General features: G+C 43.4%; 3 protein-coding genes and 1 long non-coding RNA gene across 5 annotated transcripts in view; 1 reads left to right on the top strand and 3 right to left on the bottom strand.

Moving 5' to 3' along the window:
* Positions 1-19,798: 19,798 nt before the first annotated feature.
* Positions 19,799-353,810, bottom strand: NRK (Nik related kinase). Its single transcript, XM_044306320.1, has 32 exons — positions 353,609-353,810; positions 341,734-341,799; positions 311,474-311,530; positions 288,460-288,585; positions 287,524-287,634; positions 280,800-280,890; positions 273,468-273,598; positions 270,484-270,538; positions 262,980-263,058; positions 244,115-244,287; positions 241,383-241,455; positions 231,668-231,869; positions 230,862-231,026; positions 208,156-208,221; positions 205,295-205,456; positions 203,667-203,804; positions 202,204-202,335; positions 176,691-176,755; positions 172,564-172,658; positions 162,170-162,261; positions 158,122-158,237; positions 155,441-155,534; positions 146,382-146,552; positions 138,460-138,577; positions 136,806-136,964; positions 133,055-133,198; positions 130,926-131,060; positions 107,456-107,556; positions 92,686-92,835; positions 72,738-72,897; positions 52,207-52,346; positions 19,799-23,379 (listed from the first exon to the last, which is right to left on the bottom strand). Exons 1-32 carry the CDS (start codon positions 353,663-353,665, stop codon positions 23,296-23,298), a joined length of 3,708 nt encoding a protein of 1,235 aa, XP_044162255.1. The 5' UTR covers positions 353,666-353,810; the 3' UTR covers positions 19,799-23,295.
* Positions 353,811-366,804: 12,994 nt separating this feature from the next.
* LOC122919346 lies at positions 366,805-371,770 on the top strand. Its single transcript, XR_006386788.1, has 4 exons — positions 366,805-366,829; positions 367,393-367,463; positions 370,093-370,137; positions 371,711-371,770. It is a non-coding gene; the product is annotated as an uncharacterized LOC122919346 (long non-coding RNA).
* Positions 367,024-371,770, bottom strand: LOC122919345. 2 transcript variants are annotated; one of them, XM_044268309.1, is made up of 2 exons: positions 371,210-371,770; positions 367,024-367,760 (listed from the first exon to the last, which is right to left on the bottom strand). In XM_044268309.1, exons 1-2 carry the CDS (start codon positions 371,628-371,630, stop codon positions 367,195-367,197), a joined length of 987 nt encoding a protein of 328 aa, XP_044124244.1. In that variant the 5' UTR covers positions 371,631-371,770; the 3' UTR covers positions 367,024-367,194. The 2 variants fall into 2 exon arrangements, with proteins under 2 accessions (XP_044124244.1, XP_044124245.1); XM_044268310.1 differs by lacking the exon at positions 371,210-371,770 and adding an exon at positions 369,247-369,317.
* A 69,210-nt stretch (positions 371,771-440,980) lies between these two features.
* IL1RAPL2 (interleukin 1 receptor accessory protein like 2) overlaps positions 440,981-576,716 on the bottom strand; it is an 889,940-nt gene continuing 754,204 nt past the window's right edge. Inside the window, exons 5-9 of the mRNA XM_044268964.1 lie at positions 514,755-514,884; positions 509,546-509,691; positions 462,846-462,989; positions 456,417-456,587; positions 440,981-441,787 (exon numbers count right to left, since the gene is read on the bottom strand). Coding sequence (XP_044124899.1) covers positions 441,093-441,787; positions 456,417-456,587; positions 462,846-462,989; positions 509,546-509,691; positions 514,755-514,884 — 1,286 coding nt within the window. The 3' untranslated portion in view covers positions 440,981-441,092. The remainder of the gene's footprint in view (positions 441,788-456,416; positions 456,588-462,845; positions 462,990-509,545; positions 509,692-514,754; positions 514,885-576,716) is intronic.

A 576,716-nucleotide genomic window follows, 5' to 3' on the forward strand; every position in this document is an offset into this window, starting at 1 on the left:
CATTCATATATTTATGTATCGATCACAATTATGATTCAGTACATCTAGAATATTAGACTATATATTTGCATATGCAGCTCTATAATATATCTGTATACACCGCTCCATTATGTCGTTAGATCTGTGATACAAGTGGATTAGATTTGGATAACACCTGGTGATACATTGTACCGGATTTTGTGCGGTCTACTGCATACAGATATATAATAGAGCGGTGTGTACAGATATATAATGAAGTGTTGTATACAGATATGTAATGGAGCAGTGAACAGTATACAGATATATAATAGAGCGGTGTGTACAGATATATAATGAAGTGTTGTATACAGATATGTAATGGAGCAGTGAACAGTATACAGATATATAATGTAGTGGATACAGAGTGTATTTATGAGCTATGTTCCTATAGTGGCTGAATGTTATTACAGTATCGAAAAACATGTACAGTATGGATACATTTGTATTTAGCAAAGCCTTTTGAACATTCCCCCCCCCCCTCCCCCCTTCTGCCAGGACAATTCCCACACCTATTTTTGCTGATCTTAATGTTGGATCTCTTTCTCCACAATTGCGCAATGGAAACCTAATATGAATTATGATGTTAACACTGACACCATTAAAACAAATAATATTGTTACATGAAAAACAAAAATAAATAAATTAATACAGCTCCAGCACTGGGTGAGTTTTAAAATACACCAAAAGTTTACAGGCAAAAATAGACCAATATATACAGCGTTGCTGCTATATTGATTTATTATATATAAATATATTTTATAGATTTATATTATATATCAATTTACATATAGTATAATTAGTGTAATATTGTATAATTATTTTTTAATACAGAGGTTATCTATCTTACTATCTATCTATATCTATATATGTCCATTATACTGTACAATACACTATATCTAAATCACCATACCTCATATGGATCATGGAATAAATAATTATACAATATTACACTAATTATACTATATGTAAATTTATATATAATATAAATACTGTATTAACATTCAGCCAATATAGGAACATAGTTAATAAATACACTGTATCCACTACTTCAGAGAAAAACAAATAAATAAAAATAAATATGGAAAACTCCATCAAGATACAAACCAATATACACTTAAAGGATAAAAAAAACAGATGAATGCAATAATATTGATTGTGTATCTGACATACTTGAAGCAAACTATCTCATTACTTGAAATTGGGACATTCTCTAATAACTTTCCTACCCCCCACTCTCAGTATGGCTACAATAGGATCTAAGGCCCCTTTCACATGGGTGAGCAGGGGCTGGAGGGGTTAAAAATAGGGCTGGAGGTATTAAAAATAGGGCTGGAGAGGTTAATAAGGGGTATAATACTCAAGTATGTCAGATACACAATAAATATTATTGCATTCATCTGTTTCCTACCCCCCCCCCCCCCACACACTCTCAGTATGGCTACAATAGGATCTAAGGCCCCTTTCACATGGGTGAGAAGGGGCTGGAGGGGTTAAAAATAGGCAGGAGGGGTTAATAAGGGGTATAATACTCAAGTATGTCTGATACACAATCAATATTATTGTATTCATCTGTTTCCTACCCCCCACTCTCAGTATGGCTACAATAGAATCTAAAGCCCCTTTCACACGGGTGAGGAGGGGCTGGAGGGGTTAAAAATTAATAAAAAATAATTTAACTCACCTTAATCCACTTGTTCGTGCAGCCCGTCTTCTCTTCTGTCTTCTTTCCTCAGGACCTGGGTAAAAGACCAGTGGTGACATCACTACGCTCATCACATGGTCCATCACATGATCCATCACCATGGTGATAAGCGCAGTGACGTCACCACAGGTCTTTTACCCAGGTCCTGAAGAAAGAAGACAGAAGAGAAGACGGGCTGCGCGAACAAGTGGATTAAGGTGAGTTAAATTATTTTTTATTAATTTTTAACCCATCCAGCCCCTCCTCGCCGGTGTGAAAGGGGCCTTAGATCCTATTGTAGCCATACTGAGAGTGGGGGTAGGAAAGTTATTAGAGAATGTCACAATTTCAAGTAATAAGATAGTTTGCTTCAAGTATGTCAGATACACAATCTATATTATTGCATTCATCAGTTTTTTTTATCCTTTAAGTGTATATTGTTTTGTATCTTGATGGAGTTTTCCATATTTATTTTTATTTATTTGTTTTTCTCTGAAGTAGTGGATACAGAGTGTATTTATTAGCTATGTTCCTATAGTGGCTGAATGTTAATACAGTATTTATATTATATGTAAATTTACATATAGTATACTTAGTGTAATATTGTATAATTATTTATTCCATGATCCATATGAGGTATGGTGATTTAGATATAATGTATTGTACAGTATAATGGACATATATAGATAACCTCTGTATTAAAAAAATAATTATACAATATTACACTAATTATACTATATGTAAATTTATATATAATATACATATATAAAATATATTTACATATAATAAATCAATATAGCAGCTAAAATAATGACCAGCAATAAAATATAGCAATGAATAAAAAATAGCAATAAATTTAAAATAGTGATAGATCCAGGAGCATACACAAACAAATAAATTAATATCCCATAAATATCATAGTTTATGTAGCAGAGTTAGATAGTGTTCCAATTCACAGAGGGGAATAAGACACTTCCATATTCTAATATAATTGTAGCAGAAATGTTCAAAAGGCTTTGCTAAATACAAATGTATCCATACTGTACATGTTGTTTTTCGATACTGTAATAACATTCAGCCACTATAAGAACATAGCTAATAAATACACTCTGTATCCACTACATTATATATCTGTATACTGTTCACTGCTCCATTACATATCTGTATACAACACTCCGTTATATATCTGTACACACCGCTCTATTATATATCTGTATGCAGTAGACCGCACAAAATCCGGTACAATGTATCACCAGGTGTTATCCAAATCTAATCCACTTGTATCACAGATCTAAAGACATAATGGAGCGGTGTATACAGATATATTATAGAGCTGCATATGCAAATATATAGTCTAATATTCTAGATGTACTGAATCATAATTGTGATCGATACATAAATATATGAATGTATAGTTAGTCCATTGTACAGTAGTTTATGATTTTTATTTATTCTTAACCCCTCGAGCCCTATTTTTTAACCGTTCCAGCCCCTCCTCGCCCGTGTGAAAGGGGCCTTAGATCCTATTGTAGCCATACTGAGAGTGGGGGGTAGGAAAGTTATTAGAGAATGTCACAATTTCAAGTAATAAGATAGTTTGCTTCCAGTCAGGCGCAGGCAGTGTAGTCAGCGATACTGAGGTATAATACTGCAATGTACACCATTAGTCGATCCTTTTGTATGTACTTGCAACCTTAATGAAGGGCGGCATTAGCATATGAATCGCGATTTGCATGTAAATACCTTCAGTGTTTAGGGGATAAGAAAGTTATTAGAGAATGTCCCAATTTCAAGTAATAAGATAGTTTGCTTCAAGTATGTCAGATACACAATCAATATTATTGCATTCATCTGTTTTTTTTTTATCCTTCAAGTGTATATTGTTTTGTATCTTGATGGAGTTTTCCATATTTATTTTTATTTATTTGTTTTTCTCTGAAGTAGTGGATACAGTGTATTTATTAGCTATGTTCCTATAGTGGCTTTATGTTAATACAGTATTTATATTATATGTAAATTTACATATAGTATAATTAGTGTAATATTGTATAATTATTTATTCCATGATCCATATGAGGTATGGTGATTTAGATATAATGTATTGTACAGTATAATGGACATATATAGATAACCTCTGTATTAAAAAAATAATTATACAATATTACACTAATTATACTATATGTAAATGTATATATAATATAAATATATAAAATATGTTTACATATAATAAATCAATATAGCAGCTAAAATAATGACCAGCAATAAAATATAGCAATGAATAAAAAATAGCAATAAATTTAAAATAGTGATAGATCCAGGAGCATACACAAACAAATAAATTAATATCCCATAAATATCATAGTTTATGTAGCAGAGTTAGATAGTGTTCCAATTCACAGAGGGGAATAAGACACTTCCATATTCTAATATAATTGTAGCAGCATAGAATAGGAGAATAGAGAATATATATATATGTATCAAAGTTCACAGCAATTTGTTGCAGTATAGACAAGGTGTCAGTAGTTGGTAAGTAACTATCAATGTCAGCGCTTCGATCTTTTAATGGAATTTGCCATATAACAGAGACAGCAGGCAGTTAGTGAAGGACCTACAGTATTTATGGGATATTAATTTATTTGTTTGTGTATGCTCCTGGATCTATCACTTATTTATATGTATTGCTATTTTTTATTGCTGGTCATTATTTTAGCTATTGTCCTGATTTTAGTTAATAAACACGTACTCCACCAGACGCGCAGTGAAAGGGTCTCCAGCCAGAAAATAACCTGCACTTTCAGCCTGCAGACAATACCCCCAAACAGGGAGTTCCTTTTGTCTACCGGCTTTCAGTGAATGGGAGGGCAGGGCATCAGTGTGTAGAAAGATAGCGTGCGATCTAATTCACAGACAGCCTGTAGGGGGAGGGGGGATGGGGTGCAACCTTATTCAGAGCCTCAGTAAAGTTCATTTGATATACATTTGCTAATATAAGCTTAAGTCCCCAGAAGTTTTTTATGTTATATTTATATCCAGTGCAGCAGTATATTGTGTATATACATAGTTCCACTACCAATCGCAATGCATGACTGCATAGAAATGTAAATACTGATATTATTGATAACTAGCAATGCATTTTTTACAAATATAAAAATATATTACAAGTTATATTATAATATAAATAATAATAATTATAATATATATTTATATACACGCACATATACATGTATATAAATTATTCATTTTTATTCATAAAGTAAAGTAACACCATATGCAGTAATATATATTTGTACTGTATGTATTTTTATTTATTTAATTAGGGATTAGGCTATCTTTCTATGCAAATTTTTGTCACACTCTGCCGATTTGGCTGCGTGCAGAGCAGTAGTTATGATAGCGATATTATGTCCAAGCTCTCCCCCCCCTCCACCCTGGTGTAACAATCTGAATATACAACTGGGACATAATATCACAATCATAACTACTGCTCTGCACTCAGCCAAATCGGCAGAGTGAGACGTGGAGCCGGACACTGCGCTGCAGTATGTGCCGGTAGTATATAAGTCTTTGTCTTTGCTGTGGATAGTAGGGTTAGGAGGGGGAGGTGACTTGGATTGACAGCCTGGGGAAGCAGCCCTATGCTGGATGAAGGAGTGTGAGAGCGGAGGAATGTAATTACCTAGTTGAAATCGCCATGCGATTACGTCGAGTTATATTAATCGCATTGCGATTTCAACTTGGACCTGGTTTACTATGGTTGGCTTCAATGGCTTGGTAGAATTAGCGAATATGACGAATATATTCGTTATATTTCACAAAACGAAGATAACGAATGTATTCGTCATATTCCACAAAACGAAGATAACGAAGTATTCTGCATCTTCGTTTTAGCTACCTATTCATCAACTTCGCTAATTCTAGCAATCATATAGGAAAGTTTACTATAGAGACTGCTAAGTTTAATTCGCTATGCGATTATATTACTTTGCTTTTTTTTATAAATAGAATAATTATAATAATTATCAGGTATTATAATTATTCCATTTGTTTTTTTTTTTAAAGCAGTCATATAATCGCATAGCGAATTAAGCTTAGCTATCTCTATAGTAAACTTTCCTATATGATTGCTAGAATTAGCGAAGTTGATGAATAGGTAGCTAAAACGAAGATGCAGAATACTTCGTTATCTTCGTTTTGTGGAATATGACGAATACATTCGCCATATTCGTTTTGTGGAATATAACGAATATATTCGTCATATTCGCTAATTCTACCAAGCCAACCATAGTAAACCAGGTCCAAGTTGAAATCGCAATTCGATTAATTCGTTATAATAATCGAATTTCGATTTTAACTTAGCACTGCTATATTCCATATTAGGCTAGAATTAATGAATATGGAATATAGCAGTGCTAAGTTAAAATCGAAATTCGATTATTATAACTTGAATTAATCGCATTGCTATTTCAATAGGAGAGTAGCCTTAAAATCGCAACACGCGATTATGTAAATCGCATATTAATCGCGATAACAAGAATAATGACGAATATTCGATTTTGACGAATATAAAACGAATATTCTATCGAATATTCTATCGAATATTCGCGAATTTCGTCGAAATCGAATATGGCACCTGCCGCTCATCACTAAATTAGAGCCTGAAATCCAAAACGAATATGGTCCGGCATCATCTTTGCAATCTGCTGAAGGAACTTCTGAGTGGTAAGGACCTTTGGTTTTCTTTTATAGGCAGTTGTAGTATTTGCTTATCTTTTTGTGACCTTGGGTTTATCTTTTATAGCCACTTGTAGTATTTGCCTAAACAGATAGCATCTTTTTATCTCTAATTTATACGCCGGATCCGTCTTTCCGTCCAAAAACGGATGGAAACGGAATAGACGGATCCGCTTTTAAGGCGGATCCGGCAGGCGGATCCGACGAAAATTGACAACGGAAAGAAACTGAACGACGGATCCGGCTTTTATGGACATCGACGGAACGACGGATCCGTAATGTGAAAAATGTACGGCGGTGTGCGTTGTGTCGGATCCGGCGGGCAATTCCGGCGACGGAATTGCACGCCGGATCTCTCCGCCGCTAGTGTGAAAGTAGCCTAAGGCACACCTGTGCAATATTCATGCTGTCTAATCAGCACCTTGATATGCCACACCTGTGAGGTGGGATGGATTATCTCGGCAAAGAAGAAGTGCTTACTAACACAGATTTAGACAGATTTGTGAACAATATTTGAGAGTAATGGGTCTTTTGTGTATGTAGAAAATGTTTCAGGCTGGCATCCATAGGGCAGTGAGTGCTCTGCACTGAACTTCACACTGTAAGTATTTGGTTTCAAGATGTTTCACTTATTTTTACTTTCAATAGTTTTATTCTTATATGAGCTTTACAGCGTAAATACTGAATTTCATTGATGGTTTGTTTGATAAGTCTTTGGGCTCAAGACTCCTTATTTTGTTTCTCTTAATGAGAACAATAAACCTAATATTTTAATGTATTAATATGTTATAATATATTGATTTATGCACTAAAATTGTGTTACTGTGTCAGTTAGATGATGTTTACTTTAAGGGCTGTTGGTATTTCTCACTTCAGGCATTTTGGATAATTTACTTCCAGATACATCTTTTTATTACATTAATTTTAGGTATATTACCCAATCAAGCCATCAACTCTTTTAGTGGCAGAGCCTGCTGTATTCCTTTATTTTTGTCTACTGGTGAATGATGTCTTTGAGGTCTCAGTTGGTGAAGTCTGCAGGCTGGAGCAGAGGCCATGAAAACCAGAGAAGCACTTCTCAGAATTCTGTCTGTTGCATAACTCATTCTTTGTTTTTGCAAGAATGGAGGAAAGACTGGTCCAGGGAAATGCCATCCAAGTTACAGGAGGTACCATAGCTATACTTTCAATAGAAATGTTCAGTGGGGCAGATTTACTAATACTATATATGGTGTAAGCTTAGACAGGTTGTTTAGACCTGTACCAGGAGCTCAGGCTGGATGATAAATGTAGTGCAGGGATAGACGTTTTTGTCTAAGTCTACACTATCTAATGGTTGGCTTAGTCTCAGACAGAATTTTAAACCAAAATTAAAGGAAAACTGTCACTGGGAATTTGTGTATAGAGCTGAGGACATGGGTTGTTAGATGGCCGCTAGCACATCCGCAATACCCAGTTCCCATAGCTCTTTGTGCTTTTATTGTGTAAAAAAACGATTTGATACATATGCTAATTAAACTGAGATGAGTCCTGTTGATAGTAGCTCCATTCCCCTGAAGAAGCCACGTATAGTGGTGAAACATGTTGGGGGAGCTCTAATCTTAAGATTTTAGATTAGGTTAGGTAGGACTAGCGTCACGGCGAGGAGTAACTGCAGACTCCTCTAAACCTTGACCACAGTGGTGAAGAGTCATGTGAATAGATATAAATTGAATATCAATGACAAAAAACGATTGAATAGGTGACCTCCTTACATCAAATTCCATCAAGGCGAAAAAAGTGTATCGCCAAAATACCAAGTAGAAGATAGATGGATGGATGCTATGGGATCAGAATATATGGGTGAAGTAACCCCTTTCTCTGCCTATAGAGTCCTACCAAACCTGGAATTTTAAAGTTTTTATTTTTTTCTCCCGTTTTATATTATTCTTAATAAATTAAATAAATGTTATGTCTTAAATTGACCAGAAACGGGAGCCTATTAGTCTAGGAAACTAGACTATTTGAATTATATAGAGTCCTGTCCTTGACTCATCTCAGGGACAGGACTCATCTCAGGTTAATTTGCATATGTTTCACATAGTTTTTTTTACACAATAAAAGCAAAAAGAGCTATGGGGACTGGGTATTGCGGCCATCTAGCAACCCATGCGGCCATCTAGCAACCCATGTCCTCAGCTCTATACCCAAAATCCCGGTGACAGGTTCCCTTTAAAGCACAATTTAGGTGGAACATCTCACATATTAGGCCATGACCTGTTTCCTACTAAGCAATGTCCCTTTGTCAGGCGTCAGGCTAGGCACAGATAATTTTTCTAAACAAAGATGTGCCAAGTTACATCACATTTTGGCGCAATTTGCACCAAAATCAAGGTGCACTAACATTAGTAATTTTGGACCATTGTGTGATAAAGGACAATGAAGCCTCTAAAAAAGATCGGGGGAGATTTATCAAAATCAGTGCAAATGAAAACTGGCTTAGTTGCCCATAGCAACCAATCAGATTGATCCTTTTTTTTTTTTCAGGAGCTTGTGTGTCTGGGCCGGAACAACATTTACCCAGTGTGCTCTGAATGACATACAGTATATTGTCCTTGACCATAATTACAACTCCATATGTCAGCACTGGCATAAACTCTACCAGACACCGACAGGCCCAAAGTCTGGCCCACTGTCACCGCCAGATCTCTGAGAAGTTCTGATAGACGTTCTTCAGTACCTCCTGCATGATGTTTTTTTGTTTTGGTTTCACTTTGACATCTCTTCTCCCTCTCCCAGCTGTCATCTATTAGCAGTGATTGCCTCCCTTTATATCCCCTCCCATACTGCGTCACTTTGCGGTTTATACTACTTCCTGGATTGTGCTCAGTGCTAGAAGTTTGCTACTGATGGTTTCTCAGATAAGGCTATCCCTTTATTTGTGTTTTCCTGTTGGCTTGATTCTAGGTGACCCTGCCTCCCTCCGTATTTAGTGCAGGGAGCTGGTGGTCGTGTCCCCTCACTATTATAGGGTTTTAAGGTGTCACTCAGTCTAGGTACGTGGACATGCAACTTTCTATCACAGAGATCTTTGCATGGGCTGAGCAGTCAGGGAGAGCTATAGGGCTTTAATAGGGCTCACCCTTTTGTTCCTTAGTTTGGGATCAAGTCAGTCGGATCTTTATTTGTTACTTATTGTTTTCTGCAACACCATCCGTGACACCCACCTTATGCTCAACGTACGTGTGCAGGGCTGGTACAGCTTTTTGGGAAAAGTAATTGGGACTCTCCACCTTGGGTGGGCACAAGCCATCAGTTCTCTGAAATTTGCAGAGTCAACTACATGGAAAGAGAAGGACTGTAGTACCAGCAACTTGGCCAGGTGCACATTGATGATGAGTGCTTGCATACTGTTGTCTTTTTGCAATGGCCTTGGTGATCGTTTGCTGTCGAAACAAGTGAGGAGGAGGAGGAGAGGCATCAGGAGCAATACAAGACATTGAAGTTGATGGGAAGGAATGACAGCTTCCTTCTGCTGACATTGATGGACCCTGACTGCTGGAGAGGGAGGTAGCGGGCCAGTGGGAGATTCAGCGGTTCCCATGCCATTTTATGGTGATGCTCCATGTGTTGACTGCAGGGCTGTTGTGCAAATATTAGCACCCTGACCGCCCCTCACCTTCTGCCCACACATCCTCCATAGCACAACGCTAACGTCCCCCAGTGACCGTGTGAAATATTCCTACACTGAGTATCGCATTTTACTTCCACCACTGCGTGATGCCTGCTTACCGCTGCTTTTATGAACCCGTACACTTCCATTGTGTTCCTCACAGGTAGTTTTCTGAGTAGCAGATGGTGTACCCCTTCTGCTTCCCACTCTGCTGTCGCACAGGCATGCTGCCACCATTGCCCCCTGATGATGACGATGCCCCCTCTTCATCCGGCTCCCAAGTGTGATTGGCTACATCATCATCTACATATGTTTGCGAGTCACTTGTGTCACCCTCACCTATCTCTTGCGCACGTCCCTGACCTCTCACAACATGTGCTCCCACCCGATGGTCACCATCGGTAGTTACATGCCTAAGGTGTCCTCAGCAGACCATTCCTCCAAGTCTGTACTGGCTTGTAACTGTTGACTGTCCTCACAAAGGTCATTGTCACTGTAAAGCGGAGCAGAGCTAGTGGCTACCATTACTTGGCTAACAGACGGAGCAGCAGAAGCAAGAGGCAGGCTCAGGACAAGTGAGGGCATAGAGGCAGTTCCTGGGCCATGCCAACTAAGCGTGGTGTTAGAACAACCCACCGATTCCTGGCTGCGTGTATCTGTTGTAACTTGAGATGATCGTGAAGAGTGAGTCAACCGTTCCACTACAGTTGGATTGTTGGTCAAAACACGACCGCTGGATGACAGTGGCAGCTCTGGCCTGTTGCTGCGGCTACTACCACCGCCCGTTCTTCTGCTGCTACTTGTGTCAGCTACAGCATCATTTTTGCCACAGCCTGTTCCTTTGAGGGCCCAGGCAACTGTCTGTTGGCCATAGTGTATAACAACTGTATCGCTAACAAAACGGATTAGCTATGATTTTTGTGATTTTTGTGCACTGCACAGTTATGTATATGGCGATACATTAGACCTGCCGGTAACAGTGGCCTGTATTACTGACGCACAGTAACTCTACAGCTAACAAAACGGATTAGCTATAAATATTGGTGCACTGCATAGTTATGTACATGGCGATAAATTAGACCTGCATAGTTATGTACATGGCGATAAATTAGGGCTCATGCACACGACCGTATGCCCTCCAAGACATACGGTCCGTGAGCGGGCCATATGTCCCGGAGCGGCATACATCATGTGCACGGGAGCGCACAGCATCATAGGTTACTATAATGCTGTGTGTATCAGGCCGCCCGCTGGACTATTGTCCTACACTCATAATATCATAAGAGTGCAGGACACTAGTCCTGCGGGCGGCCCGATGCACACAGCATCATAGTAACCTATGATTCTGTGCTCTCCCGTGCACACGATGTATGCCGCTCTGGGACATATGGCCCGCTCACAGACCGTATGTCTCGGAGGGCATATGGTCGTGTGCATGAACCCTAATACTGATGGTACAGTAACTCTACAGCTATCAGAATGGATTAGCTATGACTCTTGGTGCACTGTACAGTTATGTACACGGCGATAACTTGTAGCAGAGTTCGTAGTTCAGCAGTCTCCTATGCTCTCCCTTCATTCTCCCTGTACTCTCCCTCTCCAATATTGTCCTACAGTCTCTGTTAACAGTTTGCAGCAACACTGTCCCTATTGCATAAGCGTCTTGTCACATCTCTCCCTAAACTCAGCTCACAGGAAAATGGGTTGTATAGGGCTCGGCCTAGCTGTCACATCACAGGGGGGTGGCTACCTGCGGATTGGCTGGCTGCACGGCAGTATGGGTGATGTCGCATTCTCCTCTACACTTGCTTTCACTTTTTAACACGTGCGCCATTTTAGGAAAACTGATTTGTTATCTCGAAGTGTGAGGAAATTCGGATTCATTTAGAATCAAAGTTTTCCTAAACTTTGGACCGAAGTTTGCTTCGCATGCTTCGCTTTGATCAACACTACTAATTATCTTTTCCTAGAAGACTACTTTTTAATGCAATTTTCAGTGGTCAAAGAAGTTTCACTTTACTTACTTGTACTGTATCTGCTCAAGATGCATGTGTCCTATTAATATGTGCAGCAAGAATCCGGTGTGTGAGTGGTGTGTACACACATGTGTGTGCAATATATGAGTGGCATCTGTGAGGTAGGTCACAATTTGTGTGGCTTGTGTGCAGTATACGTATATATATATATATATATATGTATTTATATGTAATTAAAGGCACACGGGTAGGCGTTTAGCTAAAGGCTCATGGGCCCTGGTGCAAGAGTTCCACTTGGGCCCCCCTTCCCTGAGTGCTTTGTGGTCAGGGAAGCACTTATCCTTTGTTTTGGCTGAGGCAAAAATTGAAAGGGTACCCCCCATGCCAAATTCTTGACCTAATTCCTTCCCTCTAGTGAGATGTGTAGCTTGACCTGCAAGCACTTTCTATAATACCAGTGTCCTCCTATGTGGCACAAGGGTCTTTGAGCCCCCCTTAGGCTCCTGAGCCCGGTAACGACTGCTGCCTCTGCACCCCCTATAGCTACGCCCCTGCATACCGGCCCAGACACTCTTCTTGCACAGGATCATTTGCTGTCATTGTTCACCCCTAAAGCAGAAAGATTGACCCAACTGAGATAGACCAAATCCTCCTCCTTTTGGGTAGTGTGGACATCATGCACAGGCTTCTTTCTCTGCACTGGCTCTGAAATGTTAGCAGTAAAGCAGTCCTGAGGGTCTCACTTAAAATACGAGAAGTAAGAAAGGCAAAACAAGTACTGATGTTCCTTGAACTGCAGGTAGGGGGTTCCCATTTTGCTTTTTGCTATGCGTCTCTTTATGTAAGCCATTTTTCTTGATTTTATTTTATACAGTTTCATGATTTTTTAAAGAATATCATACTCTGAGCAGTGTGTATTCTAGTAGGATGTAAATTATGCTTTCATTTTATTACCATTTGTACCATTTGTACAGACAACTTCCAAGGCGCACCACCAAGTCTTTGTACAGCTGCTGCTCGAGGCACAGTAATCTCACTTTCCCATGAGGTCGTGTAATGTGTATTTTGCCACAGTAAACAGGCAGTGGAGCCATTTCCAATATTCACATTTTGAAAGACAAGCTTATAGCTGAGCCTTATGAGGCTTCACTGCCAATTAAGTTGCATCTGTGGTAATCAAACACAATGGCAGGCAGGAAATATTCTTCGTTTGATGGTCAGGCAGTGCCCATGTGGATATTTGCCACTTACCCAAAGAAAACAAAAGCACACAAAGCAGATGCGCCTTTGGCAGAATCATTTTATTATTAATTGGCAAGTGATTTCACATAATTCGGAAGTATGATGAACATATGTTTGATTGAAATTTACAAAGAGAGAAAAGATGTGAGATTTCAGTATTGCTTGTCATGGGTGAAAAGAAGACTTTTCGAGTGACTCACATTTTTGTTTTATTCAATATTTTATGTACAGGGTTTCACAAAGTATTTCCTGTGTAATGAAGTCACAGTAGCAAAATGACAAATTCACAAGGAGACATGTCAGCACATGTCCGCTGACAGTATGAAGAATAACATACATTTTTTACCATTTTTCATGACAATAGTTTTAAAGGGAATATGGAGGGTATAAATCACCTCAATCTCAGATATAATTTAGAGGGTATAAAAACAACCAAGTAACCGTTACCCGTAAATTCCCTTATTAAAACATAACTTTCACTAGATACATTAAAAATACAAAAACCCCACATTTGATCTATATAAATATAATAATGCACAACTAATACTCCACAAATGGGGACTTAGGATATTTTTAAAACATTTGATAATTGGGGACAGTTTACTCAATCATACATGGCCCAGTCCTACTTACAAGCAAGCAAAATTGTGGAGAATGACCATCGAGCTTAGGTAGTGCAGAGTAGGATGTTAGTATAATGAGGCAGATTAGGACACCAGAACTCTCCCTCAGGTGCCCCTAGCACCTCGGTGGCTAAGCCGTTACCTGCTCCGATAGTGTCCCTCTCGGGTGTGTCAACACATTTCCCTGATGGCCGACCTCCACCATTTTGCTTGGTCGTAAATAGGACTGGACCATGTACGATTGTGTACAGTGGCTTAAACTATTAAATGTTTTGAAACCCTGCTATGTCCCCGTTAGTGGAGTATCAGTTAAGGATTATTGAATGTATATACGGTAGATCAAATGTGGGTTTTTTGTATTTTTAATGTATCTAGTAAAAATTATGTTTTAATGAGGGAATTTACAGGTTATGGTGATTTGAATATGGAGTGTAGCCCCCTTAGTCAGAGACCAGGGTAGATGTACAAGGAACCCATTCATATGGTGTATGATGTTACTATTTTATCTTATTTAGGCCTCCTGCTTTTGATAGAGATATCAATAATACCCCCTGTTCTTTAACAATAATGAGATGACTTTGCTTATTGTGACCCAAACTATGCAGTAAAGCTGAGGTGAGCTGCATAAAACAGAAGTATCAGATTATTGTGACTGAAAAATGACAAAAATATTTTTATAATAAAAAACTTGATTTAAATAATATGTAATTTAATGATGCATTTTCCCACTGCAACAACTTAACCCCTATGCACAAGATAGGGAATAAGTGTCTGATCGGCAGAGGTCGAACAGTGGGGTCTCCTGCTGATCATGAGAAGGGGGACCCTTGATCCCACATCTGAATGGAACAGCGTATGCACATGCAGGCTGCCACTTCAAGCTAAATTCGAATGGGGGAAAATGGCCTCCATTCTCGTGCTTAGCAGGTCCCAGCTGTTGGACCTTCACCAATTAGACACTTAACTCCTACCCTATGGATAGAGGATATGTTACTGTAATGGGACAATCCTTTAAGAAGTTAACAAACACAATTCAGCATGACTCAACAAGAGTGGAATGTAAATATAAATTCCCCATATGTTGATTACACTTAGAAATTCTGTTTTAAATTCCTTTCTACATATTTTATAATTCTTACAAAAGGTCCGAATACAGAAACAATAATTAAACGACGTTATATTATACTCATTGGCACATACATCATTATATAGGTTGAACCTTTAGGGCATATTCACACATGGCAGATATGTTGTAGAAACTGTTCCATGCAGCTGAATGGGATTTCCAGTAATCCATGGACATGCTGCCGATTAGGGATGAGCGAATCTGGCACCTTAGAACCGAACCCGAGATCGGGAAATGTTTTTTTACAGTATTAATTAATTCACTAAGTTATTACATGAAGTCCTGCCAATACATTCTAATACTGTACGGAGCTCCCACTCAGTACAGTATTACAACAAAGTTTTATGCGAATCGACTTAATCCGAAGCATCTGAAGTCGATTCGCTCACCCCTACTGCCGATATATTGAATTCATTTTCAATTGCAAAAATTTCTGCAATAAATCTGTCTCGTGTGGACATATCCTAAGCTTGAATTTGAAGTTTAATTATGCAAATCATCCTTTCATCTGAAATGTAAGTATCATCATCAGTAAGAAGAGGATAACTGTGGGAATCTGGGAGCTAAAACTGCCTATTGATTTCATCCTTTGGCAGGTTAGTAGATTCATTTGAATAATTTTCAAAGGGAGTGTGTCATCAAGACAGATAACTTTAGGGTCTATTTACATGCAACAAAACTTGCTTAAAGTGGGTTTCTGGTATGACCATGGTTTTTAACAGATAAGCTCATGTAGTTGCTTACCCCATGTACATTGTTCCAATTTTTTTTTCTTTCAGTTTGGACTATCCTGACCCAGTTTTCATCATGTAAGGGTACTTTCACACTAGCGTTTTTGTTTTCCGGTATTGAGTTCCGTCCTAGGGGCTCAATACCGGAAAAAAAATGATCAGTTTTATAAGTGTTCCGGCAAAACGGATCCGGATTTTCGGTCTGCGCATGCACAGCTGGCGAGACGGATCCTGTATTGCAATGCATTTGTCAGACCGATCCGCATCCGGATCCGTCTGACAAATGCCATCAGTTTGCGTCCAGATTGCCTGCCAGAATCCTCTGTCGCAAGTGTGAAATTACCCTAAGGCAGTCACTCTGGTTTCATTATATCCTGTATGTAGCACTTCCTGTTGCTGTATCCAGCCAAACCGATGATGCACTTCTCCTTGCTCCGCCACAGCTCCCGCACCACCCGTAACAACTCCCAGCTAGTTTATAGCTCCTCCCACAGCTGGTTACATAGACACTCCCCTATCACTGCCCCTAACAGCCAGGTAGTTTATAGCTCCTCCCACCAGCTAGTTACATAGATACTCCCCTATCACTGTCCCTGTTGCTGCTTTGACACACATGGCAGTAACATCACAGGTAATAAGGAAGAGCTGCATGGACATGGTCATGTGACCACAGCTCAGAACGGAAAGTAGGAGAAATAAAGGTAAAAGAAATACATTGCAAAATTACAGCTATCGTCCTAGATGATTACCAGATGTTGATGCAATTTGGAAAACCCCTTAAAACATAGCAATAGAAACTGGAGCATCGGAAAAGCCCTCATGAAATAATGGACTAATGGAAAAATGTGCAGTCTACTCATTTCAAATCACATGGACAAATCAGAATGTCTTGTGTTACCCATATTTATATAGCACTAACCCATTCTGTAGCTCCATACAGAGGGAATGATCTAACATAAGTCCTCGTTCCCAGAGGGGCTTTGAATAAAATGTATCTTTCTTAAAGGGGTTATCTGCTTTGGACAATCACTTTATGTTAGAAGAGCCTCCTATGATAAGCTGACCACAGTGATCGCCTATGAGGGAATCCTACTGCAAGTGTTCAATTTCACTGCAGTGGCACCACAGGAGAAACGAAGCATTACACAGTTCCTATTGAAATTAGTTGAATGTCCATGTTATGTAGGTTGACCAGAGAAAGAGACAATCTAACAACTTTCCGAAAAGCATATGATATTAGTATATGTGCCATGCTTTGCTACACTTTGTGTACAATAGCATCTAGTTATGGATTCACTAATTTGAATGGGCCTACCCTGGTGACTGACTTTAAATAATCTGAAGAACAGAGTTTAACCAAATGTTCTATTATAGAAAAAGAGAAGAAACCCACCATATGACACCTAGTCATCCACAAGATGATATAATTCTTTCTTCTGGTGTGAAGTACTTTTGTGAGGGTTACATTCTCATTATTCCTGTTTCATATTAGCATAATGCAGCAGAGATGTGATCTAGAATTACTTTAACAAGTGACTTCTTCCCACCTTCCTGTTCTGTAATTTGGCACACTTACAAATAAAGAAGAATAGATGGTGAAGTTACTTTATAGGATGTACAGAGGGGAAGCGGAAATTAAGAGGAAGAATCACATTGGGAAGAGAAAATCTTATCTAGCGGGGGCACAGCAGGGTCAGGTGACTGTTTTAGAAACTGTATCTGGGAGACTGACATAAGGGAATCTAAGGGTCCATTCACACGTCCGCAAAATGGGTCCGCATCCGCATGCCGAACAGGTGCGGACCCATTAATTTTCAATAGGGCCAGAATGTGCTGTCCGCATCTGCAGATCCGCACTTTCGTTCCGGAAAAAAATTGAACATGAGAGTGTCGGCGATGTGCGGTCCGTGTTTTGCAGATCTGCGATTTGCGAATCCGCAAAACACATATTGACGTGTGAATGGACACTAACACTGGTCATTTCATGGTATTATGCCATGTACGCTATATAACTGACTGTGTTCAGAATAAGGCCTCATTCACACGACCGTATGTATTTTTGCGGTCCATAAATCCATGACATCCGTTTTTTGAGGACCCATTGTAACAATGCCTTTTTTTGTCCACAAAACGGACAAGAATAGGACATGTTCTACCTTTTTGGGGAGCTGCAGAAGACTCCTCTGATAAAATGTACAGTATGAACTGGTACATACTTGCAGAGTGTGTCTAAGTGGGAAAGGTTTTATATAGTAGTAAAAGTTATCCAATTGGGAGCAAATTGTTAATTCAAAATCGCCAGATTTTACGCTTGTTGGAGATACACAAGATTTAATGAGGTATACATCTCTTAGTGATTTTGGCCCATCTCTGACCCTAAACTGTGCCTGACTCTGAAATCTAGGCCAGGCTTGAGCTGGTGTAGACTACACCTATAAATGGCACCAATTTTGTGGCATAAATTATAGTGAATATGCATGGCCCACTCCCCAGCTAAACCTAGCCCATTTTTGTTTTTAAATGCCACACTGAGCGTACAAATGGGAAAAGTCACAATTTTATAAAACGTAACTTGCACCACTTTTTAAGACAAAAATGGTCAAACAGCCCATGATAAAGTACATCAGACCTAGGGTATTACTGGGTAAATGAGAATTTTGAAATTTGTTATTGAGTTCCCTATTTGGGAATGTAAGAGTTTGTGCCACATTTTCAAGTTATCTCCTATCCAAAGAATAGGAGATAACTAACTGATTGGTGGGGATCCAACTTTTGGGGCCCCTAAGGATCCCAAGAACGTGAATTCCGTTCCCCTTTTCTGGTTGAGTGGCAGGCCGCATGTGTGCCGCGCCGTCCATTTCATAATCATGCTGCTTTATATTTTCTTCCTACATTTCCTACACCTTCTTCAACTTTCATTTTCTATCAAGTAATCAAACTTTATCTGACATCTATCACTTTCAACAAAACTTTCTTCCCTTTATCTTTCCTATATACACGTGCCATCCCCGCTATCATGTATTTTTCCAATAGTATATGGTTCTTACATCAACACAGGTTCAGTTCATCATAAGACTTATGCCTTGACCATCCATTTTTTACTTTTATAACCTTTCAATCAGCCAGGTCATGAAAGTAAGTTAGGTGTGGATATGCCTTGTAGAAAACCCACTGTTGCCTGAGAACAAGGGACCCCTTTCATTGCCATTTTCCATTTGTTAATATGGCCCTACTGTTTATGACCATACAACCCTTTCTTTTGCAAACATAATTTCACATACATATTCCCTCATGCCTGTCAAGCATTATTTGTTTTTATAGAGAATGATAACTGCACATAAGAGGCAACACAGGTCTGGATGGCCAAATGAGTGATAGGTGTGCATCCACGAGGGTCAACACTGGGGAGGTAGGACTTAACCATTGGACACCAAGGTGAAGCATTTTTAAACAAATTGAAAAGGAGTAGCTATAGGAGGTAAAGGTGTTGCAGTTGGACATGGGCTCTGGTATCTGGGGGAGCCTAAAAGCTCCCTTGATCCTCCTGAAGAAGCCACAAATGGTGCATAGCATGTTGGGGACCCTGATACAACTTTGGGGTTCAGGTGCTTTGTGTTATACTTTTATTATTTCAGGTTCACATTGTACACCAAATACCCTTTCTCATGTGGGATACGAATGATAGTTGTAAGGCAAATAAAAAATGTGGTTCATTTAATAACACGAGATGAAGGTTAAAATGGCATACTGTAAACTGCACTTAATAACTAAACATAGGGGGACATTTATTAAGAGGGGAATTTTAAATCTCAATTTTGCAGGAGTCTGTGTTGCTGTAGCTTGGGCCAAATATATCAAAAGCGCAATGTCTGATAAATTTTGGGCATCTTTAATGATGTACCGAGACATACGGACGTCCCGGTGACAGTGAGTGGCAGGAGATCTGTGAGACTGGCAACACGTGGTTTGATCTGACAGGTTTTCCTTGTGGATCAATAGGTGTCTGTGTTGTCTCTGGTAATGGCCACACCCTTGCCTCCAGGTGTTGCTTATGTGGTCATTTAACCTTCCTTGTTTCTCCCACTAGTGCTGTGCGGTTTATAGCTTCTGTGCCTGTGGATTGTTTGTGGTTGGATCTCGGCTGAAGTTCCTGATGCTTCCATAGTCTCTTTGAAGTTATTTTGTTTGGGTTCTGTGTGTTGCATTTCCTTATTGTTTGTATTAGGCCTGAAGTAGACTCTTGTTAGTCCTTCCATTTAGAGGAACAGGTAGTCTCGTCCCTACCATTAGTACCAGGGTCCTATAGGGCTAGATAGGACTCTAGGTAGTCCTGTGTATGAACTCACCTACCTTTGGGGTCTGTTCATTCCTGTAGTCAGTCAGGATTTTGGTTAGGCTTTTCACTAGGAGGTGTCCATCTTCCTTCCCTAGTTCTTAGGCTTGATTACCTGTTTCCTCCTTCCCTCCTATGCTTGGTGCTGGTGTTTCCCTCCCACACCGAAGCGTGACACATACACATTCAATAGCTGTCAGCTGACAGCTCTCTCTCCTGTCTCCCTCTTGGTTTCTCGTACACATACATGTTCAGCTTGGTTAAACATGTCTGAGTATGCTATGGAGGGAGTGGAAAACGCCACTGCCAGGCAGTTCTGGTGGTGACTTATCTCCCTGTAGTACAAAAAGATCAGGCAAAAATATTCATTTAGCCTGATCCTTGTCTTCCCCAGCTTCATCAGTCAGGGAAGAGTTGTGAGCTCCCCAAACACATTGGTGTGTCATCCGAACCAACCATTCTCGGATGACAAAAGTATAATGTGTATGGCCAGCTTAAGACTAAAAGCCGGTTTACAGGGCCTGATGAGGCAGGTGCCTGCTCGTCATGCAGTGATCCCCTCTACTGTATGGGGATGAACGATGACCACCGCTATCGCTCAGCCTCACTCCCATACAGATTCATTGTTTCTAGGCAGCAGATCTCTGTTCACACAGCACAATCTGCTGACCAGAATTGCTCATTGAGGTGTAAACATGAATGCTTGTTTTACACAAAGAAGGAGTGTTTCGCTCATTCATCCAGTGATCGGCAACAACTTCTCATAGATTAACTGGAACAAATGTTTGTTCAGATGTTCGCCCCCAATAATCAGGGCAGTTTAAACCCATCTTAACACTTCTGTCTTGGGATGTTACTCCACTTTCTATCCCCCCCCCCCCATTACTGGCGTAAGACTGAGACAATTTTTGTCACAGTTGATAAATCCTGCCCTAAGTCAGCTCAACTGGCTAACCATGCCACTTTCCCAACACTTTTCAAAACTGGAGTGAGTGGTATAAAAACACAAAATTTCACAAACATGTGCCGATAAGCCCAAAAAGTCACATAACTGTATTCTGGAGCTTTTTTTAAGCCAAAATTCTGTATAGCAGAGTTGGATAGATTCCTCCCATAGTCCTAAAGGTAAAATACTTTCACAAGTACAAATGAATATAAAAAATTAAGAAACCATACAAATGTTATACTAATGTTGAGTTGTATTTCTCTATTCACATTGAAAGCTTTTAAAAATGCTGCATTAAGTAAAGGAAAGGTGAAACTACAATCTACAAAATTGCTCAACTGTGAAGATACACGTTCTGCTTCTTAAAAGGAAAGAATGCTATATCATTTTATTAGTATTATCTTGAATTACTGTGCATGTCATTTTAGAAATCATAAGAAATGGCTTCACAAATGTATTTCTGATTAACTTTCCATGCAGTCATTTGCTAACTAAAATGTCATTCAAACTATATTACAGGAATATTTTACATTGCCGACTATAGGCTTTCTACATTTTAATAGAATTTGCAGTCTTTCAAGTAAGATTTATATTACAGTGTCAGCGAAGCATGATCAAATTCTGAGACAAAAGTGCAATATCATAGAGTTTGCTAGTTACCCAGAATACACAATTTTTTGATATGTCTTAAATTTTAAGTAGCAGTAGATTCATAGCAATACAGTAACATTTCTAATATTTAAAGAGGTACAGGACGAAAATAAATTCTTCTTTATCAAGTGGACATCCAACATACCTTACAACATTGTAATTGGTAAATTAAGGGCATATAATCCCCACCAGGGAATTCCCTAAATCCATCAGGACTACACATTTGCTGGCTGGTTTTATGCAAGTCCCACCCATTTGTGGCCAGCACAAATTTACCGGAACTGTCTCTGACAATTAGGAACAGTCTTTGCAATTTCCTATAAAGACTGATAAAGTCTAAATACTTGTCCATAGGGAGGATATAGGGATTAATTTACTAAATGATATACGCCAGTTTCCTGGTGTATATCTGTCGCAGCTTGTGGCACAAAGGATTATTTGCGCAGCAATCTGCGACTTTTTCCTGCTGACATCATGTCTAAAAATGGGGGCGTGGCATAGGTGGGGAAGGGGACGTCCTGCCTTGGACGAGACGGCCCGCAAGAAAGCTGGCTTACAGTTTAGACCGGTGGTGGATGCACCAAAGTTATGTGGAGGCCGGCCGGATCCAGCGCAATGGGCTCTGAAACGCCGGTCTTAATAAATTACCCCCATAGTACATACCACTTAGGCTATGTTCACATTCGCATGCATGACAGTTTGTGCCATCAAAACAATGGCTGCCTCAGTGGAATAGACCTCATTATAAGGCAATGGGATCTGCTGGGTGGGTTGTGGTCTGTTGTGTGACAGATCTGGTAGAGCACTGTGAATTCTATTGTATATAGAAGCCGTAACGTAAATAGAGTCAGGCTTAAAGGAAACACGTGAAACTGATCTACAGGCAGCATGTTATAGAGCAGGAGGAGCTGAGCAGACTGATATATAGTTTTATGTGAAAATATTCAGTAGGACTTGAATTCATTTTTTTACAGTAAATCTCTGCTCTTTCTATGCTTAACTGTCAATAAGTTTATCTCCTATTTACTTTTATTATTTATTCCTAGGTTTAGTGTTCCTTTAGGAATGAATGTTAACTGTATCATTAATACTGAAGGAGTCAGAGGTTAGAATGCCATTGATAGATTCTTGTTTGAAAACTCATTTAATACCTGTCCTGACTGAGATTTCCCTATTATACACTGCTATGCAGATCTAATTCATAAGATATTGTACCAGTATAGTGTGTGCAATGCTTGTTTCCTCAGGGATAAATGTATCTAACCTTAATCTATATGTCTTCTGCTACATTAACTTCTATGACCTCCGGCTCTCAGCAATATTAGTTCACCAACAGCCAGAGAAACAATTTCTTCAATAAAAAACCTGAAAATGGCGTGTGCAAACTGTAGATGTAACCACGAGATATAAGTAATGCTACAAGCCATTCCCAGACTCTGTTCCTTCTTACTTCCTACTCAGGAGGTACATTTACTATAAATGTGCAGCTCCTCTGGGCCGTCTCTGGTTTATGGTGCACACATTTAGGAGGCTTGTCTCACAGCCACCGCTGTGGTCTGCAATTCCCAAGATGCTTGACACCAAGTTACCAGTTGAAGAGAACATTTTGTCCTAGGGTCATGAAGTAAATCTGACTGCTGCCACCAGATTGTATGGATGAAAAAAATACCTGAAAAAGATCACATAAAATTATAATCAGGGCAAGAAATTGACAATTTATAAAAATACTGCTCACAGGACAGAAATCAGTCTATTATATAACTAATTATCTATCATGTACTTATCTTTCTGTCTATATGATTATCTATCTATCTGATTATCTATCATATAACCAATTATCTATCATGTACCTATTTTTCTATCTGATTATCTATATATCTATTTATATCTTTCTAATATCTATAATGTATCTATTGTGGGGATTCACTCTGGTAGACAGGGTATGCGGACGCAGTACAGAGGCAAATTACCAGTTCTTGAATAAAACTTCTGTGTTTATTCACACATAAGGCAAAAACAAAATGTCACTTCGCAGTCTTGGTGTTAGTTCACCTTTGTTCAACCACGAGGGGGTGAACACTCGCCAGACAATGTACTCGTCTTGGTGTTAGTTCACACACAATGGAAAGTCCACATAGCAAAAATCACCTTGTTGGCAGTTCTACCTTCAGCAGTCCATAGCAGGCTTTTAGGGGGCCTGTTTCCCCTAAACATGGGTCTCAGCCCTCCAGCACGGCACAAGCCTCAGATCCCAGCACACACACCTTGCTGCTGAGCCGAGCTGTCTTTTAAAGGACAACTAGGTACTACCAAAAGCCGGACCGGCACTTAAACTCCAGTCTGGGGTTTGACCCCACCTGGCTGCAAGTTAGCCCAGCAGCGCATGCTGGGAGGAAAATACCTGTTTTCCCAGACCATACCCTTCACTGTGTCACATACCCCCCCCCTTTGTTCAACCACGAGGGGGTGAACACTCGCCAGACAATGTACACTGTAAATTTTAAGTTCCGTAGGGAAAGGAACCATCGGGTGACCCGGGCATTTCTGTCTTTGGCCTGGCTCAACCACTTAAAAGGAAAGTGGTTGGTCACCAAGCGGAATTTTCTCCCAAAAAAATAATAGCGGAGAGACTCGAGTGCCTACTTGATAGACAGGCACTCTTTCTCCACTATACTGTACCTGGTCTCGACTGGGCTGTGCTTACGGCTGAGGAAGACAACGGGATGCTCCTACCCATTGACTTCCTGGGACAGTACAGCACCGAGGAACTTCCTCCAAGATGGCTTGTCAACGAGTCTCGGGTACCTGGTATGGTTTTAACCGGACTTTTGCCTGAGGCTCAGTGACAATGTCATGCTGGATTGCGGAAGTGCATCCAGGGAGATCTGAGAACACATCCGTGTTCTGACTAACGAACTCCCTGGCCTCCTGAGCCTGTTTAGAGGAGAGGCTGTCAGCAATTTTTACAGTGGCAACCGCTTCCCTTGCATCAGACAAAGGGGCTGGAACCTCTTCCCTAGAAAACCCGGCTGCAGGCTGTCTTCAGTACAGGTCTCCCTATCTTTACAATGTTTTAGTAAATTAACATGGTAAAACTGCTCCGGCTTTCGTAGCCCTGGCTGGTGTACCTTTCCAACTTTCTCGAGTACCTCGTAGGGCCTCTGCCACCTAGCCAGGAACTTACTGTCCACGGTCGGTACCAAAATGAAAACCCGATCACCCGGGTTAAAGATCCGGACTGCCGATTATAGATACGACTTTGTGCTTGCTGAGCTGCCTCCATATGCTCCCTAACAAGAGGTAACACTGTCTCTATCCTTTTTTGCATCTGGGTAATGTACTGAAGGACACTTTTGTGCGGAGTAGGTTTCTGTTCCCAAGCCTCTTAGGCTACGTCCAACAAACCACGAGGATGTCTGCCATATAGCAGTTCTAAGGGCGAGAACCGAGTAGAGGCCTGGGGTACCTCTCGCACAGCGAACATGAGATAAGGCAGAAGAAGGTCCCAGTCCTTCCCATCTTTAGACACCACTTTTTTAACATGTTTTTTAATGTTTTGTTAAACCTCTCTACCAGACCGTCCGTTTGCGGATGATAAACGGACGTCCATAGCTGTTTTATGTGCAGTAACGTACAGAGTTCCCTCATAACCTTGGACATAAAAGGGGTCCTCTGGTCGTTCAGCACCTCTTTAGGTAGTCCTACTCGGGAAAACATCTCCATTAACTCCTTAACTATGAGTTTGGCCGATGTATGTCGCAGTGGCACCGCCTCTGGGTACCGAGTGGCGTAGTCTAGGATGACCAAGATATGTTGGTGCCCTCTACCGGACTTCGGTACTAGCCCTATGAGATCCATAGCGATTCTCTCAAACAGTACCTCGATGATCGGGAGAGGTACTAAGGGACTGCGGAAAAGGTGGACCAACCGGGGATTACAGCTCATTGCTCCCAGAGGCTCTCCTTACTGCCCCCATGCCCTCCCACATCAATGACTGACAATACCAGCTAATGAAGATGTGAGGATGTACTCACACTTAGCCCTAAAGCCTCAAAGGAGCTCATTTGGCGCATGCGCTGTACGGGGATGGAGCACCACCTTCCTTGTTGCTCCTAGTGGGCTCATTTGATTATTATAAAACATTGATTTTCTCAAGAATGTGGGAGCAAGATCATGATGTTCAACTGTCAAGTGTACGTCTCAGGTGAGATGGTTTTAATGGGACATATCTGACGACAAAACCCCTTTAAAATCAAATTTCCTGATCCTTCTCTTCCTCAACAGGAGCCCATCATACAATAGATGGTAATCCGATTTACTCTTTTTGTTCATTTGTTTATCCATCCTTTTACCAGCAGCTCTTTTATGAAGGACACTTCCATTGAGTGGACTTTTTATATGACTTCTAGAGTTGTATGTACTATTTTGTTTCCCTGGTTAAAATTGGATAAAACATTACTATAATATAACATGTCCAAGCTTTAAATAGAATATGTGGATGGAGACGCATTTCATGCTGTTTGAGAAGAGTCGTCTCTGACAGCTTTCCCCTCAAGACATAGATTTTCATAAATAGTTCACAGCAATAAAGGAAATAACTCAGGGTCGGTCAGACTGCTGCCATTAATGCCCAACCCCTGTCCAGTTTATTAGATATGTCCCCGTCACATGCAGTACTCCTCTAAGACCATTATATGGGAGAATTATCAGATGACAGTAGAGTTCATATTGTGACAGGGGCATTAGCTTCTCTTATTCATTATCCAAATCCAGTTTGTGATTTCTAAGGCGTGAGGAGAATGGCAAGTAAATCATCCAAACTCAGTATGTCCAATTATAGGCAATCAAATCATAATTCCGAAAATACAGAGCTGGATGGATTATTCATGCTGACATCAACTCGTTCTTTAATGCCTTGTAGGAATACAGATTTTACAGTTATATAAGCGATTATAACATTTCACAGTTTTACTTTCCATTTTGATTTGTATGGTGTAGTAGATCTGTTTTCTAAATTTTGTCAGTACAGTTAGCCACCAAGAAAATTTTCATTATTCTTTTATTAATGATTGTTTCTTTGTACAGAGGTTGCAGTGTCACCATTTTGGCAGAGACCTCTCATGCAGTCAGGTTACATGATACAATCTTGTCTGTGTGCAGCTACCACTAGGGGTAATATATGTATGTAGTGCAGTAAGTCTACTGTGTTATGTGCCACTTGTGTAGGGGGTGGGAGACTAGGGGCCCACCTTGCTCAAGGGCCCCCCGGGGGATTCCCCTGTACCCCTGTGGGCCAGTCCGAGCCTGATATTTAACACACTGGAAGCTGTATAAATCTAGATGCAATGAGCTCCCTCTAGTGACAGCTGTAGACAAATGCCCTGACTGTGTCAGGAAGCACATCCTATGCCTTAAGAATAGGGTAGTGTCTAAACTCCATGCTCCTTGAAGTAGCACTCCCACAAAAATGTTATACTCTGACCTTTAAGAAAGGTACATGATGTAAACTGTAGAGTAATTTTCTAACCAGTGAAATTTTGATTCACCGGTTCAGAGATTTTGTGGGGAAAAATTTGATCCGAATACATTAGCGGTGAATTTAATTAAAAACTGCTATTTACTGGCTGCAGAGAGCCTGTATAGTGGTGTAGAACACTGTGCCTTGCAGTAACACACATAGGGAGTCTGCTTTGGTAGTAAAATAATACTGTGACTCCGTATGACATGCTGATGACAGGCGTCGTTCTTAGAATCACTGGATACTTCACTTATTTGGGCATTAACAGGGCCAAAACTGACCAAATAACTCAAGTATAAACTCAGATAAGAAGAATGGTTATGTCACCCGAAGGTGACGTAGGACACCAGCGCTGGAATAGCAGCGTTCGTAGGACAAAAACCTCTAACGCGTTTCGGAGCCTGTCGGGATCCTTCGTCAGGGATGGTCAGCGCAATGTCCGTGCAGGTTTAAGTAATCTATCCAGTCTCCATGGCGACGGGAATCGGCTTGTGAAAAGCAGATATGTAAAACGGAGGACACTGTGTTTATTGCTGGATCGTACTTGTGAATATGTTTTATTATATGTATCCCACTGAAGGGTACCTGTGATTTTTAAGCGTACACTGGATACTAGTTGTTCTGATAGTGGGGAGATAGGTATTTTAATAGCAAATTGTGTGGCTGATATAATGGTGGTTGGTAGTTAGTGGAAAGCAAAAAGTTCAATTTCTTGATTTAACCCTGTGGGTGCCAGACTATTACATTTAAAGATCCACTTGCTTTCCATCCTAGACATCAGTTTAATGTAGTCTCCTCCCCTACTGTCTTGTTTTATTTTTTCGATTCCTACAACAGTTGATCCCACAAATTTTCCCTGATGGAAGTTGGCATAGTGGCGTGATAGCGGGTGGTGATCTGCCTTTTTGTGTATGTTGTTGACGTGCTCCCTAATCCTGGTTTTGAGCTCCCTTTTGGTGCGCCCTATATAGATCTTTTGGCACGGGCACTTAATGGCGTAGATCACCCCCTTGGTATTGCAAGAAATATGATCCTTGATAGTGAATTTGCCCTGAGGGGTATCGAATTCTAGTATTGGTTTTGTTTGGAGTCTGGATATTTTGCAATTTTTGCATAATCTGCATGGAAAAAACCCTTTTCTGACATTGGCTTTCTTCCTCACTATATTCCTTTTAACAGACGGAGCTACAAGATTGCCTAGATTGGCAGATTTTTTAAAAATAAATGTCGGTTTGGGGGGGATTTTGTTCCCGATCGTTTTGTCATATTTAAGAATATCCCAATATTTATAGATAATTTTCTTAAAGTGATTGGCCCCTGCACTATAAGTGGTGATAATTGGTACTTGGATGTTGTCAGTGTCATCACTTATATATAGTTCGTTTTTAGTTTTTGTGTTTTCTTTAAGTAATTTATTTCTATCCATGTCAATCACAGTTTTAGTGATGGGAATCAATGTTTCTTTCTTGTAGCCCTTCTCAATGAGTTTTTTATTTAATATGTCAACTTCCTTGTGGTAATCTTTGATGGTGGTGCAGTTTCTACGGGCTCTTATATACTGGCTAAAGGGGATGTTATTGAGCCATAAAGGTAGATGGCAGCTTTCCAAGGGGATGAAACTATTGGTGTCCGTCGGTTTATGGTAGGTTTTGGTTTCTATTTTCCCGTTTTCAATGAATATGGTTAAGTCAAGAAAATTGATTTGTTTTTTGTCAAAGGTTGGGGTGAAGTGTAGATAAAAGTCATTTTTATTTAAGTTGATTAAAAAGTCATTTAGTGATGGTACGTCCCCTTTCCATATAAAAACAACATCGTCAATAAATCTTCTCCAGAGGACCAGACCCGCACCGAGCTCGCCATTGGGAAATATGGCAGACTCCTCCCATCTGCCCATATATAGGTTTGCGAAGCTCGGTGCGAATCGGGTCCCCATCGCGGTCCCCCACGTCTGAAGATAAAATTCTGATCCGTATTTAAAATAATTATGTTCCAGAATGAACGTAATGCAATCCCCAATAAAATCGATCTGTTCTTCTGACATATTTGTGTCCTTTCTTAAAAAATGTTCTGCAGCCTCACAGCCTTTTTTCTTTTCAATGATGGTATATAGGGCAGTCACGTCTAGTGTTTCCAGGATATAATTGGACTCCCATTGGATACCTTCAAGGATTTGCAAAATGTGTTTTGTGTCCCTCAAATATGCTGGTAATAGTAAAACTTTCTCTTGTAATAGGACATCAACGTATTTGGATAGATTAGAGGTAAGGCCGTCGATGCCTGAGATTATTGGTCTGCCAGGGGGATTTGTTTGATTTTTGTGAATTTTTGGCAGATAGTAAAATATTGGGATCTTGGGACTTTGGTTGTTGGTAAAAAGCATTTCTTCCTTTGAGAGTACTCCCATATTTTTGCCTTTTTGGATTAGTGAATTCAATTTGCGTTTATATTTATCAGTGAGATCAAGGGGATCTATCGGAAGTCTCTTCCCTAGAACAATACCTAGAAAATGATACAGTACCTAAGGGTTTAAAAGTGTCTAAACCGCTCAATGGTGATCTAGGGGACCCTATGACTCTAAACGAATGGGACTCACTATTCCATGATTTCTCCAAACAAGCAGTAAGCTTTATTATAGATAAAAGAAAAGAAAGTCTAAGAAGAAACAACAAGGAGATTCTGGAAATATTCGACAAAATAAGACCATATAAAGAAGAGGAAGACCTAATCAGGATCTCTAGGTCAATAAAGAATAGAATTAAAAATAAAGAAGATGCTATCATAGTCAAAAAAAACAAAAAATTCAAGAGAGATACAGGAGAAATAGACAAAGTATCCAACACAGATACCATACAAGAAGTCAGTCTGGTGTCAGAGGGGGAGTTTGACACCATTGATAACACATGGTGTGACTGTACCCTCAATAACCTTTCAGTCTATGAGGATAGTCCAGACAAGGGATACGTCACTAACCATACACACAACGATAGGATTAACACACCTTCACCACCTAAAACAGAATCTAGTAGCAATATAGACCGAACTAAACAACTGGAAAATGGCTCTATAATATCCCCAAATAGATACGCAATTCTAGAAAGAATAGAGGAAGACCCCATAACTGAGGTCACATCACCAAGGATCAGTACCACTAAACATAAAACACCTCAAAATCAACAACCCAGTTATGCCGCCGTGACAAAAGGAGGCCAATCAAACAAATCCCCCTGGCAGACCAATAATCTCAGGCATCGACGGCCTTACCTCTAATCTATCCAAATACGTTGATGTCCTATTACAAGAGAAAGTTTTACTATTACCAGTATATTTGAGGGACACAAAACACATTTTGCAAATCCTTGAAGGTATCCAATGGGAGTCCAATTATATCCTGGGAACACTAGACGTGACTGCCCTATATACCATCATTGAAAAGAAAAAAGGCCGTGAGGCTGCAGAACATTTTTTAAGAAAGGACACAAATATGTCAGAAGAACAGATCGATTTTATTGGGGATTGCATTACGTTCATTCTGGAACATAATTATTTTAAATACGGATCAGAATTTTATCTTCAGACGTGGGGGACCGCGATGGGGACCCGATTCGCACCGAGCTTCGCAAACCTATATATGGGCAGATGGGAGGAGTCTGCCATATTTCCCAATGGCGAGCTCGGTGCGGGTCTGGTCCTCTGGAGAAGATTTATTGACAATGTTGTTTTTATATGGAAAGGGGACGTACCATCACTAAATGACTTTTTAATCAACTTAAATAAAAATGAATTTTATCTACACTTCACCCCAACCTTTGACAAAAAACAAATCAATTTTCTTGACTTAACCATATTCATTGAAAACGGGAAAATAGAAACCAAAACCTACCATAAACCGACGGACACCAATAGTTTCATCCCCTTGGAAAGCTGCCATCTACCTTTATGGCTCAATAACATCCCCTTTAGCCAGTATATAAGAGCCCGTAGAAACTGCACCACCATCAAAGATTACCACAAGGAAGTTGACATATTAAATAAAAAACTCATTGAGAAGGGCTACAAGAAAGAAACATTGATTCCCATCACTAAAACTGTGATTGACATGGATAGAAATAAATTACTTAAAGAAAACACAAAAACTAAAAACGAACTATATATAAGTGATGACACTGACAACATCCAAGTACCAATTATCACCACTTATAGTGCAGGGGCCAATCACTTTAAGAAAATTATCTATAAATATTGGGATATTCTTAAATATGACAAAACGATCGGGAACAAAATCCCCCCCAAACCGACATTTATTTTTAAAAAATCTGCCAATCTAGGCAATCTTGTAGCTCCGTCTGTTAAAAGGAATATAGTGAGGAAGAAAGCCAATGTCAGAAAAGGGTTTTTTCCATGCAGATTATGCAAAAATTGCAAAATATCCAGACTCCAAACAAAACCAATACTAGAATTCGATACCCCTCAGGGCAAATTCACTATCAAGGATCATATTTCTTGCAATACCAAGGGGGTGATCTACGCCATTAAGTGCCCGTGCCAAAAGATCTATATAGGGCGCACCAAAAGGGAGCTCAAAACCAGGATTAGGGAGCACGTCAACAACATACACAAAAAGGCAGATCACCACCCGCTATCACGCCACTATGCCAACTTCCATCAGGGAAAATTTGTGGGATCAACTGTTGTAGGAATCGAAAAAATAAAACAAGACAGTAGGGGAGGAGACTACATTAAACTGATGTCTAGGATGGAAAGCAAGTGGATCTTTAAATGTAATAGTCTGGCACCCACAGGGTTAAATCAAGAAATTGAACTTTTTGCTTTCCACTAACTACCAACCACCATTATATCAGCCACACAATTTGCTATTAAAATACCTATCTCCCCACTATCAGAACAACTAGTATCCAGTGTACGCTTAAAAATCACAGGTACCCTTCAGTGGGATACATATAATAAAACATATTCACAAGTACGATCCAGCAATAAACACAGTGTCCTCCGTTTTACATATCTGCTTTTCACAAGCCGATTCCCGTCGCCATGGAGACTGGATAGATTACTTAAACCTGCACGGACATTGCGCTGACCATCCCTGACGAAGGAGCCCGACAGGCTCCGAAACGCGTTGGAGGTTTTTGTCCTACGAAGGCTACAGTACCTACACAGGTGACGTCACCGAAGCGGTCTCCAGGACGACGGCAACAACCAGCTCCCTCGCACCACGCTTGCTTCTGGCCGGGGCAGCGTTTGTGCGAGCAGGTGAGCACAAAGGACGGACTCAATACAGCACTCCTATTGGATTAAAAAAGAAAAGAAACAAACTGGAAAGGATACACTACAGACCGTCATCAGGCAGGATCTTACCAGGTACACACGATATATCGTATTGTACATTGTACACTGACATTTTTTCTTGATTGAACTTGCCTTCTCCCTCAGTTTAGTATAGCAGGTAAGCGCACCAGGCTGCTCATTCTTTAATTTCATTTTTTCGCTCCGGTCTTGCCACCCGCCCCTTCCCTTTTTTTCTCACTAATACTCACCCACAAATCCCAGACATAGAGGGTGGTAGCGGGTGGGCTCTGCTATTCCAGCGCTGGTGTCCTACGTCACCTTCGGGTGACATAACCATTCTTCTTATCTTGAAACTGAAGGAGGACAACAGCTCCTTTTGACACTCAGCAGCGGAGTCAGTTCTGCTGATTGTTCGCAGACCCACCAGTAGGGAGCGCAAGGTGGATTCACTTTCTACTATAGATCAAGTATAAACTCAACCTTACAGGTCAATGTTAGCGCCAAGAAGAAGCACACTCCTTTTACACCCTTGTCAGCTGATTCCACATAGATGTCTACAGAACCTGTTCTGTTACATGCTTATACAAGTAGAGCCCCCCTGACAGAGTGGAGAGGGTGTTAGCAGTAAGTTTGTGTTGACGTCACTGATTATTTTGCCCTTCCTCTGATCCGTCAGAACAATAACCCACAAAAAACGGATCCTGTCTGTTGAGCATCCACCTCAACCAGGTCAGCATTTGGTCGGTAATCCATTAGTATTGCTAATGCCAAAAAAACAGGAGTTGATCCAAAACAGTGATGACACGTGAACAGAATAGTCTTCTGTGTTTTGTACCCACTCCGGATTTTTGCTACCAAATCATAAGACAATTCTGATGGGACCATACAGGCCTTACAGTTGCTACACAGAGATGATTCGTTGGGCGTCTCATTTTACCTTCCTTCTGACAGAAGAAGGGTCAAATAAATGATGATGTCAGCCAAGCCAAAAAGGCAAACTAGTGGCCCAGTCATAAAGTGGGGAGGGTGGGAACAGCATGAGAAGTCCACAGAGTGGCCCTATGACATAGTGGTGAGGTGGAAGCAGCATGAGGAGACCACAGAGTGGCCCAATGACAGAGTGTGGAGGTGGAAGCAGCATCAGGAGGCCACAGAGTGGCAAGGTGACATAGTGTGGAGGTGGCAGCAGCATGAGGAGATCACAGAGTGGCAAGGTGACATAGTTTGGAGGTGGCAGCAGCATCAGGAGGCCACAGAGTGGCACAATGACAGAGTGTGGAGGTGGCAGTAGCATGAAGAGGCCACAGAGTTGCACGATGACAAAGTGTGGAGGTGTCAGCAGTATGAGGAAGCCACAGAGTGGCATGACGACAAAGTGCGGAGGTGTCAGCAGCATGAGGAGGTCACAGAGTGTCATGACGACAAAGTGTGGAGGTGTCAGCAGCCTGAGGAGGCCACAAAGTGGCATGACGACAAAGTGTGGAGGTGGCAGCAGCATGAGGAAGCCACCTTAGCTCAGCACGATTTAATAATACATGTTCTCCGGCACAAAAGGATCATAAGGGAGGTTATAACTCACAAATACAGTCACCAGTAAGAAGATTACCTTCACTACAGTTTACATCATGTACCTTTCTAACAGGTCAGAGACTAAACATTTTTGTGGGAGTGCGTCTTTAAGGACCTTCTGATGTCACAGGGGCACGTGACATTCAAAGTGACCATGCGCCTCACCCTAAACCCCATCATTAGGCTTAGTTATTATTATAATATATTACAAACATTTCTTAGCACATGGAATGTAGATATTACCCTTTTGTTTCATCCTGTGGCTGCTTCAAACCCACGTGACTTTAACATGTCATGTGATCCAGAGGCATCACAAGGTCCTTACGGCGCATGGAGTATAGACTCAACCATGGTGATAGAGTAACTTGCCTTTATGGTATATATGCAATTGGTGAAAAGCTCCTAAGGAGCTCTTTCACTTTAGAGTTGACTTATTTGGGTCTTCAGGATACAGCATTCCTTTGTTTCTACTTGTCAACATTCCAAGAGCCACAATGGGATTTGCTAAGACTAGCTTCTCATATACCAGTATTAAACTACAGTGTACTGGTGTACAATGAGCACACCTCTTTTAATTTGGAATAACTTTTGGTGGTCTGTATGCCAGAAAACCAAATTTACACCTGGGTTTCCTCTTCATGTTTTCTGGCTGCTTGGAACCAGCAAGACTCTCACCGCACCACACAAGGTCAGTCCACTTGACACTGCAGACACCCTGTCACAGCACTAGCATGGCAGAAAATAACTCCGGTTCACAGAAGGTTACACCCTCCGCTCCCACTACAGTCTGCAGACCTTTCACATAGATTAAAAAATTAGTGAGGGAGGCACAAAACCTCAAAAACACATACATTTTGTTCAAATGTAGTATGCAACTAAATTTGTGAATTTTGACGCCAAAGACACATGGATTAATACATTTTCCCCATAATTTTAAAATTTTCCCTAAAAAATGTTAGAATGGACAGAAAATTTTTTATTTTTTTATTTTTAGAATTATTTTTATGTCATCTACATATCTTTATTTTTTCTATGGGCCATTATGACTGTGGTGAGATAAAAAAAAATTTTTTTTTTAGAGCGTTGCCTCCCTCGTAAAAGTTGCTGCTATGACTATTTATAGTCGCTTATTATGGTTTAAATGGCCAGATTTGGAATTATCTCTGATTTATGGTTGTAGGAAGTACCTGCTACCCATAGTGCACTCACATGTGGTGCATAAAGGGACCTAACCTCTGGATAGGTCAACCGTATCTGACCCGTGGTGGTCCAACACTTGAGGCCACCACGATCATCTGTTTGAGAAGGCACCGGCACTTGCAGTGGTGCCACAGCCTTCTCTCAGCTCACTAAGCACAGCGCCATACATTGCACAGCAGCTCTGCTTATTATTGCAGCTCAGCCCCATTAACTTCAATGGTTCTAGCTGTGCCTAGGCCACATGACAATGAATGTGAAGTCACATGGCCTACGCAAAGCTGCAAGAAGGTTGCGGCACTACTGTGAGTGCCTGTGTCTTCTCAAACAGCTGACTGGCTGGAGTCCCGAGTGTCAGACGACCACCAGAAGATAGGTCATCAGTTAAAAAATCTCAGCAAACACCTTTAAAGAGGATCTTTCAACACTCCTGACCTGCCTGTTTTAATAGCTTTATGCATTCCCCATGTAATAACAATTCTGGAGCATCTCTTCTTATAGCTCTGTAGTGGGCCATTCCTTTATTATTTATATTAGAAATTATGAATGAATTGCTAGCAGTTTGCAGTAAGAGTACAGAGGGGCGGTAACAAATGAGGGGGCTGTACCTGCACAGTCTGAAAATGGCAGCACTGATTGGATAGAGTGAGACTGTGAAGTGTGGTAAAGTCTTGGAAAGGGTGTATATCTCACCCAAGTCCCTCAACTGGGTGAGGTAAGTAAAATCCAGAAAAGATAAAGTGGTTTCAGCAACGTGTAGATTGCTGAGATAGTTTTGTTAAAGGTTCAAGGGCTGGATTTTATTTGGATTGGGAAGGTAGGTTTGGTAGTGGGACCTCCCCAGTCCACCCCATTTCAGGGCAGATTTTCCCCTAGCCTGAGGGATGCCCAGGTGTAGCCAGCTGGGATCATTAGGGGGAAATAAAAGCACATCCCAGGCTGTCAGTCTGGGAGAGTTGTGCCTGGAAAAGTCTAGTAAGCTAGCTGCCTTGCTGGCTAGAGACGCCGGATTCTCTGTGTGTGACCTGCACTCAATAGGTGAGCTAGAAACTGATATGTATTAGTTAGAGCCCAGATGGGCAGGAGTTTATTTAGTTTGATTTATCTTTTGTGGTGCTGGAACTTCACCATACCTAGTGAATTATAACTGGGTTTGCCTGTAAATTGCCGGACTGTCATAAAATAAAGCATGAATTTGGACTTTAATCCTGTTGTATGCAAAGGAATCTGTCACCGCTGCTCTGCTTGAGAGAGCAAACCCTAACAATTGGTGGAGGGTGCAGGCAAAAGCAAGTTGCTAGGGGCAACGGCGTGGTAGTTGATGCTTTAATGTCCTGGGTGAAAGCTGCTGCAGCTATGTAAAGTGCATCAAGTGCCATGGAGGAAATGAGGAAGCAGCTGGTGCAGGCTAACCTAAGGCAGGAACAGGCAATGGCACAGCAGCAAGAACACCAGTCATTTACTGGTGAAGCAGATTGCTATATTGAGAGAGACTCTTGTATCTCCAGCCCAACGGGTGGCTGTAAGCCCACCAGAGACTTTTAATGTGAGGAGGGCTGTGCAGCGGGCCTTCCAAAAGCTGATGCCCAAAGACGATATTGAGGCCTACCTGACCGTGTGTCAAGGGTAATGGGGAGGGGATAACACCAAATGACACACAGAAGGAATAGACCGGAGTCTAGGCCTCAAAGCTAAGGGAAAGGGAAGGTGACTTCCTAGGAATCCCTAGACCTCTCTCTGACTCCTGCCAGTATGACTAGACCCTGAAGGTGGAAATACTCATACACCGGAACCTTATCCCTGAAGACCCAGGAAGGCCCTAGGAGTGGTGGTAGGGAATGAGACTACTGGTTCCTCCCCAGATGAAGGAACCAGCGTCTCCCTGAGGCCTAGACAAGAACACACACAAGCAAACAACAAAATGCAAAACAAAATGCACTCAGCTTCATGAAGAATGGAGGAGCAGGAGATCCAAAGGAACAACACACCAGTTCAACCAACTCACTGCATGGTAAGCAGTGTGAGTCAGGACTAAATAGAGCCTCAGTAATGACTACAAGCTGCAACTGCTAAGAGGTTTGGTCATTACAGAACAACAACACTGCAAGGAGAAAACAGAGAAAACAGATACCCTCACCTGCCGCCAGTCTCTCCGATCTTCTCACCTCTGTCATGGGAGGGACCATGACACCATGTTAGAGAGAGTGTCGGAGAGAGAGAGACTGCCAGTAGCAGAGTGGGCAGAGGTCCTTGTGCCCTTTCTGTCCGGTGAACCAAAAGGCCTACTATGACCTCAGGGAGCAGGATATCCGGGACTATGCCAAGTTAAAAAGGGAGGTCCTGGCTCGCTTGGGCGTTACACCGGCTGTTTGCGCCCAGAGGGTCCACACGTAAAGCTACACCGTGGACAAGCCTGCACGATCTCAGATGTATGACCTCATCAATCTCGTACGGAGGTGACTGGAACCAGAGTCTTCTACACCGGCCCAGATCGTGGAGAATGTAGTGGTGGATTACTATTTCAGAGCCCTCCCTCCAGAGCTACAGCGGTGGGTCAGACATGGAGACCCCAAAACTGCTAATTTTAATCGCCAATATCGTCACTTTGAGCATTCACAAATATTTAGAATATAGTGCTATCTATTCGTATTCACGAATAGTGTTGACTGCGAATATTCTAATTGTGAATTTATCGTGAATATCTGCACTTAGCAACATCCCTAGCAACCAATAGAAAACCTACCTAGCCGGAGACAGTCGCTGTATGTGGTGCCAGTTTTTGCGGCCTCACCAGGACTAAAATCTGAGCCACAGATATGTACTCTGGTAGTAAACGACTGCTCTGTCAGGGCTATTTTGGACTCCGGTAGTCTGGTCACCTTGGTGCGTGGCAGTTTTCTGGCTAGGAATTATGTGCCGGACAAAAGCATAAATGTGCTGTGCATCCACGGGGATGCCAAGTCTTGCCCAGTGGCTCGGGTTGAGCTGGTGACTCCGGCTGGGACTGTAACCTATGAAGGGGTAGTCAAAAGACTTTTGCATGATGTGATATTGGGCTGGGACTTCCCATTGTTTTGGAAATTTTGGGAGAAGAAAGACTCTTCTGCAGCCAGTGAAGAAACCCCTGCAAAATCTGTGCCTTCCCCTTTAAATGATTCAAGTAAAATGCATGTTGATGATGACACTTTTCTGTTGCAGGTTTTAGCAGGGGAAGAGGAAGCTTGCCCATCTGGGCAGAATGTGTTGGACTTAGAAGTGTCTTGAGGTAACTTTGGTACGGAGCAATTAAGAGACCCCACTCTTGTGAATGCTCGAGGAAATGTTACTGTGTTAGATGGTGTACCACAGGAACCAGAAGCTGACCAGAAATGTCTGCATTTTGCCATGAATGAAAACCTACTGTATCGAGTTACCAAGTGCAACGATGAAATTGTGGAGCAGCTTCTGTTACCAAAACCCAATTGCCATATGGTACTAGATTTCGCACATAACCACTTACTTGGGGGTCATTTGTGCGCTAGCAAAACACAAGAAAGGGTACTGGCATGGAATATATGAGGAGGTAAGATTATACTGCGAGTCGTGCCCCACCTGCCAGATAAGTGCCCCGGCTACAGATTTTTGTAGTCTTTTAGTATCTCTTCCCATCACTGAGGTACCTTTTGAAAGAATTGCGATGGATTTGGTGGGTCCCATTGATAAGTCAGCTAGGGGACACCAGTATATCTTGGTTGTATTGGACTATGCCACTTGGTACCCGTAAGCAGTGCCCCTATGAAACATGGTGGCCAAAAATATTGCCCGGGAGTTGTTTTTCATGTTCTCCCGCATGGGGATCCCTAAAGACATTCTCACAGACCAGGATACACCCTTTATGTCAAAAGTCATGAAATAATTATGTAAATTGCTTGAAATCACCCAAATACGTACATCCGTGTATCACCCTCAGACAGACGGGTTGGTCGAGAGATTCAACAAGACCCTGAAGCAGATGTTAAAAAAAGTGGTAGAAAATGATGGCCAGGACTGGGACTGCCTCTTACCCTACCTTATGTTTTCTATCAGAGAGGTGCCCCAGGCTTCTACAGGGTTTTTCGCCGTTCGAGTTAGTATATGGCCGTCACCCAAGGGGTTTACTAGATGTAGCCAAAGAAACCTGGGAGACCGAGGTTATTCCCTATAAAAGTGCTCAGAAGGCTCAAAGCAAAATCTATAACAGTTCTGCCAGGGTAAGGGGCTTTAATCCCAGGGACAGAGTCCTGATCTTAATTCCCACCGTAGAGAGTAAGTTTCTGGCAAAGTGGCAGAGTCCCTACGAGATTGTGGAAAAAGTGGGCGAGGTGAACTATAAGGTGCACCAACCAGGAAGGAGAAAACCCTTCCAGATTTACCACGTAAATCTGATCAAGCCGTGGAAAGATCGGGAATCCTTGGTGGTGTCATGGAACCATGAACCAGACGTACAACAAGAGATAAGTGGAAAATAAGAAGGTTTTATTGAAGAGCAAGCCGTAAGCAAAGTCCAAACGGATGGCTAAACCGAAGCAGGGTCTTGCGGAGACAGAGGTCAGGAACCAGAAGGGTAGTCAGACGAAGCCAGGATCAGGAACCAACGGGGTAGTCAGACGAAGCCGGGATCAGGAACCAACGGGGTAGTCAGACGAGGCCAGGATCAGGAACCAGAAGCGTAGTCAGACGAAGCCAGGATCAGGAACCAACGGGGTAGTCAGACGAAGCCGGGATCAGGAACCAACGGGGTAGTCAGACGAGGCCAGGATCAGGAACCAGAAGCAGCAGCAGTCTTGGAAGCATGTGAACACAGGAGGACCAAGCAAGGAACTGAAGCCACAGACCTCCTATATATATGAGCTGGGCATCCAGCTCCTCCCAGTGGGAAGGAGGAGCCGCAGGGTGGGAGGCTACAAGAAAACCCAGAAACCAAGATGGCCGCCAGCACATGTCAAACGAAGGGAACAGCAAGGAGGTAAGACCATGACAGTACCTCCCCCTCAAGGGCCCCTCCTCCGCGGAGTAAGGAACGGTTTCTGAGGGAAGCGTGCGTGGAAGGCTCGGAGCAAGACAGGAGCATGGACATCTGCGGAGGGAACCCAGGAACGCTCCTCTGGACCATAACCACGCCAATGGACCAAAAACTGCACCCGGCCGCGGACCCGGCGTGAGTCCAGGATATTGCTCACCTCATACTCCTCACGATTGCCCACTTGGACCGGACGAGCCCGAGGAATCGAGGAAGTGAAACGATTACACACCAGTGGCTTCAACAGGGAGACATGAAACACGTTGGAGATCCGCATACCAGGAGGAAGCGCAAGGGCATAGGCTACCGGGTTTACCCTGCGAAGCACTCGGAAGGGACCAACAAAGCGAGGCGCCAGCTTGGGAGTGGGCACTCGAAGGTTGAGGTTGCGGGTGGACAACCATACGCGGTCTCCGACCTGGTAGGAAGGAGCGGGCGCTCGTCTGCGATCAGCCTGGAGTTTCTGGCGCTGCGCAGAGACCTCAAGGGACCTCTGGATCTGTACCCAAGAAGCACGTAGGACGGAAAGGTGATCCTCCACAGCCGGAATATCCTGGGGAGAGAATACCTCCGGTAACACGGCAGGTTGGAACCCATAATTGGCCATGAAGGGAGACGTCCCAGAGGAAGAGTTCACCGCCGTGTTCCTGGCAAACTCAGCCCAAGGCAGGAGGTCAACCCAATTGTCTTGGTGATCGGAGACATAGCAACGAAGGAATTGCTCCAAGGCCTGATTGGATCGTTCTGCGGCCCCATTGGACTGAGGGTGGTAGGCCGAGGAGAAAGAGAGATGAATCCCCAACTGGGAGCAAAAGGCGCGCCAGAACCTGGACACAAACTGACTCCCCCGATCCGACACAATCTCCTTGGGCAAACCGTGCAACCGGAAGACCTCCCTGGCAAAAATCGAGGCCAACTCTTGTGCAGAGGGTAACTTCTTGAGAGGAACACAGTGGCACATTTTGGAAAACCGATCCACTATCATGAGAATGACCGTATGGCCTCGGGATGCAGGGAGGTCCACAATGAAATCCATCCCCAGGTGTGACCATGGACGCTCCCCGGTGGCTATGGGTTGCAAAAGGCCCAACGGAAGGTGCCGAGGGGACTTACTCTGGGCACAAACGGAGCATGCCGCTACATATGCGGCGATGTCGGAACGTAGGGGAGGCCACCAGAACAGACGTGAAACAGCCCAGGACAGCTGATTCTTTCCAGGATGCCCCGCGGCCTTGGAGTTATGGTAGGTTCGCAACAACCGAGTGCGCAACTCCTCAGGCACAAAACACCTGCCGTTGGGTCTCCCAGAGGGAGCACCAGATTGAGCCGCCAAAATCTGCTCACCCAGGGGAGAGGTCAGGCTGGTGCGAATGGCGGCCAGGATCTGATTCGGAGGTATGACCGAAGTCGGAATCGACTCCTCCCCGGACAGCTCGGAGTACTGCCGTGATAAGGCATCCGCTCTGATGTTCTTGGAACCGGGTAGGTAGGAGACCACGTAATTAAAACGTGACAAGAACAGAGCCCATCTGGCCTGACGTGGTGTCAATCTCTTGGCCTCAGAGAGGTAGGTCAGATTCTTGTGGTCCGTCAGGATGAGAACCGGAACCACCGAGCCCTCGAGCAAGTGCCTCCATTCTTTAAGGGCCTGCACGATGGCCAATAACTCCCTGTCACCAATCTGATAGTTGCACTCCGCGGAAGACAGTTTCCGGGAGTAAAACCCACAAGGAAGCAGAGGACCCTCCGGTGTTCTACGCTGAGACAGGAGGGCGCCTACTCCCGTCTCAGACGCGTCCACCTCAAGGACAAACGGCAACCCAGGGTTGGGATGCGACAGAATCGGAGCCGACACAAAGGCGGACTTTAGAGCCTCAAAAGCTCGGATGGCCTCGGGCGGCCAGACCTGGGGATTGCTGCCCTTCCTGGTCAGATCCGTGAGAGGCTTGGCTAGCATGGAAAAGTCCCTGATGAACTTCCGATAATAATTGGCGAAGCCCAAAAAGCGCTGCAGGGCACGAAGACCACTGGGCTGGGGCCACTGTAAGACAGCCGAAACCTTCTCAGGATCCATGGAGAACCCCTCAGCGGAAATGATGTAACCTAAGAAGGTTACCTGGGATCGGTGAAATTCGCATTTCTCAAGCTTACCGAACAGCTTGTTCTCTCGTAACCGTTGCAACACTCGTCTGACATCCAGAACGTGGGCCTCCATGGATTCAGAATATACCAAGATGTCATCCAAATAGACCACCACACACTGCTGCAACAGGTCACGGAAAACATCGTTGATGAATTCCTGGAAGACTGCGGGCGCATTGCACAACCCAAAGGGCATAACCAAGGATTCATAATGACCGGTCCTGGTGTTAAACGCGGTCTTCCACTCATCGCCCGCCTTGATCCTTACCAGGTTATATGCCGCCCTCAGGTCGAGTTTGGTAAAGACCGTGGCCCCTTTGAGGCGATCGAACAGCTCGGAAATCAAGGGTATCGGGTAAGCGTTCTTTATCGTGATGCGATTGAGACCCCTGTAATCGATGCAAGGCCTCAATTCACCGCCCTTTTTTTTCACAAAGAAAAATCCAGCCCCTGCCGGGGACGAGGATTTGCGAATGTGTCCGCGTGAAAGCGCCTCCCTCACGTACTCCTCCATGGCCTCATTCTCCGCTACCGACAGTGGATAGACTTTGCCACGAGGAGGAACGGCACCAGATTGTAACTCTATGGCACAATCGTATGGGCGGTGCGGAGGTAGGGCAACCGCACGCACCTTATCGAATACATCCCGGTACTCCTCGTATTCAGGAGGCAACAGAGAGTCCGAGGAAGTACTCAGCAACTTGACAGGCCCATGGATGCAACTAGCCCCACACTGCGGTGACCACGAGAGGATCTCGGCCGATTTCCAATCGAAAGTCGGATTATGCTTCTGGAGCCAGGGGTACCCCAAGACCACCGAGTAGTGTGGAGACGAAATAACCTGGAGACAGACCGACTCTCTGTGAACGGCACCAATGGCCATCCCCACTGGAAGGGTCTCATGAGTCACGTGTGGCGGCAGAAGGGGTCTGCCGTCTATCGCCTCAAGAGCCAGTGGGGAACCTCGAGGCTGCAGAGGAATGGAATTGGCGGCAGCGAACACACTATCAATGAACAAACCACCAGCACCAGAGTCCACCAACGCCTGGGTCGTCACCGAGCCCCCGACCCAGGAGAGGACAACAGTAATCAGTGGTTTGTCAACACGGGAAACCGGGGACGAGGAGACTCCACCCAAGATCTGCCCCCGACAAGATCTCAGGTGCGAGCGTTTCCCGGACGGTTCGGGCATGCCAACCGAAAATGCCCACCGAGACCACAGTACATGCATCGGCCCTCGCGTCTCCGGAGTACCCTCTCCCCCTCGGACAGGCGAGCAAACCCCAGCTGCATGGGTTCACCCCCAGACAAGTCATCCCCAGGAGGCGTGGGAGGAGAGGGAGGCACGGGTGGGACAGCAAACGTAGGCGCCAATCTGTTAGAAGGCCTCCGCAGGCTCTCCTTAACCCCTTAAGGACCGGGCTCATTTTCACCTTAAGGACCAGGCCATTTTTTGCAAATCTGACCAGTGTCACTTTAAGTGCTGATAACTTTAAAACACTTTGACTTATCCAGGCCATTCTGAGATTGTTTTTTCGTCACATATTGTACTTCATGACACTGGTAAAATAAAGTCAAAAAAATTAATTTTTTTGCATAATAAAATACCTAATTTACCAAAAATTTGGAAAAATTAGCAAATTTCAAAGTTTCAGTTTCTCTACTTCTGTAATACATAGTAATACCCCCAAAAATTGTGATGACTTAACATTCCCCATATGTCTACTTCATGTTTGAATTATTTTGGGAATGATATTTTATTTTTTGGGGATGTTACAAGGCTTAGAAGTTTAGAAGCAAATCTTGAAATTTTTCAGAAATTTACAAAAACCCAATTTTTAGGGACCACTACAGCTCTGAAGTCACTTTGCGAGGTTTACATAATAGAAACCGCCCAAAAATGACCCCATTCTATAAACTACACCCCTCAAGGTATTCAAAACTGATTTTACAAACTCCGTTAACCCTTTAGGTGTTGCACAAGAGTTATTGGCAAATTGGGATGAAATTTGAGAATTTCATTTTTTTGCCTAATTTTCCATTTTAACCCATTTTTTCCATTAACAAAGCAAGGGTTAACAGCCAAACAATACTGTATCTTTATTGCCCTGACTCTGCTGTTTACAGAAACACCCAATATGTGTCCGTAAACTACTGTACGGCCAGACAGCGGGGCGTAGAGTGAAAGGTGCGCCGTATGGTTTTTGGAAGCCAGATTTTGCTGGACAGTTTTTTTGACACCATGTCCCATTTGAAGCCCCCTGATGCACCCCTAGAGTAGAAACTCCATAAAGTGACCCCATCTAAGAAATTACACCCCTCAAGGTATTCAAAACTGATTTTACAAACTTCGTTAACCCTTTAGGTGTTGCACAAGAGTTATTGGCAAATTGGGATGAAATTTGAGAATTTCATTTTTTTGCCTAATTTTCCATTTTAACCCATTTTTTCCACTAACAAAGCAAGGGTTAACAGCCAAACAAGACTGTATCTTTATTGCCCTGACTCTGCTGTTTACAGAAACACCCCAAATGTGGCCGTAAACTACTGTACGGCCACACAGCGGGGCGTAGAGTGAAAGGTGCGCCGTATGGTTTTTGGAAGCCAGATTTTGCTGGACAGTTTTTTTGACACCATGTCCCATTTGAAGCCCCCCTGATGCACCCCTAGAGTAGAAACTCCAAAAAAGTGACCCCATCTAAGAAACTACACCCCTCAAGGTATTCAAAACTGATTTTACAAACTTTGTCAACCCTTTAGGTGTTGCACAAGATTTAATGGAAAATAGAGATACAATTTCAAAATTTCACTTTTTTGGCAGATTTTCCATTTTAATATTTTTTTTCCAGTTACAAAGCAAGGGTTAACAGCCAAACAAAACTCATTATTTATGGCCCTGATTCTGTAGTTTACAGAAACACCCCATATGTGGTCGTAAACTGCTGTACGGGCACACGACAGGGCGCAGAAGGAAAGGAATGCCATACGGTTTTTGGAAGGCAGATTTTGCTGGACAGTTTTTTTGACACCATGTCCCATTTGAAGCCCCCCTGATGCACCCCTAGAGTAGAAACTCCAAAAAAGTGACCCCATCTAAGAAACTACACCCCTCAAGGTATTCAAAACTGATTTCACAAACTTTGTCAACCCTTTAGGTGTTGCACAAGATTTAATGGAAAATAGAGATACAATTTCAAAATTTCACTTTTTTGGCAGATTTTCCATTTTAATATTTTTTTTCCAGTTACAAAGCAAGGGTTAACAGCCAAACAAAACTCATTATTTATGGCCCTGATTCTGTAGTTTACAGAAACACCCCATATGTGGTCGTAAACTGCTGTACGGGCACACGGCAGGGCGCAGAAGGAAAGGAATGCCATACGGTTTTTGGAAGGCAGATTTTGCTGGACAGTTTTTTTGACACCATGTCCCATTTGAAGCCCCCCTGATGCACCCCTAGAGTAGAAACTCCAAAAAAGTGACCCCATCTAAGAAACTACACCCCTCAAGGTATTCAAAACTGATTTCACAAACTTTGTCAACCCTTTAGGTGTTGCACAAGATTTAATGGAAAATAGAGATACAATTTCAAAATTTCACTTTTTTGGCAGATTTTCCATTTTAATATTTTTTTTCCAGTTACAAAGCAAGGGTTAACAGCCAAACAAAACTCATTATTTATGGCCCTGATTCTGTAGTTTACAGAAACACCCCATATGTGGTCGTAAACTGCTGTACGGGCACACGGCAGGGCGCAGAAGGAAAGGAATGCCATACGGTTTTTGGAAGGCAGATTTTGCTGGACAGTTTTTTTGACACCATGTCCCATTTGAAGCCCCCCTGATGCACCCCTAGAGTAGAAACTCCAAAAAAGTGACCCCATTTTAGAAAGTACGGAATAGGGTGGCAGTATTGTTGGTACTAGTTTAGGGTACATATGATTTTTGGTTGCTCTATATTACACTTTTTGTGCGGCAAGGTAACAAGAAATAGCTTTTTTGGCACGTTTTTTTTTTTGTTATTTACAACATTCATCTGACAGGTTAGATCATGTGGTAATTTTATAGAGCAGGTTGTCACGGACGCGGCAATACCTAATATGTATACAATTTTTTTTATTTATGTAAGTTTTATACAATAACTTCATTTTTAAAACCCAAAAATTGTTTAGTGTCTCCATAGTCTAAGAGCCATAGTTTTTACAGTTTTTGGGCGATTATCTTGAGTAGGGTCTAATTTTTTGCGGGATGAGATGACTGTTTGATTGGCACTATTTTGGGGTGCATATGACTTTTTGATCGCTTGCTATTACACTTTTTGTGACGTAAGATGGCAAAAAATTGCTTTTTTTACACTTTTTTTTTCTTTTTTTTTACGGTGGTCACCTGAGGGGTTAGGTCATGTGATAATTTTATAGAGCCGGTCGATACGGACGCGGCGATACCTAATATGTATACTTTATTTTTATTTATAAAAGTTTTACACAATTATTATATTTTTGAAACAAAAAAAATCATGTTTTAGTGTTTCCATAGTCTAAGAGCCATAGTTTTTTCAGTTTTTGGGCGATTATCTTGAGTAGGGTCTCATTTTTTGCGGGATGAGATGACGGTTTTATTGGTACTATTTTGGCGTACATGCGACTTTTTTGATCACTTTTATTACCTTTTTTGGGAAGTAAGGTGGGCAAAATTTCAATTTTCTCATAGTTTTTATTTTTTTATTTTTATGGCGTTCACCGTGCGGGGAAAGTAACATGACCGTTTTATAGATCAGGTCGTTACGGACGCGGCGATACCTAATATGTGTAGTGTATTTTTTTTTTTTTTTTTATTCAGTGATAAATGTTTTTTTATTTTATCTTAACTTTTTTCACTTTTTTTAAAAAAAATTGGACCCAGACCCACTTGGTTCTTGAAGATCCAGTGGGTCTGATGTCTGTAAAATACAGTACAGAAACTATATAGGTTTCTGCACTGTATTTTACTTACACTGAACAGATCTATGCTTTCAGCACAGATCTGTTCAGCACCATGGACAGCAGGACGCCTGAGCAGGCGTCCTGTTGCCATGGGAACCTTCCCCGTCTGTCACAACTTCGCAGACGGGGAAGGGTGAGGACGGGGCTTCGGGGGGCTCTCTGGGGGCTCTCTCCCTCTCCCATCGGGGGGCTGCAAAGGCACAGCAGCCCCCCGATCGGAGAGGGAGGGAGCTCCTTGCGCTGTTAACCTTTTCCATACAGCGGTCCGTACGGACCGCTGCATGGAAAGGGTTAAACGGCTGACATCGCATCACCGATGTCAGCCGTTTATACCAGGGTGCCAGCAATGTGCTGGCACCCTGGTATAACCCACTAGACGCCAACGATTATGCAATGGGAGGCGGGCGGGGGATCGCGATCCCGCCTGCCGCACCGCCCGCCTCCCGCAACGCCCCCACCGCCTGCGACACCCCCCCTGCACCACCCGCCGCCATCAAATCATGCAGGGGTGCAGGGGGGGGGTGCGCAATATTGATTTTAGGCACTCTGAAGTTTCTGATCCCCGCGGTCAGGGACCGCGGGGATCAGAAACTGCAAAAAGCGCAGCAAACCGCAGGTCTGAATTGACCTGCGGTTTGCTGCGATCGCCGACACGGGGGGGTCAAATGACCCCCCCCTGCATTGTTACGGGATGCCGGCTGAATGATTTCAGCCGGCGTCCCGTTCCGATTAACCCCCGCGGCGCCGGAATGCAGATTTTAAGTCAGGACGTACCGGTACGTCCTCGGTCCTTAAGGACTCGGGAAATAGGGCGTACCGGTACGTCCTCGGTCCTTAAGGGGTTAAAGGAAGGTCTCTCCCTGAGTCTGGTGTCAATCAAAATCAGGAAAGAAATAAGAGACTCGAGCTCCACTGGTAGGTCCTTAGCTGCAACCTCATCCTTCAAGGCATCCGAGAGACCATGAGAGAAAGCAGCGACCAGAGCCTCATTATTCCAGCCCACCTCTGCTGCCAGGGTACGAAACTCAATGGCGTATTCAGCTACGGATCGTGAACCCTGTCTGATGGACATAAGGAGCTTCGCAGCAGAGGCAGCACGAGCCGGCACATCGAATACCTTCCGAAGAGAAGCAACAAAACCGGAAAACTCGGCAACCACCGGATTGTTGTTCTCCCATAAAGGGCTGGCCCAGGCCAAGGCCTTGTCCGAGAGCAGCGAGATCAAGAAGCCCACCTTTGATCTCTCAGTAGGAAAGGCATGTGGCAGCAACTCGAAGTAAATGCCCACCTGGTTAAGGAAACCTCGGCACTGAGTTGGCTCTCCCCCAAAGCGCTGTGGAAGGGGGGCAGAACCGGTCATACCCCGAAACACCACAGGCGCAGCAACAGGTGTCAGGGTAGACTCTGGCGCAACAACCGGAGCGGCAGTAGGAGCGGGCCCAGGAGCGACAACCGACCCATCGGCAACGGAAGCTAAATGAGCCGTGCGTTCAAGCAGGGTTTGCAACGCCACAGCGAACCGACCCAACAGGTGATCCTGCTGATCAAGTCTGGCAACCAGCGAAGGTAGCAAGGATTGCCCTGTACCGTCGGAATTCATGGCTTGGTCCTAATGTCATGGAACCATGAACCAGACGTACAACAAGAGATAAGTGGAAAATAAGAAGGTTTTATTGAAGAGCAAGCCGTAAGCAAAGTCCAAACGGATGGCTAAACCGAAGCAGGGTCTTGCGGAGACAGAGGTCAGGAACCAGAAGGGTAGTCAGACGAAGCCAGGATCAGGAACCAACGGGGTAGTCAGACGAAGCCGGGATCAGGAACCAATGGGGTAGTCAGACGAGGCCAGGATCAGGAACCAGAAGCGTAGTCAGACGAAGCCAGGATCAGGAACCAACGGGGTAGTCAGACGAAGCCGGGATCAGGAACCAACGGGGTAGTCAGACGAGGCCAGGATCAGGAACCAGAAGCAGCAGCAGTCTTGGAAGCATGTGAACACAGGAGGACCAAGCAAGGAACTGAAGCCACAGACCTCCTATATATATGAGCTGGGCATCCAGCTCCTCCCAGTGGGAAGGAGGAGCCGCAGGGTGGGAGGCTACAAGAAAACCCAGAAACCAAGATGGCCGCCAGCACATGTCAAACGAAGGGAACAGCAAGGAGGTAAGACCATGACAGGTGGCCACACAGACCATGATAAAGGATGTGTTGCAGCCAATTCCCCCAGTAAAAATTAGTGAGGCATTATCAGGGCACCAAAAACAAAAAGTAAAGGAGTTTCTGCAGAAAAATAGAAGGAGGTTTTCTGACCTACCAGGCCGTACCCACCTGATAAAACATTACATGAGAACTGAGCCCCACAGTAAGGTGAATATAAAGCCCTACAAGATCTCAGAAGCATGCAGAAAAGCGGTATCCTCAGAAGTAAAGCGCATGCTTGAATTAGGGGTCATTGAGGAATCTACCAGTGAGTGGTCAAGACATATTATATTAATCCCGAAGCCCAATGGGACTTGGAGGTTCTGTAATGATTTTTCGGAAGCTAAATGAGGTGTCGAAATTTGACGCGTACCCCATGCCCAGAGTAGATGAACTAATTGAGAGGCTTGGGAAAGCAAGGTACATTACGACCCTTGACCTTACAAAGGGTTATTGCAGATATCATTGGGGCTAAAGAAAAGACGGCATTCTACACTCATGAGGGGCTGTTCCAGTACACAGTGATGCCGTTTGGGTTACATGGAGCCCGTGCCACTTTTCAAAGGTTGATGGACCTAATCTTGAGGCCACATCGTGACTACGCTGCCGCTTAACCTTGATGATGTGGTCATTTTTTCACCTGATTGTAAAAGTCACCTCTGGAAAGTGCAGGCCGTGATAGACTCCATTAGTGATGCTGGCCTAACCACAAACCCTGAGAAGTTTGCAGTAGGGCTATAGGAAGCAAAATACCTGGGCTACATTATTGGTAAAGGGCTGGTTAAACCCCAGGTCAATAAAGTAGAGGCAAGACAAAACTGGCCTAGGCCCTTAATGAAAAAAGGCCTTCCTTGGTATAACTGGGTACTACTGCCGGTTTGTACCAAATTTTGCCTCGATGGCAGCACCATTCACTGACTTAACAAAAGGCCCTAAGTCAGTAATAGTGAAGTGGACCCCAGAGGCAGAAAAGGCTTTTCAGACCCTAAAGTCTGCCCTCTGTCAACAACCAGTGCTCATTTGCCCGGATTTCAGAAAGGAGTTTCTGGTCCAGACTGATGCGTCTCATACAGGCTTGGTAGCGGTCCTGTCACAAGTGATAAATGGGGAGGAGCACCCAGTGATGTACCTAAGCAGGAAGTTGACCCTGGCAGAGAAAAATTATGCTATAGTGGAACGAGAATGTCTGGCCATTAAATGGGCTCTAGAGTCACTTAAATATTACCTGCTGGGTAGAAAATTTCTGTTGGTGACAGATCATGCTCCGTTAAGCTGGATGAAACAAAACAAAGAGAAAAATGTAAGAGTGACCAGGTGGTTTCTCTCCCTGCTAAATTTTTAATTCAAGGTTGAGCATAGGCCGGGGAAATTGCAGGGAAATGCATGTGCTTTGTCCAGGATACACTGGTTGCCGAAAGTGACCAGACCTCCGGTCTGGAGAAGAGGCGGGGTGGGGGGGGGGGGGGGGAATATGTGGTAAAGTCTTGGAAGGGGTGTATATCTCACTCAGGTTCCTCAACTGGGTAAGGTAAGTAAAATCCAGAAAATATAAAGTGGTTTCAACAAAGTGTAGGTTGCTGAGATAGTTTTGTTAAAGATTCAAGGGCTGGATTTTACTTGGACTGGGAAGGTAGGTTTGGTAGTGGGACCTCCCCAGTCCACCCCATTTCAGGGCAGATTTTCCCCTAGCCTAGGGGATCCCCAGGTGTAGCCAGATGATATCGTTAGGAGGGAATAAAAGCACATCCCAGGCTGTCAGTCTGGGAGAGTTGTGCCTGGAAAATTCTGGGAAGCTGGCTGCCTTGTTGGCTAGAGACGCCGGATTCTCTGTGTGTGACCTGCGCTCAATAGGTGAGCTAGAAACTGGATTTTATTTAGTTTGATTTATGTTTTGTGGTGCTGGAACTTCACTGTACCTAGTGAATTATAACTGGGTTTGCCTGTAAATTGCCGGACTGTCATAAAATAAAGCATCAATTTGGACTTTAATCCTCTTGTCTGCAAAGGAATCTGTCACCGCCGCCCTGCTTGAGAGAGCAAACCCTTACAGCAGGTAAACACCCCCAACTGGTTACCACCCCTTTGTACCCTTACTGCAGACTGCTAGCAATTAATTCTGAACTTCTAGTTGAAATGGCACAACATAGAGAAATAAGAATAGATGTTCCAGAATTGTTATTACAGTATGTGGGGAATGCATGTAGCTATTAAAACAGGCATGTCAGGAGTGGTGACAGGTCCTCTTTAAAAAAACGAGTCAAGAAAGATCTTAACAGAATTAAAAGAAAGAGAAATGCTCTCTAAAGTGTGATCTATTTGTTAGCACTATGGATGGAGCAATTAATACTAAGTTATTGGTTTTCTAGAAATGTATATTTTCATCTTATTTGTTTTCACTTGAAATAATCATTTCTTATCCTGTATAATTCTTCCAAGAAACTGCACTAAATGCATCTCATGAGTAACAACCTAGCAGTGAGTGCTTATAAACATCATATATTTCCTTTATTCTGCACATAAATAGTTGCTATCATTCATAGATATGATTTACCTTGTCGTTTCTTTCACACAGAAATTTTAACTTCTGTGCCTTTTTGTGCATGAACACTCCTTCTAGAGTTCCCGTCTCTCCAGAACGCAGTTCAATAGCCTTCTCACCCCAGCCCATGATTTGATTGGACTGAAGATATGCTGGAAAATGATAAATGTATATAAAATATTTCATTAATGTTAAATATATGACTGCTGCATTTTCCTAGTTACAATATACAGTACATTAGAATTCATTTCTTCAGTGGGTTATATTTGCCAAGGAATTTAACAAAATATATTACAGTTTGTGTGGAAATTACCAAAACTGGGTACTTCATCAGCATTTCAAGGGGTGTCTGGTTTCAGGAGGAATCTCGATAACTCAGGGGATTGACCTGTAATAAAGAATAGATGATTACTTACCTGCAAGATCCTGCGCTGCTTCTCCTCTTCCAGCAGGGCTGTGTTTTCCGTCTGCAGCAGTGACATCACGTTAACACATGAAAATGCCAGGCAATCACTGGCTTCTTTGGTGCAAATCTAAGGTTAGTGATTGGCTGCAGTGGTCACTTGTTGACGTGACGTCACTGCTGCAGACGGAAAGACATAGTCCTGCCAGAAAAACTGGAGCTGGGGAGCGGGATATGTCAAGTATGTAATGATCTATTCTTTATTTTAGGTTGATCCCTTGAGTTGTCCGATTTCCTCTTAAAAATGGACAACCTCTTTAAAGGGCTTCTGGCTCGTCTCCTCAGCACTCCCTCAGTGCGCCTGCGCCGATGACGTCTTCTATTTTGGTGATGTCATCGGCGCAGGCGCACTGAGGGAGTTCTGAGGAGACAAGCCTCCTCATCTCAGAGCGCCTGCGCCGAATGAACACAGGCGCGCGGTTTTTGAAATGCCGACAGGGCTGGCCGGAGGAGGAGATCCCGGCTGGCCCTGTCAATCAACACGACGAGGGGGCGGTTTTCTGCAGCAGCTACCAGCAAGTAGCCGTCCTACTTGCTGGTAGAGACCGAATTTACATATTATAAAACTTCGTTTTTTGCAGAAACTGCTGGATCAAAGTAAGTAACACAATTATATTGTCATATATCGCAATATAACTAATTTCACTAGCCCAAAAAAAAAATATCACTTTAGTGGGGTGACAGAAGCCCTTTAACTCACTGTGTTATTTGCATGTGAACAACTCTGTGGCCAAACACTAAATTATGCAGCTACTCCTGCCTCTCTCAGAGCACTGAACATGAAAGCCATATTACAACTGAAAAGCAGCACTGATACTCTAATATTTTACAAGCAATATTCTGATGCTTCATATTTTCTATGAAAATCACACAAACTGAATCTCCCATCTTGTTTCACTGTTGGCAGCATGTTGAAATTTGACTACTTTCATTTTATTACTTTAACCCTGTAAATTATTTTGTAATGGATTAAAAGAAAAATCAGCTTAAAAGCCTCCACTCAATTGATGAGAAGACATGCACGAGGGAAGAAAGGTCAAATATAAAGATCTGCCCATGCTTTTTAATACTTTAGAGGGTGCGGCCAACAGCGTAGAGCAGCTGAGTGTAATGAGGCATACGAACTCAGTATGACATCTACAGACCTGCACCTGATGCCATGTTCAGATCACATCACGGAATGTCCTTTCACAGGGTTGATGTGGGCATTATGTATGGTATCTGCATTTACACATGAATATTTGTAGCTCATTTTTCACTGTAAATTTAAAACTCATCCTGACTATGAAACAGTCGTAAAAAGCTTACCTAGAAAGGTTATCAGGTAGCCATGCTGAACAATAATACTAGACAGGGGAACCTACATGCAAATGATGTCCTGATGCTATAATCTCCAATACTGATATGTTTGTAGGTAATATTAGATAATATAAATGTAAATAGATATAAATGTACAAAAATATTAACAATCAATAGTTTAATAATTAGGAGCATAGCCCCCCCCCCAAAAAAAAATGTATCAATCCATAAATTGATATATTTGTTTAAAGTTTACCTCCATTTAGAAAATGTATTGATATGCCATAAATATCTGATAGGTGGGGAATAAACCACTGGGACCCCCACCTAGTAGGAGAACATAGGTCTCCTGACACCTATTCCACCAGGTCTGGCAATTTGCAGGGTAAACATTCAGTTGCAGGTCTGCTTGGCTGTTTCTATAAGGGTGCATTCACACGACCATATGTATTTTGCGATCCGCAAAATGCGGACCTGCTAAAAATACAGATGACGTCTGTGTGGCGTCCGTTTTTTTTTTTTTGTGGCTCCATGGTAACAATACTTTTTCTTGTCCGCAAAACATACAAGAATAGGATATGTTCTATCTTTTTAGCGGGACTACGGAACGGACATACCGATGTGGACAGCGTTTCCGCCTTTTTTGTGGACCTATTGAAATGAATAGGTCTGCATCCAATCCGCAAAAAATGTTGATCGGATGTGGACCAAAAATATGGTCGTGTGAATGGGGCTTAATGCCCATAGACTTGAATATAGAGTTGTGTGTCCACACCTCCTCACTCAGCCTGTGGCCTCCAACTATTAGATCTCTATGACATATATTGCAGATACACTGTGAGGTGCCAACTTTAGCGCTTCTCCAAATGCCAATTCAGTGCCTGCCCCGTGTGCTCTTTACTGTTAGTAGTGTTGAGCATGAATATTCGAATAGCAAATTTGAGAATTCACGAATATTTAGAATATAGTGCTATATATTCGTTATATCGAATATTCAGCATTTTTTCCATCTAAACACATGATTCCTCTCTGCTTCTTGCTTGTGGACCAATGAGAAGGAAGCAATGTAGTCAGACCTGCTAAAATGTGAAGTTGCATGCAGTGCGAAAAAATATTCTAATCACTAACGATTAGCGCAATCGCAAATATATTGGAGCACTTGACTCTATCTGCATATAACGCTATTGTAATGTTCTGCCGTGCCAACTATTCTCTCCAGTCTCAGGAGAAACTCATGAAGCTTCTATCAGTTTGAAAAATGTAGCCAAAGTGACCCGCGCCTGTATTTCGCGTTACGAATTAGCATTACATAATTTTTACATTGCCGATTTTTCGCATTCAATAAAATAATCTCGAATTCTCGAAATTCGCAAATATATGAGGAATATTCTACAAAATATTAGTGAAATATTGCGAATTCGAATATAGCCCCTGCCGCTCATCACTAACTGTCAGTGTAAAATGTTAAGAAGGTGGATATATGCGGGGATCAAAAAATAGAACAGCAGGAACAGAAAAGTATTAGGGGTTGTTTGTAATCTGTAACCATGGAAACACATAGGTTTGTATAGGAGCTGTATACACGAAAGATAGGAATTGCAAAGTGGCTTCAGGAGAGATGAGGAGAGTGGTTGTAATAATGCACATATTGTATCTTTAAGACCAGGCCTTTAAGAGTTTCACGTGCACACACAATATTTATTTTGCCATAACTGACTAAAGCACATTGGGATTTGTACAGATAGAGATCCTGTCATATGAAAGAAGCTCAGAATCAAAAGCCTGCCCTGCTAATCTGCTAATGTATTCTTGCAAATTGATCTAACAAAATAAAAAGAGTCTGAGCATCCATGGGAGATTACAGCTGACTGTAAACCCTGATAAAACATGGCACGTGTATATACTACTACAGCCGACAAGATAGTAAAACACGTCTGCCCTCCAGACGGATACGGGAAACATGGTTGCAAACGACGGCCAGAAGGTTGAAAGCGATTAAGCTATTGATTAACATTAGGCATGATCTCTAAGGGAAAAGTCAAATATTGACTGAATAAAGAGCCTCTTGCCGCCTTTTATCGCTGAACTTTCGTGTTTACATTGGAGAATGGGCTGCGCAGACAAATGTTCTTCTCACTGGTCATAGAAAGTGTGTGATAGATGCAAACGTTATCCCTTCGCTGCAGGCACATGACTTGTCTGTATATGAAGTTAAAGAGGTATTCCTGGTAACTATCAGATCGGTGGAGGTCCTGGGACCACCACTGATCATGAAAACGGGGGCAATATGCCGTGTAGAGCCCCCCTCAAATGAATGGAGTGGCTGGTTGGAAAAGTGCGCCATCGCTCCATTCATTTCTATGGGAGTGCCGGAAATAGCCGAGTACTACTACTCCTATCCTGCACTTTACTACCACTGGCCTGGTTACTGACTCCCCAAACATCTGCCAGCTAGTCCATCCACAATCCTGCCTTGCACCCTGCCAAAACACCTAAACAGGGGCAACCCATTCATGACCAGACAGGAACCCCAATATCAGGGAAAAAAGGTTATATGCCCTCCTGTCACTGCCCTATGAAGCATCGAAGGGTGGTGTGTGGTCCGTGTGTACAGCTACCATTGCCAGAGTTACTACTACTCCCATCCTCCACCCACTTTCCCTGGGCTCACTGCAGTAGCATTAGATACATATATAACTAATAGATTGATTTCAGAGGAAAATTAAATATGGCTTTGAGATTATCAGTTTAAGAACACAGCAGTTAAAGTAATGAGCGATGTTTAATTAAAAGGGTCGACTTGTGTGTAAATGAAATCCTAATGACGGTCAGAGCTTTTCTATTTCCATGTGTCATGTTTCACAATTCATTTGCTGCCCTCTGTTAAACAAAGTTGTGAAGGTCATATTATGGCCTGTGAAAACTAATTAAACTGAAAAGTCCCCTACAGTTAGACTTCAGATGACATCACAGCAGACTTAGAACTGAACCCTGGTTGTGCGTGAGTATGCTGATAGCTCTTTGGAGAAATGAAAGGACGAGAAATTAAATTTTTGAATATAAACAGCCCATATAATGGAATTTATTGTGCAATTCCTGATAGGCACAAATGACTGCCTTAGATTTTTTTTTTTATTATTTTTTTTTCTCTTTTCTTTTAGCATTAACAGCAAAATTTTTTACAACCCCTCAATTCTTAGTGACCCAACCAAATGTAGATAAATATAAATATAGTCAGTTCATCTTTTGTATAGAAGGAGGAGGTAGCGTAATCTAAGACTTAGCGTTTAATAGATATATAGTTAAAAAAGACGGACATAACACAAAATACCGAAATGATGTGCACACCAACAACGTGTCACAAACCACAATGTACAAAGTCACCATAGGAAACCACATTTATATGGTAAAACCAATGTGAAACAAGGTAACACCATACTCAAAATCAGGTATACGTTCCACGGAGAGCCATATATAAACTGGAACAGTCTTACCGGTCGTTGACGGTCATCTGGGTATGGTCGCGAGGTCCCAGAAGACAGTGTTACCTGAGGAACAGGGTCCCGGATGAGGCGAACTGTCCCTAGAAAGCCCTACCAGGCCTATAGAGCCCTATGACCTGGTCAGGGGCCGCACGTAAGGGAACAAAAAGTTACAAAGTCCCAAGACAACCCTAACTACGGGTATACAGTGACGGAATCACTGCAGTGCGTAAAATCCCTACGCGTTTCGTCTAGAGGTAAAAGCCCCAGACTCATCAGGGGATAAGGGGCTAGCATGTAGAGGAGTGTGTCCTTATTAACTGCTGTCACAAACAGACAGTCTATCAACAATAAGCTAGAGTACTGAGGAGGAGACTTGGTCAGAGCCACTGAATAGCGAGTCGCTAGTGAGATTCAGGTCCTATTCCCTAATGATAGGGGTCCCTCTGTCCTAGTAGCTGTGGGTAAGGGGTAGCGTATAGCAACTCCCTGTGCGCGTGTGGCGGCAACCGGCTTGTATCGCCGTCCACGATTTAAATGTGCGTCCTAAAGCGCGCGGGCCCCGCCCCCCGGGGGCGTGGAATATGTAAAACTGATGATCGCGTCACCAGCCTACATAGAGAGGGCGTGTGTGGGGGCACGGCTAGCGCTGACGTGCCGGTGATGCCTTATTAGGTAAGGCCAAACGGCGCGTCACTGAAAGGGGCGGTTACTCCAAAGGGAGTGTGCGCATCCGTCGGGCATTAGAGGAGACTTAGAGAGGCGGGTCTCGCTTACAGGCGGCGACAAACCTTTTTGAATGAAGAGGATGGAAGTGTAATCGGTGCAACACAAGTATATAGATATATAGATAGAAACGCTGATGATGTTGTCAAAATGAATAGCCACAAAAACACACATACAATACAATAAGCCTAGAAGGTATTATTAATTCACCGGCTACTAAGCATGGAGTACGGTAACTACACATAAGTAAGGGTGGAAGTAATGACCCAATCCTGCGCTAAATACATGGCCGAAAACTAGAGGATGTAACAGTTAAATGAAGCAACCGAAACTCAATTGTTCATTGAGTCCGTTGGGACTGGGAGTATTCAATTTGTATATCCACCATGTTTCTCTCTGGAGGATACGTCTATCCCAGTCCCCTCCTCTAGGGGGTCTGGTGATTGCTTCAATGCCCTTGAATTTCAAGACACTTCTCAGACCTTGGTGGCAATCGTTGACATGTCTTGCCACCGATGTGTCCCTTTTATTTCGGACATCATTTAGGTGTTCCCCAATACGGCGGCGATACTCTCTTTTTGTTTTACCGACGTATTGGGTACCACAATCACAAGTGATTAAGTATACCAGTCCTGCGGTGCGGCAGTTGATGAAGCCATTTATATGATGGTTATACCCGCTGTTACAATTGGTAAAAGACTTGCCAGTTTGTACAAAATTGCAGAAACTGCAGCTGCCGCACCTAAAGCAGCCCCTCACAGGACCACCCAGCCAGGTCTTGTGGCTGGATGCTCCGGCGAAGTGGCTATGCACCAAACGGTCTCTCAAATTCCTGCCCCTCCGATACGTGATGGAGGGGTAGGGTTTGAGGACGTCGCCTAAGTCTGGGTCCATGAGGAGGGTATCCCAATGTTTGGCAATGATACTGCGGACTTGGCCCGCTGCTGTATCAAATGTGCCAATCACACGCATAATGTTGGTAGTCTCACCCTTTGGGTGGCCGGTGGCATGGAGTAAATCTGTAAGTTCTTTGGCTAAAGCTTTCTGGAAGGCTGTGCGCAGAACCTTGTCTGGGTAGCCCCGTTCGCGGAACCTTCTGCGTAGGTCAACTGCCTGATTAATGAATTCCGCGTCACTAGAGCAATTACGTCTAAGACGCAAGTATTGCCCTGTGGGGATGCCCCTTTTCAGGGGACCTGGATGGTTACTCTCCCACTTTAACAAGGAATTGGTAGATGTCGGTTTACGATATATACAGGTCTCAATTTGTCCAGATGAGCCCTTATGGATCAAGATGTCTAGGAATGGTAGGCGATCCTTCTCAATAACTGATGTGAATCGCAAATTAATCTGGTTGTTATTAAGACAGGCTACGAATTCCTTAAATGACCGTTCTGGCCCGCTCCAGATGACGAAAATGTCATCTATGAAGCGTGACCACATTACTACATCGGTGAGGCCAGTCATCGGGGGATCACCGAATACCATGGTTTCTTCCCACCAGCCCAGGAGCAGGTTAGCGTACGACGGCGCACACGAACTGCCCATCGCAGTGCCCCTGAGCTGGTGGAAGTACGTGCCATTAAACAGAAAGCAGTTCCGTGTCAGTACGAACTGGAGAAGTTCAATGATGAACTCATTATGGCTCAAAAACTGTTGGCCCCTTGCCCTCAGAAAGTGATTGATAGCTAAGATGCCTGCCTCGTGGGGTATTGAGGAATACAAGGCCTCTACATCAATTGATGCGAGGAACCAGTTATCCTCAATCGAAATGCCCTCAAGTTTGGTCAAAAGGTCACCCGTATCCCTGATATATGAGGGGAGACTTTCAACAAATGGTCTTAGTAATTGGTCAATATAGATGCCACAATTCTGTGACAAACTGCCTACCCCAGATACTATGGGGCGCCCTTTCAAGGGTGACACCCCTTTATGAATCTTGGGAAGGCAATAAAATGTGGCCATCACTGGATGTGGAGGATACAAAAAATCAAATTCATTCTGACTAATGAGATGGTTAAATTTTGCTTTCAACAAAATCTCGCAAAGCTCTGATTTATATTGTCCAGTGGGATCCGTGGAAATGGTTTCATAGTTAGCCCTATCTTTCAAGATGGTGAGACACATAGAGCGGTATGTGGAGGTGTCCATCACTACCACGTTACCTCCCTTATCGGATGGCTTGATAGTGATGGACGTCTCCTTTTCAAGGTCACCAATAGCCCGCCTCTCCTCGCGACTACAATTGTGTCTAAAAGGAGACGGTTCAAGCGTTGTTAGGTCAGTGATCGTATGTCTAAGAAATACATCTATGCAGGAAACAACCGGACTCAATGAACAATTGAGTTTCGGTTGCTTCATTTAACTGTTACATCCTCTAGTTTTCGGCCATGTATTTAGCGCAGGATTGGGTCATTACTTCCACCCTTACTTATGTGTAGTTACCGTACTCCATGCTTAGTAGCCGGTGAATTAATAATACCTTCTAGGCTTATTGTATTGTATGTGTGTTTTTGTGGCTATTCATTTTGACAACATCATCAGCGTTTCTATCTATATATCTATATACTTGTGTTGCACCGATTACACTTCCATCCTCTTCATTCAAAAAGGTTTGTCGCCGCCTGTAAGCGAGACCCGCCTCTCTAAGTCTCCTCTAATGCCCGAGGGATGCGCACACTCCCTTTGGAGTAACCGCCCCTTTCAGTGACGCGCCGTTTGGCCTTACCTAATAAGGCATCACCGGCACGTCAGCGCTAGCCGTGCCCCCACACACGCCCTCTCTATGTAGGCTGGTGACGCGATCATCAGTTTTACATATTCCACGCCCCCGGGGGGCGGGGCCCGCGCGCTTTAGGATGCACATTTAAATCGTGGACGGCGATACAAGCCGGTTGCCGCCACACGCGCACAGGGAGTTGCTATACGCTACCCCTTACCCACAGCTACTAGGACAGAGGGACCCCTATCATTAGGGAATAGGACCTGAATCTCACTAGCGACTCGCTATTCAGTGGCTCTGACCAAGTCTCCTCCTCAGTACTCTAGCTTATTGTTGATAGACTGTCTGTTTGTGACAGCAGTTAATAAGGACACACTCCTCTACATGCTAGCCCCTTATCCCCTGATGAGTCTGGGGCCTTTACCTCTAGACGAAACGCGTAGGGATTTTACGCACTGCAGTGATTCCGTCACTGTATACCCGTAGTTAGGGTTGTCTTGGGACTTTGTAACTTTTTGTTCCCTTACGTGCGGCCCCTGACCAGGTCATAGGGCTCTATAGGCCTGGTAGGGCTTTCTAGGGACAGTTCGCCTCATCCGGGACCCTGTTCCTCAGGTAACACTGTCTTCTGGGACCTCGCGACCATACCCAGATGACCGTCAACGACCGGTAAGACTGTTCCAGTTTATATATGGCTCTCCGTGGAACGTATACCTGATTTTGAGTATGGTGTTACCTTGTTTCACATTGGTTTTACCATATAAATGTGGTTTCCTATGGTGACTTTGTACATTGTGGTTTGTGACACGTTGTTGGTGTGCACATCATTTCGGTATTTTGTGTTATGTCCGTCTTTTTTAACTATATATCTATTAAACGCTAAGTCTTAGATTACGCTACCTCCTCCTTCTATATATTTCATTACCGTGGTAGCTGGCGAGCATTGTTCATTTATTCTCGCCGGTTGGGCAACTTTATTTATTTACAGTTCATCTTTTGGTTGCATTTAGAAAAAACCCTCCCCTCCCTCCCCCCTAGTCTGTGGTGCGTCAAAGTAGGACCCCCATAAACAAACCAACATGACCTCAATTAGTCAATCTTCCAGCCACCCCATATCCTATTCCACTGGTCCTCAACTTCCCTCCATTTATATATAATTTTCTCGTAGTTTTTTACCTTATCGGTTAAATTTATCCATATATTTATGTCTGGAGTGGATCGGGCAAACCAGGTCCGACTGATCAGAACTCTAGCCAACATCAATATTCTGCTCAGAAAGATCTTTTGATACTTGTGATTTTTTAATTTGGAAAAGTCGTTAAGCACGAATACATGTGGTTCAAAAGGAATTCGAATTTTTAGTTTATGGATAATACAATTATTAATACTATTCCAGTATTTTACAAGTTCTGGACAAGTCCAAATCATGTGGAGGAAGTCTGCTCCTACAATATCACATTTGGGGCAGTTGGACGTGGCTCTCAACCCGCATTTATTCATCCATAGGGGGGTAATGTATAGTCTATGGGAAATGTAAAATTGTATTAGAACATGGTTAAAGTTCTGGGATACTGAAGTCAGATTCCCAAAAATATTCTCCCACCCTTCTACTCGCAAATGCGGGCAGTCCGCTTCCCATGCTTTTTGTCCTGGTGATTGTGTATCGCTAAACCGTGCCTTAATTAATAACTTATATATATTGGAAATCTTAGTTCTAAGAGGTGTACCCCCTACCCAATCATTCAGAAAAGATAAATTATCTATATCCAGCAGACGTTTATCGTCCAAACTGGATAGTACAGATCGCAATTGAAAATACCTAAACCATGAGAGATTTCTTATATTATGTGTCATTTCTGTAAAGGATTTAATTTCTCTATCTTTAACTACCTGTGAAATATATAATATTTTATTCTTCTGCCAAAATGTGTCAGCTGCAATATCATCTAACCTTTGTAAATAAAAATTATGCCAAAGAGGCGTAAATGTGAGTGAACCCCTAACCTTCAACCATGTCCTAGTTGTACCCCACACTTTCAGGAGTAGATTTATAGTCTCTTTATAGCCTTGCTCGTAGCTCTTCAAAAGCCCGGATTCCAACAAGGTAAAAATATTGTTATGAGCGTGGCTAGTTACCAACTTCCCCAGGAGTGCACTGTCCTCTGATTCATAGCACCTCAATAGCTGGGCTGCAATAAAATACCCTTTAAAGTAGGGGAGATTTAAACCCCCCCACTCCACTGATTTATACAAGTATTCCAGCTTAATTCGCACTCGCTTTCTTCTCCATATTAAATCATTAATTATTCTTTCCATGAGTTTAAAATGTTTGTCTTGTATCCAAATAGGTGTATTCCTGAGCACGTAAAGAAATTGTGGTAATATCACCATTTTAACTAGTGAAACTCGATCAGCTCTGGATAGGGGAAGTTTCAGCCAGATTCCTATTTTAGCTCTGATCTTTACCATTGTGGGGATCAGATTGAGTTGTACAAAATTTTCAACCCGAGGCGATATAGTCAAACCCAAGTATTGAATAGTATCAACGATATCCAACTGTGTAGCAGGAACCTCCTTTTGTGGCAGGGGATCTATTGGGAGCAGACTAGTTTTTGCCCAGTTTATTCGGAGACCAGATACCTCACCAAATGCGTTAACCATTTGAATAATCCTAGGAAGAATGGTTTCCGTATGGTCTATAAAAAACAGGACATCATCTGCATATAATGAGATGCGGTCCTGTGTTCCTAGGGTACCGAATCCTTTAATCTGGTCATCCTGCCTGATGGCCAACGCAAGGGGCTCGATATAAATATCGAATAACAGGGGAGATAGTGGGCAACCCTGTCGGGTGCCTCTGTTTAAATCAATACTACTACTCAGAATTCCATTGAGACTCAGTTTTGCCCTTGGGGATCTATACAGCAACCTAAGAGTACGTATAAATTTTTCCCCAAAGCCCATCTTAGCAAGAACCTTCCAGAGGAAGCGCCACTCCACCCTGTCAAAGGCCTTAGAGGCATCCAATGACAGGATGGAGCGGGCAGTCCCCCCCGGGGCCTGGATATTAGAAAAGAGTCGGTGTAGATTATGGTGTGTACCCTTGTTTTGTATAAAGCCGCTCTGATCAGGATGGACAATGGAGGAAATGACCCTGGAGAGCCTTGTAGCCAGGACCCTCGCAAGAAGCTTTACATCTGCATTAAGCAGTGAAATTGGTCTATAGGATTCTAAATCTAAAGGGTCCTTGCCTTTTTTTGGAATTAATATTATTATGGCCTCCATCATTGAGTCTGGAAGCATCCCCTCCTCTGTTGATTCAGCAAAGACCTCCAACAGTCTGGGAAGAATACAGTCCTCATATTTACTATAGAATTCATATGGAAGCCCGTCTGAGCCAGGGGTGGAGTTAGTTGAGCATAGTTTAATAGCTCCCTCAAGTTCCTGAATTGAGACCTCCAATTCTAGTGCTTTCTTTTGCATCTCAGTAATAGTTGGAAACTTGATCCTATCTAAATAGAGATCTATCTTATCATCTGTAATGTTGGAGTCAGCTTTATACAGATCAACGAAGTAATCAAGAAAGGCCTTCTCCACCGGGCCCTGTGAAGTGACTATCCTACCATCACTCAATCGGACCTTATCTATATGTTTTTTAGGTTGTTGATTGGAGATTACTCTAGCGAGGAGTTTACCAGGTCGCCCTGACTCTGTAAAGTATTTTTGCCCCTTAAAAAAAAGGTTCTGTTTGGCCTTATCCAATAAAAACTTAGCATATATTTGTGTGGCTCTTTGCATATTTTCCCTATTCTTCTCCGTCTTGTGCATATGGAAGGATTCTGTCGCCAACACTACGTGTTCTTCTAGATTTTTCTGTTTTTTTCCATATTCCTTTCTAAGGTTCGCGATATTACTAACCATCAATCCCCTCGTATACGCCTTATAGGTATCCCATACTACTTGAATTTTTGCTGAACCATAATTAATATCCCAGAATCGGCCTATATCATTTCGCATTGCTTCATGCGTCTTTATAACTGATAACCAATAGGGATTTAATCTAAAGGGAGATTTTGGTATATATCTTTCCTGAGATAGACATAGTTCAATTAGTATCGGAGAGTGATCTGATATTGACCTTGTTTCATATTTCATTCGCTTTATGAGTTTCACATATTTACTATTAATCAATACAAGATCTATTCTGGACAATGATTTACCTGCTTTGCTAGAGCATGAAAAAGCCCTTTTCCCCTGTCTCAGATGTTCCCAAGCATCCTCAAATCCAGTCTCCATGCAGAACCGTGCCAGGGGGGACCCCCGGAGCGGACTATCACTCCTAGCTCTCGTAGAAACCCTGTCACAAAGAGGATCGATGACACAGTTAAAGTCACCCATAATCAATGTTGGACATTCTGGCCATTTATCCATGAATAGTAGAAGAGAGTTAAGAACCGAGAGAGAAAACGGCGGTGGGATATAGACAAAGGCCAAGATACATATCTTCCCCCCTATCCTACAATATAGGAAAATAAATCTCCCCTGTTGGTCAACAGAGGATGCCTCACAAACGAAATCAATAAGTCTGTGTATCAACACCGTGACACCTCTCGAGTAGTTGGAGAGGGTGGAATGAAACGTGTGCGCAGCCCATCCCCTGTCGAGCACTCTAGTATTCTCCTCAGTAGGTGGGTCTCTAACAAGCAAATTATTGCTGGTAAGTGGGCCTGAGTTAAATCAAAAATCGCTTGTCTCTTACCTCTATCTCCCAGACCACGTATATTCCAAGCAAGAATTCTAGTCAGCGTCATTAACAGTGGTCAGATGGAAAAACCGGAGAAAGAGGAAGAACAAGACAAAAAAAACTAAAATAAGGGAAACCACACCTACTTTGACGCACCACAGCCCAACCCCACCCCCCCCCCTCCCCTCACCCCCCTCCTACAAGCAATCCACCACATATTGTAGTAGATTTCTTTCCTATGACCATCCCTCCCACCCTCCCCCCCCACTCAGCCACCCCCATTAGGGCACACAGGAGAATACATTTAGGGGTATAAGCCCCTTATAGTACTGGTTATTCCCGCCAGAACATATCCCAGTCAAGTTATCGGTTGTTTCGCTCAAGCCAATCCTCAGCTTCTTCCGGGGTGTCAAAAAAAATTTTTTTATCGTCATAAACAATACGCAATTTGGCTGGGAATATAAGAGAGTATTTAATATCCCTTTCTCTTAATCTCTTTTTGACGGTCATAAATGTGCGCCTCTTTTCTTGTACATCTTTTGAAAAATCGGGAAAAAAGGCCAGTTTAGTCCCATTAAATACAACCGGAGCGGATTCCCGCGCCCTTCTCAGGAGGGTATCTCTGTCCCCTGAGGTCAATAGCTTGGCAAGGAATGTCCGAGGTTGTCTCCCTGGGATTGGTTTTCCCCCTGGGATCCGGTGGGCTCGTTCAATCATAAATAAAGAAGAAAATGACTCTTTCCCGAAGTTCTCAGTGATTAGCTTCTGTATAAATTGAGTTGGATTTTTCTCTTCCACACCCTCTGGAATCCCAATTATTCTCACATTGTATCTTCGTGACCTATCCTCAAGGTCCACTAGTTTTTTCTTCAAAAGATTATATTCTGCTTTAAATGTAGAGACTTCCATATTTGTTTTTTTGGATTCATTCTGTATCAGAGTGACTGAGCTCTCAAGGATATTGACTCTGTCTCGCATTTTGGACACATCATCTTTTATTAGTCCGACATCGACTTGAATAAACCCAAGTTGGGTTGTAACCGCCTGTATTAAATCCCCGTTCTGTTTAACCGCTAGCAGTATTTCTTCTAGCGGAGAGGAGTTGTCATTAGGGATAACTTCCCCCATTATACCGTCTTCTTCTTCGGGGTATCTAGCGGCATTTTGTGTTTCCAACTCAGTCATCTCTGATTCCTCATTTTTTTTTGTGGCAAGTTCCTTTTGTCCGCCCCTTGTATTAACCCTCGGAGACCTCAGGAACTGGTCTATTTTTGTTAGTTCCACGGTTTTAGACCCGTGTTTCTGACTCAGGAGATCAGTCGAGCGCCTGCTAGCTTTTGGAGCCATATCTTATTCCTGCTTTTTTTTTTTTTTTTCCCCTCCCTTGTTCCGCCTCTTTATCTCCCTTTAAGTATATATACAGTGGGTATATATACCTTATTCTTCGCTCTCTTTTTTTATTATTTTTTTATTTTTATTTTTTTTTCTTCTTTTTCCTTTTTTTTCTCCCCCCCTTCCCTTCTTGTTTGTTCCTGTTTTTTCTTCTTTTTTCCCCTTTTTTTTTTTTTTCAAATTTATCCGCTCTTCTTTATACTCTTACTCCTCCTTTTTTTTTTTTTCACTTTATGTTCTATACTTCATTTCCTTTAAAGTCGTAGACACCTCTCCTTTTTTTTTTTTTTTTTCCCCCCCCAAAACTATTAATACCAGCAACCTATCGGAGTAGGGTCGGTAAGATTAGCCCCAGCAATATAGAGGAGAAAAGGGGTATTAATCTAAAGTACGCGGACAGAATCGGAAGCCTCTAAACGGGGTTAAATGTATCTTGATCTTGGTCTTCATACAACCTCCCCTAGAGAGTCCTACAGCAGCACATTGATCATCAGTCAGGGTTAGTTAGGATCAGCAGCTACAGGGAGGTTGATCACGACAATGGAGGAGACATAACAAATCAGGGGAGAACTGAAAACACACAAGGAGAGGGCTAAGTCATGTGGAGTACCTGAGGGAGAGCACAAGGAGAATAGCAGCTTTCCTTGGTATAATTATTCAGCTTGTCTGTTTTATCCAAGCTACCATCGGGTAGGGGGAGCACAAAGAGATTACTCACTCTGTCGCCAGGGGGGGAAGAAGAGGACAGCAGGAGCCGGAGACGCACTCCACGGAGAGACCCCGCACAGGGAACTTGTTCAGAGCGAGATGGAAAGCAGGAGGGAGGAAGCGGCAGGAGCGACGGAGTCAACACCACGCTGAAGCATCACCACGTCACCACATCCGGGCCCGGGAGTCGGCAGCGGCAAGGAGGTAAGCCAAACAAAACAAGAGGCAGAGGCAGAGGCACACAGCAGCGCTTAGCGCACGGAAATAGCCAGGGTGCGGGTAGGTTCCGACATGAGAGCAGGTTGTTCAGTCAGCCGGGCAGCCGAGCCGAGGGGGGGGGAGGCGGAGAGCGTGACGTCCTACGTCATCACGTCATCACGATCTTGTGCTGACTGCCTTAGATTTGATTTGATCTGATTTATTTCTATAGGTGGCCATAGACAGATAATTGTGATTCTTCTGACAGCTATCAGCTCCAATTCTCCCATTAAGGGCTCTTGCACACGAACGTATTTTCTTTCTGTGTCTGTTCCTTTTTTTGTGGACCGTATGGGGAACCATTCATTTCAATGGGTGCACAAAAAAAATGGAAGTTACTCCATGTGCATTCCATTTCTGTATGTCCTTATTTCCGTTCCGCAAAAAAATAGAACGTGTCCTATTATTGTCTGCAATACGGACAAGGATAGTATTGTTCTATAAGGGGCCAGCTGTTCCGGTCCGCAAAATACGGAATGCAAACGGATTTCATCCGTATTTTTAGCGGATACGGTTTTTACAGGTCGCAAAATACATACGGTCGTATGCATGAGCCCTAACACACATTTTTTGACTCAATTGCACATAAAGATTATTTTATTGAGGCAAATAATCAGCTGCTTGACACATCTGGCACCACTGATCTTCGAGGGTGGCAAAAAAAAAATGTTAGACTACATTTTGTATTATGGCAATGAAGAAAGTAGGCATGGGAAATCTGACATCTGTTTAGTCCTACAGCTGCTCCTACTTAATAACCATGGACACCTTTGGGGGCATTGTTTATAAATGCAACATACTTAGTTTGGGCTTAAATCCATGTTTCTAATTGGTCTTTATAAAAAAACTAGACAGTTACAATAACGGGCGCTAGAACAGTAGTGCATAAACATTAGTAGGAACAGCCTATATTAAATGGCAAGGGGACGGCTGGTACTGACTTATGGCACTGACTGGTGGTGCTGAGACTGCTGGCAGTGACTGGTGGCTGTGGCTGGTGGCACTGACTGATGGCTGAGATGGCTGGCACTGGCTGGTGGTTAACCCAAAAGGCATGACCAAATTTTCAAAATGACCTTCAGGGGTATTAAAGGCTGTCTTACATTCGTCCCCCTCCTTTATCCTTATTAGAATATATGCCTCCCTCAAATCCAACTTCGAGAACACCTTGGCACTGACAATCTGATTGAACAAATCCGGGATGAAAGGAAGGAGATAAGTATCACGGACAGTAATGCGATTAAGCTTACAGAAGTCTAAACATGGCCTAAGAGTTCTGCCCTTTTTTCTTAACAAAGAAGAACCCTGCAGCCACTGGGGATTTGGAGGGTCTAATATGACCATTGGCCAAACTCTCGGTGATATATTCTCGCATGGCGGCTCTTTCAGGTTCGGAAAGATTATACAACCGAGACTTGGGCAATTTAGCTCCGGGAACAAGGTTGACACGGCAATCATACTCTCGATGTGGAGGTAACTCCTGGTCTCTTTTAGAGAATACATCAGAAAAATCCAAAATAAACGAAGGTACAACTTTAGTGGTCACACCAGAAAGCGACGTGCTAAGACAGTTGTCTATGCAAAAATCACTCCAATCAAGAATCTGTCTCGCTTGCCAATCAATGGTAGGGTTATGTTTGGATAACCACGGTAAACCTAGCACCAGAGGAGCAGGCAGACCCTCCAGCACAAAACATCAAATGAATTCTTGATGAGAATCTCCCACCTTTAGGTGAATGTCCTGCACTATTTGTGACAAATACTTTTGTGAGAGTGGACCGGAATCAATTGCAAACACTGAAATATTTTTGTCTAATGCTCTTGTTGTCAAACTATGCATATGAACGAATTGGCCGTCCACTAGGTTAGCCCCTGCCCCACTGTCAATAAATACTTCAATTCCCACAGTTTTAGAGTCTAGCGCCACCTTGCCAGGCAGGAGAAATCGGGTACTACCGGTAAAAGACAAAAGAACATTCTCAGATTCCCCACTCACACCACCAAGAGTGAGAAGAGGACTAAACACAGTTTCTTTTTTTCCTTTTTCACCTTGATGTTTAACATAAGGACATATGTTAACAAAATGTCCCCCTTTACCACAGAAAAAGCAGAGTCTTTTCTTAACCCTAACGTCTTAATTACCAGGTCCGGGAGTGACTTCTCCCAACTGCATTTGCTCATCACAAGACATGAGCTCAAGTGCCTCCCTACCCAAAATGTCAGAAGAGGCCGCCTCCCCATATGATAGTGCGTCCCGAGCAAGAGAAACCTTAGATCTCTCCCTCAGGCGTCTATCAATACGTACAGCCAGAGACATGGCTGCCTCTAATGACTCTGTATATTCGTGAAATGCCAATGCGTCCTTAAGGTTCTCAGGTAACCCTTGACAGAATTGACTATGGAGGGCTGGGTCATTCCACTCAGTATCAATTGCCCATCTCCTAAATTCAGTGCAAATAGGACCCAGCAGAACGCTCTCCCTGCTATAAACCATGCAACTTAGTCTTGTTCCAGGGAGACCTGATCTGGGTCATCGTAGATAAGTCCCAGAGCTCTAAAAAATCTATCTACCAACCGGATGGATTGTGATCCGGTCGGCAAAGAAAAAGCCCAAGACTGAGCTTCGCCTTTCAGTAGTGTAATAATAATCCCCACTCTTTGACTCTCTTCCCTAGAAGAGTTAGGACGTAGTCTAAAATATAGTTTACATGATTCCATGAACCGAACAAAGTTGTCACTTCCCCCGGAAAACCTATCTGGGAGAACGACCTTAGGTTCCGGGCAGGCCTGGTTCCCACTGGTGGAAGCCGCTGCCTGTGGTCTCTGAAACTGCGAGACGAACGTGCGGAGGTCAGCCACCTCCAAAGACAATCCCTGCATACGATCAACCAGTGCAGAAACAGTATCCATCTCTGCACTGACACAAACAAAATGACGGTTTTATGCGGTTGATAATATCACATGTATAAGTGAGGGGAAAACCAGATGACACACAGAAGGAAATAGACCAGAGACTAGGCCTTAAAGCTTAGGAAGAGGGATGGTGACCTCCTAGGAATCCCTAGACCTCTTATTGACTCTTGCCAGTATGATTAGACCCTGAAGGTGGAAATACTCATACATCGGAACCTTATCCCTGAAGAACAGTGGCAGGGAATGAGACTACTGGTTCCTCTACAGATGAAGTAATGAAACAGAGATTACTCCAAGAGGTAGCAGCCCAATGGTTCCCCTGCAGCAAAGTACAGATCCCTGGATAGGAATTAAAAAGTGAACATCTGGGGCCCAGTTAGATAATGTCCTTAGGAGTAGCCGCAAGCCAAATCTTCGTAAAACACTTTCGTCTGAGAGTTGCTCTGATGGCATCTTCTGTAGCCCTTACCTCTGGTCTCCTGATAACTCAATATTCATAGAATTTTTTTGCATTTTTGACTGTTTGTCTTTTTAATTTCAGCAGTACTATGCTATTGAAAATAATATATAAAATATTCCTTTAAAATAATTCTATAAAAAAACCTTCTGTAGCAATCCATAAAAAGGATTAAACCTCCTAAGTAAATGGGTAATCCATTACTGATCCTGTGAGGGGAAGACCTGCAAGTAAATCCTCATAATAGTAGGTGTAGAATTGGGATAACCATATGACAAATCTATTGTTCTCATGATAGGTCTAGATAAAAACGCATACAGAAGAAGTGGGAAGGTGTATGTGAAAAGGGGTAGGAAAGTGCACATATGAAAAACGGGTATATGGGAAAAAAATATGCACTGTTTGGGGTACTCTGAGCAGATAAATAATCATTATGAAACCGGAGAACTCTTTTGAAAGTTCACTAATTTTTTATATGTCATAGAGACATATCAAAAGTTTAGATTGGTGGGCGTCTCAGTGCTAAGACCACCATCGATCCCTAGCATGACGGGTGGGAAACATGCACTCTCTCTCCTAGCTGCTGAAGACTGAATTGATACTGGCTTATGGACTTCTATGGAGCCTGTCTTGTGAAATAATAAGAGAGACCATGCTATGAGCATGCATCTCTTCCCTCGTTATAGGAATTGTGGGAGTCTCAGCACTCACACCCCCGCCAATCTAAACTTATGATATGTTTCTATTTTTTTTAAACTTCGTGACTGTATACAATCTAATAGTTAAATACAGGTGAATTATTGGAAATACAGAGTTAGGCTACATGCACACGACCGTATGTGTTTTGCAGTCAGCAAATTGCGGATCCGCAAAAAAATGGATGACATCCGTATGCCATACGTTTTTTTTTGGGGTGGATCCATTGTAACAATGCCTAAGGCTACATGCACACGAACGTTGTTAGTTTCCGTGTCAGTTCAGGTTTTTTTGCGGATAGGATGTGGACCCATTCATTTTAATGTGTGCTGTCCGCATCTATTCTTGTCCATTTTAGGCATTGTTACAATGGATCCGTAAAAAAACAAAAAACAGATGGCATACGGATGTCATCAGTTTTTTGGGGTGGATTTGCAAATTGCGGACCGCAAAACACATACAGTCGTGTGCATGTAGCCTAAAACGGACAAGAATAGGACATGTTCTATGTTTTCTTGCGGGACTACTGAACGGACATGCTGATGCGGAAATCCACATCCTATGCGCAAAAGAAACGGAATGGACACGGAAACAAACAACGTTTGTGTGCATGTAGCCTTAAATAGTCTGTTTTACCTCAATTTTGTCTTTAACTGAATACTTATTCATAAGCTTATACTCACCAACAGAGGCTGGCATTTCACCCCACTGTAAAACTGTTTCCTTTGTGAAGTGTCCATATGTATCAATATAAATGCCTTCATCTTCATAACTCAGCAGGAGCTCCATGCCATTTGTATTGGGAAGTATGATAATTGCATGAGGGTGAATATTTCCCTGGATCTGAAATCATAAACATACTTTTCAATAAGCATTTTCCAAAAATGAGGATAATGTAGTACAAATAGGCACATTAAAATGGACATTATTCAGGGCTGCAGAGAAAGTATGTATGCCTGCAAAGCACATTTCCTGTGGGTCAAAAAAGACCAAGAAGAGACCGGCATGAGTTAAAGTGTAACTTTTGTTTCAGTTTATATTTAATATATTGTAGGGATGTTAAATATTTTTGCTATACCCTTTATTAGTGAAAGATGTTTCTTCTTTTTGAAAACAGAGTGTAAAAAGTTTTCTTAGAAAATATCTAACAGAGAGTTGCTAAGGATAGTCTATCTCCAGTCTTCAGTTCTACTGAGTGCTGAAGATGCCTGTGTGTAACATACAGAGGCTTCCAGCCTGCCTCTAGTCACTACTGCTTTCGCTGATTATGTATATTTGCCCTATCACTGCATATCACCCTTCACCCACACTACCTAACTTGTTATATACAGGCATTCTCAGCCCTTAGTAAAACGCTGAAGACAGCTTTGCTAAGAAGACTCTTTAAAATTAAACATGGGGGATCAGTGAGGTGAGTTTGACCGTGTAAAAAATACCACCCAGATATTCCATTAAAAAAGTTTGGCTTGATCCTATAATTGTTCTATATTCCAATTTACTTAATTTTTGACACTGTATTGTATCCAGTATTCATAGTACGTAGTCAAAAATGTAATGGCTTGTACACTTTATAGAAATTATTTCTTTATGTGTGTTTTATTTATATATATATATATATATGAATTTGTAAAGCTCTGCAGAATATGGTGGCGCTATATTAATACATTATATATATATATATATACTACAAATACAGAAGGACCATTATATGTATATATATATATATATATATATATGAGAAAAAAAGAGAAAAAAGAGGACTGCACTCCAAATTGTGATGAAAATCCAAGCTGTTTTATTTTATATATATATATATATATATATATATATATGTATATATATATCACTTTAGGACTACTGTGAGCTCTATAGGGGTGTCTTATAGATTAGCCTTATTACTACTGGGGTGCCTTATTATTGCTGGGGGCACTATAGAGAGCTTTATTTCTGTTAGGGGCCTTATGGGGGCATTATTAATATTGTGAATACTGTGGGGCATTATTATTGGGCACAATATGAAGGGCATTACTGAGTTTTACTATGGGGCCCCATGACTTCTATGTACGCTCTGGTCTATAGTAATAATTAAATGCAGCACAAATATGTTTTTGTAGTGGTGCTTTTTGACACTTGTGGAGTCAATTTTTGGGTCAATAGCATATTTTTGAAATTGGTGTGCTCTGGGAGTGGCTTTCTTCCCTAATTTTCCAGCATGTTTGTGTCATGGACATCTACAGTAAGTAAAAAAATAAATAAAAATGATTTCCTATATACTCCCCCTCCCTTTACAGCCTTTATAGACCACTCCTGGCATTGGCGTCAAAACAGCATCAAAGGCATGTAAGAAAGTTCCCTAATAATTGTAGAAAAGCGCACTGGTTTGTATGTAAATAACACAGGAAATACATGCAAATACAAGATATGCATTATTATATATACATTATATATTAATATGTATATTATATATCCAACATACATTGTAAGCATGCACATAGCAGCTGTTTCTTGCCCCTAAATACAATGTAGGTTAGCCAATAATTATACTGAACAAATACAGCACAAAAAAAAATCTGGTAAATATAAAGATTCTTTACTTGCCAGGAACAACAATTGGAGGCCAACCTCTGATGTCCATTTCTCCGCTACCACTATCCGTAATACCAATACAGGTATCCACAGCTGGAGAGAAATCTTTATACGTTGCCTTGGTATTTTCATGAGCAGATGAGCCAATGACAGATATGGGCAGAGGACCAAAAAATCATTGGCAGTAACAGAAGAGAAAGAACAGCTCTTCTGCTATCTGTAAATGCACTCCTAAATCAAATGCCCCTTTTAGATTACAGCTACCGTATCTGGACCATGGGCTGCATAAGAACTGTGAGGATCCACGCATTATTTCAGATCACTCACGCTGAACAGGGAGGGAAGATGTTTATTTTTAGATGAATCTCTTAGAGAAAAAAAAAAAACACAATTGCAAGAAAATCTCAGAGGGGAACCTTAAATTAAGGACATAATTTCTTGAGAAATATTCAGCCTGTTTTTTTTTTGTTTTTTTTTTTAACAAGCTGCTCTACTTTCTATAAGTAAGGCCAGAAAAAAGACCTCAATTAGTTTGAATTTCAGGTAGCAATTTAAAGAATTACAATGTCCCCCCCCCTCCCATTTTTTAACCTTATCGCTTACAAAGTTCCTTGCTCAGGCTTCACTCTGACAATAGAGAAGATGATGATGGTTGATTTTACTTCTTCTAATAACTGCCACAACATGTTCATATAGGCTTTTAACCCCTTAGTGACCACTAATATGCCTTTTTACTGATGTAAACAAAGAGGGTTTAAGGTAAACAGCTGGCTTTAATGAATAATTATATGTACCCAAAATGGTGCATTAAAAACTATAACTTGTGTTGCTCAAAATAAGCCATTATACAGGTAAATTGATGAAAAAACAAAAAAGTTATAGCTCTTGGAATGTGATTTTTTATTTTATTTGCGTGGTTACAATGATCGGTCAGGGGATCGGTCAGTTATTTTAAGTCTTAAAGGTGCTCCTCTCCAGCCCCAAGGAACCAAGTGCCTCTGCTGATTGGGAACTCATCTGCTATTCATCTTCCAATATTGTAAATTTTTATGAACAATGGTCCATATTGTGCTGGAAGAATAAATCCTTATTTTGACTTGTTTCAGTGAGACATGATGTTGGAGAGCATTGGGGCCACACAGCAAAAAAATCACCATGTACCATGTATTTCAGTTCCTTTTGCCCTATAAAAATGTATTGGACTTTTTTTGCTTGGTCGCGAGTGCTACACTTGCTGTATCAACATGTGGCCTTAGACTTCCAGTTCCGGCGCGCGCATGGACGGCCGCTAATCAGAGGAGCTCCGCTCGACCGGCCCGTGATTAGTGGAACCGCCGCTTATCGGGGCTAGTAAATATCCCCACAAACCCCCCGAGAACACCAGGGGGCCGCTCATGGAAAAGTTCGTGGTCAGAGGCGGTTCGCAGAAAGAGGTGCAGGCAGTACACCCGACAGGAGACGATTCGAGAGCCAAGGGCAAGATGGCGCCGGTGACTGAAAAACACCACAGGCTCACCCGTTCGGCTTCCCAGTCCACACAGAGGAGTACGGAGGCTTCCGGTTCGGAGGATGAGGATGTGGACGGTGGTCACCTCCTGAAAGGAGATATTACAGCCTCATGCAAAACTATGGCCATAGAAGTGGCAAAACTCTTGGCTCCAGATATTAAAGCCTCTCTGGAGGCCACGGTCGCTGCGGCTCTACAACAACTGCAGAATGAAGTGGCGCAGCATACCTCTCAAATCACAGAGGTACAGCAAAGAGTGGTGGTAGTGGAAGACGAGCTGGAGAGGGCTCAGAACAACATTAGTGATCTCCTGCGGAGTAATCAATTCCTGAAAGAAAAGATTGACGATCTGGAAAATCGCTCCAGGAGGAGCAACTTGCGGTTCATCGGTTTACCAGAGTCGATCCCTTCGAACCAGCTGGCAGATATATGCGAGGTGGAGATACCGCAGGCACTGGGATTAAGGGGCGCCTGTATAGTGGAAAGGGCACACCGGCTGGGACCACCACCACCAGCAGGGGCGCGATCCAATAATGCAAGGCCCAGAGCTACGATAGCGAAATATCTTAACTACGCTGCCAAAGAGGCCATATTGGCAAAATTTAGGCGCAGAGAACAACCCTTGATCATCCGGGGCAACAAGATTCTGCTGTTCAGTGACTACTCCGCGGAGGTGGCGAAACGCAGGAGAGAGTTTTCCCAGGTCTGCTCCATGCTGGCTAGGAATAAAACCAAGTTTGCTTTGATATATCCAGCAACCCTGAGGGTTTTTCAACAAGATGGTTCTGTCGACACCTTCCATTCCCCTGGGGAAGCAAAAGAGGCATTGGAGTGGGATCCCTTGGAATCAGATGCGACCCTGTCAGTTTCCCAAAGGTCCGTGGCCTCGGTCAGAGGAAGAGGGGCTAGATTAAATCCAGGACGATCGACGCCAAGAGCCAAGGGGTCGGAGCACCGGGAGGCAGACCCAGAGTGAATAGAGGCGACCTTGAGTATGGACTTCCATGGATGATGCCTCCTTGAAGGGACATGTGAGACAAAAATGGACTTATGTTCCATTATCGTTGAGTTTATAGCAACCTGTTGTGTTTAACTATATGGGCTGGAGAGTGTGATATGGTGGGAGAGAGTAAATGAGTCAGTTAGAGTTTTGTAGTGACAACTACTACACTATAAGATGTGCGAAAAAAGTGAAGTCAATACTATGGGTGTTTATGTTGTGGGGTAGGGCACGGGGGAACGGGGGGGGGAGGGCAGATTCACTAGTCTGGGGCAGATGAATGCGAGGTTTTTTAGAGGTCACCAAGCGAAATATAATAGATGTCTAATCAGAATGATTTCTCCTGCTGAGATCTTTAAATTGAGAATCAATTATGAGAGTAGCCACATGGAATGTTAAGGGACTTCGTTCCCCGGCAAGAAACTTAAAATAGACATTGCATTTCTGCAGGAGACCCATTTAGAAGAAGCAGATTTTGTAAGGATGCGTCGATTGTGGGTGGGTCAAGTGGTGGGCTCGCCCTCAACTGGCAAACGGGCGGGAGTGATGATTCTGTTACATAAGCGCCTGAGGTATGATATTTCAGCAATGTCAACAGACAAACAGGGGAGGTGGATGCGCCTGTGTTTGGATTCACCGGTGGGACAGATAGTAATGCATAAAATTTATGCCCCGAATGACTCCCAGGCGGTCTTTTATAGGACACTGGAAAGGGACATCCTGACGGAAGCATCGCAAATGTTATTGGTGGGGGGGGGGGACTTTAATCGAGTCCATAGCGAGCAGGAGGATAGGAAGAGGAAGGTCTCTGGGTCCGCTAGCAAACAGAGCAAAAACCAGACGTTACTCCCATTACTACAGAGTACAGGGCTCCATGACGCATGGCGCCACTACCATCCCGAAGACCGAGAATTTACCCACTACTCATGTTCCCAGGGGTCCTGGTCCAGGATTGACTACCTCTTGACATCGACTAGGTTGTTATCTAGAGTCCAGGCGGTTGTCATTTCTGATTTGTTGATCTCGGATCATGCCCCAGTAATTGTGGAGCTCATGGACACTGTTCCAAGAGGCCAAGATTATATATGGAGAATGCCCCAACATTTGTCCAAGGATAAGGAGTGCATAGACTGAAAGGCTGGTGGTGGGAATATGCACAGGACAACGCGGACCATATGACGGATCAGGGATTGTTCTGGGATGCGGCGAAGGCGGTGCTGAGAGGCAGAATATTGTCCTACACGATAGGGATTAAGCGGGATGAGAAGAAAAAATTTGATGAGGCTACGGGACAGGTACGGAGGGCATATACTGCATTCCAGGAAAATCCTACGGACGCAAATAAATTGCTCTGGGTAACAGCTAAACATAACTTTGACTATTGCCAGGAAAGACGTGAAAAATGGGTCGGAGATTACCAAAGGGCTAAGTTTTTCCGCTTGGGTAATAAAGCAGGACGGTTACTGGCCAACTTAACGTGTCCCTTTGCTAAGCAATCAGCGCTGCATCCCCTGAAGGATAAGCTAGGAAAGCTACATACCCAACCAAAAGACGTAGTAGAAGTCCTGGGTGAATACTATCAGACGTTGTACACGAGTGACAGCTTTGACCCGCTGGCGGCAAGGGATCTCTTGGATCAGGTAGATCTCCCACGACTGTCTGCTGACGTGTTAGAAGCCTTAAATGGTGAAATACGGGAGGAAGAGGTGAGGGCGACCATTAAATCTCTGCCAAATCATAAAGCGCCGGGACCTGACGGGTTCCCTGCGGAATTTTATAAGTCAATGCACCAAGAATTGGTCCCGATGTTGACCAAGATGTTTAATGACATTTTGGGAGGGCGGAGTTTACCTGGCACGGGCAAAATGGCCTATATTAAAATTCTTCCGAAGCCAGGAAGAGACTTAACTCAACCGAGTGCCTATAGACCGATATTCTTAATCAACCAGGACATCAAAGTCCTGTCCAAAAAATTTTGGCCAATAGGTTGGCCATTTGTGTACCTGATCTAATCGGCTCGCACCAGGTAGGATTTATGAAAGGCAGGTCTGCAGTAACCAATGTGCGTAAGGTCCTAGCCGCCCTAAGTACGAAGGGGGAGAGTAAAGAGGGGCCATGTCCAGCGTTGCTGGCAATTGACGCTGAGAAAGCGTTCGACAACGTTAGCTGGCAATGGCTGGACATGGTACTGGATAGGTTTAATATAAGGGGACTTTTTAGGAACTATTTGACAGCGCTGTATGACAATCCTCAGGCGAGGGTGAATATACCTGGCTTCTTATCCAAACCAATTACACTCAGCAAAGGAACGCGCCAGGGATGCCCCTTATCTCCGCTGCTCTTTAACTTGGCAATGGAGCCCCTGGCAAGATGGCTACTGAGATCAGACATCTTTGAAGGGATCAAAATAGGCAGTAGGGAGTTAAAAATAAGTTGCTTTGCGGATGACATCATGCTATACCTGGGAGCTCCCGAGCGACAACTGGGCGGGATACTAGAAGCGCTGGTTGCTTATGGGAAAGCGACGGGGTATAAGATCAATGTGGACAAGAGCCAGCTTCTGTTTTTGGGGCATAGACCACACCGGGGGAGTGAGGTGGAGAATGGGGTGGAGATACGAAAGGATTATCTGACCTATTTGGGTATTAAGATAGGACGCACCCCGAGCTCAATACATACACTGAATTATCCCCCTCTCTTCTCGAAAATAGAGAGGGAATTGGACAAATGGCAAGACCTGCCCCTGTCTCTGTGTGGTAGAGCACATTTGATTAAAATGATAAGCTTTCCAAAGCTGCTTTATCCACTCCAAACAATCCCACTATTGCTAAAACACACAGACGTCACGAGGATGCAGAGAGCCTTTAACCGCTTCCTCTGGAAAGCTAAAAGACCACGCATTGCCTATGCGAAACTGACGATGTTAAAATATGAAGGGGGGTTGCAGCTTCCACACATACGCCATTATAACCTGGCGTCTTTGTTTAGGCATATACGAGATTGGGTGTGGGGAACAGGCCACTACTCTGCGCTATCATTTGAAAAGGAATTGGCTGGGGGGGAAGATTTAGAAGCCCTACTACATTCCAAGCTAAGAGATATTCCGGCTTCAATTAAAGGGGCGGTTTTATTAAAGGACACCATAATGGCGTGGAAGGCAATCAGAAAGATCTACGGTCTCCCCTATTATGTGTCCCCTAGGCTACCGCTGTGGTCACTGCCGGCATTTCCCCAAGGCAGGGAGAATAGCTTGTTCCAGGTATGGAGAAACAAAAACATTATGAGGCTTGGTGACCTGCTACAGAGTGACAGTTTCCTGTGGCTGTCATGGGAGCAGGTGAAAGAAAAGTATGCCCTTCAGGACGCACATTATCTCCCCTACCAGCAAGTCAAAAGCTATTGCAAAGCGCAGGCGAACACATTGGGTGACTCTGACAGGCTGGCATGGTTTGCAGCTTTGCTAGGTAGGGATGGCTCTCCCATGTCCCTATCTGATCTCCACCAAAAGCTCCACAATATCCAGACGATAGGCCTAGTTAAAGGGGCGTATAAGCCGTGGGAGAGGGAGCTGTCAGACCAAAACTTGGGAAAGAAAATGAGGGAGGGTCTCGAATTGGTACGGCGGGCAACATACAATGAGCAGTGGAGAGAAACGCAACTAAGACTTATGCATAGGGCGACATATGCCTTTAATTTATCATATCGAGATGCACCCGCCCATTACTTACGAAAATGTCCTAAATGTGATCTCCCTAAGGCGGGACTTCTGCATGCTATCTGGGAGTGTCCAAAAATACAACCGCTGTGGCAGCAAGCAATAGCAACAATAGAAAGGGTCTGGGGGGAGAAAGTGGGATCGACACCCCAACAATGTGTCTTTCACTATATACCAAAGAATCAGGAGGAAGACTTGGGGGCGGTGGTGAACAAGGGAGGGATACATCTTCTGTTGATGTCAGTGAAAAAGTCGCTATTGCGGCACTGGTTGGGAGTGGAAGTGCCGTCATGGGACGAAGTGGTAGGGGTGATGAAGAGTGTCCTCTATTTGGAAAGGCTGGAGGTGGAGCAAGACAAAGAACAACTGGTGGGGAAATTCATCAAGAAATGGAAGGTCTTTGTAGAGGAGTTTTTGTCTTCTGGCGAGATAGGAGAGCTGATGGCCCCATTCAAGTTGACAGAATGGTACCTGAAAGCGCAACTTGCAAACAGATTGGGGAAGCTGGAGATATAATGCGTCTTGGGGGACCTGCTGACTCATGACGTGAAGAGCATTACGTGGAATGGTATTCAACAACCGGACTAGTGTTTCTGGGTTGGGTGGGGTTGAGAGGGGGGAGGAGGGTTGGGGTGGGGAGGGGGGAGGGTGGAGTGACTTTATTGGTGGAAAAAATTGAAAAACGAGTGGGGAACTATGTAATGTTACCTGTCTGTAAAATCCACAGATAATGTTTTATATCATGTCTGTCAAGCAATTGATGTACGTATTGTATGGTTCCTTCCACTTCAATAAAGAGATGTTTGAAAAAAACATGTGGCCTTATTATTAAGCCACATGTTGTTGCCATGAAGCTGAATTTCCTCGTGCTTCGTGGTAGTGAATCGATTTAACCTGAAATAGTGCAAAAAAACTAACAAAAGCATACTTACCTGCTCCATTTGCTTGTGACGGGCCGGGCGCCGCCATCTTGCTTGAAGATCTCGGTCAAAATCCCATGCGGTGACATCATCTCGGGTCGCGTGAGGTTTCATGCCAGCTCTTCAAGCAATATAGCGTCTGGCCCGTCGCGAGCAAATGGATTAAGTAAGTTTTATTTTTATTTGACACCGTGTTATGTATATCAGATGCCGCGATCATGTATGAAAGCAGCATCTTAGGGGTACAATGATGGGAGTGGCGCAATCACTGCTCCCTGTCATTGCACCCACTACTTACAAAGACATACAGTTTGTGGCAAAGTAAAGCTAATTTTTTTGTAACATTCGGCAAATCAGCTAAGGGCTCTTTCACACTTGCGTTCTTTTCTTCCGGCATAGAGTTCCGTCGTCGGGGCTCTATGCCGGAAGAATCCTGATCAGTTTTATCCTAGTGCATTCTGAAATGGCCAGTCTGCAGTCCAGATCTTTCACCTATAGAGAACATTTGGCGCATCATAAAGAGGAAGGTGCAACAAAGAAGGCCCAAGACGATTGAACAGTTAGAGGACTGTATTAGACAAGAACGGGAGAGCATTCCTATTTCTAAACTTGAGAAACTGGTCTCCTCGGTCCCCAGACGTCTGTTGAGTGTTGTAAGAAGAAGGGGGGATGCCACACAATGGTGAAAATGGCCTTGTCCCAACTTTTTGGGGATTTGTTGACACCATGAAATTCTGATTCAACATATTTTCCCCTTAAAATGGTACATTTTCTCAGTTTAAACTTTTGTTCCGTGATTTATGCTCTATTCTGAATAAAATATTAGAAGTTGGCACCTCCACATCATTGCATTCAGTTTTTATTCACGATTTGTATAGTGTCCCAACTTTTTTGGAATCCGGTTTGTAGCTTGCTAGTCCCTGCGTAAGATGTGCTATTTCATGTGTTTGCCCGTGTACTGAACTCTGCCTGATTCCTGACTCTGACCCATGCCTGAAAACCATATTGACCCTTTTATGCCTGCCCTGATCTTCTAACCTTTTTCATGTATTTCCACAAAGTCTATCTGTCATGACCTCGGCCTGTCCCGGACTATGAGTTTTGCCTCATCCCTCAGTAGCCCACTCTGGTGTATCTGGGCCATCTGTCAGCCACTTTGGGACTACTCCAGCCTGGTTGCTCCACTGCACTGAAGTCCAGATCCCTGTATTGGGTTTAAAGGGTGATAACCAGGCGACTGCCAGGATAATGCCCTTAGGTTTATCCCAAAGTGAAACCGGTTGGTTGACACAGTGGTTCCACACCCACTGATCGTTACAACCCTCCTGAACGTACACAATTTGCTTCACACTAATCAACTGCTGAGTTACTGAAATCTCTATTTTTTTTAAAGTGTATTTATTCCAATTATGAGTGCTTAAACCAACCAGGCTAATTGAAGCTGCAAGCATATTTGTTATAGCTGTCATGGATGCCCCATTATATGGAATCATTCCACATCTAGGTCTGGCCCATCTTCCAGAATACACAGACAGCTTCAAGCAGTTCTACATTTATTGCTACTATGGTAAAGCAGGGTCTTCAAATTCAAGGTGTTGTCACCTGTCGTGGCTGTGTTTTTAATACAGCAATAAAAAATGCATCAAAGAACCGCATGTGGTTATGAAACAACATACCTTCCAGCAAGGGAAAACACATAGCAGACTTAAATTAAATTAATATAACTCTAAATTTGTAATTAATGTGATTCAGTTTTGCTGTGTGTGATTTGCTTTTTTCCCTTTGCTGGAAGAAAATGCATCATATAACTTCTGGTATGTTGCTGCAAAAACGGTCACATCCAAAACGGAGCACAGCCTGAGATGCGTGACAGCACCCTAAACAAGGAGAACTTGAGGAAGAATAAAAGCTTTTATGAAAATTGTATAGACATGGTGCCTTAGTCTGCTATTCCCTTCTCTATTCCCCATCTGTATTCTATGTTATTTTATCCTCCATAGCCCCAAATCCTACTTAGCTTGCATCTGCATTTCAGCAAATGGATTTGATCAGGATTAATGGTGTCCTCAATACTGAGAAATACAGGCAGATATCATGCAGTACTATCAGGGAGGCGTCTGATTGGCTCCAAATTTATTCTGCAGCAGGACAAGTGCCCAAAGCATACGGCCAATGGGATTAAGAACTATCTTCAACACAATGAAGAACAAGGAGTCCTGGAAGTGATGATATGGCTCCCACAGAGCCCTGATGTCTGAGATTACGTGAAGTATTTCAGCAAGCCTACATCCACAGAAGAGCTGTGTTTAGTTCTCCAAGATGTTTGGAACAACCTCCTTGACGAATTCTTTCAAAATCTGTGTGTAAGTGTACCTAGAAGAACTGATGCTGTTTGCAGGCAAAGGGTGGTCACACCAAATACTGATCTGATTTAGATTTCTCTTTTTGCTCATTCACTTTGCATTTTGTTTATTGATAAAAAGTAAAATACTTTTTGAAAGCGTTCTTACATTGCAGTATTTTTTCAACACCTGCCTAAAACGTCTGCACAGTACTATTTATACTGCAAAAGATGCTGTGATAGAACTGAAGCGTCGCTGTTTTTTTGTACATGGAAGAATAAACAACATTCTTGAATTGGATACTTTTGGAGAGCTGCAACATTCTTCATTTATGTTTCATTCATTGGGCAATACATGCATACGTAAACAACAATATGGAGAAAGTCAGGTGCAAACAAGCGCATATTAAAGCATTAATGGGTCAGCTCGAAGAATCATGAGTAGGCCTTGCACTCTTCCTGAAAATATTTTACCCCCCAAATTCGGGATAGAGGACGGATGTAAAATCACCTTGTAACGGACCGTTTCAGCAGACAAGGGGTTAAAATCCGTTTAGGCGATATGCCCCTTTTCCGAGAGACAGGCACAGCTACTGCAGAACACCAAACTCCCGAACTGGATACAAAATAGCACTCCAAACTGGAACCTCACAACTAGCTGTCAGCAGACGAACAGGAAAAGGATCCAATCAGCTTACACTCCTGGCAATCAGTCTCTAACAGCATACAGGGAATCCCCCCAATAACGAGACAAGGCTCCGTCTTGAGGGTCAGCAGTGATCTGACTGTACTTCAAGTACAGCCTCTTTTATTGATACAAACCAAACATAGTACTGCCCACAGGGTTTTGAAATCCAACCAATCAGTAACTCACAACACACACAATGTAAATACAGCAACCAATCGTTCCCGCCCCCTAGAGGACCAGAAGGGAGACTGCGACACAGAACAGATACAACATATCCCCATAATGCATCATGGTTTCCTCCTCTCTGCCTGGGAGACGACCAAAGACAATCCAATTATCTCTCAGGACAAAGGGGAGATCACCAATACACATGTGGAGACAACAGGACAGATACACCATTTAAACACACAATGGGACAATAGAACCACACCCAGCATATTCCTCCCAAGCTGACAAGTTACACTTATTATAAGTTGTTATAACTTTGTGAGGTTACATTGTCCATACATATAACTTACATCAATTTAAACAGTATAACTTGGGGGACAAACCTATCCAAAATTCCCTGGAATAGGTTCAGGGGTTTAAAAGTTACTATGGGCCATAATCCTGAGGCAAGAGGCTAGCAACCAGCCCCCTCCAAAACACTGTGGCGAGGTTGGTTTCGTCACACACCTCCTCTGCATGTATTGGATAGAATGCTATGTAACATTGTGAGCTTAAAAGGCAGGTTTACACCGCATGATGTAAAAGCCAATTATCGGGAAGGAAGCGTTCTTTCCTGACAGTCTGCTGCACATTCAATGAAGGAGACTGCTGCATTTACATGTAAGTATGAGGCCGAGCTATCGCTATTGCTGCCCAGAAACGACGATTGGTGGTGCCTGCATGAATTACAGTACAGGATCACCCCATGATCAAGCGTTTTGCTCATTCATCGGGTGATCGGCGGCACATTTAGATGTCGGGAACGAGTGTTCGCAGGAATGGTCGTTTTCCGATAATCTGTCCAAAAATATGGCAGTCTAAATCCACCTTAACACTCATTATAGCTCAGTTCTTCTCAAACTGATAATAATTTAGTGTTTATGAGCTGTTGGGAGTTCAGAGATAAAGACTACACATGAGCAGACAGGGCTTCAATCTGACAGGAAGGACTTCCTGTGAACAGAAAGCTTGATTCTCTGCAAATACACCGAGAATGACATCTTTACAGAGAAAAGAGCTGACATTTTTTAATGAAGACCAATTGAAAAAATTATTTGTGGCCCAAAATGAATAGAAAGCAATAATAAAAAAAAACATTGTCCCCAAAGGTGTACATAGCCTTTAACCCCTTAAGGACACAGGGCGTACAGGTACGCCCTTGTGCCCTGGTACTTAAGGACACAGGGCGTACATGTACGCCCTGTGCATTTTCGATCACTGCCGTGCGGCTGGCAGTGATCGGAACCCGGTGCCTGCTCAAATCATTGAGCAGGCACCTAGGCTAAATGCGCGGGGGGGTCCCGTGACCCCCCCATGTCGGCGATCGCGGCAAACCGCAGGTCAATTCAGACCTGCGGTTTGCTGCGATTTCTGCAGTTTCTGATCCCCGCGGTCCCTGACCGCGGGGATCAGAAACTTTAGGATTAAAAATAGTTTCCTGTATCCCTCCCCCCTGCACCCCTGAGTTATTCGAGCACGGTGGGAGGTGCAGGGGGAGGGTTGCGGGCGGTGCGGGCGGTGCGGGAGGCGGGCGGTGCGGTAGGCGGGATCGCGATCCCCCGCCCGCCTCCCATTGCGTAATCGTTGGCGTCTAGTGGGTATACCAGGGTGCCAGCACATTGCTGGCACCCTGGTATAAACGGCTGACATCGGTGATGCGATGTCAGCCGTTTAACCCTTTCCATACAGCGGTCCGTACGGACCGCTGTATGGAAAAAGTTAACAGTAAGAGGGAGCTCCCTCCTTCTCCCATCGGGGGGCTGCTGTGCCTTTGCAGTCCCCCGAATGGAGAGGGAGAGAGCTTCCAGGCAGCCCCCCAAGCCCCGTCCTTACCCTTCCCCGTCTGCGCAGTTCTGGCCACTACTAAGCAGACGGGGAAGGTTCCCATGGCAACAGGACGCCTTCTCAGGCGTCCTGCTGTCCATGGTGCTGAACAGATCTGTGCTGAAAGCATAGATCTGTTCAGTGTAAGTAAAATATAGTACAGTGCAATATATATTGTACTGTACTGTATTATACAGACATCAGACCCACTGGATCTTCAAGAACCAAGTGGGTCTGGGTAAAAAAAAAGTGAAAAAAGTGAAAAATAAAGTAAAAAATCAAAAAACACATTTATCACTGATTAAAAATGAAAAAAATAAAATTCCCTACACATGTTTGGTATCGCCGCGTCCGTAACGACCTGATCTATAAAACGGTAATGTTACTTTACCCGAACGGTGAACGCCATAAAAATAAAAAAATAAAAACTATGATGAAATTGGAATTTTGCCCACCTTACTTCCCAAAAAAGGTAATAAAAGTGATCAAAAAAGTCGCATCTACGCCAAAATTGTAACAATCAAACCGTTATCTCATCCCGCAAAAATCATACCCTACCCAAGATAATCGCCCAAAAACTGAAAAAGTTATGGCTCTTAGACTATGGAAACACTAAAACATGATTTCTTTTGTTTCAAAAATGAAATCATTGTGTAAAACTTACATAAATAAAAAAAAAGTATACATATTAGGTATCGCCGCGTCCGTATTGACCGGCTCTATAAAAATATCACATGACCTAACCCCTCAGATGACCACCGTAAAAAAATAAAAATAAAAACGGTGTAAAAAAAGCCATTTTTTGTCATCTTCCGTCACAAAAAGTGTAATAGCAAGCAATCAAAAAGTCATGTGCACCCCAAAATAGTGCCAATTAAACCGTCATCTCATCCCACAAAAAATGAGCCCCTACTTAAGATAATCGCCCAAAAATTTAAAAAACTATGGCTCTTAGACTATGGAGACACTAAAACATTTTATTTACTTACATTATTTACATTATTGTGTAAAACGTACATAAATAAAAAAAATTGTATACATATTGGGTATCACCGCGTCCGTGACAACCTGCTCTATAAAATTACCACATGATCTAACCTGTCAGATGAATGGTGTAAATAACAAAAAAAAAAACGATGCCAAAAAAGCAATTTCTTGTTACCTTGCCGCACAAAAAGTGTAATATAGAGCAACCAAAAATCATATGTACCCTAAACTTGTACCAACAAAACTGCCACCCTATCCCGTAGTTTCTAAAATGGGGTCACTTTTTTGGAGTTTCTACTCTAGGGGTGCATCAGGGGGCTTCAAATGGGACATGGTGTCTAAAAAACCAGTCCAGCAAAATCTGCCTTCCAAAAACCGTATGGCATTCCTTTCCTTCTGCGCCCTGCCGTGTGCCCGTACAGCAGTTTACGACCACATATGGGGTGTTTCTGTAAACTACAGAATCAGGGCCATAAATAATGAGTTTTGTTTGGCTGTTAACCCTTGCTTTGTAACTGGAAAAAAAAATATTAAAATGGAAAATCTGCCAAAAAAGTGAAATTTTGAAATTGTATCTCTATTTTCCATTAAATCTTGTGCAACACCTAAAGGGTTAACAAAGTTTGTAAAATCAGTTTTGTATACCTTGAGGGGTGTAGTTTCTTAGATGGGGTCACTTTTTTGGAGTTTCTACTCTAGGGGTGCATCAGGGGGGCTTCAAATGGGACATGGTGTCAAAAAAACTGTCCAGCAAAACATGCCTTCCAAAAACCAAACGGCGCACCTTTCACTCTACGCCCCGCTGTGTGGCCGTACAGTAGTTTACGGCCACATATGGGGTGTTTCTGTAAACGGCAGAGTCAGGGCAATAAAGATACAGTCTTGTTTGGCTGTTAACCCTTGCTTTGTTAGTGGAAAAAATTGGTTAAAATGGAAAATTAGGCAATAAAATGAAATTCTCAAATTCCATCCCCATTTGCCAATAACTCTTGTGCAACACCTAAAGGGTTAACAAACTTTGTAAAATCAGTTTTGAATACCTTGAGGGGTGTAGTTTCTTAGATGGGGTCACTTTTATGGAGTTTCTGCTCTAGGGGTGCATCAGGGGGCTTCAAATGGGACATGGTGTCAAAAAACCAGTCCAGCAAAACCTGCCTTCCAAAAACCATACGGCGCACCTTTCACTCTACGCCCCGCTGTGTGGCCGTACAGTAGTTTACGGCCACATATGGGGTGTTTCTGTAAACGGCAGAGTCAGGGCAATAAAGATACAGTCTTGTTTGGCTGTTAACCCTTGCTTTGTTAGTGGAAAAAATTGGTTAAAATGGAAAATTAGGCAATAAAATGAAATTCTCAAATTTCATCCCCATTTGCCAATAACTCTTGTGCAACACCTAAAGGGTTAACAAAGTTTGTAAAATCAGTTTTGAATACCTTGAGGGGTGTAGTTTCTAGAATGGGGTCATTTTTGGGTGGTTTCTATTATGTAAGCCTCGCAAAGTGACTTCAGAGCTGTAGTGGTCCCTAAAAATTGGGTTTTTGTAAATTTCTGAAAAATTTCAAGATTTGCTTCTAAACTTCTAAGCCTTGTAACATCCCCAAAAAATAAAATATCATTCCCAAAATAATTCAAACATGAAGTAGACATATGGGGAATGTAAAGTCATCACAATTTTTAAGGGTATTACTATGTATTACAGAAGTAGAGAAACTGAAACTTTGAAATTTGCTAATTTTTCCCAATTTTTGGTAAATTTGACATTTTTTTATGCAAAAAAAAATATTTTTTTTAACTTTATTTTACCAGTGTCATGAAGTACAATATGTGACGAAAAAACAATCTCAGAATGGCCTGGATAAGTCAAAGCGTTTCAAAGTTATCATCACTTAAAGTGACACTGGTCAGATTTTCAAAAAATGGCCTGGTCCTAAGGTGTAAAAAGGCTGTGTCCCTAAGGGGTTAAGTCATGCTTAAGATGAATCCATTGTAATTATATCAGTAAAATGATTGCAAATCATTCACTATAATAGTGGCATTGATAACAAAAACCTACAGAAACATAAATAACACTGAAATAACCTAGTGTAGAAGAGCTGTTAACAATGATCCTTACAGCCCATAGGACCCTGCTGCCAACAGATTCTTGTACCTATTCCACTTCTCACCCAGAATAAGAATTTAGAGGGAGTGGGCACTGCAATAAGTGGTTATGGAAGATGTCACACTACAGATTTTTCCTTCTTGATCTGCTGACTGTTACTGTTTACAGCAATTAAGCGAAGTGGATAAAGCTCTACTCGAAAATCTAACTCTATTGAAATCAATGGTATCTGACAATTACCTGGCACGCAAAGCCTAATCAATGCAGTTAGGCAGCTGCTATTTCCATGCATTTCAAGCCTAAACATTGCTGAGAAAATGATGAATTTTTACAACACTGATGTATAGCTTAAAGGTTTGAATGTGGGTTTACAGAAATATACACCAAGATATGATCAGCTTGATTATGTTCTATTTGATACTGAATGTTCTACCCACAAAACGAGATACCAGTCTGCTCAGCTCCTTCTGCTCTATAAGGCCCTCTTCCCATATATCAGTGCTCTGACAGTTGTTTTGTGGCAGGGTCAGACACAACTGATACAGTATATTTGTACTCCACTTCTGTGATATAGACTGATAGCGCCGGACTGAAAAACGTAGCACGCTGTCTGGTGCTACTTGACATCATAAGTGATGCACTGGATGTATGAGCACAATCCCGTAGAATACGATGGGATCAGTATTGGCTTCAGTTCCCCTCCCCCAGTTTATGCAACACGCCAGGGGGGAACTGAGCTGGATGGCCTGATAAATGTGGAGCAGATTTTCTTTAATGTCCTGATTTAGATTTTTTTAATGTTAGTAAGTATAATAAGATAATAGCTGTGTTCCCGCTTTTATTTCTAGACTGTATTGTTAAACATTACAAAAGTTTAGACTTGGATTCAGTTCTGCATTCACGTCACTCGAGATGAGGATGTACCTATCACAGCAACAGATCATGTTACTAAATGGGGCCCTTGGAGATAAATCTTATTGTCGCCATCATGCCCTTTGCGCCATGAAAACAGGACTCCTTTATCCTGAAATGCTGTATAGCCCAGTGGGAGAAGGGAATTAAGATCCCTCCAGTGAAATTCATAGGGATTCCATGTATTCTATGGGAATTGATTTTCATTGTTATTTGCTAAATTTGCATTAGCAAACAGGAAACTGACTACTGAATTTCGGACCCATAAATGCACCCAGAATACTTGTCAGTGACCTCTCCCCACCAAGAATTGATGGTAGGATCGCCACATAACATCACAGAAGAAAATTTTGGTTCTTCAGTGGTGCATGGAATATCAAGACTGGCATAGCTGAAATGATGACTGAGATTTCAATCTAGGCACATGGACTGCTGCTGGATGGGTTTAATTTATCATGTGAGCCTCTTTAAAAAATTAATTGCATCCTCCAGCAGTGCAAGAGATGTCAAGACCGATGTAGCAATTGTTAATCTCCCATTATGTGCTTTTTTGTACAGCAGTTCGAGCTCACCCACTCCTATGGAGCCACCATGTCTATGCGCATACATTGTGTCAGTTACATAATCCAAAGGTAGAAAGCAAGTCCAGCACCAGGTCTGGAAATAAAATTCAATCCTTTATTGAAACATTGTAAAATCAACTGTAGGATGTTAAAGGCTATGGACACCTTTTACATGGAAATAATTCTTTTTATATATGTTAGTAATTACCTTGAGTAACATAGGATGCAAAAAAGTTTCAGTCTGCAATCTTTATTCCTTGTTTCCTTGATGCTGATATTTAGTTTGTATGCCATGCCTGGTTTCTGACTTTTTACATGTAGCTGTGTTCCTCACTGTTAAGGGTATTTTCACACTTGCAGAGGATTCCGTTTGTATTCTGAGTTCCGGCAGAGGATTCCGATTCCGAGTGTTCTGGCAAAACTGATCCGTTTGTGCATTTCAATGAGAAAAAATGCCGGATCTGGCATTCAGGCATATGTTCCTGAATTTTGGACGGAGATAAAACTGCAGCATGCTGCGGTATTATCTCTGTCCTGAAACGTCAAAAAGACTGAACTGAAGACATCCCGATGCATCCTGAACGGATTGCTCTCCATTCAGAATGCAATAGGATAAAACTGATCAGTTCTTTTCCGGTATTGAGCCCCTAGGACGGAACTCAATGCCAGAAAAGAATGACACTAGTGTGAAAGTACCCTAATACATGCTGAATCTGTGTGTCCAGGATGTTGCTGCCTTCCCCCTGCAAACCTCCTTGTGTATGCTTTCTACCCTATCTACAGCCTGTCTATGCAGCATTCCTTGGATCCCCTCTCTTTTTTCACACACATCTGCTGTGTACTCCCACCTCTATCTATGCTGCTATCTACAACAGTGAGAAAAGGGAGATAGAGCAGACAGAGCTGTCAGACACAGGAGCAATGCACTGATGAACTTGTGTCAGATTCTGCAGCAGCATCAGCTAGGTGCAGGAATAACACAAACTCTGCAGAGGCAAAATGGAAGGAAATTTTTAATGAATACTATTTAGATAGTTGTATTTTTTTGCATTTAGGAAGCAAACAAGCAATAATAAATTATCAGTGCAAAGGTATCCATAGTTTATAAGCTCTCACTGGGGTTCCAGATCAGTCATCAGTCTAGTTTCTCAGATTCAGTTGAATAATAATTTTAGTATAACTACACCCACATAATTTGCATAATTTGTACTTTCTTCTAGGAATTGTTGGAAAGATGTCTCTAAATATAAAAAAAACACCAGTTGCATATAATACTTACATGTGTGGGCAGGTAAAGGTCATACACTGTCCCAGAGTCAACATCAATGGCATGAAACCCCACTGCAGATCCAAAAATAACCTTCAGCCTCTGCCCATTTTCCACTGTTAGGTCGACAAATAATGGTTTTTGATGCAGAGATGAAAATGACTAAAACAAAAACAGACATAAATAGAAAATTACACAGTAGCAATTATTTCAGGATGACTATTCAGTTAGTAATGCAGTCTATCAGTTGACCATAAGAAAACAGAACTGATCCACTGCAGCATCATAATTACAGTTGCAAGAAAAAGTATGTGAACCCTTTGGAATGATGTGGATTTCTGCACAAATTGGTCATAAAATGTGATCTGATCTTCATCTAAGTCACAACAATAGACAATCACAGTCTGCTTAAACTAATAACACACACATAATTAAATGTTACCATGTTTTTATTGAACACACCATGTAAACATTCACAGTGCAGGTGGAAAAAGTATGTGAACCCCTAGACTAATGACATCTCCAAGAGCTAATTGGAGTGAGGTGTCAGCCAACTGGAGTCCAATTGATGAGATGAGATTGGAGGTGTTGGTTACAGCTGCCCTGCCCTATATAAAAACAAACACCAGTTCTGGGTTTGCTTTTCACAAGAAGCATTGCCTGATGTGAATGATACCTCGCACAAAAGAGCTCTCAGAAGACCTACGATTAAGAATTGTTAACTTGCATAAAGCTGAAAAGGGTTCAAAAAGTATCTCCAAAAGCCTTGCTGTTCATCAGTCCACAGTAAGACAAATTGTCTATAAATGGAGAAAGTTCAGCACTGCTGCTACTCTCCCTAGGAGTGCCCGTCCTGTAAAGATGACTGCAAGAGCACAGCGCAGACTGCTCAATGAGGTGAAGAAGAATCCTAGAGTGTCAGCTAAAGACTTACAAAATTCTCTGGCATATGCTAACATCCCTGTTAGCGAATCTACGGTATGTAAAACACTAAACAAGAATGGATTTCAAGGGAGGTACCACAGAGGAAGCCACTGCTGTCTAAAAAAACTTTGCTGCACGCTGCACGTTTACACAACTGTGAAGTATGGTGGTGGGATGCTTTGCTGCATCAGGGCCTGGATGGATTGCTATCATCGAAGGAAAAATGAATTCTCAAGTTTATCAATACATTTTGCAGGAGAACTTAAGGCCATCTGTCCACCAGCTGAAGCTCAACAGAAGATGGGTGTTGCAACAGGACAACGACCCAAAGCATAGAAGTAAATCAACAATAGAATGGCTTAAACAGAAGAAAATACGCCTTCTGGAGTGGCCCAGTCAGAGTCCTGACCTCAACCCAATTGAGATGCTGTGGCATGACCTCAAGAATATTGCTGAACTGAAACAGTTCTGTAAATAGGAATGGTCAAGAATTACTCCTGACCGTTGTGCATGTCTGATCTGCAACTACAGGAAACGTTTGGTTGAAGTTATTGCTGCCAGAATAAGGTTCATCCAGTTATTAAATCCAAGGGTTCACATACTTTTTCCACCTGCACTGTGAATGTTTCCATGGTGTGTTCAATAAAAACATGGTAACATTTAATTCTTTGTGTGTTATTAGTTTAAAGGGAACCTGTCATGTGGATATTTGATTATAATCTAACTAATTATATACAATAATTAACTACTAAAAAGTGCCTTAGATGTATTCACTTACTGGTGTGACAGATGATTACCTCATAATAAACACACTAAGATGATGTCAGTGAGTCCAGCGTTTTTTTTTTAATTCAGAGCTATAGCCACTCCCCTGCCCACCTGCTGCTGATTCATTTGGAAAATAACTGTCAATCAGCAGCAGGTGGGCGGGGAGAGTCAGGAGCTCATAAATATTCATGACTCATCATTATCAGCTGGAGCTTTTCAATACAAGATGTTGGCAGATTGACTGGGTCAATTAAAGAAAGTGACCCAGCATTTTGCTAAGAGAATCAGTAACTTATTTATGTTACCCTTAGTTAGGACACCATAAAACTGGTGACAGGTTCCCTTTAACCACTCCAGGACCGCCGTACGCAGGATTGCGTCCTGCCGGCGGCCCTGCTCTTCTGGGTGGACGCAAATACGCGTCCTCCCGCGAGAGCCGAGATTTCCTGTGAACGCGCGCACACAGGCGCGCGCGCGCTCACAGGAACGGAAGGTAAGCGAGTGGATCTCCAGCATGCCAGCGGCGATCGCTCGCTGGCAGGCTGGAGATCCGAATTTTTTAACCCCTAACAGGTATATTAGACGCTGTTTTGATAACAGCGTCTAATATACCTCCTACCTGGTCCTCTGGTGGTCCCTTTTGTTAGGATCGACCACCAGAGGACACAGGTAGGTCAGTAAAGTCGCACCAAACACTACATTACACTACACCCCCCCCCCCGTCACTTATTAACCCTTTATGAACCCCTGATCACCCATGATCACCCCATATAAACTCCCTGATCACCCCCCTGTCATTGATCACCCCCCCTGTCATTGATCACCCCCCTGTCAGGCTCCGTTCAGACGTCTGTATGATTTTTACGGATCCACGGATACATGGATCGGATCCGCAAAACACATGCGGACGTCTGAATGGAGCCTTACAGGGGGGTGATCAATGACAGGCGGGTGATCACCCATATAGATTCCCTGATCACCCCCTGTCATTGATCACCCCCTGTCATTGATCACCCCCCTGTAAGGCTCCATTCAGATGTCCGTATGATTTTTACGGATCCATGGATACATGGATCGGATCCGCAAAACACATGCGGACGTCTGAATGGAGCCTTACAGGGGGGTGATCAATGACAGGCCGGTGATCACCCATATATACTCCCTGATCACCCCCTGTCATTGATCACCCCCCTGTCATTGATCACCCCCCTGTAGGGCTCCATTCAGACGTCCGCATGTGTTTTGGTATCCATGGATCCGTAAAAATCATGCGGACGTCTGAATGGAGCCTTACCAGGGGGGTGATCAATGACAGGGGGGTGATCAGGGAGTCTATATGGGTGATCACCCCCCTGTCACATATTCCACTAACTTGTGTCAAAAAATAAAATCTCACATGAACTCACCATACCCCTCACGGAATCCAAATGCGTAAACATTTTTAGACATTTATATTCCAGACTTCTTCTCACGCTTTAGGGCCCCTAAAAAGCCAGGGCAGTATAAATACCCCACATGTGACCCCATTTCGGAAAGAAGACACCCCAAGGTATTCCGTGAGGGGCATATTGAGTTCATGAAAGATTGAAATTTTTGTCCTAAGTTAGCGGAAAGTGAGACTTTGTGAGCAAAAAACAAAAAAAATCAATTTCCGCTAACTTATGCAAAAAAAAAAAAATTTCTATGAAGTCGCCATGCCCCTCATTGAATACCTTGGGGTGTCTTCTTTCCAAAGTGGGGTCACATGTGGGGTATTTATACTGCCCTGGCTTTTTAGGGGCCCGAAAGTGTGAGAAGAAGTCTGGGATCCAAATGTCTAAAAATGCCCTCCTAAAAGGAATTTGGGCACCTTTACGCATCTAGGCTGCAAAAAAGTGTCACACATCTGGTATCGCCGTACTCAGGATAAGTTGGGCAATGTGTTTTGGGGTGTCATTTTACATATACCCATGCTGGTAAAAATATCTTGGTCAAATGCCAACTTTGTATAAAAAAATGGGAAAAGTTATCTTTTGCCAAGATATTTCTCTCACCCAGCATGGTTATATGTGAAATGACACCCCAAAACACATTCCTCAACTTCTCCTGAGTACGGCGATACCACATGTGTGACACTTTTTTGCAGCCAAGGTGGGCAAAGGGGCACATATTCCAAAGTGCACCTTTCGGATTTCGCAGGCCATTTTTTACACATTTTGATTGCAAAGTACTTCTCACACATTTGGGCCCCTAAATTGCCAGGGCAGTATAACTACGCCACAAGTGACCCCATTTTGGAAAGAAGACACCCCAAGGTATTCCGTGAGGGGCACGGCGAGTTCCTAGAATTTTTATTTTTTGTCACAAGTTAGCGGAAAATGATGATTTTTCTTTTTTTTTCTTTTTTCCTTACAAAGTCTCATATTCCACTAACTTGCGACAAAAAATAAAAAATTCTAGGAACTCGCCATGCCCCTTACGGAATACCTTGGGGTGTCTTCTTTCCAAAATTGGGTCACTTGTGGCGTAGTTATACTGCCCTGGCAATTTAGGGGCCCAAATGTGTGAGAAGTACTTTGCAATCAAAATGTGTAAAAAATGGCCTGCGAAATCCGAAAGGTGCACTTTGGAATATGTGCCCCTTTGCCCACCTTGGCTGCAAAAAAGTGTGACACATCTGGTATCGCCGTACTCAGGAGAAGTTGGGGAATGTGTTTTGGGGTGTCATTTTACATATACCCATGCTGGGTGAGAAAAATATCTTGGTCAAATGCCAACTTTGTATAAAAAAATTGGAAAAGTTGTCTTTTGCCAAGATATTTCTTTCACCCAGCATGGGTATATGTAAAATGACACCCCAAAACACATTCCCCAACTTCTCCTGAGTACGGCGATACCACATGTGTCACACTTTTTTGCAGCCTAGGTGGGCAAAGGGGCACATATTCCAAAGTGCACCTTTCGGATTTCACCGGTCATTTTTTACACATTTTGATTGCAAAGTTCTTCTCACACATTTGGGCCACTAAATTGCCAGGGCAGTATAACTACCCCACAAGTGACCCCATTTTGGAAAGAAGACACCCCAAAGTATTCCGTGAGGGGCATGGCGAGTTCCTAGAATTTTTTATTTTTTGTCGCAAGTTAGTGGAATATGAGACTTTGTAAGAAAAAAATAAAAATAAAAAATCATCATCATTTTCCGCTAACTTGTGACAAAAAATAAAAAGTTCTATGAACTCACTATGCCCATCAGCGAATACCTTAGGGTGTCTACTTTCCAAAATGGGGTCATTTGTGGGGTTTTTCTACTGTCTGGGCATTGTAGAACCTCAGGAATCATGACAGGTGCTCAGAAAGTCAGAGCTGCTTCAAAAAGTGGAAATTCACATTTTTGTACCATAGTTTGTAAACGCTATAACTTTTACCCAAACCATTTTTTTTTTGCCCAAACATTTTTTTTTTATCAAAGACATGTAGAACTATAAATTTAGCGAAAAATTTATATATGGATGTCGTTTTTTTTTGCAAAATTTTACAGCTGAAAGTGAAAAATGTCATTTTTTTGCAAAAAAAACGTTACATTTCGATTAATAACAAAAAAAGTAAAAATGTCAGCAGCAATAAAATACCACCCAATGAAAGCTCTATTAGTGAGAAGAAAAGGAGGTAAAATTCATTTGGGTGGTAAGTTGCATGACCGAGCGATAAACGGTGAAAGTAGTGTAGTGCCGAAGTGTAAAAAGTGCTCTGGTCATGAAGGGGGTTTCAGCTAGTGGGGCTGAAGTGGTTAAGCAGACTGTGATTGTCTATTGTTGTGACTTAGATGAAGACCAGATCACATTTTATGACCAATTCCAAATGGTTCACACACTTTTTCTTGCAATTGTATATAAAAGCAACCTCCAGAAATCAAAAGGTCTTACTTGCTGACCAAAAGGCCACCCACAGTTGCCCAAAAACATTCTGGTATAAAAAAAGAACATGTTGCAACAACTGAAACCCCTAGTAAGCCCTTGTTGGTTAGGAAGAGTTTGTCCAGCTTCTGCAGGGGATAAGTAGTGTGACATGATGTGTGTCATTCACATGAATGGCTAGTTTGTTAGACAGGTTACATCAAAGTTCTGCCTAACAGAGGGAGTCCCACTCAAACATCCATATACGCTAATATTCTTTGCTAAACTTTTGTACTGAAGTTCTGCTCATAGGGATTATAAATACATGAGAAAAGGGGTCAATAATTGCTTTTGTACATTCCTCTATACATGGATGATTTCAATCTCCATTCCTCTAGTGGCAACCATGGACCCAAGGTCAAGGTTCGGGGGCCAATATTAATATATACTCTGGTGCCTATTTATTAAGACAGTTATTTTAGACGCTGGCCTTAATAAAAGCCCTGTGCTGGCAGTGGATCCGCCAAAGTTATGAAAAGGCGCAGGCCTCTCCATAACTTCGGCACATCCATTGCTTAATGTAAGACAGCTTCCTAGCTGTGTTTTATTTAGACCATTTTCTATGCCTAAACCACAATTTTAGACCTGGCATGAGCGGGGCGAAGTCACAGATAGTGGTGCAACCAACCATTGAGCCACCATTTGTGCCTGAAATACGCCTAATTTAGGCATATTTCAGTATAGTAAATAAGCCCCTCAGTTCTTAACATATAAACACTTTAGACTAGATTATCTAGATTATGTTAACGTTAAGACAGCATTAGTAATTTCAGAGAGACAGCAAATATTACCCCTAGTAGATAACCCATCCCAGGATGGTGACTGAAATAGAACATTTATCCACTTAAGGGCAGAGTTCTTATTCCAGGACTGGATTCTATATAAAGAAATATGCACGCTCACAAAAAATGACTTAGTAGAATAAGAAATAATAGTAAGGATACTTTCACACTTGCGTTCGGTGCGGATCCGTCTGGTATCTGCACAGACGGATCCGCACCTATGATGCAAACGATGGTATCCATTCAGAACGGATCCGTCTGCATTCTATTTCAGAAAAAAGTCTAATTGTTAGTCAGACGGATCCGTCCTGACTTTACATTGAAAGTCAATGGGGGACGGATCTGTTTGCAATTGCACCATATTGTGTCAACGTCAAACGGATCCGTCCCCATTGACTTACATTGTAATTCAGGACGGATCCGTTTGGCTCCGCACGGCCAGGCGGAACAGAGCCAAACTAATGCATTCTGAACGGATCCTTATCCATTTTAGAATGCATTGGGGATAAACTGATCCATTCGGGGCCACTTGTGAGAGCCCTCAAACGGATCTCACAAGCGGAATCCCAAACGCAAGTGTGAAAGTAGCCTAATGCGAAGGCATCAGCGATATATAATACACAAAATACCTAGGACAAACCAATGTGGAGGTCCCTTTGTGTGTTACTCCATTGACCTACTTTCGTAGACACTGGTGGACTCTACCCCCCACATTCTTGGGCAGCTAGAACCACTTGACACAGAAGACGCTAATAATAGAAACATAGAAACAGAATGTGTCGGCAGATAAGAACCATTCGGCCCATCTAGTCTGCCCAATATACTGAATCCTATGGATAGCCCCTGGCCCTATCTTATATGAAGGATGGCCTTATGCCTATCCCATGCATGCTTAAACTCCTTCACTGTATTTGCAGCTACCACTTCTGCAGTAAGGCTATTCCATGCATCCACCACTCTCTCAGTAAAGTAATACTTCTTGATATTACTTTTAAACCTTTGCCCCTCTAATTTAAAACTATGTCCTCTTGTAGCAGTTTTTTTCTTCTTTTAAATATTCTCTCCTCTTTTACCTTGTTGATTCCCTTTATGTATTTAAAAGTTTCTATCATATCCCCTCTGTCTCGTCTTTCTTCCAAGCTATACATGTTAAGGTTCTTTAATCTTTCCTGGTAAGTTTTATCCTGGTATGGACCCCCTTGTACTTGCTAGCACCTGCAGTACATTCCTGTACAGCACTTCAATGTGGACACTGAATGCAGCAGGAGCCATTGAACACAGCCCCCCAACTTGATACTGCCCACATCACTCTGTACATCCCTGTGCAGCGGTTCCATATGGGCGCTGAATGCAGCCAACAGCCTCCCTCCTTGGTACTGCCCACATCACACTGTACATCCCTGTACAGCGGTTCCATATGGGCGCTGAATGCAGCCAACAGCCTCCCTGCTTAGTACTGCCCACATCACTCTGTACATCCCTGTGCAGCGGTTCCATGTGGGCGCTAAATGCAGCCAACAGCCTCCCTCCCTGCTTAGTACTGCCCACATCACTCAGTACATCCCTGTACAGCGGTTCCATGTGGGCGCTGAATGCAGCCAACAGCCTCCCTCCTTGGTACTGCCCACATCACACTGTACATCCCTGTACAGCGGTTCCATATGGGCGCTGAATGCAGCCAACAGCCTCCCTGCTTAGTACTGCCCACATCACTCTGTACATCCCTGTGCAGCGGTTCCATGTGGGCGCTAAATGCAGCCAACAGCCTCCCTCCCTGCTTAGTACTGCCCACATCACTCAGTACATCCCTGTACAGCGGTTCCATGTGGGCGCTGAATGCAGCCAACAGCCTCCCTCCTTGGTACTGCCCACATCACTCTGTACATCCCTGTGCAGCGGTTCCATGTGGGCGCTGAATGCAGCCAACATCCTCCCTCCTTAGTACTGCCCACATCACACTGTCTGTTCCTGCACAACACTTTGATGTGAGCGCTGACTGTGTGTAGCAAGAGCTGCTCTCCGCCACACTGGAGAGTGAGTGATGCAGCATTTTTTTTTACTCACCCCCCCAAACTAGTAAGTGCGGACCACAGTGTTCACTAAATTATAAACAATTAAAAATTGGTCCAAAAATGATCTCTTTTTGCTTGCAAATGCTTTCCATTTTGAGTGATTCATCTGATTTGTTACAATTAGTATTTTTTTTATAAATTCGTTAAGAATTTGATTTGCTTAGAATAAATCAATTATTTAAGCTATGGAGCTTTCTTGAAATAACCCTATATATTGCTATACCAGAACTGCGACCGAAAGAATGAAATAAAGGTCTTTAACATCTTCCTAACATGCACACACTTCATCTACACCATTACATTTGAGGACTGTAATCTAGGCCAAATGGCTTATTATAGATCAGGCCTAAGACTTTTTTCCGAACGGCCATCATTGTTTGACTTACATTTCTCATGAAAGATTTTGTAGAAAAAAAGCCATGGAATGTATTAGAAAATAAACCTGACTGAAAATAAGATGTCTCCTATGACAATGTTCCCAGTGTGTGTTTCTTCTGAAATCCCCTGTTACATTTATCCTCGAATATCCGCTGTTTGAAGACTGTACAGGGGATTGTATCTTAGAACTCTAAAGACTTCCAATCAGTTTGATCTAGGACCTTGCAGCTTGTGTGATGCCCGCCGCTGATCCCTCTGCTGATACTCAGATATAAAGAGCACAGTCTCACATAACTAACCTTTGATTTGAAGGTTATAGCTTTGGATTGTAGTGTTCAACTGCACTGAGCTTTATGCCTACATTATTTTATTTCAAAAGCAATACTTCTCTAGATCATTCACAAGACGCCACCAAGTAAACCTAATTTTAATTTTAAATATCTTTGATGCAAATGTTTAATGTTGCATTAAGATAAGATGCAGATATTTTGTATATTTAGAAATTAAATCTGACTCCTTAATACAATTTATTAGCATTACCTACTAATTAATAACTGGTGCTATGCCCTTGGATGAGCAATGTCTAACTAATTTCTCTGACATCGGAAGTAAAGTCATAAAAATGCAGGTCACCAGCCATGACAGATTAATATCTTTTGAGGTCAGAAGTAGCTTAGGCCTATTTCACACTGCCAGCAGGAGTTCTGGCAGGCTGTTTCAGTATAGAACAGCCTGTTGGAGGTCTCTGGATATGGCCTTGCAGGACATTACTGGAATACTCTCCGGCCCTATTGACTATAGTGGGGTCCTGTAGAGATAATACTGCTACCTGGCAAATATGCCGGGATTTGGACGGACAGATACCGCTATGTGCTAGAGCAGCCTGCCAAAACTCCTGTGGGCAGTGTGAAAGAAGCCTTAGGCAGTGTTCTAGGTCTTCTTAAAGAGATCAAATATGAATGGAGACTTACAGACAATGGGAAAGTAGCATGCAAAGTAGTATCTCCCACTTTGTCACAAACCAGTGGGTGGGAACCCACTGTGCCATGTGACCAACCTCCTCTAAGGGCGTTGTCTAACTGAACCGCTTGTTCTTCGCATACCCCTGATGGTGGGGATAAACTTTCCCAAGGGGAACACCAGGTGGCTACCTATTGAAGAGGATTGGCACGCAACGCAGCTTGTCCAGGTAGACCAGGAGGTACCATAGCAAGGTCACTTTGGATATGAGATCATTCTTTCAGACAACCCATCGACAGCCGCCCTTCAGATCCAGCCTCCCGGAACGCCTAGACCGACAGGTGTCTGATTACATCGGGTTAACGGCTGATCTCGACGCTCTGAGAAGCGAGGAACGCCTGGACTACTGGGTGTGAAGGCTTAACCTGTGGCCAGAGCTGGCACAATTTGCCATGGAACTCTTGGCTTGCCCCTCGTCGAGAGTCCTGTCCGAAAGGACATTCAGCGCAGCAGGGGGGGGGGGGGTCGTGACCAATAAGCGCACTCGCCTAGCTCACGACAGTGTGGACTACCTCACATTTCTAAAAAATAATGAGGCATTGATCTCGGGGGAGTTCAACACCTATGATGACCACGTGTAATTGAATTTCCTCATGCCAGCCCATACATATCCGCCACCACATAAAACAAAAAATTGTCCTTGTAATATGTATATACAGCAGCATAAAATACCTTTTCTGTCAGGTGAATGCCTAATTTTGTGGCCTGTACTGGCAGACAGTAAAATTAGCATCCAGTGACCGCCTAATGTACCTCCAGCCACATCATCACAAGTTCTTCAGGTGAATGCCAAATGTTTTGGGCCTGTACTCCCCTGGCCTAAAATAAAAAATGTTTAGGCTCCAGCAGGGAACATTTTTGAGAGATTCCCTTTAAGATGCATGAAAATGGCCCCTGATTAAAATAAATATTTTGTGTGGGAATTGTTGCCAATGATTCCCACTCTGGTATGTCACTGTCCATGTTGTGGGACTATTTGTGCACTTCTAGTAAGTATTTGGTGGCTGCAAATATGACCTGAAGGTTTTTTAGGTTCGCCTGCCATTAAAGTCAATGGGGCCTGCCGCGAACATGCAGTTTGTGAACATTTGATCGCGAATGCGCGGTCGCAAAACATCCCGGCCGATGTTCGTCCATCACCAGTTCTAGGCAGGTATGGAGTCCTTGGACTGTATTCTGACTACGTCTTTTGTCTGGTCCGTTGCTGCTTCAAACCAGTGTATCTGAACCCCCAGTAGTGTTGAGCAAACTTGCGATTAGCAAGTTCGGCGTTCGGGTTATCTAAGAATTCCGTAATGGATTCCATTACCACGGACCTTAACAGAATTCTATGACGGCAGGCACCAGGGAAGCCTATATGTGGTATTCCGTATTGCATTCCGTCATGATAGAAGTCTATGGCTAGCAGTCTATTATTCACGGGGCCCTTTGTGTAAATATGAAGCAGGTTTAGACAGTTGGTCCAAACACTTACCTAACTTACAGGATTAGTACAACTGCCCTAATAATAATTTGTCCATGTAGTACTTATGCTCCTCATTCACACCTCTGTGATTAAAACTATTGAATCTCTGTCTATGTTGATCCAGGATAACCTGGGGAGTCCAGTTTACACAAGGTTCCACAATAAATTATACCATTTACACCCAAATTCAGAAATTAATCATAGAACCAGATGAGATGTTACATTTTCAAGTTTCGGTCAGGGTGGCTCAGGCACAGTACTGGCTCTACTCCTCGATTTTGACTAAAATTCTAGTGCACTTTGGCACAAAATGGAAAAATATGTAGCATCTAGTGTTTTTTTTTTTAAACCACACTTGACAATCAGTGTGACTTAGGGCTCTTTCACATCTGCGTTATTGTCTTCCGGCATAGAGTTCCGTTGTCGGGGCTCTATGCCGGAAGAATACTGATCAGGATTATCCTAATGCATTCTGAATGGACAGTCCGTCCTTCAGGATGCATCAGGATGTCTTCCGTTCCGGAACAGAACGTTTTTTGGCCGCAGCAAATAGCGCAGCATGCTGCGCTTTTTGCTCCGGCCAAAAATCCGGAACACTTGCCGCAAGGCCGGATCCGGAATGAATGCCCATTGAAAGGCATTGATCTGGATCCGGCCTTAAGCTAAACGTCGTTTCGGCGCATTGCCGGATGCGACGTTTAGCTTTTTCTCAATGGTTACCATGGCTGCCGGGACGCTAAAGTCCTGGCAGCCATGGTAAAGTGTAGTGGGGAGCGGGGAAGCAGCATACTTACCGTCCGTGCGGCTCCCGGGGCGCTCCAGAGTGACGTCAGGGCGCCCCAGGCGCATGGATGACGTGATCGCATGGATCACATGATCCATGCGCATGGGGCGCTCTGACGTCACTCTGGAGCGCCCCGGGAGCCGCACGGATGGTAAGTATACTGCTCCCCCGCTCCCCGCTCCTACTATGGCAACCAGGACTTTAATAGCGTCCTGGCTGCCATAGTAACACTGAAAGCATTTTGAAGACGGATCCGTCTTCAAATGCTTTCAGTACACTTGCGTTTTTCCGGATCCGGCGTGTAATTCCGGCAAGTGGAGTACACGCCGGATCCGGACAACGCAAGTGTGAAAGAGGCCTTAGTGTAAAAGTGGTGTTAGTTTAAAAGGGGTGATGCCTAAATGTGTCTTTTTGCTCCAACATGCACCAACATTTGTGTCATAAAAATTTTGAAAGAAAGAAAGTCAAATAAAAGTTAAATTAAACTTATAAACAGGATGTCTATAGATATGTGAGATGTATCTTATTGAGCAGCTGTGATCATTCAGGTGCATTTAAAGGGATTATCCAAGACCCTAACAGACCTGGCTGACCTGCAGTGCAGTGGTGATCATACTTACCTGGTCCCCATCGCTCCAGGGTTGGCTCTTCTTCTCCCTGCAGTGCTGAAATCAACATCCTGTTGATGAGGTAGGGGGGAACACAAGGGAAGTAGGTCACTGATGCACCACTGTCAACAGGATGTTCATTTCAGAGCAGCAGGTAGATGAAGAGTCGGCCGGGGAGAGATGAAGACCGAACCCAGAGTTGGGGACCAGGTAAGTATGATCACCACTGTGGGTCGGCCACTCTGGGATGTCTGTTATAGTCTTGTATAAACTCTTTAAATACTCCCCGTCTACATATCTACCTTGTCTAAAGGCCCCTTTACACTGAACAATTTAGCAGGTGATTGTCGGGAAGGAAGCATTCCTTCTTGGCAAGTGCCTGCTCATCAGTTCAACTAATGCCTCTATGTGCAATGATCTCGACCACAATATGTGGAGGAGCGATCGCTAATGTCATTGCTCATCCCCATACAGAATCATTGTTTGCTGGCAGCAAAATGTGATTAGACGGCACAATCTTCTGCCGGCAAACAATGATTTTGGTGTCCTCACAAATGATCATATTATCTGATGAACGAGCATTTTGCTTGTTCATCAGGTAATCAGCGGCACATTTACACCGGCAGATAATCGCTAACAAGTGTTCCTAAGAATGCTTGTTAGCGATTATCTGGCTGATTCTCTGCCAGTGTAAAGAAACCTTAACATCATAGTAAATCTCAGGCCTAGTTCACACGAACGTTTTTTTGCGGGTGTACGAGCCGTTTTTTTGTGTTCCGTATACGGTCCGTATATGGAACCATTCATTTCAATGGTTCCGCAAAAAAAACCGGAATGTGTTCCGTATGCATTCCGTTTCTGTTTTTCCGTTCCGTTGAAAGATAGAGCTTGTCCTATATTTGGCCGTAAATCACGGGTCGTGGCTCCATTCAAGTCAATGGATCCGCAAAAAAAATGGAACATATACGGAAATGCATCCGTATGTCTTCCGTTTCCGTTCCGTTTTTTCTGAACCATCTATTGAAAATGTTATGGCCAGCCCAATTTTTTCTATGTAATTACTGTATACTGTACATGGCATATGGAAAAAACGGAACGGAAAAACGGAAAGGAAACTGAAACACCTACGGAAACAAAAAACGGAAAAACGGATCCGTGAAAAACGGACCGCAAAACACTGAAAAAGCCATACGTTCGTGTGAACTGGGCCTCAGCCTGTATTTTTTGAAAAACATCACTTTTTGTGCCATTTTTCACGGATATTGTTCTAGACTAAAAAATGTTGCAACCAGATGTTACGTCTACAATTAAATATAAAAGACAATACAAATTGGTGTTTTGGTAGCCTTTTTTTGTTTATTTTTTTGGGTGTCTGAATAGTTTTTTTTTTTAACAGCATTTTTGTTTTTTTCCCCAATGGCTTTCTCTATAGGACATGAAAAATAGCCGATAAAAATGCATGTTACGAATGTAGCAAATTTAAAAGCACACACCAAAAGTGCTTGTTAAAGACAGGCCAAAAGGAAATGTATGGTATTATTTTATCAGAAAAAAGAAAACTCATTGAAAAAAATTGCAAGGGAAAGAGACCTCAAAGAAAACTGGAATAAATTTCTATATTAAATGTCACTTCAGAGTTATGAAACGGCAGATTGAGGTACAAAGAAGCCTATAAACTTGTACATCCAAGTAATCACCTAATAGTCCTAGGTCACTGAAACTTGTGAATAGTTAGATAAACGACCAAACTGTCATAGTAATACTGAAAATAAATCAATGACTTCAAATGCGAGTATTGTCAAATTTTCTGTTTGTGTCATCTCAGCAGTGGTTAATTTCTGCTGGAGCAAGTCAATGCTATAGTGCTAAGGTAAGTTATAGAAAAGTGCAATAATCTGAAATGAAATTAAACGAGGAAACACTTTTAGGGGAAAGAAGAAGGAAGAGGAGAAAGTGTATTTTGGAAAGCGCAATTTAACGCTAGTTGGACTGACACTGTTCAGTGCACAACTGGCACATTTTATACAGAAATGATGGATGACTCACCTTAAAAGCCATAAATTTATGGTATGGCTTTGGTGCCCATGCATACACTTCCACAGAGTTCTTCAGAGCAATAACAAGGAATTTTATTCTTTCATATTTAACTGCAATGAAAAAAAAGAAAAAGAAAGATCATGTGAAGAGCAAGAAACATGTTATCTTACAGGATCTTCATGAAAGTATTTTTTCCTTCCATGTGTCATCCGTATTTCAGGTAGGGAAGGGATGCAAATGAGCACTTAACAAGCTCTGCCTCTAATGCCACCAGATGTAAGGTAGCTATCCTACAGGTCAATGTTCAGCTCTTAAAATAAGCCTTGAGACATGACTTGGATATTAAATAAGCCAGCACCACATCTGCAGACAACTGTTTCGGGGTGATTGCCCCTCATCAGTGCAGAGAATACTGGCTTAACTGGGTGAGAGGCCTGTGTCCGAACAAGGGGGGAAGTAACTCTCCTTAGGGAGAGAGCACCTTAATCAGTGTGAGGAGACTTACAGGCCATACATGCTTCTCTGGAATTCTGGGAGGGAAGGGAAAGCTCTGCCTCTAATGCCACCAGATGTAAGGCACCTATCCTATAAGTCAATGTTCAGCTCTTAAAATAGCTGCCTTACATCTGGTGGCATTAGAGGAAGAGCTTGTTAAGAGCTCATTTTCATCCCTTCCCTCCCAGAATTCCAGAGGAGCATGTATGGCCTATAAGTCTCCTCACACTGATTAAGGTGCTCTCTCCCTAAGGAGAGTTAGTTACCCCCCCTGATCCGTATTTCATTAACACTGCTAGGCTACTAATGGTCCCTGAAAACCACAAACCTAATATGGATGGCATCCTTGTTATGTCTGTGGTTTTCACAGACCCAAAAATTATACTGTGTATGAGGAATCCATAATCTCAGACAAAATAAGGCATGCTTCTGTGGTGTCTCCATGGACCCACAGTCCATGGAAGACCACTGATGTGTGAAAGTCATTGGATACAGGAGCAGTCCTTGGAGACCATGGACAGCATACTTAGGCGACTCACTGACATGTGAAAGAGGCCTTATTCAGAATTACACATAATGAGCAGAAATGCAATACTTTGGGGTGCTAATCTAGAAAAGAATATGATGGTTGAGCCATAAGTAGTGTAAATCTGTAGTGTGTTATTTCCAAATAAAAGCTAGAAAGCAGAATTGGCTAAAGATCCTTGGTGAACAGAAGTAGAAGTAGAAGCGTGGGGGCTGCCGGTGAGTATGGCTTCATCAGTAAGGTGCAGCTTGTGGCCACAACACTACTGAAGCCAGTTATTGGCTGCAGCAGAGCATGTGACCGTGCCCATGCAGCACCTGCTGTAAACATTCAGTGGACCGGAACATGGACACAGGAAGCAGCGCAGAGGACTGGAGCAACAGAGAACAAGTATGAATCTTCTTTTTAATGAGGCACCCATGAAGTGTATGCTTCTCCAGATCTTAAAGAGATAGAACCCCTAATTGTGTGGACTCGGGCTGGAACTGTGACTGTCCTGTTGGGTCTAGAACCATTCTCTAGTTTGCAGCATACAGATCATGCAACTGGTACATTGCATACTTATGGCTGTGGTAGGTCAAGGGTCTGAAAGTTTGTTGCGTAGTGGCCATAGTGACTTTGGGAGATACAGAGTATTTATTTTTAAAGTGGTTGGAGCACTCCTGCAAGTGTCATCTAGGCAGGTCAGGCTGTGGCAGAAGGTAGTTCCTCAAAGACAACACATAGCATGGTATGGAAGGCAGCATAACTTATAGTCAATCTGGCACAATCCAACCTGGTGGGAACTCCTGCAGAAGTGGAGTTCTCCAAACCTGGTTTCAGAACATGATGTAAATGTAAATTGTTCCACTTGCTTCTAATAAAACTGTTGTTCTATAATGTCTGTCTTCCTTGCAAGCTCCCTTTACGTGTATATCTCAGTTACTAAAATTTGGAAACATTTGTTAATATGCCCTGGACTGGACTGGCCATGCTATATCTAGATTTACTGTTTAGATTAGTCATACAGTAACTTCTTTCAGGAATTTGAGGAGTCTGTGACCATTTAAAGGGATTACGATCCTTCTCCTAGGGCCTGAGCTGATTCATTGATGGAAACCAGGCTTATAACAGATGGGTGTCTTATAAAGACAAACCCTGAACATACCTGAAGATAACCTTGAAGTGATGACGTTTAATGACAGTACATCTAATAATCCAGAAAAAAATTATGCCGTGTTTATAGAGTTCCTGAATGCTCTGGATTATCAGATGCTTCTGAGATCTCTACTGTATCGTGAATATGCCAGCATTACCTCAGATGCCTTGTACAGTAGTAAACAATTTAATGCCATCTGAATTTACAATGAATACAAGAAAATGATATAGTAATTTCATTTATTTTTCATTTTTTAAAGTATACTTCTGCCTATTGCACAATGCACATTATCACTTACTGAAGTGTTTTATTGCACTAATTTAATACAATTAACTGTAAATGGGCTGCAGCCCACAGGGTATTTATATTATAATTAGGCATTTCCTGGAATTAGTTGGATTAAAAATTTGGGAGTACCTACACTCGAAAACTGTTCTTTAGAGCAAAATGCAAATTACCAGGCTTTCTTTTTATTGTGCTAATAGGTGAGCATCTGCTTTGGAATTGTAACAAAAAACTATTATGCAGTTTACCTTTCATTGCTTCTCATTTTATATTCTATTCAAGCTGGAGCAACAGAATTTGTACTTAGTATTGTCACATAGATCAATTCTTTTCCTTGGATTTGTGTGGAAAAATGAACCATTATAGTAATAATAATAATAAAAAAAATGGTTGTCAATTTATCTTAGAGAGAGATGTTTATTCCACATAATCTCCGGAGATCCAGGAGCAGGCAAAATGGATGGATGGAGATGACAATTTTACAAATTAGCTGTAGCTTCAGATATATTCCTTCACGATACAGTACCTCTGTCACATACAGACAAAGCCCTATCAGGTCAATATTAGAACTAACAATGTTAGTTTTTGTTGTTTTTGAAAAAGAGCTGCTGGTCATTCACTGGTCAAATTTATTTTGAGAAAATAAATCAGGGATATGCTAAGAAATATACATTCATCATCCTACTTTATCATACAAGCAAGGATGGACTATAGGGAAGGCATATACAGTGGATATAAAAAGTCTACAGCACTCAGTCTTTTTGGGTATGAGTCTATCAGCATGGCACATTTTGACTTGGCAAGATTTGCCCACTCTTCTTTCCAAAAACACTCCAAATCTGTCAGATTGCGAGGGCATCTCCTGTGCACAGCCCTCTTCAGATCACCCCACAGATTTTCAATCGGATTCAGGTCTGGGCTCTGGTTGGGCCATTCCAAAACTTTAATCTTCTTCCGGTGAAGCCATTCCTTTGTTGATTTGGATGTATGCTTTGGGTCATTGTCATGCTGAAAGATAAAGTTCCTCTTCATGTTCAGCTTTCTAGCAGAAGCCTGAAGGTTTTGTGCTAATATTGACTAGTATTTAGAACTGTTCCCTCTAGCTTAACTAACGCCCCAGTTCCAGCTGAAGAAAAACAGCCCCAAAGCATGATACTGTGGGTATGGTGTTCTTTTGGTGATGTGCAGTGTTGTTTTTGCGCCAAACATATCTTTTGGAATTATAGCCAAAAAGTTCAACCTTGGTTTATCAGACCATAACACCTTTTCCCACATGCTTTTGGGAGACTTCAGATGTGTTTTTGCAAAATGTAGCCTGGCTTGGATGTTTTTATTTGTAAGAAAAGGCTTTTGTCTTGCCACTCTGCCCCATAGCCCGGACATATGAAGAATACAGGAGATTGTTGTCACAGTGTACCACACAGCCAGTACTTGCTCCTTTAATGTTGCTGTAGGCTTCTTGGTAGCCTCCCAGACCAGTTTTCTTCTTGTCTTTTCATCAATTTTGTAGGGACGTCCATTTCTTGGTAATGTCACTGTTGTGCCATATTTTCTCCACTTGATGATGAATGTCTTCACTGTGTTCCATGGTATATCTAATGCCTTGGAAATTCTTTTGTACCCTTCTCCTGACTGATACCTTTTAACAATGAGATCCCTCTGATGCTTTGGAAGCTCCTGTGGACCATGGCTATTGCTGTGGGACACGTCTAAGAAAATTTCAGGAAAGACCAACTAGAGCAGCTGAACTTTATTTGGGGTTAATCAGAGGCACTTTAAATGATGGCAGATGTATGCTGACTCCTATTTAACATGATTTTGAATGTTATTGCTTAATTCTGAACACAGCTACACCCCCAGTTATAAGAGGGTGTGCACACTTATACAACCCACATTATTTTAGTTTTTTTTTCCTTTCTTTCCTCCACCTAAAAGATTTCAATTTGTTTTTCAATTGTGTGGTACAGTTTATAGGTCACATTAAAGGTGGAAAAAGTTTTGAAATAATTTATCTTTGTCTCATTTTTATACATCACAGAAACCTGACTTTTTTACAGCGGTGTGTAGACTTTTTATATCCAATGTACGTCTACCACCTTGGGGACCTCCGAGGCCTAGAGGGCTGTTTTTATCTATTTATGTACAGTATCTACAATTTATCTATCTGTCCACAGTATCCCTTCGATGTGTAAACTTATCTATCTAGCTAGGCATTCATGACCTAGAGACCCACACTGAGGAAGAAAAGAAGACCCGTAAAGACACACACCTCTCTGGAAAACATGAAACTGTGAGTCTTAGAGAGTCACTGATGTGGATAACTTCATGATTCCCATAGAAATAAGAGGACAGGGCCACATCAGCTGTAGCCAACTCTATTTATAGCTGCCATAGGGAGACAGGGGGTGTCTGGGGTCCTTTCCTGCCATTTTGCATATATTCTCTGTTGTTGTGCTTTAACAAGATATTTATTAGCAATATTTAACACCGAGGTCTCATGCATATGGCAAAGCTGTCTGTATCAACCTTTGAAGTGGAATAGGGTTGCCCACCAAACGATTTGCCCAGAAGCCTCTAATCTGGTTTTTCGGTAAAAAAAGTAAAGTGGCTATATTGATTCATTTTATTGCCTGAGACAGTATCCAAAGTGGAGATGGGTTTCTTATATTAGCTACCATACAGTAAATAAAGACAAAAGGGGTCATTTATTATACTGAAATATGCCTATATTTGACGTATTTCAGGAGCAGATGGCGGCACAATAGTTAGTTGCGCTGTTATCTGCAACTTCGCCCCGCTCACGTCAGGTCTAAAATTGTGGGCGCGGTGCGGGCGGGGAATGGAACGGGCCAGTAGGCCTGTCTCATTCATCATTTTCTATTTCTGTTTTAGGTGTAGAAAATGGTCTAAATGTAAGCAAGGAAGCTGTCTTACATTTAGAGGTGGATGCGCCAATGTTATGGAGTGGTCTGTGCCTCTTCATAACGCTATGGGGTTTTAATAAGACTGGTATCTAAAACACCAGTCAAAATAAATGTGCCCAAAAGATGCCTATTTTTAACCATATATAGTGTAAAAAAAGGCTACCCTTCTAAAAATGTATAGTTTTTAAAACGAGTATCCTTCATTTTTCTGACTGACCAGGCATGAAACAGCACCAATTTCCTCGGAAACCAGTATGGAAAATCCATTTTTGTTAGAATGATCCTCAATAATAAACGGATCAGATGATTTTTCTTTTTGCTTAGAGCCACAGCAATCAGCTATAATCTGGTGGGGCATGTGGCAGCAAGAGCTCAGTTACCTTCCAGCCCTTCCAGAGGGAAAATTAAGCATTTCACAGCCCCTATTGAAACAATAGTTTATCCAAGTAATACTCAAATATTTATATGATAACTAGTGTTGATCGAGCATGCTCGGCCGAACACCAGTTCGGCTCGAGCATCTCGATGCTTGGCACATGGCGGTATTTATCCGAATAGCGCAATGCTCGAGTCTCCGCCCCACACGTTTCTTCACTGTAATGCCGTAGCCATGTTGGTTACTGGTATTACAGTGATTGGCTGGCCGGAACACGTCATTGGGTTATATATAGCACCCGATGACACGTGTTCGGCTCAGTGTTAGTCAGGGAGAGCTGTGCTGAAGAAGGGAAAGATAGTGTAGGGAGTGAATTTTTTTTTTTTTGCAAGTTGAAAGACTTGTCAGCGACCCAAAAGTCCTTTTAAGGACCGTTGTTGTGTTTGGCAGCAGCAATATATATTTTTAGCGCAACCTGCACTAAATTGCTAAAACTTTACAAAACCAAAAGTCCTTTTAAGGACTATTGTGTGTGGCAGCAATATCTATTTTTAGCACACCCTGTGCTAAATAGCGTGCAATAGTTATGCCGCTGCAGGCTGCGACATTATCTGCGCTACATCTCCTGTGTAATGTGTGCGCATCCCAAAAATATCTGTGACATCCAGTATACTTTTTCCGTAGACGGTGTCCGCTGCGGACAGTGATATTGCCTCTGAAACATCTCCAGTGTAACGTTTCCACATCCCAAATACCTGTGACATTCCCTGTAATTTTTTATTAGCCGCTGGTGACAGCATTGACATTATCTGCGGTATAGCTCCTGTGTGACGTTTCCACATACCAAATACCTTTGTAAATTTTTTGGCGCATACACTTACAAATCCTACGCTACTGTACGTGTGACACACTTTCAAGCATATATAACATTTACTATGAAGAAGACTAGCAGTAAAGGACAGGGAAGTGGCCGTAATGCTGATGGTGCACGCAGAGGCCATGGCCCTGGGCGCGTTGAAACTGTGCCTGCTTCCAGAGCACAAGAAAAACAATCATCCATGATACATAGCTTCATGTCCCAGTTTGCAGGGAGGTGGCGCAGGACAATGCTCTCGAAGTCAGACCAGTGCGACCAGGTGGTCAGTTGGATTGCAGAAGATAATGCTTCCAGTCGGTTAAGCACCAACCACCCTGTCTTCCACCAAGTCCAGTCTCAGTATCCAAGATTCTGCTCAACACAATTCTTACTCTGATCCTCCTTCCTCCCACCATGGAGAGTCTTGCCAAACAAGTGATCCCATACTCGGATATTCCGAGGAGCTCTTTTCAGCGCCATTCCTTCATTTGGGCCTCTCGACAAGCCCGCTTGAAGAGGGACATGAGATCTTGTGCCCTAATTCCCAAATTCTTGTGCATCCACAGTCACAAGAATATGACGGTGTGGAACATCAATTAATGTTTCACGAGGTGGATGATGATGATGAGACACAGTTGCCAATAAGTAAACGGCAATTAGTGTCTCAGGAGGTTGATGATGAGGATGAGACACAGTTGTCAATAACTGAGGTTGTTGTTAGGCCAACAAGTCAGTAGGATGAGCAGAGTGAGGAAGGGGAAGAGGAAGTGGTGGACGATAAAGTCACTGACCCAACCTGGGAAGGTGGCAAGCCGAGCGAGTACAGCAGTACAGAGGGGGAGGGATCCAAAGCACCGCAACAGGCTGGAAGAGGCAGTGGTGTGGCAAAAGAAAGAATGCGGGCCACACCAAACAGGCCTGCAACTGTTCCCCAGAGCACACCCTTGCAGAAATCTCCCTTGCCAAGGAGTAGGTGTTCCACAGTCTGGCGCTTTTTTTTAGGAAAGTGCTGACGACATAGGAATTGTAATTTGCAACCTATGCCATACAAAAATGAGCAGGGGTGTGAACACTAGCAACCTCACCACCACCAGCATGATCCGCCACATGGCATCAAAGCACCGTAATAGGTGGGCCGAACGCCTGGGTCCACAATCTGTGTCTGCGGGTCACACCACTGCCTCCTCTTCCCCTGTGTTATGTGCTGGCCAATCCCCTGTCGAAGGTGCAGGCCGGGATGCCTCCCGCCCTGCACTTTCGCAAGCACCATCAGCGACCACATCCACTTCCGTGTCCCAGCACAGTGTGCAAATGTCCTTTCCCCAGGCATTTGAACGAAGTGCAAATACCCAGCCACCCACCCACAGGCCATAGCACTAAATGCGCAACTTTTTCAAATTACTGGCCCTGGAAATGTTGCCATTTAGGCTTGTGGACACTGAGGTCTTCCGCAGTCTGATGTCGGTGGCTGTCCCTCGTTACGCAGGCCCCAGCCGCCAATATTTTTCACAGTGTGCCGTGCCCACCTTACAGCAGCATGTGTCCCATAACATCACCCGTGCCCTGACCAACGCAGTTACTAGGAGGGTCCACTTAACCACTGACACATGGACAAGTGTTTTTGGCCAGGGACGCTACATTTCCCTGATGGCACACTGGGTGAACGTTGCGGAGGCCGGGAGCGAATCGTACCCTGGGATGGCACAGGTGCTACCGATGCCATGGATTGCACGCCTTAATTCCATCAGGGTTTCCGACACCACGTACGTTAGTGGCTCCAACCCCTACTTCTCCTCCTCTGCCTCCTCCTCCACTTCCACCTCAGAATTATCCTCTTGCAGCACCAGTCAGCCATCAGTCGGTAGTTGGAAGCAGTGTAGCACTGCAGTGGGGAAGGGTTAACAGGCTGTGCTTAAACTGATCTGCTTAGGTGACAAACAGCACATTGCCGCAGAGCTGTGTCAGGGGATAAGGGACCAGACTGAGCTGTGGCTCTCGCCACTCAACCTAGAAACAAGCATGGTTGTGTCTAAAAATGGCCGTAACTTGGTGGCGACTTTGGAGCTCGGGAAGCTCACACACATCCCATGCCTAGCCCACGTGTTCAACTTAGTGGTTCAGCCGTTTCTCAAAACCTTTCCCAATTTGCCTGAGCTACTGGTGAAGGTGCACTGTGTGTGTGCCTATTTCCTCAAGTCATCTACAGCTTCAGCAGCGCCTACAATTGCCAGCTCACCGACTGTTGTGTGACTTGAGCACGCGCTGGAACTCAACGTTCCACATGTTGGCCAGGCTTTGTGAGCAGCAGAGGGCAGTAGTGGAATACCAGCTGCAACATGGTTGTCTCCTTTCCAGTCAGCTTCCGCTCTTCACAAGTGAGGAGTGGGCATGGATGTCTGACCTCTGTGAGGTTTTAAGGAATTAACACAGATGGTGAACGGCGATAATGCTATTATCAGCGTCACCATCCCACTTCTGTGTCTACTCAAATGCTTGCTGCTCACAATTAAGGCGGACGCTTTGCATGTGGAAGAGTTGGAAATGGGGGAAGACAGTACACAGGATGATAGCCAGACCACCATCAGTTCGTCTTCTCAGTGCAAATTGGATGATGATGATGATGAATAGGAGACGGTTGCCTTCGCTACAGAGGGTAGTACCCATGGAAGTTTAATTCCATCTGTTCAGCATGGGTGGGCAGAAGAGGAAGAGGATGAGGAGACTGAGAGTCATTCTCCTGATGATGACAGTGAAGTCTTGCCTGTTGGGACTCTGGCACACATGGCTGACTTTATGTTAGGCTACCTTTCCCGTGACCCATGCGTTTTACGCATTTTTGACAACACTGATTACTGGTTGTTCACCCTTCTCAACCCCCGCAACAAAGTGATCTTCTCATCTCTCATTCCTGTTGTGGAGAGGACGAGCAAAATGGTGCAATACCAGAAGGTCCTTGTTGAAAAATTGCTCCAAAAATTTCCAGCTGACAAGGCTGGCAGCAGAGTACGTAGTTCCTTGGGCAACCGAGGAGGGGAGACGAGGAGAACACACAGCAGTTCCAACAGAGGCAGGGCAACACTTTCCAAAGCCTGGGACAGTTTTATGACACCCCACCTGCACCCTCACCCTGATGCGCAGCCTAGTGTCACAAGGAGGGAAAAATTTTGGTAGATGGTGAAGGAGTACGTAGCAGACGGTGTCAGCGTCCTCAGTGATCCCTCTGTGCCTTACAACTATTGGGTGTCCAAGCTGGAAATGTGGCACGAACTGGCGCTCTACTTGCATGCCACCAGCGTTTTGATAGAGTGGGTATTTAGTGCTGCTGGGGGCATAACAACTAATAAACGCATCCGCCTGTCAACTAAAAATAAACAAGGCCTGGATTTCCCCTGACTTCTCTACTCCACCAGAGGAAAGCGGCTGAACATAAAGGCACTTTAAATGTGTTTTTTATAATGTACTGAATACACTGTATTCCCATGCACCCCTTCCACCACAAAAAAAGAGTATATGGTTCAATCTTCCTTTTCTTGTCCTCCTCCTCTTCCATCATATCAACATACTTATTAGTCTGCCCTCACTTCTAATGTTGTAGAGGGTCAGCTCACCTGCAAGCCCTCGCATATAATATTTTAGAAGGTCATCTCACCAGCAGGCCCTCACCTACAATCTTTTAGAGGGTCAGCTCAACTGCAGGCACTCACATATAATATTTTAGAAGGTCATCTCACCAGCAGGCCCTCACCTACAATATTTTAGAGGGTCAGCTCACCTGCAGGCCCTCACATGTAATGTTTTAGAGGGTCAGCTCACCAGCAGGCCCTCACCTACAATCTTTTAGAGGGTCATTTCACCTGCAGGCCCTCTCATGTAATGTTTTAGAGGGTCAGCTCACTAGCAGGCCCTCACCTACAATGTTTTAGAGGGTCAGCTCACCTGCAGGCCCTCACATATAATGTTTTAGCGGGTCAGCTCACCATCAGCCCTCACCTACAATCTTTTAGAGGGTCAGCTCACCACCAGGCCCTCGCCCATAATTTTTTTAATGGTCAGCTCAGCAGCAGGCCCTCGCCCATCATTTTTTCGATGCTCAGATCAGCAGAAAGGACTTGCATCTAATGTTTTAAAGAGTCAGCTCTGCAGCAGACCCTCACCCCTAATGTTTTAGATAGTCAGCTCAGCAGCAGACCCACGCCCTTAATGTTTTAGAGGGTCACCAGCAGGCCCTTGCTCCTAATGTTTCTGAGGGTCACCAGCAGGCCATCATTCATAATTTTTCAAGGGTGTATGATCCTTTCCTTTATGTGTAATAAACAGTGTATTGTAGTGCCGGTTCCTTGTGATTTTTGGCAGCCCTTTCACTTTGTGCATAGGCTTTATGAGTGTAGGAGTCCCACTACCTGAACAATTGTACCACAATGTTGTGGTGGCAGCAATAATGAGCAGAAGCTACGTACCTCTCAAAGAACAGGTTGTGGGTTATGCTCAAACGGCGCAAGAACTAAGCCCAGCTTGGCTGCCCGTAGCTCTGTGCGAGCAACTCCAATATGGCACTTTTTGTACCACAATGTGAATTAAGCCCTCCTTTATGTGATATACAGGTTGTATCGGAGTGCCTCTTCCTTGTAATTTTTGGCAGCACTTGCACTTTATATACAAGTAAATATACAGGAAAGAATGTTTACTAACAATTTTTCCTCTAAAATCTATTTTATCTTCGGTTTTGTGTGTATTAGTGTCAGTCTGTAAAAGTGGCGTACTACTCGGACAAAATCATTCCCAGCAGCAACCTGGGAGTCCAAGATGCATCCAGACATTCTCCCTATGCTGTTTCCGAACCATTTCGGTGGTGTTTCCATCAATTTCTGACCTTTTCCTATGAACCAGACACCCTCCCCTCTTCAGAGCATGGGGTGCCTGGTTTAAAGGGTTTCTGTCATCAGAAAAATCGTTATGTATCTGGCTGACATTAGCGATGTGCTAATATCAGCAGAACATAACTGTATGATTTTTAACTCCCTGCCTGCCACCGTTCCCTCAAAATAAAGACTTTTATAATATGCTAATGAGCCTCTAGGTGCTAGTGGGGCTTTGCTGCAGCACCTAGAGACTCCGTCTTCTCACCCTTTGGCACGCCCATGTCCAGTTGATTGACGTCCTAGTTCTCCTCTGTGCCTGTAAAATCCTGTGCCTGCGCTGTCCTGTTTAGTATTCGGCACAGGCGCAGTGAGTGAAGCCGGCAGCAGGAGAGTGTCCTTCACTCACTGCGTCTGTGCTGAATACTAAACAGGACGGCGCATTAGCAGGGTTTACAGGGCACTGAGGAGAAATAAGACGTCAATCAACTCTGCGGTCCACCTTTTGCTTTGATTACTGCTTTGCACACTCTTGGCATTCTCTTGATGAGCTTCAAGAGGTAGTCACCTGAAATGGTCTTACAACAGTCTTGAAGGAGTTCCCTGGGATGTTTAGCACTTGTTGGCCCTTTTGCCTTCACTCTGCGGTCCAGCTCACCCCAAACCATCTCGATTGGGTTCAGGTCCGGTGACTGTGGAGGCCAGGTCATCTGGCGCAGCACCCCATCACTCTCCTTCATGGTCAAATAGCCCTTACACAGACTGGAGGTGTGTTTTGGGTCATTGTCCTGTTGAAAAATAAATGATGGTCCAACTAAACGCAAACCGGATGGAATAGCATGCCGCTGCAAGATGCTGTGGTAGCCATGCTGGTTCAGTATGCCTTCAATTTTGAATAAATCCCCAACAGTGTCACCAGCAAAGCACCCCCACACCATCACACCTCCTCCTCCATGCTTCACGGTGGGAGCCAGGCATGTAGAGTCCATCCGTTCACCTTTTCTGCGTCGCACAAAGACACGGTGGTTGGAACCAAAGGTCTCATGTTTGGATTCATCAGACCAAAGCACAGATTTCCACTGGTCTAATGTCCATTCCTTGTGTTCTTTAGCCCAAACAACTCTCTTCTGCTTGTTGCCTGTCCTTAGCAGTGGTTTCCTAGCAGATATTCTACCATGAAGACCTGATTCACACAGTCTCCTCTTAACAGTTGTTCTAGAAATGTGTCTGCTGCTAGAACTCTGTGTGGCATTGACCTGGTCTCTAATCTGAGCTGCTGTTAACCTGCGATTTCTGAGGCTGGTGACTCGGATGAACTTATCCTCCGCAGCAGAGGTGACTCTTGGTCTTCCTTTCCTGGGGCGGTCCGCATGTGAGCCAGTTTCTTTGTAGCGCTTGATGGTTTTTGTGACTGCACTTGGGGACACTTTCAAAGTTTTCCCAATTTTTGGGACTGACTGACCTTCATTTCTTAAAGTAATGATGGCCACTCGTTTTTCTTTACTTAGCTGCTTTTTTCTTGCCATAATACAAATTTTAACAGTCTATTCAGTAGGACTATCAGCTGTGTATCCACCTGACTTCTCCACAACGCAGCTGATGGTCCCAACCCCATTTATAAGGCAAGAAATCCCACTTATTAACCACTTCAACCCCGCTAGCTAAAACCCCCTTTATGACCAGGCCACTTTTTACACTTCGGCACTACACTACTTTCACCGTTTATCGCTCGGTCATACAACTTACCACCCAAATGAATTTTACCTCCTTTTCTTCTCACTAATAGAGCTTTCATTTGGTGGTATTTTATTGCTGCTAACATTTTTACTTTTTTTGTTATTATTCGAAATGTAATGATTTTTTTTTTAAAAAATGACATTTTTCACTTTCAGCTGTAAAATTTTGCACAAAAAACGACATCCATATATACATTTTTCACCAAATTTATTGTTCTACATGTCTTTGATTAAAAAAAAATGTTTGGGCAAAAAAATAAATGGTTTGGGTAAAAGTTATAGCGTTTACAAACTAAGGTACAAAAATGTGAATTTCCGCTTTTTGAAGCAGCTCTGACTTTCTGAGCACCTGTCATGTTTCCTGAGGTTCTACAATGCCCAAACAGTGGAAAAATCCCACAAATGACCCCATTTCGGAAAGTAGACACCCTAAGATATTCGCTGATGGGCATAGTGAGTTCATAGAACTTTTTATTTTTTGTCACAAGTTAGCGGAAAATGATGATTTTTATTTTAATTTTTTTTTTCTTACAAAGTCTCATATTCCACTAACTTGCGACAAAAAATAAAAAATTCTAGGAACTCGCCATGCCCCTCACGGAATACCTTGGGGTGTCTTCTTTCCAAAATGGGGTCACTTGTGGGGTAGTTATACTGCCCTGGCAATTTAGGGGCCCAAATGTGTGAGAAGTACTTTGCAATCAAAATGTGTAAAAAATGGCCTGCGAAATCCGAAAGGTGCACTTTGGAATATGTGCCCCTTTGCCCACCTTGGCTGCAAAAAAGTGTCACACATCTGGTATCGCCGTACTCGGGAGAAGTTGGGGAATGTGTTTTGGGGTGTCATTTTACATATACCCATGCTGGGTGAGAGAAATATCTTGGCAAAAGACAACTTTTCCAATTTTTTTATACAAAGTTGGCATTTGACCAAGATATTTTTCTCACCCAGCATGGGTATATGTAAAATGACACCCCAAAACACATTCCCCAACTTCTCCTGAGTACGGCGATACCAGATGTGTGACACTTTTTTGCTGCCAAGGTGGGCAAAGGGGCACATATTCCAAAGTGCACCTTTCGGATTTCGCAGGCCATTTTTTACACATTTTGATTGCAAAGTTCTTCTCATACATTTGGGCCCCTAAATTGCCAGGGCAGTATAACTACCCCACAAGTGACCCCATTTTGGAAATAAGACACCCCAAGGTATTCCGTGAGGGGCATGGCGAGTTCCTAGAATTTTTTATTTTTTGTCGCAAGTTAGTGGAATATGAGACTTTGTAAGGAAAAAAGAAAAAAAAAGAAAAATCATCATTTTCCGCTAACTTGTGACAAAAAATAAAAAATTCTAGGAACTCGCCGTGCCCCTCACGAAATACCTTGGGGTGTCTTATTTCCAAAATGGGGTCACTTGTGGCGTAGTTATACTGCCCTGGCAATTTAGGGGCCCAAATGTGTGAGAAGTACCTTGCAATCAAAATGTGTAAAAAATGGCCTGCGAAATCCGAAAGGTGCACTTTGGAATGTGTGCCCCTTTGCCCACCTTGGCTGCAAAAAAGTGTCACACATGTGGTATCGCCGTACTCAGGAGAAGTTGGGGAATGTGTTTTGGGGTGTCATTTCACATATACCCATGCTGGGTGAGAGAAATATCTTGGCAAAAGACAACTTTTCCCATTTTTTTATACAAAGTTGGCATTTGACCAAGATATTTTTCTCACCCAGCATGGGTATATGTAAAATGACACCCCAAAACACATTCCCCAACTTCTCCTGAGTACGGCGATACCAGATGTGTGACACTTTTTTGCAGCCTAGATGCACAAAGGTGCCCAAATTCCTTTTAGGAGGGCATTTTTAGACATTTGGATCCCAGACTTCTTCTCACACTTTCGGGCCCCTAAAAAGCCAGGGCAGTATAAATACCCCACATGTGACCCCACTTTGGAAAGAAGACACCCCAAGGTATTTAATGAGGGGCCTGGCGAGTTCATAGAATTTTTTTTTTTTGCATAAGTTAGCGGAAATTTTTTTTATTTTTATTTTTTCTCACAAAGTCTCACTTTCCGCTAACTTAGGACAAAAATGTAAATATTTCATGGACTCAATATGCCCCACGGAATACCTTGGGGTGTCTTCTTTACGAAATGGGGTCACATGTGGAGTATTTATACTGCCCTGGCTTTTTAGGGGCCCTAAAGCGTGAGAAGAAGTCTGGAATATAAATGTCTAAAAATGTTACGCATTTGGATTCCGTGAGGGGTATGGTGAGTTCATGTGAGATTTTATTTAAGTTAGTGGAATATGAGACTTAGTAAGAAAAAACAAACAAAAAAATATATATATTTCCGCTAACTTGGGCCAAAAAAATGTCTGAATGGAGCCTTACAGGGGGGGTGATCAATGACAGGGGGGTGATCAATGACAGGGGGGTGATCACCCATATACACCCCCTGATCACCCCCTGTCATTGATCACCCCCCTGGTAAGGCTCCATTCAGACGTCCGTATGATTTTTACGGATCCGCAAAACACATGCGGACGTCTGAATGGAGTCTTACAGGGGGGTGATCAATGACAGGGGGTGATCAGGGAGTGTATATGGGTGATCACCCCCCTGTCATTGATCACCCCACTGTAAGGCTCCATTCAGACGTCCGTATGATTTTTACGGATCCATGGATCGGATCCATGGATACATGGATCGGATCCGCAAAACACATGCGGACGTCTGAATGGAGCCTTACAGGGGGGTGATCAATGACAGGGGGTGATCAGGGAGTGTATATGGGTGATCACCCCCCTGTCATTGATCACCCCCCTGTAAAGCTCCATTCAGACGTCCGTATGATTTTTACGGATCCATGGATCGGATCCGCAAAACACATGCGGACGTCTGAATGGAGCCTTACAGGGGGGTGATCAATGACAGGGGGTGATCACGGAGTGTATATGGGTGATCACCCCTCTGTCATTGATCACCCCCCTGTAAGGCTCCATTCAGACGTCCGCATGTGTTTTGCGGATCCGATCCATGTATCCGTAAAAATCATACGGACGTCTGAATGGAGCCTTACAGGGGGGTGATCAATGACAGGGGGTGATCAGGGAGTGTATATGGGTGATCACCCCCCTGTCATTGATCACCCCCCTGTAAGGCTCCATTCAGACATCCGAATGATTTTTACGGATCCATGGATACATGGATCGGATCCGCAAAACACATGCGGACGTCTGAATGGAGCCTTACAGGGGGGTGATCAATGACAGGGGGTGATCAGGGAGTGTATATGGGTGATCACCCCCCTGTAAGGCTCCATTCAGACGTCCGAATGATTTTTACGGATACATGGATCGGATCCGCAAAACACATGCGGACGTCTGAATGGAGCCTTACAGGGGGGTGATCAATGACAGGGGGGTGATCAATGACAGGGGGTGATCAGGGAGTGTATATGGGTGATCACCCCCCTGTAAGGCTCCATTCAGACGTCCGCATGTGTTTTGCGGATCCGATCCATGTATCCATGGATCCGTAAAAATCATACAAACGTCTGAATGGAGCCTTACAGGGGGGTGATCAATGACAGGGGGGTGATCAATGACAGGGGGTGATCAGGGAATCTATATGGGTGATCACCCGCCTGTCATTGATCACCCTCCTGTAAGGCTCTATTCAGACGTCCGTATGTGTTTTGCGGATCCGATCCATGTATCCGTGGATCCGTAAAAATCATACGGACGTCTGAATGGAGCCTTACAGGGGGGTGATCAATGACAGGGGGGTGATCAGGGAGTTTATATGGGGTGATCATGGGTGATCAGGGGTTCATAAGGGGTTAATAAGTGACGGGGGGGGTGTAGTGTAGTGTGGTGTTTGGTGCGACTTTACTGAGCTACCTGTGTCCTCTGGTGGTCGATCCTAACAAAAGGGACCACCAGAGGACCAGGTAGCAGGTATATTAGACGCTGTTATCAAAACAGCGTCTAATATACCTGTTAGGGGTTAAAAAAATCAGATTTCCAGCCTGCCAGCGAGCGATCGCCGCTGGCAGGCTGGAGATCCACTCTCTTACCTTCCGTTCCTGTGAGCGTGCGCGCCTGTGCGCGCGCGTTCACAGGAAATCTCGGGTATCGCGGGAGGACGTGTATATGCGTCCACCCAGAAGAGCAGGGCCGCCGGCAGGACGCAATCCTGCGTACGGCGGTCCTGTAGCGGTTAAACCTGACAGGGCACACCTGTGAAGTGAAAACCATTTCAGGTGACTACCTGTTAAAGCTCATCAAGAGAATGCCAAGAGTGTGCAAAGCAGTAATCAAAGCAAAAGGTGGCTACTTTGAAGAAACTAGAATATGACATATTTTCAGTTGTTTCACACTTTTTTGTTATGTATATAATTCCACATGTGTTAATTCATAGTTTTGATGCCTTCAGTGTGAATCTACAATTTTCATAGTCATGAAAATAAAGAAAACTCTTTGAATGAGAAGGTGTGCCCAAACTTTTGGTCTGTACTGTAATTCCATGACATCATGGCATTCCATGACATCACAATGATGGCCCTTGTATTAGAACATCAGAGCCAATTTGGCTGCTCATTCCTTTGCAGCAGGGCAACCTACAGTTGCAAGAAAAAGTATGTGAACCCTTAGGAATGATATGGAGTTCTGCAGAAAATGGTCATAAAATGTGATCTGGTCTTCATCTAAGTCACAACAATAGACAATCACAGTCTGCTTAAACTAATAACACACAAAGAATTACATGTTACCATGTTTTTATTGAACACACCATGTAAACATTCACAGTGCAGGTGGAAAAAGTATGTGAACCCCTAGACTAATGACATCTCCAAGAGCTAATTGGAGTGAGGTCTCAGCCAACTGGAGTCCAATCAATGAGATGATATTGGAGGTGTTGGTTACAGCTGCCCTGCCCTATAAAAAACACACACCAGTTCTGGGTTTGCTTTTCACAAGAAGCTTTGCCTGATGTGAATGATGCCTCGCACAAAAGAGCTCTCAGAAGACCTACAATTAAGAATTGTTGACTTGCATAAAGCTGAAAAGGGTTATAAAAGTATCTCCAAAAGCCTTGCAGTTCATCAGTCCACGGTAAGACAAATTGTCTATAAATGGAGAAAGTTCAGCACTGCTGCTACTCTCCCTAGGAGTGGCCGTCCTGTAAAGATGACTGCAAGAGCACAGCGCAGACTGCTCAATGAGGTGGAGAAGAATCCTAGAGTGTCAGCTAAAGACTTACAAAAGTCTCTGGCATATGCTAACATCCCTGTTAGCGAATCTACGGTACATAAAACACTAAACAAGAATGGAGTTCATGGGAGGATACCACAGAGGAAGCCTCTGCTGTCCAAAAAAAACTATTTGTTCCACAGCAGTACGGGCAAAATATTCTGTGGACAGATGAAACCAAAGTTGAGTTGTTTGGAAGAAACACACAACACTATGTGTGGAGAAAAAGAGGCACAGCACACCAACATCAAAACCTCACCCCAACTGTGAAGTATGGTGGTGGGGGCATCATGGTTTGGGGCTGCATTGCTGCGTCAGGGCCTGGACGGATTGCTATCATCGAAGGAAAAATGAATTCCCAAGTTTATCAAGACATTTTGCAGGAGAACTTAAGGCCATCTGTCTACCAGCTGAAGCTCACCAGAAGATGGGTGTTGCAACAGGACAACAACCCAAAGCATAGAAGTAAATCAACAACAGAATGGCTTAAACAGAAGAAAATACGCCTTCTGGAGTGGCCCAGTCAGAGTTCTGACCTCAAGACGATTGAGGTGCAGTGGCATGACCTCAAGAAAGCGATTAACACCAGACATCCCAAGAATATTGAATTACTCCTCCTGACCATTGTGCACGTCTGATCTGCAACTACAGGAAACGTTTGGTTGAAGTTATTGCTGCCAAGGGAGGTTCAACCAGTTATTAAGTCCAAGGGTTCACATACTTTTTCCACCTGCACCGTGAATGTTTACATGGTGTGTTCAATAAAAACATGGTAACATTAAATTCTTTGTGTGTTATTAGTTTAAGCAGACTGTGATTGTCTATTGTTGTGACTAAGATGAAGATCAGATCACATTGTATGACCAATTTGTGCAGAAATCTATATCATTCCAAAGGGTTCACATACTTTTTCTTGCAACTGTATATAGTCAGAGGCTACAGCAGGTATGTATGGAGATTCTACAGCTTCATCTATGTTCAGAGGAAACACTGGGGGGGTTTCATCATTGGAACAAGATAGATAGATAGATAGATAGATAGATAGATAGGTCGATAGATCTCTCTGTTGCCACTCTTTCAGTGTGTCATTTGCTGGCCCTCAGGGTTTAGTCTAAGGTCCTCTCCTCTTTTCTCTTTACACAGCCCCAATTAGACAGATCATCAGTAGATTTGGTCTTCAATACCATCTCTATGCTGACAACACCCAACTATATACTTTATCTTGTGACCTCATCACTGCTGCACTACAGAACACTAGTGAATGACTGTCCACTGTGTCTTTTCTCTTTCTGAAACTGTCACGAGGGTGTCAAGAGCCACGTCTGACTCCGTTATTGTCATGGAACCATGAACCAGACGTACAACAAGAGATAAGTGGAAATAAGAAGGCTTTATTGAAAATAAAGCTGTAAGCAAAAGTCCAAACGGATGGCTAAACCGAAGCAGGGTCTTGCGTAGACAGAGGTCAGGAACCAGAAGGGTAGTCAGACGAAGCCTGGATCAGGAACCAGCAGGGTAGTCAGACGAAGCCAGGATCAGGAACCAACGGGGTAGTCAGACGAAGCCAGGATCAGGAACCAGAAGCAGCAGCAGTCTTAGAAGCATGTGAACACAGGAGGACCAAGCAAGGAACTGAAGCCACAGACCTCCTATATATATGAGCTAGGCATCCAGCTCCTCCCAGTGGGAAGGAGAAGCCGCAGGGTGGGAGGCTACAAGAAACCCAGAAACCAAGATGGCCGCCAGCACATGTCAAACGAAGGAGAACAGTAAGAAGGTAAGACCATGACAGTTATACCCGGGGTTAGGAAGTCGCAGCGGGTGGCTGCGCGCTCTATGTCTAAAGATCACGTTGTTTCTTAGTGATTGTTTTCTGTGTTTGCCTTGCAATCCTTTTTGTCTCACTCAGGGATCCGTAGCTTCTCCTCCTCAGCTGTTTCTTGTCTGCCACTCCCAACCTCCTTATATTCTCCTCTCACACTTCTCTAGTTGCCAGTTATAGAGCTTCCTGCCTAGACTTCTATACTGACCCACTGGAGCTGTTAATCCTGGTTGTTGTTCCAGAGTGCTACTCTCCGGATCCCTGTTGGGCTTTTTGTTGTCTCCTGTTGTCGCCCACCTGGGATTATATGTTGAGTCTGTATTGTCTGTCCTCCCCTTGGTGTTTTCCTTTAGAGCTAGTGGTGCGGACTAGTGTTCCCACCGCCCTGTTCACTATCTAGGGCTCATCTTAGGGAAAGCCAGGGTTTTAGGCACGTGATCGGCGTACGGGTGAGGAACCCGTCTAGGGACGTCAGGGCAGCCAGGTGCCAGCCGCAAGGTGAGTCAGGGGTCACCACCTTCCCTCTCACTTGGGCAGGGCCTTCCTCTTTCCCTCCCTCTGTGTCACGTATGTGATAGTCACGCCGATCGTGATAGAAACAGAATCTTTCAAAAATTAAACTACTTGTGATTTCTCCTTAACTTGTCTAAACTTGATATCCTCCTCTCAGTGTGTGGATACACCATAACGCCTAGGCAGCACACCCACCGTTTGACACAGATCTTGTCTTCACCCCTTATATTCAATCGCTTGCCGCCTACAGCTCAAATGGTTGCCTTGAGCCATTTTTGAGTTGATTAGTGTAACTCACTGTTAATTGGTCTTCCCCTCACTAAACTCCCCCCTCTCCAATCCACCCTGAATCCAGCAGCTAGGCCCATCTACAGTATCTGTCTAACCACTACTCTGATGCCTCCACCTTGTGCCAGTCATTGCACTGGTTACTCGTACAGTGTAGGATTCAAGTTAAAATTTGCACCCACAGAACTGCACCCGCCTTTATCTCTGTCTACCACCCTAACCCTGCTCTATGCTCTGCAAATGAAGGGAATCTGTCACCATGAAAATCTAAATTAATCTGCAGGTAGCATGTTATAGAACAGGAGAAGCTGAGCAGATTGATATATAATTTTGTGGTAAAATAATCAGTATAACTTGTATTCCGTTCATTTAAATTCCTGTTCATTCTGGACTTTGAAGTCAAGAAGGCGGCCCTATCAGTGATTGACAGCTACCTCTATGTGCACATAGAGGGGTGTCATAGAGGAAAGGCTGTCAGTCACCAATAGGACCGTCTCCTTGACTTCAAAGTCCTGAATGAACAGGAATTTAAATGAATAAAACACAAGTTTTACAAAATCTTTTCCTTTGGAGGAGGGTGACCTGTGTGCTCAGAGGCTATAGCAAGCATGTAAGTAGGTTCCCTACTTTTCTTTATGCTAACAGGACACACTGGGGGGAAACAGATATATAAGAGGTTTTGATTCTAAGGAATAGACCCTTGTGGCAAGGAGCTTTGGTGCCCACCATGGTAGAGCCTGGGCCTACTGGAGGATCCTCTGGTACTGTGGTGGGTCAGTCCAATACCAAGTAAGTAAAATAAATAATTAATACACAGATATATAGGGTCCTCTAGAGAAAGAGGCACTCTTTGTAGGCACTCTTCACTGCAGTCAATAGATGAGAGTCCTCCGTGGAGCACCTTCTCAAACAATTCTAATGCCCTAATAGGGTATTTATAAAAGGGCTTTCTAAACCTTCTTTATCTTTAAAGGAAATCTGACATCTCCAAAACAACCTCAAAACTAGAGTAAGCGGTGGAGGCTTGGGCAGAGAAGTGGCAGATAAGGGTTAACACTGACAAATGTAAGGTTATGCACATGGGAAGGAATAATGCAAGTCACCCGTACATACTAAATGGTAAAACACTGGGTAACACTGACATGGAAATAGACCTAGGAATTTTAGTGGACAGCAAACTAAGCTGTAGAAATCAGTGTCAGGCAGCTGCTGCCGAGGCCAATAAGATAATGGGTTGTATCAGAAGGGGCATAGATGCCCGTGATGAGAACATAGTCCTACCACTCTACAAATCACTAGTCAGACCACACATGGAGTACTGTGTACAGTTCTGGTCTCCTGTGAAACAGGCAGACATAGCAGAGTTGGAGAGGGTTCAGAGGAGGGCAACTAAAGTAATAACTGGAATGGGGTGACTACAGTACCCTGACAGATTATCAAAATTAGGGTTATTCACTTTAGAACAAAGACGACTGAGAGGAGATCTAATTACAATGTATAAATATATTAGGGGTCAGTACAGAGATCTCTCCCATCGTGTATTTATCCCCAGGACTGTGACGAGGGGACATCCTCTGCGTCTGGAGGAAAGAAGGTTTGTACACAAACATAGAAGAGGATTCTTTACGGTAAGAGCAGTAGGACTATGGAGCTCTCTACCTGAGGAGGTGGTGATGGTGAATTCACTAAAAGAGTTCAAGAGGGGCCTGGATGTATTTCTGGAGTGTAATAATATTACAGGCTATAGCTACTAGAGAGGGGTCGTTGATCCAGGGAATTATTCTGATTGCCTGATTGGAGTTGGGAAGGATTTTTTTTTCCCCATTAAGTGAGGAAAGTTGGCTTCTACCTCACAGGGTTTCTTTTGCCTTCCTCTGGATCAACTTGCAGGATAACAGGCCGAACTGGATGGACAGATGTATTTTTTCGGCCTTATAAACTATGTTACTATGTGTAAGTGGTGCAGTCCAATTATGTAATTTGTATCTTTGTATTCATTTGCATTTCGATGTAGTGCACACAAACCAGAAGTAAAATGCATTTTTTTGAGTCCTCTCCTATATGTGAATGAGTCCTCTCAATGCATTTTTATTGCTGTTTTGTTGGAGCACAGCATCGGAATGCAAGTGAGTATAAAGATTAAAATTACATAACCGGACTCGGCATCATTTATACTACACCCCACTTACTTTAGTTTGCGGATGTTTCAGAGCTGAAACATTTCCTTTAAAGGGTACTTTTCAGCACAGTGAACAAAGTGGATAAGAAATTAAAGTATGTGTGAAAAAAAAGATACAAAAATTTTCATATATACATTTCACTGATCTATATTATTTACTCAAATAAAAAGAGAATGCATGTAATAAAATGATACTATGATAAACGTATACTATTATACATGCACTTACCAACTTTGTAGTGTACACAACCTTCCAGGTCCCCCACAGATACCCAGCCTTGTTTCTTTTCTACTTCTGGATCATTCCGTAGGATTTTATTTCTCAACCATGATAAGTAATAAACCCGCAATTTGTTCTTCTTGCCTTAAGATACAAAAATAGACACATATTTTAGCTTTCCAGTAAAGATAATAGGTAGTATGTACAGCAGGTGTCCGTGACACATTATCATTGCAGGTTTTATCTTGCCATGTTGGTTTCCTTCCATAAAAAAGATGCTTTTAAGTTTAATGGCCTGACTGCGTATGTGTGCCTTTTGTAGAGAATGAAGAATTAAAGAGGTTGTCGGCTGATTGGATAAAAAAAAAAAAAAATAATCAAAAGGCTTAGAAGAGTGTAAAATAATAAAATAAGTCATACCCAACCGATCCCCGCTACTCCCGTTCCAACTTATCAGTCCTCTGCCAGTCAGTATTTCTTGGTGCCTCTTGACAAACAGGAAATTACCGCTCAGCCAATCACTGGCCGCAGCAGTGACCTGAGCCATTGTTCTCTAAATTTCTAGAGGGACCAGAAAGTAGAGACCACTGGGCACTGGGAAGCATCGGAAAAGGAAATCAGGGAATAATAAGAGGACTATGACTTCTTTTATTATTTTACTCTGTTCTGTTTATGTATTTAATTTTATTTTTTAAAGAAAATTAAGTTGTTTGTAGCCCCCTGTTCACTGTTGGTAAAGGTCTATATCTTAACAGACCTATCTCCTGAAGAAATCCTCTTTTACAGGGACATATTCGGGTTTCTATGATTGTAACTAGTATTGAGCGAACTTCTGTTTCAAGTTCGGCGTACAAGGTCCGTGGTAGCGGAATCCATAACAGAATTCTTAGATAACCCAAACCTTGTATGCCGAACTAGAAAACAGAAATTTGCTCATCCCTAATTGTAACCCATTAGATATGATCAGCGCTATGAGGTGAAGTAGGACGTATGATCTGTATTGATTTAGGAGCACGGCCCACAGAGGAGGTTTTACCTTATGCATATATTCTACTATGTTATGGAGGTTTAGCAAAGTATTTATTATTAGCAATATTTAACACCCATCTCATGCATATGGCAAAGCTGTGTGCAAGGAGTCAGTGCAATGGCCCATGGAGTCCTTATGCATTGCATATTAAGGACCAGTAGGTACTCTGTATGTGCTTGCGGGAGGACACATATTCTTCACTAGAAGCAATGATCTCAGAGGAGAATGCCTCCATTATACAGCCTGTGATGCATTTTTTTTTCTTATGGATACCTTTGTATGAAAGCAAGGTCTATAGCAATCTATGTATGCTGTATCATAGACCCATGCAACGCGGGTCTATAATACGTTACCTGCTTGTTATCTTATTCCTTTTGAAGGTTTCCCTGTATGGCAAACATCCTATCATTCCTATAAATTTGAACATTGTCAAGAGACTGGACTTTACTGGGTAATGCCAGAAAGAAATACGTTCAATCGCCCGACAATGCAGAAGCATTAGGTACTTTTACAGTCATTAATGACATTATAATTAGAGATGAGCGGATCTATTTGCAGATTCAGAGATTCATTCCGAATTTCCCATTTTTTAGGCACTGAATCTTTTCTGGTACATTTCGGACAAATCTTGAAAAACGGTGCCCAATGCATTATCAGTCGATAGTGTTCTGTCACCACCAGGCAGTAGGTAACTACAGTCATTTGCAGCCAAGCAATAACGGCAGTTTGCTTGTAGATACAGTTACACCTGATGCTGTATCAGACCGAGGGGACGGGTGAGGGAAAATGAAAAAGGAATTCGTAAAAGATTTGTGAAATGAGATAGAAGCTTCTCATAAAAAAAAAACTGGGTTTTAGAGGACTAGAGGGGGTTATATTCCAATTTCCAGGGCAATTGGAGCAACCTTGGTTTGGAACTAATAGATTTGGACCCGAACCAAACTTTTTGAAAAATTTGGCGAATCCGAAACTAAGCGAATCTTGGAAGATTCATTCATCTCTAATTATAATTATGACTGAAGAGCAAATATAAGGATGTGAACATTCCAGTGATATCAGAATCAGTGTGTAAAGTCCACTTGTAAAGACTTGTGGTGCCATCACCCACCTGAAATGGTGATGAGAATATTCAGTCCTTCCAGAACATCCATTTGGTAGAAGCGTCTTCTGCTTATAAGGGAATAAACTCTGCCTTGTCCACTCCTGTCCAGGAACCATAGGCCATGCTCTGTTCCAACCAGCAAGTTCACACCTGCAATAACAGGGCACGTCGCACAAAATAAATACCACACAACTCACACGGGCATCATCATGTATATACCAGCAACTAAATGGCATAGGAGTCTTTTGGAGGGCACAATGAGGGCACAATGACAGAAATGCTCCAGGAAATTTAGCTATTTCTCCCATATTGATCATTTAATTTCACTGCAGTAAGTGTATTTTTTTTTTCTTGAATAGCTAAAGTAAGAGTATGACTTAGGCAACTAATTTTCTCTGTATGAATCAACTGAATAATTAGGGTGTTTCTACAGTGGGTGAAAAAACTACCAGAATATACAAAGGTGTGGATTTTTACAAAGTTAGTGTTACTTACTGCAGATTTTTAAACATGGATTAAAACGAGGATTTCTATTCCGTAGCAGAAAACAAGGCAGGAATTGACACTTTTAAACTTCATGGGGGAAACCTTTATGTGGCATTATTTCTAGTGCATTTTTCCTATACACAACCTTAGGCCGATAGGCCGAATGCACGCGGCCGAGAGTGGTCCGTGGTATGCCGGGCTGGATTCCTGTTCAGAGCAGGAGCGCACGGCGTCATTGGTTGCTATGACGCCGTGCACTTCATGTCGCCGCTGCACTACAGTAATACACTATACGAGTGTATTACTGTAGTGTAGTGGTGGTATGAAGCGCACAGCGTCACAGCAACCAATGACGCCGTGCGCTCCTGCTCTGAACAGGAATCCAGCCCGGCATACCACGGACCGCTCTCGGCCGCGGAACACGGCCGTGTGCATTCGGCCTAAGGCTACTTTCACACTAGCATCTAGCAGGGTTCAGCATTAACGTTTCTGTTATTGATAATACAACCATCTGCATTCGTTATGCAAAATTTTTTGCACAACTTCAGCAGTCCTGATCGATGGAGGCCTCGGTTTCTTTATGTTTGCAACAGAGCCAGTTTGATGCCATTTCTGAACCGGACTGGTTTAGCGGGTGGTTTTGTTTCTGGGTACTTGTCGGCAAAGGTCTCTTGCGTTTCCTTAATCAATCTGCTTTGCACATAGCCTTCCACAATCACTATTCGCTGTTCCAGGGAGAACACCATCTTTCGGACACAATAGGCCACTTTTATCCAAACTGAATAATAAATCAGTCTTTGTTGCCCATAGCAACCAATCAGAGCTCGGCTTTCAGTTCCTAGAGGCCTCTGCAAAAATTAAAGCTGTGCTCTGATTGGTTTCTATGGACAACTAAGACAGATTTACTATTAGGCGGTTTGATTTGCAGATATTGGAGGCCGGCTACTTTTTCGGGAGCCATTTTGTAAAGGATTAGACCTAGACAGACAAGCAAGCTGACCCTGCCACAGGCTGAGAAAAGCAGCTACAGCTAAAATGAAAGGCAATGTGCCAATATACATGATTATTGATGCCCCGAGGAACCCTGGTTAAAGATTAAGAATGTCTAAGAGCCTAACAAACATGTTTATTGGGGGAAGTCTTCTGAAACTGTTTACATTGGGTACTTTGATTGTACTGTTGTTACTGTTCTTGTTACCCCTATGAGTAACATAATAGATTAGGATAATTTTTATAGGCTCTTTTTTAAACTCTTTTATCACACATGTCTTGTTTTATGGTAAGCTCTTCAGGTTCAGTTTATTTTATTTTTTTATTGAATACTCCGTTAGTGTATATTTGCCACATATTGCTGATATAAAGTAATTTCAACAATTCAGAAAATCAAATGTGTACATTTCACTATTGAGATAATCCTTGTGTTTTCTGTAAAATGCAGAATTGCTTCAAATAAAAAGAAACTCAGGGTTATTATATTTTCAATGAATAAATAGCTGCTGTACATTATGTGCAGCCCTGATGACCTTCAGTTTGGTAATAATATTCAGCCCCAGTGAAACAAATATTGACTTTGTTTTTGTTCTTATAACTTGCTGCCTCAAAATGTATCATTAATTCCACTGAAAATAGGTAGAACCAGCTGTGTGAACATATTTGTAAGACATTTGGAAAAGATTTAAGGTCAGTAGAACGGGTAAGACATAATCCTAATGTTATGAGATCCTATTACCGGTTACGTATTGCAGGTCCACCTATCAAAGGATGGTCACAAGATGTCTTGGTCTAACCACACATTCTTAATTTTTCAGTTTCCATCTAAAATTAAATGGTTATTCCCATCTATTACATTTATGGCATATCCACATAATTTTCCATAAATGTCCAATAGGTGTAGGTTCCTCCTCTGGGACTTGCTCCTATGTCTACAATAGAGACCTCCCCACACTTGGCTATTGAAGTGAATGGAGAGGCCATGGCCACCTCTCCATTCCCGGCTAAGCACGATGGGTCCCCGTTAAAACATAGAAACATAGAATGTGTCGGCAGATAAGAACCATTTGGCCCATCTAGTCTGCCCAATATACTGAATACTGTGAATAGCCCTTGGCCCTATCTTATATGAAGGATGGCCTTATGCCTATCCCATGCATGCTTAAACTCCTTCACTGTTTTTGCAGCTACCACTTCTGCAGGAAGGCTATTCCATGCATCCACTACTCTCTCAGTAAAGTAATACTTCCTGATATTACTTTTAAACCTTTGCCCCTCTAATTTAAAACGATGTCCTCTTGTAGCAGTTTTTCTTCTTTTAAATATTCTCTCCTCTTTTACCTTGTTGATTCCCTTTATGTATTTAAAAGTTTCTATCATATCCCCTCTGTCTCGTCTTTCTTCCAAGCTATACATGTTAAGGTCCTTTAATCTTTCCTGGTAAGTTTTATCCTGCAATCCATGTACCAGTTTAGTAGCTCTTCTCTGAACTTTCTCCAAAGTATCAATATCCTTCTGGAGATATGGTCTCCAGTACTGCGCACAATACTCCAAATGAGGTCTCACTAGTGCTCTGTAGAGCGGCATGAGCACCTCCCTCTTTCTACTGGTAATGCCTCTGCCTATACACCCAAGCATTCTGCTAGCATTTCCTGCTGATAGAAACATAGAATTCCTGCTGATGGAAACGTTCTGGAGATAGGAGCTGGAGCTGGTTCCAGAGATGGGACCTCTACCCTATCGGACAAATGGTATATCCTGTATATATGTCATAAATGTCCCAGGTGGAGCAACTCTTTGTATTAGTTTATCTGTCAACGCAGAGTTGACAGATTTCAATAGCAACCAGCAGAAAGCGGAATGAAGCTCTAGGTTAATTGGGTAAAAAAGCACTATACACACACTATGAACAGTATTAATGACATATGGGCACTACTGCAGTTTTCTTTATATGCTGAAATTGCTGCTGTTCTACATTGAACATCACTGTAAATGGTTGTTTATTGCACCAGGTAACTTTTGTGCAAAACATATCTTTGTTACATTTACATAGTTGTGAATCGACACAAAAATATCAATTTCCAGTTTCCTTCAGTTAAACCAATAAAAGCCCAGAGAAACATTTTGAGGAACAAGAAAGATGGTAATGTGTGTGCAATCTCCTACTGAGAGTGATATTTGAAGGAGACATTGTGCAGCAAATGGAGATGGGCCTTAAATAGTCATTTGCAAAAACAAAAAATATATTTCTATTGCTATATGTGTAATTCCATAAACTCACCCCATAGAGCAGCGCAGAGGATCTCAGAATTGAATTTCTTTTTATACTTGCGAATCTCAGGGCTGTCACTTTGAGGTCGAATATTTGTTGGATTAACATTGACAACCGAGCCTTTCCTAGCATTTTCTCTGCGGAAAGGCTCAATTTTTGTGCCACTAGCTAAATGTAAAGGACAAGGGCAAGTTAGACATGAATATGACTTTAAAAACACTTAAACATTGTGCATGCAAAACTTTATTTAGGGCAAGACCAAGTACTAATTAAGAAAGGAACAAAATTAAAATGTCTTCATATATATATATATATATATATATATATACACACACAAACTGTGTATGGAAAAGTACTGGAGGGGGTGTATATCTCACCCAGAATGCTCAGATGGGTGAGGCAAAAAGATGCATGCTTGAGAAAGGCTCTGTGTCCGAGCCGAAACGTTGCCTCACTGTCCCACATGAGTCAATGAACCACGATTTTCTACTGGATGTGCTGTCCACTTTCTACTATTATTTTGTGGTAAGAAGTTACACCCTGAAACATAGCACCCGCTGATTTTTTTTTTTAAATTGGTGCTGCCATTTTTTCTTTTTGTATGTATGTATGTATATATATATATATATATATATATATATATATATATATAAACTGTGTATGGTAAAGTACTGGAGGGGGTGTATATCTCACCCAGAATTCTCAGATGGGTGATGCAAAAAGAGTCCAGGAAAAATGTAGTTTGCTGAGGCACATTTCTTTACAGTGTTTTTTTATAGGCCTAGATTTTTATGGAATGGTGGGTACCTTGGTAGCTGCTGGGCTCATTGCGGGGAGGCTGAGTGCCTCATTCAGGGTCAGAGCCTGGAAGCTGCATGACCTGTTGGCTGTGCAAAGCCTGATCTCCCTGTGTCTTGGAGTACTTAGGTGAGGTAACCTGATGTATAGTTAGCGCCCAGACGGGCAAGGTGATTTATTTTGTTCATGTCATGCACATGTCTATGCTGAAAAGTGAATAATGGACTTGAATGTCACTGTCTTGTGTTGTCTGTCATTGCTGACCCCACCAGAACCACACAGACCCATGAATATATATATATATATATATATATATATATGTATATATATATATATATATATATATATATATATAGCTATTCGAAGTTCAGGGCAGCACACCTTGTGAAAAAACTTTTAACAAGGGGAGCCAGCGGTATTGCACTTATCAAAGTGATAATAAATAAAAATAATTACACCGCAGCACTTCTAATAGGTGAAAATAGTGGGATCCTTTATTCACCCATGGCATTGGAAGTGCTGTTGTGTAATTATTTATATATATATACACACACATATTTATTCTTGCAAAATAAAATATCCTGACTTGTAAATGTTACTGTCGCCATTTGGCCCTGTTCCACCAGCTTTTTGGACCTCAGTTTGAGAGTTGGGCCACAGATGCTATGGCTCATCTCCATCTTGAATGTGCATGCCTTATGGGCTTCAGCCAATTGTCTCACAGGGCTCAAAACGTGTAGCTTTTGCCATGACTGACTTTGTGGTTGTAATCAGAATGAACAGTTTTATGATAGGTTTGGACTAAAGACCGCACATCATTGACTGTTATCATCTGCAGACCCACATCTTTCTCAAATGTACTCACGGGAACATGTAGGGCTTGTTGGAGGTGAGAACTGCAGCAGCCGTGGGTCAATGAATGCACTAAATGATGAAGTGGAGGATGAGCTATTCTTTGGCAGTGGACTCTCGCCATTTGGCATCTAAGATAATTGTAGAGAAAATATAACATTAAATACAATTATAAGGATAATTTAAGTGGTTATCTACTGTATGAAAACATTCAAAATGCTGCTTTCAGGCAAGTTCAGTCGATCGTCATCTCAATGACTAGGATTGACATCTACTGAAATATAAATGTAAACTCCAACTTGATTAGCTAATCAATATAAAATTATTGGCAGAGCAAGATTCTAATTAATATATTTTGTATCTAATTGCATTTTAAATAGCCACACTGGCCTCAACATGGTTAGGTGAAGCTAATAAAACTCATGTTAGATTAGCCATACATTATGATGAGTAAGGATTTCCAGAAATAGTTTTCATGTACAGTACATGTAGAAGTAAACTGCTGCTATGCAGTGGGATTATATTGGAAATTGGGCACAGTGAGGCTTTTAATGTTGCTATAAATCAAACACATTTTTGTAGGCGTATCCATACCTAAGGCTGTCCATGCACATTAGATGTCAGCTGAACCCAACGATTTTGAGACCAGATGACCATGCAATGAGCTAAGGGTGACCCAAGTTTCTACTGAAGGCAGACGTTGGGGAAAGAAGGGAATAGGACATGTTGGGTTTCAGCCTATCCAATAATTTGCTCTCATGGGAGATAAACCACCACCAGAGGTGTTTTTCAGCAGCTTATTCCTCTTTCCAATGGCTCTTTAAGGTGTATGGTCACATAGAGCCTTTGCTCCCAACTACCCCATAGACATATAGACACTCAGTTTCACTGTGTGTATGTGTGTTTTCAATGGGAAAATAGGAGAAAGCTGCTGCCAGATACCTCTAGCAGGGGCTTATCTATCATGACAATAAAAGGATTGGGTGTTAGAATTCAAAGCACCATATATTTTTTTTCCCCTGACACCAACTTTTAGGGGAGAGTTGCAGTGGCATAACTAGAACTGACTGGGCCCCACAGCAAATTGTTAAACAGGGCTCCCCACCCCCACACCTGTGGCTAGTCAAGATCACTCTTAGACCAGGCCAGGCAGAAGCTCAGTCCATTTCCTACAGTGTCTGTATATAATGTAATTTTATAATACTGTTAAGGGAACCCTAACAATAAAATATTTTAGTCCTGGGTGAGATCCTTCTGAGTTTGGGCCCCAAAGCAGTCGCTTCCCCTGGAGAGTTGGGTGCTCCCCATTAATGTGTATGGACCCATCCCATGTGGGGACCCACTCAATGATTACTTCAGGGTTGTCCACCAATGTAGATACAATTCTGTCCACGGCACATTATATATTTTTGGTTGCTAAGAACCCCTGTTGCCACTTTCATCCCATCTTACGACAACTAATGAGTAAAGGAAAGAGTTGTGTGAAGCAAAGAGATTGCCAACAAGGTGAAAAACTAACTTATTTAATATTTAATAGCACAAAGGCAAAAGATGAGTCTAAGGCTTCATGCACATGGCCGATGCAATACGCGGGCACCGGCGGTGTGCTCCACGCATCACGGATGCGGACCAATTCACTTCCGCACCGCAAAAAAATAGAACATGTTCAAGTTGATTGGGTCTCAAACCGTCCCGGCCGCCACACGGACGTTGCTCGTGCATTTAGGACCACAAATTTCGGTCCACAATGTACAGAACGGCCGCACATGGCCGCGTGCATGAAGCCTGACTGTGTCATGTCAAATAAAAAGTTGTCTCATTTTCATTTCAAATGATGTTTACATCTAATGCGTAGCTTCAGTCATAATCTAATCCGCATTTTGTGCTGATCGATACACATCCGTATGTCCGTTCCACGGCACCGCAAAAAATAAAAAATAAATACAAGAATAGGCATTTGAAACATATTTCAGGACCTGCAGGAGGGAAAATGTTGGATGCAATCAGCCGGTATGTGCGTTTTTCAGACCGCAAAAATGGATACGCGCGTGTGCATGATGCCTTAATGATATTGTACTACATATATATTATTACCCTGTAATACAATTTTTTTGTTATGCCTTTGGTCTGTTAGCAAATTTGGTAATGACTACTAACAACCTATAGATGTCACTATTGTGACAGTTTTTAATAAAGAGTTTTAGTCTAGAACTAAAAGAACACAAACTGTATATTAATAAATGCCAGCAACGTAAGAAACAACTATTCCAAACCTGTACTTTTATGTGTAACGTTTATAAATGGTATATCAGACAAATTATTTTCTGTGTATCTCTTGTGACACTTTTGTGCAGCAAACAGATTTCTGCATTATGTAAATGATTTATTATTACCTTATTTGGACTTTTTTAGTTTAGTACAGGGTTATTTTTAAATCCTATAAAGTTGCTTCAGCTCTTACATTTTTTTTTTTTACTGAGATAAATGTAGAAAACAAAAATAAGAAAGAATAAAAAGCAAAATTTAGGATCTGTCACCATCGATCACTCTGGTAAAAAGTCTATTTCTTAAGATGGCCATACATAGGGAAAAGCTGCTAGACAGCTAAGACCTTAATTGCCGCAATAAGCACGTACACCTGAATTGGCTGAATATGAGTACTATTAGGCCTCATGCACGCGACCGTTTTTTTTTAGGGTTCGCAAAAACGGGGTCCGTAGGTCCGTGATCCGTGACCGTTTTTTCGTCCGTGGGTCTTACTTGTTTTTTGGAGGATCCACGGACATGAAAAAATGAAAAAAAAAATCTAAGTCAAGTTTGCCATAGAAATGATAGGAAAAAACGGACACGGATCACGGACACGGATCACGGACACGGATGACAATCTTGTGTGCATCCGTGATTTTTCACGGACCCATTGACTTGAATGGGTCCGTGAACCGTTGGCCGTGAAAAAAATAGGACAGGTCATATTTTTTTCACGGCCAGGAAACACGGATCACGGATGCGGCTGCCAAACGGTACATTTTCCGATTTTTCCACGGACCCATTGAAAGTCAATGGGTCCATGAAAAAAAACGGGAAACGGCACAACGGCCAGGGATGCACACAACAGTCGTGTGCATGAGGCCTTAGGCCTCATGCACGCGACAGTTTTTTTTCACGGTCCGCAAAAACGGGGTCCGTGGGTCCGTGATCCGTGACCGTTTTTTCGTCCGTGGGTCTTCCTTGATTTTTGGAGGATCCACGGACATGAAAAAAAAGTCGTTTTGGTGTCCGCCTGGCCGTGCGGAGCCAAACGGATCCGTCCTGAATTACAATGCAAGTCAATGGGGACGGATCCGTTTGATGTTGACACAATATGGTGCCATTTCAAACGGATCCGTCCCCATTGACTTTCAATGTAAAGTCTGGAGTTCTTTTATACCATCGGATTGGAGTTTTCTCCAATCCGATGGTATATTTTAACTTGAAGCGTCCCCATACACTACAAACTTTGTACAAGACTGCCCCCTGCTGCCTGGCAGCACCCGATCTCTTACTGGGGGATATGATAGCACAATTAACCCCTTTAGGTGCGGCACCTAAAGGGGTTAAATGTACTATCATATTCCCCTGTAAGAGATCAGGGCTGCCAGGCAGCAGGGGGCAGCCCCCCCCTCCCCAGTTTGAATATCGTTGGTGGCACAGTGTGCCCCCACCATCGCCCCCCCTCCCTCCCTCTATTGTATTAAATAGTTGGTGGCACAGTGTGCCAACCACCATCGGCCACCCTCCCTCCCTCTATTGTATTAAATCGTTGGTGGCACAGTGTGCCAACCACCATCGGCCCCCCCTCCCTCCCTCTATTGTATTAAATCGTTGGTGGCACAGTGTGCCAACCACCATCGGCCCCCCCTCCCTCCCTCTATTGTATTAAATCGTTGGTGGCACAGTGTGCCAACCACCATCGCCCCCCCCCTCCCTCTATAGCAGTAACATTGGTGGCAGTGTGCGGTCTCAACAGTAGAAGATTCATACTTACCTGCTTGCTGCTGCGATGTCTGTGTCCGGCCGGGAGCTCCTCCTACTGGTAAGTGAAAGGTCTGTGCGGCGCATTGCTAAAGAACTGTCACTTACCAGTAGGAGGAGCTCCCGGCCGGACACAGACATCGCAGCAGCAAGCAGGTAAGTATGAATCTTCTACTGTTGAGACCGCACACTGCCACCAATGTTACTGCTATAGAGGGAGGGGGGGGGGGCGATGGTGGTTGGCACACTGTGCCACCAACGATTTAATACAATAGAGGGAGGGAGGGGGGCCGATTGTGGTTGGCACACTGTGCCACCAACGATTTAATACAATAGAGGGAGGGAGGGGGGCCGATGGTGGTTGGCACACTGTGCCACCAACGATTTAATACAATAGAGGGAGGGAGGGGGGCCGATGGTGGTTGGCACACTGTGCCACCAACGATTTAATACAATAGAGGGAGGGAGGGGGGGGGCGATGGTGGGGGCACACTGTGCCACCAACGATATTCAAACTGGGGAGGGGGGGGGGTCTGCCCCCTGCTGCCTGGCAGCCCTGATCTCTTACAGGGGAATATGATAGTACAATTAACCACTTTAGGTGCCGCACCTGACGGGGTTAATTGTGCTATCATATCCCCCTGTAAGAGATCGGGTGCTGCCAGGCAGCAGGGGGCAGTCTTGTACAAAGTTTGCAGTGTATTCTAACTAGAAGCGTCCCCATCACCATGGGAACGCTTCTGTGTTAGAATATACTGTCGGAAATGAGTTTTCACGAAGTGAAAACTTAGATCAGAAAAAGCTTTTATGCAGACGGATCTTCGGATCCGTCTGTATGAAAGCAACCTACGGCCACGGATCACGGACACGGATGCCAATCTTGTGTGCATCCGTGTTCTTTCACGGACCCATTGACTTGAATGGGTCCGTGAACCGTTGTCTGTCAAAAAAATAGGACAGGTCATATTTTTTTGACGGACAGGATACACGGATCACGGCCTCGGCTGAAAAACGGTGCATTTTCCGATTTTTCCACGGACCCATTGAAAGTCAATGGGTCCGCGAAAAAAAACGGAAAACGGCACAACGGCCACGGATGCACACAACGGTCGTGTGCATGAGGCCTTATAGTGAGACCATATATTGCATGTGTTCAAAGCCCCTCCAACACGCGCTGTGGCCAATGGCTGTACAAGCTTAGTGCAAAATCTGGCGGCTGTTGGCTGTTACATGAATTGTTTGGTCACGTGCAGCCAGCCACACCTTGTGGTGGCAAAACTGTCTTATCATTGAATTAGGATAGCTTACACTTGGCAGGCTTTTCGGGCAGAGAACAGCCTGTCGGAGTTCACAGGATCTGGCCCAGCTGGATACTGACTCCGCACTTCGTTGTTATTGGTCCCTTTCAGACGCGCGAGTTCCGCACTCCAGACTCACAGCATCAATGAGCAGCAGCTCCCATCCTAACCTTCCAGCACTAACACCTGCAGCATTATGTACTGTATAACACTTGCAGCATTATGTCAGTGTTATCCAATACATTCCAGAACTGTAAGGAATCAGTATAATGCTATGCGACCCGTCAGTGCTGGGAGGTCAGGACGGGAGCTGCCGCATACTCACGCTGCGAGTCTGGAGTGTGGAACTCGCTCATCTGAAAGGGGTCTATAATGCAACAGTTTTTGTCTGGTTGAAAACCTGCACTTATGCCAGAAAGTGACCAGATCCCCAACGGATCCCATTATAGTCAATAGGGTCTGGTGGTGAATGGCAGTATCCACCTAGGAGGCATCCGGTGAACTCAGAAAGGCTGTTGTCTGCCGGAACAGCTTGCCTGGTCAGTAAAAGAGTGGTGTGAACCTACCCTAAGGCTGGGGCTAAACCGCAATCTTGAGCGAGAGCTGTTGTGCGACCAAGGAATGCAGTGTAGTAGTGCGGCCATAGAAAACAATGGAGTTGTAGCGCAACTCCCAAGTTGCCATGACCGCGACCCCAGAATTGGAATAAAAACCAACCCTGCAATTTCTATGGATGCACTGCTACACTGTGATCCTTGGTAGCATGACAACCATTGATCACAAGATTGCTGTTTAGTCCTAGCCTAAAGTTGGGAGTACACATTTGATAAACGCTGGCCAGACAGATTTCAGAGGAACAGATCAATCATCTAAAGTGTGTTGAGGTTGGTCTGACCATACTCTGATGGGCAATATCGTAGGGAAGAGGGAATGTGCATGCTGCCTTTAAAGATACACTAACAATTGTTCTAATGCAGTATACCAGTACAGGGGTATCTGCAATTATTTGGCAATGTACTGTACAGCAATGTAAGGCAATGTTATTCTATGCAATGCAGTGTATACTTTGTATGTCTATGCATGGTGTAAGCACAAACAGGTTTAATTATCCAGGCTCAGCCCTCTTTGGAGGTAGCTAAGGGATGGCTGGCTCCACCCCTAGCTCTAGATAGATCTAGGTAGTCAGAAGGAGGCTCCTTGGGCCTCCAGCTTCAAGAATTTGCAGACTAACAGATATCCATGGGATCCTCTGCTTTCCTCTGCAATAGAGGAAGAAAGACAGAATTGGAAAATCTGCAGGGCCAGGAGAGGAGTCAGTCAGCAAGGAAGAGTGCATAAATCTTTCCAGACCCTGTTTCTGCAGAAGAGTAACGTGTTAAGACACCCTATACAATAGTACAATAAAGGAATTCAAGAGGGTCCTGGATGTATTTCTGGAGCTTAATAATATTACAGGCTAGAGAGGGGTCGTTGATCCAGGGAGTTATTCTGATTGCCTGATTGAAGTCGGGAAGTAATTTTTTATTCCCCTAAAGTGGGGAAAATTGGCTTCTACCTCACATGTTTTTTTTTTGCCTTCCTCTGGATCAACTTGCAGGATAACAGGCCGAACTGGATGGACAAATGTCTTTTTTCGGCCTTATGTACTATGTTACTATACAACTCAGTAACGATTTGGCCAGTTGTATTGTTGAACCTGCATGTCGCAATGTGCATTGTAGGAGTTATTGATAGAATACAGTCACCAGACAGAGATTCTTTTAAAAGAGACTTTATCAAGAGATATTGTAATCAGAAAACCATTACTTCCAACATTGCCTAACTGATGCACAGACATCTGAGGAGAATGTGCACTGTGTACAGGCTGTTGTTGGATGTACCACAATTCCTATTTTGTATTCAACTAAGGAAGGACAATGTGTTGTATCTGTCCGGGATACTGACTCCTACTACATCACATATCGGCCATTGGACCATTTAATGTCCTGCCTTGCACTCATACAACCACCAAAACCAAAGACTAAAAAAACTACCATCAGGCAGAAGCCTTAGCTACAGGAAGTGCCCTGAGGGATGAAAAGGTGTGTTTTCATCTCACTGCACCCGCCCTAGGGAGCAACGGCCTGGGGAAGACCACTGTAACACATCCTATAGTCAGCGCCACTACCACTCCCATCCTCTATCTTGGCTCCCCGTGGACTTACGGTTGATAAGGCACTGTCAGATGTTGTATCAGTCGGCTATACGCCCACAGGCTGTCACTTAGCTTTACATTTCTGAATGTGAAATATGCCTAGGGATCCAGTGATATGATAAAAACTAAGAAAATGTGTTATTTGGCAGCAGATAAAACTAAGAAATGGCTGAATTTATTTTTTTATAAATTAAAAAAGGGACAAATCATTAATTTATATTCTCCACATCTCTTTTTTGGATTTTAAGGGGAAGTGTTCTGCAGAAACCTGATAAAACTGGAACATAAGTATTCTGCACTGACAGTATCTACTCTGTTGAGAATATAGGTACGAAAGGTGACCTGCGGAAAGGAGGACAAGTGATCATTCTCTTTGTCTCTTTCATGTTTGGGTGAACAAGCAGAGCAGGATATAAAACATAATGATTTCACCTGATCATTCGGAGATTTGTTCACAGGCTTGTGACTTTTTTGAGGAGTTTTGTGCTGATTCACTGAGGTCTCTGAAGGATGGCTCTGTTGCAGAAGATCTGGCAGGAGATAATTTTGATTGTAAGAGCTCCAGAGTCCTTGATTGCTGCTACAACTTTGCTGTTCAGCCGCCTGTTAACACATAATGCAGCAGATTGAAATATAAACTAACCCGGATCCCTCTGCACCATGAAAGATAAATCTGTCATCATTCCAAAAGAAATGTAATCTGTGGCAAAGACAAATGTCAGAGCGGAGGACTATTCGCTGTACCTGGCAGCAGCAACTCTCTTATTTATGATGTAATAAACCTATTTCTCATGTGTGTCGCTAATACAAATATTTGGTTGTACACTTAGTATGATATATAAGATAATAATGGGAATACAGCACAAACCTAAACAGGCTCAAAGCAAAAATTATTCCTCCTGTATTCACTGTGCCAACATTTTCACACCTTTCCCTTATTCGATCAGAGGAAACCTCCGTTTTTGTTAACCCCCTATTCAACCCTCAAAATGATTGTGTCTAGTTCCCTCATCCCATGTGGGTAATGTTTTGCTTATAGAAGTGTGAGGAATATGGATAATTATTTTATGTCACCCATGTTCCCACACCAGCCATCAGCTGTTAGATAGCAGAGGTAGTGAACTCCACATGGGGCCATGCTTCAAAGCACAGCCAACTGGCAGAGAACCTCTTGGAAGCCACCTTTGTTTACAATTCATCACCTCCATTCAGCAAGCCAGGAATCCAGCTAATGGAACAGGAAAAACCTCTCTGCAGGGGGTCTAGGCCATTCCCCAGTTCAATGAACATTATCAGACACTATGTAACCAGGGATTCATAAGGAATTATGAATTGCCCGTCCATCACAGACATAAACCAGAGGCATATTTGTGTCCCTGTGGCCACGATGAACAGGTCCATGGTCATAGTTTGGTGGTGGGATGCTAGGGAGGGGAGATATACATACCAGTACCATGCTTGGACTCTACTGGTAGCCGCAACCCAGGCAGATCCATTGGTCCCAGAACCACCTCCCTGCGACATTCTGGTCTGGAGCCATGAGCCCTAATCGGTTTTGTGGCTCATGTGCTGACAGCCCAGCAGAGGGGGTGGACTCCTCCCAGAGGCTGCGAGGGGAGGGGAGGGGCCAGCTACAGGTTAAAAGGCTTGTGCCAGCAAGCTGGGGTGTTTTTCTCTGAAGGGAGGTCACATCGTGCCATGTGTTTAGAGGGACCTGAAACCAGCTGACATCACTGCTTCCCATGTGACCACAGCTTAGAACTCATCACATCCCAAAGGACTCCTATACCTGGTAAACTGACTTTTGTTCTGCTTAACTCCGTTGTAACCTATTATCTGTATTTGTAACCTCAGACCACTGTATATATTCTTTGTGTGTATAGTGTTAATTCTAGTGAGCCCTTACGGACAGGTACCGAAGGGGGCTCTAGGTCCATAGAAAGCCCTAAGGTACGGGTGCTATGCTGGCCCTATCGTCCTAGCCACGGAGCAGCCATCCTAAAAAGAATGACTGTCTGGAACCTTGCCCTCAAGCTACTTGGCCCTAGAATGCCCTAGTACAGCTTGTCCCTACATGCATGTTTCGATTTACTCTCAGTGAGTAAATCGAAACATGCATGTAAGGACTAGACTAGTAACTTGAGGGCAAGGTTTCAGACGGGGTCATTCTTTTTAGGACGGGTGCTCCGTGGCTAGGACGATAGTGCCAGCATAGCACCCTTACCTTAGGGCTTTCTAGGGACCTAGAGCCCCCTTCCGTACCTGTCCGTTACCTGCCTTTATTTTTTTGGATCATATCATCTGTTGTGTATCCACGAAGTCCAGAGGAGCCCCACAATATGGTAGGACTACCGGTTACTTTTTTAGGTGGCGCTGTGCACCGCAATGTTTGAGTGTCATTGAGCACTCCTATTGAACTTTTTTCTTGTCGATCTGTTATATTATTAGGGACTTTTTATTAATTTAACTGATTAAAAGTTATGTTTTACTAGGGATCACCGTTCACAGATGTAACTAAAGTACAAATTATATAATAGAATAAAAGCTAATTAAAAGAGACTTTTTCCATATGCTTCTATTCAACAGGATCTGTTGACAATGTAATACATGGACCTTCCTCTCACTTTTATCACCCTTCTTCACCTTAAGGACATAACATGCACATTTGGGTGAGCAAAGTAAAGGTCCCATACACATAAGCAGGGGCGTAGCTAAAGGATCATGGGCCCTGGTGCATGGGTTTAGCTTGGGCCCACCTTCCCTGAGTGCTTATTGGTCAGGGGCAGGGAAGCACATAGCCTTCGTGTTGCCTGAAGCAAAAATTTAAATGGCACCCCCCCATGCCAAATTCTTGACCTAAACCCTTTCCTCCAGCCAGAGATGTAACTTGACCAGCATGCACTTTTAATAATACCGGTGTCTTCTTATATGGCACAAGGGTCTTTGGGCCCCCTAAAAGCTTTTGGGCCCAGTAGCGAATGCTTCCTATGCACCCCCTATAGCTACGCCCCTGCACGTAAGTGTATTGCTGGCTGAAACCACAGATGATGTCAGGCAAGAGAAGGATTGGGCAAATTGAATTTTTTCAACCAATCCTTTTGCTTTCCCAGGAGAAAAGCCACCACCAGAAGTGTCTGTCAGCGACTATTTCCCCATTGACAACACATACATGCTTCGCTGAGGTGAACATGTATGTTTATGGGAGGTTCATAAAGACAGCTATCGTCGGAACAATCTACTGAATGTGTGGCCAGCTAAGGCTTCGTTCACATCATGTTCAGCCTTTCCGTTCTCCGGGGCAGGAAAATGGAAAGCACGGATTCGGCACATAACTGAGCCGAATGGAGTCCACGGGCCCCATAGACTATAATGGGGTCCGTTAGTTTTCCGCTCAGAAGAAGATTTTGGAGCGCAGACAAAAGTTGTGCACGCAGGACTTTTGTCCCCGCTTCAAAAATCTTCTTCTGAGCGGAAACCAAACTGACCCCATTATAGTCTATGGGGCTCGTGGGCTCCATTCGGCTCAGTTATGTGCCGAATGCGTCCTTTCCGTTTTCCTGGCCAGGAGAACGGAAAGGCTGAACAGTGATGTGAACAAAGCCTTAAGCATGTTAATGGAGGCTTTGAGGGATCAAGTACAGCTTAAGCCTCTAAAGAAAAAGAACAGATTTTACAGTTGGGGCAGCTATAAGACAAGAAGGCTTACGCTGCAAATCTTTTGTAATTTTTGAGCTAGAAGTGTGCCTCTTAACTGCATTAAAAAATGACCACTGAAAACTGGCTGCTGCCTGGGAATGTGAGTCCAGCAATGGACCAGTTTGCCAGTTGACTCATAAGGGAACAGAACAGATGTTATTTTTCCAGGACACCCCCTATTATGATATCACAAAGTTGGTCATACAATATTTCCTGTTCTAATGAACCGAGTGTCTCATAGGAAGTGATATCAGTATTAACATCAGTCTATCCCAAGGATGGTGGACTTTCTGTACAACCAAACTACTAAGGTTGGCATAATGTATGTAGCAGTTAAAATTAGGGCACTGAATACTGAACAAATTACTTAAGCATTAAGTCTTAAGCGCTGATCATACCACCTGACTGCTAAAATGACACTATAAATGCCACAAGACAGCCATGGGTTAAATATTCGATAACCAGAGACAGGGCATTGACTGTAATCTCAATATATGGGTACTATATAATTATCAAAGACCAACAGGGATCAGATGCTGGAAGTAAGGGACACAAAAGTTAAAGGCGTTGTCTTAAAAAAAATTATTCAATCAAATTTGTCTATATAGCGCTACCTACTGTTTGTACTTTTCCTTATTTCTCTGTCCACCTTGCTGAGGTGGTCGTGCATGCTCAATCCCATCCCTCAACTGCCACCAGCCTAATTTACTGTTCGAAGCTGTGACAGTTACGGGGAGAGAGCTGCAGCAGATAGGACACACATCCTAAGAAAGGACACACCGTCTGAGCTTGGAAAGGTAGAAAACCTCAGCAGAAAGACACACCCTCTGAGATGCCAGCGCGAAATAAATCTAGCAGAGCAATTAATGAGGAGATTGCTGAGGCGTATGAGGACCAGGGCTGGTTCTGGCATTGTTAGAAAGAGATCAGCATATACTGTATGTATGTATGTATGTGTACTATAGATCTGATTTTCATTTTTTTTTACATTAATCATGGGATACACCCTTTCATTTCTTGGGCTAAACACATAAAAGGTTGAGGGTCCAGTTGGGCAAGGAGCTAACATTGTATATATTTCATAGAAACATGGATGCAACCATTATTCAATAAATTGCATTTATCACAGCACCAAGTCCCTGTCAAGACTTCTGCCAAACTTTGTAAGGCAATTTCATTTTTCTAACAAAAAGTGATCAAAGCAAGAAATAAAATAGCAGTTTAAAACAGTGCAATGTACAAGTCTACTGACGGTTGCTTATTTCATGAAAAAGACCCAAGGGTAAAGTGCTATAAGCGATTCCAGAGCTTTCTTTTTATGTGAGACTCTTATCAGCTGCAAAGAAGGGGGGAAAGTGGCCTTTTAAATTATAAAATTAATTTGTATGTAATGTGGGTCACTTAAATGCAATTGTTTAAGCCCATTGAAGAAGATAATATCTTGAACAAAACGGAATTAGATTTTAGCGCATACAGTCCTTGGAGCATAATGTAGTATTAACGAGATCTTTCAGCACAACTTAAAAGTGATTTTCAAAAGATGGAAGGAAATGGCCTAGTGCTGCCATTTAATGAACAGGTGGAAATCTAGAGGCTGAAGAAATGGATATGTCTGTAAATTTCAGTATGGTGTAGCATACCCTGAACAGAAATGATAGCACATTGGCGGAGTTAAACATCATGGTGTTGGGTAGCACACGGTCCTAATGATTAGCAATGTGTTCAAACCCAGAACTGGAGTTTCACAATTAAGGACAAAATCTGCATGGACCATGCATGTTCCCCCTTTTGTTCAGATTAGGCTACTTTCACATCTGCATTGTTAATTCCGGTTTTCAGATTTAAACCAGATCTCAAAACCAGAATTAAACGGATCGGTGCTATTTAATACATCCGGATTCATCTGTTTTGGGCGGATCTGGTTGTAATAAATCAGACCTGAAAAAAACGGATCCAGTATGAAAATTATTAAAACTAATACAAAACCGCAGCTTGCAGTGATTTTGTATCCAGGACCAAAACGCAACAAATTGAACAGATGCATACTTATGTATCCTGAGCAGTTTTTTCCCCATTGACAATGAATGGAGACAAAACTGGACCATTTAATTCTGGTTTTGAGATCCTCTGCCAGAATTGAAAACGCAGATGTGAAAGTAGCTTTAATTGGTCTTAGTGTGCATGTATAGTTGAGGCAAAGTAAGATATTAGACTCACTGAGGACAAGGACCTACATGAATAATGACTATGAGAGAGAGATCTGAGAGATCTGTACATCTATGGAATATGTTGATCATATATAAACAACTTAATAGAAATTTTAAAAAATAAACATATTGCCAGACATAACAATCAAGAGAACCACTCAGGGAAAGAGTGGGAACTTAAAGTGGCCCTGGAAAAATTCTAAAAGTGGCCCCATGTTGTAGGTGGGTCCAAATTGACAGAGGGCGAGGCAACATATATAGACAGGGTCATCAGTACCAAAGCATCAATGCACAAAATACCATCAAAGTAGAACCAAGTATCACAGTGCAGCACAAAATCCCTCCCCAGAAACTGCCCTTTTTTGGTGGTCGGCACTAGTGATGAGCGAAACTAGCTTTGGATCCTAGATCCGAAGTCGCTTCGCTCAAAACATAGGATTAATGCTGTACGGAGATCCATCCCCGTACAACATGAAAATGTACTTCGTTGAATAACTTCAGTATTTGACTTTAAAAAAACTGTTTCAAACTTGGTCCAAACTTGGCTTTGGTTCCTTTGACAGCTGAAAGATTACACAGGCAATATATAAAGTATCTCTTGATAACTTTCTCTGAAGGATTATGGGAATAAAATAAATAAGAGATAGAATGTAAAATAAGAAATAAAAACCATAAGGCCTCATGTGGAATAAATGCACAGTAATTGGATGAATAATACATCGTAAAATTTAGAAGGAAAACATGATTGATGTGAAAGCTCTATCTGTCTGCATTTGTAAAGATAAAAAAAAATGCAAATTGGCCAAGAGATGATGATCTTGAACAGGGGATCCCACTATATTAAGGCTACTTTCACACTTTTTTACTGGATCCGGCAGGGTTCAGCAAAAACGCTTCCATTACTGATAATACAACCATCTGCATCTGTTATGAACGGATACGGTTGTATTATATTTAACATTGCCAAGATGCATCCGTCATGAACTCCATTGAAAGTCAATGGGGGACGGATCCGTTTTCTATTGTGTCAGAGAAAACGGATCCATCCCCATTGACTTGCATTGTGGGTCATGCCGGATCCATCTTGCTCCGCATCCCAGGATGGAAAGCAAACTACAACAGGTTGCGGTTTGCTCTCCGGTTTTGGGAACACAACTAAATGGAACAGAATGCATTTTGGAGCATTCCGTTCTGTTCAGTTCAGTTTTGTCCCCATTGACAATGAATGGGGACAAAGCTGAGGCTTTTTTTCCCCGGTATTGAACCCCTATGACGGATCTCAATACCAGAAAACGAAAACGCTAGTGTGAAAGTAGCCTAAGTCATAAGAAGGTAAATCAAAATGGACACTACCTACCTTCAAATACAATTAATATACACTACGTGCAGAATTATTAGGCAAATGAGTATTTTGACCACATCATCCTCTTTATGCATGTTGTCTTACTCCAAGCTGTATAGGCTCGAAAGCCTACTACCAATTAAGCATATTAGGTGATGTGCATCTCTGTAATGATAAGGGGTGTGGTCTAATGACATCAACACCCTATATCAGGTGTGCATAATTATTAGGCAACTTCCTTTCCTTCGGCAAAATGGGTCAAAAGAAGGACTTGACAGGCTCAGAAAAGGCAAAAATAGTGAGATATCTTGCAGAGGGATGCAGCACTCTTAAAATTGCAAAGCTTCTGAAGCGTGATCATCGAACAATCAAGCGTTTCATTCAAAATAGTCAACAGGGTCGCAAGAAGCGTGTGGAAAAACCAAGGCGCAAAATAACTGCCCATGAACTGAGAAAAGTCAAGCGTGCAGCTGCCAAGATGCCACTTGCCACCAGTTTGGCCATATTTCAGAGCTGCAACATCACTGGAGTGCCCAAAAGCACAAGGTGTGCAATACTCAGAGACATGGCCAAGGTAAGAAAGGCTGAAAGACGACCACCACTGAACAAGACACACAAGCTGAAACGTCAAGACTGGGCCAAGAAATATCTCAAGACTGATTTTTCTAAGGTTTTATGGACTGATGAAATGAGAGTGAGTCTTGATGGGCCAGATGGATGGGCCCGTGGCTGGATTGGTAAAGGGCAGAGAGCTCCAGTCCGACTCAGACGCCAGCAAGGTGGAGGTGGAGTACTGGTTTGGGCTGGTATCATCAAAGATGAGCTTGTGGGGCCTTTTTGGGTTGAGGATGGAGTCAAGCTCAACTCCCAGTCCTATTGCCAGTTTCTGGAAGACACCTTCTTCAAGCAGTGGTACAGGAAGAAGTCTGCAAGGTAAGAAAAACATGATTTTCATGCAGGACAATGCTCCATCACACGCGTCCAAGTACTCCACAACGTGGCTGGCAAGAAAGGGTATAAAAGAAGAAAATCTAATGACATGGCCTCCTTGTTCACCTGATCTGAACCCCATTGAGAACCTGTGGTCCATCATCAAATGTGAGATTTACAAGGAGGGAAAACAGTACACCTCTCTGAACAGTGTCTGGGAGGCTGTGGTTGCTGCTGCACGCAATGTTGATGGTGAACAGATCAAAACACTGACAGAATCCATGGATGGCAGGCTTTTGAGTGTCCTTGCTAAGAAAGGTGGCTATATTGGTCACTGATTTGTTTTTGTTTTGTTTTTGAATGTCAGAAATGTATATTTGTGAATGTTGAGATGTTATATTGGTTTCACTGGTAAAAATAAATAATTGAAATGGGTATATATTTGTTTTTTGTTAAGTTGCCTAATAATTATGTACAGTAATAGTCACCTGCACACACAGATATCCCCCTAAAATAGCTAAAACTAAAAACAAACTAAAAACTACTTCCAAAAATATTCAGCTTTGATATTAATGAGTTTTTTGGGTTCATTGAGAACATGGTTGTTGTTAAATAATAAAATTAATCCTCAAAAATACAACTTGCCTAATAATTCTGCACTCCCTGTATAAAGGCATTTTGATCTTGTGGTTATCTCCATTAGCAGACCATGCCTTCATTCAGTAGTAATTCACACCAGGCATGGCTGTAATAACATTCAAGAAAGGTGCTCTGTCTCCTAGGCGTCCATCAGAACTCTCAGTCCTGCTAGGAGCTGAGCAGCAGAGACCATAGAGTAGATGATGGTGCCCAGGCTTAGACTAGCCCACAGGGGAACAGGTGAATCCCCCAGTGACCCCTGACAAAGATGGGCCCCCAGCACAGCATCTCAGCCAAACTATTTCCATATAAAAACTGGGTAGATTTTTTTTATTAAACTATTTATTATTATAGATGCATCAGATGACTAAAATATCTTTTCTCTGAGCCCAAACTTCCCAAAGTTGTTGGACACCTAGAATTGATCATCTTGAGTATCTTAGTGGATGGGCAGGTAGTATTTGTACGTAGCTGTATAATGGGCGCCCAGATTGAGTTTTATTGCTGGGCCCTAGGCACTCTAGTCTAACACTGTTGCCAATTAGGTAGACCCCGCCAACTGAGCATACATGGTCATGATGATAACACCTTGCAGGACTTAGTTATCTAACTACGTGGGGCAAAGCTAATGTAAAGGGGAAAAGGTTACAAATCATATTGCGATCTATGAAGAGCACCTTGTCTTGATGCTTGCTGCTCTGAGGTTTCTCTGCTTTTCCATCTGCAGGTCTTGTCCTTGAGATGTCCAATATACCATTGCTCAATGGTTGCCTGAAAACATTAGTCAATCAATATAGCATGGTTATTATGAAAGATATTTTTAAACATAAAAAAAATTAAAATCCACAATGAGTTTTAAAGATGGTAATATGTCACCAGAGGCAGATGCCTCTAGGGAAAGATGAGGTCTATGTTAGTGGTTACAATGGAATCTGCTGCATTTCCCCAGTATATGTCTGTCACTGGGTGAAAAGAATCACTGGACTGGCACACTAACACTTTTCTGATGGTCAGATTATACCTGTTGGGCTAATCAGGAGGAGAGTTGTGCTGTTCTGCCCAATGAAAACAAGCTCTTATCCAGGAGGAAAAAACGTTGGCTTGCTTGTGCCATCTATTGAATGGCTACCCTATAAGTCAATGTCTAGCCCTTTATAGAGGCCTTGGAACATGACGTAGATAGAAGCCAAAACCAGAATCTTTTCCATAGAAAAAGGCATCCATTTCAGGGGTTTTACTGCTTGTCAGTAAAGATCAGGGTCCTGGTTTGGCTGGATAAGAACTTATTTACATTCTCTTTTTCCCAGGGAGCTTTGCTTGGCCTATAAGACTTGTTACTCTAACTTGGTGGTTTCCACAAAGTAGGAATTTATTCCACCAGTCATTGAGCGTTACTAGCTTGGTGCTGTAATGGCAATGGTGGCCGTGCTTGTACACTTTAGGAAAAAGTGCCAGCCTCTCTGGTGGCCGGGATATTTGGAGGGTCCATGGGCACACATGCAGCAGCTCCCGTCTCGGCCACCTCACTTCATATCTGTGCTGCAGTGGTGGCCGTAATTCCTGGAAACAAGCAGTGTATAAAGCGATGGACAGGGACAACTGGGAGCTTAAAGTGGCCCTGTAAAAAAAGCTAAAAGTGGCCTACAAATTGAAAGGTGGGTAAGGACACGTAGGCAGGGACAACAGAAGTAGGCAGGACCAGCAATACCATAGTGCAGTACAAAATACTGCTGGCCTCAATTGAGTTGAGGAGGGCTTCTTCGGCTGAGGCTCATAGCATTAATTAATGCTTAGACCATTAGATCATTATGTACCTGTCCGGCAGCCATGAGGAGGGCTTGGGAAGCCCTCTGGGAATCGGTCCACTGGGAAATTTCCCTGTAGGGTATATGGCCTTAGGGAAAATCCGCCCCTGGCGATGGAAAAATTAATCAAGCCAGCAAAGATAAAGCCAGCATTTGGTGAAGTGAGACAACCCCTATAACACTGTACACGGTCACATTTACAGTACAGACGTAAGTATCTTTATGATGGCTATTTTTAATCCACTAGGGGGAATCAACACCTCACTGTATATATTGGATTTTGCAAAGGATAGACTTGGTTAGACTTTGATTAGAATATGGTTAGAAAAATTGATGTTAAAATTAGTGCAGTAACAGTTAATGTAAAATCTGAAATCTGAGGAACATATAATGGGAGCTTTCTGAAAATTATATGAAAGCATAACTATCACTATCATAAGGGACATAACTATGGTATATACTAAAATCCCCATACACATCAGCATACTGTTAATCTATTGTGTATGTGGAGAGCCTACTCCCACCTAGAAAAAGAGAGATAACGGCTTTCTCTCCTCTCCCCATTTAAAACACACACATGTTCAGTGAGAATGCATATGTACAGAGGAGTCATGAGTGATAGCTGTCGGCATTTAGCTGCAAATACTTGAAGGTGTCAGGCAGTTTAAAGGGGCTGTTTTACTTCAGCAAATTACATGTATAATATAGACAAAGTTAATACAAGGCACTTACTAATGTATTGTGATTGTCCATATTGCCTCCTTTGCTGGCTTGATTTTTCCATTGCATTATACACTGCTTGTATCCAGGAATTACAACCACTGCTGCAGCACAGATACGAGGTGGCTAGGACAGGAGTTGCTGCGCATCCGTGCCTATGCACACACCCATGGTCCCGGCCACCAGAGAGGCCGGCTGCTCTTCTTATAGTTTGAAAGCACGACCTCCACTGCTGCCCAATTGTAGTACTGGCCATAATCACTGGAAACGAGCAATGTATAATGCAATTTAAAAATGAATACAAAAACACTCCAAAACCTATTAAAGGGGTTGTCCTATCCTCAGGAAAGGTCATCCATATCAGATCGGAGGGGTCCGACACCCGGCACCCCCTCCAATCAGCTGTTTGAAGAGAAGGCGTGCGCGGCGTCAGCGCTGCCTCCTCTTCACTGTTTACCTTCTAGCCGTTGCATCTGCAGTGGTGAGCAGGTGTAATTAAATGAATTGAATGGGACGGTTAGGTGTAATTACACCTGCTCACCACTGCAGATGCAACGGCTAGAAGGTAAACAGTGAAGAGGAGGCAGCGCTGACACCGCGCACGCCTTCTCTTCAAACAGCTGATCGGAGGGGGTGCCGGGTGTCGGACCCCCGCCGATCTGATATTGATGACCTATCCTGAGGATAGGTCATCAATAAATATAACTTGGACGACCCCTTTAAGATAAATCCAGAAACTTGATTCCCATGTTCTGTGTCTGTGGACATCTGTATGTAAACCAGCCCTGACCCATTCCTTTAAGCATTTGTAATTCAATATGACAGAAACCAACCTTTTTTTCTGGATATCATCATCACTGCTGCCAATCTCATCACTGGAAGAGGAGTAATATGATGCTTTTAAGTAGGACCTGTTACTTTCACTTCCTTTTGCCACAAAATTGTGATTCTGGGTGACAAATAATAATAATAAAAAAAAGACTGATTTATAAAAAAAGAGATTGTGAATTGTAATATAGCAAACTACTAGTATATAATATGTATAAACTAAACTAAAGTCAGTGAAAGAAGTATATTAGATTGATTTCCTTTATTTTTATGAGATTATGAGCGCTCCTCTCACCAGCGGTATACCCGCAATTTTCACTGCGCTTAACCTCATCCCTTCCTTCACACCAGCAGCATGAGTCTGAAGAAGGCCACAAGGCCGAAATGTTACGTTAAAGTCGCAGTAATCTCATAAAAATAAAGAAAAATCTATCTAATATACTATCTTTGCTGGAGTCTTCTTTCACTGACAAATTGGGGTGGGAACCCTACTCCAAGCAAGAAGAACAGAGTGTGACAAGGCTTGAAATAGGATAAACTAAACTAAATAAACATTGTGTAAACCACTCCGCTCAATTTTACACTTTGTAAGATATCCACTGAAACAATGCCAGGCCCTCAGAAGGATAAACCCTATTCCATGGATTTCTTCAAAGAACTTGGATAAGACAAGGTTGCAGTAAAGCACAGACACATGCATTGTTATAGGTCCAAAAGTTGTGGTGACTCAACTGATATTTCCTTCTCTGATATATGGCTGGCACAGTTCTCTTGTGACAGTGTGGATTCAGATTACCATCCCTATAGAATGCCCCAAAACAATGTCAGCCAGGATACCCCCTTTAGAGAGCCCCTATATGAGCAACAGCCAAACAGAGAGCCTCTATAAACAGTGACAGGGAATTTTAAAGTTTCCCCTTTTTGGGAAGACAATCCAGCTTGGTACAATATACAGCTGCAAGAAAAAGTCAGTGAACCCTTTGGAACTACCAGGATTTCTGCATTGATTGCTAAAGAAATGTGGCCTGATTGATACATAAGTCACAATTGTACACACTGACGATCTAAACTAACAACACACACAGTTGTACCGTTCATGCCTTTTACTGAGCACATCGACAGTGTAAAATAAAAAAGTAAATAAACCCTTTAGTAACCCTTGTTAAATTACTAATCTGTAGATTTCCCTTTAATAGCAATCACTTCCACCAAACTTAGGGTACTTTCACACTAGCGTTTTTCTTTTCCGGCGCTGAGTTCCGTCCTAGGGGCTCAAATCCGGAAAATAACTGATCAGTTTTATCCTAATGCATTCTGAATGGAGAGTCCGTCCCTCAGGATGCATCAGGATGTCTTCAGTTCAGTCTTTTTGACTGATCAGGCTTTTCAGAAAAACGTAGCATGCAGTATTTTTACCTCCGGCCAAAAATCCTGAACACTTTAACTGAACGCCTGATCAGGCTTTTTTCCCATTGACTTGCATTAACGCCGGATCCGGCGGCGTGTGTTCAGTCAAAACGGATTCGGCTTTTGCATGTTAAACCCGAAAAATAGGAAAAAAAAGTTAAAGTCCATGAATGGCGGATCCGTTTTTTCCAATGCATTTTTCCATTGTGATCGAAAGCCTGATCAGGATTCAAGTGTAATCAGTTTTCACACGTTTTTCCGGATCCGGCGGGCAGTTCCGGTGTCGGAATTGAACGCCGGATTCAAACAACGCTAGTGTGAAAGTAGCCTTATCCTGTAGCTGCAAATAAGAATTTGCACAAGTAAAAGATATACAGTATATCAGAGAAGCTCGACCAGTATGTGCTGGAGCTCAGCCCACCAACTGCCAATTAGTGATTTATAATAATAATCTATACGGGAGTGCTAACAAATTGAATACCATTCAGACTCCTAAATAATGAATCACAAGTGTAACAAAACCGTACATTTTGTATTATCATTATATATGCATTTTTATGCGTGAGCTCCGCATTTAGAAATATATAAAGGGATAGTATGTTTTAATATTATTTTTATTATTGTTTTAATTGAAACATTGTTTTGTAATATTGATGTAGTAAAATTATATGCAAATTGACTGTGAGCTTGCCAAATTTTCTTTTTAAGATTTGAACAAGGTTGAAGGGGAAAATTGGGACCATTCTTCACTTCAAATGTTTTCAGATCATCAATTTTTCTGTCATTCCTTGTATGCACAGGTCCTGCAGGTTCTAACGCCAGGCTAGGATCACAGTGTCCAATGTACGGCACTTGATCCCGGAAGTGGCCGCTGCACGGGATTGTGGAACAACCTGGACATGCCATTAAGGTCAGAACTCTAACTTGGCCGCTCCAAAACACAAATATGTTTCAGACGCTTTTTAGTTGATTTACTTCTGTGTTTTGAGTTATTATCTTGTTGCATCATCTAATGACCCTTCAGCTTGAGGTCATAGACTGCAGCCCTTACAGTCTCCTGTAAAATGTTTTGATACACGTTCAGATTAATTGTTTCTTCAATGGTCATAAGGTGTCAACCCTGAGTTAGCAAAGCAGTCCCAAACCATGATGCTCTCTATACCATTCTTCACAGTTGGGATGCGGTTTTGGTATTGATGTGCAGTGTTCTTTTATCCTCTATACATAGCATGAACTGGTGCTAAAAAGTTAAAATTTTGTCTCAGTTGACCATAGAAAATGATCATCATATAGCATTTGTTATATTATAAGTTGTCTGGGTGCCCTTACATGAACTCCATTCTTTCTAATAGTGGACACATGAGCAGAAGTTTTTGCAGTGTGTAGATATTTCTGTCGGTCTTTTGCGGTTACCCTTGAGTCCTTTTTTTTTTTTAACCTCCTTCAGGATACCCTATTGTGCCCCTGGCATGATCTTAACAGGACAATCACTCCTAAAAAGAGTAGCAACAGTCCTAAAATGTTTCCATTTGTAGAAAATTTGTCTAATCATTGATGTAGATCAGTGATAGGCAAACTGCGGCTCTCCAGCTGTTGCAGAACTACAACTCCCAGCATGCAAAGACTGCCTACAGCTTTCAGCCTACAGCAGGGCATGGTGGGAGTTGTAGTTTTGCAACAGCTGGAGAGCCGCAGCTTGCCTATCACTGATGTAGACCCAAGTCTTTAGCAATGCATTTGCAGCCTTTAAGGGTGTGTTCACATAGAGGATTTTGTCTATGACTATCCCATGGCAAAAACTGTGAAGCTAATGGAGCTAAACCGCGAGCAGGCTCCAACTGCAGTGGTACAAATCCTTGGTGGCATAAACCGCAGCGGGGCCTCACCGAATCCACGCTAGAACTTATACCATGCTTCTCCACAAGATGTCTTCTAAGGTTTTCTGAAAGTTGTTTGCACCGAGGCATGGTTCACATTAAACAATCTTAATTGAGAAGAACAGATCTGTCAGTAACCAGGCTTTGTGTGCCTTATTTTTAATGGTCAACGCACCAGCAAAGCCCATGCTTCCAATCTCCTTAATTGAAACACCTTTTGCCAATTAGCTCTTGCAGAAGTCATTAAACAATTACTGGTGGATCAAGACGGGCAGATCATCGGGCAGAAACAGACGTCGCTGCAAACACTTGTTCCCGAAAACGTGCCCGTGTAAAGGTGCCATCAATCACTGGATGAAGAAGCAAACCGCTTGTTCATCGAGTGACCCTGTTGTTCGTGCATTTCTGGCGTCAGATTGTGTTTTCTAAACATCGATCTGCTGCCCAAAAACAATGCAGCCCTATGAGGACAAGCAATCGCAATAGTGATTCCTCATTCTCATACTGTGGAGGTGATCACTGCATGTAAATACAGCGCTTCGCCTCCATGGTGCGAGCAGCTGTCTGCCGGTAAGGAACTCTTCCTTCATGACAATTGGCTGTTCCTCGGTGCCTTAACTGTTCATGTGCTATTAGTTTACTTAGATTGTTTGCGTCTATAATTGTGACTTGGTTAACAATCAGACCGCATTTTATAAAAAATCGGTGCAGAAATCCAGAAAATTCTACAAGAGTCGCTTACTTTTTCTGTAATTGTTATGACACTTACTGAAATCTTTCTGAAATCCAGATGTAATTCATTTTCAGCCTTCTCTAATTGCTGGGGATAATTCTGTACCACTTGCTTATCTTTTGGAGACTCTAAAACAATAAAATGAAATTATATGATCTTAATTGTCCCATCTTTTTGTAGAGTGTTCTATCATTCATAGTTAGTGTCATTCACCATTGTGGCATCTGGTACTCTATGTCACTCCTCATTCATCAAGCATCTTTCTTTTATCTTAAGGGAAATCTCGTCTGAGTTTTAAGCCATGCATCATAAAAGCACTCAAGCAGCGCTCTTGAACCTTTGCAAGAGTCTAGAAATCCAAAGTGACTTGTTATACACGATGATCAGCAAATAGAGGAAACCTGCTGATAACTATGTGAAACCAACAACAAAGTGTGCTATGAAGTATAATATAGTATGATCAATGCACTTCACAATACAAAATATGTCAGGAGATACAATAAAAACGTGTTATGTAAATTTTTTGTGAATTCGGGGAATTGCGTAAAATCCAATATTTTCTAATTCAACCCCTATTAGGCAAGAGAACATTCTGATATTAACCCTTGTCTGCAAAGGAATTTTGAATACCCAACAACTGGCTAGAGCTGGCTATACACATAAGATAAATGATCATACTGTATGTATATGGGGCCTCCTAACAGCAGATGACTGGAGAAAGAGAGATTGGGTATGTTGGACCTCAAGACACCTTATCTACGTTCCTGCAGAAGTTAAGCCTCTGCCAGATGTGTCTGGAATGGCTTATGTGTATAATATATATTCAATGTACAGCACCTCAACCAGCCTATGTTCATATAAAAACCTCAATAGATTATTTTAGAAACTGCCCAGTTCATTATTATAGACACGAGACAGACCAACCAGTGTTTTCTTTTCCCAAGGACCTACCTTCTCAAAGTTGCTGCAGGCAGTGTCGGACTGGGGTACCTAGGGCCCACCATACGGATACATTCAAATATAATAAATAATCTAACAAACTTTTTATATGAACATAGGCTGGTTGAGGTGCTGTACATTGAATATATGTATGAAATCCAGTAAGTCTACTGTGTTATATGCCATTTGTGCAGGGGGTGGGAGACTAGGGGTCCCACTTTGCTCAGGGGCCCACCGGGGGATTCCCCTGTACCCCTGTGGGCCAGTCCGAGCCTGGCTGCAGGGACCTCCATAATCAATCATCTTGTAGCTTCTTGCTGCTGTCTGCTGCTGTGTCCGGTAATATTTGAATGTATCTGTACGGTGGGCACCCACAATAAATTTTACTGGGGGAACAAGTCCAACATGAAATCCTGCTATATTGATACAGGGGAAGGCAAAAAAAAATACCCTATGAGGGGAAAAATACTTTTATTGTGCCCTGAAAGAAAAAAGGGGGCGCCCTCCACTCACTTCACATGTGGAGTCCTGAGGAGTTCCACGGGAGTCCTATCCACCATGACGACGAAGTGGAATTTGATCCGAATTTCTGGATAAATTTGATTCGCCTCGAAGCCAAATTTCCTTGTGCTTCGTGTTAGCGAATCGATTTAACCTGAAATAGTGTGAAAAACAAAACAAAACTAAACAAAAAAAAAAATCATACTTACCTCCTCCATTTGCGGAGGGCCGCTAGCCGCCATCTTGATTGTAGATCTCAGCCGAAATCCCGTGTGTGGTGACAGATGACGTCACCACACCGGTTGGCACGATGACATTATCTCACGCCATGCAAGATTTCACGCCAAATCGACGATGGCCGGACCGTCGCGAGCAAATGGAGGCGGTAAGTTTGATTAAAAAAAAAGGTTATGTTTATTTCACTCTGTTTTTACACTAAGATGCCGCGATTATGTATAAACGCGGCATCTGAGGGGTACAGCAACGCAGCTCCCTGTCATTGCACCCACTACTTTACAAAAAAATGTGCTTCGCGATGAAGTAATTCGTCACGAAGCAAATTTTTTTGTAAAATTCAGCAAATCAGCCGAATCGAACTTTTTAGAAATTCGCTCATCTCTAATGAGGACTACAACCACAATCACCACTACTCCGGTGTGCTGCATAAATGCTCTTTAAAATGTAGCTTCACATCATGTAATATTCCTTGTTTACCTGGTTAAGTTCTCATTTGAGGATATGAGTAAAGTTTTGTGCACGTATTAAACAAAACCAACTTTTTTGTACGATTAGGATTCTGAAATAAACTGTATTTGGATGCAATATTCCATATATTGACCAGTATCTTACAGCTGAAACACACAGTTAACAGTTTCCAGCATCTATAGGATAATACTGCTGATGCTAGTAGGAGGCTTAAGTGCTGAAATCCCAGCGGACAAATAATTTCCAGCAGTACATGCCAGAGGGACAAGTACATGATGGAGAGCACTTTACTGAAATGCTAGCAATGTAACTTTAATAATAAGAAAGAATTATGTTTATATAAGGACAATGAGCAAGTTAAAATGTACGAGTTGTGGGACTTAGCAGAAATCCCCTGGAAGCCTCTCTACTTCAGCACTTTTTTACTGTAAATCTGTTTTTCTCATTGTGAGGGAAGCAGCGGTGTGAAGAGCAGTCAATCGATGGGCAAACATCAATTTTATTTATACCTTAACCAAAGTACAGTACATCACAATACCGAACTGGTTGTCAAGTGTGATTTAGAAACTCTTCGGGTACATGCACACGGCAATGCAGATTTTTCACGCAGCTTTTCATGCAGATTTCGCTAACTTTCCATACACAAACTGTACCAAAATGTGCATGTTTTACTTTCGTATTTTGTAGCAGACTTAAATGGGTAAAATCTGCACTGAAATTTTGCACAAACAATTGACATGCTGCAGAGCTATGCTAGTTTGAGAAGGTGCAAAGTAGAGAGGGAGAGAAGTGAGGGAGCCTGCGATCCAGCTCCACTCTTCCTGGCCATGAGGCAGCTCATCTAGGAGACCCACTACTCCATAGAGCCTGCAGGGTTCCAGGCTACAGAAGACCTGTAAACTATGGCATGCTATTGTAAGCAGAGTGATCAAGCAATCAAGCTATACAGACTCTGCTGCAAGGTGAGGGGAAACATGCTAAGACACCACCACTGCAGTTCAGGACAGGCATAGCAAGAAGCCTGCATCATACAGTGGATACCTACAGCCACATGTGCCAGAGTACAACTGTAGGGAAGGGAATCAAGGGAAAGATACTGTCAGCTAGCAAACTTCTGAGTGTCAAACTACCACATTACCAGCCACCATAACCCTTTATCTGGGAGAAAATGTACTTTGTACGAACTGCTGCCGGATGTGCTGCTATTTGCTTTTACACTAAGTAAAGGAAGATGTATATTCTATGTCTGGTTTCTTCATCACACACTAGGGGAGATTTATTATTGGTGACAGATAGATAGATGATACATAGATTATAATTTTTTTTTTTATAAATATATATTTTTATTTTCCAAGTCATAATATTAATACATAAAACAATATTAATCACAGCGGTGTGCCCAGCATGGCAATCATAGACGTCATTACAAGAAAGATTCTACACAACATCCTAAGGACACCCTCAAAGTATTATATAATAATAAACTATATAACCCCCCCCCCCCCCTATTGGCTGCCGTCACTCCATTCATTATTATATAGAATAGTATCAATATTAGTTATAGCTATGCAGTTATGCGTGCAACTCTCCGTTTCCTTTCAATGTCCTCATATACCTTAATTCTTTGGAGGTATGAACCCCACTCCCTTATTGTATAGATGATACATAGATAGATTACAGCATGGGATGCAATAAAAAAGGGCCGGGCATGCGCGGTACACTCCCATTCACTTCTATGGGGAGCCAGCTTGGTAGGTGGCCGGACCAGAGTCCTCCAGTCACCACCTTGTGGGGCTCCGTTCTCTATATAGGTGCGGGTCCCAGCGGTGGGACCCTCACCTATAAGACAATGGGGGCATATCCTAGCGGTTTAATGTGCACAATGGGGGCATATCCTTAAGGGGTTAATGTGCAAAAAGGAAGGCTTTATTAGGTCATGTCTATGCATGGACATTGGACAATAAAACCCTCCTTTTTGCACATTAAACTTCTCTAGGAGTGCTGTAGATCTTTTCTTACTATAGACATAGATAAATGATAAGATAGACAGATAGATAGACAAACAGCATGGCCGACTCAGTGGTTAGCACTCTGGGTTCGAATCTGACCAAGGACAACATCTGCATGGAGTTTGTATGTTCTCCCCGTGTTTGTGTGGGTTTCCTCCGGGTACTCTGGTTTCCTCCACACTCCAAAGACATACTGATAATGTCTGTAAAATGCTGAGGAATATACCAGTGCTATATCTGAGCTTAAGAGGCAGCTGATTTGCAGTGGCATATGCAAATGAACACATGACATCACAGCATTCCATGACATGACAATGAGTGGCCATGAATTAGAACACCACACACTATTAGGACTGCTCCTTCCGCTGCAGGAGGGTCAGAGGGTCTAAGCTCACAGGACACATTGTGACTGAGAATTGCTGAAAGCTCATTCACTTTGCTGGTACTGTATAACACTGCAGAGTTGCCAAACAAAATCTGCAACAGAAAATCTGCAGCTAACCCAGTCTAAGGGCTCTTTCACATGAGCGGATGCCATGTGGGTAATCCGCTGCGTGAAAGACAGCCAAGCCGCGCTCTGGACAGCAGAAACACGGAGCATTAACATGATTGATAATTCTCAGTGATCTTTTTACTACAAAATCCCAGTAAGATAAAGTTGTCACCGTGATTTTGTAGTAAAAAGATCACAGAGAAGCACGGAGCATTATCAGTCATGTTAATGTCTCTGGTGTCTGGAACGGGGTTTGGCTCTCTTTCACGCAGCGGAATACCCGCACGGCATCCGCTCGTGTGAAAGAGCCCTAAGGGTGGCTGCACATGGTGCAGATATGTGTGCAGAAAATGTGCACAAAAACACATAAATCTGCACTATTTATTATGATTTTGGTGCATTTTTGTGTCCTTTTTCTGCAGTTTTCGGTGCAGCCTTGATGCGGTTTTGCCCCAGATCTCATACTTCCTGAAAAGAGGGAAATCCACACAAAAAAAGCAACAATAATTGACATGCTGCAGATTTCAAAACCCGCATGACAGGTTAATTTCTACACCTAAAAAAAAGCTAAGTGTACATAAAATGAGTCTAATCTCATACACTTTGCTGGTGCTGCATTAGGGCTCATGCACACGACTGTATGTATTTTGCAGTCTGAAAAACATGGATCTGTAAATAAATACGGATTCCGTATTTTGCAGAACGGAACAGCTGGCCCCTAATAGAACAGTCCTATCCTTGCGGACAATATTAGGACGTGTTCTATTTTTTTGCAGAACGGACTAGCGGACATACGGAAACTGAATGCACACAGTTTCCGTTTTTTAGCGGACCCATTGAAATAAATGGTTCCGCATATGGTCAACAAAAAAAAAAACTGAACGGACACAAAAAGAAAATATGAGGCCTTAGGCTCTGGTTTTCCTGCACAAAAGCCGCAGGGAAAAACCGCATGTAATCCTCATTGTGTGCATCCGCCCTTAGGATACCTGCACCTGGATTTGGAAACCTGCATGACAGATTAATTTCAGTGCAGAAAAAAAAATCTGCAAAGTTTACATGAGATTGGTGTAATCTCATGCACTTTGCCGGTACTGTAATACTCTGCGGTTTTTCCACACGACTTCCGCAACGTGGGAAGGTGGCCTAAGGCTGACTTCACATCACCATTTAGCTTTCCATTCTTCTGATCCGTAAAAAAAATAAAATAAAAAAAATGTATCAGTTGACAGAATGAGTCATGGACTGACCAGGCAAAAATTGGTTGTTTTGAACACAAATGTAATCAGTTTTGTCTGCAATTGCATTCAGTGTTTTCGTTTTTTCCATGTACTGTACATGCATTCAGTTTTTGGTGCGTGTGAAGAAAAACTTAAATGGGTTTTCCCATCTTGGACATTGAGGGCATATTGCTAAGAAATGCCCTAAATGACTGATAGGTTTTCCCACCTCTGGGACCCGCACCTATACTTAGAACTGAGACTGCAAAGTGCCAGAGGGTGCAAGCGCACATGCACAGCCACCCTCCATTGCTTTCTATGGGACTGCCGAAAAATAGCCGAGCGGTGTACTTGGCTATTTTCGGAAGACTCATTGAGATGAATGGGAAACACACTGCGCAGATGCGTCCTACATTCCATTTACTTCTATGGGGCTTAGGTAAATAGCTAAGCCAGAGCTCGGCTATTTTTGGTGGTGCTCCCTTCTGCACTTTGCGGGCTCTGTTCTAAATATCGGTGCAGGTCCCAAAGGTCCTAATGTCCAGGATGGGAATACACCTTTAAGTGTACGACCACACTGTGCCGTTGTGAGCCGTTTGGGTTGTGACTGGCTGAGGTTGAGAACCATGTGGCCAATTAGGCTGCAGCTGCCTTTTATTTAACTAATGAAGACAGGATTGTATAGCCGGTCTTCATTGTTAATGGCTGTGCGGCACCCTCAGTTCCACGTGGCCATTAACAATGAAGAATGGCTATACAGTGCGGTCTTCATTAATTAAATAAAAGACAGCTCCATCCTTGTTGGCAGTGATTTTGACCACAGCCGGCCATAACCAAACGCCTCATGACAAACGCCTTCTGGTGGTACCCTAAGAACACTCAACATATCCTAGCAATTATCAGTGAAAACCACAACGCATCCAGATGCCTTCCTTTTTTTTTTCACACAAGCCCCATTCACTTCTTTGGAACCATGGTTGTGTGAAAAATGCTCAATATATACCAGTGATGGTGAACATTTTAGAGACTGAGTGCCCTACCTGCAACCCACTTATTTATGGCGATGTGCCAACGCAGCAACTTAACTCGAATACTACAGTCCCATATAGTATATCTTCCATGTACTTTATCATTTAGCTATAATAGCCTGCCTACATTCAGTGCACTGCCTGCGCCGTTCATAGTGCTCCCTGCGCTGATGAATGGCAGGAACAGTCTAAGGCATATTGGTACACCATGGACTTTTTCCAGGGCATGAGTGCTCACAGAGAGGGCTCTGAGTGTCGCCTCTGGCACCCGTGCCATAGGTTCACCACCACTTGTATAGAACATGCTGTGATTTTTCCTGAATGCAGATATGATCAGTGATAAATGACGCTCATGCACACAGACCCATTGAAATGAATGGGTCAGGATTCAGTCTGGATTCTATCTGTTTGCAACATGTATCACATCTGGACAAAAAACTTGCGCGCATGGAAGAGGCCTTAGGCTTTGTTCCCATTTCCATTCTTCATTAACACATATCCATTAATTTTAAGGTGTTTGTGCACACATTGGTGGTTTTCCACTGACGTGGGTGGTCCAAACACCCAAGTCTATGAGTCCGTAAAAAAACACTACCAAGTGGTGTAATAAGCTGGTCTCTTATAAATGACACCCCTTATCTCTTTGGTGCGGGATATTTACCAAAACTGGCTTAGTTGTCCATAACAACCAATCAAATTGCCCCTTTCATTTTCCAAAAGAGCTCTGAAAAATGAAAGATGGAATCTGATTGGTTGCTATAGGCAACTAAGCTAGTTCTACTTTATACCAGTTTTGATAAATTACCCCCACTGTGTGATAGCAGCCTTAGGCCCCTTTCACACGAACAATACGGATAGTGTCAGGATGTGTTTAGTAAAACTCACACCGTTTCGCAAGCAAGTTCAGTCAGTTTTGTCTGCATAAGGACCAATGCACACGGCCGTGTTCCGCGGCCAAGAGCGGTCCGTGGTATGCCGGGCTGGATTCCTGTTCAGAGCAGAAGCACACGGAGTCATTGGTTGCTATGACGCCGTGCGCTTCATGCCGCCGCTGGACTACAGTAATACACTATACTGTAGTCCAGCGGCGGCATGAAGCGCACGGCGTAATAGCAACCAATGACGCCGTGCGCTCCTGCTCTGAACAGGAATCCAGCCCGGCATACCGTGTGCATTCGGCAAAGTTCACCGTTTCAGTTTTTTCCATGCGGGGTGCAATCCGTTTTGATGTGTTTTTCATGTGTGTAAAAACACCTGAAGGTTTAAAAACAACATCTCCTAGCAACCATCTGTGAAAAAAACATTACATGCAGATGCAATGCGTTTTTCGCTGAAGCCCCATTCACTTCTATGGGGCCAGGGCTTTTTGAGAAATGCAGAATATAGAACTCTCACGCAACGCAGAACTGATACGTTAAAAATGAAATGAATGGGTCAGGATTTAGTGCGGGTGCTATGCGTTCACGTCACGCATTGCACCCATGCGGAAAACTCACTTGTGTGAAAGGGGCCTTAGAATTTTTTCGACCTCAGGGTAAAAGTCACATTACAAAAATGCACTTTAAAATGCATGCGGCTGCTAACATTTGGAGGCAGTTTTGGTGCGTTTTTTGCAGCTGTTCTTTGTGAATGCTTATCATAAGGGAGATTACAGAAAATGCAAAAAGAACACATGCAAATATTCAGGGCCCACTCAGGTCTAATCCCAGATCACTGAACAGTGGGGAATCCCGAAGAGTCCGGACTCTTCCGGGCTTAGGAGTTCCTGCTTTGACTCCATATATTGATATGTCCATATAGGGATTCAGTGCTATGACCATGAAGGGGGTATCCCCAAGCATTGTCGGTATGTCACAAAATAAATGTGTAATTACAAAAAATATATATATAAAATCATACCTCTGATATATATGAATGTATAATATGTAGGATACTACTACTGAGGTTTTAACCCATAACATAGTTAAGGCAAGTTAACATGAAGCTCTATAGCTCAGTGTTTAAGGTTCTTGACTTGGTCGAATCCCAGCAGAATCATAAAAAAAATAGAGGCTAAATAAAACTTAAATAGACACACCAACCTTTATTTGTGTAACTATTATTTTTTGTTGGGAAAGGTGGCAACCCTAACAGAACCCCTGCTCCCCGGTGACCCCCATAACTTTTTATAGTTGTCTATGGAGATGTGTGGGGGCTCATTTAAGGGAAATCTGTCTTTTTTGACAATACCATTTTGGGGTGTGTATGACTTGATCACTTTTTATAAAATTTTCTTGGGAGATAAAGTGATGAAAAAACAGCAAATCACCCTTTTTAAATTTTTTTATGTTACATCCTTCGCCATATGGGCTAACTTTTTTTATATTTTAATGCGAAAAAGCCCATAATGTTATTCTTTTTTTGTTATTTATATTTTGGGGAAAGTGGGGGGATTTAACTTTAATTTTTTTTTTTATATTTTCAAAACTTTTTTTTTTTTTACTTTTTTAATTACTTTTCATCAGATTGCAACTTATACAGAATAATGGAAATTGCTCCATTATTCTGTATAGAATTCACTATATCACAGTTTAGTGCTGTTACCTAGTGGCCTGAACTGGGATATACCAATAATGAGACTGGAAGCCTAGTACAGACTGCGGCTCATTTTTAGAACAGGGTGCTTTCCCTGATCTCCGCTGGGGAAAGGTGCATCTGAGCAGGAAGCCCGCGCTTCAGTTTTTTAACACTCTCAGATGCTGTGGTGACATTTGACAAATGCCACAAGGGGGCCCACTGAGATTTATTACCCAAGGGCCCACATGAACCTGGAGCCGGCCCTGCAAATATTCCCTTAGATCTGCACGGCTAAAGACTGCACCAGATCATACAGCACACTACTCCCATATAACCATGGCGATCTGTGGTAAATTGTAAAAGAAGTTCCATACATTTGAATGGGGCGGCAGGCACATGGATTTCTACAAGCCTCATTAAGGTGAATGGAACTAATCTTCAGTGCTGGAAAATTCTGCAAAAAATTCTGCAAAAAATTTGCGGGCATCGGCCGCATGCTCCCCGCATCACGGTGCGGACCTATTCACTTGAATGGGTCCGCAATCCAGAGCGGCGGTGTGGAATGGAGGCATGGAAGCACTCTGTAGTGTTTTTTCCGTGGTGTTTCTGTCCGTGCCTTCGCACCGCAAAAAAATAGAACAAGTTCTATTTTTTTTACAGTGCAGACGGATCACGGACCCATTTAAGTTGAATGGATCTCAATCCGTTCCGGCCGCCACACAGATGTTGCTTGTGCATTGAGGACCGTAAATTGCGGTCCCCAATGCACGGGAATGGCTGCACAACGGCCGTGTACATGAGGCCTTAAAGAGATATTCAGACAGCGCAGTTATGCTGCAATTTACCACAGATCGCCATGGTTTCATGGTAGTAGTGTGCCATATCATCAGAAGCTGATTCAGTGCAGTCTTTAACAAAAATCTGTGTTAAGGCAACCTAATAAAGTTCAGTGCTTTCAGTACTTGGCAGGAACAATCACCTGGTTTTAACCTGCTGCTCTGATTGGCATTCCCAGCCATGCTGCTACATTTTGCTGGGTGGTCAGGCTGCTCCTTGGACTGCTGGAGGAAGCTGCTGCAGGAGGAATAATAATACGAGGTTAGAGTTTAGTCGTTTCCATATAACATTTATGCAGTAAAACACTGGGGCACATTTACTAAGACTGACTTTTTACACCAGTCTTAGTTTCCCCCCTGCGCTGCGGCCGCTGCCATGCGGCTGAGGCCCAGTTCAGACTTTAGATATTTGGTCAGTTATTTCCATCAGTCTGGGATTATGCACATGTAACACCCCAGAGTAGTGTTACCACTCCTGCACCCTGCTACTGTCTTTAACCCTTTCAGTACTAAGCTATTTTTCACCTTAAGGACCAGGCAATTTTTTTGCAAATCTGACATGTGTCACTTTATGTGGCGATAACTTTAAAACGCTTTTACTTATCCAGGCCATTCTTAGATTGTTTTCTCGTCCCGTATTGTACTTCATGACAGTGGTAAATTTGAGTCAAAATATTTCATATTTTTTTTATAAAAAATATACCAAATTTACCAAAAATTTGGAAATATTTTCAAAATTTAAAATTTCTCTGCTTTTAAAACAGTGATACCTCCTAAAATAGTTATTACTTTACATTTACCATATGTCTACTTCATGTTTGGATCATTTTGTAAATGACATTTTCTTTTTTTGGGACGTTAGAAGGCTTGGAAGTTTAGAAGCAAATCTTAAAATTTTTAAGAAAACTTCCAAAACCCAATTTTTAAGGACCAGTTCCGGTCTGAAGTCACTTTGTGGAGCTTACATAATAGAAAAAACACACACAAAATGCCCCATTTTGAAAACGACACCCCTCAAGGTATTCAAAACTGATTTTACGAACTTTGTTAATCCTTTAGGTGTTCCACAAGAATTAAAGGAAAATGGAGATGACATTTCAGAATTTCCCTTTTTTGGCAGATTTTCCATTTTAATCCATTTTTTTTCGCTAACAAAGCAAGGGTTAACAGCCAAATAAAACTCAATATTTATTACCCTAAGGGCTCATGCACACAACCGTATGTTTTTTGCAAAAAACTGATTTGATGACGTCCGTGTGCATTGAAGTGAATGGGGCTGAGCTGCAATACCAAGCACAGCCACTATACCGTGTACAGCGCTGTGCTTGGTAAACATGGAGAGGGCCGTGGCACTCAAAGGAGTGCCGGTGCCTTCTCGAACAGTGGATCAGCAGGGGTCCTGGGTGTAGAATCCCCATGATCAGATACTGATGACCTATCCTCTGGAGGTATCAAAGTCCTGGATAACCTTTTAAAGGGGTTTTCTCATTTCGGACAATAGGATATGCCCCCATTGTCTTACAGGTGCGGGTCCCATAGAAATGAATAGGAGCGTGGGCCGTGCATGTTCGGCACACTCGCATTCACTTCTGTGGGAGAGGCGGGGATTAGCGCTTGGTGGTGGACGGACCTTGGAAAATCTTGGGTCCTCCAGCCACAGTGCCCCCCGCTCCGTTCTCGATATAGGTGTGGGTCCGCTGGGACCTGCACCTATCTGACAATGGGGGCATATCCTAGCGATATGCCCCCATTGTCTAAGATGGTAATACCCCTTTAAGTAGTAAAATCAATCAATTGTGCTACAAAGTCACAGTGTAGGTGAGGTAAAAAAAATAATGCAGTATGCTGCATCTTTGGGGATTTTCCAGCTGTCCACAAGGCAAAAACAGCATTTATACAACTCTAGTGGTAAGACACACTGGGGGAGATTTATTAAAACTGATGGAAAGGAAAACTGGCTTAGCTTCTCACAGCAACCAATCAGATTTCACTTTTCATTTTCCAAAGAAGCTCTTAAAAATGAAAGGTGGAATCTGATTGCTTGCTTTGAGCAAATAAGCAACTTGTCATTTCCACCAGTTTTGAGTAATCTCCCCTACCGGGTGTCATTTTATCAAAGACTTTATCATAAATCAGTATGATGTAGTCAGTTCAGGTCAAGGGAGCCGCAATCAGTCTGGGAGATGTGGCCGGCACACAGGCCTCGGGGCACATTTACTATAGTGTCTGTGCCTGTTTTCATGAGTAAAAAGCCTGTTTCCAACTGTCAATTTTTTTTTTTTTACGTCTCATTTACCTACTGATTTTGTGCCTGTAGTATCTATTTTGAGTTTTAAGAGTAATTCAGACATTTCAAAACTTTTGCACCTATTTTCCGACCTATTTCTGTAGGTGTACCTTATTTTGTGCCTGAGTTAGTCGTAAAAACATAGGGGGAGATTTATCAAACTGGTGTAAAGTAAAACTGGCTTAGTTGCCCGTAGCAACCAATCAGATTCCACCATTCATTTTTCACAGCTCCTTTTGGCAAATGAAAGGTGGAATCTGATTGGTTGCCATGGGCAACTAGGCCAGTACTACTTTACACCAGTTAATAATTTGGAAACCTACACGATATTGTGGGCATATCAGTAAGGCCTCATGCACACGACCATTGTTTGGGTCCGCATCCGAGCCGCTGTTTTGGCGGCTCGGATGCAGGACCTATTCACTTCAATAAGGCCGCAAAAGATGCGGACAGCACTCCGTGTGGCTCCGTTCCGCGGCCTCACTAAAAAAATATAACATGTCCTATTCTTGTCCGCGCTTTGCGGACAATAATAGGCATTTATATTATCGGCGTCCGTTCCGTAAATTGCGGAAGGCAACACCGGCGTCTTCCATTTTTTGGCGGATCCGCGGTTTGCGGACCGCAAAAAACAGGCACGGCCGTGTGCATGAGGCCTAAGGATTGCAATAAATAAGGTGAAATCCACATCAGAATCCGAATTGTAGAAAGTTGTTTGTAAAAGATGTGGATTTGGTCCCAAGCACACAATGAAATTTGTTTTGCAGTACAGAAATCGTAGATCCACAAAATATAGATGCAGTCCATGTGCCGTCCGCATTTTATTTTAATTCCCATTGTTTCCAATGGATCTGTGGTCCGCATTTCCTGGACGTAGGGGGAGATTTATCAAGACCGGCACTTTCTATGACTGCACTACTGGAGGCTGCTCCTCATCTATGACTAGGTGCAGGCCTCTTTGTAAATTAGGTAATCCATGTAGTTAAACAGAAATCTGATCTTTCTTCATGTAAAAAAAACTGGTGTAAATATGCAATTGTCTCAGATATTGCCAACACCCCTTTTACAGTGTTAAAAGAGGCACTTTTTTTTCTTCAAAAAGTCACATTTAAAAAGTTACAAATCCATTAAAACACACAGCGTGGGACTTTTAAAAGCCACTTTTCTAGTGCAAGGGAGATGATAAATCTCCCCCATAGTCTGTCTCTTTGCGAAACGGACTTAAGGATGTCCGTTCTGTATGTCGGTTCTGCAAGAAGTTAGAACATAGTAATATACTTGTCTGCAAAATGCGTAAACGCGTCCGCTAAAAATGCGGATCCCACAAGGACCTCATCTGTATTTTGCGGATCCACGATATACATAGGGTCACTTGCATGAGGCTTTTTTCAGTGAATTCTACCACATTCGGTAGTGAGTCTGCAACACATTTTGTTCCGTTCAATTCACACATCACAGAGGGTGGATAAATTGTGATAAATAGTTTATTGATGTGTTTATCACAATAATCTGGGGAAAAAAACTCAATTTTGAGGCAATTGCGGAAACTCATCACCATTTGACTGCATTTGAAAATATTTGTGCTATAGTAGATAGAGAAGATAAAACTGAGCTCAATAACTCTCAATTTTTTATCTTCTCCGTTAGACTGCACTACATGAATGCTTCCGGAAATAAAACCTTTATCAAATCTGCATAATAGGAAGGCTCTTTGTTTCTGATCACTTGCTACATTCTTCTGAAGACTGAATTCTTCTGTCTATCATTTATATCCCTGTGTATGTGTGGGTGTCAGGACTGACTCATAGGAGAAATTTATGTTCTCGGGTTGCATGGCTTGAACTGTCCCTAAATAGATTAGTTATAATTAGTGTTTGTCAGAACGTATAAAAGGAAGCTTGCAATTATTTTCCCAGAATTGTCTGTCTGGTTGTGCTTGCATGCCATCACACAACTACAATATATTATTTTGCTTTGATTTACCCAGATGGGCTTCTTTGGTGGCCTCGGTTGTCCTTATAAAACTTCGATGTGGTCCTCTCTGGAACCTGCATAAGAAGAGACATTTCAATAGTGAGCCCTGGGTGACATCATAGTCTTCTTATAGTAAGTAGCTATTAGAGAGGTTTTGTGGTTTGAAGTTTTTTTGGGGGGAAAAAAGAGCTAAAATAAGAAAAACAACATGTAGTAATGTAGCATTCAAACATCCTACTATACAGTGATGTGAAAAGTAATTCCCTCACCAATTAGTTCTTAATCTGTTTTGGAGAACAATTGACTTTGTTGATCAGTCACCAAAGGGAGTCCATCAAAGCCAGTTTAGAATATAAAAAATAATCTCGAGGACAATCAGGCCAGTTCTTCTACAAGGCCTCTTTCACACGAGCGATGTAGAACTCATGCGAGTACTGTCAGTGGAAAACTGAAATTTTTCCCTGAGTTCTCCTTCAGTTCGCTTTAATGCTTTTTTCAAATCTGTTAAGTTCTTGCATTTTTTTTAATGCAGTTTTTGATGCATTTTTCAGGGGTGTGAAGAATAACACTCAACATCTCCTAGCAACCATTAGTAAAAAAAATGTTTTTTTTTTCACGCTGCCTTATTCATTTCTATAGGACCAGGGATTCATGAAAGACAGACAATATAGAACATGCTACGTTTTCTCCTGACCATAAAGATGGCCAGTAAAAACAAATGATCCTATGCACATACTTAATGAAATGAATGGGTCAGGATTCAGTGTGTATGCTGTCTCGTGTTTGCCATCCGTTTTTTTGTTTTGTTTTTTCAGATCCATTGTAACAATGCGTGAAACGGACAAGAATAGGATGTTCTATTTTATATATTTTTTTTGCGGGGCTACGGAACAGACATACTGTTGCAGACAGCACACATGTCTATTCCATAGCCCCGCCAAAAAAATAGAATGTCCTATTCTTGTCCGTTTTAGGCATTGTTGAAATGGATCCGCAAAAAAAAACGGATGGCATATGGATGTTATCCGTTTTTATTTTTGCGAATCCGCACTTTTCGGACCGCAAAACACATACGGTTGTGTGCATGTAGCTTTATGCAGTCAGTGAAGCCAATAGTCTCCCCATATGCTACATCAAGGCTGATTTCAAAACCTTTCTAAATCGAAATAGTATAATGTATAGTCTTTGAGTTTTAATATTGGCTTGGTCACACTGGTCGATCCTTTTACGTCTAATTCTGCCACATCGAATGGATTTTATGGATTCTAAAAGGATTTTGCTTTGTTCTGAGTCTCTAAATGCATCAACCCTATCGTCGCCCATGGTGGTGATGGACTTCAACCACCTTGGACAATTAAACTCTACATGCCATTGTTTTCTCGGTCACAGCAGATCTTGTTGATCTATTGGTGAACAATAGTGTTAATCGAGCACCATAGTGCTTGGGTGCTCAGGCCGAACACATTGGGATGCTCAATGCTCAATATTCTCCCATGGAAGTCAATGGGAGAACCCGAGCATTAAACCAGGCACCCCCCTGCTCTGGGAGGGTGCCTGGTTCATAGGAAAATGTCAGAAATTTATGGAAATGGTTCAGAAACAGAATGGGGAGGATGTCTGGATGCATCTTGGACTCCAAGCTCGCTGCTGGGAACGATGTTGTCTGAGTAGTACGCCACTTTTACAGACTGACAATTAAGCCTCATTCACACGTTAGTGTTTTGGTAAATTTCCATCAGTGATTGTGAGCCAAAACCAGTATTGGCGCCTCCACAGAAGTAAGGTATAAGGGAAAGATCTGCACCTGTTCTGTGTTTAGAGCCGCACCTGGTTTTGGCTCAAAATCACTGATGGAAATCACTGACCGAACACTGATGTGTGAATAAGGCATAATACGCACAAAAACGAAGATAAAATAGAGGAAACATTGTTAGTAAACATTCTTTCCTGTATATTTACTTGTATATAAAGTGCAAGTGCTGCTAGAAATTACAAGGAAGAGGCACTTATAAAGGAGGGCCTCATTCACATCAGGTAGTGGGACTCCTACACTTATAAAGCCGATGAACTAAGTGAAAGGACTGCCAAAAATGACAAGGAACTGGCACTCCAATACACCCTTTATTACACATAAAGGAGGTCCTCATACACAGCCTTGAAAAATTATGATTGATGGCCTGCTGGTGACCCTCAAAAACATTTGGAGCAAGCGCCTGCTGATCTGACCATCTAAAACATTATGGGTGAGGGCCTGCTGCCGCTTTGGTGATTCTAGATAACCTGGGGCCGATTGCACGTCCCCGTGATGGCGACGATCCATTCGGATGTCTGCCCTATCAACTTTCAATGTTATTTTCAGCAACAACCAAGAGGGAGCCTGAGAACTGCTACGGCTACCACATCCAAGCAAGGCAGCATGCGCGCAAATTACCTATTAGGTATAATTAGGTGAGGGCCTGCAGGTGAGCTGACACTGTAAAAGATTGTAGGTGAGGGCCTGCAGGTGAGCTGACACTGTAAAAGATTATAGGTGAGGGCCTGCAGGTGAGCTGACCCTCTAAAAAATTATATGCGAGGGCCTGCTGCTGAAAGCATTTGCTAAGAATGTTTTCATTAATCAAAAACGAAGCCAGAGGCTCGAAGACGATCAGATACCGTTGTAGTTCCGACCATAAACGATAACCACGGCGGCATTATTCCCATGACCCACTGAGCTGCTTCCGGGAAACCAAAGTCTTTGGGTTCCGGGGGGAGTATGGTTTCAAAGCTGACAAAGTACACTGTATGTAATATATATTTGAAAAAGCACACACGTTACACTGCAGATGTGGTTCTGGTAAGGTCACTGTCAGAAGTGGACACCGTCTACGGAAAAATTACAATGTATGTCACAGATACATTTTTGAAGCTCTTACGTTACACTGCAGATGTGGCCCTGGTACACTTGATGTCACAGATATTTTTTTGGATGCGCACACTTTACACAGGAGATGTGGCGCAAATAATTAAACGGTCCGCAGCGGCCTATTACGCGGTATTTAGCGCAGGATTCACTAAAAATATATATTGCTGCTGTCGCACACAATAGTCCTTAAAAGGACTTTTGGGTCTCTGAAAAGTGTTTTTGTATAAAAATCTTCCTATTACACTCGCTACACTGTCTGTCCCTTCTTATGCATAGCTCTCACTAAGACTGAGCAATTTAGCGCAGATTGCGCTACAAACATATATGGCTGCTGTCACACACAATAGTCCTTACAATTACTTTTGGGTCTCTGAAACGTTTTTACAAAAAAAAATATTCAATTACACTCCCTACACTCTGTCCCTTCCTATGCTCAGCTCTCCCTGACTACGAATGAGCCAAACATGCGTCATCGGGTGCTATATAGCACCCGATGACGCTTTCGGACAGCCAATCGCTGTAATGCCAGTAGCCAATATGGCTACGGCATTACAGTGAGGGCAGTACTTACCTGCACGTTTATTGGCTGCATAGCAGCCAAGAAACGTGCAGGGAGGAGACTTGAGCATGGCGCTTGAGCACATGCGGTACTCGGCTGAGTACCGCCATGTGCCGAGCATCGAGATGCTCGAGCCGAACAGGTGTTCGGCCGAGCAAGCTCGATCATCACTAGTGAACAACGTACAGAAGCCCTGTACCATAGGTTCTAAATGTCAGAGTCAATATGTAGAAACTGCAATCAGGAGATGTTGCATGCAATTTATGGTAATTTTTATTGGATTTTTACCACACTGCCAATGTAGAAGTTAAACACCTGAGTTTCAAGTGTATGGTAACCCCGCTTTAGACAAGTTTGGCTGTAGCGAGGCGTATGTAGGTACCAAGGTCCCAATTGTCTCTACTTCTTGATTATTTTCTCAGTTCGGCGCAACTCGTGCACAGTAAAGACCATGGCAGATGGAAGCAACAAATACTACTAATACCATTGCCATACATTTACACCCTTCATCCTGTTGATTTCAAAGTAAAAAGACTGATAGATGACCTGATATTGGCCAGCTGACTTCAGTGTAAGAGAATATTGTAGATGTTTTTCAATCGGTCACATTTGGTAAATAGGATCATGGACTGATTTTATTTTTCAATCTGTTCTGAAAGGATTGTCCAGGATTAGGCCTCATGCACGCAGCCATTGCCTGGCTGTGCCCATATTGTGGTCCGCAATATATGGGCACTGGCCGTGTGCACCCCACATCAAAAATGCAGACCAATTTACTTGAATAGGTCTGCAATCCAAAAGGACCGGTGCGGAACTGAGGCACAGAACCCCGCGGAAGCATCTTGGAGTGCTTCCTTGGGGTTTCTGTCCGTGCCTCCGCACCGCAAAAATAGTGCATGCACAATTTTTTTGTGGTGTGGACGGATCACGGACCCATTCAAGTTGAATGGGTCTGGATCCGTCTGCAGAATTCGCACAGATGTTGCCCGTGCATTGGAGATCGCAAATTGCGGTCCCCAATGCACAGAATGGCCGATCAACCAGGGCCGTCTTTAATATTGATTGGACCCTGGGCAAAAATTTACTTGGGCCCCCTGGATCCCGCCTTCCCACACCTTAGCAGGCAATCACGCCCTCCACCACAACACACACACAAAAAATCCACACACCTGGTAGAGTCCACACACCAGTGAATGACTGTAAATACTTCCAGTTCTGAAGACTCCAGCGGCTCAGGATCAGTGTTCTGGGCTGGAAGTGGGCACCGCTCTGCAGGAAGGAGACCAGGGCTCGGCTCACCCTAGCGTTACAGTGCACCCCAGCACCCCACAGTATGCAGTATAGCACCCTATAGTATACAGCACCACACAGTATGCAGTATAGCACCCTATAGTATACAGCACCACACAGTATGCAGTTTAGCACCCCACACTATACAGTACCCCACAGTATATAGTAGAGCAGTATAGCAGCCCACAGTATACAGCACCTCACTGTATACAGCACCCCAAACTATACACGATACAGCCCCCCGCACTATACAGTACAGCAGTATAGCACTCCACACTATACCGCACCCACAGTATACAGCCCCCCACACTATACAGTACAGCAGTATAGCACTCCCCCCCCCCCCCACACTATACAGGCCCCCCACACTATACAGGCCCCCACACAGTATACAGGCCCCCACACAGTATACAGGCCCCCACACAGTATACAGCCCACCACACAATATACAGCCCATTACACAATATATAGCCCACCACACAGTATACAGCCCACCACACAGTATACAGCACCCCACTATACAGTAGTTTACAGTATATTAACATAACAGCCCGTCACCTTTTTCTGATGTAATCTTTACACAAAAAAGCTCCACAGTTAACTTCTGCAACACTCAGTAGGACCTGTGATGACCTCATAGCCATGTGACCAGTAATTGCTAGGTTACTGGTCACATGGTAATGATGTCATTAAGGTCCTAGATCAAAACTCATTAAGGTCCTAGAATTAAGATCATTAACACAGTACGATCATGATGCCTGTGTAGCCGACAGCCTGACACCTGGGGCAGTAGCTAGCAGGGCTCAAGAGGCAGCTGCCTTGGGCCCCCCAGGAGCAACTGGGCCCAGGGCAGCTGCTCCTTTTGCCCCTTGGTAAAGACAGCCCTGCGATCAACAGCCATGTGCATGAGGCCTTACAGAAAGATCTTTTGTCCAGGAACATCACTAGACCTGTCCATGAGCTGTCTCTCTGGTATTGTAGATAATCCCCATTCCAGTGAACTAGAGTACCAATCCAGACACAAGCTATAGACAAATGTGCTGCTATGGCACTGTTTCCTAATCCTGGAAATCCCTTGAAACTGAAGACAGCACAAGGTGACAAATAGCTATGCTCGCATCCTTAGGGAAAATAAAGATCCCATGTGGTTAAAAAAAATTGCAGTAACTGAGAAACAAACAAAACACTTACATGGTGCCTTCATTTTCATTTTAGCAGCATATCTGCTAACTCTCAGGCTTCTCTGCATAATCAAAGATGACTGTATCGCTTCTCGGACGGATACACACTGTGCATCAGCAGCTCCAGATACTTCTTGTCCAGCATTGCTCTTGGATTGACCATCACTGTTCATATGAGCCTGCCAATCTAAGGGCATTAGGAAGTGTCTTGGGCAACCTTGAACTGGGGGCTCGCTTTAACTGAGTTAAAATTGATGGTTTAGTAATTTCTGACATAGTTTTCAAATACACCTATAATATTTTATGTATGAACTAGCAGATGGACCGGCTTCGCAAAGGTATATTTAATCTATTTAATTTATGTTTGTGTGTGTCGAGGCCCCTTTCACACAAGCGAATTTTCCGCGAGGGTGCAATACGTCATGTGAACGCATAGCACCTGCACTGAATCCTGACCCATTCATTTCAATGGGTCTGTGTACATGAGCGTTGTTTTTCACGCATCAGTTCTGCGTTGCGTAAAAATCGCAGCATGTATATTGTATGTATATTCTGCGTTTATCACGCAGCCCTGGCCCCATAGAAGTGAATTGGGCTGCGTGTGAAAAATGCATTGCATCCACAAGCAAGTGCGGGTGCGATCCGTTTTTTAACTGATGGTTGCTAAGAGATGTTGTTTGTAAACCTTCAGTTTACACCCGCGCGGAACAAAACTGAACAACTGAACGCAATCGCAGACAAAACTGACTGAACTTGCTTGCAAAATAGTGCGAGTTTCACTGAACGCATCTGGACCTAATCCATCACGCTCGTGTGAAAGAGGCCTTACAGTGAGTTTTCAAAGCACTCCATTCCCTTGACAGTGACCTCCCCAGGGGCCTGCCCCCTTAACAGTGACCTCCCCAGGGGCCTGCCCCCTTAACAGTGACCTCCCCAGGGGCCTGCCCCCTTAACAGTGACCTCCCCAGGGGCCTGCCCCCTTAACAGTGACCTCCCCAGGGGCCTGCCCCCTTAACAGTGACCTCCCCAGGGGCCTGCCCCCTTAACAGTGACCTCCCCAGGGGCCTGCCCCCTTAACAGTGACCTCCCCAGGGGCCTGCCCCCTTAACAGTGACCTCCCCAGGGGCCTGCCCCCTTAACAGTGACCTCCCCAGGGGCCTGCCCCCTTAACAGTGACCTCCCCAGGGGCCTGCCCCCTTAACAGTGACCTCCCCAGGGGCCTGCCCCCTTAACAGTGACCTCCCCAGGGGCCTGCCCCCTTAACAGTGACCTCCCCAGGGGCCTGCCCCCTTAACAGTGACCTCCCCAGGGGCCTGCCCCCTTAACAGTGACCTCCCCAGGGGCCTGCCCCCTTAACAGTGACCTCCCCAGGGGCCTGCCCCCTTAACAGTGACCTCCCCAGGGGCCTGCCCCCTTAACAGTGACCTCCCCAGGGGCCTGCCCCCTTAACAGTGACCTCCCCAGGGGCCTGCCCCCTTAACAGTGACCTCCCCAGGGGCCTGCCCCCTTAACAGTGACCTCCCCAGGGGCCTGCCCCCTTAACAGTGACCTCCCCAGGGGCCTGCCCCCTTAACAGTGACCTCCCCAGGGGCCTGCCCCCTTAACAGTGACCTCCACAGAAGCCTGCCCCCTTAACAGTGACCTCCACAGTGCCCGCCCCTTTTACAGTGACCTCCACAGCTCCCTGCCCCTTTAATGCTAGGGCTACATGACATTTTGTCTCAACAAATTTTATAATGATAGGCTATGGTGTTGCACTGCGACATGTGACATGCTGCGACACAACAATTGCCAAAAATCGATCAAAGATGGATTTTTCTGCGACTGTCGCGTTGCAGCATGTCACATGTCGCAGTGCAACACCATAGACTATCATTATAAAAATGTTCGCGACATCAATGTCTTGCGACACATGTAGCAGTGTAGTTATGCCCCATTTGTCGCGCGACACATGTTGTCGTGTAGCCCTAGCCTAAAGCTAACCTAAAGCAGTTAAGAAAAATGGCTGGGTTGTTATGGAAACCTGGAGTAAAACTGTGTGTATGTGGAGACTAAGGGCCTGCAAGCTTCTATTGGCTGATAAAGGGACATGTGACCGTGTGTATGGCAGTTGAGATATGAAGAGAGAATTCACAGGCTTGTAGTGGCTAATGCAGGTTATTTTTTGGGAATAGCTTAGAGAACTGAGACCCGCTCTAAGACCTTACCGGACACCTAATGTACCTGTGTGGCAAATTTGGTGAAGATCGGTCCAGTCGTTTGGTCGCGCATAAAAAACAGACAGACATCGGGACAGACAGAAACTCATTGTGTAACGGCATGTTTCCTCCACAGTATTCTTATCCAGATAGTAAGTGATATGTGTACCAAGTTTAGTAGAAATTGATCGATGAGTTTTTTTGAGTTACAGAGCAATCTGTGTTGCAAAAACAGTTGGAGCCTACAAACTCCATGCAGCTGCTGTGTAGGGGCGTATGACCCCCACAAGATTTATTTTCATGTAGCAAGGGATGTGTATACAAAGTTTTGTTGAAATCAATGGTTGCGTTTTTGAGTGATCGCAGAACATACATACATACGTCCTTCTTTATACGATATATATATACACTCACCTAAAGAATTATTAGGAACACCATATTAATACGGTGTTGGACCCCCTTTTGCCTTCAGAACTGCCTTAAAGGGAACCTGTCACCGGGATTTTGTGTATAGAGCTGAGGACATGGGTTGCTAGATGGCCGCTAGCACATCCGCAATACCCAGTCCCCATAGCTCTGTGTGCTTTTATTGTGTAAAAAAAACGATTTGATACATATGCAAATTAACCTGAGAGGAGTCCTGTCCCTGACTCATCTCACATACAGGACTCATCTCAGGTTAATTTGCATATGTATCAAATCGGTTTTTTTTACACAATAAAAGCACACAGAGCTTTGGGAACTGGGTATTGCGGATGTGCTAGCGGCCATCTAGCAACCCATGTCCTCAGCTCTATACACAAAATCCCGGTGACAGGTTCCCTTTAAATCTACGTAGCATTAATTCAACAAGGTGCTGATAGCATTCTTTAGAAATGTTGGCCCATATTGATAGGATAGCATCTTGCAGTTGATGGAGAGATTTGAGGGATGCACATCCAGGGCACGAAGCTCCCGTTCCACCACATCCCAAAGATGCTCTATTTGGTTGAGATCTGGTGACTGTGGGGCCATTTTAGTACAGTGAACTCATTGTCATGTTCAAGAAACCAATTTGAAATGATTCGAGCTTTGTGACATGGTGCATTATCCTGCTGGAAGTAGCCATCAGAGGATGGGTACATGGTGGTCATGAAGGGATGGACATGGTCAGAAACAATGCTCAGGTAGCCCGTGGCATTTAAACGATGAACAATTGGCACTAAGGGGCCTAAAGTGTGCCCAGAAAACATCCCCCACACCATTACACCACCACCACCAGACTGCACAGTGGTAACAAGGCATGATGGATACATGTTCTCATTCTGTTTACGCCAAATTCGGACTCTACCATTTGAATGTCTCAACAGAAATCGAGACTCATCAGACCAGGCAACATTTTTCCATCCTTCAACAGTCCAATTTTGGTGAGCTCGTGCAAATTGTAGCCTCTTTTTCCTATTTGTAGTGGAGATGAGTGGTACCCGGTGGGGTCTTCTGCTGTTGTAGCCCACCTTTCTTTCCCATTCTGACATTCAGTTTGGAGTTCAGGAGATTGTCTTGACCAGGACCACAACCCTAAAAGCATTGAGGCAACTGCCATGTGATTGGTTGACTAGATAATCGCATTAATGAGAAATAGAACAGGTGTTCCTAATAATTCTTTAGGTGAGTGTGTGTGTGTATGTATATATATATATATATATATATATATATATATATATATATATATAATTATTGTGGGGTTTCGCCCTGGTAGACAGGATTAGCGGACGCAGTTAAGAGGGAGCAACAAGTTCTTTGGATCAAACAGTTCAGTGTTTTATTCACACTTTAGCTAAGTGACAAAACAAGCAGTCATAAACAAGCAAAAAGTCACTTTGTTGGTGGTAATTCACACCATGCGGCAATTCTCCCTCAAAGAGTCCTTAAACATATCAGCACCAATCTGTTTTCACGCCAAACAGGTAGTAAGCCTTCATAAATAATAGTGGAGAGATTCTAGTGCCCATTTGATAGCCAGCCACTCTCTCTCCACTATACTATACAGGGTCTCATCTGGGGTAAGCTTACAGTTGAGGAAGACAACGGGATGCTCCTCCCCGTTGACTTCCTGAGACAGTACAGCATCGTGGCCTACTTCGGAGGCATTGGTCTGTACTATAAACTCCCTTTTGAAGTCTGGCGTCATCAAAACTGCAAAGGGGAGGGCGTGGCTTGGCCGCTGAGAGGAATGGCCGCTTGATTTTGCAGCTCCTGCACCACAGCGACTATAACTGAGCTCCCCGGAGTTGTTAATACTTTCATCGCCATATCCCTGCTGGTATTTGCGCTGGACACCCTCCTGGACGACATGGGGAAGTCAAAGAGGCAGCTTCCAAGGCTACAGAGCGGGAATCTAGATGGGTTCTTTGAAAGAGGCCCAGCCAAAGATGGCGCCGGATCCCGCGCCGAAACTCACCTGCTTTCTCCTCAAGATGGCACGCCGCCGCAGTGTAGCTCCAGATCGCCGTCACCTCCGATGGAACATGATAACTTTCTGTTAACGGAGGCAGAATTCCCGTCGCTCCCTCCGACCCCGAATGATGTCAGAGCGCCGGAGAATATGGCTCCACGACACACTGCTGCTAGCCCTGCCGACTCATCACCTACTACCAGTCCCCAGAAGCAGAGGCCGCGGCTGGAGTCATCTAACACGTCTGAGGTTAGTGCCGTGACTTGGGCGCATGAGTCGGAGACCCGCACAACGGTCCCCATTATCGCATACCAGACGTCGGATAAGCCACTATGCGAAGACTCCATTAAAAATATGCTTCTGGCGCTACATCAGTCCCTGCGTACAGATATGATAGGGTTGATTAACCCCTTAGCTGCCAAGGTTAAAGAGACTGAAAGTAAAATCCTGCATGTAGAAAGCAAAATGGCAGAATTTGCAGCCTCACAGAACAATGTAATAGATGCCCACAATGATCTGGCTGACGAACTTGAATCTATTAAGAGTAAGATTGCTGACATGGAGGATCGTTCTAGGAGGAACAATGTGAAGTTCCGAGGTATCCCAGAAGATGTGGCTCCTCGAGATCTGCAGACATACCTTAAAAATCTCATAAAAACACTGTTGCCAAGGATTCCAGTCCCTGACATGATAATTGATAGAGCTCATAGGATACCAAAACCCTCACATCTAGGGGCAGACATCCCTAGGGACACTCTTGCTCGTATTCACTTTTTTCATACTAAGGAGGCTTTAATGCTGGCAGCGAGGAACTGTGATCAACTTCCAGCCCCTTTTCAAACAGTGAGGTTATTTGCGGATCTCTCCATGGCGACTTTAAGACAGAGAAGAGAGCTCCAACCCATCACCCTTGCCCTTAGGGAACATGATATCCAATATAAATGGGGCTATCCACAAAAATTGCTGATCCGGAAGAATGGCAAGACTCATGTAGTAAAATCTGTGGCGGATGGTCAAGATCTCCTGCAATCCTGGGACATTCGTGTTTCACTGGACAAGCGGGGTAGTCGCAGACGGGATGACTCATCCCCCTCAACCAACGTGAGGGATTTCTAATGTCAGCTTTATGATTACTACTGGCCCTGACCGGGGGTGTCCTCTGCACTATTCCACCGCTGAATAAGTGTGGTTCAGGTGATAAAACTAGGTCCTTGTGATAATTGAATGGGGCCAATTGTTTGATCTATTCCATCCTCAGGTGCAGTTAATGTTCTGACTTATTCCGAACGGCTGATTTTCCTCCCAGCTTCACCAGTGGACTTACGTCACCGATATTGCACAGGCGGATTTGTGCCGTCTGGAGTTGTTTTTCCATTGACTTCCCAAACTTTCCCTCTGTCCCGTTCTCACTCACTCACTAATTACTATAGTACGATTGCCTGTTATATTTGCCTGTTATTAGACTGCAGGGTATTGCTTACAAGTTTGATTGTTACAGGACGGTTGATTGTTTTTCTGTCTGAAGCGTTTGGAGTCTCCTTCCACACGTATGGGTCTTAAAATATTATCTTTAAATGCTAAAGGGCTAAATTGCCCTCAAAAAAGATCCTATGTTTGGCGGGAGGCAGCCAAAGCTGGTGCGGACCTCATCTGTATTCAAGAAACTCACTTGTTGCAGGAAGACGCTAAACGTATCCATAATCGCTCCTTTCCTCATATATTGCATTCTCATTTCAGCAAAAAGTCTAGGGGGGTGTTTATAGCTGTTAAGAACACGGTTGCCTTCAGCATCATTTCGTCCAGACTGGATCCCAATGGCCGATACATCATTCTGGTATGTTCCATTGATAATATTGTCTATACCTTGGTTAACGTCTACGCACCCAATGATCACCAAGTCATATTTCTACGCAAACTACTGAAACATATACATCTTATAAAGCAAGGGAAAGTCATTCTGTGCGGGGACTTTAACACGGTGATGGATCGGACATTGGATTCCACTTGCCCAACAAGACGCTTGGGAGGGGGAATGGCATCCATGATACATGCAGAGGGCCTAGTGGATGTTTGGAGAGCCCAACATAGCATGGAGAGGGATTATACCTTCTTCTCACCCCCCCATTTATCATACTCTCGTATCGATATGTTTCTGGTGGATCAAGCCACCCTATTACACACAACATCCACAGACATTGGACTTATACAATGGTCGGATCACGCCCCAATAACATTGACTTTAGAAAATCTATACCAGTCCCCAAGAGCTCCTATCTGGCGGAATGATATATCCTTATTTTCTAATCCAGAACTGGTCAGAGAGCTTTCTAATGAACTGCGGGAGTTTTTCACTTTTAACGATGGCTCGGTATCAGACAAGTTTACTCTGTGGCAGACCCATAAAGCTTTTATAAGAGGATCTCTAATTAGAATGAAACACAAATTGAGGAAAGTTAGAGAAAAGGAAATTTCTCGGTTACTTCAAACCATTGCGGATCTTGAGGGCATTAATAAGGTTACCCCAACACCCAGTACTTCTGCCTTGATAAGGCTGGAGAGAGATAAATTGAGAGGTCTTCTGTCCCACAATTACTCCAAATCCCTATTAAGATTGAAGTCGAGATATTATGCTCAAGGAAATAGAGCTGGTAAGCTTTTAGCCAATCAAGTCAAAACGCAGCAAGCGAAATCCAGAATTCCGTTTCTCATTCATCCATTATCTAAGGCTAAACTACTGGATCCTAGGGACATTGCAGAACAGTTTCGCGCCTATTACCACACCCTTTATAATCTTAGGGATACTGTAAATCTACCGAATAATTATGAGGGGCTAGTGGAGGACTTTCTGAAACGCGCCAATCTCCCCACCCTTTCAACTTCACAGTTGCAGTCCTTAAATGCCCCACTCACACCCACAGAACTTCAAAAGATAGTAAGTACACTCCCTATGGGCAAGTCTCCAGGACCTGACGGTCTGTCTAATGAGTATTATAAACACTTGCTCCCAATTCTATCCCCTTATATCTTAGATGTTTTTGCCCAAGCGCTTGCCGGGACCCCGTTTCCCTCTGAAATGCTCACTGCCTTGATTGTTACGCTGCCTAAACCGGGCAAAACCCCGGACGTACCTCAAAATTTCAGACCTATTTCCCTACTTAATTCGGACATAAAACTTTTCGCCAAATTATTAGCTTGTAGGCTAGCTCCCATACTACCCTCCCTGATTAAAGACGATCAGACTGGGTTTGTGAAAGGCCGCGTATCTTCAGATAACACCAGAAGATTGGTGGACTTGTTCAACTATGCAGAAAAGAAGGGCCTTCCTATGTTGGCAGTGACCTTAGACGCCGAGAAGGCGTTCGACCGCCTACACTGGTCGTTCGCATTCTCGGTACTCAATAAGATGGGGTTTATGGGCGATATAGTGAATGCCTTTTCCAGCCTATACACTCTCCCCAGGGCCAGGGTGTGGGTGAATGGGGTGCTATCTGATCCTCTCGAGATCTCCAATGGTTCGCGGCAAGGTTGTCCATTGTCACCACTTTTGTTCATATTGGCTTTGGAACCTCTGGCACAACACATTAGGAATGATCCTCATGTTCATGGTGTGAAAATTGGTGGGAGGGATCACAAGATTTCATTATATGCGGATGACATCATTCTTACACTATCAGACCCTAAATTGTCAGTACGTTCGGCCTTTGAAATCCTAGAACAATTTAGTTCATTATCCTACTATAAAATTAATAACTTAAAATCCCAGGCCTTGCCTCTCAACATCCCTCTAAAGGATGTTATGGAGCTAAAATCCCTTTACCCTTTAGATTGGCAAGATTCTGATCTTCCATATTTGGGAATTAAGCTCGCCTACCCGTGCTCCCTATTGTATAGACGCAACTATGAGCCCCTTCTATCGACTCTATCTTCGGATTTCTCTCAATTCTCCATGAAAGAGATTTCATGGGTGGGACGAGTGGCGGCATTCCAGATGATGACACTACCCAAGTTGATCTATGTTTTCAGAGCCCTACCGATACCAGTCCCAGATATGTTCTTTAAGAAGGCACAGGCAATAATATCTAAATATATATGGAATTCATCCAAACCTAGAATAGCCCAAAAGCAACTTTTCCTAAGGAAAAAAGCAGGAGGAATAGGCCTTCCTTCTATCAGAGACTACCATAGGGCTATTGGGTTGTCCTTAGCTAGGGAATGGTGGAAGAAAGATAGCGCCAAGGCTTGGCATCAAATTGAATCCCACTCGCTGTCTGGTGGATCCTTGAGAGATGTCTTAATAAGGATTATTTGGACTAGGAAGGTCCCTAATCTTTCTCTTATGACTGTAAGGCATGTGGGAAATCTCTGGTTGCAAATCCACTCCACTTTTCCGGATTCCAATGACCTATTATTTTTCCATTCTGATACATATACTTTGGAATCAGCGATCCAAGACATCTCTTTATCTAGATGGCGGGAGAAAGGGATTGACAAAATCTCTCAGCTTATTTCTGCTGATGAGATCCTTCCGTTTAATGTTATACAACAAAAATATCAAATCCCAATAGGAGAGATATTCAACTACCTAAGGATCAAGCATTTGTTGATGACAATCCTAAAGGCGCCCCATGCCACTCATAAGGGGATCCTACAATTGTATTTCTCCCCAGACTTATTGAAGAAAGGAGCGACGGGACGCATTTATGATTTCATGGGAGATAAAAATAAATTTGCTAAAACTAAACCTCTCACAAAATGGGAGCGGGAATTGGGTGGTTCCTTCCCTGATGATTCCTGGTCTAGGGCTATCAGATTCTTGTCCTCTACATTCAGGTGTGTTACCCATTATGAGGCGGGTGTAAAAACACTCTTGAATTGGTATTTCACCCCCCAACGTCTACACATATTGTACCCCTCTACTTCTCCATTGTGTTGGAGGGGGTGTGGGACGGTAGGTTCATTGCTACACGTCCTTTGGTCTTGCCCGATTATTGCTGATTTCTGGAGACAGGTGTTTGCGTTGTTAAGAGATTTATCTGGATCTGAGATACCCCTGTCCCCTGAACTCGCCCTATTATTTTTGGGCATTCACAATGTTCATTCAACTTATAGACCCATAGTGGGACATGTTTTGCTGAACGCTAAGCTGATTCTAACCAGACACTGGAAAAGTCCGATACCCCCTGATATCTCAGAAGTGGTTTCGAATTTGAACACCACTCATAGTTACGAAAAAATGATCACTCCCTATATAATTTCCCTCGCAAAATACAACGGCACATGGGGCCCCTGGCTGGCTTACTCTCAACCTCCCATTTGATGGGATGGCAGATCCTGGGGTCTCTGCTTGTGGAAAAACTACTGCACACAAGTGAAACTGATGGTACTGTAACATATATGAGGTCCGTAACCCGAGTATTTTCCTTGGCTGGATCCTGTTGACAGACAGGTTGTTTTCTTGTTATTTGTGTTATTGTATTGAACATGCTAAGATATTGGAGTACAAGTCCAATACTTGATATAAGTGGAAAAATGCGGAAAGTCATTAAGAAGCACAATGTAATTCTGCTAGCAGTAGAAATAGAACGGTGAACCAACGCACACTTAATACGGCGATGCCAATGTTCCAGAAATTTTTGATGACTGTCTTAGGTTTTACCTATGTGCTCTATCTTCCACCCTACAATTGTTTGCTCCAACAGTAATCATTATGTTTGATAATGTCTTATTATAATTGTCATTTGTCTTTGGTGGCTGCGTCCATCACAAGATTCTTGTTGTGCTGTACGTTGTCATGCTTTATTTTTATGAAAATAATAAAAATATTGAACTTTAAAACTGCAAAGGGACGACTTCTAAGCGGAGAAAGCCTCTTCTGTCCAATCATCCCATCGTTGACTCGTGTCCCTTCAAGAGTCCTGTCAAGGGCACGACTAGCGTAGCAAAGTGGGGAGCAAGCCTCAAGTAATAGCCCACTATTCCCAGGAATGACTTTATTTGCCTAGTCGTGACAGGTCGGGGCCAATTCTGTATCTCCTCTAATTTGTTCACTTGGGGTTTGATGACTCCATGCCTAATTACCGACCCCAGGTACTTTGTCTCTTCTAACCCTATCACACATTTTTTGGGGTTAGCGGTTAGGCCAGCTTTCAAAGGGAGTCCTCCACAGCCTGCACTTTGGGTAGGTGACTTTCCCAGTCGGTACTGTGGATGACAATATCGTCCAGGTAAGCCGAAGTGTACCGACGATGTGGACGAAGCACAATGTCCATTAGTCTCTGAAAAGTGGCGGGGGTGCCATGCAGACCAAAGGGTAAGACCTTATATTGATACAGCTCCTCAGGCGTGATGAAGGCAGTTTTCTTTTTGGCAGCCTCCGTTAAGGGCACCTGCCAGTACCCTTTCGTGAGGTCCAAAACGGGCTTGTCCTAACTTCTCGATGAGCTCATCCACCCGGGGAATGGGATACACATCGAATTTGGAAAGCTCATTATGTTTTCGAAAGTCCAGGTAGGTCCGAGAAAAATCCATGTTCCGACTAACTAACTCCCTGGCCTCCCGAGTCTGTTTGGAGGAGAGGCTGTCAGCAGTTTTTTACTATGACTGCCGCCTCTCTTTTGCATCAGACAGAGGGGCTGGTACCTCTTCTCCTAGAAAATCCGGCCACGGGCTGTCTTCTGTACAGGTTTCCCTATCTTTCCACGGTTTGATTAAATTCACATGGTAAACCTGCTCTGGCTTTAGCCGCCCTGGTTGGTGTACCTTGTAGTTTACATCTCCAATTTTCTCGAGTACCTCATAGGGCCCCTTCCACCTAGCCAGGAACTTACTGTTCATGGTTGGCACCGGAACCAAAACCCGATCACCATGGTTAAAGATCCGGGCCCAAGCCTGCCGATTTTAGACCCGACTCTGGGCTCGCTGAGCTGCCTCCATATGCTCCCTAACAAGAGGCAACACGGTCTCTATCTGATCTTGCATCTGGGTAACGTACTCAATGACACTTTTATGTGGAGTGGGTTGTTGTTCCCTTGCCTCTTTGGCCACGTCCAAGAGACCTCGAGGGTGTCTGCCATATAGCAGTTCGAAGAGCGAGAACCCAGTAGAGGCCTGGGGTACCTCTTGCACTGCAAACATGAGATGGGGCAGAAGGAGGTCCCAGTCCTTCCCATCTTTAGACACTACCTTCTTCAACATATTTTTTAATGTTTGGTTAAACTGTTCCACCAGACCGTCCGTTTGCGGATGGTAAACGGACGTCCGTAGTTGTTTTATGTGCAGCAACTTACAGAATTCCCTCATCACCTTGGACATAAAAGGGGTCCCTTGGTCAGTCAGAACCTGGTCTCCCTCCTGAGCCAGGTCACTCTGCTTGAGTTACCCCTGTCTCATGAGTATCAGTCACTCTCATAACAGGCCACAGTGCCGGGAAGTCTCTCCCTATTATGAGTTCATAATGTAGATTTGTGGCGACAGCTGGGTCTATCTTCCGGCAACAGTGGTTAGAGACACCAGCACGGTGGGGTAGTCTTTTAAGTCTCCATGGATGCACATCACCCCGACTTTCCGGCTAGTACACTCAGTGGACCGCACCAGGGTAGCCCTTACTAGGGTCACCAGACTCCCTGAGTCCAACAGAGCCTCCACCGGAGTGTCTCCCACTTCCACCTGGCACAAGTGATCTAGAGACTCTGGGGTACTTGTTGCACACAGCCTCCTGGCATATAGCGACTGATGATAGCCATAGTTAGTGTCCATGGGCTCAACCCGATGGGGATAGTTAGCCATTACATGGCCAGGCTCCTGACACCGCCAGCAGACTATCGGAGCCAGGTCCGCTGTGGGTACACCCCTGGTGGGTTTTATCGGCTCAAATCTCCGGGCCTGGGGTGGAGATTTCCGGGGTTTACTGACCCCCTTCCCCTCTCGACAGAACCCTCCTTTAGATTCCAGGCAGCTTCATAGCGTTCCACCAGGTCCAGCATCTCCAGGGCATCACCAGGAGACACCTGACTGATCCAGTGCTGGAGAGGATATGGCAAAGCCCTCCAGAACATATCAGCTAACAGACGATCCAGCATAGCAGTGGGACTCAGCACGTCAGGCTGTAGGCATTTTTGCAAGAGGTGAAGTAAATTATAATACTGGACTGGGGTCTTGCAGGCTCAGCCAGGATGAACCCCCACTGATGCACCTGCTGGGCCCGGACCAACACATTCACCCCCAGTCTTGCCAGAATCTCACCCTTGACTTTCTTGTAGTTGGCCACTCGATTGTCCGGCAAGTCGAAATACACCCGCTGGGAATCGGATACCAGGAACGGAGCGACGACCTCAGCCCACTGGTCACCGGGTAGCTTTTCCCTGATGGACACTTTCTCGTACATCGCCAGGTAGGTTTCAATGTCATCTGCGGGGGTTATCTAAGGAATCGCGGCACGGACTGCTTTCCAGGCATCGTGGATGCTCGGGGTTGCTCCTACTGTCTGCAGAGCCATAACGTGTTGTAGCAGCAACTGGTTAATCTCCTGCTGCTGCTTATTAGCCTTGCGTTGCTGCTGCAGATTAGCCTCCATGAGGGCCTTCACAACAGCTTCCATTTTGTCGTGGGGCACTAGTTGTAATACAGCTGGTTTAATGTACGACATACGACCGTGCCTGAAAAATGCAGAAACCAAAAATATTGGCGTTCACGCCAGCCTCACTTTTCTTGCTCGCATCCTCCACCAATTGTGGGGTTTCGCTCTGGTAGACAGGATTATGGGACGCAGTTTAGAGGCAACAAGTTCTTTGGATCAAACCGTTCAGTGTTTTATTCACACTTTAGGCAAGTGACAAAACAAGCTGTCATAAACAAGCAAAAAGTCACCTTGCGGTGTTGGTGGTAATTCACACCATGTGGCAAATCTGCCTCAAAGAATCCTTGAGCATAGCAGCACCAATCTGTTTTCACGCCAAACAGGTAGCAAGCCTTCAGCTAGACACAAGGCTCCCAGATCCCAATTATGCCTGGGATGGACGGACGATTCATAATTCCTTATGGATCGCCAGTTCCATGCTGTCTGCTAGATCTGATTGAACTGGGGAATGGCTTAGACTCCCTGCAGGAAGGTTTTCCTGCAGGGTCCGTGCTGTCTCACTGGAGGTGTAAAATGTAACCAAATGTGGCCTGCTAAGAGTTTTCTGCTATCTTTCAGCAAATGGGTGTGACGACATGGCTGACAGTAAATATTAATCCTTATTTCTCACAAGGATGAATATGGAATATAAATATGATCATACCCATCAGTTTTTAATCACTGGCTACAAAAGAGTTAATAACATCAGATGTCCGTATGGTTAATTTATTTTTCGAGAGGCATGAAGAGCAGTTCTTGCTATCTCTGAAATGCGGATGTGTACATTGTGTTTACAGCACAGCCTCTGTTCCTCTGCTCTAGTTTGTTTGAAGAGTTCTGAAGTTCTAATAGGTTTGAAAACATCATTTGCAACACATGGCTGAATTTTAGAGATACTTAGATGCTGTCACAAAGATTTATTCCCATGTTTAGTCAGGCTAACAAAATATACCAACTTTTGTAGCAATGTCTTCAAATAGATATATATATGTTTTATGTGCATATATGTTTCACTCAGAAATCTGGGGCATCATCAATATTCTCTGCACATGAATTCACACATTTCATAGCTGTTCTGTATAGAAAAGTTTCCATCCTGGTAACTTTGAACCCACTTGCTTTTATCAATCTCAAGCAACACCTACTGTAGTAGCGCTTTCTTCTTATGACAGATATGTTGTCTGCAACACTATCTTCTGTACCTTTTAAATACTGTTGCCCCTTGATGGTACATGTCATCTCTTTAAAGATGGCCCCTGGAGTGGGAGATGATGCCGATCGTAGACATTTAATCTCCCAGATACTGTGGTCAGTTGTGACCACAGCATCTGAGGTGCCCTCTCCCTAACAGCTTCCCTGCTTTGAAATCGGGGAAGCAATTTGTTTGTGTCTCTCTAAAGAGTAGAGATGTCCCGAACTATTCGCCGGCGAATAGTTCCCGGCAAACATAGCTTGCTCGCCGCTGCGGGCAAACATATGCGATGTTCGGTCCGCCTCCTATACGTCATCATTGAGCAAACTTTGACCCTGTACCTCAGTCAGCAGACACATTCCAGCCAATCAGCAGCAGACCCTCCCTCCCAGACCCTCCCACCGCCTATCAAAAAGCAAGGACAGCATCCATCTTAGATTCATTCTGAAGCTGCAGTGTCACAAAGTTGTAATCGCAATGCGATTAATACAGGTTATATTAATCGCATTGCGATTAAAACTTAGAGCTAAGTTCCTAATGGTTGTATTGCTAGAATTGACGAATATAACGAGTACGCACTATATTCTCAATCTTCGTTATATTCTAGCAATACAACCATTAGGAATCCAGCAGCTCTAAGTTGAAATCGCAATGCGATTAATTCAAGTTCTATAAATCGCATTGCGATTTTAACTTACCACACTCTGCGTCAACAACGTCATTTTCCATGGGAGTTTTGCCATGTGTCCCCCTCCGGCATGCCACAGTCCAGGTGTTAGTCCCCTTGAAACAACTATTTCATCACTATTGTGGCCACAAAGAGTCCCTGTGGGTTTTCAAATTCGTGAACATTTGCAGAAATTCGCGTTCACCGTTCGCGAACGGAAAATTTAATGTTCGCGACATCTCCACTAAAGAGTTCCATGCTATTACAGCTGTAGTTCTTTATGGCGAATCTGCCATACGTTTTAATGCTAATTAATTTAAGTGTTAGGGAGAAGTGATCTGAAGATTGCATATTCAAGTAAAAAAAGTTTTAAAAAAAATATAATAAATCAAATCACCTCTCCTTTTGCCATAATAAAAATAAATAATAGACCTGGACTATTGAGTATTGACCCTTATGATACTGGAGGTTTTTTTGTCTTTGCATTTTCATTTTTCTTCCCTATCTTCTTTGAGCCATCACTTTTTTATATTTCCGTTCATATACCAGTATGAGGGCATATTTTTTGCGGGACAAGTTGTACTTTCTAATGCCACCATTAATTATGGTAATTATTATGTATACAATGTAGTGGGAAGCTGTAAAAAAAAATCCAAATGTGGTGAAATTGGGGGATGGGGGGGAATAATTCCTCTACCATTTTACGAGTTTTTTTTCCCACGGCGTACCATTTGCAGTAAAATTGACCCACGCCCTTCATTACCTGGGTCAGTACAATTACAATACCCCATATATATAGTTTTTTTTTATGTCTAAATACACCATTTTGGAGTGTGTGCGACATTTTATTACATGTTTTGGGGTAAGAGAAGCAATGAAAAAATGGCAAATTGGCCATTTTGACCCTTTTTTCCATTATGCCATTTGCCATATTGAAACATATTTTTAGATTTTAATAGTACAGGCGTTTTTGGTAGCGGTGATACCCATGAGGTTTATATTTTAGAACACTAGAGAAAAGCACAAAGATGCAACGAAGCGGATGTCTACAGAAACCAAGCAGATAACGGCATTTGAAAACTGGCACTGTTTTAGCTCATTTTGATGCACAATTTTGTGACACTTTGTAATTTTACTTTTACACCAGTCTCACTACTTTTGAAAAATAGTTGGGAAAGTGGCCATGGTTGGCTGTTAATTAGGTGAATGCCAGTTTGATCACTTTTTTTTTTTTTTTTTTTTTTTTTTTTTTTTTTTTAAAGGCTCAGTCTTGGGGCTGATTCACACGAACGGACTGTATCCCAGTAATTTTTCATACAGTCAGTCTCTATCTGATTGCAGGGCTATTGTACCGTACTCGCGCAATCATGTGAGCAGAATGCAATAGCCCCGCAATTAGATATAATGACTGTATTATATATAAGCAGAGTCGTGGTCGGCCGTAGGAGATGCTTTATACATTCACCATCAATATATTAAGGGGAGAAAAACCGAACTGGATCGCTCATCCACTATGCTATGCTTAGATCTAATTAAACTCACTTCTCAGCGCAATATTAAAGTGTACAGTCCCCTATACTGCATGTTGTACAAGAGGCATTAGGGAACATTTTGATAAACATTTTGATACTTTCACCAACTATATATCTGCGCTTCTGGCCCATTAGATAGGGGACAACATTGCATCTTCATCTTCAGCAGAATAGAGGGATATATGGAGAAAGGGGAGCTGCCAGGAGGGTTCGGCCCGGCCGCCTGGGAACTGGCTTACTGTAATTCTTACCAGTAAGGTCTCCAGCCAGTCTTCCCCTGACAGTGGTAACGACTCTTAGTTGTCAGAACAGACTGGAGTACATGCTGTCCACAATAACTGGAAAATGTATGCCTATTGCTCCTCATGCACGTGGCCGTTGTTTTGGCCGTTGTTTGGAGGCTCGGGTGCGGACCCTTTCACTTCAATGCGGCTGCAAAAGATGAGGACAGCACTCCGTGTTCTGTCCGCATCCGTTGCTCCGTTCCATGACCCTGCAAAAAAATGTATAACATGTCCTATTCTTGTTCGTGCTTTGCGGACAAGAATAGGCATTTATATTAAAGGCTGTCCGTGCCGTTCTGCAAATTGCGGAACGCACACGGACGCCGACTGTGTTTTGCGGATCCACGGTTTACGTACAGAAAAAAAAAGGAATGGTCGTGTGCATGTAGACTTAGGCCTCATGCACATGACCGTTGTGTGCATCCGCAGCCGTTGTTCCGTTTTTATTTTTTTCCGCGGACCCATTGAAAGTCCGTGGAAAAATCGGAAAATGCACCGTTTGGCATCCGCGTCCGTGATCCGTGTTTCCAGTCCGTGAAAAAAATAAGACCTGTCCTATTTTTTTCACGGACAGCGGTTCACGGACTCATTCAAGTCAATGGGTCCGTGAAAAATCACGGATGCACACAAGATTGTCATCCGCGTCCTTGATCCCTGTCTGTGATCAATGTCTGTTTTTTCCTATCATTTCAAAGGAAAACTTGACTTAGATTTTTTATTTTTTTTTATGTCCGTGGATCCTCCAAAAATCAAGGAAGACCCTGGAAGAAAAAATGGACACTGATCACGGAACAACGGAAACCGTTTTTGCGGACCGCAAAAAAACACCGTCCGTGTGCATGAGGCCTTAAGCTGATCAAATCTAAGTTCCATGAACAGCATTTATTACCTATCCATAGGAAAGGTAATAAATGTTGGATAGCTGAGAGTCTGACTGCCGGAACAGAGTCACGTGTTTGAATGGTAGAGCAGTGCGCATGTTGGTCAAGCACTCCATTCGCTTCTATGCAATCTGATGGAGCCTCTCCCTATTTTTGGCAAGAGATATGTGGACTTTTTACTATACCCTTGGTAAATAGTAATGAAAAATTAAATTTGGCTGCTTAGCCGAATTTTACAAAAAAGTGCATTTCTTTGTAATTAGTGGGTGAAATGATATGATTGCGGAATCTGATATTAATAAAAGTGTTAAATATTATCCATTTACTTGCGACAGGCCGGCTGCCGCCATCCTGCTTTAAGGTCTGGCGCAAAATCAGAGATGACGTCATCACACCAGCTGGCATGGTGATATCATATGTCACAGCACACGGGATTTCGGCCGATATCTTCTAACAAGATGGCCCATTGCGAGCAAATGGATCAGATAATTTTTTTAAAAATTTTTTTTCTTCACTATTTCAGTTTAAATCCATTTGCTACCGCAAGGCACGAGGAAGTTAGGCTTTGCGGCAAATTGAATTTATCCTGAAATTCGGATCACTCATCACTAGTAAGACCCCTTTCAGATGAGCGAGTTTTCCAAGCGGGCGCAATGCGTGATGCGAACGCATTGCGCCCGCACTGATTCCGGACCCATTCATTTCATTAAATGTTTTTCAAGCATCAATTTTGTGTTGTATAAAAATCGCAGCATGTTCTATAGTCTGCGTTTTTCTTGCAACGCAGGCCCCGTAGAAGTGACTGGGGCTGCGTGATAAATGCATCGCCAAGTGTTGATGCAATTAATTTTTCACTGATGGTTGCTAAGAAATGTTAATTGTAAACATTCAGTTTTGTATCGCGCACGTAAAAACGCATTAATGCGCATTTCACCCACGCGATAAAGAATGAAAAACTGACTGAACTTGCTTGCAAAATGGTGCGAGTTTTCCTGAACACACCCTGAATGCATCCGGACCTAATCCATATCGTTCGTGTGCAAGAGACCTAAATGGCACTGGTGCCTTGCAGCCCTGGGCTCCTATGTTCAAATCTGACTGAGGTCACCATCTGCATGTTCTCCCCGTGTTTGCGTGGGTTTCCTCCCAAACTCCAAAGACATACTGATGGAGAACTTATTGTGAGCTGCACTGGTCCCCAGTGAGTGATGATGATGTTTCAGTAAGGCTACTTTCACATTGTTTTCAATTCCGCTATTGAGATCAGTCATAGGATCAAAACGGAGTGCACCAAAATGCATTCCATTCCGTTTGGTTGCATCCCCATCGCGGATGGAATAACACTGCAAGCGATGTGGTGCTGAGCAAGATGGATGCGTTCTGACACGCAATGTGAGTCAATGGGGACAGATCCGTTTTCTCTGACACAATAGAAAACGGATCCGTGCCCCATTGACTTTCAATGGTGTTAATGACGGCTCCGTCGTGGCTATAGAAGACATACAACCGGATCCGTTTATGAAGGATGCATGCGGTTGTATTACTGTAACGGGAGTGTTTTTTGGAGATCCATGACTGATCCGCAAAAAAAAAAAGTGTGAAAGTAGCCTTATATGTCAGTGCTATATAAGTCTCTAAAAGAGCCCTCGCTGTGTATGGTATAGCATCAAGTAGTGCTTCTCATCCCTAAAAAAAAAAAAAAAAAAAAAACTGCAAATGAAACAAAATTTTTGAAAACGGTGTGACCAACACAAATTGCAGATTAGTTTTCCACCTTCCATCTACCTTAGGTGGCTGTTCTTCACCTTGCGCTGAGCCCCAAAACACTTCATCTTTCCCTGGGGTCAGAGGACTTCTGATCATGTCAGAAAGGGAACTGCTGCAGTGATTGTCTCGACTGGAGCGGAGATTTTCATTCTTTGTTTAAGAGAAAAGACAAACACATGGATGAAATAATAATGCTGGATCACAGGATACGAATGAAGAAACCATTTCCAGCCTTGGTCTCAGGAGAATGTATGAGCTATACATACTAATATTAACTATTTCCTTTCTGGTCTAAGGGGAGAACACAGAAAAGCAAACCGTTCTCATAAGTAGAACCTCTTCTTCACCTTTCTCTATGCGATTTATATTATGGGGTGGCAATTTATAGACCCTTTTTTACTGGCCGATGATCAGGTCAATTATCGGAGATGAGCATTTGAAGAAACGCTCGTTCCCGATAATTGTCCAGTGTAAAAGTATCGTCACTCATCCGATGAACGAGTAAACGCTCAATCATTTAGTGATCATATCACTTGGAAGCTCCCAAAATCATAATTTCTGGGCAGCAGAATGTCCTGTGTACAACACAATGAATCTGTATGGGGACAAGCAATCACAGAAGTGATCGCTCGCCCCCCATACAAGGGGAAAGATTGCTACATGGAAATTCGGCTCTCCCCTCTGCTCAGCAATAGGCAATTATTGAAAATGATTCATTTCTGATAATTGCCTGCTAAATCGTCCTGTGTAAAGGGAACCCATCTCCCTTAGGATCTGTTCACACTACATTTTGGTGTGTACATACACTCGGCACAAATGCTGTATGAATCTATAGAGTACTGCGGAGGCCAAAAGAGCATCTTTTTGGGCTCTGGCAGGTAGGTATACTTTGATATACCTTTCTTTTAACTCTATAGTAAAGTGTGGGCTGCTGTTTTTTACATCTATAGAGGCATCCCACAAAAAGTTTTTTTGCATTGTTTATAACTGGAGCCTATGGGTTCCACATATCCCTATGTGCCTTTACATTGGGATCCTTAGTGAGTGCCTTTTAAAGGGGTTGTGTGGGCCTTTTACTATTGATGACATTGATGATATTGATGATAGACAGGGGTCCGATACCCCAGTCTATCATCAATATCAGATCGACGGGGGTCCGACACCCCCACCGATCAGCTGTATGAGGAGACAGCGTGGACAGTGTGCATGTGCGATGTCCCTTCTCTCTTCCTGCTGCTGCTGTGTCTATAGCAAAGCAGTGGATGCGGATGTTCCTCAGATCTCAGCCTTCCATTGAAAAGAACACAGCAACAATGGACATGCTGCAGATTTGAAAATTTGCACAGAAGGTAAATTTTTGCAAAACAGACTGTTTCCGGACTCGAATCGGCACATGTTAAGGGTATGTTCTCCTGTGGCATTTCCATGTGGTAAATCTGCACCATTGTACCGAAACAGCAAAGTGGATAATGGGAACCTACCTCCAAAATGGCTCTGGGCAAAGCTGGTGTACATGGACTCGAACTGCTTCCAGACCCAAGTCTGGAATGTGCCTGTTGTACAAAGCCTGTCCATTTAAGATTGCACTGGTCAACATTTGGGATTCTCTTTTCTGAAATCTGAAATTGTAACCAAGTTCCTTTATATTATTCTTTTTATTTTCCAATACACAGAAAAGACAAATACATTAATAATCATAAACCATCTTTCCCATTTACCCACCCCCTACCACCCCTTTGGAGAGGGAGGGGGGGAGGAGATATGCGTAGCCACGACCAACAAACAAAAAAAAAAAAAAATCATAAATAAATAATAATAGTCTATCCAGCCCTAAAGTACCCAGTTATTCCATATTTCATCAACTTTTTTTGCTTTTCTACTTTGGCCCTCCATCATTCGTTCTTCCTTAATCAGATTATCCACTGCTTTCCTCCACTGTCCCACTGTTGGAGGGTCCGCTCCTACCCATTTCCTGAGTATAAGGAGTCTAGCTTGAAATAGTATCTTTTTTAGAACAGTTCGTATATCTCTATTTAGGCCCAGATGTTCTGTTGCCCCCAGGATACAAATCATAGGATCTTCAGATATCTGAACCTTCAAATTCAAATATATCATATCTGTTATTTCTGTCCAATACCTAAACAGTTTTGGGCATCTCCAAAAACAATGTATTAGATCAGCGTTCTCTCCCCCGCATTTTATACAATTATCCGAATCTCTTACACCCATTCTTTTCAATATCCGTGGTGATCGGTGGAGCCTATGGACTACAAAAAATTGTGAGATCTTATGTGAGCCCCTATTTGAGACTCCCGCATAGCTTTTTAATGCATCATTCCATTTTTCCTCCGTAAAAAATTGTAATTCATTTTCCCATTTTTTCCTAGCAGGCATTGTAATCTTTTTTTTTTTTTTCCTTCCATCAATATCCTATATCTTTTAGCCGTTATACCTCCTCTTTCAACCACGTTAATGAAATTATACAGTGTGTCAGATGTTTCTACCTTATATTTATCCACGTGCCTAACTGTATACAATGCGTTTTTAAGCTGGAAATATTTATATATGTCCTTTTGTGGTATACCAAACTCTCTAACCATTGTATTGAAGTCTTTTAGTTTACCCTGTTCAAATATCTGATTTAGATACTTCACCCTTTTTTTTCCCAATCTACATAAGCCTTAATCCATTGCAATTCCTTGAGATGTTGTGTAACCAAGTTAAAGTTAGTCTTAATAAATCTATTTTCCTGAATGACTACTGAAGACCATCCAAAACATTTCCGTTGATCACCTTTAGGCCTCATGCCAACAACCATGTCTGTATTTTGGTCTACAAACAATGGATCCACAAAATACAAATAACTTAATGTGCATTCAGCATTTTTCTAACTCCCATTAATAGAAAGGACTATTCTCATCCACAGTATGGACCAGAATGTAACAACCACGGAGATCTGTACAGATGTGTGCATAGTCCCATAGAAATGAATGGCTTGGTGTGCTAGCCACAAAATAATCAGATCACAAACAGTTGTATCTATGAGTAGTTTAAAACAAGTTATCATTACAAGGCACTTATTGTAACTCTTTAAGTATATATTTCTTGCCTTTAAATCATTCATGGCTCCAATGATTTTAAGATCTGAAGCGATCTTTGGCGACTGTACATTCTTCTCCATATGGTCATGTTGAAGAAACAGTAACTGGGTCTGATCTTTGGGTAAAGTCCGATGAAGCTTCCTCTGATTATTAGTTTCTTCAGTCTTTTGCTAGTTAAAACAAAGTTTTATATAACTTTTCATTCAGCATTTGTGCGAAAGAGCTACAGTAGATATTCCTGAGACATTTCCTGAGCACATTCATTCTCAGATGAAAGTGTTTCTTGTGATCCATACAACTGGCCGAAGGAAACAAGTAGGCAATTCCTCCAGCTTATATTAATTATAAGGAGTCACAATTTGTTAATTCTCCCAGGGAGAGCTGAAATGGTAATTTAAAATGGTTGCAGTTGGAAAGAAATGAAATTATGAGAAGGGTTATCACATGTTGAAAGGATAGATTTATCCATTTATTAGAAGAATATAAATGAAGCAAGCTTATGAGGAGTGTGAATGCAACTCAGTGAGGAAATGTTTAACATTAGAACAAGGACTTTTTTTTTTTCTCAATAGTCAAACATCTGTTTCTTTCTTTTTTTTTTTTTAGAAACGTGTACAAAGTAGTATAGGCTGTAAATTGGCTAAGTGTGGCATCTGACATTAACCCGTAGGATACCAGCGCCAACTGGGCCAGAAATCCCAGCACTGTACAACCACGGCGCTGTGATCGGCTGCAGGGTGTCCATCTGGTCCCCATGCTGCTGTGACGGGGACCCGATGGCAGGGAAGGCAGCCCGATGCCTTACTTAGGCATCGTGGCTGCCTTCTGTGAGAGCCTGTGAGATCCAGCCCTCTGGATCCCACAAGCAAGCAGGCTGTAAACGTATTACAGTGAGTTATACACTTACAACCAATGCATTACAATACAAAAGTATTGTAATGCATTGTAAAGGGGATCAGTCCCCCAAAAGTTAAAGTCAATAAAGTAAAGCGTCCATATCAACCAGCTTTATAAAAAGATCACATGATCCAACCCATCAGGTGAACCGTAAAAACAAACAAATAAAAACAGTGTAAAAAAAAAAAAAAATTCTGGTCACCTTGCCTCACAAAAAGTGTAATACCAAGTGATCAAAAAGTCTTATGTACCCTAAAATGGTAGCAATCAAACCTCATCTCACCCCGCTAAAAATGAGCCAAATAAGACAATAACTTAAAAAAATAACTTAAAAAATAAAAAAACAGTGGTCACAGTGAAGAAACCGTGCAAGATTTTACGAGGTTTCTTCAATCAAGATGCCTCTCCGGAGCAAACTGATGAGGTAATTTTTCCTGAAATTCGGATTAAAGTCAATTACTCTGAGCTCGGCAATCCGGTTCTGAGCCAGCTGAACTCCCACCTGGCCAAGTTGCTGGTGGTGCAGTTTCTACCGTACTGGTTAGTTGTGACAAATGTGGTTTACTTCCACACCATAACCAATATTTCATTCAGCAGCCATTATTGCTTCTGGTCAGCTGTCCATAAAAAAATGAGTTATCCAAAAGTTCTGTGCCTTGACCTACATTTTATTCTTCTCTATGGCATTCATTCTTCACAGCTGTCCAAAAAATGTTTCTTGTTCTCAAAGTGTGTCACAGTTCCACACTTTCACCCAAATCTTATTGTTCTCTATGCCATTTGCATATTTGGCCAGCTGTCGATGAAATGTGTCTCGTGGCACATTTCAGTGCCTTCACTAAAATGTTATTCATCAGTCAGCAGTACTTCTGGCCAGCTGTCTGTGATTATTGTCTATTTTTTATTTTTATTTTTGTATGACTGTGTGCCCTTTCTGAGGCACATACCCTGTTCCCTGAACCCATGGACCTCTGGGAAGGCATATTAAAACAGTGGCACAGCTGGTGTGTGTCGCCCCCCCCCCCCCCCAAAAAAAAAAATATAAATATTATTTTTGGGCCTCTGTTCAGAACAAGACTCTATTTCACATACTACTGCATGTGTATAAACACAGGCAGGGATTTTCCCCTAGTAACAGACAAATTTTGGAAACACATTTTAATTTTAAATAAACCTTAAAGTGTCAGCGCTGTGTCACACTGTCAATCATGCATTTAGTTTACTATCTGAGGTAATGCATGAGTAGTACTGTGCATAATGTGTCTCTATACCCATGTTTTATTTTCCTACTGCTCACAGTTCCTGTTTTCAATACTCAAAGCAGGACTGAAATATACAGTCTTGACTACTGTGCCATACTGACATAATGGAGAGGACTCCTCTGCAGGCACCACTTTCCTGAGGGTATATTTCAGTGCAGCTTTAACAGGAGGCAGTAAGGAAATAATAAAATAGTTATCTAAACTGTAGTGCTACTCCTTTATTACTGCAGATAATAATCCAAGATCATTGTGACACATTTCGTTATAGAGAGTAGGAAGGGGGGATAACATTTTATTTGTTTTTAAAGAGCGAAATACAAGAGAGAAAAAAAAAATCTTAGGAGAACTCTGTGTTATACACCAATTTTCAGGCCAATTGGAGCACTTCTGATTCAGGTAGAATCAAATCAGACCCAAATCTAATTTTTTGACCGACTCAGCAGATCGAACCCAAAAGAAATTGACCCATCTCTAATGGGTTTTAACATAAAATGAATGAGAGTTTGTGATTAGAAACTTGTGGTATTTTTCAGGGAAAGGAATAGATTTAATATTTTTGTTGCACTTCTGCAAACTGCACCAAATTTTTGGCACAAATCAAAGTAGACATCGTATTTGCCCCCCAAAGAGCAGATTAATTTTTCAAAATGTCTACTAAAAGGGCAAAGTTTTGGCAAGCTGTAAAATTGGGTAGTTATACACTTCCTTACCATTTGAGAATGTGAGATTCCAGTAGGAGTGCTTTTTCCATCTGTTTTCTGCCTGAGATCCCCATACTGTAAAGTAAGAATTAAATATGCAATTACAATAAAATTTTGAAACAAACGTCCTATATCGGAATAATGAGGAAAACAAATCCTTCTGTAAGGTAGTAGCTCCACATATGCATCTTTCTCTGACAACCGTCTCTACTTATTACCATGGCTTCTTTTGGAATAAGCCATGGAAATGCTGTGATATTCAGCATTTTACAGCATACTGAAGGCATGATACAGAAGCACATCTTTTAGATGACTCATTAGAGTCTCTTTGGAACCAAAAACAGGAACTGTTTGGATATTTCACACATACTTATTTTAGTGAGATCTTATTTGAGAGATCTTGTTTAAGCAATGTGGCCAAAAACTGCAACATAAAATTAGATGTAGAAACTAATGCTAAAACCATATGTATTAACATATGGTTTAATGCATTTTATGAATAGTTTCACTCATCCTTTTGAAACATCATCAATTTTGGTTAAAACAATCCATAAAAGCAACACTGTGAATCTGGCCTTGACATGTGGTAGAGAGCATGGTGTTCTGAATAACTATTTGAGATGCAAGTTGAAGGAGAAGTATGTTAAAGGGGTAGTCCAGTTTAAAGTGTAAATGGGACAACCCTCAGCATCTATTTGAAATAAAGAACAGGTAACTACTTGGTTCACAGATCCCACATAGCTGCTCTGGTTCTCCTGTCTGTGCGCTGTTAACCTGGTTGTAGTGGTGAGATTATGTCAACAGCATGTGACCCCAGGAGCCAATCACTGGCCTCATCGGATGCATTGCTGAGGCCAGCAGTGAAACCGGACAACCACTTTAAGGGACAGGCCTGGTGCTCAATTTCACATTAACACTCACAGGTAGATTGCTGCACTACCCTGTGTTTCACTGTAGTAATCACGTATATATGATGGTTTTGTTAGAATTAAAAAAATTGGGGGATTTTTTAATGTAAGTGTTAAGGGAAATATGGCTTTAAGCCAGAACCTCATCCTGATGACCACACAAATATGCCTAATAATTGGATCCAGTGGTATTATGGCCAGTAGCATTGTGTCCCTTGTTAGAATATCTAAGGCAGGAAGGGCATATTGTAAAAGCAGTTGAGCAACATTCTCTTGTCCAAGAGATGGGGGAAGATATTCTGGTGGTCACAGGGTGGAGTCTATAGTGGGGGCTGGGACACAGGAACATATAGGTGAAAGTTGGGAGTCGGGCTCTCTCTTCTCTTCCTGGACGACAATGGATGAACAGCACTTCAGGAACAAGCTAAGTTATATGTGTGCTTATGTGGGTATACAACATTTCAGATGACACTCTAACCTAGGAGGTCAAATTCAATATTCCAATAGTCTGCTGACTATAATTTCCTGTTTCTGGTCTTATAATTAAAATATAACCTTTATTTTCCTTTTATTAAACAATATATTCCACAAAAACATACAGTGATTAGTTAAAAATACATAAGGAGGGCTCGGACCTGTGGGCACCGTATGTCTACTATTATAGTGGATAAGGGGAACACTAGGTAGCTGCTTTCAGGTAGCTGCTTTTGAGGTTTGCACCAGCTGCAATTCTGCTAGGAGGCACAGCAGCCACAGCTCCTCACTCCTTGCCTGGCTGTCAGCTTCCCTGCTTGTTCGTATTCCAAATGCGCAATTCTTCTTTGCAATTCTAGCCTTTCCCTTCACTGTCCCTGGCAGTAGAATACAAACTTGATTTGATTTTCTTCCCGACTTCCTAGGATCCTTTTTCTGGCAGACATTGTGAGACCCAACCACCCTCATTCATAGCCCAGCACGGAATGACGTTCAGCTTGTAATGCTAGGGCACCTTCCTGCCTGCTGCAGCATTGATTGGCTCATTGAGGCTGTCTGTCGGCCTAGGAGCCAATCAGGACAAACCCTCTACCCACTTTTTCCTAGTGTTTTTTCATGTGGGCATGTGCACTAAAATGGTGCTAAGCGCCATTTTGGAGGATATGTCCGAAACAAGTCTGAAAATATTAGGGTTCGTCTTCTGAAAAATAGCAAAGTTTGGACTGAACTGGTTCGCTGATCCTTTAATCCGAGCTCTGGTCCCTATGCTGATCCATAGCCATTTTTCCAATGCGTGGTATTTGCTATTCCTTACTCTATTCTAATCACCTCTACTCTGTTTTGGTACAAGGTTTGTTTTCTGTTGTGCATGTGGAACCCCCTCAATGTAGTTGGTAGCAGTGCAGAAAATTCTCTTTGACCATTCTCTAGTTAGCAGTGCAGTCACACGCTCTTCATAGTAACTGCTTAAGTGGCTTGGAACATCTTCGCATGTGGAAGCAAAAGTACTAGGTACTATATGTGACTTTGGACTAGTGGAAAAATGGAAAACCGGGGTAGGGTCAAGTACAGTTGAGCTGGTTCCATGCATCCGAAAAGGTTTACTAGAACTGGAGGTAGTCTAAGGCCATGTGACTTTCCGAAGGAGGCCTTATTCTGCAACATAACTCTTGCATGCTCATTTTGTAAAATGGAGCTATTTTTGTTTTTGCCTGTTCATTTGGGTATATTGATTTGGCAAAGTATATTGCGGACAGTTGTACTTTTTATGCATTTTATTTAAAGTCAGTGGAGTGTGATATAGATATATAGTGTGTGTATATTATATATTTACTGTATGTATGATATATAAACTGTACATTTATTGAATTTTCAAATCCGATTTCACTACTTTGAGTTTTCCTTCTTTTGTTAGCTACAGCTAATTCTAAAAGAAACCTAAAAAAAACAACCTACTGTATGTTAATGCTTAATATAGAACAGCTCATAAAATATTAATTACATCAGGTAATAAAGATTCCAACTGACCATTGCCTCTTGTGAGGATCAGAAGCCAAGGAGAAGCAGGAGAAATAAAAATTATTGAAAAAAAACAAAAAAGCCATTTCCACTATGTCTTGTATTGAAGTATGGGAAGGATGCACAGTGCCTATTCCCTGAAGTGGCATACTCTGCTATGTCAAATTCCCGTTAGTGGATAGTGAGTGCTCATGTGTGGCATCTGTCGTAAATGGTTAGTCACTGAACAACATTTATGATCTATCTAGCTGCTATATCATAATAGTGATGGGAAAAACTTTTGCTCTCCAGATCTTTTCCAACAAAAGTGGGACACTTTAAACACTGAGATAAAAAATGAAACGTTGAACATGTTGTGAACTGATTCTAGGATGGTCAGTGTCTATTGTTCCTCAAGTTCATCACTAGAAGTTATTCTTACTAGAGTCTACTCATAGGTAACTAATGAAGCTTCATAGTTTAGAATGGTCTTTTCCTCTTGTATATTGGAATACTGGTCCCCTGGGAAGTCCTATGGTTGACCAGTTTGAAGTGGAGCAAGAATATTTGGTCAAACTCATAAAATCTCTTCAGCTTAGGTAGGGGCAAGCATTAATCTAAAATGCAGAAGTCTCTACGGAGATATACATCCCCAAAACTATACAAACCAGGGCTGCACCCTTTTTTTAAAAAAAATTCCATAACGTACAGGCATGTGAATCGATACTAGCTTACCTCCTTCCTACTGGAGAATTAGCATTGCTGTGTAGACTCACATGAAAAAGGAAAAGGTGAGAGACTTCTTCCCTGAGCAATTACATTCTCTCATTTGATTGCCACTGTTGTGGAAACACAGAGTACCTTCTCTCGCCATGTCTAGTGGGTACTGCTACTTCTTTCTTCCAGAAGTTCCAGCTAATACAGTATATTATGCTTGCCTGGAGTTAGAAGTATTTTAAATAATGGAGGAAAATAATAAATGTAATAGTAAAATGTTGATGTATTTGTATAAAGTGCACTTTTTCATATAGCAGGAGAAGCTATTTTTGTTATAATTTTTGTGTGTACTGCTTCTTCCAAATGTGTATTTGCTAGGTCTAAAATACAACACCTATTTCTTTGTGCTCTGACCAAATAAAATCCCTATGGGACTGATACCCTGCTGATTCGAAAGTGACCCTTTCATGCATTCTACTCACTTTGAAATTTTAGTTCTTTTTGTACAGCTAGTGATGTTCAAATCTTCTTTTTTTTTTTTTTTTTTTTTTGCATCCATTCTGCCCTTTCTTCCTTACCAAAGTATACATGATTACCTGCTGGCTCACACTTGCCTATTCTTTAGCAAGAGAAAAAATGCCTCCTTCCCATCCGATATAAATGTTCTACTCCTTTTATATGTAACAATATAGCACGTATGCTATTTCACTGTGCAGCATTGCATATTGTTAGTAAAAGAGTTGTCCTGTCATCAGGTATAATACATATTTTTATAACTTTTTTTCTAAAAATAGATTAATGACGTAAATGACAGATTTTTATAGATTGAAGTAAATAAGGAAGGCTGAAAAGGAATGTTACAATTAGATGCAAGCAAAATGTTGTACAAAATGTTTCATTTCTGGACGGGTGTTAGGCGGTGAGACAAAAAAATATTTTTAATAACCTTACGTGAGCCAGCAATAATGAGGTCGCTTAAGAATTTAACTAACTAAAACTTTAAATAAAATTATTGTAATTAGTGACCTGCTTTAATGACATTATTATATGAAATAATCCTTCCTCGGAAGAAGCTAGCACTGCATTTTTGTTTGGCTCTTTAGCAATTTTCATAATCTAAATTATACAGTTTCCAATTGCAAGCTAAAACTGTTTTGATAGCGGCTGCTGGCTTTTTACTTATTACATTTATGGCATATCCACAGCACTTGGTACTTTTTCTAATAGACTTCAATGTATATCGCAACACACAAGCAATCTATGATGCCTCTATGAATTGGCATGTGCGTGTCATGATGTCTGTATTCTTCCCTCATTTCCCATTACAGCATAACCTGTGGATATGTCATAAATGTATATGATGGGAATACCCCTTGGGCCAATTTCACACAAGCATAATACAAGGATATTTCTGTCCTCGTATTATGGCCACCAATTCCAACCCAACTTCTGTTCTAAATTCTTGAACTAATAGCATAATTAGTCCCTGGCAGGGCCCAATAGGCCAGTGCACATGGCCGGAGCAATTTTTGATTCTGCACTGGCCAAATTTTGAATATCTGCACTTTGAGAATTCGCGAATATTTAGAATATAGTGATCTATATTCGTAACTTCAAATATTCTACATTTTTTTTTTCCATCAGTAACCTCCCTTCTTGCTTGTGGGCCAATGAGAAGGCTGCAATGTCTTTGTCTGAGCTTAGCAACATCCCTAGCAAACAATAGGAAAGTTGCCTACCCCTTACTATATAACAACCTCCCCAGCAGCCCTTGTATGCAGTATTTTGCAGATCTGAGAGAAAGCAGTGCTATTGCTGTGCTCTCTGCTTTCCTGTGTCATTACATTAGATAGTCAGTTAGTTAGCTTATATATATATATATAATACAGATAGTTAGTAGTGGGATATAGTCAGTGTAGGTTAGATAGTGATATAGTGTAGCTGATAAGTTCTGCTGTCCATACGTGCTACGTACATAGTGCTGTATGTATGCTACATACATACAGTACAGACGAAAAGTTTGGACACACCTTCTCATTCAAAGAGTTTTCTTTATTTTCATGACTATGAAAATAAACACTGAAGGCATCAAAACTATGAATCAACACATGTGGAATTATATACATAACAAAAAAGTGTGAAACAACTGAAAATATGTCATATTCTAGGTTCTTCAAAGTAGCCACCTTCTGCTTTGATTACTGCTTTGCACACTCTTGGCATTCTCTTAATGAGCTTCAGGATGTAGTCACCGGAAATGGTTTTCACTTCACAGGTGTGCTCTGTCAGGTTTAATAAGTGGGATTTCTTGCCTTATAAATGGGGTTGGGACCATCAGTTGTGTTGTAGAGAAGTCAGGTGGATACACAGCTGATAGTCCTACTGAATAGACTGTTGGAATTTGTATTATGGCAAGAAAAAAGCAGCTAAGTAAAGAAAAACGAGTGGCCATCATTACTTTAAGAAATGAAGGTAAGTCAGTCCGAAAAATTGGGAAAACTCTGAAAGTGTCCCCAAGTGCAGTCACAAAAACCATCAAGTGCTACAAAGAAACTGGCTCACATTCGGACCGCGGCAGGAATAGAAGACCAAGAGTCACCTCTGCTGCGGAGGAGAAGTTCATCCGAGTCACCAGCCTCAGAAATCGCAGGTTAACAGCAGCTCAGATTAGAGACCAGGTCAATGCCACACAGAGTTCTAGCAGCAGACACATCTCTAGAACAACTGTTAAGAGGAGACTGTGTGAATCAGGCCTTCATGGTAGAATATCTGCTAGGAAACCACTGCTAAGGACAGGCAACAAGCAGAAGAGACTTGTTTGGGCTAAAGAACACAAGGAATGGACATTAGACCAGTGGAAATCTGTGCTTTGGTCTGATGAGTCAAAATTTGAGATCTTTGGTTCCAACCACCGTGTCTTTGTGCGACGCAGAAAAGTTGAACGGATGGACTCTACATGCCTGGTTCCCACCGTGAAGCATGGAGGAGAAGGATGGTGTGGGGGTGCTTTGCTGGTGACACTGTTGGGGATTTATTCAAAATTAAAGGCATACTGAACTAGCATGGCTACCACAGCATCTTGCAGCGGCATGCTATTCCATCGGTTTGCGTTTAGTTGGACCATCATTTATTTTTCAGGACAATGACCTCAAACACACCTCCAGGCTGTGTAAGGGCTATTTGACCATAAAGGAGAGTGATGGGGTGCTGCGCCAGATGACCTGGCCTCCACAATCACCGGACCTGAACCCAATCGAGATGGTTTGGGGTGAGCTGGACCGCAGAGTGAAGGCAAAAGGGCCAACAAATGCTAAGCATCTCTGGGAACTCCTTCAAGACTGTTGGAAGAGAATTTCAGGTGACTACCTCTTGAAGTTAGTTCATCAAGAAAATGCCAAGAGTGCAAAGCAGTAATCAAAGCAAAAGGTGGCTACTTTGAAGAACCTAGAATATGACATATTTTCAGTTGTTTCACACTTTTTTTTTATGTATATAATTCCACATATGTTAATTCATAGTTTTGATGCCTTCAGTGTGAATCTAAAATTTTCATAGTCATGAAAATGAAGAAAACTCTTTGAATGAGAAGGTGTGTCCAAACTTTTGGTCTGTACTGTACATGCATACATACATACATACATAGTGCTGGGATGTCACAAGTTCACAACAATACTTAGTTTACCAATCACTAAGAAGTAGTTAGACCTGTTAAAATGTGAAGTTGCACGTATTGCGCCAAAATATTCGTATCATTATTGCCGATTTTGCAATCACTAATATATTGGAGCACTTTATCTGCATATAAAGCTATTCTAACAGTATCAACTGTTGGCGATGTCTTTCTCCCCTAGTAAGAGTGGCGCTGTAGAGTTTCTCCAGCGACTTCCAAGGCAGACTTATGATTCCCAGTAGCTGTGCAGCTCTTACAAGAGCTAGTAGTGATATAGCTGTTCCCTACAACACTAGAACAGGCTGCGAGTTGAGGGTAAGAGTCACCTTTATTGGTGCCATACTTGGCCTTATATACAAGTCCTCTGCAAGGGGACCTCCCCTCTGGACCTGATGGAGAACTGGGTGACAAACACACAGACCAATGGAAATAGCCACACAATCTGGGACACTCCCACACAATGCCTCCCCTCTGCCTGGAAGATAATTAGGTCAGATACTGTATGTAACCCAATCATCTCCAGACAGTAAAACCCAATTTTTATAAAAACTCCCATACAGGACATGCAATGCCAACCCTTTGCCTGGGAGATAATTAGGTCAGAAACTGTATGTAACCCAATCATCTCAACAGACAAACAGAGGGCTTATGTTACAGTAATGTTCTGCTGTGCCAACCATTTTCTCCAGTCTCAGGAAACTTCTAGCAGCTTCAAAAATATAGCTATCGTGACCCACGCCTGTATTTCGCGCGCATTATGCAAATATTACATTGACGATTTTTCACAATCAAGAAAATAATCTCAAATTCGCAAATATATGACAAATAGTCTACCAAATATTCGAAAAATATTGCTAATTCGAATATTGCCCTTGCCGCTCATCACTAGTGACAACTCTAAAAAGAAAGAATGAAATGTTATAGTGTGTGTGGAGGTGGACTAGCAATACTGACAGTGATGGATGACAGACAGCTGAATTGACAGATGTACATCTATCAAAAAAGAGACGAGAAACAGGAAGGAGGTAGTAAGTGTCCCAAGGGCTATGTAAAGACAGACCTTGCCAGTGACACAATCTTCTTTCCATTGTCTGCAAATAGTTCACTTTTCATATGTACTGAGTATCCGGAGATTGTGGAATAAATCCTTTGTTTCTATTTTTACAGTTTGCAAAACTTTCAGATGAATTGCTGCTGAAATTGCAGTCTGTCCTAAACAGTCATTAGTAAGTTCTTCTTAGAATGGAGGTTCAAAAATACAGAAAAAAATCCCCTTTTAACAAGAAGATGATGGTGCTGAGATCTTGTTCATACCTGCACTAGAGGCTACTCAGAGGCTGCTCTATTTTGTCTGATAAGATGAAGGACACCATGATGGAAATCTGACAGGTTTTATTATAGTCAATGAAGTCTGTTGGGCAACATTGGTGACCATCGTGTGACTGCTACGTATATCTTGGATTTACATTCAGTTTTTCTGTTTTTGTTTTGTTTTTATTATTTGAGTTTACGCATTTTGGACTAATCATTTTTTTTTCAATTTGTCTTAATTATTGATTGCCGGATCCGGCATTGAGGCAAGTCTTCAGTTTTTTTGGGCCAGAGATAAAACCGTAGCATGCTGCGGTTTTATCTTTGTCCTGATCAGTCAAAAAGACTGAACTGAATACATCCTGATGTATCCTGAACGGATTGCTCTCCATTCAGAATGCATGGGGATAAAACTGATCAGTTCTTTTCCGGTATGGAGCCCCTAGGACGGAACTCTATGCCGGAAAAGAAAAAACGCAAGTGTGAAAGTAGCCTTACAGTGAACTCTATATAATATTAACATTTTTTTTTTTTTAAGGGGTTGTCTCATGAAGACAAGCCTTTCCATATGAGATATTAAGGCATATGGACATTATAGTGTGGGGAGTCCCCCTCTTGGGACCCTAATATTTGAGCCCGCCCTGAGCTCATGGGCTCCTATTCTGGCAGACTGGAGAAGTCCTATTACATGGATAGCCATTCATCTGTATTCATTTCTGTTGCAGTGGTAAAACAGAAGGAAATCCTTCCTTCCTTCCCCAGCAGAATTATCTGTTTGTTAGGGACATTGGGAGTGGGACCCAGGTAACTATCTGATCACCACATATTTTCGAAGTGGTTGTCTCAACAAGACAACACTTAAAGAGGACCTTTCACCAGAATTAAACTTCTAAAGTAACTATACAGGCATGTAGAGCGGCACCCAGGGATCTCCCTGCACTTACTGTTATACCTGGGCGCTGCTCCGTTCTCCCGTTATTGCCTCCAGTATCTTTACAGTTAGGCTCCACCCAGGGGAACCTGCCGGCGGCTCATTCTCCCATGCTGCAGCGCTGGCCAATCACAGCGCTCAGCTCATAGCCTGAGAGAGAAAAAAGCCTCTCAGGCTATGAGCTGAGCGCTGCGATTGGCCAGCGCTGCAGCATGGGAGAAGGAGGCGCCGGCAGGTTCCCCTGGGTGGAGCCTAACTGTAAAGATACCGGAGGCAATTACGGGAGAACGGAGCGGCGCCCAGGGATAACAGTAAGTGCAGGGGGGTCCCTGGGCGCCGCTCTACATGCCTGTATAGTTACTTTAGAAGTTTAATTCTGGTGAAAGGTCCTCTTTAACTATGATGAAGCTACTGCCTAAATCGCCACTGGCCCAGTTTCTCTGATCCTCTGCGATCAGCTTCCATTGTAGCAAGCTGTGTCTGGCCAGCCATTACAACCAAGTGGCCAGGGAAGACGTAGCATTACATACTGGTCATTTATATGAATATAAAATTGGACCAGGTAATGCATGGAGGGACTATGTAACATACAAAAGACTGAGTTCCACCAGAGTGAGAGCCGATCTCCTCATGTAGCTCTACATTCTGACTCATAGGAAGGGTCCCCAGCTGGGTCCACATGACCTAATGGGGCATATGGACAAAGTCCTTTTTATGAGGAACTCCTTTTTAAAATTTAAAATTTTGTTCATCTGAGGGATCTGACAGAATACAGTTTGCAGTGCCCAATGTCTTCATAAATGAAATCTCTTATACAAGGGTATAATTTCCAGGATATCAGGCATGGCATAACTAAGGGGGACATCTTCACTCAGACATAAGCTGCAGTTTAGTGATAATTGTTGACAGTGGAAGGGGCCGGCCCAGTAGAGGTGAGCGAAATTATTCTACAGAATCAATTTGTCCAATCAGCAGAGCGGTTAGAATTGATTTGTCCAATCAGCAGGGCTCGTGCAAATGCGTAGACTCAAATCCGTAGAATCATTTCACTACTCTTGAAGGTGTTACATTTTGCCTGTACTGTAACATCATGTTATGGTGCATCCCTATGCTTTTCATTCCTGTGGGTTGATGTCAATGACTTTTTTTGTGTTATGCCTGCTTTGTAAGATATATCCCGGTATACCTTTTATTCCTGTACTGTGAGATCACTGTTCGAATATTCCCTCTTCGGTAATGTCACTGTGCCAACTATGACATCACTGTGGACATTATCCCTTTTCTGCAACCTCACTGCATTATGCCTGTGTGTTAGGGAAACCAAAATAATTATAGGCTTTTATCTTCTAAACGTGCTGCTACATATACTCGTGGTGGAGTGGAGTCTCTTTCAAAGTTTTGTTTTGGGGTCCCATAGCTACTTGTTACACTGCTGCTTTGAAAAATGTATTGTCTATGTGCACATATAAATAAGCAGTACCAGCTATAGTCTAAAAGAGCCGTAATACTCCATATGAGCCTTTGCAACTAGTGAGGGACCTGAGTAAAGTTCTTGGAAAGTGTCCAGATAAACAGTGAATGCAGTATCCAGGTCAATAACAGAATACAGGGTCCAGATAAACAGTGTCTTATTTTGCCAAAGAGAATCGAACATCTAAGAGTTTTCATTCAGAAATGTCTTGTACCTTCAGAACATGTCAGTTAAAGGGTTTTTCCAGCTTTAAGGGCCATTTTAAATCTGGGCTTGTCAGCATGGTACCTAAAGATGAAAAACACTGAACTGCTCCCTGCTATTCAGTTCCTGCACCAAGGAGCTGCACTGAGTTAGCCCTTGGTGCAGGAACCGAGTGGGGGAAGCAGATGAGTGTGTGTGTGTTTTACATGACTAGATTTAAAATGGAACTTCAAGAGGTTGTCCATCTTTTGAAAGCTTTCTTTACTCACACTCCTAACCACTAGACTTGTGGAGGGAAACTTGTGGATGTCACCGTGGCATATGTGACCCCTGAAGGTTTATAAGTAGAGTTGAGCGAACACCTGGATGTTCGGGTTCGAGAAGTTCGGCCGAACATCCCGGAAATGTTCGGGTTCGGGATCCGAACCCGATCCGAACTTCGTCCCGAACCCGAACCCCATTGAAGTCAATGGGGACCCGAACTTTTCGGCACTAAAAAGGCTGTAAAACAGCCCAGGAAAGAGCTAGAGGGCTGCAAAAGGCAGCAACATGTAGGTAAATCCCCTGCAAACAAATGTGGATAGGGAAATGAATTAAAATAAAAATTAAATAAATAAAAATTAACCAAAATCAATTGGAGAGAGGTTCCATAGCAGAGAATCTGGCTTCCCGTCACCCACCACTGGAACAATTCTAGTAAGAAGCAGGGCGGCAATACCAGAGGGTTAGACGGATCGTTAGTGATAGGGATATGTGTCAAACAAGATTAGACGATATGACCAATAAATTTAGAGAGCGAGGCTACCCCCCTGATCTATTGAAAATACAGCGTAATAAAGCTGAGATTACACCACCAGATAGAACTAAGAAAGAAACAAGGATCCCCTTAGTGATTAAATACCATCCCTGGTCCCAGCGCCTTAGGACTATTGTTAATCAACATTGGCACATATTATCTAAGTCCTATCCACGGATAGGAGAGTTCCAGAGGCCACCCATGATATGCTATAAACGGGCAGAAAATATTAGGGATAAAATAGTCCGGGCGGATGTGGGAAGTAATAAAATAGAAAGAGGACAGAGTACTTTATCTACACCTAGACGGGGCACTTTTCCTTGTTTAAACTGTGTCAATTGTTCCAGCGTTATAAAGGGTTCATGTTTCTCCCACCCTCACTCAGGTGAAAATATTCCAATAAGGGGCACGTTCACTTGTGATAGTAGATTTGTGGTTTACATTCTTAAATGTCCATGTGGATTACTATATGTGGGGGAAACCTCAATGAGAATGAAGGACAGACTAAGTAAACACAAATCTACTATCCGTAAACAGAATTTATTACTCCCAATACCCCTTCATTTTTATGATAAAAAACACAACATCTCGCAGTTGAGGTATCAGATTATTGAAGGTGTATCATTACCCCGTCGAGGGGGTGACAGAAATAAATTGTTATTGAAAAGGGAGGCTTACTGGATCCATCGTCTTCAGACAATGGAGCCCAGGGGCCTCAATCGTGAGTACAATGTGTCCTGCTTCCTATAAGGCATTCGGCCTTATGCAATCTGATAAATATATTTCTTTTTTTCTTCAGCATGATTAATCACTGCAAGAATGGACTATGTGACTGAAAATCTTCGCCAGTATAGAGTGGATATGTTTTTTGCGAATTTTCAATTGCGAATTTTCAGTTGCGAATTTTCAGTTGCGAATTTTCAATTGGGAATTTTCAATTTTCAATTGCGAATTTTCAGTTGCGAATTTTCAATTGCGAATTTTTCAATGCGAATTTTTCATTGCGATTATTTGATATGCGAATTTTATTTAATGAGGGAGGCGGAGCTTCTTTGATGATGTCAGTTCCTTTGTGTTTCATTTATGTATAAATAGCTGGAGTGTAAGATGTTTTATGCAGTCTGATGAAAGCACATCTGTGCTGAAACGCGTCACTATGCCATTTTGAATATGTGACTGAATAAATCTACATTGTGATCTACATCAGCGAAGTGCCGGTCCTTTCCTTTGAAACCACCACTGGAACAGTCCATTCTCAGATATTTAGGCCCCGGCACCCAGGCAGAGGAGAGAGGTCCCGTAACAGAGAATCTGTCTTCATGTCAGCAGAGAATTAGTCTGCATGTCATAGCAGAGAATGAGGCTTCACGTCAGCCACCACTGCAACAGTCCATTGGCATATATTTAGGCCCAGCACCCAGGCAGAGGAGGGAGGTCCCGTAACAGAGAATCTGTCTTCATGTCAGCAGAGAATTAGTCTGCATGTCATAGCAGAGAATGAGGCTTCACGTCAGCCACCACTGCAACAGTCCATTGGCATATATTTAGGCCCAGCACACACACAGGCAGAGGAGAGAGGTCCCGTAACAGAGAATCTGGCTTCATGTCAGCAGAGAATCAGTCTGCATGTCATAGCAGAGAATGAGGCTTCACGTCAGCCACCACTGCAACAGTCCATTGGCATATATTTAGGCCCAGCACACACACAGGCAGAGGAGAGAGGTCCCGTAACAGAGGATCTGGCTTCATGTCAGCAGAGAATCAGTCTGCATGTCATAGCAGAGAATCAGGCTTCACGTCAGCCACCACTGCAACAGTCCATTGTCATAAATTTAGGCCCAGCACCCAGGCAGAGGAGAGAGGTCCCGTAACAGACAATCTGGCTTCATGTCAGCAGAGAATTAGTCTGCATGTCATAGCAGAGAATGAGGCTTCACGTCAGCCACCACTGCAACAGTCCATTGGCATATATTTAGGCCCAGCACACACACAGGCAGAGGAGAGAGGTCCCGTAACAGAGAATCTGTCTTCATGTCAGCAGAGAATTAGTCTGCATGTCATAGCAGAGAATGAGGCTTCACGTCAGCCACCACTGCAACAGTCCATTGGCATATATTTAGGCCCAGCACCCAGGCAGAGGAGGGAGGTCCCGTAACAGAGAATCTGGCTTCATGTCAGCAGAGAATCAGTCTGCATGTCATAGCAGAGAATGAGGCTTCACGTCAGCCACCACTGCAACAGTCCATTGGCATATATTTAGGCCTAGCACACAGGCAGAGGAGAGAGGTCCCGTAACAGACAATCTGGCTTCATGTCAGCAGAGAATCAGTCTGCATGTCAAAGCAGAGAATGAGGCTTCACGTCAGCCACCACTGCAACAGTCCATTGGCATATATTTAGGCCCAGCACACACACAGGCAGAGGAGAGAGGTCCCGTAACAGAGAATCTGGCTTCATGTCAGCAGAGAATCAGTCTGCATGTCATAGCAGAGAATGAGGCTTCACGTCAGCCACCACTGCAACAGTCCATTGGCATATATTTAGGCCTAGCACACAGGCAGAGCAGAGAGGTCCCGTAACAGACAATCTGGCTTCATGACAGCAGAGAATCAGTCTGCATGTCATAGCAGAGAATCAGGCTTCACGTCAGCCACCACTGCAACAGTCCATTGTCATAAATTTAGGCCCAGCACCCAGGCAGAGGAGAGAGGTCCCGTAACAGACAATCTGGCTTCATGTCAGCAGAGAATTAGTCTGCATGTCATAGCAGAGAATCAGGCTTCACGTCAGCCACCACTGCAACAGTCCATTGGCATATATTTAGGCCTAGCACACAGGCAGAGGAGAGGTTCATTCAACTTTGGGTAGCCTCGCAATATAATGGTAAAATGAAAATAAAAATAGGATTGAATGAGGAAGTGCCCTGGAGTCCAATAATATATGGTTATGGGGAGGTAGTTAATGTCTAATCTGGACAAGGGACGGACAGGTCCTGTGGGATCCATGCCTGGTTCATTTTTATGAACGTCAGCTTGTCCACATTGGCTGTAGACAGGCGGCTGCGTTTGTCTGTAATGACGCCCCCTGCCGTGCTGAATACACGTTCAGACAAAACGCTGGCTGCCGGGCAGGCCAGCACCTCCAAGGCATAAAAGGCTAGCTCTGGCCACGTGGACAATTTAGAGACCCAGAAGTTGAATGGGGCCGAACCATCAGTCAGTACGTGGAGGGGTGTGCACACGTACTGTTCCACCATGTTAGTGAAATGTTGCCTCCTGCTAACACGTTGCGTATCAGGTGGTGGTGCAGTTAGCTGTGGCGTGTTGACAAAAGTTTTCCACATCTCTGCCATGCTAACCCTGCCCTCAGAGGAGCTGGCCGTGACACAGCTGCCTTGGCGACCTCTTGCTCCTCCTCTGCCTTGGCCTTGGGCTTCCACTTGTTCCCCTGTGACATTTGGGAATGCTCTCAGTAGCGCGTCTACCAACGTGCGCTTGTACTCGCGCATCTTCCTATCACGCTCCAGTGCAGGAAGTAAGGTGGGCACATTGTCTTTGTAGCGTGGATCCAGCAGGGTGGCAACCCAGTAGTCCGCACAGGTTAAAATGTGGGCAACTCTGCTGTCGTTGCGCAGGCACTGCAGCATGTAGTCGCTCATGTGTGCCAGGCTGCCCAGGGGTAAGGACAAGCTGTCCTCTGTGGGAGGCGTATCGTCATCGTCCTGCCTTTCCCCCCAGCCACGCACCAGTGATGGACCCGAGCTGCGTTGGGTGCCACCCCGCTGTGACCATGCTTCATCCTCATCCTCCTCCACCTCCTCCTCATCCTCGTCCTCCTCGTCCTCCAGTAGTGGGCCCTGGCTGGCCACATTTGTACCTGGCCTCTGCTGTTGCCAAAAACCTCCCTCTGAGTCACTTCGAAGAGACTGGCCTGAAAGTGCTAAAAATGACCCCTCTTCCTCCTCCTCCTCCTCCTCCTCCTGGGCCACCTCCTCTTCCATCATCGCCCTAAGTGTTTTCTCAAGGAGACATAGAAGTGGTATTGTAACGCTGATAACGGTGTCATCGCCACTGGCCATGTTGGTGGAGTACTCGAAACAGCGCAACAGGGCACACAGGTCTCGCATGGAGGCCCAGTCATTGGTGGTGAAGTGGTGCTGTTCTGTAGTGCGACTGACCCGTGCGTGCTGCAGCTGAAACTCCACTATGGCCTGCTGCTGCTCGCACAGTCTGTCCAGCATGTGCAAGGTGGAGTTCCACCTGGTGGGCACGTCGCATATGAGGCGGTGAGCGGGAAGGCCGAAGTTACGCTGTAGCGCAGACAGGCGAGCAGCAGCAGGATGTGAACGCCGGAAGCGCGAACAGACGGCCCGCACTTTATGCAGCAGCTCTGACATGTCGGGGTAGTTGTGAATGAACTTCTGCACCACCAAATTCAGCACATGCGCCAAGCAAGGGATGTGCGTCAAATTGGCTAGTCCCAGAGCTGCAACGAGATTTCGCCCATTATCACACACCACCAGGCCGGGCTTGAGGCTCACCGGCAGCAACCACTCGTCGGTCTGTTGTTCAATACCCCGCCACAACTCCTGTGCGGTGTGGGGCCTGTCCCCCAAACATATGAGTTTCAGAATGGCCTGCTGACGTTTACCCCGGGCTGTGCTGAAGTTGGTGGTGAAGGTGTGTGGCTGACTGGATGAGCAGGTGGAAGAAGAGGAGGAGGAAGCCGAGAAGGAGGAGGTGGCAACAGGAGGCAAAGAATGTTGCCCTGCGATCCTTGGCGGCGGAAGGACGTGCGCCAAACAGCTCTCCGCCTGGGGCCCAGCTGCCACTACATTTACCCAGTGTGCAGTTAGGGAGATATAGCGTCCCTGGCCGTGCTTACTGGTCCACGTATCTGTGGTTAGGTGGACCTTGCTACAGATGGCGTTGCGCAGTGCACACTTGATTTTATCGGATACTTGGTTGTGCAGGGAAGGCACGGCTCTCTTGGAGAAGTAGTGCCGGCTGGGAACAACATACTGTGGGACAGCAAGCGACATGAGCTGTTTGAAGCTGTCTGTGTCCACCAGCCTAAATGACAGCATTTCATAGGCCAGTAGTTTAGAAATGCTGGCATTCAGGGCCAGGGATCGAGGGTGGCTAGGTGGGAATTTACGCTTTCTATCAAATGTTTGTGAGATGGAGAGCTGAACGCTGGCGTGTGACATGGTTGAGACGCTTGGTGACGGAGGTGGTGGTGGTGGTGTTGGTGGTACATCCCCTGTTTGCTGGGCGGCAGGTGCCAACGTTCCTCCAGAGGCGGAGGAAGAGGCCGAGGCGGCAGCAGCAGAATAGGCCGAGGCGGCAGCAGCAGAAGAGGTAGCAGGGGGAGCCTGAGTGACTTCCTTGGTTTTAAGGTGTTTACTCCACTGCAGTTCATGCTTTGCATGCAGGTGCCTGGTCATGCAGGTTGTGCTCAGGTTCAGAACGTTAATGCCTCGCTCCAGGCTCTGATGGCACAGCGTGCAAACCACTCGGGTCTTGTCGTCAGCACATTGTTTGAAGAAGTGCCATGCCAGGGAACTCCTTGAAGCTGCCTTTGGGGTGCTCGGTCCCAGATGGCGGCGGTCAGTAGCAGGCGGAGTCTCTTGGCGGCGGGTGTTCTGCTTTTGCCCACTGCTCCCTCTTTTGCTACGCTGTTGGCTCGGTCTCACCACTGCCTCTTCCTCCGAACTGTGAAAGTCAGTGGCACGACCTTCATTCCATGTGGGGTCTAGGACCTCATCGTCCCCTGCATCGTCTTCCACCCAGATCCCTGACCTCCTGTTCAGTCTGCACACTGCAGAAAGACGCAGCAGTTGGCACCTGTGTTTCGTCATCATCAGAGACATGCTGAGGTGGTATTCCCATGTCCTCATCATCAGGAAACATAAGTGGTTGTGCGTCAGTGCATTCTATGTCTTTCACCGCTGGGGAAGGGCTAGGTGGATGCCCTTGGGAAACCCTGCCAGCGGAGTCTTCAAACAGCATAAGAGACTGCTGCATAACTTGAGGCTGAGACAGTTTCCCTGGTATGCATGGGGGTGATGTGACAGACTGATGGGGTTGGTTTTCAGGCGCCATCTGTGCGCTTTCTGCAGAAGACTGGGTGGGAGATAATGTGAACGTGCTGGATCCACTGTCGGCCACCCAATTGACTAATGCCTGTACCTGCTCAGGCCTTACCATCCTTAGAACGGCATTGGGCCCCACCATATATCGCTGTAAATTCTGGCGGCTACTGGGACCTGAGGTAGTTGGTACACTAGGACGTGTGGATGTGGCAGAACGGCCACGTCCTCTCCCAGCACCAGAGGGTCCACTAACACCACCACGACCATGTCCACGTCCGCGTCCCTTACTAGATGTTTTTCTCATTGTTATGGTTCACCACAACAACAAATATATTATTTGGCCCAATGTATTGTATTCAAATTCAGCGGGATATAAATTTGAGGCCTAGTATTTAGGCGCTGGGTGACCGGTATGGATTTAGTGACAGAATTAGACTTGGAAATGCACAGAAGCGTGTGTGTGTGAAGTTATTCTGAATGACCCAATGTGCACCTTGAATATTATATACCCTTTTAGGGATAGATTTCAAATAGCTCTGATATAGCAGAAACCACTAAATTATGAAATTGCTAAATTGGGAATTGTATTTCAACCCAGAACAAGAAATGTGCTTGAACGGACACTAAATAACTCGCCCAGCTACAGCACTAACGAGAGATTTAGCAGGATATAAATTTGAGGCCTAGTATTTAGGCGCTGGGTGACAGGTATGGGTTTAGTGACAGAATTAGACTTGGAAATACACAGTAGCGGGTGTGTGTGAAGTTATTCTGAATGACCCAATGTGCACCTTGAATATTATATACCCTTTTAGGGATAGATTTCAAATAGCTCTGATATAGCAGAAACCACTAAATTATGAAATTGCTAAATTGGGAATTGTATTTCAACCCAGAACAAGAAATGTGCTTGAACGGACACTAAATAACTCGCCCAGCTACAGCACTAAGGACAGATTTAGCTGGATATAAATTTGAGGCCTAGTATTTAGGCGCTGGGTGACAGGTATGGGTTTAGTGACAGAATTAGACTTGGAAATACACAGTAGCGGGTGTGTGTGAAGTTATTCTGAATGACCCAATGTGCACCTTGAATATTATATACCCTTTTAGGGATAGATTTCAAATAGCTCTGATATAGCAGAAACCACTAAATTATGAAATTGCTAAATTGGGAATTGTATTTCAACCCAGAACAAGAAATGTGCTTGAACGGACACTAAATAACTCGCCCAGCTACAGCACTAACGAGAGATTTAGCAGGATATAAATTTGAGGCCTAGTATTTAGGCGCTGGGTGACAGGTATGGGTTTAGTGACAGAATTAGACTTGGAAATACACAGTAGCGGGTGTGTGTGAAGTTATTCTGAATGACCCAATGTGCACCTTGAATATTATATACCCTTTTAGGGATAGATTTCAAATAGCTCTGATATAGCAGAAACCACTAAATTATGAAATTGCTAAATTGGGAATTGTATTTCAACCCAGAACAAGAAATGTGCTTGAACGGACACTAAATAACTCGCCCAGCTACAGCACTAACGAGAGATTTAGCAGGATATAAATTTGAGGCCTAGTATTTAGGCGCTGGGTGACAGGTATGGGTTTAGTGACAGAATTAGACTTGGAAATACACAGTAGCGGGTGTGTGTGAAGTTATTCTGAATGACCCAATGTGCACCTTGAATATTATATACCCTTTTAGGGATAGATTTCAAATAACTCTGATATAGCAGAAACCACTAAATTATGAAATTGCTAAATTGGGAATTGTATTTCAACCCAGAACAAGAAATGTGCTTGAACGGACACTAAATAACTCGCCCAGCTACAGCACTAAGGACAGATTTAGCTGGATATAAATTTGAGGCCTAGTATTTAGGCGCTGGGTGACAGGTATGGGTTTAGTGACAGAATTAGACTTGGAAATACACAGTAGCGGGTGTGTGTGAAGTTATTCTGAATGACCCAATGTGCACCTTGAATATTATATACCCTTTTAGGGATAGATTTCAAATAGCTCTGATATAGCAGAAACCACTAAATTATGAAATTGCTAAATTGGGAATTGTATTTCAACCCAGAACAAGAAATGTGCTTGAACGGACACTAAATAACTCGCCCAGCTACAGCACTAACGAGAGATTTAGCAGGATATAAATTTGAGGCCTAGTATTTAGGCGCTGGGTGACAGGTATGGGTTTAGTGACAGAATTAGACTTGGAAATACACAGTAGCGGGTGTGTGTGAAGTTATTCTGAATGACCCAATGTGCACCTTGAATATTATATACCCTTTTAGGGATAGATTTCAAATAGCTCTGATATAGCAGAAACCACTAAATTATGAAATTGCTAAATTGGGAATTGTATTTCAACCCAGAACAAGAAATGTGCTTGAACGGACACTAAATAACTCGCCCAGCTACAGCACTAAGGACAGATTTAGCTGGATATAAATTTGAGGCCTAGTATTTAGGCGCTGGGTGACAGGTATGGGTTTAGTGACAGAATTAGACTTGGAAATACACAGTAGCGGGTGTGTGTGAAGTTATTCTGAATGACCCAATGTGCACCTTGAATATTATATACCCTTTTAGGGATAGATTTCAAATAGCTCTGATATAGCAGAAACCACTAAATTATGAAATTGCTAAATTGGGAATTGTATTTCAACCCAGAACAAGAAATGTGCTTGAACGGACACTAAATAACTCGCCCAGCTACAGCACTAAGGACAGATTTAGCTGGATATAAATTTGAGGCCTAGTATTTAGGCGCTGGGTGACAGGTATGGGTTTAGTGACAGAATTAGACTTGGAAATGCACAGTAGCGGGTGTGTGAAGTTATTCTGAATGACCCTATGTGCACCTTGAATATTATATACCCTTTTAGGGATAGATTTCAAATAGCTCTGATACAGCAGAAACCACTAAATTTTTAAATTGCTAAATTGGGAATTGTATTTCAACCCAGAACAAAAAATGTGCTTTGACGGACACTAAATAACTTTCCCAGCCACAACAGGACAGCGGTAACGAGAGATTTAGCGGGATATAAATTTGAGGCCTAGTATTTAGGCGCTGGGTGACCGGTATGGATTTAGTGACAGAATTAGACTGGGATATGGCCAAAAAATAACCACACTATTGCTGGTTAAATGCACTTGGTGATGGGCGCAGCTTGCCCCTGATGTAGTATATGGCCAAAAAATGAACAGACTATTGCTGGTTAAATGCACTTGGTGTCACAGCTTGACCAACCACACTACTGAGGGTTAAATGCACTTGGTGACGGGCGCAGCTTGCCCCTGATTTAGTATATGGCCAAAAAATGAACAGACTATTGCTGGTTAAATGCACTTGGTGTGATAGCTTGACCAACCACACTACTGAGGGTTAAATGCACTTGGTGTGACAGCTTCACCCTGATGTAGGCTTTAGCCAAAAAACAACCACACCATTGAGGGTTAAATGCACTTGGTCGCAGCTTGTGCTGGCGCACCACAAGACACAAAATGGCCGCCGATCACCCCAGAAAAATGTGACTGACAAACGGTCTGGGCAGCCTAAAAACAGTGAGCAATTGAGGATCAGCAGCTCAATGATCCACAGCTGCAGATCGATCAGTTAATCAAGTCCTTTGGAGGAGTTAATCTGCCTAATCTCGCCCTACTGTCGCAGCCGCAACCTCTCCCTACGCTAATCAGAGCAGAGTGACGGGCGGCGCTATGTGACTCCAGCTTAAATAGAGGCTGGGTCACATGGTGCTCTGGCCAATCACAGCCATGCCAATAGTAGGCATGGCTGTGATGGCCTCTTGGGGCAAGTAGTATGACGCTTGTTGATTGGCTGCTTAGCAGCCTTTCAAAAAGCGCCAAGAAAGCGTCACAAAAGCGCGAAGAAAGCGACGAACACCGAACCCGAACCCGGACTTTTACGAAAATGTTCGGGTCCGTGTCACGGACACCCCAAAATTCGGTACGAACCCGAACTATACAGTTCGAGTTCGCTCATCCCTATTTATAAGCAGTAACCAGAGTGCAAAGAATACAGTGGTGAACCAAAGTAGTTGGAACCAAGCAGTAGGGAGAAGGTAAGTATGGTTCCCTTCATTGGAGCAAGGGAGGGGGGGGGGGGGGCAAAAATGCTTAAAAAAGCTGGACCACTCCTCTCATGCAGTTAATGCTTGGTCATTTTGCATTATTTGGTTAGTATTTGTAATCAAAACATAAGAGACACAAATATTTTCATTAAGCTTTTCTTTGTAGGTTCTACTACTGGTTTTGGCTTACAAATACTGACCAAGGATTGGCCATGTGAAGGGGGCTTAAAGCTAAAAAAAAAACTTTAAAGTGCCCCTCCAAGCTCTCTGTGTATCTGCCAGTGCAGTTCAGATCCAGTGCATACAGGATATGGTGGGAAGAAGAGTAGCCATTAAACTAGTTATGGAAGGTGAGCTATATAAGAAAAGCAAAGAGCTGGAGGAACACGACTGCAACATAGTGCAGAAATGTGCAATGTGGCCTCCACACAGTTGACTGCAACTTGATATTGTGAACCAAAAGTGGTAAGCACCCATCGTGATTCACAATGGTGATTAATAGCCAGTATATGCAGTATATTAAGTTATGTCTACCTGTTTCTTTTCAACCCCATCAGGTATATCTGCCAGGAGACATCTCTCCTTATCCATCTGTTTTCTGTCGTTTTTTCCTCTTCCAGCTCTTATCTGCTCTTCCCATTCTGTTGATCGTTGCTCATAGCCTTGGATCTTTCTTAGCTCCAGCTCCCTCTTCTGGTGCTGTCAATGTCCAAAAAAAATAATAATAATTGGGCATTACAAAGAATATGCTGGCCGTATCTAACCTACTGTGCTACTTTTATATAGAGATACGGAAGTTGGACATGTTAAATATATGCATTAAGAGGAGTTTGTACTGGTGTTTACTTAGTATTGTAATTGTATCTGCCCTAAGGGGCTCTTCCAAAAGCTAACACTACTGTGCAAGCCTAAAGGGGCTTTCACATTGTCTAATCTAGCAACATGCCTAAATAACATTTGTCGTTGAACAGAACGTTACCAATAAAAGGGCTAAGAGAAAACAGTGCAGGTTCAGACTACATACAAGGGTTGTTTGTAGTCTGTAACCATGGAGACGTATAGGCATGCATAAAAGCTGTAGGTACAAAATAAGATATATTTAACATTATTTACTAATCTGCTTATTTTTAATGTTTTATTTATTGGAGCAATAAAATGTACACATAGTCTTAAGCTGTATGTGACCTAGAATGGGTCAAACTGTTTTCTACGCCCCCTGCCTCAGACTGCACTTGAATCATACTTTATAGGTTCTGCTTTGTTGTTGCCCTAGTGTACTATAGATGACAAATGGTCTGTTTGTGTATTTAATAAAAAGGGGAAAGATGCTCAATTCCTACATCCTCCAGCTTTTTCCTCTGCTCCTTCTGCTGCTCGATCCGTTTCTGGCGTTCGGCCAGGAGCTGTTTTTTGTATTTCTCCTGGTCTTTTAGCTTCTGTAATTGCTGCTGTCTCTGAGGATCTGATCTGTTCTTGTTTTCCTGCTGCAATCGCAAGAATTCACGACGGAGAGTCGATTCACCGGGAAGATTAACAATGGAGCTTAAAAAAAAATAAGATAATGGAAGTTGATTTATTTATTTTTTTGTATCCCAGTCCTGCAAAGATTTCACTTTCCACAAAAAAAGAGTTCTGCTGTTTTTAAGCAAAATTACTAAGTACAAGTGTCTCCATGCAACCAAAAAGAGGATGTATGGACTTAGAGAAACATGGCTGCTATCTAACAGAAAAGCACAACCCCTAACCTCAGACTGTTGCTCAGTCACAAATGTGGAACTGAACTGCAATTTTGGACACGACCCATGGACAGGTGCTTTGCTATTTTTGAAAGGTATCAGACATATTTTTGTAATCCTGGAAAATTACTTTTAAAAACGAGTGTCTGCTCCTAAACAACCCCCAAACTACATTCAGCATTGCCTAGTGATTGTTGATTCTGATTATTCAATTTGTATGCTAATACTTGCCTTGTTCTCCTGTAAACCACCAGTAACATGCATTGAGAGGACTGCTGAGCATGTGCACATAATGGAGAAGACTCTCAATGCATGTTACTGGTGGTTTGCAGGGGCATAATGGGAGAAGTGTAAATATATACAAATTGCATAATCTGAATCAATGATTTACACTATGCAATGATTACAATTTGGAGGCTTTTTATGAGCTGTCATTTTCCTTTTAAAACACTATGAAAGTCTGAGAAAAGACAAATCTAGTCTTTCATGTGAATAATTTAAAATACAATGAATCTTTTTCTCCATAGCACTTTAATACATTCACGCATACACATAACAGATTTGTTTCCCTAAACACATACACGGCTTTTTCTAAAGAAGCAATTTTTTTTTTAAACAAAGTCTTACCAAAAGGTTTAGCTCTAGATTGAGCCACCTACTGTGAACTACAGAGTTAATTAAAAGAACACAAAATGTAGAATAACCAAAAGTAAAAGACATCTACAGAAAATGCTGAGTATCCTAAAGACTGACAAGCATTGTAATTTTTTTCTTCCACCTACATTTATCATTCATTTCTAGGTTTAGTCTACCTTTTAAATAAAAAATATATGAATGTACCGATGCAGGTTTGTCACTAAAACGGCTATTCTAAAAAGCTTGAACATTTCCATTACATTGTCCCGAAATTTTAATCCGTCTAAAGTACGGATCTATGTGCCATTAAAGGAACACTAGGCAAAATCTGGGAGAGCCTGAGGAGATGGCTTCTCTTTGATAGCCCAGGGTCATTCCAGATTCCACACTATTCGGGGGAATACTATTTTTCCTTATTGAGCGTCTATAGGCATAAAGAGTCTTATAAGCTCCTCTAAGAATAAGGTATGCAAATTGGCTCCCTTTCCAAAAAAGAAAAGAAAGCTAAGCCTCCATTGTCACCAAGGTACTCTATGCTGGCCTATAAGACTCCTTATACCTACTATGCACTCTCCTTAATGAGAAATAGTACCCCCAAATCTTGACTAAGGGGTCTCACCCAGTTCTCTCTGTTCTTATAAGGGCCAGTCACCCTTAAACAGTGGTCTGCAGATGAGGTACTGGCTTAGCTATAATCCTATGTAATGTCACAAGGCCTGTTGAAAAGGTTGAGCATCGACTTCTTTTCAAAAAGAGAGCGAATTTGCAGACTCTGCCCTAGCCAAATCACTGAGTTTTCTCCCACCTAGAATGGAATGTAGACATTAATGTCTGTCTCCATTCAAGTCTATGAGAGTTAAAGAAACAGCAGAACTAACCTGTTGGTGGAACGCTCAGTGATCAATATACTCACCTTACAAATTTCCCACAGTTCCCTCCCTATCTTTATTCTGGTCCTTTGTTGGTTACCTACATGAGTGAGTGTCATGGTCTTACCTTCTTGCTGTTCTCCTTCGTTTGACATGTGCTGGCGGCCATCTTGGTTTCTGGGTTTCTTGTAGCCTCCCACCCTGCGGCTTCTCCTTCCCACTGGGAGGAGCTGGATGCCTAGCTTATATATATAGGAGGTCTGTGGCTTCAGTTCCTTGCTTGGTCCTCCTGTGTTCACATGCTTCTAAGACTGCTGCTGCTTCTGGTTCCTGATCCTGGCTTCGTCTGACTACCCTTCTGGTTCCTGATCCTGGCTTCGTCTGACTACCCTGCTGGTTCCTGATCCAGGCTTCGTCTGACTACCCTGCTGGTTCCTGATCCTGGCTTCGTCTGACTACCCTTCTGGTTCCTGACCTCTGGCTTCGCAAGACCCTGCTTCGGTTTAGCCATCCGTTTGGACTTTCGCCTTACAGCTTGATTTTTAATAAAGCCTTCTTATTTCCACTTATCTCTTGTACGTCCGGTTCATGGTTCCATGACATTAGGACCAAGCCATGAATTCTGACGGTACAGGGCCATCCTCACTACCTACGCTGGTTGCCAGACTTGATCAGCAGGATCACCTGTTGGGTCGGTTCGCTGTGGCGTTGCAAACCCTTCTTGAACGCACGGCTCATTTAGCTTCCGTTGCAGATGGGTCGGTTGTCACTCCTGGGCCCGCTCCTACTGCCGCTCCGGTTGTTGCGCCAGAGTCTACCCCGACACCTGTTGCTGCGCCTGCGGTGTTTCGGGGTATGACCGGTTCTGCCCCCCTTCCACAGCGCTTTGGGGGAGAGCCAACTCAGTGCCGAGGTTTCCTTAACCAGGTGGGCATTTATTTCGAGTTGCTGCCACATGCCTTTCCTACTGAGAGATCAAAGGTGGGCTTCTTGATCTCGCTGCTCTCGGACAAGGCCTTGGCCTGGGCCAGCCCTTTATGGGAGAACAACAATCCGGTGGTTGCCGAGTTTTCCGGTTTTGTTGCTTCTCTTCGGAAGGTATTCGATGTGCCGGCTCGTGCTGCCTCTGCTGCGAAGCTCCTTATGTCCATCAGACAGGGTTCACGATCCGTAGCTGAATACGCCATCGAGTTTCGTACCCTGGCAGCAGAGGTGGGCTGGAATAATGAGGCTCTGGTCGCTGCTTTCTCTCATGGTCTCTCGGATGCCTTGAAGGATGAGGTTGCAGCTAAGGACCTACCAGTGGAGCTCGAGTCTCTTATTTCTTTCCTGATTTTGATTGACACCAGACTCGGGGAAAGACCTTCCTTTAAGGAGAGCCTGCGGAGGTCTTCTAACAGATTGGCGCCTACGTTTGCTGTCCCACCCGTGCCTCCCTCTCCTCCCACGCCTCCTGGGGATGACTTGTCTGGGGGTGAACCCATGCAGCTGGGGTTTGCTCGCCTGTCCGAGGGGGAGAGGGTACTCCGGAGACGCGAGGGCCGATGCATGTACTGTGGTCTCGGTGGGCATTTTCGGTTGGCATGCCCGAAGCGTCCGGGAAACGCTCGCACCTGAGATCCTGTCGGGGGCAGATCTTGGGTGGAGTCTCCTCGTCCCCGGTTTCCCGTGTTGTCAAACCACTGATTACTGTTGTCCTCTCCTGGGTCGGGGGCTCGGTGACGACCCAGGCGTTGGTGGACTCTGGTGCTGGTGGTTTGTTCATTGATAGTGTGTTCGCTGCCGCCAATTCCATTCCTCTGCAGCCTCGAGGTTCCCCACTGGCTCTTGAGGCGATAGACGGCAGACCCCTTCTGCCGCCACACGTGACTCATGAGACCCTTCCAGTGGGGATGGCCATTGGTGCCGTTCAGAGAGTCGGTCTGTCTCCAGGTTATTTCGTCTCCACACTACTCGGTGGTCTTGGGGTACCCCTGGCTCCAGAAGCATAATCCGACTTTCGATTGGAGATCGGCCGAGATCCTCTCGTGGTCACCGCAGTGTGGGGCTAGTTGCATCCATGGGCCTGTCAAGTTGCTGTGTACTTCCTCGGACTCTCTGTTGCCTCCTGAATACGAGGAGTACCAGGATGTATTCGATAAGGTGCGTGCGGTTGCCCTACCTCCGCACCGCCCATACGATTGTGCCATAGAGTTACAATCTGGTGCCGTTCCTCCTCGTGGCAAAGTCTATCCACTGTCGGTAGCGGAGAATGAGGCCATGGAGGAGTACGTGAGGGAGGCGCTTTCACGCGGACACATTCGCAAATCCTCGTCCCCGGCAGGGGCTGGATTTTTCTTTGTGAAAAAGAAGGGCGGTGAGTTGAGGCCTTGCATCGATTACGGGGGTCTCAATCGCATCACGATCAAGAACGCTTACCCGATACCCTTGATTTCCGAGCTGTTCGATCGCCTCAAAGGGGCCACGGTCTTTACCAAACTCGACCTGAGGGCGGCATATAACCTGGTAAGGATCAAGGCGGGCGATGAGTGGAAGACCGCGTTTAACACCAGGATCGGTCATTATGAATCCTTGGTTATGCCCTTTGGGTTGTGCAATGCGCCCGCAGTCTTCCAGGAATTCATCAACGATGTTTTCCGTGACCTGTTGCAGCAGTGTGTGGTGGTCTATTTGGATGACATCTTGGTATATTCTGAATCCATGGAGGCCCACATTCTGGATGTCAGACGAGTGTTGCAACGGTTACGAGAGAACAAGCTGTTCGGTAAGCTTGAGAAATGCGAATTTCACCGATCCCAGGTAACCTTCTTAGGTTACATCATTTCCGCTGAGGGGTTCTCCATGGATCCTGAGAAGGTTTCGGCTGTCTTACAGTGGCCCCAGCCCAGTGGTCTTCGTGCCCTGCAGCGCTTTTTGGGCTTCGCCAATTATTATCGGAAGTTCATCAAGGACTTTTCCATGCTAGCCAAGCCTCTCACGGATCTGACCAGGAAGGGCAGTAATCCCCAGGTCTGGCCGCTCGAGGCCATCCGAGCTTTTGAGGCTCTAAAGTCCGCCTTTGTGTCGGCTCCGATTCTGTCGCATCCCAACCCTGGGTTGCCTTTTGTCCTCGAGGTGGACGCGTCTGAGACGGGAGTAGGCGCCCTTCTGTCTCAGCGTAGAACACCAGAGGGTCCTCTGCTTCCTTGTGGGTTTTACTCCCGGAATTTGTCTTCCGCGGAGTGCAACTATCAGATTGGTGACAGGGAGTTATTGGCCATCGTGCAGGCCCTTAAAGAATGGAGGCACTTGCTCGAGGGCTCGGTGGTTCCGGTTCTCATCCTGACGGACCACAAGAATCTGACCTACCTCTCTGAGGCCAAGAGATTGACACCACGTCAGGCCAGATGGGCTCTGTTCTTGTCACGTTTTAATTACGTGGTCTCCTACCTACCCGGTTCCAAGAACATCAGAGCGGATGCCTTATCACGGCAGTACTCCGAGCTGTCCGGGGAGGAGTCGATTCCGACTTCGGTCATACCTCCGAATCAGATCCTGGCCGCCATTCGCACCAGCCTGACCTCTCCCCTGGGTGAGCAGATTTTGGCGGCTCAATCTGGTGCTCCCTCTGGGAGACCCAACGGCAGATGTTTTGTGCCTGAGGAGTTGCGCACTCGGTTGTTGCGAACCTACCAGCTGTCCTGGGCTGTTTCACGTCTGTTCTGGTGGCCTTCTCTACGTTCCGACATCGCCGCATATGTAGCGGCATGCTCCGTTTGTGCCCAGAGTAAGTCCCCTCGGCACCTTCCGTTGGGCCTTTTGCAACCCATAGCCACCGGGGAGCGTCCATGGTCACACCTGGGGATGGATTTCATTGTGGACCTCCCTGCATCCCGAGGCCATACGGTCATTCTCATGATTGTGGATCGGTTTTCCAAAATGTGCCACTGTGTTCCTCTCAAGAAGTTACCCTCTGCACAAGAGTTGGCCACTATTTTTGCCAGGGAGGTCTTCCGGTTGCACGGGTTGCCCAAGGAGATTGTGTCGGATCGGGGGAGTCAGTTTGTGTCCAGGTTCTGGCGCGCCTTTTGCTCCCAGTTGGGGATTCATCTCTCTTTCTCCTCGGCCTACCACCCTCAGTCCAATGAGGCCGCAGAACGATCCAATCAGGCCTTGGAGCAATTCCTTCGTTGCTATGTCTCCGATCACCAAGACAATTGGGTTGACCTCCTGCCTTGGGCTGAGTTTGCCAGGAACACGGCGGTGAACTCTTCCTCTGGGACATCTCCCTTCATGGCCAATTATGGGTTCCAACCTGCCGTGTTACCGGAGGTATTCTCTCCACAGGATATTCCGGCTGTGGAGGATCACCTTTCCGTCCTACGTGCTTCTTGGGTACAGATCCAGAGGTCCCTTGAGGTCTCTGCGCAGCGCCAGAGACTCCAGGCTGATCGCAGACGAGCGCCCGCTCCTTCCTACCAGGTCGGAGACCGCGTATGGTTGTCCACCCGCAACCTCAACCTTCGAGTGCCCACTCCCAAGCTGGCGCCTCGCTTTGTTGGTCCCTTCCGAGTGCTTCGCAGGGTAAACCCGGTAGCCTATGCCCTTGCGCTTCCTCCTGGCATGCGGATCTCCAACGTGTTTCATGTCTCCCTGTTGAAGCCACTGGTGTGTAATCGTTTCACTTCCTCGGTTCCTCGGCCTCGTCCGGTCCAAGTGGGCAATCGTGAGGAGTATGAGGTGAGCAATATCCCGGACTCACGCCTGGTCCGCGGTCGGGTGCAGTTTCTGGTCCATTGGCGTGGTTATGGTCCAGAGGAGCGTTCCTGGGTTCCCTCCGCAGATGTCCATGCTCCTGCCTTGCTCCGAGCCTTCCACGCACGCTTCCCTCAGAAACCGTTCCTTACTCCGCGGAGGAGGGGCCCTTGAGGGGGAGGTACTGTCATGGTCTTACCTTCTTGCTGTTCTCCTTCGTTTGACATGTGCTGGCGGCCATCTTGGTTTCTGGGTTTCTTGTAGCCTCCCACCCTGCGGCTTCTCCTTCCCACTGGGAGGAGCTGGATGCCTAGCTCATATATATATATATAGGAGGTCTGTGGCTTCAGTTCCTTGCTTGGTCCTCCTGTGTTCACATGCTTCTAAGACTGCTGCTGCTTCTGGTTCCTGATCCTGGCTTCGTCTGACTACCCTTCTGGTTCCTGATCCAGGCTTCGTCTGACTACCCTTCTGGTTCCTGATCCAGGCTTCGTCTGACTACCCTGCTGGTTCCTGATCCAGGCTTCGTCTGACTACCCTGCTGGTTCCTGATCCAGGCTTCGTCTGACTACCCTGCTGGTTCCTGATCCTGGCTTCGTCTGACTACCCTTCTGGTTCCTGACCTCTGGCTTCGCAAGACCCTGCTTCGGTTTAGCCATCCGTTTGGACTTTCGCCTTACAGCTTGATTTTCAATAAAGCCTTCTTATTTCCACTTATCTCTTGTTGTACGTCCGGTTCATGGTTCCATGACAGTGAGGAAGTCCTTCACGGGGGCAACATGTAATGTGAGCGGGCCGAACAGTCATGACCTGCTGTAGTGACATTACTTTGGCTGACGTCCCTGCAGTATCTATAATTGGCTCACTCACATGACCACATGCAGACATGTCAACTGATGTGGTGGTGGACCCAAACCTTGGCTTGTTTCTTGTAACCTTTTTCCACCTTATAAATTTGCAATTACTTTTTGTGGCAGCTTTTTCTACTCTTTTAACGTTAGTTGTTCATGAAAATTAGAATTTCTTAAGACACCACGGCCAAACTCACGTCTAGGGAGGGGTCACTCTGTCCCATAAGTTCTGTCTGAGAAAACCTAGTGTTTAGAAGAATGGTATTTTTTTTGTCCCTCCACTAGACCCATTTACATGTATTGTTACAATTTATAAGCTTTTGATTGTAACGATAACTGTCCAGAGTAAATTCACCAAAAGATCAATGACACAATTATTGCTTACTGGAATAAAGTTGATTATTTATACATAAAAATCATTTATTTTGGAACCTACAAATAATTTTTTGACTTTTTCCATTGTGGTGCATTTTAGGCAATAATCACATTTTGATTTAAAAATGTTGTAATGATGAAAATGTTTATCCACTGCTTGTCAAAATATTTTACCCTCTCTGATAATTTGCGGTAGTTTTGGTGAATTAAAGTTTTTTCCTTTGTTGAAACTAAATAGGTCAAAAATTTTCTTTTGATTTTAATTTTCGAATATATTTTTTGTTTTGCTAATTTATCTTCAAAACCTCTGTATAGATGTAGATCTAAAGGGGTTTTCCAGGCTCAACGTATAGATGACCTGTCCACAAGATAGGTCATAAATATGAGATCAGTGGGGGCGTGTGAATTGGGACCTGTGATTTGTATTAATAGTTTCTATTCACGGGATGATTGCTTTGTTTTACAAAGGTTTAAAGGCCCCATACACATTATAGTATAGTATAATGTGTATGGGAAGCTCCTGACAGTTGATGCCAGGAGAGAGGATTGGTCAAATGTTTCGCCCAATTCGTTTGATCTTCCAGGTGAGAAGCTGCCATCAGAAGGGTCTGGCAGAGGATTTCTCCTTTCTACCCTTTCAGAACATATACATGCTCTGCTGAACTAAGTGTGTATGTATATAGTGGATTCTGGACAGATTGGCTGTTGGCCACTTTTAACCCCTTAGTAACCACCAATACTACTAACCCCTTAGTGACCACAAATGTCTACTCTCTACAGCGGTCACTACAGGGCTCTAGGCTTGACTGCCTCATCTCTAATATTAAAGCCATGCTCCTGCTCTAATGGCTCAAATGGACAGAAGCGCCAGGTTGTTTAACCACTTAGATGCTGGAGCCAATAGGGACCGCAGCATCTAAGCGGTATACAGTGGTGTGGGGTGGCAACTCCTTGGCATGGGAGCCTAGGCCCTAATGAAGACCCGCCTGTCTGTATCCTAGCAGGCCGTGCCTCTCTGGTGCAGCCTGCTGGTGACTGTCAGTATAGCACTGAGCAGCACAAAAGATTTATAGAAGCGATCAAAATATCGCCTATTAAAGTCCCCTTGTGGGACTGTTAAATGGTTAAAAAAAAGTAAAAAAAAAAAAAATACATTGTGTACACTAAAATGGTGCCATTAAAAACTACAACTTGTCCTGCAAAAAACAAGCCTCTGTGTGGCTACCTTGATGGAAAAATAAAACTGTTATGTCGTTTGGAATAAAAAGATGAAAAAAATCATTAGGTCATTAAGGGGTTAAGTGAATCGCCATGCTGTATCTGTGTTCTGCGCTTGTTACAGGCTTGAAATTTGCCCATGTAAAAGGATCCTTGATTATCACATTTTATTTTACTAATATTACGTTATGTAAATGGTCTAATTTTTGCTCCTAAAATAGGTAAATTACAGTGTATTATGAGCCTAAGGGGAGATGGGCTGATGTGAAAGTAATCTCTGCACAAGGCTGTGGAGTATATTGGTGCTGCTGTATAATTTACAAGAAATAATTCAATTAAGATGTAATTCCTGTAAAATCTGGTAAATGCTATGTTTATCTCTAACGACACTTTGTGCTCTCACGATGAACGTGCGTCTCTTTTAAGCTTCTAAAATAACTTTTTAATCTACTTTGACTTTGACAGCCAATACAGTGCTTATACAGTAGCAGAGTCCGTTATCTTCTGTGCCGCAGTTTATATCCTTGGCAGGCCGGATAAGTCCTGAGCGATTTACCTGAAATGATCTTTTCTGCCGATACTTTTGTCCTCTGCTTATGTGTTGTGTCATAAAGCAGAAATGGTGCCTTTACTTACCTTGGCTCGCCTTCCTCTTCATTCATCTCCTCGTCATCCTCCTCACTTCCACTGTACTCATATCCTGTTTCATCTGAAAAAACAAAAGCCATGGGTTGGTATATCTGTCGGCAGTGTAATTATTCCCTGCTGACCGGCTGCGTGTATGCAAATGCGTGAAAAAGGAAGATTTCTCATAAATGACTTCATCAAAAAGCGCATTTCTTTGTAAGTAGTGGGTGCAATGACAGGGAGCAACGATTGCACTGTTCCCTGCCATTGTACCCCCCAGATGCCACATTCATCGCTGATTGTGGCATCTGACATTAGAATTCAAATGTAAAATAAAAAAAATAAAAAAATCATTCTTGCCTCATTCATTTGATTGCGAAGAGCTAACTGCCGCTATCTTGATTGAAGATCCAGCACAAAATCTTGCGTGGCCTGTGATGACGTCACCATGTACGAGATTTCGTACAGGATTTTCAATTAAGATGGCGGAGGCCAGCTCTTTGTGCTCAATTTCAGGGGAATTGATTCATTACCACGAGGCACGAGGAAATTAAGCTTCACAGAAAAAAACATTTTCTCTGAAACTTGGATCAAAGTTCACAAATGGACTTATATTCACTCAACATTAGAGGAGATTTATCAAAACTGGTGTAAAGGAAAACTGGCTTAGTTGCCCATAGCAACACATCATATTCAGGTTTTATTTGTCAGAGCTACCTGGTGGAATCTGGTTGCTATAGGCAACTAAGCCAGATTTCCTTTACACCACTTTTGATAAATCCACACTAATGATTTTTGGTTTCGGCTGAAAGACTCGATCATGTGATGACTGAGCATATATCAAGGGGAGAAAAACAGAACTGGATCGCTCATCCACAATGCTATCCTTAGATCTAATCAAACTCGCTTCTCAGCGCAATATTAGTGTACAGCCCCCCATACTACGTGCTGTACAAGAGGCATTAGGGAACATTTTGATGAAAAGGCATAAGCCCACTCACCACGCCAAGGTCACCTCTTTGAGTGGGACCTACTCTGACAAAAAGGCGCAGCACAATGGCATTGCCAGACAGCAGGGTTGCTGTTTGACTCCTGGGTCCTGCCGCCTACTAGGGCAGTGCCGCTTTATCACCACAGTGTGCTGCGCCTTTTTTGTCAGAGTAGGTCCCACTCAAAGAGGCAACCTTGGCGTGGTGAGTGGGCTAATGCCTTTTCATCAAAATGTTCCCTAATGCCTTGTACAGCATGCAGTATAGGGGGCTTTACAGTTTAATATTGCGCTGAGAAGCGAGTTTAACTAGATTGAAGCATAGCATTGTGGATGAGCGATCCAGTTCTGTTTTTCTACCCTTGATATATGCATTTGATGAATGAGCTTTTGCTCGGTCATCGGGCAATCACCAGCACCTTTTTATACTGATCCGTTATCAGGAATGAGCAGTTCAACAATCTCTCATACCTGATACTAGGCTTGATTAACAGTCAATTTAAAAGTTATTTTACTTGGGCCTCTTGCACACAAACTTCTTTTTTTTTTTTGTTTCCGTTCCGTTTTTGCGGATTCCGTTTGCGGAACCATTCATTTCAATGGTTCCACAGGGGAAAAAAAGGAATATACTCCGTATGTATTCCGTTTCCGTATTTCTGTTCTGCTTAAAGATAGAACTTGCCCTATTATTGCCCACAAATAACAATCCGTGGCTTCATTCAAGTCAATGGGTCCGCTAAAATCCGAACACATCCGTATGTCATCCGATTTTAGCGGATCTATGCCCACTTTGCCCATGTGTATATTGTTAAAACACATTACTGTACATTACATTAATGATTAAAAATGTTATGTTTCTGTTTGCGATCCGCAAACAACGGATCGCATACGGAAACCATACAGAGATTTTTTACAGGAACGGAAACGAAAAACTAAACAACGGATCCATGAAAAACTGACTGCAAAATACTGAAAAAGCTATACGGTCATGTGCAAGATGCCTTAAAGGAATATTTTCATCTCAGATATGACACATACAGTATGTCTTATACTGTAGCTGTGGGAACCTGCATCTAAATCTATAGAACAGGGGTCCTCTGCCTGAGATGAAAATACCCCCACCTCAGATGAAAATGCCTCTTTGCGACTGAGTACCGGCCAAACAATGGAGGGAAACTGATGCCAGAAGTAATCCCATGGTTTAAGGCATCTGATGCATCAATAATGCCAGATCTCTGCATTGGACAGAAAAACGCCACATTTTTTTATCTGGCTATCTTCAGATATGGATCAGTGGGGGTTTGTTGACTCTAGATTTTATTGATTTCTTTTAAAGGGACTACCATTACAACAACGTATCCCCTATCCTGTGTCTGATCGTCAGCGGTCCGACTGCTAGGGTCCCTGCTATCACTAGGACAGAGGCCCCTGCTCCCCCATTGGAATGGAAAGGCAGCCGTGCCATTTAACTCTATGGGGCTGACAGAAATAAGTGCTTGTGCCCAGCCATCTCTGGCAGTCCCATAGAGCTGAATGGAGAAGAGGAAAAGCACGAGTTTGGGCTGTTCCATTCAAATGGCAGAACTTGGCCCCCGTTCTCTTGACCGGCAGACCTCCCAGTGGTCTGACCCCTGTCAATCAGATACTTATCCACCATCCCGTGGATAGGGGATATGTTGTTATAATGAGTCAACCCCTTTAAATGGAGTTGGTAGGAAGGAATCTGTCTTCACTAACGGCAATAATTACACACCTTTTTCCTTCTTCTTTCTTGTCCTGTCCAAATGATCTTTCAGCATGATGCGTATTTGGCGTTCATTTGGTAGATCTCGTACAAAGGAATGTTTAAGCAGGGTCTCGGTTGTAGGCCGATGAGTGTAGTTCTTAATAAGGCAGGTATCGACAAAATTAAGGCACTTCTTTGACCTGAGGAAATAAAGCATGTTCAGTAAGAAGCTACAGGGTATTTAAAGAGGACCCGTCGCCTCTCCTGACATGTCTGTTGTAGTAATTACTTGCATTCCCCATGTAATAATTCTGGAGCATCTATTCTTATGCCTCTATGTTGTGCCATTCCTTTATAATTTCTACTAGAAGTTATAAATGAATTATCAGCAGCTTGCAGTAAAGGTACAGATGGAGGTTACCAGTTGGGGGTGTGTCCCTGCACAGTCTGACAACAGCAGCACTCATTGGACAGAGTCGGGCGCACACTCTACTGGTAACACCCAGCACCACTCTTACTGTAGACTTCTAGTAATTTATTTGTAAACTTCTAGCAGGAATAATACAGGAATGGTACAACATACTCCTATTAATAGATGCTTCACAATGGTACAGTCCTGATCAAAAGTTTAAGACCACTTGAAAAATGGCAAAAAATCCTATTTAGCATGGCTGAATCTTAACAAGGTTCCAAGTAGAGCTTCAGCATGCAACAAGAAGAAATGGGAGTGAGACAAAACATTTTTTGAGCACTCAATTTAATGAAAACAACTAATAAACTGAAACAGGCTGTTTTTCACCTGATCAAAAGTTTAGGACCACTCCTCCAAAAAGATGTTGCATCTCTGTGATTGCGGACCCATTCAAGTGAATAGGTCCGCATCCGTGATGCGGACTGTGCACTGGCCGGTGCCAGTGTATTGCGGACCCGCAGTATGCGGGCCGCAATACAGCCACTGGCACACAATCTTCATGTGAAGAGGCCTAAGGCAGATAGTGATACATCATAAGAGAGTTATTACCATACATTTCCCATATGTCCACTTTCATGATTGCATCATTTTGTAAATATAATTTTTAGGATCTTATAAGGCTTAGAGTTTTAGAAGCAAATTTTTTAGAAAATTTCCGAAACCCACTTTTTTTAAGGACCACTTCAGTTATGGAGTCACTTTGTGGTGCTTACATAATGGAAACCATCCATAAATGACCCCATTATAGAAACTACACCCCTCAAGTTATTCAAAACCCATTTTTTCAAAATGTGTTAATCCTTATGCACCCTTAGAGTAGAAACTCCAAAAAAGTGACCCTATTTTGGAAATTATAGGGTAAGGTGACACTTTTATTGGTACTATTTTGTGGTATATATGACTTTTGATTGCCCCATATTATGCTTTTTGTGAGGCAAGGTAACCAAAAAATGGCTGTTCTGGCCCAGTTTTGCCATTTTTGTAGAGCATTTTTGCTATTCTGGCCCAGTTTGCTATTTTTATAGCATGTTGTTATGGAGGCGACGATACCAGATATGTCAACTTTTATTTTTCTTTTGTTTCAGTTTTACATGATAAAGCATTTTTGAAAAAAAAAAATCATGTTTTTGTGTCTCCTTTTACTGAAAGCCATCAGATTTTTATTTTTTCGGACGATTATGCCCAAAATGTAGGGGCTCAGTTTTTGCAGCATGAGGTGACAGTTTGATTGGTACTATTTTGGGGGACATGCTACTTTTTGATCGTTTGGTATTACACTTTTTGTGATGTATGGTGACAAAAAAAATGTTGTCACTGTTTTTTATAAAAAAAATTTTTTACGATTTTCACCTGACAGGGTAAATCATATGATATTTTTATAGAGCAGGTTGTTGCAAACGTGGCGATACCTAATTTGTCTTTTTTTTAAATATATATTTATTTTAGTTTCACACAATAAAAGCATTTGTGAAAGAAAAACAATCATGTTTTTTATGTCTCCATTTTCTGAAACCCAAACTTTTTTATTTGTTGGGCGATTGTCTTATGTAGGGTCTCATTTTTTGCGGGATGACCGTTTTATTTCTACTTTTTGATCGCTTGGTATTATACTTTTTGTGCTGTATGGTGACTTTTTAGCACAGATTTTTATAGAATAGATTGTTACGGACATGGCGAATACCTAATATGTCTGTTTTAAATTGATATTTTGGTTTTAAACAATAAAGGCATTTTCTGAAAGCAATATCTTTTTTATTTTTGGCAGTTGTAGTGACTCAATTTTTGCAGGATGAGACAACTATTTTATTGGTATTATTTTTGGGTACATATGACTTTTTGATCGCTTGGTAATACACTTTTTGTGATGAAAAGTGACAAAAATGGCTTTTTTTAGCACAGTTTTTATTTATTTGTTTTTTACGGTGTTGGCTGGACGGGGTGGATCATGGTATATTTTTATAGAGCAGGTTAAGGATGCAGTGATGCCTAATGTATGTCTCTTTTTATGGGGAAGGGGATTTTTTTAAATTGAAACTTTAATTTTTGTATCTATTTATTGTTATCCTTTTTTATTTCACTTTTATTATTTTTATCCCACTATGGGACTTCAACATTTCAGGGTCTCATCCCTGTTTCAATACAGCACAATACATCTGTATTGTGCTGTATTGAACTGTTAGTGCCTTACACTGGAAGATGCTGACAATTGCCTAGGAGACCCATCACTGGGGCTGGATCTCTTGGGCTTCCGTAGCTGACAGTCCGGATGCCTGTGAAAGACATCAGGGCTGCCATAGCAACCATCGGGTCCCCCATCACCGCAGCACAGGGACCCGATAGGGGATGTACAAGCTGCCGAAAACCCACTGTATGGGGCATACAGGGGGTTAATCCGCCGGCATCAGTGTTTTCACCATTGCTGGCGGATACAGCAGGGGCCCGGCTGTAAGTATCAGCCGAGCCCCTGCTGCTGATCATGGCAGCGCATGTGGGGCAGCCGGTTAACCCTAGAGTGAGAATGCTCATACTAGGGCATTAAAGGGAACCTGTCACTGGGATTTTGGGTATAGAGCTGAGGCCATGGGTTGCTAGATGGCCGCTAGCACATCCGCAATACCCAGTCCCCATAGCTCTGTGTGCTTTGATTGTGTCAAAAAAACGATTTAAAACATATGCAAATGACCCTGAGAGGAGTCCTGTATGTGAGATGAGTCAGGGACAGGACTCATCTCAGGGTAATTTGCATATGTATCAAATCAGGTTTTTTTACACAATAAAAGCACACAGAGCTATGGGGACTGGGTATTGCGGATGTGCTAGCGGCCATCTAGCAACCCATGGCCTCAGCTCTATACCCAAAATCCCGGTGACAGGTTCCCTTTAAGTACCGGCCAGTAAGGACGAGCATTCTCGTCCTAGGTCGGACGAGCATATGGTGGAAAGAAATAGCTTTTTTCCTACACCAAAGGGTTAACCGATTTTCCCTTGAGACCAGTGCTGACAGGAGCTCATTTGCGTTCCATTTATGTGCTCAACGCTTGCGCAATGGAAACCCTGCGCCCCGCACCTGCATACTGGCCTCCATGCGTTCCACCAGGTCCGGACTGGAAGTGACCCCACTTCCGGTACCGCTGACTCCGGAGAACTCTCCCTACTCCGGTTTATTTTCTCTCCAAGCCTGCTATGTTTTTCCTCTTTTCCCCACATAGGCGAAGCAGGTCGCCTCCCACCTCACAATAATATTTATATTATGTTTATTTGTTGAAACATTTACTGAAACACATTAAAGAACAAGTGCGTTCTACAGCGGAACGCATCACTTTCTGTACGACCGGAAATGACGTAATTTGTCACCCTTTAGGCGGGGGGTATATATATATATATATGTGTTGTCTGCCATGTACTTCTCATTGCTTTATGACTGCTCCTGATCAAAAGGGACCAAGAAGACCCCGAAACACGTTGAGCCAGACCTGTTTTCACCATTAAAGGAATTAACACAAGAAGCACCTATTGTGGAACTGCCGTTTCTTCCTATGATTCTACGAGCGATCCAGGCGAGGGAGGTCAGTTTTGTGGGTGTCTTGAGCTTTATCCCACAAAACACCTCCCTGGTGAAGCGAGTCTTTTTTGGGTCTCGTTTTTTCCCATTATTATTTCTAATACATAAAAGTAAGTGATGGCTTTTAACCACTTAAGGACCACAGGTTTATACCCCCCTAGTGACCAGGCCCTTTTTTACAAATCGGCACTCCACAACTTTAGCGGTTTATTGCTCGGTCATGCAACTTACCACCCAAATGAATTTTACCTCCTTTTCTTCTCACTAATGGAGCTTTCATTTGGTGGTATTTTATTGCCGCTGACATTTTTACTTTTTTTGTTATTAATCGAAATTTAACGATTTTTTTGCAAAAAAATGACATTTTTCACTTTCAGCTGTAAAATTTTGCAAAAAAAACGACATCCATATATACATTTTTCGCCAAATTTATTGTTCTACATGTCTTTGATAAAAAAAAAATGTTTGGGCAAAAAAAAAATGGTTTGGGTAAAAGTTATAGCATTTGCAAACTATGGTACAAAAATGTGAATTTCCGCTTTTTGAAACAGCTCTGACTTTCTGAGCACCTGTCATGTTTCCTGAGGTTCTACAATGCCCAAACAGTAGAAAACCCCCACAAATGACCCCATTTCGGAAAGTAGACACCCTAAGGTATTCGCTGATGGGCATAGTGAGTTCATAGAACTTTTTATTTTTTGTCACAAGTTAGCGGAAAATGATGATGATTTTTATTTTTTTTATTTTTCTTACAAAGTCTCATATTCCACTAACTTGCGACAAAAAATAAAAAATTCTAAAAACTTGCCATGCCCCTCACGGAATACCTTGGGGTGTCTTCTTTCCAAAATGGGGTCACTTGTGGGGTAGTTATACTGCCCTGGCAATTTAGGGGCCCAAATGTGTGAGAAGAACTTTGCAATCAAAATGTGTAAAAAATGACCGGTGAAATCCAAAAGGTGCACTTTGGAATATGTGCCCCTTTGCCCACCTTGGCATCAAAAAAGTGTCACACATCTGGTATCGCCGTACTCAGGAGAAGTTGGGGAATGTGTTTTGGGGTATCATTTTACATATACCCATGCTGGGTGAGAGAAATATCTTGGCAAAAGACAACTTTTCCCATTTTTTTATACAAAGTTGGCATTTGACCAAGATATTTTTGTCACCCAGCATGGGTATATGTAAAATGACACCCCAAAACACATTCCCCAACTTCTCCTGAGTACGGCGATACCAGATGTGTCACACTTTTTTGCTGCCAAGGTGGGCAAAGGGGCACATATTCCAAAGTGCACCTTTCGGATTTTGCAGGGCATTTTTTACACATTTTGATTGCAAAGTTCTTCTCACACATTTGGGCCCCTAAATTGCCAGGGCAGTATAACTACGCCACAAGTGACCCCATTTTGGAAAGAAGACACCCCAAGCTATTCCGTGAGGGGCATGGCGAGTTCCTAGAATTTTTTATTTTTTGTCGCAAGTTAGTGGAATATGAGACTTTGTAAGGAAAAAAGAAAAAAAAAGAAAAATCATCATTTTCCGCTAACTTGTGACAAAAAATAAAAGATTCTAGGAACTCGCCGTGCCCCTCACGGAATACCTTGGGGTGTCTTCTTTCCAAAATGGGGTCACTTGTGGCGTAGTTATACTGCCCTGGCAATTTAGGGGCCCAAATGTGTAAGAAGTACCTTGCAATCAAAATCTGTAAAAAATGGCCGGTGAAATCCGAAAGGTGCACTTTGCAATATGTGCCCCTTTGCCCACCTTGGCAGCAAAAAAGTGTCACACATGTGGTATCGCCGTACTCAGGAGAAGTTGGGGAATGTGTTTTGGGGTGTCATTTTACATATACCCATGCTGGGTGAGAGAAATATCTTGGCAAAAGACAACTTTTCCCATTTTTTTATACAAAGTTGGCATTTGACCAAGATATTTTTCTCACCCAGCATGGGTATATGTAAAATGACACCCCAAAACACATTCCCCAACTTCTCCTGAGTACGGCGATACCACATGTGTGACACTTTTTTGCAGCCTAGATGCGCAAAGGGGCCCAAATTCCTTTTAGGAGGGCATTTTTAGACATTTGGATCCCAGACTTCTTCTCACACTTTCGGGCCCCTAAAAAGCCAGGGCAGTATAAATACCCCACATGTGACCCCACTTTGGAAAGAAGACACCCCAAGGTATTCAATGAGGGGCCTGGCGAGTTCCTAGAATTTTTTTTTTTTTTGCATAAGTTAGCGGATATTGATTTTTTTTTTGTTTTTTTCCTCACAAAGTCTCACTTTCCGCTAACTTAGGACAAAAATTTCAATCTTTCATGGACTCAATATGCCCCTCACGGAATACCTTGGGGTGTCTTCTTTCCGAAATGGGGTCACATGTGGGGTATTTATACTGCCCTGGCTTTTTAGGGGCCCTAAAGCGTGAGAAGAAGTCTGGAATATAAATGTCTAAAAATGTTTACGCATTTGGATTCCGTGAGGGGTATGGTGCGTCCATGTGAGATTTTATTTTTTGACACAAGTTAGTGGAATATGAGACTTTGTAAGAAAAAACAAAAACAAACAAAAAATTTCCGCTAACTTGTGCCAAAAAAAATGTCTGAATGGAGCCTTACCAGGGGGGGGGTGATCAATGACAGGGGGGTGATCAATGACAGGGGGGTGATCACCCATATAGACTCCCTGATCACCCCCCTGTCACTGATCACCCCCCCTGTAAGGCTCCATTCAGACATCCGCATGATTTTTTACGGATCCATGGATACATGTATCGGATCCACAGAACGCATGCGGACGTCTGAATGGAGCCTTACAGGGGGGTTATCAATGACAGGGGGTGATCAGGGTAATCAGGGTGATCACCCCCCTGTCACTGATCACCCCCCCTGTAAAGCTCCATTCAGACATCCGCATGATTTTTTACGGATCCATGGATACATGGATCGGATCCACAGAACGCATGCGGACGTCTGAATGGAGCCTTACAGGGGGGTTATCAATGACAGGGGGTGATCAGGGTAATCAGGGTGATCACCCCCCTGTCACTGATCACCCCCCCTGTAAGGCTCCATTCAGACATCCGCATGATTTTTTACGGATCCATGGATCGGATCCACAAAACGCATGCGGACGTCTGAATGGAGCCTTACAGGGGGGTTATCAATGACAGGGGGTGATCAGGGTAATCAGGGTGATCACCCCCCTGTCACTGATCACCCCCCCTGTAAGGCTCCATTCAGACATCCGCATGATTTTTTACGGATCCATGGATACATGGATCGGATCCACAAAACGCATGCGGACGTCTGAATGGAGCCTTACAGGGGGGTTATCAATGACAGGGGGTGATCAGGGTAATCACCCCCCTGTCACTGATCACCCCCCCTGTAAGGCTCCATTCAGACATCCGCATGTGTTTTGTGGATCCGATCCATGTATCCATGGATCCGTAAAAAATCATGCGGATGTCTGAATGGAGCCTTACAGGGGGGGTGATCAATGACGGGGTGATCAGGGAGTGTATATGGGTGATCACCCGCCTGTCATTGATCACCCGCCTGTCATTGATCACCCCCCTGTCATTGATCAACCCCCTGTAAGGCTCCATTCAGACATCCGCATGATTTTTTACGGATCCATGGATCGGATGCACAAAACGCATGCTGACGTCTGAATGGAGCCTTACAGGGGGGTTATCAATGACAGGGGGTGATCAGGGTAATCAGGGTGATCACCCCCCTGTCACTGATCACCCCCCCTGTAAGGCTCCATTCAGACATCCGCATGATTTTTTACGGATCCATGGATACATGGATCGGATCCACAAAACGCATGCTGACGTCTGAATGGAGCCTTACAGGGGGGTTATCAATGACAGGGGGGTGATCAGGGAGTGTATATGGGTGATCACCCGCCTGTCATTGATCACCCCCTGTAAGGCTCCATTCAGACGTCCGCATGATTTTTTACGGATCCATGGATCGGATCCACAAAACGCATGCGGACGTCTGAATGGAGCCTTACAGGGGGGTTATCAATGACAGGGGGGTGATCAGGGAGTGTATATGGGTGATCACCCGCCTGTCATTGATCACCCCCTGTAAGGCTCCATTCAGACGTCCGCATGTGTTTTGCGGATCCGATCCATGTATCCATGGATCCGTAAAAATCATGCGGACGTCTGAATGGAGCCTTACAGGGAAGTGATCAATGACAGGGGGTGATCAGGGAGTGTATATGGGTGATCACCCGCCTGTCATTGATCACCCCCCTGTAAGGCTCCATTCAGACGTCCGTATGCTTTTTGCGGATCCGATCCATGTATCCGTGGATCCGTAAAAATCATACGGACGTCTGAACGGAGCCTGACAGGGGGGGTGATCAATGACAGGGCGGTGATCAATGACAGGGGGGTGATCAGGGAGTTTATATGGGGTGATCAGGGGTTTATAAGGGGTTAATAAGTGACGGGGGGGGGGGGTGTAGTGTAGTGTTTGGTGCGACTGTACTGACCTACCTGAGTCCTCTGGTGGTCGATCCTAACAAAAGGGACCACCAGAGGACCAGGTAGGAGGTATATTAGACGCTGTTATGAAAACAGCGTCTAATATACCTGTTAGGGGTTAAAAAATTCGGATCTCCAGCCTGCCAGCGAGCGATCGCCGCTGGCAGGCTGGAGATCCACTCGCTTACCTTCCGTTCCTGTGAGCGCGCGCGCCTGTGTGCGCGCGTTCACAGGAAATCTCGGCTCACGCGAGATGACGCCAATCGGCGTTAGTGTGACCTGGCAGCGCCGCAGCATTGACGCCTTTCGGCGTTAGTGTGACGGCAGAAGGTTAATCATGAGAAGATGTTGTGATGATGTTATGATGATTTTATGATGATTTTATGATACATTGCTCTAGACTATTAAAAATATACTACTTGCAGATATATAGGTGGGTAAAAATAAGTAGCTGGTGTCCATCAGCTCGGCCTCACATTATTTCCATCATTACCCCTAACTGCTTTGAATTACGACTAGGAGCTTGGCGCCACCTTATACACCCTCTTTTATTCTCCTCCGTCTATCTATTTAACGGTTTTCCATACATACATAGCCACCATTGGCAGCCTTCCCTTATCTCTAACTTTTCACCCTGTTCGTCCTTCGGCGCCCTGCAGTTATTCCTTGATCCCTCTGGAGTCCCACTCAGGGGTTTCTATGATTTACACTCTTTTGATTTTTTTCCTTATCCCAGACTGTGTTGGGGACATGCCCAATAGTAAAACCCACTTGGTAATTCATTCATAAACCTGTTAGTAGGAATAACAGAAGGACAGCACATCATATACAGTCAGGTCCATAAATATTGGTACATCAACACAATTGAAACATTTTTGGCTCTATACACCACCACAATGGATTTGAAACAAAATGAACAAGATGTGCTTTAACTGCAGACTGTCAGCTTTAATTTGAGGGTATTTACATCCAAATCAGGTGACCGGTGTAGGAATTACAACAGTTTGCATATGTGCCTCCCACTTGTTAAGGGACCAAAAGTAATAGGACAATTGGCTTCTCAGCTGTTCCATGGCCAGGTGTGTGCTATTCCCTCACTATCCCAATTACAATGAGCAGATAAAAGGTAATTTCAAGTGTTCGATTTGCATTTGGAATCTGTTGCTGTCAACTTTTAAGATGAGATCCAAAGAGCTGTGACTATCAGTGAAGCAAGCCATCATTAGGCTGAAAAAACTAAACAAACCCATCAGAGAGATAGCAAAAACATTAGGTGTGGCCAAAACAACTGTTTAAAACATTCTTAAAAAGAAGGAACGTATCAGTGACCTCAACAACACCAAAAGACCCGGAAGACCACGGAAAACAACTCTGGTGGATGACCAAAGAATTCTTTCCCTGGTGAAGAAAACACCCTTCATAAAAGTTGACCAGATCAAGAACACTCTCCAGGAGGTAGGTGTATGTGTGTCAAAGTCAACAATCAAGAGAACACTTCACCATAGTGAATACAGAAGGTTCACCACAAGATGCAAACCATTGGTGAGCCTCAAAAACAGGAAGGCCAGATTAGAGTTTGCCAAACGACATCTAAAAAAGCCTTCACAGTTCTGGAACAACATCCTATGGACAGATGAGACCAAGATCAACTTGTACCAGAGTGATGGAAAGAGAAGAGTGTGGAGAAGGAAAGGAACTGCTCATGATCCTAAGCATACCACCTCATCAGTGAAGCATGGTGGTGGTAGTGTCATGGCATGGGCACGAATAGCTGCTAATGGAACTGGTTCTCTTGTATTTATTGATGATGTGACTCCTGACAAAAACAGCAGGATGAATTCTGAAGTGTTTCGGGCAATATTATCTGTTCATATTCAGCCAAATGCTTCAGAACTCATTGGACGGCGCTTCACAGTGCAGATGGAAAATGACCCAAAGCATACTGCAAAAGCAACCAAAGAGTTTAAGGGAAAGAAGTGAAATGTTGTGCAATGGCCAAGTCAATCGCCTGACCTGAATCTGATTTGAGCATGCATTTCAGTTGCTGAAGACAAAACTAAAGGGAAAATGCCCCAAGAACAAGCAGGAACTGAAGACAGTTGCAGTAGAGGCCTGGCAGAGCATCACCAGGGATGAAACCCAGAGTCTGATGATGTCTATGTGTTCCAGACTTCAGGCTGTAATTGACTGCAAAGGATTTGCAACCAAGTATTAAAAAGTGAAAGTTTGATTTCTGATTATTATTCTGTCCCATTACTTTTGGACCCTTAACAAGTGGGAGGCACATATGCAAACTGTTGTAATTCCTACACCGTTCACCTGATTTGGATGTAAATACCTTCAAATTAAAGCTGACAGTCTGCAGTTAAAGGGTTTCTACCACCAGAAATACTGTTATGTAGCTGACTGACATTAGTGATGCGATAATGTCAGCACTACATAACAGTATGTTTTTTACCTTTCTCCCTGCAGCCATTTTGGTAAAAAAAAAGTACTTTTATAATATGCTAATGAGCCTCTAGGTGCTATGTGTCAACGTCAAATCAGCACCTAGAGGCTCAGTCTACTCATCCTTTATTTCACTTCTGTATTCGGCGCAGTGAATGAAGGCCGCTCTCCTGATGCCGGCTTCCTCACTGTGACGTAGTCGGCGCAGGCGCAGTGAGGAATCCGGCACCAGGAACGCATTATTCACTAACTGCACCTGCTCTGAATACAGAAGTGAACGGCGCAGGCGCGCGATTTTGGAAGCGATGTGGCGGACCGTGCCATCATTTAAGAGGAGCGAGGCGGGCAGAACAGGGGACCTGGGCGGGATAAAGGGTGAGTAGACTGAGCCTCTAGGTGCTGATTTGACGTTGACACATAGCACCTAGAGGCTCATTAGCATATTATAAAAGTACTTTTTTTTTACCAAAATGGCTGCAGGGAGAAAGGTAAAAAACATACTGTTATGTAGTGCTGACATTAGTGCATCACTAATGTCAGTCAGCTACATAACAGTATTTCTGGTGATAGAAACCCTTTAAAGCACATCTTGTTTGTTTCATTTCAAATCCATTGTGGTGGTGTATAGAGCCAAACATTTTAGAATTGTTCCGATGTCCCAATATTTATGGACCTGACTGTAGTTGTATGAATAGAAGGTCCAGAATTGTTATTGCATGGAGAAAGCAAGTAGTTACTAAAACAGGAGAGGTAACAGGTCCACTTTAAAACTTAGGACAACCCCTTTAAAGAGGACCTTTCACCTCTCCTGACACGTATGTCTTAGTAACTATTTGCATTCCCTGTGTACTAAGAATCTTGAAGCACCTATTCTTATAATTCTGTATTGTGTTATTCCTTTACTATATTTGCTAGAAGTTATGAATGAATTGCTAGCAGTTTACAAGAACCCCACTTTGGGGTGTGTCTGATACTGGCAGCACTGATTGGATCGTGTCAGACTGTGGAGTCTCCCCCCCCCCCCCCCCCAAACTGGTAACATTCATTCCTACCTGCTAGCAAGTCATACTGTCAAGGAAGGTGTGCAGGAAACTAGAAAAGGCTAAATGAATATACGACTGACTGGATCCAAAACTAAGGAACAAAAAGGGAGAGCCCTGCATCAGACCTGGCTCTCTCCCTTACTGCTCAGCCTATGCGAAAATCCCAATGGTAGATGATCGTATATCCTCGTACCTCGACTGTATAACACCTGAACACCCTATAATAGTGAGGGGACACGACCACCGGCTCCCTAGACTTGATACGGAGGGAGTCAGGGTCACCTGGGATCCAGCAAACAGAAAAACACAAATGAAAGAACAAAACTTATCTTGTAGAAGACTCAGAAGTAGAAACAGCATGCACACACTCCAGGAAGTAATATAAACCGCAAAGTGATGCACTATGGGAAAGGATTTAAAGGGATGCAATCAGTGCAACTACATGACAGCTGAGAGAGGCTAACGAGATGAGAAAATGAAAGCAAAACAAAGGAACCTCAAGGAGGAGGTTCTAGACGTCTGTCAGAGCTTCTCAGATGTCTGGTGGTGACACATACATCACTTTTAGGTGGAATAATAAAGGAATGACACCGCATACAGTCCAAAAGACTAGATGCCCCCGAATTTCTATTCCATGGGGAATACAAGTGGTTACTGAAGCAGACATGTCAGGAGAGGTAACAGCACAGGTTCTCTTCAAGCTTGTGCATCCATTGCTTAACACATATAAATATTACAAACCTACCGATGTAACGTCTACTACACAGTATGCTGAGAGACCTCGGTCACATTTCCATTTTTCACTAATGGGTGCTATCTGTATTTTCCGTGGACTTCATAGGTAACCAATGATTTTAATTATCTGTACAGCGCTATGGAATGAATGGCGCTTTAATAATAAATAATAATAATAATGTGTTTGTTCACACATCAGTGGTTTTCCCCAAAAAATAAAAAATCCGGAAGACATGCACCATTTTGGTCTGTGAAGTGGACCAGACACTCCCATTGAGGTCTATGGGTCAGTGAGAAAACAACTGGCACAACATGGATAGCATCCGTGTTCTGTCAGTGTTTCACAGACCATTGGTAGGAGATTCTCTGGAAACTAATTGTCACCCGAACTGTGTCGGTGGAACACAGATGACACACAGACCAAACATGGATTCTTTAGGGACATGTTTGGGGCTAAAACATGGATGTATTTGCCATGGACGTAAAATGGACATGCAAATGTGAACTAGGTCTTGGTGAAGGGGATTTTTGTCCAGCTATTGCTGTTCTGGGATAACAATGGATGACACTAGAGGAGTTTTTCCTGCTTATGGTGAAGCTGATACAGCTAAAATGTGTGGGTGTAGTTTTGACATTTCTAAATTGTTAGATTAAGTAGCTTTCACCACACAAGTGCAAGAGGTCTTCACTGAGCTCCGAGTCTCACATGTAATAAGAAAAGCAGACAAAGCTTTCTGCTGGGGAAGTTTCATAAATAAAACAGTGGTCGGTCAAAGATCATTCATGCCCCATTTACCACTGGAGACTACGAGAGGATTTCTTAAAATCTGATTTCTCTTGCTGGAGCAAGCCAATATGTGTGTGTTTAAATTGGAATACTAGTACTTGGTTATGTAGGATGTATGTATTTTTATTATTATTTTATTAAAGAGAATTGGTCCACTGCTCTCTGCGCTAGATAACCCCTTAGAGGTTACGCCATCTGGATATTTATGGCATATCCACATGTCCTAAATGTCTGATGGGTGCAGATACCAACTGTAGCTCCTGCTCCTTTCTCAATAATGAGAATGATGTAATTCTGTAGTTCACAGCAAGTTGGCGATACAGGGGAGACGTTTTCCTTGTATGCAAAGGATTGTGGTCAGACTGGAGATCATCACATGAACCTGCAGTGGTTAGCACTGGTGCCATGCGGCGCTGGGGTCCAGGGTTCGAATGGACCAAGGACAACATCTGCATGGAGTTTGTATGTTCTCCCCGTGTTTTTGTGGGTTTCCTCCGGGTACTCCGGTTTCCTCCCACACTCCAAAGACATACTGATGGGGAACTTAAATTGTGAGATAGCTGATGTCTGTAAAGTGCTTCAGAATATGTCGGTTCTACTATATGCAAATGAGTAAAAAAAAAAAAAGAAGCTTAAAATGTATGGACTTGAGTAGCTAGACACTGATGGAATACTGGTGGTCAGATTCATTAGATATGCACAATTAAAAAAAATAATAATAATTGGCGGAGTCCTTCTTTCTACTCACACTAGTGTTTGTCCTTTTATCATGATTCAATTTAAAGGGGTTGCTCAGGGGGTTTAAACTGATGACGTATCCTCAGGATAGGTTCTTAATATCAGACTGGGGGGGAGGGGCTCCAATCATCTGTTTGAAGAGGTGGCAATGCTCATGTGAGTGCCGCTTCCTCTTCAAGATTACACTACTCGTTTCACTTGCTGACGGTGCAGTGTAATTACAAGTGCCGATCCTATTTAAATGAGTGCTGCATTCTCTTCAAACTGCTGATCTGCCGGGTATTGGGAAACAGACCCCCGCCTATCTGATATTGATGATCTACCCTGAGGATAAAAACCAGACAGCCTGTTTTAAGAAGCAGAATCTGGCAGAATAAAACTTCATATTGTTACTACTCCTGTTAATCAATCTAGTGCTGCCAGGTGAAGGCTGTTTAAATTGGTCAAAACTGATGACTTTTAACTGCATTTACTAGAGTCCTATACGCTGGGCAATGATCGGGAACAAACTTCTCATTTCCAAATATATTCATGATCATTATCCACTCATTTAGCACCATTGCTGCTGTATGGGGATGAACAAGCTTGGTCGTTTGTCCCCCATAAAGTTTCATAGTTTGTCGGCAGCACATCTGTTTACTCGATGAGTTTACTTTTGTGGGGCATAAATAATTGGATCCGCTGAGTATTTGCTCATTTGTTGGCTGATTGTCACTTATTGGGACCAACATTACACAGACAATGCTGGAAGGAAGTTGTTGTTTTGTTTTTGTTTTCAAATATGGCTGCGCCCAGGGATCAGTTGATAACCATACCTGGACTAGGTTCTGAGACTTCCCATCAGTCCCCTAATGATTTAATGATTTGGGCCACACTACCCAAAGAAACACTTTGGGACACATTTGGATATCTGGGATGAACTTGCCGTGTATCCCTATCGATCCCCACACAAACCTGGTATCTGTTGTATACTAGGGTACAGCAGGGAGTCCTAGGAAGCATTGGGGATGGTTTACAGGGATCGCCCTTTTAAGGGCGAGTGCACCGCTACCTGAGTGTAAAGAGTAGCTCAGGCTAAGGGCACATTCACACGACCATAGTGTTTTTATGGATCCACAAAACAGGGATACTAGAAAATGCCTATTGTCCGCAATTCCAGACAAGAATAAGACATGCGCTGTCTTTTTTTGTGGAGCCGCAGAACGGAACTACAGATGGGGACGAACCCGTTCATACGACCCTGTAAATGGGCCCTAAGTAGTGGCAATCGGGGAAAGGCACATGGCTCTGTGTGGGGGACCCCCAGATACTGCTTGTCTCTACAGACTGATTTTCTTTTATGGCGCACTGGCATTATCTTTTATCTTTTAAATGAATAAAGGTTATCTTGCTAAGGCCACCTCACATTTTTAAATCTATATTGATTACTGGTTGCCCATTTTGAGATCATAATAACCATTACTCAGAATAATATTTACCATGTAATAAAATAAACTGAGACCTAAATCATTCCACTGGGTCCAGGGGATCTATTAGGATTTGCTTACTGTTTGAATCTGTTCAAGAAGGATCAGTCAGCACTGACACCTTTCTTACAGAAGTGAACAAAGCCTAAGCTCCTGCTAGTCACAAATTTATTGTAAATGGTCTTGAACACATTGCTAATTATTATATATTGTGCCTGTAATATATGGCGGTATGACAGAAGGTAATTATATAGTGTTTCCAATTGTATCCAAGCAGCTCTTTTTTCCTCAATGACTGTTGCCACCATGGCGGTCCGTAAGTGCATCCCTATCCCTGAAGTATAAGTTATTCCGCCTGCTGAGGTGTCTTATACTAAATCCAATTATCAAGGCTACTCTTGTAATATGCAAATAGACAAGAAGAAAATGAAGGCCATGGAAAGCAATAAATTGCTCTTAACCAGCCATCTGTGTGATTATTAATTCATTATTTCTCGTAGACTCCTTATCCGTTGAGTAAGCACATTAAACCTTTTTATCCTGTATGGACTTTTCTGTCCCACTTATCCAGCACATTATAAGCGGGGGGAAAAAGGAGTGTGACTGAAACCTTATGATTAACCCTGGCATTGCCAACAACGTCACTTAGGATTGTATATGTGTGTGTGTGTATGTGTATGTATATATATATATATTTAGAGGAGTTTGTGTATGTATACATATATATGTGTATGAAGATATGTGTCACCGAGGTTCCTGGCCTCGTGAGGTAAGAACAGGTTTTTTCCCTGAAGTGTCAGTTTTGCAGTTGCAGTCTGACACTTCAGCTGTTAGTATGGCTGTAAAGCGATCGGGCCGGTTCTTATTGGGAGCAGCTAAAGCACAGGGTGGGTGGCTGTTCCGAAGGGCCAGTGGTAGGGGTGACCGCCACTTCGGTGGAGGATGGGGAGACAACCCCGCTAAGGAGACGTGGAGGACTTGCCACCGGGTCCAGAGTTGGCAGACCTCAACGTCTCCAGAGATAATTTTGGTACAGCACAGCACCACGACCTGACTCTATCTCGAGCCTGGAAAAATGTAGTGGTGGTTGAGGGTGAGCTGCAACAACCGGGGGCCGAGTCTATGTTCCCCCGTTTTGTGGTTCAACAGGAGATGCTGTACCGAGTAAATCAACTACGGGGTGAGCATATTGAACAGCTGGTGGTGCCCAAGGCGTATCGCAAGCTCGTGTTGGATTTAGCCCACCAACTTGTTCTTGGGGGACACCTGGGCCAGCAGAAAATGCAGGACCAGATTCTACAGGTTCTACTGGCCCAGTGTGTTCAGAGAGGTAAAAGAGTATTGCAAGTCTTGCCCAACCTGCCAGATTTCCATTGTCCTCTGGTCCCTTTCCCGATTATTGAGGTTCCATTCGAGCGGATTGCTATGGATCTCATAGGCCCAGTACTGAAGTCAGCTAGAGGGCACCAGCACATCCTGGTCATCCTCGACTACGCCACGCGGTACCCGGAGGCGGGGCCACTGCGTCATACGTCAGCCAAACTCATAGCTAAGGAGTTAATGGAGATGTTTTCTCGAGTGGGTCTGCCTAAGGAGGTTCTAACTGACCAAGGGACCTCATTTATGTCCAAGGTCATAAGGGAACTCCACATAAAACTGTAACGGACATCCGTGTATCATCCGCAAACGGATGGCCTGGTAGAAAGGTTTAACCAGACGTTAAAAAAATATGTTGAAAAGAGAGGTGTCTAAGGATGGCAGGGACTGGGATCTTCTTCTGCCCTATCTCATGTTCGCAGTGCGAGAAGTGCCCCAGGCCTCTACTGGGTTCTCGCCCTTCGAACTGCTATATGGCAGACACCCTCGCGATTTGTTGGACGTCACCAAAGAGGCGTGGGAACAACAAACCACCCCGCACAAAAGTATTGTTGAGTACGTCATCCAGATGCAGGGACGGATGAAAACAGTGTTGGTGGGGTACTATATGAAATTTGTCCCCAATTTTTCTACAGTCGCCGCATCATTGACAGGCCTTTTGAAGGGACGTAAGTCAGTGACGGTCCACTGGAATGAGCAGGAGGAAAAGGCTTTCTCCGCTTTGAAGTCTGCCCTGTGTGGGTCCCCGGTTTTGGTGACACCCGACTTCAAAAGGGAGTTTATAGTGCAGACCGATGCCTCCGAGGTAGGTCTTGGTGCTGTACTGTCTCAAGATGTTGACGGGAAGGAGCATCCCGTTGTCTTCCTCAGCCGGAAGCTCACCCCAGCCGAGACTAGGTACAGTATAGTGGAGAGAAAGTGCCTGGCCATCAAGTGGAGTGAGTCTCTCTTTTGGGGAGAAAGTTCCATCTGGTGACTGACCACTCCCCTCTCAAGTGGATAAACCAGGCCAAAGAGAGGAATGCTCGGGTCACCAGATGGTTCTTATCTTTGCAAAACTTTAAGTTTTCCGTGGAACACAGGGCAGGCAGGTTACAGGGAAAGGCAGGTGCCCTGTCCCGGGTCCACTGTCTGGCAAGTGTTCACCCCCTCAGGGTTGAACAAAGGGGGGAGGTATGTAAGAAGGAACAAGGGGCCGTCATTGACGGAAGATACGTGTCACCGAGATTCCTGGCCTCGGTGAGGTAAGAACTGGATTTTTCCCTGAAGTGTCAATTTTGCAGTTGCAGTCTAACACTTCAGCTGTTAGTATGGCTGTAAAGCCTACCGGGCCAGTTCTTATTGGGAGCAGCCAAAGAGCGGGGTGGGTGGCTGTTCCCCATGGTTCCAGGCTGGGGTTTGGGCTAGGATATAAAAACCCAGCCAGGACTTTCGGCTGGGTGGATCATCCTCTGTCAGAGAAGCTGTGGAGTCTGTCTTGAGAGCCGCATGCTGGGGAAACAGGCCTCTAAAGCCTGCTGTGGACTGCGGGTGGAAAACTGCTGACCAGGTGAAGTTTTTTTGCACTGTGAACTTTGTGTGGTGTGAACAGGCACCAAAACTGCACACCGTTACTTTTGGCTTGTTTTTCCTTGAGTGAATAAACACTGAACTTTGCTTTACAACCACTTACCCTGCCTACCAGAGTGAATCCCCACAATATATATATATATATATATATATATATATATATATTACCATTGTACTTACCACTTCCTTGACTTCAATTTTGGAGGCGGGTTTCGAGGGATAAGGAAAAGTGCCCTCATAGGATGCATGTCACATAAAGCTGAAAAAAGAAAGATGGTAGTGGTCAGTGACCTCTTATAAGTGAGACCTGGAACTTGACAATTTTTATCTTCTGGTTTTAAATACCAGTAATCCATTATATATTGTAGTATACAATTTTATGCAAACAACTCTCCTCCAGAAGGAAAAAAATGCCTCTCTAGCGCCACTTGTAGGGGGGGAGGGTACAACTTTAAAGAGCCATGGAAGGCGACCAGAGAACATTGTCCGTCTCTAGATCTCTGCAGTAAAAATCAGTCATTCCAAAAGGCACAAACAGAATATTTTCTTACTGAAGATTAAGCAAATTGCAGATACAAGTGTTTTGTAGCAGTGGTAACTAAGATTAGGGCTCTAAAGAAAAAATATTGTCAATTTGTTGTAGTTGTGGTTGGTATAAATGCTAGAGACGTGTGGCACTGGAGAGCTCCTTTAAAGGGGTTCTCCAGGAATTAAAAAAATGAAAATACTTAAATATTTTAGAATAAATATATTCACAAATATCTTTCATTACTTAGAACGGCTTGTTTTGTCTAGGGAGCAATCATTAGGAGAAATAAAATGGTCACCGTCCTATCGGTACACACAAAACCTGTCCTAACCATACAGAAGGACATGTTACTTCCCCACAATGGGCCATAGTGCTGCCTCATCCTCCTCTGTTCTGCTTGTCAGGAATCATGATCCTGAATACAGGTGAATCTCTGTGGAAATGGGGATGATGAGACATGAGAGGAGGGTGAGGTGTGGCTAATAAGCAGCAGCACTTGTTTACAGTCTCCATTACCACAGCCCCACATTACACCAGTATGTCCTGTCGATCCTCTCTGTACTTCATGTCTCCTCATGAACTAAATTCCCCAGAGATTCAGCTAAAGTTTTTCATGTATTCAGGATTATAATGCCTTACAAGTAGAGCAGAGAGGAGGACGAGACAGCTCTTTACCTCAGTGTTGTAAAGTAACTTGTCTTCATGTGTGATCAGGACAGGTTTTGTGTGAACTAATGGCCTCTTCTTTTCCCCCCGATGATTGATTTTCCACAGACAAAACAAGCCATTATAAATAATGAAAGGTATTTTAGGAATATATTTATAATAAAGTAATATTTAAGTACTTTAATTTTTTGAATTCCCGGAGAACCCCTTTAAGGTTCCAATTACACAGAGGCACACATATGTTTTTGTTTGTGCCATGGACTGTCTCTCTTCTTTATTAACACTTCGGGGGGAGATTTTTAAGACCAAAGTTTTCTGTGCTGGTCTTGATATCCCCTTCACTGCCAGAGGATACACCTAATTTATGGTGAAGCTCATACCGCCTCATAAATTGGGTGCATCCCCCTGCAGTCCATGCGCCTAAATAGAAATCTACGACAGCTCTGAGCTGCTGTAGAATTCTGGTATCATTTGTGCCAGAAAACTGTATTAAATGAAGATTAATTTGTCCCGGCTGCTGGCTGTGCCCCCTTTCCACAGTTGCCACGCCGTTTGAGACAGGTGGTGACAGTTTTTTTTTTCAAAAAGTCCGTTAAGTTGCAAACACATACTGTAGTTTGCTACTTTTTAATGCCACTTTTCAGGCGCAAAGGAAATAAATCTCCCTTTTTTGTTTTTAGATCTGAAATTCTGTACTGATATTTTAATGCATCTTTGTAGTGGTTGCAGCCTCATTTTTCTTACATAGAGCTCCAAATTGCATTAAAAACAGAGGACCTCACTTGCCTGAAGTCACCACTGGAGGGAGCTGCAGAGCTTACTGAATTCTGAATTGAGTTAAATATACTGTATGTCAGTTCCCTCTAATGGTGACTACAGGTGACCAAGGTGCTATGTCCTAACTATATGCAAATTATAAGACATTATACACTTCAGAATTATGAAACTATTTAGGCTAAAAAAAAATAATGGACATTTTAGGATGGACATTCACTTTAAAAGCAGAAGGAGAAGTGTTGGGTAGGTTCGTACTTCCAATTAGTATGGGTGATAATAAACCTTGGCTCCTTCTCCATAGAGCTGTTATATCTGCCTTTATTATAGCTATGTCTAAATATACTATAACTAACTATTTATACATTTTGTAACTGTAATTTAATGATAACTGATCAGCCATGGAGATCATATTTATGCCCCTACAAATATTTATGTAAGAAAGGAAAGACTTTTCATGACCCATTTTAAAAACTGTCTTTTAGCGTCTACGGGCCGTCTTTTACTGAAAGCGTAAAATCCATCACGGCATCAACAGTCATCACAAAACTGGATATCCCAGAAGGACATTTCAGAAATGTCACAATTTAGTTCAAATGGAAAATGTTTGGATTAAATGTTTTGACATTTAAGTATTATCTCCAAGGACTGTTCTAAGGACGGCCTGATAGACTGTCCCTTTTTGTAATTTTAATGTTGAAACATACATTACTGAACTGTTGGAGATGTACTGGCTGCCAAATACCTCCATATCTTATCCTACAGAATGATCAAGCTGTGCTGGTAATAACTAATTATTTTTTGACTAATTTCTTTCCGGAGCAGTTTGTTCACTATAAATGTCAAGATAATGTAAAGTTAAAATTTATATCTGAAGTGAGGGGGCCTTTGTACAATATAGATACTGCGTGTATCAAAAGTTATTGAATCTGTCACAAATAGAAGTAGGTTATTTAATACGCTGTACTAGACTGTCCTGGAAAGTTGGAGGCCTAAAATAAAATGGTGATGAAACATTCTGCCCTCACTTTGTCTTTATGATGGATAATTTACATCTGTATGTGGCAGTCTGCCGTGTTCACCGCATCCAGCAGAGCCAGACACGGCCGTGCACCAACGGACCCCATTGATTATAATGAGATCCGGTAGTTATCTGGCCACTTTCCCAATTAAGTGCCATCTATGGCTGGACAAAAACTTGTGTAGGAACAACTTTTTATCTGGTCAAAGCCTTCACCTATGCCAGAAAGCAGCCAGATCACTGCTGGATCCCATTATAGTTCATGGGCTTCAGTAGTGCACATTTGTGTCTAGCTCTGCCGGATCTGGGGAGCTCTGGCAGGCTGGTTCCTTTGCCAGAACAGCCTGATGGATCAGTTAATGCTGATGTGAATCAGCCTTAATAAAGAATATTACATCAGCATTATATTTTGAGTTATACCAGATCTGATCAACTGCAGGTTGTTCCTCTGCTGCAACACCCTGCTGAAGCTCTCTGGATTTGGCTTAGTCAGATCTTACCGCAATGTCCTCCTGCCCCCAATGACTATTATGGATTCCCGGCAAATATACTGGGGTACGGCCAGACAAAAAAATGCTGCACAATGGGGACAGTGGGCATTGTGGCAACATCCAGTGATGCTGGATCCAGAGACTACATCTTAGATGTGAAAGAGGCCTTAACTGGTTCTCTACAGATGTGTCCATTAGGCTTGAGCGGATCGAGCTTCGGATCATAGATCTGAAGTCAATTCCTTCAAACACTTTGGTTTAATGTTGTCTGGAGACCTTGTAGCATTAAAATGTATTGCCTCCGTGTGTCATGCCCTGTTCGGATGGTCTGCGGAGGTCTGTCAGATTGGCAGCACGTGTCTAATCATTTGTTTTGTTTTGGAATGGTGCTGGATACGCCTTCCTTCAGGTGCTCTGGGTGGGGTCATTGGCTTAAATTGCTTTCACTCCCAGAGGGCCGTGCGGGTTATAGAATTCAGTCTGGCCTTGGATTCAAGGAAGGAAGGATTTTCTGTTCCAGCTCAGATAAGTTTGGTTTCTGGTTTTGTTATTTGCGGTCTAAGCTGTTTGTGTGTCTTCTGCCCCTTCTCCCCTTTCACCATCTCAGGGATTCTAGGGTATTTGCAGTCCAGGCACGAGGACACATTATTCCTACCATCAAGGTCTGAATGTGGGCTTAGCAGCGTAGGGAGAGAAGTCAGGGATTTGCTTGGAGGTGACCTTTCCCCAGCATTTTGCCTAGATACTTGTTTATTTGGTTGTCTGTGTATCTGAGATCCAGTCCGCCGTGACACTGTGTAGGCAAAATTCAGTTTACCTGAAGTCACGCGAGACTATAGGTGAATGAATTCGGTAATCATTTCTGCATCTTTTAAAAACATTTAAAATTAGCAATCCAAAGTCGGGTTTGGTACCATTTTTTTTTGTAAGATGCAGAAGTGATTACCAAATTCATTCACTGAAGTCTTGCATGACTTTGACTGAAACAAATTTTGCCTACAATGAGGCAATACATTTTAATGCTGTATGGAGTGTCCACCCTTTAACCTTTTACTAATTTTGTTAAGGACTCCAGTTTCTGATGGACAAATTTTTAATACAGTATTGCATCTAGCAAAATTCTTGTGAGGATGTAACTCGCATCACAACCACCACGTGGCCACAAATATTGCATGAACACCTCCTGAGAGAGTATTGCAAAACCATGTTTTTTGTTTTCCGTTTTGTTTCAAAGCCTGTCATCTCCCATCACACATCTTAGGATATGCCGAGCCAAGAGGAAAGTTAAGGAACGATAGCTCTGTATAACAGTCTTCTGTTTCTGTTTTTCTCAGATTCCAGAATATTTTTCAGTGCTGGTCCAAAAATACACGTCATATCTCTTAGGGCAAAAAATGGTGTTTGTAATAGGCACACACCCTGACCTTTATTAAATAGGGGATACTTGGCTTACTGATTTGTTACATTAAATGGGGTTTCCCATCTGGATTCCCACCTCTGGAGACAATGCTTGTGCTGCTCTCTCCATACACTTCTATGGGACTACCAAAAATAGCCAAGTGGGCTTACTCATCTCTTTTTGGAATTACCATAGAAGTGAGTAGAGAGGTTGCGCAACCTCAGCCAACTCCCCATCCCTGATGGCACTAGATGTCACATCTTCTCAGTTTAAATCTAAAGTGAGACCTCTATTTTACAGTGCTTGGGGCAAACGGATCATGAAAACTGGGTTGTGCTTCTGACTTTCTCATATTGTAAATGAAAAATAGAACTGCTGGTAAGGGTACTTTCACACTTGCGGCAGGACGGATCCGACAGGCTGTTCCCCTGTTGGATCCGTCCTTCCGCTATTTCGCCGTGCCGCTGGACTGCCGCTCCGTCCCCATCGACTATAATGGGGATGGGGCGGAGCTCCGGCCCAGCACGGCGAAAGGCCGCCGGACTAAAAGTCCTGAATGTCTGACTTTTTAGTCCGGCGGCCTCTCACTGCGAACTGCCGTACTGCGCCGGAGCTCCGCCCCGTCCCCATTATAGTCAATAGGGACAGAGCGGCGGTCCGGCGGCATGGCGAAATAGTGGAAGGACGGATCAGAGTGTGAAAGTACCCTTGCAAGACCCTGTTACATATAAACATCAAGGTAACCCAAAAATCCCAAATATGCACTTTACAGATAGTAGTAACGCTACTTTCACACTGGCTTTCCGTTTGTGAGATCCATTCAGGGCTCTCACAAGCGGTCCAAAATGGATCAGTTTTGCCCTAATGCATTCTGAATGGAAAAGCATCCGCTTAGAATGCATCAGTTTGCCTCTAATCAGTCTCCATTCCGCTCTGGAGGCGGACACCAAAATACTGCCTGCAGTGCTTTGCTGTCCGCTTGACGAAACTGAGCCAAACGGATCCGTCCTGGCACACAATGTAATTCAATGGGGACGGATTTTCTGACACAATCTGGCACAATAGAAAACTGATCCGTCTCTCATTGACTTTCAATGGAGTTCATGACTGATCCGTCTTGGCTATGTTATAGATAGTACAAACGTATCTATTCATGTTGGATGCATGCAGTTGTACTATTGTAACGGATCCGTTTTTGCAGATCCATGACGGATCCACCTGTATCGGTAGCCTTATATATTTTCACAAATGCCAGAAGTCTAGCTAGCAAAATGGGGGAGCTGGAGGCTATGGTACTAGAAGAACACATAGATGTAGTTGGTGTGGCTGAGACATGGTTGGATTCTTCGCATGACTGGGCTGTAAATATTGAGGGTTTTACACTATTTAGGAAAGACCGAGTCAATAGAAAAGGTGGTGGCGTGTGCCTGTATGTGAGGAGTGATCTGAAGACAAGTGTGAAAGAGGCAATTGTGGGTGAGGATGTGGAAACCTTATGGGTGCCAGCTCCAATAGATAGAAACACAGAAAAAATAATACTTGGTGTAATCTATAGACCCCCTACCATCACAGAGGAGATAGAAAAACAACTGTATAACCAAATAGAGCGGGCGGCACAGGCTGGTACAGTGGTCATAATGGGAGATTTTAACTTCTCAGACATTGACTGGGGTCATGGTCTCAACCGCAAAGGGGAGAAAATTCCTCAACTTGCTGCATGACCACTTCATGAGCCATTTTGTAGAAGCTCCCACTAGGGGCAATGCTCTGTTGGATCTGGTAATTTCTAATGATGCAGAGCTTGTTGGTAATGTTACTGTTCGAGAAACACTAGGTAATAGTGACCACAATATAATTATATTCCTCCTAAACTCTGTCAGGCAGAGCAAAGACACTGAAGTTTGAAAAGGCTAATATCCCAGGGTTGAGGGCATAATTTCAGGGCATAGACTCGGAGCAGCTACTGTCACATAATAATACTGAGGATAAATGGGAGAGCTTTAATTGCACTAAAAAATTATTCCTTTAGGTAACATGTAGCTACTGTAAAAAGGGCAATAAAATACAAAAAAAAGCAGCATTTTAAAAATACAAATCTGAGGGGTCAGCTGTAGCGTTTGAAGATTACAAAGTGCTAAATAAAATCTGTAAAAAGGAGATAAAATTGGCAAAAATACAAAACGAACAGCAGGTGGCAAAAGAGAGCAAAACAAATCCCCAAAAATTCTTTAAATATATAAATACTAAAAAAACGAAGTCCGAGCAGGTAGGTCCACTAAAAACCATTATAAGGTGAGTGTTCATTTCCTGTGTGTTGAGAGGATTTAAGAAGTGAAGACCTGGAAGTGTTGGAACAGGAGCATGGAGGTATGACTTTATAAAATCTATTTACAGCATTCTGGCCTTTAATTTAAATGTTTTTTTTAAATTGGCTGATGGCTGTACAATACCTTGAAGTGTGTGACTGGGGCACTGAGCTGAGCTCCATCATTTATAACGATGCTGCATGTTAAGGAGGGAATCCACACAACAGTTTCAAAATGCCTTTTACTGTGTTCCAAGCAGCCATACAGAATTTTATTTTAGCATTCAGATGTTGGCTTTTCTTTGAGGTGTTTATCAATCGTACTAATATTAGAGCAGGATTTAAGATAATGTGTGACAACTAGGGATGAGCGAACCTGTGTTTTCAATTTTGGCGTACAAGGTTCGGGTTATCTAAGAATTCAGTTATGGATTCTGCTACCATGGACCAATTTCGCTCATCCCTAGTGACAACTCAGGGATGACTGTGTCCTACTTACGTGGAGCGCCCTCTGCCATCTCTATAGCTGTGATTCCCAAAGACCAGAGATCGCTCTGTGGACAAAAGCACAATCGGTTCAGAAATGGAATGATATCTGTATGATGTAGAAATGTATAATGTGCTAGGCCGTAACAATGATAAAGCCTAACATTTCCTTTTCACATGCTACAAAATGTACAGTAATTATCCCAAAAAAATGTCATGCAAAGCTGCAGAAGGAGTGCTCATGGCACTCAGCTCACATAGCTTCTTACTAGTACTGGAGTGAAACTACTGGCTTAAAGGGGTATTTCTGGCTATATCAAGTTATGCCCTATTCAGTGGATAGGAGATATCTATCAGATTGGTGGGTGTGGGACCCCCACTGATCACCAGAATCGGGACAACGCGGGGATCCCTGAAATGGAATGGCGGGTGGAGCATGTACACTGTTGCTCCAATCCTCCCTGTGGGATTGAGGGTGTAAGTGATTGACTATTTACAGCGGTCCCATATAGAATAAGGGGGCATTCACTCGACTGTATTTTTGGTCCCCATCCGATCTGCATTTTTTGCAGATCGGGTTCTGACCTTGCATTTCAATCTAGCTGTAAAAGATGCAGACAGCAAACTATGTGCTGGACCTGGTTCGTCAATCAACAGGATACTGACAGGGTCTCCAGGACAGAACAGTCTAAGGCACAGGCTAGGCACCAGGGTACTACTGAAAAAAGTGTTTGCTGCAATTTTAGGGATTTGTGAATGGGAGTCAGGCAGTATTTGCATTTTTTGGAGGGCCCTAGGCACCAGACACTGGGCTGAATGAATGTCAGCTAAATATGAAATATACTTTACAAAAATGGCCTGTCTAAATAGTCAGGTTTGGCTGATGTTATTCTTATGTGGATGGACACTTTTTAGGTCACCTAAACACAATAGTCTAAAGCTGATCAAAATGGATGATTTCAACCAAACGAACATTTGTTCAGTAAACGATAATTTTTAACTGACCAATGACAGATCATTATCACTTGAAAAATAGTTGGCTGTGTCCAATATTATGTTCTGATCAAAGAAAGATTTACACTATTAAAGATCTTTCATTGAAGGAATGTTACGAGCAGGATCTTTTGTCCATTGCCCAGTTTCATTAAGCATTTGATCAGTTTGAACAACTGTAACGGCCAATATGGACTAAAATGTGTAAGGCCGTGTAATGCCGTGTCTGTGAAAGAAATGTTCTTCAGATGTTTGTTCAGCCACTGTTTAACCATCAACCCACTTCTATCTAATGTGTATGACCACCTTTTGGTTGCTTTCAGACTACATTGTTGAGCAGAAACATAGCTGGTGAGGGAGGGATTTGGCAGAGCATGTATCCAGGTTGTCAGGAGGAACACCACCAAGCCACTCTGACTCCAGATTATTTGGAATCAGGGCTAGGGCAGCAACCAGGAAGAGGGAACATTTATTTTGGGACCATCATTTCCCTTATCCTGTACTAGAACCATTTGGGGCTCTGTGGTTGTGCTCTGGAATCCCAATGATTACTAGACTGCACCACTCTTATGAGCCCCTTCTGTACATCGGAGGAGTCTTAAAGAGGACCTTTCACTAGAATAAACATCTAAACTAACTATACAGACATGGAGAGCGGCGCCCAGGGATCTCCCTGCACTTACTGTTATACCTGGGCGCCGCTCCGTTCTCCCGGTATAGCCTCCAGTATCTTCATAGTTAGGCTCCACCCAGGGGAAACTGCCGGCGTCTCATTCTCCCATGCTGTAGCGCTGGCCAATCGCAGCGCTCAGCTCATAGCCTGAGAGAAAAGAAAGCCTCTCAGGCTATGAGCTGAGCGCTGCGATTGGCCAGCGCTACAGCATGGGAGAATGAGACGCCGGCAGGTTCCCCTGGGTGGAGCCTAACTATGAAGATACCGGAGGCTATACCGGGAGAACGGAGCGGCGCCCAGGTATAACTGTAAGTGCAGGGAGATCCCTGGGTGCCGCTCTACATGTCTGTATAGTTAGTTTAGATGTTTTATTCTAGTGAAAGGTCCTCTTTAACTATGCCCACATTGCACTATCAGGGTTTCTATTGAGTTCAATGAAAAGTCTCTCAGTATTGTTTTCTTTATAGGGATTTTCCAGGAGTTCAATATTGAGGGCCTATCTTAGGATAGGTCATTACTATCTGATTGGTGGGGGTTTGACTCCCAGCACCTCTGCCCATCAGCTGTTTGAAGAGGCCGTGGTGCTTTAGTGACGTCAGGCTGGCGACGTCACGTTCATCAGTCATATGACCTAAGTGCAGCTCAGTCCCGTTCAAGTGAATAGGCTTGGACTGCTATAATGAGCACAGCTGCTATACAATGTAGGTTGCTGTGATGACCTGTGAGGAGGCTGCAGTGCTCAATGGAGAGCCACGGCCTCTTCAAACAACTGATCTGTGGGGGTGCTGGGTGCTCGACTCCCACCAATTGGATATTGAAGACCTATCCTGAGGATAGGCCATTAATATGAAAAACCTTTTCGAATATTAAAATGTTCACTTCATCATTGTTTATAGCGCTATATTGACCAGGAGCTCTGGCGTCTATACACATGTGCAGATCTCGCCTACATTTTCCACTGTGCATCTTGAACAGCTGCAATAATGTTTTCTGTACCATTCTTTTCATTTAAGTGAACTCTTAGATATAGTGCAAGGGAATATTACACAGCTCTAACCAGCAGACAAATGCAAAAGTCTGAGACAATGCTGATTTGTATGAACAGCTGGCCTCCCCAATTCCCAGGGGTGCACAGAGCATTTCAACAATAATGTTTCACCAACGACCTATTAGGAAGTGATTCTTACGCAGTCAGCATACTTCCGTTAGGAAAGTCTGGTGAGTCCAGTGTTTATCAGAATAGGAGATGACTAATGACACAAAGAATTTCTTTCTTTCACATCATCCCATTGCGCTTCCTTTGTGCAATGTGCCTTGTTAGAAGAACTCACCCGATAGTCATATGTTGAGTCTGGATTCTCGTCACATGCAATGACCTCAGGTGCCATCCAGTAGGGAGTTCCAATAAACGTGTTTCTTCTGCCTATCGTTCTGTCCAATTGGGCGCTCACGCCGAAGTCAACTGGAAATACAGACCCAGGAAATTCTCATTACAAAAGAACGTGCCACATTTTCCACAGTGTACAAAATCCTAGCGAGCAAGCCAAGTGGGCTTTTGATGTTCTTGTGCAGGGAATGCAATGGTAACGGCAAGAGAAATCGTATAATAAATCAACCGAACATTTTGGCAGAACCTAGTTTTGGCCGAGACCCCTTTTCCTCTCTTTTAAAAAAGCACTTACAATTTGAATTTGTCGAAAAAAAAAATTGTGAGTGACAGATAATGGCACAAGGTTCGTTCAGACTAATTGTTTTGCGGGGGTAACTAATTCTAAAATAGCATCTTTGTGGTAATGCAAATAAAAGAAATGTCACATTTTTTCACGCAGCCGTCAATTATGTATTTATACCAATCTATCATGCCGCTCTTGCTTTGCCACGGTTTACCTGGAATGTTTTATAATCATCTCAAAACAGATGAATGCACTGAAATAATTGCCTGTGGATAAGCTGTCTAAATATAGTGTTCTATTAAAGGACTGGGAGGTAAAGCAATGGCAGGTTACTATTATGTAACACAAGCAATTTAGGCACCTGTACTTTATATTCCATTTTACATTGCACTCGCGTATCATTTAACTGCTTATTTAACACCGACGTTGAGTGTCATATAACTCTGCCTCACTGAAGTGTCCTCAGAAAATGACCTCTTGTTTAAATATAGTTTTATGTTAAACATCTTTAAGATTTTTTATTTATTTTTTTGTGATTATTTTTAAAGAATACAAAATCCTGAAACCCTGCAGTTCTCACACCGGCCGCTAGGCTTTATAATATGCAGACAACTCCTGTTCTGTAGTACTCACTTTTTCAGGAGTCCTCTCATTATCATGACTCGTAAAACGCCTTATATATTGGAATAACAAAGGATCCACATTCACAATAGGTGGTGGTTACAGCTCATCTACTCCCCCTTACTGCACAATGACCTCTGAACAGATCACAAAGCATGTCTAGTAAACTCTCTCGGAAGGGGTATTCAGGTTGTTTAAAGTTACCCCCTATCCACAGCAGCCCCCCTGAAATGATTAAAGAGGCTGGTCGCGTATGCACGTAGCCCCTCCATTCATTTATATAGGAATTCCAGAGATGGCGCCCGGCTGTCTCTGGAATTCCCAAATAAATGGAGCGGGCACATGCGTGCCTGACTGGCCGCTCCGTTCATTTCAGAGGGGGGGGGGGGGCAGCATGGGGTCTGAGGGACCTGTTTTTGTGATCGGTTGGGGTCCTACAGGTGGACAGGGGATAACGTCAAACAGCTGTAATACCTCTTTAATAAGTCATCTCCTGCCCATTGTGCTTACAGTCTATTTGGCAGCTGTAAAGCATATCTGTAAATGCTGTTAACTGCAGCTCAGCCAAGATGGCCGGCCCCATAATCATGTACAGAAAATAGAATAAGAAATCTACAGTCAGAAAATAGAAACTGATTAGAAAAGAGAATATGCTTCTATGTGGTCCGGTTTTAATTAGTGTAAAAAATAAATATATGGGTGATACGTTCCCTTTAACACGAGGCAATGGGTTTCCTTGCAGCCCGATGTAAAGCCACAGATAGTACATTACCATATCATAATGAGCTATGCCAAATATGAAACCTCTCTCTACTACCTCCAGGGTTCATGGAGAGCCCACGAGGTCCAGCCACCGACTTTGTCATTTGATAGTGATGGCACATAACGTGGATTAGCACTTAGCATTGTTTTAGGTTATATCCGCTTTATTCCACCATCGGCACCACTCTTGTCCATGTGCAATGTCTGGTATTGCATCTTAGTCCCAATCACCAGGCTGAGGCTAAGCTGCAGTACCAGACACAGCCTGTATGCATTAGTGGCGCTGTTTAAATGACTTTTGTACTGCGTGTGAAAAAAGAAAATAGGAGTATTAAGTAATTTAAAGTGGACATAAACCTGTTTGGTATAGCTGGAGGGAGTCCCTTCAAATCCTTTCCTTTTGGGGGGCCCGAGGGACCCAAATGCATGACTGGCTTCATCTAAAGTTCTGCCTTGAAACCAGTGTATTATTTTTAGGCACAACAATTACTGGAATGTAATGTCTGCAATTGAGCAACGACTCTAAGATATGAGTAAAGTCAGATTTCTGATGTGAAATGATGCACTGAGTAAGAAGTGAGATACTCATGAAGCGAAGGGTGTTGAAAAACATCCTGGGCGTTAAAGACCCGCAGGTTAATATTTTAACCCAAGGGTGTGTCAGAAACCATCCAGCATCCTGTTTCATTTTAACTGTGACTCTGTGCATTGATTTGGTGACCTTAAGTGACTGCATTAAAATCATTGAAATATGTACTGCTTCTGGCAAAGCCGTCTTCTTGTATTACGGAGCTCCAGACTCCCTGGTGCTTCCACCGAAGTGAATGGGGCCGCAGCACAACTTGCTGCAACCTCAATCACACAAAATCCTGGAACTTGAGTCACGCTGTGACCACATTCAGTTCAGTGGCTGCATGGCTACACAGAGATCTTTGGTTGTGTAATGGGTGCTGTGGCCAAGATCACCGTGTAGTCCCAGGCTTGGTCTTACCATATGTGTCATGTGATCAAAAAAATTGGATGTAAAAACTGAACCAAATCAAAGAAAAGTCTCAGGCAAGTAGCATTCACACACAGCTTGCATTGTGGTCTGGAATGGTAAAGTTGAGTTGCATCCTACGACCAAAAACCCAACAGTGTGAGATTTTCTGTGACCGTCATGTCGCAGTTGCATCGGGAGTCGGGACCCCATTGACAATTTTAAGATGCAATGCGACCATGAGATCTTCAAGTTGCATGAGAAATCTTGCCATGTTTCCCCAGCCTTAAAGGGGTTGTTCTTCCCTGGGGACCTTTTCTACAGACTCCCCAGCGTGGCCAAACATGCAATGGTGCACTTGCCTGATCCCTGCCGGTGAGTTCCGGCTCTGCGGGTCCTCAACATCCATTTTGACACAGGTCACATAACTGCCACAGCCAATGAGTGGCTGCAGTAGTGACATGTCACTCGTGTCAGGTCACTGGGTCATGTGACACATGGGCAATATGTCACCGCTGCAGTCACTCATTGGTTGAAGTGGTCACATGACCCACACCAAAACGGACGCTAATGCAAGGAGACTTGGGACCTGTCGATCTGATGGAGCCAGAACCCAGTGGCGGCGGTCAGGTAAGTATGATTACCTTGGATTTGACCACACTTGGGGGTTCCTGTAGAAAAGGTCCCCAGGGGTGAACAACCTCTTTAACACCATGTAAACGTATTCATTCTTTGGATTATGAAATTCCATCACTCATTTTGCAGCTTCTCACTTGTCCCCTCACTGTAGTCTAGGACTTCTCCACCACAGAAATGGGCAGAACTGGTAATTTTATGACTTATGCCTATATCCATTACCTTATTTATAACAATCTACTTCACCACTTGTGAAGTCATTAGACATCTGTGTCTAATAAAACAATATTCACTCGATTTGTGTAGCATTTTGCCCTGTTCGTGCCAAGTCCTAACCGGTTCCTCTAAAAGAGCTGGCAGCCTAATTAAAACCATTCACCCTTAGCATCAGTCTTTACTTACACTGCAGTTTCAAGCTTATGGGATGAATTGACTTCTGATTGTATAAGGGCCTGATTAATAGCATCCTACTGCATGTGACGCTCTCTTCCAGAGGCATGGGGAATACTTTGTGTAGTGTATTGAAGAGTGTATTGAAGTAACACTCCATGTGATGTTATATATTATACTGTATGAATGTAGACAACATGCATCCAGTGCTTGTCTTCTACCACACAGGGTCCAGCAAGGCAATGGTTAATAGGAGTTTTTTTTTTTTTATGAGCGCTTATGCAAAAATAAGTGTAACTTGTATAATGTCTCATTTATCTAACCTTTTAAAGGGGTTGGCCAGTTTTGAAAACCTATTTCCATATCTCTTTTGGGGAAGTCAGAGAGAGGAGCAGTTACATAGATCCCATCTTGCTATGTAGGACCTATCCTATGTTTCATTACACAGATTACCTGTTGATTTCAATGTCCACGGTGTAATACTTAATTTCCGCTCTGGTGGAGCTGCTTGGAAATTGAATCCTTACCGTCGGGTTTCTCCACACATTAAAGCTGATTGCTGGGGGATCTAGTAGGACCAGACCCTGTGATCAGCTTATTGTCAAGGGACCTTTCTAATAAAGTGGGGATGGCTGAAAGTGGAAAAGCCTTTCCTATCAATTTGAAGATCAGTGTGTTTGGTTTAATATGGCCATAATACAACTGCAAAACCAATCTGTGGTTTTATCAAACCTACTTTAGATGATGCGTTCTATAGTGACAAATTTTGGTTTAGTCAAACTGCAATAGGTCCAGAACCAATCACTTAAATGAACAGTGAAATGTTTTGGAGGCTAATTATAAAATAAAATGTTAATTTTGATATTCTTTAACAATGAGAGTGCATTAAGATCGGGTGTTACTATTAAATATTTTAGAACCTCAACAACAATACCTCATTAATGGGGCTTTGCTAACATCACATGTTAATATAGGCTAATAAATGTGCACAGTGAAAACAAGGAAGGGAATAATTTTCACTGTTATCGTTGGAACTTGCCTTCTTAGAAACATGCCCATCTGATCAGGAAACAAAGTTTCAAATTGCTGGACAAATGTACACCTAATGACTAGGAGATGCATCCTCCAGTCTGTTCTTTAATGGTGGACCCTGGACCCTTTTATGAGGGAGACCCATGGGATTGGTAGCATCCACTGTTATAACAAGAATTTTCCTACCTGGGTAGGGTAGGTAGTGTTGACAGATGTCGGTGGTCGGGTCCAAATGTGGACCAGCATCATCAGTGTAATCAAAGATTCATGAGAATATGGTCTCCTATGCTTGGTGACCACTAGAGAAGCAAATTTACAAAAATTCGATTTGGGTCCTCGATTGCCTGGAAAAGTCTTTCCTTAATTGTCCCAAAATGAATAACAAATTCTTTTGGGGAAAATTTGGGTCAAATTTATTAATTTTATTATCTGTTTGCTCAACTCTAGTGACAATAACTGATTGAACAAGGGGAAAGAGAGCTAGCTGGTCCTTTAAAAAAAATATATAGTGTATAAAATGAAATATAAGCAGCACTAAATTCTTGGTAAGCTCAACATGATTATAAAAGAGCTGCCCACCCCCCCCCCCCCCCCCCATTGTGATTGGTAATATATTGTCAGAGGTATAGAAACCTATTTTTTTTTTACTGAGCAGAAGAAATTTAATTAAAAATGTAATAAAAAGAAGTTGCCCTCCGCCTTAATCACTTCATCTGACTTCCAATGTTGGAAATAGTGGAATAAGTGCTTCATAAATATGGTGTTTACTGTGAGCATATTGTGTCACTGCTTCCCTTCACAAATTACAAAACTGGCTGCCTGCAGGCACCACTAGGGGGAGCTGATTGCATAGGAATTTATACAGTAACTGCAATCCCCCCCCCCCCCTCAGTGGTAGCTGCATAAAAATGCAGTGCTTTTATGTCCGAAAGAGTAAGTTAAATGCCAGGCCAGGAAGCAGCCGCATTGTCTGCACCACTGTATATTATGTCATGGCTCTTTAGGGAGTTAATTACTCATTGAGTGAATGCACATTTGATGATTGTGTTCTGCTTAAGAATGTAGCTAACCCATAGCAGTGCAAGATCATTGTACCTTTTTGTGAGGAATAAAAATATGGTCATTTTTGGTAAAATGTGGGTTTCTGATATACACCGACAAGCAAAAGGGTAACAATGTTTTGAACCTTTCACTTTCAGGATCCATATCTCACCTTCCACTACAGCTTCGAACGTGAGACTACCATCATTTTATAGACAATCATCTTGGCTATCTCATCCATAAATTGGACTTGCAACTATTTAGCATATGATTAGTTATGCAGATTCTTGTCATGAAACTGCATTGTTACTGTTTTGCTTCTAAACTTCTAAATTTAGATTTGTATTATTTTGCTAGTATTTTGAAAATCCACCTTTTTGGCTTTCAACACTGCCTGAATCCTTCTGGGCATGCTCTCGATCAGATTCAAGCGTGTCTCAACCGAAATCTGTTCTAAGTCTCTTCTACACATTCCCAGTGTTGGTGCATACTGGTCAACCTACTTGGGTATGAATACAGCTTTTTCTTCAACTCTACCCACAAGTGTTCAATTGGGTTGAGGTTTGAGTACTGCGGGGGCCAATCCAGCACCTGTACTTCAGTGTCATTGAACCATTTCTTTGCCAATCTTAATGTATGCTTTGGGTCGTAATATGAAAAATATTGACTGAAATTTACCACTATCGTGAAGCACAATGTGTCACGAGAAAACAATCTCAGAATGGCCTAGATAAGTAAAAGCGTTCCAAAGTTCAGGGTTCCGAAAGGGTTAATAAAGATTGTTGCCCATTTTATTTATCACCAATGTGTGTCCTGTTTGGATAAGTTATGTAATCCCTTGCCTGATAATAGAAATGAAACCCTACTAAATGGAGAAATGAAACATTCCCAGAGGATGTCCTCTGTATTATTCATCTTCTCTTCTGAGCTGGCTTCTGTTTCAGAACCAGGTCCACTAGGGGAAGGACAAAACAGGTTTTTCAGTTTCTTTCAACCTTTTTACACGTAGAAGCCATTTCTGCTAGAAATCATGAGTTTTTGCCGAGTACCAAAAATCACCATTTAGTATGTTGTTAAGCATCCTAAAATATGGGTTCATTGTTTCAATAAACCTAAGATATACAGTAGATATTGTTGGACACTAGGAAACTGCATGCACAAAGATAAGCAATTATCTATTACTAGAATCTAGCAATGCAATAAAAAGGCAATAGAAAAGGAATACACAGCATAATGTGGACTGCCATGTCTGCTGACAGATTATTTCATTTTCATCTTGTTTTATCAACTGAATGAACTATGCAGCTATATAGTGTCGTGGTTAATGTTCGGGGCTATAATACAGAAGCTGCGAGTTCAAATCCTGCCATCAACTGGATGAACTAAAAGTTTCTCCCCAGAAACTTCTTCAACTTATTTTTTTTTTATATTTAAGAAAATATTGTGATCAGTATCTGTTTGAAACAACATTAGCTGATAAGCCTTGACTGTATTATCCATTGATTAATATGTAACAGTTGGATACTCACCCAATTTCACTTCTGCGTTTTCTGTCAGGAGGACATTTTGCCCTTTGATGTCCCTATGAATAACGTGGTGAGCATGGAGGTGAGCCAGACCCTGCAATACACAAATCTGGCTTGTGAAATACTAGAATTAAGTGGAAGGAATGTATTATATGACATACAACAAAGTCATGAGATAATATAGTTTCCAATGCACATCTGCATTCACAGATAATTATATGTGTAGGAGGGAGCGTTTCTAGGTGTCAGACCTCAATTCCTGTAATATACGTTTCGGGCAGTTTTGATCCTGAACTCCAGATTGACTGACTGTTTTTGTCCCTTTTGCAGTTTGGCAGTCGCAGAGCCTATTCTATGTTGACATTGATATAGCTCTACGGGGCCTTGACTTTGCAGGACAAGTAAAAATTTTCTTAGACTTCATTTTGAAATACAGTACATATCCGTTCATGTTTTATTCTGGGGTGAGTTTAGATGGGGGGGAAAAAAGCATCCTGCAAAAAAAAGTGTTAGATTTAGAGTATGGGTTGCTTCAGCTAAAGGGATATCACATGTATTTATTATGCACTGTTATTTGACATGTATAACCTCCCTTTTATTTTATAAATCTTGTTTAATTTTTTTTTAAAGAAAAAGTTAACGTCTGCAACCCTGATGATTTATGGTAGTAATGGGGTTAATATCTGCATCCATGGTGGTCTAGGGCAGAGACAGGATTAATGTTATTATTTACTGTGTTTTAAGGCAGAGAAGAGGCTAATGTGTGTTTCCCTGGTGGTCTTGGACACTAAAGAGGTTAAAGGGGTTGTCCAGCCATTAATATTGATGTCCTGTCGTTGGGATAGGTCAGTGATGGCTAACTGCTGGCACTCCAGCTCTGGGGAAACTATGACTCCCAGCATGCTCCATACATTTCTGTGGAGTTCTAAGAACAACCAAGCAGGTGTACATCTTGGAAGTCATAGCTTTCCCACAGCTGGAATGCCACAGGTTAGCCATCACAGGGACATGTTATCAATATCTGATCGGTGGGAGTCTAACACCTGGCACCCCTGCTGTGAGACGAGGAGACTTCACTCCATGCGAGCGCCGCTTCTTGGTATTCACACTACTTCTTCTCGTCTCCTGTGGAACTGTGGTGTAGTGTAATTACAAGTACTTGCTCTATTCACTTGAATGGAGCGAGTACTTGTCATTACACTGCACTTCCAAGATGACAGGCAGTGTAAGCCTAGATGACGAGCGCCGCCTCCTCTTCCAACAGCTGATTGGCAGGGGTGCTGGGTGTCAGACCCCCACCCAGGGGCAGACATATCGCTTGTGCAGCTGGTATCATACTAGTGAGCGCATCCAGAAGCGCTTACTAGTATGAATGGGCCCCCTCTAGTATGCAAGAGAGAGGCGGTGGCAGTGGAGAGAAGCGCTTACTTACCCCTCCGGCTCCGCTTTCTTCCTGGTCTCCTCTAGCCTGACTGTGTACAGTGTGCACTATGACCTGACGCTGTACACAGTCAGGTCACGTGACCAGCAGGGCAGGCACTCGCATCAGGACACCCCGGTGGACATGGAGAGCAGCGGAGCAGGAGAGGTAAGATTTAATTATTTATTTTTAGTCTGATCTGAGGTCTGATGGGGGTCTGTCACATCAATATGGGGGGCCTGAATGAGCATATGGGGTGCCTGAATAAATAATTAACTGATATTGGGGGGGTTCTGAGCAAGTGACATATGGGGGTCCTGCCTATTTTATATACTGGCACACATGGGGGGAAAGTAAAAAAAAAAAAAGTCGTTTTGGTGTCCGCCTGGCCGTGCGGAGCCAAACGGATCCGTCCTCACTTACAATGCAAGTCAATGGGGATGGATCCGTTTGACGTTGACACAATATGGTGCAATTGCAAACGGATCCGTCCCCCATTGACTTTCAATGTAAAGTCAGGGTATATTTTAACTTGAAGCGTCCCCATCACCATGGGAACGCCTCTATGTTAGAATATACCATCGGATTTGAGTTATATTGTGAAAACTCAGATCCGACAGTATATTCTAACACAGAGGCGTTCCCATAGTGATGGGGACGCTTCAAGTTAGAATATACTAAGAACTGTGTACATGACTGCCCCCTGCTGCCTGGCAGCACCCGATCTCTTACAGGGGGCTGTGATCTGCACAATTAACCCCTCAGGTAACGCACCTGAGGGGTTAATTGTGCGTATCATAGCCCCCTGTAAGAGATCAGGTGCTGCCAGGAAGGAGGGGGCAGACCCCCCTCCCTCCCCTGTATTACATTCATTGGTGGCCAGTGCGGCCTCCCCTCTCCCCCCCCCTCCTAATTAAAATCCCCCCTAAATACTATGGCCCCAGTTGTGCCCCCATCTTTATATTATGGCCCCAGTTGTGCCCTCATACATATACTATGACCCCAGATGTTTCCCTATATATATATATATATTATGGCCCCAGTTGTGCCCCCATACATATACGATGGCCCCAGTTGTGCCCCCATAGATATATTATGGCCCCAGTTGGTGGCAGCGGAGAGTTCCGATCGGAGTCCCAGTTTAATCACTGGGGCTCCGATCAGTAACCATGGCAACCACGACGCTACTGCAGTCCTGGCTGCCATGGTTACTTAGCAATTTTAGAAGCATTATACTTAACTGCGCTGTCTGTGGCCGGCCGGGCGCTCCTCCTACTGGTAAGTGAAAGGTCTGTGCAGCGCATTGCTTATAGCACAGACCTGTCCGTCAAAAAACACAGGTCATATTTTTTTGACGGACAGGAAACACGGATCACGGATGCGGATGAACAACAGTGCATTTTCCGAGTTTTCAACGGACCCATTGAAAGTCAATAGGTCCGCAGAAAATCACGGAAAACGGAACAACGGACACGGATGCACACAACGGTCGTGTGCATGAGGCCTTACCCTGTATGTTTTGCATTGCTATAAGTAATGTTAGGATGGAATAGGTTAGGTTGCGAATTTGGCTTGGGGTGGGGGGGGGGGGGCCCAGGCACATTCTTTGCACAGGGGCCCTCTGCTGTCTGCGTCTGCCCCTGCCCCCACTTATCAGATATGGATGACCTGTCCTGATGATAAGTCATCAATATTAACGGCTGGACATCCCCTTTAATCCCTTTTATCCCTGGTGGTCTAGGCAGATAAAGGTTCCATGCCAAAAACCCTGCTGGCCTAGGGTTGTAGAAAGATTAATGTTGCATATAGACTATACCCCCCTGTCAGACTGAAAATCTTAAGCCTGGTAAAGGGGGCAGCATCCCCTGTGAGAGCTGTATTAATGGGTACTGGCAATCACTAATCTCTGACTTGACAAAATGTTTAACAATGTGACCATGAAGAGGATCGAGGATTTATTTTTACTGTCAAATACTCTTTCATAGAGCTTCATTGCATAGCATTTTCTCCAATTGGACCGATCTACTGGGATATGGAGAAAGACTGTATGGATAAACAGAATTGAAACACATTTGTAATGTACATTTTTCTGCTTAGGCCATGCACAATCTGTGATATATAATTGATACAAAGCTGCATCACATGCATTTTAAATGTGTTTTTTGCCTTAAAATGCTGTAAAATCCTTCAAGAGTGAAAGTTTCATGCTGATTTCAAATGCTTACAAAGCTGTCCTCTAACTTGTAATATTCCTCCAGTATCTGGTAAATTACAGTATGTACTAATTATGGAGGGTCAGTGTGCTAATTTAAAGTGTTCCTAAACTTTAGAAAAACTTCATTAAAAACCATGAAATACATTTTTGTAATTTACTTTTTATTTATTTATTTTTATTTTCCATGCAAAATAGGCACCTGAATTTCAGGCGTCTGTCTCACTTTGGAATCCATACACTCTCAACTTGCCTGTGCCACTCGGCTAAAGGTTGGCATCTATGCCCTTGAATGTGTAACACCCCAGAGTGGTGTTACCACTCCTGCACCCGACTTCTATTTGTATCTGCTAACATTAATGTCATCTATGCATTCTGTTCCAGGTTCACCACACTGTGCATTTCTAATGTTTGCGACTGTTTATATGTAATGTGCCTGGTTCACCAGCAGGTGGCAGCAAAAATGGCAAAGCTGCAGTTAAATAGAATGGAACCTTCCATTCTAAGTCCCACTTCCTACAGGAAGGGTGGGGATTAGTGAGAGTTAGTCTAGCTTACCCCCTGTTAGGGGAAGGGTTTACCGGGGCACGTCTCTGCTGCACGTGTCCACGCCAGCCAGAGCACCTTAAGCTCTGCTGGCCATGGAGGCCAAAGCTTAGAGCCTCAGGAACAGGAGGAAAGTTTCCCTGGCCTAATCTAGAGACAAACCATACAAAGAGAAATGCAGCATACAGGAAGAAGCAAAGTCATACAGTCAGCCTGTCAGTACAGCAGAGCCAGAGAGAAACAGATGTAGTAGAGTTGAGTTTGCCTGCCAGTTTTAATGCTAAAGCCTGCGGGGTCCAAGACAAAGTCTGTAAACTGTTTGGAAAATGTTTACTAAAGCAAAGCTGCTGTTCAACTACCTACAAGGTCTGGACTCAATCTTTATTTCAAATCCCTAAATTATTCCCCCTATTTATTGCTTCGGAGCCAAACCCTGGGGTCCAGCAGTATCCAGGTAGGAGCACCATGACACATATAAATGGACATTTGAGGCCCACTATACCACTCGGCATTCCTACACCTGGGACGCGTATATATATATAATATATATCCCTAGGCTGCCCGTTGCAAATGTAGCGTTCTTTGTCCAACCAAAACCCGGCATTTAAGCCGGAAAGCTGCCAGATCATGGCCGGATCCCATTATGGTCAATGGGGAACTGGCGGTGAACTGTAGAATCTGACAATATCCAGCAGGCTGCTCTCTACTGCAACAGCCTTCCAGATCTGCTGCCAATATAGCGCTCTGGTTACTGTACTAAAGGGGTTGTCTGCATTATACAATCCATATTATTATTTTTTTTAAATCAAACTAATACATGGGTATCTTGGGTGCTCCAAAACGGTAAAGTTTTTAGTAGTTAGGCTCTACTCCAACTCAATAGATATTCCAAATGAGGGACAACTTCTACTACTGCCGATCATAATAGGATATTATAAATAAGGTACAGATCATTAGAAACCATTTGGTAGCTGCCTTTTAATAACCATACAAATTAGAAGGTAAATGTGTATTCCTAAAATATATTACCTTTAACTTTGTTTGAAAAGGCTGGGAGTTGTATTAGGTATTTTTTTTGTACTACATTATATAGGTTGCATCAGATAAAAATACTGTATGGTGATGTTTCTGAAAAAAGGAACTATGTTTTTCTAATATTATACTGTTCCCTACTTTAAATGGACAGCCCGACCATGAATGTTATCTCCTATCCACTAGATAAAAATGTTAGATCGGTAGGGGTCCCGACTGATCACTAGAATGGAGGACCCTAGTTGACTCTCCTCTCCAGGAATACAGCATTGGTTGAGCATGCACACTCCATTCAAAATCTGTGGGAGTGACACAAATAGCTGAGCTCAGTGCAGTGATCTAGGGTTGAGAAGTGACAAATAACTTTTGTCCCAAATACCTCTTTAACTGGAAACAAGTGGAAAGTAGATTAGAGATCAGAAAGTATTATCAGATGGACCTGGGGACAGAGATTCTGAGCAACACACTTGGTCACTTGAATTGACCCAATTGTCTTGCTTAGATCCATATTAAACAGCTCCAGTGTGAGCCGAGCAATGCAGTCCACCTCATAAACGGCACAGGTTCCTGAGTCTTCATAGATAGGAGCTCCTTGCCCTCCGAGCTTCACTGTCACTGAATGAAGTAGGAAGAGAGTTGTCATCTGCAGGGGAGACTGGGAGAGCCGGTGGCTCATGAACATGAAGGCCAGTAGCTTGTTCTCAGTGTTGAGAGGACCTTATTGCTCGACCCACTCTGGAACTGATAATCATAGATTTTTTTCAAAATGACTGGTTCAATTAAAAAAAACAGTATCATCAGGGTATCTGTCACCTTCCACCTCGGATAGGCCAGTAAAGAACTAGTCCCTTTCATAAAACAATCATTACAGCATATAAGAAATTAGATGTTCTATTGCTACTAGAGATGAGCAAATTGAGTTGCACAAATCTAATTTGTTCAAAAATCAGCCCCCCTTGAGTAGTGACAGGCTGACCCCACTGCTTAAAAGACTTTCCCCTCCTCTTTGATTGATGGGGCCAGACATCTCACCTGACCCTGTCAATCTGACACCTGCACAGTTGCTCCAAGTAGCAGCGCAAAATGCAGTGGCAGATGCTAACTGTGCATACACCGCTACATTTCCTGGTGTACTCAGATGTGAGCGGCGCATGCACAGTTGACATCTGTGCAGCTCAGGAATCAATCAACTGATAAATTTGACCCTGTTGAGGCTGATTTCTGTACAAATTGATCTGCTCATTTCTAATAACTACCACTCAATATGGTGTTTCAAGGGTCTGAAATTCAGGTTTCTTGATGCAGTTCTAGAAGCCAAAATTAGGACTGGATCATAAGTAGAGAAGAAAGAATAAAGGACAGATACTATGTCTCTTCATTCTTGATTTAACTCATGTTTTTGGCTTCCAGAACTGCATCGGGGAACCTGATCATGTGGCCATACTTCAAGTGTGAGTTTTTCTTCTTCTACTTGATCAATAATATATTAGGTAATTAGAAAACCTGTAAGAACCTACCCGCAGAACCTCTCTGCATATGTATGCAATCCAATCTTCTTTGAAGCAATTGCCTTTTGTCTTCTTGACCAAGTCGGTAACTGACCCTGCTCCACAGTATTCCATTACCAGCTGTAACAGAGGGAGAACATCATGCAGCATCAATGGTAGAGAAACTTGCTTGTTTTCTTGGCATCAAATAATCCAGGAAACATTTTTTTTAACAAATGGTGACATAATACTTGGCCTTCTTGATGTTAGACACAGCAGGTAACATTCAGGTCAGTGATGCCAGTACTGTACACTATCCAAAGCCTATTTAACACGTTATATAGTTGGAAAGCAGGGGTGTAGCTAGGTTTTTGTTTTTTTCACCTCCGGCATGTATTCAGGAGACCTCTCTTGCCCTGCATTTTTGCAAAATGACCTGTTGGGGCCCCTTTTGGTGTCCATCACACAGGGCACTCATCCCACTAGCCCATCCCTAGCTAAATCATTGGCTTTAGGCGGTGGTTTAGGCTTAGAAGTCCCCCTTAGAAGTCACACCACACCTGTGCATGAGCTATGATGTTGATGCAGTTCAGCCCCTTTCACGTAAAAGGAGAGGGACTGCGATACTAGACATAGCCAACAGGCGAACACTGCACTGTTTCTAATGAATTTAATTTATTTGTCTAATTTTCTAGGTAACCATTTTACACTGGTAATTTCCTGCTGGTTCTGTGCACCATCTCAAAGTTAAGTGTAAAAAACAAAACAAAAGAATAGGCACTTCTACAACAGTGCGGGACATGTGGAACTGGAAAGTGCGTGGCGTACGCGGGCAGTGTCTGTGTACGGATATGGATGTGTACATGAAGCCTTAGTGTTGATATAGTGAGGCATAAGTAAATGACCTTGTTGCACTTTTATTAAAAGATTATTTGAGGAACTAGCCATCCAAACATTAATAGTTACCCAAAGCTGATCATCCTGACCCGCTAGACTTTTCTTGACAAAAGCTCCGTAGTATGTAGCAATGTTTCTGTGATGGGAGTACTTCTTCAGCATGTTAATTTCAAGTTTTATTTCTTCTTCTTCATCCTAAAAAACAAGATACAAATATCAGATTTTTGGAATTCATCGACGTATATAGTTCAAGGGGTTGTTCAACTTTACCCCCTTGCTAGGATGGTTCCCATAAAGGAGATGGCTGCCTTCAGGAAGAAACCAGATGGCACACGGGATCCTTCTGTAAAAAAGAGCCGAGCGTTACTTAGCTGAACGATCGTGCACTGCTGCTCCAGTCCTAACTGCCAGGTTCTGTTTACCCGGATGAAGCAGTGACATCATATCAAGAACACCTGACTGCGATAGCCAATGACTAGCCTGCACCATTGAGGCCAGCGATTTGGCTACAGCAGTCATGTGTTGTCAACATGATGTTACGGAATCTGTCACGTAAGTAGCGCTCGGTACTTTTTTGCAGGAGGATCTTGTGTGTTGTCTGTGCAGTACCCCGGACCTGGGCGTATCTGCAAATATGTTATATATAGTTATGCATTAATGTTGTATATTATTTTATGTTTCTGCCATGATCATAAGCATGTGAGGTATGGTTGGGAGGAACAGGGCTAACATCCCTGTTCCTCCCCTTTTGGTAGGAGTAGGCTGGTCCTGCTTTCTGCCAGGAGGGGGGGTTAGAGTCCAGACAGCAAGGAAATAGGAAGCATGTGCTAGAGTTCCTACTCCTAGGGACCGTATCCAGTTATCTTGTTAGACCTTCACTCCAGAAAGAGAAACAGAATCGAGAATAATACTACAAAAATGCTTCAGAGTGCCCAGACAGCAGAATGTGTGACAAATCCACAGCATTACAGACCCTGTTGCAGCTGAGGGAACTACGGCTCAAACATCGATCACCTAGACCTCTTCCAGGCCAGTGAAACGCCAATCCTATATCACATTGTGGACACCTATATCCACCATACTTCATCTCGTGACCGAAAGTACACTTTGTACCTACTACTGTTGGATGTACCACAAGTTATATTTTATACCAAATAAAGAGAGACTTTTATACTTCTGACCTGTTTATTAATATCACCTTTCCACTGCACGGATACCCATGGAGTGGTGTCCTGAGGGTGTACACAGTGACACATCTCATCGGGGCAGTAGCTGGCCAGCTAAGACCTGTCCTAGGTTGCTAGTATAGCTTATATGTGTATACAGCTAAACCTGCCAATAGCCTTAGTGCAGTTCCTATGTTTATGTGTTAAAGACAAAAGCAGAGTTATTTACTGTGACATCATGTTTTGGATGTCATATAACTGATTTATTTTGTGTTCACAGAAGCAGAAAAAGATAATATGCCTTTAAGATTAATTTTGTAATGTAAGGTAAGCTCAGTGACACAGCAGAAACAGACAGTATAGTGTTAATCTGTTGTTACTGGGTAGAAGTCTAGACCAATCACAGCCAGCTTCTCATACAGCAAGAATTTTCACCCATAACAGCTAGCCTCACAGACAGCCTGTCTGGGAATTCCCCCAGCTCCTGCTGCTAGAATCATTATTCACCAGAGACAGGAGCTGAAGAGGCATTCACTCCACTGAGAGCTTTATGGGAACAAGAGGCCAATATAGGTATTTAAAACAGTTATATATCTAGTTCAGTATACAGTTCTAAACACAATACTAACATTATATATGTGTCTACTTACAGTTCCACCAATTGCAAACTACAAATATTATTATTTTATGCACTTATATAGCGCTACTATATTCTGCAGAAGCTACTATATTCTGCAGAAGCTTTACAGACATTAGCATTCAATTGTCTCCAATGGGGCTCACAATCTAAGGTCCCTATCAGTATGTCTTTGGAGTGTGGGAGTAAACCGGAGGAAACCCACGCAAACACTGGGAGAACATACAAACTCCATGTTTGTCCTTGGTCAGATTTGAACCTAGGACCCCAGTGCTGCAAGGCACCAGTGCTAACCACTGAGCCACCCATAGCATACAAATAGCATAAAAATAGCATACAAATAGCAATCCATACAAAATTGCATACAGATCAGTAGAACTATCGGTCAAATCTCAGATATAGCTCTCAGAGAGATCATAAAGTGCTTAAATAACTTAAAGTGAGAGTACAGATACTCAAGAGAGAAATATATCTACCATTTTATGTTGAATGACCAAGATTGAACAGTTGAACCACCATCTTATGCATACCGCCATTTTGTGATATCTTTTCAACACGTGTTTTGTACATGGACTATCTGCTGCGGAGGCGGCAGTGTTATATATGAAGAAAAGTTGAAGTTAATAAAGTTATTTGAAGCATTTGGTGTGCTCTTTAAACCTACTGTTTCCATAGAATAGGCGCTAGAGGAATTACAGAGTAATAGACAGTCTGGTTAGACTAAAAGTCAGAGATATCAAAATTCTTCTAATGCCACAGCACAAAAGGCACTTCATAGTGCTGCGTCTGCCACAGGGGCCACTACCACTCCCATCCTCTGCAACGGCTCCTCGTGGACTCACTAGATCAGATTTTTCTTGAAAATGGACAACTCCTTTAACTGTGAAGATCATTTACAGGTTTTTTCCCCCCAAAATGGCTAAAATTCACAGGAGCGAGAAATTTCTGAATTCTATGCATTATCAACGTGTGTAGAGCTTGGAAGCCTAATGTAAAAGAGTTAGAAGTAGGGAATATTTGGACTTGATATGACTATCGGGGCTGCTTGTTTTTGGGAACAGAAATTGAGAAATGCTGGTCTTGCTTATGTTACCGTAACTCATATCTATAAAAGTGTAAACCATGAAAGACCTTGAGATAATGAGTCACAACACCAGGAAGTGCTGTGATCTTCAGCTCCTCAATAGGAGGCCGAATGGGTCACCATACAGTGCCTAAAGATATATGACCAAAAATAAATATTGCAGAAGAAAGAAAACACTGTGATTTTAATATTTTTTTCAGCACACCCTATAATCTCTGCAGAATTTCTCTACAGCATGTGAACTATATTTTGTAAAAGACACAACAATTTTGTTGCCTGTGAATACAGCCATAGAACTTTAAGTGCGCTGACTCCCTGCATTTACCGTATGTGGGTGTTTTTTTTTGTTGTTTTTTTTTTTTGGCTTGTCTGAAACGCTGTGAAATCCATGCATTTTTGCAACATTTTCTGGGATAAGATAATTTGCCAAAATTCGTTTCGTATCCGATTCAGTCAAATCAACCATATCAAAAGTGCCGCGGCTGCCCTGTAAAGTCATGTATGACACTCTGGGGTCTCCTAGGACTGTATCTTACCCCGTTCAAGATCTTCAATGCCAAAACAGCGTTAGTCATGTCAGAGTGATAGCGAAATATATGGCTATGGTTAAATAGATAGTAGGCGGTATTAACAAACAGCCTACTTAAAATCACACTGTGGTGTCAGATTTTATTTTCAGCCCAAAAATTATCCCATTTTAGTGGCCGATGCCTTCTCTGCCATTTCATCTGTAAAGCAGTGGCTACTGCTGTGAGTGGTTTGTGCCATTTAGGCATTTTGCCAAAATTAGAATCTATTGGTAAATTTGAATTATTTAGAATTGATACATTCTGCCCTTTGTGTCCTGAACATCAGCACCCTGGCTATTCTAAATCCTGCTCAGACGCAGAAGCGCTCTTTTGACCCCTGGGATCCTGGCATCAGACGCATGCGCAGTAACCGCTTGAAGTGGAGGTGTATACACCTCTGTTCACTGCTCATGTTAGGATCCCTGTGGTCATTTCTGCACCTGCGCAAAAGTTTGAATGGCCAGGCATTGAAGTGCAGGATTCAAGGGGTGGACTGTAACAGCTTTTTCTAGTTTTATATGAACTTGGGTTACCCCTGTAAATGGCCTAAAATAACAAATGAATGAGTACTCATTTTTTCCTCTGCTGCTTCCTGCGCTGAGCTCCAGTCCTCACCACTGCTCCTTCTTTCAATAGTGGATAGGGGCAGAGGTGAAAGTACCTTAATCACCTCTCGATTCATTCTCCACCTGGAAGTTACAGTCAGTGGGATGAGGGTCGGAGGGCCCCTGTACTGGAGATGGGTGAAGGCCCCGGAGGTGTGACTGACATTTATCAGACATTGATGGCACATTGCCTTCTGCTTTTTATCAAAAGGAAGAATTCTGCATGTTATCTGCGCTTCTAGCATATCATGTATATTTTAATCATCACTAAAATTTGGAAGATCTAGCAGTGGGTTGTAAATCTGTGCCTTGTTTAGGTGAGATAACGTTCAGTAGATGATGATGGATAACAGGATATGAAGTACTGCTGCATAAGCATCGGGGAGAGGTAACGGAACCCTTTGCTTGTTTTAGGATCTGTGTTTCATCCCCGCCCTGTAAGATGATACAGCAGCATTTCCTGACAGAAGTCCTGATGACCCCACAGTAACCCAGAGCATCCTGCAGTCACACACAGCTCTGTGCCGCAGCCATACACTGTATACAGAGGGCAGTGGTTATAATAACTGGCTCAAAAAAGGTCATTCCATAAAAGTCAGCAATAATAATTGGGATGCAGAGGTTGCAGTGACACAGGGAATACAAGGACCACTCTACCTTATATAGCAATTTCATTTTTAATTAATCTACTGTGACACACCGCTATGTGCATTATCCTAGTGCTATGACATCACTGTGGTTCAGTGCCATTATATATGAACAGACATGGCCTGAAACTCCTGGGGCCTAATGCAAATCTCTAACAGGGCCCCACCAATGTCACATTCCATCTATGGGACTGCTGTCAATCTGTAGCGGATGAACTGTATATTTATTATTCCCGTTCTGTGGCATCACTGTGTGCATTACTCCCAACTTGTGACATTACGGTCTGCAATATTCTTTCCTATCGCAGTTTATTATCCATGATCCGTGATAATACTTGATAATAGTTTGTTATTCCTGTACTGTGACATCACTTTGGACAGTATTCCTGTGCAGTCATACGCCGCGAAATGGTCAGTGTGATCAGTGTAATCCTACTGTGACATCACAGTGACTATTCTTCCTGTGCTGCTTGTGTCAGTAGAAGGGTATTCAAGCCAGCGCTGCACAAAGGGACTGTTTATCCATTAAAATGACATATAAAAGATTAAAAACTAGACATTAAAACTAAGCAATAGGAAAAGGTAGAAATGTTGGTCAGCTCATGATGCAGTTCATCCACTGCCACTGCTTTCCTCTGATAATTAACAATAGATGTTTGTGATTCACTCAATGGTGACATCACTGTTTTCATTGTCCCTCAATGGTGACATCACTGTGTTTATTGTCCCTGAATGGTGACATCACTGTGTTTATTGTCCCTGAATGGTGACATCACTGTGTTCATTGTCCCTGAATGGTGACATCACTGTGTTTATTGTCCCTGAATGGTGACATCACTGTGTTTATTGTCCCTGAATGGTGACATCACTGTGTTTATTGTCCCTCAATGGTGACATCACTGTTTTCATTGTCCCTGAATGGTGACATCACTGTGTTTATTGTCCCTGAATGGTGACATCACTGTGTTCATTGTCCCTGAATGGGGACATCACTGTGTTTATTGTCCCTGAATGGGGACATCACTGTGTTCATTGTCCCTGAATGGGGACATCACTGTGTTCATTGTCCCTGAATGGGGACATCACTGTGTTCATTGTCCCTGAATGGGGACATCACTGTGTTTATTGTCCCTGAATGGGGACATCACTGTTTTCATTGTCCCTGAATGGTGACATCACTGTGTTCATTGTCCCTGAATGGTGACATCACTGTGTTCATTGTCCCTGAATGGTGACATTACTGTGTTTATTATTAACGACCTTAAATGAATCCTTTGGCCAGAGCCAGAGAGTGTGAAATTGATACATTTTCTAATGCTGATCTCTGATTGGGAAGATTAAAGGGCTTCTGTCACCCCATTAAACCGTTTTTATTTTTTTTCTTTACTAATAATCCCTACACTGTGATCTCATCATACATAAGCTAATTAATGATTTTCGTTCAGTAGAATTTGTTAAAAATCGATTTTTGAAATATGTAAATTACCTTGCTACCAGCAAGTAGGGCGGCTACTTGCTGGTAGCAGCCGCATCCTCCGATGGTAATAACGCCCCCTCTGCTTGTTGATTGACAGGGCCAGCGGACGGGATCTTTCTCTGCTGGCCCTGCCTGTTTTGATTCAATATCTGGCGCCTGCGCCACAGCCGTACCTCTCTTCAATCTGCGCAGGCGCACTGAGAGGCGGCCACTCGCTCGGCCGCTCGCTCCTCAATGCGCCTGCGCCGGGTGTAGATGTGACGTCATCGGCGCAGGCGCATTGAGGATGGAGCGGTCGAGCGAGTGGCCGCCTCTCAGTGCGCCTGCGCAGATTGAAGAGAGGTACAGCTGCGGCGCAGGCGCCAGATATTGAATCAAAACAGGCAGGGCCAGCAGAGAAAGATCCCGTCCGCTGGCCCTGTCAATCAACAAGCAGAGGGGGTGTTATTACCATCGGAGGATGCGGCTGCTACCAGCAAGTAGCCGCCCTACTTGCTGGTAGCAAGGTAATTTACATATTTCAAAAATCGATTTTTAACAAATTCTACTGAACGAAAATCATTAATTAGCTTATCTATGATGAGATCGCAGTGTAGGGATTATTAGTAAAGAAAAAAAAAAAAGGTTTAATGGGGTGACAGAAGCCCTTTAAGACCAGAAGACACTAGCTAAATTTTTATGGCAACTCACATGTAGATTCATGTTAAGGAGGTTTTCTTTGGATTCTCCCGATCTGACTGATTTAGGCTACATGCACACAACCGTATGTGTTTTGCGGTCCGCAAAAAAAAAAAAACTGATGAGATCCGTATGCCATCCGTTAATTTTTTTTGCGGATCCATTGCAATAATGCCTAAAACGGACAAGAATAGGACATGTTCTATTTTTTTTTTGCGGGGGCTACGGAACAGACATACTTATGTGGACAGCACACGGTCCGCATCCTATCCGCAAAAAAAATAATGGAATGGACACGGAAACAAACAATGCTTGTGTGCATGAGGCCTTAATGTCATAGTTTGTACAGGTGCCAGATAACATAGAATTTTCTCTATAGTGGCAAAATGTGTGGTTATCAGAATTCAGAAGTTAGACCCACAGTTATTGTACTGGCAGCACTGTCTGCCCAACACTTCATCAAAGCTCAATTGTGAGGAAAATATGAAATGTGGCCGCACTATTCAGGTGGTATTAGTTGGGAATAGTTTGTTGTAAGGACTATTATTTGTAATAATTCAGAGATGTCATTTGCGTTGGTATGTCTGGGCACGCTATCTTGGAAATGATGGAGGATCTTTGTTGATGTTGGTCTTGTAGCCACTCGGGAAGTGTGTAGGACCCAAATAACAAACACATGGATGGTTATAAGATTGTTTTGACTGTGGATTTTTCCAACTAAGAACACCTGTTGACAGTAAATGCACCTTCCTACTCCCTCAGTATGGGAACTGAGCAGTATTATAATGAAGACATAGCCTGGAGGTCTTGCAACACGGGGGTCCTGGGTTTGATTTCAAGTTCCAACCAATGGCAACATCTGCATGTAGATGGTTTCTACCAGGTATTCTGGTTTACTCCAATATGACACAGACAATGCTGATGGGGAATCTAGATTATTAGCTCCACTAGGGACAGTGAGTGTTGACAATGTTGAATATACTGGCACTATAAAAGCAAGGTAAAAGAAAATAATTTACTCAGTGTGATTTGAGGGACTCACATCTCCAGAGCACCACAGATGGCTCCATGTAGCTGTTCTATTTTTAAGCTCCACTGATCAATAAAAGGTTTAAAATACAATACAAGCTGCTCTTGTCTGAGTCTTCAGGTGAACATCTGAACAAACAACTAATATTTGCAAGCAATGTGCTATTTAGTTTTTTTTTGCTCATTGACCTTCAACCATAGAAGGAGCTCACCTTTCTCTCTGGTAGACAACACCGCCTTCCTAATTACAGATATTTTCTACTGTTAAAACATTCTGATTCCACCTCACTTTTCTAGAACTTTACATTTTTTCGAGAGGTGTTCTGTTCAGTAGAACCCATGGGGTGTCCAGGTATTTCACGGCGATTACGAAGGTTAAACACATGTATAATTTGACCCATCTAAGAGCACTTTGTCACCATAAAATGCAGTGCAATCTGCAGGCAGCAGGTTATGGAGCAGGAGGAGCTGAGCAGATTGATTTATAGGTTTGAAATTCAGTACAACTGTAAAATTTATACATAGAAGTCTTTGCTATTTCTGAGTTCAGTTGTATGCGGGGGCTGTATTATCAGTGACTGACCGCTAAGGCTAATTTCACACAAGCAAGTTTCCTGTCCAAGTACATTCTGATTTGCGAATGGACGGCAGAAAGACAGAATATTGATCCATTCATTTCATTGGGCCTGTGTACATAAGCGTTGTTTTACACTGATCATCTTTGTGTTCAGGAAAAATCGCAGCATGTTCTAAATTGTCCATTTTTTACACAGTCCTGGGCTACACGAAAAACAGAAGGCATCCGGATGCAAAGCGTTTTTTAACAGTAGATTAGCTAGGAGATGTTGGCTTCAGTTTTTCCTCACACACGTGAAAACTGAATGCAAAACAAATGCAATCTGAAAAAACTGAAATGCTGAAGACAATCACAGGCAGTTTTGCCTGTGATTGTCTTCAGCATTTCAGTTTTTTCAGATTCGGACAGAACTTGCATGAAAAACAATCAGATTTTTAGCTTAGAGATCCTGACATATTCCCTTTCGGCTGTGTGATAGATGCATAACTCTGTTTAGATGGTTATGCTATCAATCATTAATATTAGTCCAATGGGCCATCTTAAAGTGTAACTGTTTTGGTTTAAAGAGTCTTCTTATCAAAGCTCTGTGTGTGAATAAGGATAGCCAGTTGTCACTGAGCACTGAAGACACCTGTGTGTAATAAGTCATGTAAGCAGGGTGATGGGCAATGATGGTTCACATGTACATAATCAGGGACTTGGCTAGTATAACAGGCAGTGGGTGTGGACTCACTGTGACAACTACCGGTTTTGGCTTTGGGCTAAACCTAAGGGAGTTATCCTAGGGTTTCCCTGTTATTCACAATTTAACCCTTATACAGGGATCTTGACTTCACTGCAGGAAAACAACTAGGCTGCTACCTCCTGGAATAGTCATAGTGTAGTTGTCAGCTGACTCATGGGGGTCAGAGATACCAGTGTAAAGCAGACAATACGGATGGTCATGAAATAAGCTTGGATTAGGGTAGGCAGAGTTTATGCATATCCGTAAAACAAGCCTGATGTCAGAGCAGGCAGAGATGTGTCAGAGTCAATAAACAGGAAGAGTTCATACACAGGCAGACACACAGAAAAAGTACAAATACACTAGGATTTGCAAACACTAGAAAACCTAAGTGCAGTCAAAGGGGTAGAACCAATAGCTTAGTATAAACAGGAGACCTGAACAGCAGCTTAGTCAGCAGCTGGACAGAGAGCAAGAGGGAAAGACTAACTCTAGCAATACCACAGAAAGGTTCACTGAGCATTAGCCTCAGTACACACAGGGAAAGTGGAGCAATGCTTGAGTCTGACCAGGATAGTGGAGCAGTGGGGAACATGGGCCACCAGGATAATGGATAGAGGCAAGAGACAGGATAGAAGCCTATGTATATTAACCCCTTTCAGACCCCTACAAAATGAGCTCTTATACAAGTCCAGTTTCTTTTTTTTCAGTGTTAAAACACAATAAAAACTATATAAATGTGGTATCATTGTAATCATACTGACCAAGAGAAAGAGGGGCACAAGTCGTCTTGCTGCATAGTGAACGCCGTAAAAAATAGAACCCATAAAACTGGTGGAATTATGTTTTAATTTTTTCTCATTTGGAATTTTTTTTTCCAGCTTCCCACTACATTGTATGCAACAGTATATGATACCATTAAAAAGTGCAACTTGTCCTTCAAAAGAAGGGAGTAAAAAGCGAAAACACAAAACACAGAAAAATTCAAGGTCCTGAAAGGGTTAAACATGGGCATCTTTAGCGCTCAGTAAAAGACTGAAGACAGACTCTCCCTGCTCAGAGCTTTGCTAAGAAGATTTTTTACACCCCAGTTTTCTAGTCCAAAAAACATCTTTCCCTAATAAAGTATATTACAAACATCCCTCTCCATAAACAATATTAAAAATAAACCGAAAGGACAGTTACACTTTAAAGGGGTATTCCGGGTACAGAAAGTTATCCCCTATACATAGGACCCTTACCAATCACGAGAACGGGGCACCATACCCCATACGGCCACCCTGAAATGGATGAAGCGGCTGGTTGGAAATGCGCGCTGCAGCTCCAATTATCTCTACGGGCACGTGAAAGAGAGCCGGAATACCCCTTTTAAGCTTAGAGCAGAAGTCTAAATTTATAAATTACAACTTTCACTGAATCTTTTCCCATAAAACTATGTATTCATCTACTCAGCATCTCCTGCTCTATAGCATACTCCCTGTAGATTACACAGCATTTCCAGGTAACAGGTTCCCGTTAGTCAGTGTTCCTCAACTCCAGTTCTCAGGGCCCACCTACCGGTCATGATTTAAGAATATCCCACAGAATGAATACCTGTGGTAAGTCCTGATGCACTGACACTAATTATATCACCTGCTCAATACTAAGGAAATCCTGAACACATGTCCGACAGGTGGGCCCTGAGGACCGGAGTTGAGGAACACTGCTGTTAGTGATGAAGTGGATTCTTAGATGCAGGGTAGTTCTCAGTAATGTCTTTCCTGTGGACCTCGTAGTAAATAAATTCGACCTCAAACTAGAGTCACTCAGTCACTGGTTTGCAGGATGAGTCACACTTGGGTGTGTACCTGCGAAACTAAAATTGTTAGAATGGTTTGCAAAAGCGTTAGTACAGTTAGTATAATCTAATAATGAAAACTATTCTTCAGTCCTTCATACCATATAACTTTATAATACCCATAATTTCAGCACACAAATGCAGACGACTATTTTGTCTTTATGCAAGAAACCATTTATTCTAACTATATTAATGTGCATGTCATTTCATATGTACTGTATATAGTGGTAAATGGTGTCTTCATAGCCTCCATGCAATAGGATAATCATACAGTGGGAATTAGTTTATCCTTGATCAAGATGGCTGCTGTAATGGGAACAGCACCTTTTAGGTCTCATTTAGATGGGTCAAATTATACATGTGTTTAACCTTCGTAATCTCCGTGAAATACCTGGACACCCCATGGGTTCTACTGAACAGAACACCTCTCGAAAAAATGTAAAGTTCTAGAAAAGTGAGGTGGAATCAGAATGTTTTAACAGTAGAAAAGAAGTTCTTGGCATTCTCCACCAGTTCTGATAAGGCTGCATACTGTACACATTATTGTATAACAGATCCATGTTAGGCCTCTTTCACACTTGCGTTGTCCGGATCCGGCGTGTACTCCACTTTCCGGAATTACACGTCGGATCCGGAAAAACGCAAGTGTACTGAAAGCATTTGAAGACGGATCCGTCTTCAAAATGCTTTCAGTGTTACTATGGCAGCCAGGACGCTATTAAAGTCCTGGTTGCCATAGTAGGAGCAGGGAGCGGGGGAGCGGTATACTTACCGTCCGTGCGGCTCCCGGGGCGCTCCAGAGTGACGTCAGAGCGCCCCATGCGCATGGATGACGTGTCTATGCGATCACGTGATCCATGCGCTTGGGGCGCCCTGACGTCACTCTGGAACGCCCTGGGAGCTGCACGGACGGTAAGTATGCTGCTCCCCCGCTCCCCACTACACTTTACCATGGCTGCCAGGACTTTAGCGTCCCGGCAGCCATGGTAACCATTCAGAAAAAGCTAAACGTCGGATACGGCAATGCACCGAAACGACGTTTAGCTTAAGGCCGGATCCGGATCAATGCCTTTCAATGGGCATTAATTCCGGATCCGGCCTTGTGGCAAGTCTTCAGGATTTTTGGCCGGAGCAAAAAGCGCAGCATGCTGCGGTATTTTCTCCGGCCCAAAAACGTTCCGTTCCGGAACTGAAGACATCCTGATGCATCCTGAACGGATTTCACTCCATTCAGAATGCATTAGAAAAAAAAACTGATCAGGATTCTTCCGGCATAGAGCCCCGACGACGGAACTCTATGCCGGAAGAAAAGAACGCAGGTGTGAAAGAGCCCTTACATAAGTATTCAGCAACTACAGTACTCTGAAAGATTTTTAAAATTAGGGTTATTCACTTTAGAAAAAAGACGATTGAGGGAAGATCTAATAACTATGTATAAATATATCAGAGGACAGTACAGAGATCTATCCTATCATCTATTTATCCCCAGGACTGTGACTGTGACGAGGGGACATCCTCTGCGTCTGGAGGAAAGAAGGTTTGTACACAAACATAGAAGAGGATTCTTTACGGTAAGAGCAGTGAGACTATGGAACTCTCTGCCTGAGGAGGTGGTGATGGTGAGTACAATAAAGGAATTCAAGAGGGGCCTGGATGTATTTCTGGAGTGTAATAATATTACAGGCTATAGCTACTAGAGAGGGGTCGTTGATCCAGGGAGTTAATCTGATTGCCTGATTGGAGGCGGGAAGGAATTTTTTTTCTCCTTAAGTTGGGAAAATTTGGCTTCTACCTCACAGGGATTTTTTTTGCCTTCCTCTGGATCAACTTGCAGGATAACAGGCCGAACTGGATGGACAGATGTCTATTTTCGGCCTTATATACTATGTTACTATGTAACTCAATATCAGCTTGTTCCACTGAGGGAAAGCTTGCCTGCTCCCACTGAAGTACTAGAAATCCTGTCTTCTTGGAGAAGCCAAAAAACAGGTCCCTTCCTGCAGATCTAAAGGCCCTTCTACACATTAGTATATTGCCAGAAAGCTTTGGCAGGACTGGCTGACAATTTAATGTGTATGGAGATCTTCCAACTTTCCCCCAACAGATGATGTTGAGGGGGAGAAGGATCAGGCAAATTGACATTTTTTGTCCTATCCTTTTGTTCTCCTGGGAGATGAGTGCAACCAGAAGTGTCTGTCAGCGGCTTTCTTAAAACAGATATATGCTAGGACAAACCGAACACGTGTATGGGGGACTTGGGAGAAATAGCATTGGCTGAATGAGCATTTGATAGGTATGAAGGTGTGTTGGCACTTTAAAGGGAATCTGTCAGCACCAAAACACTCCCAAAACATATACAGTATAAGTGGCGCTGAGTCCGGTTATGTAATTTTTATCTTCACACTCACATTCTGACACTGTACTCCCATAAACCAGCAGTAAAATGCATTGACAGTGCAGTGTCCCAGGGGGTCAGTAGTGTATGCTGGGCTTTGTAGTGCAGATGTACCCACTAACCTGGGATCCACTGTCGTCTTCAATTCTGGTCAGATACTGGAACAGGCAGGTATTTAAAAGTTCGTGACGCCAGTGTCAATTAAACGGTGACACGCCGTGTAGGATATTGTAGAAGAACGAAGCAAGCATAGGATAGCCAACAAAAACTGGAACTTTACTGAATATCAGCAATAATAATACATGGACGCAGTTGGAAGCGCCGTTCCATGAAAGACAGTTGGTTTTCCATAAGAATACCAGTGGTTATTGGAATTACAGAATGGCCGGTCACAGCAATGTTTTATACAGAGTGTTGATTGCAGGAGATGCAGTACAGGCGGCTTGCACACTATTCCTGACTGGTCCTGACACATGTGACTTTCTCTCCAAGGTCTAATGCCCTTTATCTGGCGTACCCTTGAAGCTGTCCTTATCTAGTACCTCCTCTGTTATCTTGAGTACCTCTTGCTTTATCTGATCGGCCTCTGTGGTATTCTGTGTCTTGGCTGGTGGCTTGCTTATGCTGTCTCAGCTAAACGGATGATGACTCAGGAGGGGAACCTTTTCCTTGGATCCGGAACCCGGTTACAGGGCCTTTACTACCCTCTCCTAGCCGGCAGGCTTCAGGCCTGCTCTGCTCTCACAGGCCCATAGCCTGGCCTTCACTCAGACACAGGATCATTTCTGACCTCTGCTCCCACTGTCTGTCTCCTGCTACTACTTCCTGACTGGGCCTTATATAACCTAGGGCTCCCTAGCTCCCTCTAGTGACTCAGAGCTGGAATGACACCCTAGCCGGCCTGCATATGCACGTTTCACAGTAACAGGAAAATACATAGCGGTACATTGACAAGATATTCTATACCAACCTCCCCAACAATACAGGGGGAACGACAATACCCAAGTGACCCTTCTGTAGTGACGGGGTATTACTCTCCCGTACACTACAACAGGACTCCTCTTTGAGTCCTCTCTAATATATGCATGAGCTCAGGAGTCCTCACAATGCATTTTACTGCTGGTTTGTGGGAGCGCAGCGTCAGAATGTGAGTGTGAAGATGCAAAATCTGGTTCTGTAATTTTTTTGTCACCTACACAATATACTGCTTACTCTATTTTTTAGCAGTGGAAATCCATCGATCAGATACAGTAAGTCTGAAAGATTTTTCAAAAAATACTTATTAAAAAAATATATATACTAAAATCTAGTCAAAATAAATGTGTTGCCTATTGCAAACTAGAGTCACAATAAGAACTTAGATTTGCTCGCTTTTTAATTGGGTACTTTCACGTTATTATGTGTGTGGCATAGCGATGGTTCCCCAGATGGCAGCATTCACCAGACAGGAACCTCTCATTGTATTGACGTATGCCCTTAAAGTGCCTCCAAGTGCCTGCAGACTTGATAGCAGCTGGCATTTTGTTTAGATTATTTGGCTAATAAAATGCCCGGTCTATTCCTCGGCAGCCCTTTCCTGAAAAGCCACAGGGATATGGGACACTGGATGTGTCTAAAAGAACACAATAGACTGTAGTCCATGTGAAGGAAAAGGATATAGAGGGTCTCGACAGGAGCAGCATAGTGTTACAGGAAGTTATCTGTGATCTGTCACTGGGAACAGATAAACTAGGGGCCACCAGGAAAGTATTTTTTAAAGTTGTTTTTTCCTGATAAATAATTTTACAATTAAATCTCCCACGAAACACCTTTAGAGGAGAGGATGGGAGATGTAATCCAATAACGTGCCCTCATACCTCTCTTTATAGAACACAATGCTTATTTCTATACACTTTAATCTTGCACTATCATTTCTAGGCCTTGTACCTACAGCCACAATTGCATCAACGTCTACAGTAATTCCCATTTGAACTGATCAGTACTGACACCAGCGCTTTCTTCTGCCGTGGAGTGATGCCCTCCTTGTAAACTAGTTGAGCACTCAAGGGCAAGTAACAGATTATTCTGTACACAGGTTATTTTTCTCTGCAGAGAGATATGCTTAATAGACTACTCAAGCATGAAAATTGAAAGTGACCATGAACGGTTTACATTCTTTTAGTGTATTTCTTATTTCTGTGGATTCCAAGAACAATACCAAGAGTAAAATACTTAAAGGGAATTTTTCACAAGGGCATGCACTCTCCTATTACAATGTTATACGGTGTAATTGTGCACAGAATGGTGGACTGACCTCTCAGGCAATTACTGGCACTTCTTCAGGACTAGAAGGATAGAGGGGCCCGAAACCTACCACTTATTGCACCTAAAAATATAAAACAATACCTGCACATCAACTTTAAGTTTTCTGTACGTAGATGACTAAGCAGCCAAAAGATTGTTTGCTGACATCATGAGTAGAGATGAGCGAATTTCCGCTTATGACATTTGTTCACACTTCGTTTGTTGGTAAAAGGTGAATTGCGTTATGGATTCCGTTACCACAGAGCATAACACATTTCTATGACGGAATGCATAATGGAACGCCTTTAGAGGCATTCCGTTATTCATTCCGTCATAATAGAAGTTTATGGGTTGCAAAAGGGATCCATCCCGTTTCCGTAATGCAGGGGAGAATGCTTGCGTGGCTCGTGAGGAGGTTATCATGTCGGCCAGCATGGTGACTTCATATGTCACCACACACAGGATTTTCAAGTTGACGTTGGCTGGCTCTTCGATGAGGTAAGTGTGATTTTATTTTATTTATTTTTTGTATTTTTTTACCTACATTCTGGGAAAATTGATTCGCTACCATGAAGCACGCAGAAATTTGGATCGAAGTCCACTTTCACAAAACCCTAGTAATAACCACTGGGCATTAATATGTACAGAGCATCACACTTCCTCTACCTCAGTGTTCCTCAGCTCCAGTTTTTCAGGATTTCCTTAGTATTGTGCAGGTGATATAATTGGTGTCACTGTCGACACATCAGGACTTACCACAGGTATTTATTCTGTGGAATATTCTCAAATTATGATCAGCAGGAGGGCCCTGAAGACTGGAGTTGAGGAACACTGCTCTACTGGCTTGTCTTCTAATGGTTCATTCTGGTACCATCCCTTCCCCAGGTTAGCGACACACATACCGTACTTTCTACCGTCTACATAACCTAAAAGAAGCTATGGTTCTTTATACCAGGGCTCCTTCTTTTATTGCTCCATTGATGTTTTTATGCAGTTTAAAGATATTTTGGCAGTAGACAGTGGTCAGCATGGGCAGATAACCAGTCGAACATTTTCAGCAATTTGCACTTAAAACTTGTATACTGTAGCCCAGTAGTTAGAACTGGTACCTTGCAGTGTTGGGATCCGGAGTATGAATCTGATAAGGGACAAGTTTGTATGTTCTCCCCGTTTTTGTGTGGGTTTCATCTAGGTACTTAGGTTTTCTCCTACACTCAAAAAATATACAAATAGGCAAAATTGGCTTCCTACAAAATTGATCCTAATGTGTGTTGGGGCAGTCACCCCAATTACACAACTATCCCTGCGTTTTGAGTCCCTGTGAGAAAAGTGCATTACTTTTTTTAATTTTTTTTTATACTACGGTCCTTTATTGACCCAATTCTTAAAAAAATAAGTTCACTATGAGCTGAAACTTGCACTAGGTTGTCTAAGGAGTGCTGGACCTGAGTGTTAGTGAGGCATATATATATACTATACACTAGTTTATCATGTGCTTCTGATTTCCCTACTAACAATTTCGCTCTCAGATCTTTTACACTTGCCCATTTTTTCCTGCTTTCAACACATCAACTTCACAAACTGATTTTTGCTACCAAATATATCCCATTTCTTGAAGGGCACCATTGTTACAAGATAATCAAATAATATTCACTGAACCATTAAATTTATTGCAAGCTGGCAGCTCAGGGGGCCTGCATATTCTTAGGGAGCGTGGCAGAAGGATGGAACTGAACATGTATGTCAACGTCACTGAGCTGGACAGAGAATTTAGAAAAAGTGCAAACGGCAGGGGGCGTTATACATGTCATTGAATAACTCAGGAGCTATGCTAAATTTTGTAGTGTTTTGAGGTCTGCAAAACACTGATATTGTGCATTCGACAATTTAACGACCACACATGGCCAGCACTGTGATAGATATGCCTATTCTTGTCCACAATTGCAGACAATAGGACTTGTTCTATCTTTTTTGCAGGGCCGCAAAACTACGGATGCGAACAGCATATGGTGTGCTGTCCGCTTCTTTTGCAGCCCCATGGAAATGAATGGGTCCGCACCCGTTCCGCAAAAATAAAGAATAAAAATATGGACTAGTATGGCATCATCCATCATGAATTGAAAGTGTTGCCCAATTCGGACAACCCCATTCTCTGTGACAGGTTGCCAATGATATGAAGATACCTGGATTTGAACAGCATTAGCTATATAACTAGCTATATAATTTACCATGCTTCTTGGTCTCAGACATGTGTATGCTTTCTTCGGTAGGGAGAGGGGAACCTACTGCTGCCAGACACCTCTAGTATTGGCAATACCTGCTATCGGAACAAACTGTTTGGCATAGAAATTTGTGAATAGATTCTACCAATTTGCAATCCATCCAGAATTTCCTAAATTTCCCATATGCTGCACTATTCTGTCCATCAAAATGGCGGACACTATAAGTGTTGGACCCCAATGTACATCAATGGAGTCTGTTAGGCATAGTGGTATCTGTCATAAGATGGATTAAAAACACTTTGTGACTTCTGTTATGAACAGAAACAACAATGCAGATATGAACATAGTTTAGATACAAGTGAAATAAAATGTCACTTTTTTTCGGCCTGTACCTCAACAATAGATGTTGGCGTAAAGAGGTGCGGATGAGTGAAAGAGATGAAGAGATGCTACTATGTTCATAACAGAAGCCACAATGTGTTGCTAATCCAACTTATGACAGATACCACCATGCCCGACAGACCCCAATAACTTATATTAGTAAGACAGTAGTTGCCTTCCTGTTGTCTGCTGTTTTGATGGACAGATTAGTACTAGTGATGATCGAGCATGCTCAGCCGAACACCTGTAAGGCTCGAGCATCTCGATGCTCGGCACATGGCGGTACTCGGCCGAGTACTGCATGTGCTCGAGCTTAATGTTCGAGTCTCCTCCCTGCACGTTTCTTGGCTGCTACGCAGCCAATAAACGTGAAGGGAGGTACTGGCACGCACTGTAATGCCGTAGCCATGTTGGCTACTGGCATTACAGTGATTGGCTGGCCGGAACGTTTCATCGGACTATTGTGTGTGACAGCAGCAATATATGTTTGTAGAGCAACCTGCGATAAATTGCTCAGTCTTAGTTTAGATACAAGTACTGCGTAGCAGCCAAGAAACGTGCAGGGAGGAGACTCGAACATTAAGCTCGAGCACATGCAGTACTCGGCCGAGAGTACTTGCCGCAAAACACTGACAGCGGCAATGTGCGTTCCGCATTTTGCAGACCGCACATTGCCAGCACTAAGAGAATATGCCTATTCTTGTCCACTATTGCGGAGAAGAATAGGACATGTTCTATTTTTTTTTTTAGGATCGGAATTGCAGACCCGGAAGTGCGGGTACGCACTTCCGGATCGGGGCCGCACGACGTGCGGCCCCATAGAAATGTATGGGTCTGCAATTCCGTTCTGTAAAATGCGGAATGGAATTGCGGATGTGTGAATGAACCCTTGGGGAGAGCTGTGCATAGGAATGGACAGAGTGTAGGGAGTGTTGGAAGATTTTTATTAGAAAAACTTTTCAGAGACCTAAAAGTCCTTTTAAGAACTATTGTGTGTGACAGCAGCAATATATACTTTTAGCGCATCCTGTGCAAAATAGCGTCTAATAGGCCACTGCGGACAGTTAAATTATCCGTGCCACATCTCCAGTGTAAAGTGTGCACATCAAAAAAATATCTGTGACATCCAGAGTACTTTTTCAATACACGGTGTCCGCTGCAGACAGTGACATTTAGCTGCACCACATCTCCAGTGTGTAAATTTTATCTGTGACATAGTGTACTTTTTACATAGACGCTTTGGACAGTGACATTACCGGTGGTACCTCTCCTGCATAATGTTTTCTCATCCCAAATACCTGTGACATTCCCTGTAATTTATTAGCCACTGGTGACAGCATTGACATTATCTGCGGGATATCTCCTGTGTGACTTTTCCACATCCCTTTTAACATTTTTTTGCACATACACTTCCAAATCCTACGCTACTGTACGTGTGACATACTTTCAAGCATATATCACATTTAAAATTAAGAAAGTAGCAGTAAGGGACGTGGCAGTGGCCGTGATGCTGATGGTGTATGCAGAGGCAGTGGCGCGTTGAAACTGTGCCTGCTGCCAGAGCACAAGAAACAGTCATCCATGATACCTAGCTTCATGTCCCAGTTTGCAGGGCGGCGCAGGACACCACTTTTGAAGTCAGACTAGTGCGACCAGCTGGTCGGTTTGATTGCAGCCGAAGGCGCACTCTGTCTCCCATCAGCCGCAGACCTGCTGCTTAGCTTCGGGAGGGAGGATCTGTGTTCAGCCTCGTTCCCAGGGTGGCTTTTGCTAGCTGGGAGGCTCCCTGCTCCTAGGTCTGTCTTGAGCGCCGAGCTGATCACTCGGTACTCGACTTGTTTGTCTGTCGGTCATGTGACGCTGTCCACGTCACATGACCCTCACTCCCCACTATAAATACAGGCAACCTGCTGGCTACAGGTTTCCTGTGATTTTGGTCCCTCAGGCTGAGTATTATTATTGTTATTTAGCTTACCTTTGGATTTGACCCTTGAGGTGCTTCCTGACACCTCTTCTGCCTGCTCCCTGAACCTTGACGCTACCTCTCGGATTTTGACCTTGGCTTGCTTTTGGATTTTGTCTTTGCCTCTTCTCTTGTACTAACGTGACCTCATGGACTGACCCCGGCTAGTTTACCCGCCTCGCCCTTCCATTTTTGGTGGTACCTTGCTTGTTCCACCTCTCTGTCCGCTCTAATGCTACCTCACCTTGGCTTTCTGCTTCCCTGCTGTCTCCATCTCTCTGCTTGCACTTACTCAGGTCAGGGACTGTTGCCCAGTTGCACCCCGTCACCTAGGGCGGGTGGTGCAAGTAGGCATGGACAGGGGACCGGGTGGCAGCTCAGGGGGTGCACCTCCGCTCTATCTGTATACCCGCGACTCTACCCCGTGACAGATAATGCTTCTAGTCAGTTAAGCACCACCCTGTCTTCCACCAAGTCCAGTCTTGATGCTCCTTCCTCCCACCATGGAGAGTCTGGCCAAACAAGTGATCCCACAATTGGATATTCCGAGGGCCTCTTTTCGCCAAGCACGATTAAAGAGGGACAGATCTTGTGCCCTGAGTCCCAAACTCTTGAGCATCCACAGTCACAAGAAGATGACGGTGGGGAATGGCAATTACTGTTTAATGAGGTGGATGATGATGACACAGTTTTTAATAACTCAACAGCAATTACTGTTTTAAGAGGTTGAGGAAAAGGATTAGACGCAGTTGTCAATCACTGAGATTGTGGTTAGGTCAACAAGTCAGGAGTATGAGCAGAGTGAGGAAGTGGAAGAGGAGGTGATGGACAATGTATTCACTGACCTAACCTGGGAAGGCGGAAAGCTGAGCAAGGACAGCAGTACAGAGGGGGAGGGATCTGCAGCACTGCAACCGGCTGGAAGAGGCAATGGAGAGGCAAAAGAGAGAAGACGGGCCACACCAAACAGGCCTGCAACTGATCCAACTGAATGTGCAGTTTTCCAAATTACTGGCCCTGGAAATGTTGCCATTTAGGCTTGTAGACACTGAGGCCTTCCACAGCCTGATGTCGGCGACCGTCCCACGTTACGCAGTCCCCAGCATGTGTCCCGTAACATCACACGTGCCCTGACCAATGCTGTTACTGGGAAGGTCCACAACCACGGACACATGGACAAGTGCATTCGGCCAGGGATGCTACATTTGCCTGATGGTACACTGGGTGATCGTTGTGGAGGCCAGGAGCGAGTCATACCCTGGTATGGCACAGGTGCTACCGATGCCAAGGATTGCGGGCCCTAAATCGATCAGGGTTAACGCCAGCACCTACGTTAGTGGCTCCAACCCCCACCTCTCCTCCTCCGCCTCCTCCTCCACTTCCACCTCCGAATTATCCGCGTGCAGCACCAGTCAGTTATCAGTCGGCAGCTGGAAGCAGTGTAGCACTGCATTGGGGAAGCGGCAAGAGGCCAGCTGAAGCTGATATGCTTAGGTGACAAACAGCACACCGCCACAGAGCTGTGGCAGGGGATAAGAGACCAGACTGAGCTGTGGCACCTACATGTATGCCCATTGTCAAAAGATGTATATCCTATATACCTCTGAGTATCATAAAATCATATTTTTTCTTAAAGGACTTCACCCCTGGGGACCATGTTTCTGGCTCCTTTGCTCCACCCAGGCAGCTGCTGCTCTGATTGCCCCATGTCAACATCTGGTTTGATGTGGGTGACGTGGCTGCTGCATCTGTGATGTGTCTCCTATGTATCATATCACTAGGTCACATGATGCATGGGAGACATGTCACCTCTGCCATTAGTCATTGGCTGCAGTGATCATGTGACCTATGTTAGTCAGGATATTGATACAGGGAAACCTGAGAACAGCATTGGCTGGGTGGAGTGAAGGAGCCGAAACCCAATGGTCATGATCATGTAAGTATGACTCTTTGCAGGTTTAGCCATGCTAATGGGTCCGCCCATGAGGGTCCGAGGGGTGAACAACTTCTTTAAAGTTGGTTCCTCTCGCACTACACATTTTAAGATCTTTTGAGCCAAGAGGAATGTCAGACCCGCGCCTATCTCCAGAATGGAACCCCAAAGCAAAGGACAGAGCACCATTCCGCTCCATAGGACTGCTGAAAATAGTTGAGCCAGCACTCTATTTTCAGAGATCCCATAGAAGTGAACAGAGGACAGCCACCAATGTCTGAGATGAGAATACCCCTTAAATAAGAAAATGCCTTATGCTAGGTTCACATTTGCGTTCACAAATACAGGATTTTTTTGTCCGTCCAAAAGGCGGCATTTCTGCTAGAAACCAAAAATGTCCCATTAGGATCCTATTATTGTCAATAGAGGTCCAGCAGTTCACAGAATTATCCATCTATGCCAGATACAATGAATTTCGGTAGGTTATTCCCTCCGCTGGAGCAGCCTGCTAAATTTCTGAATGCATACCTTCTGGTATGTATAATTGGTAAAACTATTTGATAAAAAAATTTAAAGATTTCTGAAGGCAGGTGTGAACGTATCCTACAGAATCTAAATAAAACAAGAAAATAAAATCGCTAAACTGCATTATTTGCATTTTGCTGTTCAATTCAAAGCAAATTATAAATGTTCTAATAATCTTTGCTATTGATAGACTACAATGGGGGATTTTAATTCCTCACAGGTGCCCTCCTGACTTCCACTATTAATTTGAATAGGTATTGTAATACTTCAAGAAAAGCACCTGCAAACCAGAGGCAAACTCTGATAACAATTGGTACTGTCACATTATAAGACAGAAAACAACCAACTTACCTCTGTGACATTCATAAGCTTAATTGCTGCTAGCTGTCCCGTTTTCACATGCCGCCCCTGTAAAGATAAAGAACAGAGTGACTAAGGAACCTCATTATAACAAATGATTAAAGAACAGCTCTTGTATAGAAATGCATTATTCCTGTAGCCAGCTGAAGACTTTAAAGCTGGTCCTCAGATCTCCAGCTTGTACCAAACAAGACACTAATTTCTAAATCTATCGTATTTGTTGATTAAAATTAAAAAGTCGTTTTACTGATGGGTTATTCTCTTTGTTACATTACCATAATGTAAAAAAATAAAATGTATTTAACTTGAAGCAATTTATATACTTGTTGACATTTGAGGTGCAGGACAGACTAGATTTTAATTCTGTTAGTTTGCATTTGAGAATAGATTTTTAATGAATAGATGGCTTTAGGTTCAATCAATGCCTAAGTGTTGTTTTCTCACTTTTCTCCGGCTTTTAATACATTAGTGTTTGGCGTAAATGGGACTTTAGGAACAACATTTTAATCTTAATCATGTCACAAATAAAAAAATAAAAAAGTCCTGCTAATTAAGTTTTGGTAGCAACAAAGAAAAGCGAGACACCTGATAAAACATCTCCCATGCTTCCACTAATGAACACTGTTCTGTGACACAGCCGTGTGTGCGGTCATTATCGGCTTTATTTGATGTAAGTTATGGTTAGTACATCTTTTGTAGCTTCTCTATTGAAGGCCATTGTCTGATATTTCAATCACTCCCCGGTCAGATTTTATACTGGATGCACAAAAGGCTGTTATTTCAGACCTTTTAACTATAAAATATCTGAAGAAAATGTAATTAAATTTCAATAAATTGTCCCATTAAAATAGATGGATGAAAATATTTGCCGGGTTCGAGAGTTGGGGTGAAATTCGGTGTTTCAAATGGTTCGCCATGCACTTTCATATTCACTTTAGAGAAGGTGTAAGTTCTCTTTCCATAATAGGATGATCGTGCCAACTTTGAAAGATGGTACTGGTGTAATGAAGTCTAGTGTAAGGACTAAAACAACTGAAATACAATTTCTACAAAGTCTACATCTGAATGGCTAAAGAGGAACCAAACTACAGTTTTGAATTGACCTAGGAAAAGTTCTTACATGAACCTGTTGTATGAAGACCTGAAATAAGCAGTTCATGTCCAAAAAACTGCAAATGTGTCTGAAATCAGTTCTGTAAAATTCCTTGATAGTCATGAGATTAAACATTAATCATATACATGACTGATGGGTTGAGCCTGAACTAGACTTGGAGGATACATTTACCCCAAACAATGAGGCAGTGGTATTCTGGAGGTGATAATGGAGTACCCCAGACCTGGAGGTATCTGCAATTGCTAATGTTGTTTTATGCATTATTGTATTATGTATTCTAGCAGATGTGCTATGGTTGACAAAAAAGGGCTAACCACCCTGTTTCTCCAGTCTTGTTCGGAGTGAGTTCTTCCTACTTCCTGCCAAGAGAGAGAGTTTTTTTAATCTGGACTGAGAGGAGAGGGGAAGTAGAGCTCCTACTCCAAGGTACTGTAACCAGTTCTCCTGTGAAGTCAATAACATTGCTTTAAAAGTACTTCAGTGTGCCTTGTCAGCAGATTGATGAGCAAAACCACAGCTTTACAGACCCCGCTGCAGGTGAGGGGCTTTGGTTCACACCCATCACCTAGACCTCTTCCAGGCCAAACACCAAGGCTATATCACATCACGGATACCTATATCAATAAATCCCTACTAATGCCATTTAATTGCCACCTAACCAGCCACCATACCTCATCACCTGGTGACTGAACCTGCACTTTGTACCTACTATTGCTGGATGTACCACAAGTTATATTTTGCATTCAGTAAAGAGAGACTGTCATACTTTTTCTTCGGGCCTGCTTCTTTATATCACCTTTCCACTGCACTGATCCCCAAGAAGCAACAGCTTAAGGGAGTACTGTGACACAACATCCAATGAGGGCCACTATTATTCCTATCCTTCGCACCGGCTTCTCAGAGGCTTGCTGCACTAAGATATATTTAAATGTATTTTTATTTTTTAAGTTACTATATATTTTTTTGTACTTGAATTTGAAATTAAATTATATGACTCTATGGATCTATAGATGATCTGAATGCAAAGCATGACTGTACTAATGTTCAATCGAAAAAAATATGCATGTTACAACCCAATTCCCCCAAAATAGTGACGCTGTGTAATATGTAAATAAATGATTTGCAAATCTTATAGGCCCATATTTTATTCACAATAGATCATAGAACACATAGATTTTAAAAGTTTGGCATTTTAACATGTCATGAAAAGAAATTAACTCATTTAGAACTTGAAGGCAGCATTGCATCTCAAAAAATTTGCGTCTGGACCATGTCTACCATTGTGTAGCATCCCCTCAGTCTGTAAATGTGTGGGGAGGGAGGAGACTTATAGCTGGAGTCTTATCAGGGGAATATTGTGCCATTCTTGTCTGATTTAGAATTTTAGCTGCTCAACTGTCCAAGGTCGTCTTTGCTGTATTTTGTTTCACAAATGTGAAATGTGCGCCAAATGTTTTCTGTTGGTGAAAGTCTGTACTGCAAGCTGGCCAGATCAGCGCCAAGACTTTTCTTCTGCAAAGCCATGCTGTTGTGATAGATGCATTGTCTTCCTCAAATATGCCAGGCCTACCCTGGAAGAGGTGTTATCTAGATGGAAGCATATCTCATTCTAAAACCTCTATAGCATTGATGGTGTATTTTCAGATGTGTAAGCTGCCCATGCGATAGGCACTAATGCAACCCCAAACCATCAGAAATGCAGGAGTTTGAACTGTGCACTGATAACAAGCTGGATGGTTTCTCTCCTCTTGAGTCTGCAAAACACGACATCCATGTTTTCCAAAAATGAATTACAAATTTTGATTAATATAACCCAAGAACAGTTTTGCATTTTGGCTCAGACCATTTTAAATGAGCTTTGGACCAGAGAAGATGATGGTGGTTATGGATCGTATTGAAATACTGCATGGCTTCTTCTTTGTACGATACAGCTTTAACTTGCATTTGTGGATTGCACAGCAAACTGCATTCCCCAACAATGATTTTTGGAAGTGTTCCTGAGCCTTTGCAGTGATTTCCAGTACAGAATCATGCCTGTTTTGAGTGTAGTGCCATCTGAGGGCCTATAGATCATGGGCATCCAACTTTGACTATCGGACTTGTCCCGTGCACACATGGATTTCTCCACATTCTCTGAATCTTTTGATGATATTTTGTACTATAGATGGTGGGATACTCAGTCTTTGCAATTTTACGTTGAGGAGCATTTTTATTAAATTGTTGAAGTTTTAGATAGTTTTCCACAGATTGGTGAACCTCTGCCCAGGTTTGATTCTCTTACATGCTCTTTTCATATCAAGTTCTGTGACTTGCATCCAAATTGCTCCTCCGGCCACTTTATATTAGTGCTGCTTACATTCTCAGCTTTTTGTTGTCCCTGACCCCACTTTTTTGAGATGCATTGATGTCCTGAAGCTCAACTATTAAATTTTTTTCACAAAATTGTAAAATGTCTCCCTTTCAACATCTCATGTGTGCTCCATGATCTATTGTGAATAAAATATGGATCTATGAGATTTGATAATCATGGCATTCTGTTTTTTTTTTTACATTTTCCACAGCATCTCAACTTTTGTGGAATTGGAGTTGTACTAAGACTAATAATGCGATTTCATTATGATTTTTTTTTACATTTGCATGAATTCGGATTTGTATTTTGATGAGATCAAGTAAAACGTTCTCTCCTACATGCGCAAACAATGGGCACCTTTACTTTTTCCCAGCTGTTTACCCAAGGCATCTGACTTGGTTTATGTAATGTTTGCAGAGGTCCACTGAATGCAGACATTACGAAATTTTTCTCTGTAGACACAAAGAATAAAAATAACACCTGTGGTGTAAGCAGCATACAATACAATGATGATAAACAGTCATTTAAAAATGTCCAGGAGGCAGGAAAGGGTGGAATAGAAATCTCCTTTGATATAAACAAGAGAGAAGGAAGCAGTGAAAATATCCTGAACGATTAAACATTTTAGGTTTGTCGCACTTTGTGTAGAATTCCTCTCATGGGGAGCCAGATGTTTTCTTTTTATGTCTGCTAGAAATTATTTTTATCTGCTGCTGCTCTGAAGTATACAGTAATCTTGTGTCTGTGGCATAAATCATATGGAATATACTTCACTGTTAACTATGGAAATAAAATGTATTGTTTGTCATATTATCTAGCTCTTTAAAGAGGGTTCATGTGGTGTAAATTGGAAGCTTAGTTTAAAATTCATGTGAAATTATATAAATGCTGGATGCCAAATCTGAAATAAAGCGCTGTCCACACTGGTATTGTGATTCATTTCTATATAAGCAGTGACAGATCTCAAAGATCAAATGATCCCTGGTGGAAGTGAACTCAAGTGTCCTGGTTTTGCACGTAGTGATCTAAGGGATCAATCCGGATGCACAATATGGCTTTTTCTTCCCTTTTAGTTCCTTCTTATATGATCTAATTCTAAGGTCATCTAAAGGATCCTTATTATATGATCTAAGGTGATTATATAGGTCCTTATTATATGATCTAAGGGATCCTTCACGAGCATATGAAAATACAGATCTGGATACACAATATGGCTTTTTCCCATTTCAGTCCCTTATTATATCTACTTTTCCCTATTTTGTGGTATTTTGTTTTTCACCTGTACTCATGCCTTATTATAAGTTTTAACTATTTTTGTTTTTGTAATGTTTCTGAAATATGGATGCAGAAAACCCTCAGAACAAATGCACCCATCTGAAATATGTAAATATAAAATGATGAGCACATTTTTTCAAATTAGTTTCAAGTCAGATTTGCAGAATTTTTGAAGAACTTTGATTCTTGTACAAATGAATTTGCCTCCAATCAAATATGCTCCACTGGCCTTGAAAGTTGGTATATAACATCCTTTGGGAATCTACGACTTGCGTATTATTTTATTTTTTTCTCGAAACACTATAGTGATGGTACTCCAAAGTTGTCCATGCAAATGTAATATTTGTCAGAAGATCTCTGATGGAAACGGTAGACAATTTACTATATATTGGGTTAGCCCTGACAAATTGGATTTTAACCAACATGACTCGTTATACCATGACTCATGTTAAAAATGAAAATCAGACCTCCTATAGTGCATAACAATCCCTTTCTAAAAAGCTAGAACCCGCCCTGTCCTTCACATGGATCCAGAAAGTTCCCTATTCATTGATCAAATTGCTCTGCTAAATTTACTTATATTTGACATCTCAAGGGGTATATCTTTTCTCAGAGGGTATATCCTTTCAGAAGCAACTCTCTCCCCATCATAGCTCAGAGGGTATGTCTTTTATCAGAGTTGTGTCCTTTCTAAGGGGGAGTTTCCTTTCTGCTGCAGCTCTATTCTTGTAACTGCTACAGCTTCTAACAATATTTATGGCTGGTGGTACTTGAAGGATGAAACTGCGCAGGTGCATCTTTAGCAAAGTGGGCAGAGAAATAAGAAAAATACTAAACAGGTGGCACTATGCAGATTGTTGGGGGCACGGCCAGAATTTGCTTTGCCCCTCATGGTGTCATTGAAAACATAGGATGTTTTGTGGTTTTTCTCTCCCCCCCCCCCCCCCCTCCTCCTATTTTCTCTTAATTTCTCCTCATATTTTCAGTAAGCCAGTGACAAGACAGACAGCTTCAGGATTGGTCAATTTGGTTGCTGGATGGTTGCTGGGCAAGTTTACCCAGCGTTACTATTGGTTAGATCTGTTGCTGCCTAGTTGCTGGGCATATTTTCTATTTTTAAATTGAACTTTGGTGATTGGCCCTTTGTGGCGGGAATTTTGGCTATTTATGGAGCAGTACTTACATTGAGGATTCAGTCATCGTGTCAAGATTCAAGCTGGAATTTTGGATTTTTTTTTTTTTTTGGGAAGGGGGGGGGGGGGGGGGTAGTCGCCCAGCCTTCTGGGTGGACAAAAGATAAGTTGTAATGGACTTTATTATTTATGGGTATTTCAAAGTTATAATGGTTTATTTGCTTTTGGTTTATGTTACCCCCAAAATTTAATAAAGACCGCGGCCATTTCATCCATACTGGCATTTGTTGTTATTTACTAGGTTATTTATGATATTTGATTGTTTATTGTTGAATATGACACCATGAGTTATTCAATAAAACCTGTGTCTATCCTACATTTTTAATGATGTGCACAGAACTATCTAGACCCAGATTTGAAATCTATAGAATATTTTCTGTGGGATAACCATTGAATATATATTTATAGACCAGCGCTGCCAAGATATATTGAAGTGAACCTTATAGTCCTGAACAATAGCTCCGGATATGATAGGTTGCTGTACATCCTTCACTCATGGAAATGACTGTTATAATATAAAAATACATTTTGGAAACTCTTTCCTGTGTCTGCTGGCTTGCGTTAAAGGAAAGACACGTTTCCGACGTCCAGTACTTCTGTTCAGTCTGTCTCCTTAAGGTTTCAGATAAATCGGGATAGTCTCAAAGCTGAGCTGACTATGACTGGAAGCTATTCCTCCTTTTAACTAAATGTATCTAGTGAGATCTTTACATTACAGTAATATGTGCTGCAGGTAGGTCTTGTACATTGAAAACTGATCTACAAGATCTAAAATGAGCTCCCTCTTGGGGGCAAACGTGGAGTACAGAAGGCCTCATAATAAATTTAGGAGCCACTCTCACATTGCTGACTCACAACCCAGTCCTTTTATTACCCCCCCCCCCCCCCCAAAAAAAGGAACCTGATCTCTCCACTTATCTTTATCCCCTTTTGCTAATGTTACTGTTCCTGGAGCAGGGGAATTTTATTTAGGCTCTCAATGGAATGGAGATACTGTGGGGGTAATTTATTAAACTGGTGTAAAGTAAATCTGGCTTACTTGCCCATAGCAACCAATCAGATTCCACCTTTCATTTTGAACAACTTCTTTGGAAAATTAAAGGAGGAATCTGATCGGTTGCTATGGGCAACTAAGCCAGTTGTGGAGGCAAAGGAAGGTGCAGTATAGACAAGTGGTGGTGAACCTATGGCACATGTAGCCCTCTCTGTGGGCACCCACACCTTGGCAAAAGTCTATGGTGTACCAATATGCCTTAAACTTCTCCTGTAATTCATCAGCACAGGGCGCACTATGAACAGCACAGGCAGCGCACTGAATGTAGGCAGGCTATTATAGCTAAATGATAAAGTACATGGAAGATATACTATACTGGACTGTAGTATTCAGGTTAAATTGCTGTGTTGGCACTTTGCTATATATATGTGGGTTTTTGGTTACAGTTTGGGCACTCTGTCTGTAAAAGGTTCACCATCACTGGTCTAGGCCATTACAGAACCATACAATACAGATCCATCATTTGGAAATTTGTTCTTAGTATGAGGCGTCCAGGAGCACACACCAGTGATGTGGATTTCTCATATAATTGGTGCTATTAAAGGGTTTGGCCACTAAATATATATATATATATATATATATATATATCTGATACTGGTGACCGACTTTGCATGCACTAGTTCCCCTGTCCATTCCCAGTGGAAGGCCTCTTTCACACGTCCGGGATTTCCATCAGTGATTGTGAGGCAATACCAGGTGCAGGTCATAAACACAGAACAGGAGCAAATCTTTCCATTATACCTCATGTCTGTCTAGGCTCCACTCCTGATTTTGACTTATAATCACTAATGGACCAATACTGACCAAACTCTGTGTGTGTTAGTCAGGCCTAAGTGATGGATGGTCACATGACCCTCGAGGGTGGTCACTTGCTTCACTCCAAAAAGCAGGACATTCTAAGCCACACCCCAACTCCGCAAAGTCATGCCCCTCTCCCAGTTACAGTGACAGCAAAAGAAAAATAAAGGACTGGAAGATCTTAAAGGGAGCTGTGAAGGCCCGAAGTGCTTCTCTCCCCCCAGTCGGTCACAAAGTGACATGTCCGTCGGCTGTAGTGACTGACTGGGGATGAGAGAATACCTCAGTCAGTTTGTGCCTGGAGCCACAGAAAAGAAGTGGACCTCGGTGTCTGTCTAGGTCTAAAAACAGACAGAGAGGATAGAGAGCCAGGACCCCGCACTATCCAGCCTAAAGATGCACATCTGACCACCCTAGTAACAGTACCTGCTAGTAAACATAAATTAGGCATATAAAACCACTGAACATTTAGGTTGGTAAAATCGGGGCCCCAGGAATGCTCCAACTCCATCTGGGACCATCCACTTATAGGAGGGCTAATTACTAATATCACCCATTTTTGGCCTGGAACAGCCCAAATTTGCCAGGACAGTCCCTGAAAGTTCAGAACAGTTGGCAACTATTTAATTGGTTAAGAAGCCCTGTTACCAGCTGCATGTATGTGGGGTTCCCAGCAGATGAGCAGCTACTAGTACAGTGACTAACCCCTTTAAGATGATGGATAGAAGATAACCCATGCATAATCTGTTTTAGTAATATTATAAAGGCTGTTTTTTTGTTGTTTTTTTTTTTTTAGAAAAGCTGCAAATGTTGCTTGTGCCGGTTTTTGACAAAACTTGAAAATTTGCACCTTTAAAACTTATTCTGACACCCTCGCCACTTTTTCCAGAAAGTTGTCAGACATGGGTGGGGGGAGATGGCCCACAGACTTGACCTCGACGGCTTCACACATTTGACAATGTGAGTGCCAGAAAACTGGCACACATTACACCAGGCATCAACTATTGGAGATTTCAGTTCAGGCGCATGGACCTCTTTAATAAATTGATTGGATCTTCCTCCAGCTAAGTTTTTACCTATGAAGACTGGCGTATGAAATGCAGGTCTTTAGTATCTGACCCCCATTATGTCTTTGTTTCTTTACCCTTTTAAAGTACTCTCCTGTGATGTAGCCTTCCCTCTTGTATGCTCTCCTAACAGTTTTGTCTTATGTTCATCTTACATTCACTGTACATAACCCAAGTACCAGTAAAGTATTGATCCTGTCAGTCATTCTGTACTTTTATATGCAGTCACAGACTACCAACCTTAAAACATAGCCTTTGATATATATCATTAAAATAAAATAAAAAACCCTAGTAATAACATAAAGAAAACAATAAAAGAAAAAAAATATTGATTTAAATGAGTCAATCCTCTGCACTTAGGGACACGGATAGGCAGGTGCGGGCCACATATAATATCCTATGGGCTCTGACCCTCAAACTGGCCCTAACTCTATAATGCCCTGCCTAAGAACAGAATGGCCGCCCCGATAGGGGCGATCCCATATTAAGAACCTCCTGAGCACCCTAGGATGGCCCTGAATAGGGGAAAAGCTAACAGCTAGTATATGCTAACTAAAAAAATGTCACTAGCGCGATTAGTAGCTCAATATACTCTCTATAAAAAAGAAATATATATATATATATATATATATATATATATATATATACACAGAAAATAATAAATTGATGAAATAAATAAGATTTAAAGTTTGTATATCACTACCGTAAACCGATCCTGATAATAGATAGCTGTAAAATTTATATTATAGCAAATACATGTCGTGTTAGTTTATCACGTCATCATCCCAACGCGTTTCACCCATACAGAGTTGGGCTCATCAGGGGACCCGTGGGTAGATACCTGACCAGGATGAGGTCAAAGACTTAGATCTGAAAACACTTAAAGTAAACCAGTAGGATATTTCCAGTTTATAGAACAAAACTGGAAATAGTAAGTTTCAAAAGAGTAAATATAGCAGATGTCAATAGCAGCTCACTAATATGGTATATTCTCCCAATGACGGGGAACTATTCAAAATGAAAATAAACCAGTCGGCTACTTACGTGTCCACTAGGTAAAGATCGGATGATACTGTTGTACAGGAGCCACGGCCCCCTGATGTATCAATCACGAGGTGGACAGCAGTAGACGAAAATCACAGTCACCTATACATGAATTAGGCGCTGTATACAGGGGTATACGGGAGAGCTGGTGGAGTTAACTTGCAAAGCACAGATAACGCTTTGCTGCACGAGTCCAGTGCAAAAATACACAGTCATAGATGTGTGACACAGTTCCCTGTAAGTGGATGAGGCACTGCATATAGTGGTCCTGTGTCACAGTGGCAGAGGGTCTCTTGGCGTCCGTAGTGTATTGTAGGGATTCGCTCTGGTAGGCAGGGTAAGCGGATACAGTACAGAGGCAAAAACCAGTTTATAAAGCAAAACTTCAGTGTTTATTCACACATAAGGTATAGCACAAAACGCAAGTCACTTTGCAGTCTTGGTGATTGTTCAAATTAAAAGTTCATAAAGCAAGAAAGTCACCTTATCTCCGGGGTCTTAGTTCACACCCTCCCTACCTCAAGTCCATAAGCAGGCTTTAGGAGGCCTGTTTCCCCTACACCCGGGTCTCAGCCATCCATATATATGTATGTGTGTGTATATATATATATATGTGTGAAACTCGAAAAATTTGAATATTGTGCAAAAGTTCATTTATTTCAGTAATGCAAATGAAAAGGAATTGCATTATTGCAGCTTAAAATTAGAATTTTGTGAAAAGGTTAAATATTCTAGGCTCAAAGTGTCACACTCTAGTCAGATAATTAGTCCTTATCCCTGAGCAAAGGGTACCTCAAAATTGTGATTTTGGGGTTTTATAATCTGTAAACCATAATCATCCAAAATATAACAAAGGCTTGAAATATCTCGCTTTGCAGGTAATGAGTCTATTTCATATGTTAGTTCCACCTTTTAAGTTGCATTACTGAAATAAATGAACTTTTGCACAATATTCTAATTTTTCGAGTTTCATATATATATCTATATATATATATATATATCTCTATATATATACACACACACACAGGGGAAACAGTTCAAATTTTTCGAGTTTCACCTGTGTGTGTGTATATGTGTGTGTATGTATATATGTGTATATGTGTATATATATATATATATATATATATATATATATATATATATATATGAGAAAAAAAGAAAAAAGAGGACTGCACTCCAAATTGTGATGAAAATCCAAGCTGTTTTATTCACCCATAATGTGGCAAATCTTGCGACGTTTCAGCTCATACGAGCCTTCCTCAAGCATAGAGATAGTGAAAGTGAAGACTTTACAAAACGTGTCCCACCCATCGGGGTGTGGTTACAATTAATTTAAATTACAGACACATGATACAAATATAAGGTGCATATTTCCAAAGTGACTAGTGTCATACGTTCCATAATAATTGGATACAATCCCCTTTATATAGAACAAGACATATACAAAACTTGATTCCAATTAGAATAATAAAATAGTGACCACATATTGGATAAGGATCATAGAAATGAAAACAAGGAAAGCCATGGAGCCCACATATACCGTCATGTTCCATGAGCGTCTTGATCTCCTCAGTGCGCATGCCCAGAATGACATCATCGTGTGAGTCACAATTTGACGATCGTGCGCATGCGTTCTGCAAGGTTTTCACTTGTTAACGCCATTTTACTTAAGGGAGAATTGCCCTATGGATCCGTTCACATTCATCACATAGATGATAACTAGACATATTTACTCAAAGCAGTGACTGTAAAACGGAACAAATCGAAAGTATATAGTGTACCGCAGTAGGGATCTCCTACAGGAGCCAGTATCAGGACCGGGACCCCCACCCCTGATACTGGCTCCTGTAGGAGATCCCTACTGCGGTTCACTATATACTTTCGATTTGTTCCGTTTTACAGTCACTGCTTTGAGTAAATATGTCTATACTTTTTCCACCTGCACTGTGATTGTTTACATGGTGTGTTCAATAAAAACATGGTAACATTTAATTCTTTGTGTGTTATTGTGACTTAGATGAAGATCAGATCACATTTTATGACTAATTTGTGCAGAAATCCATATCATTCCAAAGGGTTCACATACTTTTTCTTGCAACTGTATACACACTTAGGCATCATGCACACGAATGTAAAACCCCTTTAAGTATGCTCACCACATTCTTCTAAACATGCAGTGTTTGTTTAAGAAGAGCTAGCTAGCTTTGTGTGTTGTGCAGTAAGAGAAGTACATGTGGCTTGTGCTTTTATCATCTTAAAATAAAGATACCAAGTATTTTCCAGGCACCTGTGCTAAAACAGGAACCAAGCCCTTTACCACAATCATTAGATTTAGCTGGAGTATAAAAAAAAAAGGGAACAAACTCCTGAGGGCAACCCAGCTGACAACTATTATTCAGTTTTTATTTACTGTATTTAGTAATTTCAGTGGAAGTTAACCTTTTCATGACCAGGCCTGAATGACCAGGCGCTTTTTTGTGATTTGGCGAACGTGGCAGTTTTTTTTTGTTTTGTTATTTTACATGACAACTAGTTTAGTTTGGGGAAAACTGCAATTTATTTTTACATTTTTTTTTCTCTAACTATAGCTTTTTATTTTTTAAATATACAATCTGACACAAAAAAAAATTATTATTGCAATGGATTCCCTATCTGTTGTCCATTGCTTTGATATATAATATGTATAGTTTTGTATTAATGGTTGTCATTTTTTTTTTTACCCCGCATTATTTATTATATTTTTTTTACTTACTTTTTAATTGTGGCACATATGTCCTCCAAGAATTCATTACAAGACCTCTGGGGCACACTGGTACTTTTTTACAGGGGGAAACGGCTCCCATCACACACAGAGCTAATCAGGGTCTGCTAAGACCTTGCAGCTTTGCTCTGGGCTTGAGACACCCGGTGATCACATGACCATTGGGTCCAATAGAGGAATTTGCTTAGCCACTTCTTATATTCACTGCATAGTACTCGTTGAGTGCTATGCACCCAGCACAGGAGAAGGCAGAAGCGGTTTATTACAGCTTCTGTCTTCTCCTTGGGGTTCTTGCTATGAACTACAGCCAGGCACCCAACTTGCTCCTGAGTTTAAACCCAAGCATTTTACAGCTCTAGAGATAGAGATTGGCTGGCATGTATATACATGCTAACTGTACAGGGCATAGGCATGTATATATTGTGAGGCAGTGACAGGCCTTATAGCTGCTAGGGGAGATTCATGGCAGAAGTTTGTGTCTTCCCTGTCAGCCAGTCAGTCATCAGGTCTGAGGCAGCACCAGGTGACACAATCAGTCTGGGATAAGAGCCCAGCCCAAACTGTCAGTCAAGGAGAGAGAGTCTTGGTGCAACAGAGGCCTGCTGGAGGCTCTGGAAGGATGGTCTCAGCCGGGCTGGGTGAGGGGCCACAGGGCTAGGTGTTAACCTGAGCTTTGGGGGACTCCGCGAGGTCTGGGAATCGACGATCGCTAAGCCAGAGTCAGGCGGACTTCTGGGCCACAATCCCCCAAAGGTACTGGACTTTGTTACAGCCTGGAAGTGCTGGAGTATTGGCTAAAGAAAGCCGCATGTTGGTACTGTGTGTGAACGGTGCTATAAGTGAGGTAGGGTTATGTTACAATTAGGTAGAGCCCAGACGGGCAGGCTTTTATTTTGTACTGTGTTGTTGTTACTGTAAAATAAATCTTGCATTTGGACCTGCAATCTGGCTGTGGCGAAGCTAATTGTGAGAATGACCCCTGATATAGAGCTGATCCCTTACATTTGGTGGAGGATGCGGGCAATAACAGCAGGTTGCTAGGGGCAACGACCTGACAGAAAAGAGTAGGTGCTGCTGAATGTTGCCAAGGAATTGCTGTGTTGCTGTCCAGTGATTTAAAGGGCCGGAAGCACAGTAAAAGAAACAGTTTTGTTGTTTATGTAAAATAAATCTCACGTTTGGACCTTCAATCCGGCTGTGTCAAAGCTAATTGTGAGAATGACCCCAGAAATAGAGCTGATCCCCTACAATATATATCAGTCATAAAGGGTTAATACAGCATCTTACAGGTTCATAATTTTTTGCTTGTGCAACACGTTGGTATGGCATCTCAACAGGACCTGTAACCTCTCCTGACATGTCTGTTTCAGTAACTACGTGCATTCCCCTTCCCCTACTAGAAGATTATGAATGAATTGGCAGTTTGCAGTGAAGGTCCAGCTGGATGTTACCAGTTCGGGGGGGGGGGGGGTGTCCGTGCACAGTCTGACACTGGCAGCACTGATAGGATAATGTGAAACTGTGCAGGGGCACACCACCAACTTCTAACACCAGATGGATCCCTATTGCAGACTGGTAGCAATCCAATCCTAATCTTTTGGTAGGAATAACAGAAGCATAGCACAAATTAAATGTCACGATACTAATGGAATACTGCTGGAATCCAATGGCAGGGACAAGGCCTGTACACAGGAAACACTGGAGTCTTAAAAAGGAGGTTGCAGGACTGAAGGATATAGCAGTGCCAAGCAAGCGGGGCCGTAAACAGTAGCAATGGTGCAGGACTGAAGGATACAGCAGAGCCAGGCAGGCGGAGCCGTTACCGGTAGCAACGGTGCAGGACTGAAGAATGCAGCAGAGCCGAGGTCAGACGAGCAATAGGTCAGGGCTGAGACACAATCCACCATCTTGGAGAACTTGAGGGCAAGACAATCTGAACTAAACAGACGTAGCAGGATGATTCCTGACACTAAAGCAAGTAAAAACTGAACCTTTACTTTGCCCATAATTTCATAAGGAGGCATACAGAAGTGCAGAGTCGGCCCATGTATTCCTCGGTGCCAAATGATTGTTCTGTAAAATATAGATTCTTAATTTTATTTTCCAGTTAAAAGTTAAAACCAGATAGCGTCACACATCCTTTTTTCTAATCTGATGTTATTTTCCGTTTACATATTTTTTTTTATAAATTAGTGGCCTGACCATGATTATGGGGGCAGTCATGTCACCTGAGCTGTTCTTACCAGCATTTACAAACAATAAAGAATATTGCTTTATGGCAGCCCCCTGGTCCATAGACACAATGGACAGGAGGGGATCTCAATCTCATTGACTTCTGTAGGAGAGTTTTGTAGGCATGCTCTGTGATCTAGGGAAGAATAGATAAGCTTCCACCTACTGTGAATGGTGGATCCTGTCTTATCTATACACAGAGGTGTTATCCTTACAGGCAGGATTAGAGTAACATACAACTGCAGTACAGTGATCTGTACAGACCAAGAAGTGGCGCCAATTATTCGATTTTTGTGGCTAGTTCCAAAACATCACCAAGAAATCTTTAAAAATATGATTTAACATGATTTAGACAATTTTCTGATGACACATTCCTTCCCTTTAAGGAGATGATATTTTATTATCCTGGTTTATTATAGCATCACTACCTATAGTTTGTGAGTTGCATCGGTTTTTGGGACAGTTGTGTCGAACTGCCTTTATAATGGGTGAGTGGAGCTTATATTAGAACAGTTTATCCCTGGATGAATGTAACAAAATAATAATAAAAATAATATTCAGATCCAAGTGCTGGTCTATAACATGTAGAATATTTTTGGGGGGGACAACCTCTTTGATGACCTATTTTTTAGGCACCCCATAATCTGCTTGAAGGAGCTGTGGCACTCCACTGGATAAAGAATGCATGAATTATGAAGCCGATTTGCATCAGTGCCAGGAATTGGCCCACCCTAAATACAGATTTTCTCTATATGGGGAAGGGGAGAGAGCGGCCCTGTTTTTCTGGTACTGGCTAGATGATCACTAGAGATGAGCGAAGTTCTCTAAAATTCGATTCGGCTGCTTCTATAAATTTTACCCAAAAATTAGTTTCATGACTAATTACTTAGTCAAGAAGCGCATTTCTTTGTAAATAGGGGGTGCAATGACAGGAAGTGGTGACTGTGCCACCCCGTCATTGAATCCCTCAGATGCAGCAGTCATAGTTGATTGCAGCATCTAAGATCCATATTAAAGCATTTTAGTGTTTGCAAATAAAAAAATAATAATTAAATCATACTTGCCTCATCCATTTGATTGCAAAGAGGCCGCCTCCTCTATCTTGCATGAAGATCCAGTGCAAGATCTTGCGTGGCATGTGATGATGTGATATGTTACCGCGCACAAGATTTTGCACGGGATCTTCAAGCAAGATGGCCATAGTGGCCTCTTCGCGCTCAAATGGATGAGGTGAGCATTTTATTTTTTTACCTCCATCTTAAGGAATATCGATTAATTGCACAAGGAAATTCGGCTTCGTGACGAATCCAAATTTTCCTGAAATTCGGATTGAAGTCCACTTCACTCAACGCTAATAATAACCTAGGACTGGAGGCAGATGGAACAAAGTTTTCTGCTTAGTGTGCTGCATACCGTACCTCAAAGTGACTAATGATCATCTCTTGGCAATAAAATGATTATTATTACAAGGTGTCTTGCTCATCAAAAATAAATGGAAATTAAGTTTTGAAGATGAAATTGTATTTTTTTGCGGCCACAATCGGGAATCCCCATTAATGATGAACACTGTTACATAGTGTATGAACAATATGGCATAGATTGGGCCTGATCTAAATGAGACGAGTTACATTTGTCTGCATCCACTGATATTTGGTAGAGGTTACAGATAAGTCATGAGAACTTTTCTATACAGCAAGTTAAGTGTTGACCACAAACTGCACATAAACATTAGCAGATGGGCAAGGAATGTTTTACATTGCTAAATGCAGTTGTGAAACTCCCAGAGCGAGGGACAGAACTGTAGCATCAAAGGCCTTCTCATCTCTCAGCACAAATTCATTGCTGTACAAGTCCAACATTCATGTTGATGTAGAATATGTAAGTTAAATGAAAAAAAAATGGTATAGTTTATTACAAATATTCGCACATCTATTTATGTATGTGTGTATATATACAGACTAGTGTTGGCAACACATCACAGGGAGTAGGTGACACCATTGGGTCTCCATACTTTTCATGACTTTTTGAGTTATTCTAACTGCATAGTACAGAAAAATTACTATTTCTTCTCTCTCATCTCATATATCACCCATTTCAAAACAGTTGTAGTATGTGTATATATTGATGTATGGCTTTTATTTACAGTGTGTGTGTATATATGTATGTAATATATATACATTTTCTCTCTCTTGCCTATATATGCCTAACGTCTTGATGTATGCCTTCGGTCTATGTTTCTGCTGAAATTGTCAGGCTCAACCAGAAATGCTTTTATGTATCCTTATCCTGATACTTTTTAATTTGGCAATCTATTCATTCACTATGGAGAAAAAGTATTTTTATTCTAAATGTATATGAACAGTTAGGTGCACTGAAATCGGAGCCAAGGCACTCTGAGCGCTTTCTCCTACTGCTACCTCTGCTAGCCCCTCCCCTCTTCTTGATTGACAGGGCCAGGTCAGTGTAGCAATATTGGGGGGGGGGGGGGGGTTCTAAAGCTGGCAGGGGGAGCAAGGGTGCACAGTGGTTTTGGCCTGCCCTCAGTGCACTCAACTATCCATTTGCATATGCATTAAAAATACTATTTTTTTCTCTATATATATTACAATACACTATAATAGTTTTATGGGCTATTTTCCATATTCATAGTCTTATCAAAAGTTTTGATCAGTGGGGATCTGAGTGCTGAGACCCCACTGATCCGTAGAACGAGAGGATTGAAGTGCGCATATCCTGGTCTCTACATCCCATGCAGAGAACAGAATCGAGATGGGCCCCTAGGCTCCTAATGAACCTCTCTCCTGCAGCGAGGAGACAGCACAATATGCAAGCACTTCCCTCTCCTTGTTCTAGCGATCGGTGGGGTCTCTGCAATAAAAACCAATCCCCACCAGTCAAAACTTTTCATATCAATAGTTTGGACAAAACTGAGACTCTGTAATTATATCTGATGACTACTTGAACCAGTCACTCCAAAGTGCCATTAAATTGGTGGTTTACTTGCTTCCTTCCTTTCTATTCTAAGCGTTAAGTAACGTTTTCTCTGGAATATGAAAAAACTGTTAATGTTCTAAAATAAGCGTTGAATTGGAGTAATGATTGCCTTCTGTGGGACTGCACTACTGGAGACCATAAAGAATGATTTATGACCCAAGTGGTGACAGCTGTGTCAGAAAATCCATCATCTCTTGGCAGTTAATTACCAGGTTTCCCCCTGCAGAATACAGGGTGAGTCTTGATGGGTTTATCATTGTGATTGTATCAGGGTTTTACAGTACCACACTTCTATATCTAAGTAGCTTCCTTCTATCGGGAGCAAAAAATAGCACCCTTTAGCTGTCACCAAGCAACAAGTAGAGGAAAGTACACCATGAACTGGACATCAAAATTATAATTAGTCATTAGCTGTAGACAAGTATCGCTAGTTTCTTTACTTTTTACAGATAGATGTTGTAACGTGGATTTCTCGAAGGATCTTAAAGTTTAGAAGCTTGACTCATTCCCATGGATCAGGGATAAAGAGTTTGAAAGCCATCAACACTTGACAAACCCAGACTTCACTCTTTCCTTCCACTGTTCAATTGTCTTCATCGTTGACAAGTAACAAGAAGAGGCTGTCGAAATGTATTAACTGGTTTTCATGAAATGAAAGGGCAAAGATCTTCCTTGTAGTGAGAATGTTTTGACTGTGTAGCAATATGTGAGAAAATTGCCTTGTCCTTTGATGCATGCACATATATTTAGTGGCCTATATTTCTATTTCAACTGTAAGGTCAAGTCCATGATCCTTTAAATTCTACTTATTTGTAAAGGCAGAAATTGCACATTATTGTAATAATTATTTTGAAAAATAAATGAAAATTTTGATGGCAAAAATGCGGATACGTTCTACTTTCCACTGGTCCATAGTGCTTTACTTACTTATTTGTCACCCCATAATTCTGCAGTGACTGACAGGGTGAGAGCTGGGAGGAGGATGGGGCGCACCCTGGGCCCCACACTCCTGCCTGGTTCTTGGATTGCCCTTGATAGTGAACGGTGGGCAGGGTGCAAGCAGAAGAACACGTGCAAAGCAGGAAAAAGGTTCAAGGTGTTGTCTGGTTTCATAAATTGATGACCTGTCCTAAAAATAGGGCTTCAATACCAGAACGGCAGAGGTGTTGGCAGTCAGCTCAGCTGTTTGAAGAGAACTCAGCTCAATGATGAGGAGCAGATGTAGTGAATGGGAGGGAGGTGCCGTATTACACCTGCTCCCCGCTGCAATGTCGATGAAGTGCACGATAACGTGCAGGTAAACAATTCAGAATTAGTGCTCACTTCAAACAGCTGATCGGTGGAGTGCCAGGAGTCGGTCCCCAGCTGATCTGATATTGATGTGCCATAAACGAGCGCTACCTTTTGTCTCCCCAAAGTGTGCCCTTGTGATTCTCAACCAATGGAGTCTGGTCACTTTCTCTCAGAGGTGTTATGAGCAATTCCACCAGTTTTATGGTTTTGTTTTTACAGCTTTCCCTATGCGTTAAAATTTACCCCCATAACTTTGTTATATTTACGACTACGGAGCTGTGTGGGAGCTCTTTTCAGCAGGACGATCTCTAGTTTTCAGTGAAACCATTTTGGGGTATGTATATCTTTTTGAAAACTTTTTAATCAATTGGGGAGGTGAAGTAACAAAAAAATAGCAAATCTGCCATTTTGAATTTTTTTTTCCTTTTATGGTGTTGACCATATGGGATCAATGCATTTATATTTAAATAGTTTGGGCATTTTGGGATGCAGTTTTTTAAATGATCTTTTTTTTTAATGAGGGGCAATCAAAATTTGTATAATTTTTTTTAAGGTTTTAAAAACTTTTTTACACTTCTATTAAGCCCCCATAAGGGTCTTTTGACATGACATAGATTGCTTATCCTTCACACTGCAATGCATTTATATGTGATATAAAGGATTTGCGCTATTTTCTTATGATCACTGCCACCTGCAGGGCTCAATACGAACTACCGCTCTATTAGCCTGGTACTCTTCAGAGAGATCCAGGCGATTAGAGAGAATGAATGGCTCCCCCAATCTCCGCATGGGTAAGCCATTCTGGTCCGGGAGCACAGAGCTCCTGGGGAAAGCCACCTCAGATGCCATGGTCACAATTGACCACAGCATCTGAATAATTAAATGTCTGCCATTGATGTTACTGCCGATCACAGACATCAGCCCCAGGTGTTTGCTGTTTGAAACAGCAGAAACCAGGAGTCTATGTTGTCCGTTTTGCTGAGGAGTAGGCATCCTCTTACATACATCATCTTACTGATTTCTGCTGTACATGTATGGTGGATGTTGTAAAGGGGTTAAATATTTTATTTTGTTTAACCACATTGGATTTCTTCTATTATGTTTATTCCAATATTATTCACAGGACCTAATTTAGATCATTAAAAAAATGTCCCAGTTAGCCTATGTACTTTTTTTTTTGAGGCAAGTGTCCCAGTTTATTAGATTACCTTCTTCTCTAAGCTGGTGAAATTTTTTAGCTCCTCTACTAAACATCTTAACATTGAATAATTGAAAACGTATTATGTTATAGCTACTGTTACACGAATCCCAACCTGTACATTTGATATTCCATCTTGCCTGTTGGTTAGAATTAGGTCTAGAAATGCCTTATCCCTATTGGGCAAACAAAAACCTGTTACCTTTGTTGGACCTTCAAGTTGTAGTTGAAGTCCCTATTATAATTACTAAATTATGCTTCGCTGCCTCTTCTGTCTGCTTTATTAGTAGATAATAAAATAAAGCTCTTCGGGTCTGGTCTAGCCCTGAAACGCGTTGCTATTTTACACAATTAATGTCTATATCAAGACTAAACAGTTAAAAGTTTCTTTGGCAAGTATCACCCACAAGAAGTCTCTTTAATTTCCCTTGATAAATGTAGAACAGCACACCTTTACAGAACACTAGCACCTATTGCTTTGGCGCCCTCCCACAGTAACATGTGGATGTTACTTTGAGATGTACTGTTGCACCTACCTAAACTTTGTTGCATACCAGCGACAGGACTTAAAGGATCTTTTACTATAGTCTTGTTGCTAGATACCAGAAGACACCGTCAGTCCATGCCTGAACAGGTCAGGGCTGTTTTGGCAGTACAACGAAGACCTTAACAGTATTAGGTTTTATTATTATGGCTGATGATAAATAGAATTTTCAAATGTGATATATTTTTTTTTTCTCTTTAATATTTGACTGTGCAGTTATGGTAATCTGAAGTCGGAGCTAAAAGTGAATGAGAGGAAAGCATTATACAATGTGTGGAACAGATTGGAAAGCAAAACTAATCTAGATGAAAGGAACTAAACCGGTCATCTGCTAGTTAGTAATGGTTTTTCAAATTTAGCAATTTACCGGAGGGCTACAAAGTTCACATTAGAATGAATAAACCCACAGTAACGAGCCTTACAAAAAAGTTATTTATATAACCCGTAGACATTTGTCTAATGTAAATGGAGTCATATGAATCGATCCCTAATGATTATGTTAAAATTAGCCATTTCAGAGTCAAAATTCAAATTTTTTTTTTATGAAGAAAAAGTGAATGGAGCCAGAGGGAATTTAACAGAGCTTTGAATTATTAAGAAATCACTCCATATTCGACAACTACAAAAATACATCTGAATGTAAAATGAGAAGACAAACAAATAGAAGAATAAAATTGTGCCCAGCATATCTCTAAAGTCAATTACTGAAAGATATCATCTAGAGTCGCAAAATGCACCTCTGTGTAGTTTGATGTATTTATCAAAGTCTCTGTTTTAAGTATCATTTTGCACGCTGAAGGGGAAGTGTTTGAAAAGTTCAAGAATATTCTCCGTCAAAAATCCACTTGATAAATCCATTAGACAGCATGACCTGGGATAAATATTTTAGTTAAATGTTTGCTTTCAAAGCAAGAAAATTATTTTCTGATCAAGTGAATTAAAGGAAAATGCATAGCGCATCGCAAAGGGAAAGGCAAAACTATGCTAGTAGTAGTTGCATGACATAGCCTTATGTATTCATTTGGGACTGGCCACTAGGGATGAGCGAATCTACTTCGGATGAAACATCCGAAGTTGAGTCGCATAACACTTCGCGAGCTTTGATGAGCCGAAGTTATTACTTCGAGAAGTCTCGCGAAATTTCGCATAACTTTAGAAATTGATTTATACTGTAAAAAAAACATTTCCCAAACTCGGGTTCGGTTCCAAGTGGGGGGCCATGGGCAATGAGCGCTTTCATTGTGGCAAAGGGGTTAGATTAAGATATTGGCATTGGTGGGGGTGCCATTTCAGTTTTTGCCTCAGGCAGCAGAAAGGTTAGGTGCACCCCTGACTGTACCGATACATTCAAGTATTACCTGCTCACACAGCAGCAAACTGCAGCAAGCCGCTACAAGATGATTGGTTTTTGGGTCCCTGCAGTAAATTGAGAAGGCAGGTCCTTGACAAAAGAGAGCACTGACTGTCCTGCCTTTACATGTCTATAATAATAAACTGGGCAGTTTCTTAAATATTCTGCCTAGTTTTTTTTATATGAACTTAGGCTGGTTGAGGTGCTGTACACTGCCTATCTATATGTAAGTCTACGTGTTATCTGCCGCTTGTGCAGTAGGTAGTAGACAAGAGGCCCACTGGGGGATTCTCCTGTACCCCTGTGGGCCAATCCGAGCCTGCTAGTCTGTATGGCTAATTGTATGGTTAACTGTGGCAGGAGAGCCTCCACATGATTGGAGCATGACCGTGGAATCAAAAAAAAAATCAAGGGCTGAAAAAAAAAATATATTGTTTGCGTACCTACATAAAGTGATTCACTGACGGTGGAGGAACGCTATACTAAAAATTAACCTTTATTAATAGTGTAACACACTAGGGGGAAAGGATACACAAAAAACCTGAGCACCTACACACAAGCACCAGGATTGAATACTTATATCTGAGATATCCAGAGGACGGTAAACACATAGGTCTTGGATATCAGATCAGGTGCAAATATCGCAACGTGGGCAATTAGTTGGAAACTGAAGGGGGATATCTCAGCAGTCCAGAAGGCAAAAAGCGTGACATCAGGATATTCAATATGAAAATTTATAACCGAGTGTCACTGCCAGACCGCTGAATATCACCCCAAGAGCAGGGTGTACACGGCACACTGGTTGGGGGGCAACCAAAGCCCCAAGTAGCCTAATGTGAGCCAGTAACCTAGCAGTGCATGTGCGGCATACATACACCATAAATGCCCGATGCAGTGCAGCACAGCATAAAACTAGTAAAAACACCCTGAGCTGCCTATTAGGAACTAATAACCTACATCTAAAGCGTCATACTCGATGCGTTTCATTGGTAGCAAATCATCAGGAGTACATAGACTGCGCTGGTAGGTTAGGTAGCTACTAGGTGCAGCTGCCACACTGAAGGTGTGTGACAGCCCTCCGCCACTGGAATGGCCGTAACAGTGGAATCACTATTAGGTTTTGTGGCTGTTTTTGTGTGAGTTTTATATTTTTTTTGCCAAGACCAGGAGTGGATCCAGCAGGAAGGAGAATCATAAGTCATTCTTTTATACTTTTCATTCCCTTCCAACCCAACTCTTTCTTTGGTTTAAACCAGTGTTTCCCAACCAGTGTGCCTCCAGCTGTTGCAAAACTACAACTCCCAGCATGCCTGGACAGCCTTTGGCTGTGCGGGCATGCTGGGAGTTGTAGTTTTTCAACAGCTGGAGGCACACTGGTTGGGAAACACTGGTTTAAACAACTGCCATAAAAACTGGCATAAAAAAATGTGTGAACCCACCCTTGATAAATATGTAAAATATTTGGTTCTCCGGCATTATCTTACTGGCCATAGAACAAACCAATGTATCTTAACGAACCATTTACTATCACTTGACTTTTCTATGATCTCACTGAGGCTTTGAGTAATGTTTTTAAATGTAGCTTAAAGACAATCACTCGAGGCGATCCAGTCAATTACAGCTTTCAGAGCTCCATCGCAGACTGAGCGCAGAGCATTTAGTCTAACCTTGTGATTTCTAATGTGATTTGGAACATGACCCCTTACAGGGTAAATGTGCTGCAAGTAGCATGAAAGCTTTAACACCACTATAAAATCTGAGTGGTGTAATGAAAATAAATAAGGTAAGCAACGGGTAGGACGTGCACGTAGAAAAGCCTTTATTATAGTAAGCGATGAAGCTGACGCTGGGAATAGAACCTAAGAATTATGTCAACAGGTTCTTTATTGGGAACTTTATTAAAAAACTGCTTCTCTCTTGAGAGGTTTATAAGCCTCCAAGTCAAGATAAACGTGAAGAACATATAAAATAAAGCTACAGACGTTCTTACCATCCAAAAAGGTCTAAAATTGCTCTTTTTGTAAGGAAGGGTTGTAGCTTAGGGGTGACGAGGCATGTACCATGGGTGCTTGGAAGCACCAAAAAGCGGTCTCCTGCGTCCTTCGCAGAGTTGGGGTGCTACTGTGCACATGGTATAATGGACACATTATTTGAAATAAAACAGAGGAATATCATTCATACTCAGTTCTGCAATATAGCTGTAAAATGTACATTTGATAAAGAATATCGATGCCACTTTTTTCAGGTGTGCAGTCTCCGTCTCTCCCCCTCACTCATATTAATGTTCATGCTTGGCTTTACAATAAGAGCATTATTAAGTTGCCCAATTTAGCTTGCACTGGAAAGAGACTGATATAGCTTATGAGTGGATTACATGGAGAAGCTCATTTAATGCTGATTTTTGGTCTATATTTTAAGGAATTAATGATCTTTAACCATAGTCTGAGTGCATTTGCCTTTTACAGCTATTTTTGGTACTCTGTGGAAGTTATGGAGCAGCACAAGATGATATCTGACACACATTTGTCTTACATTTATGCCCCAAGGAACTTAATGGTTCCATTTGTCTAACTTAAGTATCTTCTATCATTTCTTCTCCATCCATTTCCCTTGCACGTTTTCTTTCTTCTGTCAAGGTTGGCCTTGTAAAGGAAGCTAAACAACCCCTTGAATCAGATTAGTTTTGATATCCAGAACATATACTTTATCATAGGTGATACATTTGCTATTGTTTTATTTATCCGTATACTGAATCATTTCTATCATCCGTTGCTTTTGTTTTCCCAGATCTGTTGAAGGCTTCATTGCTGTTGTGTAATATATATATATATATATATATATATATATATATATACTGTATATAAATATTTCTTGTCAATAATTAAACCTGTTCAGTATTGGTAGGACACGTCTTTGTGTATATAGCCCTTATCTAGATTGTATGCAATTTCTTCAAACTGGAAGGGGTAACAAAAAAAAAAATTTTGGTATGTGGCTTAGGCCTCTTGCACACAAATGTTTTTTTTTCAGTTTACGTTCCATTTTTTTGCGTTCCGTATACGGAACCATTCATTTCAATGGATCCACAAAATAAACGGAAGGTACTCTGTATGCCTTCCGTTTCCGTATTTCTGGTCCGTTCAAAGATAGAACATGTCCTATTATTGTCCGCATAATGGACAAGGATAGTACTGTTCAATCAGGGGCCAGATGTTCCATTCCTCAAAAAAACGGAATGTACACGGACGTCATCCGTATTTTTTGCGGACCGCAAAATACTGAAAAAGCCATACGGCCTTAAAGGCAATGTGTGATCAGAAAATTACCCATTGTTTAAATCACATTTCTATGTTTAACTTGATGACCTTATTTTTAATTTCCCTTAGTTTTAAACTGATATGTAGTGCGCTTGCGCTGGTTAAGTAACCAATAACCGGCACAGTGGGCTATGTACTGCGCATGCCCGAGCCCGGTGGTGAAGCGCACAGGCGCTGGATTTTGAATGGAGACGAGAAAGGCGCCGCAAGGATACAGGGCTGGCCGGACGATACATAGGCGAGGAGTCAGGCGGGGATCACTGGGCACTTGCAGCACTCTCGCCTCCCCTGGGCACTTGCGATAGGTAATTTGCTTATCTTTTTAAAACTTAATTTTTTGGCACTATGGAGACTCTGAAAAACTAAACCCCGGTACCATCATTGTTATATATCTGCCTCCCACAGAGCTATATAATCAGTTTAAAACATGGTATGGTTATATAGGTGACAGACTCCCTTTAAAGGAAATGCGTAATCAGAAAATTACCTATTGTTTAAATCACATTTTTAAACAAATTTAAAATAATTTTTGGAGATGTTACTTTAACTTTTCCATGTCACTATCTATATTTGAACAAAAAAAACCATAAAATCCTGCAGTTTTTGCACTGGCCACTTAGGCTACTTAACAACTCCAAGGATGGGCGTGCAGCAGTATGTCTGGCCGGTTCGAACTGATCAAGGCCGCACCCCACTATACTTAATGGGGCCGAAGCACATTCCATCTGCATCTGGCAGTGCTGGATCCGGAGAATTCTGGCAGGCTGTTCTCTGCCGGAATTCAAACTGGAGATGTGAAAGCAATCTCAGCCCACTTCTTGGTCTGTACAGATAACTGTACTGCAGTCATCAGCTTATCTATACACAAAGGTGATAGGATTACAGACAGGATTAGAATGACCGATAACTTCACCATTCACAATAGGTGATTTTGAAAGCTTATCTATTCTTTCCTTGTACAATGACCTCTGCACAGGTCACAGAGCATGCCCAAAACACGCTCACAGAGAAGCCAATAGGATCCCCTTCTGACCATTGTGTCTATGGCCCATGTTACTGCCGTAATTTTTTTTAATGCTTTGTAAATGCTGTTAAGAACAGTTTGGGCAAGATGTGCTGGGTGCAGGAGCTATGCACCTTACCTGGGGATGTTCCATCTGCGTGGTTACCTAGTGAGACATCACTTAGTCCGGTTCTATGTCTTGTTGTCCAGCTGTCTGTTCGCCCATGGACTAACTCTGCATGGGGAACAGGCATCTGCTAGTCTGAGTCAATGCCTTCTGTGAGATGGCTCCTGGGTTCTCCGGATGGAGGACATCTAGTCTGTGTGTGCATCTCTGTTTGTGACTGTCGCGTGTCGTTCCTCATTGGGGTCCTGACATCTGCTTGTCTGCCTGTTTGTGCAGCTCTGCCTCTGCCTGTGACCCCCATGCATCCGTTCTGCATGGGGTCCAGGCATCTGCTTGTTTTGGTTCCTGTTATCCCCTGTCTGAACAGTGTCCTGAGTTAGTTTGGGTTCCTGTTTGTGTGCCTGGGCTCCAGTCCATCCCGTGTCTGTCTGATCCACTAGTGCTTGCACCAACGTCTGTCTTTTCAGGTGGCCAAGTGCACCAGGGCCATCCTGGAGGTGCGACCAGTGAGCTCTCTGCATATTGCTTGCTCATCAATATAATTATCAGTGATTGTGCAGTGTAATAAAAATACTTCCAATCCATGCAGGCCCTACTTTGCAATGTAAGGTCATAAATGAGCCCTGGGCACCCATGACCCTTTCACTGATTCACTGGTTGTCCTTCTTTAAACCACTTTTGGTAGTTGCCAACTACTGCATACAGGGAATATCTGCTGTTATGGAGATCTTTAGATGCAGTTCTCTAGCTATTACAGTTTCGCCCTTATCAAATCTTCAGATGCTTCAACTTGCCAATTTTTTTCTGCTTTCAACGCATTAACTTCCAGAATGTTATATATGTCTGCTGCTGAATATAGACTTGTAAAGCTCTCAGTTGACCTTTTAAAGGGGTGCAACCTAAGATGTGACACATACTTTTGGTCCAATGTAAGCTAAACAATAGGGGGTATAAAGTTAAACAAAAGTGTCACAATTCAACAAATGTATCATCCAGAATGAGCCTCAGTAGTAAATTTAGTGTGTCTTTTAGACTGTCTAGTCTACAGTTATGCTACCTAAATGTTAGGGAATCTAGGGGATGTTGGGAATCTGCCCCGCTAACTGTGAGTGCCATCCATGCTGTATGGATTTGTCCTTTTAAGTGAATTAATAATTTTTCTCTGGTTAACTTTAGATATTATTGTAACATTAGCAAAATAGCCCTAATAGTCCCTTAAAGGGGTATTCCGGTTGTTAGATGTTATCCCCTATCCCTACCACTGGGACCCCCACCAATCATGAGACTTGGGGCCCGTACCCTGTGCAGCCCCCTGAAAAAAATGGAGCGGCCGGTCGCACGTGCGTGTGGAAGTTCTGGAGATAGCTGAGTGCTGTACTTAGCCATCTCCGGAACTGTCATAGAAATGAATGAGGTGTCTGCATGCATGTCCAACCGGCCGCTCTGGTCTTTACAGGGGGCTGCAGAGGGGCCCCCGTTCTCATGATCGGTGAGGGTCCCAGCGGTAGGGATAGGGGTTACATCTAACAACTGAAGTACTCCTTTAAGTTAGTTGCCAAATTGAAACCATTTTAGGAATTCTAATTTTTCCAAAAACTTATTGGACCTAATTATAATTAGTATATTCTATTTCTAGTTAATTGGCTCAAAAATTCCCACATGGGTACAATGGTTTGTGTGGCAGTTGGTAATATTTCGCATGGCAAAACCATTCTCATCATACCAACGTCCTTTTTCATGTCAGTTTGTTCCTCAGTTATGCATTGCTTATCTTGGTCCACTTATTACTTCGTGCTCATAAAAGGTATGCACACCAAAGACGTTGCAAAGTAAATCATCTAATGGAGAGCACAACAACTTCAGGTTGGTCTCGTCCCCATTTGTAGGAATGGACTTGATGGACCAATGTCTTTTAACCTCTGTACCTCTGTAACTATGTAATATACCCACTGGTGATACATTGTTAGCAAGCAATGAAATGGTTATTCTCATCTAGGCATTTATAGCATATCCACATGATATGCTAAATGTCCAAGAGGTGCTGTTCCTACTTCTGGCAGAGTCGGGGTCCCATTACCCCTGTCTTGTGTCTGCTGTGGAGAGGTGGCCTTGCCTGTGCAGTCTCTCAGTTCTCTTTTATGGAAGTTCTGAAAATTGGTGATGAAAGGGGTTATGTCTGCTTGTAACTGATGACTTATCCTCTGGATAGATAACCGCCATTTGAACCGAGGGGGGTCTGACAACTGGGACCCCCACCGATCAGCTATTTGAAAAGGCCCTGGTGCTACTATAAGTGCCGTGGCCTTATCGCTGTTTACCCGAGGCTAGTGGCATCACCACCATCAGTCATCTGGCCCAAGCACAGCATAGTCCCCACCAATGAGATGCTGATGATCTATCCAGCAGATAGGCCATTAGTTGCAAATAGGCAGATAACCTCTTTAAGCATGCTCCTTTTCAGTGGTGGACCCACACTTAACTGGTATTTCTGGTATATATTGTGGGCAGTGCAGTGGATCAGTGGTTAGCTCTGGTTCCTTACATCACTGGGAACCTGACCAAGGAAAATATCTGTAAGGAGTTTGCATGTTCTCCCTGTGTTGGCGTGGGTTTCCTCTGGTTTTCTCCCACACTCCAAAGACATATGGGTAGGGAACGTAGATTGTGAACTCCACTGAGGACAGTGAGTGATGATAATGTATGTAAAGCTCTGAAGAATATGTCTGCGCTATATACCTCAGTAAATGAGAAAGGGGTATAGTCACCAGAAAATTCTGTTGGGAGCGCTTAGAACTATGGTGGTGTCAATTTTATCTCTTAAAAAAATCCTATTTTTTTTATCATTGCTGATACTTATTACAGATAATAATTGTAAGTAGTAATGAGCGACGCTATCAGAAATTCGATTTGACTGCTTCGCCGAATTTCACAAAGAAATTTGTTATGAATTACTTAATCACAAATTGCATTCCATAGTATGTATGTATGTAGTGTGCTCAATGATGGGGAATGGCAATCGCGCCGCCCTCCATCATTGAACCCCTCAGATGCTGCGTTCACCATCACATCTGACCTTAAAATTGAAGCCTTTCAGGGTTAATCAGGGTAAAAAAGAATAAAAATACATACTCACTTTATCCATTTGCTTGCAAAAAGAGAGGATCTCATGGCCTTCTTCATTGAATAAACTGTGCAAAATCTCGTCATGGCAAGATTTTGCATAGTTTCTTCAATCAAAATGGCCACGACGGCCTCTCTCCGCAAGCAAATGGATGAGGTGAGTATGTTGTTTTTTTCCACTAAAAATGTATTCATTGCCATGAAGTGAGAGGAAATGTTGCCTTTGTGCTGAATAAACTTTTTCCTGAAGTTCGGATCAAAGTCAAATCATTTGACTTTGATTCGCTCATCTTTACTTGTAAGCCCTAAAAATGAAATAAGCCAGATTTTGGTATGAAACCAACAGAGGGAATAATTTGATACATTTACCGGTGTAATTAGTAATCTGGGAATTGAAATAAAAAAATGAGTCAAACCTTATAGACTTGTCCATATGTTCCATTTCCGACCACTTCCACCAGCTCAAAAATTCCTGCAGGATCCTGTATAGAGGAATACATTGAGAAATAAAGATTAGGAGAGGCAGTTTAGAAGCTTGCGCCTCATGCACACGACAGTAGGTGTTTTGCAGTCCACAGAAAAAAGATCCGCAAAAAATATTGATGGCGTCCGCGTGCATTCCGTATTTTGCGGAACAGAACAGCTGGCCCCTGATAGAACAGTACTATCCTTGTCCGTAATGCGGACAATAATAGGACATGTTCTATTTTTTTGTGGAACAGAAATACGGACATACAGAAACGGAATGCACACAGAGTAACGGATATGAAAAGAAAATACGTTTGTGTGCATGAGGCCTTATGCATTCATTAACCAGCTTCCACTGAGAGGATTTCATGAATTCTCTATTAATCAATTTGCTGCAAAATTAGCTAGAAATGCCTTTGACTCTTGAGCTGGCTTTTTTCAGTTTTCTGTGCCAGTGACTCATACAGTATTTGGTTTCATAAACTATTCAGGCTTTTTTTTTTTTTTTGCAATGGCATTTTATGGAATTTGAGACAGGACGAATCCAGATTTTAGAGCATAAATATATTTGCCTATTCATGTTTTTTAAAGAGCCTCATTTGCTCTGGTTTGCATCCAAAGATGTGTGTCAAGGCGACATGTCGTGCCCACCGCCATTCTGCTCTCTGTGGTTGGCACGGGCATCAAATCTTTCACTTATCTTCTGTTCGGCCTACAGACTCCTATGTCCCATGCTATAGGCCGCAGCCTGGCTGCAAGGTCTCTTTCTGTGTGCATGTTAGAGAAACTTTTCCCTGCAGCACTGCATGGGTCAATTTCCTCTGATACTGGTCCTGTGCTGCGTGTTTGACTTTTGGATTATTTCACGGAATCGTGTTCCTATGCGTATTGCCTGATTCCTCAGTGCCATGCACTAGTGTCTCTGATCCTGGTTGGTCAGTAGCCAACCATACGGGGGCTATTCCAAAAGGTAGTGTCCTGGTGGCTTTCCCCCACAGAGAGAGACAGATTCCTGTATAGGGGTTAAAGGGTGAATACGAAGCAAGGACCCTTAGGATAACACCCTTAGTTCTAGCCTAAAGTCAGACTGGTTGGTTGGCACAGTGGTTCCACATGAACTGCCCGTAACAGTAAGCATATTAAATGTCAAGTAGAGATGAGCGAAGTTATGAAAATTTTTATTTGGCTGCTTTGCTGAATTTCACAAAAGTTTCATTATTGACGAATTACTTCTTCACGAAGCACATTTCTTTGTATGTAGGGGACGCAATGACTGGGAACAGCAATTGCGCAGTCCCCCATCATTGAACCCCTCAGATGCCGCATTTATCGCTTATTGCAGCATCTGAGATTAAAATTTTCTAAAAGTGGAAAAAGTGATTGCCACAATACCAAGTGCTATATCTATGAATGTAAGCGCGGTGTAGACAAAACAAGTGCCGCATGAAGGCTGCATGAAAATAGCATGTGGTGTGTGAATACACGGCGGGCTGCACGGACATATTTGTGACACACGCAGCTAAACAGAATATATGTGATGACATCTAACCTACTGACTTATTCATTGTTGACTAACAGATCAACTATGACTGGACCGCACAAGTGTTCTTATTAACAGCAGATCTGAAACTAATTCACTAACTATACGTGGAGGCATCTAACACCCAAGGCAAATCAACTGCTGACATATAGCAGAACTAAAACCTACTATAATAAAAACAATATAAGTTTTTATAAATATCCAAAACACCTATCAACAGTGAATTTGAAGCTATCTGCCATATTATAGCGCTAGAAAATATTTGCCACAAAAAATGCTGACAGGTAATGAAAGAATAATAAACTTCTAAGTTGTGTTCAATTAAGAGCATTATAAAATCATAATAAAGCTGACACAAAAGTGACTTTTAAGATGGCACCAACCGCATTTTTTAATATTTTAATTTTTTTTTTTACATGCGTGAGCTCCGCATCTACAGGACTGGGATCACTGAAACAAATATATATAATTTTTTATTCGTTTTTATGAATTGTACCTAATGCATTTCTTGTGAATTGTATGAAATGTATTTTTATTGATAGTAGAACAAGTAAAGGTACATGCAAATAACTGTGAGCCGGCCTATTTGTGTTCATATATATTAATACGTTTTCTACTGATAGGTGGTCAGCAGGCCAGGCACCGGTTAGCTGGTGAGCGTCCCCTAATTTGAAATTCATGATATTGATGACCTGTTGGCATGAAGGGCGATTAATATCTGCTAGGTGAGGGTCCGACACCCTGCACCCCCACCGATCAGCTGCAGCCTCTGGATCTGTAACTACAACCGTAAATAGAACAGGAAAAACAGCTCTGTTCAAAGTGTAGTGCGTGTGCTGCATTACTGCAGCCCAGCTCCCCTTAAAGTGACTGGGGGGTCGATTGTGTGGGCGACGGACCCTTATCGATCGTATATTAAAGGGATTGTTCGGGTTCAGAGCTGAACCCAGACATATCCCCATTTTGACCTAGGCAAAATCACACAGGGCAAAGGCATTTATTGGAGTTCTGGTGAGCTCTCCATGGGGTTGCCAGGAACCCCGGCACTGACGGGCGGGCTTCAGCGCTGCCCTAGCCTATAAAACGACTAGGGCAGGCTAAAGCCCGCCCATCAGAGCCGGTGATGTCACCGAACACACTGCTGGGTGGAAGCCTCTGCCCGGCAGTGTGTTATGTAAATAAAAGAGCCCTTGCCCTGTGCGATCCAGGGCAGGGCAAGGGAGCGCATCGGAGCATGACGTGCTCCAATGCTAACATCAGGGCGGCTGCCTGGGTGAAATTATGGGTATGAACCCGGACAACCCCTTTAATTTCCCATCTTGAAGATAAGTCGTCAATATCAGCGGCCTGGAAAACCCCTCTAAGCTTTACACAGTTCTGATTTTTATCAAGAAGTTGACTGTGTAATACATGGACAAGCCAGGTCTTCCAGACCAAGAGATACTCTTTGTAGTTTCTAAACCAGACAATCCCTTTACCTTTCCAATTGGCTTTATTTGCTAAAGAAAATGCAGTGCAACCATGAAACAAGAGGCACATTTATCAAAGAAATTCTGCAGTAGTTGCATATTTTGAATCACAGCAATGATGATTGCCATTTTTAACTTTATTTTGCTAAGGGGTTTGGACAAAAATTATTAGGTACTTGCTCAGTTTTTTTGCACTCAATGAGGTTGCCCCATCTCAGACATTGGTGGTATAACGGTAGGATACACCACCAATTTCAGGTGCAGGTCCCACCTCTAGAAGCCACACATATCACTAGAACAGGGCCCTAAAGTGAAGGAGAGCATACCACGCATGTGCAGCCACCTCTCCATTCACCTCTGTGGGAGTTCCAGAAATGGCCAAGCCTGCTCCAGGCTATTTTCAGCACTCCCGTAGAAGTGAAGTGAGGGTGGCCACACTTGCGTGGTGCTCCCTCATTCATTTTAGGGCTCCTGTTTTAGTTCCCATTCCTCCATCCATATACCCCACCCCTACCTATGCTTAGCCAACCTCCTGTTCCATTTGGATGGCACAAGTGGTGTAACTAAAAGCCCCAGGGCCCCAATGCAAAACCTTTTGAGGCCCCCATTCAATGTGTGCTCTTCATAAGATTGGTTTCTTTTTATTGACTGTTTAGACTTTTTGAGTCCTCATGCTCCAAGGCAGCTGATACGTTTGCACCCTGTATAGTTATGCTGCTGGATGGTGATCCCATCTATGAAAGGACTGCCGATTGGAGGCAAATGTTGCCGAACACATCATCTTGGTTCCTCTAGTGCATGGATGCCCAACCTGCGGGCATGCCTGGACAGCCTACAGCTATTAGGGCATGCTGGGAGTTGTAGTTTTGCAACAGCTGGAGGGCAGCAGGTTGAGCATTCATGCTCTAGTGTGTGCCTGCCATCTGCACATGTGCAGGACAGGAAGAGGCAGTCTACCGCACTGTGCTTTCATGATGGAGGCATGATGATGTGTCTGGTCATGTGCTTCTCCACCTGTAGCCATTTTATGAATGGGACTCCCATCCCGAAAAGGAATCAAAGATGTATATTCACACATTAACACTTGAAATAAACTGTCCAACCTCTTTAAGGAACTGAAGAATGTCAGGTAAGTTGTGAATACCATTTTAACCAATTTGGTGGCATGTGCCCTGAATTAAGACTTCTGTTCAGAACTACACAGCTGCTTTATTCCAGACACTGGCCCTGATTTATCATTCCTTTACTTCAGAATTCTGGTATCAAAACAGGGCTTTTGCAACTTTTTTTGCACTCTCTTGGGCAAAATGTTGGCGACTTTTTGCATTTTTTTTCACCACTCACTCCAGTTTTGTAATGTGGGTGGAAAAGTGACTGTTACTGAGTTTCACTCCAGGTTTATCGCTGAGACTTTTTTCTTTTTTTTTTAAGTCGCAATCTTGCTCCAGTAGGAGGTTGGAGAAGGAAAACTGGAGGAGCTGTTCTAGACAAAAGAATTGGGTTTAAAGATACATTTATCAAACAACATGTGACATTTGATAAATGTGGCATAAAGTACGCCAACACAGACTCGCGCAAAACTGACTTCAAATATTCCCCTTATGATAAATTCCCCCCCCCCACTGTGCCAGGCTTATTCTTTGGTTGCGCCTATTATTGCAGCTGAGCTCCATTGATGTTAATAGGAGGAGAGCTGCAATGCTGAAATCCTGGTGAACGGGTGAGGCACTGTTTTATACGTATAGATTGTGTTATATGCTAATTTGTGTATGAGCATGAGCATGAGGCAGCATGAGGCAATGCAAATATTACTAATAGATCCAAAATACTTATTAGAATAGTAATTCTAATAAGTATTTTGGATCTATTAGTAATATTTGCATTGCCTCATGCTGCGGCTTTCAGTTGCTGCGGCTTCCTTGTGAAGGCACGGCTGATTCGGGCTTTGTTCACATACATGAATTAGTCACATTGGTTGTTTGGCAGAGCACAGTAATTCCCTTGAAAACAAAGCACATTTGAAGTGATTTGACTGATCATTTGAGAAACCAGATCCACATGGCAAACTCCGCGCCAGATGATCCCTCTGACAGTAAAGCAGAGCCAGTCTTAGATTGCACAGCTGGCTGTCCTAGTTCTAGCACATTATGTAGGCGGCAGAGGTCAGGAGCCGCTGCTTCCAGGGATGGATGAGATACCTGGAATATATTGTCTGTAACGTCTGTGTAAATCTTATTCAGTGGCATTAACTCATCTGCTACTGGACACTGCCGGACTATGCATGGTCTTTACTGATGAGCTAGCTCCGGCAATTGTGGAAAATCCTGCTGATGAAGACCAAATCAGAGGATATTGTCAATAAATGGAAAAAAATGCACATTGAAATTCAAGGGGCAACCGTATAAGGCTACCTTCACATCTGCGCTTTCCCTTTACACTATTGAGATCCGTCATAGGATTTCAATATCGGCGGAAACGCTTTCGACTTGTCCCCATTCGTTGTCAATGGGGAGAAAACTGAACTGAACGAAACGGGATGCTTTAAAATGCGTTCCATTTGGTTGCATCCCCATCGCGGACAGAATGCTGCAAGAAAACTGATCCGTCCCCCATTGACTTTCAATGGAGTTCATGACGGATCCGTCTTGGCTATTTTAAAGATAATACAACCGGTTCCGTCCATAACGGATGCAGACTGTTGTATTATCATGACGGAAGCGTTTTTGCTAATCCGTGACAGATCTAGCAAAAACGCTAGTGTTGAAGTAGCCTTAAGATGCTACATGCATCCATGTATAGAAATGCCTTAGGAGAAGACCCACTTTTTAAAAATATGACAGTTACACCCATTATATTTTTATGGTATAAAAATTTGTAGTTACGCTTTTAGGGCCCATTCAGATGGCCGTATGAACGGGTTGCGGAACGGGTGTGGACCTATTCATTTCAATGGGGCCGCAAAAGATGCAGACAGCACACGTGTGGTTCCGTTCCGTGGAAAGGATAGATCATGACCTAGTCTTGTCCACGGACAAGAATAGGCATTTTCTATTATGGTTGCGGCCATGTGCGGTCCGAAAATTGCGGACCGCACACGGCTGGTATCCTTGTTTTGCAGATCCGCAATACACTACGGCCGTCTGAATGAGGCCTAAGGCTAATCACTGCACTAAAGCCTCATTATTTCTTACTGCTGGTGAGAAAGTTACAGTTGGGACTGTTTCACATTAGCTTAATTTCTTCACCCATATTACAGCTAAGTGTCCCTGACTATGTAGACGTATGATGTTGTTAGTTTGGGTCCTTAGACCCATGTCCAGGCTGAGACAGTTTGCCATAATACAGGCACAGAAATATATACGTATTAGGCTTTTTTAATGTTTTCTCTTTTTATTGAAAAGGAATACATACTGTAAGAACAACAATAGGTATACAATGGAAACCCCGAAAGATTTTAACATTCTATACATAAAAGTTTTGGACACTTTCTGCACTGAATTTATGTTTTCATTTGCTTCCTAAATACAAATAAATATATATTTTTTCAATGGTCTACATTAAAAATGTCCTACCATTTTTCTTCTGCACAGTGTCTATAAGACCTTCACCTAGCAGCTGCTGCTGATTCTCTCATAGATCCACTGCTCCTATTTCTGACTGTACTCTCTGCTATCCCCAAAGTACACAGAAAGGGCAGCTCTCAAAGGCTGTCACCGGTCGACACCTGCGACTCCTTTGTTTTTTGCAGGGTGGGCTGGAGTTTTTATAGGTACTATTTTGGGTACATGTGACTTTTTGATCACTTGGTCATTTTGATTTATTTTTTATTCACTATGCCTTTTTGGACACGGCAATGTCAGTTATGTATACCTTTAACAACTCCTGCACATGGCCGTAGTTTAGGTCCGCATTTTTTGTAGATCAGATGCAGACCCATTCATATCAATGGGGCTGCAAAAGATGCAGTTTGTTCCGCGGCGACGCAAAAAATAGAACATATCCTATTCTTGTCCGTTTTGCAGACAAGGATAGAACATTTCTACAGGAGACAAAAATGGTGGCAGTCTCTCGACCTAATAGCGGACCACAAAAACTGATATGGTCATTTGGAGGAGCCCCTATTGTTTGTTTATACAGTACAGGTAAAATTGGGACGGGGGATTAAAATTTTTCAATCTTTTAGTTTTTATTAATGTTTAAAACACAGCTTATACCATAAAGCTGCAGCAGTTTATGCGCAGTCTTTCTGAATTCTTTGTGTCTAGGAGCAGGATATTTAGAATGGCAGGCCTTGGAGCCTTCACAAGACCCCTAACTGCTTGCGACCCCAATCCCAGTCACTGCAAGTGGGTGTCAGCTGTATTACACAGTCGGCTCTAGCCATATATGGAGCGGATTTAGTTTGCGAGTCCGCTCCATACCCCTGGGGAGCACCCCTGTTGTATAGATAAGTCAAGGTGCGTGAAGGAGTTATAATTTTTCTACCTTGGCACAATAAAAACTATTCATTCTGAAAATAATTTGTGTTACTGAATTCAAAGGGGTACACACAACCAGCTTCAGACTGGCCCATCATAATACCAGAGGATCCTGCGGTGGGCCCCGGCTCTGATACTATAGTGTGCCCTAAGCGTCCAGAATTTTTTTGGGGGAGCTGGAGACAATAAATTGCCATTAGGCTCTACTTCTTTGAATCAAAACCTATTAGGCCTTTTTGATGATATGGGGGTTGGGCCTCAAGAATTATTTTCATTGGTGGGCACAAGGAACCCAAGTCCAACCCTGCAAACATCTTTTTGATCATTTTTTGTTTACCCCTTAAGGCTACATGCACACGACCGTTGTGTGTTTTGCGGTCTGCAAATCGTGCATCCGCAAAACATGGATTGCGTCCGTGCGCTTTCCGCCATTTTGCGGAATGCCACGGACAGCCTTTAATATAACTGCCTACTCTTATCCACAAAGCGCGGACAAGAATAGGACATGTTATATTTTTTTTGCGGGGCCACGCAACGGAGCGACGGATACAGACAGCACACAGAGTGCTGTCCGCATCTTTTGCGGCCCCATTGAAGTGAATGAGTCCGCATCCGAGCCGCCAAAACTGCGGCTCGTATGCGGACCAAAACAACGGCCGTGTGCATGAGGCCTAAGAACCGGGCCAATTTTATTTATTTTTTATTTGCATTTTCATTTTTTACTCCCTCCCTTCCCAGAGCCATAACTTTTTATTATTTTTTTTATTTCACATAGCTGTATGAGGGATTTTATAGGACAAGTTGTAATTTCTAATGTTACCTTGAAGCTAGAAAAAAAATCTAAATGGGTTGAAATTGAAAAAAAAAAAAATCGCCCATATTTTAATCGGTTTTGTTAGGGCGTTTTACTATGTGGTAAAACTGACCTGTTCCCTTCATTCTCCTGGTCATTACAATTACAGCGATCCCTCATTTATATAGTTTTTATTGTGCTTTAATTATTCACACTTAATGGTTTGGTCAGTGATTGAGTAGAGATGAGCGAATCGAAGTTTACGAAGTGGAATTCGACCCGAATTTCAGGAAAAATTTGATTTGCACCGAAACCGAATCTCCTCACACTTTGTGGTAATGAATCACATTTTTTCCTAAAATGGCTACTGCACGTGTTAGGACATGGAGCAAGGAACTCTGGGAATGATGGATCACCCACAATGCCATGCATGCAGCCAATAAGCAGCCAGCCCTGTGATGTCACAGCCCTATAAATAGCCTCAGGCATCTTGGATTCAGCCATTTTCCAGTGTACTTAGGGCAGGGAGAGACGTCAGCAGGCGCTAGGGACAGTGTTAGAAAATACTTTAAAACTTTTATTTTGCTGTATAAAAGTTCAGGAAAAGGATAGGGAGGAATTATTCCACATTATTGAAGCAGAACAGGGTTCAGGAGGGGAGTTTACAGCCTGGGTAATGGAAAGAATCCTATTACACCTTGCTGCACTATAACTGCGGTGTAGTTAAATGTCCTAAAGCATTTTTTGGCTTATAATAGTGGAAAAAAGGACCTATTAGCCGTTGTGTGGTGAAGTGAGACAATTACAGCCCTTTTTTGTGTGTATTAGTAGCACAAAAATATATATTATTTGCTGTTCAGTGGTGCAGTTATATGTCCTAAAGCCTTTTGTTTTGTGGTGTGTATTAGTGGAAAAAAAGGGGCTCATTAGCACAAACGTACTGCTGACACCCTCTGCACTCTGTCGCGGGGCTCTACTTGTATACGCATTTAATAGAACAGGTTCTGTAGACATCTATGTAGAATCAGCTGATGACGGTGTAAAAGGAGTGTGCTTCTTCTTGGCGCTAACATTGACCTGTAAGGCTGAGTTCATAGTTATTTGATCAGTTTTGGCCCTGTGACTGCCCAAATAAGTGAAGTGTGCAGTGATTCTAAGAGCGACGCCTGTCATCTGCATGTCATACGGACTCACAGTATTATTTCACTACCACAGCAAACTCCCTATGCGTGTTACTGCAAGGCACAGTGTTCTACACCACTATAAAGGCTCTCTGCAGCCAGGAAATAGCATGTTTTTTTACGCTATTCGCTGTGAATAAATTCAGAAAGAACCAAATTTTTTTGAAAAATTCGGCGAACCGGCCGAATCGAAAATATTTTTGAAATTTGCTCATCTCTAGTTGGAGTCTTCACAGACATAAGGTATAAAGAAAAGATCTGCACCTGTTGTGTGTTTTGAGCCGCAACTCGTTTTGGCTCAAAATCACTGATGGAAACCACTGACCAAAAGATTGACGTGTGAATGAGGCATAAGACCTAAGGCTGATGGAGAGAGAGTCTCTGGTGCAGTCAGCATTGACATCTGGCACCCGCAGGTGATGGTGCAGGCACAGCTCTTCCTGAGCCTGCACCATCAGTGGGCTATGAAGTACTGCACAGGGGTTATCCAAGAAAAGGTATTTATGACTATCCTCAGAATAGGTCATCAGTATCTGATATGGGGGTGGGGGGAATGGGGGGAGTGCAACACTCAGGACACCCACTGATCAGCTGTTAGGTTAGATGTTGCAGTGCGACACCATAGGCTGCCATTATAAAAATTGTCGCTCGACATTGGTGCAACAAAATGTCGCGCGACAAATGTCGTTGTGTAGAACTAGCCTTATATTCCTGGTTTCGCCATTGCATTTCTTTAATCAATGTTTTCTGTACACATTCTTGGATTAACCTTGTGAGTGACTTGGCGTCAGTCCGACACATCTTATGTTTTATAAAGTAAAAAACTATCAGTACCCAGTGTATAAAACCGGTTTAACTTTCATATGATCTTTATGCTGTCGCTGCATATCTCTTGCATCTACACAAATAGAGCAAATGAATAAAGACTGCCTGTACAACAGCTTCAATAGACAGTAGGAAGAAACCAGCGCCCCCAGTCATATCTGCATGGGAACGTACTCCCAAATGAAGTACAGTATATAGGGAAACCTATCGAGGGCAAGCTAAAATTACCCAGGGAGGGAAAAACTGAGCCTTTACTGACTATATTGATCCTAGACGAGATACAGTAGGATGTGGATTACTTGCTGGTATCTGCTAAGGCTACTTTCACACTCTCATTTTGGGGCAGATCCGTCGAGTGTCTGCAAAAACGGATCCGTTGCAAAAATACAACCGCATGCATCCGTCATGAACGGATCCATTTGTATTATCTGTAACATAGCCAAGACGGATCCGTCATGAACTCCATTGAAAGTCAATGGGAGACAGATCCGTTTTTTATTGTGCCAGGTTGTGTCAGAGAAAACGGATCCGTCCCCATTGACTTACATTGTGTGCCAGGACGGATCCGTTTGGCTCCGTTTTGTCAAGCGGACAGCAAAGCGCTGCAGGCAGCGTTTTGGTGTTCGCCTCCAGAGCAGAATGGAGACGGAACTGAGGCAAACTGATGCATTCCGAGCGGATCATTTTCCATTCAGAATGCATTAGGGCAAAACTGATCCGTTTTGGACCGCTTGTGAGAGCCCTGAACGGATCTCACCAACGGAAAGCCAAAACGCGAGTGTGAAAGTAGACTTAAAGGGAAATTCCACCTCTGGAGCTGTTTTACAAAATACATACAGGGAATTGTCCAGATAGCAATTTGTTAAATTCATGTTATTTTTGGAGACTCTTCCACGTCTTGCAGGAAATTCCAAATTTTGCCCAGATTTATATGTAGTTTATGTCCCTACAGTCTATCGGTGGACTTTAGGCTACTGCAAAGCAAAGCGGCTTGATGAAGGTATATCCCAGGTATACACAGAATTGAAGATTCTCTTCGGCGCTTCAGCTAGCTGCTAGTGATAACTTCATATTAGTGAGACCGTTCCTGACTAGAAGTATGAATAGCTCCTTCACAAGTCAAATTTCCCTTTAACCTTTCCTTGTCAGCCTTCTTGCGCTGCTTAAAACAGCATCAGGCATCGGACGTACAATGCAGAGTATCACAGCAGTGATAACATGCTGTCCAACCAGCACAGTGCGAATTAACACTGCGACGCCAATCCAAAATCTGCCTGGACCAAAAATATCAAGGGCAAGAGCTGAGCTTCAATCTGGGCTTTAATGTCCACCAGTGATAAGAACTTCACAAGCTAGCGAGTCGCACTAAAACTTCCCATAGGCATCATCTCCTGGTTAACCCTTCCAGTCCTGGACAAGCCAGGCTGTGTCCCTGTTGTCGTAAAATCAGTCCCTAAATGACATGTCCTTTTAATTGTCAGCTGTAGACCACTGAGCAAGCCTTTCCCTCTAAGAAGAGCAAAAATCATTCACTTACTCTCAATGAGGCCAAGTCGATAGAGTCCAGGCTCTTGGTTGTCAGCATTCTTGCCATCTCTCATCTGCTTTCAAGAGTGCAAAAAAAAGTTTTTCTTTTTGATTCTTCCCCTTTAAACTTGTTTGCAGGGAATCGATTCTGGTAGCATATCGAAGAGTTGTCAGTGAGTGTCAGCCCATGGTTAGAACTGGAAGTGTGTGTGTCTGTGACAAACACAGGAAACTTCACATTCAGCACAACCCGGAAAACACACACAGAGGAAAGAAATCTGTTTTTCTTTAAGAAACGGCATTGCAGAGCTATTTGCTGGTGAAAGTGAGGGAAGGAAATGACGCTCTCGAATTTTGGAGCTACAAAAGATTTATTATTAAAACTTTTTACTTATTACTTTCTAGCTCCAGCTTCTAAGTATCTGAACTCTGCTGCATGAATGACATTATTGTAAAATTGGGATCTGTAGATAAGGACAAAGCTGCAAATAGGAGGAAAAGCTAAAGAGCTGATAAATTATTGACTGGACAGGACAACTATCTATTGTATATGGGGAGCTCATGACTTTCCCCCGACAGATGATGTTTAATTTCTCCCGGGAACTTTTAACCATGCAAGAACAAGAATCAGAATGGGGCTAATCCACATGCAGACTCGTGGCAGAAATCAGTTCAGCCTCAAATTTCTGCCAGGGAGGGATTCCATGGTGGCATTTTCTGATAGGAAAAATTTGCCATGTGAACAATCCTTCAAAGGCGTTGTCGCGTCTTGACATTTATTGCATATGGCAAGGATATGACATAAATGTCTGATAGATGCGGGATCTACCCATAGGACCTGCTGCAATTTTTTTTAAAAATAAATGGACTTTTAAATGACGGAAGAGCAAGCAGCGCATGTGTGGTCACCTTCAATTTACCACAATGCGAGTTCCGAAACTAGTTGAGATCTGGCTTGGCTATTTTCCGAAGTCCCATAGTGGCGAATAGACGGGTGACCACACTTTTGGTGGTTTGCTCTCTATTGACTGCTATAGGACTTATGAAAATAGCTGCACTACTTCAGTTATTTTCAGAAGTTCCATAGCAGTGAATGGAGAGCAACCACCAAAGTGTGGTCACTAGAGATGAGCGAATTTCATATTTAGAAATTCGTTCACACTTCGTTTGTTGGTAAAAGGTGAATTGCGTTATGGATTCCGTTACCACGGACTATAACGCAATTCTATGACGGAATGCATATCAGAATGCCTTTAGAGGCATTCCGTTATTCATTCCATCATAATAGAAGTCTATGGGCTTCAAAACGGATTTGTCCCGTTTCAGATAACATATAATGGAAATATTTGCATGTCTTCAGTGTTTTGGACCCATTCCTGCTTTTGGCTTACAAATCATGATCAAATCCTGATGCAAAATACTGACCATGTGATAGAGACCTTATAGACGCTCAAACGACAGGACCCCCCCTTTTTTTATTTTTGTGTGTATTTGTATAAACGTTAATGTCAACACACCCAAACATGGACACTAGTGGCCCTGTACAGACTGCTGAGGGTGGCAACCGCATGAAGAGTCACAATAGTAGCTCCGGAACATAGTGGGAGGGGGTGACAACATCATGTAGTGTCATAATAGTGGCCCCGGAACAGACTGAGGGTGGCAACAGGAGGAAGAGTCACAATAGTGGCCCTGGAAAGGAGTGGTGAGGGGAGTGCAAAAGTAGTGACAGTAACAGCACAAGATGGTGACAGATCACAGTAGAAGCAGATTGCAGTAGAGGCAGCTGGAGAGTGGCATCAGGCAGGTGATGGCATCAGAATAGTGGCTGCAGCATGTGGGCATAAGTAACGGCCATTTGTCACAATGTTCTGGTGTGGCAGCACACTACATTCAGATCATTACTGTCAGAATGATCTGGTCTGTTGTATCAGGCACTGGTGTATGGAAATCCTGGTTGATCCAGGTCTCATTCATCTTCAAAAGGTTCTCTCAACATTTTGCATGGAAAGGCGAGTACTCTGGAGTAACTATGCACTGATCACTCGTTCTGTTGCCAGACTACTGGCTGGGCAGGAAAGCTTGCCAAGGGCAAACTCAGGCAGTTGCAGCCACAATTCAAGTTTGGCTGCTCAATAGTCCAAGGGATCTTGGATCTAGGATGATTGGTTGCAGTCCAAGTATGTCACCACCTGCTGGTTCAGGTTCTGCTCCATGTCCTGCTGCTAGCTGGTTTCTTCAGTAGGTAGGAATTAAAGTGCTAGTTAGAGGCTCAAGACCCCCCTCCAGCAGTCATGGCAGTGGAGCGTGAGCTCAGAGGGTCTCCCTGGTTAAATCTTTGCGAGGATGGGAGATGGCGCATGTAGGCAGCGGCTAACAAACTACAAAGGATTTCTCGATAGTCATTGAGTTTTTCATCCCTTGCAGAAGGTGTGAAAAAGTCCCCTATTTTGGACCAGTAGCATGGGTCTAATATTGTGGAGAGCCAGTAATCATCCCTCTACCGAATTATGATAATGCGGCTGTCAGTATGCAAGCAGCTTGGCATGCATCTAGCCATTTTTGCAAGGGAGTCAAAGGGACTCCTTACCCAATCTCCGCTGCCACAGTCTGTTACCGCCACTCTCTAGCTCCTCCTGTTCCTCTCCTGTCTCTTGGGCAGCTGGGGTTAGTCGATCATTGCGGTCCACATGCGGTCGGGCTGCTCCCCCAATTGAAGACACGCCACAGTGTCAGGGGTTTGGCAGCTCCTCCAGAATTGCCACTATATATTTTTTTGTTTTTTTTGCTTCTGACTTGTTAGATTTGAGTGCGTTTGCCCTACCTGCCATTCTAACACTTTTTTGCACCTGGTAACCTCCATCACATGGTCTGGTGTGGGTGTGGCTCGCGGCCTGGTTCCATTCACATAGTACTACTCAGTATCCATGCTGGGCATTTGTGGGGGAGCTTGGCTGCGAGCTGAACTATATCACCTTTAGACCGTGTTCACACCATAGTTAGAGCAGCGGTTAGGACCCCTTGCCATGCTGAGAACCGTGACGTGGTGCATGATGGGCTCCGATATCTCCATGACTGGAATATATTGACAAAAGTCTCAGCTTTTAATACCTTTACTTATGTCTTGCCAGCATAGTCAGTGTTATATCTGTTTGGTGCATTTTCTCTCCGTGTATTTGATAAACCACCTAGTTGTATATATAATTCCTGGGCATTTATGTCCTCCTCCTCCTCCTTTGCCAGTTCAGCCTCGACAAGTCAAACTTATCAGAATCCCCTCCAGGAAGTGAAGGAGAGGAATTACTTAATTCATCCCGTGGACCTGGTGACTGACAAATAAATTGGCCTCCTCAAAGTGCCTGGGCAAACATGAGCTGCCACTGTCTAACATCAAAGTTATACCGGTTTGACGTTATAACATCAAAGTTATAACGTCCTCCAGAAACTTGTCTCACCCCCTGATGATGATGCCCCCTCTTTATCCGGCTCTCACTTACTATCGGCTACATCATCCACTACTGTCTGTTCGTCACTTATGTCACCCTCACCAGTCTCATGGCCAAGTTCCTGACCGCTCGCAACATATTCCCACCCAACTGTTGTCATTGCTAGTTACGCGCCTAAGGGAACCATCTGTTGTCAATGAGTCTGATGCATGCTAAGTCTATGTATAATTCAGCAGATACATTTTTTATGGTGCAGTAGATGAACTAGATAAACATGTCTATACATTAGAACGCCTATTGGCAATGAGTCTGATGCACAGTAAGTCTATGTATAACAGAATAGATTATGAATGAATGGCGCAGTAGATGAACAAGATACACAGGGTGCTTACACTGAACCTGCTCTATCCCTGCAGTCTCCCTATGCTGTCCCTACAGTGTGTAAAAACTCTCCCTACAATCTCCCTACACTGTCCCTGCACTGCCCCTTTCCAATATTCTACAATCAAGAGCTTTGTTAACCACTGTCCCTAGCACTTGGCACGTCTGTCCTTATGTTCAGCTTACCGTAAAATGACAGAGACTGGGCAGGATGAGCTTTTAATGCAGCTGTGACATCACAGGGGATCTGCTGATTGGCTGGCTGCACGGCAGCAGTCATACCGCGTTCCTGGGCTTCTTACTTTCACTTTGTCATAGACTGTGATGATTACGATGTTGCTTCTCAGCAACCACTTAATTTTAACACATAAATGACACACGGCTGAATTCGGCATTTGTATCACTATTTTATGCTGCTTCCTCTGTAATATAATTGCAGTTGCCTGCCAGTGAGTGTCAGGTCCACAGACTGTACTGTGCCCACTGCCCACCACTCATAAAGGGTGGCACAGTACCTTGCAGATAAATAAGTCATTTAACTTTTCCTCTGTAATATAATTGCAGTTGCCTGCCAGTGAGTGTCAGGCCCACTGACTGTACTGTACCCACTGCCCACCACTCATATAGGGTGGCACAGTACCTTGCACGCATAGCACAACTAATCTAAAAAAAAATGACAGGCAGAGGCAGGCCACCCCGCAGGGGCCGTCGTGGTAATGGTGCTGTGAATAATGCCCAGTGTTCAGAGGCCACGTACCCTGAACTCGAAAAGTTCTGAGGACATAGTTGACTGGCTTACACAGGACACCCAATCTTCTACAGCTTCTGCTCGGAACCTTGACTCACCATCCTCCTCCAGCTCAGCTTCGGGCACTTCTCAAGTTACCACTCGCCCGCCCGCCTCCACCACCAACACTAGCACCACAGCCGCTTCACTTGATCTGTCAGAGGAGTTATTTACACATTAGTTGGAAGAAATTAGTGATGCACAACCATTATTGCCAGAGGATGTAGATAACAGGGATATGTCTCAGTCAGGCAGCATTACACACATGGACGTACGGTGTGATGATGATGATGTTGTACCCGCTGCTGCTGCGTCTTGCTCCACATCAACTGCACACCCCCAGCTCCCCAGGGGCTATTCCACATCCCGAATACGACAGTGTCCCGCCGTCTTGGGGTTGACTTGCCTGAAAGCAGAGAGTCACACCAGACCAGCACTCCTGTCCGTCCTGAACGCACAGGTGGATCAGTGGCTGACCCCGCACCAACTGGAGATCGGCAAAGTGGTGTGTGACAACGGAAGCAATCTGTTGGCGGCATTGAATTTGGGCAAGTTGACACATGTGCTGTGCATGGCACATGTGTTGAATTTGATCGTACAACGCTTTGTGTATAAGTACCCAGGCTTACAGGATGTCCTCAAGCAGGCCAGGAAGGTGTGTGGCCATTTCAGGCGTTCCTACATGGCCATGGATCACTTTTCCGATATTCAGCGGCAAAACAACATGCCAGTGAGGCGCTTGATTTGCGACAGCCCGACTCGTTGGAATTTAACACTCCTAATGTTCGACCGCCTGCTCCAACAAGAAAAAGCTGTGAACGAGTATTTGTATGTCCGGGGTGCTAGGACAGTCTCTGCGGAGCTGGGTATTTTTTTGCCACGTTACTGGACGCTCACGCGCAATGTCTGTAGGCTCATGCGTCCTTTTGAGGAGTTGACAAACCTAGTCAGTCGCACCGAAGGCACCATCAGCGACCTCATCCCATTTGTTTTCTTCCTGGAGTGTGCCCTGCGAAGAGTGCTGGATCAGGCTGTAGATGAGCGTAAAGAGGAAGAGTTGTGGTCACCACCAGAAACAGCCTTATCGCTTGCTGGACCTGCGGCAACGCTGGATGAGGAGTCTGAGGAAGAGGAGTCTGAGGAGGAATGTGGCTTTGAGGAGGAGAAAGACCAACTACAGCAGGAATCCCAGCGTGCTCGTTGTCACCTATCTGGGACCCGTGGTGTTGTACGTGGCTGGGGGGAAGAACAGACCTTCAATGAGATCAGTGTGGATGAGAAATGGGACATGAGTAGCTCGACATCCAACCTTGTGCAAATGGGGTCTTTCATGCTGTCATGCCTGTTGAGGGACCCTCGTATAAAAAGGCTGAAGGAGAACGACCTGTACTGGGTGGCCACGCTACTAGACCCCCGGTATAAGCAGAAAGTGGCTGAAATGTTACTGAATTACCGGAAGTCGGAAAGGATGCAGCAGTTCCAAAACAAGTTGAAAAGTATGCTTTACACAGCGTATAAGGGTGATGTCACAGCACAACGAGAATCTAACAGGGGAAGAGGTGAAATAAATCCTCCTCCTACCACGACCACGCCGGCAAGGACAGGACGCTTTACAGACGTGTTGTTGATGGAGGACATGCAGAGCTTTTTAAGTCCTACACATCGCCACAGCCCTTCGGGGTCCCCCCTCAGAGAACGACTCGACCGACAGGTAGCAGACTACCTTGCCTTAACTGCAGATATCGATACTCTGAGGAGTGATGAACCCCTTGACTACTGGGTGTGCAGGCTTGACCTGTGGCCTGAGCTATCCCAATTTGTGATAGAACTTTTGGCCTGCCCCGCTTCAAGGTCCTGCCAGAAAGGACCTTCAGTGCAGCAGGAGGTATTGTCACTGAGAAGAGAAGTCTCCTAGGTCAAAAAAGTCTAGATTACCTCACCTTTATTAAGATGAATGAGGCATGGATCCCGAAGGGACTGACAGTGGGGGATGCATTTGACGAAAAAAGGCCTGATGAGATGCCTTGGGCTAAAACTGGTCCACACGCTGCTGTATTTAATCTCTGCATGCCGGATGACTTGCGTGACTTCTCCGCCACCAACTAGGGTTCAAGCCGCAATGTTTTAGTACACTTTCTGCCTGGAAAACATCAATTTTTCTGGCCACTGCTACAGCAGCGGCTGTAACAATACCAAATGTTTCAGGCATGTGTACATGCCTAATTTTTCTGGCCTCTGGTGCTGCACTGTGGCTGCAAAAACAAAACAAAAAAAAGGCACATACATGTGTCAATTCCCCTTCGTGATCGTTACCTTGTTGTGGTGAAGGGGCTTGCGTATCACAATGAAGTGATCACCTCTATGAGTGTGTTGGTAATGTTGGCACACCTCAGATGATAAGGTCGTTGCTTCATTATGAACAGACCAAAAGCGATCGGCTGGAAAATTTTGCATAGAAAAAACATTAATTTTCTTTGTGATCATCTAAGGTGATCATTAAAGCCTACTAGGCCAACAATGGGCCCACACTGCAGAATCATTGTTTTCTGGATCACTTAACTGTCACTGAACTACCTCAGCACGACCATAGGCTTTGAAAAACCACCATCGCCTGCAATCTCCCGAACGTGCGCACGAGCACAGTCATCACTACACCAAGATTGACGCATAGAGGAATAAAATTTATGTCATGAGTGTGTCAACTATTGACAACTCTTTGCGGTTGTTTGCGGTGCGTTAAATGGGGAGTTTGGTCTGTCACTGTGAAGCGGGTGTAACCCTTACACTACCTGATCGATACAACATCATACCTGATCGTATACACACACTGGATGTTTTAAAGCACGTTATTCCAAACAATTTAGGAATGTTAGGTGATTTTTGCCCTTTATGGATTAAAACCCGACTCTGCGTCACCTACGTAATTTTCCATGGGAGTTTTGCCATGGATCCCCCTCCGGCATGCCACAGTCCAGGTGTTAGTCCCCTTGAAACAACTTTTTCATCACTATTGTGGCCAGAAAAAGTCCCTGTGGGTTTTAAAATTCGCCTGCCTATTGAAGTCTATGGCGGTTCGCCCGTTCGCGAACATTTGCGTAAATTCGTGTTCGCAACATTTCTATTGGAGAGCCGGCGGTGTCCAGAATATATTGGATTCCCTGATTCTAGTATTCTGTTCCTATACCAGAACAGAATACTGGAATTTGGCTGTAGATGTGTGCTTGGCCTAATATTGCGGGTTAAGATGCAGTGACATATGGCCATCTATATAGTCTACTATACAGAATTGCATATACACTACCCACAAAAAGTTTAGGGACATTTAGGGAAAATGTAAAAAGTTGACGCTACAATGATATTATATCATGAAAGTAAGGCATTTAAGTAGAAGCATGCAATGGTGATTTTTTTTATCTCAAACAATTTATTGTAACAAAAGCCAACACCAGTGGTAGCTATACCCCCCCAAAAAATGTCAATGTCTCAATAACTTGTCATGTCACCTTGAGCATCAATTACAGCTTGACAACAACTTCAGGTCTGGAGAAAGAGCATGCTACTCCATTTGAGGTACCCCAGTCTCCAGCAGCCGTTCCCTAAGGATGCAACCTCAATGAGCCTACTCATTCTAGTCTATGAAGATAAAATTAGGCCTGTGTTGTTCATGCAAAGATACAATGACTGAACTGGTGACAAAGGGACCACCCAGAGTCCCAAAACACGTTTGGTTTGGATCCTCCTTTTAAACAAAAAGACAATTGCAATCTACAGTAACTATTTCAAAGTTCGTAAAATCGTAACTATTCCAAAGTTCGTGATAACCTATGACCCGGAACTACGAATGAAAGCACTGGCTCCAGTTGGGAAAACACGTGTATAAGGCAGATGCCGGCAAAGAATACACAAACCAAGATAGCCTTGGAACTTTTGACATCACAGTACAAACCAACATTTATCGATATATTATGTGCCTCTGGTGAAATATTCGACACTCATGTACATTAGCAGGAGCGGGGGGCCTGGTGCAGTCACCACGCGGGACGCCGTGATATATACACCGAATTTCGCCCTTGATCGAACTGGGCTTGTGAGTATAACACACCGTACAGAGGAAAACTTAAACGATTTGTTGGTTGTGGTGTTCGACTTTTCATTTTTACACAAGTTGATTCGAATATAATAACTGACCAAACCATTTATTGTATTATTATAGAGTTTTAATTGTTTATAGTATATTACCATTATTACTAAAGTACCACCCACTCCAGGTAACACTGAGTGCCCAGCCTTTTTTTTATATACAGTTCTGTATTGACTAGACACACCTGCCCACACTGTAACACCGCCATCACCAAAGGAAAACAGTGGCTAATGCATAGTGCTGTCCTTGCCGTCTCCAACATCGTTGGCAGCCATAATTTCTGCTCAGCATGAATCGACTTTTATCAGTGAACAGCACTGAGGCCCACTGGTCCCTCGCCCACCGTAGATGCTCCCTGACCCATGCAAGACGATGGTGCCTGTTGTCAGGTAACCTTGCAGGTTGTCTAGCACGCAGACCATTCTGATGTAAACGGTTTTGAATGGTCTGACGTGCCTCTCTCCTCCCTTTTTAAATGTGCCTGGAGTTGTGTGGCATTCACCATCCATTTACGCAGGGCATTGCTAGCAATGAAGCCGTCATTAGTGTGGTATGTGGCCAAAGACACCTTTCTGTAACTCTTTCAGTCTGTCTCTATCTTTATTGCAACCTGCTGATGACACTCTGTGACACACTAAGCTCAGTGGCCACTTTCGTCTGAGAACATCTTGCTTGAAGCCTCGCAATGACGAGGTACCGTTGATCAATTGTTCGGTGTCATCTTGGTCTCATGAAAATGTGAACAGCATGACGAGCAGGACTGTTTAAATAGCAATTTTAATAGAACCATGAAATTTATTGGACGATTCATGGATCAAACACCTGTTGTGAATTTTGCCGTTAAGTTCCTTGTTAGAGAACAGCAAGTTGTGCAAAATGTACTGAAACATTGAACAGTTAGACATGTACATTCAAAAGTCTTGAGAAGGTTTTTTAAAAGAGGAGGATTGCTTAGTGTCACCGCATTTTGAAAAACAAAGGTTTTAAAAATTGTTTCTGCAGTATGAGGGCTCTTATTTTGCATGGCAACCTGTATGCTTATTTAAACCATTATGGGGTACATGAGACTTTTTTGACAATTTTTTATTTTTTTTAGGAGAGAGGCAAAAATAAAAATAAAACTCAAAGACAAATTTGGCTTTTGGATTTGGGGATATTTTTATGGTTCATCTAGCCCATTCAAACTGTGATATGACTGGTAATGAAGGACATATGGGAGGTCTTATGAATTGAATTTACTGGAGGGCAATAATACTGAGGCCATGTTTTAGGTAAGGATAGAGCAGAATGAAAACAAAGTGCTATTGTTTCATCAAAAGGAATCATGAAAAGTGGCCTGCTGCCTTCTCAGTTTTACTCTCGGGTGATTCGAATCTGTTCTATTCTTGCTGCTGTGAGATATGGTAAAGAGAGAGCTTCCTTTCTGCTAGAACACTTCCATCTTCTTCACTAGAGGTCAGCAACCCTTGCTGTTGTGAAATTACCACTCCCAGCATGCGCCATTTTGTTCTATGGGATTTCTGAGAACAGCTGGGCAAGTGTGCATGCTGGAAATTGTAGTTTCATAACAGCAGGACTGGTAAAGGTTGCTGACCCCACAAGAGCTTTCTAGTGGTGTCTGAAATGTCTGTGAAACAATCCATACAATCATATCTTACCCTCTGTTCCTAAGGTGAAACAACTGGATAAAAGCCTGATATGCCAGCCACATGTATAAGGAGATTAGTCCAATGACTAAATCTGTTCCTAACACTGTCACAGTAGCAAATTCCATAATACAGAAAAATAACTGAAAAGATTAGAGATGTCTAAATCTTAGATGACTAACAACTAACCATAAGAAAGGAAATTACCGGATATAGGGATTTCTGTATTGGCAAGAACATTTTATGCTGCAATATATATAGAATAGAAAGAATAAGGGCCTTGGTTTGTGAAAGCAGACTCAAAGGCAATGTGTCATCAGAAAATGGCCTATTGTTTAAAACACATTTTTATGCTTAGCATATTTTTTTAAGAATTTTTGATAGTTATTTAAAATTTTCCATGTCAATATCTATATTTAAACAAAGGCCATAAAATCCTGCTGGTTTTAGTCTGGCCACCAAGCCTATAATAGGCATCATTTCTTGGTCTGTACAGATCACTTTACTGTTGTTACCTGCTTAACTGTTATTCTAATCCTGCCTGTAACAATATCACCTCTTTGTATAGATAAGACAGGATTCACCATTCACAATAGGTGATTGTCAAAGCTTCTCTATTCTTTCCTTGTACAGTGACCTCTGCACAGGTCACAGAGCATGCCTAGAAATATCTACCATAGAAGTCAATTGGGTCAGCTCCAGATTGTTTCTATGGCCCATGTGCCTGCTGTAAAGCAATTTAATTTTCTTAATGCTTCCTAGATGTTGTTAAGAACAGATCAGGCAAGATGCCCGCCCCCGTGATCATGTTCAGGAAATAGAATAAATCTGTAATCAGAAAATAAAAACAGATTACAAAAAATTATGAGCTGCTATCGTGTTTTAACTGGCAGGATTGGTAGGTTAAAAAAGAACTGGATTTAGCTGTAGGCGGAAGCTTTTTTTTATTTTTGTCAGGAACATTATACGAATAACTACTGTTTAAATGAGAAAATTAAATCAATAGTGTAGTTTCCAACATATTTTAGATCATTTGGCCCCATCATTGTGACTGCCTCCAAAATTCCCTCCTACTTACCACTTAGAGGTAGATTTGCACAAACCGCTGCATCCTTGTTCAGGGTCATGTTCCCTTTTCACTTGTTTATCCTGACTGTTGCTATCTAGGCTAATCATTCACTCTGAAATCACTGAAGACATTTGTACATCAGCAGAGAGGAGACAAATTTTAAGATTCATTTGAGAGATTACGTTACAGCTGATACCCATATAATTCAGTAGAGAAGTACTGCTGTATAATGTCCTCCATGCTGCTGCTTCTGTGTGACAGAATCCCCTCTTCTCTGAGTGGGCTGTGTATGAGAGACATCATAGCAGCTAGCCTCCACCATAGTGGCTGGCATCCCTGGAGCTGAGCTTAGGAATAACTGACTATTAGAGAGAGCTCCTACAGAGGGCCTTCTGAAAATGCAGTATACTGTGAGTAATTAGTTTTTCCAAGTTATAAGTAGTTATTCCTTATGCACATATCCTTGGCAACTCAGTCTGAAAATACAGCCAGAATAATAAGTACACTTTAACAACATTAGGTTAAAAATTGCTTGTTCATTTTCAAATGAATGATGTGTTATACTACTGCTAACCACGCAATGAACGTTTCCTTATTGAAAAGATCTTGCACCCTTGGGTACAACAATTTCGCAGACACAATTTACTTGTTAATAGTAGAAAAAGATTCTCTCCCTGGGAATAGTTGTGATCCTAATATGTGAAGTTAGAAAAGTAGTTGCATTCACTTGTCTAATATGTATATGCCCAATGTCTCGTTATTCACTACGGAACACTAGAACAGGGTCACTGCAAAGGGCGAATGTTGTAATGTTAAGTTGCTAAGTGAAATGTTGTGATTTACTGTATTTGTATACCTAATAGCACGGCATGGACAATTCAGGGTTACCACCTTGGCTCATCCCCTTTTGTTGCCAAAATATGGACCTGGGTCCTCCCCCTGATAAGTTCAGTCACTGTGAGTGAGAGGAAGAGAGAGGACCTACTTGTGTAAGCTCCTCAAAGCTTGGCCCAAACCCAGAGAACCTTTTATCTCCGAGTCTCTTCATCAAAGTGCTCCAGAGAGAAGATGTTAGAATGTCCAGAATCGGTAATGCGATTCATTAGAGTCAGCCAGCAAGGTATTGTACACATTTGTGACCGAGATAAATTTTGCTGCTATGAGAGGCAGCATTGCTAATGCACCTTTTCACCGTTTGAGATGGTTTTGGCCAGCCATATCTTAAATATGTACCCCTCAGCCCAGTAATAACAGAAACATTTACAAAGAACCTCATTACAGGCCTAAGGTTCTGCAGAGAGGCTTAAGAGAGACAAATAGAAACGGAACTACAACCTCCATGATGTCATACGCTCCAATTCACAAAATAGAATAAATCATCACTCAAAATAGAATTTAAGCAAATATCTTTATTTATTTAGTTGGGTAATTAAAGGCCGCAATGCTTATTACTTAACCAATTAATTATAATCTGGTTAATCCAATTTATTCTCAAATATAAATAAGTAAATATTTAAACCAATAAACCATATAACACTCAGTCCACTCAGAGAGTGACTTAACCCCCGTCAATAAGCAAAGCGACAAAATAAATAGGGAAGGGAGGGAGGGACTTGAAAAATACTTACGTGAATGAGCCAAAATCGTTATTTTCTGTTCTTTTATAGGTTCTCAAACTGGCAGTTAAAGTGATCTCCAATCAAATTTGAAGATATCAGCGCAAGCACCCACAGCATATGGGTTAACCCATTCTTCACATAGGTAAGTAAATAATATAATCAACATATTAACTGTAATGTTAGGTGCCATGTCATCATGGCTCACCACACTGAATTTATCAGTATGGTTCGCTCCATGATGTCATACGCTCCAATTCACAAAATAGAATAAATCATCACTCAAAATAGAATTTAAGCAAATATCTTTATTTATTTAGTTGGGTAATTAAAGGCCGCAATGCTTATTACTTAACCAATTAATTATAATCTGGTTAATCCAATTTATTCTCAAATATAAATAAGTAAATATTTAAACCAATAAACCATATAACACTCAGTCCACTCAGAGAGTGACTTAACCCCACAACGCCACATAAAAACAAGTGGCCCAATAAACATTGCAAGCCTTTAATAAAAACCATTATCAATTATGTTCTGCAAATCTGAAATGAATATATCACATCCAATATCAGAAAGCTGATCATCCTTTTCTTGGTAAAGTCCTCTAACGAATCCTTCTAATTCAACATGTCTGTAATTGCCATGACCAATTTCCTTCAAATAAATCTCCAATTTTTTATTAATTCTTTTCCTAATTGTTTCCAGAAAGGATAACTCAGAATTGAACCAAGAAAATTTTGGGATGATGTCAGAAAATACGAGTACAACACCATCAAGTAAGTAGCATATTTTACATAACAATTCTTTTAATTCATAAATTAACAAATGCGTTTTGATTTTTCCCAAATCAAACGAGCCAATATGTAAAATAAACAGGTCAGGTTTCGACATTTTTGAATATATAAGGCTGACATTCTTGAAGATATCAGAAATTTTAAGGTCAGCAAAGGAAAACCAGTTTATGGAAAATTCTGCTGAATAACCTAAATTAACAGTAGAATGTCTAAAAGCAGATCTTCTCTCAGCCAATTGAATCAGTTCATCCCCAAAAATCCATACAACTTTTGAAGGTCCTAAAATCAATAAACGACAAGGTTAGGCCGAATATAACATTTATAGCAATTGGACCTCCATCTACCAATACGTTTAATAACAGAACTATCTAAACCCAATTGCTCTGCAAAGGTTGCAGCACCTATACGAAATGAATGTGCTGAAAGTTTATAATTTACGTAACCTAAATCATTGAGACATTTATGAAATACAAAATTGAATTGAAATTTAGACAAATGGGAACCATCAGTGTGGTTAAATAAAGCATTGGAGTCAGGTTTCCTTACCTGAAACCATCTAGTAATATTATCAACTGGACAAATAGATTTAATCGGATAACTCCTCAAACACAACCAAACTCCTTTACTAAATTGGTCAGTCTTGGATTTTTTGATATAAATCTTTAGAATATCACTATTCAAAATTATGTCTGTCATCAATAATGGGGGATTTGAGATTTTATTGTCTGCAGCAATCTCGCTTAATCTTAGAGCAGCAAAGAAAGCTATAGAAAATGCTGCAGAAAATAAATTGGTTTCATATTCCGAAGAACAAACTAATACTAAATTACATATGACCTTTTGTAACAATTCAATAGATAAAGGGCTGGTCTTAACATTGGGGACTGACTTTCTTTTGATACCTTTAATCATTTGTTTAATGATAAAATTATTCAGAATAGAGCTTTCGCCTTTTAATTTAAAGAAAAAAGAAATGCCCGATAATTTTTTAGAAATAGAATCGGCTTGTAAACCGTTGTTGTAAAGATATATAATAAATTTGATAAAATTCCCTAAATTAAAATCAATGGAAGAAATTTTTTGAGATATGCAGAAAAGCTTCCAATCCAACCATGCGGCAGAATATGCTGCCCATGTATTCTTGGCTAATGAACCAAAAATAAGTTCATTAGTTAATCCTCTGATATCTCCCAAAGATGAGTTGGACAAGGAATTCCCATTCGGGAAGCTCGAGGTGTCATTAAGAAGAATTCCTTGAAGCGCTGTCGGGACAAATAATCAGCAATATAATTCGTTTTCCCAGAAATAAATCTAGCTTTTATCCAAATGTTAAATTTTAGACATTGAAAAACTATCTTACGCAATAATGAAGAAACTAACGGAGACTTTGAAGTTAAACAGTTTATGGAAAAAACTACTCCCATATTGTCCGACCTTAGCAGAATTCTCTTATTCTGAAACTCTGAGGACCAAATTGTTAGAGAAACTAGAACTGGAAATAATTCTAGAAAAACCAAATTTTTTGAGTACTTGTTATTAGTAATCAAATTTAAAGGCCAACGTTCGGCAGACCAAAAGTTGTCAAAATAAGCACCATATCCAATAGCACCAGACGCATCTGTATAAAGAGACAAGGTGTCTGAGCCAACAAACTCTTCCTGCCAAATGGTGTGACCGTTAAATTCACATAAAAAGTGCAACCAAACTGAAATGTCATCCTTTAGTTGTTTGGTGATGCGAATATGGGATCGAGGTGAGGACTTACCTGATGTGGCAGCATACAATCTTTTAGAAAAGACCCTTCCCATGGGAATCACACGAGAAATAAAATTAAGAGAACCTAAAAGAGACTGAAGTTGTTTAAGCATAATTTTTTCTTTTCCGGATATGCGAGTTAATTGTTGAACAGTATTCTGTATTTTTTCCATTGGTATGCTAAATTCCATTGTTACTGTATTTATATCTATGCCCAAAAACTTGAGATTCGTAGTAGGATAGACAGTTTTATCTACAGCTAATGGAATGCAGAAATATTTAGCTATACCAATGAATCTATTCAGAAGATTCATACAATCATCCGAATCTTCACGACCTATAAATAAAAAGTCATCGAGATAATGTAGTAAAAATCCACTACCTGAGTGAATATCCATAACCCAGTGTAGAAAAGTTGAAAACGCCTCAAAATAAAAGCAAGATAGGGTGAATCCCATGGGAAGGGCCATATCATAAAAGAATTTATCGAGAAAATAAAAACCCAAAGAATTATAACCGATGGGGTTTATAGGTAGTAGTCTGAAAGCAGATTTAATGTCAGCTTTGGCAAGAAGAGAATTGCGGCCTGCTTTTTGTAAAAAAGACAAAGCTTGATCAAATGAGGAGTATTTCACACTGGCTTTATTTTTTTCCATCTCATCGTTTAAGGAACTGAATTTAGGATAAGATAAATTGTGAATAAGACGAAAAGAATTTGGTTCTTTTTTAGGAACTAAAGCTAAAGGAGATATACGAAAATTCAAGAAGGGGGGAGAATCAAAGGGACCAGCAATCCTACCTGCCAAAATTTCAGATTCAATTTTTTCTTTAACAATATCAATATTTTGTTTTACAGATAACGCATTTTCAACTAGAATGCAACCTGGACCCACAAATTCAGGTATGAAAAACCCATTGGTAAAACTGTCAATTAATAAATTAGCCATCTGAATGTTTGGGTAATGACCTAGCCACTGAATTATTCTTGGCAAATTCAGCGGAGTCACCTTGTTTAAACGATTGAATTTCCTTGTTAGAAATTGGGAAGTGAATACCTTGTTTTTTAAAACATTTTGAGGCTGAATGAGAACCGGCACAGAAAGAACACTCGTGTCGGTATTTGCAATTATGTTGCCATCTGCAATGCGACTTGTTAAATGCGAAACAGATACCTTTTTTGACGTTAATGAAATTGGGTTGACGAAAAAGATTGTTTTTGTTAGGGAGCATTAAATTCAACCAAAGCCCGACATCTTTACTACCCCAATTTAGATTCGGATATACTGCAAGTTTCTGACGAAAGGATTCGTCATACAGACACCAACCCAATCCGCCAAAATTTCTATATGCCTCCAAAATAGTATCTACATGGTAAAATAAACCAGTACAAAGACTAGGAAATTTTTCACCCAAAACTGCTGCGTATATATTAAATGCTTGCAGCCAGTTAAAAAAGGATTTCTGGTGTAATTTTCTCTTTTCTTCAGAATCTGATTTTTTGTCTTTCAATAATTCACTTTTTAAATTCTCACTAGATGAAGGAAGAAGAGAAAAAATTTCAACATATTCTTTTCTCCAAATTTTTTCTTTCACGCTCAAGGGTAAATGAAACCCTAATGGAGAAATTTGACACGCCAGAACTTCTTTAACAGATGTCTCTTTTATACCTGAGTTAAATTCAAGCTCAGGAATTACTGCCATTTCAGGGTTAATATTGGACATTTTAGGTACATTAGTGAACGGTTGAATGGTTGAATTAGCAGCAGTCAGACTATTAAGGGTATTAACTTGACTGACATCTGCTAATCCAGACCAAACATTTTTTGGTGATTCATCCTTTTTAGATAGGTAAAGTAAAAATTCATCAAACAACTGAATCTTCAATTTAGAAGAATCAATGTCAAGTGAATTAATCTCTTGATTAATAGTGCCCTGCGGTTTGCAGTCACTTAAAAAGTTATAATTCAGCTCACCAGAAGCAGATGATGTAGGAGGATGATCAACTGTTGAAGCAGGTGATGGCTCCTGAGTGACAGTTGAATGCTGTTGAAAATGACGCCGTTGAATTTTCCTGCTGGCTCGGCTTGAAGATAAGTTGGTTTTCTTGGTCTTAGAAGGAGGCGCATATTGTGAAGGGGAATATGCCCTCTTGTCTCTCCGCTGACGTTTTTTAATCGGCGAGCGGGTCTCAGGTTTTTCGCGCATGCGCACAAAATTATCGCAGGGAGGATCGATCAGTTCGGCGCTCGCGCCAGGTACTGCGCAGCAGACGGGATTAGAAGATAAAAGAAGCTCTTCTTGCTGGTCCGGTCCTTGCTGTAAGCACTTCCTCAGCCATTCTTCTCCCCCTTGGCTTTCTGCTCTGAAAATAAGTTGTTTCAACAGATCTTCCATGACACAGATGAACGCAGGTCTGTCTCTTGAAAAATACTTACGTGAATGAGCCAAAATCGTTATTTTCTGTTCTTTTATAGGTTCTCAAACTGGCAGTTAAAGTGATCTCCAATCAAATTTGAAGATATCAGCGCAAGCACCCACAGCATATGGGTTAACCCATTCTTCACATAGGTAAGTAAATAATATAATCAACATATTAACTGTAATGTTAGGTGCCATGTCATCATGGCTCACCACACTGAATTTATCAGTATGGTTCGCTCCATCATTGCTGCTGTTCATACGCTGCTATTGAATTGCACTGAGATCTACTTGGAACTGTGCCTTGTTACCATCAGATGCACTACTAGTCCTATTGTACACTTTAGTAAAGATAGACATGTATTGATACCAACTGGCCATCATCTGCTGGCCACTTCATCCACACCCTGACAAAACACTTAACAACAATGGAGTCCCAATCACCATCAAGCAGGAGCCCTAAGACCAGGGTGTGCCCTGAGGGAAGAAAGGCACTAGTCACTACATGTCTCCAGGGAGAGCCAGAAGGGGATGAGGGGTGGGCAATTGCCACTGTGAGTACTATCAACACTCTCACAACCAAAACTACCACTGCCATCCTCTGCTCCTCTCTCCTTGACTGACTGCACATTTCTACGGTCTTGTTTCATCAGGAGCCAATTATACAATCTCTTTTGATGTAGAAACAGCATTGATAAAGACTGTGTGGCAACATGTAGAACATAGTGTATATATCGGATTGCACCACCCACCAAGCTTTACACATGCACTATACAAAGGGTTAATTTTAAGGTTGCATTGCTGTGTGTCGGCACACACCTGTGTAAAAGGCAAGTTTAGCAAATTACTGACACCTTGCAAGAAGTTGTATAATTGCATATAGCTTGGGTAAAAGTCCAGATCTCAGTCTAAATTCAAGTTCCTAAATGGAATAATTTCTATTAATGGCACAAAAAAATTAGTCTTAGGAATGGCTCTGCAAAATGTGTTTATAAATACAAAATAGTCTGAAAGTTTGCAGATATTGGCATCTTCCTCATTTTCTTAACAGCTTATAATTCCTTCTGTTGGCATTCTCTTCCTAGTCACCAGCAATTGTGGAGGGGGAGGAGGGAGATGCAACTGCATTCTCTTTTCCTCAGTGTTTAACAGAAACCGTACCCATTAGAGAAGCAGGTGGAAATAAGTCAGTGGGTCAAACACAAGGACAACTTTTACATCACATCTAGGAACGCCCACCCAATAAGCAAAGTAAAGGAGATCTGTGCCCGCCTATGTCACTTTTTAGATCAAAAGGTTTGATATTTGGCAAAAGATAGAAAGGAACATAATGCCATTGGACATGTTCTTAATTAATAAAGCTTAAAATTGAAATATTGACCCTCCTTTTATCATATGCCCTATATAGAGTGTCAATCAGTGTTGCAGAATTTTTTTGTAATATGTGTAATATATTTCAGAATTCTCACGAAATTTATAACAAAATTTGGATATCAAACTATTTAAATATATTAATAGTGTTGAGCGAATCGAAGTTAACGAAGTGAAATTTGATCCGAATTTGAAGAAAAATTTGATTCGCCATCTTTTATTTTTTTTAATTATTTTTTTTATTCCCTGAAAGGCCTCAATGGAACTCTGATACTGTAAGCAAACAAACAAAACAAAAAACTTATGGCAGCACAGCATTACACATACAAGCAACAGAACTGGGGAATAGGGATTCTTCTGAATTACAGTGGTATTTTACCTACTATACATGAAAAAATAGAAGCTCTTTGCGCACATTTTTGATCAAATGTGTGTCTGGCCTATTCACCAGGTGTCATGGTGGCTTCTGCAGATGGGTCCCTAACACTAGCATAACTGCCTCTCTTGGGTTTAACCTAAGCCTACAACGTTCAGGGCGGTGTAGGAACCAGCTACATTTATACTCTGCTCAGAAGCCCTGGGCAGATGGGCGGGGAGTGCTCAATCTAAAGGAGGCAGCTACCCTCCAAACATAAGAAAATCTAGACTAGCACATCGATAGTCACAGGTGCATATCCACAAAGCTAGCATGCAGACAGCAATCAGAAACGTATGGCAGCACACCATTACACATGTAAACAACAGAACTAAATATTAGGGATTATTCTGGATTAAAATGGTATTATACCTATTCTACATGAAAAATGTAAGCTCTTTGCGCACATTTTTGATCAAACGTATGTCAGGCCCATCTACCGGCATCAAGGTGGCTTCTGCAGATGGGTACCTAACACTAACAGAACTGCCCTTGGTTTATAGTCTGCTGAACGATCCACCACTTTTGGCAAAAACGTATCAAACAGACCATTTTACTGTCAGAACACCCATAAGGTGAGTAATAAAATGTTAGTGCATTTGCACTGTGAGATTGGAGGGTCAAAAATGTTGATGCACAATATACAAATGCACAAAGGCAAAAGAAGCTGTTCATATGCATATTATGCTCATAAAAAATTGAAAAATTATAACTTTGTATAAATAAGAACTGGGACCTAATTATGTTTCATAACCAATTGTCCAGTTATCCAGAATAGTAGATAGAGGAGTAGATAGGTGCATAGGTAGAAAGTTTGATAGACAGATGGTTAGGTAAATTCATGGACTGATCTATTCCTGTTTTTGGCCCAAAAACTAAATTATCCTAATTTGGATTTCTGGTTTATGTAGGCCTCATGCACACGACCGTTGTTGTGTTCCGTTCCGCAAAATGGGGTTCCGTTGTTCCGTGATCCGTTTCCGTTTTTGTTTCCGTGTGTCTTCCTTTATTTTTGGAGGACCACCAGACATAAAGGAAAGTAAGAAAAAGTCTAAGTCAAGTTTGCCATGCAAATGATAGGAAAAAAGCGTACACGGACGCGGATGACAATCTTCTGTGCCTCCGTGTTTTTTAGAGGTTCCATTGACTTGAATGGGTCCGCAAACCGTTTTCCGCAAAAATAATAGGACAGGTTATATTTTTTTGACGGACTGGAACTACGGATCACGGACGCGGATGACAAACTGTGCATTAGCCGAGTTTTTTAACGGACCCATTGAAAGTCAATGGGTCCGCAGAAAATCACGGAAAATGGAACGATGGACACGGAATAAAACAACGGTCGTGTGCATGAGGCCTTACTAGTACATTTTGGGTGTGCCTCTACCTCCACGTTTCTGCCGCTGAAAATGTACCTTCAGCAGCACACATTCCCTTCATTAGGAGATTCATTGTACTATAAAATCATAATGACAAAAATTTCTTTAGGCTAAACCAGGGCCACATTTCTCAACTTTCTCAAAATATACAGTACATGGTGTACATTCTGACAAGCTGTCCTTAACCTTCTCTATATGTCATGTACTGAAAGAGTTAACAAGTTACTAAAATGCTATTTTTCTCATCTTGCTGCTTACCGTTCTGCCTTCAGATGAGCAAGGGAACATCTAGAGGAACCAATGTTCTGTTCTTGTGCAGTTGAAAAGCAGTCCTTCACCCAGAAACCGACTCCTCACTTAATGTACCCAGCCCAGTGTATGTGTTATTAAAATGTCTCATTACGATCACTCTACTGCTTTTACATGCTTTTTTTATTTGCTTAATGCTTCCACAGTTCAGCTGTTTTCTTGGTCAGGTGGCTCACAGCGCAGTGCAGTAATTAGTTTACTCTCCGACATGTCCCTGTCTGAATATTTATGACAGTATAATGCCTGCTTCTTACTAATTTATGTTTGCTTACTGTAAAGGTAAGAAATCCTTTTAGTTTCTTGTTAGTTACAGAAGAATGAATCTCATTTCCTCCTTTTGATATCCCTATGAATCTTGGGAGAAAGGGTGATGTGGAACAGAATGGTCCCAAAGGGATTGCAGATATTCCAGAGTTTACCATGTGTCATAGCATACTCCACTTTGTAGTATACTTTTTACATAATGATTATGTCAATAACCATTAAGTTACATCCCATAATGCCTGGGTGCAGTTCATCACATCTGAACTCAGTATTATGAGAAGTAGGAAGGGCATGGAATGATATTAAGCGGTTCAGAAGAAGAAGAAAAGCACACAAAAATGAGGAAAGAAAGGCAGAAAAAGTTCAGCCCTGGACTCTCTAGATCCAGGCTAGAGGTGACATAACCAGGTACTAGAGCCTCCTTTCAGTTGTAAAGAAAAATCAAGTTTTACCCATCAATCTGCACTCAATACCCCATCATGAGAAAGTGAAAATAGAATTTGAGAAATATTTGCAAATGTATTAAAAAGTATAATCTAAAAATTTCATCAGCACATACAGGGTATGTATTCAGACCCTTTGCTATGACACTTGAAAATTAGCTCTGGGGGCCTCCCATTTCTCTCGATCATCTTTAAGATGTTTTTAAACCTTGATGGAGTCTACCTGTGGAAAATTCAGATGATTGGACAGGATTTGGAAAGACACACTCCTGTCTATATATATGTCTCTGAGCTGACAATGCATAGCAGAGGAAAAAATCTGCCCCAACAAGCTATTTGATAGGGGAAAAAAGGGCCTTAGTAGGAGTGGTGACTGGTGACCAAGAAACTAGTGGTCACTCTGGCTGAGCTCCAAACATCCTGTCTGCAGATGGGAGAAAACTTCCAGAAGGTCAACCAACCACTGCAGCACCCATCTGGGCTTCTTGGCAGAATGGCATGCATTACAAGTAAAAAAAAAATCTGATAGTTTTAAAGGATCCATAGTCTGGCTGTGGTCTTTTCTCTTGTAACAGCATAGCACTGGTACTTGGGGAGGTGGATAGTCTACAGCAATGTTTCCCAACCAGCGTGCCACCAGCTGTTGCAAAACTATAACTCCCAACATGCCCAGACAGCCTTTGGCTATGCGGGCATGGTGGGAGTTGTAGTTTTGTAACAGCTGGAGGCACACTGGTTGGGAAACACTGGTCTACAGGACACCAAGAATCAAATCTATACTAGGGAGATTGTCATAAAACCCTTCAACATCCTAGACCATCAATATAGAGGTTGTCCGGGTGTTTAATGTTTGACCTATCCTCACTATAGGTCATCAATAGGTTTGAGTGAAACCAGTTCAGACAGAGCAGAACTTGTGCCTGGTCCATTACAGTTAGTTTCTAAGCATGCATTCGTGTTTCAAAATCCAAAACCGAACTCTGGTTTGTTAAGGAGCCACAAACCCAAGTTTGGATTTGGTTTTTGAAACATTGATGTATGTGCAGGCCAGGCACGAGACTAAACATATCTCGCGTTATTGGTGGTGATAAGAAGATTTGCTCAGCGGAGCCAATAAATTGTAAGGCGGCATGGGGCTCAACCCGACTCAAAGGACCCCCGGTAATCAGCTGTTTGAGGAGGCTGCGGCACTCTGGAGAGTGACCCGACCAGCTTGCAGCTTATTAAAGACAGCATTGTCCATTAGAAAGTGGACTTGAATGGGACAGAGCTGTGCTTAGCTCTGTGACCGATGAATCTGATGTTACTGGCCTAGGAGGTTGCCTAAGTGCTCACCGTAGCACCATGGCCTCTTCAAGAAGCCAATTGGAGGGTGGGGAAGAGGGGCGGAAAACCCGGGAGTTGGATCCCTTACTGATTAGATATCAATGGCCTATTCTGAGGATAGATGATCAATATGAATATATTGGACAACTCTTTTAATGTCTTGCTTGCTCTTCACCTCTGTAGACCACAAAGAAAGTTTGGTAAAGCTCTCAGGTACACTCAACAGTGTATCTTTTCAGGAAATCCTAAACCGAATGCACACAGAGTAATTTCCATTTTCTTTTTGCAGTCCCATTGAAGTTAACGGTTTCACATACGGCTGCAAAAAAAAAAAACAGAACGGACACAGAAAGAAAATACATGAAGAGGCAATGGCTATTTGCTCGGTCCTACTAAATTACCCAACACCTTACTCACAGCCCCTCCCCCCAAACCCAAAGAAATAAACACACCACACCACTGCTTGGATTTAATCGGCCACAGCAGCCGTTTATTGAATAAATACAAAATATATAACATAAGTTAACCAATGACGAGGGAGGTCCTAGAAGCCCCAATAACTTAATAACACTGGAACACCTACGTCACCATCTTGCCCCCAGCCGTTGAACCCAGCTCGGAGGCAGCAACTGATGGACGCGTAATTAGTTCCTACCAGCTCCTCAATGAGAGTCCAGCCCCTCCCGCGGGGCCCTCCCATCCTCAGGTACCACCATATTCCTCCACTTCAAGGACCTCCCCCGCCTCCATGACTGCCGCGACACATAAAACAAAAAACACCAACACTTCCCCTACCTCCACCTCCAACAGGGATGGGTGGGTGGGCGTTTCAGTCCCCTGGCCACACTGCGCTCCGATCCGGCCGCACCCCCCACTGCCCCGGCAACTCGCGCCTCCACCCGATACCGCCGCCCACACATTTTAACCCTTTCCTCACCTGTCCCTCGCCGCCAAGCCACTTCATGCGCGTCCTCCCCCACCGCTGCGCTCCTGTCCGGCCTGACTTGAAGAGGCATTGGCTATTTGCTCGGTCCTACTAAATTACCCAACACCTTACTCACAGCCCCTCCCCCCAAACCCAAAGAAATAAACACACCACACCACTGCTTGGATTTAATCGGCCACAGCAGCCGTTTATTGAATAAATACAAAATATATAACATAAGTTAACCAATGATGAGGGAGGTCCTAGAAGCCCCAATAACTTAATAACACTGGAACACCTACGTCACCATCTTGCCCCCAGCCGTTGAACCCAGCTCGGAGGCAGCAACTGATGGACGCGTAATTAGTTCCTACCAGCTCCTCAATGAGAGTCCAGCCCCTCCCGCGGGGCCCTCCCATCCTCAGGTACCACCATATTCCTCCACTTCAAGGACCTCCCCCGCCTCCAAGAACGCGCAGCTTGACCACCTCAACCCTGCGCGTCCCTCTACATACGTAACGCTATTTCAACACCACTCTGGAGCCCCAGAGACCACAAATCCGTCCCCACCGCATTCAGGTGCACTCCATCAGCTCTCCAAAATGCACCCTCCCCTTTCTCCAGTACCTCATGCCGCACACCACAACCCCGCCATTCCGCGCCATAAACCGGCCCACTGCCCTATTCACTTTGATCCGCGCCTTATTAAGACTCTCCACTGACCTCGCACCCCTCCAAGCCTTCCGTGGAACAATATCAGACCAGACCGTGATCACCCCCGGAAACAAAGCCCAGATCCTAAGCAAGTCAAACTTAACACCACAAACCAATTCCCTAAAAGGACGCTTGCCTAAGTCATTCCCCCCCACATGCAAAACCAACACATCCGGAGGCCGGTCCAGCCGCACAAAATGATGCACCTCCCTCAACACCCCGCCCCACAACATACCTCTCACACCTAACCACCTGACCGTAGCCAACTCCGGACTAAAACCCAACTGTCACCCACTCGGCCTCACATCCGCTCTGATCGCACCCCAAAACACATAAGAGTGCCCTAAAATCCACACCAAAGCCGCCGCCGTCCGACCTGTGAACACAAAAGAACAAAATTAACAACAAACCACCACCCACAGTACCATTACAACAAAGCAGGCCGCACATAAGATTTAAACCGCACCGACTCCCAACGCCCAATCCTCCTAATCACCTCTTCACTGGCGCCCAGCCTGGCGGCCTCAGTCGCCGCCCCAATTCTGAACGAATGACCAGAATAATCCTTGACCGGCACACCCAACACCTTCAAACATTTCTTAAAGACCTCCAGAAACTGAAACCTAGACAAAAAGGAACCATCCTCATGCCTAAGAAAAGGAACCACATCCCTCTCCAGACCCGCCCCATAAGACCACGCACACCGCACCAGGCACATACTACACCCCGGCACCGAAAACAACATGAAACGTTGCCCCCTGCCCTCCTGATCCGTTTTCGACCTGCGAATCAGTACAGACAACCTATCCCCCATCAACTCGACATCCTCGCTCCTAAGCCCCCCCACTCTACGAACACTGTCACACACCAACTCCCCCAAGCGGAAGGCGCCGAAAAACGCCAAAGCAAACGCAGCCTTAAACAGCCCCAGCTCCCACCCGGAACTGCAAATCCCACTCAACTGATCACCCATTTGCACCAACAACTCAAAAGACACCGGCCTCCGACAATACGGCACCCTGCCTGCAACCCTGCGCCAACCCTTCAAAACCTGCCGTACCAAAAATTCCTTAGTCAAATCCCGTAGCCCCCGCAGCCGAAAACCAAACGCGACCCCCGCAATAAGATGATTCACCTTCGACACCGACCACCCCTTACTCTTCAGCTGCCCCAACCACATTAACAACCTCACATCCCCGTCCCCAGCCCCCCAAGTCCCATTCCAAGTTTCCCAGATCGCCCACGCCTTACCATACTCCCTCCACGTACCCGGACTCAACAAATCCCTCAACATCCCCATTACTTCTCCTCCAGGATCCCCCACAGCCACGACGGACACTCCAGACCCTCCGCCTCCGCTTCTGGCGCTAGAAGCCGGAACCGCTCCCACTGTGAGAAAGAGAATCCGCCACCGAATTAGACACTCCAGCCACATGTTCCGCCACCACCCACACAATTATCGACAAGCAGCGCAATACCAAAAACTGCAACAGCCTAACCACCGGCGGAGAAGATGTGGACAAACTGTTGATAGCCTGAACCACCCCCAAATTGTCGCAATGAAAGCGCACCTTCCTGTTTCCCAATATCTCCCCCCACAACACCACCGCCATCACAATGGGAAAAAGTTCTAACAAAGCCACGTTCCTCACCCACCCCCGACTTACCCACGATTCCGGCCACACGCCCGCACACCATTGTCCCTGGCAATAAGCCCCAAAACCCTCCCCCCCCCCCCCGACGTGTCAGTATATAACTCCAACTCCACACTATCACACAATTCCTCCATCACCAAAGACCTACCATTGTACTGACCCAAAAACTCCGCCCACACCCTCAAATCCCCTTTCAACTCCTTACGCAACCTGATAAAATGATATGGCGCTAACACCACCGCCGTAGCCGCGGCTAACCGTCTACAAAAAATTCTACCCATTGGCATAATTTGACAAGCAAAGTTCAATTTACCCAACAATGACTGCAACTCCCGCAGCCTAATCTTCTCCCCCCCTATGGCCCTGTCAATTTCCTGACGCAAATCCACCAACTTATCATGGGGAAGCCTACACTCCATCCTCTCCGTATCTATAACAATCCCCAAAAAACACAATTCCGTCACCGGACCAACCGTCTTCTCCCGCGCCAACGGTACCCCAAAACGCGCAAAAACCGACTGCACCGTGTGCAGCAACAAAGAACACACCCGTGAATTCGCCGCCCCCAAACACAAAAAATCATCTAAATAATGGATAACGGATGAACAACCGGAAACTTCCACCACTACCCATTCTAGAAACGAGCTAAAAGTCTCAAAATATGCACATGAAAGAGAGCACACAAAATACTCCCCATCCCAAAAACATCCCAACAAACCCATGCTCTCCACGTGCACCGGCAGCAACCGAAACGCCGCCTCCACATCAACCTTAGCCATCAACGTCCCCCGCCCCAACCGCCTCACCCATCTCACAGCCGCATCAAAGGATGTGTAGACCACCGAACAAAGTTTAGGATCTATACCATCATTGACCGACGCCCCTTTCGGGTAAGACAAGTGATGAATGGGCCGAAACTTATTCGGCTCCTTCTTCGGCACCACTCCCAGCGGAGACACCCTCAACCCCGGGATCGGCGGTTCCTTGAATGGACCCGCCATCCGCCCCAACTCCACCTCCTTCCACAGCTTCTCCGTCACCACTTCCGCATGAACAAGCGCAGACCTAAGATTCTTATGAACAATAGGCCCCGCCGTAACAACCGATGGAATCCAAAAACCAAAACTAAAACCATCCCCCAACAAAACAGCCGCAACCCGATCCGGGTACCTATCTAGAAACCCCTGCATCTCTTCCAACCGCACCAGCGTCCGTCCCTTTTCAGCACTATCCCCCCCCCCCCCTATTCCTACCCCCTTTGAAGGAACGGTTAGCTCCATGGGCTCCCCCACACCCCGTGCACTCGTGCTTAAATTTGCACTTGGCCCCAAATCTGCAATTTCCCTCGTTAAATAGGAAAAACAACCCCTTTGCCGATGCCGCTGCCAAGGCACCCGGGGATGACCCCCCGGACTCCCCCCGAAAGGACTGCCCAGCCCTAGGAGGCGCCGTCACCCTCAACCACAACCCAATATCCTTATGATCCCATCGGATATCAGGCCTCACCGCTTTTCGCTGCCGGAACTGCTCATCATACCGGAGCCAACCCACACCCTTATAAACCCTATACGCCTCCCCAATAGCATCCTGGTAGCAAAACAGCGCTGAACAACAATCCGGCGACCTTTCACCAATGACACTCGCTAATATGGCAAACGCCTGCCAATTAGCAAAAGTACGTAGGATCAATCGATGCCGCCGTTTATCCTCATCCTCCTTCTTCCCCTCCTCCTTCTTACCCCTATCCAGGTTAAACCGTTCCAACGGGAGCAGCGAGAATATCTCCACATACTCCCCCTTCCAGATCTTCTCCCTCACCTCCTGCTTCAAATGAGCCCCCAACGGCCCCTCAAAGCATACGTACACCTCCCCGCGCGCCCTATCATCCAACCTCTGCACCTCCTCCTCTCCCCCCGCCTGCGTTTCCACCGACACCGACCCCGCCACAACCCCTGGCGACCCCGCCACTGCCCCCAGTACCACTCCCCACCCTGGCAACGGAGACCCAATGCCGGCCCCCATACCAGACAACCATCCCGCCAATCCCCCCAACAACTGCCCCAAGCCCTTACCGAACTCCCCCATGGACCCCCCCCCAGCAACCGGGAAACCCTGCGCTAACATGGAGCCCCACGCAATCTCACCAGGCACCACGGGCGCTGTGACTCCCGCTGCCGCAGATCCTGACTCCCGCCGTCCGGACACTTCACCGTCATAGCTCCTGGACGTCGACGGCTGTTCCTCCTGGACCACCTGCACGACCCTCTGCACCACGCTTGACGGACCCCGGGACGAGACCACGGCGCCCACCACGGCAAGGGGATCCTCTTCCACGCTGCTCACATCTTCTCTGGACCTGTGCTGACATCCGTCTCCACCCAGCGCAGCCCGAGGAACCAGGATGTCATCCAGAAGCCGAGCGGACCGCCCACTGAAGGAGGGACTGGGCCGGTCCGCCGTTCCCGGTCCGGAATCCATCAGCACTGCCGCAGGGATCGGGGGAAGGGGCGTCCCGCTCCTCTCAGGGCCCCGCTGCGTAACGGGATTCCTCCCGCGGCGAGAGCGACTCGCGGAAGGCTGAGCAGCCGCTCTCCGCCGCCGAGGGTCCACAGGGGGGCTCCCTACTCGGCGCCGGGCCCGGGGGGTGATTTCAGGGCTTAGGCGCGCCGGTGGGACGCTCCGCCGCGGCCGGGCAGCCCGAACAATGGGGGTAGCCTCAGGGGGTAGCAACTATACAGGCACCAACCTGCTCCTGCAGCCAGCCAGGCCCCCGCACCTCCGCTTCACGCTGCAACCGCTCCAGCATCTCCTCTACAGACAGGACAGGCGCCGACATCATGCCGTCCGTTTCAGTCCCCTGGCCACACTGCGCTCTGATCCGCCCACTTCCTCCTTCTCCGCTCCGGCCGCACCCCCCGCTGCCCCGGCAACTCGCGCCTCCACCCGATACCGCCCCCCACACATTTTAACCCTTTCCTCACCTGTCCCTCGCCGCCAAGCCACTTCATGCGCGTCCTCCCCCACCGCTGCGCTCCTGTCCGGCCTGACTGTCCCTGACTTAAGAAGTCATCCACATGAACGTATTTTTATTCCATTTCTGTTCCGTTTTTTACAGGTCCGTATACGGAACCATTCATTTTAAAGGAGGCTTGAAAAGAACTGAAATGACATTCCGTTTCCGTATGTCCACTTGTCCGTTCCACAAAAAAATGTCCTATTCTTGTCTGTTTTGTGGACAAGGAGAGGCATTGTTACAATGGATTGGCAAAATAAAACAGATGCAAAATGGATGTCATCCATTTTTTTGCAGACTGCAAAATACACACGGTCATGTGCATGATCCCTAAGGCTGATAAATACTTTACTGCAGTGAAAGGGACATTGTTAATACACCCTTCTACACTTTGACACAGTCCTGGCCAGCTGTATCTTAATCCTATACACCTCAACTGGGAATTAGTCACGTTTGCATGAACCTTGCTACCAACCTTCTGCAGAGAGACTTTGGAGAAAAAGAGGGGAAGAATACTAAAATTCCTATCATTTCTCATATCCATACATTGCTATCAGGGAAGATTAGCATTGTGAATTATTTAGAACTGTGTTCTGATACTGTTGGATCACTACAACTCCCATTCTGCACTCTAGTAAAGAGTGACTTTTCTATTTTCTACAAATCGCCTGGTTATGGACTCCAGCAACATTCACCGGGCCACAGCACTTAAACCTCCTGCCTTGTACATAGGGGCATAGCTATAGGGAAAGCGGGGGAAGTGGCTGCTTTGGGGCCCTGACCCAGAAGGGGGCCCATCCAGGAGGAAGAGGTCTAAAAGATTTTGTCAGGGCCCCCTCAAAAGTATTACACAATGAAATGATATACAGTGACAGTATAGACAGTGTAGAAAATGGATGGAACAGCTGCCGGGCCTGGTCTGAGAGAGCGATCTTTACTAGCCATGAAATGGGGGCCACATGAAAGGAAGCGGTTGCGAAAAAAATTACTGGGGGAGGGGGGCCCCATTCAAAAATTTGCTGTGGGGCCCAGTCATTTCTAGCTACGCCACTGCTTGTACACCAAGGGCACCCTGACTATCAACCAGCAGGAGCCCCAAGGGAAGAAAGAATGAGCCCTCCTGTCACTACTCAGCCCAAGGGATCATCAGTGTGAGGACTGCCACTGTGATTTATGTGATTGTTGCCGTCAGAGCCACTACCACTCCAATCCTCCTCTGCGCTCCTCTCTGACCGCGCCACGTGTCTACACTGTGCTGTCAAAACATTACAACAGGATCTGCTAAACAGAGCACGTCGTAATTGAATTCCTTTATGCCCCCAGACTCTTATTGGCAATCCGCTAAACTGCTCAGTCGTTTTTTTGTATGCAGCACCATAGGAATCCTGCTGTTGCCTGGGTCTCCCATAATAGTCATCTTTTTGTAATAGTTAAGCAAAAGCCATTTAACATGGAGCTGTGCTTCAGCGAAGTGGACATCCCTCATATCATTTCAAATGCACAATATACATCCATATAAATTCTGTCCAGGAGCTGTGGTTGGGGCTCTCCAAAGTAATCTATATGCAAAATTCTTTTTTCTTTTTTTTTGCTTCTGTTACATAATGAGTCAGATACATTCAACTGTGCACTATTTTATCTTTTTTCACTGAGATTTATTCAACAGAGACTGATTGTTCTTTACTTGAAATATGTATGTCTGTTCAGCCAGATAATTTTTCTTTGCTTTGTTTGCTTGAGTAATTTAATGTGTCTCTTGGTATTTGTGTGAACTGGAAAAGTTTGCTTGCCGTATACAATTTTCATCTGCTGAAGGCCGTTCAAGCATATTTGAAGATTTTACAAAATAATGAAACCAAGCCCTGAGTACGATGGATTAAAGTGTATTCATGCTTACAAAATGACACACAGATGTAGGAAATACAGTTGCACCCAGCAGAACGTTAACACAGCACTGAGGACAAGATGCACGGCAGAATCGGAGAAAGGTGAAATGCTAGGCTGTCGTAGCTGAATGTACACATTTGTCTAGGAAGAGATACAGTATTTAAAGGGCTTCTGTCAGCCCACTAAACCGTTTTTTTTTTTTTTGGTTAATAATAATCCCTACACTGCGAGCTCCCTATACATAAGCTAAATATTCATTTTTGTTCAGTAGATTTCGTCAAAAAGCAATTTTTATAATATGTAAAGTACCTTGCTACCAGCAAGTAGGGCGGCTACTTGCTGGTAGCAGCCACATCCTCCTCTCATAATGACGCCCCCTCCGCTGTGTGAGTGACAGGGCCAGGGAACTGGATCGTTCTCTGCTGGCCCTGTTTGAATTCAAAATATCGCGCCGTACCTGTCTTTAATCGGCGCAGGTGCACTGAGAGGCGGCCGCTCTGTCGGCCGCTCCATCCTCAATGTGCCTGCGCCGATGACGTCACATCTACACCCGGCGCATTGAGGATGGAGCGGCCGAGACAGGGGCCGCCTCTCAGTGCGCCTGCGCCGATTAAAGACAGGTACGGCGCAGGCGCGATATTTTGAATTCAAACAGGGCCAGCAGAGGACAATCCCGTTCCCTGGCCCTGTCACTCACACAGCGGAGGGGGCGTCATTATGAGAGGAGGATGCGGCTGCTACCAGCAAGTAGCTGCCCTACTTGCTGGTAGCAAGGTAATTTACATATTATAAAAATTGCTTTTTAACTAAATCTACTGAACAAAAATGAATATTTAGCTTTTGTATAGGGAGCTCGCAGTGTAGGGATTATTATTAACCAAAAAAAAAAAAAAAACGGTTTAGTGGGCTGACAGAAGCCCTTTAAGAAAGGTCTTCCATAACGTTTAGTAAGTAGTGGTCTAAAAAATGTATGATGAGGTAGGAGAGCATTGTTTGTGTCCATACGGATGTAAGAAATTAACCTCCTTATATTGACCAAATATTACTGTTCTGCACTGACCAAATTATACTGCCATGTGTGCCATGAGGAAGCGCCGTAACAGAGATTCTGATGTTTGCACTTTTTTTAAATCTAATCCAGTATACTAAGGCTAAACGACGATTTTGGTTGTTAGACCCTTTGTGTGATCAAGGATAGCTGTTTAGCAGTACAGCCATGGAACTGAATGGGGTCGCAGGGCAACTGGCAAAATACCACAACCTTAACGCTAGAATTTGACTTCTATATTCGCAGAAATTACTCTTAATGTCTTTTTAGTGCAAATTAACAAGACTTGGATAACACTGACCGCATTATGTCAGTGTTATCCACTACATTCCAGACCTCTAAGGGTTACATATGCTATGCAACCCCCGGCATGGCTGGAAGTCCAGGACGGGTGCTGCGCTGCGAGTCGCCAGCGTGCCACTCGTCCGTCTGAAAGGTGCCTTAGGGTTAGAATCCCTGGCTGATGCAATCATACTACTTTAGCTCGTCCCTCAGAGAGAGGGGGTGGACGAGCCTTCCTTCCTTAGAAGGGCACACTAAAATGTGCCACTTATAGACTGCTCTTGAGATCACATACAAAGCTTAACACAAGGCATAGCAAATACATTAGAAAGATTTAAAACAGCCAACCCATCAACAGCCTTTTCTATAATGTGAGCAGTATTGGTTGCCTCCACTTGCAGAGCTGCCTAGTGGAGTGAGAGCGCTGGGCCTCACTACACACTACATTGCTCTACAATAGATGGTGACGATGTGATCCTGCCTACGATATGCTATCATGGCTGAGCAGCCTGACAGGAAAACTCACCAATATGTACAGTCGTGGCCAAAAGTTTTGAGAATGACATAAATATTGGAAATTGGAAAAGTTGCTGCTTAAGTTTTTATAATAGCAATTTGCATAGACTCCAGAATGTTATGAAGAGTGATCAGATGAATTGCATAGTCCTTCTTTGCCATGAAAATTAACTTAATCCCCAAAAAACTTTGCACTGCATTTCATTGCTGTCATTAAAGGACCTGCTGAGATCATTTCAGTAATCGTCGTTAAAGGGATTCTGTCATGAGAAATTGGTCCTCTAAGCTAATCCTATGGCGATGTCCCATGTAAAACACTGAATCCTAAAGTGAGTTTATCAAATGCCCCTGTGGCTCTATGTTCATAAAAAAGACGTTTATATCACCTGTCAATCACTTCGAAATGTGTCCAAGGGGACGTCTCATGGTGAAAGGTGCCCGGCTGCAGCCATCTCGTTTAGGTGCCCAGCGCCTTTTTTATGAATATAGAGCCACAGGGGCATTTAATAAACTCACTTTAGGATTCAGTGTTTTACAAGGGACATCGCCATATGTTTATCTTATAGGACCAATTTCTCATGACAGAATCCCTTTAACTCAGGTGAGAATGTTGACGAGCACAAGGCTGGAAATCATTATGTCAGGCTGATTGGGTTAAAATGGCAGACTTGACCTGTTAAAAGGAGGGTGATGCTTGAAATCATTGTTCTTCCATTGTTAACCATGGTGACCTGCAAAGAAACGCGTGCAGCCATCATTGCGTTGCATAAAAATGGCTTCACAGGCAAGGATATTGTGGCTACTAAAATTGCACTGCAGGATCGTCTCCTAAAGAGGATTCAGCTGCGGGATCGGAGTTGCCCCAGTGCAGAGCTTGCTCAGGAATGGCAGCAGGCAGGTGTGAGCGCATCTGCACACACAGTGAGGCGAAGACTTTTGGAAGATGGCCTGGTGTCAAGAAGGGCAGCAAAGAAGCCACTTCTCTCCAAAAAAATATCAGGGACAGATTGATCTTCTGCAGAAAATATGGTGAATGGACTGGTGAGGACTGGGGCAAAGTCATATTCTCCAATGAAGCCTCTTTCCGATTGTTTGGAGCATCAGGAAAAAGGCTTGTCCGGAGAAGAAAAGGTGAGCGCTACCGTCAGTCCTGTGTCATGCCAACAGTAAAGCATCCTGAGACCATTCATGTGTGGGGTTGCTTCTCATCCAAGGGAGTGGGCTCACTCACAATTTTGCCCAAAAACACAGCCATGAATAAAGAATGGTATCAAAACACCCTCCAACAGCAACTTCTTCCAACAATCCAACAACAGTTGGTGAAGAACAGTGCATTTTCCAGCACGATGGTGCACCGTGCCATAAGGCAAAAGTGATAACTAAGTGGCTCGGGGACCAAAACTTTGACATTTTGGGTCCATGGCCTGGAAACTCCCCAGATCTTTATCCCATTGAGAACTTGTGGTCAATCCTCAAGAGGCGGGTGGACAAACAAAAGCCCACTAATTCTGACAAACTCCAAGATGTGATTATCACATCACAGAAACAACTGAAACAAAGATCTAAAAGCAGTTTAGCAGCAAACTTTGTGAAAACTAATATTTGTGTCATTCTCAAAACTTTTGGCCACGATTGTAGTTTATGCAAGTGCCAGAGCATAGGCAACTCTGCAAGTGAATTTTAAATCATTCCCGGAGAACCCCTTTGAGGCTTATTTGACAAGAGCAATGCAGAATGAGTCGGGGTCTGTTCAAGGAAAAGTTGATAGTTTAGCACAAAGTTTAATCGGTGCTGATGCAGTTTTTGATGTGTTTTTCAAGAGCGAGGAAAACATGAAGAATAACCCTTAACATGTCCTAGCAAACATTACATCTGGATCGCAACCGGACTCCTTCCATGTTTTAAATGAATGGGTCAGGATTCAGTCCGGACGCTATCTGTTTGTAACATGGATGGAAAACTGATTTGTGTGCAAGAAGCCTAGGGCTCAATGGGTCTGTGCACATGAGCGTCGTCTAGCACTGATCATCTCTGCATTCAGGAAAAATCGCAGCATGTTAAATAATAGATTAGTAAAATGTTGTATTTTTCTTAAAACAATAAATCCAGGTTTGCTACACACGTTTTATTTTCCGTACTTGTTGTCATCATGCGATAAGCACATAGGTTACATAGTTGCTGTACCTTTCTCTTGATTTGCACATTAATTGGAAGGCATCCGTCTTTCACAAGTCTGTATTCTGAGTCCAATTTTGATATATTTTTATTAGACGCAGTGTGAGTTTTGCTAGGGTTATTGGTGAAAACATAGTTTCTAATTTCAGCTTCTAAAGTTTTGCAGGAGAAGTTTTCACTCCAGAATACCGTAAATGTTTGGCTTGGAGGGTAAAGTTTTCTGCTGCTCATACCATGTGTAACAAATCAAACCACACAGTGCCCTCTATGGATGAATATGTGTACTTACAGCCGGTTCAGATGGGAAGTAGTTGGAATATGACATTTTGTTGCTGTTTAACGTATTCCACTGCTGACGCACATAGTTAAGTGGAGCCTAGCAGGAGGGAAATGAAGCATAGTAACATTTTGTCATTGGGTTTATAAACCTTTTTTTTCCCTTTTAAGCTATTTCTCCCTGAGTGCATGAGAGTCTACAAATGGCAGGGATACAGGATTTCTCATTCACAGGCCTGTTTGTGGTTCAGTACAGTGTAACTAGTCTCCACTAAACCTTTCGTCTAGGCTCTTTACTGTTATCACCTCATTTTACACTACATTGACTCCTGACTTGCTCCTTTTAGTGCAATATTTATTCTGGGAGATAAAACGGAATCTCTTAATATCAAGCATATGAAAGTCAGTGTACTGTGCAAAATAGCAAGACAAAGCAAGGGACACGTAAAAAAAAAAATCGATCGATAGCACAAGTTAGGCTACTTTCACACTCACGTTTGGTGCGGATCTGTCATGGATGTGCACAGACCGATCCGTTCAGATAATACAAAAAAAAGTAGCCATTCAGAACGGATCCATTTGGCTCAGTTTTGTCAGACGGACACCAAAACGCTGCAGGCAGCGCTTTGGCGTCCGCCTCCAAAGCGGAGTGAAGACGGAACGGAGGCAACAGATGCATTCTGAGCGGATTAGTTTCCGTTCAGAATGCGTTAGAGCAATACTGATCCATTTTGGACCACTTGTGTGAGCCCTGAACGGATCTCACAAACGGAAAGCCAAAACGCCAGTGTGAAAGTAGCCTTAGTCAGTCATAAAATAAAGACTTGTTCTTTTTAGGTATAGAGCGCTGCTGGGATTTTGGGAAGGGGGTATTAAGAACCTCTTGTGTGTAAAAGGCAAATAAGTGGCAAAAATAGTATTTCTACTGCAAAAACTGGAAGAACATGCTTCCTTCATGTCCTTCTCCATGTTATATGTGACATCAATGCCAAGCTGCTACCTTATATTTTTGGTGCTGCCAAGCCTTTTTCCTGATACGTTTGGCACGTCCATGCAGTTTCCTGATGTTTTTGGCACTGCCAAGATATTCCCTGATATTTTTGCCGCTGCCAAGCCGTTTCCTGATGTTTTGGGAGCTGCCAAGCCGTTTCCTGATGTTTTTGTCACTGCCAGTTGTTTTCTGATACTTTTGGGGTCAATTTCATATTCTTCATTCAAAAATATAAACACAATTAAAACGTATTTATGTCTATGGCTCTGTCCACATATTCATCATGGCTTCCATTTTTAGTATTCATGCTGTGTATGGTAGATGGCACAATCATTTTTCATGACCCATTATTGCCCCTCTATTTTACTAAATAAAATATTGCAGCAACATGTTAAAAAGCAGAGAGGCTTTGTTCACATTAGATTTGAGCCTTCTGTCATAGGTATATGGTGTGAGGAAATCCTTACAACATATCTACGACTGAAGGGTGTTACAGTTACAGAAGGCTGTCATTATAAAAAAAAAGGGAATCTGTATATAGATACTATTTTTCTACTATGTATGCTGACATATACCAGTCCTCAGTATGCCAAGGGGACACATCATATGCCGTACACCAAGTGGGTGGGCTACTATAGATATACAGTGCAGCGGCCCGAAGAGGGATGGAGAGGATGGGAGTGGTGACTGAGGCGTTGAGTTTTTTTTGTAGTCCTCATGGTACAGACAGTGAATGGAGGGGTACAACTCTAATTTTCCTCAGGGCACTCTCTGGACTATTGGGTTCTCCTGCCTGGTGGTGCCTGGGTGACCTTGATGTTAAGGGGCTCTCTGGGAATGATTTAAAATGGCAATATAACCTAGAATGTGCGTTCTGGTTGCCGCCACTTGCAGAGCTGCCTGGGGGAGGGGGTTTTAGGGGCCTCTACAATAGATGGTAATGATGTGATACTGCCTATCATATACCATAATGGTGGAACAGCCTGACCGGAACACTCAACAATATATAGTATATGCAACTTCCAGAGCGTGATATGTAATGAGACCTCAGCCCCACATCCTCCTATACAGCTCTGCAAGTAAAGGCAACCGGTCCTGCTCACATTTCCGGACAGGTTGCTGGCAGCCATTTTGAATCATTCCCAGAGAAACCCCTTAAGGAAGTATGAGCAGCGGGTAGCAAGAAAGGAGATTAGGAGGAAGATGGCGATGATTTGTTATAGAGACCACAGACTAGGCCAGCTTACATATAGCAAAATAAAATCTCTTCTTTAGGCCTCATGCACACGACCGTGCAGTTTGTTTTGCGGTCCGCAAACCACGGATCCGCAAAAAACGGAAGCAGTCCGTGTTGCCTTCTGCAATTTGCGGATCGGAACGGGCGCCGGCAATATAAATGCGCGGACAAGAATAGGACATGTTATATTTTTTTAGCGGGGCCGGGGAACGGAGCCACGGATGCGGACAGCACATGGAGTGCTGTCCGCATCTTTTGCGCCCCATTGAAGTGAATGGGTCCTCATCCGAGCCGCCGATGCGGACCCAAGAAACGGTCGTGTGCATGAGGCCTTACTGAATAGATGATGGGAATCATCAGTTCCTGAAGTGTTTTCACAGAATAAGCTCTTCCCAAAGGCTGTGTCCAGAAGGTGGCCATGAGTTTATTTGGGTAATATCTTACTAAAGTGCATTGTGCATTCCCATGTAGCAACCCATGTAGCAACCACGGGCCTATAGCAGTATATGGAGAGGTGGCTCCAGGGCCGGTTTTAAAGAAAATGTGGCCCTGGGTAAAATCAAAAGTGGGGCCCCAAATCTTGTAATAATGTGCTAAAAACACAGCCCGACCCCTGGCACCCACGCGGATGAGCTGTTTGAGGAGACCGCAAGTGTTGTTCACTATTGCTGTCCCTTAGACATACAGCAACAGAGCAGGAAGAGAGAAGGGAGACTGCACATGCGCACAGCGAACGCAGTCTCCATGTCCACAAACACTATACTTTACCATACACCCACACGGCCCTCATTAGTAATAGTGCCCCAATAGTGATAATACTCACCAAGATAGGCCCCAAGATAGTAGCAATGCCCTCAATATTGCATCAAATAATAACACCCCTACAGTACTCTAGTAGTAATAATATAACCATAATGTTCCCAGTGACTCTAATGCCCCCTGTAGTGCCCCCTACAAGTCACAAAATATAATGCTCTGCCCATAGTGTCAGTATATAGATAATGTTCCCCCGTAGTGCCAGTATATCATGCTTCTCCATTCCTACCCAGTAGTGCCTGGTATATATAATGATCTCCTTCCTCCTTTCCTGGTGCCCCTAGCAGTGCGGACACTTAGTGTAAAAAAAAAAACACCTCACTCCCGTCCCCCCGCCGCTGTCTGCAATGCAGACCACAGTATTATTTCTGGCTTGTGTTGCTGCGTCCTGATGCATGCCGTCCCAATGACATCACCGCTCCTGCTCTGGGTCTCAAGTGATCATGTCATCATGCGAGACCCAGCGCAGGAGGTTTTGTTGATGTTATTGCAGCTTCTTGCGCTGTTCTAATGCCTCAGAGGCTTGAGGCCTAGCGGCCTGAGGCTTGTAAAGTTGTACGGCCATGAGTGCGCCCCCCTTCATGAGTAGCGAAGTGGCACCCTAGGCGGATGACTACCCTCGCCTACCCATCGTCCTGGCCTTAATTCAGAGCACATTAAAGCAGGAGGTATAACATGAGAGGACTATAACTCCCAGCATGTCTAAGCCATTTTTATATCAGAGCACATTACAGGGGGATGTATAAGAAGATGGGACTATAACTCCCAGCATGTCCAAATTGTTATTATGTAATTTCAGAGTACATTATAAGAGGAGAGGGCTACAACTCCCAGCATATATAGGGTGTTGTACCCTGATATTACATAAGGGCCTGGACATGCTGAGAGTTGTAGTCCTCTCCTCCTATACCTCCTCTTGTAATGTACTCTGATATTACATAACAAGCTGGACATGCTGGGGGTTGTAATCCTCCCCTCATACCTCCTTTTGTAATGTAATCTGATAGTAAATAAAAGGAGGTATAAGAGGAGAGGACTGCAACCCCCAGCATTTCCTTGGCTCTTACATTGAATCCATCCTTCACTTATAACCATGCATCGCTGGGCTTCTTCTTCATTGCTTTACTGCACTGCTGAGCTCTGCCTCCTGTTCTGGTCACATAATGGTGAGGTTATCGCAGGTCCTCCAACCCAACTTCTCTGTTGAGCTCCGCCTCCTGCACGTGACATCATCACAGGTCCTACAGCTCCAGTAGAAGGTGCTGCTGGTGTCCGAAGCTGTCAGCACTGTGGTAATGATTTCTCTTATGTGTGAGGGAGGGGACCTTACCCTGCATTGTAAAGTGCAGCTGTTCAACTGTCTGCCTGCTCGCTTTCACAGACGTTCAAGTGAACATCAGCACTGAATCAGGGGGCCCCTTAGATGATGGGGGCCATGGGCAATTGCCCAGTTTGCCTCCCCCCCCCCCCCCCCCCCCAACGCCAGGCCTGGGTGGCTCCCTCCATTTAGATCTATGGTAGAATAGGAACCATGGTGGCTGAATCTATCAGACTCCTGTGGATATTCCATACAAATCTTATCTGCAGTCCTATGTAACACTACAAATAGCACAGTGATAACTCTCCGAGTACAGATAATGTAGTAGATGGTCATACCTTTCAACTTTCAAAAAGCCTAAGGAAGTTCATGATCAGCAGCACGCGCAGCAAATTTCTTTAGCACTAAGCCATGCCACTAACCCAGCATAAAGTCTATCTATACATGTCCCAATTCCAGCAAGTCCCATTTGGGCCCAACAAAATTGAATTCCCCCTTAGGCCCCTTTCACACGGGCGAGATTTCCGTGCGGGTGCGATGCGTGAGTTGAACGCATTGCACCCGCACTGAATCCTGACCCATTCATTTCTATGGGGCTGTTCACATGAGCGGTGATTTTCACGCAACACTTATGCGTTGCGTGAAAATCGCAGCATGTTCTATATTCTGCGTTTTTCACGTAACGCAGGTCCCATAGAAATGAATGGGGTTGCGTGAAAATCGCAAGCATCCGCAAGCAAGTGCGGATGCGGTGCGATTTTCACGCATGGGTTCTAGGTGACAGTCTATTCACTGTATTATTTTCCCTTATAACATGGTTATAAGGGAAAATAATAGAATCTTCAGAACATCAATCCCAAGCCCGAACTTCTGTGAAGAAGTTCGGGTTTGGGTACCAAACATGCGCGATTTTTCTCACGCGAGTGCAAAACGCATTACAATGTTTTGCACTCGCGCGGAAAAATCGCGGGTGTTTCCGCAACGCACCCGCACATTTTTCCGCAACGCCCGTGTGAAACCAGCCTTACAGTAGATTTTCTCCTTTGCTGTCCCCTTACTGTAGTGCCTTTCCCTGAATTAATAATAAAATTAAAAAAATAATACTCACCCTGTTCCCCTGGTGACTATCTAGCAGAAAAGAGGATCTGCTTAGGCGCAAGGACACCGGTGGAGGCGGTCGTGATCATCAAATAAAAATTCCTTCTTTATTTGAGAAAAGCGCATGTGTACATTAAAACAACGTTTTTCAGGGATAGGTAGTTCCCCTTCATCAGGTTAAATAGGGAGTATTACAAACATATAGAAAAGGTGGGGTGTCATATTACATCAGGTGTCATTTCCAAGGCAGGGTTCATAACAAGTGTTCACAGTAGGGGAGGGGGAAGAAGTCTGAATTAATTCAATAGGTTGATCTCAAAGGCCTCGTTTAGGCCAAAGGGATTTAAACTGTTCAGTTTAAAAATCCAATACATCTCCCTACGTCTGATGTATTGTCTATCGTTTCTTAAATGCATTGGGATTTGTTAGATTGGGGTTACAGTAAAACCAGATGGGCTGCTGTCGTAATGTTCCGCTGCGTGTCTATTTTTTCCTGATATTGGACCAGTGTTTATTAAATCCGTTGATCAACGTTTGGATGGTGTGACCCACATATTGTAAATGGCATGGACACTCTAGTAAGTAAATAACATAGGTGGAATTGCAGTTCAAGGAATTTAAAATGGGAAAAACTTCACCGCTTTGACTATGGTAGGTTGACCTTTGGAAAATGGTTGTGCAGCAGAGGCATCTTTGGTGGCCGCATTTGGAACTGCCTTTTAATAAGGAAAAACCCGGATCCTTGATGGTGCTCCCAACTGTTTTAAGTTTGCTTAGAGTGCTAGAATATTTTTCAGAGTTTGTCCTCTTCTGTATGTTAGACAGGGGGTCTCTGGGATTATTTGGGTGAGTATAGGATCTCTTTTTAGAATGTGCCAATGTTTTTTCAAGATTGTTTTGATGGCGTCATGAATTTGATTGTATGTAGTGATGATCGAGCACCAAAGTATTCGGGTGTTCAGCCCGAACACATTGCTATATTCGTGTGTTCGGCTGAGCACCCAAATATAATGGAAATCAATGGGAGACAGCCAGGCATCCCCTGCTTTGAAGAGGGGAGGGTGCCTGGTCCATTGGAAAAGGTCAATAAACAGTAAAAGTGACAAACACCACCGGAATGGATCGGGAACACCATGGGGACGATGTCTGGATGCATCTTGGACTTCCAGGTCGCTGCTGGGAACCATGTTGTCCGAGTTGTACTCCACTTTTACAGACTGACAAAAATACGCACAAAACCACCCCAAAAAATCTATTTTAGTGGAAAAATTGTTAGGAAATTACAAGCAAGAGGCACTCCGAAACAGCCTGTATATCACATAAAGGAGGTACAATTGTTCAGGTAGTGGGACTCCTACACTCATAAAGCCTATGCAAGTGAAAGGGCTGCCAAAAATTACAAGGAACCGGCACTCCAAAACACCCTTAGGTACACATAAAAGAGCTCATCATAGACACCCTTGAAAAATTATGATTGATGGCCTGCTGGTGACCCTCAAAAACATTTGGAGCAAGGGCCTGATGATCTGATCATCTAAAACCTTAGGGGCCTGTTGCCGCATTGGTGACTCTAGATAACCTCTGGGCGATTGCACGTCCCCGTGATGGCGACAATCCATTTGGATGTCTGCCCTATCAAGTAAGCTAGTGGCTAGTAAAGATCGCTCTCTCAGACCAGGGCTGGCAGCTGTTCCATCAGTTTTATACACTGTCTATACTGTCACTGTATATAATTTCATTGTGTAATACTGTTGAGGTGGCCCTGACCAAATCCTTTAGTCCTCCTCCTCCTGGATGGGTCCCTTCTGGGTCAGGGCCCCAAAGCTGCAGCTTCCCCTGCTTTCCCTATAGCTATGGCCCTGGTCTGCATTAATATGCAGGTGACCGTGATACAGCTCCACAGATTGTTTCCATCTGGATCTTTCTAAACAATCTGTGGCCTTAGTCTTTTATCCAGACTCAGTCATTGTGCCACTATGTGACCTCCTCATGCTGCCATCTCCACACCGTGTCACCTTGCCACTCATTTTTATAACCATGCTGCTGCTGATGCAGCTTGAAAGGGCTTAAACTGATCACCAGGCCCACAATCTAATTAAGGTTTTACGCACAAAACCAAAGTAAAAAATTGATTTTATAGGAAAAATGTATTGAAAATATTCTTTGCTGTATATTTACTTGTATATAAAGGGCGAGGGCCTGCTGCTGAACTGACCAACTAAAACATTAGGGGTGAGGGCCTGCTGCTGAGCTTACCCTCTAAAACATTAGGGGCGAGGGCCTGCTGCTGAACTGACCCTCTAAAACATTATGGGCGAGGGCCTGCTGCTGAGCTGATGCTCTAAAACATTATATGCAAGGGTCTGCTGGTGAGCTGATGCTCTAAAACATTATATTCGAGGGCATGCTGCTGAGCTGACTCTCTAAAACATTAGGTGCGAAGGCCTGCTGCTGAGCTGACCCTCTAAAACATTAGGGGCGAGGGCCTGCTGCTGAACTGACCTACTAAAACATTAGGGGTGAGGGCCTGCTGCTGAGCTTAACCTCTAAAACATTAAGGGCGAGGGCCTGCTGCTGAACTGACCAACTAAAACATTAGGGGCGAGGGCCTGCTGCTGAGATGACCCTCTAAACATCAGGGGCGAGGGCCTGCTGCTGAACTGACCATCTAAAACATTAGGGGCAAGGGCCTACTGCTGAACTAACCCTCTAAAACACTAGGGGCGAGGGCCTGCTGCTGAACGGACCTTCTAAAACAATAGGGGTGAGGGCCTGCTGCTGAGCTGAACCTCTAAAACATTAGGGGCGAGGGCCTGCTGCTGCACTGACCTTCTAAAACATTAGGGACGAGGGCCTGCTGCTGAGCTGACCCTCTAAAACATTAGGAGCGAGGGCCTGCTGGTGAACTGACCCTATAAAAAAAATTGAGCTGATGGTCTGGATTTCAGCTGACCCTATTAAAAAAAATTAGAGTGGAGGGAATATATACAATCTGAATGAGGAGGAAGAGGAGGAGGAAAAAACTAGATTCAACCATATACTGTTTTTTTGTGGTGGAAAAGGTGATGGGAATACACTACAGTAGATTGTAGTCTGTAGTCTGAATGTGGCAGACTGGCAGCACACGGGGTGATAACCAGCCCACCCTCAGTTCGTCTTCTCAACGCGAGGAGGATCTGAAGACAGTTGCCTCTGCTACAGAGGGTAGTACCCATGGAACTTTAATTCACTCTGTTCAGCATTGATGGGCAGAAGAGGAGGAGGAGGATGAGGAGAGGGAGAGTCACCCTGATGTCGACATCAACGTCTTGCCTGTTGGTACTCTGGCACACATGGCTGACTTCATGTTAGGCTGCCTTTCCAGCGACCCTCGCGTTATACGCATTAACGGATTACTGGGTGTTCACCCTTCTCGACCCCCGCTACAAAGAGAACTTCTCATCTCTCATTCCTCTGGTGGAGAGGATGAGCAAAATGGTGCAATACCAGAAGATCCTTATTGGAAAATTGCTCCAAAAGGAGGGGAGACAAGGGGAACACACAGCAGTTCCAACAGAGGCAGGGCAACACCCTCCAAAGCCTGGGACAGTTTCATGACACCCCCGCCAGCACCCTCACCCTGATGTGCGGCCTACTGCCACAAGGAGAGAAAAAATTAGGAAGATGGTGAAGGAGTACATAGCAGACCGTGTCAGCGTCCACAATGATCCCTCAGTGCCTTACAACTACTGGGTGTGCAAGTTGCACACGTGGCACAAACTTGCGCTCTGCGCTTTGGAGGTGCTGGCCTGCCCTGCCTCCAGCGTTTTGTCTGAGCGTGTATTTAGTGCTGCTGGTGGCATTATAACAGATAAGTGTGTCCGCCTGTCAACTGAAGATGCTGACAGGTTGACTCATATAAAAATGAACAAGGCCTGGATTGACCATGACTTCTCGACTCCACCAGAAGAATTCTGATGGACATAAAGGCACTTTACATGTGTTGTTTTTAATGTAGTTAATAGACTGTATTCCCATGCACCCCTTCTACCACAAGCAAGGGTATATGGTTGAATCTTCCTTTTCTCATCCTCCTCCTCCTCTTCCTTCATATCAACATGCATTTCTTATTCGTCACATATAATGCCCTTGCATATATGGCCTTCGAATATAATTTTTTAGAGGGTCAGCTCAGCAGCAGGCCCTCAGATCTAATTTTTAGAGGGTCCGCTCACCAGCAGGCCTCACATCTAATATTTTAGAGGGTCCGCTCACCAGCAGGCCGCAACTCAATGTGAATGAGGCCCTGCTTTATGTGATATACAGGTTGTATCGGAGTGCCTCTTCCTTGTAATTTTTGGCAGCACTTGCACTTTATATACAGGTAAATATACAGGAAAGAATGTTTTCCAATTTTTTTTCTATAAAATAGATTTTTCTACCTTTTTGTGCTTCAAACCTTAATTAGATTGTGGGCATGGTGATCACTTAAGCCCTTTTAAGCTGCATCAGCAGCAGCATGGTGATAAAAATGAGTGGCAAGGTGACACGGTGTGGAGATGGCAGCATGAGGAGGCCACATAGTGGCACAATGACTGAGTCTGGATAAAAGACTAAGGCCACAGATTGTTTCCATGGTCATCTGCAGATTAATGCAGACCAGGGCTGTAGCTATAGGGAAAGCAGGGCAAGCTGCAACTTTGGGGCCCTGACCTAGAAGGGGCCCATCCAGGAAGAGGAGGACCAAATGATTTGGTCAGGGACCCCTCCACAGTATCACACAATGAAATTATATACAGTGACAGTATAGACAGTGTATAAAACTGATGGAACAGCTGCTGGCCCTGGTCTGAGAGAGCGATCTTTACTAGCCACAGGAATGGCGGCGGCATGAAAGGAAGGGGTCGCTAAAAAATTACTGTGGGATGAATCCCCATTCAAAAATTTGCTGTGGGGCCCAGTAATTTCTAGCTATGCCACTGATGCAGCCCACAAAAGCAAGTTGGGTTTATTAATTACAAAACCTTATTTAAATTGTGGGCCTGGTGATCATTTTAAGCCCTTTTAAGCTGCATCAGCAGTAGCATGGATAAAAGACTCAGATTGTTTAGAAAGATCCAGATGGAAACAATCTGTGGAGCTGTATCATGGTCACCTGCAGATTAATGCAGCTACCAAAATCAAGTTGGGTTTGTCGGTTCCACCTCAGCTCACCAGCAGGCCCACACCTAACATATTTTACTGGTTCAGCTCACTTGCAGGCTCGCAACTCAAATCTTTTACAGGGTCAGCTCCTATGCAGGCCCTCGCATATAACTTTTTAGAGGGTCAGCTCAGCTGCAGGCCCTCGCATATAATGTTTTACAGTGTCAGCTCACCCACAGGCACAAGCATATAATGTTTTCATGGTCAGCTAACCAGCAGGCCCGAACCTAAAATCTTTTACAGGGTCAGCTCAGCTGCAGGCCCGCAACTCATGCTGCCTTACTTTGAAGTACTAGCCCGAGCTGTTTATCAGGCTCCCTATCCGAAATCGAACAATGACTCCCCGTTACCGGTGAGCATAAAAGAACATCAAAAGTTGATAGAGAAGATATCCAAATGAATCGTGGACGTGCGATCAGGCAGAATTTATCTAGAGTCAACAAAGCGGCAGCAGGGTCTCTCCTGTAAAACATTTCCTCATCCAAAATACCGCAGTAACATTCCCTGTAATTTTTTATTACTCATTCCATATACAGGGCATCTTAAGAGTCCTGTATTGTTATTCATCGTCACTACTTCCACGAGTCGAGTGTGTGATTTGAGCGACACCCGCTTGCCTTCCTTGGATGTGTTAGACGTTTCTCAGGCTCCCTCTCTGGCAACGGTTCCCCGTTACCCGCGATCACCATGGCGCAGAAAAGAACATTGAAATTTGATAGGGCAGACATCCAAATGGATTGTCGCCGTCACAGGGACGTGCAATTGCCCAGAGGTTATCTAGAGTCACCAATGCGGCAGCAGGCCCTCACCCCTAATGTTTTAGATGGTCAGATCAGCAGGACCTTGCTCCAAATGTTTTTGAGGGTCACCAGCAGGCCATCAATCATAATTTTTAAGGGTGTGTATGATGCCCTCCTTTATGTGTATCTAAGGGTGTTTTGGAGTGACGGTTCCTTGTAATTTTTGGCAACCCTTTCACTTAGTGCATAGGCTTTATGAGTGTAGGAGTCCCACTACCTGAACAATTGTACCACAATGTTGTGGTGGCAGCAATAATGAGCAGAAGCTACGTACCTCTCAAAGAACAGGTTGTGGGTTATGCTCAAACGGCGCAAGAACTAAGCCCAGCTTGGCTGCCTGTAGCTCTGTGTGAGCAACTCCAATATGGCACTTTTTCTCTACAAAGCGGGCACACAAACCCACAGTGGTGTGCAAAACCTGCAGGATAATAATAAGCCATGCCCATTCAAGCACAATTATAGGTACCAAAGGCTTATTGTAGCACATAAGGTGGCATCACTAGATCATTTTGAAAAATACCACTGGCCAGCATTCCCAATAAGAACAAGACTGTCCTCCTTCTTCTCCTGGCTCTCTTTGTGGTAGCCAACCCACTTCTCTAAGCAATACAGAATCTTTGTCAGGATCATCACCTTCTTCCTCTCCTGCTAAGACTCCTACTTTTCCTCTGCTCCATTGTGAGACATCTATAAAGAAACATTTGACCATGAAAAAACTTTTCTCTACCAGCAATTACCTTGTTTGCACGCTAAACCCCTACCTGGACACGTTGCTGGTAGTGCAGTCACTGTAGTACTATTGTAGTAGACCCTTGTACTCTTACGTGGCAGAGAATGCGGGCCACTCCTTGCAATTTTTGTTTTGCATTAAGCTGCACTCCACATTGGACACCTGGAGCATCTGTTATGGGTAGCGACAGTACATGCCTTTCAAGTCCCCTAGGTCAATGTTTTTGAGGCAGTGGAGAGGCAGCACCTTGGCCATGTCCTTTTGACCCCTTCCAACCATATCATGGGTCTGGCTCCCACAGCAGGCACTTACCTGCCTCCTCCATGGTACGGTCCTGTCCCTAACAGCAGCAGGGCACAGCGTCACTCACACTACCCATCCTTCATTTGACGTGTTGTGCTGTTCCAGCATTTATTTCTTCCATTTTAGATTAATTGCTGTATTTTTGTTATCATATCATTACCATGTTATGTAATGCTGCCACCCTGTGGTCATTCTTGTTATAGGTTTCTGAATGTATTATGTAAATCCCATTGCCTTTTTTCTGTGTCTACTCCTCCCTTTTGGTGACATCATATCCTGTTGTTCTTCTTCCTGTGCCTTTCTTTTCTGCAGCAGACTCATAGCTAGTGAGAGCATTTTGTTTTGACCTCTAATATCCTCTAATGTCCTCTATATGTCTTTGCTCAAGGTAAACTCAATAAATTACCAAAGCATTTCCATTGTATCCTCCTCACTGGATCTTCACATACAACTGGTACCACGACCTAGGGATATTAGTGAGTTCAGCTATCTACCATTGCTTGTACAGAGATTACCACTCACAATCAGAGACTTCTCTAACGTACATCTGTGGCAGAATAGTCAAAACGAAGCCCAAATCTACAGTCTTTGCATGTCTACACACAGTCTGCAAGCAAGCTTAGAGCTGTCCGCCATCTTACATGCACGTGGTTTTATAAGCACAGTGAGTAAGCTGAAATCCTTTCTTAAAGAGACAGTACCACTCTATGTCTCATGGATAGATTGATGGCTTGCACATACCTGGCTTTTTGCATATAGCCTTTGTGTGGTTGTCTATTGTATTTTGTACATAATAGGAGTCTAAGACGCATCTAGCTATAATCTTAATGCTGTTTCCAAACCATTTTGATGGGGTTTCCATCAATTTCTAACTTTTTTTTATGAACCAGACACCCTCTTCTCTTCCGAGCAGGGGGTGCCTGGGGTTCTCCCATTTACTTCCATTGTATTAAATTGTACTTGAGCACCCAAAGTTTTCGGCCGAGCACTTGGATCTGCCGAGCATAGCGATGCTCGAGCCGAACAGCAGTTCGGCCGAGCATGCTCTCTCAACACTAATGTCCACAAGACGCTCCGTGGATTTCTCGGTCACTGAACAAATGGAAACTCACCCTGCTCCCAAAAACTCAGATATACAGGAAGCAGAGTCCATCTTCACTGAAGAACAAACTGTACGATCTAAACATGTTATCAAACCAACACAAAAGATTAGAGAGAACATTGCCACTTGAGAAACCTTGGCGTGGTGCACGGGCTCAGGTATGTCCTTAATATAAGGATATAATGGCTAAAGGCTCATTTTTAACATCAGTGTGAGGATTTAGTCAGATATTACTGTTTGCATCCACCACAGTAGTGCACCTATTCTTGTAACTATTTATTTCAAAACTTTGAGGCAGCCAAAGAAGGGTTCAGTGACAATTTTAATGATGTATGGCAAAGAACTGAACACTACTGTATATAGCAGCTCTTTCACGCTATAACAATGATGCACCAAAGTTAACCACAGAGTTGAATCGTTTATCTAACGCCAATGTCTGCTATCAACGACTGTCTGCAAAGTACATCACTTTCCTGAACGACTCTTATTTTTATGATGCTTTAGAACAGTTGGGAGAGAAAAAGAATCTCCTCCAAGAGAAGGATGCCTTAGTATAAGACACTACGAGCAAGGCAGAACTCCACATCGCACACTTGCAGGAGGTGAGATCCCATCGATCAACTTCAACCAAATATACGCTTTCATCTTCCAAAACCTCTTGTTCCGGAAGGTCGACGTTACATGACAAGATTATAGAGATCCAGGCAGAATCAGAGTAGGCTAGTGTTAGAAGATCCTTTGCTAAGAAGGAGGCTGAAATCGCAAAGAAGAGAGCAGAAAAGGAGGCTGAGATCGCAAAGAAAGGAGCAGAAATGGAGGTAAAGAATTCAAAGGAGGCAGAAATGGCAAAGAAGAAAGCAGAAATGCAGGCTGAGAACGCAAAGAAAGAGGCAGAAATGGCAAAAAAGAAAGCAGAAATGGCGCAGATGGAGGCAGAGGCAGAAGCCTACCTAAAAATTCTTCAAACAGAAAGGGAAGAAGCAGCTACCTTAGCTAAACTGAAAGACTTTGAGAAGTCATTAGGCCAAGGTACCGACCTAGACTGTTTCATACCAGGAGAAGTGGAAGACCAAGCTGACGGCATTGCCATATATCTGCTAAGGCAATGATTGCCTGCTCCTCCTGCAAAATCACATGTACTAACGGCACTTCTAAATCACCAACAGGGTGAACCCACAGAGCACCAGATATCATCACCCACCGATAAGATAATTTCTAGCGTCGAGCCAGTTGATTCTCCAGAGACTAAACCACAGATTAATCCTTATGCCACATCATTTTGTCCTGATCAATCTTAGCCTTATGTGCCAGAGCCGCTAAATGGCCCAGAGACACCACAATGCAATCTAGCAACAAGGAATGGGAGATCAGACATGTCGGACTTTGCCAGATACATAATGGGCAGGGAGCTGATTAACATTAGTCTATCAAAGTATGATGACCGTGCTGAAAACTACAGAGCCTGGAAATCGACCTTTGAAGCTGTAATCAGTGATCTTAACCTCACTGCCAAGAAAGAACTTGACTTGCTTGTCAACTGGTTAGGCCCAAAATCTGCAGAACCCGTAAAGACATTAAGAGCAGTTCATTCAGGCCACTCAGAGGAAGGCCTCGCTGCAGCATGGGAGAGACTAGAACAGACCTATGGCAGTTATGAAGCGATAGAAAGCGCCTTATTCAAGAGATTTTAAACCTTTCCAAAGATAACTGGCAAGGACAATCACAAGCTCCAGAATCTGAGCGACCTACTAAAGGAATTAGAATTGGCTAAAATGGACCCACATCTGCCAGGACTGAGTTACCTTGATACTGCCCATGGTGTCAATCCAATGGTTTTCAAACTACCACACGGCATGCAAGAAAAATTGGCAGACCAGGGCTCTAGATAAAAGAGAGAACACTATGGTCCAGATTTATCATTCCTCTGACAGCTCACTACTAGGGATGAGTGAACTCGAACTGTATAGTTCGGGTTCGTACCGAATTTTGGGGTGTCCGTGACACGGACCCGAACCCGGACATTTTCGTAAAAGTCCGGGTTTGGTGTTCGTCGCTTTCTTGGCACTTTTTGACGTTTTCTTGGCGCTTTTTGAAAGGCTGCAAAGCAGCCAATCAACAAGCGTCATACTACTTGCCCCAAGAGGCCATCACAGCCATGCCTACTATTGGCATGGCTGTGATTGGCCAGAGCACCATGTGACCCAGCCTCTATTTAAGCTGGAGTCACATAGCGCCGCCCGTCACTCTGCTCTGATTAGCGTAGGGAGAGGTTGCGGCTGCGACAGTAGGGCGAGATTAGGCAGATTAACTCCTCCAAAGGACTTGATTATTGATCGATCTGCAGCTGTGGGTCATTGAGCTGCTGATTTTCAATTGCTCACTGTTTTTAGGCTGCCCAGACTGTTTGTCAGTCACTTTTTTCTGGGGTGATCGGCGGCCATTTTGTGTCTTGTGGTGCGCCAGCACAAGCTGCGACCAAGTGCATTTAACCCTCAATGGTGTGGTTGTTTTTTGGCTAAAGCCTACATCAGGGTGAAGCTGTCACACCAAGTGCATTTAACCAGCAATAGTCTGTTTATTTTTTGGCCATATACTACATCAGGGGCAAGCTGCGCCTGTCACCAAGTGCATTTAACCCTCAATGGTGTGGTTGTTTTTTGGCTAAAGCCTACATCAGGGTGAAGCTGTCACACCAAGTGCATTTAACCAGCAATAGTCTGTTTATTTTTTGGCCATATACTACATCAGGGGCAAGCTGCGCCCATCACCAAGTGCATTTAACCCTCAGTAGTGTGGTTGGTCAAGCTGTGACACCAAGTGCATTTAACCAGCAATAGTCTGTTCATTTTTTGGCCATATACTACATCAGGGGCAAGCTGCGCCTGTCACCAAGTGCATTTAACCCTCAGTAGTGTGGTTGGTCAAGCTGTCACACCAAGTGCATTTAACCAGCAATAGTGTGGTTATTTTTGGGCCATATCCCAGTCTAATTCTGTCAGTAAATCTATACCTGTCACCCAGCACCTAAATACTAGGCCTCAAATTTATATCCCGCTAAATCTGTCGTTACTGGTGTACTGTTCTGGCTGGGCAAGTTATTTAGTGTCCGTCAAAGCACATTTTTTGTTCTGGGTTGAAATACAATTCCCAATTTAGCAATTTCCTAATTTAGTGGTTTCTGCTGTATCAGGCCTACTTTAAATACATCCCTAAAAGGGTATATAATATTCAAGGTGCACATAGGGTCATTCAGAATAACTTCTCACACACGCTACTGTGCATTTCCAAGTCTAATTCTGTCAGTAAATGTATACCTGTCACCCAGCGCCTAAATACTAGGCCTCAAATTTATATTCAGCTGAATTTGAATACAATACATTGGGCCAAATAATATTTTTTGTTGTTGTGGTGAACGATAACAATGAGGAAAACATCTAGTAAGGGACGCAGACGTGGACATGGTCGTGGTGGTGTTAGTGGACCCTCTGGTGCTGGGAGAGGACGTGGCCGTTCTGCCACATCCACACGTCCTAGTGTACCAACTACCTCAGGTCCCAGTAGCCGCCAGAATTTACAGCGATATATAGTGGGGCCCAATGCCGTTCTAAGGATGGTAAGGCCTGAGCAGGTACAGGCATTAGTCAATTGGGTGGCCGACAGTGGATCCAGCACGTTCACATTATCTCCCACCCAGTCTTCTGCAGAAAGCGCACAGATGGCGCCTGAAAACCAACCCCATCAGTCTGTCACATCACCCCCATGCATATCAGGGAAACTGTCTGAGCCTCAAGTTATGCAGCAGTCTCTTATGCTGTTTGAAGACTCTGCTGGCAGGGTTTCCCAAGGACATCCACCTAGCCCTTCCCCGGCGGTGGAAGACATAGACTGCACTGACGCACAACCACTTATGTTTCCTGATGATGAGGACATAGGAATACCACCTCAGCATGTCTCTGATGATGACGAAACACAGGTGCCAACTGCTGCGTCTTTCTGCAGTGTGCAGACTGAACAGGAGGTCAGGGATCAAGACTGGGTGGAAGACGATGCAGGGGACGATGAGGTCCTAGACCCCACATGGAATGAAGGTCATGCCACTGACTTTCACAGTTCGGAGGAAGAGGCAGTGGTGAGACCGAGCCAACAGCGTAGCAAAAGAGGGAGCAGTGGGCAAAAGCAGAACACCCGCCGCCAAGAGACTCCGCCTGCTACTGACCGCCGCCATCTTGGACCGAGCACCCCAAAGGCAGCTTCAAGGAGTTCCCTGGCATGGCACTTCTTCAAACAATGTGCTGACGACAAGACCCGAGTGGTTTGCACGCTGTGCCATCAGAGCCTGAAGCGAGGCATTAACGTTCTGAACCTTAGCACAACCTGCATGATCAGGCACCTGCATGCAAAGCATGAACTGCAGTGGAGTAAACACCTTAAAAACAAGGAAGTCGCTCAGGCTCCCCCTGCTACCTCTTCTGCTGCTGCCGCCTTGGCCTCTTCTGCTGCTGCCGCCTCGGCCTCTTCCTCCGCCTCTGGAGGAACTTTGGCACCTGCCGCCCAGCAAACAGGGGATGTACAACCAACACCACCACCACCTCCATCACCAAGCGTCTCAACCATGTCACACGGCAGCGTTCAGCTCTCCATCTTACAAACATTTGAGAGAAAGCGTAAATTCCCACCTAGCCACCCTCGATCCCTGGCCCTGAATGCCAGCATTTCTAAACTACTGGCCTATGAAATGCTGTCATTTAGGCTGGTGGACACAGACCGCTTCAAACAGCTCATGTCGCTTGCTGTCCCACAGTATGTTGTTCCCAGCCGCCACTACTTCTCCAAGAGAGCCGTGCCTTCCCTGCACAACCAAGTATCCGATAAAATCAAGTGTGCACTGCGCAACGCCATCTGTAGCAAGGTCCACCTAACCACAGATACGTGGACCAGTAAGCATGGCCAGGGACGCTATATCTCCCTAACTGCACACTGGGTAAATGTAGTGGCAGCTGGGCCCCAGGCGGAGAGCAGTTTGGCGCACGTCCTTCCGCCGCCAAGGATTGCAGGGCAACATTCTTTGCCTCCTGTTGCCACCTCCTCCTTCTCGGCTTCCTCCTCCTCTTCTTTCACCTGCTCATCCAGTCAGCCACACACCTTCACCACCAACTTCAGCACAGCCCAGGGTAAACGTCAGCAGGCCATTCTGAAACTCATATGTTTGGGGGACAGGCCCCACACCGCACAGGAGTTGTGGCGGGGTATAGAACAACAGACCGACGAGTGGTTGCTGCCGGTGAGCCTCAAGCCCGGCCTGGTGGTGTGCGATAATGGGCGAAATCTCGTTGCAGCTCTGGGACTAGCCGGTTTGACGCACATCCCTTGCCTGGCGCATGTGCTGAATTTGGTGGTGCAGAAGTTCATTCACAACTACCCCGACATGTCAGAGCTGCTGCATAAAGTGCGGGCCGTCTGTTCGCGCTTCTGGCGTTCACATCCTGCCGCTGCTCGCCTGTCTGCGCTACAGCGTAACTTCGGCCTTCCCGCTCACCGCCTCATATGCGACGTGCCCACCAGGTGGAACTCCACCTTGCACATGCTGGACAGTCTGTGCGAGCAGCAGCAGGCCATAGTGGAGTTTCAGCTGCAGCACGCACGGGTCAGTCGCACTGCGGAACAGCACCACTTCACCACCAATGACTGGGCCTCCATGCGAGACCTGTGTGCCCTGTTGCGCTGTTTCGAGTACTCCACCAACATGGCCAGTGGCGATGACGCCGTTATCAGCGTTACAATACCACTTCTATGTCTCCTTGAGAAAACACTTAGGGCGATGATGGAAGAGGAGGTGGCCCAGGAGGAGGAGGAGGAGGAGGAAGAGGGGTCATTTTTAGCACTTTCAGGCCAGTCTCTTCGAAGTGACTCAGAGGGAGGTTTTTTGCAACAGCAGAGGCCAGGTACAAATGTGGCCAGCCAGGGCCCACTACTGGAGGACGAGGATGAGGAGGAGGTGGAGGAGGATGAGGATGAAGCATGGTCACAGCGGGGTGGCACCCAACGCAGCTCGGGCCCATCACTGGTGCGTGGCTGGGGGGAAAGGCAGGACGATGACGATACGCCTCCCACAGAGGACAGCTTGTCCTTACCCCTGGGCAGCCTGGCACACATGAGCGACTACATGCTGCAGTGCCTGCGCAACGACAGCAGAGTTGCCCACATTTTAACCTGTGCGGACTACTGGGTTGCCACCCTGCTGGATCCACGCTACAAAGACAATGTGCCCACCCTACTTCCTGCACTGGAGCGTGATAGGAAGATGCGCGAGTACAAGCGCACGTTGGTAGACGCGCTACTTAGAGCATTCCCAAATGTCACAGGGGAACAAGTGGAAGCCCAAGGCCAAGGCAGAGGAGGAGCAAGAGGTCGCCAAGGCAGCTGTGTCACGGCCAGCTCCTCTGAGGGCAGGGTTTGCATGGCAGAGATGTGGAAAAGTTTTGTCAACACGCCACAGCTAACTGCACCACCACCTGATACGCAACGTGTTAGCAGGAGGCAACATTTCACTAACATGGTGGAACAGTACGTGTGCACACCCCTCCACGTACTGACTGATGGTTCGGCCCCATTCAACTTCTGGGTCTCTAAATTGTCCACGTGGCCAGAGCTAGCCTTTTATGCCTTGGAGGTGCTGGCCTGCCCGGCGGCCAGCGTTTTGTCTGAACGTGTATTCAGTACGGCAGGGGGCGTCATTACAGACAAACGCAGGCGCCTGTCTACAGCCAATGTGGACAAGCTGACGTTCATAAAAGTGAACCAGGCATGGATCCCACAGGACCTGTCCGTCCCTTGTCCAGATTAGACATTAACTACCTCCCCTTAACCATATATTATTGTACTCCAGGGCACTTCCTCATTCAATCCTATTTTTATTTTCATTTTACCATTATATTGCGAGGCTACCCAAAGTTGAATGAACCTCTCCTCTGTCTGGGTGCCGGGGCCTAAATATATGCCAATGGACTGTTCCAATGTTGGGTGACGTGAAGCCTGATTCTCTGCTATGACATGCAGACTAATTCTCTGCTGACATGAAGCCAGATCCTCTGTTACGGGACCTCTCTCCTCTGCCTGGGTGCTGGGCCTAAATATCTTACAATGGACTGTTGCATTGGTGGCTGACGTGAAGCCTGATTCTCTGCTATGATATGAAGACTGATTCTCTGCTGACATGAAGCCAGATTGTCTGTTACGGGACCTCTCTCCTCTGCCTGGGTGCTGGGCCTAAATATCTGACAATGGACTGTTGCATTGGTGGCTGACGTGAAGCCTGAGTCTCTGCTATGATATGAAGACTGATTCTCTGCTAACATGAAGCCAGATTGTCTGTTACGGGACCTCTCTCCTCTGCCTGGGTGCTGGGCCTAAATATCTGACAATGGACTGTTGCATTGGTGGCTGACGTGAAGCCTGATTCTCTGCTATGATATGAAGACGGATTCTCTGCTGACATGAAGCCAGATTGTCTGTTACGGGACCTCTCTCCTCTGCCTGGGTGCTGGGCCTAAATTTATGAAAATGGACTGTTACAGTGGTGGGTGACGTGAAGCCTGATTCTCTGCTATGACATGAAGACTGATTCTCTGCTGACATGAAGCCAGATTGTCTGTTACGGGACCTCTCTCCTCTGCCTGGGTGCTGGGCCTAAATTTATGAAAATGGACTGTTGCATTGGTGGCTGACGTGAAGCCTGATTCTCTGCTATGATATGAAGACTGATTCTCTGCTGACATGAAGCCAGATTGTCTGTTACGGGACCTCTCTCCTCTGCCTGGGTGCTGGGCCTAAATTTATGAAAATGGACTGTTGCAGTGGTGGGTGACTTGAAGCCTGATTCTCTGCTATGACATGAAGACTGATTCTCTGCTGACATGAAGCCAGATTCTCTGTTACGGGACCTCTCTCCTCTGCCTGGGTGCTGGGCCTAAATATCTGACAATGGACAGTTGCATTGGTGGCTGACGTGAAGCCTGATTCTCTGCTATGACATGAAGACTGATTCTCTGCTGACATGAAGCCAGATTCTCTGTTACGGGACCTCTCTCCTCTGCCTGGGTGCCGGGGCCTAAATATCTGAGAATGGACTGTTCCAGTGGTGGGTGACGTGAAGCCAGATTCTCTGCTATGGGACCTCTCTCCAATTGATTTTGGTTAATTTTTATTTATTTAATTTTTATTTTAATTCATTTCCCTATCCACATTTGTTTGCAGGGGATTTACCTACATGTTGCTGCCTTTTGCAGCCCTCTAGCCCTTTCCTGGGCTGTTTTACAGCCTTTTTAGTGCTGAAAAGTTCGGGTCCCCATTGACTTCAATGGGGTTCGGGTTCGGGACGAAGTTCAGATCGGGTTCGGATCCCGAACCCGAACATTTTCGGGAAGTTAGGCCGAACTTCTCGAACCCGAACATCCAGGTGTCCGCTCAACTCTACTCACTACACTTTAACCATCTCAGCTCCCCTAGCTTAAAAACCCTTAATGACCAGACCACTTTTTACAATTCTGCACTACACTACTTTCACCGTTTATTGCGCGGTCATGCAACTTACCACCCAAATGAATTTTACCTCCTTTTCTTCTCACTAATAGAGCTTTCATTTGGTGGTATTTCATTGCTGCTGACATTTTTACTTTTTTTGTTATTAATCTAAATTTAACGAAATTTTTGCAAAAAAATGAAATTTTTCACTTTCAGTTGTAATTTTTTTTTTTAAAACATCTATATATAAATTTTTTTCTAAATTTATTGTTCTACATGTCTTTGATAAAAAAAATGTTTTGGTAAAAAAAAATGGTTTGGGTAAAAGTTATAGGGTTTACAAACTATGGTACAAAAAGGTGAATTTCTGCTTTTTGAAGCAGCTCTGACTTTCTGAGCACCTGTCATGTTTCCTGAGGTTCTACAATGCGTCAGTTTTTTTGCCCGGATAAGAGGCGGGTGCATTGCGGGAAAATGCGCGATTTTTCCGCGCAAGTGCAAAACATTGTAATGCGTTTTGCACTTGCGTGAGAAAAATCGCGCATGTTTGGTACCCAAACCCGAACTTCACAGAAGTTCGGGCTTGGGATTGATGTTCTGAAGATTGTATTATTTTCCCTTATAACATGGTTATAAGGGAAAATAATAGCATTCTGAATACAGATTGCATAGTATAATAGTACTGGAGGGGTTAAAAAAAATAAAAAAGTTAACTCACCTTATCCTCTTGATCGCGTAGTTCCCGGTCCCTTCTTTACTAGCTGTGGGCTAAATGACCTGTGGTGACGTCAGATCACATGCTCCAATCACATGGTCCATCACATGGAGCATGTGATCTGACATCACCACAGGTCCTTTATCCCACAGCTAGTGAAGAAGGGACCGGGAACTACGCGATCAAGAGGATAAGGTGAGTTAACTTTTTTATTTTTTTTAACCCCTCCAGTACTATTATACTATGCATTCTGTATTCAGAATGCTATTATTTTCCCTTATAACCATGTTATAAGGGAAAATAATACAGTGAATAGACTGTCACCTAGAACCCATGCGTGAAAATCGCACCGCATCCGCACTTGCTTGCAGATGCTTGCGATTTTCACGCAACCCCATTCATTTCTATGGGGCCTGCGTTACGTGAAAAACGCAGAATATAGAACATGCTGCGATTTTCACACAACGCATAAGTGATGCGTGAAAATCACCGCTCATGTGAACAGCCCCATAGAAATGAATGGGTCAGGATTCAGTGCGGGTGTAATGCGTTCAACTCACGCATTGCACCCGCGCGGAATACTCGCCCGTGTGAAAGGGGCCTAAGGTATTCGCTGATGGGCATAGTGAGTTCATAGAACTTTTTATTTTTTGTCCCAAGTTAGCGGAAAATTATGAATTTTTTTTCTTTTTTTTTTTTTCCTTACAAAGTCTCATATTCCACTAACTTGTGACAAAAAATAAAAACTTCCATGAACTCACTATTCCCATCATGAAATACCTTGGGGTGTCTTCTTTCCAAAATGGGGTCACTTGTGGGGTAGTTATACTGCCCTGGCATTTTAGGGGCCCAAATGCGTGCAAAGTAGTTTGAAATCCAAATCTGTAAAAAAAATGGCCTGTGAAATCCGAAAGGTGCTCTTTGGAATGTGGGCCCCTTTGCCCACCTAGGCTGCAAAAAAGTGTCACACATGTGGTATCGCCATACTCAGGAGAAGTTGGGGAATGTGTTTTGGGGTGTCATTTTACATATACCCATGCTGAGTGAGAGAAATATCCCGGCAAAAGACAACTTTTCCCATTTTTTGATACAAAGTTGGCGGGTGATCAGGGAGTCTATATGGGGTGATCACCACCCTGTCATTGATCACCCCCCTGTAAGGCTCCATTCAAACCTCCGTATGTGTTTTGCAGATCCGCGGTGTCGTGTTTTGCGGGGCATTTAGACGTCTGTATGTGTTTTGCGGATCTGATCCATAAATGCGTGGATCCGTAAAACACATATGGACGTCTAAATGGAGCCTTACAGGGGGGTGATTATCCCATATAGACTCCCTGATTACCCCCCTGTAAGGCTCCATTCAGACGTCCATATGTGTTTTGCGGATCCGATCCATGGATGTGTGGATCCGTAAAACACATAGGCAGGGGGGTTATCAATGACAGGAAGTGATCAGGAAGTGTATATGGGGTGATCACCCCCCTGTAAGGCTCCATTCAGACGTCCGTATGTGTTTTGCGGATCCAATCCATGGATGCCTGGATCCGTAAAACACATACGGACATCTGAATGGAGCCTTACAGGGGGTGATCAATGACAGGGGGGTGATCAATGACAGGGGGGTGATCAGGGAGTCTATATGGGGTGATCAGGGGTTCATAAGGGGTTAATAAGTCACGGGGGGGGGGGTGTAGTGTGGTGTGGTGCTTGGTGCTACTTTACTGAGCTGCCTGTGTCCTCTGGTGGTCGATCCAAGCAAAAGGGACCACCAGAGGACCAGGTAGCAGGTATATTAGACGATGTTATCAAAACCCCTGTTAGGGGTTAAAAAAATCGCATCTACAGCCTGCCAGCAAACAATCGCCGCTGGCAGGCTGTAGATCCACTCGCTTACCTTCCGATCCTGTGAACGCACGTGCCTGTGTGCGCGCGTTCACAGGAAATCTTGCGTCTCGTGAGATGACACGTATATGCGTGACTGTGCCTGGGACATCCGCCTCCGGAAAGCGATCCTGCGTTAGGCGGTCCGGAGGCGGTTAACATATGGCTAAAGTCAGTTTTAGCCAAGTCAGATTTATGATCGGCCCTTTAAGACTGTAATAAATGTGGTTTGCCGTTAGCAGTTTATCCGTCAGTAAGCAGCTTTACAAAAGTCGCACATCTTTACGAAAAAGTCGCATGTTTTTATGAAAAAGTTGCATGTTCTATTAAAAAGTCTCATAAGATAAGCATGGTCCTCACTGGAGTGAAATTGCGACTTTTTTGCGACTTTTTAAATAGTTCCAATAGTAAATCTGTCTAGAGATTAATTTACATAAGAAAACACACCCACTTTCAGAAAACTAGCATAGTGCAGAGCATAAAAAAGTCGCAAATTAGTGCGCAGTTTTAGCGTTTGGGACTTTTTTGGGGACTTTTTCACTCCATTATTCTGACCTGAGCTAATGATAAATCTGGCCCAATGTGTCTTTTCCCGCTTTTCTTATTGTTCCAGGTTCACCAGCTTTGACTTCACAGAATCCACTCTACCTGCTTCATCCTCATGCTCAAGGAAGGACACCGTCCTTAAAGAAAGAGATCCTAATCACATGTGCCCTATCCACAAAAGACCTCATTCTTTAAAAGAATGTTGTGGGCTCAGGGCAAAGACTTTGCAAGAATGCAAAGAGACACTCAAAGAGCTTGGAGTGTGTTGCAAGTTTTGTGCCTCATCAAATCATATAGCAAAAGACTGTAAAGCTACCATCAGGTGTGCAAAATGCAGCAGTGACAAGCATGTTACATCAATGCATTCCACATTGCCCCCAGACAACGCACTCAAGCCACAACCAACACGGTAGCACTTCATGTCTTGTATGGAAATATGTGGCAAAGAATGGTTCCAAGTGCTGTGCAAAAGTGTGTTTGGTCAATGTCTACCGAGAAGGGCAATCTGAAAAGGCCACCAAAATGTACGCCATTATAGATGAACAAAGCAATAGGTCTCTGGCAAAACCTAAGTTCTTTGAGATTTTTGGCATAACGGGAGAAGCAACATCGTACATTCTAAGCACTTGTTCTGGTCGTGTATGTAGAGACTTATGACAGAAGAGCCACTGAATACCTTATTTCCTCCATTAAAGGGAACGTTCATATACCCTTACCAACATTAATTGAATGCAACCAGAAGCTGCATACCATCATTTCCACTTGAAACATTTAGCTAGTGAGATTCCTCCTATGGACATGAATGCTGACGTCCTACTCTTGCTCGGGAGAGACATTCTGAGAGTCCACAAGGTGCGGCAACGATGCAACGGTCCTGACAACACCTCATATGCACAGAGACTCGACTTAGGCTGGGTGATTGTGGGCGATGTTTGTATAAATAAGAGCCACAAACCATCGTAAGTGAACTCCTTCAAAACTTTTGTGCTAAAAAATGGTTGCACAACTCACTTTAAGCCATGTGTTCATTATTACGAGGTAAAGGAAAAGCTTTCTAATATCTTTAAGGCACCAGACATCATTCCTACCCATTATGACAACTTAGGAAGACCAGTGTTTTGTACAACACCAAAGAACAACAGATTAGCCTTGTCCATAGATGACAAAAAGTTTATTAAAATAATGGACAATGGATTCTTCAAAGATGCATCTAACCACTGGGTTGAACCTTTACATTTCCGTGCTGTAGGAGCCAGACTTCCTGACAACTGGGAACAGGCACTATCCAGAATATCACAAAATCATTTTGTGGCCTTCATGGAAAAAATATTTCACAATGACCATGCAGAGACGGCTCCACCTTTGCAAGAGCATGAAGAATGCTGGTACCTTCCCTCCTTTGGAGTATATCACCCACGGAAACGAAACCAGATAAGAGTGGTATTCGACTCAAGTGCCAAACACAATGGCGTATCTCCGAACGACATCCTTCTTACCGGTCCAAACCTGACCAATAATCTGGTAGGAGTACTTAAGAGATTCAGAAAGGAGCCAGTTGCCATTACTGCAGACATTGAACAAATACATTTTCCATTGCTTTATTGTACGGCAAGACCACAGAAATTACCTCAGATTTTTTTTGGGGCATAGAGACTATGACACCAGCAAGGTAATGGTTGAATACCGCATGAAGGTGCATGTGTTCGGTAACAGTCCTTTACCTGCTGTTTCTACATATGGCCTACGTAGGGCTGCCTCTTATGGTGAGTCAGAGTTTGGGAAAGAGAGCACCTTAATCAGTGTGAGCAGACTTATAGGCCATACATGATCCTCTAGAATTCTGGGAGAGAAGAAATGCAAAGGAGCTCTTAACAAGCTTTGCCTCTAATGCCACCAGATGTAAGGCAGCTATCCTATAAGTCAATATTCAGCTCTTAAAATAAGCCTTGAGACATGACTTGGATATTAAATAAGCCAGCACCTCATCTGCAGACAGCTGTTTCGGGGTGATTGCCCCTCATCAGTGCAGAGCAGAGAGTACTGGCTTAACTGGGTAGGAGGCCTGTGTCCAAGCAAGGGATTTACATACCACAATGCAACACTCCAACATCCCTTACAACAACTCAGAGGAAAGAAATCCACATCTTCTCAGAGCGTCTACTGAACCTATCGCAGCTGTTGCTTATTTAAAGGTAATAGACTATTGCAATGAAGCTCATGTTGGATTTATGTTTGAAAAGGCTAAATTAGCTCCGAAACCTGAGCACAGCATTCCTAGGTTCAAACTTTGTGGGACTGTACTAGCTGAAGACATTGCAGACGTTATACAGCGTGAGCTAGATATTCATGTGGATGACATTCAATTTTACACAGACAGTAAGGTTTTTCTGGGTTATATATACAACCAGTCAAAACGCTTCTACATCTATGTCAGAAACCGCATTGAAAAGATTAGAAGATCCTCTAAACCTGAACAGTGGCACTTTGTTCCATCTCATCTCAATCCCGTGGATTGCGCCACCAGACCAGCATCTGGTAGAGTCTCTGCAAATTCTTCTTGGTTCACAGGTCTGGAGTTTTTGCTGAACCAGAGTAAAGAAACACCTACTCAAGACGTCCTCAGTCTCCAAGACCCTTATGAAGATCTAGAGATTCACCCTGAAGTTAGTACCCTTGTCACCAAGTCCGAAAAGAGGGCTGGCTTGGGCTGTCATCACTTTGAACGCTTCTCCAGATAGTCAAGGCTCGTTCACACCATTGCAAGGTTAGTCTACATTGTACAGTGCTTTCGCGCTGAGAAACAACGCTGAATGTTGCAGTTGGCACGTGTGCCATAAACCTCTCTCTGCAGAAGATATTGCCCTATGTGAGTTGCTTGTGATTCGTAACGTACAGCAAAGTGCCTTTTACATGGAACTGAAATGTTTCCATCACAAGTAAGATATTCCAAAAAGCAGCCCCATTGTCAACTAGAAACCAGTAATTGACGATAATGGCATGCTGAGGGTAGGTTGTCGCCTAAACAAGGCTAAGTTAGAGATTTCAGAAAGGAATCCCCTCATTATTCCTGCCAATCACCATGTTACTACACTGCTGATACGGCATTATCATGAAAGAATCAAGCACCAAGGCAGACATTTTAAGAGCCCCAGGTCTTTGGATAGTCGGAGCAAAAAGACAGGTTGCTCATATATTTCACCATTAGATTAAATGTTGCAAGGCAAGGGGAAAACTGCAACATCAACAAATGTCTGATTTGCCAATTGATAGGACAAGCACTGAACCACCATTTACTTATGTTGGTCTTGAAGTCTTCGGCCATGGACAGTCACTGCACGAAGGACAAGTGGTGGTCACGCAGACAGCAAATGATGGGCAGTGTTGTTTACATGCTTAAGTGTACGTGCTATACACATTGAAGTAATAGAATCCATGAATGCTTCTACTTTCATCAACGCTTTAAGACGATTTCTTGCCATCAGAGGACCAGTAAAGCAAATGAGATCTGAACTGTGGAACCAACTTCATAGGCGCCTGCCAAGAATTGCAAATCGACTCTAAGCCAGTTCAAGACTACTTGGCCAACAATGGTTGTACATGGATCGTTATGCCTCATGCCTCTCATATGGGAGGTTCATGGGAAAGCATGATAGGCATCACTCGCTAAATATTACACTGTATGCCTATGGACTCAAGCTTCTCAAGGCTCACCCATGAGACTTTGACTACCTTCCTAGCTGAGGTATCTGCTATCATCAACGCAAGACCTCTTGTACCTGTATGTATGGATCCAGAATCCCCTGCCATTCTCACTCCAGCCACTCTTCTCACTCGGAAGTTTGGATCTATTCCTAATCCACCTAAAGAGTCTTCTTCTGGTAACCTATATCAGAAACAGTGGCAACATGTTCAACTTCTGGCCAACTTTTTCTGGAGCAGGTGGAAAAAGGAATACTTAACCCTTCATCAAGGACGTAGGAAGTGGCAGCAGGCCAAACCAAATTTACAAATAGGAGATCTTGTTCTCATGAACGACCAGAAGGTGGAAAGAAATTTCTGGCCCATGGGTCTCATTTTAAATTTCTTTGCCAGTGAAGAAGGCAAGGTCAGTAAGGTGGGAGTAGAAACAGATAAGGAAGCCGGTCAGCACTCACTGGACGCACGCTCTGCGGGAAGGGAGCAAACTCCAATTTCAGCATATATGAAATCCCAGAAGCTGTGTCTTTGAATATATGATTTATTCCAATATTAGTTATTGTGTCCTACAACCAAGACGCTTTTCGGCAAGCATGCCTTTATCAACAGGTCAGTCCTCCTTCAAATGTATGTCACATAAAAATGATTAAATGTACCGCCTCTCATGACGTCAAATGCCCAGAACGAGCGGTAATCAGCAGGTGGTCATCAAATAAACAAAAACAAAACAGAAATAGATCACATGATCAAACAAATATTGCAACATAAAGGATACAGCTTGAAGATCCTTCAATGGGGAGTCGATGTCTAAAAAGATACAATAAAATCATAAATCAAGCACTTCAAATATGCATAATTTCATAATCCCTATTAAGACTTTTGTTGCCTACCCCTTAGTATATAAGAACCTCCCCAGCAGCTATTCCTAAAGTTTATTGCAGTTATGAAAGAGACAGCAGTGTCATTGCTGTGCTCTGTGCTTTGTTGTATTACATTAGAGTTAACTTAAAGATATAATTCAGATAGTTAGGGGGAGATAGTCAGTGTAGGTTAGAGTGATCTATAGTGTAGCTGATAGGTTCCAGTGCAGGGTGTTAGGCAGTGTGATAGGTTCTGCTGTCCATACACATGCTACAGACATAGTGCTGTGATGTCACAAGTTGCACGTATTGTGAAAAAATATGCGCATCATTATTTGCCAAAAATTCGCAAGTGCAAATATATTGGAGCACTATATCTGCATATAAAGCTATTTTAAGGTTCTGCTGTGCCAACCATTTTCTCCAGTCTCAGGAAACTTATATCAGCTTGAAAAATGTATCATAAGTGACCCACGCCGGTATTTCCCTCGCATTACGTGAATAATACATTGCCGATTTTCGCAATCAAGAATATATGATCGAATTTGCGAATATATGATGAATATTCTACAAAATATTTGTGAAATATCGCAAATTCGAATATTGCCCCTGCCGATCATCACTAATTAAGACAACTGGGATGTAATGTGTCCAATACATTTTCTTGATGTCTCCTCCTCTTCTTGGTCTTTTAATTTGTTTCAATACCTGGAACCTTAATTGGGCAATGGTATGCTTACATTTATCAAAATTATGTGGGACGGGCAACATCAAAGTTTTTGCCCTTATGGTGGATTTATGTTTCCCAATCCGATCCCTGATTGTTTGCATTGTTTCACCAATGTACAACAAACCACATGGGCATTTTATAAGATAAATCACGTTCGTGGATTCAAATATGAAAAGACCTTCCACAGCAAAAGCACGCCCTGTATGGGGATGGTGAAAAAACGGACCTTTAATTATGTGACAACACTGGAGACAATGCAGACACGGGAAGGTGCCCTTCCGCTGTGTTGATAACACACATGTTAAACTTAATGTAAAATTTTAGTTGCAATTACTGCACCTGGTTTTATCTGAGAATTATTTTGTTTAATGACAGCTATTACCTGCAGAAACGTGGGACCGCGATGGGGTCGAACGTGGCCCTGCCCTATGCAAATTTTGTCATGTTTTGAGGACACATATGTGTATGACACCGATTTGTATAGGAATAATGTCCTTATCTGGAAAAGGTTCATCGACTGCATTTTTCACATATGGGCGGGGCCACGTGAGACCCTCTTGCCCTTCATCCATGATTTGAATAATGCCTGTGATGGATTATAGTTCACATTGATCTATGATGATAGAATTGCTAGTTTTTTGGATACCAAAGTGATCAAAGATCAGCAGGGCCACTTATCCACAGATCTTCATAAGAAAGAAACCGATAGAAATAGCATCCTCCATTTTACTAGTGCTCATCCACCATCTCTGAAAAAGGCTATACATGTCACAGTCCCTCAGGGGACTGATGTCAGTAAATCAAGGAGATTGGCTGAGCGTGGAGGAATCTAACAGCCTCCTTGATTTCTCTTGATTCAGTGTTGATAGGCTTAATGACCACTTCCCTTTTCTCAGCTGTTGCTCAGTGGTCATCACTTCTACACTTTATAGTCTGACCCCACCCTTCTGACTATGTGGTAGATAGCTTTATTTGGGTTTCGCTGAGCTGGTGTGAGTTTTTCTCTGGTGTTCCTGATCGTCCGTCTCTACAGAAGTTAAGCGTCACATTTTTTTGTGTTTGTTATATTCCCTGTTGTTTGTATCTGGGCCTGAGACAGAGATTTTCATTCGTCCATCTGGGGAGGAATGGGTTGTCTCTGGTCCTAACCTTTTTGCAGGGCCTTATAGGGATATAAAGGCCTAGGTATCCTGCATATGAATATTCCTACCTTCAGGGTATATTCATATTGATAGATAATTAGGGCCCGGATTAGAGTTGGTTAGGAGGTGACCTGTAGAGATGGCCTTGCGGTTCTCCCGGCGGTCGTTTCACGGCTAACTTTGCGTGTTCACGATTCGCCGAACATATGGAGATATTCGCGCCCGCCATATTCTTTTACATTGTGAAAAACTTTGACCCATGCCACATCCATCAGGTGGTACAGGACAGCCAATTGAGACGTTTCAGCACATGGACATACCCCCTACCTTATAAATAAACCTGAACTGGCCGCCATTTAAATTCAGTGTTTTGCCAGTGTAGGGAGAGGTTGCTGTGTGGAGCAGGGTCAGGCTGTTAGGTACACCACTGACGAAGAAGTCCGTAGGCTTCGAAACGTGTAGGGTTGGAGGGTTGGTTTTTTTGGTCATTGGAACTTGCCGTAGGATTGTTGTGACGTCACACTCCACGCTCTGGAATCCCATACCAACAGGCTCCTTCGCGCGCTACCGGCCGCTGCGGCACACGCTTCTTGAAGTTGAGCAAGAAGCACTGCCACTTATCCTGCATCACCGATGGACTGAACACTTCCTGTACATCATAGTACATCCTGTACATTTTTCCTTTATTCCAGCGCAGGTACCGCAATCAATTTTATACATTTATGCATGTTTAATGGGATCGGGGCATCCAATATCCTTTTAGGTACTTAGCAGCGGCACTGTATACTACTTGCTTATAGAGTTAGGAAGGTGACCCACTGACAGCGCAGGTACAACCATATTATACTTTTTGTTAGGGACACCAAACGCTAGCTAATAGGGCCACACAAGTCTTTTTAAGGACTGGTATAGGTGTGCTATCGATAGGTGTGATACACAGAGGGGTGCGATATACTTATAATATACTTTTATAATGAGTCAAAAACACATATATCTATATAGTGATCACCTGGAAGTCAGGGGCCTATAGGCTAGGGGCTTACTAGGGCCATTTTTATATAGGGTAAGGTTACGGACAGGGTCGCTCTTATCAGGGCGGGTGGTCTGTGGTTAGGCTATCAGGGCCAGGATAGCACCCCCTGTAGGGCAATATCAGGGACAGTTCTTTGCCCACCCTGTCCTTCAATGCCACATCATCATCTAGCCCAGGGATAGATGTTTTTTGCTTTCCCTCTGGGATTCATGGATGTGCACTGGGACCCCCCGGATTGTGGTAGGACATATGGTTTCTGATTTGGTGCCGCCGAGCACTTGTTATTGCCTACCACATCTATGCTTTTTGCTTAACTTTAATAATTTAATTTGTTTTCATTTTGAAGGAATATCTTTTCCATTCACACGTCTGCAATGGGTCTGCATCCGTTTCGCATTTGCGGATCTGCGCTTCCGCATTCGTGCTTCCGAACATGTCCTATTCTTGTCCGCAATTGCAGACAAAATTAGGCATTTTCTATTTATAGTCCGGGCGATGTGCCGTCGGCAAATTGCGAAATGCACATTGCCGGTGTCTGTGTTTTGCGGATCCGCAAAACACTTACGGACGTGTGAATGGACCCTCATAGTAACATTATTGAAGGTTACGTTTTATCTTTATGTATATTCTAATGGATTGCCTTCCTTGTACAATGTTATAATATACTTTCTATGTTAGAAAGTATATTATAGTTAATTTGTATTGTGTGCGGCAGTTGTGTGCGGTTCTGCTGCGATACTGCAGGTATATAGAGGGACAAGCGTTATTGGAACAAATAATTTCTACTGGTGTGATATGCCAGTCTTCCCCCCAAAAAACTGATTGAAGCGGGGTGTTATATACCAATATACTTTCTTTATAGTGCATTTGGGTACTGTATAGTGCATTTGCGCATGCACGTACGCGGAAATTATATTTCCGATATTTCGCATTGAAAAAAATAATGAATGGAGATCGCAAATTCGAATAATACTATATCAATAATCTGGTATGTCACTGTCCATGTTGTGGGACTATTTGTGCACTTCTAGTAATTATTTCTTGGCTGCAAATATGAGCTGAAGGTTTTTCAGGTTCGCCTGCCATTAAAATGAATGGGACCCGCCGCGAACTTGCGGTTCGCGAACATTTGATCACGTTCGCACACCGTCCTGGCAGATGTTCGTCCATTACTAGTGACCTGTTTCTTCCCCAGTTTCCAGGCCCAGTTACTGTTCCCCTTCCCTCCTGTGTTCAGTGTCGAGTTTTCCCCCCACACTGACCGTGACATCTACCGCCATAAAAACCGCCATTTCGTTCAGGTCAGTGCAGATATGGATCCTATGTCTGTACTGGTCGAACAGCTGCAGGGCTGTCTTTGGAGGTAGCTGACCTTCGCGCAACAGTCTTACGGATTCAGAGACCACAGGCGACTGGTTCCGATGGCCTGCCCTGAACCTAAGGTTGCCCTCTCGGACAGATTTTCTGGGAAAGTGACAATTTCATTCGGTTCAGGGAATCGTGTAAATTGTACTTTAAGCTGCGTCCATACTCTTCTGGGGATGAGTGTCAATGTGTGGGGATGATCACAAATGTGAACTTAGACTTATGCAAAGTGTAAAAAAATGATTTCCTTCTGTGTGGTATCAGAATTCTCTCCAACTGTGTTCTGTGTATCAATTTTTTTTCCATCTGTATGGCAAAGGGTTTTTCATGTCAGTTAAAAAAAAATCACTTCTTTTTAGCATTTCTAACAACCCTTGGTGAAAAACAGATTCTTGGAGAAAGGTTGTTATTCCAGAGATTTGTACTGATTGCCAGATTTGGATTCAGGAAATAATTTTTTACTAAGATGATGACAATTAGCTTCTAGATCATGGAGTTTTTAGCCTTTCTCTTGATCAACGATGAAAGGTTAAAGGCTGAACTGGATGGATATGTTTTTTACAGCCTTAAAAACTACTGTATCTTACAAAATAGGTGTACAAAAGCCTGATCATCAGTAATGCCAAGCAATTTCTGATGCTGCCATATGAAAATCTGACAGATGTAGGGATTTCAGTGCCGACTGTAGTCTGGTGGAGGGATAAAATACTGTGAGGGTGGTCCCCTCAGCTCCACTGCAGAGAATGTAATTGGACATTAACACCCTATGTAACTAGGTTCTTGAAACGTTGTCATTGGTTTGGGGAAGGTAATTTCTTGATTCAGTAAAATATCCCTGTGTGTACAACATGGTTTGCCTAGTTTTGTGTTGGAGAACTTGCTGGATCTTCACATAGCCATCCACTCTACTGAATACCTTGGTTGGTGTGCTGATACAACTCTTGGCTTAGGGTCCAATCTTACTTATGCTCTTGTGACTAAATAGATGTGTATCCCTATGTAGATAAGGAGTGGGAATCACAAAAAAGAGATCAACTCAATAGTAATGGTCCTGTTTTTGGAAAAGGCACATGTGTGTGATGTTGGGTATCTACAGGTCCTTCTCAAATAATTAGCATATTGTGATAAAGTTCATTATTTTCTGTAATGTACTGATAAACATTAGACTTTCATATATTTTAGATTCATCACGCACCAACTGAAGTAGTTCAAGCCTTTTATTGTTTTAATATTGATGATTTTGGCATACAGCTCATGAAAACCCAAATTTCCTATCTAAAAAAATTAGCATATTTCATCCGACCAATAAAAGAAAAGTGTTTTTAATACAAAAAAAGTCAACCTTCAAATAATTATGTTCAGTTATGCACTCAATACTTGGTCGGGAATCCTTTTGCAGAAATTACTGCTTCAATGCCGCGTGGCATGGAGGCAATCAGCCTGTGGCGCTGCTGAGGTGTTATGGAGGCCCAGGATGCTTCGATAGCGGCCTTAAGCTCATCCAGAGTGTTGGGTCTTGCGTCTCTCAACTTTCTCTTCCCAATATCCCAGAGATTCTCTATGGGGTTCAGGTCAGGAGAGTTGGCAGGCCAATAGAGCACAGTGATACCATGGTCAGTAAACCATTTACCAGTGGTTTTGGCGCTGTGAGCAGGTGCCAGGTCGTGCTGAAAAATGAAATCTTCATCTCCATAAAGCTTTTCAGCAGATGGAAGCATGAAGTGCTCCAAAATCTCCTGATAGCTAGCTGCATTGACCCTGCCCTTGATAAAACACAGTGGACCAACACCAGCAGCTGACATGGCACCCCAGACCATCACTGACTGTGGGTACTTGACACTGGACTTCAGGCATTTTGGCATTTCCCTCTCCCCAGTCTTCCTCCAGACTCTGGCACCTTGATTTCCGAATGACATGCAAAATTTGCTTTCATCCGAAAAAAGTACTTTGGACCACTGAGCAACAGTCCAGTGCTGCTTCTCTGTAGCCCAGGTCAGGCGCTTCTGCCGCTGTTTCTGGTTCAAAAGTGGCTTGACCTGGGGTATGCGGCACCTGTAGCCCATTTCCTGCACACGCCTGTACACGGTGGCTCTGGATGTTTCTACTCCAGACTCAGTCCACTGCTTCCGCAGGTCCCCCAAGGTCTGGAATCGGTCCTTCTCCACAATCTTCCTCAGGGTCTGGTCACCTCTTCTCGTTGTGCAGTGTTTTCTGCCACACTTTTTCCTTCCCACAGACTTCCCACTGAGGTGCCTTGATACAGCACTCTGGGAACAGCCTATTCGTTCAGAAATTTCTTTCTGTGTCTTACCCTCTTACTTGAGGGTGTCAATGATGGCCTTCTGGACAGCAGTCAGGTCGGCAGTCTTACCCATGATTGCGGTTTTGAGTAATGAACCAGGCTGGGAGTTTTTAAAAGCCTCAGGAATCTTTTGCAGGTGTTTAGAGTTAATTAGTTGATTCAGATGATTAGGTTAATAGCTCGTTTAGAGAACCTTTTCATGATATGCTAATTTTTTGAGATAGGAATTTTGGGTTTTCATGAGCTGTATGCCAAAATCATCAATATTAAAACAATAAAAGGCTTGAACTACTTCAGTTGGTGTGTAATGAATCTAAAATATATGAAAGTCTAATGTTTATCAGTACATTACAGAAAATAATGAACTTTATCACAATATGCTAATTTTTTTAGAAGGACCTGTATATACTATACTGTACTGCTGAGTATGCAGTGTGAATTGTACTTATCTCTTAATGCACAATAGGTATATTATGTGGATGTAACCATATTCTAGATGACTTTAATTATAATACACGTGTCTATGCTATAGTCATATGTTATTGACTTGGTTTTATATTAGATTTTTGCCAGATATTGCTAGAGACATAGGTCAAAGGTCTGCTACCCAACCCAAAACCAAAATTGACAGTCCTGCACAGCACATGCTATTGAGAGCAATGACCATGGTAATAAGCCTCTATATGCATTATAAAAGTATTACATTGCATAGTAATTGTTTAGGCTTTATTGACTACATCACTGTGCCCCTTATTAGCACTGCCCTTATATTGGTTTTCAGTTATGTGGCAGAGGCGCATTTACAAGAATATTGGAACCTTTGATGGAAAGCACATAAATTTTGTCCCTATGGACAGAAATGCACTGCAGGGGTTTTCAATGGACTGTCCAAACATCGAATGTGTATCCCACCTTTCCCTCTATGGCAGATAGGGAAAATAAGTTGGATAACAACATGCCCCATCATTTTATTCATAGAGGAGCTAAGCCGTCGCGAGAAGTGTTTGACAGCGGCTTACTCCCTGGTCCTCATTTGAGGGTTTACCAACCGATGTGTGTCGGGTATCATTTGCTGTTCATCTGACCACTATTTAAAGTGTATTACCTTCTTATGAATGCATAACATATCTATAGGCAAACATCTACTGCCCTGGTGGTCATACAGACTGTATTCTGAGGTTTGACCAAAATTAAGATCTAGTCTTTTTCTTACCTGTGCTAGAAAAAGAAAGCCTGGACTTTGACTGTGTGTAGTATGTGTCATTAAGCTATAAGGAGAAATAATACCTCCTGTTTCCTGACAGTCCTCTCAACTAGTTGAGTTAGTTCTCTCTCTGATCTGCACTGATGAGGGGCAATAACCCCAAAACATCTGTCTGCAGATGAGGTACTGGCTTGGTTATAGTCCTATGTAATGTCTCAACGCCAAACATGAACTTGTAGGATAGCTGCCTGCCTGCCTTAGAAAAATAGGTAATTTGCATACCTGAGGAGCATTCCATTGACTAAAAAATACCCTTCTACTTACTAGGTGCTCTCCACAAGAAAAAATAGTACCCTCTTTAGGCTAGTTTCACATATGGAGAACGGCCTTTTGGCAGGCTGAAACCATGCAGCGGTTTCTGTCTGACCGATTCTCGGCATATTTCTCGGGTTGTGGCTGGATCTCTGTCGGACCTCTTGATAGTTAATGGAGTCGGCAAACATTCCAGTAGCATCCAGCAATGCCGGTTGTGGAGAACTCTGGCAGGCTGTTCTCTGCAGGAACAGCCTGCCGAAATACTGTGCGCATGTGAAAGTAGCCTTACCAGAGCAAAATTACAACTGAATTCCTGGTTGTAAGCATGAAATCAAAAGCACTCAATCCACATAGAAGATATACATTACAAATCTTTTGTCAAGTGAAAACCTGAAAATGATTCCTTTAAGATAACACCTTTATTAGCAAACCAACTTTTTGGGTCACTCATGTTTTAGTTCAGGCATCAAGTGTGACAGCAAATAATGAAAAGTACAAGTTTACACTGAATAATCTGTATATCACCTACTGTATACACACACATTCCCACTTCCACAAAGTACTAGGAACTTTAACCTGAACTTCAGAGGGACAGATACAAGTTCTCTGCAGCTAGTCATAGATGATTATCATTGCAATTATAATACTATCATATCAATACTACCTGAAGTCTTTAGATCGTGATGTTTGAGTATTGCTCTAGGTTCCATCCTATTGCTGGCATTTTGTATATTCTTGTGTGATCTTACAACAATGATAGGAACGCACTTTTAATACAGAAATACTACTACGGGTGCTGTAAAACATACGGTAATTCAAAGTGCAAGGGGTTAGGTTAAGAAATTGGCATTGGGGAGGGAGGGGCACCATTTCCGTTTTCGCCTTAGGCAGCAGACAGGCTAGGTGCACCACTGATACCACTGAAAGTGCATGGACTATGGTTGATTTTAGGGTACAAGAAGATTTTATGTCATTTTATTTAAACAAGTTCTCCACCTATATTGCTTTTCATTAACAACCAGATTAAGACGTTATGTACGCAGGTCCCATTATGGCTACATTTTGTATGGAACCATAATCCCTTTTAAGCACATGGGCTCTCTGTTGCATCTCTGGAATCAGATTAAGGCTAGGTCCAATCGGGTGCATTATGGACGCGTTATACATTGATATTTTGGATGTATTATTAGGCCCAATTAAAAGTTAAAATGATCCAGGGTTTGTTAGGGTCTGTATACTTGTGGGCATGTCTAGAGACTTGTTTGAAATGCAGACGGGCAATGCATAAGTTAATGTGGACCTGCCCTCATGCCAACACTAAGTGTATGAGCAGACCTTTTTTGCCCTAGAGCCATTGGTTTTTACAGAAGAAGAGCTCCATACATACAGCATTTGATGGAGGCTATAAAGACATACTTGCCAGGTGCCACATAACCCCACCCATTATCAGCATGCCATGTCCCTTTTCTGCACCACAGTATCGCCTTTTATGTGCACTGTTTGATGTTGTAGCATCCCCATCAGGGAGAAAGCAGCCCTCTCTGCAGTGCTCGGGAGATTAGCCCAAAACTCCAGCAGTTTTGGAGTTCTTGCCTTTTTCAAGAACCTCGTATACGCTTCAAGAAAGTCCAAAAGTATGTGTACAGGCTCCATGCCCACAGACCTGCTGTGCCTGAGGCCTATTGCATGGGCTCCACAGTGACTTTTTGTAGCACAACTTTCCAAGTTTAATTGAGCGACAGCTGCAGTTCCTTGGGGGTCCATAAATGATTCCTCTGATCTGCAGTTGTAAAAAGTCATGGCGGAGAAACTTTTAGACTGTTAAACTGTACCTCTACAGTTCTTGTGAACCCATCTTTTATGTTGGGTTGGTAATGGTTGGTGGGACAGTGGTGGTTTGCTGCAATTGCCACGGTTTCTAAACAATTACAGCTGAGGCACATGTTATGTGTGCCACCTGTGCGTGCCAAGAAACCACCACAACCCACAGTGGCTTTGCTGTACTGTACAGAGCACTTATGGCCTACAGCTGCTACATGTAAACCCAACCTAAAGGTGCTTGTACACGTTCATTTTGTTCAGGTTTGTTTTATGTAGTTTAAAAGCCAATACCAGATGTGGATAATAAAGGGATATATTCTACTTTTATTTGAGTCCTCCTTAGTTTTAGGTTCAAACACATGACCCTATCTAAACCTGGAAGTGTACTGGCAGCGCTAGTTTAAAGGGAATCTGTCAGCTCCGAAACAACCCCCAAACTAGAGTAAGTGGTGTCTAGTGTGAGGCAGAGTCCGGTTATGTAATTTTTATCTTCATATTCACTTGCATTACGACGCTGTGCTGTGGTTTTGTGTCTTCTCCATTATATGCATGAGCATGGGAGTCCTTTCCTCTCCGTGCATTTTACTGCTGGTTTCTGGGAGCACAGCATCCTAATGCAAGTGAATATGAAGATAAAAGTAACAAAATCGCACTCTGTGCCACTTATGCTGTACATCGCTTAATCTAGTTTGAGGGGTGTTCTGGAGCTGATAGATTCCCTTTAAGATAAAACCCTTAAAGTGTAACTGTCATGTTTTCATCTAAAAATAAATTCTAGCATACAGTATGTTGCTGCTGCAGCATTATGCATAAAGCAATCTTTAGTTTTTTCACATACCACAGTTTCCCTTGAGTTTTTCCCTTAGATACAGCTGTTTCAACATCTACATTATGAGGATCTTCTGAAGATGGCTCTTCTGCCAGTTCTCTGAGGCCAAAACTGCTTTCCCTCACTTCCCATGCACACTTGCTTAGCAGGGCAACTTCCTGCCAGCCAGTCAAATTGGATGACTGAGAGACACGACTCCTCACTCTGAAGCCTAATGCAGGCATGCAGTGTGAAGGACCGACCCTCTGTCTTCTGTTTATACTGAAGGGAAGACAGAAAAGCCATAGCAACGGTCTTTAACCCCTTCACGCTGGGCGGGTATTTAAAGATGGCGCCCGCTCCTGCCCGCTGCGGGCGCCTCAGCCACGGGTGGCCGCCTGCTTCTTTTAGCAGACACCAGCAGCTCATGTCCGCAATCGGCAGTAATGCCGATAGCGGACATTTAACCTCTCAGATGCCGTGGTCAATCCTGACCATGGCATCTGAGCGCACTGAAACCGAAAGTACGCACTTTCGGTTGTGCTCCAGCTCCCCCGTGTGGCGATCGGAGGAGCCGGGGCATGTATGCAGCAGCCCCTGTCTTTATGAATGACAGGAGGCTGCTGAATAGTATTTCCTATGGAGACCTTGTCTGTATTAGGGCTCCATAGGAAACTCGTAAAATAATGATCATAGATTCCAATGAAAGTGCATTGGAGTCTATGATGATAGCAATCTAATGATTACATGTTATAGCTCCCTATGGTAACTATAAAAAGGTGTAAAATAAAGAAATAAATAAACGGCAAAAAGTGTCCAAATGGCCGGTTCGCTGTTTTTGGTCGCTTTATTTTCTAAAATAAATAAAAGTGATCAAAAAGTCATACACACTGCAGAATGGTATTAATGAAAAGTTCAGATCAGATTGCCCTGCACAAAATGAGCCCCCATACAGCTCCGTACACATAATTACAAAAAAACGTAAAAGGGTCAAAATATGGCGACAAAAAAAATAAAACTGATTTTTATCACTATCAAAGCGCAAGAAAAACTATACATTTAAGATATCGCCGTATTTGTACTGACCTGCAGAATAAAAGTAACGGGTCAGTTTTATCGCACATCGAAAGTCGTAAATAAAAATCCCGTAAAACTGTGGTGGAATTGAATTTTTTTTGCAATTTCACCCCATTTGGATTTTATTCCCCGCTTCCCACTACATCATATGCAATATTAAATGGTGGCGTTTGAAAGTACAACTAGTCCTGCAATAAACAAGCCCTCATATGGCTATGTGAACAGAAAAGTAAAAAAGTTATGGCTCAGGGAAGACAGGGAGCGAAAAACGAAAACGCAAAAAACAAAACAAAAATAAAAAACCTCCGGGCCTTAAAGGGTTAAGGGTTTAGTGGAAAGGGTCAGGGGACATTAATGAAAGCTGTTATTATAAGGTAATTACAGATCTTTTGACAATCATTGACAGACTAACTTAGGCTATTTTCACACTAGCCTTGTTTGAATCCGGCGTTCAATTCAGTTACCGGAACTGCCCGCCGGATCCGGAAAAACGTGTGAAAATGAATTGCATTTGAATCCTGATCAGGATTTTGATCACAATGAAAAAATGCATTAGAAAAAACGGATCCGCCACTTTCGGGTTTAACATGCAAAAGCGTTTAGTCAAAGTGTTCCGGATTTTTGGCCGGAGGTAAAAATACAACATGCTATGGTTTTCTGAAAAGCCTGATCAGTCAAAAAGACTGAACTGAAGACATCCTGATGCATCCTGAACGGATTACTCTCCATTCAGAATGCATTAGGTTAAAACTGATCAGTTCTTTTCCAGATTTGAGCCCCTAGGACCGAACTCAGCGCCGAATAAGAAAAACGCTAGTGTGAAAGTAGCCTTAGGTATACATGCCTAGCTCCAATACACTAGTAAAAAAAATAATAATAAAATGACAGTTACACTTTAAAGGGGTTGTCCGGGTTCAGAGCTGAACCCAGACATACCCTTATATTCACCCCAGCAGCCCCCCTGACTTGAGCATTGGAGCAGTTCATGGTCCGATCCTCTCATTTGCCCTGCGCTAAATCGCGCAGGGCAAAGGCATTTTTTGGAGATCCGGTGACGTAACAAAAGAGCCTGTGCCCTGCGCGATTTAGCACAGGGCAAGGGAGCGCATCGGAGCATGAGATGCTCCGATGCTAGCCTCAGGGGGGCTGCCTGGGTGAATATAAGGGTATGTCTGGGTTCAGCTCTGAACCTGGACAACCCCTTTGAGTGATATAATTGCATGGGGTCCAATTATTTTGGCTGTAATACAGATACTTAAAGGCAGTCATATTTGGCCATTTAAGGCCCATTTCAGAAGGTCCTATCTCTATTTAGCTCTACCTGCAGGCAGTGATGGCTAGTTCGCAGTGTTCGCCGACGAACACATGCAATCTGCCATCTTACCTCTGCCTCACCGGGCTTGGGAGTGAAGTCCTTACCTGTGCCTGCGCCGCGAGCCACTCTGAAACATTTGCGGTCCCCGGGAGCAGGCAGTTCAGAGAACAGCCCGATGAGCAGGCCTGGAGCCAAATGTCTTAGTGAACTGAGACTGGTTGGTAAGGATTCATTGAGTGACAATATGATATAAAGATTGTAGCTATTAGGCAATAGGCAGTGTATTCCTAGCAACCAGTCTAATGGCACAGCTGTTCAGTTAAAAGCTAGGCTGGCATGTGAACACAGTCACTGGAGAGGCTGGGGAAAGCAGCTGGGCAGCAGTCAAGTATCTAAAGGACATACTGCATTCAACTATATCTGTTTTGTACAGGTGCATTTAAGCTATTTGCCCCGACCATGGTCCGGTAAATGCCTACTAAAATCTAGGGAACTGCATTTTTCAGCATGAGCCTAAAAAAAATATATGAATTTAGGAGGTACGATATTGATTTGCAGTCTGCTGAAAATTCACAGTGCATAGTCTTATCCATCATGACTTTTTTTTCTCCTTAAACATTGCTTTTCTTGGGCAGCAGGTAATCTCATTATAAATCACTGCGCCCTCTACAGGAAGCCTGTCAAAAATGAGCTGATATGATGGCAGGGTTACCAACTGTCCAAAAATTCCTGAACAGTCTATAAAAATGGGGGATTTTTTCCAGTGTCCGTGAAAAAAAACTAGATGTGTCCTTGATTTTTTTTTTATTTTTTGGCTTTAGCAGGTCACTTTGATTATAATTCTTAGGATTTTTGAGCTCACAGTAAATGCTGGTACTTAGTGTTGAGCACGAATATTCGAATAGCAAATTTTTATCGCGAATATCGTCACTTCGAGAATTCGCGAATATTTCGAATATAGTGCTATATATTCATTATATTGAGTCATTTTTTTTTCCATCTGAACACATGATTCCTCTCCGCTTCTTGCTTGTGGGCCAATTAGAAAGAAGCAATGTCAAGTTCACAACAATACCTAGTGTAGTCAGACCTGCTAAAATGTGAAGTTGCACAAAAAATATTCTAATCACTGCCGATTAGCGCAATCGCGAATATTTTGAAGCACTTACATATAAAGCTATTGTGATGTTCTGCTGTGCCAACCATTTTCTCCAGTCTTCAGGAGAAACTCATGAAACTTCTAGCAGCTTGAAAAATGCAGCCAAAGTGACCTGTATTTCGCGCCACGAATTCGCATAACGCGATTTTTACATTGCCGATTTTTCGCATTCAATAAATCCTCGAATTCTCGAAATTTGTGAATATATGACGAATATTCTATAAAATATTCGTGAAGTATTGCGAATTCGAATATAGCCTCTGCTGCTCATCACTACTGGTACTGTGTTCAGTGTTAGTATCTGACCTATAGACATGTATTACTTATAATCTTTATAGTTTATTGCCGTTTTCCAATTTGCCCATAAATATGTTGGCTTTCTATGATTTTTGGATAAATTGTCCAGAGAAAATAAAAATTATTTCGGTTGACAACCCTGAAGCTACAGCTATGAATTTGAGAGAGATACTGAAGTCAGTACCTGGTTTTGTTATAACATTTCAAACTGGATTTACAAAGCGGTGGTTGGCGCCTGTCTTCGCTCTTAGCAGACCTTCTGCAGGACCTTCCAGTATGAGGTTACTCCTATAACTGGCAAACGCATCATTCACAATATACAGATAACAGACCGTAGGAGAAAGCACACACAATCAAATATGCCCAGTTTTTACTAAAGGCGAGAAATCTTTTGTACTTTAATTTCTAGATTGGTCATTTTGGCAACTCAAATCTTTCACTTCTCGCTATATTGATTTTAACAGCAATAGTAAAATGGAGAACACATTGCTAAAGCTATAATGTGGCCTTGAATAAAACACAGAAGTAGCAGAGCTGAGTCGTCATTTGGTAAGATGCTCTGTTATTCTGTAAGACCCTGCATAAATCTATTCAGTCGCCCTGATTTACTGATGTGTCTGCGTCAAAAAATCTGTCTAAAATGTAGGACAACAGTGACCAATCAGATTCCACCTTTCTTTTTTCACAGCTCCTTTGGAAAATGAAAGGAGGAATCTGATTGGTTGCTATGGGAAACTAGGCCAGTTCTACTTTACACCATTTTGATAAACCTCCCTCTAAGTTTTCTAGGCTTTTTTTTTACATGTTTATTGGAAAGAGGCAGAGCTTCTTGAGAAAAGGAAAGGGCCTAAGATGCTCCATTTTGGTTCAAAAGCGCGCCACAATTCTGATGTAAAGTTCTGTTTCAAATTAAGCCAAACATTAAATGGTTTAGTGCCAGTGAAAAGTGTCTATCCCTGTGCCACATTCATCCTCCAGCCTGAGCTGCTGTGATAAATCTGGTACAGGTCTGGACAGCCGGTCTAAGGCTACTTTCACACTAGCGTTTTTCTTTTCTGGCACAGAGTTCCGTCACAGGGGCTCAATACCGGAAAAGAACTGATCAGTTTCATCCTGATGCATTCAGAATGGAGAGTAAACCGTTCAGGATGCATCAGGATGTCTTCAGTTCAGTCTTTTTGACTGATCAGGACAGAGGTAATACCGCAGCATGCTACTGTTTTATCTCCGGTCAAAAAAACTGAACACTTGCTTGAATGTCAGATCCGGCATTTTTTTCCATAGGAATGTATTAGTACCGGATCTGGCATTCAAAATACTGGAATGCCGGATCCGTCCTTCCGGTCTGTGCATGCTGGACACTGGAAAGACGGATCCGGCATTTCAATGCATTTGTAAGACGGATCAGGATCCTGATCAGTCTTACAAATGCCATCAGTTGGCATACGTTTTGCCGGATACGGTAGCTAGTTCCGGCGACGGAACTGCTTGCCGGATCACTTTGCCGCAAGTGTGAAAGCACCCTAAGCTTACTCTAGTTTTCCCATTAAGCAGCACAGATGCGTTGCCACTCAGCCTCTGAACTCTCCCCGCTCAGTCAGAATGGCAGCCCACTCACCAGTGAACCTTTCTTTCTCAACTATCAGCAAATGCAACAACGGTGGTTATGGTGGTTTCCATATACCAGACAAAATTTTCACTAAGAATCACTGGGCCACATTTGGTAATGTGAGTGCACCTAGATTTTGGTGTAAATTACTCCAAAAAGTGGCACCATTTGGAACATCTAGGTTTAGAGAGTTGTGGTTAGCCCAAATGTAGGTCCCACCACGGGCCCCTCTCTCCCATAGGATTAAATGGAGAGAGCCACGAATGTGGAGCGACCTCTCTATACATTGCAGTAGGCAAATGAAGCCCTGTTCTTGACATAGATAGATATCTATCGGAGGTTTATAGCATATCCACAGGAAAGTCAAAGATAGAAATACCCCTTTAAATGATGGTGTTGCACCTGGTATTGCAGGTTTACTCTGTAGCTGCTACATGGGGATGCACCCTTAAATGAACGGATTGCCCAACTTTCACGATGTATCGCCCAGCTACCGAACTGCTCTGCTCAGCAACTGCAAAGGCTTAGAGGGGGACACTGGTTTACGTCATCTTTAGGATTTGTGAATGGAACAGGCGTCACAATCTTGCTCAAAATGTAGCGGCCGTGCTGGGGTATTGCAGCCCAGCTCCTGTTGAAGTGGCCCGACATGGCTACTACACTTTGAAAGGAGCGGTGTTTCCTGTTTCATTAAGGCCTCATGCACACGGCAGTTGTTTTGGTCCGCATCCGAGCCGCCGTTTCACTTCAATGGGGCCGCAAAAGGGGCCGCATTGCTCCATTCCATTAACCCGCTAAAAAAATAGAACATGTCCTATTCTTGTCCACGCTTTGTGGACAAGAATAGGCATTTATATTGAAGGCTGTCCGTGCCTTTCCGCAAATTGCGGAACGCGCATGGACGCCATTCATGATTTGCGGACCGCAAAATACACCACTGTCGTGTGCATGAGGCCTAACAGTGCTAGTTCCTGCATCGGAGGCTGCAGGGAACAGCTGATTGCTAGGTGTGCCTAATGTTAGACCCTCACTAATCAGATATTAATCACCTATCCTCAGGATAGACCATTAATATCAGCCTGGAAACCCCTTTAAGGCCTTGCGCACATGGCCTTATTACACTGCCGATATAATATGTTACTCTCCAATTTTGTTTCTGCCTGATTCCCCACAGAAAAAGTGGCGTGCTCCATTGGATGCTGTAGATACAGAGCTTTTCTACCTTAGGCCCGTTTCACACCTGCATTGTGGATTTCTGGTTTTGAGATCCGGCAGAGGATCTCAAAACCAGTCCAAAACGGATCAGTGCTATCCCCATTCATTGTCAACGGGCAAAACTGATCAGAATGCATTCTGTTTTTGTGGCGTTTTTTGACCGGACGCAAAACCACTGCAAGCTGCGGTCTTGTGTCTGGTCTGCAAAACGGAACAGATCAGATCTGGAATAAAAATCAATGTAAGTCAATGGTGCCAGGTCCGTTTTATTGTTAGTGGAACAAAACGATCCGGTACCCATTGACTTACAATGATTTCAGTTTGTTTAGATATAATGCAAAAAATCCAGCCAAAACAGATGCATCCAGATGTACTCAATGGCTCGGATCCGTTTAATTCCAGTTTTGATATCTTCTGCCGGATCTCAAAACTGGAAAGCCACAAAGCAAACGTGAAACAGGCCTTAGACAACATATAGCTCTCAGTGGTCATGTGGCCCCATACTAGAGAGCTGTACCGGTGCTGTGATCATGATGCTGCTGTATGTATGACGCCTAAAGCCTCGCTCACACGTCAGTGTTTCAGGTCAGTGATTTCCATCAGTGATTGTGAGCCAAAACCAGGACTGAAGCCTCCACAGACATAAGGTCAAGATCTGCACCTGTTCTCTGTTTAGACCCTCACCTGGTTTTGGCTCGAAATTACTGACCGAACACTGACTGTGTGACTCTGTAAGGTTTTGTAGACACCTAATTTTGTACTCTGTGTCAGACTCCATGCACCCTGGACAGTGGTACGTGGAGCCCCTACATTTCTGTTATATGAAATTGACGACAACATATTACAGGTGATATACTCCCATAAAAATGGGTTTCCCAGAACTTTGGTGTTGATGGCCGATCCTTAGGATTGTTAATAAATATTAGACCAGTGGCAGTCCAACTTCCAGCACCTCCACTCATCAGCTGATTGAAGATGGGGTGCATTGCTCCAGTACCATATCCCCATCATTGTTTAGCAGGCACATCATTGTACATTTTATTGTGGCTTGTCGCCCTTAATTCAGCTAATAGGTGACGGTACCAGGAATCAGACTACAGCCATTAATATCAAAGTTCTGGAGAACCCCTTTACAAAAATGATTCTAATGGAGGATAGATATGTAAGATATTGTCCAATGGACCATGCCGCAAGACCTACTGAAGGATAGCATAATAAAGCCCCATAGAGTGGTATTGTATTACAGTTCCTTACAACTTGGGGTCTGAATGGAGTCGTTATACGCCCATCAGCTCTACCACATCCTATGGTTTGTTTTTGAATGAAACAAATGAGATGTGTATTAAATCAGACACAAAGGCCAACATCTACAGTCCATCTGTAGTCAACTCTAGTTGAGGACTACGTGCTGCTTGCTCACAAAACAGAACCTGGACGCTCCTTTCAAGTTTTTATTTTTTACTTATATTAAGTTGAGCACATTACAGGCTGAAGCGAGTGTCCATCCTTTATAACCTAATCTGAATCCAAATTAACAGGATCCTTTTTGGTAAAAAAGAATATTTAAAGTACTACATGTGTTTTTTTTTTAACTTTAAAAGGGATTCTCCAGCAGCAGCAGTAAATGTCTGGTCCTGCAGCACTGATGTCATCTTCCTGGCTGCAGTGGTTTATCCCGTGCCCACCAATTTACTATACCACCGGCCTCAGCAGTATACAGTAAGCGATGTGGTTGCCGAGAAACAACATCACAATCATTGCAGACCAGGCTTGGAAAAGAGTCACGGCCACCTGAGAAGAGTCCTGGTTATCCATGAATTCCTGCTCATCTGCTGATGACTGACAGGCTTCTACCTAGTTTTCTTTCTTTCTCTCTAGGAGAGAACTGCCAATCATCAGCAGATAGGATGATGAATAACCAGGACTCTTCTCAGGTAGATTTCACTATTTTCCAGGCCTGGGCTTCAATGATTATGATGCTGGTTCTCGCCAACCACTTAATTTTAGCTCATGAGTGGCACACCACTGAAATCAGCATTTCTGTCACTATTTTATGCTGCCCTCAGTGAGATCAGCATAAAGTTGATGACAGGTTCCCTTTAATATCTGCAGCCGGCTGTTCTGGATGATGCTTTGCATATTTGCCGGGTAACGGATGGACTCCTGCCGGATCCCATTATAGTCAATGGGGTCCAGTGGGCAGGCAGCAGTATCAATGCTGGATATGGAGAACTCCGGCAGGCTGTTCTATGCTGGAACAGCCTGCCAGAGAGGCAGCCTCAGGTGTGGAACTAGCCTTAGTAGTCCTCAAACATTTCTAGAAAAAATGGATGAGTTTATAATATCCGTACGGGATAAGAAGTTAATAAAAAAATAAAATAAAATCAAGTCTTCATGTCACACACCTGTAGTTTCAGGTGACCAGACATTTTTCAACTGGATCGATTGATCAACAGTCAGGATTACAGATGAGCGAATTTCATATTTTGAAATTCGTTCACGCTTCGTTTGGTGGTAAAAGCAGAATTGCGTTATGGATTTCGTTACCAGCGACCATAACGCAATTCTCTGATGGAATGCATAACGGAATGCCTTTAGAGACATTACGTTACTCATTCCGTCATAATAGAAGTCTATGGGCTGCATAACAGATCTGTCCCATTTCTGTTATGCAGGGGTGTCCTCTCCTGCATAATAGAAACCAGACGGATCCGTTAGGCAGGCCATAGACTTCTATTATGACGGAATGAATAACGGAATGTCTCTAAAGGCATTCCGTTATGCATTCCATCAGAGAATTGCGTTATGGTCACTGGTAACGGAATCCATAATGCAGTTCTGCTTTTACCACCAAACAAAGCGTGAAAGAAAAAAAATAAACACATTTATTCATAAAATGAAATTCGCTCATCTCTAGTCAGGATCTTCAAACCATATTTTGCTAAAGTGGGCAAAATCGATAGACTTTTATCCGGTGTGAAAGCGCGGCTTTGCTGTACATAGACTGTTCATTTTTCTATTTAAATGGATAAATATTAGACTTCCTTAAAAGGGGTTCATCAGTCATATGGCCTAAGCGCAGATCAGTCCTATTTTAGTCGATGGGCCTGGGCTGCAATACCAAACATAGCCACTATGCAATGTACGGAGCTGTGCTTTGTAAGCTGTGAGGAGGCAGCAACACTCCCTGGAGTGCTGTGGCATCTTCAAATAGCAGATCAGTGGTGGTGCCAGGCGTTGGACATCTACCGATCAGATATTGGTGACCTTTCCTTCTCCTGTAAAACCCCTTTAAGAATTAACCTTATGCACTCACTGTACTATGGATTAACAATATACTGTCCCTAGAAATCTATTCACCTTTCCTTCTGTATCTCAGACGCTGTATGTGAAATATTCCAACACATCTCATAGTAGGAAGGTATTCTCCCCTAGTATACAGTAAGTCATAGGGATCTTAAAAAAAGAGAGCCTGTGAATATATATGGAACATAGTTCAAATGAATATGAGGCTAACATCGTTGCAATAAAGTAACAGAAGCATGCTCACTATAGATGTAAAGAATCAGAAATATGTTGTGCTTGCAGTACACAAACTGGCTCTGTGTGCAACATTAACCCGCTCCCTGCTAGAGACGTCCCAGCCTTTACCTCTCTAGCATCGAAAGCTTTCATGGACATGTTAACTCTTTTGTGCAATTTTATTAGTGGTCATGTGACAATCTCACAAGAGGCGGACAAACCCTCCACGGTATCGTATAATCCTTCCTTTACAAAAAAAAAAAAAGAAACATTTTCAGCATGTGCTATGACATTTGCATAATCATACATCTAAAATAAAATTACTATAGTTTACATTTTTATTGTATTGAAATGACTCTCGAAATATATAGAAATAATCCTTTGTTTCAGACCAGACTGAACATTTGTCCATTCGATTGCAACATCTAAGCTAAAATATTTTTTTTTTTGTTTCTTTTCTTTTTTATATATATATTCTCCTGACATTGCGGTAAAACATTTACACCGTATTTTGTGTTTGTTTTTTTTTGTTTTTTTTAACTATGTTGGAACTAAAAAAGGCAGGATCCTTAATATCAATATCCTGGTCTTGTAAACAAAATGCTCCAGTAGAAAACTAAGTAATTGTGCCATTGCTTGAAAGCTTCATTTGGCACCCCTGTGGCATGAGTTTAAGGTTCTTTAAAACCTAAGATGGCAGAGAGTGACGAGAGGTCTGTGCCCTACATACTACCAAATATCACTGGTAAGGCTAAGCTCCCTCGACGATATTGGTATCAACGTACTATTTCCGTGAAACTCTTGTGGGTCCTTGGCTGCACTTTTGTGGCTCAACTGTCCATTGAGAAGGGTTAATGGGATATTGCAATATGTATGGTGATTGCCTAGGGATGCTACTGGCATAACTGGGGCTGGTTTCTCATATTCATAAGCTCTGCAGAAATGTCTCATTTGCATTGCTTCTGCGTGACGGTAGCCTGATATGTCTTCTGATGGAGGCAACGTGCCAGATGTTCCTGTTACTGCGATGGAGGGAACAGTTTGTAGGTCTCCAAAAAGGCTCTGCTCTCCACTGTCCATGACGTGCTGTCTGGATAGCACTTCTTTCTTTTTTGCGGGCATTTCATAGACCAGGCGTTTCCAAAACTTTGAATTTAGTTTGCTGCTTTTTGGACCATTCCACTTGATTAACGACTGGTGTTTGATGGCGTGTTTTAAGGATTCTACTTCTTGATAATTGACCTTCGCTCTCAAATTGGTGCATTCTATTAATATGACTTTGATTTCCCCACTGGTCAGCATATTGTGGAGCCTGCTGTCCAGCACAAAAATACTCCACCCCCTTCTGATGACATAATCTGGGGTTAGCACTATGATTAGTCTTCTGCTTTGCTCAACGCACCTTGCAAGATCTTCCATGTAAGCTGCAAGACAGAAGAAGTAGATTGAAACATTCCTGAAATTCAACTTTATACATCCAAAGGCGTTCTAAGTCTAAGATTGTTATTAAGACCATTTGTTGACTTTCTATATAATAATTTAATTGATAAGACCACAGGCATCTCCATGAAGTTACTCCATATGGAGACGCCTGTGGTGAAATCTTGCAATTACTAACAATAAAGGTGGTCATTGACATTAACGTGTTTTGCATTAACAATACATCTTAGGAGCTGGAGTACAATTCCCTCCTGTTTTATACACTGTGATCTCTTATTCACTTGCTTCTTGTAGGAACCTTACTGTGCATAAGAACAAGTCATCCAAATGAACTCTAAAACAATAATGTCCTAGTTGGTGGTCAAACAAAAAAGAACTATGCAGAATTATTTTAAACCGAAAACTATTCGCAATTCTAACTAAGTTGTACTCTAAATTATATTTGTTTATTCCAAAAAAGGACTCAGGCAAACATACAGTATGTGCAATCACCCAGGAAATCTGTAGTGAGAGGCCTATCACCACCTTAAGGGTCCATTGACACGTCCGCAGAATGGGTCCGCATCCATTCCACAAATTGCGGAGTGGGTGCGGACCATTTCATTCGCTATGGGGCAGGAATAGATGCGGACAGCACACAGTGTGCTGTCTGCATCAGCATTTATGGAGCGCGGCCCTGAACTTCCGGTCCGCGGCTCCGGAAAGAAATAGATCATGTCCTATTCTTGTTTGCAATTGCGGACAAGAATAGCCAGTTCTATGGGGGTGCCAGCCGGGTGTATCGCAATACACTACGGATCCGTCTTCAAATTCTTTCAGTTCACTTGCGTTTTTCCGGATCCGGCGTGTAATTCCGGCAAGTGGAGTACACGCCGGGTCCGGACAACGCAAGTGTGAAAGAGGCCTAAGATGTCTGGGAACGTGATATGAACCATAATGCCATGCAGGCAGCCAAGCAGCAGACAGCCATCCCCTGTGATGTCACAGCCCTATAAAAGCCTCATCCTGCACAGTCGCCGCCATTTCACTATGAACTACACATAGGGAGAGACATGAAAGCACTAGGGACAGTGTGTTAGAAAGCTAGGGACAGTGAAGGGAGAGCAGTGGGACAGTGTAGGCTCAGTGTAATCGCCCTGTGCATCTGCTGTCCCATTCATTCTTAATCTGTTCTGTTATAGATAGACTTACTGTGCATCGGACTCATTGTCAACAGGTGGTCTAATATATAGGCGCGTTTATCAGGTTCATCTTCTGCGCCATTTGTACTTAATGTGTTCTGTTATACATAGACTTACTGTGCATAAGACCTAAATGCACCTGTATATTAGGCCACCTGTTGAGACTATCTAGCTCACATGCTTTCCATTAATACTTAATCAATGTTTCTATCTATAACAGAATTGCTTATCTATTAGGCTACGTCTACACGACGACATTTGTCCCGCGACATTTTGTTGCACTAATGTCGCGCAACAATTTTTATAATGGCAGTCTATGGTGTCACACTGCAACATGCTGCGACTGCGACGCAACAGTCGCAGAAAATCCATTCGAGATGGATTTTTCTGCGACTGTTGCGTCGCAGTCGCAGCATGTTGCATGTTGTAGTGCGACACCATAGACTGCCATTATAAAAATTGTGCGACATTAGTGCAACAAAATGTTGCTTTACAAATGTTGCAGTGTAGTTGTGCCCTATGTGTCGCACAACTTATTGTCGCGCAACAAATGTCATCGTGTAGACGTAGCCTTAAGCTGTTCTAATAGGCCCTGATTCACAAATTGGGGTGATACATCTGTTTAATTCTACTGTTTATCTCGTATCCACATTGATATTTAACGGCTTTTGTTAGCCAAACTGTTACTGTGATTTAGTGTTACAGAGCAGTCTTATTTAACACCCTGTGGGCAGTAAAATTTAATTGATTCTTCGCACAGCAGAGTTGCCCACGAGTTGATTTTTTTTCTTTGTCGTAAAAATTATTCTTTCAGTGAAAAAATGTGTCTTTTAGCGAACAAATTAGTCTGCTCTAGTAGTACAATCCCCAATCCCTATGATGAACAACATTGAGTGGGTAACCGCACCTGTTGGCAAAGGGTAGACACAAGGAGATCCCTTCAGTGCAGTGTGTGTGCAGCCCCGGACATGTAAAGGAATCACAGAACAGTTAGGTCCCTTTCACACAAGCGTGATTTCTGCGCGGGTGCAATGCGTGACGTGAACGCATAGCACCCGCACTGAATCCTGACCCATTCATTTCAATGGGTCTGTGCACATGAGCGTTGTTTTTCACGCATCAGTTCTGCGTTGCGTGAAAATCGCAGCATGTTCTATATTCTGCGTTTTTCACGCAGCCCTGGCCCCATAGAAGTGAATGGGGCTGCGTGAAAAACGCATTGCATCCGCAAGCAAGTGCGGGTGCGATGCGTTTTTCACTGATGGTTGCTAAGAGATGTTGTTTGTAAACATTCAGTTTATTATCACGCACGTGAAAAACGCATCAAAACGCATTGCACCCGCGCGGAAAAAACTGAACAACTAAACGCAATCGCAGACAAAACTGACTGAACTTGCTTGCAAAATAGTGCGAGTTTCACTGAACGCACCCTGAACACATCCGGCCCCAATCTGCAACGCCCGTGTGAACTCAGCCTTAGTGCTGAAAGCGACTTGGCCTTCCAGGAAGTTGGACGTGGAGCGCCTGGGGTCAAATAACTCCTTGCATTAGGGTTAAAACCAGATAGGCTGAACTTGCTGGATAGATGAAACCTGGCAGCTGGATTATTGTTTTGGGGGAGGAGTGTTGGTGGAGCTAATGTGTGGTTCATTCCGATAACCAATAACTCAACACAAATTCATTATAGCTAATAAGTTTTTAGTAGGGTTGAGCATTTTTGGACCCCGGACCCAAACCCAAACTTTTCAGTAAAAGTTTGGGTTCAGCAATTTAACGGCGCTTTTTGAAAGGCTGCAGGGCAACCAATCAACAAGCGTTTAACTTGTGTGTCCTTGGAAGCCATCACAGCCATGCCTACTAATGGAATGGCTATGATTGGCCAGTGCAGCATGTGACCCAGCCTCTATATAAGCTGGAGTCACGTAGCGCTGCATGTCACTCTGCTCTGATTAGTGTAGGGAGAGGATGCTGCTGCTGTGAGGGAGAGAATAGGACAGAATCTGTTATCAGAACTTGTTGTTAACTCTACAGCGATTTTGTTTTGTGGGTGCAGTGCAACATTTTTTTACCCTGCCCTGAGCCCAGTGACACATAAAAATAAGGCTACTTTCACACTTGCGTTCGGAGCGGATCCGTCTGGTGTCTGCACAGACGGATCCGCTCCTCTAATGTAGACAATGGGGTCCGTTCAGAACGGATCTGTCTGCATTATATTTCAGAAAAAATTCTAAGTCTGAAACTTAGTCAGAAGGATCCGTCCAGACTTTGCATTGAAAGTCAATGGGGGACGGATCCATTTGAAATTGCACCATATTGTGTCAACTTCAAACGGATCCGTCCCCATTGACTTACATTGTAAGTCTGGACGGATCCGTTTGCCTCCGCACGGCCAGGCGGACACCCGAACGCTGCAAGCTGCGTTCGGGTGTCCGCCTGCTGAGCGGAATGGAGGTCAAATGGTGCCAGACTGAGGCATTCTGAGCGAATCCGCATCCGCTCAGAATGCATTGGGGCCGTATGGATCCGTTCGGGGCCGCTTGTGAGAGCCTTCAAACGGAACTCACAAGCGGAACCCCGAACGCAAGTGTGAAAGTAGCCTTAGTTTGACCGTGTGCTAGATAGGTGGGCTTCGGCGGCCATTTTGTGCAAGTTCAGTGCACCAGCACTGCATATGTGCCAGAGACAATAATTTAACCCAGTTCTTTTAGTTCATTGGGCAACATATACCCATTTCTTAAGTGCACCTGCACTGCATATGTGCCAGGGGAAGGCAAAATAATATAGGGAATTGGTCTGTGTGTTCAGGGATCCAGGGGGTGACATATTCAAATTTTTTCTGTAAAGTACAATCCAAGTAAATCCATCTGTTAGATTCTGTGGGGACAAATTATTTTTGACCCCACAGAATCTGCACTGCATTTGTGACAGTCCAATACAAGCGGTAAATACCGCTGTTATATTCTGGTTTAAAAAAAAACACCTATTTTGTGCAAGATAATACATTTGCGGCCTTTGCTGCATCTGACAGTCCAATCCAACCAGTAATACTGCTGCTACATTGTTGGTTGACAAATTAACATTTTTTGTGACCGTGAAGTAATTGTATAAAATTTGCCTGTCACACTGTTGTAAGAAATGTTTCCTCTTTATGACACTGGCACAGCCTTACTGTCAGTGAGCTTAATTGTTGAATATTTGCGGTTACATTGTCGCCTGACATAAACCATCTGTTAGTTTGGTGGGTGAACGCAAAGAATGAGGAAAGCATCAAATAAGGGACGTGGCCCCGGTCGTGGTGCTGCTGGTGGAGCTCCTGTTGCAGGGAGAGGACGTGGTCGATCTGTGCCAGCTACACGCACAAGTGAAACACCTTCCTTAGGTGCGAGTAGGCGACAGAACCTCCAGCAGTATTTGGTCGGGCCTAATGCGGCTCTACGAATGGTGAGGCCAGAAAAAGTACAGACAATAGTAGATTGGGTGGCCGACAGGGTCTCCAGTTCCTTCACATTGTCTCCCACCCAGTCTCCTGCTGAAAGCTCAGAGTTGGCACCTGCAGCCGATGTCCATCAGTTTTTCAACTCACCCCCTTGCAAATCAGCCAAGCAGTCTGAGCCCCAAGTCATGCAGCAGTCTCTTATGCTTTTTGATGACTCTGCTGGCAGGGTTTCCGTGGGCCATCCACCTAGCCCTGCACTAGAAGTGGAAAAGATGCCCAACCACTTATGTTTCAGGATGAGGACATGGGAAGACCACCGCAGTACGTCTCTGATGATGACGAAACACAGGTGGCAACTGCTGCGGCTTTCTGCAGTATGCAGACCGACAAGGAGGGCAGGGGTAAAGAGTGGGTGGAAGATGATGTGGAGGATGATGAGGTACTAGACACCACATGGAATCAAGGTCATGCGAGTGACGTGTGCAGTTTGGAGGAAGAGGCGGTGGTCGCACAGAGGCACCAGCACAGCAAAAGAGGGAGCAGGGTGCAAAAGCGTCTGTTACATTCTTGGGTGACATTTTACCATTTTTGCCGTATACAAACCCCTGCTCTGCATAGGTGACAGGGAACAAATTTTTGTAAAATCGTCTGTTCAACTGGTGGGTGACATGAACCCAGTTTTGCCATGAATAGACCTCTGCTCTGCATAGTTGACAGGGACCGAAATTTTTACAAATCGTCTGTTCCATTGGTGGGTGTCATTAACCCATTTTTACTGATCTAAAAACACCTGCTCTGCATAGGTGACAGGGACTTAAATTTATAAAATTTGTCTTAAATTGACTCGCGCCCCCTCCTTTCATTCAATCCTTCCGCTTTAACAACTAGTCCCACATTTCTGCTCAATCACATTTCAGCCATTGACCTCCCTTGGATGTGGTATCCCTTTCTCACACTCCCTCTCTGGCATGGAACCCTGATTCCCCATTACCCGTGATCACCATGGTAGGCGCATAAAAGAACATCAGAAGTTGATAGAGAAGATGTCTAATTGGATCGTGGACGTCACTGGGACGTGCGATTAGGCAGAGGTTATCTAGAGTCAACAAAGCGGCAGTAGGGCCTCTCCTGTCTAACATTTCCAAATCCAAAATACCACTGTGACTTTACCTGTAATTTTTTATTAATCATTACAATAACAGGGCATCTTAAGAGTCCTGTATTGTTATTTATTGTCACTACCTCCTCGAGTCGGGAGTGGGTAATTGCCGCGCGCCCCCTCTTTTACTTTGATGCTTCTGCTTCAATAATTTGTCCCACGTTTCCGCTCGATCACATTTAATTCATTGACCTCCCTTGGATGTGGTATCCCTTTCTCAGGCTCCCTCTCCGGCATGGAACCCTGATTCCCCGTTACCCGTGATCACCATGGTAGGCGCATAAAAGAACATCGAAAGTTGATAGGGAAGATATCCAATTGGATCAAGGCCGTCACGGGGATGTGCGACATGGTTGAGCAGTATGTGTGCACACGCCTACAAGTACTGAATGACGGGTCTGCCCCCTTCAACTTCTGGGTCTCCAAATTGGGCACATGGCCTGAGCTTGCCCTTTACGCCTTGGAGGTGCTGGCCTGCCCTGCCGCCAGTGTATTGTCTGAACGTTTGTTTAGCATGACTGGAGGGGGTTATCACAGACAAGCACAGCCGCCTGTCCACAGCCAATGTGGACAAGCTCACGTTTATTAAAATGAACCAGGCAGGGATCCCATAGGACTTGTCCGTACCTTGTGCAGAATAGACATGTATACCGGCCTCACCCAGCCATTGTTGTACTCCAGCGCACTTTCTGTTTGTTTTATATATTTTTTTATTTCCCAATGTTTTGGGGTCTACACAAATTTGAACAAAAATAATCAAATAAAAGAAAGAAGAAAAGCAAAAACCACCACTATGACACTCTAGGCCAGGGGTGGGCAACCTGCAGCACTCCAGCTGTTGTGAAACTACAACTCCCAGCATGCATACTTGCTCTGCTCTTCTCAGAACTCTTATAGAAATAAATGGGAGCATGCTGGGAATTGTAATTTTTACATGTATCGTCTTCTATGATAAAGTAATTTATGAAATATTGCTTTATTTCATTTGCATTGGTGGGCTGGTTTGGAAAACTGTAATTTGTGCTTTAAAAAAATGAATGCAGACATTTAAGCAAATTGCAAGCTTGTCTGGCATATCCTTCACATCCTGCAATCGTAGCATTTTAATAATTTTGCTAATTACATGCAATATGTTCTTCCAGAGCAGTGTTTATTTTAATGAGTTTGGCTTCGGAGAAGGTATTAATGATATACTGTGACTTTAATATTTCTCAGCGCTGCCAGCTAAAAGAAGCTGTCATGTTTGGAGCCAAGTACCAAAGGTATAAGCAATGCTGTGGTGGATGGAGGCTCCAATTATAGGAGCAGAACAATAACACACACCCTCATGTGGCTGCAACGTATAATTACACAGTCATGAACTTAACGTTCAAAAGGACCTTCCAATCAAGTCTTAAAGAGACTTTAAATTACCATGTGCTGATGCAATCAGCCACCGCAGATACCTTAAATTAGTATGTTCAGAAGAAACGCACTATGTGAACCCTCCAACACAAACACCAATTTTCACGTCTCGATATAAATTGCAGGTGTTTGTAACACGACAGACATAGACATAAATCAAGCTTAAAGACATTTATTAAAAGCATTTTCTTCTAAAAAAGGAGACTGGATGTTTTTTGAAGCAGAAACTAATAGGAATTAAAATGCTAAGGACAGCCGAGCAGCTTCTTAGTATTACTTTTATACAACCACAGTCTTCAGGAGTTTGTATTTAAGTGCTGGAAAATATTATTAAATGTCATTGTTGTCTGGATTCAGAGTTAATGACATTGGCATAAACTATGTTTAGATATAGGGTACATTCACATAACCATGTAAAAAAAAATAATCCGTTAAAAACGGATAAACTGTCAGTTCTTCATGGCCAATTTGCACCTAGTATCTATAATAGCCCTGAGTAAGTGCATGTACAGTATGCTCCCACACCGTGTGTCCTGCAGATATAATGCCCCTGCTGTGACTCTATAGATATAGAGCCCCCCCAACCCCCAGTAGTAGAGATGAGCGAAGTTTTTAAAAATTAAATTCGGACAATTAGCCAAAGTTCTTCAAGAAATTTGATTAATTCCCCATGAATTACGATAAATCTGGTATACCCAGGCCACTCTGCCTAATCGTATGAATGCCACTTGGTGACCCAATCTCATTGTGAAGGCTTGGAATTTAAACTGCTAGTTAAAGGGGTTATCCTCACTCCCCAGCACCCGCGTCGCTGCATCTCTCTGTCAGGTGGATCAAAACATCCAGCGATGGGGAGTTTGGACAGCCAATATCAGGCGCTGACAGGAACGAGCCTCCCTAGCGTTGTGGGTGACGCTGATTTGCTACTGTGCCATTAGTATTACAGGCAATTGTAATTGATCACCGTCTACATCGCTGTGCACCAAGATTCATAGCTAATCACGTCTGTTAGCTGTGGAATTATTTTTTGTTAGTATTACAGGTCAATAAAAGCATCAGGTCTAATTCATCATCATGGGCTTAAGGCCTCAGGCACGCGCGGATCCGCAAAAAACGGAAGCCGCCTGTGTTGCCTTCCGCAATCTGCGGAACGGGCGCCGGCAATATAAATGCCTATTCTTGTCCGCAAAGCGCGGACAAGAATAGGATATGTTATATTTTTTTAACGGGGCCGTGTGCTGTCCGCATCTTTTGCGGCCCCATTGAAGTGAATAGGTCTGCATCCGAGCCGCCAAAACGGCAGCTCGGATGCGGACCCAAACAACGGTCGTGTGCATGAGGCCTAACAGTGCAGTACCCCAAGATTCAAGTAGTGGCCCCTATGACAGAGTGGGGAGGGTGGCAGCAGTGGTAGTAAGGCTGTGTTAACATCACTGTTTATGTTTTTGTTCTTCTGATCTGTCAGAAGTACATAAAACTCAAAAAGAAAAATCCTGTATTTTGAGAATCCATAAAGCCCCTTTCAGACGGTGAGCATTTTGTCCGTTTTTCGCCTTAGTATTTGAGCAGTAATTGTAAGCCTAAAACAGGAGCGGGTCCAAAACAGAATGTAATGGAATTCTTTGCATCTCATCTGTGCGTTAAACCCACTCCTGCTTTTGGCTTACAGATTCTGTTCAAATACTAAGTTTGGGTTCAATCAGCAGGATCTTCTGATCATCTAATAGATGAACTAAAAGAGGTTTTCTTAACTCCGGATCAGTATCGGACTGGTCCACCAGAGGATCCCCGTGTGGGCCAAGGCTCTGATACCATAGTGGGCCCCAATGGTTCAGGAGAAAAAAAAAAAACATTTCAAGCTGAATTCAGAGGCAATTCATTTCCACTAGGGTCTATTTCTTTAAATCAAAACCTATTAGGCTTTATTGAAGATATGAGGGTTGGCCCTAGAATAGTTTTCTCTGGTGGACCCAAAGAACCCCAGTCAGACCCTGCTCCTGATGAAATATTGTTAGAATAGGTCAACAATAACAGACCTGTGAGAGTCTAGCTGGTGCCACCTCTGATCTGCTGATTGAAGAGGCCACAGCAGAACAGGGGCTGTGGCCTCTTCATTTTACCGTACATTTTTTTTTTAGCAGTGGTGAAGTGAATGGGACTAAGCTGCAGTACCAGGCACAGCTGCCACAAGGTGTACAGAGCTTGATCTGTTTATCAACTAAGAAGCCACAGCACTTTCCAGAGCACTGCGGGCCCTCCTTTCAGCAGATTGTTAGGGGTTCCACAACCAGCACCACTGATCTAATGTCGATGACTTGTCCTAATATTAAGGCTCACTTGAATTGGGGACGCGTTGCAGTACCCAGGCACGACCGCTACAAACTGTACAGAGCTGTGGTGTACTGGTGCACTGCTGCTTCTGAATACAGCTAATTGGCGGGATTGAAGGAGTCAAAACCCCACTGATCTAATATTGATGACCTATCCTAAGGGCATTAACAACTCTAGCATTTATAGCTTTTCCAAAGGATATGCCATAAAAGCCTGGTAGGTGATGTACCCGCTAGCTGCATGAGCCTCAACGGAATGGTGACTATGCTTGATTGAAGTGATAGAAGTCTGAGATGAGCACTGTCAAATGCCTGGTCTTCAGACCAATGGTAGGATATGCCATAAATGTTTGAGATTGAAATACTCCTTTAACAAATCCATATTCTAATCCTACATCCAATCACTAAGAAAATACAACTTTGCTTGGTTTTTGCTACATATTTCAGTATGGCCTCTGAACGGCAGCACACGGATAATTTAGATGCAGTTGAAGGTCATCTTACTGAAGATGTCAATGGTAGCACTTGACAAGGCTTTTAGTTTTATAAATAACGGGCACATTTTGCCACTGATGCATCTCTTCCAGTGCCTGAATTCAGAAGCAGTATGCCAAGACATCATTGAGCGAAATTGAGGGATTTTGATTAGATATTCTTTGTAGCTAAAGATGCATGACAAGGATTTTATGTTCTTTCAGAGTTTTGTCACAATAAAATAGTTGTTAATATTTGGGACAACATATCATCATTATGTCACACCTTTAAAACAGCATGCATTTTGGATCTTGAATATATTATATATAGGATGTATATTAAGATTAGCAATTTTCAACAAAAGCGTCCATCAATGCCATGATTTGCAGGACAGTGTGTAAAGATTAAAATCCATGGGCCCCAGGTATCAAACTGTCTTGGGGACAGTGTCATACCTTCCATGGAGGCAGATCACGCAACTGCTATAGGGCCCAGTATCAGACATGGAAAGACTGCACTGAACTTCCCCTAATGGTGACTGTATGAAAATGCAAAGAACTATTTAAAGCTTTCACTGTAGTCAATGGTAACTATATAAATTCCTATGCACTGAGCTTCCCCTAGTGGTTGCTGTCGGTAGGGGTGGGCGATATGGCCTAAAATCTATATTGCGATATAATTTTAAGCATGTGTGATATGCAATATATATCGCATATCACACATGCTTAAAATTATATCGCAATATATTCTATATTTCGGGGGGGAGAAACTTTTTTTAAATATATTTTTTTACTTTTTATTTATTAACTACTAGCCTCCTTAGGGGCTAGAACCCTTGTCCTATTCACCCTAATAGATCTCTATCAGGGTAAATAGGACTGCAGACTCTCCCTGCTGCCCTGTGCATAGTGCACACAGCAGCAGGGAGCTGACTATGGCAGCTAGGGCTTGAGTAGCATCCTGGCTGCCATGGTAACTAATCAGAGTTGAGGGGTTAATTGCGGCGTATCATGGAACACAGTAATAGAGGCCAGGTATGGGATATGGCCGGCACATGCAGGCGACGTTTGTATTCAGGCATTTTAACAATATTCATTGGTGGCGCAGTGGCCACAGTCCCTCCCCTCCGCCTCCTCCTCTCTGTTCTCATTGGTGGCGCAGTGGCCACAGTCCCTCCTCCTCCTCCTACTTTGTTCTCAATGGTGGTCAGCGGCAGCCGCACACAGTGGGGAGGTACTCCCTCATTCTCCACTGTGCCGGTGTAACGTTACATTACCCTACTTTGTGAGATTTCCCTACCTCGTAACTTCCGGTGCACCGGAAATGACGTGAGGAGGTGTGCCGGAGTTGTGCCGATCTGCGCATGCACAAAATTACGGTTTAGGGAAATCACAGCGGAGTTCAGCTGGACACCGGGACACTGCGCATGCGCCGGAGAGCCTAACCAGCCTTAGGGTAGGGAAAAATTACGGCCCAGTGCGCAAGCGCAGCTAACTACAGAACATCCATCCAATCTCCGTGCCTGCGCAGTGTGGGGGTAGGGAGATCTGATGGCCATTTTTTCTGTTAAATAAATACAGTATATATATATATATATATATATTTAACAGAAAAAATGGCCATCAGATCTCCCCCCCCCCCCCACTGCGCAGGCAGACAACCCCCATATACATTCACCTAAAGAATTATTAGGAACACCTGTTCTATTTCTCATTAATGCGATTATCTAGTCAACCAATCACAATGCATGTAGGGTTGTGGTCCTGGTCAAGACAATCTCCTGAACTCCAAACTGAATGTCAGAATGGGAAAGAAAGGTGGGCTACAACAGCAGAAGACCCCACCGGGTACCACTCATCTCCAGTACAAATAGGAAAAAGAGGCTACAATTTGCACAAGCTCACCAAAATTGGACTGTTAAAACTGGAAAAATGTTGCCTGGTCTGATGAGTCTCGATTTCTGTTGAGACATTAAAATAGTAGAGTCTGAATTTGGCGTAAACAGAATGAGAACATGTATCCATCATGCCTTGTTACCACTGTGCAGGCTGGTGGTGGTGGTGTAATGGTGTGGGGGATGTTTTCTGGGCACACTTTAGGCCCCTTAGTACCAATTGGCCATCGTTTAAATGCCACGGGCTACCTGAGCATTGTTTCTCACCATGTCCATCCCTTCATGACCACCATGTACCCATCCTCTGATGGCTACTTCCAGCAGGCTAATGCACTATGTCACAAAGCTCAAATAATTTCAAATCGATTTCTTGAACATGACAATGACACTGTACTAAAATGGCCCCCACAGTCACCAGATCTCAACCCAATAGAGCATCTTTGGGATGTGGTGGAACGGGAGCTTCGTGCCCTGGATGTGCATCCCTCAAATCTCCATCAACTGCAAGATGCTATCATATCAGTATGGGCCAACATTTCTAAAGAATGCTATCAGCACCTTGTTCAATCAATGCCAAGTAGAATTAAGGCAGTTCTGAAGGCAAAAGGTGGTCCAACACCGTATTAGTATGGTGTTCCTAATAATTCTTACAAGGAACTTACAAGGTAGGGAAATCTCACAAAGTAGGGTAATGTAACGTTACACCGGCTCAGGAGAACATCGTGCGTGCCAAGAGAAATCTCTATTGTTGGCCAAATTTATATCGTTTATATTGCATATTTTCTATATCGCCCACCCCCTAGCTGCCGGTATACTTTTTTTTTTTTAACATAGTCAATAGATAGCTCCCAGGAGACCTCGGTACCACAATGGAAAAATCACGGACTCTGGCATTTATACAGTAGGGCAGGGGCCAGCAAACTTCAGCACTCCAGCTGTTGTGATACTACAATTCCTAGAAATTGTATTCACTTCTGTGGGAGCAGAGCAAGTGGGCATGCTGGGAGTTGTAGTTTCGCAACAGCTGGAGTCCTGGAGGTTGCATACCCATCCATTAGAAAGTGCAACTTGCTTCATTGGCTCCAAAAACATAACATTACAATTTTTGTAATAAACAGTGATACTTTCAAGTTTGTTAACCCTTCTGAATTTTCTATAATTCTGCATAAATTTGACCTAAGTTTACATCCAATTTTCAAGTCCTAAAAGTAGATAAAGATAACCAAATCAAATAAATGAGTCAGATTAGTCTGGTCATTTATTTGTTGAGGAAAATGATCCAATATGACATGTCTGTGCACGGCAAAAGTATGTGAACCTTTAGGATTGACTGAAAACTAGAATTTCACTTTCAAATTATCTCTCAATCTGATGACAATCAGATATGAGTGGGTGACCTGCCTTATTTAAAGAACAGGGATCTATGAAAGTCTAATCTTCACAACATGTTTGTAGAATTGTGTCATAGCATGGAAAAAGAAGATTTCTGGGGATCTCAGAAGAAGAGTTGTTGATGATCGTTAGGCTGGAAAAGATCACCCAACCAGCTTTTGAGGGTGCTGGCACATGTTGTGGCTGTGCTGCGTTTTGGATGAAGCAAAAACTGCACCAATTAAAACAAAGTTTTTGCAACAACATATTTGCATTTATGGTGTGTGTTCTTTCAGGAAAAGGAAAACACACAGCAAAACTGAGTTACATTTATTACAACCTAGTTACATTAATGCAATTTAAATCTGCTGTGTGTTTTCCCTTGCTGGAAGAAAGCAAACCATAACCGCAGGTATTTGCTGCAAAAACTGCATGCATCCAAAACGACGCAACGCTTTAAAGGACTCTAAAGAAAATGACTCCACTAATCCACAGTCAGACAGATTGGGGTCCACTACAAACAGTTTACCCCTGTTTTGGCATAAAATTGTTGTATAATCCTTTTTTTGCCAAATTTAAAGTTTTATGCCAGAAAAAAAGGCACAAAAGTTGCTGAAAACTAGATTTTCCAGCAAGTGCAAGGACTACCAAAGATGTTTCTAATTCATGATGTTGGAGTAAAAGGTAGTAGTAGTGGTGGTCAACCAATAATGCCAAGAGCAGAGAGTGTAATAGTCAGTGCGGTATCAAATGAACCCAAGGCAACCTGTAAGCAAGTAAAGGAATGTCTCACATTAGCAAATGTTAATGTTCATGAGTCCACCATTAGGAGGACACTGAGTGACAAAGACTGCATGGAGAAAGCCACTACTCTCTAAAAAGAACATTGCTTCCCTTTTGCAGTTTGCTAAAGATCACCTGGACAATCCAGAAGGCTACTGGAACAATGCTGAAGCATCTGTTCCACTTTTTTTGCTGAGGGGAGTTGGGGGCAACTTTTTTTATTACTGTACAATTTTTTGTCATGAATTTTACTACAAGGAAAAAATAATTTGTACAATTACACAGAGATCTGGGGCTTCACACTTTGCGCTCCATATTGCCTGGTGGCCTAGATTTCTGCATATGCCCCTGCATGGGGAAATAAAAATGGTAACTTATCACAGCTAGTAGGAGGATACATTTCATCTCTGTGGAGTTTGGAAGAAGAAGAAATATGGACAGTGACTACTATTGGCAACAAGTTGAATTTTTTCTTTAAGACCGTTATACCACTTGAGACCCACTGTTCTTTGAATCCTCATGTTTGTGATCATGCAATTAATTCCATTTATATTAAACAGGGTAACTTAAAGCAGACTTACTTCCGCTGGGGATCATGTCTCTGTCCGGAACGAATAGCTTGTATCCATAGTGCTTCTCTAGAATATCTGGAAGAATTTCTAGTGCAAACTGTTCCTCCTCCTTGCTTTCATGATCCAATGAATCGGGGTCCACTTTGGTATATGAAAGGTATGCATCATATTCCTTGTTGTCTTTGGGAGAAACCAGAAGATAAATTACAGTTCAATGTGATAAAACAATCACTTGCATATGTATAACTGTATAAATATGAGTAACAATCCACAGGAGTGAAATCTTTTTACTCAACTAATTTTGATTACTTATCTATGTGATCTTAGTCCGTGGATGTAGCCAATGGTCCAGTTATCGGGCCCTTGGAGAGGAGAGATGCAGTACATCTGGACCGTTTCATTAGTTTTGGACCAGAGGAAACAGAACAGGTATTTCCTTGCACATTGCAAAATTAGAGGGATCAGAAGTGTTGCGGGTTCCTGTTTTTGGGTGGTTTATGTGGGCGTGCTCTTCTGGATCTCTGCTAGTTGTATTTCTTCCCACAAAATCATGTTACAATTATATTTCCATAATAGAATAGTACATATGTCAATCAGACATGCAACAGAATTATATTATGATTTAAATAGCTACTTGGCCAAGCTTGACAAGTTTCTATGATGACTAGGGATGGCTTAAAGAGTATGTTGGGCCTTTGGGTCTCACAGCCATATTGAGTCTATTAACCATATCCTCCGCTTATCAAGCCTAGGGCATATTTAGCCAAGACCATGGGCTCCTCTAGCCAAGTGGGCATTGGCATTTGCTCAAATCTTCCCTGAACTTAATAACTTTTTAGCGTAAGTTCAGATGTAGTGGATATTTTCCAGTGCAAATTTTGCCATGGATCTGTGGCAACATCTGCATGTGTTAAATCCACAGTTTGTTGCATATTTTGCTTTGTATGAAATCCATGACAATATTGCACAATAATGAGCATGATGAAAATCTGCAGCATATTCTGATTTCTGTATTTTTACTGTGTGCTAGGGTTTTAAAAAATGCTATCCACATGTATTTGTACTGCATTTCGCTGTGGATTTGCAGTTCAAAATCACCACGGCTTCCTCAAACAGCTGATCTCCTATTGATGACCTACCCTGAGGAGAGGCCATCAATGTTAAAATCCCCCCCCCCCCCAAAAAAAAAAAAAACGTGGGAGGAAACTTTTGAGGTACTTCTAGTTTTATGCAAAAGTAATCATTATATAGCTCTCTGCTTGCTGTGAACCCACAGATCCCAGAATCCATTGCAGGCATGCTGTGACCTGTAGTCCCATACAAGAAGCGTCACCCTCCTGCTCACCCTTGGTTTATAATATAAATGAATTATGAAGGGGATGCTTCTAATAGCATGGCTTATTTTATCTTGTCACATTTACAGTAATAAAGTGGTATCCCAGAAGTGACTGTACTAATGTTTTGACAAATAGAATAATTTTCAGAGATGAATAATGGGTACATTGCTTTATCAACATCTGCAGTACCTGTAACTGACACAGCATGTGGAGCTCAAGGAGAACTAGACCGTAATAAATGGTTCTACAGATCTCTTTATTATAACGTTGACATAAGCATAGGGTTGTGTAACATGGGGATGGGGTTAGAACGGGGGAGGTCTACTGCTGAAACATCTCGAGTGTGAGCAAATACCCATGAATGAGAGTGAGGTGTCATTGTTATTTTATTAATGTTATCTTGGACTTTCTCCATTGCTCATTAATACCTCCATACTGACGAATACACATTCATATGAAATGCTCAGAGATACTGAAAAACAAAGACTTGGCTGCTCTTTACCTCTATAGTAGCAGTTTATCTTTTTGGAATATGTTTTTTTCAGCCATTTTTAAAACCGGAATTATATCAGAATTCTAAAAATCCTGAATGGACTTTTTTGGGGGAATTGCTCAGTCTTGTGCATATAACAAAAGGGGTTTTCCAGGACAAAGAGGGTTCTGCAAAACCCACCTTAATTGCACATAACTTGTCTATAGAAGAAAGTTTGTAATATACTTTTGGAGTTGTGTGGATTGGGCGGACCTGTCTCGTGACACTCTGAAAATCCTGGTTCTGATTATGTAATTTCCTTTACCAAGTTTCTGGTCTTGGCTGAGGATGGGGACATCACTTCTAGTATGGATGGGGTTGGAACTATTTCCCTTCCTGAGGCATGAATCCAGCTCACCTGGGAATGTGCCATTGAGAAGCCAGAGCTAAAGTGACATCCCATTCATAGCCTAAGCCAGAAAAGGAAAGGACAATGGCAGAAGCTGGATTTTCAGAAGAAGAGTGTCAAGTATGTTACAGGGTTTATGGGTCCCAAAAAATCCTTTTGATCGCTATATTGTAAAAATGTATCCTACAATCTAATGCACCACATTTTTCGTGGGAGGAAAATGACAGAGTGTCTTATAATGCGAATACTAGTGAATGCATCAATTATGGAAGCACTCACTAGTATGCATTAGGTCCTGGGAGAGGACAGTGAAGCGCAGCGAGCGCTTCCTTTACTCACCCTTCCTGATCTTCCTTCCTGGGGCCACGTCGCACTGTCCTGACCACATACAGCATCACGATGTAGTGCACATACTATGACCCTATGCTTCACGCAATCGGGTGACTGTGCAGCATGGGCCAGAGAAAACAGGGGACTATGACTTTTAAAAAGACAGCCAGACCCGGAGAGGATCTATGGCACAGGAGAGGCAGGAGAAATTTTTTTTTTTTAAGGTCTGATCTGAGGTCTGATGGGGTCTGACATCAACAGCTGATTTTTTTTTATCAGCAAGTGTTTCTTATAATGTGAAAAATACTGTATTTTGACTCATCAATATTTCAACTTTCTATCGGTGAATGCAAACATTCCTGCTTGGATCCAGATGCTGAAACTTTGTGCAGAACTTATACAGTGGGATGCGAAAGTTTGGGCAACCTTGTTAATTGTCATGATTTTCCTGCATAAATTGTTGGTTGTTACGATAAAAAATGTCAGTTAAATATATCATATAGGAGACACACACAGTGATATTTGAGAAGTGAAATGAAGTTTATTGGATTTACAGAAAGTGTGCTATAATTGTTTAAACAAAATTAGGCAGGTGCATAAATTTGGGCACCACAAAAAAAAGAAATTTAATCAATATTTAGTAGATCCTCCTTTTGCAGAAATTACAGCCTCTAAACGCTTCCTGTAGGTTCCAATGAGAGTGTGGATTCTGGTTGAAGGTATTTTGGACCATTCCTCTTTACAAAACATCTTTAGTTCATTCAGGTTTTATGGCTTCCGAGCATGGACAGCTCTCTAAGTCACACCACAGATTTTCAATTATATTCAGGTCTGGGGACTGAGATGGCCATTCCAGAACGTTGTACTTGTTCCTCTGCATAAATGCCTTAGTGGATTTTGAGCAGTGTTTAGGGTCGTTGTCTTGTTGAAAGATCCAGCCTCGGCGCAGCTTCAGCTTTGTCACTGATTCCTGGACATTGGTCTCCAGAATCTGCTGATACTGAGTGGAATCCATGCGTCCCTCAACTTTGACAAGATTCCCAGTCCCTGCACTGGCCACACAGCCCCACAGCATGATGGAACCACCACCATATTTTACTGTAGGTAGCAGGTGTTTTTCTTGGAATGCTGTGTTCTTTTTCCTCCATGCATAACGCCCCTTGTCATGACCAAATAACTCAATTTTAGTTTCATCAATCCACAGCACCTTATTCCAAAATGAAGCTGGCTTGTCCAAATGTGCTTTAGCCCACCTCAAGCAGCACTTTTTGTGCTGTGGGCGGAGAAAAGGCTTCCTCTGCATCACTCTCGCATACAGCATCTCCTTGTGTATAGTGCGCCGAATGGTTGAACGATGCACAGTGACTCCATCTGCAGCAAGATGATGTTGTAGGTCTTTGGTGCTGGTCTGTGGGTTGACTCTGACTGTTCTCACCATTCGTGGCTTCTGTCTATCTGAGATTTTTCTTGGTCGGCCACTTCGAGCCTTAACTTGAACTGAGCCTGTGGTCTTCCATTTCCTCAATATGTTCCTAACTGTGGAAACAGACAGCGGAAATCTCAGACAGCTTTCTGTATCCTTCCCCTAAACCATGGTGGTGAACAATCTCTGTCTTCAGGTCATTTGAGAGTTGTTTTGAGACCCCCATGTTGCTACTCTTCAGAGAAAATGAAAAGAGGAGGGAAACTTGCAATTGACCCCCTTAAATACTCTTTCTCATAATTGGATTCACCTGTGTATGTAGGTCAGGGGTCACTGAGCTTACCAAGCCAATTTGAGTTCCAATAATTAGTTCTAAAGGTTTTGGAATCAATAAAATGACAACCGTGCCCAAATTTACGCACCTGCCTAATTTTGTTTAAACAATTATAGCACACTTTCTGTAAATCCAATAAACTTCATTTCACTTCTCAAATATCACTGTGTGTGTCTCCTATATGATAGATTTAACTGACATTTTTTATCGTATCAACCAATGATTTATACAGGAAAATCATGACGATTAACAAAGTTGCCCAAACTTTCGCTTCCCACTGTACATTTCATAGCTGAGAGCTTGTTGCAATTTATCCAGTCAGTGCAATATTTTTTGGGACTTTATGGCAATAAATACACATCTACTTTGTAGCAAACACTCAATTTAATCTAATAGTTTACCTACTAAGGCTTCATTCACACAGTGTTTGGTCAGTGATTTCCATCAGTGATTGTGAGCAAAAACCAGGAGTGGATCCTTCACAGACATAAGGTAGAAGGGAAAGATCTGCACGTATTCTGTGTTTTGGACCCGCACTTGGTTTTGTCTCAAAATCACTGGAGAAAATCACTGACCAAACACTGACTGTGCGAATAAGGCCCTACTGTAAACTCTTCTCTTTGAAAACCTCAGAAGGTCGTTATGATTATTTTTACAGTTAATTATAATGCTTTCTTAGTCTCTATAGACCTTACGCAGGAGTGGACGATGGATATAAAAAAAAAGAGAGTTGCACAACCAGAGAGCCAATATGGTAAACACTCCTTTATTCCCATAACGTCTATTGAATTTTTTTTGCATGTGATTTTGTAGTCCTGTGAGGTTTCTTGGACCATAATGCTTTCAATCCATAGCTGAATTATTATCTTAAAGGGGTTGGCCATTTTTCTATTATTTTATGTGTAAATTACCTTCTTCCTAATTCGCTAATTGTTTTTTGGTCACATCTCCAGCTGTAAACAGCTGTACTGTTTGCGGCACATTCATATGACAGTGAATGCCTAGCTTCACCCACTTGTCCATTCGGTGTTGCGCGTTTCAGTCCTGCACACACTCAGTGTATTTCTGCTCCACTTTCTCCTGTCCCATCTTGCATCATCACTTGTACTGCACAGATGCCGGAGGTAGTGTCCTGCTTATGTCAAGCCTACCCATGCTCTGCTTCTTCATATGTCTAACTGTGCAGACCCCTGATGAAGCATTTGGCTCATGTACTGTCTAAGCTCCCTCCTGTGTCCAGTGCACTCTTCCTGATCATTATGCACCTGTGTGAAAACACGGAATGATAAAAAAAAGAGTGTTCTGAACGCAGGAGAGAGCTTTGAAGGTGCATGCTCAGAATGCTTCATCAGGAGTCTACGCAGTTGGACATATGAAGAAGTAGAGCATAAGTAGACTTGGCATGAGCAGGGTGCTACCTCCAGCGTCTGTGCAATACAAGTGCTAATGCGAGATGGGACAGGAGAAAGTGGAGCTGAATTACACAGAGTATGTCCAGAGAGTCTGCACAGTAAAATGAAGGATGGGGACATGCAATACTGAATGGATGGGTGGGTGAAGCTAGGCATTCACTATATGATGTCATATGAATGTGCCGCGAACAGTACAGCCACTGGGTATGCGAACAAAAAACAATTAGCAAAACAGGCATCGAGAAAAAGGTAATTTATACAATGGAAACATTAAATAACATACACTAAGGACATGTAAAATTATAGAAAAGTGGCCAATCCCTTTAAGAGGTGGGGGGACCTTATGTGTTGGCCGGATATTTCTGTAACTCATGATATAAACTGTTTCAGAATGGTTGATATATACAGTACTTTCAGCCACTCAACATGCACTAGCTATACAGACATTGATGGAGACCTTATGACTTAAAATAAACAAGGGCATGGAGTTCAAGTGTTACAATACTGGATTTTCTTCAGAAGATACTCAATAAATGTGTTGGATGTCTTGCTATAAGACAATTGTTATGGTCGTTGGTGATCTTCAGTAGGTGCCCTGTCCAAATATGAAGAGTGCTTTACCACCGAGATCTCACTTCCCATAAAAGCTACAAGATGAAAGCCTGAACTTGAATTGGCCACTGTTCAATATATATGAAAGAAGAAACCAACAATCACTTACCTTCTGCAGCTTCATCACTGCCGAAATTCTGCCTGTAGAAGAGCATTATCTCTATGTTGTAGCATTTATAGATTGTGACGAGTAAAATGAACACAATGAGAATTGCACCTAGACCTCCAGCCAGTTCCATGTTATACTTCAATTCTAAGGAAAAGAAAATACATAAACTTAAATCAGAAAATAGAACTCTTTATCTACAATTCCCTAAAGGATGACCCCCATAAAGATAGAGCTACACGGCAACATCACATCTAATGAGTGAGACTAGTGATGAGTGAACTTCGACAAGAAATTAAATTTGTTACGAAGTAATTCCATTGTATGGAGTGGACGCAATGAAGTGGGAACGTTGATCGCGCCGCCCCCATCATTTAACCCCTCAGATGCCGCATTCAACACTGATTGTGGCATCCGAAAGTCACATTCAGCCTATCAGGGGTTTAATCAGAGGTTAAAACAAAAAAAATACATACTTAACTCATCCATTTGATCGAGCTGACTTGACTGAGGAAAACGCAGCAATTCTTGCGTGTGCTGACGTGATGGTTGCGACACTCTCTCCACAATAAAATAGATGAGGTGAGTATGTATTTTTTTTTTTCAATGCCATTTCAGGAAAAATTGATTAGTAACCACAAAGTTGCCAAAAATTGTGGTGAATCAAATTTTTCCTGAAATTCGGATCAAATTCTACTTTATTAAAGGGGTTATCCAATCCTATAAAAAGCCCCCAATAAGCCAGGCCCCCCACACTGCGTCGGTCCTTGTCCCCGCACCACCACTGCTGCTTCTCCCCATGCGAGGATGAAAACATCCAGTGTCGGGGACGAGCAGCCAATGGCAGGTGGGGACGGGGACTAGCCTTCCTAGTATCTTGGGTGACGCTAGTGTGGGGGGCCCAGCATATTGGGGAGCTTTTTTTATAGGATTGGATAACCCCTTTAGCTTTGATTCACTCAACACTAATTAAGACTCCTCATCAACACTTCCAATGTCTTATTAGTATCCATATACTGTATAATGAAAGCATGCATATACCCATTGTGGATGTTATTAATGATAAAAGCAAATATACATTTTGCCTAAGATGAACAATTTACCACAACCTAAAAATGAGATTAAGTTCACATTGTATTTGGATTTTTTTTGGGGGGCTTTACACATGGCAGAAATTTCTTCAACTGAATATCTGTTCCATTCATTTGAATAGGGCTTACAGAAATCCATGTGCTTGCCACAAAAACAAAACAAAAAAAACATTCCGGTGAGTGGAACTGAAATTTCTGCAAGAAAACCTGCACCCTGAACCTAGGCAGTGATGGCCAGTTCGCATTGTTCGTCCGCGAACATATGCGTGCTGCCATCTTTTTTCACAAGTCCGGCGAGGCACAGGTAAGCCCTTACCTGTGCCTGTGCCGCGAGCCGGTCTGAAAACAAATGCGGTCACCAGGAGCAGGCAGTTCCGAGAACAGCCCGATAAAGGCCCCCGGTGGCTGTTCTCGGACTGCCTGCTCCCGCTGACCACACTTGTTTTCAGACCGGCTCGCGCACAGGCACAGGTAAGGGCTTACCCATGCCTCGCCGGCCTTGTGAAAAAAGATGGCAGCCCGCATATGTTCGCGGGCGAACAATGCGAACTGGCCATCACTGATCCTAGGCATAGCACCTTCCAATCTTGCACGAAACAAAGTTGTGAAGTTTCCCACCGGAAGTATATAAGGCTACTTTCACACTTGCGCTTGATCGGATCCGTTCTGAACGGATCCGATCATATTAATGCAAACGGAGGCTCCGTTCAGTACGGATCCGTCTGCATTAATAATTTAGAAAAATTTCTAAGTGCGAAAGTAGCCTGAGCGGATCCGTTCAGACTTTCAATGTAAAGTCAATGGGGGACGGATCCGCTTGAAGATTGAGCCATATGGTGTCATCTTCAAGCGGATCCGTTCCCATTGACTTACATTGTAAGTCTGGACGGATCCGCACCCCTCTGCATGGCCAGGCGGACAGCTGAACGCTGCAAGCAGCGTTCAGCTGTCCGCCTGGCCGTGCGGAGGCGAGCGGAGCGGAGGCTGAACGCCGCCAGACTGATGCAGTCTGAGCGGATCCGCTCCATTCAGACTGCATCAGGGCTGGACGGAGGCGTTCGGGTCCGCTCGTGAGCTCCTTCAAACGGAGCTCACGAGCGGACCGACGAACGCAAGTGTGAAAGTAGCCTAAGCTGCATTCATTAATATTTGCCAGAGGGATCATTTACTTGTACGGAGGCAGGACACCCGATCAAAGTTTGATGATTCAAAGGAAGCAGCAAGGTCAGGGAAAAACAACATTTCTATTTGTGCCAAAAATGTGGTAGTGATGGGAAAATAAAGTGTACCAATAGAACAGCAAAAACTGAGATACCTTGAGCATCTAGTAACTGAGGAGTTAATTTATACCTGAGGAGTTAATGTATTCCGTATTATTATATATTATGCAATGATTATGCTGCTGACAATATGCCACTGATATTACGCTAAATGTAAAATAAGTACCAATCAGCGATCATATAAACACTTCCTCCAGGTACACGGAGCTGTAAGAAGTCATTTGCATCTCTCTCTGATCATGTTGACTGTGGGAGAATCTCGGAGACAGACTTGCGGAGCAGCATGCTCGTCGCTCCTTGCCAGGTGTACATGTAAATGTACTTTCTTTTTTCGGCCTCTGCTGCTAATTATGTTTTGAATCAAAAACAAGGGTGTTATTACATCTAATCTGACAAGCCACTTGGAAATGACGTGCCTTGCATCCAGACACCTGGATTTGTTACTGCATTGTTTTTGTGCAGAATCCGCTGGCTTTTAGAGAAAAAAATTATGAAATGTCAGGTTCCCACTTCTATGCAAATCCTATGTAGAAACTTCAAGGGATGCTCCAGAGTACGGCACAGATTAGTGAATTTCCTAATGGGAAAGTCTCCTACTGCAACCATTTGTTTCCAGTCTTAAATGGTGTTAATGAAAATCTCCTATAGTTTAGTGTTTAACGGCACTTTCACACTAGTGTTAGAGTTTTCCGGTATTGAGTTCCGTCACAGGGGCTCAATACCGGAAAAAATGCTTCCGTTTTATCCTAATGCATTCTGAATAGAGAGCAATACGTTCAGGATGTATCAAGATGTCTTCAGTTCGGTCCTCTTATGGTACCGTATTTGGCCTGAGAAAATACTGCAGCATGCTGCGGTATTTTCTCATGCAAAAATTACGGAACACTTGTCAGAATGCCGGATCCGGCATTAATTTCTAGTGAAATGTATTAATGCCGGGTCTGGTACCAAGTGTTTCGGAAAAACGGACCCGTTTTTTCCGGATGACACCGGAGAGACAGATCTAGTATTTCAATGCATTTGTCAGACAGATCCCGAAAAAAATGCTATCCGTTTGCATACGGATTTCCGGATCCGGCAGGCAGTTCCGGCAACAGAACTGCCTGCCAGGATCCTCTAACGCAAGTGTGAAAGTACCCTAAGGTTTGTACCACACGTGCATTTGCCGATCTGGTAGGCTGTTTCAGCCAAGAACAGCATGTCTGATCTGGCATTGCTGGATGGTGCTGGAATGCCGTCTGGCCTCATTTACTATAATGCCGGCAGTGTGTAACGGACTTAGGGTACTTTCACACTAGCTTTAAAGTTTTCCGGTATTGAGTTCCCTCCTAGGGGCTCAATACCGGAAAAAAACGCTTCAGTTTTATCCTAATGCATTCTGAATGGAGAGAAATACGTTCAAGATGCATTAGGATGTCTTCAGTTCAGTCACTTTTAAGGTATTTTCTCCGGCCATAATTCCGTAACACTTGCCAGAATGCCGACACCAGTATTAATCCCCATTGAAATGTATTCATGCCGGATCTGGTACCAAGTGTTATGGAAAAACGGATCCGCTTCCCGGTATGCGCATACGCAGACCTTTGAAAATGCAAAAAAATAAATACTGAATCAGTTTTTCCAGATGACACCGGAGAGATGGATTCGGTATTTCAATGCATTTGTCAGACGGATCCGGAAATTAATGCTATCCGTTTGCACACGGATTTCCAGTTCCAGAAACAAATATTCGGAATTGTAAATATATTGGAGCACTCTATCTGCATATAAAGCTATTGTAATGATCTGCCATGCCAACCATTTTCTCCAGTCTCAGGAAACTTCTAGCAGCTTGAAAAATGTAGCAAAAGTGACCCACGCCTGTATTGCGCACGCAATACGTGCATATTACATTGCTGTTTTTCTCAAATTCGCAAACCTTTGACGAATATTCGGCCAAATATTCATAAAATGTGGCAAATTTGAATATTGCCCCTGCTGGCTATCACTAGTGAAGACCATATTAGAGGAGTTTTCCCATCCTATAGAGTGATGGCATATAGCTAGGATATGTCATAGCTTTATAATCAGTGGGAGTCCAACCTCTGGGACACCCGTGATCCTGCATTTCCAGCTACATGGCTTCACTTGGCAGGATGGGTGGAGGTCCCAGAGGTCAGGAAAACCTTTTTCAATGCAGCTTTTTCATGGTCATCATCTTGTGTATTTTCTAAAAAGGACTGATTAAAACCCAAACTTTTTGAATTCCTTCTGCATTCTGTCAAGATACTGTAATTATTGTGTCCTCTTGGTATTTTAGTAACACCTGTGCTCAGTTGTAGCATCATCTTTACCAGAACTCACAGTGGAGAATCATCTACCCATCATTAATCCCAGAATAGACGGCTAAACTTTTCATGCATCGCTGCTGTCAATTAAGTGATAAATGTCCTGAGTGGGTGTTATTATATTCACTTCTCTTTCACTTTGCATATCCTTACCAGTTACAATTCTTGTTGAAAGCAGCATATTTGTATCCTTGTATGTGATCTGAAATAGATCTGCTACAAATGATTTTTTTTTCCCCCCTCTTAAACACTTTCTATATTCTCATTATAAATAACTCTGGGACCTGCTCCATCTCTAGAACAGCCCCCCCCCCCCCCAAAGTGAAGGAGAGAGCCCTGCGCACATGCAGACACCCTCCACCCAGTCCCATATCGGTGAATGGAGAGGTGGTCATGCATGTGTGGTGCGCTCTATCCCTTCATCATTACGGGACTTCTGAAAATTCGGCTATTTTTGGAACTCCAATAGCAGTGAATGGAGAGCATGTCATACATGAGCGCAGTGGCATAGCGTGGGAGGAGACATTGGCCACCAATGAATTTAATACTGGGGAGGGGAGGGAGGGGGGGGGGCCGCACTAGCCACCAATGAATTTAATACTGGGGAGGGGGAGCCGCACTGGCCACCAATGCTTTTAACCCCTTAAGGACGCAGGACGTACCGGTACGCCCTATTTCCCGAGTCCTTAAGGACTCAGGGCGTACCGGTACGTCCTAACTTTAAATGCAGATTCCGGCGCCGCGGGGGTTAATGGAAACGGGATGCTGGCTGAAATCATTCAGCCGGCATCCTCTGACAACGCCAGGGGGGGTCATGTGACCCCCCCCCCTATCGGCGATCGCCGCAAACCGCAGGTCAATTCAGACCTGCGGTTTGCTGCGCTTTTTGCAGTTTCTGACCGCGGGGATCAGAAACTTTAGTGTCCCTCAAATATAGATTTTACACCCCCTTTTACACCCCCTGCACCACCCGCCGGCAAAAAATCATACAGGGGTGCAGGGGGGGAGTTGTGGGCGGTGCGGGAGGCGGGCGGTGCGGCAGGCGGGATCGCGATCCCACGCCTGCCTCCCCTTGAAAATTTGTTGGTGTAGAGTGGGTATACCAGGGTGCCAGCACATTTCTGGCACCCTAGTATAAACGGCTGACATCGGTGATGCAATGTCAGCCGTTTAACCCTTTCCATACAGCGGTCCGTACGGACCGCTGTATGGAAAAAGTTAACAGTAAGAAGTAGCTCCCTCCCTCTCCCATCGGGGGGCTGCTGTGCCTTTGCAACCCCCCGAATGGAGAGGGAGAGAGCTCCCAGACAGCCCCCCTCAGCCCCGTCCTTACCCTTCCCCGTCTGCGCAGTTCTGACCACTACTGAGCAGACGGGGAAGGTTCCCATGGCAACAGGACGCCTTCTCAGGCGTCCTGCTGTCCATGGTGCTGAACAGATCTGTGCTGAAGGCAGAGATCTGTTCAGACAAAGTGTAAGTAAAATACAGTACTGTACAATATATATTGTACTGTACTGTATTATACAGACATCAGACCCACTGGATCTTCAAGAACCAAGTGGGTCTGGGTCAAAAAAAAAGTAAAAAAAAGTATAAATCAAAAAACACATTTATCACTGAATAAAAATGAAAAAAATAAAATTCCCTACACATGTTTGGTATCACCGCGTCCGTAACGACCTGATCTATAAAACGATCATGTTACTTTCCCCGCACGGTGAACGCCATAAAAAAAAAAAAAAAACTATTAGGAAATTGAAATTTTGCCCACCTTACTTCCCAAAAAAGGTAATAAAAGTTATCAAAAAAGTTGCATGTACGCCAAAATAGTACCAATCAAACCGTCATCTCATCCCGCAAAAATCATACCCTACCCAAAATAATTGCCAAAAAACTGAAAAAACTATGGCTCTCAGACTATGGAAACACTAAAACATGATTTTTTTTTGTTTCAAAAATGAAATCATTGTGTAAAACTTAAATAAATAAAACAAAGTATACATATTAGGTATCGCCGCGTCCGTATCGACCGACTCTATAAAAATATCACATGACCTAACCCCTCAGGTGACCACCGTAAAAAAATAAAAACGGTGTAAAAAAAGCCATTTTGTCATCTTACGTCACAATAAAGTGTAATAGCAAGCGATCAAAAAGTCATGTGCACCCCAAAATAGTGCCAATCAAACAGTCATCTCATCCCACAAAAAAATGAGACCCTAATTAAAATAATTGTGTAAAACTTACATAAATAAAAAAAATTGTATACATATTAGGTATCGCCGCGTCCGTGACAACCTGCTCTATAAAATTACCACATGATCTAACCTGTCAGATGAGCAAAATCTGTCTTACAAAAACCGTATGGCATTCCTTTCCTTCTGCGCCCTGCCGTGTGCCCGTACAGTGGTTTACGACCACATATGGGGTGTTTCTGTAAACTACAGAATCAGCGCCATAAATAATAAGTTTTGTATGGCTGTTAACCCTTGCTTTGTAATTGGAAAAAAAATAATAAAATGGAAAATCTTCCAAAAAAGTGAAATTTTGAAATTGTATCTCTATTTTCCATTAAATCTTGTGCAACACCTAAAGGGTTAACAAAGTTTGTAAAATCAGTTTTGAATACCTTGAGGGGTGTAGTTTCTTAGATGGGGTCACTTTAATGGAGTTTCTACTCTAGGGGTGCATCAGGGGGGCTTCAAATGGGACATGGTGTCAAAAAACCAGTCCAGCAAAATCTGGCTTCCAAAAACCATACGGCGCACCTTTCACTCTACGCCCCGCTGTGTGGCCGTACAGTAGTTTACGGCCACATATGGGGTGTTTCTGTAAACTGCAGAGTCAGGGCAATAAAGATACAGTCTTGTTTGGCTGGTAACCTTTGCTTTGTTAGTGGAAAAAATGGGTTAAAATGGAAAATTTGGCAAAAAAATGAAATTCTCAAATTTCATCCCCATTTGCCAATAACTCTTGTGCAACACCTAAAGGGTTAACAAAGTTTGTAAAATCAGTTTTGAATACCTTGAGGGGTGTAGTTTATAGAATGGGGTCATTTTTGGGCGGTTTCTATTATGTAAGCCTCGCAAAGTGACTTCAGAGCTGTAGTGGTCCCTAAAAATTGGGTTTTTGTAAATTTCAGAAAAATTTCAAGATTTGCTTCTAAACTTCTAAGCCTTGTAACATCCCCAAAAAATAAAATATAATTCCCAAAATGCTACAAACATGAACTAGACATATGGGGAATGTAAAGTCATCACAATTTTTGGGGGTATTACTGAAGTAGAGAAACTGAAACTTTGAAATGTGCAAATTTTTCAAAATTTTTGGTAAATATGGTATTTTTATGCAAAAAAATTAACTTTTTTGACCCAATTTTAGCAGTGTCATGAAGAACAATATGTGACGAAAAAACAATCTCAGAACGGCCTGGGTAAGTCAAAGCGTTTTAAAGTTATCAGCACTTAAAATGACACTGGTCAGATTTGCAAAAAATGGCCAAGTCCTTAAGGTGAAATAGGGCTGAGTCCTTAAGGGGTTAATACTGGGGAGAGCGGTGCACTGGCCACCAATGCTTTTAATACTGGGGAGGGAGGGGGGGGGAGCACTGGCCACCAATGCTTTTAGTACTGGGGAGGGAGGGGGGCCGCACTGGCCACCAATGCTTTTAATACTGGGGAGGGAGCGGGGGCGCACTGGCCACCAATGCTTTTAGTACTGGGGAGGGAGGGGGGCCGCACTGGCCACCAATGCTTTTAATACTGGGGAGGGAGCGGGGGCGCACTGGCCACCAATGCTTTTAGTACTGGGGAGGGAGGGGGGCCGCACTGGGTGCTAGCAACCCACGCTACTGCATGAGCAGTACATTCTTCTTCACTTTGGAGGCCCTGTTCTGGAGATAGGAGATCCTAGAGATATGTAAAAAATGTCTGAGATAGGTATAACTCTTAAGGGTGGGTTCACACTAGCGTCAAGGATTCCGTCATGGCTTTCCGTTATAACGGAACATAATGGAATCCATAGGATGGAATGCAAAACGGAAGCCTTTAAGAGGCATTCCGTTTTGCTCCGTCCTAATAGAAGTCTATGGGAAAACAGAACGGATCCGTCTGTGTCCCGTTATGCAAGACGGAAAACAAAGTCCTGTGCAAAACTGATCCGCCCTTCCGTCTTATGGATTCCGTTATGTTCCGTTATAACCCTAACGCTAGTGTGAACCCACCCTAAGTCTGATTGAAAAGCAAAAAAAAAAGGTCATTAAAAACAGAAGCATTGTTTTAAAAACAACAGCAAAACAGACATTAAAGGCCCTTTAAAAAACTTATTAACCCTTCCAATGCCCTCCACCAGGGAGATTACAATTTAAATGTCCTAGACCAGGGATGCACAACCTGCAGCCATCCAGCGGTTGCAAAACTACAACTCCCAGCTTGTCCAGATAGCTGTAGGCTGTCTGAGCATGATGGAAGTAGTGATTAGCGGCAGGGGTCATATTCAAATTTGTGATATTTCGCGAATATTTTGTAGAATGTTCGTCATATATTCGCAAATTTGTATATTCGTTATATTCTACTTTTACACGAAAATTGGCAAGGTAGTGATCGCGTCATATGCGAATATCACGCGCTCAATACAGGCGCGGGTCAAAAACGAATTTATAGCACTATAAAATATAGTGCTATATATTCGTTTTTACGAATATTCGTCATTTTTTCCATCTGAACACATGATTCCTCCCTGCTTCTTGCTTGTGAGTCATTGGCCCACAAGCAACTTAAGCAGGGAGGATTCATGACTTCAGAGGGAAAAAAATGACGAATATTCAAAAAAACTAATATATACCACTATATTCAATATAGTGCTATATATTTGTTTTTTAGAATATTCGTCATTTTTTCCATCTGAAGTGAACACATGATTCCTCCCTGCTTCTTTCTTGTGGGCTAATGACGTCATCATTGGCCCCCAAGCAAGAAGCAGGGAGGAATCATGTTCAGATGGAAAAAATGCTGAATATTCGATAGCACTATATTCTAAATATTTGCAAATTCTCGAAGTGCCGATATTCACGATTAAAATTTGTTATTCGAATATTCGCGCTCAACACTAGATGGAAGTTAAAGTTTTGCAACCGCTGGAAGGCCACAGGTTGGGTATAGACCATCAGGGATTATTATAATAAGCTGTAAAATGTCCTAGACCACCAGGTATACTGATATTAAAGGGAACCTGTCACCATGAAAATGCAATGTAAGCTAAGTGCAGCTTGTTATAGAGCAGGAGGAGCTGAGCAGATTGAGCAGGAGGAGCTGAGCAGATTGAGCAGGAGGAGCTGAGCAGATTGAGCAGGAGGAGCTGAGCAGATTGAGCAGGAGGAGCTGAGCAGATTGAGCAGGAGGAGCTGAGCAGATTGAGCAGGAGGAGCTGAGCAGATTGAGCAGGAGGAGCTGAGCAGATTGAGCAGGAGGAGCTGAAATATGGGAAAATATTCAGTATAATAACTTGTGTTTTATTCATTTAAATTTCTATTCTTTCTTGGCTTTCACATCAAGGAGGCGGTCCTATCAGTGAGTGATAGCCTTTCCTCTATGACTGTGTATACAGATTAAGCTGTCAGTCACTTATAGGACCGCCTCCTTGACTCCAATGCCCAGAATGAACAGGAATTGAAATTAATAAATTGCAGGTTTTCATTAATGTTTTCTCACAAAACTACATATCAATCTGCTCAGCTCCTCCTTCAGCTCAAACACTGTGCTCAATGTAACAGGTAGGAAGGGGGGATGGTCCACTGGGAAAAAAACGGTCCACAAAGGGAAGGGGGATGGTCCACAAAAAACTTGAAATCTCTCCTCAGCCATTCCCTAATCAGCTACTTGATTCTGAAATCAGGTCTGCACAATCCTGTCGGGCTAAGTGAACGCATAGATCATGTCCCGTGAGCTCTCCCTACCCTCCAGCTGATAGAATATCCCCTCCTCCACACACACACACGTCTCAATACCTGTCCTAGTTATATACTACACCCTGTGCAAAAAATGTGCCTGCCCCCCCCCCCTCCCCAAACCACACATACAGGCATAAACCTATACAGTATGTGCATAATCCTGGAAGACCAAGCAGCATATAAGGACCAGGAGCGCCGCGCTGGCCCAGGAAGCAACATTTATTAAGTACAGTACCAATGAAAAAGGGGGAAAAATGAATAAGAAATGGATACAATGACCCCTTTAAGGCTACACAGTGCTTTTGGCCAACAATGTGTTGTGCAACCAAGGATCACAGCAGCACAATGCTGCGATGCTTTGAGTTAAAATGAATAGAGTCGCATTGTGACCTTGAAGTTTCTTAAAATCACAATCAAAGTTGCAAGAAATTCAGAGGTCAGATGTTTTGTGACAGGTCATGGCCCCATTTACTTTTGCTAGTTATGATGTATCGTAGTGTCGTTGCAATCTTTGGCTGCACAAAGTGTGTTGCAGCCACAGTCACCTTGTGGTGCCAACGTAAGGGCCCATTCAGACGGCTGTGCTTTACAGTCCGCAAATTGCAGATCCACAAAACACGGAGACTGGCCATGTGCGTCCTATGATAGAAAATGTCTATTCTTGTCTGCAATTGCGAACAAAAATAGGACATGTTGTATCGTTTTTGCGGGGCTGAGGAATGGACATATGGATGTGGATCATGGAGCAGGGGTAAATGTTTTAGTTATGACCCTCCGTTTGTGCCCTTTGCTCACGTTGCTCCTCTAGCACCTTTGCTTGGACTTTGTTAAAGGTTGTGACCTGCAAATGACTTATGACTGAAAAATTCTGCACAGCGAGTCACATTCTCCAGTATTGCCACGTATGGTTTACATGGCGGTAGTGAGGATATTCCGTATGTACAGGCATCACTGCTGCCATGTAAAGAGATACTGGTGGTGGAGGAATTAAAGGTGTTGTCCAAGTTTTCAAGTTATCCTCTCCACATCATAGAGCATAACTATATGATTAGTGGGGTCCGATTCTGTAACCCCCCTCTGATTCCAGGAGCGGGTCCTGTTCCCCCTTTTTGATCGTGTGACAGGCCCTGCTGCTCCATTTATTCTCTTTGGGACCCCTGGAAATAGCCAGCGCTGTACTCCGCCATCTCCAGTGACCCCATAGAGAATGGATGCATAGGCAGAGCATATGCTCAACCTGCCACTTAAGAAGGGGGATCAGTGGAGGCTCTAGCGTTCAGACCCCCACAGATCACTTAGTTATCCCCGATCCTGTGGATAGACGATAACTAGAAAAGTGGTCACAGGCCCTTCAACAGGCGAGCATTTCTATTTTAGTTTGACACATATTTTGGGCCCGATTTTTTTATTTATTTATTTTTACACTCAAAAAGATAGGGAATGTGAAAAGGTCAAACAGCTATGACACGACAGGTGATAAGTATCTGATTGGTGGGGGTCTGACTGCTGGGACCCCCAGGATCAAGGGAACGTGGTCTTAAGACTCTTGTGTTCATAGATTGGTGGCAATGTAATTGAATGTCTCAGGTGTTCCAGCAGTCGGACCCCAGCAATCTGATATTTATCACGTGTCCTGTAGATAGGCAATAGGTCCTTATGGTAGGACAACCTTTTTATACTGTAAGATTATGTGCAATCTGAGGAAGTTATGATTTGGAAATTTTCATGCCAGACATTTATGCTTAAAGGGGTTAAAGGGTTTGTCTCACTTCAATAAATGGCATTTATCATGCAGTTAATACAAGGCCCTTACTAATGTATTGTGATTGTCTATATTGCCTTATTTCCATCACATTATACACAGCACATATCTATGGTTTTACCACCGTGTAACCCAGCAGTGGTGGCTGTGCTTACACACTATCGGGAAAGGCTGGAAGTGCGCATAGGCCAACAACTATACCTATAGTGTGCAAGCACGGCCACCGCTGCTGGATTACACGGTGGTAATAACCACGGATACGTGCTGTGTATAATGTGATGGAAAGTAGGCAATATGGACAATCACAATACATTGTAGTAAGTGCCTTGTATTAAATCTCTCTACATGATAAATGCCAGTTGCTGAAGTGAGACAACCCCTTTAACCCCTTTTAAGTGTGCTACACTTAATAGGGTTAGGCATAAATGCCTTGGTGTATGCATTGCTTGTTTCCGATGTGTGATTGGTGTGTGCTATATATGATCTATGTATCTGTGGTGTATGTGCAGCAGGTGAGCCATGTATGTTTCTTGTGTGCCATGTGTCCAATGAGTGATTGGTGTGCGCTGCATGTGTCCTGAAGTGCAGGATAGCCACATGTATGTTTGTGCATTTTGCTGTAGTCTACTCTCTACAATCATATTTTATCTTTAATATTTCTGTTATCACTGTAAGTGCTCATGAACACGACCATTGGATGTTTTCTGTTTTGCAGTCTACAAATTGCGGATCCGCAAAACATGGATACCGGGTGTGTGCATTCCAGATTATGCGGAACAGAACAGCCGGCCTCTGATAGAAGAGTTCTATCCTTGTCTGTAATGTGGACAATAATAGGTTCTATCATTTTGCAGAACGGCCATGCAGACATACAGACACAGAATGCACATTGAGTCATTGACGTGAAGGGAACTGTAAAAACGTGGAAAAAAAATAAGTTTGTGTGCAGGAGCCCTTAGGTGGGCCCCCAGAATCCGTTACACTGGTGGGCCCTAAGTACCCCAGTCCGCCACTGCTAGTACACATGCAGGCGCTCTCACATAGACACTTGTATACATGCAGGCGCTCTCACATACACACTTGTATACATGCAGGCGCTCTCACATACACACTTGTATACATGCAGGCGCTCTCACATACACACTTGTATACATGCAGGCGCTCTCACATACACACTTGTATACATGCAGGCACTCACATACACTGTCACACATGCAGGCCCTTTCACATACACACATTGTCACACATGCAGGCACTCACATACACTGTCACACATGCAGGCACTGTCACATACACACATTGTCACACATGCAGGCACTGTCACATACACACATTGTCACACATGCAGGCACTGTCACATACACACACTGTCACACATGCAGGCACTGTCACATACACTGTCACACATGCAGGCCCTTTCACATACACGCATTGTCACACATGCAGGCACTCTTTTACTCTACATTACATATCCCTTCCTCACCTCCTGGCTCTGTATTGCTGGTTCATGCGTCCTCAGCCAGACTCCTCCCCTCTCAGTAGCAGGCTCAGGCCCCTCCCCCCCTCAGTAGCAGGCTCAGGCCCCTCCCCCTCTCAGTAGCAGGCTCAGGCTCCTCCCCCTCAGTAGCAGGCTCAGACTCCTCCCCCTCAGTAGCAGGCTCAGACTCCTCCCCCTCAGTAGCAGGCTCAGTCTCCACACAGCATCAGTCGGTCCCTCCTTCCTTCCTCACTGATTAGCAGTGCTGGCCCATTGAAGGAGAGCCAGTTGAAGCTTTTGAGTGACAGTTTTTAGACCAATCAGCACTCCTAGTTAGTAAGGTTGGGTCCACAGGGTCCTGTTTTTGAGAAAATCACAGCAAAATGTGGTGTTTTTTTGCTGCGATTTTGTAAAAATCTGACCCTGTGGATACAGCTGTACTGACCAGGAGTGCTGATTACACTAAAACCTGTCAGCCCCTGAGCAGCACATTATCTTTCAGTCTGAAGTTTAGGAAGGGGGCCCCACTCACCAGTCGACCTGTCCAAGCTGTATGTGCCCCCTCGCAGCTGGGCCCCTGTAACGCTCCAATGGGTGTGGGCCCGCTGTGCCACTTACCGGTTTAGCTTTGGGCAAAACTTGGGAGCAGAATCCAAGTGTTCCCCTGGTCTTAACCCTTTATCCCACTCCAGGATGCGGAAGCATGTTCATGATAGTGCAAACGGATCCGTTTTGACTTTACATTGAAAGTCAATGGGGGACGGATCCGTTTGAAAATTGAGCCATACTGTGTCAACTTCAAACGGATCCGTCCCCGTTGACTTACATTGTAAGTCTGGACGGATCCGTTTGCCTCCACACGGCCAGGCGGACACCCGAAAGCTGCAAGCAGTGTTCAGGTGTCCGCCTGCTGAGCGGAGCGGAGGACAAATGGTGACAGACTGATGCATTCTGAGCGGATCCGCATCCACTCAGAATGCATTAGGGGTGGACGGATCCGTTTGGGGCCGCTTGTGAGAGCCTTCAAACGGAACTCACAAGCAGAGCCCCGAACGCAAGTGTGAAAGTAGCCTAACTTGTGACAAAAAATAAAAAGTTCTATGAACTCACTATGCCCATCAGCGAATACCTCAGGGTGTCTACTTTCCGAAATGGGGTCATTTGTGGGGATTTTTCTACTGTCTGGGCATTGTAGAACCTCAGGAAACATGACAGGTGCTCAGAAAGTCAGAGCTGCTTCAAAAAGCGGAAATTCACATTTTTGTACCATAGTTTGTAAACGCTATAACTTTTTCCCAAACCATTTTTTTTTTTACCCAAACATTTTTTTTTATCAAAAACATGTAGAACAATAAATTTAGCGAATAATTTATATATGGATATAGTTTTTTTTTTTTTTTAAATTACAACTGAAAGTGAAAAATGTCATCAAAAGTAAAAATGTCAGCAGCAATGAAATACCACCAAATGAAAGCTCTATTAGTGACAAGAAAAGGAAGTAAAATGTATTTGGGTGGTAAGTTGCATGACCGAGCGATAAACGGTGAAAGGAGTGTAGTGCAGAATTGTAAAAAGTGGTCTGGTCATTAAGGGGGTTTCAGCTAGGGGAGCTGAGGTGGTTAAGGCATAGAACATACAATGATTTTTTTGTCAATTTTTTGTCAATCGCAACCTACACTAGCATTATTAGTTCCTGCAGGCTGTTCCGGCTGGATCAGCTATAGCCAGATGTTTCCAAGATGCCCACCAGGCCCCAATGACTATAATGAGGTCTGGAAGATACCCAACTGCTACAGGGCAAATAAGTCGGGATATATATCTTCATATGAAATTGGAGAGACCCACATCCATGAGATCTAACAAACCCTCCAGAATATTTTAGCATCCAAATATCTTTAATTGGAATTTACAACCAGAAAATTTGCCTCAATATTCTCCTTACTTCTATCTAAATAGTTTTAAAACATTTTGGGAGTCATTTACTTTTCAGAAATACACCTATATTAGGTGTATTGGCGTAAAAGTTATTTGCACGGCAATCTGCGACTTTACCCCACTCATACTAGGTCTAAAAACCTGGACGTGGAAGGCCCGTCTCAATTATCATTTTCTACACCTGTTTTAGGTGTAGAAAATGGTCTAACAACAAGGAAGCTGTCTTACATTTAGACTGTCGCTGGATGCACCAAAGTTATGGAGAGGCCGGTGCCTGTTTATAACTTTGGTCTAAATAACCCCTATAGCTGGCAGTGGATCTGACGGAGTTTAAAACTCTGGTCTTAATAAATTACCCCCTTAATGTTTTACTATGAAAATACTTAAGTTTTGACTTTCACTAGATATTAGACATACTGCATCATGTAATTTGTAAATCTTGTAATTCAATAGAAACTAAGAGATAAGTAGATCTAGCATAAAGCTGTAGCCAAATATGGTCTGGCTTAATTAACTGATTTCCAATTACCTGTTCAGTGAATGACAGAATTTGGGCTAATGTTATTATGAGGGTTTATTATATGTAAATCTCTTAAGCCATGTGCATTGGCATGTCTTTTTCCTTATTAAACAGATTTTTTTTTTCATATCTTCTCAAGCTTTTTATAATGATGTATTTGACTATGACACACATATATATATATATATATATATATATATGTGTGAAGGCAGTTTGCCTGGATTTGTGGGAGGGGCTGAGGTCCGCCTCCAGCCTATTTAGGGCACCCCCTTTACCTGGCTCCTGCACCGTCCGAGGTCTGAGCTTTGAGAGAGAGAGTCGCTTCGGGAGTCGCGGGAGTTTTGCTTGCGAGTTGCTGAGTTTCTGGAAGTTCGTCGCCGTCGGTGTTCTGGATTTGGAGCATTCCTGTTTCCGTTCTTCCTGCTCCGCCCGGTTTCACTGTGGGTCGTCCACACGGGACAGCTCGGGGCCTCTCCGCTTGTTCCTCTGTGCCACTCATTTTCGTTTCGCCATTGTTGGACTCAGGTCAGGTTTTCTCACTCTCGAATCATGCCGATTTTCATGTCAGTCATGCCTGTCAATGAGCCATCCACACGGTACAGCACGGGGCCTCACGGTTGTCCCCTGTACTAGCTCAATTCATTTCACCTTTCGTTCACTCATGTCACGCTATTTTTTCGTTCACAAGTCACTGGCTATTTTCTTGTCTGTCATGCTCCGGATCATGCAAGTCTTGTCATACGGTACAGCACAGGGCCTCACGGCTGCCCCTGTACCAGCTCGTTCATTTCACCTTTTCCTTGTCAAACCATGTCACAGTTTCACTCCAAGTCACGGTTTTCATGTTTGCTACGTTTTCCGATCATGCATGCACACGGTCACCACACCACATCCCCACTCCCAGCGCTGCCAAACACGTTGTACCAGGTTCCCATGGCAGCCACCAACGCCGTTCCCCTCCTCACCATCATCCCACACTTTCCTTCCCCTCACACACAAATATATATATGTGTCATACTGTCACTTGCTGCGGACCATTCTGTTACTTTTGTTGGAAATAAGTTGTTCCCCTCGCCCAGCTCAGCGGCACGCCTGCCCTCTCACCGTCACCAGTTGCTCGCCGCACCCGGCCGCTCCACGCTCCCCCTCCACACACTACACCAGTGCCACGGTCCCTCTCTTCCCCGCGTCTCCGTCCTCCTGCCGCGCTGCCAATGGCGTCCGCCGCGTCCCGACGCCCGGTTTGCGCATGCGCGGCCGCGGCGCATGCGCGGTGACCGGCGGCCGGCCGGGTGCCGCGCGCGTGCGCTGTGCGGGGGGGGGGGGGGAGCCGAGGGGTGCCGCATATGCACCCCTGCACCAAGCACCACAAGATTCAGCTACCGCTCCCCTCCATCAGCCAGCACATTCAGGAGGGGGGCGCCACATCCATGTACCAAAATCCACCGCAATAAAAACCTTCAAAACGCTTCACACAAACCACCAGAACAACCCGCATGGGAAAATAGAAACCGAAAGAAAAAAAAATAAAAAAAAATAAACCCGCCATATGGAAAAAAAAAAAAAAAAAAAAACCCCGCCACATGAAAAAAAAAATAAAAAATAAAAAAAACCCACCATATGGAAAAAAAAAAAAAAAAACGCCACATAAAAAAAAAAAAAAAATTTTTCCTCAGTATCATAGAAGAGAAACCCGCCATATAGTCCTGGAAAAAAAAAAAAAAAAAAAAAACACGGTCTGCGAATCACACCTTCCTCCACGTCACGGGGGCTCATTTCGCACCACTGCTGCTCACGTCATGACCCCTGCACCAGCACCACAGATCCAGCTACCGCTCCCCCCCCAGCAGGCAGCGCATTCAGGGGGGGCGCAAGTCATCATCACAAGGGCTTGCATCAGGGAACACACCCGCCATGCCAACATCAATGTATAAACAAATCCACCACAATAAAATCCACACCATTCAAAACGCATCACACAATCACCAAAGAAACCCGCCATATGGAAAAAAAAAAAAAAAACGCCATATGGAGGGGAAAAAAAAAAAAAAAAAAAAAAAAACCCGCCAGAAAAAAAAAAAAAATATATATATACGGTCTGCTGATTACACGTTCCGCAACAAATCCCCCACGTCACGGGCCTCATTTCGCACGCCATCCGCACAGCCGTGGCACCACTGCTGCTGACGTCATGATCCTCTCAGGTCATGCCGACGTTCATACCACAGTCCACTCTCGATCTCCTCAGCACTGTCCTCAGCAAGGACCAGGCCATTTTTAGCAAATCTGACAAATAAATAAATAAATCCCACCATATGAAAAAAAAAAAAAACTAGGGAAAATAAAAAACCGCCATATGTAAAAAAAAAAAAAATAACCCCATAAGGAAAAAAAAAATAAAATAAAAAAATAAATAATAATAATAAACCCGCCATATGTAAAAAAAAAAAAAATTTTTTTATTAAAATCAAAAATACCCCCGGTTTCATTGCTACATTAATATCTCTGTGAAACCCCCCATGGAAAAAAAATAAATAAATGCGGCCGCGGCTAAGTACGGGGGACCGCTGGCATCCAGGGTTGTCCGTCTCTACCAGCTGCCGGCAGAGCCCGGAGCAGGCGGTCAGCTTCCTACCCCACACTCAATTAGGCAGCACGACCGCCCAACACAAACCCGCCACATCACCCGCGTGCCCCATGGTCCAAAGTAAACAAATAAACAGATAAAAGAAAGGGAATCCCGCAATATAGTCCATGGCCAAAAAAAAATAAAAATATATACATATATATTTTTATTCTGCCATTAGTCGCCCACGCATGGCTTCTCCGTTTAGTTTCACTCACAGCACTCCGCCATTTGGTCTCCCACGCGTGTCTTCTCCGGTTTAGCACGCACCCACGACTCCACCATTAGTCTCTCACGCATGGTTTCTCCGGTTCAGTTGTATACATACGACTCCGCATTTGAGTCTCTCACGCATGGCTCTCCATTTTAGTGTTTCACATACAACTCCGCCATTAGAGTCTCTCACACATGGCTTCTCCGTTTCAGTGTTTCACATATAACTCCGCCATTAGAGTCCCTCACTAGGGATGAGCGAACTCGAACTGTATAGTTCGGGTTCGTACCGAATTTTGGGGTGTCCGTGACACGGACCCGAACCCGGACATTTTCGTAAAAGTCCGGGTTCGGGTTCGGTGTTCGTCGCTTTCTTCGCGCTTTTGTGACGCTTTCTTGGCGCTTTTTGAAAGGCTGCAAAGCAGCCAATCAACAAGCGTCATACTACTTGCCCCAAGAGGCCATCACAGCCATGCCTACTATTGGCATGGCTGTGATTGGCCAGAGCACCATGTGACCCAGCCTCTATTTAAGCTGGAGTCACATAGCGCCGCCCGTCACTCTGCTCTGATTAGCGTAGGGAGAGGTTGCGGCTGCGACAGTAGGGCGAGATTAGGCAGATTAACTCCTCCAAAGGACTTGATTAACTGATCGATCTGCAGCTGTGGATCATTGAGCTGCTGATCCTCAATTGCTCACTGTTTTTAGGCTGCACAGACCGTTTGTCAGTCACATTTTTCTGGGGTGATCGGCGGCCATTTTGTGTCTTGTGGTGCGCCAGCACAAGCTGCGACCAAGTGCATTTAACCCTCAATGGTGTGGTTGTTTTTTGGCTAAAGCCTACATCAGGGTGAAGCTGTCATACCAAGTGCATTTAACCAGCAATAGTCTGTTCATTTTTTGGCCATATACAAAATCAGGGGCAAGCTGCGCCTGTCACCAAGTGCATTTAACCCTCAATGGTGTGGTTGTTTTTTGGCTAAAGCCTACATCAGGGTGAAGCTGTCACACCAAGTGCATTTAACCAGCAATAGTCTGTTCATTTTTTGGCCATATACTAAATCAGGGGCAAGCTGCGCCTGTCACCAAGTGCATTTAACCCTCAATGGTGTGGTTGTTTTTTGGCTAAAGCCTACATCAGGGTGAAGCTGTCACACCAAGTGCATTTAACCAGCAATAGTCTGTTTATTTTTTGGCCATATCCCAGTCTAATTCTGTCACTAAATCCATACCGGTCACCCAGCGCCTAAATACTAGGCCTCAAATTTATATCCCGCTAAATCTGTCCCTAGTGCTGTAGCTGGGCGAGTTATTTAGTGTCCGTTCAAGCACATTTCTTGTTCTGGGTTGAAATACAATTCCCAATTTAGCAATTTCATAATTTAGTGGTTTCTGCTATATCAGAGCTATTTGAAATCTATCCCTAAAAGGGTATATAATATTCAAGGTGCACATTGGGTCATTCAGAATAACTTCACACACACCCGCTACTGTGTATTTCCAAGTCTAATTCTGTCACTAAACCCATACCTGTCACGCAGCGCCTAAATACTAGGCCTCAAATTTATATCCAGCTAAATCTGTCCCTAGTGCTGTAGCTGGGCGAGTTATTTAGTGTCCGTTCAAGCACATTTCTTGTTCTGGGTTGAAATACAATTCCCAATTTAGCAATTTCATAATTTAGTGGTTTCTGCTATATCAGAGCTATTTGAAATCTATCCCTAAAAGGGTATATAATATTCAAGGTGCACATTGGGTCATTCAGAATAACTTCACACACACCCGCTACTGTGTATTTCCAAGTCTAATTCTGGCACTAAACCCATACCTGTCACCCAGCGCCTAAATACTAGGCCTCAAATTTATATCCCGCTAAATCTGTCCTTAGTGCTGTAGCTGGGCGAGTTATTTAGTGTCCGTTCAAGCACATTTCTTGTTCTGGGTTGAAATACAATTCCCAATTTAGCAATTTCATAATTTAGTGGTTTCTGCTATATCAGAGCTATTTGAAATCTATCCCTAAAAGGGTATATAATATTCAAGGTGCACATTGGGTCATTCAGAATAACTTCACACACACCCGCTACTGTGTATTTCCAAGTCTAATTCTGGCACTAAACCCATACCTGTCACCCAGCGCCTAAATACTAGGCCTCAAATTTATATCCCGCTAAATCTGTCCTTAGTGCTGTAGCTGGGCGAGTTATTTAGTGTCCGTTCAAGCACATTTCTTGTTCTGGGTTGAAATACAATTCCCAATTTAGCAATTTCATAATTTAGTGGTTTCTGCTATATCAGAGCTATTTGAAATCTATCCCTAAAAGGGTATATAATATTCAAGGTGCACATTGGGTCATTCAGAATAACTTCACACACACCCGCTACTGTGTATTTCCAAGTCTAATTCTGGCACTAAACCCATACCTGTCACCCAGCGCCTAAATACTAGGCCTCAAATTTATATCCCGCTAAATCTGTCCTTAGTGCTGTAGCTGGGCGAGTTATTTAGTGTCCGTTCAAGCACATTTCTTGTTCTGGGTTGAAATACAATTCCCAATTTAGCAATTTCATAATTTAGTGGTTTCTGCTATATCAGAGCTATTTGAAATCTATCCCTAAAAGGGTATATAATATTCAAGGTGCACATTGGGTCATTCAGAATAACTTCACACACACCCGCTACTGTGTATTTCCAAGTCTAATTCTGGCACTAAACCCATACCTGTCACCCAGCGCCTAAATACTAGGCCTCAAATTTATATCCCGCTAAATCTGTCCTTAGTGCTGTAGCTGGGCGAGTTATTTAGTGTCCGTTCAAGCACATTTCTTGTTCTGGGTTGAAATACAATTCCCAATTTAGCAATTTCATAATTTAGTGGTTTCTGCTATATCAGAGCTATTTGAAATCTATCCCTAAAAGGGTATATAATATTCAAGGTGCACATTGGGTCATTCAGAATAACTTCACACACACCCGCTACTGTGTATTTCCAAGTCTAATTCTGGCACTAAACCCATACCTGTCACCCAGCGCCTAAATACTAGGCCTCAAATTTATATCCCGCTAAATCTGTCCTTAGTGCTGTAGCTGGGCGAGTTATTTAGTGTCCGTTCAAGCACATTTCTTGTTCTGGGTTGAAATACAATTCCCAATTTAGCAATTTCATAATTTAGTGGTTTCTGCTATATCAGAGCTATTTGAAATCTATCCCTAAAAGGGTATATAATATTCAAGGTGCACATAGGGTCATTCAGAATAACTTCACACACCCGCTACTGTGCATTTCCAAATCTAATTCTGTCACTAAACCCATACCTGTCACCCAGCGCCTAAATACTAGGCCTCAAATTTATATCCCGCTAAATCTCTCGTTACCGCTGTCCTGTTGTGGCTGGGAAAGTTATTTAGTGTCCGTCAAAGCACATTTTTTGTTCTGGGTTGAAATACAATTCCCAATTTAGCAATTTCATAATTTAGTCGTTTCTGCTATATCAGAGCTATTTGAAATCTATCCCTAAAAGGGTAGATCATATTGAAGGTGCACATAGGGTCATTCAGAATAACTTCACACACACGCTTCTGTGCATTTCCAAGTCTAATTCTGTCACTAAATCCATACCGGTCACCCAGCGCCTAAATACTAGGCCTCAAATTTATATCCCGCTGAATTTGAATACAATACATTGGGCCAAATAATATATTTGTTGTTGTGGTGAACCATAACAATGAGAAAAACATCTAGTAAGGGACGCGGACGTGGACATGGTCGTGGTGGTGTTAGTGGACCCTCTGGTGCTGGGAGAGGACGTGGCCGTTCTGCCACATCCACACGTCCTAGTGTACCAACTACCTCAGGTCCCAGTAGCCGCCAGAATTTACAGCGATATATGGTGGGGCCCAATGCCGTTCTAAGGATGGTAAGGCCTGAGCAGGTACAGGCATTAGTCAATTGGGTGGCCGACAGTGGATCCAGCACGTTCACATTATCTCCCACCCAGTCTTCTGCAGAAAGCGCACAGATGGCGCCTGAAAACCAACCCCATCAGTCTGTCACATCACCCCCATGCATACCAGGGAAACTGTCTCAGCCTCAAGTTATGCAGCAGTCTCTTATGCTGTTTGAAGACTCCGCTGGCAGGGTTTCCCAAGGGCATCCACCTAGCCCTTCCCCAGCGGTGAAAGACATAGAATGCACTGACGCACAACCACTTATGTTTCCTGATGATGAGGACATGGGAATACCACCTCAGTATGTCTCTGATGATGACGAAACACAGGTGCCAACTGCTGCGTCTTTCTGCAGTGTGCAGACTGAACAGGAGGTCAGGGATCAAGACTGGGTGGAAGACGATGCAGGGGACGATGAGGTCCTAGACCCCACATGGAATGAAGGTCGTGCCACTGACTTTCACAGTTCGGAGGAAGAGGCAGTGGTGAGACCGAGCCAACAGCGTAGCAAAAGAGGGAGCAGTGGGCAAAAGCAGAACACCCGCCGCCAAGAGACTCCGCCTGCTACTGACCGCCGCCATCTGGGACCGAGCACCCCAAAGGCAGCTTCAAGGAGTTCCCTGGCATGGCACTTCTTCAAACAATGTGCTGACGACAAGACCCGAGTGGTTTGCACGCTGTGCCATCAGAGCCTGAAGCGAGGCATTAACGTTCTGAACCTGAGCACAACCTGCATGACCAGGCACCTGCATGCAAAGCATGAACTGCAGTGGAGTAAACACCTTAAAACCAAGGAAGTCACTCAGGCTCCCCCTGCTACCTCTTCTGCTGCTGCCGCCTCGGCCTATTCTGCTGCTGCCGCCTCGGCCTCTTCCTCCGCCTCTGGAGGAACGTTGGCACCTGCCGCCCAGCAAACAGGGGATGTACCACCAACACCACCACCACCACCTCCGTCACCAAGCGTCTCAACCATGTCACACGCCAGCGTTCAGCTCTCCATCTCACAAACATTTGATAGAAAGCGTAAATTCCCACCTAGCCACCCTCGATCCCTGGCCCTGAATGCCAGCATTTCTAAACTACTGGCCTATGAAATGCTGTCATTTAGGCTGGTGGACACAGACAGCTTCAAACAGCTCATGTCGCTTGCTGTCCCACAGTATGTTGTTCCCAGCCGGCACTACTTCTCCAAGAGAGCCGTGCCTTCCCTGCACAACCAAGTATCCGATAAAATCAAGTGTGCACTGCGCAACGCCATCTGTGGCAAGGTCCACCTAACCACAGATACGTGGACCAGTAAGCACGGCCAGGGACGCTATATCTCCCTAACTGCACACTGGGTAAATGTAGTGGCAGCTGGGCCCCAGGCGGAGAGCTGTTTGGCGCACGTCCTTCCGCCGCCAAGGATCGCAGGGCAACATTCTTTGCCTCCTGTTGCCACCTCCTCCTTCTCGGCTTCCTCCTCCTCTTCTTCCACCTGCTCATCCAGTCAGCCACACACCTTCACCACCAACTTCAGCACAGCCCGGGGTAAACGTCAGCAGGCCATTCTGAAACTCATATGTTTGGGGGACAGGCCCCACACCGCACAGGAGTTGTGGCGGGGTATTGAACAACAGACCGACGAGTGGTTGCTGCCGGTGAGCCTCAAGCCCGGCCTGGTGGTGTGTGATAATGGGCGAAATCTCGTTGCAGCTCTGGGACTAGCCAATTTGACGCACATCCCTTGCTTGGCGCATGTGCTGAATTTGGTGGTGCAGAAGTTCATTCACAACTACCCCGACATGTCAGAGCTGCTGCATAAAGTGCGGGCCGTCTGTTCGCGCTTCCGGCGTTCACATCCTGCTGCTGCTCGCCTGTCTGCGCTACAGCGTAACTTCGGCCTTCCCGCTCACCGCCTCATATGCGACGTGCCCACCAGGTGGAACTCCACCTTGCACATGCTGGACAGACTGTGCGAGCAGCAGCAGGCCATAGTGGAGTTTCAGCTGCAGCACGCACGGGTCAGTCGCACTACAGAACAGCACCACTTCACCACCAATGACTGGGCCTCCATGCGAGACCTGTGTGCCCTGTTGCGCTGTTTCGAGTACTCCACCAACATGGCCAGTGGCGATGACACCGTTATCAGCGTTACAATACCACTTCTATGTCTCCTTGAGAAAACACTTAGGGCGATGATGGAAGAGGAGGTGGCCCAGGAGGAGGAGGAGGAGGAGGAGGAAGAGGGGTCATTTTTAGCACTTTCAGGCCAGTCTCTTCGAAGTGACTCAGAGGGAGGTTTTTGGCAACAGCAGAGGCCAGGTACAAATGTGGCCAGCCAGGGCCCACTACTGGAGGACGAGGAGGACGAGGATGAGGAGGAGGTGGAGGAGGATGAGGATGAAGCATGGTCACAGCGGGGTGGCACCCAACGCAGCTCGGGTCCATCACTGGTGCGTGGCTGGGGGGAAAGGCAGGACGATGACGATACGCCTCCCACAGAGGACAGCTTGTCCTTATCCCTGGGCAGCCTGGCACACATGAGCGACTACATGCTGCAGTGCCTGCGCAACGACAGCAGAGTTGCCCACATTTTAACCTGTGCGGACTACTGGGTTGCCACCCTGCTGGATCCACGCTACAAAGACAATGTGCCCACCTTACTTCCTGCACTGGAGCGTGATAGGAAGATGCGCGAGTACAAGCGCACGTTGGTAGACGCGCTACTGAGAGCATTCCCAAATGTCACAGGGGAACAAGTGGAAGCCCAAGGCCAAGGCAGAGGAGGAGCAAGAGGTCGCCAAGGCAGCTGTGTCACGGCCAGCTCCTCTGAGGGCAGGGTTAGCATGGCAGAGATGTGGAAAACTTTTGTCAACACGCCACAGCTAACTGCACCACCACCTGATACGCAACGTGTTAGCAGGAGGCAACATTTCACTAACATGGTGGAACAGTACGTGTGCACACCCCTCCACGTACTGACTGATGGTTCGGCCCCATTCAACTTCTGGGTCTCTAAATTGTCCACGTGGCCAGAGCTAGCCTTTTATGCCTTGGAGGTGCTGGCCTGCCCGGCAGCCAGCGTTTTGTCTGAACGTGTATTCAGCACGGCAGGGGGCATCATTACAGACAAACGCAGCCGCCTGTCTACAGCCAATGTGGACAAGCTGACGTTCATAAAAATGAACCAGGCATGGATCCCACAGGACCTGTCCGTCCCTTGTCCAGATTAGACATTAACTACCTCCCCATAACCATATATTATTGGACTCCAGGGCACTTCCTCATTCAATCCTATTTTTATTTTCATTTTACCATTATATTGCGATGCTACCCAAAGTTGAATGAACCTCTCCTCTGCCTGTGTGCTAGGCCTAAATATATGCCAATGGACTGTTGCAGTGGTGGCTGACATGAAGCCTGATTCTCTGCTATGACATGCAGACTAATTCTCTGCTGACATGAAGCCAGATTGTCTGTTACGGGACCTCCCTCCTCTGCCTGGGTGCTGGGCCTAAATTTATGACAATTGACTGTTGCAGTGGTGGCTGACGTGAAGCCTCATTCTCTGCTATGACATGCAGACTGATTCTCTACTGACATGAAGCCAGATTGTCCGTTACGGGACCTCTCTCCTCTGCCTGTGTGCTAGGCCTAAATATATGCCAATGGACTGTTGCAGTGGTGGCTGACGTGAAGCCTGATTCTCTGCTATGACATGCAGACTGATTCTCTGCTGACATGAAGCCAGATCCTCTGTTACGGGACCTCTCTCCTCTGCCTGTGTGTGTGCTGGGCCTAAATATATGCCAATGGACTGTTGCAGTGGTGGCTGACGTGAAGCCTCATTCTCTGCTATGACATGCAGACTAATTCTCTGCTGACATGAAGACAGATTCTCTGTTACGGGACCTCCCTCCTCTGCCTGGGTGCTGGGCCTAAATATATGCCAATGGACTGTTGCAGTGGTGGGTGACGTGAAGCCTCATTCTCTGCTATGACATGCAGACTAATTCTCTGCTGACAAGAAGCCAGATTGTCTGTTACGGGACCTCTCTCCTCTGCCTGTGTGTGTGCTGGGCCTAAATATATGCCAATGGACTGTTGCAGTGGTGGCTGACGTGAAGCCTCATTCTCTGCTATGACATGCAGACTAATTCTCTGCTGACATGAAGACAGATTCTCTGTTACGGGACCTCTCTCCTCTGCCTGTGTGTGTGCTGGGCCTAAATATATGCCAATGGACTGTTGCAGTGGTGGCTGACGTGAAGCCTCATTCTCTGCTATGACATGCAGACTAATTCTCTGCTGACATGAAGCCAGATCCTCTGTTACGGGACCTCTCTCCTCTGCCTGTGTGTGTGCTGGGCCTAAATATATGCCAATGGACTGTTGCAGTGGTGGGTGACGTGAAGCCTGATTCTCTGCTATGACATGCAGACTAATTCTCTGCTGACATGAAGACAGAATCTCTGTTACGGGACCTCTCTCCTCTGCCTGTGTGTGTGCTGGGCCTAAATATATGCCAATGGACTGTTGCAGTGGTGGCTGACGTGAAGCCTCATTCTCTGCTATGACATGCAGACTAATTCTCTGCTGACATGAAGACAGATTCTCTGTTACGGGACCTCCCTCCTCTGCCTGGGTGCTGGGCCTAAATATATGCCAATGGACTGTTGCAGTGGTGGGTGACGTGAAGCCTGATTCTCTGCTATGACATGCAGACTAATTCTCTGCTGACATGAAGACAGAATCTCTGTTACGGGACCTCTCTCCTCTGCCTGTGTGTGTGCTGGGCCTAAATATATGCCAATGGACTGTTGCAGTGGTGGCTGACGTGAAGCCTCATTCTCTGCTATGACATGCAGACTAATTCTCTGCTGACATGAAGACAGATTCTCTGTTACGGGACCTCCCTCCTCTGCCTGGGTGCTGGGCCTAAATATATGCCAATGGACTGTTGCAGTGGTGGCTGACGTGAAGCCTCATTCTCTGCTATGACATGCAGACTGATTCTCTGCTGACATGAAGCCAGATCGTCTGTTACGGGACCTCTCTGCTCTGCCTGTGTGCTCGGCCTAAATATCTGCCAATGGACTGTTGCAGTGGTGGGTGACGTGAAGCCTCATTCTCTGCTATGACATGCAGACTGATTCTCTGCTGTCATGAAGCCAGATTGTCTGTTACGGGACCTCTCTGCTCTGCCTGTGTGCTAGGCCTAAATATATGCCAATGGACTGTTGCAGTGGTGGGTGACGTGAAGCCTCATTCTCTGCTATGACATGCAGACTGATTCTCTGCTGTCATGAAGCCAGATTGTCTGTTACGGGACCTCTCTGCTCTGCCTGTGTGCTAGGCCTAAATATATGCCAATGGACTGTTGCAGTGGTGGGTGACGTGAAGCCTCATTCTCTGCTATGACATGCAGACTGATTCTCTGCTGACATGAAGCCAGATTGTCTGTTACGGGACCTCTCTCCTCTGCCTGTGTGCTAGGCCTAAATATATGCCAATGGACTGTTGCAGTGGTGGCTGACGTGAAGCCTCATTCTCTGCTATGACATGCAGACTAATTCTCTGCTGACATGAAGCCAGATTGTCTGTTACGGGACCTCTCTCCTCTGCCTGGGTGCTGGGCCTAAATTTATGACAATGGACTGTTGCAGTGGTGGCTGACGTGAAGCCTGATTCTCTGCTATGACATGCAGACTGATTCTCTGCTGACATGAAGCCAGATTGTCTGTTACGGGACCTCTCTCCTCTGCCTGTGTGCTAGGCCTAAATATATGCCAATGGACTGTTGCAGTGGTGGCTGACGTGAAGCCTGATTCTCTGCTATGACATGCAGACTGATTCTCTGCTGACATGAAGCCAGATCCTCTGTTACGGGACCTCTCTCCTCTGCCTGTGTGTGTGCTGGGCCTAAATATATGCCAATGGACTGTTGCAGTGGTGGCTGACGTGAAGCCTCATTCTCTGCTATGACATGCAGACTAATTCTCTGCTGACATGAAGACAGATTCTCTGTTACGGGACCTCCCTCCTCTGCCTGGGTGCTGGACCTAAATATATGCCAATGGACTGTTGCAGTGGTGGCTGACGTGAAGCCTGATTCTCTGCTATGACATGCAGACTGATTCTCTGCTGACATGAAGCCAGATCCTCTGTTACGGGACCTCTCTCCTCTGCCTGTGTGTGTGCTGGGCCTAAATATATGCCAATGGACTGTTGCAGTGGTGGCTGACGTGAAGCCTCATTCTCTGCTATGACATGCAGACTAATTCTCTGCTGACATGAAGACAGATTCTCTGTTACGGGACCTCCCTCCTCTGCCTGGGTGCTGGGCCTAAATATATGCCAATGGACTGTTGCAGTGGTGGGTGACGTGAAGCCTCATTCTCTGCTATGACATGCAGACTAATTCTCTGCTGACATGAAGCCAGATTGTCTGTTACGGGACCTCTCTCCTCTGCCTGTGTGTGTGCTGGGCCTAAATATATGCCAATGGACTGTTGCAGTGGTGGCTGACGTGAAGCCTCATTCTCTGCTATGACATGCAGACTAATTCTCTGCTGACATGAAGACAGATTCTCTGTTACGGGACCTCTCTCCTCTGCCTGTGTGTGTGCTGGGCCTAAATATATGCCAATGGACTGTTGCAGTGGTGGCTGACGTGAAGCCTCATTCTCTGCTATGACATGCAGACTAATTCTCTGCTGACATGAAGACAGATTCTCTGTTACGGGACCTCCCTCCTCTGCCTGGGTGCTGGGCCTAAATATATGCCAATGGACTGTTGCAGTGGTGGGTGACGTGAAGCCTGATTCTCTGCTATGACATGCAGACTAATTCTCTGCTGACATGAAGACAGATTCTCTGTTACGGGACCTCTCTCCTCTGCCTGTGTGTGTGCTGGGCCTAAATATATGCCAATGGACTGTTGCAGTGGTGGCTGACGTGAAGCCTCATTCTCTGCTATGACATGCAGACTAATTCTCTGCTGACATGAAGACAGATTCTCTGTTACGGGACCTCCCTCCTCTGCCTGGGTGCTGGGCCTAAATATATGCCAATGGACTGTTGCAGTGGTGGCTGACGTGAAGCCTCATTCTCTGCTATGACATGCAGACTGATTCTCTGCTGACATGAAGCCAGATCGTCTGTTACGGGACCTCTCTGCTCTGCCTGTGTGCTAGGCCTAAATATATGCCAATGGACTGTTGCAGTGGTGGGTGACGTGAAGCCTCATTCTCTGCTATGACATGCAGACTGATTCTCTGCTGTCATGAAGCCAGATTGTCTGTTACGGGACCTCTCTGCTCTGCCTGTGTGCTAGGCCTAAATATATGCCAATGGACTGTTGCAGTGGTGGGTGACGTGAAGCCTCATTCTCTGCTATGACATGCAGACTGATTCTCTGCTGTCATGAAGCCAGATTGTCTGTTACGGGACCTCTCTGCTCTGCCTGTGTGCTAGGCCTAAATATATGCCAATGGACTGTTGCAGTGGTGGGTGACGTGAAGCCTCATTCTCTGCTATGACATGCAGACTGATTCTCTGCTGACATGAAGCCAGATTGTCTGTTACGGGACCTCTCTCCTCTGCCTGTGTGCTAGGCCTAAACATATGCCAATGGACTGTTGCAGTGGTGGCTGACGTGAAGCCTCATTCTCTGCTATGACATGCAGACTAATTCTCTGCTGACATGAAGCCAGATTGTCTGTTACGGGACCTCTCTCCTCTGCCTGGGTGCTGGGCCTAAATTTATGACAATGGACTGTTGCAGTGGTGGCTGACGTGAAGCCTGATTCTCTGCTATGACATGCAGACTGATTCTCTGCTGACATGAAGCCAGATCCTCTGTTACGGGACCTCTCTCCTCTGCCTGTGTGTGTGCTGGGCCTAAATATATGCCAATGGACTGTTGCAGTGGTGGCTGACGTGAAGCCTCATTCTCTGCTATGACATGCAGACTGATTCTCTGCTGACATGAAGCCAGATTCTCTGTTACGGGACCTCTCTCCTCTGCCTGTGTGTGTGCTGGGCCTAAATATATGCCAATGGACTGTTGCAGTGGTGGCTGACGTGAAGCCTCATTCTCTGCTATGACATGCAGACTAATTCTCTGCTGACATGAAGACAGATTCTCTGTTACGGGACCTCCCTCCTCTGCCTGGGTGCTGGGCCTAAATATATGCCAATGGACTGTTGCAGTGGTGGCTGACGTGAAGCCTCATTCTCTGCTATGACATGCAGACTAATTCTCTGCTGACATGAAGACAGATTCTCTGTTACGGGACCTCTCTCCTCTGCCTGGGTGCCGGGGCCTAAATATCTGAGAATGGACTGTTCCAGTGGTGGGTGACGGGAAGCCAGATTCTCTGCTATGGAACCTCTCTCCAATTGATTTTGGTTAATTTTTATTTATTTAATTTTTAATTTAATTCATTTCCCTATCCACATTTGTTTGCAGGGGATTTACCTACATGTTGCTGCCTTTTGCAGCCCTCTAGCTCTTTCCTGGGCTGTTTTACAGCCTTTTTAGTGCCGAAAAGTTCGGGTCCCCATTGACTTCAATGGGGTTCGGGTTCGGGACGAAGTTCGGATCGGGTTCGGATCCCGAACCCGAACATTTCCGGGATGTTCGGCCGAACTTCTCGAACCCGAACATCCAGGTGTTCGCTCAACTCTATCCCTCACGCATTACTTCGCCGGTTAGTTTCACACACATTTCTCCGCCATTACAGACTCTCACGCATCACTTCGCCGTTTTAGTTTCACACACATTTCTCCGCCATTACAGACTCTCACGCATTACTTCGCCGTTTTAGTTTTACACACATTTCTCCGCCATTATAGACTCTCATGCATTACTTCGTCGTTCTAGGTCACACTTATAACTCCGCCATTAGAGTCTCTCACGCGTTACTTCGCCGGTTACTTTCACACACATAACTCCGCCATTAGAGACTCTCTCGCATCACTTCACCGTTTTGGTTTCACACAATAACTCCGCCATTAGAGTCTCTCACATATGACTCCGCCATTAGAGTTTCTCACGTATGGCTTCTCCGTTTAGTGTCACACACATGACTCCGCATTAGTCTCACGCATGGCTTCTCCATTTCAGTGTTACATACATAACTCCGCCATTAGAGTCTCTCACGCATCACTTCACCGTTGGTTTCACACAATAACTCCGCCATTAGAGTCTCTCACATATGACTCCGCCATTAGAGTTTCTCACGCATGGCTTCTCCGTTTTAGTGTCACACACATGACTCCGCATTAGTCTCACGCATGGCTTCTCCGTTTCAGTGTTACATACATAACTCCGCCATTAGAGTCTCTCACGCATCACTTTGCCGTGTTAGTTTACACATATGACTCCGCCATTAGTCTCACGCATGGCTTCTCCGTTTGGTGTCACACATATGGCTTCACCAGTAGAGTCTCTTACACATGACCCCGCATTAGAGTCTCTCACGCATGGCTTCTCCGTATTAATTTCACACACACGACCCCGCCATTAGAGTCTCTCACGCATGGCTTCTCCGTATTATATCCACACACACGACCCCGCCATTAGAGTCTCTCACGCATGGCTCCGCCATTAGAGTCTCTCACGCATGGCTTCTCCGTATTAATTTCACACACACGACCCCGCCATTAGAGTCTCTCACGCATGGCTCCGCCATTAGAGTCTCTCACGCATGGCTTCTCCGTATTAATTTCACACACACGACCCCGCCATTAGAGTCTCTCACGCATGGCTCTGCCATTAGAGTCTCTCACGCATGGCTTCTCCGTATTATTTTACACACACGACCCCGCCATTAGAGTCTCTCACGCATGGCTCCGCCATTAGAGTCTCTCACGCATGGCTTCTCCGTATTATTTTACACACAGGGCTCCGCCATTAGAGTCTCTCACGCATGGCTTCTCCGTGTCAATTTTTACACATATGGCTCCGCCATTAGAGTCTCGCACGCATGGCTCCGCCATTAGAGTCTCTCACGTATCGCTTCCCCATTTTAATTCCACACACATAACTCTGCCAGTCGAGGCCGGCTGCGTGGTCCCACAACCAGCAGGTTCCATGTCTTTTCTGCCTTCAGACCCGCTCGCATGGCTCGGTCATCTGTGGCTTGCAATGCAATTATCTTGTGGTGACTCGCACGCGTGGCTTGCGCCATTAGAGTCTCTCTCACGTTATCATTTTCTCTGACTTTTAATTTCTAGGTTGTCAGATTCCTCCTGGAGCATAACATCACGCCCACTTTGTCATGTCTTCTCTTCTGGGGTTTGCTTCTTTTTGCCACCTTAAACTCAAATGTCATACAACGCCATCATACTCTATCTCACTGGCATTTTACACCACATGCAATCTTACACCCCAATAACATCAGTTGCGTGGCCTCTCACCAAATCAAAACCATACTCAGAGGTATTCAGAAAACGGAACCCGCGCGTCCAGCCCAGAGGCTACCCGTTAACAATCATATTTTCAAGGCACTATCCGAATTACTAGACGCCAAGCCTTCTGAAGCAGATACCAACTCCATCCTCAAAACAGCAATTTACTTGGCCTTCTACGGTTCCTGAGGCCCGGGGAATTCACTACAACCTACACGACCCAAGCCACACCTTGTCTTCTTGTCTCCCACTTGGCAAAACACATGGATCATTACGTCCTGACCTTACCTCACTCCAAGAGTAGTCAGCACTTACCCGTCAACATTTCATATCACCCCACGCACAACAGAGGGTGTCCAGTCAGGGTTCTGGATGCTTACAGACAACGTCACAAGTTTCTACCCTCGCAACCGCTACTTCACTACATGGTTCGGTACTCACCACCACCACCTTCATGACCCATGTCAGGTCACCCCTCACACAACTGGGCCTCAACGCAGCCAACTACTCAGGGCACTCCTTTCGCTTTGGAGCCGCGTCCACGGCCTCCAGTGCCAACGCCCCGACTCATGTCATCAGGAATTGGGGCGCTGGAAGTCATCCGCTTACTCGCGATACATTCCCAATCCAACACAAGAGTTAAGAGATACTTTCCAAAACATGTCGGGTTGAGCTATTCATGTATATTTGACTACAATAACTGGTTATTTCATTTTTGCCCTCTTCTTTCTCAGGCCTACCTCATCCTCGGTTTCGGCACACCACAACCGACTACGCTTATTCCCTGATTTCCTAGGGTTCTTCACTGTACTACCGTAAGCGCCTCACACAAGTGTGAAGGCAGTTTGCCTGGATTTGTGGGAGGGGCTGAGGTCCGCCTCCAGCCTATTTAGGGCACCCCCTTTACCTGGCTCCTGCACCGTCCGAGGTCTGAGCTTTGACCCTCCCACCACTCCACTCATTTACAACTCATTTCTTTCATATCTCTATCCTTGGGTGGGCCCTCTTCTTTCTCAGGCCTACCTCATCCTCGGTTTCGGCACACCACAACCGACTACGCTTATTCCCTGATTTCCTAGGGTTCTTCACTGTACTACCGTAAGCGCCTCACACAAATATATATATATATATATATATATATATATATTACAATTGTTCTAAATCTGCTTAGTTTAACTGGTATTTTGAATATAATGAATTTTACATCCACTTCATAAAAACTGCCCTATTTAAACTGCTGAATCCTGTAATAGTATTAAAGGGGCTGGTCCTAGAGATTAGCGAATTTCTTGAAACTCGTTTAGAATCTGATTCACCAATTGTTCCCCTATCTTATTATCCACACCTGTACCTACAGAACAGACTCTCCTATTTACGTGGAGAAGACTATCTTTATTTATTTTGTTTATTATCTTTAGTGTATGTCCATATTTGTGGGTTACTTTTTACTATACATTTATTAAAGGCTACGTTTTATTAGGGTGCTAATCTGTGAATTCAACTGAAGAAACTAGCCAGCAGCAGGATATTGAGCAGAACCTGAACCAGAAGGTGGTGGCATACTTGGACTGCACCATAGATCCAAGATCCCTTGGACTACTGGGCAGCCAAACTAGAATTGTAGCCTCCACTGGACAAGTTTGCCCTGGCCACGCTTTTCTGCCTGGCCAGTAGTGTAGCATCAGAGGGGGTGTTTATTGCTGGAGGGGGGGCATAGTTACCACAAAGTGAACTCGCCTTTTAAAACAAAATGTTTAGAGATTAACCTTTATAAAGATCAGCTAGGATTTCCACAAGCATCAGACTAGATCATTCTGGCAGTACTGTTGACCGCAGTGACTGCAATGTGCTGCCACAGCAGAACATTGTGAAATATTGCCCGTTACTTCTGGCCACGTGCTTCAGCCACTATTCTGATGCCACACACCTTATGCATCTGCTTCCATCTTCTACTACTGCCACCATCTTGTGCTGTTACTGCCACTGCTCTCCCCACTCCGTGACTGGGCCACTATGTTGACTCCTGATGCTGTTGTCACCCTCACCACTCTATTCTGCGGCCGCTAGTGTCCCTGGTTGGCCTTGTTGACATCACCGTTTATTTTTTCCTCTTCTGATCTGTCAGAAAAATGGAAAACACTACGGATCCTGTCTTTAGAGCATCCATAAGGCCTCTATCACACGGTCAGTATTTTGCATCAGGATTTCATCACGATTTGGAAGGCAAAAGCAGGAGTGAGTCCAAAACACAGAAGTCATTCAAATATTTCCATCGCATGTCATGTCTGTTTTGACCCCGATCCTGTTTTTGCCTTAAAAATACTGATCAATTACTGACCATGTGAAGGCAGATGCTCAAAGGATCTGTATTATAATTTTTTGGGCTGTTCTTCTGATGGATCAGAAGAAGGGAAAAATAAACAGTGATGTCAACACAAACTTACTGCTGACACCACTCCACTCTGTCATGGGTTTATTACTTGTATCGGTGGACTCCACTCTGTCATGGGTTTACTACTTGTATCGGTGGCTAACAAAATAGGAAACAGCAGACAGTGTAAAAGATAGCTCTTTCCCACTATAGTAGAATCAGCGGCTAACAGAACATGTTATCTATCAATCAATGTCAAACTGTGAAATAAGCAAAATCAAAACCAATCAATGAAATTAGATAGTTCTTTCCTACTATATTAGAATATGGTCAGTTAGTTCCAGCAGTTACTGTATGGTGAGCCAAAATCATGAGCCAATCCTACTCTCAGATAAGGTATCATGAAAAGATAACTGACCAATTAAGTGAAGTGTAAACTGAGCCTAATAGTGACGCACAATCATTCTACAGCTAACAGAAGTGATTCAAAAGCATGTGTTAAAATGTTTAAATGTGATTCCCAAGCTTTCCATTGGGCCTGGAATTTGGGGAAGGAGCAATTTTCCCATGCTGCAATTTCTTCAAATCTATAAATATGATCAACTACATGGTAAAAAGTACCTCTCTCAGCTTTGCAACGCCAGCTAATGTCTGATTTCAAGCTATTATATCTACATGTGATATCAGGTGTCTTATACCACCATGGGAGGACTTTGTAACCATTGTCCTGTACTCTCACACATCTTAAAGAAATGTGAGGCTCTAGTAAGAGCAGGGATTGTTCAACCAGCGTGAAGGAGATTCCCAGATCTCTCTCCCAGAGACCAATGAAGTCTGGTTTGGACATACGTATAGGAGTGTTAAACCGTTTGTAGAATTGCAATATTGGTTTAATTGGGGGAGCAGGGTTAGAGACCAAGCTTTCAAACCATGTGAGCAATCTAAGGAGTGCCTATTTAGGAATGTGTTTGGTTATAAAGGAGCGAAGGTAAGAGATCAAGGAGTGGTGAAAACCAAGCCCAGGCAGTGAGAGAAGTCGTTCTTCTTTCCCCAAGACTCCCCCCCCCCCCCCCCCCTGTTGTACGGGGAAAGGATGGGGATCTCGGACTTGATGAATTGAGGTAGAGAGATGGCCCCTCAGCTCAGATGGAGCCATCTCCACCAAATCCCTCACCTGCACAAGTGGCGAAGACTGAAACCAATTCCACGTTCCGAGGGTGGCTTTTAATGTTGGGTCAATTGTTCAGGTAGTGGGACTCCTACACTCATAAATCCTATGCACTAAGTGAAAGGGCTGCCAAAAACTACAAGGAACCGGCACTCCAATACACCCTTTATTACCTATAAAGGAGGGCATCATACACACCCTTGAAAAATTATGATTAATGGCCTGCTGGTGACCCTCAAAAACATTAGGAGCAAGGGCCTGCTGGTGACCCTCTAAAACATTAGGGGTGTGGGCCTGCTTCTGATTTGACCATCTAAAATATTAGGGGTGAGGGTCTGCTGCTGAGATGACCATCTAAAACATTAGGGGTGAGGGCCTACTGCTGAGCTGACCATGGAAAAAAGTATGGTTGAGGGTCTGCTGCTGAGCTGACTCTCTAAAACATTAGGGGCTAGTGTCTGCTTCTGTTCTGACCATCTAAAAAAGTATGGTTGAGGGTCTGCTGATGAGCTGACTCTCTAAAACATTAGGGGCGAGGGCCTGCTGCTGGTCTGACCATGAAAAAAAATTATGGTTGAGGGCCATCTGTTCAGCGTGGATGGGCAGAGGAGGAGGAGGAGGATGAGGAGATGGAGAGTCATCCTGATGTCTACATCGAAGTCTTGACTGTTGGTACTCTGGCACACATGGCTGACTTCATGTTAGGCTGCCTATCCAGCGACCCTCGCGTTATACGCATTTTAAATAACACGGATTACTGGTTGTTCACCCTTCTCTACCCCCACTACAAAGAGAACTTCTCATCTCTCATTCCTGTGGTGGAGAGAACATTTAAAACTGTGAAATACCAGAGGGTATTTGTTGAGAGATTGCTCCAAACGCGGCCGGCATAGTCCGTACTTCCTTAGGCAACCGAGGAAGGGAGACAAGGGGAACGCACAGCAGTTCCAACAAAGTCAGGGCAACACTCGCCACGGCATGGGACACTTTCATGACACCTCGCCAGCAACCTCACCCTGAAGCGCGGCCTAGTAGTACTAGGAGGTAAAAGTTTTGGAAGATGGTGAAGGAATACATAGCAGACCGTGTCAGCGTTCTAAATGTTCCCTCAGTGCCTTACAATTACTGAATGTCCAAGCCTTGGAGGTGCTGGCCTGCCTTTCCGCCAGCGTTTTGTCTGAGCATGTATTTAGTGTTGCTGGTGGCATTATAACAGATAAGCGTGTCCAATGGCAATGCTATATATTGTTCTCTACAGAACTCACCTCCACCCCTTGGCGCCTCTGATAACCTCTACTCCAGGTACCTTTCTCGTGATTCCTGGTCCATCCCTAGGACCAGAGAGTTCCAATTGTACTGTAATCCTCTTTTTTTTGTATTCCTATATCCAATGGAAATGCTGACAGGTTGACAGATAAAAATGAACAAGGCCTGGATTGCCCCTGACTTCTCAACTCCCCCAGAGGAGTGCTGAGCTGATGATGAACATAAAGTAAATTTCAATCTATCATTTATAATGTACTCAATCTACTGTAGTGTATTCCCATGCACCTTTTTCACCACAAAAGAAAATTATATGGTTGAATCTTGTTTTCTCCTCCTCCTATTCCTCATCCAGATTGTATATATTCCCTTCACTCTAATTGCAGGCCCTCCACTCAAATTTTTTTATAGGGTCCGCTGAACAGCATGCACTCGCATATAATGTTTTAGAGTGTCAGCTCACCTGCAGACACTCACATATGTTTTACAGCATCTGCTCACCTGCAGGCGCTAGCATATAATGTTTTAGAGCGTCAGCTCACCAGCAGGCACTCGCATATAATGTTTTAGAGCGTCAGCTCCGCAGCAGGCACTCGCATATAATGTTTTAGAGCATCAGCTCATCAGCAGGCCCTCGCTTCTTATGTTTTAGATGGTCAGCTTAACAGCAGACTCTTGTATATAATGTTTTACAGGGTCAGCTCAACTGCAGGCCCTCGCATATAATGTTTTACTGGGTCAGCTCACCAGTAGGCACTTGCATATAATGTTTTAGAGCATCAGTTCATCAGCAGGCCCTCGCCTCTAATGTTTTAGAGGGTCAGCTCAGCAGCAGGCCCTCGCATATAATGTTTTACAGGGTCAGCTCAACTGCAAGCCCTCGAATATAATGTTTTACTTGGTCAGCTCACCTGCAGGCTCTCGCATATAATGTTTTACAGAGTCAGCTAAACTGCAGGCCCTCACCTAAAATCTTTTAAAGGGTCAGCTCAACTGCAGGCCCTCGGACCCTTGCATATAATGTTTTACAGGGTCAGCTCACCTTCTGATGACAACAGCGAAGTCTTGCCTGTTACTCTCGCACACATGGCTGACTTCATGTTAGGCTGCCTTTCCCACAACCCACGTGTTATATGCATTTTAGACAAGATGGATTACTGGTTGTACACCCTTCTTGACCCCCACTACAAAGAGAACTTCTCATCTCTCATTCCTCTGGTGGAGAGGACAAGCAAAACAGTGCTATACCAGAAGGTCCTTGTTGAAAACTTGCTCCAAAGTTGATAGGGCAGACATCCAAATGGATCGTTGCCATCACGGGGACGTGCGATTGCCTAGAAGGTATCTAGAGTCAACAAAGCGGCAACACAATCCTCACCATGATGGCACACTGGGTGAACAATGTGGAGGCTGGGAGCAAGTTGGCTACTGGCACCAGACTTGACCTTCAATAGATCCTCGTTAACGGAAAGTGTACTCATTCCAATAATAGGGCCGATTAGGAGTGCTGTATTGTTATTTATCGTCAATACCTCCCCAAGTCGGGAGTGGGGAATTGCCACGTGCCCGCTGCCTTCCTTGCATGCTTCTGCTTTAATAACTTGACCCACCCTCTCTGGGTGGTTCACAATTAGGATAAAAAAGGGGCAAGGCAACAACAGCCAATCAGATTTCATCCATTGACCTCCCTTGGATGTGGTATCCCTTTCTCAAGCTCCCTCTCCGGCATCAAACCCTGATTCCCCGTTACCTGTGATCACCATGGTAGGCACAGAAAAGAACATTGAAAGTTGATGGGGGCAGACATCAAAATGGACCGTCGCCATCACGGGGACGTGCAATTGCCTTGAGGTTATCTAGAGTCACCAATGCGGCAGCAGGCCCTCGCCCCTAAGGTTTTAGATGGTCAGAATAGCAGGCCCTTGCTCCAAATGTTTTTGAGAGTTACCAGCAGGACATCAATCATAATTTTTCAAGGGTGTGTATGATGCCCTCTTTTATGTGTAACAAAAGGTGTTTTGGAGTGCTGGTTCCTTGTAATTTTTGGCAGCCCTTTCTCTAAATACATAGGCTTTATGAGTGTAGGAGTCCCACTAACTAAACTATTGTACCACAATGTGAATGAGGCACTCCTATTTTTTTGCAGCACTTGCACTTTATATATGTCACGGCCACGGTTATGGTCGTGACTCCTTGGGAGCCGCATACAGTTGCCCGCGGTTGTGGTTGTTGTTTCAACCGCAGCTGAGGCATATTGTAGTTGGCCTCAGTGCGGTTGCCGCGGACAACAGCTATGTGTGCGGTTCCCGGGGAGTTGTGTGCGTGTGTGGATGCACTTTGTTTGTATGTCTGGTGTGCACTTGTTGTTGTTTGGTGCGCACGGACATCGTCCTTTCACTGTGGCTGCCCGTGGCAACGTTTGGTATTATGTACATGTGGTGGCAGTGTCTCGGCCTTCGGGCTGTCTCCCAGGATGGCTGCCACCCATGTCGTTGCCAGCGGCAACAGCCACAGGGTGATCAGGTTGGTCACTTCCCCTGTATGTGTGTTTTCCCTTCTGTGTGCTGGAAGGGTTAACTTCCTTCCCAGTGTGTGAGTTGTGTCACTGGGTGTGGTTGACCGGTGGGTGTGGCCACTTTGCCCTATAAAGCCTGTGTCTGGAGCACAGCTCAGTAGGTTGCTTTCAGTCATGCTTGGCTGAAGCAGCCTCCTGTGGATTCCATCCTTCTTGTAAGGGCCACCCTTCCGGTCATAAGTTTAAAACCTTTGTTAGTAAAAACTATGTTTCACGGTGTTATCTAGGTGTGTATGGGATTGTGTTATTGCAGCCTATGGTCCAGGGTTCCTGTGTGATGTCTGGTGTGTGCTGTGTCCGTTGTTGTCTTGTATTTACAGCACCTGCACATGGGTTCCTGGTTGTGTTGTCTGTGGCAGGTGAGTGATGAGTTGGTTCCATTTGACTGCCACTGCCATAGCTGTTTTTGTATCCCCTGGGTTGCTTGGCCGTTGAGACTCCTGCTCCTCCGTGTCTAGGAGGAGCAGGTCGTCTTACTCTGTCCCCTAGTTCAGGGCCGACTTGAGGGCTTGCAGGGACTTTTAGGTTCCGGCGTATGAGCCCTCCTACCACCAAGGTCGGCTCATACTGACAGGAGACAGGGTCAGCGTTAGGGACGCAATAGGAAGTGACCTGCTCCCTAACTCTGTGGTCCCGGCCAAGGGGTAACCCTACCATCTCCTGGCACCGCACGGCTGGCGGTTTCCCCCACCACCAGCCGTGACAGTATGACCGGAAGGGTGGCCCTTACAAGAAGGATAGGAATTCACAGGAGGCTGCTTCAGCCAAGCATGACTGAAAGCAACCTACTGAGCTGTGCTCCAGACACAGGCTTTATAGGGCAAAGTGGCCACACCCACCGGTCAACCACACCCAGTGACACAACTCACACACTGGGAAGGAAGTTAACCCTTCCAGCACACAGAAGGGAAAACACACATACAGGGGAAGTGACCAACCTGATCACCCTGTGGCTGTTGCCGCTGGCAACGACATGGGTGGCAGCCGTCCTGGGAGACAGCCCGAAGGCCGAGACACTGCCACCACATGTACATAATACCAAACGTTGCCACGGGCAGCCACAGTGAAAGGACGATGTCCGTGCGCACCAAACAACAACAAGTGCACACCAGACATACAAACAAAGTGCATCCACACACGCACACAACTCCCCGGGAACCGCACACATAGCTGTTGTCCGCGGCAACCGCACTGAGGCCAACTACAATATGCCTCAGCTGCGGTTGAAACAACAACCACAACCGCGGGCAACTGTATGCGGCTCCCAAGGAGTCACGACCATAACCGTGGCCGTGACAATATACAATTGAATATACAGGAAAGAATGTATCCTAACAATTTTTTCAGTAAATTTTTTTTGGGGGGGTATTGTGCGTATTTTTATCAGTCTGTAAAAGTGGCGTACAACTCGGACAACATGGTTCCCAGCAGCGACCTGGGAGTCAAAGATGCATCCAGACATCGCCCCATGCTGTTCCCGATCCATTTCGGTGGTGTTTGTCACTTTCTGACTTTTTCCAATGGACCAGGCACCCTCCCCTCTTCAGAGCAGGGGGTGACTGGTTGTCTCCCATTGACATCCATTATAATCGGGTGCTCAGCCGAGCACGCGAATATAGCAATGTGTTCGATCATCACTAGTTAGTATACATAGAGAAGATAGCTCTGATAAAGGGTTCTGGGAGACCAAATTTCACTAAGGTAAAACGCATAAAGTCCCATTTGACCCTGTCAAAGGCCTTCTTGGCATCAGTGCCGAGAAGAACCAGTGGGCAGGAGTGTTTTTGAGCGTAAAATAGGACATTCAGAACTCTGGCTGTGTTGTCCCTCCCTCCCTTCCCTTAATAAATCCTGTCTGGTCTCTGTGCATCAGGAGAGGTAAGTATGTGGAGAGGCTCGTGGCCAACATTTTAGCCAGTAGCTTCAAGTCCATATTGAGTAGAGAGATGGGGAGATAATTGGCACAGTTTGCTGGATCTTTCCCCTCTTTAGGGAGGATAGAGATGTGAGCTCTAGTCATATCAATAGTCAAGGGGGAGCCCAGGAGAGATTGATAGTAAATGTAGGAGAAGGGATTTACTGAAAGTGCGCTAGTAAAGGGCTGGGAGGTCATCTGGGCCTGGGGCTTTCCCTATGGGTAGTTGTTTTATCGCTGTCATGAGTTCACCTGTGAACGGGGATTGTAGGCATCTATCTGGGAGTTGTCTAATTTTGGAAGTGAAAGGCAGTGAAGGAATCCATTAATATAATCTAGGGAGGCCGGGGGACTACCCGCTGGATCATTTTGGGAAATATTGTATAATGACTGGCAGAAGCCATGGAACTGTACAGTTCACAACTCAGGAGGGGGTGTAGCAATTACAACTAGTTATGTGATTTTATCTGCTTAATGCGACTCATCAAGAATCTGGAAGCTTTGTCACCATGTTCAAAATACTTATATTACAAGTGTAAGAAATATTTGGCTGAGGCAGTATTAAGGAGATTCTTCAGTTCGGCTCGCAATTCAGTTAATTTAGAGAGATGAGAGTCCAATAGGGATTGTTTGTGAAGAGTCTCCCTCCGTTATATCTCAGTCAAGAGAGAGTCTATACGAGCTCTTCTCTCCTTTTTGAGGCAGGAGCCTATGTTGATGAATAGTATTGATTGCAAATATTCTAATCGCAAATTTTATTGCGAATATTGGCACTTTCAAGAATTCGCAAATATCTAGAATATAGTGCTATATCTTCGGAATCGCGAATATTCAACATTTCTTTTTCTTCAGTACCCATGACCCCTCACTGCTTAATGCTTGTGGGCCAATGAGAAGGCTGCAATATCTTTGACTTTAGGAGTAGTCTTGATTGCAAATTTTCATTGGGGGTGTCTCCAGGAGCAACAGTTTCAGGTATGCCACGGAATCTCAGGTTTTTACGCCTCCTGCGGTTTTCTTACTCTTATATAGCATTATATAATATTTAAAGGTCTTTGAACTGAGGATAAGCGCTGTGTCACAGCAGACTGAGGTTGGAGAACTGCTGTTTGGGACTCCTCTAGTGACTCAACTCTCCTCCCTATGTGGTGGACATCTTGCTTAATTACTGAAAAATCCAAGCTAAGTGGTTCAAGCGCTGATGCCAGGGAAGAAGCCAGAGCTTCTCTCAAATAGGTGCAAGATATAGGGAGGCTGTCGGGTTCTTCAACTGAGGCCTCAGGCTGCTCGTGTCCCGCGGTGTGGCCAGCGCCACCTTAGAGTCTCGGGTTGGATAAGTGGCGGCTGCTTTTTTCATGAATTTCTCCATTTCCCCACTACTCAGTGCTGCTTTTTGAGGTCCAGTGGCATCCCCGGATTCCTCCAATTTTGACCATAATTGATCCTTCAGGCAGTATGACCATGCAAAAAGGGTGAGGTATCACTCGGAGCAGCAACTTCAAGCAGCCATCTCCATCCGACACTAGCTCCGCTTACCCCCCAAAAGCATGTGTTTGCACTGCTACAACATGGATTAAAATAACCTTTTTCTCCACTACTTTATTGACACTGCCTCCATGTCCTTTTGTTCCACTAAACAGTCATTGGGACACAGCTTTTGCAAGGATACCACAGTGTTTTTTTTTGTTTTTTTTGTTCCTTTGCAATATGCCATCAATGTCCCAGGTGAGAATAGCTCTTTAAGACAAGTAAAAGATACATACTGTATGGATAGGGGAAGGAATTTATGAAAAAGCTTCATAGATTATTTGAAAGACAATCAGGTGGAAGATAGATTGCTTAGAGACTAGAGTTACAAGGATTTGTGTTGTCGTTTTTTTTTAAGAGGAAAAAACAACGGAAAACTTTTCAAATGAGTTTTCCAATATTTCTCCTTGTTCGCTCATATATAAGGGATGACAGATCCCTACTAGAGGGGAATAAATCAGTGTGCTGCTTTTCTGATTTACTAGGTAATAGACTACAACAGCAGAATCGATATTTACAAAAGGAAGTCTTAGTTTTAGTGAATTAAAATCTGGGCACGTGAGTCTGCATAACTCAGATGAGGTTTAATTCCTATGATATCAATATGAACCATAGGTGGGGAGCTGGGATGTAGTATCACAAACTATTAGGCCTCTTTCACACGGGCGTTGCGGGAACATGCATGATTTTTCCGCGCGAGGGCAAAACATTGTAATGCGTTTTGCACGCGCGGGAGAAAAATCGGCATGTTTGGTACCCAAACCCGAACTTCTTCACAGAAGTTTGGGCTTGGGATCGGTGCTCTGTAGATTGTATTATTTTCCATTAGAACATGGTTCTAAGGGAAAATAATACATTCTGAATACAGAATGCATAGTACAATAGCGCTGGAGGGGTTAAAAAAAAATAAAAAACAAATTCAACTCACCTTAATCCACTTGCTCGCGCAGCCCGGCTTCTCTTCTGTCTTCTTCTTTGCTGTGTACAGGAAAAGGACCTGTGGTGACGTCACTTCGGTCATCACATGGTCCATCACCATGGTAAAAGATCATGTGATGGACCATGTGATGACCGGAGTGACGTCACCACAGGTCCTTTTCCTGTACACAGCAAAGAAGCGAAGCCGGGCTGCGCGAGCAAGTGGATTAAGGCGAGTTAAATTATTATTAAAAAAAATTTAACCCCTCCAGCGCTATTGTACTATGCACTCTGTATTCAGAATGCTATTATTTTCCCTTATAACCATGTTATAAGGGAAAATAATAAAGATCGGGTCCCCATCCCGATCGTCACCTAGCAACCGTGCATGAAAAACGCACCGCATCCGCACTTGCTTGCGGATGCTTGCGATTTTCACTCAGCCCCATTCACTTTTATGGGGTCTGCGTTGCGTGAAAAACGCACAAAATGGAGCTTGCTGCGATTTTCACGCAACGCACAAGTGATGCGTGAAAATCACCGCTCATGTGAACAGCCCCATAGAAATTAATGGGTCCTGATTCAGTGCGGGTGCAATGCGTTCAACTCACGCATTGCACCCACGCGGAAAACTCGCCCGTGTGAAAGGGGCCTTAGTGTTTGGAGCAGTGTTTGGAGGCAATTTCTTATAGGATGATTCACATATAACCTGTGTGTACTATCATGACAACAAAGTTTACTAGAGATGAGCGAATTTCTCAAAAGTTCGATTCGGCTGATTCGCCGAATTTCACAAAAACATTTGCTTTGTGCCAAATTACTTCGTCACGAAGCACATTTTTTGTAAGTAGCGGGTGCAATGACAGGGAGCTGCGATAACGTCTTCCCCGTCATTGTACTCCTCAAATGCCGCATTCATACATGATCGCGGCATCTGAGTGTATAATTAACAATAAAAAAAATGACATCAAACTTACCTCCTCCATTTGCTCGCGACGGGCTGCCAGCCTCCATCTTGCTTGAAGATCTCAGCCGAATTCTTGTGCGGCGCGAGATTACGACATCACGCCGGCTGCCGCACGGGATTTCTCGTGCCGCACGGGATTTTGGCCGAGATCTTCAAGCAAGATGGAGGCTGGCAGCCCGTTGCGAGCAAATGGAGGAGGTAAGTTAGATTATTTAAAAAAAAATAAAAATTTATACTATTTCAGGTTAAATTGATTCACTGACACAAACCACGAAGAAATTTGGCTTCTAGGCGAATCAAGTTTATTGTGAAATTCGGATCGAATTCCACTTTGTGGGATTCGATTCGCTCATCTCTAAAGTTTACGATGCAATTAAATTTGGATGTGCGTTCACTGAAAGCTGTAAGAAGTCAAACATGCCATTTATTTAGCAGAAAACGAGCCATTAGTAACGAGCTGAGGTCAATATCTACCTTTCTTTCTCAGGAGGACACTAGCATGCTTGCGGCCATTTCTGTTTTCCACATGACAGGTGTAGTTACCCAGGTCTGCTTCTTGAACAGCATCAAATGTTAAGGCCAGTTCTACCTCCTTCTCCCCAAGGTGTTCTCTTAGTAACCTAAATCAAAGTGATGCATCATTATAAACTGACGGCAGTACAAACAAACATTAATAACATACATCTTATACTTTATTTAGGCATTCCAACATACATTTGCCTACCTGAATGTAAGTATTGTAAGTTGGCCAAAACAATGCGTGGCCTATGATGTTATATTGTAGGATGTGATCATTGCACAACCATAAGACTCTGGCTATCATTCAGAGCTGTTCTGGAACCATTTTAAGAGAACCTGTCATATGCAACTTATGATAAGGTGCTGTAGGTCACAAGACAGTGAAATCTTTGTTGCCTTTTAAAGCTCCTTGCCTTGACATTTTTATCTAAATACACTTTATTTACCTTTCTAAATGTAAATGTGGGTCATGGAGTCATCGGGTGTCTTCTTACACTGCCTGAGTCATGGCCACAAGTCTACCAATCTTATTGTGATTGACATCCCACTGACTGCTCCAAGCCACCCTGATGCTTCTGAAATCTCGTGAAAGCTCCATAAATACTCTTTCCCTTCTCCTCTCATGACATGCACAGTAAGCTAACATGCAATCACCGGAGGAGAAAGGAGAGCGTATTTATGGCATGCGCCGTATTTGCTGTGTTGTGAACTACAGCACCATATCATTTGTAGCATTCGGCTAATGTGATGACAGGTACTAGAGATGAGGGAAGTTTAGGAAAATTTGATCCCTCAACTTCTCTGAAGTTCGCCAAGAAATTAGATTCGTTATGATTTAAATTGTCACAAATCTCTATAAATCGGGTATACCCAGGCAACTCTGCCTTAGGGTACGGCCACACCGAGTGGCCATACTGCGGTGAAGAACCTTGCGGCCAATTAGCATGCAGCTGCCTTTCATTTAATAATGAAGACCGCACTATATAGTTGGGTGGGTGACAAACAGGGGTGCACCACCAATGAGGCTAGGTGAGGCGATCACTTCAGACAGCACTGGGTAGGGGCAAAAGAGGAGCAGCTGAAGGGAAGGAGTTAGGTTAGGAAACTGGCATTGGGGAGGGAGGGGCGACATTTCAGTTTCCGCCTTCAAGCAGCAGAAAGGCTAGGAGCCCCCCTGAGGACAAAATGCTAATTATTGCTGTTCTGGCCTGCCTGGAAGAAGTAAAGCCAGCAAAAGATGAGTATGGTGGTATTGGTTGGAACGCTGGCACTGGAATAAGAAAAGACTTTCATCTTATTGAATGTATTGAATTACTGTACATTTCTTAGCTTACGGCTTGCCACGTCTCTCCCTATGCTCAGCTCAGAATAGTGATCAGTAGTTTGTGAACGATCAGTTCAAAATGAACTGATCTTCTAAGTCAGGCATGCTCAACCTGCGGCCCTCCAGCTGTTGCAAAACTACAACTCCCATCATTCCCGGACAGCCTACAGCTTTCAGCCTACAGAAGGGCATGGTGGGAGTTGTAGTTTTACAACAGCTGTAGGGCCGCAGGTTGAGCATCCCTGTTCTAAGTGATCTAAATAATTTAGTTCACCTTCCTGACAAAGATTAGTTCACCAGGAACTAAAGCAAATGGGAGGAGATTGACACTATTCAGGGATGATTCCGCAGCTCCAGCAGGATGGCTGTTACCGTCACTTGCTTTATAGTTCCTACTGCTAGAAAAGTAGGAAAACACAATATAGACCTGCAAATACAATGGATTTTTTTGAGACTGTCGCGTCGCAGTTTCAGTGCGACACAGTAGACAGTAGCATTATAAAAAATGTTGTGCGACACATGTTGCAGTGTAGTTGCTCCCTACATGTCTCCATGTAGCCCTAGTTTAAGGGCTCATGCACACGACCGCATGTATTTTGCGGTCCGCAAAAAACGGATCCTCAATAAATACGGATGACATCCGTGTGCATTCCATATTTTGCAGAACTGAACAGCTGGCCCCTAATAGAACAGTCCTATCTTTGTCCGTAATGTGGACATTTTTTTGCGGAACGTAAATACAGACATATGGAAACAGAATGCACATGGAGTAACTTTTGTTTTTTGCAGACCCTTTGAAATGAATGGTCCTGCATGCGGTCCGCAAAAAAACTGGAACAGATCTGGAAAGAAAATACGTTCGTCTGCATGAGCCCTAAGGTGTTGGTCTAGACAATCTCCAAAACAGGCAAGACAAAAAAATGATAATGTCTAGATTAGATTAAGAGTACATTCACACAACCGTGTGTAATCCTTTCAGATTTGTGGTCCGCAAATAACAGAACCCTGTGTCCGCATTTTGCAGACAAATGACTTCCGTATGTCTTCGTTTTTTACGGTCCGCAAAAAACGGAAGGAAAAAAAAAAGAGAGAAAGAGAGAAAAAAAAAAGAATTATTAAGGCCTTCAAAAATACAGAAATGGATCCGCAAAAAACGGATGCCATACGGAAACCATTCTGTATGTCATCCTCAATTTGCGGATCCATTAACTTGAATGGTGCTGCGGACCGATCTGTACGGACAATAGTAGGACATGATGATTCATATTTTTGCGGAATAGAAATGCGGACACACGGATGCAGACAACATACTGAATGTTGTCCGCACATTTTATTCACCCATAGGAATGAATGGGTCTGCTTCTATTCCGCAAAATGCGGAAAAAATAATATGGTCGTGTGAATGTACCCTAAGAATAATTTAAAAGAAAATGTTAATGTCCTTTTACCACCACCTAGCCATATCATAATAACATCCGGGAGTAACTCACCATAAAACAAGGCTATTTTTCTTTTATGACGAACAAAAGTACAATCTTGTGAAATGTTTCATCAGAATTTCTCATTAAGCCCGCGCGTTATTTGTAGCTTTCCGGCATAATTACAGTGTTTGCAGTACATGTAGTTCTCAGTTAATTGGAAAGACGTGGGGTTTATTATTACTATTTGCAGGATCATTGAAGCACGGTTCAGAAACATTTAGATGATCAGTTATGAAAGCTGGGATTACAGTGGGGGAAGTGCTGCTATTAAATAACTACTTTTTCATTGCAGGTTCACTGGATGGCATTATAACACTTACAGCATTTCCAATTGAAGATGTATTGTTATTTCCTTGATCATTAAAGGAAGAGTCGGAGTGTTCTACAAGTGACATTTCCATAATCAGGGATCAATGCGTTGGTTTATTTTCATCCTCTGACCTTTTACACATGCTAATCTTGAAACACTGTGTACTCTGTAGCAAACCTATTAAGTTTAGGAAACTTGAAAGCCACAAAAAGCCAATAATAAATGCAGATTTCTATCATTTAAGGGGGGTTCTTTACTTTCTATAGATTAGACTCATCAAACTTGGCTTCAGTTTGTTATACATGCAAGATTCCTGGGACCATTGTTAGGGATGAGCGACTTAAAGAATCTAGGTTTGACCCAAATTTTTCAAAAACTTCAGATTTGTTAGTATCAGAATTTCTTTAGAATCGATCCAGGAGAATTTTCCATCAACTTCCTACTAGTGTTGATCGAGCATGCTCGGCCGAACACCAGCACGATGCTCGAGTCAGTGTATTTAAAGGGTTTCTACCACTTGCAGATCACATATTTGGTGATCAGACACTAGCGATCCGCTAGTGTCTGATGTAGCTTACAAGCTAATTATTACCTTAATCCGTTCGGCCCATACCTCAAAAAAAGCACTTATATCTTTATGCAAATGAGCCTCTAGGTGCTATGCAGGCGTTTTTCCAGCACCTAGAGGCTCCGTCTACCTTGCAGTTTGCCGCCCATCGCCTCGCTCCAGCACGCCCATCTCTTACCGTATTCGATCCTCCCCCTGCTTCAGCCTTCAGAAATCCCGCGCCTGCGCCGTTCGTCGCGGCATTCGGAGGCATTCGGCGCAGGCGCAGTCAATGTCTGACCGCTCCGTGCTCAGACATTTCCACTGCGCCGATGTCATCGGCGCAGGCGCAGTGGAAATGTCTGAGCACGGAGCGGTCAGACATTGACTGCGCCTGCGCCGAATGCCGCGACGAACGGCGCAGGCGCGAGATTTCGGAAGGCAGAAGCAGGGGGAGGATCGAATAGAGTTGAAGATGGGCGTGCTGGAGCGAGGCGCTGGGCGGCAAACTGCAAGGTAGACGGAGCCTCTAGGTGCTGGAAAAATGCCTGCATAGCACCTAGAGGCTCATTTGCATAAAGATATAAGTGCTTTTTTTGAGGTATGGGCCGAACGGATTAAGGTAATAATTAGCTTGTAAGCTACATCAGACACTAGCGGATCGCTAGTGTCTGATCACCAAATATGTGATCTGCAAGTGGTAGAAACCCTTTAAATGTAATTTAGCATCTATTTCTCAAAAGTTTCTGCTGTGATTTGAACTCCATACCCCCTGTACATTAGAGGCAAGGACCTTATCCACTCAGCTATAAAGCTGAATGCTAAACTGTGTCAGAAAAACCTCATAGTAGTTTCTGATGTAGTGAGTTTTTTCTGACACAGTTTAGCATTTAGCTTTATAGCTGAGTGGATAAGGTCCTTGCCTCTAATATAGAAGGTTGGGAGTTTGAATCCTGGTTCTAGCATGCACTAAATTTGAAGATCATATGCAGAATATTAAAGTATGGCGGATGATGCAGTGGTTATATTACTTTAGAAAATAGTCGTCACATAAAATGGCTAATCTAATGTTAAAAAGGGAAACGGTGAATTCATACATCCTGATTTTTTTTCATTCTACACCGACAATCCACAATCATTTACAGTACAATATATGGGGATTTAAAAAATTCTACCTACATGGGACAGGAAAAATTTGCATGGTATTTTGCAGCAAGTATATGCGCTAGATGGGCTTTTTATTGGTTTCAGAAAAAAGAGCTTTAGGGACAGTACATGACACATGTGAGATCTGTCTCCTGACACGTTAACCTATACGATGGACTACCCACAAGTTGTAAATAATCGGTTAAAAATAGTCTTTGCTGCCCCACCAATCACAATGCAGCTTTCATTTTTCAAGAGCACAATAATAAATGAAAGCTATGCTGTGATTTGCTGCAATTTACATCAAATAGTTTTTTGACCGTTTCATAAATTCAATGAGTAACCGTGTTGCTTACCTAATTACTCCTTCCTTAATATGATTCTCTAATTCTTCAATGAATTTCTCTCCCCTCATCCAGTAGATCATTGGACCTGATTCGCCACTGAATCCAAAGAAGGCTCTGCAAAATACACTGAGTGGGCTGCCTGGGGGAAAAAAAAAGAAGAAAATACATTAATTGCCTGTGGCCACCGCTTATTTTAAAACTGGATTACAGCATTTGCCAAAACTCAGATGGCACTTTGAGCAAAATTTGACTCATTCGATATACATACATTGGCCTTAAAATACGTTTTTGCAACTCAAGTGCCCTTGTGTCCTCTATAGTTTATAGCTGTATAATATTTAGGCAGCGCACATTGCTATTCTGTTTTGAGAAAGGGTTCATTATATATAGAGATGAGCGAATTTCTCAAAAATTCGATTCGTCCATTTCGCAGAATTTAAAAAAAAATTCAGTTTGATCCTTATTCATTTGTGGCGAATCGCGTTATAAAAACGGCTATTTCCTGGCCGCAGAGAACCTTTATAGTGGTGCCTTGCAGTAACACACATAGGGAGTCTGCTGTGTTAGTGAAACAATACTGTGAGTCAGTATGACATGCAGATGACAGGCGTCGTTCTTAGAATCACTGCACACTTCATTTATTTGGGCAGTTACGGGGCCAAAACTGACCAAATAACTCAAGTGTCAACTCAGCCTTACAGGTCAATGTTAGCGTAAAAAAGAAGCGCATTCCTTTTACACCATTGGCAGCTGATTCCACATAGACGTCTACAGAACCTGTTCTATTAAATGCTTATACAAGCAGAGCCCCCCGACAGAGTGGAGAGGGTGTCAGCAGTAAGTTTGTGTTGACGTAACTGATTAATTTGTTCTTCCTCTGGGCCATCAGAACAATACCACCAAAAAACAAATCCTGTCTGTGGACCATCCTCCTTCACTCGGTCAGCATTTGGTCAGTAATTCATCAGTATTGCTAAAGCCCCCCAAAAAACAGGAGTGGATCTGAAACAGAGATGGCACGTGAATGGAATATTTGCATGTCTTCTGTGTTTTGTACCCACTCCTGCTTTTGCTGCCAATTCTGATGCAAAATAGGGACCATGTCCTGCAGGCCTTACAGCTGTTACATAGACAGGATCCATTGTACGTCTCATTTTTCCTTCCTTCTGACAGATCAGAAGAAGGGTCAAATAAATGATGTCAGCCAGGCCAAAAGGCAAAATAGTGGCCCAGTCATGAAGTGGGAAGAGTGGGAACAGCATGAGAAGTCCACAGAGTGGCCCTATGACATAGTGATGAGGAGGAAGCAGCATGAGGAGACCACAGAGTGTCCCAATGACAGAGTCTGAAGGTAGAAGCAGCATCAAGAGGTGGCCACAGAGTGACACAATGACAGTGAGGAGGTGGCGGCGGCAGCAGCATCAAGAGGAGGCCACAGGGTGGCACAATGACAGTGTGGAGGTGGCAGCAGCGGTCACGGTCCCTCCTGTGACAGAGGTGAGAAGATCGGATAGACTTTCTGCACGTGAGGCTATCTGACAAGTCTCTCTGTTTTTCTCTTTGTATGTTGTTGTTTGGCTGGATCTCACCTCTCCTCAGGGTCTGCTTGTTATCAGTGATGAGGCTCTATTTAGTTCCGCCTCACACTGTTGACCATGCGGTTGATATTTCCTCTTGGAGTTGCTAGAGCTTGTTTGTCTTGCATCTCCTGCTTCTCCATTCATCTCAAAGCTAAGTACAAGTTGCCTGTACTGTTTGTTGTTCTCTGGTGTGTTCTGGTTCTAGACCTCAGGGAGATGCGGTCAGTTTTAGCAGGGCATAGGTATCCGGCATATGAGCATTTCCACCATCATGATCTGCTCCTACTGGCAGGCGTTAGGGAAAGGCTTAGGGATTACTAGGAGGTCACCATCCCTATTCCTTAGCTTTTGAGGCTTAGACTGTTGTCTATTTCTTTTGTGTGTATCTGGTGTTTTCCCCTTCCCCATTACCAGTGACATTATCAACCGCCCAAAAACCGTTATCCTTTGTGTTTTTCAGTGCTGCTATGGATACTGTTTCTGCGCTGGTCGATTGTATGCAGGGACTGTCTTTGGAGGTAGCTGACCTCCGTACGGCCGTCAGAGACCACAGGTGGTGGGTTACGGCAGCACGAACCAAGCCTGCCCTGAACCTAAGGTCGCTCTCCAGGATAGGTTTTCCGGGGGAAGTGACAATTTTGTTCGGTTTTGGGAATCATGGGGACGATAGTTCCGAGAATAGCCCGATGAAGGCCCCCGGTGGCTGTTCTCGGAACTGCCTGCTCCCAGTGACCGCATTCGATTTCAGACCGGCTCACGGCACAGGCACAGTTAAGGGCTTACCTGTGCATCGCTGGACGGGTGAGTCAAGATGGCAGCCCGCATGTGTTCGCTGGCGAACACTGCAAACTGACCATCACTGCTGGTAAACACATGGTGCAACAGCACTCTACAAACCAAAAGTAGAGTACAAAAGTATATTACATTGCAAATGCTATGTTAATAACTTAGAGATGCTGAGCAAATACATTTTGTACAATATCATTTGAGCCTGTCTGCCGAACGCCAAGGTGATCTCTATAAGACCGGTCCTAACACTAAAGCTCACTGCTGGTAATGTTGTGCTATCGATAGGTGTGATACACAGAGGGGTGTGATATACTTATAATATACTTTCTAACATATAAAGTATATTATAGTGCATTTGTATTCTTCCAGAAAATACTGATTGAGGGCTGCGATCTATCAGCTTCCACAAAATAGCGATATAGGTTTTCCATATACCTGCATCCACAAAATTACTGCTTGAGGGTGATATACCAGCTTCAACTAACAACTGATTGAGGCCTGCCATATATCAGCTTCCACAAATACTTCTCTTCTCTAGGGACTTTGGCACAGGGTCATTTTGAAAATGACAGGAAGAGGAAGATGCAGGCCGTTCCACAGGGGTGGTAGGGGTCGGTTAAGTGCACCAGGCCGGAGCCTAAGTGGGAAGTTGGAGAAGGTGCGTGCGATTATGTCAAAGGACGCACCAGAGTTGGTTGAGTGGCTCACCCAGCTTTCCGCCTCTGCATCCTCCTCATCCTCTGTATCTGCACCCTCCTCACGCTCTGCTGTGTGCACCCCCAAAGACACCACCACCACAGCCCCTCCACTCGAGTAATTTTTTTTCCCATCCATTTCCAGACCTTACCGATGCGCAGCCATTCTAGGCATTGGATGAGGAAGAGGAGGTAGCAACGGCTGCCACCCAGAGGTCTGACGACAGTACCCAGATCAGCCCAAGGAGGGTGGTCCCCGCTGTTGCTGCCTACTTCGAGATCTCTCATGTCAGTGGTGGTGAAGGTGACGATGATGACGTGTCGATGGATGTCATGTGGGTGCCCACAAGAGAGGAAGAGGAGGAAAGTTCAGAGGGAGAGATGGAGCAGCAGATAGGGAGGAGAAGCAGGCAGAATTAGCAGTGCACAGGAGGCAAAGAGCAGACTTCAAATGTATCTGGAATGAGCCATCCACCATGCACGGTCATATCTTGCGCTCCCAGAACGCAGGCACATGGCTCTGCAGTGTGGGATTATGTTTACGTCAGCTGCTGACAATAGTGTTGCCATCTGCAGCCTGTGCTGTCAACGCATAAGTCGCGTAAGCCCAACACTCACCTAGGGACAACAACCTTAAGAAGGTACCTGGCCTCCCATCACCGAGCCCAGTGGGAGCAACGCCGTCAGAACCCACAAAGCCAAAAAAGAGGGCAGTTTGAAGATGTGTTGGTCACTTCGGATATGAGATCATTCTTGCAGCCAACTCATCGACAACCGCCCCCTGGATTTAGCCTCAGGGAATGCTTAGAATGACAGGTGTCCGACTATATCGGGTTAACGGCTGGTGTGGACGCTCCGGGAAGCGACGAACCCCTGGACTACTGGGTGTGCAGACTTGACCTGTGGCCAGAGCTGGCAAAATTTGCCATGGAACTCTTGCCCCTCGTCGATGGCCTGTCCGAAAGGACATTCAGCGCAGCAGAGGGGGATTGTGACCGATAAGCGCACTCGCCTAGCTCACGACAGTGTGGACTACCTCGCATTTTTTAAAATGAATGAGGCATGGATCTCAGAGGAATTCAACACTTGTGATGACCACGTGTAATTGAATTTCCTCATGCCAGCCCACACATATCCGCCACCACCCAGAACAAAGAATGGACCTTGCCTAATATACACCGGCATAAAAGGCCTTTTATGTCAGATGAATGCCTAATTTTGGGGGTCTGTACTGGCCGACAGTTACATATTTATCCTGTGACCGCCTAATTTACCTCCAGCCACAGAATCCAAAGTTCTTTGCTGTCAGGTAAATGCCTTTTGCATAATTTTTGGGGCCTGTACTGGCCGACAGTTACATACTTATCCTGTGACTGCCTAATGTACCCCCAGCCACAGAATCCAAAGTTCTTTGCTGTCAGGCGAATGCCTATTGCCTAATTTTTGGGGCCTTTTATCTCTAGCCACATAATCACAACCTTGTCTCACTCCTCTGCCTCTCATTATGGTGGCGTATGAACCGCATTCACCCGAAGGACCTTCTAATGTCACAGGGTCATGTGACTGTGCCCACCACCCCATACTGTGCCCCTAACTCCGTACTGTGCCCCTTTATACCCTGCATTGTGCCCTCTTAACACACCCTGTGCAGTGCCCCTAGTCATTCCCTGTACTGTGCCCTCTTATATCCTTTTATCCGGTCACTGTATGGAGGTGTTATCCGGTCACTGTACAGAGGTGTTATCCAGTCAATGCATGGCGGTGGTATCTAATAACTGGATGGCCATAACTGTATCCCTTTCCCTGCCCACCCCATTTTCTTTAGACCTGGCATGAGCGGGAAAAATATGCAGATTCCAGTGCTAAGGACCTTTGCGCCACAAACTGTGTCAGAAATACGCCTAACATAGACGTATTTCTATAAAATAAATGACCATCTAATTGTATTATTATTCGGAGGTAGGTATAATATCTTTATATTATATAGATTCTAGTGTATTATACTGTGCCCCGTATATCTCAGTAAAAAATGATCCTTGGGAAACATAGTCCTCATCCCTGACCACCAGGACCAGGTAGTGCTCTGTCAATACATGGTGGCCTCCCCTCTCCGCCACGCTGCTCTGCTGTGTATTGGTGCTTATTCTGACACTAGGGCTGGGTTCACATCCTATTTTTGCTATCCATTTAATGCATACCAAAAATGTATGCGTTAACAGATGCTTCAGACTGATGGCGTACAGTGGCGTCCGTTCACCATACAGTTCCATGGTAGATTCTGCACATCTGTATACATAAAACCGATAGGAAATAAAAAATTTCTAGGCTCCAGCAGGGCACATTTTTGAGAGTTTCCCTCAAGTTTCCCTCAGTTTGAGATGCATAAAAATGGCCCCTTATTAAAATACATATTTTTTGTGGGAATTTTTGCCAATGATCCCCCTCTAGTATATCACTGTCCATGTTGTGGGACTATTTGTGTACTTCTAGTAAGTGTTTGCTGGCTGCAAATATGACCTGAAGGTTTTTCAGGTTTGCCTGCCATTAAAGTGATCAGGTCCCACCGCGAACGCGCGGTTTGCAAACATTTGATTGCGAGCGCGCGTTCCCGAATCATCCCGGCCAATGTTCGTCCATCACTAGCCTAGACCTTAAGGTACCAGTTTAGACATTTCCCAACTATCAAATTTATGGTATTGATAAGAATATAATAGACCTTGTACTATTACAGACATGTATGTCTCCCCTGTCACTTCAATGGGTGATTGTTAGTTAAAATAACATAGCTTTCCCTGAACGGAGACTCATTAACAATGTCTATACTTAAAATTCTTCTCATCATATTTTAGGAGTACATGCGTTCCTAGTGAGAAATATATAAGATAATAGTTGCATTGACGTCCATAATAATATTTAATGAAATATAATGCAATGAAATATAAAAATAGAATTTTATGAAGAGCAAATCTTTTTGATGAACAGATCTGATAAAATGGGTTAAAAATAAAGCAAAGGTAAAAAAAGGGAATGCTTGTTTAAATTGCATTTTTATGTTTACATTTATTTTGTATTCTAGATGATTTTTGTTTTGATTTTCAATGTCAATATCCATATTTAAATAAAAATATCTAAATCGTGCAGTTTTCACATTGGACACTAGGCCTAATAACATTCTGAGACTTCCTTTTCTGTACAGGTAATTTTAAGTAGCCATCCCATTATCATCACAGGCAGGATAACCATGATCTATATCATAGATAAATAACACAGTATTCACCGTTCCCAATAGGTGATATCACAGCTCATCCACTCCCTCCTGAACTTGCAGAGGTCACAGAGCATGCCTCCCTGAGAAGTCTATGAGATCCCCTCCAGTACATCGTGTCTATGGCCCATGTGCCTGCTCTTAAAAAACAGTAAGACTTGACGTACAGTGGATATAAAAAGTCTACACACCCCTAAAATGTCAGGTTTCTGTGCTGTAAAAAAACAAGACAAAGATAAATCATTTCAGAATTATTTCTACCTTTAATGTGACCTATAAACTGTACCACTCAATTTAAAAACAAACTGAAATATTTTAATGTGATTGCATAAGTGTGCACACTCTCTTATAACTAGGGATGTAACTGTGTTCAGAATTAAACAATCACATTCAAAATCACATTAAATAGTCAGCATACACCTGCCATCATTTAAAGTGCCTCTGATTAACCCCAAATAAAGTTCTGCTGCTCTAGTTGGTCTTTCCTGAAATTTTCTTAGTCGCATCCCACAGCAAAAGCCATGGTCCACAGAGAGCTTCCAAAGCATCAGCGGGATCTCATTGTTAAAAGGTATCAGTCAGGAGAAGGGTACAAATTAAAGCAACTGCAGGAATATCTGGCAAGTACTGGCTGTGTGGTACATGTGACAACAATCTCCTGTATTCTTCATATGTCTGGGCTATGGGGTAGGGTTGAAAAACGAAAGCCTTTTCTTTTCAAGAAAAACATCCAATCCAGGCTACATTTTGCAAAAACACATCCGAAGTCTCCCAAAAGCATGTGGGAAAAGGTGTTATGGTCTGATGAAACCAAGGTTGAACTTTTTGGCCATAATTCCAAAAGATATGTTTAGCCAAAAAACAACACTGCACATCACCAAAAGAACACCATCCCCACAGTGAAGCATGGTGGTGGCAGCATCATGCCAAGGGGCTGTTTTTCTTCAGCTGGAACTGGGGCCTTAGTTAAGCTAGAGGGAATTATGAACAGTTCCAAATACCAGTCAATATTGGCACAAAACCTTCAGGCTTCTGCTAGAAAGCTCAACATGAAGAGGAACTTCATCTTTCAGCATGACAACGACCCAAAGCATACATCCAAATCAACAAAGCAATGGCTTTACCAGAAGAAGATTCAAGTTTTGGAATGGCCCAGCCAGAGCCCAAACCTGAATCCGATTGAAAATCTGTGGGGTGATCTGAAGAGGGCTGTGCACAGGAGATGCCCTCGCAATGTGACAGATTTGGAGTGTTTTTGAAAAGAAGAGTGGGCAAATCTTGCCAAGTCAAAATGTGCCATGCTGATAGACTAATACCCAAAAGACTGAGTGCTGTAATAAAATCAAAAGGTGCTTCAACAAAGTATTAGTTTAAGGGTGTGCACACTTATGCAACCATATTATTTTTCTTTTATATTTTTTCCCCTCCACCTAATATATTTCAGTTTGTTTTTCAATTGAGTTGTACAGTTTATAGGTCACATTAAAGGTGGAAAAGGTTCTGAAATGATTTATCGTTGTCTCATTTTTATACATCACAGAAACATGACATTTTAACAGGGGTGTGTTGACTTTTTATATCCACTGTATGTTAAGCCTAGTGCACTGCATAATTTTGCCATTATCTTTCTAAATATAGAGACATAGAAAATATTGAATAAATCACCTGCTATTTCAAAAAAATAATAATTGAAAATGGAAACCTGATTTAAAGAGGACATTTCACCGATTATTACACTGTGAACTAAGCATACAGACATGGAGAGTAGCGCCCGGGGATCTCACTGCACTTACTATTATCCCCGGGCGCCGCTCCGTTCTCCCGCTATTCCCTCTGGTATCTCCGGTCACAAAGTTATGGTAGGCGGAGTCTGCCCTTGTTCTTCTGAAGCGCTGGCCAATCGCATTGCAGAGCTCACAGCCTGGGAGAAAATAACCTCCCAGGTTGTGAGCTCTGCGCTGCGATTGGCCAGCGCTAGAGCAGAACAAGGGCAGACTCCGCCTACCATAACTTAGTGACTGAAATCTCCGCCTACTATAACTTAGTGGCTGGAGATACCGGAGGGCATAGCAGGAGAACGGAGCGGCGCCCAGGGATAATAGTAAGTGCAGTGAGATCCCCGGGCGCCGCTCTCCATGTCTGTATTCTTAGTTCACAGTGTCATAATCGGTGAAAGGTCCTTTTTAAACAATAGGTCTGATGACACATTTCGGATGACACATTCCCTTTAATATTCCTGCATTGAAACAACTCAATGCCTGTGTGTGAGTTGCAAAGTCAGTAGACCAGTATGAAAAATGTATAATCATAGCTGTCCCCTGTCCCTGTCCAATCTTACTGCATAAGGGATCATGCACACGAACTGTGCAAATTGTGGATCTGTAAAACATGGATACTGGCTGTGTGCATTCTGCTTTTTGCGGAACGGAATGGCCAGCCCATAATAGAACAGTCCTATTATTGTCTGTAATGCAGACAATGATAGGACACGTTTTATTTTTTTGCAGAACGGACATGCAGACAGAGAATGCACATGGCTAGTGTCATTTACATTTTCAGGTTTTCTCAACCTATGATGACTAACTACTGTTAGATCATACGCAGGTTCATTACAATGAGGATAAAAGGTCTTGGTATATCTTACTGGAGCTGCTGTTAACGGCATTGATTATATAAGTTACACGTTACTTGGCTTGAATATGTATAGTACTTCAACTGAGAAGAGGTGTAGATGCCATATCCCTGTAAAATAATATGTGATATAATATTAATTGGTATTTAATACAAACCGGATTCCAAAAAAAGTTGGGACACTACAAATTGTGAATAAAAACTGAATGCAATGATGTGGAGGTGCCAACTTCTAATATTTTATTCAGAATAGAACATAAATCACGGAACAAAAGTTTAAACTGAGAAAATGTACCATTTTAAGGGAAAAATATGTTGACTCAGAATTTCATGGTGTCAACAAATCCCAAAAAAGTTGGGACGAGGCCATTTTCACCACTGTGTGGCATCTCCCCTTCTTCTTACAACACTCAACAGACGTTTGGGGACCGAGGAGACCAGTTTCTCAAGTTTAGAAATAGTAATGCTCTCCCATTCTTGTCTAATACAGGCCTCTAACTGTTCAATCGTCTTGGGCCTTCTTTGTTGCACCTTCCTCTTTATGATGCGCCAAATGTTCTCTATAGGTGAAAGATCTGGACTGCAGACTGGCCATTTCAGTACCCGGATCCTTCTCCTACGCAGCCATGATGTTGTTATTGATGCAGAATGTGGTCTGGCATTATCTTGTTGAAAAATGCAGGGTCTTCCCTGAAAGAGATGACGTCTGGATGGGAGCATATGTTGTTCTAAAACCTGAATATATTTTTCTGCATTGATGGTGCCTTTCCAGACATGCAAGCTGCCCATGCCACACGCACTCATGCAACCCCATACCATCAGAGATGCAGGCTTCTGAACTGAGCGTTGATAACAACTTGGGTTGTCCTTGTCCTCTTTGGTCCGGATGACATGGCGTCCCAGATTTCCAAAAAGAACTTTGAATCGTGACTCGTCTGACCACAGAACAGTCTTCCATTTTTCCACACTCCATTTTAAATGATCCCTGGCCCAGTGAAAACGCCTGAGCTTGTGGATCTTGCTTAGAAATGGCTTCTTCTTTGCACTGTAGAGTTTCAGCTGGCAACGGCGGATGGCACGGTGGATTGTGTTCACTGACAATGGTTTCTGGAAGTATTCCTGAGCCCATTCTGTGATTTCCTTTACAGTAGCATTCGTGTTTGTGGTGCAGTGTCGTTTAAGGGCCCGGAGATCGCGGGCATCCAGTATGGTTTTACTGCCTTGACCCTTACGCACAGAGATTGTTCCAGATTCTCTGAATCTTCGGATGATGTTATGCACAGTTGATGATGATAGATGCAAAGTCTTTGCAATTTTTCGCTGGGTAACACCTTTCTGATATTGCTCCACTATCTTTCTGCGCAACATTGTGGGAATTGGTGGTCCTCTACCCATCTTGGCTTCTGAGAGACACTGCCACTCTGAGAAGCTCTTTTTATACTTAATCATGTTGCCAATTGACCTAATTAGTGTTAATTGGTCTTCCAGCTCTTCGTTATGCTCAAATTTACTTTTTCCAGCCTCTTATTGCTACTTGTCCCAACTTTTTGGGGATTTGTTGACACCGTAAAAATTTGAATCAACGTATTTTTCCTTTAAAATGATACATTTACTCGGATTAAACGTTTGATCTGTCATCTACGTTCTATTACAAATAAAATATTGACATTTGCCATCTCCACATCATTGCATTCAGTTTTTCTTCACAATTTGTTTAGTGTCCCAACTTTTTGGGAATCCGGTTTGTATAAAGTATTTATTACACTACACACTGACACCATTTATAGTGATACACAAAGGTGATGGGAGGTCTGTATGAGGACGTCAAGAACTATATTTGAAGTCTACCAGATATTAGATTAAATGGGGATTAAAATGGGGCCCCCTTTGATGCTGATTAAAACTTCCACACCCCTTACCACCTGAGACAAGATGATATGGTGCTTGTTTTTCCTCCCCTGTGGAGAAAATATCTCTAAACATGTTCTCACCACCTTTTAAACTAAGTGACAGAGCCAACCCGGGATGGGCTTCCTCTCACCTTCAGTCCTATCTGCATGGTCTGCTCAATGGTAAGTTTGCATCTTGGGTCTATTATACTACAAAATAGGAAATTCTACTCTTCAGAATGTACATATAGTTTTGTTATGGGCAGTGGGTGAGGAACCACTGTTCCAACCAACCAGTTTGACTTTGGGCTAAACCTAAGGGTATTCACCTTTTAACCCCTGTACAGGAATCTGGACTTAGCACCCTGATGTGCTGACTCACATGCAGCGATCTTGTCCCGGTGTGGTTGACAGTTAACCTAATATGGTCAGAGACACTGGTGTGTAGCATCCTAGAGCAAGCAATATTTGTAGTAAAGAAGCTATGGTCAGGATAGACAGCGGAGAGTCAGAGTCGGTAAACTGATAGATGTTGGTACAGACAAACAGAACAGCACAACTTTACTGGTACTGGAAAGCTAGGTAACCTAAAACTTAGCCATGCTCCAATAGGGGAAGGTGCCTTAAGTACTGTATACAGCCATTTTCTGTGGAAGACTAGGCTGCACGTGCGCTGGCCCTTCAAGGGCTTGGGTGAGCATGCACCCTAGAGACAAACGCACAGGACCTGAAAGAGAGGTGTAAGCCTACTGCAAGCAACCAGGGGAGAACAATTGGGTCCAGACTGCCCGTGCCTGCTTGGAGAAGTGGTTCAACAGAGCAGATATCATAAAGATAATGATATCCATTCTGATCTCTCCCTTGCAAGTGTTCAACAATTCATGAGATACAGTAATTGGCAAGAAGATACATTTTTAAACTTGGGTAATAACTGGCAAAAAAACAACAACAAGGTACTAGGTGAAAATCTTTCTATATAGCACAACAGGATAATAAGGATGCTTATTTGCATTGCTTAATTATGAACATTATTTTGAGGAGCAACCATTAGACTTTATTTTTCATTGTCATGGTATACATTGGTAGTGCAATACAGTCAAGAATTTAGAATATAGGGTTTCATTTTTGGCCTATCTCTACTAGATGTTTTAAAACTTATGACAAATACCATTATACAAGGATCACAAACAGCAGAACATTGTTATTACAAATTAATGGGCACCGCAATGCTTGAGGTACATATGTAGTTAGGGTCACATCTTTGTCCTTTGTGGGCCTCTGAATGCAAGAATATAAAATGTCAAAAACATCAGTCAAAAAAAAATAAAAAATAGGTCAACACCGAGAAGAGGGAGCACTTACTGGGAATGACATGAAAGGCATCTTCAACACTTGACCTAACAAGTAGGAATTAAACAAAGGAACATTGTCATACCGGCTCTAGCAAGTCATAATATAAATGATGCATAAGGCTACCATATGTCACGAGTCTGATGAAGAGTCCCTTAAACACAAAAGAGAATAATTCTTTCTGCTGCATTCCCAGACTAGAATACTGAAAAACATGACTGCTCATCCCCTCTTCTGACATGTACACTTGAAAGTTAAAAGCCTTATTTATCCTTTTCACATGCACGATGGCACGCATTGCTTTCAAAGGATTACCAGATGATAGACCAAGTCCATATGTAGAAGAGCTGGGTCTATCATTTGCAATAGAGGACTCCCCTGCATAACGGAAACGGGACTGATCCGTTATGTAACCCATAGACTTCTATTAATAACGGAATGTCTCTAAAGGCATTCCGTTATGCAATCCGTCATAGAATTGCGTTATGGTCCGTGGTAACGGAATCCATAACGCAATTCACCTTTTACCACCAAACGAAGGGTGAAAATATGAAATTGGCTCATCTCTAAATATAATATAGCATTAGTGATTTTCCATACACAGACAATAGAAGAGCTATTGCTCTTCAAATGCTAACTCCCCCTCTTACTGGTCAAGCAGAGCAATCCAGAGTCCCTTTACCCAATCACAGAGAAAACTGAGCAGCCATACATAATTGCGTCAGTACAATTCATTACAGATGATATTGGAAAAGGACACACAGCATTACAAATCATTATAATGCCAGGGGGTCCTGCTACAACAGCAGAGTTCAGGATGAGAATTACACTCCAACACAACGTGTTCCTCACAGTCAACTCACTCATGTGAAACAGGCCTTAGAATGGCATGGTCCTCTCTATCCCCTTCCCCCCACTAACCTCTATGATCACTACAGGCAGAAAACAGGAAGTTACAACCAGGGCAATGCTAGAGCCTGGAAGGGTGATTAAAAGGGTTTTCCAAGATATTTTTTTACTGATGACCTATCATCTAACCAATGAATGTAACGTCACATGGCCCAGGGAAAGCTGCGAGAAGGCTGCGGTGCTATTAAGCGTGCAGTGCCTTTTCACACAGTTGATCGGAGGGGTTCCTGGGTGTTGGATCCCTACCAATTAGATACGGATGACCTATCCAGAGGATAGGTCATCAGTAAAAATATCTCAGAAAATCCCTTTAACCTCTGAACCCAGATAGGCAGCATTACCCCATAAACTGCCACCAGGGGGTTATTATTAACCCTAATCCTTCCACTCTCCTCCCTGATTAACCCCTTCATTGCCCTAAACCACCAGGGATCCGTACAGTAATCCCTCAAGGATAAGGCCCTTTTTGTGTTTATTTGTACTTCCCTGCCTTCCAAGAGTCATCTTTTTTTTTTTCCTTCACATAGATCTAAAGCAGGCTTATATTTTGTGGAAGAAGTTTTTTTTTAAAGGACACCTTTTATTGTGCTATATACTGAAGTGAAAAACAGGGGAAAAAATTTGGAAAGGTGAATTAAAAATAAATAAATCTGCAACAGTCTTTTTTTCCATTTGTTTTGTCTACAGCATTCAATGTGAGCTAAAAATGATGTGTTAGATTTATTGTACTCAACTGGAGGACAGAGAGAGCCTCCTCCCTCGGATGTCTTAATCCTTATTGATTGTGGCATCTGATGGGTTAAATAATTGAGACTGGAGTTATCTCCTATGATGGCCTAAGCTACTAGACTCCCGTTTCCAGTCGATTAAAACGTAGCGTTTATTTATTTAATTAAAGATAATACAAAACCGGAGAAAAAAATAAAAATACTTTTAAAATTAAAGGTGTTGTATGGATTCAAGCGGCAGAAATAAGGGTTACTTCACCGATATCACCTGCCTCCTTTTATGCGTGCCTTTTACTTTCTATTTGCTGTTGCCAGTAATAATTGGAATACCTAAATGTATCGCATAATGGAGGATCACCTATCAGGTCGCTTTCTAAGAGATCACTTCCTATATATCATTAGATCATTTAGCGCGACTCCCTGCCGCTGGAGTGTCTAAGTGTAGTGAGTCTGCAGATACTCCTCACTAAGATACTATCACCAACATGCACCTAATTTAAAAACCGAGGTATTTTGTAAAAATATCCCGGGTCTAAAGGGTCTATGAAATATGAATCTCCTATAATGGTCACTGTGAGTGGGTGTCAGCTGTATAAAACAGCCGATACCCTCTGCTTATAGAGCAGGCTGAGCTCCAGAGCCTGTTTCATACATATGCTGCGTGCCTACAATATAAATGTTCACCATATTGCTTTAAGGGGATAACCCCTTCACTGTCCAGACCACACAAAGAATAATGACACTAAACCTTCATTGCTCTAGATCACCAGGAATTATTACATTAACCCCTTCACTTCTGACCACCAATGATTCTGACATTAGCCCCAAAGAATAACCAGGGATATTAATATAAACTCTTTCACTGGCATAGATCCCCAAGGATGCTGACAGGAACGCCTTTATTGCCTTATACCATCAGACATACATGCATTAACCCCCTTTCTGCCCTAGGCCACCAGGGATGCATACATAACTCTTTCACCACACTAGACCTACCTGATTTGCCTGGATATTATGTGGCCCTGTATTATTAGGGCACATTTTAAATTACTATTTGGGGAAGTTCTGTCCAGCTCATAGAGGTCAGTGCCCATGTCCCCAAATTCCTCCCCTGAGTAGCTACAAAGGCTGGTTGGGTCACACCATGAGACTTTAGCCCTGCCTATGTACATAACTCCAATCCACCAGTAATAGTGAGCCGTGGAGACCAAACGTGCAGTTCAATAGACAGTTGCAGCTACACAAGTGGTACATGTCCCTGTCCTAATTTGCAGGCCGCTGTATAGCTGTAGAGGTTTATGGGCAACCACTGAAAAAAAACTATCCCTCATGGTTGCAATCTAGTAACTTCATATCCTTTTAGATTGTGCAGGAGGGATCCCGCTACTAAAATCATATTACTATACTGTGGCATGCAAAGGTTTGGGCACTGCTGGTCAAAACTACTGTTATGGTGAACAGTTAAGCAAGTTGAAAATGAAATTATCTCCAAAAGGCATAAAGTTAAAGATGAAGCACACTTTTCAACATTTTAAGCAATATCGGTGTATTTTGGTTTTGTACAATTTTAGAGGATTGCTAGAAAGGCAAATTAGAACCCCTGCAAAAAAACCTTCAGGAAGATTTAGCAGACTCTGGAGTTGTGGTACATTGTCCTACTGTTCAGTAACACATGCACAAATATGGCCTTCATTGAAGAGTCCTCAGAATAAAATCTTCAATATCAGAGCTTTGCAAGAAAACATCTATTTTGGAAACAAGTCCTGTGGACAGATGATGTTAAAATAGAACTCTTTGACCACAATAATCAAAGGTATTTTTGGAGGAAAAAAGGGCACACAATTTTATGAAAAGAACACCTCTACAACCATTAAGCAGGGGGATCAAACATGCTTTGGGGTTGAGGAAAGAATGGATTCAAATTTTTTTTTAAACAAATTCTGGAAGCATAAGCCCAACTGTAAAAAAAAGCTGAAGTTGAAAGCGGATGGCTTCAGCAAATGGATAATGATCCTAAACACACCTCAAAATCTACAATAGACTACCTCAAAAGGCACAAGCTGAAGGTTTTACCTTGGTCCTCAAAGTCCCCTGATCTGAACATTATTGAATATCTGTGGATAGACCTCAAAAGAGAAATGCATGCAAGACGGCCCAGGACTCTCCCACTGGCAAACTTCTGAAAGCATGAATGGATGAAAATCCCTCAAACAAGAATTAAAAGTCTTTAGCAAGTCATCACAAGCTGTGATGACTTGCTAAAGGGATGCTACTAGGTACTAACCATGCAAGGTTCCCAAAGTTTTGCTTCAGGCCCTTTTCCTTTTTTGTTATTTTGAAAATGTCATCTTTAGCTGTATGTCTTTTGGAAATCTTTAACTTGCTTATCTGTTCACAGTAACAGTAATTTTGACTATGGTTGCCCAAACTTTTGCATGCCACTGTATGGTAGAAATAGCAATGCCCTGATGTACAATATTAGAAGATGCCTCCAGGTTGAATGTTCCATGGCTAAGAGACAAAGATGAGTTGCATTATTTTAATTTTTCATTCAAGGTAGGTAATTTAAGTTCCTTTTACCATATTCTCTATCCGCTGGAGAGTGGGGGGCCCCTGTTCCAATTGTTCCCCAATTTGAAAGGTGTGTATCCACTGCTCCATTCAATTCTATTGGACAGCAGGAGATAGTAGAGTAAAAACCCTATGAGGCTGCTGGACATAGCAGAGTTGAAGGGAGCGACAGTGCGCATGTTACTTTACAGATACTTCAGTCATGGTGTTCAAACATTTTTCTCAATGGTGTATTAGAGCGATAGCAGCCCTAAAATGACAAATGCTTACATCATATAACAATGAGTGCCCTGTCCCTGTATGACCAATCTGTATGTGGGTGTATGCGTCATGGTTCGACTTTAATAGAAGTGGACAATTTATACCAATGTGTAAAAAGAACATTTTAAACATGGGCTGTCAGCTGTCTGCTGATAGCATTATGCCTTTACTTAGCACATCAAGCTGGGCACTGAATGCAGGATCAATAACCTTTGTAAGTATTTTATTGATCCCCTTTTCAAAAGTGAAGTAGGAATGAGCGTGAATAACATCTATAAGCTTTACTGTTCCCTATGGCAACAGGAGGCTGAGAGTATATGGTCACAGTAAGGAACTGCACAAACAGCTCTGTTTGATGAAGCCGCAGGAGGGCTGACAGTTTTCTTTAAAGCACTTATGTCAGCATGATCAACCTTCGTAAACCAGGCATATTGCCTGGAATGGTTGATCATGTGAGAACAATTAGAACAATGCCTTATTTATCTGTGTAGGTTGCAGCATTGTGGAGATATGAGGATTATTATGTTTATGCAAATCAGGCAGTTGGAGCACCAAGGGGCAGGCTGCAGTGCTTTGAGCACCACTAAAGCTATGTCAGAGCAGAGTACTAGGGATGTAGCTGTAGTAGCGCTCCCTTGGTGCCCCAATTGCCTGATCTGAAAAGATGGTAAAATCCTCATATCTCCACAACGCTGCAACCTATACAGATAAATATGGTATTGTTTTAATCAGCATGATCAACCGTACCAGGCAATATGCCTGGTTTAATGGGGTTGATCATGATGACAGAGGCACTTTAACGCCTTAAGGACGCAGGGCGTATCGGTACGCCCTATTTCCCGAGTCCTTAAGGACTCAGGGCGTACCGGTACGTCCTAACTTTAAATCAGGATTCCGGCGCCGTGGGGGTTAATCGCAACACGATGCTGGCTGAAATCATTCAACCGGCATCCCGTAACAACGCAGGGGGGGGGGGTCATTTTACACCCCCGTATCGGCGATCGCAGAAAACCACAGGTCAATTCAGACCTGCGGTTTTCTGCGTTTCCGGTCCATTCGGGCGTCCTGTGACCCGATGAACCGGAAAAAGACTGCGATCAGTGGCGTAATTATACACCACCAATCGCAGTCCGAGGATTTGGAGAGGCGGTGCTGGCCCTGGTGCTGAACGCCGCTGTCCAGGGTGCTGATTGGTGCAGGCGAGAGAGGCGCGAGATTCAAACTTCCTGCGCTCCTCTCTCCCCTCCTCTTCCTGTTCTGCACGAGCACCCGGCAGCATCGTCCAGCACCAGCTCCTGAGCCCCCCTAAAATCAGCATCCATCACCCTCCTGCACCCATCGCCATCCAGGTAGGTTAGGGTCAGTGAGGGAGAGGCACCATTAGGCAGGGAATGAAGGGAAAAGTTAGTTAGGAAAAAAAAAAGCACTTTTATTCAAAACTTTCTTTGATTCATCTATCAGACCCCAGACGCCCCCCTGCCAAAACAATCTCAGAACGGCCTGGGTAAGTCAAAGCGTTTTAAAGTTATGAGCACTTAAAGGGACACTGGTCAGATTTGCAAAAAATGGCCACGTCCTTAAGGTGAAATAGGGCTGAGTCCTTAAGGGGTTAAGCTCATTTTGTTTTAGTTCTACAGTGGTTCATGCAAATATTCATTGGCATTTAAATCTATGGACTTACATTAAAAATTTTTTTTTTTTTCCTAAAAGAGAACCACTCGCTTTTCCTATGTCTGTTTTAGTAACTACTTTCATTCTTCATGTAACTGCAATTATGGGGCATCCTTTCTTATGACTCTGATTTGCCTTTTCATTTATCATTCTTCCTAGAAGTTATTAATGGATTGCTAGCAGTTTGCAATCAAGGTCCAGATGGTTGTCATCAGTTAGGGTGTGTCTCTGACACTATTCAATCAGTGCTGTCATTGTCATACTGTGCAGGGGCACAATCCCAACTGGTGACACCCAACTTGGCCTTCATTGCCAATTGCTAGTAATGCATTCATAACTTGTAGTAGGAATAATAAAGGAATGGCGCAACAGAGAATCGTTAGAATAGATGCTCCCGAATTACATGGAGAATGCAAGCAGTTACTAAAACAGACATATCAGGATGGGTGATAGATCCTCTTTAACCACCTCAGCTCCCCTAGCTTAAACCTCCTTAATGACCAGACCACTTTTTACAATTCTGCACTACACTACTTTCACGGTTTATTGCTCAGTCATACAACTTACCACCCAAATGAAGCTTTTTGTAGTTAGTGTTAAACATTGTTGTCATTTGTCTGTGAAGGACCTAATTTATCTAAGTCATGGTATATCACTAGTAATAGTTCATAACAACTGGACTTGTACTGTTTCTTGGAGATGTTCTGCTAGTCATTCAACTGTTTTTTTAAGTTAGGATGAATTGTACAATAAATCTCTGCTTCAGTCAGCATAATCTGCTTATCATAATCAACACCAGGTCAAGGACCACATGGAGGCAAGGTGGTGATTTCAATTTGCATGACTGAAGCTATTAGGTGTGATTATAAACTGTCTCATGAAGAGGAGTTAGAACAGCTTTGTAAGTGGCAGACAACAGATGTCCTACTCCCCACCTCTATTCAAGCTCAGTGTCTCCAAATACAAAGGCCCAGTGGGATACTCTTCTGTTGGACTCACACCATTCTCTGAATCACAAGCTTGGGGTCATCAGAACTAGAGATGAGCGAATAAAAAAAGAAAATTGATTCAGACGGTTTGACGATTTTTTTGGGGAAAAATTTGATTTGATCCGAATTTATTTGCGGGAAATTGTGTTAAAAAACTGCTATTTCCAGGCTACAGAGAGCCTTTATAGTGTAGAACGCTGTGCCTTGCAGTAACACGCTTAGGGAGTCTGCTGTGGTAGTGAAACAATACTGTGAGTCAGTATGACATGCAAATGACAGGTGTCGCTCTTAGAATCACTGAATACTTCACTTATTTGGGCAGTCACGGGGCCAAAACTGACCAAATAATTTAAGTGTCAACTCTGACAGAGTAGAGAGGGTGTCAGCAGTAAGTTTGTGTTGACGTCACTGATTATTTTGCCCTTCCTCTGGTCAGAACATTAACCCCCAAAAAACAAATCCTGTCTGTGGAGCATCTGCCTACACTCGGTCAGCATTTGGTCAGTAATCCATCAGTATTGCTAATGCCAAAAAAAACAGGAGTGGATCTAAAACAGAGATGACACTTGAATGGAATATTTGCATGTCTTCTGTGTTTTCTACCCACTCCTGCTTTTGGCTACCAATTCATAAGCCAATTCTGATGGTACCATACAGGCCTTAAAGCTGCTACACAGACGGGATCCGTTGTGTGTCTCATTTTTCCTTCCTTCTGACAAATCAGAAGAAGTGTCAAATAAATGATGTCAGTCAGGCCAAAAGCCAAAATTGTGGACCCGTCATGAAGTGGGAAAGGGTAGGAACAGCATGAGAAGTCCACAGAGTGGACCTATGATATAGTGGTGAGGTGTAAGCAGCATGAGGAGACCATAGAGTGGCCCAATGATAGGGTCTGAAGGTGGCGGCAGTATGAGGAGGCCACAGAGTGGTACAACAACAGAGTCTGGAGGTGGCAGTAGCATGAGTAGGCCACAGAGTGGCACAGTGACCGAGTCTGGAGGTGGCAGCAGCATGAGGAGGCCACAGAGTGGCACAACAACAGAGTCTGGAGGTGGCAGTAGCATGAGTAGGCCACAGAGTGCCACAGTGACTGAGTCTGGAGGTGGCAGCAGCATGAATAGGCCACAGAGTGGCACAGTGACCGAGTCTGGAGGTGGCAGCAGCATGAGGAGGCCACAGAGTGGCACAGTGACCGAGTCTGGAGGTGGCAGCAGCATGAGTAGGCCACAGAGTGGCACAACAACAGGGTCTGTAGGTGGCAGCATCAGGAGGAGACCACAAAGCTGCACAATGACAGAGTGTGGAGGTAGCAGCAGCATGAGGAAGCCACAGAATAGCACAATAACAGAGTGTTGATCGACTAAGATATTTCTGGGGGAACCTGCCTGGCATGAACAGGCCTCAAGTAGCTACAGACAATGACAAGACAAAGCATCAAAATAGCTTTGAGCCCAGAAGAGTCGCAAAGTTCATCAAGATACTTCACTAAAGATTTTACCACATATAACCGCAGTGCTGACCGCAGAATAAATTTTGTTTTTCGACCAAAATACTTCAATAAAGATTTTATCGCATATAACCACAGCGCTGACCACTGAATTAATTTAGTTTTTCAACCAACATATATCAATAAAAATTTTACCACATACTACTACAGCGCTGAATAAAATTTGTTTTTCCACTGAAAAAAGTCACAAAAGATTTTACTGCATATAAGTGCAGTGCTGAAAGCGGATTAAACTTAGTTTTTCCACCCAAATACATCACAAAAGATTTGACTGCATATTACTACAGTGCTGAACGCTGAATAAGATTTGTTTTTCCACCGAAATACATCACTAAAGATTTTACTGCATAGAACTGCAGTGCTGAACGCAGAATAAAATGAGTTTTTACATCGAAATAAGTCACAAAAGATTTTACCGCATATAACGGAGCACCAGTATACGGACGCTTTAGAAATGAACCGCTGCTCCCGACAGCAGCTCCTGGGAAAGTCGGAAAGTCATGGAGAGTCCTGGTCATCCAGCATCTATTCGCTCCGCTTAAGGATGATTTTGAAAGTGTATAGAAGCCACACGGGGCCTGCATGCTGCAGATTTATCATGGAGACATAATGGAGATTTTACCGCATCTAACTGCAGCACTGAACATTGAATAAAAAGAGTTTTTTGACCGCAATACATTAATAAAGATTTTACCACATATAACTGCAGCGCTGAATGCTGATTACAATCTGTTTTTCCACCGAAATACATCACAAAAGATTTTACTGCATATTACTAGAGAGCTGAACGCTGAATAAGATTAGATTTTCCACCGAAATACGTCACAAAATATTTTACCACATATAACTGCAGTGCTGACCGCTGAATAAGATTAGTTTTTCCACCGAAAATACATCAATAAAGATTTTACTGCATATAAGTACAGCGCTGAAAGCTGAATAAGATTTGTTTTTACACCGAAACACATATACCGTATTTTTCGCCGTATAAGATGCACCGGCCTATAAGACGCACCTAGGTTTTTGAGGAGGAAAATAAGAAAAAAAATATTTTGAACCAAAAGGTGCACTTTTGGTGGGTTTTGAACTAATTGTGGTCTGTGGGTGACGCACTGTTATGGGGGATCTGTGGGTGACACTTATGGGGGATCTGTGGGTGACACTTATGGGGGATCTGTGGGTGACACTTATGGGGGATCTGTGGGTGACACTTATGGGGGATCTGTGGGTGACACTTATGGGGGATCTGTGGGTGACACTTATGGGGGATCCTCTCTGGATGGCACTGTTATGAGGATGAGGATCTGTGAATGACAGTTATGGGGGGGATCTGTGGATGACACATATATAGCATCTTATGCTATGTGTCATCCACAGATCCCCTCCATAAGTGTCCCTGTAGTGAGTGACCCTCAATACAGGGGGTGGGGGTCGCATCTGCTTTAATAATGACAGCGGGGCCCGTGCAGTGACTATTCTACTACACGGGCCCCGCTCACTGTATAATCATATCTCTCTAATAGTTAATTGTTGTATGCATGTAATCGCATAATGAGCGCTAATGAGCGCTGTGTATTACCGTACTTAAAACTAGCAGCGCTCGCCGTTCGGAGCAGAGAGGAGGCAGGAGGCAGGCCGGGAGGACGGGCGCTTGCAACGTGAGTCATACGTCACGCGCCTGCGCCGCCTGCTTCATTCATAAGTGGGCGGTGCAGGCGCGTGACGTATGACTCACGCTGCAAGTGCCCGTCCTCCCGGCCTGCCTCCTCTCTGCTCCGAACGGCGAGCGCTGCTAGTTTTAAGTACGGTAATACACAGCGCTCATTAGCGCTCATTATGCGATTACATGCATACAACAATTAACTATTAGAGAGATATGATTATACAGTGAGCGGGGCCCGTGTAGTAGAATAGTCACTGCACGGGCCCCGCTGTCATTATTAATGCAGATGCCGCCCCCAGCCCCTCCTCCCTCAGAGCTGATACACCCGCCGCGCGGCATCGCGGCGGGTGTATCATTGAAAACTGGGCAAAATCAGCTACATTCGCCGTATAAGACGCACTGCTATTTTCCCCCCACTTTTGGGGGGAAAAAAGTGCGTCTTATACGGCGAAAAATACGGTAACTGCGACCAAAATATGTCAATTAAAATTTTACCACATATAACGGAGCACGGAGAGGGAGAGGGTGTTCGGATTTCCCCCACACTATACGGACGTTTCAGAAATTAACCGCTGCTCCCGACATCAGCTCCTGGAAAGGCAAGGGAGCGTCCCGGTCATCCGGCATCTATTTGCTCTGCTGAAGCTGCAGATTTATTATGGAGACATCAAGGAGATTTTACCGCATATAACCACAACGCTGAACAAATTTAGTTTTTCGACCAAAATACTTCAATAAAGATTTTACCACATATAACCACCGCACTGACTGACTGTTACAGCTGCTTCTTCCGTGAACCCCTGCCCCACTACTTCCCGGGTAGGTAGACTGCTGTGAAGCAGGTGCTCTACCCCGGGCACGTGTGGCTCCCGACCTCCCACTGCTGCCACCCTGCTGACTCCCAGCCATGCTTTCAACACATATAACTGCTGCCAACGTGAACTGAGAAAGTATTTTTCTGTTTGTACTGAAATAGGCCACTAAACGCTTTCATAGCATACCAGCTGTGCCTGTTACAGGGTCTCCCTCTGTCTGAATTCATCATATATACGGACAAGAGCTACATATCTGTATACACAGCACCATCAAGTATGCCAAGGAGCTAAGTACCATCTTATTTTTCTAAGCACAACAGTTTCTTATAAAAGAAATTTTTTTGCTTACTTTATTCCCTACGTTGACTACACTGTCATCACCTCCTGATGAGCTGCTGTATGCAGCCGAAACGCGTTGGGGTTGTCTTTCTATCATTTACATTAGACTTATTATTTTTTTGTTTTGTTTCACTGGATTAATATTTCTCGATCCAGCTTTGTTTAGTAGGGCATCACTAGGGCCATATCTAGGCTTAGGTACGGGGGCAGGGTGTCTCCACCATTAGGGGACATCCCTGTGCTTCAGGACATAGTTCCGTAGGGTCGTCTAGGGAGAGAATTTTTCCCACAGACTTACCCATTATCATCCCCGTCACTATAGTGATTCATTATTGTACCACCTATCTATAATAGGAGGTTCGCTGTTTGCATTTTTATATCAAGAGCATCTGAGTGTATCGATCACTCTTGCTCATACCCACTCATTAATAAAGTTATCAAGTTTCCTAAATTAAGCACGTCAATTCTCAATTTTCTTTTGACCTATTTCCTACGTGTAACCTATCAATAGATATCTTGTTAAGTGTCTTTCACTAAACGCTTTCAACACATATAACCGCTGCCAACGTGAACTGAGAAAGTATTTTTCTGTTTGTACTGAAATGCAAAACACATACAGTATAACCGCCACACTGACTGACTCCTACAGCCACAACTTCTGTAAACCCCTGCACCACAACTTCCCGGGTAGGTAGGCTGCTGCGAAGCAGGTGCTCTATCCCGGGCACGTTTGGCTCCCGACCAACCAATGCTGCCATCCTGTTGACTCCCAGCCATGCTTTCAACACATATAACCGCTGACGTGAACTGAGAATATATTTTTCTTTTTGTATTAAAATAGCCCAGTAAACGCTTTCACCAGAAATAACTCCAACATTGCAGTACGCATATATTTTTATTTTTTTACTGTAATACGCCCCTATATGCTTTCAACATAAATAACTGCAGAAGTGAACTGAGAGTATATTTATCTTGTTGGACTGAAATAGGCCACTATACGCTTTGACTAGAAAAAACTTAAAGAGTGAAGTGCGTATATATTTTTCTTGTAGTACTGAAATACGCCCCTATACGCTTTCACCAGAAATAACTGCAACAGTGCAGTGCGTATATATTTTTCTTTTTTTTACTGTAATACGCCCCTATATGCTTTAAACAGAAATAACTGCAACAGTGAAGTGCGTATATATTTTTCTTGTAGTACTGAAATACTCCCCTTTATGCTTTCAACGGAAATAACTGCAGAAGTGAAATGCGTATATAATTTTCTTGTCGTACTGAATAAGATAATAAGATATAAGCCACTAAAGGCTTTTCAACATAACACTTGCAGCCCAATAACAAAAAGCTGGAATGACAGAGCTGTCTAATGACTGTTTGCATCCCCAAATAATCATTCCCTGCACTTGTAAATCACTTTCCTATCAATGTCCCTAGCGCCTTCTGACGTCTCTCCCTGCACTAAGATGCTGTGAAATGATTCATATCCTTTCCCTGCATTTATATATAGTTTTTTTCTGTCTTTTTTTTCCACAATCTTTTTTCTACCTGCTGTCCCTAGTGCCTTCACACATCTGTCCCTGCACTCTGAACACTGAAAAATGGCAGAATCTAAAATGGCTTCTGTATTTATAGGGCTGTGATATTACAGGGCTGGCTGGCTGCTGATTGGCTGCATGCAGGCATGTCAATCTGGGTGATCCCCTTCCCAGAGTTCCTTGCCTCATGTCCTCACACGTGTAGCCGCCATTTTAGGAAAATTGAGATTTGTTACCATGAAGAGCAAGAAAATTTGCTCTGCATGCGTGCATCCAGACTGGGCTTTGATAAAACTGAGAGAAGAAGAGGAAAGAATATCAATATTGCCAGTGAAGGTGCAAAGCACAGAAGAAAGGCAGACAGGGGAACATAGTTCTGTATATAGTTGGAGTGTCTGGATAATCAGAAGAATTTTTAGGAAACATTGCATCGCTGCCTGCTTTAAACACAGTAACACACTGAGGCAGCAAATGGTTCACCCAAAAGACCCAATGCTGAAACATAGGAAGAACAACATTGTGTATGCAGTCCAGTGCAGTAAGGAGTGACAAGACTTGTACACTGGGGAACAGGCTCAGACTGGCCCACAGGGGTACAGGGGAATCCCCTGGTGGGCCCCTTAGCGAAGTGGGCCCCTTGTCACCCACCACATGCACAAGTGGCACATAACACATTGGACTTACTGCACTACATACATACATGTACAGCACCTCAACCAGCCTATGTTCCTATAAAAAAACGTGTTAGATTATTTATTATATTTGAATGTATCTGTACTGTGGGCCACCAAAATAAATTTTACTGGTGGGCCCTAGGTACCTCAGTCCGACATTGCTGGGGAACAAGCAGCTACACCAACGTATGGCCCAGCACAGAAGAGCCAACAACTGCGGTCAGAACTCAGCTATGTACCTACATCTTAAGGAGAAAGGATATTTGTTTGATGACAGCGAGGTTTGCATCTTAGACACAGAGAAGGTCTGCTTCAAAGGAGGTGTGAAAGAAGATATTTAAGTGAAATTGCAGAAACTGAGCTTGAAGAGAGGAGGAGGGATGCAACACCTATTGTCTGTCACTTACAATGCTGTTCTAACATCTCTACTGAAGCAGTTTAACCACACCTAATTGCTTCAGTTATGCAAACTGATTATAACAAATAGATTATACTGAGTGAAGTATGACTTACCAGTAGTGTTGAGCGAACTTGTGTTTTAAGTTCGGCGTCTAAAGTTCAGGTTCGGGTTATTGAAGTATCCCGTTATGGATTCCACTACCACGGACCATAACGGAATTTAGAATCCATAACGGGATACTTCGATAACCTGAACTCGAACTTTAGACGCCGAACTTAAAACACAAGTTCGCTCAACACTATTTATCAGTATTTAATGCCAGAGATTTCTTGTACAAGTCATTCTAATTGAGAAAGCCAGTTGAATTATTAGTGAAACGTCTTCAAAAGAAAATTCAAGAAGTTGCTCTGGCTTCTTACTAGGAATAATGATCAAAGGTTCCCATAACAAGTGACATGTTGACAGTAAACTCTTACATGTATAAATGGACGGGTACTAGTGTGATATCACAAATATGTTGTACAGATCTACCTAAATAGAAGACCACGGGACTCTATAGCTCAATTTGTGTATTTCTTTGTCTGAAAAGTCACCGTAACTTCCATGGGAGCCAGGTGGTAAATGCCATATGCTATGAATTTACACTATTCAGTGTTCTATAGTACCAGCAAAGTAGTTGAGATTATAAGAAATCTCATCCACACAAAAAAATTGAAAGAAAAAAAATCAGCGGCATAAATAACCATGCTACAGATTTCAAAACCATACTGCAGGTCAGTTCACCGCATATTTCACTTTTTGCAATGCATAGGGCCAAGACTATAACAAATCTACAAAATCTGCCTCTTGTGTCCCTTTAAAAGGTCCAGAATTTAAGGTTACAGTTTGCATTAAAAGGCTTTATAATTTGCTCTAGGAGCAACGGAGCCGTTGCTGTTACACCTAGAGGCTCTGCTCTCTCTGCAGCTGCTGCGCCCTCTGCACTGTGATTGACAGAGCCTGCCAGTGTAAACATCATACCTTGTCCTGTCAATCAAAGTGGAGAGCGTGCAGTTACAAAGAGAGAGCAGAGCCTCTAGGTGTAACAGCATTCTAGTTGCTCCTAGAGGCTCATTTGCATATATTAAAATATCATTTTTCTAAGCAATGCAGGCACAGATGAACATAAGACCAAGACAGATGCCTTCAGCCGCCAAGCGCACATGCAACAGTTCAGCCACTTTCATAGGTACAAATCTGCTGACAAAAGCCCTTTAATAGACCCTCTTAGACATCTGAGTAGACTTTGAAGTAGCAGTACATGTCCTAGCCAGTCTTTTCTCCAGTGCACTGCCAGTTAGTACAGTTAAAAGTAATGTCAAACGTGCAATGTCTTGTGTGAATTGTTTCGAAGCTTCGTGGGAATGTTAAGAGGACAGAAGGTCTGGTGGCCAGATCTTTAGTCAGAGGCCTGGACTTGTTTAGACAAAAAAAGGTTAACCGACATGTTTTGTTTAAAGTAAAAAAAACAAAAAAAAAAAAAAAAAAAACTAAATGACAAACTTTGTTTAAAAATAACATTTTTACTGTATGTAGAAGAAGACAGAAGGGTCAGAGGTCCTTCTAAGGTCACCCTTACAATCTTCCACGAGTACTACGTCAATGCACATTTGGGGTTGATCAGCATGTGAACATTGCATATTTTCTAGCTTTTCTAGATCAAAGAATGTAAAAATGTGACATTTTCTCCCATAATACAAATTGTTGTTCAAACAAAATACTTAATTATCACAGCTGAGCAAACACTGCAGTCAGTGTGGATAGGCGCAGCGCATAGTGTGGTTATGAGATGGGAACCTTTCAGATCCACATATACAAACTCCTTGATATGAAAATGAACATAACCCAATTACCAATGTAATGAAAATTGTAAAAGAATTCTCACTGAGCAGTCATTTCCATACTGTGTGTTACGATAAGTAAGCAGTGCTTTGGTAAAGAAATGCTTCAAGGCTCTTCAAAGAGAAAGAATATACAGATGTCCATAATATAAATATAAAACCTATTTACTGTATCATGCAGCAAATACTATACTTAAGGGGGTTGTCCTGGTTCTAGATATGGATGACCTATCCATCATCAGTACCAGGTCGGTGGGAGTCTGAGACCTGCCAGCATCATGATCAGCTGTTTGAAGCAGCCTCAGCACTGGAACAAAACCACAGTAGATCAAGCAGATACCTCTGTCCACTATGTGATAGCTGTGAAGGGTGAGGCCACAGTTACAGGAAATGATGGTTTCCAACCAGACCCTCGGTCCTATGGCCAAACAAATCTTCCTAATAATTGTATATAGTATACTGATATTATTCCCACTTAGCTATCAGTATACCCAGAAGCTTTTTGGTCATTGTGTCCCTTGTTAGTATTTCAAAGATAGGAAGGACACATTGTAAAGCTGGTGGAAAAAGCAGATGGACAACATTCTCTTGGCCAACAGATTGGAAGGTATTTGGGTGCTCTAGGGTGAAGTCGATGGAGGGGGCTGAGCCACAGGAAGATATAGGCTATTTGAAACTTGGGGCTTCTGTGTATGTATATATCATATTTTTTTGGACTATAAGACACACACTTTCCCCCATCCATCTTATAGTCTGAATGCTAATGAATGAATGCAAATTTTTATATTTAAGTATCTGAATGGCTTACTCCTGGGGTGTATGAAGGACTGGACTGGTTGTGTACATGATACACAGAGTAAGTGGGTTATAGAGGGAGCAAAGACAACAGCCTAGGGACGGAATACGAAGACAGATGAAAAAAAAAATATATAATTCCAAGAGGCAAATTTCCCTTTTCAGCCACGTTCATATCACTGGTTTGTTTGATCTGTCAGAATACAAAATAAAAAAACAGATCCTTTATTTGAGCAACCGTTGCCCTCATATTGCATCTGCTTCTGTCAGTTCCGTCAGAGATCTGTTATTTTTAACGGGAGAAAAGGCACTCCTTGCAGGAAATGGTAAACTGTTGTTAACAGCCATTTCTTCTTCATGGCTAAATGAATATAGCCAAACAGTGAATTTTGAAAATGGTCATTTTGTGCTTACTACTAAGATTGCTTTCACACAGTGTTTTCTGTTACTGCCCTCACATACATTTACCATAATTTTTATTTGCGAATATTTATTTAAAAAAAAACGTATTTGTGAAGAGATAATTGTGCACAATTCCTTGTTTTTAATATAACCCCTTCAAAAAGATATATTACCTTAATTTAAACGAATACATAGTTCAGCAGTGATACCCATTTCCTCCAAAAATTGGTTATAAACCATGGATGTAAAAAACAAATCACCTCCCCTCAAATTTTTCTAACCTTCCTCCAAATCAGTGGGATTTTTTTTTTAGTCTTATCACATCATTCATAATACTTCTAGTAAGTCAAACCCATTCTCACATTTTCCTCGTCTTCTTTCAACTTGATCACTCAGAGAATTTATATTCTTCGTTTTGACTACCAGTGTTAACTGCAGAGGCAAAAAATAATAAAACAAAAATGTAGGGAACATCTAACCCTCCATATGTACTCTTTTGCAGCTCCAAATACATTCATTTATAATTCTTTATTTTCAACCCAATCCAGGTCAGGTATTACTAACCACATAGCGAAACTGGTAGAGAATCACCATCTGGGCCCATTTTATCTGCCTTGCTCCACATATCCACTTTCCTGACGAAGCCGCTGAGGTGAAACGCGCGTCGAGGTCTGCGCTCTCGGGCTTACACTTGCGCTCATCATGTCCTCAGGTACGTTCCATGTATAGTACTATGGTGTATCTAGACATGGTTTCATTTCACATCCATATTAGGCCCATGATATCATCTGTGGGATATTGTTGTAATCTGACACCCAGTGACTGCACTTATATGTGATATTCATTGTATTATACATGCTGGAGTCTTGGAAGTCTATATATGTACACATTACTTCTGTTGATGTGAGGTCCATGAATAATCAGTAATCTAATTGATTCTGCTGCATAGGATATATCCCCTTGTTGGGTCCTATAATTATCAATTTTTCTCTTTATCTTCTATGCAGGATTGATTATTCTTGCACCATAATTGTTTTTACCTGTAGGCTATCCATGCTTATTTGTGTGGACATACATGGTCCCGCATTGTGTATACTGCCCTACGGCTCTCTGAATACTGTTTTCCATCCTGTCTTTTCCCTTATTTATTATATTTGAGAATAAAGTGATATTTTGATATATCTTTCCCACTTTAGTTTTATTGCTTATAGATTAGATGATATACAGGTGGTGTGCGTTGCTGTCTAGGTTAGACAGAGAGGTGTGTTGTAGGTTTAATACTATGGATAGCCCCTTGCCCTATCTTATATGAAGGATGGCCTTATGCCTATCCCAGGCATGCTTAAACTCCTTCACTGTATTTGCAGCTACCACTTCTGCAGGAAGGCTATCCCATGCATCCACTACTCTCTCAGTAAAGTAATACTTCCTGATATTACTTTTAAACCTTTGCCCCTCTAATTTAAAACTATGTCCTCTTGTAGCAGTTTTTCTTCTTTTAAATATTCTCTCCTCTTTTACCTTGTTGATTCCCTTTATGTATTTAAAAGTTTCTATCATAGCCCCTCTGTCTCGTCTTCCAAGCTATACATGTTAAGGTCCTTTAATCTTTCCTGGTAAGTTTTATCCTGCAATCCATGTACCAGTTTAGTAGCTCTTCTCTGAACTCTCTCCAAAGTATCAATATCCTTCTGGAGATATGGTCTCCAGTACTGCACACAATACTCCAAATGAGGTCTCACTAGTGCTCTGTAGAGCGGCATGAGCACCTCCCTCTTTCTACTGGTAATTCCTCTCCCTATACTGATGCTTAACATAAAATATTTTTATTGATCTGATACATGTTATTCTAGCCCAAACTACTCCAGTGTCTTCCATAAGTATAGCCATTCCACACTAACAAATGCCTTAATAGTATACAATGAGGTCTAGTTCACACTTCAGTGATTTGTTCCTTGATTTCCAGCTGTGATTGTGAGCCATAATCAGAAGTGGGTCAAAAACCCAGAGCAGATGCAAATCCTGACATCATACCATCTCTGTGTAGGCTCCACTTCTGGTTTTGGCTCACAATCACAGCTGGAAATCAAGGAACAAATCACTGAAGTGTGAACGAGGACTGACATTATGGAGTAGCCACCTTCAGGGCAACCAACCTGTATGTTTGCACTGGCTCAAAAAATGTTGTCTTGTGTGGATTTTTGTGGCCACATTGACCAATTGGTGAATTATTTTGCCTAACCTATTTGCTAACGCTTGGACAATGACTTACAGGGTGGCCACTAGAGAGTAACAAATTTCTCAAAATTCCTTTTGGGTCAGAATTGGTTGAATCTGAGGTCAGATTTGGTCCAAATAACTTCAACATGAATCAAAAGTGCCATAAAAAATCATGCATGACACTCTGAGGTCTTCTAGGACTGTATATACAGGTAATCCCTTTCAAGCTCTTTAGCATCAAGCAGGGGCGGACTGGCCATAGACCCTACAGTAAAAATTCCCAGTCAGTTGATGCCCAGGGGGCCGCCTGAGCCCTTCTCACAACTGTCAGCCAAGTAATGATCTGACAACCGCTCCTGAATTTTCAATTCAACTGTATTGCCATCCTGAGGCACCTGGAGTAGGAGGACAGAGCAGGGCAGCTGGCGCTGGCCACCACAGAGGGTCAGGTTTTGTGGACATATTTAATGCTGTCGGTGCAGTATCTTGTGATGTACTGTGGTATTTGGCTCTACTGGGGTGGTCTAATGTGCTGCAATATGGTATTGCTGGTCCCACCTACTTGTGTTGGCCCTTCTTTCTGTCAATTTGGACCTGACTTCAAAATGGGGCCACTTTAAGTTCCCAGTCCACCCTTGGTGCCAAGAAAGCATTATTAATGTCAGAATTGTTAAAAACACTGCATTGTCAGATATTTTTTTTCCTTTTCATTAAAAGGGTCCAAAATGACCCCTTTTTTTCTTCTCTGTCTTCTGATCTGTAAAATGGTTGCTGCCATTTTAAGGTTTAGGATTTGCCAAAATTACAATCCTTTTGCGAAACTGAATAATTTTTACATAAATCGAATTTGCAACCAGTCATCTCTAGTTACCACCTATAGGTGGCACTAGAGAGGGAACGTTCTGGAGGACAGCTATTTTGCATACCGTTTCCCAGGGAAATTTTCCATGAGAAGCCCTACCAGCCATATCTCCACAAGGAGAATCAGTGCCTTCCAAAAGACAGGTTACGTAAGTATTAAAAATGTAATTTATTCCCAGGACTGTGACTGTGACGAGGGGACATCCTCTGCGTCTGGAGGAAAGAAGGTTTCTACACAAACATAGAAGAGGATTATTGACTGTAAGAGCAGTGAGACTATGGAGCTCTTTGCCTGAGGAGGTGGTGATGATGAGTTCACTAAAAGAGTTCAAGAGCGGCCTGGATGTATTTCTGGAGTGTAATAATATTACAGGCTATAGCTACTAGAGAGGGGTCGTTGATCCAGGGAGTTATTCTGATTGCCTGATTGGAGTCAGGAAGGAATTTTTTCCCCTAAAGTGAGGAAATTATTATTTTTTGCCTTCCTCTGGATCAACTTGCAGGATAACAGGCCAAACTAGATGGACAGATGTCTTTTTTCATACTTATAAACTATGTTACTATGTTAATGTGTTTGCTCACGCTAGTAGTTTTCAAATGCAATGTTGGCTGGGGAGGATTTTCATATTGAATTAATGTTACAGGTTCCTGTTTAGGCCTATTGCACACGACCATATGTTCTATCTTTTTGCAGAATGGGCATCCTTTCTCATCCTTATGTCCGTTCTGCAAAAAGATACAACTTATCCTATGCAAAATGCGGACCATGGACCCATTGAACTCAAAGAGTCTGCAAAAAATGCAGACGCAACATATACGGTCATGTACACAGGGCCTTATAGTCTCAAACACTAGTGATGAGCGGGAGGTGCCATATTCGATTTCGCGATATTTCGCGAATATTCGATTGAATGATCGTGTTATATTCGTCGAAATCGAATATTCGTAATTATTCAAATTATCGCAAATAATTAGCGATTTAATTAATCGCGTATTGCGATTTTTTTTCTTTTAATAGTATAAGGCAACGTTCCTATGACTAATTGACTATGGCTAGGCTAATATGTGTATTTTACGAAATTTCGTAATATTGCTCTAACTTCGTCTTTTAGAATATTACGAATATTCTAAAAGACGAAGTTAGAGCAATATTAAGAATATACGTAAAAAGTTGAAATCGCAATTCGATTATTATAACTTGAATTAATCGAATTGCGATTTCAACTTAGCTAAGTTAGCACTGCTATATTCCATATTAGGCTAGAATTAACGAATATGGAATATAGCAGTGCTTAAGTTGAAATCGCAATTCGATTATTATAACTTGAATTAATCGGATTGCGATTTCAACGTAATTCTCAAATCCAACAGTACATTCTAGTATATGGAGACGTTCCCATGGTGATGGGGACGGTCCATGAGCACGGAAGTTGGCAGAAGCGGCAACGGGCACTGACTGGAGCAGCCAGGAAGCCAGGAATCCAAAGGACAGGTAAGAACAACTTTAGGGAAGTGGGAAAGAAAAAAATATAACAATAAAAAAAAAATGAATATTCGATTTCGCGAATATATAGAGCAATATTCTAAATATTCGCGAAATCTCGAAGTTGCGATATTCGAGAAAAAAAATTGCAATTCGAATATTCAACACTATCAAACACAAGGAAAGATCAAAAGCCTACAGAATCAAAGCGTTACAGTATGTAAAACCCACACCATTCCTGCAAGTGATCCAAATGATATATTAGGAGTCAGCTAAAAATGGCATTTAATGAAACAGTCTAATCTATTGTCAGCAAAAATCTTGACCTCAATTAAAGGGTGGGGAATGTAATAGTGATTTTTCTGTACATGTACATTATGAGGAACATTTCCTAAATAAGCATGTGTGCAGTCCCTGAAGCAATTTTTCATACAGGCTTTGCTTAGCCTGACTCTGTCAAACTGTAGTCCCTAGTTCACATTTCAGCCGCACAGCCTCTTATTTATAATCCTCACACAATGAGACCTGACAACTATTTCTTCAACAATAATAAAGAATTCATCATCAGCTTGGTGTCAACATTGAAATATGCACTCCTTTTACCAGCAAACCGTTTTTATTGAGAACAATAATTTTCTATATGCTTATCCAATGATTAATTGACATGAAAGCACACTCCGGGCCCATCGTCATAAGGTATTGAACTACAATTACCAGAATGCTTTGCAGCCATACAGAACACAACCATAAGCTTTGGCTTGCAGTCCAGTTCCATTGCAATGAGTGAGACAGAGTTACATGCCCCGAGAGGAAGTGAAAAGCGAAACGATCGTCAGGCGGCCGCTCCAGACTGGGTCAGTAATATGTTTTATCTGATGTGACCTTTCCCTTAGCAGCATTACACTTTAGATGTGCATAGGAATATCACCGCCTTCACGTCTTTAGTGTTGTGCGGTGGATTGCAATTGATGGATGCACGGTTGCTATATGAGCCCCATATATTGATGCTGCTATCTGTTAGTACGCTAGTCCCTTGTGGTCTGGAGCCTACCTTTTAATTTTCTGATACACTCCAGTGTTCTCATGGTTGCTGCTTTATGTATTTTAGAATATAATTAATGTCTTGTATATGTATTTCTAATAAAGTATTTAATTTACAATATTTACTTGTGTGGTAGTTTTTTTTTGCGTTGCGTCTGGAGGAAAGAAGGTTTCTACACAAACATAGAAGAGGATTATTGACTGTAAGTAGAGTTGAGCGAACACCTGGATGTTCGGGTTCGAGAAGTTCGGCCGAACTTCCCGGAAATGTTCGGGTTCGGGATCCGAACCCGATCCGAACTTCGTCCCGAACCCCATTGAAGTCAATGGGGACCCGAACTTTTCGGAACTAAAAAGGCTGTAAAACAGCCCAGGAAAGGGCTAGAGGGCTGCAAAAGGCAGCAACATGTAGGTAAATCCCATGCAAACAAATGTGGATAGGGAAATGAATTAAAATAAAAATTAAATAAATAAAAATTAACCAAAATCAATTGGAGAGAGGTCCCATAGCAGAGAATCTGGCTTCACGTCACCCACCAATGGAACAGTCCATTCTCAGATATTTAGGCCCCGGCACCCAGGCAGAGGAGAGAGGTCCCGTAACAGAGAATCAGGCTTCACGTCAGCCACCAATGCAACAGTCCATTGTCAGATATTTAGGCCCAGCACCCAGGCAGAGGAGAGAGGTCCCGTAACAGACAATCAGGCTTCACGTCAGCCACCAGTGCAAAAGTTTATTGGCATATATTTAGGCCCAGCACCCAGGCAGAGGAGAGAGGTCCCTTAACAGAGAATCTGGCTTCATGTCAGCAGAGAATCAGTCTGCATGTCATAGCAGAGAATCAGGCTTCACGTCACCCACCACTGTAAGAGTCCATTTTCATAAATTTAGGCCCAGCACCCAGGCAGAGGAGAGAGGTCCCGTAACATACAATCTGGCTTCATGTCAGCAGAGAATCAGTCTTCATGTCATAGCAGAGAATCAGGCTTCACTTCAGCCACCACTGCAACAGTCCATTGTCATAAATTTAGGCCCAGCACCCAGGCAGAGGAGAGAGGTCCCGTAACAGACAATCTGGCTTCATGTCAGCAGAGAATCAGTCTGCATGTCATAGCAGAGAATCAGGCTTCTCGTCAGCCACCACTGCAACAGTCCATTTTCATAAATTTAGGCCCAGCACCCAGGCAGAGGAGAGAGGTCCCGTAACAGACAATCTGGCTTCATGTCAGCAGAGAATCAGTCTGCATGTCATAGCAGAGAATCAGGCTTCACGTCACCCACCACTGTAAGAGTCCATTTTCATAAATTTAGGCCCAGCACCCAGGCAGAGGAGAGAGGTCCCGTAACAGACAATCTGGCTTCATATCAGCAGAGAATCAGTCTTCATATCATAGCAGAGAATCAGGCTTCACGTCACCCAACATTGGAACAGTCCATTGGCATATATTTAAGCCCCGACAACCAGACAGAGGAGAGGTTCATTCAAATTTGGGTAGCCTCGCAATATAATGGTAAAATGAAAATAAAAATAGGATTGAATGAGGAAGTGCCCTGGAGTACAATAATATATGGTTAAGGGGAGGTAGTTAATGTCTAATCTGGACAAGGGACGGACAGGTCCTGTGGGATCCATGCCTGGTTCATTTTTATGAACGTCAGCTTGTCCACATTGGCTGTAGACAGGCGGCTGCGTTTGTCTGTAATGACACCCCCTGCCGTGCTGAATACACGTTCAGACAAAACGCTGGCCGCCGGGCAGGCCAGCACCTCCAAGGCATAAAAGGCTAGCTCTGGCCACGTGGACAATTTAGAGACCCAGTAGTTGAATGGGTCCGAACCATCAGTCAGTACGTGGAGGGATGTGCACACGTACTGTTCCACCATATTAGTGAAATGTTGCCTCCTGCTAACACATTGCGTATCAGGTGGTGGTGCAGTTAGCTGTGGCGTGTGACAAAACTTTTCCACATCTCTGCCATGCTAACCCTGCCCTCAGAGGAGCTGGCCGTGACACAGCTGCCTTGGCGACCTCTTGCTCCTCCTCTGACTTGGCCTTCCACTTGTTCCCCTGTGACATTTGGGAATTCTCTCAGTAGCGCGTCTACCAACGTGCGCTTGTACTCGCGCATCTTCCTATCACGCTCCAGTGCAGGAAGTAAGGTGGGCACATTGTCTTTGTAGCGTGGATCCAGCAGGGTGGCAACCCAGTAGTCCTCACACGTTAAAATGTGGGCAACTCTGCTGTCGTTGCGCAGGCACTGCAGCATGTAGTCGCTCATGTGTGCCAGGCTGCCCAGGGGTAAGGACAAGCTGTCCTCTGTGGGAGGCGTATCGTCATCGTCCTGCCTTTCCCCCCAGCCACGCACCAGTGATGGACCCGAGCTGCGTTGGGTGCCACCCCGCTGTGACCATGCTTCATCCTCATCCTCCTCCACCTCCTCCTCATCCTCGTCCTCCTCGTCCTCCAGTAGTAGGCCCTGGCTGGCCACATTTGTACCTGGCCTCTGCTGTTGCCAAAAACCTCTCTCTGAGTCACTTCGAAGAGACTGGCCTGAAAGTGCTAAAAATGACCCCTCTTCCTCCGCCTCCTGGGCCACCTCCTCTTCCATCATCGCCCTAAGTGTTTTCTCAAGGAGACATAGAAGTGGTATTGTAACGCTGATAACGGCGTCATCGCCACTGGCCATGTTAGTGGAGTACACGAAACAGCGCAACAGGGCACACAGGTCTCGCATGGAGGCCCAGTCATTGGTGGTGAAGTGGTGCTGTTCTGTAGTGCGACTGACCCGTGCGTGCTGCAGCTGAAACTCCACTATGGCCTGCTGCTGCTCGCACAGTCTGTCCAGCATGTGCAAGGTGGAGTTCCACCTGGTGGGCACGTCGCATATGAAGCGGTGAGCGGGAAGGCCGAAGTTACGCTGTAGCGCAGACAGGCGAGCAGCAGCAGGATGTGAACGCCGGAAGCGCGAACAGACGGCCCGCACTTTATGCAGCAGCTCTGACATGTCGGGGTAGTTGTGAATGAACTTCTGCACCACCAAATTCAGCACATGCGCCAAGCAAGGGATGTGCGTCAAACTTGCTAGTCCCAGAGCTGCAACGAGATTTCGCCCATTATCACACACCACCAGGCCGGGCTTGAGGCTCACCGGCAGCAACCACTCGTCGGTCTGTTGTTCTATACCCTGCCACAACTCCTGTGCGGTGTGGGGCCTGTCCCCCAAACATATGAGTTTCAGAATGGCCTGCTGACGTTTACCCCGGGCTGTGCTGAAGTTGGTGGTGAAGGTGTGTGGCTGACTGGATGAGCAGGTGGAAGAAGAGGAGGAGGAAGTCGAGTAGGAGGAGGTGGCAACAGGAGGCAAAGAATGTTGCCCTGCGATCCTTGGCGGCGGAAGGACGTGCGCCAAACAGCTCTCCGCCTGGGGACCAGCTGCCACTACATTTACCCAGCGTGCAGTTAGGGAGATATAGCGTCCCTGGCCGTGCTTACTGGTCCACGTATCTGTGGTTAGGTGGACCTTGCCACAGATGGCGTTGCGCAGTGCACACTTGATTTTATCGGATACTTGGTTGTGCAGGGAAGGCACGGCTCTCTTGGAGAAGTAGTGCCGGCTGGGAACAACATACTGTGGGACAGCAAGCGACATGAGCTGTTTGAAGCTGTCTGTGTCCACCAGCCTAAATGACAGCATTTCATAGGCCAGTAGTTTAGAAATGCTGGCATTCAGGGCCAGGGATCGAGGGTGGCTAGGTGGGAATTTACGCTTTCTCTCAAATGTTTGTGAGATGGAGAGCTGAACGCTGCCGTGTGACATGGTTGAGATGCTTGGTGACGGAGGTGGTGGTGGTGTTGGTGGTACATCCCCTGTTTGATGGGCGGCAGGTGCCAACGTTCCTCCAGAGGCAGAGGAAGAGGCCGAGGCGGCAGCAGCAGAAGAGGTAGCAGGGGGAGTCTGAGTGACTTCCTTGGTTTTAAGGTGTTTACTCCACTGCAGTTCATGCTTTGCATGCAGGTGCCTGATCATGCAGGTTGTGCTAAGGTTCAGAACGTTAATGCCTCGCTTCAGGCTCTGATGGCACAGCGTGCAAACCACTCGGGTCTTGTCGTCAGCACATTGTTTGAAGAAGTGCCATGCCAGGGAACTCCTTGAAGCTGCCTTTGGGGTGCTCGGTCCAAGATGGCGGCGGTCAGTAGCAGGCGGAGTCTCTTGGCGGCGGGTGTTCTGCTTTTGCCCACTGCTCCCTCTTTTGCTACGCTGTTGGCTCGGTCTCACCACTGCCTCTTCCTCCGAACTGTGAAAGTCAGTGGCACGACCTTCATTCCATGTGGGGTCTAGGACCTCATCGTCCCCTGCATCGTCTTCCACCCAGTCTTGATCCCTGACCTCCTGTTCAGTCTGCACACTGCAGAAAGACGCAGCAGTTGGCACCTGTGTTTCGTCATCATCAGAGACATGCTGAGGTGGTATTCCCATGTCCTCATCATCAGGAAACATAAGTGGTTGTGCGTCAGTGCATTCTATGTCTTTCACCGCTGGGGAAGGGCTAGGTGGATGCCCTTGGGAAACCCTGCCAGCGGAGTCTTCAAACAGCATAAGAGACTGCTGCATAACTTGAGGCTGAGACAGTTTCCCTGGTATGCTTGGAGGTGATGTAAGAGACTGATGGGGTTGGTTTTCAGGCGCCATCTGTGCGCTTTCTGCAGAAGACTGGGTGGGAGATAATGTGAACGTGCTGGATCCACTGTCGGCCACCCAATTGACTTATGCCTGTACCTGCTCATCCTTAGAACGGCATTGGGCCCCACCATATATCGCTGTAAATTCTGGCGGCTACTGGGACCTGAGGTAGTTGGTACACTAGGACGTGTGGATGTGGCAGAACGGCCACGTCCTCTCCCAGCACCAGAGGGTCCACTAACACCACCACGACCATGTCCACGTCCGCGTCCCTTACTAGATGTTTTCCTCATTGTTATCGTTCACCACAACAACAAAAATATTATTTGGCCCAATGTATTGTATTCAAATTCAGCTGAATATAAATTTGAGGCCTAGTATTTAGGCGCTGGGTGACCGGTATGGATTTACTGACAGAATTAGACTTGGAAATGCACAGTAGCGTGTGTGTGAAGTTATTCTGAATGACCCTATGTGCACCTTGAATATTATATACCCTTTTAGGGATAGATTTCAAATAGCTCTGATATAGCAGAAACCACTAAATTATGAAATTGCTAAATTGGGAATTGTATTTCAACCCAGAACAAAAAATGTGCTTTGACGGACACTAAATAACTTGCCCAGCCAGAACAGTACAGCGGTAACGACAGATTTAGCGGGATATAAATTTGAGGCCTAGTATTTAGGCGCTGGGTGACCGGTATGGATTTACTGACAGAATTAGACTTGGAAATGCACAGTAGCGTGTGTGTGAAGTTATTCTGAATGACCCTATGTGCACCTTGAATATTATATACCCTTTTAGGGATAGATTTCAAATAGCTCTGATATAGCAGAAACCACTAAATTATGAAATTGCTAAATTGGGAATTGTATTTCAACCCAGAACAAAAAATGTGCTTTGATGGACACTAAATAACTTGCCCAGCCAGAACAGTACAGCGGTAACGACAGATTTAGCGGGATATAAATTTGAGGCCTAGTATTTAGGCGCTGGGTGACCGGTATGGATTTACTGACAGAATTAGACTTGGAAATGCACAGTAGCGTGTGTGTGAAGTTATTCTGAATGACCCTATGTGCACCTTGAATATTATATACCCTTTTAGGGATAGATTTCAAATAGCTGTGATACAGCAGAAACCACTAAATTAGGAAATTGCTAAATTGGGAATTGTTTTTCAACCCAGAACAAAAAATGTGCTTTGACGGACACTAAATAACTTGCCCAGCCAGAACAGTACAGCGGTAACGACAGATTTAGCGGGATATAAATTTGAGGCCTAGTATTTAGGCGCTGGGTTACCGGTATGGATTTACTGACAGAATTAGACTTGGAAATGCACAGTAGCGTGTGTGTGAAGTTATTCTGAATGACCCTATGTGCACCTTGAATATTATATACCCTTTTAGGGATAGATTTCAAATAGCTGTGATACAGCAGAAACCACTAAATTAGGAAATTGCTAAATTGGGAATTGTTTTTCAACCCAGAACAAAAAATGTGCTTTGACGGACACTAAATAACTTGCCCAGCCAGAACAGTACAGCGGTAACGACAGATTTAGCGGGATATAAATTTGAGGCCTAGTATTTAGGCGCTGGGTGACCGGTATGGATTTACTGACAGAATTAGACTTGGAAATGCACAGTAGCGTGTGTGTGAAGTTATTCTGAATGACCCTATGTGCACCTTGAATATTATATACCCTTTTAGGGATAGATTTCAAATAGCTGTGATACAGCAGAAACCACTAAATTAGGAAATTGCTAAATTGGGAATTGTTTTTCAACCCAGAACAAAAAATGTGCTTTGACGGACACTAAATAACTTGCCCAGCCAGAACAGTACAGCGGTAACGACAGATTTAGCGGGATATAAATTTGAGGCCTAGTATTTAGGCGCTGGGTTACCGGTATGGATTTACTGACAGAATTAGACTTGGAAATGCACAGTAGCGTATGTGTGAAGTTATTCTGAATGACCCTATGTGCACCTTGAATATTATATACCCTTTTAGGGATAGATTTCAAATAGCTGTGATACAGCAGAAACCACTAAATTAGGAAATTGCTAAATTGGGAATTGTTTTTCAACCCAGAACAAAAAATGTGCTTTGACGGACACTAAATAACTTGCCCAGCCAGAACAGTACAGCGGTAACGACAGATTTAGCGGGATATAAATTTGAGGCCTAGTATTTAGGCGCTGGGTGACCGGTATGGATTTACTGACAGAATTAGACTGGGATATGGCCAAAAAATAACCACACTATTGCTGGTTAAATGCACTTGGTGTGACAGCTTGACCAACCACACTACTGAGGGTTAAATGCACTTGGTGACGGGCGCAGCTTGCCCCTGATGTAGTATATGGCCAAAAAATGAACAGACTATTGCTGGTTAAATGCACTTGGTGTGACAGCTTGACCAACCACACTACTGAGGGTTAAATGCACTTGGTGACGGGCGCAGCTTGCCCCTGATGTAGTATATGGCCAAAAAATAAACAGACTATTGCTGGTTAAATGCACTTGGTGTGACAGCTTCACCCTGATGTAGGCTTTAGCCAAAAAACAACCACACCATTGAGGGTTAAATGCACTTGGTGACAGGCGCAGCTTGCCCCTGATGTAGTATATGGCCAAAAAATAAACAGACTATTGCTGGTTAAATGCACTTGGTGTGACAGCTTCACCCTGATGTAGGCTTTAGCCAAAAAACAACCACACCATTGAGGGTTAAATGCACTTGGTCGCAGCTTGTGCTGGCGCACCACAAGACACAAAATGGCCGCCGATCACCCCAGAAAAAAGTGACTGACAAACGGTCTGGGCAGCCTAAAAACAGTGAGCAATTGAGTATCAGCAGCTCAATGATCCACAGCTGCAGATCGATCAATTAATAAAGTCCTTTGGAGGAGTTAATCAGCCTAATCTCGCCCTACTGTCGCAGCCGCAACCTCTCCCTATGCTGATCAGAGCAGAGTGACGGGCGGCGCTATGTGACTCCAGCTTAAATAGAGGCTGGGTCTCATGGTGCTCTGGCCAATCACAGCCATGCCAATAGTAGGCATGGCTGTGACGGCCTCTTGGGGCAAGTAGTATGACGCTTGTTGATTGGCTGCTTTGCAGCCTTTCAAAAAGCGCCAAGAAAGCGTCACAAAAGCGCCAAGAAAGCGACGAACACTGAACCCGAACCCGGACTTTTACGAAAATGTCCGGGTTCGGGTCCGTGTCACGGACACCCCAAAATTCGGTACGAACCCGAACTATACAGTTCGAGTTCGCTCATCCCTAACTGTAAGAGCAGCGAGACTATGGAACTCTCTGCCTGAGGAGGTGGTGATGATGAGTTCACTAAAAGAGTTCAAGAGGGGCCTGGATGTATTTCTGTAGTGTAATAATATTACAGGCTATAGTTACTAGAGAGGGGTCGTTGATCCAGGGAGTTATTCTGATTGCCTGATTGGAGTCAGGAAGGAATTTTTTCCCCTAAAGTGAGGAAATTATTTTTTTTTGCCTTTCTCTGGATCAACTTGCAGGATAACAGGCCAAACTAGATGGACAGATGTCTTTTTTCAGCCTTATAAACTATGTTACTATGTTAATGTGTTTGCTCACGCTAGTAATTCTCAAATGCAATGTTGGCTGGGGAGGATTTTCATATTGAATTAATGTTACAGGTTCCTGTTTAGGCCTATTGCACACAACCATATGTTCTATCTTTTTGCAGAATGGGCATCCTTTCTCATCCTTATGTCCGTTCTGCAAAAAGATACAACTTATCCTATGCAAAATATGGACCATGGACCCATTGAACTCAAAGGGTCTGCAAAAAATGCAGACGCCACATATACAGTCATGTACACAGGGCCTTATAGTCTCAAACACTAGTGATGAGCGGGAGGTGCCATATTCGATTTTGTGTTGTCAATTAATGTGTTGTATATGTATTTCTAATAAAGTATTTAATTTACAATATTTACTTGCGTGGTAGTTTTTTTTGCGTTATAGGTGATGTATGGATGATTCCATGTGAGATACTTATGGTATTAATTTTTTGGTGTTTTAAGAGTTACAGTACCACATACAGCCTGTGGACATGTTTGGCGCTGTTCCTAGGGGGAAAAAGTAGCCATGTTTCTCTAATCCCATACAACCTAGACTAGATCTATCATCTAAGTATAGCCAAGAAGCAAAAGTGTTGGCTAAACTTTTTCAATTTGAACACTTTTTCTGGACCCGCTCATCTACCTAGAGATCTAGAGCCAGTTAGAGGTACAGAAAATTTTAGATGACCCAGCCAAATATACCTGCACTTGCTTCTCATATATTAGTCTATGTGCAAACTTACATTTATATGGAACTAGCTGAAGGACCCGGCTTCGCTCGGGTATATTTAATCTATTTCATTTAATGTTTGTGTGTGTCGTTAAAAGATATCAACACTATCCACTATAACAGGGCTAGCCAACCTGCGGTTCTCCAGCTGTTGTAAAACTACATTTCCCACCATGCCCTGCTGTAGGCTGATAGCTGTAAGTAGTCTAGGCATGCTGGGAGTTGTAGTTTTGCAACAGCTGGAGAGCCGCAGATTGGCCAGCCCTGCACTATAACATCTACAGCACCCCGCCCCCAAAACAGTGACCTCCACAGCCACCCACTCCTTAACACTGACCCCCCCATAGTGCCCTGTCCCCTAAAATTGGACCTCTACAGCAGCCCACCCCCTTAACTTTGACCTTTACAGCAGCCTTCCCCTTTAACAGTGACTTTCACAGCATACCACCCCCTTGACAGTGACCTCCACAGGGTCCTGCCCCCTTAACAGGGTCCTTTAATGGATCAGGGGGGTGTCCTTTTGAACAGCTCACTCTAAGACAGCAGCACAGTACTGTCTGAGTGTAAGCTGCAGGGAGAAAGTCCCCCTCCCTCCCACCCCATTATTTCTACCAGAATTTTATAAATTCATTGCCTGAAGCCTGCAGTGAAGGTCCATGTTAGGCTACTTTCACACTTGCGTATTTTGCGGATCCGTCATGGATCTGCAAAAAAGCTTTTGTTACAATAATACAACCGCATGTATCCGTCATGAACAGATCAGGTTGTATTATGTCTTCAATGGGGGACGGATCCGTTTTCTATTGTGCCAGATTGTGTCGAAGAAAACGGATCCGTCCCCATTGACTTACATTGTGTGTCGGGGCGGATCCATTTGGCTCAGCTTCGTCAGGCGGACAGCAAAATGCTGCAGGCAGCGTTTTGGTGTTCGCCTCCAGAGCAGAATGATGACTAAACGAAGGCAAACTGATGCATTCTAAGCGGATCCTTTTCCATTCAGAATGCATTAGGGCAAAACTGATCAGTTTTTGACCGCTTTTGAGAGCCCTGAACGGTTCTCACAAACGGAAAGCCAAAACGCTAGTAAAAAAGTAGCCTAACCCGTTGGAGGTATGTTCCATCCCTGCACAGTGTGACACTTTCCGATCAGCGCTGGCCGTGTCAGACTGTGCAGGGAGATGCTACTAGCTGGTAAACCCACCCCCAATAGACCTTTATTGCAGACTGCTGCCAATTCCTTAATAAACTTATAGTAGGAATAACAGAGGAATAGCAAAACGTAGCAGTATAAGAAAATATTCTCCAGAATTGTTACTTCATGGAGAATGCAATTAGTTACTAAAACCGAGATGTCAGGAGAGGTGATAGGTCCTCTTTAAATAACAAAATATGAAGAATATTTATTTCTGGATATTTTTGGTTTAACATTACTCTATGCAGATGAACTCTCTTCCAAGAGAAACAAGAGAAAGAAAACTGTCCCTGTAATGCCACCTGATAGATAGATAGATAGATAGATAGATAGATATTATACACCTGTGAAAAGGAGAGAGTTGGGCTGTGATACTGTCTCCTATGTACATGTTCTGCCCAGCTGAGTTAGAGAATCATTTCAGATCACGTCCGCCTCAGTCTTTGTATTTCTAAAGTGTTTAATGTGCTTATGGCACTATCTAGCAGTGTTAAGTTGTATTACACTTTGTTTTTCCTGTTACAAAGACTACTGCCTTGTGGGTGGTGCACTGCACTGAGAGAGTGCAAAGCATTCTGGGAAAGAGAAGTCTCCAGTCTCCAGGACACATCAGCAGAGCTGTCCTGTTGCATATCTCCTTCTTAAACTTCACTATCCTTGTAAAAGCATATATGGTGAGAGATCTACCTTTGTTTCAGGGATATTATGTTATGCAGAGCTGTTCAGCTAGTTGTAACTGTTACTCAGGGAGTTGTTACTACTGTAAGCTAGACATGTAATCTTATGTACAGGCACCCATTTTACCATGTGCTTCAGTGTTAATGCAAATGTTATAGTACAGGCATGCTCAACCTGCGGCCCTCCAGCTGTTCTAAAACTGCAACTCCCACCATGCCCTGCTGTAGGCTGATAACTGTAAGCTGATAGCTGTAAGCTGTTCGGGTATGCTGGGAGTTGTAGTTTTGCAACAGCTGGAGGGCCGCAGGTTGAGCATGCCTGTTATAGTACATGCCATCTCTACTTATACTTGCTATTTGTATTCTTGTAGTTTTACCAAACAATCCTGTTTTGCCAATCAACAAGTTAGATTACAAAGACAAGTCCTCTTATTTGGAAGACAGGAATAGTTTATGTTAAATGTCAGACTGCATACTGTGTGAATGTGTATGAAGGCAGAACAGTACAACAATATAGCTACTGTACACCTAGTGGAGGTAGCTACACCATGACTAAGAACGTTCAATACCCAATAAGCCTTGTCTTTTTGTTTGGTTGATAGCCTGAGTCATGTTGCAAGGCCTGTTAAAGGGTTAGTCAGGGACTGTAGCTACCTCCAGTAGGTGGCACTACAGAGAAAGTTTTCTTTCTCTCAGAAGAGAACAAATCTGCAAGTAACAAACAGAAGCTGTGGAACAACTGTGCAAATGAACCAGTTTGACTTAGGACTTTGACTGGTCTTTAATGCAGGGGAGCCACCAGGCTGCTACCTCTTAGAATAGTCCCGGTTTAGTTGGCAGCTGACCTATGAGGGTCAGAGATTTCAGTGCAAATCACCAGGGGAACAGGCAATACTGCTAGTCAGGAAACAGGCCAAGGTCAGGGAAAACAGAGTCTGTGTGTATCCGTATAAAAAGTCCAAGGTCAGGGCAGGCAGCTGTGCGTCACTATGGTAAACAGTCAGAAGTTAGTGCAGGTAGTGGACGGTCATAGTCTTTAAACAGACAGAGTTTGGAACACGGGCAAACAAGCAGAAAAGCACACCTTCACTAAGACTAGCAAGATGCAATAAACCTATTGCTTAGGTACCCTCGCACTGGGGAAGATTAAGGTGTGCAATTGCAGGCCGTTTAGGATGGGGAAACTGCTGCGCTCCCTTAGGCTCCATTCAGACGTCTACACTTTCGGTCCAAATCCGTTCCGAAATGATCCGGAACGGGTACGGACCCATTCATTTTCAATAGGGATGGAAAAGATGCGGACAGCACACAGTGTGCTGTCCGCATCTGCATTTCCAGTCCGCGGCTCTGCAAACAAATAGAACATGTCCTATTCTTGTCCGTAGCTGTGGATAAGAATAGGCATTTCTATTGGGGTGCTGGTCCGGTGTTTTGCGGAACTGCAAAACACTGCAGAGATGTAAATGGACCCTTAGGGGCAGTATCAGAAGACCAGGAAGAGGAGTGCAGGACGTGGCCTGAACCACTAAAAGATACACTGGATTCCAGATGCCGGGACCCTGCAAGCCGGCAAAGGAGAGCCGGCCAGCGGGTCTGGGTCACTGTGTCCCTGAAGGCTACAGCATGGAAAGAGATATGGCACCCATTCTCTCCCCAGATAAAGGGACATGTGAGGGTCTGGAAAGCCGCCATAACACTCCATATGTTTTTCCCACGTATTACCTGGCCTTTAAGACTTCCTAGGCCAACTGTGGAGCTTGCCACAAGCAGAAACAGTACCCCCCTCTCCCCAAGACTTACCACTACTTTGTCAAGCTGTTTGGGATCACCATAATTACTAAATTCATTCTTACACAGTTGCTTGTAATTTTTCATAATTTTCTACATTTAACAATATTGCAAAACCACAAGATTCAAACAACTGCATGCTATATGAACTTGAGATAATAGACTAACCTTAATCCTTGACCACTGGATATTATAATTGATTAAGATAAGAGATCAAGCTACATTTTCCTGCACCCTCCAGCGACGAACTCTGCTGTTTGCAGATATGTGATTTTACATAAATTATGGGACTTTCACAATATCCCATTTCCATTCAGGATGCATTACAGCAAGAAGCTTTGGTAGATGAATTTACAATCATTCATGTCTTGTATGAAGAAACCCAGAAAGACAACAGAATGAAATAACTAAAGGCCAATTGTCACCTTCAGGAACAGCTATATTCCATAAAAGTAGGGTGATATCCACATAAATATCTTTAAAGCACAATAACCACAGTCTGAAACTAACAACCAGTGATTTGACTTAAATTGCTGCTTTTAAAGTCTAATGTATTTTGCCCAAAGTGACTCACTTCAGAGTGGATAGCAAGCTAGAAGATAATATGGCCACTATTAAATATACCATAGAGGAGGCCTATGCAGATCCCTTATACCAACATTTGGATTTGGTTTTAACACAATAAGACTATAATGAGAGATTATATAATACTATGCTACCTATGGCACTGTAGTGCTTCAAGGGCTTTTTTATGTTTATTGTAGGGGTTAGTAGCTTTTTTAAAATTCAGATTTTCTGTAAGGATAGTGAATAATTTACGGCAATTGTTTTCACCCTCAGTTGATATATACATCAGCTTGTGTGACCATTACATTTTTCTCATTTCTATTACATTGAAATACTCGCCATGGATACTGATTTGCAAATGCCTTGATCTTAGGAATGAAAGGGGTTTTCCAAGACTTTAAGGGCTCATGCACACAACTGTATGTACTTCACGGTCCGTAAAACATGGATCCTCAAAAAAAATGGATGACATCCATGTGATGTCCATGTTATATATGGTTTTTTTTGAGGACGCATTGTAACAATGTCTATCCTTGTCTGCAAAATGGACAATAATATGGAATGCATACTGAGTCATTTCCATTTTCTTGCGGCCCCATTGAAATTAGTGGTTCCGCATAAGGACCGCAAAAAAATGGACATGGACAAAAAATACGTTCATGTACATGAGCCCTGTAACTGATGACCTATCATCTCCTCAGGATTGGTCATTAGTATCTGATCGATGGGGGTCGAACACCTGGGACCCCCGCCGATCAGCTGTTTGAGAAGGCAGCGGTGCTCCTGTGAGTGCCACAGGCTCTTCCGTGCTTAACAAGCTCAGCGCCGTATATAGTATAGCTACTGTGCTTGGTACTGCATTCACTTGAATGGTGCTGAGCTGCGCCTAAGCCACGTGGCCGACGAATGTGTCATCACTGGCCTAGGGAAAGCTGTGAGAAGACTGCAGATCGGCGGGGTGCCGGATGTCAATCCCTCACTGATCACATACTGATGACTTATCCTGAGGATAGGTCATCAGTATTTAAGTCTTGGAAACCCGCTTTAAAGATTGATGGCTTTCAAATGATCAAATTACCACAAAAAGTTTCCAAGGGCTCATGCATAAAGCCATAACATGGCTCCATTTTGTACAGGACTTCCATAATGATGCATGAGCTCCTCTATATGCCTCTGATTTCCTACAAAGGTTTTTTTTTTTTTTTTCTGTTGGATTCCGAATGGATTATCAAGGCTAGTAGCTCCTATAATGTTGGTCATGGCATAGCCCGGCAAAAAAAAGCTGTTTGCCAGAAGTGTCAAGAGTCACCTCCCATATGAAAGGTGACTCAGCAGAATTCAAATGACTTCATCAGTGACTTGCTTTTCTAGAGCCCTCTTAGATAAAATGACTTTGATTTGATAGATAACCTCTTAGGCCCCATGCACATGACCGTATCTGTCTTATGGTTCACAAATTGCGGATCTGTAAAACCGTGGACCCATTAAAGTCAACGTGTCCTCAGCTTTCGGACTGCAATATTGATGTGGTCTTTTGCATGAAACCTAGATCTCCATTTGCCACCTATATTGTAATTTTGAGTTAGATTGGACATTTTTTTCCCCATGTCCATTCCATTTTTTAGCGGCCCATGTGCGGTAACTTTCACTTCAATGGGGCAGCAAAAAACAGAAATGTGCATTCTATTTCCGTTTCGCTAATAAATTTAATATGTCCTATTATTGTTCAGATTATGAACAAGGTGTGCGGAATATGTGGAGTTATCATTTAATGCCTGTCCATTTACTGCCTGAGTGAGGGGTAGTTGACAGAGGAAACAGGTGGCCCTGCCTCAAAGCATAAAGCATTTACTTTTCACACTCGCATCAGCCAAGCTGGAAGCAAGCTCCACTGACAGGATGACCACCTTCTGGGAGGCCAAGCTGCTCTTCTAGAAAGAACAAAAGAACTCAGCTTTCCCAGGCTATTCCTCTGCACATATGTCATTCAGAACAGGAGGAAAGCTGGGTGCTATTATGTAATGTGACTCGGCTTTCCTGATGTCCTGCATGGCACAAGTGCAGAGGCAGGAGAAGATATGAGGGGAGGTGGGAGCTGTGTCACTCAGCTTTCTCAGACTATTCTCATGTCTCTCCACATGTGCCATGCAGGACAGCAGAAAAGCTGGGTGCTATTACATCATGTGATGTCCCTCAGATTTCCTGCTATCCTGCAAGGCATAAATGCAGATAATAAGAACATGGAAAGGCAGGGGGGAGGGGGGCACCCAGCTTTCCCAGAGACTCCTGTCTCTGCACTTGTGTCATGCAGGATAGCGAGTAATGACAGTGTCTCCCAGCTGTCCTGCATGACACAGAGGATATGGGAAGGGGGGCACTCGCTTCCTCAAACTTTTCTCATGTCTATGCGCATGTGCATGTGCCATGCTGGACAGCAGGAAAGTTGGGTGGTATTACATCATGTAACGCCCCAGATTCTTGTCAATATATGCTGAACACCGCCAGGACCTATCAGATCCCATTCTCTATAAGGCTACTTTCACACTTGCGGCAGGACGGATCCGACAGGCTGTTCACCATGTCGGATCCGTCCTGCGGCTATTTAGCGCGACCGCCGCTCCGCCCCCATTGACTATAACGGGGCGGAGCTCTGGCGCAGGATGGCGGTGCACGGCGAAAGCCGCCGGACTAAAAGGTACTGCATGTCTGACTTTTTAGTCCGGCGACTTTCGCCGTGCACCATATAGTCAATGGGGACGGAGCGGCGGTCCGGCGGCACGGCGAAATAGCCACAGGATGGATCCGACATGGTGAACAGCCTGTCGGATCCGTCCTGCCGCAAGTGTGAAAGTAGCCTAATGGGTCTGTTGGGATCCGGCATGAGTACTGCCATTTTGTAGAACAAAATACTTCTGCATGAGGTGGGGCAGGGGAGAAGTTAGGGAGGGTAGTGAGAGGAGCCAGGGTGCATAGTAGGAGGGATTAGGAACGGGCATTGGGGCCCAATCTAAATTCTTGCTATGGGGCCCAATGATTTCTGTGTACGCCCCTGACACGACCGTATGTGTTTTGCGATCCATTTTTTTGAGAATCCGTTTTTTTTGCGGATCCATTGTACTAATGCCTATCCTTGTCCGCAAACTAGAAAAAAATAGGACATACACAATTTTTTTTGCGGAGCAACGGAACAGACATACTGATGCGGACAGCACACATTGAAATTAATGGGTCCGCATCCTATCCGCAAAAAAAACGGATCGGACACGGAAACAAAATATGGTCGTGTGCATGAGGCCTAACTCTGATAATACCATTTGCATATCTGACCATTGTGCATATCTGTGTGCATATAGTGTTGTGTCTAGTGTGCCCTTAACCCCTTAGGGTACTTTCACACTGGCATCCCTGACAAATGCATTGAAATGCCGGATCCGTCTCTCCGGTGTCATCCGGAGTAACGGATCCAGCATTTATTTTTTTCATTTTGTTTGCGGTCTGAGCATGTGCAGACCACAAAAACTGATCTGTTTTGCCGGGGCCAGATCTGCATTAATGCATTTCAATGGAAAAAATGCCAGATCCGGCATTCCGGCAAGTGTTCCGGAACTTTGGACGAAGATAAAACCACAGCATGCTGCGGTATTATCTCTGTCCTGAAAAGACAAAAAGACTGAAGACATCCTGATGCATCCTGAACGGATTACTCTCCATTCAGAATGCATGGGGATAAAACTGATCAGTTGTTTTCTGGTATTGAGTTGCTCTGCGCAGCACTTCCATTAGGCAGAGTTCATGCACATCACTTTACTGCGCAGCACGTGTGCATTTCTAATAACAGCGGTCTTTACCTCTAAGTGCTAGTGCAGCCTTTCTCTGCGCAGGTCTTCCTTTTTGGAGGTTCATAGTCTGTGCGCAGCCACATGTAGCGCAGCGCAAGCGCAGTCCCATAGCATGAGCTGTGGAGCTCTAAGTGTTCGCGCAGGTATGCCGAGTACAGCACGTCACCGATGATGCACATAGGAGGCGACGGTGTCTAGTGCTTTACTCATCTTGCGGGAGTGTGGTCTTAGACACTATTGGTTGGCTGAGCGTTCTTGCCCTGTAGGTGATAGGACAGAAAATCTGTCAATCTCCACACCGTATTTAATCCTCCAGTCGGATGGGGTCACTCATGGCTGCCCATTTACCCCTGAAGAAGCCAGAATACTGGTGAAACATGTCGAGGGGCAGTTTTTAGTTTTTAAATGCTGCGCACCACTCCACTCCTAACCAGCAAATAGTAGTCCGGCTGGCCTACATTCCTATGCTTGGTTCACTGATCAGTTAGACACGGCATTCAATACTGTGTGCTATATCCGCTTGCAGTGTTAACTGTCACTAACACATCTGTCAGTCTGAGAGTATATGAGACGTTCAATGCGTTAATCCCGTAGTGGGTTGATACATCAAGTCTCCTGCTGCAGCACATGGGTGGTTCCACAACTTAACTCAGCTGGCAATAACACTGCAAACGCTGTTACGGCAGTTTTCTGCCTCTAAAGTGATAAGGGTGAGAGATAGTGCACATCTCTTCGCCCCCAGTAATCGACCAATTTATACCTCCATCAGTGGAGTGGTGACAGTGTTTTTAACACCCCTTTATTTTTGGTTTGTTTAAGAGTAATCAAAATATGCACCATGCACACACCTAGTGTCTAGTTTTTAGTGTATATCATAATAAAAGTGAAGTATTAATTTTCACCTGGGTCAAGATAGGTTCTATTGGACTGTTTAGGCATTTGTAAATAATCTCATGTCTTGACACACGGCAGGGCCGAAACATAAAGGAGCACTTGGAGCCTTTCAAATAATAAACTGAAAATGGTTCAGGCCCCATTGCACACATGTAATGGCGTTGAGCTGCAAAATGATAGAAAACCCTTATAAATGACCCCATTTTAAAAACTAGATCCCTGAAAGCATGCATCTGGTGTTGCAGTGAGCATGCTGAGTGCAAAATTATTATAGGATGAAATAATGAGTATATATGGTTTTATTCAAATTGTTAATAAAATTTTCACAGGAAATTGGAGAAAAAATATTTTTAGATGGGTAACCCTGTTACTGTCTTAGGGCTCATCCTCATGAGTGTAAGCACTAAGTGCCCGGGCTGCGGACCGCAAATTGCGGTCCACAATGCACGGGCACAACCGTGGGGCAGCCGCATGCAGATCGTGGACCCATTCACTTGAATGGGGTCCGCGATCCACATCCAAAAGTCTGCACCGCAAAAAAGTAGTGCATGCACTACTTTTTTGCGGAATGGAAGCATGGAAACCCCTCAAAGAGCTGCCGCTGTAGTGATACAGGCCTCTGGCTTACCTGCCTTTTCTTCATCTTCCCCCTCTTTTTTAGAGACAGGGATAGAATGAATGTACCCCTAAATCAACTGAGGGACAGAAAAGGAATTACCAACTCGCAACTACCGAAACAAAAGTAGCATCTCAGGCTAATTGGATAAATAATTTATCTAGTCGATCATTAACAAAAACTGAGTGTGTAGTTTTGACTAAGGGACTTTCTTTCGTGCCCACAACAGGATAAGGGATATCAATTTATTTATCCGTAAACTTACATGGAAGAAATTTTTTAGGACCCATGACAATGAGACCTGTAAAATATTTAGGAATCTCGAATGAGGACCTGGAGGGAGTTTGTGTACTAAGTTCTCTACTGGAGGATAGTGAGCGGATCCCAGGACAGGGACCCTTCACTTCCCTAAAGGAGAGGAGTACAAAAATGCCCCCTCCACAGGACACTCAGGTACTTGATGTGTTCTATAAATTGGTAGTTAAACAATTAGATACTATCCCATCAACCAACTCACTAATTACAAAAAATCTCAATAGGGATGAATGACATGCTCTGAAAGCTCTCGAAATTGACCCTTTCCTTGTATGCAAACCCTCGGATAAAGGGGGAAATGTGGTAATAATGGATCACCCCATGTATCAGAATATGTGCCTTGACCTCCTGAAGGATAAAACTTGGTATGGGATTTTACTAAAAAATCCTATTGAAGACTTCTCCAGTCGACTGGGGTCATTTGTTACTAGGGCCTTTGAGGATAAGGTAATCTCGAGTGAAGAATTTAAATTAATAATTCCCACCTTTTATGCTCTTCCTAAAGTACGTTAAGGGTACTCCCCCTTAAAAGGCCGTCCGATCATCTCGGGAGTTGACTCCATTATCTCATGAATTGATGAGATCCTTAGTCCCTTTGTATCATCTTTACCATCCTACATACTTGATACCATGATACCACAGATCTGTTGATGAAGATTGAGAATATTACAATGGATGAGAATATCCATATGGCTTCAATTGATGTTGAGGCATTATATACCAGCATACCGCATCCGTTTGGCCTTAGGGCAACTAAATATTTTCTTAGAACTAGAGGCGTACAATATAGGACACACATTTTTGGGGCCTGTACTGGCCTTCAGTAAAATTTAATTTCATCAATTTTAAGCTGCTGTATAAAGGCCTTAAGAAGATCAACAGATCCATCCCACAAAATCAGGATGTTGTCGATGTTTCGACCCTAGAAAATAATGTGGTAGGTACACCGTTCACATTGTTTGCTGAACACCACGGTGTCTTCCCACCAGCCCAGGAGATTACCAAAACTGGGCGCACATGGGCTTCCCATCTCAGTCCCCCTGAGCTGGTGGAATATCAATATGTATTAGAAATCTTGGAGTTTATCCTCCTACACAACAATTTTGATGGTCGTTTTTTTCTACCAGCTCAGGGGGACCGCGATGGGAAGCCCATGTGTGCCCAGTTATGGTAATCTCCTCCTGGGCTGGTGGGAAGACACCGCAGTGTTCAGCGAACAATGTGAACGGTGTACCCCCCACATTATTTTCTGGGGTCGATACATTGACGACATCCTTATTTTGTGGGATAGATCTGTTGATTTTTTTTTAAGGCCTTTTTACAGCAGCTTAAAATTGATGAAATTAAATTTTACTGTAGGCCAGTACAGGCCCCAAAAATTAGGCATTCACCTAACAGAAAAGAAGAAGTGATTATGTGCTGGAAGTACATTAGGCAGTCACTGAATTACAATTTTACTGTAGGCCAGTGGAGTACAGGCCCCAAAAATTAGGCATTCACCTGACAGAAAAGAACAAGTAATTATGTGGCTGGAGGTACATTAGGCGGTGACTGTATAACAATTTTACTGTAGGCAAGTGGAGTACAGGCCCCAAAAATTAGGCATTCACCGGATATTAAAAAACAAGTGATTATGTGGCTGAGGGTATATTAGATGGTTACTGGATAACAATTTTACTGTAGGCCAGTACAGGCCCCAAAAATTAGTCATTCACCTGACAGAAAAGAACAAGTGATTATGTGGCTGGAGGTATATTAGGCGGTGACTGTATAACAATTTTACTGTAGGCAAGTGGAGTACAGGCCCCAAAAATTAGGAATTCACCGGACATTAAAAAACAAGTGATTATGTGGCTGAAGGTATATTAGATGGTCACTGGATAACATTCTTTGTTCTGTGTAGTGGCGAATATGTGTGGGCTGGCATGAGGAAATTCAATTACATGTGATTATCACAGGTGTTGAATTCCTCCGAGATCTATGCTTCATTCATTTTTAGAAATGTGAGGTAGTCCACCCTGTCATGAGCTAGGCGAGTGCGCTTATTGGTCACGATCCCCCCTGCTGCGCTGAACATCTTTTCGGACAGGACACTTGACGAGGTGCCACAGGTCAAGCCTTCACACCCAGTAGTCCAGGGGTTCCTCGCTTCTCAGAGTGTCCACATTGGTCGTTAACCGAATGTAGTCGGACACCTGTTGGTCTAGGCGTTCCCTAAGGCTGGATCCGGAGGTCGGCTCTCGATGGGTTGGCTGCAAGAATGATCTCATATCCGAAGTGACCAACACATCTTCAAACCACCCTCTTCTTGCAGGTGCGGTAGGATTTGTACCCGCACCTGTTTCGATGTGGGTGGAAATTCCTCTGACAGCGCCTGCAACAGCAGAACGCAGCATCTCTCGCAGCAAGACCTGGAAATGCTGCATTCTGACAGCCCTCTGTGATGCTGGTAACATGTCCGCCATTTCATGTTTGTACCAGGGATCTAAGTATGTTGCCACCCAGTACTGGTCCTTGCTTATACGGGGGTCCCTGTTCAAACACTGGAGCATTAAGGCCCCCATTTGCACTAAATTGGAAGTGATGGAGTGCCTTGGCTCCTGCTCATCGCCCAGGAGAATGTTGTCCTCGGTCTCCTACCCCCAGCCATCGACAACACCAGGGTTCTCCTGAAAAGTTTAAAGTACCCCTCAAAGCCTGCTCTTCTTGCTCCTCCTCCTCCCCCCAGGCACCATCCTCCTCTGTCTCCTCTTCAGACTCCTGCTGACTTGTCTCAGATGGATTAGCCCCCCCTGGGAATTCATTCAGCATTGCGACTTCCTCATGTTCCAGCTCCTGCTCCTCGACTGCTAGATAAATGACGCAATGCACGCTCCAGAAATAAGGCGTAAGGTCCGATGTCACTGCTGGCGCCCTGGCTGCGACTGACCAGTTTGGTGATCTCACCAAATGGCCGCAGAAGTCTGCATGCATTGCGCATGAGCAGCCACTGGCGCGGTGAAAAGAAACCAAGCTCCCCAGAACCTGTCCTGTTTCAGAGTTCATACAGGTAGTCGTTAACGGCACGTTGCTGCTGGAGCACCCTATCAAGCATATACAAGGTGGAGTTCCAGCACGTCGGGCTGTCACAAATCAGATGTCTGCCTGGCAGGTGGTATCGCCGCTGAACATCAGCAAGGCGAGCCATGGCCATGTAAGATCTTCTAAAATGGCCAGAAATTTCCTGGCCTGCCGCAAGATGTCCTGGACCCCGGGGTATTTGGCAACAAATAGCCCCATGATTAATGGCTACTTTTTTACACTGGCGTTTTGGCTTTCCGTTTGTGAGATCCGTTCAGGGCTCTCAAAACTGGTCCAAAACAGATCCGTTTTGCCCTATTGCATTCTGAATGGAAAAGGATCTGCTCAGAATGCATCAGTTTGCCTCAGTTTGCCTCTGTTCCGTCTCCATTCCGCTTTGAAGGTGAACACCAAAAAGCTGCTTGCATCGTTTTGGTGTCCGTCTGATCAAACTTATCCAAACGGATCCTTTCTGACACACAATGTAAGTCAATAGGGACAGATCCATTTTCACTGACACAATCTGGCACAATAGAAAATGGATCCATTCTCCATTGACTTTCAATGGTGTTTCAAGACGGATCCTTCTTGGCTATGTTAAAGATAATACAAACTGATCCATTCTGAACGGATGCAGACGTTTGAATTATCTGAACAAATCCGTATGTGCAGATCCATGACGGATCCGCACCAAACGCGAGTGTGAAAGTAGCCTTAGTTCAGGGCGTGGGCCATGCATGGCATGTGTGTCATTTTGCCCTGTTTCAGCGCTCTCAGCAGATTGGCACCGTTGTCGCACACCACTTTACAAACTGTTAAATTGAGCGGAGTTTGCCACTGATCGACCTGTGACCGCAGAGCTGAAAGCAGTGCAGAACCGGTGTTGTTCTTGGCTTCCAGGCACAAAAGCTGCAGCATGGCAACGTCTCACCTGGCACGTCAAATAGGTTCTAGGGAGCTTGGGGGGTGCAGCAGAAGAGTCAGTAGCAGTGGAAAAGGAGGAGTCAGCCGAGAAGTAGATGGAGGATGGAGCAGGAGGAGGAGAAGAGGCAGGCCTTCATGCAATCCTTGGCGGTAACATCAAATCCACACGGGTGCCACGGGTTACATGCTTGACGGCCATCAGAAGGTTCACCCAGTGGGCAGAAAAAGTTATGTACTTTGCCTACCCATGTTTGCTGGACCACATGTCTGTGGTGAGATGTATCTTGGCACCGACACTGTGTGCCAGAGATATATTCACTTACCGCTGAACGTGGACTGGTCATATTGTTCTGGGATGCCCTTCTGGGAGAAATATTTACTTCTGGGGACCTTCCTTTGCAGTGTGCCAAGGGCCACAAATTTTCTAAAGGCCTCCGAGTCCACCAGTTTATATGGCAGCAGTTGGCGGGCTAGCAGTTCCGACAAGCCAGCGGTCAGCCATTGGGCAAGAGGGTTATCCGGCGTCATCAACTTTTTACGCTCAAACATTTGGACCATGGAAGCCTGCCAACGACAGCACAGTGGAAGGTGGAGTGGAGGACACATGGGAGGAGAAGGAGAAGAGGCAGGACATTGAGCGCTGGGTGTGCGGTTTTGTGGGTTCTGATGTCGTTGCTCCCACTGGGCTCGGTGATGGTAGCCCAGGGACTTACCGCTACTTATGCGTTGACAGCACAGGTGGATGGCTCACTCCAGATACATTTGCAGTCTGCTTTTTGCCTCCTGTGCACTGCGAATTCTGCCTGCTTCTCCTCCTTCTCCTCCCTATCTGCTGCTCCGTCTCTCCCTCTGAACTCCCCTGCTCTTCCTCTCTTGTGGGCACCCACTTGACATCCATTGACTCATCATCATCATCACCTTCACCACCACTGACTTTTGAGATCTCAGAGTAGGCAGCAACAGCGGGGACCATCCTCCTTGGGCTGATCCGGGTACTGTCGTCAGACCGCTGGGTGGCGGCCGTTGCTACCTCCTCTTCCTCATCCGATGCCAAGAATGGCTGCGCATCGGTAAGGTTTGGGAATGAATGGGAAAATACTTCTTCTGACTTGAGTAGAGGGGCTATGGTGGTAGTGGTGTATTTGGGGGTGCACACAGCAGAGAGTGGGGAGGGTGCAGATACAGGGGATGGGGAGGGTGCAGAAGTGAAAGGCTGAGTGAGCCACTCAACCAACTATGGTGCGTCCTTTGACGTAATCGCACACACCTTCTCCAACTTCCCACTTAGGCTCCGGCCTGGTGCACCTGCCTGACCTCTACCACCCCTGCAGAATGGCCTACCTCTTCCTCTGCTTGTCATTTTCAAAATGACCCTGTGCCAAAGTCCCTACAGAAGAGCAGTATTTGTGGAAGCAGGTATATTGCAGGCCTCAATCAGTATTTAGTGGAAAAAGGTATATCAATCCCCTTAATCAGTATTTTGAGTAAGCAGGTGCATCGTAGGCCTCAATCAATATTTGGTGGAAGCTGGTATATCGCATCCCTCAATCTGTATTTTGTGGAAGCAGGTATATCGCACCCCTCAATCAGTATTTTGTGGAAGCAGGTTTCTCGCAGGCCTCAATCAGTATTTGGTGGAAGCAGGTATATCAATCCCCTTAAAGGGGTTGCCCGAGTTATGAAAAAAAATATATATAGCACTGAAAATCTGATAAGCAGCAATAAATAACTAAGCTAAGCAAGTTTTATGCAAAAAAAAAATATATCTATTTCCTCATTTCCCTGGTTCTTTTCTGGCCATTTGTTTACATGCAATAAAAACAATCTCTGCCCCTCCCCCTGCTCTGCTAAGGGAGTGAATACAAGTGCTGCCCTGAGTGACATGTCTGCCTGCTGGGAGAATCAGCAGCATGCTGTGTGTGTAGGACTACAAGTCCCAGCTGTATAATGACACTGCTAAGGGAGTGAATACAAGAGCTGCCCTGAGTGCTGGGAGAATCAACAGCAACATGTAAGTGTAGAACTACAAGTCCCAGCTGTATAATGACACTGCTAAAACACACAGGATCTTCCCCCTACCTTCTCGTGCAATGCTCTCTCTAGTCTGTCAGCTTTTGTGCACAGAATTGTCACTGCTGAAGCTAGCCAGTCTGTGCAGCTGAAGGGGTTAAGAATCCTAGGACAGAGCAGACGGCAGTGAAGGGGGGGGGGGGGCGTGGCCAGCACAGTGACGTCTTGTTTACAGGCTTGTAAACAAACTTTATCAGAGCTGACATCACAGGTCATGTGACCCTCAGTCAAATCTGATAAACCAGGCACTGCAGATAAAGTGAGTTAATTGGAAAGCTGTTACATTTGCTTAGTTAGGAACATAGAAAGAACAAAAAATAACTCGGACAACCCCTTTAATCAGTATTTTGTGGAAGCAAGTATATCGCACCCCTCAATCAGTATTTGGTGAAAGCAGGTATATCTAACCTCTTAATCAGTATTTTGTGGATGCAGGTATATCGCACCCCTCAATCAGCATTTTGTGGAAGCAGGTTATATAGAACCCCTTAATCAATATTTGGTTAATGCAGGTATGTTGCACCTCTCAATCTGTATTTTGTGGAAGCAGGTATATCAAACCCTTTAATCAGCATTTTGTGGAAGCAGTTATATCGCACCCCTTAATCAGTATTTTGTGGAAGCAGGTACATCAAAGCCCTTAATCAGTATTTTGTGGAAGCAGGTGTATCGCAGGCCCCAATCAATATTTGGTGGAAGCAGATATATCAATCACCTTATAAGTATTTTGTGGAAGCAGGTGTATCCCAGGCCCCAATCAATATTTGGTGGAAGCAGGTATATCAATCCCCTTAATCAGTATTTTGTGGAAGCAGGTATATAGAACCCCTTAATCAATATTTGGTGGAAGCAGGGATATCGCACCCCTCAACCGGTATTTTGTAAAAGCAGGTATATCAAACCCCTTAATCAGTATTTTGTGGAAGCAGGTATATCGCACCACTCAATCAGTATTTTGTGGAAGCAGGTATCTTGCAGGCCTCAATCAGTATTTCGTGGAAACAGGTATATAGAACTCCTTAATCAGTATTTTGTGGAAGCAAGTATATAACAGGCCTCAAACAATATTTTGTGGAAGCAGGTATGTAAATCTCCTTAATCAGTATTTTGTGGAAGCAGGTATAAAAAAAAAAAAACATAATCAGTATTTTGTGGAAGCAGGGATATCGCACCCCTCAATCTGTATTTTGTGGAAGCAGGTATATCCCACCCCTCAATCAGTATTTTGTGGAAGCAGGTATCTTGCAGGCCTCAATCAGTATTTCGTGGAAACAGGTATATAGAACCCCTTAATCAGTATTTTGTGGAAGCAGGTATATCACAGGCCTCAAACAATATTTTGTGGAAGCAGGTATGTAAATCTCCTTAATCAGTATTTTGTGGAAGCAGGTATAAAAAAAAAAAAAACATAATCAGTATTTTGTGGAAGCAGGGATATCGCACCCCTCAATCTGTATTTTGTGGAAGCAGGTATATCCCACCCCTCAATCAGTATTTTGTGGAAGCAGACATATTGCAGGCCTCAATCAATATTTGGTGGAAACAGGTATATCGCACCCCTCAATCAGTATTTTGTGGAAGCAGTTATATCAAACCCCTTAATCAGTATTTTATGGAAGCAGCCCCTCAATCAGTTTTTTTGGGGGGCAAATGGTAAATCACACAAGTATAAATTATTTATTCCAATAGTGTTTGGCACTCTGTATAGCTGCGGTATCGCAGCAGAACCGCACACAACTGCTGCACAATAGAAATGCACTATAATATACTTTCCATGTTAGAAAGTATATTATAAGTATATCACACCCCTCAGTATATCACACCTATCGATAGCACACCTATACCAGTGCTTAAAAGGACTTTTGTGGCCCTATTAGCTAGCGTTTGGTTTCCCTAACAGTCTGTCCTTGCTCCACAAAGCAACCTCTCCCTACACTGGCAAAACACAGAATGTAAAATGGCTGCCAGTTCTGTTATAGGGTGGGGGTGTGTCCATGTGCTTAAATGTCTCAATTGGCTGTCCTGTCCCACCTGATGTGTGTGTCATGGGACAA

The sequence above is a fragment of the Bufo gargarizans genome, chromosome 9, assembly GCF_014858855.1.
Source record: "Bufo gargarizans isolate SCDJY-AF-19 chromosome 9, ASM1485885v1, whole genome shotgun sequence".
NCBI lineage: Eukaryota > Metazoa > Chordata > Amphibia > Anura > Bufonidae > Bufo > Bufo gargarizans.

What these genes read in the sequence shown, in the direction of transcription:
- NRK (XM_044306320.1), bottom strand. Translation starts at nt 353,665, where the DNA reads ATGGCAAGAATGCTGACAACCAAGAGCCTGGACTCTATCGACTTGGCC. An exon ending in GTGAAGAACAGCCACCTAAG is followed by an intron (nt 176,756 to 202,203) that starts GTAGATGGAAGG and finishes CTTCTTATGCAG; the next exon opens with GTTCCAGAGAGGACCACATC. An exon ending in ATAAATTTATGGCTTTTAAG is followed by an intron (nt 92,836 to 107,455) that starts GTGAGTCATCCA and finishes TTTTTGTTTTAG; the next exon opens with TCATTTTCATCTCTGCATCA.
- LOC122919345 (XM_044268309.1), bottom strand. Translation starts at nt 371,630, where the DNA reads ATGGAAGATCTGTTGAAACAACTTATTTTCAGAGCAGAAAGCCAAGGG. An exon ending in TCCTACATCATCTGCTTCTG is followed by an intron (nt 367,761 to 371,209) that starts GTGAGCTGAATT and finishes TATTGATTTTAG; the next exon opens with GACCTTCAAAAGTTGTATGG.